At 45.8% G+C, this 422,662-nt stretch overlaps 7 protein-coding genes across 18 annotated transcripts; all 7 read left to right on the forward strand.

Moving 5' to 3' along the window:
• Positions 1-37,036: 37,036 nt before the first annotated feature.
• On the forward strand, positions 37,037-44,939 carry LOC141173660 (probable N-acetyltransferase camello). 2 transcript variants are annotated; one of them, XM_073657963.1, is made up of 2 exons: positions 37,037-37,323; positions 44,108-44,939. In XM_073657963.1, exons 1-2 carry the CDS (start codon positions 37,255-37,257, stop codon positions 44,777-44,779), a joined length of 741 nt encoding a protein of 246 aa, XP_073514064.1. In that variant the 5' UTR covers positions 37,037-37,254; the 3' UTR covers positions 44,780-44,939. The 2 variants fall into 2 exon arrangements, with proteins under 2 accessions (XP_073514064.1, XP_073514075.1); XM_073657974.1 differs by having other exon boundaries at positions 37,053-37,311.
• A 6,959-nt stretch (positions 44,940-51,898) lies between these two features.
• Positions 51,899-265,099, forward strand: LOC141164827 (putative N-acetyltransferase 8B). Of its 5 annotated transcripts, none has more exons than XM_073650462.1 (2): positions 51,899-51,926; positions 262,810-265,099. In XM_073650462.1, the coding sequence occupies exon 2, from the start codon at positions 262,818-262,820 to the stop codon at positions 263,481-263,483; it is 666 nt and encodes a 221-aa protein (XP_073506563.1). In that variant the 5' UTR covers positions 51,899-51,926; positions 262,810-262,817; the 3' UTR covers positions 263,484-265,099. The 5 variants fall into 5 exon arrangements, with proteins under 5 accessions (XP_073506563.1, XP_073506535.1, XP_073506524.1 ...); XM_073650434.1 differs by lacking the exon at positions 51,899-51,926 and adding an exon at positions 126,034-126,127; XM_073650423.1 differs by lacking the exon at positions 51,899-51,926 and adding an exon at positions 126,134-126,304.
• Positions 65,331-81,758, forward strand: LOC141164846 (probable N-acetyltransferase family 8 member 5). 6 transcript variants are annotated; one of them, XM_073650501.1, is made up of 3 exons: positions 65,331-65,426; positions 66,637-66,720; positions 67,539-75,259. In XM_073650501.1, exon 3 carries the CDS (start codon positions 67,545-67,547, stop codon positions 68,214-68,216), a length of 672 nt encoding a protein of 223 aa, XP_073506602.1. In that variant the 5' UTR covers positions 65,331-65,426; positions 66,637-66,720; positions 67,539-67,544; the 3' UTR covers positions 68,217-75,259. The 6 variants fall into 6 exon arrangements, with proteins under 6 accessions (XP_073506602.1, XP_073506618.1, XP_073506583.1 ...); XM_073650510.1 differs by lacking the exons at positions 65,331-65,426; positions 67,539-75,259 and adding exons at positions 66,123-66,207; positions 80,971-81,758; XM_073650492.1 differs by lacking the exon at positions 65,331-65,426 and adding an exon at positions 66,123-66,207.
• Positions 88,269-101,054, forward strand: LOC141164873 (N-acetyltransferase 8-like). The gene is given in 2 exon segments (XM_073650530.1): positions 88,269-88,384; positions 100,354-101,054. A coding segment is annotated over 1 exon segment (678 nt). The 5' UTR covers positions 88,269-88,384; positions 100,354-100,376.
• A 20,547-nt stretch (positions 265,100-285,646) lies between the features above and the next one.
• Positions 285,647-316,827, forward strand: LOC141164878 (probable N-acetyltransferase camello). The gene is made up of 3 exons (XM_073650544.1): positions 285,647-285,745; positions 296,900-297,257; positions 315,859-316,827. Exons 2-3 carry the CDS (start codon positions 296,928-296,930, stop codon positions 316,528-316,530), a joined length of 1,002 nt encoding a protein of 333 aa, XP_073506645.1. The 5' UTR covers positions 285,647-285,745; positions 296,900-296,927; the 3' UTR covers positions 316,531-316,827.
• Positions 316,828-325,410: 8,583 nt separating this feature from the next.
• LOC141164882 (probable N-acetyltransferase camello) lies at positions 325,411-352,426 on the forward strand. Its single transcript, XM_073650558.1, has 2 exons — positions 325,411-325,561; positions 351,017-352,426. Exon 2 carries the CDS (start codon positions 351,032-351,034, stop codon positions 351,713-351,715), a length of 684 nt encoding a protein of 227 aa, XP_073506659.1. The 5' UTR covers positions 325,411-325,561; positions 351,017-351,031; the 3' UTR covers positions 351,716-352,426.
• LOC141164886 (probable N-acetyltransferase camello) lies at positions 351,544-388,588 on the forward strand. Of its 2 annotated transcripts, none has more exons than XM_073650584.1 (2): positions 351,544-351,675; positions 387,179-388,588. In XM_073650584.1, the coding sequence occupies exon 2, from the start codon at positions 387,194-387,196 to the stop codon at positions 387,875-387,877; it is 684 nt and encodes a 227-aa protein (XP_073506685.1). In that variant the 5' UTR covers positions 351,544-351,675; positions 387,179-387,193; the 3' UTR covers positions 387,878-388,588. The 2 variants fall into 2 exon arrangements, with proteins under 2 accessions (XP_073506685.1, XP_073506674.1); XM_073650573.1 differs by lacking the exon at positions 351,544-351,675 and adding an exon at positions 351,791-351,901.
• The last annotated feature ends 34,074 nt before the right edge of the window (positions 388,589-422,662 follow it).

Below are 422,662 nucleotides of genomic sequence, written 5' to 3' on the forward strand. Positions count from 1 at the left end.
TCCTCTGTCTCTCCTCCAGACTCCTCTGTCTCTCCTCCAGGCTCCTATCAGACTCCTCTATCCTCCTCCAGACTCCTCTGTCTCTCCTCCAGACTCTTCTGTCTCTCCTCCAGGCTCCTATCAGACTCCTCTGTCTCTCCTCCAGACTCCTCTGTCTCTCCTCCAAGCTCCTATCAGACTCCTCTATCCTCCTCCAGACTCCTCTGTCTCTCCTCCAGACTCCTCTGTCTCTCCTCTATCCTCCTCCAGACTCCTCTGTCTCTCCTCCAGGCTCCTCTGTCTCTCCTCCAGGCTCCTCTGTCTCTCCTCCAGGCTCCTCTGTCTCTCCTCCAGGCTCCTCTGTCTCTCCTCCAGGCTCCTCTGTCTCTCCTCCAGACTCCTCTGTCTCTCCTCCAGACTCCTCTGTCTCTCCTCCAGGCTCCTATCAGACTCCTCTGTCTCTCCTCCAGACTCCTCTGTCTCTCCTCCAGGCTCCTATCAGACTCCTCAGTCTCTCCTCCAGACTCCTCTGTCTCTCCTCCAGGCTCCTATCATACTCCTCTATCCTCCTCCAGACTCCTCTGTCTCTCCTCCAGGCTCCTATCAGACTCCTCTATCCTCCTCCAGACTCCTATCAGACTCCTCTGTCTCTCCTCCAGGCTCCTATCAGACTCCTCTATCCTCCTCCAGACTCCTCTGTCTCTCCTCCAGGCTCCTCTGTCTCTCCTCCAGGCTCCTATCAGGCTCCTCTGTCTCTCCTCCAGGCTCCTCTGTCTCTCCTCCAGGCTCCTATCAGACTCCTCTATCCTCCTCCAGACTCCTCTGTCTCTCCTCCAGACTCCTATCAGACTCCTCAGTCTCTCCTCCAGACTCCTCTGTCTCTCCTCCAGGCTCCTATCATACTCCTCTATCCTCCTCCAGACTCCTCTGTCTCTCCTCCAGGCTCCTATCAGACTCCTCTGTCTCTCCTCCAGACTCCCCTGTCTCCCCTCCAGACTCCCCTGTCTCCCCTCCAGACTCCCCTGTCTCCCCTCCAGACTCCTCTCTCTCCCCTCCAGACTCCTCTGTCTCCCTCCAGACTCCTATCAGACTCCTCTGTCTCTCCTCCAGACTCCTCTGTCTCTCCTCCAGGCTCCTCTGTCTCTCCTCCAGGCTCCTCTGTCTCTCCTCCAGGCTCCTCTGTCTCTCCTCCAGGCTCCTATCAGACTCCTCTGACTCTCCTCCAGACTCCTCTGTCTCTCCTCCAGGCTCCTATCATACTCCTCTATCCTCCTCCAGACTCCTCTGTCTCTCCTCCAGGCTCCTATCAGACTCCTCAGTCTCTCCTCCAGACTCCTCTGTCTCTCCTCCAGGCTCCTATCATACTCCTCTATCCTCCTCCAGACTCCTCTGTCTCTCCTCCAGGCTCCTATCAGACTCCTCAGTCTCTCCTCCAGACTCCTCTGTCTCTCCTCCAGGCTCCTATCAGACTCCTCAGTCTCTCCTCCAGACTCCTCTGTCTCTCCTCCAGGCTCCTATCATACTCCTCTATCCTCCTCCAGACTCCTCTGTCTCTCCTCCAGGCTCCTATCAGACTCTTCTGTCTCTCCTCCAGACTCCTCTGTCTCTCCTCCAGGCTCCTATCAGACTCCTCTATCCTCCTCCAGACTCCTCTGTCTCTCCTCCAGGCTCCTATCAGACTCCTCTATCCTCCTCCAGACTCCTCTGTCTCTCCTCCAGACTCCTCTGTCTCTCCTCCAGGCTCCTATCATACTCCTCTATCCTCCTCCAGACTCCTCTGTCTCTCCTCCAGACTCCTATCAGACTCCTCTGTCTCTCCTCCAGACTCCTCTGTCTCTCCTCCAGGCTCCTATCAGACTCCTCTATCCTCCTCCAGACTCCTCTGTCTCTCCTCCAGACTCCTCTGTCTCTCCTCCAGGCTCCTATCAGACTCCTCTATCCTCCTCCAGACTCCTCTGTCTCTCCTCCAGACTCCTCTGTCTCTCCTCCAGGCTCCTATCATACTCCTCTATCCTCCTCCAGACTCCTATCAGACTCCTCTGTCTCTCCTCCAGACTCCTCTGTCTCTCCTCCAGGCTCCTATCAGACTCCTCTATCCTCCTCCAGACTCCTCTGTCTCTCCTCCAGACTCCTCTGTCTCTCCTCCAGGCTCCTATCATACTCCTCTATCCTCCTCCAGACTCCTCTGTCTCTCCTCCAGGCTCCTATCAGACTCCTCTGTCTCTCCTCCAGACTCCTCTGTCTCTCCTCCAGACTCCTATCAGACTCCTCTAGACTCCTCTGTCTCTCCTCCAGACTCCTCTGTCTCTCCTCCAGGCTCCTCTGTCTCTCCTCCAGGCTCCTCTGTCTCTCCTCCAGGCTCCTATCAGGCTCCTCTGTCTCTCCTCCAGGCTCCTCTGTCTCTCCTCCAGGCTCCTCTGTCTCTCCTCCAGGCTCCTATCAGACTCCTCTGTCTCTCCTCCAGACTCCTCTGTCTCTCCTCCAGGCTTCTATCAGACTCCTCTGTCTCTCCTCCAGACTCCTCTGTCTCTCCTCCAGGCTCCTATCAGACTCCTCTATCCTCCTCCAGACTCCTCTGTCTCTCCTCCAGACTCCTCTGTCTCTCCTCCAGACTCCTCTGTCTCTCCTCCAGGCTCCTCTGTCTCCCTCCAGACTCCTATCAGACTCCTCTGTATCTCCTCCAGACTCCTCTGTCTCTCCTCCAGGCTCCTATCAGACTCCTCTGTCTCTCCTCCAGACTCCTCTGTCTCTCCTCCAGGCTCCTCTGTCTCCCTCCAGACTCCTATCAGACTCCTCTGTATCTCCTCCAGACTCCTCTGTCTCTCCTCCAGGCTCCTATCAGACTCCTCTGTCTCTCCTCCAGACTCCTCTGTCTCTCCTCCAGACTCCTCTGTCTCTCCTCCAGACTCCCCTCCAGACTCCCCTGTCTCCCCTCCAGACTCCTCTCTCTCCCCTCCAGACTCCTCTGTCTCCCTCCAGACTCCTCTGTCTCCCTCCAGACTCCTCTGTCTCTCCTCCAGGCTCCAATCAGACTCCTCAGTCTCTCCTCCAGGCTCCTATCAGACTCCTCAGTCTCTCCTCCAGGCTCCTATCAGACTCCTCAGTCTCTCCTCCAGGCTCCTATCAGACTCCTCAGTCTCTCCTCCAGGCTCCTATCAGACTCCTCAGTCTCTCCTCCAGGCTCCTCAGTCTCTCCTCCAGGCTCCTCAGTCTCTCCTCCAGACTCCTCAGTCTCTCCTCCAGACTCCTCAGTCTCTCCTCCAGACTCCTCAGTCTCTCCTCCAGACTCCTCAGTCTCTCCTCCAGACTCCTCAGTCTCTCCTCCAGACTCCTCAGTCTCTCCTCCAGACTCCTCAGTCTCTCCTCCAGGCTCCTATCAGACTCCTCAGTCTCTCCTCCAGGCTCCTATCAGACTCCTCAGTCTCTCCTCCAGGCTCCTCAGTCTCTCCTCCAGGCTCCTCAGTCTCTCCTCCAGGCTCCTCAGTCTCTCCTCCAGACTCCTCAGTCTCTCCTCCAGACTCCTCAGTCTCTCCTCCAGGCTCCTATCAGACTCCTCAGTCTCTCCTCCAGGCTCCTATCAGACTCCTCAGTCTCTCCTCCAGGCTCCTATCAGACTCCTCAGTCTCTCCTCCAGGCTCCTATCAGACTCCTCAGTCTCTCCTCCAGGCTCCTCAGTCTCTCCTCCAGGCTCCTCAGTCTCTCCTCCAGGCTCCTCAGTCTCTCCTCCAGGCTCCTCAGTCTCTCCTCCAGGCTCCTCAGTCTCTCCTCCAGGCTCCTCAGTCTCTCCTCCAGACTCCTCAGTCTCTCCTCCAGACTCCTCAGTCTCTCCTCCAGGCTCCTCAGTCTCTCCTCCAGGCTCCTATCAGACTCCTCAGTCTCTCCTCCAGGCTCCTATCAGACTCCTCAGTCTCTCCTCCAGGCTCCTATCAGACTCCTCAGTCTCTCCTCCAGGCTCCTCAGTCTCTCCTCCAGGCTCCTCAGTCTCTCCTCCAGGCTCCTCAGTCTCTCCTCCAGACTCCTCAGTCTCTCCTCCAGACTCCTCAGTCTCTCCTCCAGACTCCTCAGTCTCTCCTCCAGACTCCTCAGTCTCTCCTCCAGACTCCTCAGTCTCTCCTCCAGACTCCTCAGTCTCTCCTCCAGACTCCTCAGTCTCTCCTCCAGACTCCTCAGTCTCTCCTCCAGACTCCTCAGTCTCTCCTCCAGACTCCTCAGTCTCTCCTCCAGACTCCTCAGTCTCTCCTCCAGACTCCTCAGTCTCTCCTATCAGACTCCTCAGTCTCTCCTCCAGGCTCCTATCAGACTCCTCAGTCTCTCCTCCAGGCTCCTATCAGACTCCTCAGTCTCTCCTCCAGGCTCCTATCAGACTCCTCAGTCTCTCCTCCAGGCTCCTATCAGACTCCTCAGTCTCTCCTCCAGGCTCCTATCAGACTCCTCAGTCTCTCCTCCAGGCTCCTATCAGACTCCTCAGTCTCTCCTCCAGACTCCTCAGTCTCTCCTCCAGACTCCTCAGTCTCTCCTCCAGACTCCTCAGTCTCTCCTCCAGACCCCTCAGTCTCTCTTCCAGACCCCTCAGTCTCTCTTCCAGACTCCTCAGTCTCTCCTCCAGACTCCTCAGTCTCTCCTCCAGACTCCTATCAGACTCCTCAGTCTCTCCTCCAGGCTCCTATCAGACTCCTCAGTCTCTCCTCCAGACTCCTCAGTCTCTCCTCCAGACTCCTCAGTCTCTCCTCCAGACTCCTCAGTCTCTCCTCCAGACTCCTCAGTCTCTCCTCCAGACTCCTCAGTCTCTCCTCCAGACTCCTCAGTCTCTCCTCCAGACTCCTATCAGACTCCTCAGTCTCTCCTCCAGACTCCTCAGTCTCTCCTCCAGACTCCTCAGTCTCTCCTCCAGACTCCTCAGTCTCTCCTCCAGACTCCTCAGTCTCTCCTCCAGGCTCCTCAGTCTCTCCTCCAGACTCCTCAGTCTCTCCTCCAGACTCCTCAGTCTCTCCTCCAGACTCCTCAGTCTCTCCTCCAGACTCCTCAGTCTCTCCTCCAGGCTCCTATCAGACTCCTCAGTCTCTCCTCCAGGCTCCTATCAGACTCCTCAGTCTCTCCTCCAGGCTCCTCAGTCTCTCCTCCAGGCTCCTCAGTCTCTCCTCCAGACTCCTCAGTCTCTCCTCCAGACTCCTCAGTCTCTCCTCCAGGCTCCTATCAGACTCCTCAGTCTCTCCTCCAGGCTCCTATCAGACTCCTCAGTCTCTCCTCCAGGCTCCTATCAGACTCCTCAGTCTCTCCTCCAGGCTCCTATCAGACTCCTCAGTCTCTCCTCCAGGCTCCTATCAGACTCCTCAGTCTCTCCTCCAGGCTCCTCAGTCTCTCCTCCAGGCTCCTCAGTCTCTCCTCCAGGCTCCTCAGTCTCTCCTCCAGGCTCCTCAGTCTCTCCTCCAGGCTCCTCAGTCTCTCCTCCAGGCTCCTCAGTCTCTCCTCCAGGCTCCTCAGTCTCTCCTCCAGACTCCTCAGTCTCTCCTCCAGACTCCTCAGTCTCTCCTCCAGGCTCCTCAGTCTCTCCTCCAGGCTCCTATCAGACTCCTCAGTCTCTCCTCCAGGCTCCTATCAGACTCCTCAGTCTCTCCTCCAGGCTCCTATCAGACTCCTCAGTCTCTCCTCCAGGCTCCTCAGTCTCTCCTCCAGGCTCCTCAGTCTCTCCTCCAGGCTCCTCAGTCTCTCCTCCAGGCTCCTCAGTCTCTCCTCCAGACTCCTCAGTCTCTCCTCCAGACTCCTCAGTCTCTCCTCCAGACTCCTCAGTCTCTCCTCCAGACTCCTCAGTCTCTCCTCCAGACTCCTCAGTCTCTCCTCCAGACTCCTCAGTCTCTCCTCCAGACTCCTCAGTCTCTCCTCCAGACTCCTCAGTCTCTCCTCCAGGCTCCTATCAGACTCCTCAGTCTCTCCTCCAGGCTCCTATCAGACTCCTCAGTCTCTCCTCCAGGCTCCTATCAGACTCCTCAGTCTCTCCTCCAGGCTCCTATCAGACTCCTCAGTCTCTCCTCCAGGCTCCTATCAGACTCCTCAGTCTCTCCTCCAGGCTCCTATCAGACTCCTCAGTCTCTCCTCCAGGCTCCTATCAGACTCCTCAGTCTCTCCTCCAGACTCCTCAGTCTCTCCTCCAGACTCCTCAGTCTCTCCTCCAGACTCCTCAGTCTCTCCTCCAGACTCCTCAGTCTCTCCTCCAGACTCCTCAGTCTCTCCTCCAGACTCCTCAGTCTCTCCTCCAGACCCCTCAGTCTCTCTTCCAGACCCCTCAGTCTCTCTTCCAGACTCCTCAGTCTCTCCTCCAGACTCCTCAGTCTCTCCTCCAGACTCCTATCAGACTCCTCAGTCTCTCCTCCAGGCTCCTATCAGACTCCTCAGTCTCTCCTCCAGACTCCTCAGTCTCTCCTCCAGACTCCTCAGTCTCTCCTCCAGACTCCTCAGTCTCTCCTCCAGACTCCTCAGTCTCTCCTCCAGACTCCTCAGTCTCTCCTCCAGACTCCTCAGTCTCTCCTCCAGACTCCTATCAGACTCCTCAGTCTCTCCTCCAGACTCCTCAGTCTCTCCTCCAGACTCCTCAGTCTCTCCTCCAGACTCCTCAGTCTCTCCTCCAGACTCCTCAGTCTCTCCTCCAGGCTCCTCAGTCTCTCCTCCAGGCTCCTCAGTCTCTCCTCCAGGCTCCTCAGTCTCTCCTCCAGGCTCCTATCAGACTCCTCAGTCTCTCCTCCAGGCTCCTATCAGACTCCTCAGTCTCTCCTCCAGGCTCCTATCAGACTCCTCAGTCTCTCCTCCAGGCTCCTATCAGACTCCTCAGTCTCTCCTCCAGGCTCCTATCAGACTCCTCAGTCTCTCCTCCAGGCTCCTATCAGACTCCTCAGTCTCTCCTCCAGGCTCCTATCAGACTCCTCAGTCTCTCCTCCAGGCTCCTATCAGACTCCTCAGTCTCTCCTCCAGGCTCCTATCAGACTCCTCAGTCTCTCCTCCAGGCTCCTATCAGACTCCTCAGTCTCTCCTCCAGGCTCCTATCAGACTCCTCAGTCTCTCCTCCAGGCTCCTATCAGACTCCTCAGTCTCTCCTCCAGGCTCCTATCAGACTCCTCAGTCTCTCCTCCAGGCTCCTATCAGACTCCTCAGTCTCTCCTCCAGGCTCCTATCAGACTCCTCAGTCTCTCCTCCAGGCTCCTATCAGACTCCTCAGTCTCTCCTCCAGGCTCCTCTGTCTCTCCTCCAGACTCCTCTGTCTCTCCTCCAGACTCCTCTGTCTCTCCTCCAGACTCCTCTGTCTCTCCTCCAGACTCCTCTGTCTCTCCTCCAGACTCCTCTGTCTCTCCTCCAGACTCCTCTGTCTCTCCTCCAGACTCCTCTGTCTCTCCTCCAGACTCCTCTGTCTCTCCTCCAGGCTCCTCTGTCTCTCCTCCAGGCTCCTCTGTCTCTCCTCCAGGCTCCTCTGTCTCTCCTCCAGACTCCTCTGTCTCTCCTCCAGGCTCCTATCAGACTCCTCAGTCTCTCCTCCAGACTCCTATCAGACTCCTCAGTCTCTCCTCCAGGCTCCTATCAGACTCCTCTGTCTCCCTCCAGACTCCTCTGTCTCTCCTCCAGGCTCCTATCAGACTCCTCTGTCTCTCCTCCAGACTCCTCTGTCTCTCCTCCAGACTCCTCTGTCTCTCCTCCAGACTCCTATCAGACTCCTCTATCCTCCTCCAGACTCCTCTGTCTCTCCTCCAGGCTCCTATCAGACTCCTCTGTCTCTCCTCCAGACTCCTATCAGACTCCTCTGTCTCTCCTCCAGACTCCTATCAGACTCCTCTATCCTCCTCCAGACTCCTCTGTCTCTCCTCCAGACTCCTCTCAGACTCCTCTGTCTCTCCTCCAGACTCCTCTGTCTCTCCTCCAGACTCCTCTGTCTCTCCTCCAGACTCCTCTGTCTCTCCTCCAGACTCCTCTGTCTCTCCTCCAGACTCCTAACAGACTCCTCTATCCTCCTCCAGACTCCTCTGTCTCTCCTCCAGACTCCTCTCAGACTCCTCTGTCTCTCCTCCAGACTCCTCTGTCTCTCCTCCAGGCTCCTATCAGACTCCTCTGTCTCTCCTCCAGACTCCTCTGTCTCTCCTGCAGACTCCTCTGTCTCTCCTCCAGACTCCTATCAGACTCCTCTGTCTCCCTCCAGACTCCTCTGTCTCTCCTCCAGACTCCTCTGTCTCTCCTCCAGACTCCTATCAGACTCCTCTGTCTCCCTCCAGACTCCTCTGTCTCTCCTCCAGACTCCTCTGTCTCTCCTCCAGACTCCTCTGTCTCTCCTCCAGACTCCTATCAGACTCCTCTGTCTCCCTCCAGACTCCTCTGTCTCTCCTCCAGGCTCCTATCAGACTCCTCTGTCTCTCCTCCAGGCTCCTATCAGACTCCTCTGTCTCTCCTCCAGACTCCTATCAGACTCCTCTATCCTCCTCCAGACTCCTCTGTCTCTCCTCCAGACTCCTCTGTCTCTCCTCCAGACTCCTCTGTCTCTCCTCCAGACTCCTCTGTCTCTCCTCCAGACTCCTATCAGACTCCTCTGTCTCTCCTCCAGACTCCTATCAGACTCCTCTGTCTCTCCTCCAGACTCCTATCAGACTCCTCTGTCTCTCCTCCAGACTCCTCTGTCTCTCCTCCAGACTCCTCTGTCTCTCCTCCAGACTCCTCTGTCTCTCCTCCAGACTCCTATCAGACTCCTCTGTCTCCCTCCAGACTCCTCTGTCTCTCCTCCAGACTCCTATCAGACTCCTCTGTCTCCCTCCAGACTCCTCTGTCTCTCCTCCAGGCTCCTATCCGACTCCTCAGTCTCTCCTCCAGGCTCCTATCAGACTCCTCAGTCTCTCCTCCAGGCTCCTATCAGACTCCTCAGTCTCTCCTCCAGGCTCCTATCAGACTCCTCAGTCTCTCCTCCAGGCTCCTATCAGACTCCTCAGTCTCTCCTCCAGGCTCCTATCAGACTCCTCAGTCTCTCCTCCAGGCTCCTATCAGACTCCTCAGTCTCTCCTCCAGGCTCCTATCAGACTCCTCAGTCTCTCCTCCAGGCTCCTATCAGACTCCTCAGTCTCTCCTCCAGGCTCCTATCAGACTCCTCAGTCTCTCCTCCAGGCTCCTCTGTCTCTCCTCCAGACTCCTCTGTCTCTCCTCCAGACTCCTCTGTCTCTCCTCCAGACTCCTCTGTCTCTCCTCCAGACTCCTCTGTCTCTCCTCCAGACTCCTCTGTCTCTCCTCCAGACTCCTCTGTCTCTCCTCCAGACTCCTCTGTCTCTCCTCCAGGCTCCTCTGTCTCTCCTCCAGGCTCCTCTGTCTCTCCTCCAGGCTCCTCTGTCTCTCCTCCAGGCTCCTCTGTCTCTCCTCCAGGCTCCTCTGTCTCTCCTCCAGGCTCCTCTGTCTCTCCTCCAGACTCCTCTGTCTCTCCTCCAGGCTCCTATCAGACTCCTCAGTCTCTCCTCCAGACTCCTATCAGACTCCTCAGTCTCTCCTCCAGACTCCTATCAGACTCCTCAGTCTCTCCTCCAGACTCCTCAGTCTCTCCTCCAGGCTCCTATCAGACTCCTCTGTCTCCCTCCAGACTCCTCTGTCTCTCCTCCAGGCTCCTATCAGACTCCTCTGTCTCTCCTCCAGACTCCTCTGTCTCTCCTCCAGACTCCTCTGTCTCTCCTCCAGACTCCTATCAGACTCCTCTATCCTCCTCCAGACTCCTCTGTCTCTCCTCCAGGCTCCTATCAGACTCCTCTGTCTCTCCTCCAGACTCCTATCAGACTCCTCTGTCTCTCCTCCAGACTCCTATCAGACTCCTCTATCCTCCTCCAGACTCCTCTGTCTCTCCTCCAGACTCCTCTCAGACTCCTCTGTCTCTCCTCCAGACTCCTCTGTCTCTCCTCCAGACTCCTATCAGACTCCTCTATCCTCCTCCAGACTCCTCTGTCTCTCCTCCAGACTCCTCTCAGACTCCTCTGTCTCTCCTCCAGACTCCTCTGTCTCTCCTCCAGGCTCCTATCAGACTCCTCTGTCTCTCCTCCAGACTCCTCTGTCTCTCCTCCAGACTCCTCTGTCTCTCCTCCAGACTCCTATCAGACTCCTCTGTCTCCCTCCAGACTCCTCTGTCTCTCCTCCAGACTCCTCTGTCTCTCCTCCAGACTCCTCTGTCTCTCCTCCAGACTCCTATCAGACTCCTCTGTCTCCCTCCAGACTCCTCTGTCTCTCCTCCAGGCTCCTATCAGACTCCTCTGTCTCTCCTCCAGGCTCCTATCAGACTCCTCTGTCTCTCCTCCAGACTCCTATCAGACTCCTCTATCCTCCTCCAGACTCCTCTGTCTCTCCTCCAGACTCCTCTGTCTCTCCTCCAGACTCCTCTGTCTCTCCTCCAGACTCCTCTGTCTCTCCTCCAGACTCCTATCAGACTCCTCTGTCTCTCCTCCAGACTCCTATCAGACTCCTCTGTCTCTCCTCCAGACTCCTATCAGACTCCTCTGTCTCTCCTCCAGACTCCTATCAGACTCCTCTGTCTCTCCTCCAGACTCCTATCAGACTCCTCTGTCTCTCCTCCAGACTCCTCTGTCTCTCCTCCAGACTCCTCTGTCTCTCCTCCAGACTCCTCTGTCTCTCCTCCAGACTCCTATCAGACTCCTCTGTCTCCCTCCAGACTCCTCTGTCTCTCCTCCAGACTCCTATCAGACTCCTCTGTCTCCCTCCAGACTCCTCTGTCTCTCCTCCAGACTCCTCTGTCTCTCCTCCAGACTCCTCTGTCTCTCCTCCAGACTCCTATCAGACTCCTCTGTCTCCCTCCAGACTCCTCTGTCTCTCCTCCAGACTCCTATCAGACTCCTCTGTCTCCCTCCAGACTCCTCTGTCTCTCCTCCAGACTCCTATCAGACTCCTCTGTCTCCCTCCAGACTCCTCTGTCTCTCCTCCAGACTCCTATCAGACTCCTCTGTCTCCCTCCAGACTCCTCTGTCTCTCCTCCAGACTCCTATCAGACTCCTCTGTCTCCCTCCAGACTCCTCTGTCTCTCCTCCAGACTCCTATCAGACTCCTCTGTCTCCCTCCAGACTCCTCTGTCTCTCCTCCAGACTCCTCTGTCTCTCCTCCAGACTCCTCTGTCTCTCCTCCAGACTCCTATCAGACTCCTCTGTCTCCCTCCAGACTCCTCTGTCTCTCCTCCAGACTCCTCTGTCTCTCCTCCAGACTCCTCTGTCTCTCCTCCAGACTCCTCTGTCTCTCCTCCAGACTCCTATCAGACTCCTCTGTCTCCCTCCAGACTCCTCTGTCTCTCCTCCAGACTCCTATCAGACTCCTCTGTCTCCCTCCAGACTCCTCTGTCTCTCCTCCAGACTCCTATCAGACTCCTCTGTCTCCCTCCAGACCACTTTGATGGTGGTTTAACTCCCAAGAGATAAAAGATCAGCAAAGCGCTGGACTCCCCCTCAACTCCTGGGACACCGGATGGGCGCATCTTAATAAAAGTCCCTGTGACAAAAGGTCACAGAATCGCACTCTTCATCCTCCACCACAGGATTATTGAATAATAGTTTTCATATAAAGTCTACTCGCTCATATTAATGTTATCACTATGGTACATAAACCAACCAGATATCAACGCTCTAAAAATCCCAGCTGTGCCACCCGCTGTCCAGCCCTAAGTAGGGATATTACAGGGATCCGCCAACGTGTTGGGTTCAGCTGTGAATACGAGTGATCGGTGTCACCGGCTCCATCCACAGCTGGGTCTGTAGAATGCCGACTAATAAAGCAGCAGACTCGTCAGGTCGAGGTCGACCACAGGCGCCCAGCACTGGGAGGATGGACCATGCTTATCCTGACACATAATTATTGTAATATTCCTATTTAGGGCTGGACACCGGATGGCACAGCTGGGATTTTAGTATTTATCTGGTTGCTTAATTTAACATTTATTGCACACTATTTATCTCTGTTAGGCTTTATATGAGAATGGGCGTCCGGTCATCAGACGGAAACCTACGATCTCAGGCTCTGAAATGACCAGAAAACAAAAAGCAAATGATCCTTGCACCCGACAGAGGGAGCTGGAGATATTGCTGCCTCGCATCCTCCGTGCAGACCGGCTACACCGTCTCCCTGCCGCCATCCTGAGGCCCCCCAGGACCGGCTGCCATGGTGGATGGGGAGACATCAGGTGGTGGATGGAGGAGCGGGTGACTTCAATAAAGCCTCCCTGGCCATCCTCCACTCCACCGAGGCCCATCATGGAAATGTCCTGCCTGCACCTCTCCATCCTCCCACCCTGCGTTCATTAGCGGTGACTCCGGCTGAGGAAGACCTGGGTCACTGGGTTTGCACTGCAGCGATGGCCATCGTGGTAAGAGCTGCAACATCTGCTGTCCAGAACGGAGAAGGTGACCAGTGCCGGGCGGCTGTCTGTCAACATGTCCGAGCAGATAAAGCAAGAACAGACAAGACGGACAGCATGCTCTGCTCCTTATCTGTACTGCAGGGGTACCCCAGCGGTAAAACAACTAATCACAGCACGGCTTATATCTCACCACAGCGGTATAACAACCAATCACAGCACAGAGGTATAACAGCCAATCACAGCACGGCTTATACCTCACCACAGCGGTATAACAGCCAATCACAGCACAGAGGTATAACAGCCAATCACAGCACGGCTTATATCTCACCACAGCGGTATAACAACCAATCACAGCGCAGCTTATATCTCACCACAGCAGTATAACAACCAATCACAGCACAGCTTATATCTCACCACAGAGGTATAACAACCAATCACAGCACAGCTTATATTTCACCACAGCGGTATAACAACCAATCACAGCACGGCTTATATCTCACCACAGCGGTATAACAGCCAATCACAGCGCAGCTTATATCTCACCACAGCGGTATAACAACCAATCACAGCACGGCTTATATCTCACCACAGCGGTATAACAACCAATCACAGCACAGCAGTATAACAACCAATCACAGCACAGCTTATACCTCACCACAGCGGTATAACAGCCAATCACAGCACAGAGGTATAACAGCCAATCACAGCACGGCTTATATCTCACCACAGCGGTATAACAACCAATCACAGCACAGCTTATATCTCACCACAGCGGTATAACAACCAATCACAGCACAGCTTATATCTCACCACAGCGGTATAACAACCAATCACAGCACGGCTTATATCTCACCACAGCGGTAAAACAACCAATCTCACCACAGCGGTATAACAACCAATCACAGCACAGCAGTATAACAACCAATCACAGCACAGCTTATACCTCACCACAGCGGTATAACAGCCAATCACAGCACAGAGGTATAACAGCCAATCACAGCACGGCTTATATCTCACCACAGCGGTATAACAACCAATCACAGCGCAGCTTATATCTCACCACAGCGGTATAACAACCAATCACAGCGCAGCTTATATCTCACCACAGCAGTATAACAACCAATCACAGCACAGCTTATATCTCACCACAGAGGTATAACAACCAATCACAGCACAGCTTATATCTCACCACAGCGGTATAACAGCCAATCACAGCGCAGCTTATATCTCACCACAGCGGTATAACAACCAATCACAGCACGGCTTATATCTCACCACAGCGGTATAACAACCAATCACAGCGCAGCTTATATCTCACCACAGCGGTATAACAACCAATCACAGCACAGCATATATCTCACCACAGCGGTATAACAACCAATCACAGCACAGCTTATATCTCACCACAGCGGTATAACAACCAATCACAGCACAGCTTATATCTCACCACAGCGGTATAACAACCAATCACAGCGCAGCTTATATCTCACCACAGCAGTATAACAGCCAATCACAGCGCAGCAGCATAACAGCCAATCACAGCACAGCTTATATCTCACCACAGCAGTATAACAGCCAATCACAGCGCAGCAGCATAACAGCCAATCACAGCACAGCTTATATCTCACCACAGCAGTATAAAATCACAGCACAGCTTATATCTTACCACAGCAGTATAACAACCAATCACAGCGCAGCTTATATCTCACCACAGCAGTATAACAGCCAATCACAGCGCAGCTTATATCTCACCACAGCGGTATAACAGCCAATCACAGCACAGCTTATATCTCACCACAGCGGTATAACAACCAATCACTGCACAGCTTATATCTCCCCACAGCGGTATAACAACCAATCACAGCGCAGCTTATATCTCACCACAGCAGTATAACAGCCAATCACAGCGCAGCTTATATCTCACCACAGCGGTATAACAGCCAATCACAGCACAGCTTATATCTCACCACAGCAGTATAACAGCCAATCACAGCGAAGCTTATATCTCACCACAGCGGTATAACAACCAATCACAGCGCAGCAGCATAACAGCCAATCACAGCACAGCTTATATCTCACCACAGCAGTATAAAATCACAGCACAGCTTATATCTTACCACAGCAGTATAACAACCAATCACAGCGCAGCTTATATCTCACCACAGCAGTATAACAGCCAATCACAGCGCAGCTTATATCTCACCACAGCGGTATAACAGCCAATCACAGCACAGCTTATATCTCACCACAGCAGTATAACAGCCAATCACAGCGAAGCTTATATCTCACCACAGCGGTATAACAACCAATCACAGCGCAGCAGCATAACAGCCAATCACAGCACAGCTTATATCTCACCACAGCGGTATAACAACCAATCACAGCACAGCTTATATCTCACCACAGCGGTATAACAACCAATCACAGCGCAGCTTATATCTCACCACAGCGGTATGACAACCAATCACAGCACAGCTTATATCTCAACACAGCAGTATAACAACCAATCACAGCACAGCTTATATCTCACCACAGCAGTATAACAGCCAATCACAGCACAGCTTATATCTCACCACAGCAGTATAACAACCAATCACAGCACAGCTTATATCTCACCACAGCGGTATAACAACCAATCACAGCACAGCTTATATCTCCCCACAGCGGTATAACAACCAATCACTGCACAGCTTATATCTCACCACAGCAGTATAACAACCAATCACAGCGCAGCTTATATCTCACCACAGCAGTATAACAACCAATCTCACCACAGCGGTATAACAACCAATCACAGCGCAGCTTATATCTCACCACAGCGGTATAACAGCCAATCACAGCACAGCTTATATCTCACCACAGCGGTATAACAACCAATCACAGCACAGCTTATATCTCACCACAGCGGTATAACAACCAATCACAGCACAGCTTATATCTCACCACAGCAGTATAACAGCCAATCACAGCACAGCTTATATCTCACCACAGCGGTATAACAGCCAATCACAGCACGGCTTATATCTCACCACAGCGGTATAACAACCAATCACAGCACAGCTTATATCTCACCACAGCGGTATAACAGCCAATCACAGCACAGCTTATATCTCATCACAGCGATATAACAACCAATCACAGCGCAGCTTATATCTCACCACAGCGGTATAACAACCAATCACAGCACAACTTATATCTCACCACAGCAGTATAAAAACCAATCTCACCACAGAGGTATAACAACCAATCACAGCGCAGCTTATATCTCACCACAGCAGTATAACAGCCAATCACAGCGCAGCTTATATCTCACCACAGCGGTATGACAACCAATCACAGCACAGCTTATATCTCACCACAGCGGTATAACAACCAATCACAGCGCAGCTTATATCTCACCACAGCAGTATAACAGCCAATCACAGCGCAGCTTATATCTCACCACAGCGGTATGACAACCAATCACAGCGCAGCTTATATCTCACCACAGCGGTATAACAACCAATCACAGCACAGCTTAAATCTCACCACAGCGGTATAACAACCAATCACAGCACAGCTTATATCTCACCACAGCGGTATAACAACCAATCACAGCGCAGCTTATATCTCACCACAGCAGTATAACAACCAATCACAGCGCAGCTTATATCTCACCACAGCGGTATAACAACCAATCACAGCACAGCTTATATCTCACCACAGCGGTATAACAACCAATCACAGCACAGCTTATATCTCACCACAGCAGTATAACAACCAATCACAGCGCAGCTTATATCTCAGCACAGCGGTATAACAACCAATCACAGCGCAGCTTATATCTCACCACAGCGGTATAACAACCAATCACAGCACAGCTTATATCTCACCACAGCGGTATAACAACCAATCACAGCGCAGCTTATATCTCACCACAGCGGTATAACAACCAATCACAGCGCAGCTTATATCTCACCACAGCAGTATAACAGCCAATCACAGCACAGCTTATATCTCACCACAGCAGTATAACAACCAATCACAGCGCAGCTTAAATCTCACCACAGCAGTATAACAACCAATCACAGCGCAGCTTATATCTCACCACAGCGGTATAACAACCAATCACAGCACAGCTTATATCTCACCACAGCGGTATAACAACCAATCACAGCACAGCTTATATCTCACCACAGCAGTATAACAACCAATCACAGCGCAGCTTATATCTCACCACAGCGGTATAACAGCCAATCACAGCACAGCTTATATCTCACCACAGCAGTATAACAACCAATCACAGCGCAGCTTATATCTCACCACAGCAGTATAACAACCAATCACAGCGCAGCTTATATCTCACCACAGCAGTATAACAACCAATCACAGCACAGCTTATATCTCACCACAGCAGTATAACAACCAATCACAGCACAGCTTATATCTCACCACAGCGGTATAGCAACCAATCACAGCACAGCTTATATCTCACCACAGCAGTATAACAACCAATCACAGCACAGCTTATATCTCACCACAGAGGTATAACAACCAATCACAGCACAGCTTATATCTCACCACAGCAGTATAACAACCAATCACAGCGCAGCTTATATCTCACCACAGCAGTATAACAACCAATCACAGCGCAGCTTATATCTCACCACAGCAGTATAACAACCAATCACAGCACAGCTTATATCTCACCACAGCAGTATAACAACCAATCACAGCACAGCTTATATCTCACCACAGCGGTATAGCAACCAATCACAACACAGCTTATATCTCACCACAGCAGTATAACAACCAATCACAGCACAGCTTATATCTCACCACAGAGGTATAACAACCAATCACAGCACAGCTTATATCTCACCACAGCAGTATAACAACCAATCACAGCGCAGCTTATATCTCACCACAGCAGTATAACAACCAATCACAGCGCAGCTTATATCTCACCACAGCGGTATAACAGCCAATCACAGCACAGCTTATATCTCACCACAGCAGTATAACAACCAATCACAGCACAGCTTACATCTCACCACAGCAGTATAACAACCAATCACAGCACAGCTTACATCTCACCACAGCAGTATAACAACCAATCACAGCGCAGCTTATATCTCACCACAGCAGTATAACAACCAATCACAGCACAGCTTATATCTCACCACAGAGGTATAACAGCCAATCACAGCACAGCTTACATCTCACCACAGCGGTATAACAACCAATCACAGCACAGCTTATATCTCACCACAGCAGTATAACAGCCAATCACAGCACAGCTTATATCTCACCACAGCAGTATAACAACCAATCACAGCACAGCTTATATCTCACCACAGCAGTATAACAACCAATCACAGCACAGCTTATATCTCACCACAGCGGTATAACAACCAATCACAGCACAGCTTATATCTCACCACAGCGGTATAACAGCCAATCACAGCGCAGCTTATATCTCACCACAGCGGTAAAACAACCAATCACAGCGCAGCTTATATCTCACCACAGCGGTATAACAGCCAATCACAGCGCAGCTTATATCTCACCACAGCGGTATAACAACCAATCACAGCACAGCTTATATCTCACCACAGCGGTATAACAACCAATCACAGCGCAGCTTATATCTCCCCACAGCGGTATAACAACCAATCACAGCACAGCTTATATCTCACCACAGCGGTATAACAGCCAATCACAGCACAGCTTATATCTCCCCACAGCGGTATAACAACCAATCACAGCACAGCTTATATCTCACCACAGCGGTATAACAGCCAATCACAGCGCAGCTTATATCTCACCACAGCGGTAAAACAACCAATCACAGCGCAGCTTATATCTCACCACAGCGGTATAACAGCCAATCACAGCGCAGCTTATATCTCACCACAGCGGTATAACAACCAATCACAGCACAGCTTATATCTCACCACAGCGGTATAACAACCAATCACAGCGCAGCTTATATCTCCCCACAGCGGTATAACAACCAATCACAGCACAGCTTATATCTCCCCACAGCGGTATAACAACGAATCACTGCACAGCTTATATCTCACCACAACGGTATAACAACCAATCACAGCGCAGCTTATATCTCACCACAGCGGTATAACAACCAATCACAGCACAACTTATATCTCACCACAGCAGTATAACAACCAATCACAGCACAGCTTATATCTCACCACAGCGGTATAACAACCAATCACAGCACAGCTTATATCTCACCACAGCGGTATAACAACCAATCACAGCACAGCTTATATCTCACCACAGCGGTATAACAACCAATCACAGCACAGCTTATATCTCACCACAGCAGTATAACAACCAATCACAGCACAGCTTATATCTCACCACAGCGGTATAACAACCAATCACAGCGCAGCTTATATCTCACCACAGCAGTATAACAGCCAATCACAGCACAGCTTATATCTCACCACAGCAGTATAACAACCAATCACAGCGCAGCTTATATCTCACCACAGCGGTATAACAACCAATCACAGCACAGCTTATATCTCACCACAGCAGTATAACAACCAATCACAGCACGGCTTATATCTCACCACAGCGGTATAACAACCAATCACAGCACAGCTTATATCTCACCACAGCGGTATAACAACCAATCACAGCGCAGCTTATATCTCACCACAGCAGTATAACAACCAATCACAGCGCAGCTTATATCTCACCACAGCAGTATAACAACCAATCACAGCGCAGCTTATATCTCACCACAGCGGTATAACAACCAATCACAGCACAGCTTATATCTCACCACAGCAGTATAACAACCAATCACAGCACGGCTTATATCTCACCACAGCGGTATAACAGCCAATCACAGCACAGCTTATATCTCACCACAGCGGTATAACAACCAATGACAGCGCAGCTTATATCTCACCACAGCAGTATAACAACCAATCACAGCGCAGCTTATATCTCACCACAGCGGTATAACAACCAATCACAGCACAGCTTATATCTCACCACAGCGGTATAACAACCAACCACAGCGCAGCTTATATCTCACCACAGCAGTATAACAACCAATCACAGCACGGCTTATATCTCACCACAGCAGTATAACAACCAATCACAGCGCAGCTTATATCTCACCACAGCAGTATAACAACCAATCACAGCACAGCTTATATCTCACCACAGCGGTATAACAGCCAATCACAGCACGGCTTATATCTCACCACAGCGGTATAACAGCCAATCACAGCACAGCTTATATCTCACCACAGCAGTATAACAACCAATCACAGCACGGCTTATATCTCACCACAGCAGTATAACAACCAATCACAGCACAGCTTATATCTCACCACAGCAGTATAACAGCCAATCACAGAACAGCTTATATCTCACCACAGCGGTATAACAACCAATCACAGCACAGCTTATATCTCACCACACCGGTATAACAGCCAATCACAGCACAGCTTATATCTCACCACAGCAGTATAACAGCCAATCACAGCGCAGCTTATATCTCACCACAGCGGTATAACAACCAATCACAGCACAGCTTATATCTCACCACAGCGGTATAACAGCCAATCACAGCGCAGCTTATATCTCACCACAGCGGTATAACAGCCAATCACAGCGCAGCTTATATCTCACCACAGCGGTATAACAGCCAATCACAGCACAGCTTATATCTCACCACAGCGGTATAACAACCAATCACAGCACAGCTTATATCTCACCACAGCAGTATAACAACCAATCACAGCACAGCTTATATCTCACCACAGCGGTATAACAGCCAATCACAGCGCAGCTTATATCTCACCACAGCAGTATAACAGCCAATCACAGCGCAGCTTATATCTCACCACAGCGGTATAACAACCAATCACAGCACAGCTTATATCTCACCACAGCGGTATAACAACATATCACAGCACAGCTTATATCTCACCACAGCGGTATAACAACCAATCACAGCACAGCTTATATCTCACCACAGCAGTATAACAACCAATCACAGCGCAGCTTATATCTCACCACAGCAGTATAACAGCCAATCACAGCGCAGCTTATATCTCACCACAGCGGTATAACAACCAATCAGAGCGCAGCTTATATCTCACCACAGCAGTATAACAGCCAATCACAGCACAGCTTATATCTCACCACAGCAGTATAACAACCAATCACAGCGCAGCTTATATCTCACCACAGCGGTATAACAACCAATCACAGCACAGCTTATATCTCACCACAGCAGTATAACAACCAATCACAGCACGGCTTATATCTCACCACAGCGGTATAACAGCCAATCACAGCGCAGCTTATATCTCACCACAGCGGTATAACAACCAATCACAGCACAGCTTATATCTCACCACAGCGGTATAACAACCAATCACAGCGCAGCTTATATCTCACCACAGCAGTATAACAACCAATCACAGCACGGCTTATATCTCACCACAGCAGTATAACAACCAATCACAGCGCAGCTTATATCTCACCACAGCAGTATAACAACCAATCACAGCACGGCTTATATCTCACCACAGCGGTATAACAGCCAATCACAGCACAGCTTATATCTCCCCACAGCAGTATAACAACCAATCACAGCACGGCTTATATCTCACCACAGCAGTATAACAGCCAATCACAGCACAGCTTATATCTCACCACAGCAGTATAACAACCAATCACAGCACGGCTTATATCTCACCACAGCAGTATAACAACCAATCACAGCGCAGCTTATATCTCACCACAGCAGTATAACAACCAATCACAGCACGGCTTATATCTCACCACAGCGGTATAACAGCCAATCACAGCACAGCTTATATCTCACCACAGCAGTATAACAACCAATCACAGCACGGCTTATATCTCACCACAGCAGTATAACAACCAATCACAGCACAGCTTATATCTCACCACAGCAGTATAACAGCCAATCACAGAACAGCTTATATCTCACCACAGCGGTATAACAACCAATCACAGCACAGCTTATATCTCACCACACCGGTATAACAGCCAATCACAGCACAGCTTATATCTCACCACAGCAGTATAACAGCCAATCACAGCGCAGCTTATATCTCACCACAGCGGTATAACAACCAATCACAGCACAGCTTATATCTCACCACAGCGGTATAACAGCCAATCACAGCGCAGCTTATATCTCACCACAGCGGTATAACAGCCAATCACAGCGCAGCTTATATCTCACCACAGCGGTATAACAGCCAATCACAGCACAGCTTATATCTCACCACAGCGGTATAACAACCAATCACAGCACAGCTTATATCTCACCACAGCAGTATAACAACCAATCACAGCACAGCTTATATCTCACCACAGCGGTATAACAGCCAATCACAGCGCAGCTTATATCTCACCACAGCAGTATAACAGCCAATCACAGCGCAGCTTATATCTCACCACAGCGGTATAACAACCAATCACAGCACAGCTTATATCTCACCACAGCGGTATAACAACCAATCACAGCACAGCTTATATCTCACCACAGCGGTATAACAACCAATCACAGCACAGCTTATATCTCACCACAGCAGTATAACAACCAATCACAGCGCAGCTTATATCTCACCACAGCAGTATAACAGCCAATCACAGCGCAGCTTATATCTCACCACAGCGGTATAACAACCAATCAGAGCGCAGCTTATATCTCACCACAGCGGTATAACAACCAATCACAGCACAGCTTATATCTCACCACAGCGGTATAACAACCAATCACAGCGCAGCTTATATCTCCCCACAGCGGTATAACAACCAATCACAGCACGGCTTATATCTCACCACAGCAGTATAACAACCAATCACAGCGCAGCTTATATCTCACCACAGCGGTATAACAACCAATCACAGCACAACTTATATCTCACCACAGCAGTATAACAACCAATCACAGCACAGCTTATATCTCACCACAGCGGTATAACAACCAATCACAGCACAGCTTATATCTCACCACAGCAGTATAACAGCCAATCACAGCGCAGCTTATATCTCACCACAGCGGTATAACAACCAATCACAGCACAGCTTATATCTCACCACAGCGGTATAACAACCAATCACAGCGCAGCTTATATCTCCCCACAGCGGTATAACAACCAATCACAGCACGGCTTATATCTCACCACAGCAGTATAACAACCAATCACAGCGCAGCTTATATCTCACCACAGCGGTATAACAACCAATCACAGCACAACTTATATCTCACCACAGCAGTATAACAACCAATCACAGCACAGCTTATATCTCACCACAGCGGTATAACAACCAATCACAGCACAGCTTATATCTCACCACAGCAGTATAACAACCAATCACAGCACAGCTTATATCTCACCACAGCGGTATAACAACCAATCACAGCACAGCTTATATCTCACCACAGCAGTATAACAGCCAATCACAGCGCAGCTTATATCTCACCACAGCGGTATAACAACCAATCACAGCACAGCTTATATCTCACCACAGCGGTATAACAACCAATCACAGCGCAGCTTATATCTCCCCACAGCGGTATAACAACCAATCACAGCACGGCTTATATCTCACCACAGCAGTATAACAACCAATCACAGCGCAGCTTATATCTCACCACAGCGGTATAACAACCAATCACAGCACAACTTATATCTCACCACAGCAGTATAACAACCAATCACAGCACAGCTTATATCTCACCACAGCGGTATAACAACCAATCACAGCACAGCTTATATCTCACCACAGCAGTATAACAACCAATCACAGCACAGCTTATATCTCACCACAGCGGTATAACAACCAATCACAGCACAGCTTATATCTCACCACAGCAGTATAACAACCAATCACAGCACAGCTTATATCTCACCACAGCGGTATAACAACCAATCACAGCGCAGCTTATATCTCACCACAGCAGTATAACAGCCAATCACAGCGCAGCTTATATCTCACCACAGCAGTATAACAACCAATCACAGCACGGCTTATATCTCACCACAGCAGTATAACAGCCAATCACAGCGCAGCTTATATCTCACCACAGCAGTATAACAACCAATCACAGCGCAGCTTATATCTCAGCACAGCGGTATAACAACCAATCACAGCACAGCTTATATCTCACCACAGCGGTATAACAGCCAATCACAGCACAGCTTATATCTCACCACAGCAGTATAACAGCCAATCACAGCACAGCTTATATCTCACCACAGCGGTATAACAACGAATCACAGCGCAGCTTATATCTCAGCACAGCGGTATAACAACCAATCACAGCACAGCTTATATCTCACCACAGCAGTATAACAGCCAATCACAGCGCAGCTTATATCTCACCACAGCGGTATAACAACCAATCAGAGCGCAGCTTATATCTCACCACAGCGGTATAACAACCAATCACAGCACAGCTTATATCTCACCACAGCGGTATAACAACCAATCACAGCGCAGCTTATATCTCCCCACAGCGGTATAACAACCAATCACAGCACGGCTTATATCTCACCACAGCAGTATAACAACCAATCACAGCGCAGCTTATATCTCACCACAGCGGTATAACAACCAATCACAGCACAACTTATATCTCACCACAGCAGTATAACAACCAATCACAGCACAGCTTATATCTCACCACAGCGGTATAACAACCAATCACAGCACAGCTTATATCTCACCACAGCAGTATAACAGCCAATCACAGCGCAGCTTATATCTCACCACAGCGGTATAACAACCAATCACAGCACAGCTTATATCTCACCACAGCGGTATAACAACCAATCACAGCACAGCTTATATCTCACCACAGCGGTATAACAACCAATCACAGCGCAGCTTATATCTCCCCACAGCGGTATAACAACCAATCACAGCACGGCTTATATCTCACCACAGCAGTATAACAACCAATCACAGCGCAGCTTATATCTCACCACAGCGGTATAACAACCAATCACAGCACAACTTATATCTCACCACAGCAGTATAACAACCAATCACAGCACAGCTTATATCTCACCACAGCGGTATAACAACCAATCACAGCACAGCTTATATCTCACCACAGCAGTATAACAACCAATCACAGCACAGCTTATATCTCACCACAGCGGTATAACAACCAATCACAGCACAGCTTATATCTCACCACAGCAGTATAACAACCAATCACAGCACAGCTTATATCTCACCACAGCGGTATAACAACCAATCACAGCGCAGCTTATATCTCACCACAGCAGTATAACAGCCAATCACAGCGCAGCTTATATCTCACCACAGCAGTATAACAACCAATCACAGCACGGCTTATATCTCACCACAGCAGTATAACAGCCAATCACAGCGCAGCTTATATCTCACCACAGCAGTATAACAACCAATCACAGCGCAGCTTATATCTCAGCACAGCGGTATAACAACCAATCACAGCACAGCTTATATCTCACCACAGCGGTATAACAGCCAATCACAGCACAGCTTATATCTCACCACAGCAGTATAACAGCCAATCACAGCACAGCTTATATCTCACCACAGCGGTATAACAACGAATCACAGCGCAGCTTATATCTCAGCACAGCGGTATAACAACCAATCACAGCACAGCTTATATCTCACCACAGCGGTATAACAACGAATCACAGCGCAGCTTATATCTCAGCACAGCGGTATAACAACCAATCACAGCGCAGCTTATATCTCACCACAGCTGTATAACAGCCAATCACAGCACAGCTTATATCTCACCACAGCAGTATAACAGCCAATCACAGCACAGCTTATATCTCACCACAGCGGTATAACAACCAATCACAGCACAGCTTATATCTCACCACAGCAGTATAACCACCAATCACAGCACAGCGGTATAACAACCAATCACAGCGCAGCTTATATCTCACCACAGCAGTATAACCACCAATCACAGCACAGCTTATATCTCACCACAGCGGTATAACAACCAATCACAGCGCAGCTTATATCTCACCACAGCAGTATAACCACCAATCACAGCACAGCTTATATCTCACCACAGCAGTATAACAACCAATCACAGCGCAGCTTATATCTCAGCACAGCGGTATAACAACCAATCACAGCGCAGCTTATATCTCACCACAGCAGTATAACCACCAATCACAGCGCAGCTTATATCTCAGCACAGCGGTATAACAACCAATCAAAGCACAGCTTATATCTCACCACAGCGGTATAACAACCAATCACAGCACAGCTTATATCTCACCACAGCGGTATAACAACCAATCACAGCGCAGCTTATATCTCACCACAGCGGTATAACAACCAATCACAGCGCAGCTTATATCTCACCACAGCAGTATAACAGCCAATCACAGCACAGCTTATATCTCACCACAGCGGTATAACAGCCAATCACAGCACAGCTTATATCTCACCACAGCGGTATAACAACCAATCACAGCACAGCTTATATCTCACCACAGCAGTATAACAACCAATCACAGCGCAGCTTATATCTCACCACAGCGGTATAACAGCCAATCACAGCACAGCTTATATCTCACCACAGCGGTATAACAACCAATCACAGCACAGCTTATATCTCACCACAGCAGTATAACAACCAATCACAGCGCAGCTTATATCTCACCACAGCAGTATAACAGCCAATCACAGCACAGCTTATATCTCACCACAGCGGTATAACAACCAATCACAGCACAGCTTATATCTCACCACAGCAGTATAACAACCAATCACAGCACGGCTTATATCTCACCACAGCGGTATAACAGCCAATCACAGCACAGCTTATATCTCACCACAGCGGTATAACAACCAATCACAGCGCAGCTTATATCTCACCACAGCAGTATAACAACCAATCACAGCGCAGCTTATATCTCACCACAGCGGTATAACAACCAATCACAGCACAGCTTATATCTCACCACAGCGGTATAACAACCAATCACAGCGCAGCTTATATCTCACCACAGCAGTATAACAACCAATCACAGCACGGCTTATATCTCACCACAGCAGTATAACAACCAATCACAGCGCAGCTTATATCTCACCACAGCAGTATAACAACCAATCACAGCACGGCTTATATCTCACCACAGCGGTATAACAGCCAATCACAGCACAGCTTATATCTCCCCACAGCAGTATAACAACCAATCAAAGCACGGCTTATATCTCACCACAGCAGTATAACAGCCAATCACAGCACAGCTTATATCTCACCACAGCAGTATAACAACCAATGACAGCACGGCTTATATCTCACCACAGCAGTATAACAACCAATCACAGCGCGGCTTATATCTCACCACAGCAGTATAACAACCAATCACAGCACGGCTTATATCTCACCACAGCGGTATAACAGCCAATCACAGCACAGCTTATATCTCACCACAGCGGTATAACAACCAATCACAGCACGGCTTATATCTCACCACAGCAGTATAACAACCAATCACAGCACAGCTTATATCTCACCACAGCGGTATAACAGCCAATCACAGAACAGCTTATATCTCACCACAGCGGTATAACAATCAATCACAGCACAGCTTATATCTCACCACACCGGTATAACAGCCAATCACAGCACAGCTTATATCTCACCACAGCAGTATAACAGCCAATCACAGCGCAGCTTATATCTCACCACAGCGGTATAACAACCAATCACAGCACAGCTTATATCTCACCACAGCGGTATAACAGCCAATCACAGCGCAGCTTATATCTCACCACAGCGGTATAACAGCCAATCACAGCGCAGCTTATATCTCACCACAGCGGTATAACAGCCAATCACAGCACAGCTTATATCTCACCACAGCGGTATAACAACCAATCACAGCACAGCTTATATCTCACCACAGCGGTATAACAGCCAATCACAGCGCAGCTTATATCTCACCACAGCAGTATAACAGCCAATCACAGCGCAGCTTATATCTCACCACAGCGGTATAACAGCCAATCACAGCACAGCTTATATCTCACCACAGCGGTATAACAACCAATCACAGCACAGCTTATATCTCACCACAGCGGTATAACAACCAATCACAGCACAGCTTATATCTCACCACAGCAGTATAACAACCAATCACAGCACAGCTTATATCTCACCACAGCGGTATAACAGCCAATCACAGCGCAGCTTATATCTCACCACAGCAGTATAACAGCCAATCACAGCGCAGCTTATATCTCACCACAGCGGTATAACAACCAATCACAGCACAGCTTATATCTCACCACAGCGGTATAACAACCAATCACAGCACAGCTTATATCTCACCACAGCGGTATAACAACCAATCACAGCACAGCTTATATCTCACCACAGCGGTATAACAACCAATCACAGCACAGCTTATATCTCACCACAGCAGTATAACAACCAATCACAGCGCAGCTTATATCTCACCACAGCGGTATAACAACCAATCAGAGCGCAGCTTATATCTCACCACAGCGGTATAACAGCCAATCACAGCGCAGCTTATATCTCACCACAGCGGTATAACAACCAATCACAGCACAGCTTATATCTCACCACAGCGGTATAACAACCAACCACAGCGCAGCTTATATCTCCCCACAGCGGTATAACAACCAATCACAGCACGGCTTATATCTCACCACAGCAGTATAACAACCAATCACAGCGCAGCTTATATCTCACCACAGCGGTATAACAACCAATCACAGCACAACTTATATCTCACCACAGGAGTATAACAACCAATCACAGCACAGCTTATATCTCACCACAGCGGTATAACAACCAATCACAGCACAGCTTATATCTCACCACAGCAGTATAACAACCAATCACAGCACAGCTTATATCTCACCACAGCGGTATAACAACCAATCACAGCACAGCTTATATCTCACCACAGCAGTATAACAACCAATCACAGCGCAGCTTATATCTCACCACAGCAGTATAACAACCAATCACAGCGCAGCTTATATCTCACCACAGCAGTATAACAGCCAATCACAGCACAGCTTATATCTCACCACAGCAGTATAACAACCAATCACAGCACGGCTTATATCTCACCACAGCAGTATAACAGCCAATCACAGCGCAGCTTATATCTCACCACAGCAGTATAACAGCCAATCACAGCACAGCTTATATCTCACCACAGCGGTATAACAACGAATCACAGCGCAGCTTATATCTCAGCACAGCGGTATAACAACCAATCACAGCACAGCTTATATCTCACCACAGCGGTATAACAACGAATCACAGCGCAGCTTATATCTCAGCACAGCGGTATATCAACCAATCACAGCGCAGCTTATATCTCACCACAGCTGTATAACAGCCAATCACAGCACAGCTTATATCTCACCACAGCAGTATAACAGCCAATCACAGCACAGCTTATATCTCACCACAGCGGTATAACAACCAATCACAGCACAGCTTATATCTCACCACAGCAGTATAACCACCAATCACAGCACAGCTTATATCTCAGCACAGCGGTATAACAACCAATCACAGCGCAGCTTATATCTCACCACAGCAGTATAACCACCAATCACAGCACGGCTTATATCTCACCACAGCAGTATAACAACCAATCACAGCGCAGCTTATATCTCAGCACAGCGGTCTAACAACCAATCACAGCGCAGCTTATATCTCACCACAGCAGTATAACCACCAATCACAGCGCAGCTTATATCTCAGCACAGCGGTATAACAACCAATCAAAGCACAGCTTATATCTCACCACAGCGGTATAACAACCAATCACAGCGCAGCTTATATCTCACCACAGCAGTATAACAGCCAATCACAGCGCAGCTTAAATCTCACCACAGCAGTATAACAACCAATCACAGCGCAGCTTATATCTCACCACAGCGGTATAACAACCAATCACAGCACAGCTTATATCTCACCACAGCGGTATAACAACCAATCACAGCACAGCTTATATCTCACCACAGCAGTATAACAACCAATCACAGCGCAGCTTATATCTCACCACAGCAGTATAACAGCCAATCACAGCACAGCTTATATCTCACCACAGCGGTATAACAACCAATCACAGCACAGCTTATATCTCAGCACAGCGGTATAACAACCAATCACAGCGCAGCTTATATCTCACCACAGCTGTATAACAGCCAATCACAGCGCAGCTTATATCTCACCACAGCAGTATAACAGCCAATCACAGCACAGCTTATATCTCACCACAGCGGTATAACAACCAATCACAGCACAGCTTATATCTCACCACAGCAGTATAACCACCAATCACAGCACAGCTTATATCTCAGCACAGCGGTATAACAACCAATCACAGCGCAGCTTATATCTCACCACAGCAGTATAACCACCAATCACAGCACGGCTTATATCTCACCACAGCAGTATAACAACCAATCACAGCGCAGCTTATATCTCAGCACAGCGGTATAACAACCAATCACAGCGCAGCTTATATCTCACCACAGCAGTATAACCACCAATCACAGCGCAGCTTATATCTCAGCACAGCGGTATAACAACCAATCAAAGCACAGCTTATATCTCACCACAGCGGTATAACAACCAATCACAGCGCAGCTTATATCTCACCACAGCAGTATAACAGCCAATCACAGCGCAGCTTAAATCTCACCACAGCAGTATAACAACCAATCACAGCGCAGCTTATATCTCACCACAGCGGTATAACAACCAATCACAGCACAGCTTATATCTCACCACAGCAGTATAACAACCAATCACAGCACAGCTTATATCTCACCACAGAGGTATAACAACCAATCACAGCGCAGCTTATATCTCACCACAGCGGTATAACAACCAATCACAGCGCAGCTTATATCTCACCACAGCGGTATAACAGCCAATCACAGCACAGCTTATATCTTACCACAGCGGTATAACAGCCAATCACAGCGCAGCTTATATCTCACCACAGCAGTATAACAGCCAATCACAGCACAGCTTATATCTCACCACAGCAGTATAACAACCAATCACAGCACAGCTTATATCTCACCACAGCGGTATAACAACCAATCACTGCACAGCTTATATCTCACCACAGCGGTATAACAACCAATCACAGCACAGCTTATATCTCACCACAGCAGTATAACAACCAATCACAGCGCAGCTTATATCTCACCACAGCAGTATAACAACCAATCACAGCGCAGCTTATATCTCACCACAGCGGTATAACAACCAATCACAGCACAGCTTATATCTCACCACAGCGGTATAACAGCCAATCACAGCACAGCTTATATCTCACCACAGCAGTATAACAACCAATCACAGCACAGCTTATATCTCACCACAGCGGTATAACAACCAATCACAGCACAGCTTACATCTCACCACAGCAGTATAACAACCAATCACAGCACAGCTTATATCTCACCACAGCGGTATAACAACCAATCACAGCGCAGCTTATATCTCATCACAGCGCAGCTTATATCTCACCACAGCAGTATAACAACCAATCACAGCACAGCTTATATCTCACCACAGCAGTATAACAACCAATCACAGCACAGCTTATATCTCACCACAGCAGTATAACAACCAATCACAGCGCAGCTTATATCTCACCACAGCAGTATAACAGCCAATCACAGCACAGCTTATATCTCACCACAGCGGTATAACAACCAATCACAGCGCAGCTTATATCTCATCACAGCGGTATAACAACCAATCACAGCGCAGCTTATATCTCACCACAGCGGTATAACAACCAATCACAGCGCAGCTTATATCTCACCACAGCAGTATAACAACCAATCACAGCACAGCTTATATCTCACCACAGCAGTATAACCACCAATCACAGCACAGCTTATATCTCAGCACAGCGGTATAACAACCAATCACAGCGCAGCTTATATCTCACCACAGCAGTATAACCACCAATCACAGCACGGCTTATATCTCACCACAGCAGTATAACAACCAATCACAGCGCAGCTTATATCTCAGCACAGCGGTATAACAACCAATCACAGCGCAGCTTATATCTCACCACAGCAGTATAACCACCAATCACAGCGCAGCTTATATCTCACCACAGCAGTATAACCACCAATCACAGCACAGCTTATATCTCAGCACAGCGGTATAACAACCAATCAAAGCACAGCTTATATCTCACCACAGCGGTATAACAACCAATCACAGCGCAGCTTATATCTCACCACAGCAGTATAACAGCCAATCACAGCGCAGCTTAAATCTCACCACAGCAGTATAACAACCAATCACAGCGCAGCTTATATCTCACCACAGCGGTATAACAACCAATCACAGCACAGCTTATATCTCACCACAGCGGTATAACAACCAATCACAGCACAGCTTATATCTCACCACAGCAGTATAACAACCAATCACAGCGCAGCTTATATCTCACCACAGCAGTATAACAGCCAATCACAGCACAGCTTATATCTCACCACAGCGGTATAACAACCAATCACAGCACAGCTTATATCTCACCACAGCGGTATAACAGCCAATCACAGCACAGCTTATATCTCACCACAGCGGTATAACAGCCAATCACAGCGCAGCTTATATCTCACCACAGCGGTATAACAACCAATCACAGCGCAGCTTATATCTCACCACAGCGGTATAACAACCAATCACAGCACAGCTTATATCTCACCACAGCGGTATAATAACCAATCACAGCACAGCTTATATCTCACCACAGCAGTATAACAACCAATCACAGCGCAGCTTATATCTCACCACAGAGGTATAACAACCAATCACAGCGCAGCTTATATCTCACCACAGCGGTATAACAGCCAATCACAGCACAGCTTATATCTCACCACAGAGGTATAACAACCAATCACAGCGCAGCTTATATCTCACCACAGCGGTATAACAGCCAATCACAGCACAGCTTATATCTCACCACAGCGGTATAACAACCAATCACAGCGCAGCTTATATCTCACCACAGCGGTATAACAGCCAATCACAGCACAGCTTATATCTTACCACAGCGGTATAACAGCCAATCACAGCGCAGCTTATATCTCACCACAGCAGTATAACAGCCAATCACAGCACAGCTTATATCTCACCACAGCAGTATAACAACCAATCACAGCACAGCTTATATCTCACCACAGCGGTATAACAACCAATCACTGCACAGCTTATATCTCACCACAGCGGTATAACAACCAATCACAGCACAGCTTATATCTCACCACAGCAGTATAACAACCAATCACAGCGCAGCTTATATCTCACCACAGCAGTATAACAACCAATCACAGCGCAGCTTATATCTCACCACAGCGGTATAACAACCAATCACAGCACAGCTTATATCTCACCACAGCGGTATAACAGCCAATCACAGCACAGCTTATATCTCACCACAGCAGTATAACAACCAATCACAGCACAGCTTACATCTCACCACAGCAGTATAACAACCAATCACAGCACAGCTTATATCTCACCACAGCGGTATAACAACCAATCACAGCGCAGCTTATATCTCATCACAGCGCAGCTTATATCTCACCACAGCAGTATAACAACCAATCACAGCACAGCTTATATCTCACCACAGCAGTATAACAACCAATCACAGCGCAGCTTATATCTCACCACAGCAGTATAACAGCCAATCACAGCACAGCTTATATCTCACCACAGCGGTATAACAACCAATCACAGCGCAGCTTATATCTCATCACAGCGGTATAACAACCAATCACAGCGCAGCTTATATCTCACCACAGCGGTATAACAACCAATCACAGCGCAGCTTATATCTCACCACAGAGGTATAACAACCAATCACAGCGCAGCTTATATCTCACCACAGCGGTATAACAACCAATCACAGCGCAGCTTATATCTCACCACAGCGGTATAACAGCCAATCACAGCGCAGCTTATATCTCACCACAGCAGTATAACAGCCAATCACAGCACAGCTTATATCTCACCACAGCAGTATAACAACCAATCACAGCACAGCTTATATCTCACCACAGCGGTATAACAACCAATCACTGCACAGCTTATATCTCACCACAGCGGTATAACAACCAATCACAGCACAGCTTATATCTCACCACAGCAGTATAACAACCAATCACAGCGCAGCTTATATCTCACCACAGCAGTATAACAACCAATCACAACGCAGCTTATATCTCACCACAGCGGTATAACAACCAATCACAGCACAGCTTATATCTCACCACAGCGGTATAACAGCCAATCACAGCACAGCTTATATCTCACCACAGCAGTATAACAACCAATCACAGCACAGCTTATATCTCACCACAGCGGTATAACAACCAATCACAGCACAGCTTACATCTCACCACAGCAGTATAACAACCAATCACAGCACAGCTTATATCTCACCACAGCGGTATAACAACCAATCACAGCGCAGCTTATATCTCACCACAGCAGTATAACAACCAATCACAGCGCAGCTTATATCTCACCACAGCAGTATAACAACCAATCACAGCACAGCTTATATCTCACCACAGCAGTATAACAACCAATCACAGCGCAGCTTATATCTCACCACAGCAGTATAACAGCCAATCACAGCACAGCTTATATCTCACCACAGCGGTATAACAACCAATCACAGCGCAGCTTATATCTCACCACAGCAGTATAACAACCAATCACAGCACAGCTTATATCTCACCACAGCGGTATAACAACCAATCACAGCACAGCTTATATCTCACCACAGCAGTATAACAACCAATCACAGCGCAGCTTATATCTCACCACAGCAGTATAACAACCAATCACAGCGCAGCTTATATCTCACCACAGCAGTATAACAACCAATCACAGCACAGCTTATATCTCACCACAGCAGTATAACAACCAATCACAGCGCAGCTTATATCTCACCACAGCAGTATAACAGCCAATCACAGCACAGCTTATATCTCACCACAGCGGTATAACAACCAATCACAGCGCAGCTTATATCTCATCACAGCGGTATAACAACCAATCACAGCGCAGCTTATATCTCACCACAGCGGTATAACAACCAATCACAGCACAGCTTATATCTCACCACAGCAGTATAACAGCCAATCACAGCACAGCTTATATCTCACCACAGCGGTATAACAACCAATCACAGCGCAGCTTATATCTCACCACAGCGGTATAACAACCAATCACAGCGCAGCTTATATCTCACCACAGCGGTATAACAACCAATCACAGCACAGCTTACATCTCACCACAGCGGTATAACAACCAATCACAGCACAGCTTATATCTCACCACAGCAGTATAACAACCAATCACAGCGCAGCTTATATCTCACCACAGCGGTATAACAGCCAATCACAGCACAGCTTATATCTCACCACAGCAGTATAACAACCAATCACAGCGCAGCTTATATCTCACCACAGCGGTATAACAACCAATCACAGCACGGCTTATATCTCACCACAGCGGTATAACAACCAATCACTGCACAGCTTATATCTCACCACAGCGGTATAACAACCAATCACAGCACGGCTTATATCTCACCACAGCGGTATAACAACCAATCACAGCGCAGCTTATATCTCACCACAGCAGTATAACAACCAATCACAGCACAGCTTATATCTCACCACAGCGATATAACAACCAATCACAGCACAGCTTATATCTCACCACAGCAGTATAACAACCAATCACAGCACAGCTTACATCTCACCACAGCAGTATAACAACCAATCACAGCACAGCTTATATCTAACCACAGCGGTATAACAACCAATCACAGCGCAGCTTATATCTCACCACAGCAGTATAACAACCAATCACAGCGCAGCTTATATCTCACCACAGCAGTATAACAACCAATCACAGCGCAGCTTATATCTCACCACAGCAGTATAACAGCCAATCACAGCACAGCTTATATCTCACCACAGCAGTATAACAGCCAATCACAGCACAGCTTATATCTCACCACAGCAGTATAACAACCAATCACAGCACAGCTTATATCTCACCACAGCAGTATAACAACCAATCACAGCGCAGCTTATATCTCACCACAGCAGTATAACAACCAATCACAGCACAGCTTATATCTCACCACAGCAGTATAACAACCAATCACAGCGCAGCTTATATCTCACCACAGCAGTATAACAGCCAATCACAGCACAGCTTATATCTCACCACAGCGGTATAACAACCAATCACAGCGCAGCTTATATCTCATCACAGCGGTATAACAACCAATCACAGCGCAGCTTATATCTCACCACAGCGGTATAACAACCAATCACAGCACAGCTTATATCTCACCACAGCAGTATAACAGCCAATCACAGCACAGCTTATATCTCACCACAGCGGTATAACAACCAATCACAGCACAGCTTATATCTCACCACAGCGGTATAACAACCAATCACAGCACAGCTTATATCTCACCACAGCGGTATAACAACCAATCACAGCACAGCTTATATCTCACCACAGCGGTATAACAACCAATCACAGCACAGCTTATATCTCACCACAGCGGTATAACAACCAATCACAGCGCAGCTTATATCTCACCACAGCAGTATAACAACCAATCACAGCACAGCTTATATCTCACCACAGCGGTATAACAACCAATCACAGCGCAGCTTATATCTCACCACAGCGGTATAACAACCAATCACAGCACAGCTTACATCTCACCACAGCGGTATAACAACCAATCACAGCACAGCTTATATCTCACCACAGCAGTATAACAACCAATCACAGCGCAGCTTATATCTCACCACAGCGGTATAACAGCCAATCACAGCACAGCTTATATCTCACCACAGCAGTATAACAACCAATCACAGCGCAGCTTATATCTCACCACAGCGGTATAACAACCAATCACTGCACAGCTTATATCTCACCACAGCGGTATAACAACCAATCACAGCACAGCTTATATCTCACCACAGCAGTATAACAACCAATCACAGCACGGCTTATATCTCACCACAGCGGTATAACAACCAATCACTGCACAGCTTATATCTCACCACAGCGGTATAACAACCAATCACAGCACGGCTTATATCTCACCACAGCGGTATAACAACCAATCACAGCGCAGCTTATATCTCACCACAGCAGTATAACAACCAATCACAGCACAGCTTATATCTCACCACAGCGATATAACAACCAATCACAGCGCAGCTTATATCTCACCACAGCAGTATAACAACCAATCACTGCACAGCTTATATCTCACCACAGCGGTATAATAGCCAATCACAGCACGGCTTATATCTCACCACAGCAGTATAACAACCAATCACAGCGCAGCTTATATCTCCCCACAGCGGTATAACAGCCAATCACAGCACAGCTTATATCTCACCACAGCGGTATAACAGCCAATCATAGTGCAGCTTTTTATTTCAACACAAAATTGTAATAACCAATCACAGTGCGGCTTTTATTTTACCACAGAAAGTGAAGCTCTGTGAGCAGGGCGGTGATTGGCTGCTGTGAGCAGCTCCTTATCCTGGGTGTCTTGTCCGGTGTACGGAGATTTTCAGTTTCGCAGCCGTTATCCGCACACAGGTCCCGGACTCAGGGAGCTGACCACCGCCGCGTACCCGCAGTGACTGGGCGACAGACAGGGAGGATGCCGCTCTCGGATACACATGGACACCCGGCGGCGCTGCTGAGCTTCGGCTACTGGCAGCATTAAAGGCGCCGGGTTGAAGACCAACTGACATGAAACCACGTGACATGTGTGATGACGTCACTAAGCTGCGCCGGAAGCAACGGTGACCATCCGGGAGGAGGAGAGAAGGTGAGAGAGGAGGTGTGTGTGTGGACCCCGGTGTATGTTGTGTGTGTGTGTCTCTCTCTCTGCTGGGGGTGTGTGTGTGTCTCTCTGCTGGGGAGGTGTGTGTCTGCTGGGGGGGGGGTGTGTGTCTGCTGGGGGGGGGTGTGTGTGTCTGCTGGGGGGGGGTGTGTGTGTGTCTGCTGGGGGGGGTGTGTGTGTGTCTGCTGGGGGGGGGTGTGTGTGTGTGTCTGCTGGGGGGGGGGTGTGTGTGTGTGTGTGTCTGCTGGGGGGGGGTGTGTGTGTGTCTGCTGGGGGGGGGTGTGTGTGTGTGTCTGCTGGGGGGGGTGTGTGTGTGTGTCTGCTGGGGGGGGGTGTGTGTGTGTGTGTCTGCTGGGGGGGGGGTGTGTGTGTGTGTGTCTGCTGGGGGGGGGGTGTGTGTGTGTGTGTCTGCTGGGGGGGGGGTGTGTGTGTGTGTGTCTGCTGGGGGGGGGGTGTGTGTGTGTGTGTGTCTGCTGGGGGGGGGGTGTGTGTGTGTGTGTCTGCTGGGGGGGGGGTGTGTGTGTGTGTCTGCTGGGGGGGGGGTGTGTGTGTGTGTCTGCTGGGGGGGGGGTGTGTGTGTGTGTCTGCTGGGGGGGGGGTGTGTGTGTGTGTCTGCTGGGGGGGGGGGTGTGTGTTTGCTGGGGGGGGTGTGTGTGTGTCTGCTGGGGGGGGGTGTGTGTGTGTGTGTGTGTCTGCTGGGGGGGGGGTGTGTGTGTGTGTCTGCTGGGGGGGGGTGTGTGTGTGTGTCTGCTGGGGGGGGTGTGGGTGTGTGTGTGTCTGCTGGGGGGGGGTGTGGGTGTGTGTGTCTGCTCGGGGGGTGTGTGGGTGTGTGTGTCTGCTGGGGGGGGTGTGTGTCTGCTGGGGGGGGTGTGTGTCTGCTGGGGGGGGTGTGTGTGTCTGCTGGGGGGGGTGTGTGTCTGCTGGGGGGGGGTGTGTGTGTCTGCTGGGGGGGGGGTGTGTGTGTCTGCTGGGGGGGGGGTGTGTGTGTCTGTTGGGGGGGGGTGTGTGTGTCTGCTGGGGGGGGGTGTGTGTGTGTCTGCTGGGGGGGGTGTCTGCTGGGGGGGTGTGTGTGTGTCTGCTGGGGGGGGTGTGTGTGTGTCTGCTGGGGGGGGGTGTGGGTGTGTGTGTGTCTGCTGGGGGGGGTGTGGGTGTGTGTGTCTGCTGGGGGGGTGTGTGGGTGTGTGTGTCTGCTGGGGGGGGTGTGTGTCTGCTGGGGGGGGTGTGTGTCTGCTGGGGGGGGTGTGTGTCTGCTGGGGGGGGTGTGTGTCTGCTGGGGGGGGTGTGTGTCTGCTGGGGGGGGTGTGTGTGTCTGCTGGGGGGGGGTGTGTGTCTGCTGGGGGGGGGTGTGTGTCTGCTGGGGGGGGGGTGTGTGTCTGCTGGGGGGGGGGTGTGTGTGTGTGTCTGCTGGGGGGGGGGTGTGTGTCTGCTGGGGGGGTGTGTGTCTGCTGGGGGGGGGGGTGTGTGTGTCTGCTGGGGGGGGGTGTGTGTCTGCTGGGGGGGGGGTGTGTGTCTGCTGGGGGGGGTGTGTGTGTGTCTGCTGGGGGGGGTGTGTGTGTGTGTCTGCTGGGGGGTGTGTGTGTGTGTGTGTGTGTCTGCTGGGGGGGGGGTGTGTGTGTGTGTCTGCTGGGGGGGGGGTGTGTGTGTGTGTCTGCTGGGGGGGGGGTGTGTGTGTGTGTCTGCTGGGGGGGGGTGTGTGTGTGTGTGTCTGCTGGGGGGGGGTGTGTGTGTGTGTGTCTGCTGGGGGGGGGGTGTGTGTGTGTGTGTCTGCTGGGGGGGGGGGTGTGTGTGTGTGTCTGCTGGGGGGGGGGTGTGTGTGTGTGTCTGCTGGGGGGGGGGGTGTGTGTGTGTGTCTGCTGGGGGGGGGGTGTGTGTTTGCTGGGGGGGGTGTGTGTGTGTCTGCTGGGGGGGTGTGTGTGTGTCTGCTGGGGGGGGTGTGTGTGTGTGTCTGCTGGGGGGGGTGTGTGTGTGTGTCTGCTGGGGGGGGTGTGTGTGTGTGTCTGCTGGGGGGGTGTGTGTGTGTGTGTCTGCTGGGGGGGGTGTGTGTGTGTGTGTGTCTGCTGGGGGGGGTGTGTGTGTGTGTGTGTCTGCTGGGGGGGGTGTGTGTGTGTGTGTGTCTGCTGGGGGGGGGTGTGTGTGTGTGTCTGCTGGGGGGGGGTGTGTGTGTGTGTCTGCTGGGGGGGGGTGTGTGTGTGTGTCTGCTGGGGGGGGTGTGTGTGTGTGTGTGTCTGCTGGGGGGGGTGTGTGTGTGTGTGTGTGTCTGCTGGGGGGGGGGTGTGTGTGTGTCTGCTGGGGGGGGGGGTGTGTGTGTGTCTGCTGGGGGGGGGTGTGTGTGTGTGTCTGCTGGGGGGGGGTGTGTGTGTCTGCTGGGGGGGGTGTCTGCTGGGGGGGTGTGTGTGTGTCTGCTGGGGGGGGGTGTGTGTGTCTGCTGGGGGGGTGTGGGTGTGTGTGTCTGCTGGGGGGGTGTGTGTGTCTGCTGGGGGGGGGTGTGTCTGCTGGGGGGGGTGTGTGTGTGTCTGCTGGGGGGGGTGTGTGTGTCTGCTGGGGGGGGGTGTCTGCTGGGGGGGTGTGTGTGTGTCTGCTGGGGGGGGGTGTGTGTGTGTCTGCTGGGGGGGGTGTGTGTGTGTCTGCTGGGGGGGGGGGGTGTGTGTGTGTCTGCTGGGGGGGGGTGTGGGTGGGTGTGTGTCTGCTGGGGGGGGGTGTGGGTGTGTGTGTCTGCTGGGGGGGGTGTGGGTGTGTGTGTCTGCTGGGGGGGGTGTGTCTCTGCTGGGGGGGGTGTGTGTCTGCTGGGGGGGGGTGTGTGTGTCTGCTGGGGGGGGTGTGTGTCTGCTGGGGGGGGGTGTGTGTCTGCTGGGGGGGGGTGTGTGTGTCTGCTGGGGGGGGGGTGTGTGTGTCTGCTGGGGGGGGGTGTGTGTGTCTGTTGGGGGGGGGTGTGTGTGTCTGTTGGGGGGGGGTGTGTGTGTCTGTTGGGGGGGGGTGTGTGTGTCTGTTGGGGGGGGTGTGTGTGTGTCTGCTGGGGGGGGTGTGTGTGTGTCTGCTGGGGGGGGTGTGGGTGTGTGTCTGCTGGGGGGGGGTGTGGGTGTGTGTCTGCTGGGGGGGGGTGTGGGTGTGTGTCTGCTGGGGGGGGTGTGGGTGTGTGTCTGCTGGGGGGGGTGTGTGTGTGTCTGCTGGGGGGTGGGTGTGTCTGCTGGGGGGTGGGTGTGTCTGCTGGGGGGGGGGGGTGGGTGTGTCTGCTGGGGGGGGGGGGGTGGGTGTGTCTGCTGGGGGGGGGGTGGGTGTGTCTGCTGGGGGGGGGGTGGGTGTCTGCTGGGGGGGGGGTGGGTGTCTGCTGGGGGGGGTGTGTGTCTGCTGGGGGGGTGTGTGTCTGTCTGCTGGGGGGTGTGTGTCTGTCTGCTGGGGGGGGTGGGTGTGTCTGTCTGCTGGGGGGGGTGGGTGTGTCTGTCTGCTGGGGGGGGTGGGTGTGTCTGTCTGCTGGGGGGGGTGGGTGTGTCTGCTGGGGGGGGGGTGCGTGTGTCTGCTGGGGGGGGGTGTGTGTGTCTGCTGGGGGGGGGTGTGTGTGTGTGTCTGCTGGGGGGGGGGTGTGTGTGTGTGTCTGCTGGGGGGGGGTGTGTGTGTCTGCTGGGGGGGGGGTGTCTGCTGGGGGGGGGTGTGTGTCTGCTGGGGGGGGTGTGTGTCTGCTGGGGGGGGGGTGTGTCTGCTGGGGGGGGGGTGTCTGCTGGGGGGGGGGGGGTGTTAGTTACATACATATTGGGAGAATAAGTATTTGATACGCTGACGATTCTGTAAGTTTCCCACCTACACAGAATGGAGAGGTCTGTAATCTTTATCGTCGGTCACTTCACCTGTGAGAGACAGAATCTAAAAAGACAATCAGAAAATCCCATTGTAGGATTGTTACATCATTAATCTGCATTTTATTCCGTGGAATAAGTATTTGTTACAATAGAAAATCAGAAGTTAATATTTGGTTCATGATGTACAATACAAAGTTATATTGTGGTACCGTGTTAGCCAGAAAAATTGATGCAAATACTTTTATTCCAAAAATGACTAAAGTATTCTTGGGGTGACACCTTTAACTTTTGGCATAAAAGTATTTACATCAATATTTAGTTCAGAAACCTTTGTTACAATTCCAGAGGTCGGACGTTTCCTGTAGATCTTGACCAGGTTTGCACACGCTGCAGCAGGGATTTTGGCCCCCTCCTCCATACAGATCTTCACCAGGTTTGCTCACACTGCAGCAGGGATTTTGGCCCCCTCCTCCGTACAGATCTTCACCAGGTTTGCACACGCTGCAGCAGGGATTTTGGCCCCCTCCTCCGTACAGATCTTCACCAGGTTTGCTCACACTGCAGCAGGGATTTTGGCCCCCTCCTCCATACAGATCTTCACCATGTTTGCACACGCTGCAGCAGGGATTTTGGCCCCCTCCTCCGTACAGATCTTCTCCAGATCTTTCAGGTTTCGGGGCTGTCACTGGGGAACATTGAATTTCAGCTCCCTCCAGAGATTTTCTATAGGGTTCTGGTGTGGAGACTGGCTAGGCCACTCCAGGACCTTGAAATGCTTCTTACGGAGCCACTCCTTAGTTGACCTGGCTGTGTGTTTCGGGTCATTGTCATGTTAAAAGATGCAGCCACAACCCATCTTCAATACTCTTACTGAGGCTAGGAGGTTGTAGGCCAAAATCTCGTGATACATGACCCCATCCGTCCTCCCTTCAATACGGCGCTGTCGTCCTGTCCCCTCTGCAGAAAAGCTCCCTCAAAGTATGATGTTTCCCCCTCCCATCAGGCTTCACGGTTGGGACGGTGTTTTTAAGGTTTTACTCCTTCTTCTTCTTCCTCCAAACACAGTGAGTGGAGTTGATACCAAAAAGTTCTATTTTGTTCCCATCTGACCACATGACCTTCTCCCGTGCCTCCTCTGGATAATCTAGATGCTCAATGGTGAACATCAAACGGGCCTGGACATGTGCTGACGTGAGCAGGGGGACCTTGTGCGACCTGCAGGATTTTAATCCATGATGGTGTAGGGTGTTACTAACTGTAATGTTTGAGGTCTCTGGTCCCAGCTCTCTTCAGGTCATTGACCAGGTCCTCCCGTGTAGTTCTGGGCTGATTCCTGACCTTTTGTCAGAATCCTCTTTACTCCACGAGGTGAGATCTTGCATGGAGCCCCAAACCGAGGAAGATTGACAATCATCTTGTGTTTCTTCTATTTTCTAATAATTGTGCCCACAGTTATTGCCTTCTCACCAAGCTGTTTGCCTGTAGCCCATCCCAGCCTTGTGCAGGTCTACAATTCTGTCCCTGATTTCCTTAGACAGCTCTTTGGTCTTGGCCATGGTGGAGAGGTTGGAGTGTGATTGAGTGAACAGGTGTCTTTTATACAGGTAACGAGTGCAAATAATCCAGGTAATGAGTGCAGAGTAGGAGGCTTCTTAAAGAAACACTAACAGATCTGTGAAATCCAGAATTCTCTCTGGTTGGTCGGGGATAAAATACTTATTTCATGTAATAAAATGCAAATTAATTATGTCAAAATCTTTCAATGGGATTTTCTGGATTTTTTTTTTTTTTTTAGTTTCTGTCTCTCACATGTGAAGTGACCTACGATAAAAAATTTCTAACCTCTCCATTCTGTGTTGGGGGGGGGGGAAACTGCAAATTCGGCCGTGTATCAAATACTTATTTCCCCGCTGTGTGTATATCTGTATCGGGCACCGCTTGTGTAGAATATATAACTTGGTACCGTATGTATCTCTCATTTGTGAGGTCAGACCCTGATGTTGGGAGGAGGTTGGCCTCACAATCTCCATTCTTGGGTAGGGCTGGGGTCCGGGCTCTGTGCGGCCGCTCATGTCCCCCCCCACATGTCTGTATGGACAGTAATGGGGACAGATAAGGGTCTTCCCCCAAACTGTTCCCACAAGGCTGAAGCTACAATTGTCCTCAATGTCTTGTGCTAAAGATGCAGATTTCCCATCACTGGAACTGAGAGGGTCCGCGGCCGCCCCCTGATAACAGCCGATGGCATTATCCTCCTGCACCATCTGTACAGCGGCACAGTGCAGTCAGGGGGTAACGTCCTCCTGGAATCACCAGACTCCTCCATCAGACACAGAGAAGTGCGATCCGTCACTGCGCAGAACACGTGGCGGCTTTACATCACTCCATCCGACACTAGACATTGTGCTTGGTGATGTACTTCTGCATGCAGCTGCTCTGCCATGAAGCTCCCGATGAGGGCGCAGTGTTTATACCAGAAGAGGTCTGGACTCTGCAGTTATGGGGTCAGCAAAGCAGTGGGGACTTTTTTGCTCCTCAGCACTCGGGGGGGCCCCCCCCCCCCGCTCTGTAACGTTATGGGGTCTCCACTTCATGGCTGAGTTGCTGCGGTTCCTTCCACTTCTCTATAATATCACTCACAGGTGACGAAGGAAGAAATGTGATGGACAGACTTGTTCCCCCGGTGGCTCCTATTACAGGACCATGCTGGTATCGGGGAGCTCCGCACTACCTCTGTCACATGGTAGTAAAGGCAGGCGGGGGGCTGGAGGTTATACACCGGGGGCAACTGGTGGAGGAGGTGAATGGGCCTAATTGAGAAACCATAGGTCAATAATTAGAGCCGCGGCCCTGTATGCTCCTCCATGTGGTGGTCCTAGTGTGTGAGAAGTCTCCACCCTATGCTGTATATAGGTAGTGATCTGTGACCCTGGTTTCCTTCTTTATCAGTATAACTCATATCTGACCTCGGCCTCCTCCTCTCTTTACAGGAAGAGATGGTGGATTACAAGATCCGCAGTTACCAGGACTCTGACTATGAGGTGGTGCGGGATCTGTTTTCTCACGGGATGAGTGAGTACGTCCCCGGCGTCTGTGTCCACGTGCTGACGCGCTCCTGGGTCCTCTTTGCCATGACTTGTATATTCCTGTCCCTGCTTTGCAGCTCTAAGTCCTTCATCTTCCCAGTCTTGGCCGTCACACTCTTGTTGGCCGTGGGCCGCCATATTATTGGTTATTGCTGGAGCTTATACATCGAACACTGCCTGAAGGAAGACCTGCAGAACATCCAGAAGACCTACATGGAAGGTCAGGGCTCCCACTTCTGGGTGGCCGAGGTTGAGGACAGGGTGATCGGGACTGTTGCAGCAAAGCCTTCAGAGGAGATCCGAGACGAGCTACAGCTGAAGCGCATGTCTGTGAGGAAGGACTTCCGGGGCTTTGGCATCGCTAAGGCCTTGTCGCGGGAGGTCATCGGGTTTGCCCGGCAGCGGGGTTATCGGGCAGTCGTCCTGAATACATTGATGATTCAGCATGAGGCCCAGAGAATGTACGAGAGCGTCGGCTTCAGAAAGTCCATGGAGTACGTCCTACCCACCGTGTACGGCCACCTGGTCAACTTCACCATCTCCAAGTACCGCTACGATGTGTTACCGTCCAAGTGATGTGGAGTCAGGATGCTGCTGCTCTACCAGAACTCAGGGGACCGGCGGAGAACGCCGCCATTGCTTGTGTAGTCAGCTGTATAGCCGTTATTACATGGAGTCGTGTGTTTTGGGTTTTTTTGTTGTTTTTTATAAATATCAATAAAATCTCAGAACTCTACGGTGTCTGTGCTGAATGATCCGAAGTAAACTATTTTTATCATCTCCTGTATATAATTTTTTTTTTTATTATTTATAAACTCTGCCTAGCTTTCCTGATTAAATATATAAAATGTAATAGCTCTGTTCCTCCTGCTCTATAAAACTCACCCTTGAAGCCATACGCTGCCTGTAACGGGTGTCCAATCGGCCTGTATAAACGATTGGTGGCAGCGAGTTCCTCTTGCTATTGCAGTGCTGGCGGTGACTCTTCCCGGATGTGTGTTTATACACTCACTGAGTTCCTTAATAACTGGCCGAGCGAGAAGCCGCCGAGCACCAGCTGGAATTAGCCGACTCCAGAAGGCTTAATCTACCCCACTGAACAGTGAGTCCAGTAATGTCCACACCTCCTGAACCCCCCCCCGTCCCGAGCACTTTCTTGTCTTGGATAATGGATGCGAATCTGGACACATATTTTTTTTAGGGGGTTTGAAAAGGCCTGCAGACAGTACCAGTTGACTGAGGACCACTGGGTACGATATTTAACCCCAGGTCTACGAGGCAAAGCTCTGGAAGTGTTCGCCGCTGTCTCTCGAGAACATGATAGAAAATGAGGCCATCAAGCAGGCCTTGATAAGGAAATATCAGCTCATCCCTGAAGTGCAACGCAAAAAGTTCCAGACTCTCCAACGGTGATGTGGACGAACTCAAAACTATCAGTCACCACCTTCGAGGAATTGAAGGACTAATTTCTTCATCTTTAACCTGTGGAGGTGCGACAGTTCATGATGGACTGGGAGCCATAGGAAGCTGCCATGGCAGCACAGATTGCCGATGCCTATTAGGCCAACCATACACCTGCGGTGCAGAAGTCAGCCGTCGCCATCTGGAAAGGGGTAAGCTGATGCCCTTGCCAGTGGGTCCTCAGGGGGCGCTCTCCATCTTCCAGCACCTGGTGTGCATGTGACACCCGCCGGTGCTATACCTCTGTCCTAACTGGCCACATTGGTAAGGAGAGGCAGAAGAAGAGCCCCACATCTGAGGCCTAGGGGCCTAATGCAGCTGTTCTTTTTGTGGGTGGGCCTGAGAACCTGCAACTGGTTACTGTTGGCGACACCGTCACTGGGTGGCTCAAGGACACTTGTGCAGATCGAACCCCCTATATTTGAGTCCCCTGAAGACCTTATCCCTGGGAAGACTGACTGTCACAGAGATTGGGGTTGTCCACCGTCCTTTGCCAATGGTCTGGGTTTTCCTAGACTAGGGTTTTCGGGAGGTGGATGAGGGAAGATGGGGTGTCCGAGAACCTCACCACAAATATTTTATTGGCGACTGATCGGGGACGATTAGTCTCTCAATACCTTCCTGGCAACCCTCCCAGATCTGGTACTTCGTATGATTCAATTGTAGATAATGTGGATGTCCGTATGATGCATAATGATGATGTGTTTCGTGCTACAGGAGAACTCGACCACATCACGCTGTGGGCCGACGTTGCTGAGGATCCCCTAAAAGGAGCCAGCATAAGTGCTAAGGGTGGTGAAGCCGGTGGTCTCGTGCAGCTGACCAGTGTCACAATAGACTGTGACATGGCCGGTGGTAGCTGCCCCATGATTAGCACTGCTTAGGTATCGGGAGGTGGGGAAGCTTTTATCCCCAGTCTGACAGGGTCGTGGGAAAGTGTGTCCCACAGTGTATTGCCAAGTTTTTAGCAATAAGGTTCGGACACTGCTTTAAAGAAGGCAACCACTTGTAATATAACACAATTTTATTTATAACCGTTAATTTGAAAGATAAAATACAGAATCAAAGGAATAGTATAATATTATGATATTGCGTACACTTTTGTAGATTAAAGGTTACTAAGGTTAAATACTTATAAAGGTTACATACTTACTATTTAGATAGAAGATGAAAAAGATTTCCCTAGTAGCATATACATCATCTGTCCGGAAACTTCAGCTGGAGAAGCGTTCAGCGATGGGCAGAGAATGCGTCCTAGGTCCTACACTGTGAAGAGCATCCTCTTCACAGGTTCACAATGTTTCTGCCATAACTGAATTCAACAGCTTTTATATATTTTAGAAAATGGCTTACCCAACCTATTATTACGTAAGCATGAAAATTCATAGGTTGTTGTCCAGTATTCCAATCCCTTGACAGTGGCCAGCTATCACAGATGAGCAATGCTGGACAAGACCTGTTCACGGACCTTTCTACTTCTGTCATAAAGTTTACATATGATAAGAGTAAATCCTACATCGGGTTATAAATCAGATCAAGGTTTTCTTCCCAGACAGTATATTGTGTTAAGAAGCTACGTATCATTGAGATACATTCACAGATAAAGTATACCTTAACACAGAATATATAATCAGAATATTAATTAAAGGTTGGATACATCATAATGGGTTTCAGATAGCCACTTATTTTTGGTGCTACAATAAGCTTCTCCATCTTAAGCCATATGCCTGTAGTCTTATTTACAATATTGTGCAATCGTCTGTGTCTGCTTCTACCTCGGATCTCTCATGGAGTATAGGAAGGCTAATTCACTTCAGTAATAAAGATTAAACCTCAGACTGTTAGCAAACTCAACCTAAAGCTATGTTTTAGTATGTCTGGACTAATGACCCCTAGTCTACTGAGGTAGGATACCTACAAATGCTGACATGTCTGGTGTTTTTTTTTTTTTTTTTTTTTTTCAATATTGATTTGAAATATATAATAGCCATTTTTTTTCATGTTCATACTACACACAGCCTGTAAGGATAGTGGCAAAGTAGTATCCCCAGTCTGACCTGTCAGGGTGAGGGGAAAGGATTGTTATCCGACCGGGGAGACAGTCTACATAGCCGCTGTGACCCGCAGGCAGAGTACCCAGAATGCAGGTTACGCGCTGCCTTCTGGACCTTCATCATCCAGCGGGATAACAGGACCAGTTACTGACCCAGAGCCGGTCCCAGAGGGTCCCTTTGAGGTTGGGGCCTGAATGTTGCTTCTGGCTTCCTCTAGCCAGGAGATTCTGACTGAACTACCCATAGGTACAAGTCTTGAGACGGTGAGTGACTTCACGGAGAAGCCGATCTCTGAGTCCAAGAAGGAGAGGGTATTGTGGGATACAGGGCGGTTGCGCTGTAGGGTTGGCTTCAGAGACTATCTGTAAATCAGTCTCCCATGTCAACTCTAAGAGGGGGAGTTGTCGTAGAGAAAAGTTCAAATCTATAAGACCTCACCAGAGATGGGACTTATCACCCTCACATTAAACCTATGGTACTAATTATAACTGAGCAGAGAAACTAATACAGGGGTTGTAAGAGAGACAGACTTCCTGCAGTGACCAGGTAATTACAACGGGGGGATTTGGTGGGAAGAAGGCCCCCAAGGCTGATATTCGTTTATGCAAAGGGGAGTAAGTCCATTTCCAAACCAAAGGGCTTCCTCTGATCAACTCTTTCTGAAATACTTTTGGAGCCAGTGGTCAGTGATGAATACAGTGGTGTGAAAGTGTTCGCCCCCTTCCTGATATCTTATTCTTTTGCATGTTTGTCACTTAAATATTTCAGATCACAAAACAAATGTAAATATTAGACAAAGATAACACAAGTAACCGCAAAATGCAGTTTTTAAATTAAGGTCTTTATTAAGGGAAAAAGAAATCCAAACCTACAGGGCCCTGTGTGAAAGTGATTACCCCCTAAACATAATAACTGGTTGGGCTCTTTAGCAGCAACAACTGCAATCAAGCATTTGCGATAATTGGCAATGAGTCTTTACAACGCTCTGGAGGAATTTTGGCCGCTCATCTTTACAGAGCTGTTGTCTTTCAGGATCATTTGAGGGTTTCCGATCATGAATCACCTTTTTAAGGTCCGGCTACAGCATCTCAGTCAGATTAAGGTCAGGACTTTGACTAGGCCACTCCAAAGTTTTAATCTTGTATTTCTTCAGCTATTCAGAGGTGGACTTGCTGGTGTGTTTAGGATCATTGTCCTGCTGCATAACCCAAGTGCATTTCAGCTTGAGGTCACGTACAGATGGCCCGACGTTCTCAGTCAGGATGTTTTGTAGACAGCAGAATTCATGGTTCCATTTACCACAGCAAGTCTTCCAAGTCCTGAAGCAGCAAAATAGCCCCAGACCATCACACTACCACCACCATATATTATTGTTGGTATGATGTTCCTTTTCTGAAATGCTGTTTCTTCTACGGCAGATGTAATGGGACATACACTTTCCAAAAAGTTAAACTTTTGTCAGTCCACAGAGTATTTTCTCAAAAGTCTTGGCGGTCATCAAGATGTTTTTTGGCAAAACTGAAGCTATCCTTTTATGTTCTTTTTTTTTTTTTCTTTTCTCAGCAGTGGTTTTCATCTTGGAACTCCACCATGCTGCCATTTTTGCCCAGTCTTTCTTATGATGGAGTCGTGAACATTGACCTTAACTGAGGCAAGTGAGGCCTGCTGTTCTTTAGATGTTGTTGTGGGGTCTTTTGTGATGTCTTGGAGTAATTTTGGTCGGCCACTCCTGGGAAGGTTCATCACTGTTCCAGGTTTTCGACATTTGTAGATAATGGATCCCAAAGCTTTAGAAATGGCTTTATAACCTTTTCCAGACAGATCTCAATTACTTTTCTCATTTGTTCCTGAATTTCTTTGGATCACAGCATGATGTCTAGCTTTTGAGGATCTTTTGGTCTACTTCACTTTGTCAGGCAGGTCCTATTTAAGGGATTTCTTGATTGACAACAGGTGTGCCAGTAATCAGGCCTGTGTGTGGCTAGGGAAATCGAACTCCGCTTTCCAAAGATGTGATAATTTAAAGGTAGTTTATGTTTTAAGGAATGGAGACAATCACTTTCACACAGGGCCCTGTAGGTTTGGATTTCATTTTCCTTTAATAATAAAGACCTTAATTTAAAAACACAAAATGCAGTTATCTTTGTCAAATATTACATTCGTTTTGTGATTTGAAACATTTAAGTGACAAACATACAAAAGAATAAGAAATCAGGAAGGGGGCAAACACTTTTTCACACCACTGTATTGGGGTCTGCATCGATCTAATATTTATGGGAGTTATTTTTTCATTTTCGTAGCAAAGGGATGAACATAATACTTTCACTCACATCACTTTAAGGCCATTCTAACTTAACCTTAATAACATTCCAATGAATGATGCTATCCATGCCATGTTTCATCTCTTAAGAATAACTACACACGGCATCATTGTAACTTGGCTTAGAAACACATCTTATACCTAGGGTTCTACGTGGATATCCTACATGGTTCTGTACCCCGGAAACTAGTATCCTATAGAGAAATAGTGTAGACCAGAACAAAGCAAAAAGAAGATTGTGAGACAAAATATCAGAAAATAAGTATTTTTCTTCCTTTTTAGATCAATCTTTATTGTGAAAATTGCAAAGACATAAAAACATAGAGCATTAAAAAAAAAAAAAAAAGCACCCCATCCCGCACTATCAATAACTGTAACCCAAACAAATTGAAATTGCGGTGATTAATAAACCAATAGTCACTATGCCGGGGTGAAAGACTCCATCTGCATCCTATGGGTTTAACACTAAGTAGCAACCTGAATATTGTAACTCACTTGACAGGGCTGGGCATCACCAATAGACCCAACGCATGTTTCGTCTATTGCAGTCTTATGGGGTGGCCAATTTTCACAATAAAGATTGATCTAAAGGAAGAAAAAGACCTATTTTCTGATATTTTGTCTCACTATCTTCTTTTTCCTTTGTTCTGATCTACACTACTTCTCTATGGGATATCATGTTTCATTTCTGTAGAAAGGTAAAATTGTAATAAGAAAAATGACAACAATATCTACGACCTGAGACCTTCAGAGGCGAAGATATCCTGTAAATTGGGGATCTTATACAATTCTAACAGACGTAGCACATCGCACAATCAGCCCCTACATGAGCTCATGAAGGGGAGGTGTGTGGGCATTAACAAGCTAATAAAAAGCAGTATTTCAGTTTGGTTATTTGTCAGTCCTGGAAGATACAGCTTGCTGTGAATTCTGTTTTCCTGGAGTACCTCCTTCCGCTAAGCTCTGAGCCATTCCTGCAACGTCAGGTTTAGTACTTTTCTTCCGTTATTCCTTCTTATTTTGTGTAATATATATATCGTATGGTTTTGTTTCATCTTTGTATATTTTTTATAGACTCTACCTACCTTCACTGATTAAATATATAATGTAATAGCTTTGTTCCTCTGAAAGCTTCAACCCTGAAGCCATATGCTACCTGGAAAGGGTGTTCAGTCGGCCTGTAGAAACGATTGGTGGTGGCAGCTAGTGGGTTCTTTCTGTTATTGCGGAGCTGGCAGTGACCGTACTGGGTATATGTGTATATATCGGAGGTGTATATACCATATGCTCACTGTGAGTTCCCCAAAAACCGACCTAGTAGTGGAAGGAGCTGCAGCCTCGTTCATCAATTATCAGTCAAATTGCGTAATTGCCCTGAAGATCGGAGGCAGCGAAGTTGCGTTCTCTTACAAACTTGTGGCAGCGGTGTGATGTGCGTGATCTCTCTGGTGTCATCCGTGAATTCTGTATTATACTCCAGAGCTGCACTTACTATTCTGCTTGTGCAGTCACTGTGTACATACATTACATTACTGATCCTGAGTTACATCCTGTATTATACTCCAGAGCTGCACTCACTATTCTGCTGGTGCAGTCACTGTGTACATACATTACATTACTGATCCTGAGTTACATCCTGTATTATACTCCAGAGCTGCACTCACTGTTATACTGTTATGTAATGGGACCTGCAGGCTGAGCATGCTGGGAGTTGTAGTTCCTTACAACCTTTGGGCGCGGCATTGCTACCTGGAGTTTGCCCATCCTCCTGGTGGAGCGCAGTCCATAGTGTCTTCCCGCCGTCACCTGTAAATCATTGCTGTATGTAATATCATATATTGTGCATTATTGTATTATATGACCCAGTGCAAAGGCCGCCAGACTGCAGGTAAGAGCGAGGTCCTGAGCGGAGCCCGGCACTGCTTTTGTATGAGGGGCTGCCGCCCGGCACTGCTTTTGTATGAGGGGCTGCCGCCCGGCACTGCTTTTGTATGAGGGGCTGCCGCCCGGCACTGCTTTTGTATGAGGGGCTGCCGCCCGGCACTGCTTTTGTATGAGGGGCTGCCGCCCGGCACTGCTTTTGTATGAGGGGCTGCCGCCCGGCACTGCTTTTGTATGAGGGGCTGCCGCCCGGCACTGCTTTTGTATGAGGGGCTCACGCCCGGCACTGCTTTTGTATGAGGGGCTCACGCCCGGCACTGTGGTGTTTGTGGCTTCTCTCACTATACTATTTTCCTGATTCATTGTTGCTTTCCTGCCTTGGTTGTTCTTGTTCTGTATTCGGTGCTCCTCTTCTCTCGGTTACTCTCCGCCCTGTTTGGTTGTTCTTGTTCTGTATTCGGTGCCCCTCTTCTCTCGGTTACTCTCCGCCTTGTTTGGTTGTTCTTGTTCTGTATTCGGTGCTCCTCTTCTCTCGGTTACTCTCCGCCCTGCTTGGTTGTTCTTGTTCTGTATTCGGTGCCCCTCTTCTCTCGGTTACTCTCCGCCCTGCTTGGTTGTTCTTGTTCTGTATTCGGGTCCCCTCTTCTCTCGATTACTCTCCGCCCTGCTTGGTTGTTCTTGTTCTGTATTCGGTGCTCCTCTTCTCTCGGTTACTCTCCGCCCTGCTTGGTTGTTCTTGTTCTGTATTCGGTGCCCCTCTTCTCTCGGTTACTCTCCGCCCTGCTTGGTTGTTCTTGTTCTGTATTTGGTGCCCCTCTTCTCTCGGTTACTCTCCGCCCTGTTTGGTTGTTCTTGTTCTGTATTCGGTGCCCCTCTTCTCTCGGTTACTCTCCGCCCTGCTTGGTTGTTCTTGTTCTGTATTTGGTGCCCCTCTTCTCTCGGTTACTCTCCGCCTTGTTTGGTTGTTCTTGTTCTGTATTCGGTGCTCCTCTTCTCTCGGTTACTCTCCGCCCTGCTTGGTTGTTCTTGTTCTGTATTCGGTGCCCCTCTTCTCTCGGTTACTCTCCGCCCTGCTTGGTTGTTCTTGTTCTGTATTCGGGTCCCCTCTTCTCTCGATTACTCTCCGCCCTGCTTGGTTGTTCTTGTTCTGTATTCGGTGCTCCTCTTCTCTCGGTTACTCTCCGCCCTGCTTGGTTGTTCTTGTTCTGTATTCGGTGCCCCTCTTCTCTCGGTTACTCTCCGCCCTGCTTGGTTGTTCTTGTTCTGTATTTGGTGCCCCTCTTCTCTCGGTTACTCTCCGCCCTGTTTGGTTGTTCTTGTTCTGTATTCGGTGCCCCTCTTCTCTCGATTACTCTCCGCCCTGCTTGGTTGTTCTTGTTCTGTATTTGGTGCCCCTCTTCTCTCGGTTACTCTCCGCCCTGTTTGGTTGTTCTTGTTCTGTATTCGGTGCCCCTCTTCTCTCGATTACTCTCCGCCCTGCTTGGTTGTTCTTGTTCTGTATTCGGTGCCCCTCTTCTCTCGGTTACTCTCCGCCCTGCTTGGTTGTTCTTGTTCTGTATTCAGTGCCCCTCTTCTCTCGGTTACTCTCCGCCCTGCTTGGTTGTGTTTCTTTTTGTATTAGTCCAATAACGGTAAAGTGAGGAAAATAACTTTTATTTGGCTCATATTTTCTGCCCTATATCTGACTGTGCACCTGTAGAAGGGTGCTGCTGGTGAGGGGGAACTCGAGGGGTCCTCAGCTGTGCACCGCAGCGATGTCCGCCAGCCCCCGCTGTAGCTAGCCGCCTCTACTCCAGGATGGATAATGTGCAGGAGCGAGCCCAGCGGACAGCGGCTCAATGTAGCCACTAACAAAAAGGGAAGACAGATACAAGAGCACCGAGAGCCCAAAATACCAGTAATTAGGATATGGGATAAACGACCATAAGAAATGTGCGGAAAGGAAAAAGTCATTGGTCACTGACTAATGTGAGGAAATCCAAAGCCTGTGGAGCCAATGCAAACATGGGATTTAGGAAATTTAAAATACATAAGACCGTGTATAAAGTCACCAATAAAAAAATAATGAAACTAAGTGCAAACTGAATGGAAGTCATGATAAAGCATAATAGCCAATAATCAATACGTGCACATTAAATACATATCTAGGGCAAGTGTCCATGAAGGAAGGGTAAGAGGATTAAATGGATGTATACTAAGTAAAAGATGACAATATGGATGTATAACCAATTCATAATGTATATAATGTAAAACTACATAAAATAATATTGTAACGAGACCTCGGGAAAACATAAGGAGCGATTGTGTATAAATAAGACGCAATTTACTATAGAGAAAGTGCAGAGAAACCTGCGGGAAGTTTCCTCAAAGAACAAAATTAATAACAAGATGTGAAAAACGAATCTCCATGCCTGGATGAAAACGGGAGACTAGAGAAAATGGGGATAAGATAATACTGAATTTTTGCTGAAAATGAAGAAAAAAAACATAATAGAAATGAAAAATAAGTAACATCAAAAAACATAAAAATGGCTCCAAAATATCCTCTAGACCCCAAACTGGGAGAAATACAGCAATAACCAATGGATGTGGAGGAGCGTAAATGATATAACCTCAGGTATTTATATCTTCATTATTTATATCTCAGGTATCTACATCTTGGGTATTTTTATGGGGCTGTAGTTTTCCATTGTCACCACTATCTCCGGCATTTGTCTCTTCAGTATTTATATCTTGGGTATTGGAACGTAACGACTACAAGTAAATCTGGCTAAGTCTGGCTGCGTTTAGCTGTGTCGGTGGGTGATCCAGTAGATCCTTTCCTAATGTGTCCTGTCTTAGAATAGGTCGGTATAATGAAGTGATATTTGCCGGTTCCTTACATTCTCAGTGATGATTGGCTATACATCGGAGTATTCTGATTCCCTCTTGGTTTAGAGATGAGCGGCGCCGGTCTATCTGTTTGTTGGACTTGAGTATTATGTTCTGATTTGTGTCCCCCGTGTAAAACTTTTTTGGTGGAATTCTGGGCTCACTGTTTAAATTCTTTCTTAAGATCACAGATGAGTGTAGCACGAATGAACCGGCTTTTGTAGGTAGACCCGGTTGGTACGTGATGAGAAGGTTCGATGATTTCATTGTTATTAAGGTGAGATAAGAAGTCGTCCAGTTCACGTCTAGGGCCCTGATCACAAACATTACATCTAAAGACCATCCATGAATTACTAGACACAATGGTTTGAATCTGTTCCCATTCTCACATGCCGAGGAAGAGGATGGCGTATGAGGACGCACAAGCCGTAAATAGTATCTATCCTTGAATACAAAATATTTGGGAAGCAGAATAAATTCCATCCGACACAAGTAATCCCACCAATGTCCTTGCCAGGCCGCGGCTGGATGAGAAGAATCTAATGGCAGTGAGACCCTACTGATACTCGTGTGGCAAGGGCCTAACGGGAAACATGTCTGCACCCATCACTCCTCCATCTGGTCTCTGTGAGACCTCCGCGGAGTCCCAAGCCTAACTGGAAACATGTCTGCACCCATCACTCCTCCATCCGGTCTCTGTGAGACCTCCGCGGAGTCCCAAGCCTAACGGGAAACATGTCTGCATCCATCACTCCTCCATCTGGTCTCTGTGAGACCTCCATGAAGTCCCAAGCCTAACGGGAAACATGTCTGCACCCATCACTCCTCCATCTGGTCTCTGTGAGACCTCCATGAAGTCCCAAGCCTAACGGGAAACATGTCTGCACCCATCACTCCTCCATCTGGTCTCTGTGAGACCTCCATGAAGTCCCAAGCCTAACGGGAAACATGTCTGCACCCATCACTCCTCCATCTGGTCTCTGTGAGACCTCTATGAAGTCCCAAGCCTAACGGGAAACATGTCTGCACCCATCACTCCTCCATCTGGTCTCTGTGAGACCTCCATGAAGTCCCAAGCCTAACGGGAAACATGTCTGCACCCATCACTCCTCCATCTGGTCTCTGTGAGACCTCCACGGAGTCCCAAATATAAGACTGTAATTCTATAACAATTGGTTTTAGATGATCCAAAATCCTTGAATTTGCTCCGCATAAGCTGCTATTTCCGCCCATAATCGGACGTCCTGAGGAGTAAACCAGATTTTTAATGCTCCTTTGGGAAGTGAAGGCAGAGCCATCTCACACCATTTAACAAATATTTCTACTGGTGAACCGAGAGTAAAAGTCGAGAATAAGGAAGATTTTTTTTTTTTTTTCCTAATAAATTCAGGAAATATTACACGTGGAAGATAACAACAGCTGAGCCAAAAGATCTTCTAGTGTTTGTATCTCCTGTAGAAAAAAAGGATGACTGGGCAAATTATGAGTGATATTTTTTTTTAGTAATATTTAGTAATATTTTTTATGGCAATCAAAACTTGCGACCGTCTTAAACCTACACGAAGAATAGCGGTGAGATCTGATCAGGTGTAAAACGATTATTTTTATAGCACCATTTATTCCCGGCTGCTGTACATGTGAATAGGGCTACATACTAAAATATATATAATCAATCTATAATATAACGCTACAAGCGTCCCTCTGTCTGAAGCCTCCACACGCCTGCGCAGTCTGGCTCCAGACAGAAGCACGCATGGAGCCGTTACAGGTAAGAGGAGTGTATGGCGCCGGAGATCGCAGTATGTGTAGACACTGAACGCATACCATGATCTCCGGCACCATACTTACCTGACGGGGAGGAGCATTGCTGCGGCGCCTCTCTTCTGGCCGGAAACCGGGGGCGGAGTGAAGGCGTCTGAATATGCGCATAGCGCTATCCGGCACCGTTTTACTGAAGACACATTTGCAGTGTGTCTTCAGCAAAATGGCGCCAGACAGTGCGGTATGGGCATGCGCGTATTCCGGCGCCACACTTCTCCCCCGGCCTCCGGCAGAACAGGACACAGCAGCGCTGGAGAACAGGGAAGAAGGGTGAGTATATGGGTTTATTTTTATTTTTTTTGTATGTGTGCAGCGTGAAAGGGATGAGGGGGCCAGGATTGGGGTGTGAGGGGTGCCACGCATACCAGGATTGGGGTGTGAGGGGTGCCACGCATACCAGGATTGGGGTGTGAGGGGTGCCACACATACCAGGATTGGGGTGTGAGGGGTGCCACGCATACCAGGATAGGGATGAGGGGTACCATACATACCAGGATAGGAATGAGCGATGGGGTACCATGCATACCAGGATTGGGGGTGAGGGGACCATGCATGCCAGGATTGGGGGATGAGGGGTGCCATGCATACCAGGATTGGGGATGACTGAGCTAAACATACCAGGATTGGGGATGAGGGGTGCCATGCATACCAGGATTGGGGTGTGAGGGGGGGGGGCACGCATACCAGGATAGGGATGAGGGGTACCATACATACCAGGATAGGAATGAGCGATGGGGTACCATGCATACCAGGATTGGGGGATGAGGGGTGCCATGCATACCAGGATTGGGGGTGAGGGGACCATGCATGCCAGGATTGGGGATGAGGGGTACCATGCATGCCAGGATTGGGGGTGAGGGGGTGCCATGCATACCAGGATAGGGATGAGGGCAGCACATAACAGGATGGAGGAACAGGATTGGGGAGCACAAATACCAGCATGAAAGACCATATAATTCTGAAAAGGCTCGCCACCCGGGCGTAGAACTGGCTCAATAGCTAGTATATATAATTACAAAGAACAAACGAACAGTGACCGACAGATACAGAGGGGAAGAGGTCCCAGGTTTACAATCTACAGGTTAATGGGGAGCAGACCATGGTTTGGTAGGAGTAGCTCCAGTGATAGTGAGGTGACAGTGGAGTTATCAGATGTTGTAGTGAGGTGACGGTGGGGTTACTACAGGATGTAGTGAGGTGACAAAAGGGTTCTTGCAGACCGTAGACTTTCCTATAAAGATGAGTTTTAAGGTTACGTCTGAAGGTTCTACATGTTGGAGACAGTTGGATGCTTCAGCAGTGAATTCCAGAGAACGGGAGGCGCTCAGAAAAATTTTGGAGGCGATTGAGTGAGGAATGTACAAGAGCGGATAAGAGGAGGAAGTCTTCTGAGGACTGAAAGTTATGTGTGGGACGTTACCGGGAGATTAGTTTGGAGACATATTGAGGAGACATACTATGGATGGTATTGTAGCTCATTATTACTAACCTAGACTCACTGGGGAAATGGAAGCCAAAGGTTTTACAGAGGGATGAAGCAGAGGAGTAATGAGGAAAGAGGTGGATTAATTGGACAGTAGAGTTAAGGACGGACTGGAGATATGCGGGAATGTTCGCCAGGAGGCCACAGAGGAGGATATTGCAATAGTGAAGAGGGGAGATGATGAGGGCATGCACTAACATTTTAGTAGATTGGTTGGAGGTGGCCTGGGCTTGGATGTGTGGTATGAAGGACAGAACAGAGTTAAGGGTTACTCCGAGGCAGTGGACTTGTGATACAGGGGAAAGCCTGGAGTCATTTATAGTGATAGATCGATTGGGTAGAGGTTCTCGGAGGAAAGATGATGAGTTCAGGTTTGTCCACATTGAGTTTTAGAAAGCGAGAGGAGAAGGATGATATGGCTGACATACGCTCTGGGATTCTGGACAGCAGAGAGGTGACATCTGTACCAGAGAGGTAGATCTGTAAGTCATCAGCATATAGGTTATACTAGAAGCCATAGGACTTTGAGTTGTCCTAGCTCAAAGGTATAATTAGGAAAAAAAGTAGGGGTTCTAAGATGGAGCCTTGAGGGACTCCAACCGAGAGAGGGTGGGATAAAGAGGTCATATGAGATTGGGAGATGCTAGATATGCTGTTAGTGAGGTATAAGGAGATCCAAAAGAGGGCAAGGTCTGTGATACAGAGGAAGAGAGGATCTGTAGTAGGAGGGAGTAGGCGACTGTATCAAAGCGAGAGAACAGGTCTAGGAGAAGGGGCAGAAAATAATGTAAAATACGGAGGATGGTTCTAGGAGGGGGAGCACAGAGTAATGTAGAAGGCAGAGGACGGGTCTAGGAGGAAGAGCACAGAGTAATGTAGAAGGCAGAGGACAGGTCTAGGAGGAGCACAGTGTAACGGGTCTGGGAGGCGGAACCTCTGAGCTACTATACAAGGGGGCGGTCCTTGTAAGGGAGCGGGTGGCGACCAGGCAGGCAGTCACAGCAGGTGACCGGGACAGTCTCTAGAAGAACGGGCAGGAGGTCACGGCAAGTGACCGGGGCAGTCTCTGGATGAACGGGCAGATGGTCACGGCAAGTGACCGGGGCAGTCTCTGGGTGAACGGGCAGATGGTCACGGCAAGTGACCGGGGCAGTCTCTGGGTGAACGGGCAGATGGTCACGGCAAGTGACCGGGGCAGTCTCTGGGTAAAGGGTTGGTACGACCTGTGGCGGCTGATGGTAGACGTGAGCTCCCAGGTGAGCAGGCGAGAGTCTCTGGATGAACGGGTGGTCACAGCATGTGACGGCGGAGCCTCCAGGAAGACCAACAGACAGGCGGCAGATGAGCGCTCCCAGGTGAGCGGGCAGAAGTCTCTGGACAGGCGGGTGGTCACAGCACGTGACGGCAGAGCCTCCAGGTAGGCTAGCAGACAGGCAGCAGATGAGCGCTCCCAGGTGAGCGGGCAGGAGTCACTGGACAGGCAGGTGGTCACAGCACGTGACTGCAGAGCCTCCAGGTAGGCTAGCAGGCAGGTAGCAGATGTGCGCTTCCAGGTGAGTGGGCAAGCTGGTCCATAGACAGACTGACAAGAGTTGGAAGGCAGACCGTCGGACCTCAGGCAAGCAGGCAGGTAGTTGATGTGCGCTCCCAGGTGAGCGGGCAAGCTGGTCCTTAGACAGACTGACAGGAGTAGTAAGGCAGACCGTCGGACCTCAGGCTAGCAAGCAGGTAGCAGAATATCAGGCAGGAATAAGACAGCAAGCTGGCAGGAATCTGGCAGGTATCTGGCAGGTAACTGGCAACGGGACCTGAGGGCTGAAGCAGAGTAGTGAACAGTGCAACAACATTGCTCGGGCACCTCCATTTTGGAGGAGGTGCCTTATATATGGTGAAGTCCTCCGGCCATTGGCCGGGGACTCCTTAGGACGGCGCGCGCGGCCCCTTTAAGAGGGAGGGAGAGCGCGCGTGCGCGCCCTAAGCACAGTGGCCGGGAAGGAGCGCGCGCTGCCAGCAGAGCGGGAGGAGGACGCCGGGCACGGAGCAGAGAGGTGAGGGGAACAGCGTCCCTGCCTAGCAGAGGGCAGGGACGCGGGCGCTACAGTACCCCCCCTTTAGGCCCCCCCTTTTTTAGGCCAGACAGAAATTTAGCAAGGATGAGCGGGGCATGGATGTTCTCCCGGGGCTCCCACGTTCTCTCCTCAGGACCAAACCCCTTCCAATCTACTAGAAAAAAGGTCTTTCCTCTTACCCTTTTGGTGGCAAGAATGTTCTCTACCTCAAACTCGTCCTCAGCAGAAACCGGAGCAGGAGGCGTACCTGTAGACTTGGAAAAAGAGTTAAGTACCACAGGTTTGAGGAGAGATACATGGAAGGAGTTAGGGATCCGTAAGTTGGCCGGGAGTTTCAATTTATAGGCCACCGGGTTGATCTGACTGATGACCTCCAGAGGACCGATGAACCGAGGCCCTAACTTGTAAGAAGGTATCTTGAGTCGGACATATTTAGATGAGAGCCAGACTTTATCTCCAGGACGAAATTGTGGAGGATCCAGGCGTTTTTTGTCAGCGTGTCTTTTCATCCGTTCGGACGACTGAAGGAGTGCGGATCGGGTACTCTCCCAAATGGAGGAAAATTTGCTAACGAGAGATTCCGCAGCCGGGTTGTCCACCGAGGTGGAGACAGGAAAAGGAATCCGAGGATGCTGACCGAAGACTACAAAAAACGGGGATTTGGAGGAGGATTCGCTCTCGTGATTTTTATAAGAGAACTCGGCCCATGGTAGGAGATCCACCCAGTCTGAATGATGGGCATTAACGAAGTGCCGGAGGTAACTGGTCAGGTTCTGATTGATCCGCTCCACTTGACCATTGGACTGTGGGTGGTAAGCGGAAGAGAAGTCCAGGGTGACGTCTAGCAGTTTACAAGTGGCTCTCCAGAAGCGTGAGGTGAACTGTACCCCACGATCCGACACGATGTGGAGGGGCAGGCCATGAAGACGAAAGATGTGACGAATAAAGTCTTTAGCTAGCTCGGGTGCAGACGGGAGGCCTGGCAGGGGAACGAAATGAGCCATCTTGGAGAAGCGGTCAGCGACCACCCAAATGACCGTACAACCGGCAGAGACTGGGAGGTCTGTTATAAAGTCCATTGCTATATGCTGCCAGGGGGCAGCAGGTACAGAAAGCGGAAGGAGGCGACCGGCTGGCAGATGTCTCGGAACCTTGTTGCGGGCGCAGGACACACAGGCAGAAACAAAGTCTATTACGTCCTTGTGCAGGGTAGGCCACCAGTAGTGCCGGGTAATAAGCTGGAGGGTCTTTTTCTGACCGGCGTGGTCAGCCAGTTTAGACGAGTGACCCCAGTGAAGGATCTTCTCCCGATCAGGTACTGATACGAACGTCTTTCCGGGAGGGAGACAATTTAGACTCACGGGAGCCACCTGCATTACTCTGGCGGGATCGATGATGTGTTTCGGATCTTCCTCGAGATCAGACACCAGAAAGGATCGAGACAAGGCGTCCGCCTTGACGTTTTTGTCAGCCGGGCGAAAATGAAGAACAAAATCAAAGCGAGCAAAAAACAAGGACCACCGGGCTTGGCGCGGGTTAAGTTTCTGGGCATGCTGGAGGTAAGCCAAGTTCTTGTGGTCAGTGTAAATTATTACCGGGTGAAGAGCCCCCTCGAGCAGGTAACGCCACTCATCCAATGCCAGTTTGATGGCCAATAACTCTCGGTCTCCTATGGAATAATTGCGCTCTGAGGAGGAGAAGAGTTTAGAGAAGAAGCCGCAAGTTACCATCCTCCCGGAAGATGATTTTTGAGTAAGTACCGCTCCGGCTCCAGAGGAGAAGGCGTCAACTTCCAGGAAGAACTGCTTGTTGCCGTCCGGGCGATGCAGCACCGGGGCGGAAGAGAAGGCCTGTTTTAAGGAAAGAAAGGCCTCCTCTGCTTCGGGCGGCCACTCTTTGGGATTAGTACCCTTACGGGTGAGAGCGGAAATTGGGGCAGTCCGGGAAGAGAAGTGCGGTATGAAGAGGCGGTAGTAGTTGGCGAAGCCCAGGAACCGCTGAATGGCCTTCAACCCCTCCGGTCGAGGCCATTTCTCGATGGCAGACAGTTTCTCTGGATCCATTCGTAGGCCGGTCTGAGAAATAATGTAGCCCAAAAACGGAAGCGAGGTCTGCTCAAAGAGGCACTTCTCGTATTTAGCGAAGAGGTGATTCTGCCTGAGCCTGAGCAGGACCTGACGAACGTCCCTCCGGTGAGTCTGGAGATCCGGAGAGAAGACCAAGATGTCGTCCAGGTACACCACTACGCAGGAGTAGAGAAGGTCCCGGAAGATGTCATTGACCAACTCTTGAAAGACGGCAGGAGCGTTACAGAGACCAAAGGGCATTACCAGATATTCATAGTGGCCGTCCCGGGTGTTGAATGCCGTCTTCCATTCATCCCCCTGACGGATACGAACCAGGTTGTACGCCCCACGGAGGTCCAGTTTGGTGAAGATTCTAGCCCCCCTCAGACGATCAAATAACTCCGGAATGAGCGGAAGGGGGTACTTATTCTTCACCGTGATCTGGTTAAGGCCTCTATAGTCTATACAGGGACGGAGAGAGCCGTCCTTCTTTTTGACGAAAAAGAAGCCTGCTCCCGCCGGGGAGGTAGATTTCCGGATGAATCCCCTGGCCAGATTCTCCTCAATATATTCGGACATCGACCGGGTCTCAGCAGCGGATAATGGATAAATACGCCCACGGGGAGGAGTAGTACCAGGTAACAGGTCGATAGGGCAGTCGTATGGTCTATGAGGGGGTAGTGTCTCTGCCTCCTTTTTATTAAAGACATCAGCATAAGACCAATAAGGAATCGGAAGTCCAGGTAGATTAGCTGGGGTAGGAGAAGGACGGACGGGATGGACGGGAACCAGACAGGTCTTATGGCAGTCCTGTCCCCAGCGAAGGACTTCTCCGGTCTGCCAGTCAAGCACGGGTGCATGTCTCTGGAGCCAAGGTAGACCTAGCAAGAGGGCGTGAGAGAGTCCAGGCAGAACATGAAAGGAGATACTCTCAGAATGCAGCATTCCCACCTGTAGAGTAATGGATTCGGTGATGAGTTGGATGGGGCGTGGTAAGAGACCCCCATCCACGGCAGCAACAGACAAGGGTACAGCCAGAGGTTTGGTGGGGATGCGGTATTTCTCTACCAGGGACTGTGAAATAAGATTCCCGGCTGCTCCAGAGTCAAGTTGGGCTAGTTCGAAATAACGGTTCTCCCCGCAGACGATTGAGACTGACAGCAGCAGAGATGGAGAGGATTTATTCTTGTCTAGGTCGACCTCTCTGAGCGAACCTAGACACAGGCGTTTCCCGACCTCTCCGGGCAGGCACGGATCCGGTGCTCCTTACTGCCACAGTAGAAGCAGCTCCCCTCGGCACGGCGTAAGTCCTGACGGGTTTTTACCATCTTGGTCTGGTCGACCTGCATAGGCTCAGGAGAGTGTACCTGGGGAGAGACGGATTTCTGAAAAGTAGGAGCTAGACGTGGAAACCTCCTCTCACGGGTGACCTCTTTGGCACGCTCCTGGAACCGTAGGTCAATCCGGGTGGCAAGAGTTATTAGGTCATCGAGAGTGGTAGGAATGTCCCGACCGGCAAGTTCATCTTTAATACGGCCGGACAGACCCTCCCAGAAGACGGATACCAGAGCGTCGTTATCCCAGGCCAGCTCCGAGGCAAGGGTACGGAACCGTATGGCATATTGGCCCACGGTGAGACTTCCCTGACGGAGGCGTAGCAGTGATGATGCGGATGAGGTCTTCCGTCCGGGTTCGTCGAAGACTTTCCGGAAAGCCATGAGAAAGGCAGGCAAGTCGGACACCAGGGGGTCTCCTCTCTCCCATAGAGGATTTAGCCAGGCCAGGGCCTCCCCGGTGAGATGGGACATGATGAAGGCAATTTTGGCCCGGTCGGAGTTAAACTGGTGGGACAGGAGTTCAAAGTGCAGGGTGCACTGATTTATGAAGCCCCGAGCCTGGGCGGAGTCGCCTCCGAAGCGAGGAGGTGCAGAAAGCCGGGGTCCGGGGTAGGATACCATGGTATTAGTGGACAGCGGAGCTGCCGGATTGCGAGTCATGGCACTGGCGGAGGTTGCTGGCGGAGCAGTCAGAGTGTCCAGGCGAGAATTGACATTCCGCAGGTGACCCAGGATGGACTCCTGTTGGGACCTCTGACGGGACAGTTCATGACACAGGTCCGAGAGCGAGGGAGCTTGGGTGCCACCGGGTTCCATTGCCCGAGCAAACTGTAACGGGTCTGGGAGGCGGAACCTCTGAGCTACTATACAAGGGGGCGGTCCTTGTAAGGGAGCGGGTGGCGACCAGGCAGGCAGTCACAGCAGGTGACCGGGACAGTCTCTAGAAGAACGGGCAGGAGGTCACGGCAAGTGACCGGGGCAGTCTCTGGATGAACGGGCAGATGGTCACGGCAAGTGACCGGGGCAGTCTCTGGGTGAACGGGCAGATGGTCACGGCAAGTGACCGGGGCAGTCTCTGGGTGAACGGGCAGATGGTCACGGCAAGTGACCGGGGCAGTCTCTGGGTAAAGGGTTGGTACGACCTGTGGCGGCTGATGGTAGACGTGAGCTCCCAGGTGAGCAGACGAGAGTCTCTGGATAAACGGGTGGTCACAGCATGTGACGGCGGAGCCTCCAGGAAGACCAACAGACAGGCGGCAGATGAGCGCTCCCAGGTGAGCGGGCAGAAGTCTCTGGACAGGCGGGTGGTCACAGCACGTGACGGCAGAGCCTCCAGGTAGGCTAGCAGACAGGCAGATGAGCGCTCCCAGGTGAGCGGGCAGGAGTCACTGGACAGGCAGGTGGTCACAGCACGTGACGGCAGAGCCTCCAGGTAGGCTAGCAGGCAGGTAGCAGATGTGCGCTCCCAGGTGAGCGGGCAAGCTGGTCCTTAGACAGACTGACAGGAGTAGTAAGGCAGACCGTCGGACCTCAGGCTAGCAAGCAGGTAGCAGAATATCAGGCAGGAATAAGACAGCAAGCTGGCAGGAATCTGGCAGGTATCTGGCAGGTAACTGGCAACGGGACCTGAGGGCTGAAGCAGAGTAGTGAACAGTGCAACAACATTGCTCGGGCACCTCCATTTTGGAGGAGGTGCCTTATATATGGTGAAGTCCTCCGGCCATTGGCCGGGGACTCCTTAGGACGGCGCGCGCGGCCCCTTTAAGAGGGAGGGAGAGCGCGCACCCTAAGCACAGTGGCCGGGAAGGAGCGCACGCTGCCAGCAGAGCGGGAGGAGGACGCCGGGCACGGAGCAGAGAGGTGAGGGGAACAGCGTCCCTGCCTAGCAGAGGGCAGGGACGCCGGCGCTACAAACAGAGTAATGTAGAAGACAGAGGACGGGTCTAGGAGGAGGAGGACAGAGTAATGTAGAAGGCAGAGGACGGGTCTAGGAGGAGGAGCACAGAGTAATGTAGAAGGCAGAGGACGGGTCTAGGAGGAGGAGCACAGAGTAATGTAGATGGCAGAGGATGGGTCTAGGAGGAGGAGCACAGAGTAATGTAGAAGGCAGAGGACGGGTCTAGGAGGAGGAGCACAGAGTAATGTAGAAGGCAGAGGACGGGTCTAGGAGGAGGAGCACAGAGTAATGTAGAAGGCAGAGGACGGGTCTAGGAGGAGGAGCACAGAGTAATGTAGAAGGCAGAGGACAGGTCTAGGAGGAGGAGCACAGAGTAATGTAGAAGGCAGAGGACAGCTCTAGGAGGAGGAGCACAGAGTAATGTAGAAGGCAGAGGACAGGTCTAGGAGGAGGAGCACAGAGTAATGTAGAAGGCAGAGGATGGGTCTAGGAGGAGGAGCACAGAGTAATGTAGAAGGCAGAGGTCAGGTCTAGGAGGAGGAGCACAGAGTAATGTAGAAGGCAGAGGACAGGTCTAGGAGGAGGAGCACAGAGTAATGTAGAAGGCAGAGGACGGGTCTAGGAGGAGGAGCACAGAGTAATGTAGAAGGCAGAGGACGGGTCTAGGAGGAGGAGCACAGAGTAATGTAGATGGCAGAGGATGGGTCTAGGAGGAGGAGAACGGAGAATTGTCTGTTGGCAATGGTAAGTTGTTAGTAATTGTTTATGGTGAGGTTGGGGAGGAGAAGGGATGGGGTCTAGTACACAAGTGGCAAGGAGTGATTTGGAGAGGAGTAAATCTTTCTTCAGTGATGTGGGGAGGAAGGTTATGGGGGAAGGGTATTGGTCGGGTATCCGGAGGGATGTGAGGAGGACACGCTTCGTGTAGAAGTCCATGTAAGTGTCCTGAGTGGGAGGGATATGACAGGATGCATTTGGTGTAGGACTCCATGTATAGTCCCCACATGTGGACTTATGGCTTCTATGTCTGAGTGCTGGCTGTAGGATGGGGATGGATGTCCATATTAGCGCACATTCCCCCTGTGCACATTCCCCCCCATGCACCTACGGGGTTAATCCGGCTTCATTCCCCGCTGATTGACCTGTGCCCTCCTTGAATGATTTCATTGGCAGAGTCTCCAGCCTGCAGAGAGGAAGTGGAGAAACAGAGGGAGGAAGCAGAGAAGAGGCTGAGCCCCAGGGTCTGCAACTCTCAGGGTATGTGCGACTTATTCCAGGGCAGGGTTTAGGACAGGGACCCCCAGCCTTCACCCCAGTAAGATGCATTTTGTCACTTCTTCTTCATTGTAATCCACTTTTCAGGGCTCGTCACCTAAACTTATTTGCTCGGAGCTCAGGAGTCCGATCCCGACCCCCTAGACGAGAGGAAGGGATTAAATCCATTCTGCGAGTCCCTGTATTCCTGAGGATTGCATCTGCAGCGCAGATGTTAAAACTCATCAGTTTACAGAAAGTCTCAGTGTAGTGGGGCCCTGATAAGTAGCAGCTATCTGGGGACCCCCAGAGACTGGACACTGCTGTGTTATTAACCCCTTACCGCCTCCTGTGGGACTATGCTGGTATCTGTATAGAGACCCAGGAAGCTAGCCCCCATTGCGTTTCACAGCCGGTTCTTATAGCCGTCCTGATGATTAATATTCATTTCTTATTGCCCTGAAGAAAAGACCTGACTGTGAGGCAATGATAGAAAGCGGGTGTGAATAGGGCCATGCGAGGGGGCCGGCCACGCTGCATGTGTCTGCACAGCCGGGGACCTTGCCCTTAGGACTTGGCAGCTGCAATTTTCAGCAGATCTCAGATCACATCTCTCTCCTGTCCTCCGTTACAATGTGTTAGTCAGGGATCCGGTTGCTTCTCTCACAGAGGATTGTCTGGACTTCTCAGCTGTGAGGAGCATTAGGTCAGGATGGGTTTCAGCCTTCAGAAGTACAGGAGACCTCCGGTCAGTGATGGCGAGCAGAAGATATTTAGATGACTGAGCCATCTCCTTTAAGAATTACTTTCATTTCTTGCAGAGCGCCATGTCTGACTACTTTCTCCGACTCTACAAGGACTCTGACTACCATGAGGCCAGGGACCTGTTTGCTAGTGGACTTAAGGAGCACATCAATAAAGCCTTCCGGCACGCCCTATGCCTGACGCACGTTTGGCTTCCAGGATTGGCCACGATAACCCTCCCTGCGCTAAACCTCATGCCTGTGACTACCTTCGTTCTTGTGGTTGCCCTGGGTCTAATCGCTCTGTGGTGTTGTACCCGTTACATGTACACGTCATACATAGATCATGCCCTCTCCAACGACATGTTGGACATTAGGAAATATTACCTGCAGCGGGACGGGTACTGCTTTTGGGTGGCGGAATCTACAAGAGGGGAGTTCATGGGAATGATTGCCGCTCTCCCTTCTTCTGACCCCGGAGGAGAAAAACATCTGGAACTGAGACGACTCTCGGTGGTGAAGCAGCACAGGGGCAAAGGGGTCGGCAAAGTCTTGTGCAGGATGCTCATTGACTTTGCCCGAAAGAGAGGCTATGAGGCGGTGGTCCTGACCACCACGTTACCGCAGAGGGAGGCCTGCAAAATGTATGAGAAGCTTGGCTTCAGGCTGATAGATGACTATTACTACCCTAACCTGCTGAGCAGAGTCGTAGACTTCAGGGTCCTGGCCTATCAGTATGACATCCCAGCAGCATAAAAGTGATACTGATCTGGAGTAGGACACACCAAGCGTACATACCCCTCTTCACACGGCCCGGACACTCCGAGCCTTTATATCCCGCTTCACAAAGCCCAGATCCTCCGAGCCTACAAAGCCCGGATCCTCCGAGCCTACAAAGCCCGGACACTCCGAGCCTACATACCCTGCTTCACAAAGCCCGGACACTCCGAGCCTACATACCTCACTTCACAAAGCCCGGACCCTCCGAGCCTACAAAGCCCGGACACTCCGAGCCTACATACCCCGCTTCACAAAGCACGGACACTTCGAGCCTAGAAAACCCGGACACTCCGAGCCTACATACCCCATTTCACAAAGCCGGGACCCTCCGAGCCTACAAAGCCCGGACACTCCGAGCCTACAAAGCCCGGACACTCCGAGCCTACATACCCTGCTTCACAAAGCCTGGACCCTCCGAGCCTACAAAGCCCGGACACTCCAAGCCTACATACCCTGCTTCACAAAGCCTGGACCCTCCGAGCCTACATACCCTGCTTGACAAGAATACAATGATATATCTTCCATTGTCCTTCCAATATTTCACTATATTTCTTCATTACAAGAACCGGAGTCATTGTGGTTTGTGAACTTTTCAGAAAGTTAAACCTAAATCCAAGATCCTCGATGGTCCAGAGGTTTCATGGGTGTTCTTTGTGGTCTAGTAGTGGGGGTAGTTTTATAAAAAGTCCAGGTGTCATTCATATTGCTCCTGGTGGTCCAGAGGTTTCATGAATATTGATGTCATTTCATAATTTTCCTGTTGATCTTTATCATTGATGATCATGTAATTTTAATAACATGCCTGGCGGTCGATTGGTTATTTCTAGTGTCCTTGATAGTAATGGTGTTTCTTACATCTCCAATGGTGCTGTGGTTTATAGTTGAAAGGCTAATTGGGGGGTCAATAGTTATCTCTAATATTCCTGGTGATCCAGTGTTTGTTTTAGTGCCCATAGTCATTCAGTAGTATTTTTAATGTCTCTGGTTGTGCATTTTGTAGTTAATATACCCACGGTAGTCCCAGGACTCGTCACTGTCAGTGGTGATGCAGTGGTATTAATGACCTGGACCTGGGTAATACATTGGTACTTATGTCGCTGGTGCCCCACAGTTCTCTCTAATAAAGCATTTGATCCAGTGGTATTTCTAATGTCCCTGGTGGTAGAGAGGTAATGTCCCTGGCACTCACATGTATCTGTAATGTCCATGGTGGTGTTCCGGTGGTCCTTATACTGTCACTGGTAGCCACAGCTATTGCTAATATCCCTGGTTATACAGTGTTATTTATAAAGTCCCTGGTGGTGCAGTGGTATTTCTAATCTCCTGGTAGTCACAGATTTCCTTGGTGGTTCTATAGTCCCTGATTCCCTGGGGATGTCTTATCTATCCAGGTCCAGAAATATGACGGAGCTACAAAGAAATCAGCTTGTGACTGCCGTCATGAGAATCCGAATACAACCAGACTAAATCTCCGCTTCTTGTAATGAATCCACACACGATGAATCGGACAGTGCCGTGAATGCAGTACAGTGCCGTGAATCCAGTACAGTGCCGTGAATCCAGTACTGGGCCTTGAATCCAGTACAGTGCAGTCAATCCAGTACTGGGCCGTCAATCCAGTACTAGGCCGTCAATCCAGTACAGTGCCGTGAATCCAGTACTAGGCCGTGAATCCAGTACAGTGCAGTCAATCAAGTACTGGGCCGTGAATCCAGTACTGGGCCGTGAATCCAGTACAGTGCCTTGAATCCAGTACTGGGCCGTGAATCCAGTACTGGGCCTTGAATCCAGTACAGTGCCTTGAATCCAGTACTGGGCCGTGAATCCAGTACTGGGCCGTGAATCCAGTACAGGGCCGTGAATCCAGTACAGTGCAGTGAATCCAGTACAACGCCGTGAATCCAGTACAGGGCCGTGAATGCAGTACAGTGCCTTGAATCCAGTACTGGGCCGTGAATGCAGTACAGTAACGTGAATCCAGTACTGGGCCTTGAATCCAGTACAGTGCCTTGAATCCAGTACTGAGCCGTGAATCCAGTACAGTGCCTTGAATCCAGTACAGGGCCGTGAATCCAGTACAGGGCCGTGAATCCAGTACAGGGCCGTGAATCCAGTACAGGGCCGTGAATGCAGTACAGTGCCGTGAATGCAGTACAGGGCTGTGAATGCAGTACAGTGCCGTGAATCCAGTACAGGGCCGCGAATGCAGTACAGGGCCGTGAATCCAGTACTGGGCCGTGAATGCAGTACTGGGCCGTGAATGCAGTACAGGGCCGTGAATCCAGTACAGTGCCGTGAATCCAGTACAGGGCCGTGAATGCAGTACAGGGCCGCGAATCCAGTACAGGGCCGCGAATCCAGTACAGGGCCGCGAATGCAGTACAGGGCCGCGAATGCAGTACAGGGCCGTGAATGCAGTACAGGGCCGTGAATCCAGTACTGGGCCGCGAATCCAGTACAGGGCCGTGAATGCAGTACAGGGCCGTGAATCCAGTACAGGGCCGTGAATCCAGTACAGGGCCGTGAATGCAGTACAGGGCTGTGATTCCCGGAGATTTCCAATGATTTATAGACGATCACTTGTTTTCTCTTTTTATTATGTCTGATTTCCTCTTATGGAGGACTATGATGGTATCAGAATGATACAAATTGACTTTACTTCGTTACACAGAATGTGATTTTTTATTTTTTTTAAATGAATAAAAATCTGATTTTACCTAAAAAAAAAAAAAATCACAAAAGTCAAGGACATAAGATGAATAAATGACGAGCCGTCCTACCTATGTGATTCAATTCTATTAATGACCCAGATGGCTCCTTTCAGAGCAGTGTAATATTCTGTGTCGGGAGCGTTTCTGGGCCAGTAATAATGAAGACTTTGGATATTTGGAGAGTAAAATAACAGGACATTGATTAGGGGAATCCTAATGGCGCCCTCATTGATCACAAGAACAGGGATCCCAAAGTCTCCTGCATACACGACAATTGCTATAGTAATAAGGGAGGTGGTCACACACGCTCGCTACTGGGACCCCCCATTCTCCGGATCGGTGAGGATCTCAGCAACCAGTTTCCTAGAAATTATACTTTAATCATATTTCCTGTAGATAGGTGATAGCTGGTGTATTTTGGGATATCCCCTTAAAGGTCATAAGATCCCAGAGGCGAAGGACACCATGCATTAACTTGCAAAATGGCACCAGGTACCTGGTCTCCTAATGTGCAGGGAACAACATGCAACCGCATTCAACTGCATTAAGATGTGCAGGAAAAAGCATTAGAAGAAGGATTTATTGCCTAAGGAACTGTTTTTTTCAACTCCAGTCCTCAGGACCCCCCAACACATGAGGTTTTCAGGATCTCTTTAGCATTGAACAGGTGAGAGAACCATTTTTTGGTGCCTTGATTCCATCACCTGTGCAATACTAAGGAGATCCTGAAAACCCGATCTGTTGGGGGGGGGGTCCCGAGGACTGGAGTTGAGAAACACTGGCCTAAGGGGTCGGAATGAAAGAATATAACAAGTTTATATTGTGAGTGATCAGCATCATAGATCTGGAATTTGGGTGCAACCATTAGATATGTAGACTATGGATGACCTCCGAGCGTGAATTACGAGCTGCAGAAGTATGTGAAATCCAAACCTGCATCAGTTACGAAGAGATTGCCCCCAGGATGGGGCGAGACTGGACCCCATTGTTGTACCATCAACTGCAGCAAAATAGAGAGAAAGTAATCGTACATTGTGAATGATCAGGAAAAAGCTTCATGTGGAAGAATTGCAAGCGTTGACTAATTGCATCTAAGCTTAAATTATGAAGTGCAGTAACATAAATAAGTGACAATCTATGTGAACTCCAAATATGACACAGTTTCTGTGATAGTAATATTAATCGGAGTTTTATTTCATTTTAAAAGAACATATCAGAATATAGTGGACACACAAATTTCTTCCATTAGAACAACAGACATCATTTTATATAATGTGGCAAAATAGAATCCCATCACTGTTCCTCGTAAGTGCAAAGAAATAATAATAATTGGTGGTAGAGCGAGATAAGTGGAGCTGTAGGGCAGTGCAGCACTGTGGAGAGGACAGATAGGCGGTAGACAGAGGTGAGGAGGAGATGTAGGGTGGTGCAGCACTGTGGAGAGGATAGGTAGGTGGTAGACAGAGATGAGGAGATGTAAGGCGGTGTAGTCCTGTGAAGAGGACAGGTAGGTGGTAGACAGAGATGAGGAGGAGATGTAGAGAGGTGCAGCACTGTGGAGAGGACTGGTAGGTGGTAGACAGAGATGAAGAGGAGATGTAAGGCGGTGCAGCACTGTGGAGATGACAGGTAGGTTGTAGACAGAGATGAGGAGGAGATGTAGGGCGGTGTAGTCCTGTGGAGAGGACAGATAGGTGGTAGACAGAGATGAGGAGATGTAGGGTGGTGCAGCACTGTGGAGAGGACAGGTAGGTGGTAGAAAGAGATGAGGAGGAGATGAAGGGCAGGGCAACACTGTGGAGAGGACAGGTAGGTGGTAGACAGAGATGAGGAGGAAATGTAGGGCGGTGCAGTCCTGTGGAGAGGACAGGTAGGTGGTAGACAGAGATGAGGAGATGTAGGGCGGTGCAGCACTGTGGAGAGGACAGGTAGGTGGTAGAAAGAGATGAGGAGGAGATGAAGGGCAGGGCAGCACTGTGGAGAGGACAGGTAGGTGGTAGAGATGAGGAGGAGATGTAGGGCGGTGCAGTCCTGTGGGGAGGACAGATAGGTGGTAGACAGAGATGAGGAGATGTAGAGTGGTGCAGCACTGTGGAGAGGATAAGTAGGTGGTAGACAGAGATGAGGAGATGTAGGGCGGTGTAGTCCCGTGGAGAGGACAGGTAGGTGGTAGACAGAGATGAGGAGGAGATGTAGAGAGGTGCAGCACTGTGGAGAGGACTGGTAGGTGGTAGACAGAGATGAAGAGGAGATGTAAGGCGGTGCAGCACTGTGGAGAGGATAGGTAGGTGGTAGACAGAGATGAGGAGATGTAGGGCGGTGCAGCACTGTGGAGAGGATAAGTAGGTGGTAGACAGAGATGAGGAGATGTAGGGTGGTGTAGTCCCGTGGAGAGGACAGGTAGGTGGTAGACAGAGATGAGGAGATGTAGAGAGGTGCAGCACTGTGGAGAGGAGAGGTAGGTGGTAGAAAGATGAGGAGGAGATGAAGGGCAGGGCAACACTGTGGAGAGGACAGGTAGGTGGTAGACAGAGATGAGGAGGAAATGTAGGGCGGTGCAGTCCTGTGGAGAAGACAGGTAGGAGGTAGACAGAGATGAGGAGATGTAGGGCTGTGGAGAGGACAGGTAGATGGTAGACAGAGATGAGGAGGAGATGTAGAGAGGTGCAGCACTGTGGAGAGGACTGGTAGGTGGTAGACAGAGATGAGGAGATGTAGGGCAGTGCAGCACTGTGGAGAGGACAGGTAGGTGGTAGAAAGAGATGAGGAGGAGATGAAGGGCAGGGCAGCACTGTGGAGAGGACAGGTAGGTGGTAGACAGATGAGGAGGAGATGTAAGGCGGTGCAGTCCTGTGGAGAGGACAGATAGGTGGTAGACAGAGATGAGGAGATGTAGGGTGGTGCTGCACTGTGGAGAGGATAGGTAGGTGGTAGACAGAGATGAGGAGATGTAGGGCGGTGTAGTCCTGTGGAGAGGACAGGTAGGTGGTAGACAGAGATGAGGAGATGTAGGGCGGTGTAGTCCTGTGGAGAGGACAGGTAGGTGGTAGACAGAAGGAGATGTAGGGCGGTGCAGCACTGTGGAGAGGACAGGTAGGTGGTAGACAGATGAGGAGATGTAGTGCGGTGCAGCACTGTGGAGAGGACAGGTAGGTGGTAGACAGATGAGGAGATGTAGTGCGGTGCAGCACTGTGGAGAGGACAGGTAGGTGGTAGACAGAGATGAGGAGGAGATGTAGGGCGGTGCAGCACTGTGGAGAGAACAGGTAGGTGGTAGATAGAGATGAGGAGGAGATGTAGGGTGGTGCAGCACTGTAGAGAGGACGGGTAGGGTGGTAGACAGAGTTGAGGAGGAGATGTAGGGTGGTGCAGCACTGTGGAGAGAACAGGTAGGGTGGTAGACAGAAATGAGGAGGAGATGTAAGTCGGTGCAGTCCTGTGGAGAGGACAGGTAGGTGGTAGACAGAGATGAGGAGATGTAGGGCGGTGCAGCACTATGGAGAGGACAGGTAGGTGGTAGACAGAGATAAGGAGAGGATGTAGGGCGGTGCAGCACTGTGGAGAGGACAGGTAGGTAGTAGACAGATGAGGAGGAGATGTAGGGCGGTGCAGCACTGTGGAGAGGACAGGTAGGTGGTATACAGATGAGGAGGAGATGTAGGGCGGTGCAGCACTGTGGAGAGGACAGGTAGGTGGTAGACAGATGAGGAGATGTAGGGCGGTGCAGCACTGTGGAGAGGACAGGTAGGGTGGTGGACAGTGATGAGGAGAGCGGTGCAGCACTGTGGAGAGGACAGGTAGGGAGGCATTGGTGTAGCGGCTGGAAAAAAGTATAATCCTCGCTGCTGCATTCTGGATAGATTCAAGATGAGAGAGTTTAGTGATAGGGAGACAGATTAGTAGTTAGTTGCCATAGTCATTGCGAGAATAAATCAGAGCAACAGTAAGAGTTTTTGCAGATCAAAGGTGTGAAAAATTTGGATTCTTGGAATATTTTTGAGGTGTAGGTGACATGAGCAAGTGATCGAATATAGGGAGTGAAGCTAAGATTTGAGTCAAATATAACCCCAAGACAGCGAGCGTGCTGCCGGGGAGTTATGGAAGAACCACCCACAGAAAAGGTGTTATGGGTTATAGGTTGGTTAGTAAAGGGAGGAAGCATGAGAAGTTCAGTTTTGGAAAGATTCAATTTTAGAAATAAGTATTTGATCCACTGTTGATTTTGCAGTTTTCCCATCTACACAGAATGGAGAGGTCGGTAATTTTTATCGTCGGTCACTTCACCTGTGAGAGACAGAATCTAAAAAAAATCCCGAAAATCCCATTGTATGATTGTTACATAATTAATTTGCATTTTATTACATGAAATAAGTATTTGATCACCAACCAACCAGTGAGAATTCTGGATCTCACACACCTGTTAGTTTTTCTTTAAGAAGCCTCCTATTCTGCACTCATTACCTGGATTAATTGCATCTGTTTAAACTCGTTACCTGTATAAGAAACCTGTCCACACGTGCAATCAATCGCACTCCAACCTCTATATCTTTGCACATCTTTAACACCTAAACATCTGTAATTTCTATTCTGCATTCTATTCTGGTACATGTCACACAGATGTCACACAGATGTCACATGGATGGTGCACACATACACATGGACGGCCAACAGAAAGCCACACGGATAGTAAGGGGAATGTCAGTATTACCCTCACCGGTCACCACTTCTCCGAATAGGAACAATTCAATATACACACGTGGTCAAAATTGTTGGTACCCCTCGTTTAATGAAATAAAAACCCACAATGGTCACAGACATAACCTGAATCTGACAAAAGTAATAATAAATTAAAAATCTATGAAAATGAACAAATGAAGGTCAGACATTGCTTTTCTGCCTCCACAGAATTCTTTAAAAAATTAAACTCATGAAATCGGCCTGGACAGAAATGATGGGACCCCTGAAAATAATGTGACAAAAGGGACATGTTAAATCAAGTTGTGTCCACTGATTATCATCACAGGTGTCTACAATCTTGTAATCAGTCAGTGGGCCTGTATATAGGGCTACAGATACTCACTGTGCTGTATATAGGGCTACAGATACTCACTGTGCTGTTTGGTGACATGGTGTGTACCACACTCAACATGGACCAGAGGAAGCAAAGGAAAGAGTTGTCTCAGGAGATTAGAAAGAAAATTATAGACAAGCATGTTAAAGGTAAAGGTTATAAGACCATCTCCGAGCAGCTTGATGTTCCTGTGGCTACAGTTGCACATATTATTCAGAAATGTAAGATCCATGGGACTGTAGCCAACCTCCCTGGACGTGGCCGCAGGAGGAACATTTATGACAAATCAAAGAGACTGATAATATGAATGGTAACAAAAGAGTCCAGGAAAACTTCTAAAGAGATTAAACGTGAACTTCAAGCTCAAGGAACATCAGTGTCAGATCGCACCATCCGTCATTGTTTTATCCAAGTGGACTTCATGAGGACAACCAAGGAGAACACCATTGTTGAAAAAAAATCATAAAAAAGCCAGATTGGAATTTGCCAAACTACATGTTGACAAGCCACAAAGCTTCTGGGAGAATGTCCTATGGACAGATGAGACAAAAATGGAAGTTTTTTGGCAAGGCACATCAGCTCTACGTTCACAGATGGAAAAATTAAGCATATCAAGAAAATAACACTATCCCTACTGTGAAACATGGTGGAGGCTCTGTTATGTTCTGGGGCTGCGTTGCTGCATCTGGCACAGGGTGTCTTGAATCTGTGCAGGGTACAATGAAATCTCAAGACTATCAAGGGATTCTAGAGAGAAATGTGCTGCCCAGTGTCAGAAAGCTTGGTCTCAGTCGCAGGTCATGGGTCTTGCAACAGGATAATGACCCAAAACAAACAGCTAAAAACACCCACGAATGGCTAAGAGGAAAACATTGAACTATTCTGAAGTGGCTTCTATGAGCCCTGACCTAAATCCTATTGAGCATCTTTGGAAAGAGCTGAAACATGGCGTCTGGAAAAGGCAACCTTCAACCACGAGACAGCTGGAGCAGTTTGCTCATGAGGAGTCGGCCAAAATACCTGTCGAGAGGCGCAGAAGTCTCATTGACAGTTACAGGAATCGTTTGATTGCAGTGATTGCCTCAAAAGGTTGTTCAACAAAATATTAAGTTAAGAAGAACCATCATTTCTGTCCAGGCCGATTTTATGAGTTTAATTTTTTTTTAAATTCTGTGGAAGCCGAAAAGCAATGTCTGACTTTCATTTGTTGATTTTCAGAGATTTTAAATTTATTATTACTTTTGTCAGATTCAAGTTATTTCTGTGACCATTGTGGGTTTTTCTTTCATTAAACGAGGGGTACTAACAATTTTGACCATGTGTGTACAAATAGATGATTTCACACTATCAGCATACAGGGCCTACCGGGGCAATGGTACAGTCTGCTAAGTTAGCAACTTTTCCCAAGTAATACTGTACTTCTGCACAGGAAGCAATGGCCCGGTTCACTCAGAACTTCTTTTAGGGGTGACAGGTGTTCCTCTTTGTCCCGGTGATCAGCATCTGGCTTTCAGTACTTGACCTACAAAGTTGGGTTTTCTCCAAGATCAGATCGCTCTCAGGTACTTCTACTGCCGTGTCGGCCACAAACTCGTTTCACTGTTCACGCTTACTCTTCCTTTCACATCCTGGCGCTAACTGCGTCCCTGTGTCATCGTCCCGGCCTTTTAAATTTTGCAACTGCACCACAGCTGTCACCTGACCCAGCACCCTCTTCAAAGTCTTGCCTCGGGGAACACACTCTTCATCCTTCAGTTCCTGCCTGTCCAGTCCAACCAGCAGATGACAACATTTACTTGCAAATGCTGTGGGATGTTGACTGGGTGTATCTACTACTCACCACCCCCTTACACTCCTCCTCTCTTTTAATTTGCCAGTCCTTGGGCGAGAAGAACCCTTACGCATTCTGATGTTCTTTGAGGGTGGTCCTAATGTTGCTAACAACAGAGCACAGTCGTGGGTCTTTTGTATGATGCACTGTCATATGAACTCGTCCTGTTCATACCTCGTAGGTGTGATACCAGCATTGACATGCTCGGTTCTAGGAAACCTCTCTTGGAACTCCACAGGGACACTCGGGACTTCGGGTGCTTCCTGCAGAAGTTCGGTTTCGGGCCCATCTTCCAAGTAGCCTGGGGTGGGAGCGCCACTTCACGGGATTCTGTGGGTACCGCAAACCATTCATCCTCATCATCAGGATGCCCCTCCCCTGCAGCATTTCGCTGTTCCTTCAGAGGTTTGGCCCTCTTCTCTTCAGACCGGCAGGGGCGGAGCATGTTCCAGTGTAATACCCTGCTGGGGTCTCTTCCTCTTGATCAGGTCGGACTTCATACACTCTTCGTCACTCTGTGGAGAGTCGCCTCCCATCGATAATCCAACTCGTCCTTAGGACATTTAGCCCGTACTAGTACCCAATCTCCCAGTTGGAGTGGCACTTCCTGCTCTGGGGCTACATCTGGATGATCCAGCTCCCCAAATTTCTGTTCCACCAGCCACCTCATTGTCTGCAGCTGATAATGATGTTCTCGCACCCAAGTACTTGGACTGCTTCTGGTGCAATCCCCTCCTGGTTCGAGTTCCAGTTCTGTGATTTCTTGGCCGCTCCAACCAAACAACAGCATGTATGGCTTGTACCCGGTGGTGGCATGGACTCGGCTTGTTGTACACCCACACTAGCTCTGAGACAAATTCAAGCCACCTCATCTTCCAATCCTCCTCCAATGTCCCTAACATCAGCAACAGCTTCCTGTTAAAATGCTCACAGGCTCATTCCCTTGAGGATGGTAAGGCGTTGTTTGGGACTTGTCAATGCCACGAAGTCCTGGCAATTCCTCCATGACTCTCCCTTGGAACCAGGTTACCTGGTCAGAATATATCCTCATCGGGCACCCATATATGTGGATACAATCTCGGCAGATCGCCCTGGCTGCTGACTCGGCCGTCTGGTTCCTGGTCTGGGTCACGACTGCGAAATTGGTGAAGTAATCGGTCATTACCAGGCAGTAATCTGAACTATTATGAGACTAACCAATCATAAGGTAGTTGACCATTAGCACTTCGACATCCTGATCACTTGGGTGGGGCCCTCTGTTCTGAAGGCTTGGTCAGTTCACACTGCTGGCACCTTCGGCAGACTTCTTCAACCAACAAGTGTAGTTGGGGCAATACACAAGCCGCTGTAACCACTGGAAGGTGCCCCAAAGTGTGCGCCCCTTTCATGGGCCTCTTTTGCCAAGCTCAATTCCATCTCTTCTGGTATCACCACCTGCCACGTGGTCCCGAATTCCCGAGACGGCTATATTCTCCTGTATTGCAAACCAGTCCACGTCCCTGATACCCTTCAGGAGTCTTCTTAGTAATGTGGGCCGTTACCTCATGCAGAGCGTTCAATATTGGGCCGCCGTCTCTCCTTCTCTCTGAACCAGATGGAACAAGTGAATACGCAAATTGCCCAAATCAGTAGCGTCGCCATGCATGTCCTCCAGGACTTTAAATATTTTATCTACTGTATCATGTTCTAGTGGTTGTTGGAACATAACCGTCTGTTGAGCCTCCCCATCTAAGGTCAGCAAGGCCATCTCCACCTGTAAGGCAGGTGTCATGCGCAACAAGTTTTTCAGTCTTTCCACCCAGTCCCATAGCAACAAATTACTCCCCGTAAACTTTGATAGGTTACTAAGCATAGCCCCCAGAGTAATGCTGCGCCTGGTGGACTTGGTCACTGACTGGTCCACCATTTCTGCGCTGTAATGTTGCATCCTGCCAACTATGCCACATGTAAACAAGGTCCGAGAATGCAACGGTAAGGCGAACTCGGTGATGACTCACAATGGATGTTTACAAATTAAATAGTAGGAAGCAAATAGGAAATAGTACAGATGACTATCAACAGGCAGATCGATACACAGTGGGTCTTCCTCGGAATCAGATCACTCTCAGGTATCTACTGTAGTGTTGGCCACAAGCCCCTTTCGCTGTTAACGCTTACTCTTCCTTTCACATCCTGGCGCCAACTGTGTCCCTGTGTCATCGTGCTGGCCTTTTATATTTAGCAACTGCGCCACAGCTGTCACCTGACCCAGCACCCTCTTCTAACTCTACCCTTGGGGAACAAACTCTTCATCCTTCAGTTTCTGCCTGTCCAGTCCAACCAGCAGATGTCGACATTTACTTACAAATGCTGTTTGATGTTGACTGGGTGCATCTTCTGCTCACCACCCCTTTACAGTAACACAAGGGTGAATTCTGGCCGATGTTGACACTGTGCACCATACACTCAGGCAGCTTTATGTTCTGTTTGTAGACCCAATCAAAACTTGAAGATGTCTTACACGATTAGTGCATTGGCCAATATCTGCTTAAACCTTCACAGGAACTGGGGCTTTATGCCCTTCGTGTGCGGAAGAGAAGTGGCCACGTATAGAGGGATGACTTTACTAGTGCATCCACCTTTCCTCTGCAAAGAGAGGACACAGGACAAGGACTGTACTATGCAACCCTCGAATTAGGTCTGAGCCCCCGTAAGAGGTTAACTGTAAGCTCTAGACAATATGTTGATAGTAAAGACTGAACGGGTGCCATACTCTGCAGTGCTGTACTATATACTGTACCGGGACAAGGTATGGCACGTTTTCAACACTGTTTTGCAGGTGGTGGGCAGTCGTTAGCACTATGTGGCTCTATTCTGGTATTTGTTGAGCTTCTTGTCACCATGTGAACACAATATGGCATTATGTGACCACTATAGGACCCTCTCTGGGCAATGTATCAGAACTATATGCATGCAGTGAGTGCTGTATGGCTTTCGCAGTCTCTATGTTCACTATTTATCGGGAGACTCTATGGCAATATGACCGTATGATTTATAGGCACACCCATGTATGTACATTTGTGGGCACGTGCGGTATATGACCTGTAGGATAATTTATAGTTCCCCCTTCTCTTGCAGGAAATCATGTCTGAATACCAGATCAGGCTCTACAAGGACTCTGACTATGAGAGTGTTCGAGAGATCTTTGCTGATGGCATAACTGAACATACCGCCAAAGCTTTCCATTTTTCGCTCCGTCTCCGACGCGTCTGGGCCTTTTTTTTGGTGACGTTCCTTCTATTCTCAAATATCACTGGCTCATTCCTGGTATCCATTTTAGCTGTGATCATTGATATTGGACTCCTATTTCTTATCCAGAAATACATCTACTTGTCCTATGTCCAGCAGAGTCTGGATGATGATATGTTGGATATTCAGAAATATTACCTTCAGAGAGACGGTTACTGCTTTTGGGTGGCAGAGTCTTCAGGAGAGATAGCAGGGATGGTGGCTGCAGTCCCACCAGATCATCCCGGAGGAGAAAGACAAGTGGAACTCAAGAGGATGTCCGTATCCAGAAAATACCGGGGCAAGGGAATCGCGAAAGCCTTGTGCAGGATGGTCATTGACTTTGCTCGGGAGAGAGGCTGTGAGGCGGTGATCTTGGAGACCTCATACCCTCAAGTTGATGCCTGGCGGATGTATGAGAAGATGGGTTTTAGGAGAATGAGAACTTTCTTTGCCCCGTATCTGGTGGCAAAATTCATCGGGTTTACGATATTGTTCTACCAGTATGATCTTCCCGTTCACAGGTGAAAAGTACAGAAACATCAAAATTCTCAGGTTTTTATACAGATCGACTGAGATGAATATGGAGATAGCTGAGCTCCTGGAAAGTCGTAGAAAGTCATTCTTATTACTCACCATTAAAAAGATGAAAATATAAAACTCTTGTTTTCCTTGTCTGTGAATTAAGATGTTTTAGCGGGATTAAAGAATGTGAGAGGAAGAGTGGGCAGGTCCGAAAGATCATAAGGAGGAAAAGACAAGCTACAAGGCCACGGCCAGACGATGCGGTGGCGGTGTGACATCCTTCCAGCCAAAGCTCTGCCTTCCCACATTGAGCCAAAAGCCACATGATTGTGCAACTAAATATTGGTGCAATTGGCTATTGGGGAGTGTGGAGTATCGGCTGCACCGTCTAGTCCTGCCTGTAACAAAAAAACACTCCAATCCAATGGCCAACATCTCTACATAGGAAGACTTGTGATGCCTCCATGATGGTAGCCTTTTATTAAAATTGGTCATAAATATTTCTAGATGAAAGTTCATTTTCCAGGACCCCTACCGATCTTCCCTGTAAATGGGGAGATGTACAGAACCAGGAAATGCCCAAATGGGTCCACCACTGTACCTACTGTAAGGCAGCGCTAGTCATCATACTGGGGGATACTCGCTGCACCGGGTCAATTAAAGCACACATGAAATGTCTTTCCGGTATTTCACAATGCAGCCGTTTATTATTTATCATAAACCGCTTATCACACATATAATGTCCACGAGCCTTTCCAGCGACAGACACGTCCACTTGGCTCCAGTTACAGCCTTCAGCAACGTAACTATAACAATGTCCATATATAACAATGTCCATATAGCGTACCGCTTTTACCTTTTGCCGGGTCTTAACGGTTTTGTTCTGCCACCGCTGTGGCTTTTAGGCTTCCCAGGTGGGGGTCTCCAGCCCTCGTACCTTCGAAGGCTACTGGTATGTCTTCACACTTGACATCCAGCCTTTGCCTTTCAGGACTCTTGTATTTCAAGCCTCTGCCCTCCAAGGCCACTGGCATCGCTTACACAGCTAAGGATCCAGCCTCGACCTTTCAGGCTCCACCAGGCTTCAACAGGCCTCACTGGGCCTCACACTCTAGCGGTGTCCCACATGGGAACAGGCCTCATGCCTTACACACACACCACTGTGTCAAGACTACCAGGGTATATATATCCTGTAGTACACACCCACAGGACCTGTGCTGATGTCACAGTCATATGATCAGACATTCTGTGCATACAGGACCTGTGCTATGTCACAGTCATGTGACCAGTCACCTGAGGGGGAAGGTACATGGTCAGCCCAAATACATCCTGAACCATTACCATAATGCCAAGCAAGCCGCTGCATTACATATCCCCCCCCCTCTGTTCAAACTTGTGGGGTTGAACACATAGTATACACAATTACCTCATAACCCACAGTTCACACAGAGACCATGTACTTGACAATTGCGCTGTTCAGCGCCTGGAACATTAGTCAACGACATTAGCCCATTCCTTAGGGACCTACCATCTGTCATTGTCACTGACTTCGTCAAGTCACATTTCCGGGTCGTAACTTTGTCAGACCTTCTCCGCTCCCAGCGGTCAGTCGTAACCTTGTCAGACCTACCCCGCTCCCAGCGGTCAGTCATAACCTTGTCAGGTCTCCCCCGCTCCCAGCGGTCAGTTGTAACCTTGTCAGGTCTCCCCCGCTCCCAGCGGTCAGTCATACAGCAGTGTGACTCACATGTCCTGGTATCTAAGGTCCGGTTCGACTCCGTACTGTCCCGTCCTCTATTGGGTCGTTTGTATGGGCCACTCAAACCTGAGTTACTGGAGGTCTCACTACCTCTAAACCCACGCCCACTACTCTCAGGACATCTTGAAAGATCCCTAACTTCAGCTGTAGCTGTTCTGTTACTTAGGGGGCCCTTTCTCTGTCTGGTCTCACAATTTCTAGACGGCTGCCATCTTCTGCTGCTCAGATGATGCTGTCTATCCACTCGCAGTCTAGCGAGATTCAACTGTTCTACCTCTCGCAGGTAGGTCACTCGGTACTCCATCAGCATGCGCACGTATGCAAGACTTTCTTCCGTTCCTACAGCGGAGAAGGACACCGTGCCGTCTTCATCTGGTATCCAGTCCTGACGATCACTTGGACTGCTTACTTTCACCACACCAGACTTCTTTACCATCATTTGCATGGCTCGGCCATTCCTCCCAATGAGCTTTCTCACCAGAACATGAGGCACCCGGATGACCTCTTCCTGCAGACTGTGAGCTTTTCTCATAAGCTCCAGTGGTCTAACGGCTTGTTCCGTCTTCAACCGGAGAAACCGCTTCGTGCGCATATATCGCCAGTGCATATCACTTAGGATCGCCACCCTCTTCACTGTGACTTCGGTCATGGACAGGACCACCAGCTGTTTAGCTTCTGAGGTCGAGTACACCTTACAGGCTCCCATGGCCTTCTTAAACTCTTCATGCACGGACTCACTGGTGCACTCTTCTCTCAAATCCTCGGGTACATCTATGAGGCATTTGTACCGAGACGTTTTTGTCTCACCTGTGGTTTCCAGACGATCAACCAGCTCAGGTTTCATGGACAACTGACTTTCAGCTTCTTCACCCTGTATGCTTCCCCTGAGCTGACTCACAGCTACAACTTCAAGAATTTTCGTCTTGACCACTTCCATCTCATATTTATCTTCTGTTAACACACTCTTAGCTCTCCTCAGGTCCACCTTCTCATGGTATAAGGGAGTGAGTGTAACTTTTTTTTCCTTTTCCTTCTCCAAGGAGGCCTCGTTCACTGAGTGATACTTTGCCAGGCGACTTTTGAACTTGAAAACTTCTTCCTCTAGCTCAGCTACTCGCCTCTCAGCGGCCTGTCTCTGAAGCTCTTCCTGCTTCAGCTGCTCCTTTAACAGTAGAGTTCTTTCAGACCTCTTCGTCTCCAATGCGCCCACTCGGCTCTCAACAGCCAGTCTCTCAAGCTTCTCTTGCATCATATGGGCTTGTAGCGTCTCCTTGAGCTCCTTGATCTCGGCTCCTACATCCACCGAATCATCAGAGCTTGTATTATTCAAGGAGGTATCTGTTTCATACCTCCCATCTCCATGGCCAACTCCTGGCCCTGGTCTGTGGCTTATCCGATAGACTCCTCCATCTGTTTCCGCTCAGCTTCCATCTTGCTGATTCTTTCCTTAAGGCACGTCTCTGCCCTCCGGAGATTATCACAGAACGTCTGCAGCTCCTTCACCTGAGCTTCCAGGCCTGGGATCTTTCTGCGGAGATCACCATTTTCATCACGGGTGTCCTGCAGAGTGGTCTCAACCACTTGGCGCATGTGCTCTGCATCCGCCTTATCATCCTCTAGTTTTTCTTTAACCTTGAGGAGATCCTCATAGTCTCTCTTGATTTGTTGCAGTTCCCTATTGAACTTTTCATGCCTCTTTTCTGCCTCACGATCGTGACCAGACACTTCATCTTTTATTGCCTCTTTCAGGGCCGATAGCTCCCAGTCTCACTGGTACACAGAGTCCACCAGCCGCTCCTTCTCCTGCATTAGAGGCTTTACTTGGTCCTGGAATTGCTGATGCTCCCTCATGAGTTCACCATACTCCTTCTTGGAGTCACACAGCTCCCGGTTGAACTGTTCGCGCAATCGTTCTAGGTTTTGTTCACGCCCAGAAACTTCATGCTGCAGCGCCTCCTTGAGGGCAGACAGCTCTAACTCTACCAAAGAGAAGCGACCTTTCACCTCGCATAACTCATCTTCACACTCTGCTTTGTCAATCTCCAATTGAAAAACCTCCTTGATTTTGCGGCGGTCCTCCTCTATTTCGTAGAACGCTTCCTTCCATTGGTTAACCTACTCGTTGCTTCCCTCCAGGTCTCGCTGCCAGATCCTCATAACCTGGTATATTTTCTGCCGTTCAGACTCCAGGCTCCGCTGGTCTGAGGACACGTTCCCCAGGTTTTTCCTTAGTTGCTGCTCGTCACTCTGACCCTGCTGGCCGATAGGCTCCAGCTCTTGGTCATGACTGGCCGCCTCCTCTTTCAGGGCTGTCAGATCCTTCTGTCTCAGTACAGTACCAGAGGTTGCTACTGGCAACGTCACCTCCTCTTCTTCTAAAAGAGGATCCAAACTCGGAATGAAGGCACACAGCCTTGCATTTTCTTTATTTCCACTTGCAGCAAAGACTACAGGAGCAACCTTTTTGTGGCCCTTGCGCCGTCGACGATGAGAGGGGGACTCCCTCCCCTCGTCTAGCCCCTCCTGACTGAACTCTCTTTCTACTTTTGTAGTGTCACCATCAGTTGTGGGGTCTGCGTCACTCCCTATGGTGTCGTGGACCAACAAGTCACCTCCCACCTTGACGTCACCCCCTTCTACTGGAGCTAGTCCATTATCAACGGTCACATTGTCATTTTTAGGCGGTACCAACCAACCACCAGTAAATTTTTTTGATTTTCTATACTCCACGCTGTTTTGAACAACCGCCCCTTTTTTAGACTCCGTCCCCTTTTTAACAACCACACCGGTAGGGGAATTTTTACACTAAAAATCAACAATAGTCTTAGGACTCAGTTCACAACAGCTCTTACCACCTCCCCGGGCACTCTGGGACAACAATGGCGCCCCCGGAGAGTTCACGGAATGGTCTACTACCGCCATTCCATACGGTGCCCACAGCTCCTGCCGTTCCTGCACCATGTCCCGCAGACGTTGCTCAAATACCTGCTCTGAGTCCTGTCGCTGTTTCTCAAATGCCTGCTGTTGCGACTCCATTAGGCATTTCAATCGCTCAACAGCTTCAGACTCATCTGCTGCTCCCTTCACAGCCATCTTTATCTGCTCCTGCATTTCTTCAGGACAGTCCATTTTCCTGTAGACCGTTTGCAGCCAGTCATCCGACCACTTCTCCATTCTGTCTGGAGATACTGCTCCATTTACAGCCATCGCGGTACACTATTCACATACACCGCTCTCCCCAGAAAATTTTTCGTTGCCCCATCAAGCCACAGCAAACCAGGTTTGAGTGCGACGACAATTTTCGCAACCCCTGCCGAGTCACAGCAAGATGCTTTAATCTTCGTGACCCCGCCGAGTCACAGCAAGATGCTTTAATCTTCGTGACCCCGCCGAGCCACAGAAAAACCGGGTTTGAATGCGACGACAATCTTCGCAACTCCACCGAGTTGCAGCCAGATGCTTTAATCTTCGTGACACCGCCGAGCCACAGCAAGATGCTTGTATCCACACTCGTCGTTCAATGCCGTTACCTCTAGCAACAAGGCCACCATTGCCCCTAGCAACCGGGCTGCGGTTGCCCCTAGCAACCGGGCTGCAGCTGCCCCTAGCAACCGGGCTGCAATTGCCCGCATTCTCGAACCACATGTAAGGCAGCGCTAGTCATCATACTGGGGGATACTCGCTGCACCGGGTCAATTAAAGCACACATGAAATGTCTTTCTGGTATTTCACAATGCAGCCGTTTATTATTTATCACAAACCGCTTATCACACATATAATGTCCACGAGCCTTTCCAGCGACAGACACGTCCACTTGGCTCCAGTTACAGCCTTCAGCAACGTAACTATAACAATGTCCATATATAACAATGTCCATATAGCGTACCGCTTTTACCTTTTACCGGGTCTTAACGGTTTCGTTCTGCCACCGCTGTGGCTTTTAGGCTTCTCAGGTGGGGGTCTCCAGCCCTCGTACCTTCGAAGGCTACTGGTATGTCTTCACACTTGACATCCAGCCTTTGCCTTTCAGGACTCTTGTATTTCAAGCCTCTGCCCTCCAAGGCCACTGGCATCGCTTACACAGCTAAGGATCCAGCCTCGACCTTTCAGGCTCCACCAGGCTTCAACAGGCCTCACTGGGCCTCACACTCTAGTGGTGTCCCACACAGGAACAGGCCTCATGCCTTACACACACACCACTGTGTCAAGACTACCAGGGTATATATATCCTGTAGTACACACCCACAGGACCTGTGGTGATGTCACAGTCATGTGATCAGACATGCTGTGCATACAGGACCTGTGCTATGTCACAGTCATGTGACCAGTCACCTGAGGAGGAAGGTACATGGTCAGGCAAAACACATCCTGGACCATTACCGTAATGCCAAGCAAGCCGCTGCATTACACTATTTAAGAACAAAGGGAAATAGCCCATGCTGAGCTGATTTGTGAGGGTCCTGGAGGCTGGACACCCTCAATCACACAATAATGTCCTATCAGACTTCAATGTTTTAGTCCTGGGGAAACTCATAAATGTAGTAATAGGAGACCACTTCCATGGTCATATCATAGCACAGGCAAGAGGGGCTATCCCCCCAGGGTGTCCCCCACCCAGCACATGCAGCTGCCTAGAAGTGATCCCCACCTGCTGTACCGATTCCCATCAGTATGGAGGACACCAGATGGAGATAGACCTCTGTATGGGTGAATAGATGGAGGCTTGTTTTCAAGAAGTTATCACCACACAGAATAATAATTACCTGTTTACTGCTGATCAATTCATAGTAAATCATTAAAGATTTCACTTGAATATTAGCTGAATAACATGAGGAGGATCCGCCGTCTCGGGGACTATGAACACACTCCTATAACTATTAATCCATGGGCTGGTGAAACTCACGGAGACACACCGCCTCCACATGACCCCTACACGGCGTCCGCACCATCTCCACTCGGGTCCTACAGCTTCTCCTGCAGGTTTGTAGTCTAGGATGTCCCAGGGATCTGGTGAATCAATGCCTCCATTATTAACGCTCCATTGTGTAGACTTGTAGGTCCCAAAGCATCGGTATCAGGACCCCCACCTACTATATGTAATACTGGTGTAATATTCTCTGCCAAAGTGGCTATTGGGCCCTAAAGCATTATGGGCCACGAGTAACTGCTGTCTCTGTAGCTCATAGCTAAGGCTGACCCCAAGAGTTTATAGTAAGGACCAGCAGAGACAAATGACTAAGGACAGAGACCCCCTGACTCATATGACTCATAATTGAGACCCTCTGACCCATATGACTCAGAGCTGAGACCCCCTGACTAATATAACACAAAGCTGAGACCCTCTGACCCATATGACTCAGAGCTGAGACCCCCTGACTAATATAACACAAAGCTGAGACCCTCTGACCCATATGACTCAGAGCTGAGACCCCCTGACTAATATAACACAAAGCTGAGACCCCCTGACTCCTATGTCCAAAGAAGTTGGGAAATGCACTTGTTAATAATGAAGGCAAACCTCAGCGCTGTAATCAGTGCCAGGAGTCACCAGAGGTAATGAGGGTCCCGCAGACACATCTCCTACCCGCCTGGTACCCCCCGGTTACAGTGCCCCAGTGATGTCCTACAGATCTGTGTATGTGATAGGAGCAGCCTCTGCTGTGGATATCATGGCGTACAGGGGCTTTTCACAAAATTAGAATATCATCAAAAAGTCATTATCTCAGTAAATTAGAATACTTTATCACAGCAGCTTGAAAAATGTTTTTAAAATCCGAAATGTCTGTTCAGTAAATGCCTCAATACTTGGTCGGGGCTCGGATTGCAGCTTGGATTGTGGCCTCTCCACTCTTCCTCCAGACTCCGGGACCTTGACTTCCAAATGAAATGCAAAATTTACTTTCATCTGGAAACACCACCTTGGAGCACTGAGAACAGTCCAGGTCTTCTTCTCCTTGGCCCAGGTAAGATGCTTCTGGCGTTGTCTATTGGTCATGAGTGGCTTGACACCAGGAATGTGACACTTGTAGTCCATGTCCTGGATACGTCTGTGTGTGGTGGCTCTGGAAGCAATGACTCCAGCAGCAGTCCACTCCTTGTGAATCTCCCCCAAATGTCTGAATGGCCTTTTCTTAACAATCCTTTCCAGGCTGCGGTTATCCCGGTTGCTTCTGCACCTTTTTCTACCACACTTTTTCCTTCCACTCAACTTTCCATTAATATGCTTGGATACAGCACGCTGTGAACAGCCAGCTTCATTAGCCATGACCTTTCGTGGCTTACCCTGCTTGTGGAGTGTGTCAATGACTGCCTTCTGGACATCTGTCAAGTCAGCAGTCTTCCCCATGATTGTGGAGCCTACTGAAACAGACTAAGGGACCTTTTTAGACACTTAGGAAGCCTTTGCAGGTGTTTTTTGTTAGTTATTCTAATTTACTGAGATAATGACTTTTGTGTTTTCATTGGCTGTAAGCCATAATCATCAACATTAACAGAACTAAACACCTGAAATAGATCACTCTGTGTGTAATGACTCTATATAACAGATCCCTCTGCGTGTAATGACTCTATATAATAGATCACTCTGTGTGTAATGACTCTATATAATAGATCCCTCTGCGTGTAATGACTCTATATAATAGATCCCTCTGTGTGTAATGACTATATAATAGATCACTCTGTGTGTAACGACTCTATATAATAGATCCCTCTGTGTGTAATGACTCTATATAATAGATCCCTCTGTGTGTAATGACTCTATATAATAGATCCCTCTGTGCGTAATGACTCTATATAATAGATCCCTCTGTGTGTAATGACTCTATATAATAGATCCCTCTGTGTGTAATGACTCTATATAATAGATCCCTCTGTGTGTAATGACTCTATATAATAGATCGCTCTGTGTGTAATGACTCTATATAATAGATCCCTCTGTGTGTAATGACTCTATATAATAGATCCCTCTGTGTGTAACGACTCTATAAAATAGATCCCTCTGCGTGTAATGACTCTATATAATAGATCCATCTGTGTGTAATGACTCTATATAATAGATCCCTCTGTGTGTAATGACTCTATATAATAGATCGCTCTGTGTGTAATGACTCTATATAATAGATCCCTCTGCGTGTAATGACTCTATATAATAGATCACTGCGTGTAATGACTCTATATAATAGATCCCTCTGCGTGTAATGACTCTATATAATAGATCCCTCTGCGTGTAATGACTCTATATAATAGATCCCTCTGTGTGTAATGACTCTATATAATAGATCCCTATGTGTGTAATGACTCTATATAATAGATCCCTCTGTGTGTAATGACTCTATATAATAGATCCCTCTGTGTGTAATGACTCTATATAATAGATCCCTGTGTTACTCTATATAATAGATCCCTCTGTGTGTAATGACTTTATATAATAGATCCCTCTGCATGTAATGACTCTATATAATAGATCCCTCTGTGTGTAATGACTCTATATAATAGATCCCTCTGTGTGTAATGACTCTATATAATAGATCCCTCTGTGTGTAATGACTATATAATAGATCCCTCTGTGTGTAATGACTCTATATAATAGATCCCTCTGTGTGTAATGACTCTATATAATAGATCCCTATGTGTGTAATGACTCTATATAATAGATCCCTCTGTGTGTAATGACTCTATATAATAGATCCCTCTGTGTGTAATGACTCTATATAATAGATCCCTGTGTTACTCTATATAATAGATCCCTCTGTGTGTAATGACTCTATATAATAGATCCCTCTGCGTGTAATGACTCTATATAATAGATCCCTCTGTGTGTAATGACTCTATATAATAGATCCCTCTGTGTGTAATGACTCTATATAATAGATCCCTCTGTGTGTAATTACTATATAATAGATCCCTCTGTGTGTAATGACTCTATATAATAGATCCCTCTGTGTGTAATGACTCTATATAATAGATCCCCCTGTGTAATGACTCTATATAATAGATCCCTCTGTGTGTAATGACTCTATATAATAGATCCCTCTGTGTGTAATGACTCTATATAATAGATCCCTGTGTTACTCTATATAATAGATCCCTATGTGTGTAATGACTCTATATAATAGATCCCACTGTGTGTAATGATTCTATATAATAGATCCCACTGTGTGTAATGATTCTATATAATAGATCTCTCTGCGTGTAATGACTCTATATAATAGATCCCTCTGCGTGTAATGACTCTATATAATAGATCCCTCTGCGTGTAATGACTCTATATAATAGATCACTCTGTGTGTAATGACTCTATATAATAGATCCATCTGCGTGTAATGACTCTATATAATAGATCCCTCTGCGTGTAATAACTCTATATAATAGATCACTCTGTGTGTAATGACTCTATATAATAGATCACTCTGTGTGTAATGACTCTATATAATAGATCCCTCTGCGTGTAATGACTCTATATAATAGATCCCTCTGTGTGTAATGACTCTATATAATAGATCCCTCTGTGTGTAATGACTCTATATAATAGATCCCTCTGTGTGTAATGACTCTATATAATAGATCCCTCTGTGTGTAATGACTATATAATAGATCCCTCTGTGTGTAATGACTCTATATAATAGATCCCTCTGTGTGTAATGACTCTATATAATAGATCCCTCTGTGTGTAATGACTCTATATAATAGATCCCTGTGTGTAATGACTCTATATAATGGATCCCTCTGTGTGTAATGACTCTATATATTAGATCACTCTGTGTGTAACGACTCTATATAATAGATCCCTCTGTGTGTAATGACTCTATATAATAGATCCCTCTGTGTGTAATGACTCTATATAATAGATCCCTCTGTGTGTAATGACTCTATATAATACATCCCTCTGTGTGTAATGACTCTATATAATAGATCCCTCTGTGTGTAATGACTCTATATAATAGATCGCTCTGTGTGTAATGACTCTATATAATAGATCCCTCTGCATGTAATGACTCTATATAATAGATCACTCTGCGTGTAATGACTCTATATAATAGATCCCTCTGCGTGTAATGACTCTATATAATAGATCCCTCTGTGTGTAATGACTCTATATAATAGATCCCTGTGTTACTCTATATAATAGATCGCTCTGTGTGTAATGACTCTATATAATAGATCCCTCTGTGTGTAATGACTCTATATAATAGATCCCTATGTGTGTAATGACTCTATATAATAGATCCCTCTGTGTGTAATGACTCTATATAATAGATCCCTCTGTGTGTAATGACTCTATATAATAGATCCCTCTGTGTGTAATGACTCTATATAATAGATCCCTCTGTGTGTAATGACTATATAATAGATCCCTCTGTGTATAATGACTCTATATAATAGATCCCTCTGTGTGTAATGACTCTATATAATAGATCCCCCTGTGTAATGACTCTATATAATAGATCCCTCTGTGTGTAATGACTCTATATAATAGATCCCTCTGTGTGTAATGACTCTATATAATAGATCCCTGTGTTACTCTATATAATAGATCCCTATGTGTGTAATGACTCTATATAATAGATCCCTCTGTGTGTAATGATTCTATATAATAGATCTCTCTGTGTGTAATGACTCTATATAATAGATCCCTCTGTGTGTAATGACTCTATATAATAGATCCCTCTGTGTCTAATGACTCTATATAATAGATCCCTGTGTGTAATGACTCTATATAATAGATCCCTCTGTGTGTAATGACTCTATATAATAGATCCCTCTGTGTGTAATGACTCTATATAATAGATCCCTCTGCCTGTAATGACTCTATATAATAGATCACTCTGCGTGTAATGACTCTATATAATAGATCCCTCTGCGTGTAATGACTCTATATAATAGATCCCTCTGCGTGTATTGACTCTATATAATAGATCACTCTGTGTGTAATGACTCTATATAATAGATCACTCTGTGTGTAATGACTCTATATAATAAATCCCTCTGCGTGTAATGACTCTATATAATAGATCACTCTGTGTGTAATGACTCTATATAATAGATCCCTCTGTGTGTAATGACTCTATATAATAGATCCCTCTGTGTGTAATGACTCTATATAATAGATCCCTCTGTGTGTAATGACTATATAATAGATCCCTCTGTGTGTAATGACTCTATATAATAGATCCCTCTGTGTGTAATGACTCTATATAATAGATCCCTCTGTGTGTAATGACTCTATATAACAGATCCCTCTGTGTGTAATGACTCTATATAATAGATCCCTCTGCGTGTAATGACTCTATATAATAGATCACTCTGTGTGTAATGACTCTATATAATAGATCCCTCTGTGTGTAATGAGTCTATATAATAGATCCCTCTGCATGTAATGACTCTATATATTAGATCCCTCCGTGTGTAATGACTCTATATAATAGATCCCTCTGTTTGTAATGACTCTATATAATAGATCCCTCTGTGTGTAATGACTCTATATAATAGATCCCTCTGTGTGTAATGACTCTATATAACAGATCCCTCTGTGTGTAATGACTCTATATAATAGATCCCTCTGCGTGTAATGACTCTATATAATAGATCACTCTGTGTGTAATGACTCTATATAATAGATCCCTCTGTGTGTAATGACTCTATATAACAGATCCCTCTGTGTGTAATGACTCTATATAATAGATCCCTCTGTGTGTAGTGAGTCTATATAATAGATCCCTCTGCGTGTAATGACTCTATATAATAGATCCCTCTGTGTGTAATGACTCTATATAATAGATCCCTCTGTTTGTAATGACTCTATATAATAGATCCCTCTGTGTGTAATGACTCTATATAATAGATCCCTCTGTGTGTAATGACTCTATATAACAGATCCCTCTGTGTGTAATGACTCTATATAATAGATCCCTCTGCGTGTAATGACTCTATATAATAGATCACTCTGTGTGTAATGACTCTATATAATAGATCCTTCTGTGTGTAATGAGTCTATATAATAGATCCCTCTGTGTAATGACTCTATATAATAGATCCCTCTGTGTGTAATGACTCTATATAATAGATCCCTCTGTTTGTAATGACTCTATATAATAGATCCCTCTGTGTGTAATGACTCTATATAATAGATCCCTCTGCGTGTAATGACTCTATATAATAGATCCCTCTGCGTGTAATGACTCTATATAATAGATCACTCTGTGTGTAATGACTCTATATAATAGATCCCTCTGCGTGTAATGAGTCTATATAATAGATCCCTCTGTGTGTAATGACTCTATATAATAGATCCCTCTGTGTGTAATGACTCTATATAATAGATCCCTCTGTGTGTAATGACTCTATATAATAGATCGCTCTGTGTGTAATGACTCTATATAATAGATCCCTCTGTGTGTAATGACTCTATATAATAGATCCCTCTGCGTGTAATGACTCTATATAATAGATCACTCTGTGTGTAATGACTCTATATAATAGATCCCTCTGCGTGTAATGAGTCTATATAATAGATCCCTCTGTGTGTAATGACTCTATATAATAGATCCCTCTGTGTGTAATGACTCTATATAATAGATCCCTCTGTGTGTAATGACTCTATATAATAGATCGCTCTGTGTGTAATGACTCTATATAATAGATCCCTCTGTGTGTAATGACTCTATATAATAGATCCCTCTGTGTGTAATGACTCTATATAATAGATCCCTCTGTGTGTAATGAGTCTATATAATAGATCCCTCTGTGTGTAATGACTCTATATAATAGATCCCTCTGTGTGTAATGACTCTATATGATAGATCCCTCTGTGTGTAATGACTCTATATAATAGATCGCTCTGTGTGTAATGACTCTATATAATAGATCCCTCTGTGTGTAATGACTCTATATAATAGATCCCTCTGTGTGTAATGACTCTATATAATAGATCGCTCTGTGTGTAATGACTCTATATAATAGATCCCTCTGTGTGTAATGACTCTATATAATACCGGCAGTGGGGTTTTACATCATTGTTCGCTAGTTTACAGCGGAGCTCAAATCTCCTGCACAACAGAGCTGGTAAGAACTTGGCAGAGCTGAGCTGTGTTTGTTGCCTGCTGCTTGCTGAGCGATCAATAATGTGACCCTGCAAATGCTGCACTGTTGATCCATATTTTAGGGGCCTGTCTTCCGCCATATGCATCCATAAATTGACGTTTGTAGTTTACACTCTCACTCTCAGCAGCAGACAACAAACACAGCTCAGCTCTGCACTGCCCAGTAATTACAGGCTTTATTGTGGAGGAGTGCAGAAAAGTGGAGCTGTGCTAGAAACTAGCTAGTAATGATATAAAACTACAGTGCCGCTATACTGATGCACAAGGTAGAAGATAAAACGGATCAGGCAGGTACTGGACAGGAGCATGGAGTGTACCCTAAATGTAGAATATACTACTTCAGAGGTAGAGAAGGGCAATCAGGAAGGGAGAGACTGCAGTGCAGATGATCCATCAGGAGCACCGCAGCTACAGCAGGAAAGGCATATGTAGGGCATGGGGTGATAAGTGCAAAACAGGGCAGACCTAAAAGTGACTGATATTGGCACAAATAATAAAATACATGTACAATATTATAATATTACGAGCGCTCATGTGATTTTGGGAATAACCCTTTAATACTCCTGATTTCCGTTCCGCTTCTTAATATTTTTCTATTTCTTCTTCTGACTTCTCTTCTGATTCCTCATCTCCCTCTTTTGGGTTGTCGTACTGCAGAATATTCCCACAAATGTCGGCCGCTGATTGCAAACACGATTTACTATTTTTGCACCCAAAAGTTTACACTGCAAAATTCTACTTACTAAGAATTCAACCTCGGGTCAGTCTAATCATTCATTATACCGGTGTCCAGCAGGTGTACAAGTAAGATTAGACATTACAGAGTAACACATAATTCAACGCATACCGAGAAGACTGAGGGTCCGGCTGCTCGCCAGCTGCAATCCATGAGGAAATAGGGGAGACACGAAAGGTAAAAATAAAAGAGCTTGTCGTGTAAGATCGCCATCGGTATAACAAATAGGGGTAATCACATAACTCTGCATGAGCCAGTGTGTGTACAGTACATATACAGGGGTGTGAAAAAGTGTCTGCCCCCTTCCTGATTTCTTATTCTTTGGACGTTTGTCACTTAAATGTTTAAAATCACAAAGCAAATGTAAATATTCAACAAAGATAACACAAGTAATCACAAAATGCAGTTTATAAATGAAGGTCTTTATTATTAAAGGAAAAAGAAATCCAAACCTACAGGGTCCTGTGTAACAAAGTGATTGCCCCTAAACCTAATAACTGGTTGGTCCCTTAGCAGCAACAACTTCAATCAAGACTTTGTGATAACTGGCAATGAGTCTTTACAACGCTCTGGAGGAATTTTGGCCACTTATCTTTGCAGAATTGTTATAATTTAGCCACATTGGAGGGTTTCCGAGCATGAACCGCCTTTATAAGGTCTAGCCCCAGCATCTCAATCGGATTAAGGTCAGGACTCTGACTAGGCCACTCCAAAGTCTTAATCTTGTTTTTCTTAAGCCATTCAGAGGTGGACTTGCTGGTGTGTTTTGGATCATTGCCTTGCTGCATAACCCAAGTGCGCTTTAGCATGAGGTCACGTACAGATGGCCCGACGTTCTCCGTCACGATTGTTTGGTAGACAGCAGAGTTCATGGTTCCATTTACCACAGCAAGTCTTCCAAGTCCTGAAGCAGCAAAACAGCCCCAGACCATTACACTACCACCATATTTTACTGTTGGTATGATGTTCTTTTTCTGTAATGTTGTGTTACTTCTACGCCAGATGTAATGGGACATAAACCTTCTAAAAAGTTCAACTTTTGTCTCATCGGTCCACAGAGTATTCTCCCAAAAGTCTTGGCGATCATCAAGATGTTTTCTTGCAAAACTGAGACGAGCCTTTATGTTCTTTTTGCTCAGCAGTGGTTTTCGTCATGGTACTCTGCCATACTGCCATGAACACGGACCTTAACTGAGGCAAGTGAGGCCCGCAGCTCTTTGGATGTTGTTGTGGGGTCTTCTGTGACTTCTTGGATGAGTCGTCGCTGCGCTCTTGGGGTAATTTTGGTCGGCCAGCCACTCCTGGGAAGGTTCACCACTGTTATATGTTTTCGCCATTTGTAGATAATGGCTCTCACCGTGGTTCGCTGGAATCACAAAGCTTTAGAAATGGCTTTATAACCGTTTCGAGACTGATATATCTCAATTACTTTGTCTCTCATTTGTTCCTGAATTTCTTTGGATCACAGCATGATGTCTAGCTTTTGAGGATCTTTTGATCTACTTCACTTTGTCAGGCAGGTCCTATTTTAAGGATTTCTTGATTGAGAACAGGTGTGGCAGTAATCAGGCCTGTTTGTGGCTAGGGAAAATGAATTCATCTTCCCAAAGATGTGATAAACCACAGTTAATTTATGTTTTAAGTAGGGGGCAATCACTTTCTCATGCAGGGCCCTGTAGGTTTGGATTTCTTTTTCCCTTAATAATAAAGACTTTCATTTAAAAACGGCATTTTTGAGTTTAATTGTATTATCTTTGTCTCATATTTAAATTTGTTTTGTGATCTGAAACATTTAAGTGTGAAAACATTAAAAAAAGAATAATATTTAGATTTGAGAGTCCTTTTCTATCTACTGGCTAACAAGGTACAAAAATATATATATATTTTTTCCCTGTATCGACAAAGAATAAGAAATCAGGAAGGGGGCAAACACGTTTTCACAACACCAGTGTACAGAGTGCCACTGAGTGCGTGGAAGGGAGAACAGGGAATAGTTAAATTAGTAAGGTGAGGTGATAGGTCAGTCTACATAAATTTGTTTTTAAGGCACCCTTGAAACTGTGGGTATTGGGAATTAACTGTATTGTCTGGGGTAGCGCATTCCAGAGAACTGGTGCAGCGCAAAAGATGTCCTGGAGACAGGAGTGGAAGGTTCGGATTATGGAGGATGTTAATCTTAGGTCATTAGTGGAATGAAGAAGATGGATAGGGTAACAGAGATGAGGAGGAGATGTAGGGCGGTGCAGCACTGTAGAGAGGACGGGTAGGGTGGTAGACAGAGATGAGGAGGAGATGTAGGGCGTTGCAGCACTGTAGAGAGGACGGGTTGGGTGGTAGACAGAGATGAGGAGGAGATGTAGGGCGCTGCAGCACTGTAGAGAGGACGGGTAGGGTGGTAGACAGAGATGAGGAGGAGATGTAGGGTGGTGCAGCACTGTAGAGAGGACGGGTAGGGTGGTAGACAGAGTTGAGGAGGAGATGTAGGGCGCTGCAGCACTGTAGAGAGGATGGGTAGGGTGGTAGACAGAGATGAGGAGGAGATGTAGGATGGTACAGCACAGTAGAGAGGACGGGTAGGATGGTAGACAGAGATGAGGAGGAGATGTAGGGCGGTGCAGCACTGTAGAGAGGACGGGTAGGGTGGTAGACAGAGATGAGGAGGAGATGTAGGGCGCTGCAGCACTGTAGAGAGGACGGGTAGGGTGGTAGACAGAGATGAGGAGGAGATGTAGGGCGGTGCAGCACTGTAGAGAGGACGGGTAGGGTGGTAGACAGAGATGAGGAGGAGATGTAGGGCGGTGCAGCACTGTAGAGAGGACAGATAGGTGGTAGACGGAGATGAAGAGGAGATGTAAGGCGGTGCAGCACTGTGGAGAGGACGGGTAGGTGTAAGACAGAGATAAGGAGAGGATGTAGGGCGGTGCATCACTCTGGAGAGGACAGATAGGTGGTAGACAGAGATGAGGAGGATATGTAGGGTGATGCAGCACTGTGGAGAGGACAGGTAGGTGGTAGACAAAGATGAGGAGAGGATGTAGGGCAGTGCAGCACTGTGGAGAGGACGGGTAGGAGGTAGACCAAGATGAGAAGGAGATATAGGGGGTAAAGCCCTGTGGAGAGGTTAGGTAGGCGGGTAGACAGAGATGAGGAGATGTAGGGCGGTGCAGCACTGTGGAGGGGACAGGTAGGTGGTAGACAGAGATGAGGAGGAGATGTAGGGTGGTGCAACACTTTGGAGGGGCCGGGTAGGAGGTAGAACAGTGCAGCACTGTAAAGAGGAGGGGTAGGTAGAAGACAGAGATGAGGAGATGTATGGCGGTGCAGTACTGTGGAGGGGATGGGTAGGTGTTAGACAGAGATGAGGAGGGGATATAGGGTGGTGCAGAACTGGGGAGAGGACGGGTAGGTGGTAGAAAGAGATGAGGAGGAGATGTAGGGCAGTGCAGCACTGTGGAGAGGACGGGTAGGTGGTAGAAAGAGATGAGGAGGAGATGTAGGGCAGTGCAGCACTGTGGAGAGGACAGGTAGGTGGTAGAAAGAGATGAGGAGGAGATGTAGGGCAGTGCAGCACTGTGGAGAGGACAGGTAGGTAGAAGACAGAGATGAGGAGGAGATATAGGGCGGTGCAGTACTGTGGAGGGAATGGGTAGGTGGTAGACAGAGATGAGGAGGAGATATAGGGCGGTGCAGTACTGTGGAGGGGATGGGTAGGTGATAGATAGAGATGAGGAGGAGATATAGGGCGGTGCAGTACTGTGGAGGGGATGGGTAGGTGATAGACAGAGATGAGGAGGAGATATAGGGCGGTGCAGTACTGTGGAGGGGATGGGTAGGTGGTAGACAGAGATGAGAAGGGAATATAGGGTGGTGCAGAACTGGGGAGAGTTTTGTGTTTAAGAGTGATAAGTTTACATTGGATTCTGTAGCGGATTCTGGGCAACCAGTGCAAAGACTGGCACATGGTGGCAGCATCAGTGTAGCAGTTGGACAGGAATATGATGATGGCAGGTGAATTCATGATGATTGTAGAGGAGAGAATGTAGAAAGGGGTAAACCAATTAGTATTTGTATAGTTGTAGTAATTAGTAATTGTTCTTTTCCATCTCCTTGATTAGACCTGAGCGTCTGATTGCAGAAAATGGTCATGTCCAGCTTCCACATCCGCCTCTTCCAGGACTCTGATTACCATATTGTCAGAGACATCTTTGCTCGTGGTATTACGGAACATATTGGCGTTGCCTTCCGCCATACATTGCGTCTTCCGCAGGTGTGACTCCCCGCTCTGGCCGTGACTTGGCTTCCTCTCCTGATCACGGGATCGGCTCTGACCTCTGTACTGGTAGGGATCACTATCATGGGTCTTATTTGGTTCATCAATAGACGCATCTTCACTTCTTACACAGAGCACAGTTTGAGGGATGACATGTTGGACATTCAGAAGTATTATCTGCAGTGGGAGGACCGCTGCTTCTGGGTGGCAGAGTCAAATGGAGAGATCATAGGAACTGTGGCAGCAGCTCCAAAACTACAAAAGGGAGGAGAGAAGCAAATGGAGCTCAAAAGATTATCAGTTCCTAGAAGTCACAGAGGAAGAGGAATAGGGGCGGCCTTGTGCCGCACCGTCATTGACTTTGCACGAGAAAGAGACTACAAGGCGGTGGTGCTAGATACCTCACTGCACCAGACCAGCTCCTGCCACCTCTATGATAAGATGGGATTCAGGAGAACCCACTACAGCTACCCAGAATACCGCTATACCAGATACATAGAATTCATAGATGTTTACTACCAATACGATGTCCAAACACAGGAATGATGAAGCTCATGCACCAATAATAAAGTGCTGAAATCTACCACGTCTGCTATGTGTTATAGTAGTTATATTCTTGTACAGAGGAGCAGTATTATAGTAGTTATATTCTTGTACATAGGGGCAGTATTATAGTAGTTATATTCTTGTACATAGGGGCAGTATTATAGTAGTTATATTCTTGTACATAGGTGGCAGTATAATAGTAGTTATATTCTTGTACATAGGGGCAGTATTATAGTAGTTATATTCTTGTACATAGGAGCAGTATTATAGTAGTTATATTCTTGTACATAGGGGCAGTATTATAGTAGTTATATTCTTGTACATAGGAGCAGTATTATAGTAGTTATATTCTTGTACATAGGGGGCAGTATTATAGTAGTTATATTCTTGTACATAGGGGCAGTATTATAGTAGCTATATTGTTGTACATAAGAGCAGTATTATAGTAGTTATATTCTTGTACATAGGGGCAGTATTATAGTAGTTATATTCTTGTACATAGGAGCAGTATTATAGTAGTTATATTCTTGTACATAGGGGGCAGTATTATAGTAGTTATATTCTTGTACATAGGAGCAGTATTATAGTAGTTATATTCTTGTACATAGGGGCAGTATTATAGTAGTTATATTCTTGTACATAGGAGCAGTATTATAGTAGTTATATTCTTGTACATAGGGGGCAGTATTATAGTAGTTATATTCTTGTACATAGGGGCAGTATTATAGTAGCTATATTGTTGTACATAAGAGCAGTATTATAGTAGTTATATTCTTGTACATAGGGGCAGTATTATAGTAGTTATATTCTTGTACATAGGAGCAGTATTATAGTAGTTATATTCTTGTACATAGGGGGCAGTATTATAGTAGTTATATTCTTGTACATAGGGGCAGTATTATAGTAGTTATATTCTTGTACATAGGAGCAGTATTATAGTAGTTATATTCTTGTACATAGGGGCAGTATTATAGTAGATATATTCTTGTACATAGGAGCAGTATTATAGTAGTTATATTCTTGTACATAGGGGCAGTATTATGTAGTTATATTCTTGTACATAGGGTCAGTATTATAGTAGTTATATTCTTGTACATAGGAAGCAGTATTATAGTAGTTATATTCTTGTATATAGGGGGCAGTATTATGTAGTTATATTCTTGTACATAGGGTCAGTATTATAGTAGTTATATTCTTGTACATAGGAGCAGTATTATAGTAGTTATATTCTTGTACATAGGGGCAGTATTATAGTAGTTATATTCTTGTACATAGGGGGCAGTATTATAGTAGTTATATTCTTGTACATAGGGGCAGTATTATAGTAGTTATATTCTTGTACATAGGAGCAGTATTATAGTAGTTATATTCTTGTACATAGGAGCAGTATTATAGTAGTTATATTCTTGTACATAGGAGCAGTATTATAGTAGTTATATTCCTGTACATAGGAGCAGTATTATAGTAGTTATATTCTTGTACATAGGGGGCAGTATTATAGTAGCTATATTCTTGTACATAAGAGCAGTATTATAGTAGTTATATTCTTGTACATAGGAGCAGTATTATAGTAGTTATATTCTTGTACATAGGAGCAGTATTATAGTAGTTATATTCTTGTACATAGGAGCAGTATTATAGTAGTTATATTCTTGTACATAGGGGCAGTATTATAGTAGATATATTCTTGTACATAGGAGCAGTATTATAGTAGTTATATTCTTGTACATAGGGGGCAGTATTATGTAGTTATATTCTTGTACATAGGGTCAGTATTATAGTAGTTATATTCTTGTACATAGGAAGCAGTATTATAGTAGTTATGTTCTTGTATATAGGGGGCAGTATTATGTAGTTATATTCTTGTACATAGGGTCAGTATTATAGTAGTTATATTCTTGTACATAGGAGCAGTATTATAGTAGTTATATTCTTGTACATAGGGGCAGTATTATAGTAGTTATATTCTTGTACATAGGGGGCAGTATTATAGTAGTTATATTCTTGTACATAGGGGCAGTATTATAGTAGTTATATTCTTGTACATAGGAGCAGTATTATAGTAGTTATATTCTTGTACATAGGAGCAGTATTATAGTAGTTATATTCTTGTACATAGGAGCAGTATTATAGTAGTTATATTCCTGTACATAGGAGCAGTATTATAGTAGTTATATTCTTGTACATAGGGGGCAGTATTATAGTAGCTATATTCTTGTACATAAGAGCAGTATTATAGTAGTTATATTCTTGTACATAGGAGCAGTATTATAGTAGTTATATTCTTGTACATAGGAGCAGTATTATAGTAGTTATATTCCTGTACATAGGAGCAGTATTATAGTAGTTATATTCTTGTACATAGGGGGCAGTATTATAGTAGTTATATTCTTGTACATAAGAGCAGTATTATAGTAGTTATATTCTTGTACATAGGGGCTGTATTATAGTAGTTATATTCTTGTACATAAGGGGCAGTATTATAGTAGTTATATTCTTGTACATAGGGGCAGTATTATAGTAGTTATATTCCTGTACGTAGAGGGCAGTATTATAGTAGTTATATTCTTGTACATAGGGGCAGTATTATAGTAGTTATATTCTTGTACATAGGAACAGTATTATAGTAGTTATATGCTAGTGAGACCCCGCTCAGTGGTGCTGTGAGTGAGACCCCATTCAGTGGGGCTAGCGAATGGCTGTCTTTAACAGATATTACAGACAAGATAACTCTGAACCCTCCATGTCAGAGAATGGAGACCATATTATACAACATTTAGTAGAGGACTTGGACATTATTGCAGCACAATTAGGTGTCAGTAATCTTGCGGCTGGTGAAAGCTCTGGCACTGACCCATCTGCTGACCATCGGTTCAGGATAGTGTTCTCCAATGTCACCAGACCGGTGAAGCCCCCACCTCAGAGGAGAAACGCAGTCAGGATAAAATACACAGGACCAGAGGAGAACATCCCATCCAGAATTTACATTGGGAAAGTTCTCCTGAAAGAGTTCATGGAGTTAATGCGTCTGAGGTCTACGCTCTGATCCATATCCCATCCACCAGGATCTATGACATCAGCTTTAAAGGGATATGTCACTCCAGCCCCGTTTGGCTGCGTACTGCGCCACAGCCTTGTATTGCACAAGAGACAGTGAGTCAGAGACTTCCGCTCCGCTGGCAGTACGCAGCTAAACGGGGCCGGAGGGAAACAAAGCGCGCTCCATGGGAGGGAAGGCAGAGCCGGGCAGTCACAGGGCAGTCACCGGGCAGTCACCGGGCAGTCACAGGGCAGTCACCGGGCAGTCACCGGGCAGTCACAGGGCAGTCACAGGGCAGTCACCGGGCAGTCACAGGGCAGTCACAGGGCAGTCACTGGGCAGTCACCGGGCAGTCACAGGGCAGTCACAGGGCAGTCACCGGGCAGTTACAGGGCAGTCACAGGGCAGTCACCGGGCAGTCACCGAGCTGTCACAGGGCAGTCACAGGGCAGTCACAGGGCAGTCACCAGGCAGTTACAGGGCAGTCACAGGGCAGTCACCGGGCAGTCACCGAGCTGTCACAGGGCAGTCACTGGGCAGTCACCGGGGAGTCACCGGGCAGTCACAGGGCAGTCACCAGGGAGTCACCGGGCAGTCACAGGGCAGTCACCGGGCAGTCACAGGGCAGTCAGCGGGCAGTCACAGGGCAGTCACCGGGCAGTCACCAGGCAGTCACAGGGCAGTCACCGGGCAGTCACAGGGCAGTCACCGGGCAGTCACCAGGCAGTCACAGGGCAGTCACCGGGCAGTCACAGGGCAGTCACAGGGCAGTCACTGGGCAGTCACCGGGCAGTCACAGGGCAGTCACCGGGCAGTCACAGGGCAGTCACAGGGCAGTCACTGGGCAGTCACCGGGCAGTCACAGGGCAGTCACCGGGCAGTCACCGAGCTGTCACAGGGCAGTCACAGGGCAGTCACAGGGCAGTCACCAGGCAGTTACAGGGCAGTCACAGGGCAGTCACAGGGCAGTCACCGGGCAGTCACCGAGCTGTCACAGGGCAGTCACTGGGCAGTCACCGGGGAGTCACCGGGCAGTCACAGGGCAGTCACCGGGCAGTCACAGGGCAGTCAGCGGGCAGTCACAGGGCAGTCACCGGGCAGTCACCAGGCAGTCACCGGGCAGTCACAGGGCAGTCACAGGGCAGTCACTGGGCAGTCACCGGGCAGTCACAGGGCAGTCACCGGGCAGTCACAGGGCAGTCACAGGGCAGTCACTGGGCAGTCACCGGGCAGTCACCGGGCAGTCACAGGGCAGTCACCGGGCAGTCACCGGGCAGTCACAGGGCAGTCACAGGGCAGTCACTGGGCAGTCACTGGGCAGTCACAGGGCAGTCACCGGGCAGTCACAGGGCAGTCACAGGGCAGTCACTGGGCAGTCACCGGGCAGTCACCGGGCAGTCACCGGGCAGTCACAGGGCAGTCACAGGGCAGTCACCGGGCAGTCACAGGGCAGTCACCGGGCAGTCACCGGGCAGTCACCGGGCAGTCATCGGCAGTCACTGGGCAGTCACCGGGCAGTCACTGGGCAGTCACTGGGCAGTCACCGGGCAGTCACCGGGCAGTCACCGGGCAGTCACAGGGCAGTCACTGGGCAGTCACCGGGCAGTCACCGGGCAGTCACAGGGCAGTCACCGGGCAGTCACAGGGCAGTCACCGGGCAGTCACAGGGCAGTCACGGGGCAGTCACCTGTATGACCATAGCAGAGGTCTGATATCGCCCAGGGGGTGACAGATTCCCATTAAGCTCCAGTGCGATCTGGATCTGTTCTGGAACATCTATAATGACACCAGAGAAGATGAGATCTGGGAGCACCTCCATTGTATCCAGCTGTCTAAGCCGCAAGAGATAACGGCCACTGTCCTGTTCCAGTCTGAGGTGGTGGCGGTGGCGGATCTGCAGCACTGGCTGAACCGGCAGTGCATAGTGAGAAGTCATCCCGAGAAGATCTATGATGAGCAGCAGATCTGGAATTCAGGATATACGGTGACAATCCAGCTGATACAAGAGAGCGGTGTGACCAGACACCTGCCGCACTCCTTCTACCTGGGCTCAGAGAGGGGGATCTGCTACTACCCTGGTCAGCCACATCTGTGCCATAGATGTGGGGGCCGGCACCTCGCCATAAACTGCTCTCGTATCACATGCTCATTATGTGGACAGTCAGGTCATACAAAGGACAAATGCACAGGACCCGTCATCTGTAATCTGTGCTCAGAACCAGGGCATACGTTCCGGGATTGCCGGCATGCAGAACACAATAAATATAATGGCCAGACCTCCTCAGAAGTTATACAGGAAGATGTCACCAGAGGTTCTGATGTTGTCCCAGAAGCCGGTATGGATAAGGATAGATGTCACCGGCGTTCAGCAACAGCTCGGCCCGCCAGCACCTCCGGCCGCCCCCGCTGTGCACGCACAGGCATGGCCTGTCATCTCTCCCGTCTGTCCGCCATCACTAGGTCGCAGTCAGTGGGGAGAGAGTCCATTGGGGGCAGGATTAGGCCACAGGACGACTCTCTCCCTCAGGCCCGCGCCCTGTTGCTGAGGCTGTCACTAGGCTGTAATCAGGTGACACGCTCGCTCACTCGCGGCAAAGGATGGGAGAACTGCTCGGCGACTTTGGTTTCGGTCATTCTAATCAGGCATTGCATTTGCCAGCCGGGAGAGTAACTGACAGATGGGTCCTTACAGGGAGGATATAGCTTCTTCCTGCAGGGAAGCGATGGTGTCACGTCACTGCAAGGTCTGAGGGCACCATAGAGAGGAGGTGCCAGCTGGCAGCGGTGGGATTGTAGGCGTACGGACCAACCAAGAGCCTGCAGAGTGCTGCACAAGATGATGCATCCGCTCTTACCGCCGCCCAGGTGACCTGGGAGGAGAAGCTGGAGGTGTGTGATGATGGGAAGGTGACCTGGGAGGAGAAGCTGGAGGTGTGTGATAATGGGAAGGTGACCTGGGAGGAGTAGCTGGAGGTGTGTGATGAATGGAAGGTGACCTGGGAGGAGAAGCTGGAGGTGTGTGATGATGGGAAAGTGACCTGGGAGGAGAAGTTGGAGGTGTGTGATGATGGGAAGGTGACCTGGGAGGAGAAGCTGGAGGTGTGTGATTATGGGAAGGTGACCTGGGAGGAGAAGCTGGAGGTGTGTGATAATGGGACGGTGACCTGGGAGGAGCAGCTGGAGGTGTGTGATGAATGGAAGGTGACCTGGGAGGAGAAGCTGGAGGTGTGTGATGATGGGAAAGTGACCTGGGAGGAGAAGCTGGAGGTGTGTGATGATGGAAAAGTGACCTGGGAGGAGAAGCTGGAGGTGTATGATGATGGGAAGGTGACCTGGGAGGAGAAGCTGGAGGTGTGTGATCATGGGAAGGTGACCTGGGAGGAGAAGCTGGAGGTGTGTGATCATGGGAAGGTGACCTGGCAGGAGAATCTGGAGGTGTGTGATGATGGGAAAGTGACCTGGGAGGAGAAGCTGGAGGTGTGTGATGATGGGAAAGTGACCTGGGAGGAGAAGCTGGAGGTGTGTGATGATGGGAAAGTGACCTGGGAGGAGAAGCTGGAGGTGTATAATGATGGGAAAGTGACCTGGGAGATGAAGCTGGAGGTGTGTGATGATGGGAAGGTGACCTGGGAGGAGAAGCTGGAGGTGTGTGATGATGGGAACGTGACCTGGGAGGAGAAGCTGGAGGTGTGTGATGATGGGAAGGTGACCTGGGAGATGAAGCTGGAGGTGTGTGATGATAGGAAGGTGACCTGGGAGGAGAAGCTGGAGGTGTGTGATGATGGGAAGGTGACCTGGGAGGAGAAGCTGGTGATGTGTGATGATGGAAAGGTGACCTCGGAGGAGAAGCTGGAGGTGTGTGATCATGGGAAGGTGACCTGGGAGGAGAAGCTGGAAGTGTGTGTGATGATGGGAAGGTGACCTGGGAGGAGAAGCTGGAGGTGTGTGAGATGATGGGAAGGTGACCTGGGAGGAGAAGCTGGAGGTGTGTGATGATGGGAAGGTGACCTGGGAGGAGAAGCTGGAGGTGTGTGATCGTGGGAAGGTGAGCTGGGAGGAAAAGCTGGAGGTGTGTGATCATGGGAAGGTGACCTGGGAGGAGAAGCTGGAAGTGTGTGTGATGATGGGAAGGTGAGCTGGGAGGAGAAGCTGGAGGTGTGTGATGATGGGAAGGTGACCTGGGAGGAGAAGCTGGAGGTGTGTGATAATGGGAAGGTGACCTGGGAGGAGAAGCTGGAAGTGTGTGTGATGATGGGAAGGTGAGCTGGGAGGAGAAGCTGGAGGTGTGTGATGATGGGAAGGTGACCTGGGAGGAGAAGCTGGAGGTGTGTGATCATGGGAAGGTGACCTGGGAGGAGAAGCTGGAAGTGTGTGTGATGATGGGAAGGTGAGCTGGGAGGAGAAGCTGGAGGTGTGTGATGATGGGAAGGTGACCTGGGAGGAGAAGCTGGTGATGATGGGAAGGTGACCTGGGAGGAGAAGCTGGAGATGTGTGATGATGGGAAGGTGACCTGGGAGGTGAAGCTGGGGGTGTATGATGATGGGAAGGTGACCTGGGAGGAGAAGCTGGAGGTGTGTGAGATGATGGGAAGGTGACCTGGGAGGAGAAGCTGGAGGTGTGTGATGATGGGAAGGTGACCTGGGAGGAGAAGCTGGAGGTGTGTGATCGTGGGAAGGTGAGCTGGGAGGAAAAGCTGGAGGTGTGTGATCATGGGAAGGTGACCTGGGAGGAGAAGCTGGAAGTGTGTGTGATGATGGGAAGGTGAGCTGGGAGGAGAAGCTGGAGGTGTGTGATGATGGGAAGGTGACCTGGGAGGAGAAGCTGGTGATGATGGGAAGGTGACCTGGGAGGAGAAGCTGGAGATGTGTGATGATGGGAAGGTGACCTGGGAGGTGAAGCTGGGGGTGTATGATGATGGGAAGGTGACCTGGGAGGAGAAGCTGGAGGTGTGTGATGATGGGAAGGTGACCTGGGAGGAGAAGCTGGAGGTGTGTGATGACGGGAAGGTGACCTGGGAGGAGAAGCTGGAGGTGTGTGATGATGGGAAAGTGACCTGGGAGGAGAAGTTGGAGGTGTGTGATGATGGGAAGGTGACCTGGGAGGAGAAGCTGGAGGTGTGTGATTATGGGAAGGTGACCTGGGAGGAGAAGCTGGAGGTGTGTGATAATGGGAAGGTGACCTGGGAGGAGCAGCTGGAGGTGTGTGATGAATGGAAGGTGACCTGGGAGGAGAAGCTGGAGGTGTGTGATGATGGGAAAGTGACCTGGGAGGAGAAGCTGGAGGTGTGTGATGATGGAAAAGTGACCTGGGAGGAGAAGCTGGAGGTGTATGATGATGGGAAGGTGACCTGGGAGGAGAAGCTGGAGGTGTGTGATCATGGGAAGGTGACCTGGGAGGAGAAGCTGGAGGTGTGTGATCATGGGAAGGTGACCTGGCAGGAGAATCTGGAGGTGTGTGATGATGGGAAAGTGACCTGGGAGGAGAAGCTGGAGGTGTGTGATGATGGGAAAGTGACCTGGGAGGAGAAGCTGGAGGTGTGTGATGATGGGAAAGTGACCTGGGAGGAGAAGCTGGAGGTGTATAATGATGGGAAAGTGACCTGGGAGATGAAGCTGGAGGTGTGTGATGATGGGAAGGTGACCTGGGAGGAGAAGCTGGAGGTGTGTGATGATGGGAAGGTGACCTGGGAGGAGAAGCTGGAGGTGTGTGATGATGGGAAGGTGACCTGGGAGATGAAGCTGGAGGTGTGTGATGATAGGAAGGTGACCTGGGAGGAGAAGCTGGAGGTGTGTGATGATGGGAAGGTGACCTGGGAGGAGAAGCTGGTGATGTGTGATGATGGAAAGGTGACCTCGGAGGAGAAGCTGGAGGTGTGTGATCATGGGAAGGTGACCTGGGAGGAGAAGCTGGAAGTGTGTGTGATGATGGGAAGGTGACCTGGGAGGAGAAGCTGGAGGTGTGTGAGATGATGGGAAGGTGACCTGGGAGGAGAAGCTGGAGGTGTGTGATGATGGGAAGGTGACCTGGGAGGAGAAGCTGGAGGTGTGTGATCGTGGGAAGGTGAGCTGGGAGGAAAAGCTGGAGGTGTGTGATCATGGGAAGGTGACCTGGGAGGAGAAGCTGGAAGTGCGTGTGATGATGGGAAGGTGAGCTGGGAGGAGAAGCTGGAGGTGTGTGATGATGGGAAGGTGACCTGGGAGGAGAAGCTGGAGGTGTGTGATAATGGGAAGGTGACCTGGGAGGAGAAGTTGGAGGTGTGTGATGATGGGAAGGTGACCTGGGAGGAGAAGCTGGTGATGATGGGAAGGTGACCTGGAAGGAGAAGCTGGAGGTGTGTGATCATGGGAAGGTGACCTGGGAGGAGAAGCTGGAGGTGTGTGATGATGGCAAGGTGACCTGGAAGGAGAAGCTGGAGGTGTGTGATAATGGAAAGATGGCCTGGGAGGAGAAGCTGGTGATGATGGGAAGGTGACCTGGGAGGAGAAGCTGGAGATGTGTGATGATGGGAAGGTGACCTGGGAGGTGAAGCTGGGGGTGTATGATGATGGGAAGGTGACCTGGGAGGAGAAGCTGGAGGTGTGTGATGATGGGAAGGTGACCTGGGAGGAGAAGCTGGAGGTGTGTGATGACGGGAAGGTGACCTGGGAGGAGAAGCTGGAGGTGTGTGATGATGGGAAGGTGACCTGGGAGAAGAAGCTGGAGATGTGTGATGATGGGAAGGTGACCTGGGAGGAGAAGCTGGAGGTGTGTGATAATGGGAAGGTAACCTGGGAGGAGAAGCTGGAGGTGTGTGATGATGAGAAGGTGACATGGGAGGAGAAGCTGGAAGTGTGTGTGATGATGGGAAGGTGACCTGGGAGGAGAAGCTGGAGGTGTGTGATGATGGGAAGGTGACCTGGGAGGAGAAGCTGGAGGTGTGTGATGATAGGAAGGTGACCTGGGAGGAGAAGCTGGAGGTGTGTGATGATGGGAAGGTGACCTGGGAGGAGAAGCTGGTGATGATGGGAAGGTGACCTGGGAGGAGAAGCTTGAGGTGTGTGATCAGGGGAAGGTGACCTGGGAGGAGGAGCTGGAGGTGTGTGATGATGGCAAGGTGACCTGGAAGGAGAAGCTGGAGGTGTGTGATGATGGAAAGATGACCTGGGAGGAGAAGCTGATGATGATGGGAAGGTGACCTGGGAGGAGAAGCTGGAGATGTGTGATGATGGGAAGGTGACCTGGGAGGTGAAGCTGGCAGTGTATGATGATGGGAAGGTGACCTGGGAGGAGAAGCTGGAGGTGTGTGATGATGGGAAGGTGACCTGGGAGGAGAAGCTGGAGGTGTCTGATGATGGGAAGGTGACATGGAAGGAGAAGCTGGAGGTGTGTGATGATGGGAAGGTGACCTGTGAGGAGAAGCTGGTGATGATGGGAAGGTGACCTGGGAGGAGAAGCTGGAGGTGTGTGATGATGGGAAGGTGACCTGGGAGGAGAAGCTGGAGGTGTGTGATGATGGGAAGGTGACCTGGGAGGAGAAGCTGGAGGTGTGTGATGATGGGAAGGTGACCTGGGAGGAGAAGCTGGAGGTGTGTGATGATGGGAAGGTGACCTGAGAGAAGAAGCTGGAGATGTGTGATGATGGGAAGGTGACCTGCGAGAAGAAGCTGGAGGTGTGTGATGATGGGAAGGTGACCTGGGAGGAGAAGCTGGAGGTGTGTGATGATGGGAAGGTGACCTGGGAGGAGAAGCTGGAGGTGTGTGATAATGGGAAGGTAACCTGGGAGGAGAAGCTGGAGGTGTGTGATGATGGGAAGGTGGCCTGGGAGGAGAAGCTGGAGGTGTGTGATAATGGGAAGGTGACCTGGGAGGAGAAGCTGGAGGTGAGGGATGATGGGAAGGTGACCTCAGAGGAGAAGCTGGAGGTGTGTGATGATGGGAAGGTGACCTGGGAGGAGAAGCTGGAGGTGTGTGATGATGGGAAAGTGAACTGGGAGGAGAAGCTGGCTGTGTGTGATGATGGGAAGGTGACCTGGGAGGAGAAGCTGGAGGTGAGTGATGATGGGAAGGTGACTGGGAGGAGAAGCTGGAGTTGTGTGATGATGGGAAGGTGACCTGGGAGGAGAAGCTGGAGGTGTGTGATAATGGGAAGGTGACCTCGGAGGAGAAGCTGGAGGTGTGTGATGATGGGAAGGTGACCCGGGAGGAGAAGCTGGAAGTGTGTGTGATTATGGGAAGGTGACCTGGGAGGAGAAGCTGGAAGTGTGTGTGATGATGGGAAGGTGACCTGGGAGGAGAAGCTGGAGGTGTGTGATGATGGCAAGGTGACCTGGGAGGAGAAGCTGGAGGTGTGTGATAATGGGAAGGTGACCTGGGAGGAGTAGCTGGAGGTGTGTGATGATAAGGTGACCTGGGAGGAGAAGCTGGAGGTGTGTGATGATGGAAAGGTGACCTGGGAGGAGAAGCTGGTGATGATGGGAAGGTGACCTTGGAGGAGAAGCTGGAGATGTGTGATGATGGTAAGGTAACCTGGGAGGAGAAGCTGGAGGTGTGTGATGATGGGAAGGTGACCTGGGAGGAGAAGCTGGAGGTGTGTGATGATGGGAAGGTGACCTGGGAGGAGAAGCTGGAGGTGTGTGATGATGGGAAAGTGAACTGGGAAAGGAAGCTGGAGATGTGTGATGATGGGAAGGTGACCTGGGAGGAGAAGCTGGAGGTGTGTGATCATGGGAAGGTGACCTGGGAGGAGAAACTGGAGGTGTGTGATCATGGGAAGGTGACCTGGGAGGAGAAGCTGGAGGTGTGTGATGATGGGAAGGTGACCTGGGAGGAGAAGCTGGAGGTGTGTGATGATGGGAAGGTGACCTGGGAGAAGAAGCTGGATATGTGTGATGATGGGAAGGTGACCTGGGAGAAGCTGGAGGTGTGTGATAATGGGAAAGTGACCTGGGAGGAGAAGCTGGAGGTGTGTGATGATGGGAAGGTGACCTGGGAGGAGAAGCTAGAGGTGTGTGATGATGGGAAGGTGACCTGGGAGGAGAAGCTAGAGGTGTGTGATAATGGGAAGGTGACCTGGGATGAGAAGCTGGAGGTGTGTGATGATGGGAAGGTGCCCTGGGAGGAGAAGCTGGAGGTGTGTGATGATGGGAAGGTGACCTGGGAGGAGAAGCTGGAGGTGAGTGATGATGGGAAGGTGACCAGGGAGGAGAAACTGGTGGTGTGTGATGATGGGAAGGTGACCTGGGAGGAGAATGTCACACACTCTGTGAAAGGCCATGGATTCTTTACAGCACACGAGAACCAAACTTATTAGTTTTAAACTTTAATATAAAAAATACAGAAGAAAAGGTGAAAATGAGAAAAATAAAGCGACAGACAAATAAGAACAACAGTTATAAAATAAAAAGGGAGATACCAGAGAAATAACAGAATGTTTCCATCTAAAGTTATTCTGTTTCCATGAGGGAAGGAGAAATGGTTCATGGATCATATCAAGCTCCAGCTACATAGTATAACAGTTGATGAAAAAGCAGAATAGTGAGTGCAGCTCTGGAGGTGACTGGAGGATAAGACATGATGTAACAGGAGAATAGTGACTGCAGCTCTGGAGGTGACTGGGGGATAAGACAAGATGTAACAGCAGAATAGTGACTGCAGCTCTGGAGGTGACTGGAGGATAAGACAAAGATGTAACAGCGGAATAGTGACCGCAGCTCTGGAGGATAATACATGACGTAACAGCAGAATAGTGAGTGCAGCTCTGCAGGTGACTGGAGGATAAGACACGATGTAACAGAAGAATAGTGAATGCAGCTCTGCAGGTGACTGGAGGATCACACGATGTAACAGCAGAACAGTGAATGCAGCTCTGCAGGTGACTGGAAGATAAGACACAATGTAACAGCAGAATAGTGAATGCAGCTCTGCAGGTGACTGGAGGATAAGACACGATATAACAGCAGAATAGTGAATGCAGCTCTGGAGGTGACTGGAGGATGACACAATGTAACAGCAGAATAGTGACTGCAGCTCTGGAGGTGACTGGAGGATAAGACACGATGTAACAGCAGAATAAAGACTGCAGCTCTGGAGGTGACTGGAGGATAAGACACAATGTAACAGCAGAATAGTGACTGCAGCTCTGGAGGTGACTGGACGATAAGACACGATGTAACAGCAGAATAGTGACTGCAGCTCTGGAGGTGACTGTAGGATAAGACACGATGTAACAGCAGAATAGTGACTGCAGCTCTGGAGGCGACTGGAGGATAAGACACGATGTAACAGCAGAATAGTGAGTGCAGCTCTGGAGGTGACTGGAGGATAAGACACGATGTAACAGCAGAATAGTGACTGCAGCTCTGGAGGTGACTGGAGGATAGGACATGATGTAACAGCAGAAAAGTGACTGCAGCTCTGGAGGTGACTGGAGGATAAGACATGATGTAACAGCAGAATAGTGAGTGCAGCTTTGGAGGGGAATGGAGGATAAGACACAATGTAACAGCAGAATAGTGAGTGCAGCTCTGGAGGTGACTGGAGGATAAGACATGATGTAACAGGAGAATAGTGACTGCAGCTCTGGAGGTGACTGGGGGATAAGACAAGATGTAACAGCAGAATAGTGACTGCAGCTCTGGAGGTGACTGGAGGATAAGACAAAGATGTAACAGCGGAATAGTGACCGCAGCTCTGGAGGATAATACATGATGTAACAGCAGAATAGTGAGTGCAGCTCTGCAGGTGACTGGAGGATAAGACACGATGTAACAGCAGAATAGTGAATGCAGCTCTGCAGGTGACTGGAGGATCACACGATGTAACAGCAGAACAGTGAATGCAGCTCTGCAGGTGACTGGAAGATAAGACACAATGTAACAGCAGAATAGTGAATGCAGCTCTGGAGGTGACTGGAGGATAAGACACGATGTAACAGCAGAATAGTGAATGCAGTTCTGCAGGTGACTGGAGGATGACACAATGTAACAGCAGAATAGTGACTGCAGCTCTGGAGGTGACTGGAGGATAAGACACGATGTAACAGCAGAATAAAGACTGCAGCTCTGGAGGTGACTGGAGGATAAGACACAATGTAACAGCAGAATAGTGACTGCAGCTCTGGAGGTGACTGGACGATAAGACACGATGTAACAACAGAATAGTGACTGCAGCTCTGGAGGTGACTGTAGGATAAGACACGATGTAACAGCAGAATAGTGACTGCAGCTCTGGAGGCGACTGGAGGATAAGACACGATGTAACAGCAGAATAGTGAGTGCAGCTCTGGAGGTGACTGGAGGATAAGACACGATGTAACAGCAGAATAGTGACTGCAGCTCTGGAGGTGACTGGAGGATAGGACATGATGTAACAGCAGAAAAGTGACTGCAGCTCTGGAGGTGACTGGAGGATAAGACATGATGTAACAGCAGAATAGTGACTGCAGCTCTGGAGGTGACTGGAGGATAGGACATGATGTAACAGCAGAATAGTGAGTGCAGCTCTGGAGGTGACTGGAGGATCAGACATGATGTAACAGCAGAATAGTGGCTGCAGCTCCGGAGGTGACTAGAGGATAAGAACTGATGCAACAGCAGAATAGTGACTGCAGCTCTGGAAGAGACTAGAGGATAAGACCTGATGTAACAGCAGAATAGTGGCTGCAGCTCTGGAGGTGACTAGAGGATAAGACCTGATGTAACAGCAGAATAGTGAGTGCAGCTCTGGAGGTGACTGGAGGATGGGACACATTGTAACAGCAGAATAGTGACTGAAGCTCTGGAGGTGACTGGAGGATAAGACACGATGTAACAGCAGAATAGTGACTGCAGCTCTGGAGGTGACTGGAGGATAAGATATGATGTAACAGCAGAATAGTGACTGCAGCTCTGGAGGCGACTGGAGGATAAGACACGATGTAACAGCAGAATAGTGACCGCAGCACTGGAGGTGACTGGAGGATCAGACATGATGTAACAGCCGAATAGTGACCGCAGCTCTGGAGGTGACTGGAGGATAGGACATGATGTAACAGCAGAAAAGTGACTGCAGCTCTGGAGGTGACTGGAGGATAAGACATGATGTAACAGCAGAATAGTGAGTGCAGCTTTGGAGGGGAATGGAGGATAAGACACAATGTAACAGCAGAATAGTGAGTGCAGCTCTGGAGGTGACTGGAGGATAAGACATGATGTAACAGGAGAATAGTGACTGCAGCTCTGGAGGTGACTGGGGGATAAGACAAGATGTAACAGCAGAATAGTGACTGCAGCTCTGGAGGTGACTGGAGGATAAGACAAAGATGTAACAGCGGAATAGTGACCGCAGCTCTGGAGGATAATACATGATGTAACAGCAGAATAGTGAGTGCAGCTCTGCAGGTGACTGGAGGATAAGACACGATGTAACAGCAGAATAGTGAATGCAGCTCTGCAGGTGACTGGAGGATCACACGATGTAACAGCAGAACAGTGAATGCAGCTCTGCAGGTGACTGGAAGATTAGACACAATGTAACAGCAGAATAGTGAATGCAGCTCTGCAGGTGACTGGAGGATGACACAATGTAACAGCAGAATAGTGACTGCAGCTCTGGAGGTGACTGGAGGATAAGACACGATGTAACAGCAGAATAAAGACTGCAGCTCTGGAGGTGACTGGAGGATAAGACACAATGTAACAGCAGAATAGTGACTGCAGCTCTGGAGGTGACTGGACGATAAGACACGATGTAACAGCAGAATAGTGACTGCAGCTCTGGAGGTGACTGTAGGATAAGACACGATGTAACAGCAGAATAGTGACTGCAGCTCTGGAGGCGACTGGAGGATAAGACACGATGTAACAGCAGAATAGTGAGTGCAGCTCTGGAGGTGACTGGAGGATAAGACACGATGTAACAGCAGAATAGTGACTGCAGCTCTGGAGGTGACTGGAGGATAGGACATGATGTAACAGCAGAATAGTGACTGCAGCTCTGGAGGCGACTGGAGGATAAGACACGATGTAACAGCAGAATAGTGACCGCAGCACTGGAGGTGACTGGAGGATCAGACATGATGTAACAGCCGAATAGTGACCGCAGCTCTGGAGGTGACAGGAGGATAAGACACGATGTCACAGCAGAATAGTGACCGCAGCACTGGGGGTGACAGGAGGATAAGACACGATGTAACAGCAGAATAGTGACTGCAGCTCTGGAGGCGACTGGAGGATAAGACACGATGTAACAGCAGAATAAAGAATGCAGCTCTGGAGGTGACTGGAGGATAAGACACAATGTAACAGCAGAATAGTGACTGCAGCTCTGGAGGTGACTGGAGGATAAGACACTATGTAACAGCAGAATAAAGACTGCAGCTCTGGAGGTGACTGGAGGATAAGACACAATGTAACAGCAGAATAGTGACTGCAGCTCTGGAGGTGACTGGACGATAAGACACGATGTAACAGCAGAATAGTGACTGTAGCTCTGGAGGTGACTGTAGGATAAGACACGATGTAACAGCAGAATAGTGACTGCAGCTCTGGAGGCGACTGGAGGATAAGACACGATGTAACAGCAGAATAGTGAGTGCAGCTCTGGAGGTGACTGGAGGATAAGACACGATGTAACAGCAGAATAGTGACTGCAGCTCTGGAGGTGACTGGAGGATAGGACATGATGTAACAGCAGAAAAGTGACTGCAGCTCTGGAGGTGACTGGAGGATAAGACATGATGTAACAGCAGAATAGTGAGTGCAGCTTTGGAGGGGAATGGAGGATAAGACACAATGTAACAGCAGAATAGTGAGTGCAGCTCTGGAGGTGACTGGAGGATAAGATATGATGTAACAGGAGAATAGTGACTGCAGCTCTGGAGGTGACTGGAGGATAAGACATGATGTAACAGCAGAATAGTGAGTGCAGCTCTGCAGGTGACTGGAGGATAAGACACGATGTAACAGCAGAATAGTGAATGCAGCTCTGCAGGTGACTGGAGGATCACACGATGTAACAGCAGAACAGTGAATGCAGCTCTGCAGGTGACTGGAAGATAAGACACAATGTAACAGCAGAATAGTGAATGCAGCTCTGCAGGTGACTGGAGGATAAGACACGATGTAACAGCAGAATAGTGAATGCAGTTCTGCAGGTGACTGGAGGATGACACAATGTAACAGCAGAATAGTGACTGCAGCTCTGGAGGTGACTGGAGGATAAGACACGATGTAACAGCAGAATAAAGACTGCAGCTCTGGAGGTGACTGGAGGATAAGACACAATGTAACAGCAGAATAGTGACTGCAGCTCTGGAGGTGACTGGACGATAAGACACGATGTAACAGCAGAATAGTGACTGCAGCTCTGGAGGTGACTGTAGGATAAGACACGATGTAACAGCAGAATAGTGACTGCAGCTCTGGAGGCGACTGGAGGATAAGACACGATGTAACAGCAGAATAGTGAGTGCAGCTCTGGAGGTGACTGGAGGATAAGACACGATGTAACAGCAGAATAGTGACTGCAGCTCTGGAGGTGACTGGAGGATAGGACATGATGTAACAGCAGAAAAGTGACTGCAGCTCTGGAGGTGACTGGAGGATAAGACATGATGTAACAGCAGAATAGTGAGTGCAGTTCTGGAGGTGACTGGAGGATCAGACATGATGTAACAGCAGAATAGTGGCTGCAGCTCCGGAGGTGACTAGAGGATAAGAACTGATGCAACAGCAGAATAGTGACTGCAGCTCTGGAAGAGACTAGAGGATAAGACCTGATGTAACAGCAGAATAGTGGCTGCAGCTCTGGAGGTGACTAGAGGATAAGACCTGATGTAACAGCAGAATAGTGAGTGCAGCTCTGGAGGTGACTGGAGGATGGGACACATTGTAACAGCAGAATAGTGACTGAAGCTCTGGAGGTGACTGGAGGATAAGACACGATGTAACAGCAGAATAGTGAGTGCAGCTCTGGAGGTGACTGGAGGATAAGACACGATGTAACAGCAGAATAGTGAGTGCAGCTCTGGAGGTGACTGGAGGATAAGACATGATGTAACAGGAGAATAGTGACTGCAGCTCTGGAGGTGACTGGGGGATAAGACAAGATGTAACAGCAGAATAGAGACTGCAGCTCTGGAGGTGACTGGAGGATAAGACAAAGATGTAACAGCGGAATAGTGACCGCAGCTCTGGAGGATAATACATGATGTAACAGCAGAATAGTGAGTGCAGCTCTGCAGGTGACTGGAGGATAAGACACGATGTAACAGCAGAATAGTGAATGCAGCTCTGCAGGTGACTGGAGGATCACACGATGTAACAGCAGAACAGTGAATGCAGCTCTGCAGGTGACTGGAAGATAAGACACAATGTAACAGCAGAATAGTGAATGCAGCTCTGCAGGTGACTGGAGGATAAGACACGATGTAACAGCAGAATAGTGAATGCAGTTCTGCAGGTGACTGGAGGATGACACAATGTAACAGCAGAATAGTGACTGCAGCTCTGGAGGTGACTGGAGGATAAGACACGATGTAACAGCAGAATAAAGACTGCAGCTCTGGAGGTGACTGGAGGATAAGACACAATGTAACAGCAGAATAGTGACTGCAGCTCTGGAGGTGACTGGACGATAAGACACGATGTAACAGCAGAATAGTGACTGCAGCTCTGGAGGTGACTGTAGGATAAGACACGATGTAACAGCAGAATAGTGACTGCAGCTCTGGAGGCGACTGGAGGATAAGACACGATGTAACAGCAGAATAGTGAGTGCAGCTCTGGAGGTGACTGGAGGATAAGACACGATGTAACAGCAGAATAGTGACTGCAGCTCTGGAGGTGACTGGAGGATAGGACATGATGTAACAGCAGAAAAGTGACTGCAGCTCTGGAGGTGACTGGAGGATAAGACATGATGTAACAGCAGAATAGTGAGTGCAGTTCTGGAGGTGACTGGAGGATCAGACATGATGTAACAGCAGAATAGTGGCTGCAGCTCCGGAGGTGACTAGAGGATAAGAACTGATGCAACAGCAGAATAGTGACTGCAGCTCTGGAAGAGACTGGAGGATAAGACCTGATGTAACAGCAGAATAGTGAGTGCAGCTCTGGAGGTGACTGGAGGATGGGACACATTGTAACAGCAGAATAGTGACTGAAGCTCTGGAGGTGACTGGAGGATAAGACACGATGTAACAGCAGAATAGTGACTGCAGCTCTGGAGGTGACTGGAGGATAAGACACGATGTAACAGCAGAATAGTGACTGCAGCTCTGGAGGCGACTGGAGGATAAGACACGATGTAACAGCAGAATAGTGACCGCAGCACTGGAGGTGACTGGAGGATCAGACATGATGTAACAGCCGAATAGTGACCGCAGCTCTGGAGGTGACAGGAGGATAAGACACGATGTCACAGCAGAATAGTGACCGCAGCACTGGGGGTGACAGGAGGATAAGACACGATGTAACAGCAGAATAGTGACTGCAGCTCTGGAGGCGACTGGAGGATAAGACACGATGTAACAGCAGAATAGTGAGTGCAGCTCTGGAGGCGACTGGAGGATAAGACACGATGTAACAGCAGAATAAAGACTGCAGCTCTGGAGGTGACTGGAGGATAAGACACAATGTAACAGCAGAATAGTGACTGCAGCTCTGGAGGTGACTGGAGGATAAGACACGATGTAACAGCAGAATAAAGACTGCAGCTCTGGAGGTGACTGGAGGATAAGACACAATGTAACAGCAGAATAGTGACTGCAGCTCTGGAGGTGACTGGAGGATAAGACACGATGTAACAGCAGAATAAAGACTGCAGCTCTGGAGGTGACTGTAGGATAAGACACGATGTAACAGCAGAATAGTGACTGCAGCTCTGGAGGCGACTGGAGGATAAGACACGATGTAACAGCAGAATAGTGAGTGCAGCTCTGGAGGTGACTGGAGGATAAGACACGATGTAACAGCAGAATAGTGACTGCAGCTCTGGAGGTGACTGGAGGATAGGACATGATGTAACAGCAGAAAAGTGACTGCAGCTCTGGAGGTGACTGGAGGATAAGACATGATGTAACAGCAGAATAGTGAGTGCAGCTTTGGAGGGGAATGGAGGATAAGACACAATGTAACAGCAGAATAGTGAGTGCAGCTCTGGAGGTGACTGGAGGATAAGATGTGATGTAACAGGAGAATAGTGACTGCAGCTCTGGAGGTGACTGGAGGATAAGACATGATGTAACAGCAGAATAGTGAGTGCAGCTTTGGAGGGGAATGGAGGATAAGACACAATGTAACAGCAGAATAGTGAGTGCAGCTCTGGAGGTGACTGGAGGATAAGATGTGATGTAACAGGAGAATAGTGACTGCAGCTCTGGAGGTGACTGGAGGATAAGACATGATGTAACAGCAGAATAGTGAGTGCAGCTCTGCAGGTGACTGGAGGATAAGACACGATGTAACAGCAGAATAGTGAATGCAGCTCTGCAGGTGACTGGAGGATCACACGATGTAACAGCAGAACAGTGAATGCAGCTCTGCAGGTGACTGGAAGATAAGACACAATGTAACAGCAGAATAGTGAATGCAGCTCTGGAGGTGACTGGAGGATAAGACACAATGTAACAGCAGAATAGTGACTGCAGCTCTGGAGGTGACTGGAGGATAAGACACGATGTAACAGCAGAATAGTGAATGCAGCTCTGCAGGTGACTGGAGGATCACACGATGTAACAGTAGAATAGTGACTGCAGCTCTGCAGGTGACTGGAGGATAAGACACGATGTAACAGCAGAATAGTGAATGCAGCTCTGGAGGTGACTGGAGGATAAGACACAATGTAACAGCAGAATAGTGACTGCAGCTCTGGAGGTGACTGGACGATAAGACACGATGTAACAGCAGAATAGTGACTGCAGCTCTGGAGGTGACTGTAGGATAAGACACGATGTAACAGCAGAATAGTGACTGCAGCTCTGGAGGCGACTGGAGGATAAGACACGATGTAACAGCAGAATAGTGAGTGCAGCTCTGGAGGTGACTGGAGGATAAGACACGATGTAACAGCAGAATAGTGACTGCAGCTCTGGAGGTGACTGGAGGATAGGACATGATGTAACAGCAGAAAAGTGACTGCAGCTCTGGAGGTGACTGGAGGATAAGACACGATGTAACAGCAGAATAGTGACTGCAGCTCTGGAGGTGACTGGAGGATAGGACATGATGTAACAGCAGAATAGTGAGTGCAGTTCTGGAGGTGACTGGAGGATCAGACATGATGTAACAGCAGAATAGTGGCTGCAGCTCCGGAGGTGACTAGAGGATAAGAACTGATGCAACAGCAGAATAGTGACTGCAGCTCTGGAAGAGACTAGAGGATAAGACCTGATGTAACAGCAGAATAGTGGCTGCAGCTCTGGAGGTGACTAGAGGATAAGACCTGATGTAACAGCAGAATAGTGAGTGCAGCTCTGGAGGTGACTGGAGGATGGGACACATTGTAACAGCAGAATAGTGACTGAAGCTCTGGAGGTGACTGGAGGATAAGACACGATGTAACAGCAGAATAGTGACTGCAGCTCTGGAGGTGACTGGAGGATAAGACATGATGTAACAGCAGAATAGTGACTGCAGCTCTGGAGGCGACTGGAGGATAAGACACGATGTAACAGCAGAAAAGTCACCGCAGCACTGGAGGTGACTGGAGGATCAGACATGATGTAACAGCAGAATAGTGACCGCAGCTCTGGAGGTGACAGGAGGATAAGACACAATGTCACAGCAGAATAGTGACCGCAGCTCTGGAGGCGACTGGAGGATAAGACACGATGTAACAGCAGAATAGTGACTGCAGCTCTTGAGGTGACTGGAGGAATGGACACATTGTAACAGCAGAATAGTGACTGAAGCTCTGGAGGCGACTGGAGGATAAGACACGATGTAACAGCAGAATAGTGACTGCAGCTCTGGAGGCGACTGGAGCATAAGACACGATGTCACAGCAGAATAGTGACCGCAGCACTGGAGGTGACTGGAGGATCAGACATGATGTAACAGCCGAATAGTGACCGCAGCTCTGGAGGTGACTGGAGGATAAGACACGATGCAACAGCAGAATAGTGATCGCAGCACTGGGGGTGACTGGAGGATAAGACACGATGTAACAGCAGAATAGTGAGTGCAGCTCTGGAGGTGACTGGAGGATAAGACACGATGCAACAGCAGAATAGTGACTGCAGCTCTGGAGGTGACTGGAGGATCAGACACAATGTAATAGCATAATAGTGACTGCAGCTGTGGAGGTGACTGGAGGATAAGACACGATGTAACAGCAGAATAGTGACTGCAGCTCTGGAGGCGACTGGAGGATAAGACACGATGTAACAGCAGAATAGTGAGTGCAGCTCTGGGGGTGACTGGAGAATAAGACATGATGTAACTGCAGAATAGTGACTGCAGCTCTGGAGGTGACTGGAGGATCAGACATGATGTAACAGCCGAATAGTGACCGCAGCTCTGGAGGTGACTGGAGGATAAGACACGATGTAACAGCAGAATAGTGACTGCAGCTCTGGAGGTGACTGGAGGATGGGACACGATGTAACAGCAGAATAGTGACTGCAGCTCTGGAGGTGACTGGAGGATGGGACACGATGTAACAGCAGAATAGTGACTGCAGCTCTGGAGGTGACTGGAGGATTAGACAAGATGTAACAGCAGAATAGTGACTACAGCTCTGGAGGTGACTGGAGGATTAGACAAGATGTAACAGCAGAATAGTGACTGCAGCTCTGGAGGTGACTGGAGGATAAGACATGATGTAACAGCAGAATAGTGACTGAAGCTCTGGAGGTGACTGGAGGATTAGACAAGATGTAACAGCAGAATAGTGACTGCAGCTCTGGAGGTGACTGAAGGATCAGACATGATGTAACAGCAGAATAGTGACTGCAGCTCTGGAGGTGACTGGAGGATAAGACATGATGTAACAGCAGAATAGTGACTGCAGCTCTGGAGGTGACTGGAGGATTAGACAAGATGTAACAGCAGAATAGTGACTGCAGCTCTGGAGGTGACTGGAGGAAAAGACATGATGTAACAGCAGAATAGCGACTGCAGCTCTGGAGGTGACTGGAGGATAAGACATGATGTAACAGCAGAATGGTGAGTGCAGCTCTGGAAGTGACTGGAGGATAAGACATGATGTAGCAGCAGAATAGTGACTGCAGCTCTGGAAGTGACTGGAGGATAAGACATGATGTAGCAGCAGAATAGTGACTGCAGCTCTGAAGGTGACTGGAGAATAAGACGTGATGTAACAGCAGAATAGTGAGTGCAGCTCTGGAGGTGACTGGAAGATAAGACACGATGTAACAGCAGAATAGTGACTGCAGCTCTGGAGGTGACTGGAGGATAAGACACGATGTAACTGCAGAATAGTGACTGCAGCTCTGGAGGTGACTGGAGGATCAGACACAATGTAATAGCATAATAGTGACTGCAGCTGTGGAGGTGACTGGAGGATAAGACACGATGTAACAGCAGAATAGTGACTGCAGCTCTGGAGGCGACTGGAGGATAAGACACGATGTAACAGCAGAATAGTGAGTGCAGCTCTGGGGGTGACTGGAGAATAAGACATGATGTAACTGCAGAATAGTGACTGCAGCTCTGGAGGTGACTGGAGGATCAGACACAATGTAATAGCAGAATAGTGACTGCAGCTCTGGAGGTGACTGGAGGATAAGACACGATGCAACAGCAGAATAGTCACTGCAGCTCTGGAGGAGACTGGAGGATAAGACACGATGTAACAGCAGAATAGTGAGTGCAGCTCTGGAGGTGACTGGAGGATCGGACACATTGTAACAGCAGAATAGTGAGTGCAGCTCTGGAGGTGACTGGAGGATAAGACACGATGTAACAGCAGAATAGTGACTGCAGCTCTGGAGGTGACTGGAGGATAAGACACGATGTAACAGCAGAATAGTGACTGCAGCTCTGGAGGTGACTGGAGGATAAGACACGATGCAACAGCAGAATAGTCACTGCAGCTCTGGAGGCGACTGGAGGATAAGACACGATGTAACAGCAGAATAGTGAGTGTAGCTCTGGAGGTGACTGGTGGATCGGACACATTGTAACAGCAGAATAGTGAGTGCAGCTCTGGAGGTGACTGGAGGATAAGACACGATGTAACAGCAGAATAGTGACTGCAGCTCTGGAGGTGACTGGAGGATCAGACACGATGTAACAGCAGAATAGTGACCGCAGCTCTGGAGGTGACTGGAGGATCAGACACGATGTAACAGCAGAATAGTGACTGCAGCTCTGGAGGTGACTGGAGGATAAGACATGATATAACAGCAGAATATTGACTGCAGGTTTGGAGGTGACTGGAGGATAAAACAATGTAACAGCAGAATAGTGACTGCTGCTCTGGAGGTGACTGGAGGATAAGACATGATGTAACAGCAGAATAGTGACCGCAGCTCTGGAGGTGACTGGAGGATCAGACACGATGTAACAGCAGAATAGTGACTGCAGCTCTGGAGGTGACTGGAGGATCAGACACGATGTAACAGCAGAATAGTGACCGCAGCTCTGGAGGTGACTGGAGGATCAGACACGATGTAACAGCAGAATAGTGACTGCTGCTCTGAAGGTGACTGGAGGATAAGATATGATGTAACAGCAGAATAGTGAGTGCAGCTCTGGAGGTGACTGGAGGATAAGACACGATGTAACAGCAGAATAGTGAGTGCAGCTCTGGAGGTGACTGGAGGATAAGACATGATGTAACAGCAGAATAGTGAGTGCAGCTCTGGAGGTGACTGGAGGATAAGACATGATGTAACAGCAGAATAGTGAGTGCAGCTCTGGAGGTGAAGGTCTCCTCTGCCAGCTGTGATATTAGGACAGGATATTATTGGCGCCTGCTCCCCTGCAGGGGTTAATAGTGGTGACATCAGCAGGTTTGGGTCTGTTCCCGGAGCTGAGGTCACCTGGGGACGCCCCGATCACCAATCCCAGCACTGATCTCTGGTTACAGCTCAGAAGGCTCCGACCTCAGGTAACAGGGGCTCTGACTGTGTGGGAATGCTGGGACTTGTAGTTGAGATCCAGCAGCCTCTTTCTCCAGATCTCTCTCACAGCTGGGACTGGGCGGGCACCTACCCCAACCAGTCAGACGCTCTGCCCGCTCATGTCTCAGGGACCACAGGAACATATGTTACCCTCCTCTGTGCAAGTAAGGGTTAAAGATCCGAATGTGGCGTAATAATAATAATAAACGGTGCGTAATGATAATAAGTCAGAGCCGTAATATTTACTACTAATAGTGATAATAATATAATAATGATGGCTTTCTGACCATGGTAACGGTCCTGCGGGAGTCTGGAGGGGCCGCGGCGTCTGACAGAGGCTTTCTGGGGGTAAAACATCAGCGGTGGTCGGGAGAAGGACGGACAATAGATAAATCTGCAGAGCCCGTTCATTTCTGGAATCCGCCTGCTACTAATGGCAGCCTGCACAGGAATGGACGTGTTTTGGGGCCTCTTGTCGTCCCTATACACAAGTGCTGGGCGCTGGAGGGCACGAGCGATGGACAGGTTCCCTTTAAGGAATAAACATAATCTTGGATACAAATATCTGTAGAGAGGAAGCTCAGGAACCTATTTATTCAATCCGCTTCTCTCGCGCTGCGCCAGTTTTTTGGAATGCACTACCCCAGACGATCCGACTTATACCTGTGCAGGCTGCCATCAGTAGCAGGAGGATTCCGGAAATGAACGTGTTCCGCAGATTTATCTATTGTCCGTCCTTCTCCCGACCACCGCTGATGTTTTACCCCCAGAAAGCCTCTGTCAGACGCCGCTGCCCCTCGCTCCTCATGTGAACTGTGTTACATTGTATCCTTTTTATTGTCTGTACATGTCCCCGCTTAATTGTAAAGTGCTGCGGAATATGTTGTATAAATAAAATGTTTATTATTATTAATCAGCAGTACTTACAATACGTGCTGTCCAATGTGGGCATCATGGCGCTCAGTCGCCCCCACCAGCCGCCCTCCATTAGGGGGCGCCACCTTCTTGAGCTGCTTGGCTGCATGCACCGTCTGTACAGGGCTTGCATTGTTCTGCCTTTGTATATGGGCTGGATCCCTCCGCACGGAAGAGACACAAGATCCCCTTCACATTTATTAGGATGAACTGGTCTTTGTTGGTAATTTGTTCTCCATCAGAGATGGCGGAAAGATGCCAGAATCCCAAGGAAACCTTCAGCATCATGGAGGTGACAAGCGCAATGGGGTTTACGGGCCTTATAGTCTGACAAGAGGCGGCCAGAACAGAGGTAGACTATGGTTATCTGCATCACTGGATCCCACTGTTAGTGATGCTTATAGTACCATCGTCTTCATCGCTGTCACAGCTTCCACGTCATCACTAGCCAGTGCCCCCGTCTGTCCTCTCTATGTGGCGGCAATGCTCGGCAATAGCTGGTGCACTTGCTGCCTAACCGTACTGGTTATTGTGTATCAATCCATCTCCAGGCGTCTCTGGTGCGGCTCTCCTCTTCCTCACCTCCCACTGGGTGCAGTACAGCGAGTGTTACTCTCCCCCACTTTCTAGCTGTTATGCCAGCTTTCCCTGCAGCGTCTTCCTCTATCTTCTTGTTTGCATGCCTAACCTCTAATGGCAGAAAACTCTTCCTATTTTGCCCTCCGGATGATATCAGGGGCTGGAGGACACCTGGAGCTTCTGCTCCCTCTGACCTATGACCCAGCCACGGCACCAACAACTACAGTGCATAATAACTAAGGACACGGCATAGCCATCCCCCGAGCTGGTGGTCCCTAAGATACTACAACCCACGGATGGCATGTCTGGAGCTGGTGTGTATCTCCATTTAATGAATGGGTCAGACATCATTACTCGCTCCCACCTCATGTGGCGTAACATACATGGCGTCATGCGGGCTCCGGTGTGGCCATTGCTGACCTGTGTAACTGTGTGGTATATTACTGCCTTCCTGAACCCCCATCAACCAGCAATGACTATGATGGTCCATACAATGTTCTGTGGGGTCCCAGGTCCGTGCACGCTCCTCTCTGCTGAGTCACCATAGTTCCTGGAATTATTAGGACACAGTTAATACATTAATAGACCTGGGTAGAAAGGACGGGAAGCTGCCGGTCACTGGTTACAGTCTGCATTAATGATTACCGGAGGCTGTAAGAGCAGGATATTGCCCTGTCCCCAAACTGCAGCATCGAGGCGCGAGCTGAAGCACCACAAGTCCCAGGTTTGTCACATTTCTATATTCTGTATATGCCGATGACCTGCGGATCCTCCTTTCTCCCGTGGATTTCTCACTTTCCTTGTGTGACTTTGTGATCTGGACTGAAGTTTGGGTGAAATGTATCGGCCGACAGAAAACAGCAGTGATAATAAATCACAAAGTAACAATCTGTTATATATAATACGAGGGATCCTGTGCCACAAAGTAACAATCTGTTATATATAATACCGGGGATCCTGTGCCACAAAGTAACAATCTGTTATATATAATACGAGGGATCCTGTGCCACAAAGTAACAATCTGTTATATATAATACCGGGATCCTGTGTCACAAAGTAACAATCTGTTATATATAATACCGGGGATCCTGTGTCACAAAATAACAATCTGTTATATATAATACGAGGGATCCTGTGCCACAAAGTAACAATCTGTTATATATAATACCGGGGATCCTGTGCCACAAAGTAACAATCTGTTATATATAATACCAGGGATCCTGTGCCACAAAGTAACAATCTGATATATATAATACCGGGATCCTGTGTCACAAAATAACAATCTGTTATATATAATACGAGGGATCCTGTGCCACAAAGTAACAATCTGTTATATATAATACCGGGGATCCTGTGCCACAAAGTAACAATCTGTTATATATAATACCGGGGATCCTGTGTCACAAAGTAACAATCTGTTATATATAATACGAGGGATCCTGTGCCACAAAGTAACAATCTGTTATATATAATACCGGGGATCCTGTGTCACAAAGTAACAATCTGTTATATATAATATGAGGGATCCTGTGCCACAAAGTAACAATCTGTTATATATAATACCGGGGATCCTGTGTCACAAAGTAATAATCTGTTATATAAAATACGAGGGATCCTGTGTCACAAAGTAACAATCTGTTATATATAATACGAGGGATCCTGTGTCACAAAGTAACAATCTGTTATATATAATACCAGGGATCCTGTGCCACAAAGTAACAATCTGTTATATATAATACCAGGGATCCTGTGCCACAAAGTAACAATCTGTTATATATAATACCGGGGATCCTGTGCCACAAAGTAACAATGTGTTATATATAATACCAGGGATCCTGTGTCACAAAGTAACAATCTGTTATATATAATACGAGGGATCCTGTGTCACAAAGTAACAATCTGTTATATATAATACGAGGGATCCTGTGTCACAAAGTAACAATCTGTTATATATAATACCGGGGATCCTGTGTCACAAAGTAACAATCTGTTATATATAATACCGGGGATCCTGTGTCACAAAGTAACAATATGTTATATATAATACCGGGGATCCTGTGCCACAAAGTAACAATCTGTTATATATAATACCGGGGATCCTGTGCCACAAAGTAACAATCTTTTATATATAATACCGGGGATCCTGTGTCACAAAGTAACAATCTGTTATATATAATACGAGGGATCCTGTGCCACAAAGTAACAATCTGTTATATATAATACCGGGGATCCTGTGCCACAAAGTAACAATCTGTTATATATAATACCAGGGATCCTGTGCCACAAAGTAACAATCTGTTATATATAATACCGGGGATCATGTGCCACAAAGTAACAATCTGTTATATATAATACCGGGGATCCTGTGCCACAAAGTAACAATCTGTTATATATAATACGAGGGATCCTGTGCCACAAAGTAACAATCTGTTATATATAATACCGGGGATCCTGTGCCACAAAGTAACAATCTGTTATATATAATACCAGGGATCCTGTGTCACAAAGTAACAATCTGATATATATAATACCGGGGATCCTGTGTCACAAAGTAACAATCTGTTATATAATACCGGGGATCCTGTGTCACAAAGTAACAATCTGTTATATATAATACGAGGGATCCTGTGTCACAAAGTAACAATCTGATATATATAATACCGGGGATCCTGTGTCACAAAGTAACAATCTGTTATATATAATACGAGGGATCCTGTGTCACAAAGTAACAATCTTTTATATATAATACCGGGGATCCTGTGCCACAAAGTAACAATCTGTTATATATAATACCGGGGTTCCTGTGTCACAAAGTAACAATCTGTTATATATAATACCGGGGATCCTGTGCCACAAAGTAACAATCTGTTATATATAATACGAGGGATCCTGTGCCACAAAGTAACAATCTGTTATATATAATACCGGGGATCCTGTGCCACAAAATAACAATCTGTTATATATAATACCGGGGATCCTGTGCCACAAAGTAACAATCTGATATATATAATACCGGGGATCCTGTGCCACAAAGTAACAATCTGTTATATATAATACGAGGGATCCTGTGCCACAAAGTAACAATCTGTTATATATAATACCAGGGATCCTGTGCCATAAAGTAACAATCTGTTATATATAAGACGAGGGATCCTGTGCCACAAAGTAACAATCTGTTATATATAATACCGGGGATCCTGTGTCACAAAGTAACAATCTGTTATATATAATACCAGGGATCCTGTGCCACAAAGTAACAATGTGTTATATAATACCAGGGATCCTGTGTCACAAAGTAACAATCTGTTATATATAATACCAGGGATCCTGTGCCACAAAGTAACAATGTGTTATATAATACCAGGGATCCTGTGTCACAAAGTAACAATCTGTTATATATAATACGAGGGATCCTGTGTCACAAAGTAACAATCTGTTATATATAATACCGGGGATCCTGTGTCACAAAATAACAATCTGTTATATATAATACCGGGGATCCTGTGTCACAAAGTAACAATATGTTATATATAATACCGGGGATCCTGTGCCACAAAGTAACAATCTGTTATATATAATACCGGGGATCCTGTGCCACAAAGTAACAATCTGTTATATATAATACCGGGGATCCTGTGTCACAAAGTAACAATCTGTTATATATAATACCGGGGATCCTGTGTCACAAAGTAACAATCTGTTATATATAATACCAGGGATCCTGTGCCACAAAGTAACAATCTGTTATATATAATACCGGGGATCATGTGCCACAAAGTAACAATCTGTTATATATAATACCGGGGATCCTGTGCCACAAAGTAACAATCTGTTATATATAATACGAGGGATCCTGTGCCACAAAGTAACAATCTGTTATATATAATACCGGGGATCCTGTGCCACAAAGTAACAATCTGTTATATATAATACCGGGGAGCCTGTGCCACAAAGTAACAATCTGTTATATATAATACGAGGGATCCTGTGTCACAAAGTAACAATCTGTTATATATAATACCGGGGATCCTGTGCCACAAAGTAACAATCTGTTATATAATACCGGGGATCCTGTGCCACAAAGTAACAATCTGTTATATATAATACCAGGGATCCTGTGTCACAAAGTAACAATCTGATATATATAATACCGGGGATCCTGTGTCACAAAGTAACATCTGTTATATAATACCGGGGATCCTGTGTCACAAAGTAACAATCTGTTATATATAATACGAGGGATCCTGTGTCACAAAGTAACAATCTGATATATATAATACCGGGGATCCTGTGTCACAAAGTAACAATCTGTTATATATAATACGAGGGATCCTGTGTCACAAAGTAACAAACTGTTATATATAATACCGGGGATCCTGTGTCACAAAGTAACAATCTTTTATATATAATACCGGGGATCCTGTGCCACAAAGTAACAATCTGTTATATATAATACCGGGGATCCTGTGCCACAAAGTAAAAATCTGTTATATATAATACCAGGGATCCTGTGCCACAAAGTAACAATCTGTTATATATAATACCGGGGTTCCTGTGTCACAAAGTAACAATCTGTTATATATAATACCGGGGATCCTGTGCCACAAAGTAACAATCTGTTATATATAATACGAGGGATCCTGTGCCACAAAGTAACAATCTGTTATATATAATACCGGGGATCCTGTGCCACAAAATAACAATCTGTTATATATAATACCGGGGATCCTGTGCCACAAAGTAACAATCTGATATATATAATACCGGGGATCCTGTGCCACAAAGTAACAATCTGTTATATATAATACGAGGGATCCTGTGCCACAAAGTAACAATCTGTTATATATAATACCAGGGATCCTGTGCCATAAAGTAACAATCTGTTATATATAATACGAGGGATCCTGTGCCACAAAGTAACAATCTGTTATATATAATACCGGGGATCCTGTGTCACAAAGTAACAATCTGTTATATATAATACCAGGGATCCTGTGCCACAAAGTAACAATGTGTTATATAATACCAGGGATCCTGTGTCACAAAGTAACAATCTGTTATATATAATACCAGGGATCCTGTGCCACAAAGTAACAATGTGTTATATAATACCAGGGATCCTGTGTCACAAAGTAACAATCTGTTATATATAATACGAGGGATCCTGTGTCACAAAGTAACAATCTGTTATATATAATACCGGGGATCCTGTGTCACAAAATAACAATCTGTTATATATAATACCGGGGATCCTGTGTCACAAAGTAACAATATGTTATATATAATACCGGGGATCCTGTGCCACAAAGTAACAATCTGTTATATATAATACCGGGGATCCTGTGCCACAAAGTAACAATCTGTTATATATAATACCGGGGATCCTGTGTCACAAAGTAACAATCTGTTATATATAATACCGGGGATCCTGTGTCACAAAGTAACAATCTGTTATATATAATACCAGGGATCCTGTGCCACAAAGTAACAATCTGTTATATAATACCAGGGATCCTGTGTCACAAAGTAACAATCTGTTATATATAATACCAGGGATCCTGTGCCACAAAGTAACAATGTGTTATATAATACCAGGGATCCTGTGTCACAAAGTAACAATCTGTTATATATAATACCGGGGATCCTGTGCCACAAAGTAACAATGTGTTATATAATACCAGGGATCCTGTGCCACAAAGTAACAATCTGTTATATGTAATACCAGGGATCCTGTGCCACAAAGTAACAATGTGTTATATAATACCAGGGATCCTGTGCTACAAAGTAACAATCTGTTATATATAATACCGGGGATCCTGTATCACAAAGTAACAATCTGTTATATAAAATACGAGGGATCCTGTGCCACAAAGTAACAATCTGTTATATATAATACCGGAGATCCTGTGCCACAAAGTAACAATCTGTTATATATAATACCAGGGATCCTGTGCCATAAAGTAACAATCTGTTATATATAATACGAGGGATCCTGTGCCACAAAGTAACAATCTGTTATATATAATACCGGGGATCCTGTGCCACAAAGTAACAATCTGTTATATATAATACGAGGGATCCTGTGCCACAAAGTAACAATCTGTTATATATAATACCAGGGATCCTGTGCCACAAAGTAACAATCTGTTATATATAATACCAGGGATCCTGTGTCACAAAGTAACAATCTGTTATATATAATACCAGGGATCCTGTGTCACAAAGTAACAATCTGTTATATATAATACCAGGGATCCTGTGCCTCAAAGTAACAATGTGTTATATAATACCAGGGATCCTGTGTCACAAAGTAACAATCTGTTATATATAATACCGGGGATCCTGTGCCACAAAGTAACAATGTGTTATATAATACCAGGGATCCTGTGCCACAAAGTAACAATCTGTTATATGTAATACCAGGGATCCTGTGCCACAAAGTAACAATGTGTTATATAATACCAGGGATCCTGTGTCACAAAGTAACAATGTGTTATATAATACCAGGGATCCTGTGTCACAAAGTAACAATCTGTTATATATAAAACCAGGGATCCTGTGCCACAAAGTAACAATGTGTTATATAATACCAGGGATCCTGTGTCACAAAGTAACAATCTGTTATATATAATACCAGGGATCCTGTGCCACAAAGTACCAATGTGTTATATAATACCAGGGATCCTGTGTCACAAAGTAACAATCTGTTATATATAATACCGGGGATCCTGTGCCACAAAGTAACAATGTGTTATATAATATCAGGGATCCTGTGCCACAAAGTAACAATCTGTTATATGTAATACCAGGGATCCTGTGCCACAAAGTAACAATGTGTTATATAATACCAGGGATCCTGTGTCACAAAGTAACAATCTGTTATATATAATACCAGGGATCCTGTGCCACAAAGTAACAATCTGTTATATGTAATACCAGGGATCCTGTGCCACAAAGTAACAATGTGTTATATAATACCAGGGATCCTGTGCTACAAAGTAACAATCTGTTATATATAATACCGGGGATCCTGTATCACAAAGTAACAATCTGTTATATAAAATACGAGGGATCCTGTGCCACAAAGTAACAATCTGTTATATATAATACCGGAGATCCTGTGCCACAAAGTAACAATCTGTTATATATAATACCAGGGATCCTGTGCCATAAAGTAACAATCTGTTATATATAATACGAGGGATCCTGTGCCACAAAGTAACAATCTGTTATATATAATACCGGGGATCCTGTGCCACAAAGTAACAATCTGTTATATATAATACGAGGGATCCTGTGCCACAAAGTAACAATCTGTTATATATAATACCAGGGATCCTGTGCCACAAAGTAACAATCTGTTATATATAATACCAGGGATCCTGTGTCACAAAGTAACAATCTGTTATATATAATACCAGGGATCCTGTGTCACAAAGTAACAATCTGTTATATATAATACCAGGGATCCTGTGCCACAAAGTAACAATGTGTTATATAATACCAGGGATCCTGTGTCACAAAGTAACAATCTGTTATATATAATACCGGGGATCCTGTGCCACAAAGTAACAATGTGTTATATAATACCAGGGATCCTGTGCCACAAAGTAACAATCTATTATATGTAATACCAGGGATCCTGTGACACAAAGTAACAATGTGTTATATAATACCAGGGATCCTGTGTCACAAAGTAACAATCTGTTATATATAATACCAGGGATCCTGTGCAACAAAGTAACAATCTGTTATATGTAATACCAGGGATCCTGTGCCACAAAGTAACAATGTGTTATATAATACCAGGGATCCTGTGCTACAAAGTAACAATCTGTTATATATAATACCGGGGATCCTGTGCCATAAAGTAACAATCTGTTATATATAATACGAGGGATCCTGTGCCACAAAGTAACAATCTGTTATATATAATACCGGGGATCCTGTGCCACAAAGTAACAATCTGTTATATATAATACCAGGGATCCTGTGTCACAAAGTAACAATCTGTTATATATAATACCGGGGATCCTGTGTCACAAAGTAACAATCAGTTATATATAATACCGGGGATCATGGGCCACAAAGTAACAATCTGTTATATATAATACGAGGGATCCTGTGTCACAAAGTAACAATCTGATATATATAATACCGGGGATCCTGTGTCACAAAGTAACAATGTGTTATATATAATACCGGGATCCTGTGTAACAAAGTAACAATCTGTTATATAATACCGGGGATCCTGTGTCACAAAGTAACAATGTGTTATATATAATACGAGGGATCCTGTGTCACAAAGTAACAATGTGTTATATATAATAAGAGGGATCCCGTGTCACAAAGTAACAATCTGTTATATATAATACGAGGGATCCTGTGTCACAAAGTAACAATCTGATATATATAATACCGGGGATCCTGAGTCACAAAGTAACAATCTGTTATATATAATACCGGGGATCCTGTGCCACAAAGTAACAATCTGTTATATATAATACGAGGGATCCTGTGTCACAAAGTAACAATCTGATATATATAATACCGGGATCCTGTGTCACAAAGTAACAATCTGTTATATATAATACGAGGGATCCTGTGCCACAAAGTAACAATCTGTTATATATAATACCGGGGATCCTGTGTCACAAAGTAACAATCTGTTATATATAATACCAGGGATCCTGTGCCACAAAGTAACAATGTGTTATATAATACCAGGGATCCTGTGTCACAAAGTAACAATCTGTTATATATAATACCGGGGATCCTGTGCCACAAAGTAACAATCTGTTATATATAATACCGGGGATCCTGTGTCACAAAGTAACAATGTGTTATATAATACCAGGGATCCTGTGTCACAAAGTAACAATCTGTTATATATAATACCAGGGATCCTGTGCCACAAAGTAACAATCTGTTATATATAATACCAGGGATCCTGTGCCACAAAGTAACAATGTGTTATATATAATACCGGGGATCCTGTGTCACAAAGTAACAATCTTTTATATATAATACCGGGGATCCTGTGCCACAAAGTAACAATCTGTTATATATAATACCGTGGTTCCTGTGTCACAAAGTAACAATCTGTTATATATAATACCGGGGATCATGTGCCACAAAGTAACAATCTGTTATATATAATACCGGGGATCCTGTGTCACAAAGTAACAATCTGTTATATATAATACGAGGGATCCTGTGCCACAAAGTAACAATCTGTTATATATAATACGAGGGATCCTGTGCCACAAAGTAACAATCTGTTATATATAATACCGGGGATCCTGTGTCACAAAGTAACAATCTGTTATATATAATACCAGGGATCCTGTGCCACAAAGTAACAATCTGTTATATATAATACCGGGGATCCTGTGCCACAAAGTAACAATCTGTTATATATAATACCGGGGATCCTGTGTCACAAAGTAACAATCTGTTATATATAATACCGGGGATCATGTGCCACAAAGTAACAATCTGTTATATATAATACCGGGGATCCTGTGCCACAAAGTAACAATCTGTTATATATAATACCAGGGATCCTGTGCCACAAAGTAACAATGTGTTATATATAATACCGGGGATCATGTGCCACAAAGTAACAATCTGTTATATATAATACCGGGGATCCTGTATCACAAAGTAACAATCTGTTATATATAATACGAGGGATCCTGTGCCACAAAGTAACAATCTGTTATATATAATACCGGGGATCCTGTGCCACAAAGTAACAATCTGTTATATATAATACCAGGGATCCTGTGCCATAAAGTAACAATCTGTTATATATAATACGAGGGATCCTGTGCCACAAAGTAACAATCTGTTATATATAATACCGGGGATCCTGTGCCACAAAGTAACAATCTGTTATATATAATACCAGGGATCCTGTGCCACAAAGTAACAATCTGTTATATATAATACCAGGGATCCTGTGCCACAAAGTAACAATCTGTTATATATAATACCAGGGATCCTGTGTCACAAAGTAACAATCTGATATATATAATACCGGGGATCCTGTGTCACAAAGTAACAATGTGTTATATATACTACCGGGATCCTGTGCCACAAAGTAACAATCTGTTATATATAATACCAGGGATCCTGTGCCACAAAGTAACAATCTGATACATATAATACGAGGGATCCTGTGTCACAAAGTAACAATGTGTTATATATAATACGAGGGATCCCGTGTCACAAAGTAACAATCTGTTATATATAATACGAGGGATCCTGTGCCACAAAGTAACAATCTGTTATATATAATACCGGGGATCCTGTGCCACAAAGTAACAATCTGTTATATATAATACCGGGGATCCTGTGTCACAAAGTAACAATGTGTTATATAATACCAGGGATCCTGTGCCACAAAGTAACAATCTGTTATATATAATACCAGGGATCCTGTGCCACAAAGTAACAATGTGTTATATAATACCGGGGATCCTGTGCCACACAGTAACAATCTGTTATATATAATACCGGGGATCCTGTGGCACAAAGTAACAATCTGTTATATATAATACCAGGGATCCTGTGCCACAAAGTAACAATCTGTTATATATAATACCGGGGATCCTGTGCCACAAAGTAACAATCTGTTATATATAATACCGGGGATCCTGTGTCACAAAGTAACAATCTGTTATATATAATACCGGGGATCATGTGCCACAAAGTAACAATCTGTTATATATAATACCGGGGATCCTGTGCCACAAAGTAACAATCTGTTATATATAATACCAGGGATCCTGTGCCACAAAGTAACAATCTGTTATATATAATACCGGGGATCCTGTGCCACAAAGTAACAATCTGTTATATATAATACCGGGGATCCTGTGCCATAAAGTAACAATCTGTTATATATAATACGAGGGATCCTGTGCCACAAAGTAACAATCTGTTATATATAATACCAGGGATCCTGTGCCACAAAGTAACAATCTGTTATATATAATACCGGGGATCCTGTGCCACAAAGTAACAATCTGTTATATATAATACCGGGGATCCTGTGTCACAAAGTAACAATCTGTTATATATAATACCGGGGATCATGTGCCACAAAGTAACAATCTGTTATATATAATACCGGGGATCCTGTGCCACAAAGTAACAATCTGTTATATATAATACCAGGGATCCTGTGCCACAAAGTAACAATCTGTTATATATAATACCGGGGATCCTGTGCCACAAAGTAACAATCTGTTATATATAATACCGGGGATCCTGTGCCACAAAGTAACAATCTGTTATATATAATACCGGGGATCCTGTGTCACAAAGTAACAATCTGTTATATATAATACCGGTGATCCTGTGTCACAAAGTAACAATCTGTTATATATAATACCGGGGATCCTGTGTCACAAAGTAACAATCAGTTATATATAATACCGGGGATCCTGTGCCACAAAGTAACAATCTGTTATATATAATACCGGGGATCCTGTGTCACAAAGTAACAATCTGATATATATAATACCGGGGATGCTGTGTCACAAAGTAACAATGTGTTATATATAATACCGGGATCCTGTGCCACAAAGTAACAATCTGTTATATAATACCGGGGATCCTGTGTCACAAAGTAACAATGTGTTATATATAATACGAGGGATCCTGTGTCACAAAGTAACAATGTGTTATATATAATACGAGGGATCCCGTGTCACAAAGTAACAATCTGTTATATATAATACGAGGGATCCTGTGCCACAAAGTAACAATGTGTTATATAATACCAGGGATCCTGTGTCACAAAGTAACAATCTGTTATATATAATACCGGGGATCCTGTGCCACAAAGTAACAATCTGTTATATATAATACCGGGGATCCTGTGTCACAAAGTAACAATGTGTTATATAATACCAGGGATCCTGTGTCACAAAGTAACAATCTGTTATATATAATACCAGGGATCCTGTGCCACAAAGTAACAATCTGTTATATATAATACCAGGGATCCTGTGCCACAAAGTAACAATGTGTTATATAATACCGGGGATCCTGTGCCACACAGTAACAATCTGTTATATATAATATCGGGGATCCTGTGGCACAAAGTAACAATCTGTTATATATAATACCAGGGATCCTGTGCCACAAAGTAACAATCTGTTATATATAATACCGGGGATCCTGTGCCACAAAGTAACAATCTGTTATATATAATACCGGGGATCCTGTGTCACAAAGTAACAATCTGTTATATATAATACCGGCGATCATGTGCCACAAAGTAACAATCTGTTATATATAATACCGGGGATCCTGTGCCACAAAGTAACAATCTGTTATGTATAATACCAGGGATCCTGTGCCACAAAGTAACAATCTGTTATATATAATACCGGGGATCCTGTGCCACAAAGTAACAATCTGTTATATATAATACCGGGGATCCTGTGCCACAAAGTAACAATGTGTTATATAATACGAGGGATCCTGTGCTACAAAGTAACAATCTGTTATATATAATACCGGGGATCCTGTATCACAAAGTAACAATCTGTTATATATAATACGAGGGATCCTGTGCCACAAAATAACAATCTGTTATATATAATACCGGGGATCCTGTGCCACAAAGTTACAATCTGTTATATATAATACGAGGGATCCTGTGCCACAAAGTAACAATCTGTTATATATAATACGAGGGATCCTGTGCCACAAAGTAACAATCTGTTATATATAATACCAGGGATCCTGTGCCATAAAGTAACAATCTGTTATATATAATACGAGGGATCCTGTGCCACAAAGTAACAATCTGTTATATATAATACCGGGGATCCTGTGCCACAAAGTAACAATCTGTTATATATAATACCAGGCATCCTGTGCCACAAAGTAACAATCTGTTATATATAATACCAGGGATCCTGTGCCACAAAGTAACAATCTGTTATATATAATACCAGGGATCCTGTGTCACAAAGTAACAATCTGTTATATATAATACCGGGGATCCTGTGTCACAAAGTAACAATCAGTTATATATAATACCGGGGATCATGTGCCACAAAGTAACAATCTGTTATATATAATACGAGGGATCCTGTGTCACAAAGTAATAATCTGATATATATAATACCGGGGATCCTGTGTCACAAAGTAACAATGTGTTATATATAATACTAGGGATCCTGTGTCACAAAGTAACAATGTGTTATATATAATACGAGGGATCCCGTGTCACAAAGGAACAATCTGTTATATATAATACGAGGGATCCTGTGCCACAAAGTAACAATGTGTTATATAATACCAGGGATCCTGTGTCAAAAAGTAACAATCTGTTATATATAATACCGGGGATCCTGTGTCACAAAGTAACAATGTGTTATATAATACCAGGGATCCTGTGTCACAAAGTAACAATCTGTTATATATAATACCAGGGATCCTGTGCCACAAAGTAACAATGTGTTATATAATACCGGGGATCCTGTGCCACACAGTAACAATCTGTTATATATAATACCGGGGATCCTGTGGCACAAAGTAACAATCTGTTATATATAATACCGGGGATCCTGTGCCACAAAGTAACAATGTGTTATATAATACCAGGGATCCTGTGTCACAAAGTAACAATCTGTTATATAGAATACCGGGGATCCTGTGCCACAAAGAAACAATCTGTTATATATAATACCGGGGATCCTGTGCCACAAAGTAACAATGTGTTATATAATACCAGGGATCCTGTGCCACAAAGTAACAATCTGTTATATATAATACCGGGGATCCTGTGCCACAAAGTAACAATGTGTTATATAATACCAGGGATCCTGTGCCACAAAGTAACAATCTGTTATATATAATACCAGGGATCCTGTGCCACAAAGTAACAATGTGTTATATAATACCAGGGATCCTGTGCCACAAAGTAACAATGTGTTATATATAATACCGGGGATCATGTGCCACAAAGTAACAATCTGTTATATATAATACGAGGGATCCTGTGTCACAAAGTAACAATCTGATATATATAATACCGGGGATCCTGTGTCACAAAGTAACAATGTGTTATATATAATACCGGGATCCTGTGCCACAAAGTAACAATCTGTTATATAATACCGGGGATCCTGTGTCACAAAGTAACAATGTGTTATATATAATACGAGGGATCCTGTGTCACAAAGTAACAATGTGTTATATATAATAAGAGGGATCCCGTGTCACAAAGTAACAATCTGTTATATATAATACGAGGGATCCTGTGTCACAAAGTAACAATCTGATATATATAATACCGGGGATCCTGTGTCACAAAGTAACAATCTGTTATATATAATACTGGGGATCCTGTGCCACAAAGTAACAATCTGTTATATATAATACGAGGGATCCTGTGTCACAAAGTAACAATCTGATATATATAATACCGGGATCCTGTGTCACAAAGTAACAATCTGTTATATATAATACGAGGGATCCTGTGCCACAAAGTAACAATCTGTTATATATAATACCGGGGATCCTGTGTCACAAAGTAACAATCTGTTATATATAATACCAGGGATCCTGTGCCACAAAGTAACAATGTGTTATATAATACCAGGGATCCTGTGCCACAAAGTAACAATCTGTTATATATAATACCGGGGATCCTGTGCCACAAAGTAACAATCTGTTATATATAATACCGGGGATCCTGTGCCACAAAGTAACAATCTGTTATATATAATACCGGGGATCCTGTGCCATAAAGTAACAATCTGTTATATATAATACGAGGGATCCTGTGCCACAAAGTAACAATCTGTTATATATAATACCGGGGATCCTGTGCCACAAAGTAACAATCTGTTATATATAATACCGGGGATCCTGTGCCACAAAGTAACAATGTGTTATATAATACCAGGGATCCTGTGCCACAAAGTAACAATCTGTTATATATAATACCAGGGATCCTGTGCCACAAAGTAACAATCTGTTATATATAATACCAGGGATCCTGTGTCACAAAGTAACAATCTGTTATATATAATACCGGGGATCCTGTGTCACAAAGTAACAATCAGTTATATATAATACCGGGGATCCTGTGCCACAAAGTAACAATCTGTTATATATAATACGAGGGATCCTGTGTCACAAAGTAACAATCTGATATATATAATACCGGGGATCCTGTGTCACAAAGTAACAATGTGTTATATATAATACGAGGGATCCTGTGTCACAAAGTAACAATGTGTTATATATAATACGAGGGATCCCGTGTCACAAAGTAACAATCTGTTATATATAATACGAGGGATCCTGTGCCACAAAGTAACAATGTGTTATATAATACCAGGGATCCTGTGTCACAAAGTAACAATCTGTTATATATAATACCGGGGATCCTGTGCCACAAAGTAACAATCTGTTATATATAATACCGGGGATCCTGTGTCACAAAGTAACAATGTGTTATATAACACCAGGGATCCTGTGTCACAAAGTAACAATCTGTTATATATAATACCAGGGATCCTGTGCCACAAAGTAACAATCTGTTATATATAATACCAGGGATCCTGTGCCACAAAGTAACAATGTGTTATATAATACCGGGGATCCTGTGCCACACAGTAACAATCTGTTATATATAATACCGGGGATCCTGTGGCACAAAGTAACAATCTGTTATATATAATACCAGGGTTCCTGTGCCACAAAGTAACAATCTGTTATATATAATACCGGGGATCCTGTGCCACAAAGTAACAATCTGTTATATATAATACCGGGGATCCTGTGCCACAAAGTAACAATCTGTTATATATAATACCGGGGATCATGTGCCACAAAGTAACAATCTGTTATATATAATACCGGGGATCCTGTGCCACAAAGTAACAATCTGTTATATATAATACCGGGGATCCTGTGTCACAAAGTAACAATCTGTTATATATAATACCGGGGATCATGTGCCACAAAGTAACAATCTGTTATATATAATACCGGGGATCCTGTGCCACAAAGTAACAATCTGTTATATATAATACCAGGGATCCTGTGCCACAAAGTAACAATCTGTTATATATAATACCGGGGATCCTGTGCCACAAAGTAACAATCTGTTATATATAATACCGGGGATCCTGTGCCACAAAGTAACAATGTGTTATATAATACGAGGGATCCTGTGCCACAAAGTAACAATGTGTTATATAATACCAGGGATCCTGTGCTACAAAGTAACAATGTGTTATATATAATACCGGGGATCCTGTATCACAAAGTAACAATCTGTTATATATAATACGAGGGATCCTGTGCCACAAAATAACAATCTGTTATATATAATACCGGGGATCCTGTGCCACAAAGTAACAATCTGTTATATATAATACCAGGGATCCTGTGCCATAAAGTAACAATCTGTTATATATAATACGAGGGATCCTGTGCCACAAAGTAACAATCTGTTATATATAATACCGGGGATCCTGTGCCACAAAGTAACAATCTGTTATATATAATACCAGGCATCCTGTGCCACAAAGTAACAATCTGTTATATATAATACCAGGGATCCTGTGCCACAAAGTAACAATCTGTTATATATAATACCAGGGATCCTGTGCCACAAAGTAACAATCTGTTATATATAATACCGGGGATCCTGTGTCACAAAGTAACAATCTGTTATATATAATACCGGGGATCCTGTGTCACAAAGTAACAATCAGTTATATATAATACCGGGGATCATGTGCCACAAAGTAACAATCTGTTATATATAATACGAGGGATCCTGTGTCACAAAGTAACAATCTGATATATATAATACCGGGGATCCTGTGTCACAAAGTAACAATGTGTTATATATAATACCGGGATCCTGTGCCACAAAGTAACAATCTGTTATATAATACCGGGGATCCTGTGTCACAAAGTAACAATGTGTTATATATAATACGAGGGATCCTGTGTCACAAAGTAACAATGTGTTATATATAATACGAGGGATCCCGTGTCACAAAGTAACAATCTGTTATATATAATACGAGGGATCCTGTGCCACAAAGTAACAATGTGTTATATAATACCAGGGATCCTGTGTCACAAAGTAACAATCTGTTATATATAATACCGGGGATCCTGTGCCACAAAGTAACAATCTGTTATATATAATACCGGGGATCCTGTGTCACAAAGTAACAATGTGTTATATAATACCAGGGATCCTGTGTCACAAAGTAACAATCTGTTATATATAATACCAGGGATCCTGTGCCACAAAGTAACAATCTGTTATATATAATACCAGGGATCCTGTGCCACAAAGTAACAATGTGTTATATAATACCGGGGATCCTGTGCCACACAGTAACAATCTGTTATATATAATACCGAGGATCCTGTGGCACAAAGTAACAATCTGTTATATATAATACCGGGGATCCTGTGCCACAAAGTAACAATGTGTTATATAATACCAGGGATCCTGTGTCACAAAGTAACAATCTGTTATATATAATACCGGGGATCCTGTGGCACAAAGTAACAATCTGTTATATATAATACCGGGGATCCTGTGCCACAAAGTAACAATGTGTTATATAATACCAGGTATCCTGTGCCACAAAGAAACAATCTGTTATATATAATACCGGGGATCCTGTGCCACAAAGTAACAATGTGTTATATAATACCAGGGATCCTGTGCCACAAAGTAACAATCTGTTATATATAATACCAGGGATCCTGTGCCACAAAGTAACAATGTGTTATATAATACCAGGGATCCTGTGCCACAAAGTAACAATGTGTTATATATAATACCGGGGATCATGTGCCACAAAGTAACAATCTGTTATATATAATACGAGGGATCCTGTGTCACAAAGTAACAATCTGATATATATAATACCGGGGATCCTGTGTCACAAAGTAACAATGTGTTATATATAATACCGGGATCCTGTGCCACAAAGTAACAATCTGTTATATAATACCGGGGATCCTGTGTCACAAAGTAACAATGTGTTATATATAATACCGGGGATCATGTGCCACAAAGTAACAATGTGTTATATATAATACGAGGGATCCTGTGTCACAAAGTAACAATCTGTTATATATAATACCGGGGATCCTGTGTCACAAAGTAACAATGTGTTATATATAATACCGGGATCCTGTGCCACAAAGTAACAATCTGTTATATAATACCGGGGATCCTGTGTCACAAAGTAACAATGTGTTATATATAATACGAGGGATCCTGTGTCACAAAGTAACAATGTGTTATATATAATAAGAGGGATCCCGTGTCACAAAGTAACAATCTGTTATATATCATACGAGGGATCCTGTGTCACAAAGTAACAATCTGATATATATAATACCGGGGATCCTGTGTTACAAAGTAACAATCTGTTATATATAATACCGGGGATCCTGTGCCACAAAGTAACAATCTGTTATATATAATACGAGGGATCCTGTGTCACAAAGTAACAATCTGATATATATAATACCAGGGATCCTGTGTCACAAAGTAACAATCTGTTATATATAATACGAGGGATCCTGTGCCACAAAGTAACAATCTGTTATATATAATACCCGGGATCCTGTGTCACAAAGTAACAATCTGTTATATATAATACCAGGGATCCTGTGCCACAAAGTAACAATGTGTTATATAATACCAGAGATCCTGTGTCACAAAGTAACAATCTGTTATATATAATACCGGGGATCCTGTGCCACAAAGTAACAATCTGTTATATATAATACCGGGGATCCTGTGTCACAAAGTAACAATGTGTTATATAATACCAGGGATCCTGTGTCACAAAGTAACAATCTGTTATATATAATACCAGGGATCCTGTGCCACAAAGTAACAATCTGTTATATATAATACCAGGGATCCTGTGCCACAAAGTAACAATGTGTTATATAATACCGGGGATCCTGTGCCACAAAGTAACAATCTGTTATATATAATACCGGAGATCCTGTGTCACAAAGTAACAATCTGTTATATATAATACCGGGGATCCTGTGCCACAAAGTAACAATGTGTTATATAATACCAGGGATCCTGTGTCACAAAGTAACAATCTGTTATATAGAATACCGGGGATCCTGTGCCACAAAGTAACAATCTGTTATATATAATTCCGGGGATCCTGTGCCACAAAGTAACAATGTGTTATATAATACCAGGGATCCTGTGCCACAAAGTAACAATCTGTTATATATAATACCGGGGATCCTGTGCCACAAAGTAACAATGTGTTATATAATACAAGGGATCCTGTGCCACAAAGTAACAATCTGTTATATATAATACCAGGGATCCTGTGCCACAAAGTAACAATGTGTTATATAATACCAGGGATCCTGTGTCACAAAGTAACAATCTGTTATATATAATACCGGGGATCCTGTGTCACAAAGTAACAATCTGTTATATATAATACCGGGGATCTTGTGCCACAAAGTAACAATCTGTTATATATAATACCGGGGATCCTGTGCCACAAAGTAACAATGTGTTATATAATACCAGGGATCCTGTGCCACAAAGTAACAATCTGTTATATATAATACCGGGGATCCTGTGTCACAAAGTAACAATCTGTTATATATATTACCGGGGATCTTGTGCCACAAATAACAATCTGTTATATATAATACCGGGGATCCTGTGCCACAAAGTAACAATGTGTTATATAATACCAGGGATCCTGTGCCACAAAGTAACAATCTGTTATATATAATGCCGAGGATCCTGTGCCACAAAGTAACAATGTGTTATATAATACCAGGGATCCTGTGCCACAAAGTAACAATCTGTTATATATAATACCAGGGATCCTGTGCCACAAAGTAACAATGTGTTATATAATACCAGGGATCCTGTGCCACAAAGTAACAATGTGTTATATATAATATCGGGGATCATGTGCCACAAAGTAACAATCTGTTATATATAATACGAGGGATCCTGTGTCACAAAGTAACAATCTGATATATATAATACCGGTGATCCTGTGTCACAAAGTAACAATGTGTTATATATAATATCGGGGATCCTGTGCCACAAAGTAACAATCTGTTATATAATACCGGGGATCCTGTGTCACAAAGTAACAATCTGTTATATATAATACGAGGGATCCTGTGTCACAAAGTAACAATGTGTTATATATAATACGAGGGATCCTGTGTCACAAAGTAACAATCTGTTATATATAATACGAGGGATCCTGTGTCACAAAGTAACAATCTGATATATATAATACCAGGGATCCTGTGCCACAAAGTAACAATGTGTTATATAATACCGGGGATCCTGTGTCACAAAGTAACAATCTGTTATATATAATACCGGGGATCCTGTGCCACAAAGTAACAATGTGTTATATAATACCAGGGATCCTGTGTCACAAAGAAACAATCTGTTATATATAATACCGGGGATCCTGTGCCACAAAGCAACAATGTGTTATATAATAACAGGGATCCTGTGCCACAAAGTAACAATCTGTTATATATAAAACCGGGGATCCTGTGCCACAAAGTAACAATGTGTTATATAATACCAGGGATCCTGTGCCACAAAGTAACAATCTGTTATATATAATACCAGGTATCCTGTGCCACAAAGTAACAATGTGTTATATAATACCAGGGATCCTGTGCCACAAAGTAACAATCTGTTATATATAATACCGGGGATCCTGTGTCACAAAGTAACAATCTGTTATATAATACCAGGGATCCTGTGCCACAAAGTAACAATCTGTTATATATAATACCGGGGATCCTGTGTCACAAAGTAACAATCTGTTATATATATTACCGGGGATCTTGTGCCACAAATAACAATCTGTTATATATAATACCGGGGATCCTGTGCCACAAAGTAACAATGTGTTATATAATACCAGGGATCCTGTGCCACAAAGTAACAATCTGTTATATATAATGCCGAGGATCCTGTGCCACAAAGTAACAATGTGTTATATAATACCAGGGATCCTGTGCCACAAAGTAACAATCTGTTATATATAATACCGGGGATCTTGTGCCACAAAGTAACAATCTGTTATATATAATACCGGGGATCCTGTGCCACAAAGTAACAATGTGTTATATAATACCAGGGATCCTGTGCCACAAAGTAACAATCTGTTATATATAATACCGGGGATCTTGTGCCACAAAGTAACAATCTGTTATATATAATACCGGGGATCCTGTGCCACAAAGTAACAATGTGTTATATAATACCAGGGATCCTGTGCCACAAAGTAACAATCTGTTATATATAATACCGGGGATCCTGTGTCACAAAGTAACAATCTGTTATATATATTACCGGGGATCTTGTGCCACAAATAACAATCTGTTATATATAATACCGGGGATCCTGTGCCACAAAGTAACAATGTGTTATATAATACCAGGGATCCTGTGCAACAAAGTAACAATCTGTTATATATAATGCCGAGGATCCTGTGCCACAAAGTAACAATGTGTTATATAATACCAGGGATCCTGTGCCACAAAGTAACAATCTGTTATATATAATACCAGGGATCCTGTGCCACAAAGTAACAATGTGTTATATAATACCAGGGATCCTGTGCCACAAAGTAACAATTTGTTATATATAATATCGGGGATCATGTGCCACAAAGTAACAATCTGTTATATATAATACGAGGGATCCTGTGTCACAAAGTAACAATCTGATATATATAATACCGGGGATCCTGTGTCACAAAGTAACAATGTGTTATATATAATATCGGGGATCCTGTGCCACAAAGTAACAATCTGTTATATAATACCGGGGATCCTGTGTCACAAAGTAACAATCTGTTATATATAATACGAGGGATCCTGTGTCACAAAGTAACAATGTGTTATATATAATACGAGGGATCCTGTGTCACAAAGTAACAATCTGTTATATATAATACGAGGGATCCTGTGTCACAAAGTAACAATCTGATATATATAATACCAGGGATCCTGTGCCACAAAGTAACAATGTGTTATATAATACCGGGGATCCTGTGTCACAAAGTAACAATCTGTTATATATAATACCGGGGATCCTGTGCCACAAAGTAACAATGTGTTATATAATACCAGGGATCCTGTGTCACAAAGAAACAATCTGTTATATATAATACCGGGGATCCTGTGCCACAAAGCAACAATGTGTTATATAATAACAGGGATCCTGTGCCACAAAGTAACAATCTGTTATATATAAAACCGGGGATCCTGTGCCACAAAGTAACAATGTGTTATATAATACCAGGGATCCTGTGCCACAAAGTAACAATCTGTTATACATAATACCAGGTATCCTGTGCCACAAAGTAACAATGTGTTATATAATACCAGGGATCCTGTGCCACAAAGTAACAATCTGTTATATATAATACCGGGGATCCTGTGTCACAAAGTAACAATCTGTTATATATAATACGAGGGATCCTGTGTCACAAAGTAACAATCTGATATATATAATACCGGGGATCCTGTGTCACAAAGTAACAATCTGTTATATATAATACCGGGGATCCTGTGCCACAAAGTAACAATGTGTTATATAATACCAGGGATCCTGTGTCACAAAGTAACAATCTGTTATATATAATACCAGGTATCCTGTGCCACAAAGTAACAATGTGTTATATAATACCAGGGATCCTGTGCCACAAAGTAACAATCTGTTATATATAATACCGGGGATCCTGTGTCACAAAGTAACAATCTGTTATATATAATACGAGGGATCCTGTGTCACAAAGTAACAATCTGATATATATAATACCGGGGATCCTGTGTCACAAAGTAACAATCTGTTATATATAATACCGGGGATCCTGTGCCACAAAGTAACAATCTGTTATATATAATACCAGGGATCCTGTGCCACAAAGTAACAATCTGTTATATATAATACCAGGGATCCTGTGCCACAAAGTAACAATGTGTTATATAATACCAGGGATCCTGTGTCACAAAGTAACAATCTGTTATATATAATACCGGGGATCCTGTGCCACAAAGTAACAATGTGTTATATAATACCAGGGATCCTGTGTCACAAAGTAACAATCTGTTATATATAATACCAGGTATCCTGTGCCACAAAGTAACAATGTGTTATATAATACCAGGGATCCTGTGCCACAAAGTAACAATCTGTTATATATAATACCGGGGATCCTGTGTCACAAAGTAACAATCTGTTATATATAATACGAGGGATCCAGTGCCACAAAGTAACAATCTGTTATATATAATACCAGGGATCCTGTGTCACAAAGTAACAATCTGTTATATATAATACCAGGGATCCTGTGCCACAAAGTAACAATCTGTTATATATAATACCGGGGATCCTGTGCCACAAAGTAACAATCTGTTATATATAATACCAGGGATCCTGTGCCACAAAGTAACAATGTGTTATATAATACCAGGGATCCTGTGCCACAAAGTAACAATCTGTTATATATAATACCAGGGATCCTGTGCCACAAAGTAACAATGTGTTATATAATACCAGGGATCCTGTGTCACAAAGTAACAATCTGTTATATATAATACCATGGATCCTGTGCCACAAAGTAACAATGTGTTATATATAATACCAGGGATCCTGTGCCACAAAGTAACAATCTGTTATATATAATACCGGGGATCCTGTGTCACAAAGTAACAATCTGTTACATATAATACGAGGGATCCTGTGCCACAAAGTAACAATCTGTTATAAATAATACCGGGGATCCTGTGCCACAAAGTAACAATCTGTTATATATAATACCGGGGATCCTGTGCCACAAAGTAACAATCTGTTATATATAATACGAGGGATCCTGTGCCACAAAGTAACAATCTGTTATATATAATACCGGGGATCCTGTGTCACAAAGTAACAATTTGTTATATATAATACCAGGGATCCTGTGCCACAAAGTAACAATCTGTTATATAATACCGGGGATCCTGTGTCACAAAGTAACAATCTGTTATATATAATACGAGGGATCCTGTGTCACAAAGTAACAATGTGTTATATATAATACGAGGGATCCTGTGTCACAAAGTAACAATCTGTTATATATAATACGAGGGATCCTGTGTCACAAAGTAACAATCTGATATATATAATACCAGGGATCCTGTGCCACAAAGTAACAATGTGTTATATAATACCGGGGATCCTGTGTCACAAAGTAACAATCTGTTATATATAATACCGGGGATCCTGTGCCACAAAGTAACAATGTGTTATATAATACCAGGGATCCTGTGTCACAAAGAAACAATCTGTTATATATAATACCGGGGATCCTGTGCCACAAAGCAACAATGTGTTATATAATAACAGGGATCCTGTGCCACAAAGTAACAATCTGTTATATATAAAACCGGGGATCCTGTGCCACAAAGTAACAATGTGTTATATAATACCAGGGATCCTGTGCCACAAAGTAACAATCTGTTATACATAATACCAGGTATCCTGTGCCACAAAGTAACAATGTGTTATATAATACCAGGGATCCTGTGCCACAAAGTAACAATCTGTTATATATAATACCGGGGATCCTGTGTCACAAAGTAACAATCTGTTATATATAATACGAGGGATCCTGTGTCACAAAGTAACAATCTGATATATATAATACCGGGGATCCTGTGTCACAAAGTAACAATCTGTTATATATAATACCGGGGATCCTGTGCCACAAAGTAACAATGTGTTATATAATACCAGGGATCCTGTGTCACAAAGTAACAATCTGTTATATATAATACCAGGTATCCTGTGCCACAAAGTAACAATGTGTTATATAATACCAGGGATCCTGTGCCACAAAGTAACAATCTGTTATATATAATACCGGGGATCCTGTGTCACAAAGTAACAATCTGTTATATATAATACGAGGGATCCTGTGTCACAAAGTAACAATCTGATATATATAATACCGGGGATCCTGTGTCACAAAGTAACAATCTGTTATATATAATACCGGGGATCCTGTGCCACAAAGTAACAATCTGTTATATATAATACCAGGGATCCTGTGCCACAAAGTAACAATCTGTTATATATAATACCAGGGATCCTGTGCCACAAAGTAACAATGTGTTATATAATACCAGGGATCCTGTGTCACAAAGTAACAATCTGTTATATATAATACCGGGGATCCTGTGCCACAAAGTAACAATGTGTTATATAATACCAGGGATCCTGTGTCACAAAGTAACAATCTGTTATATATAATACCAGGTATCCTGTGCCACAAAGTAACAATGTGTTATATAATACCAGGGATCCTGTGCCACAAAGTAACAATCTGTTATATATAATACCGGGGATCCTGTGTCACAAAGTAACAATCTGTTATATATAATACGAGGGATCCAGTGCCACAAAGTAACAATCTGTTATATATAATACCAGGGATCCTGTGTCACAAAGTAACAATCTGTTATATATAATACCAGGGATCCTGTGCCACAAAGTAACAATCTGTTATATATAATACCGGGGATCCTGTGCCACAAAGTAACAATCTGTTATATATAATACCAGGGATCCTGTGCCACAAAGTAACAATGTGTTATATAATACCAGGGATCCTGTGCCACAAAGTAACAATCTGTTATATATAATACCAGGGATCCTGTGCCACAAAGTAACAATGTGTTATATAATACCAGGGATCCTGTGTCACAAAGTAACAATCTGTTATATATAATACCAGGGATCCTGTGCCACAAAGTAACAATGTGTTATATATAATACCAGGGATCCTGTGCCACAAAGTAACAATCTGTTATATATAATACCGGGGATCCTGTGTCACAAAGTAACAATCTGTTACATATAATACGAGGGATCCTGTGCCACAAAGTAACAATCTGTTATAAATAATACCGGGGATCCTGTGCCACAAAGTAACAATCTGTTATATATAATACCGGGGATCCTGTGCCACAAAGTAACAATCTGTTATATATAATACGAGGGATCCTGTGCCACAAAGTAACAATCTGTTATATATAATACCGGGGATCCTGTGTCACAAAGTAACAATTTGTTATATATAATACCAGGGATCCTGTGCCACAAAGTAACAATCTGTTATATATAATACCGGGGATCCTGTGCCACAAAGTAACAATCTGTTATATATAATACGAGGGATCCTGTGTCACAAAGTAACAATCTGTTATATATAATACCAGGGATCCTGTGCCACAAAGTAACAATCTGTTATATATAATACCGGGGATCCTGTGCCACAAAGTAACAATCTGTTATATATAATACGAGGGATCCTGTGTCACAAAGTAACAATCTGTTATATATAATACCGGGGATCCTGTGTCACAAAGTAACAATCTGATATATATAATACCGGGGATTCTGTGCCACAAAGTAACAATGTGTTATATAATACCAGGTATCCTGTGCCACAAAGTAACAATGTGTTATATAATACCAGGGATCCTGTACCACAAAGTAACAATCTGTTATATATAATACCGGGGATCCTGTGTCACAAAGTAACAATCTGTTATATATAATACGAGGGATCCTGTGTCACAAAGTAACAATCTGATATATATAATACCGGGGATCCTGTGTCACAAAGTAACAATCTGTTATATATAATACCGGGGATCCTGTTCCACAAAGTAACAATCTGTTATATATAATACCAGGGATCCTGTGCCACAAAGTAACAATCTGTTATATATAATACCAGGGATCCTGTGCCACAAAGTAACAATGTGTTATATAATACCAGGGATCCTGTGTCACAAAGTAACAATCTGTTATATATAATACCGGGGATCCTGTGCCACAAAGTAACAATGTGTTATATAATACCAGGGATCCTGTGTCACAAAGTAACAATCTGTTATATATAATACCAGGTATCCTGTGCCACAAAGTAACAATGTGTTATATAATACCAGGGATCCTGTGCCACAAAGTAACAATCTGTTATATATAATACCGGGGATCCTGTGTCACAAAGTAACAATCTGTTATATATAATACGAGGGATCCTGTGCCACAAAGTAACAATCTGTTATATATAATACCAGGGATCCTGTGTCACAAAGTAACAATCTGTTATATATAATACCAGGGATCCTGTGCCACAAAGTAACAATCTGTTATATATAATACCGGGGATCCTGTGCCACAAAGTAACAATCTGTTATATATAATACCAGGGATCCTGTGCCACAAAGTAACAATGTGTTATATAATACCAGGGATCCTGTGTCACAAAGTAACAATCTGTTATATATAATACCAGGGATCCTGTGCCACAAAGTAACAATGTGTTATATATAATACCGGGGATCCTGTGTCACAAAGTAACAATCTGTTATATATAATACGAGGGATCCTGTGCCACAAAGTAACAATCTGTTATATATAATACCAGGGATCCTGTGTCACAAAGTAACAATCTGTTATATATAATACCAGGGATCCTGTGCCACAAAGTAACAATCTGTTATATATAATACGAGGGATCCCGTGTCACAAAGTAACAATCTGTTATATATAATACGAGGGATCCTGTGCCACAAAGTAACAATGTGTTATATAATACCAGGGATCCTGTGTCACAAAGTAACAATCTGTTATATATAATACCGGGGATCCTGTGCCACAAAGTAACAATCTGTTATATATAATACCGGGGATCCTGTGTCACAAAGTAACAATGTGTTATATAATACCAGGGATCCTGTGTCACAAAGTAACAATCTGTTATATATAATACCAGGGATCCTGTGCCACAAAGTAACAATCTGTTATATATAATACCAGGGATCCTGTGCCACAAAGTAACAATGTGTTATATAATACCGGGGATCCTGTGCCACACAGTAACAATCTGTTATATATAATACCGAGGATCCTGTGGCACAAAGTAACAATCTGTTATATATAATACCGGGGATCCTGTGCCACAAAGTAACAATGTGTTATATAATACCAGGGATCCTGTGTCACAAAGTAACAATCTGTTATATATAATACCGGGGATCCTGTGGCACAAAGTAACAATCTGTTATATATAATACCGGGGATCCTGTGCCACAAAGTAACAATGTGTTATATAATACCAGGGATCCTGTGCCACAAAGAAACAATCTGTTATATATAATACCGGGGATCCTGTGCCACAAAGTAACAATGTGTTATATAATACCAGGGATCCTGTGCCACAAAGTAACAATCTGTTATATATAATACCAGGGATCCTGTGCCACAAAGTAACAATGTGTTATATAATACCAGGGATCCTGTGCCACAAAGTAACAATGTGTTATATATAATACCGGGGATCATGTGCCACAAAGTAACAATCTGTTATATATAATACGAGGGATCCTGTGTCACAAAGTAACAATCTGATATATATAATACCGGGGATCCTGTGTCACAAAGTAACAATGTGTTATATATAATACCGGGATCCTGTGCCACAAAGTAACAATCTGTTATATAATACCGGGGATCCTGTGTCACAAAGTAACAATGTGTTATATATAATACCGGGGATCATGTGCCACAAAGTAACAATGTGTTATATATAATACGAGGGATCCTGTGTCACAAAGTAACAATCTGTTATATATAATACCGGGGATCCTGTGTCACAAAGTAACAATGTGTTATATATAATACCGGGATCCTGTGCCACAAAGTAACAATCTGTTATATAATACCGGGGATCCTGTGTCACAAAGTAACAATGTGTTATATATAATACGAGGGATCCTGTGTCACAAAGTAACAATGTGTTATATATAATAAGAGGGATCCCGTGTCACAAAGTAACAATCTGTTATATATAATACGAGGGATCCTGTGTCACAAAGTAACAATCTGATATATATAATACCGGGGATCCTGTGTTACAAAGTAACAATCTGTTATATATAATACCGGGGATCCTGTGTCACAAAGTAACAATCTGTTATATATAATACGAGGGATCCTGTGTCACAAAGTAACAATCTGATATATATAATACCGGGATCCTGTGTCACAAAGTAACAATCTGTTATATATAATACGAGGGATCCTGTGCCACAAAGTAACAATCTGTTATATATAATACCGGGGATCCTGTGTCACAAAGTAACAATCTGTTAAATATAATACAGGGATCCTGTGCCACAAAGTAACAATGTGTTATATAATACCAGAGATCCTGTGTCACAAAGTAACAATCTGTTATATATAATACCGGGGATCCTGTGCCACAAAGTAACAATCTGTTATATATAATACCGGGGATCCTCTGTCACAAAGTAACAATGTGTTATATAATACCAGGGATCCTGTGTCACAAATTAACAATCTGTTATATATAATACCAGGGATCCTGTGCCACAAAGTAACAATCTGTTATATATAATACCAGGGATCCTGTGCCACAAAGTAACAATGTGTTATATAATACCGGGGATCCTGTGCCACAAAGTAACAATCTGTTATATATAATACCGGAGATCCTGTGTCACAAAGTAACAATCTGTTATATATAATACCGGGGATCCTGTGCCACAAAGTAACAATGTGTTATATAATACCAGGGATCCTGTGTCACAAAGTAACAATCTGTTATATAGAATACCGGGGATCCTGTGCCACAAAGTAACAATCTGTTATATATAATTCCGGGGATCCTGTGCCACAAAGTAACAATGTGTTATATAATACCAGGGATCCTGTGCCACAAAGTAACAATCTGTTATATATAATACCGGGGATCCTGTGCCACAAAGTAACAATGTGTTATATAATACAAGGGATCCTGTGCCACAAAGTAACAATCTGTTATATATAATACCAGGGATCCTGTGCCACAAAGTAACAATGTGTTATATAATACCAGGGATCCTGTGTCACAAGGTAACAATCTGTTATATATAATACCGGGGATCCTGTGTCACAAAGTAACAATCTGTTATATATAATACCGGGGATCTTGTGCCACAAAGTAACAATCTGTTATATATAATACCGGGGATCCTGTGCCACAAAGTAACAATGTGTTATATAATACCAGGGATCCTGTGCCACAAAGTAACAATCTGTTATATATAATACCGGGGATCCTGTGTCACAAAGTAACAATCTGTTATATATATTACCGGGGATCTTGTGCCACAAAGTAACAATCTGTTATATATAATACCAGGGATCCTGTGTCACAAAGTAACAATGTGTTATATAATACCAGGGATCCTGTGTCACAAAGTAACAATCTGTTACATATAATACCAGGGATCCTGTGCCACAAAGTAACAATCTGTTATATATAATACCAGGGATCCTGTGCCACAAAGTAACAATGTGTTATATAATACCGGGGATCCTGTGCCACAAAGTAACAATCTGTTATATATAATACCAGGGATCCTGTGCCACAAAGTAACAATGTGTTATATAATACCGGGGATCCTGTGCCACACAGTAACAATCTGTTATATATAATACCGAGGATCCTGTGGCACAAAGTAACAATCTGTTATATATAATACCGGGGATCCTGTGCCACAAAGTAACAATGTGTTATATAATACCAGGGATCCTGTGTCACAAAGTAACAATCTGTTATATATAATACCGGGGATCCTGTGGCACAAAGTAACAATGTGTTATATAATACCAGGGATCCTGTGCCACAAAGTAACAATCTGTTATATATAATACCAGGGATCCTGTGCCACAAAGTAACAATGTGTTATATAATACCAGGGATCCTGTGCCACAAAGTAACAATGTGTTATATATAATACCGGGGATCATGTGCCACAAAGTAACAATCTGTTATATATAATACGAGGGATCCTGTGTCACAAAGTAACAATCTGATATATATAATACCGGGGATCCTGTGTCACAAAGTAACAATGTGTTATATATAATACCGGGATCCTGTGCCACAAAGTAACAATCTGTTATATAATACCGGGGATCCTGTGTCACAAAGTAACAATGTGTTATATATAATACCGGGGATCATGTGCCACAAAGTAACAATGTGTTATATATAATACGAGGGATCCTGTGTCACAAAGTAACAATCTGTTATATATAATACCGGGGATCCTGTGTCACAAAGTAACAATGTGTTATATATAATACCGGGATCCTGTGCCACAAAGTAACAATCTGTTATATAATACCGGGGATCCTGTGTCACAAAGTAACAATGTGTTATATATAATACGAGGGATCCTGTGTCACAAAGTAACAATGTGTTATATATAATAAGAGGGATCCCGTGTCACAAAGTAACAATCTGTTATATATAATACGAGGGATCCTGTGTCACAAAGTAACAATCTGATATATATAATACCGGGGATCCTGTGTTACAAAGTAACAATCTGTTATATATAATACCGGGGATCCTGTGCCACAAAGTAACAATCTGTTATATATAATACGAGGGATCCTGTGTCACAAAGTAACAATCTGATATATATAATACCGGGATCCTGTGTCACAAAGTAACAATCTGTTATATATAATACGAGGGATCCTGTGCCACAAAGTAACAATCTGTTATATATAATACCGGGGATCCTGTGTCACAAAGTAACAATCTGTTATATATAATACAGGGATCCTGTGCCACAAAGTAACAATGTGTTATATAATACCAGAGATCCTGTGTCACAAAGTAACAATCTGTTATATATAATACCGGGGATCCTGTGCCACAAAGTAACAATCTGTTATATATAATACCGGGGATCCTGTGCCACAAAGTAACAATGTGTTATATAATACCAGGGATCCTGTGCCACAAAGTAACAATCTGTTATATATAAAACCGGGGATCCTGTGCCACAAAGTAACAATGTGTTATATAATACAAGGGATCCTGTGCCACAAAGTAACAATCTGTTATATATAATACCAGGGATCCTGTGCCACAAAGTAACAATGTGTTATATAATACCAGGGATCCTGTGTCACAAAGTAACAATCTGTTATATATAATACCGGGGATCCTGTGTCACAAAGTAACAATCTGTTATATATAATACCGGGGATCTTGTGCCACAAAGTAACAATCTGTTATATATAATACCGGGGATCCTGTGCCACAAAGTAACAATGTGTTATATAATACCAGGGATCCTGTGCCACAAAGTAACAATCTGTTATATATAATACCGGGGATCCTGTGTCACAAAGTAACAATCTGTTATATATATTACCGGGGATCTTGTGCCACAAAGTAACAATCTGTTATATATAATACCGGGGATCCTGTGCCACAAAGTAACAATGTGTTATATAATACCAGGGATCCTGTGCCACAAAGTAACAATCTGTTATATATAATGCCGAGGATCCTGTGCCACAAAGTAACAATGTGTTATATAATACCAGGGATCCTGTGCCACAAAGTAACAATCTGTTATATATAATACCAGGGATCCTGTGCCACAAAGTAACAATGTGTTATATAATACCAGGGATCCTGTGCCACAAAGTAACAATGTGTTATATATAATATCGGGGATCATGTGCCACAAAGTAACAATCTGTTATATATAATACGAGGGATCCTGTGTCACAAAGTAACAATCTGATATATATAATACCGGGGATCCTGTGTCACAAAGTAACAATGTGTTATATATAATATCGGGGATCCTGTGCCACAAAGTAACAATCTGTTATATAATACCGGGGATCCTGTGTCACAAAGTAACAATCTGTTATATATAATACGAGGGATCCTGTGTCACAAAGTAACAATGTGTTATATATAATACGAGGGATCCTGTGTCACAAAGTAACAATCTGTTATATATAATACGAGGGATCCTGTGCCACAAAGTAACAATGTGTTATATAATACCGGGGATCCTGTGTCACAAAGTAACAATCTGTTATATATAATACCGGGGATCCTGTGCCACAAAGTAACAATGTGTTATATAATACCAGGGATCCTGTGTCACAAAGAAACAATCTGTTATATATAATACCGGGGATCCTGTGCCAGAAAGCAACAATGTGTTATATAATAACAGGGATCCTGTGCCACAAAGTAACAATCTGTTATATATAATACCGGGGATCCTGTGCCACAAAGTAACAATGTGTTATATAATACCAGGGATCCTGTGCCACAAAGTAACAATCTGTTATATATAATACCGGGGATCCTGTGCCACAAAGTAACAATGTGTTATATAATACCAGGGATCCTGTGTCACAAAGAAACAATCTGTTATATATAATACCGGGGATCCTGTGCCAGAAAGCAACAATGTGTTATATAATAACAGGGATCCTGTGCCACAAAGTAACAATCTGTTATATATAATACCGGGGATCCTGTGCCACAAAGTAACAATGTGTTATATAATACCAGGGATCCTGTGCCACAAAGTAACAATCTGTTATATATAATACCAGGTATCCTGTGCCACAAAGTAACAATGTGTTATATAATACCAGGGATCCTGTGTCACAAAGTAACAATCTGTTATATATAATACGAGGGATCCTGTGTCACAAAGTAACAATCTGATATATATAATACCGGGGATCCTGTGTCACAAAGTAACAATCTGATATATATAATACCGGGGATCCTGTGCCACAAAGTAACAATGTGTTATATAATACCAGGGATCCTGTGTCACAAAGTAACAATCTGTTATATATAATACCAGGTATCCTGTGCCACAAAGTAACAATGTGTTATATAATACCAGGGATCCTGTGCCACAAAGTAACAATCTGTTATATATAATACCGGGGATCCTGTGTCACAAAGTAACAATCTGTTATATATAATATGAGGGATCCTGTGCCACAAAGTAACAATCTGATATATATAATACCGGGGATCCTGTGTCACAAAGTAACAATCTGTTATATATAATACCGGGGATCCTGTGCCACAAAGTAACAATCTGTTATATATAATACCAGGGATCCTGTGCCACAAAGTAACAATCTGTTATATATAATACCAGGGATCCTGTGCCACAAAGTAACAATGTGTTATATAATACCAGGGATCCTGTGTCACAAAGTAACAATCTGTTATATATAATACCGGGGATCCTGTGCCACAAAGTAACAATGTGTTATATAATACCAGGGATCCTGTGTCACAAAGTAACAATCTGTTATATATAATACCAGGTATCCTGTGCCACAAAGTAACAATGTGTTATATAATACCAGGAATCCTGTGCCACAAAGTAACAATCTGTTATATATAATACCGGGGATCCTGTGTCACAAAGTAACAATCTGTTATATATAATACGAGGGATCCAGTGCCACAAAGTAACAATCTGTTATATATAATACCAGGGATCCTGTGTCACAAAGTAACAATCTGTTATATATAATACCAGGGATCCTGTGCCACAAAGTAACAATCTGTTATATATAATACCGGGGATCCTGTGCCACAAAGTAACAATCTGTTATATATAATACCAGGGATCCTGTGCCACAAAGTAACAATGTGTTATATAATACCAGGGATCCTGTGCCACAAAGTAACAATCTGTTATATATAATACCAGGGATCCTGTGCCACAAAGTAACAATGTGTTATATAATACCAGGGATCCTGTGTCACAAAGTAACAATCTGTTATATATAATACCAGGGATCCTGTGCCACAAAGTAACAATGTGTTATATATAATACCAGGGATCCTGTGCCACAAAGTAACAATCTGTTATATATAATACCGGGGATCCTGTGTCACAAAGTAACAATCTGTTACATATAATACGAGGGATCCTGTGCCACAAAGTAACAATCTGTTATAAATAATACCGGGGATCCTGTGCCACAAAGTAACAATCTGTTATATATAATACCGGGGATCCTGTGCCACAAAGTAACAATCTGTTATATGTAATACGAGGGATCCTGTGCCACAAAGTAACAATCTGTTATATATAATACCGGGGATCCTGTGTCACAAAGTAACAATTTGTTATATATAATACCAGGGATCCTGTGCCACAAAGTAACAATCTGTTATATATAATACGAGGGATCCTGTGTCACAAAGTAACAATCTGTTATATATAATACGAGGGATCCTGTGCCACAAAGTAACAATCTGTTATATATAATACCGGGGATCCTGTGCCACAAAGTAACAATCTGTTATATATAATACGAGGGATCCTGTGTCACAAAGTAACAATCTGTTATATATAATACCAGGGATCCTGTGCCACAAAGTAACAATCTGTTATATATAATACCGGGGATCCTGTGCCACAAAGTAACAATCTGTTATATATAATACGAGGGATCCTGTGTCACAAAGTAACAATCTGTTATATATAATACCGGTGATCCTGTGTCACAAAGTAACAATCTGATATATATAATACCGGGGATTCTGTGCCACAAAGTAACAATGTGTTATATAATACCAGGTATCCTGTGCCACAAAGTAACAATGTGTTATATAATACCAGGGATCCTGTACCACAAAGTAACAATCTGTTATATATAATACCGGGGATCCTGTGTCACAAAGTAACAATCTGTTATATATAATACGAGGGATCCTGTGTCACAAAGTAACAATCTGATATATATAATACCGGGGATCCTGTGTCACAAAGTAACAATCTGTTATATATAATACCGGGGATCCTGTGCCACAAAGTAACAATCTGTTATATATAATACCAGGGATCCTGTGCCACAAAGTAACAATCTGTTATATATAATACCAGGGATCCTGTGCCACAAAGTAACAATGTGTTATATAATACCAGGGATCCTGTGTCACAAAGTAACAATCTGTTATATATAATACCGGGGATCCTGTGCCACAAAGTAACAATGTGTTATATAATACCAGGGATCCTGGTTCACAAAGTAACAATCTGTTATATATAATACCAGGTATCCTGTGCCACAAAGTAACAATGTGTTATATAATACCAGGGATCCTGTGCCACAAAGTAACAATCTGTTATATATAATACCGGGGATCCTGTGTCACAAAGTAACAATCTGTTATATATAATACGAGGGATCCTGTGCCACAAAGTAACAATCTGTTATATATAATACCAGGGATCCTGTGTCACAAAGTAACAATCTGTTATATATAATACCAGGGATCCTGTGCCACAAAGTAACAATCTGTTATATATAATACCGGGGATCCTGTGCCACAAAGTAACAATCTGTTATATATAATACCAGGGATCCTGTGCCACAAAGTAACAATGTGTTATATAATACCAGGGATCCTGTGTCACAAAGTAACAATCTGTTATATATAATACCAGGGATCCTGTGCCACAAAGTAACAATGTGTTATATATAATACCGGGGATCCTGTGTCACAAAGTAACAATCTGTTATATATAATACGAGGGATCCTGTGCCACAAAGTAACAATCTGTTATATATAATACCAGGGATCCTGTGTCACAAAGTAACAATCTGTTATATATAATACCAGGGATCCTGTGCCACAAAGTAACAATGTGTTATATAATACCGGGGATCCTGTGTCACAAAGTAACAATCTGTTATATATAATACCGGGGATCCTGTGCCACAAAGTAACAATGTGTTATATAATACCAGGGATCCTGTGTCACAAAGAAACAATCTGTTATATATAATACCGGGGATCCTGTGCCACAAAGCAACAATGTGTTATATAATAACAGGGATCCTGTGCCACAAAGTAACAATCTGTTATATATAATACCGGGGATCCTGTGCCACAAAGTAACAATGTGTTATATAATACCAGGGATCCTGTGCCACAAAGTAACAATCTGTTATATATAATACCAGGTATCCTGTGCCACAAAGTAACAATGTGTTATATAATACCAGGGATCCTGTGCCACAAAGTAACAATCTGTTATATATAATACCGGGGATCCTGTGTCACAAAGTAACAATCTGTTATATATAATACGAGGGATCCTGTGTCACAAAGTAACAATCTGATATATATAATACCGGGGATCCTGTGTCACAAAGTAACAATCTGATATATATAATACCGGGGATCCTGTGCCACAAAGTAACAATGTGTTATATAATACCAGGGATCCTGTGTCACAAAGTAACAATCTGTTATATATAATGCCAGGTATCCTGTGCCACAAAGTAACAATGTGTTATATAATACCAGGGATCCTGTGCCACAAAGTAACAATCTGTTATATATAATACCGGGGATCCTGTGTCACAAAGTAACAATCTGTTATATATAATATGAGGGATCCTGTGCCACAAAGTAACAATCTGATATATATAATACCGGGGATCCTGTGTCACAAAGTAACAATCTGTTATATATAATACCGGGGATCCTGTGCCACAAAGTAACAATCTGTTATATATAATACCAGGGATCCTGTGCCACAAAGTAACAATCTGTTATATATAATACCAGGGATCCTGTGCCACAAAGTAACAATGTGTTATATAATACCAGGGATCCTGTGTCACAAAGTAACAATCTGTTATATATAATACCGGGGATCCTGTGCCACAAAGTAACAATGTGTTATATAATACCAGGGATCCTGTGTCACAAAGTAACAATCTGTTATATATAATACCAGGTATCCTGTGCCACAAAGTAACAATGTGTGATATAATACCAGGGATCCTGTGTCACAAAGTAACAATCTGTTATATATAATACCAGGGATCCTGTGCCACAAAGTAACAATCTGTTATATATAATACCAGGGATCCTGTGCCACAAAGTAACAATCTGTTATATATAATACCGGGGATCCTGTGTCACAAAGTAACAATCTGTTATATATAATACGAGGGATCCAGTGCCACAAAGTAACAATCTGTTATATATAATACCAGGGATCCTGTGTCACAAAGTAACAATCTGTTATATATAATACGAGGGATCCTGTGCCACAAAGTAACAATCTGTTATATATAATACCGGGGATCCTGTGCCACAAAGTAACAATCTGTTATATATAATACCAGGGATCCTGTGCCACAAAGTAACAATGTGTTATATAATACCAGGGATCCTGTGCCACAAAGTAACAATCTGTTATATATAATACCAGGGATCCTGTGCCACAAAGTAACAATGTGTTATATAATACCAGGGATCCTGTGTCACAAAGTAACAATCTGTTATATATAATACCAGGGATCCTGTGCCACAAAGTAACAATGTGTTATATATAATACCAGGGATCCTGTGCCACAAAGTAACAATCTGTTATATATAATACCGGGGATCCTGTGTCACAAAGTAACAATCTGTTACATATAATACGAGGGATCCTGTGCCACAAAGTAACAATCTGTTATAAATAATACCGGGGATCCTGTGCCACAAAGTAACAATCTGTTATATATAATACCGGGGATCCTGTGCCACAAAGTAACAATCTGTTATATATAATACGAGGGATCCTGTGCCACAAAGTAACAATCTGTTATATATAATACCGGGGATCCTGTGTCACAAAGTAACAATTTGTTATATATAATACCAGGGATCCTGTGCCACAAAGTAACAATCTGTTATATATAATACGAGGGATCCTGTGTCACAAAGTAACAATCTGTTATATATAATACCAGGGATCCTGTGTCACAAAGTAACAATCTGTTATATATAATACCGGGGATCCTGTGCCACAAAGTAACAATCTGTTATATATAATACGAGGGATCCTGTGTCACAAAGTAACAATCTGTTATATATAATACCAGGGATCCTGTGCCACAAAGTAACAATCTGTTATATATAATACGAGGGATCCTGTGTCACAAAGTAACAATCTGTTATATATAATACCAGGGATCCTGTGTCACAAAGTAACAATCTGTTATATATAATACCGGGGATCCTGTGCCACAAAGTAACAATCTGTTATATATAATACCAGGGATCCTGTGTCACAAAGTAACAATCTGTTATATATAATACCAGGGATCCTGTGCCACAAAGTAACAATCTGTTATATATAATACGAGGGATCCTGTGTCACAAAGTAACAATCTGTTATATATAATACCAGGGATCCTGTGCCACAAAGTAACAATCTGTTATATATAATACCGGGGATCCTGTGCCACAAAGTAACAATCTGTTATATATAATACGAGGGATCCTGTGTCACAAAGTAACAATCTGTTATATATAATACCAGGGATCCTGTGCCACAAAGTAACAATCTGTTATATATAATACCGGGGATCCTGTGCCACAAAGTAACAATCTGTTATATATAATACGAGGGATCCTGTGTCACAAAGTAACAATCTGTTATATATAATACCGGGGATCCTGTGTCACAAAGTAACAATCTGATATATATAATACCGGGGATTCTGTGCCACAAAGTAACAATGTGTTATATAATACCAGGTATCCTGTGCCACAAAGTAACAATGTGTTATATAATACCAGGGATCCTGTACCACAAAGTAACAATCTGTTATATATAATACCGGGGATCCTGTGTCACAAAGTAACAATCTGTTATATATAATACGAGGGATCCTGTGTCACAAAGTAACAATCTGATATATATAATACCGGGGATCCTGTGTCACAAAGTAACAATCTGTTATATATAATACCGGGGATCCTGTGCCACAAAGTAACAATCTGTTATATATAATACCAGGGATCCTGTGCCACAAAGTAACAATCTGTTATATATAATACCAGGGATCCTGTGCCACAAAGTAACAATGTGTTATATAATACCAGGGATCCTGTGTCACAAAGTAACAATCTGTTATATATAATACCGGGGATCCTGTGCCACAAAGTAACAATGTGTTATATAATACCAGGGATCCTGTGTCACAAAGTAACAATCTGTTATATATAATACCAGGGATCCTGTGCCACAAAGTAACAATGTGTTATATAATACCAGGGATCCTGTGCCACAAAGTAACAATCTGTTATATATAATACCGGGGATCCTGTGTCACAAAGTAACAATCTGTTATATATAATACGAGGGATCCTGTGCCACAAAGTAACAATCTGTTATATATAATACCAGGGATCCTGTGTCACAAAGTAACAATCTGTTATATATAATACCAGGGATCCTGTGCCACAAAGTAAAATCTGTTATATATAATACCGGGGATCCTGTGCCACAAAGTAACAATCTGTTATATATAATACCAGGGATCCTGTGCCACAAAGTAACAATGTGTTATATAATACCAGGGATCCTGTGTCACAAAGTAACAATCTGTTATATATAATACCAGGGATCCTGTGCCACAAAGTAACAATGTGTTATATATAATACCGGGGATCCTGTGTCACAAAGTAACAATCTGTTATATATAATACGAGGGATCCTGTGCCACAAAGTAAAATCTGTTATATATAATACCGGGGATCCTGTGCCACAAAGTAACAATCTGTTATATATAATACCGGGGATCCTGTGCCACAAAGTAACAATCTGTTATATATAATACCAGGGATCCTGTGCCACAAAGTAAAATCTGTTATATATAATACCGGGGATCCTGTGCCACAAAGTAACAATCTGTTATATATAATACCAGGGATCCTGTGCCACAAAGTAACAATGTGTTATATAATACCAGGGATCCTGTGTCACAAAGTAACAATCTGTTATATATAATACCAGGGATCCTGTGCCACAAAGTAACAATGTGTTATATATAATACCGGGGATCCTGTGCCACAAAGTAACAATCTGTTATATATAATACCAGGGATCCTGTGTCACAAAGTAACAATCTGTTATATATAATACCAGGGATCCTGTGCCACAAAGTAACAATCTGTTATATATAATACGAGGGATCCCGTTTCACAAAGTAACAATCTGTTATATATAATACGAGGGATCCTGTGCCACAAAGTAACAATGTGTTATATAATACCAGGGATCCTGTGTCACAAAGTAACAATCTGTTATATATAATACCGGGGATCCTGTGCCACAAAGTAACAATCTGTTATATATAATACCGGGGATCCTGTGTCACAAAGTAACAATGTGTTATATAATACCAGGGATCCTGTGTCACAAAGTAACAATCTATTATATATAATACCAGGGATCCTGTGCCACAAAGTAACAATCTGTTATATATAATACCAGGGATCCTGTGCCACAAAGTAACAATGTGTTATATAATACCGGGGATCCTGTGCCACACAGTAACAATCTGTTATATATAATACCGAGGATCCTGTGGCACAAAGTAACAATCTGTTATATATAATACCGGGGATCCTGTGCCACAAAGTAACAATGTGTTATATAATACCAGGGATCCTGTGTCACAAAGTAACAATCTGTTATATATAATACCGGGGATCCTGTGGCACAAAGTAACAATCTGTTATATATAATACCGGGGATCCTGTGCCACAAAGTAACAATGTGTTATATAATACCAGGGATCCTGTGCCACAAAGAAACAATCTGTTATATATAATACCGGGGATCCTGTGCCACAAAGTAACAATGTGTTATATAATACCAGGGATCCTGTGCCACAAAGTAACAATCTGTTATATATAATACCAGGGATCCTGTGCCACAAAGTAACAATGTGTTATATAATACCAGGGATCCTGTGCCACAAAGTAACAATGTGTTATATATAATACCGGGGATCATGTGCCACAAAGTAACAATCTGTTATATATAATACGAGGGATCCTGTGTCACAAAGTAACAATCTGATATATATAATACCGGGGATCCTGTGTCACAAAGTAACAATGTGTTATATATAATACCGGGATCCTGTGCCACAAAGTAACAATCTGTTATATAATACCGGGGATCCTGTGTCACAAAGTAACAATGTGTTATATATAATACCGGGGATCATGTGCCACAAAGTAACAATGTGTTATATATAATACTAGGGATCCTGTGTCACAAAGTAACAATCTGTTATATATAATACCGGGGATCCTGTGTCACAAAGTAACAATGTGTTATATATAATACCGGGATCCTGTGCCACAAAGTAACAATCTGTTATATAATACCGGGGATCCTGTGTCACAAAGTAACAATGTGTTATATATAATACGAGGGATCCTGTGTCACAAAGTAACAATGTGTTATATATAATAAGAGGGATCCCGTGTCACAAAGTAACAATCTGTTATATATAATACCAGGGATCCTGTGCCACAAAGTAACAATCTGTTATATATAATACGAGGGATCCCGTGTCACAAAGTAACAATCTGTTATATATAATACGAGGGATCCTGTGCCACAAAGTAACAATGTGTTATATAATACCAGGGATCCTGTGTCACAAAGTAACAATCTGTTATATATAATACCGGGGATTCTGTGCCACAAAGTAACAATCTGTTATATATAATACCGGGGATCCTGTGTCACAAAGTAACAATGTGTTATATAATACCAGGGATCCTGTGTCACAAAGTAACAATCTGTTATATATAATACCAGGGATCCTGTGCCACAAAGTAACAATCTGTTATATATAATACCAGGGATCCTGTGCCACAAAGTAACAATGTGTTATATAATACCGGGGATCCTGTGCCACACAGTAACAATCTGTTATATATAATACCGGGGATCCTGTGTCACAAAGTAACAATCTGATATATATAATACCGGGGATTCTGTGCCACAAAGTAACAATGTGTTATATAATACCAGGTATCCTGTGCCACAAAGTAACAATGTGTTATATAATACCAGGGATCCTGTACCACAAAGTAACAATCTGTTATATATAATACCGGGGATCCTGTGTCACAAAGTAACAATCTGTTATATATAATACGAGGGATCCTGTGTCACAAAGTAACAATCTGATATATATAATACCGGGGATCCTGTGTCACAAAGTAACAATCTGTTATATATAATACCGGGGATCCTGTGCCACAAAGTAACAATCTGTTATATATAATACCAGGGATCCTGTGCCACAAAGTAACAATCTGTTATATATAATACCAGGGATCCTGTGCCACAAAGTAACAATGTGTTATATAATACCAGGGATCCTGTGTCACAAAGTAACAATCTGTTATATATAATACCGGGGATCCTGTGCCACAAAGTAACAATGTGTTATATAATACCAGGGATCCTGTGTCACAAAGTAACAATCTGTTATATATAATACCAGGTATCCTGTGCCACAAAGTAACAATGTGTTATATAATACCAGGGATCCTGTGCCACAAAGTAACAATCTGTTATATATAATACCGGGGATCCTGTGTCACAAAGTAACAATCTGTTATATATAATACGAGGGATCCTGTGCCACAAAGTAACAATCTGTTATATATAATACCAGGGATCCTGTGTCACAAAGTAACAATCTGTTATATATAATACCAGGGATCCTGTGCCACAAAGTAAAATCTGTTATATATAATACCGGGGATCCTGTGCCACAAAGTAACAATCTGTTATATATAATACCAGGGATCCTGTGCCACAAAGTAACAATGTGTTATATAATACCAGGGATCCTGTGTCACAAAGTAACAATCTGTTATATATAATACCAGGGATCCTGTGCCACAAAGTAACAATGTGTTATATATAATACCGGGGATCCTGTGTCACAAAGTAACAATGTGTTATATATAATACGAGGGATCCTGTGTCACAAAGTAACAATGTGTTATATATAATAAGAGGGATCCCGTGTCACAAAGTAACAATCTGTTATATATAATACCAGGGATCCTGTGCCACAAAGTAACAATCTGTTATATATAATACGAGGGATCCTGTGCCACAAAGTAACAATGTGTTATATAATACCAGGGATCCTGTGTCACAAAGTAACAATCTGTTATATATAATACCGGGGATCCTGTGCCACAAAGTAACAATCTGTTATATATAATACCGGGGATCCTGTGTCACAAAGTAACAATGTGTTATATAATACCAGGGATCCTGTGTCACAAAGTAACAATCTGTTATATATAATACCAGGGATCCTGTGCCACAAAGTAACAATCTGTTATATATAATACCAGGGATCCTGTGCCACAAAGTAACAATGTGTTATATAATACCGGGGATCCTGTGCCACACAGTAACAATCTGTTATATATAATACCGAGGATCCTGTGGCACAAAGTAACAATCTGTTATATATAATACCGGGGATCCTGTGCCACAAAGTAACAATGTGTTATATAATACCAGGGATCCTGTGTCACAAAGTAACAATCTGTTATATATAATACCAGGGATCCTGTGCCACAAAGTAACAATCTGTTATATATAATACCGGGGATCCTGTGCCACAAAGTAACAATCTGTTATATATAATACGAGGGATCCTGTGTCACAAAGTAACAATCTGTTATATATAATACCAGGGATCCTGTGCCACAAAGTAACAATCTGTTATATATAATACCGGGGATCCTGTGCCACAAAGTAACAATCTGTTATATATAATACGAGGGATCCTGTGTCACAAAGTAACAATCTGTTATATATAATACCGGGGATCCTGTGTCACAAAGTAACAATCTGATATATATAATACCGGGGATTCTGTGCCACAAAGTAACAATGTGTTATATAATACCAGGTATCCTGTGCCACAAAGTAACAATGTGTTATATAATACCAGGGATCCTGTACCACAAAGTAACAATCTGTTATATATAATACCGGGGATCCTGTGTCACAAAGTAACAATCTGTTATATATAATACGAGGGATCCTGTGTCACAAAGTAACAATCTGATATATATAATACCGGGGATCCTGTGTCACAAAGTAACAATCTGTTATATATAATACCGGGGATCCTGTGCCACAAAGTAACAATCTGTTATATATAATACCAGGGATCCTGTGCCACAAAGTAACAATCTGTTATATATAATACCAGGGATCCTGTGCCACAAAGTAACAATGTGTTATATAATACCAGGGATCCTGTGTCACAAAGTAACAATCTGTTATATATAATACCGGGGATCCTGTGCCACAAAGTAACAATGTGTTATATAATACCAGGGATCCTGTGTCACAAAGTAACAATCTGTTATATATAATACCAGGTATCCTGTGCCACAAAGTAACAATGTGTTATATAATACGAGGGATCCTGTGCCACAAAGTAACAATCTGTTATATATAATACCGGGGATCCTGTGTCACAAAGTAACAATCTGTTATATATAATACGAGGGATCCTGTGCCACAAAGTAACAATCTGTTATATATAATACCAGGGATCCTGTGTCACAAAGTAACAATCTGTTATATATAATACCAGGGATCCTGTGCCACAAAGTAAAATCTGTTATATATAATACCGGGGATCCTGTGCCACAAAGCAACAATCTGTTATATATAATACCAGGGATCCTGTGCCACAAAGTAACAATGTGTTATATAATACCAGGGATCCTGTGTCACAAAGTAACAATCTGTTATATATAATACCAGGGATCCTGTGCCACAAAGTAACAATGTGTTATATATAATACCGGGGATCCTGTGTCACAAAGTAACAATCTGTTATATATAATACGAGGGATCCTGTGCCACAAAGTAACAATCTGTTATATATAATACCAGGGATCCTGTGTCACAAAGTAACAATCTGTTATATATAATACCAGGGATCCTGTGCCACAAAGTAACAATCTGTTATATATAATACGAGGGATCCCGTGTCACAAAGTAACAATCTGTTATATATAATACGAGGGATCCTGTGCCACAAAGTAACAATGTGTTATATAATACCAGGGATCCTGTGTCACAAAGTAACAATCTGTTATATATAATACCGGGGATCCTGTGCCACAAAGTAACAATCTGTTATATATAATACCGGGGATCCTGTGCCACAAAGTAACAATGTGTTATATAATACCAGGGATCCTGTGTCACAAAGTAACAATCTGTTATATATAATACCAGGGATCCTGTGCCACAAAGTAACAATCTGTTATATATAATACCGGGGATCCTGTGCCACAAAGTAACAATCTGTTATATATAATACGAGGGATCCTGTGTCACAAAGTAACAATCTGTTATATATAATACCAGGGATCCTGTGCCACAAAGTAACAATCTGTTATATATAATACCGGGGATCCTGTGCCACAAAGTAACAATCTGTTATATATAATACGAGGGATCCTGTGTCACAAAGTAACAATCTGATATATATAATACCAGGGATCCTGTGTCACAAAGTAACAATCTGTTATATATAATACCGGGGATCTTGTGCCACAAAGTAACAATCTGTTATATATAATACCGGGGATCCTGTGTCACAAAGTAACAATGTGTTATATAATACCAGGGATCCTGTGTCACAAAGTAACAATCTGTTATATATAATACCAGGGATCCTGTGCCACAAAGTAACAATCTGTTATATATAATACCAGGGATCCTGTGCCACAAAGTAACAATGTGTTATATAATACCGGGGATCCTGTGCCACACAGTAACAATCTGTTATATATAATACCGAGGATCCTGTGGCACAAAGTAACAATCTGTTATATATAATACCGGGGATCCTGTGCCACAAAGTAACAATGTGTTATATAATACCAGGGATCCTGTGTCACAAAGTAACAATCTGTTATATATAATACCGGGGATCCTGTGGCACAAAGTAACAATCTGTTATATATAATACCGGGGATCCTGTGCCACAAAGTAACAATGTGTTATATAATACCAGGGATCCTGTGCCACAAAGAAACAATCTGTTATATATAATACCGGGGATCCTGTGCCACAAAGTAACAATGTGTTATATAATACCAGGGATCCTGTGCCACAAAGTAACAATCTGTTATATATAATACCAGGGATCCTGTGCCACAAAGTAACAATGTGTTATATAATACCAGGGATCCTGTGCCACAAAGTAACAATGTGTTATATATAATACCGGGGATCATGTGCCACAAAGTAACAATCTGTTATATATAATACGAGGGATCCTGTGTCACAAAGTAACAATCTGATATATATAATACCGGGGATCCTGTGTCACAAAGTAACAATGTGTTATATATAATACCGGGATCCTGTGCCACAAAGTAACAATGTGTTATATAATACCGGGGATCCTGTGTCACAAAGTAACAATGTGTTATATATAATACCGGGGATCATGTGCCACAAAGTAACAATGTGTTATATATAATACTAGGGATCCTGTGTCACAAAGTAACAATCTGTTATATATAATACCGGGGATCCTGTGTCACAAAGTAACAATGTGTTATATATAATACCGGGATCCTGTGCCACAAAGTAACAATCTGTTATATAATACCGGGGATCCTGTGTCACAAAGTAACAATGTGTTATATATAATACGAGGGATCCTGTGTCACAAAGTAACAATGTGTTATATATAATAAGAGGGATCCCGTGTCACAAAGTAACAATCTGTTATATATAATACCAGGGATCCTGTGCCACAAAGTAACAATCTGTTATATATAATACGAGGGATCCCGTGTCACAAAGTAACAATCTGTTATATATAATACGAGGGATCCTGTGCCACAAAGTAACAATGTGTTATATAATACCAGGGATCCTGTGTCACAAAGTAACAATCTGTTATATATAATACCGGGGATCCTGTGCCACAAAGTAACAATCTGTTATATATAATACCGGGGATCCTGTGTCACAAAGTAACAATGTGTTATATAATACCAGGGATCCTGTGTCACAAAGTAACAATCTGTTATATATAATACCAGGGATCCTGTGCCACAAAGTAACAATCTGTTATATATAATACCAGGGATCCTGTGCCACAAAGTAACAATGTGTTATATAATACCGGGGATCCTGTGCCACACAGTAACAATCTGTTATATATAATACCGAGGATCCTGTGGCACAAAGTAACAATCTGTTATATATAATACCGGGGATCCTGTGCCACAAAGTAACAATGTGTTATATAATACCAGGGATCCTGTGTCACAAAGTAACAATCTGTTATATATAATACCGGGGATCCTGTGGCACAAAGTAACAATCTGTTATATATAATACCGGGGATCCTGTGCCACAAAGTAACAATGTGTTATATAATACCAGGGATCCTGTGCCACAAAGAAACAATCTGTTATATATAATACCGGGGATCCTGTGCCACAAAGTAACAATGTGTTATATAATACCAGGGATCCTGTGCCACAAAGTAACAATCTGTTATATATAATACCAGGGATCCTGTGCCACAAAGTAACAATGTGTTATATAATACCAGGGATCCTGTGCCACAAAGTAACAATGTGTTATATATAATATCGGGGATCATGTGCCACAAAGTAACAATCTGTTATATATAATACGAGGGATCCTGTGTCACAAAGTAACAATCTGATATATATAATACCGGGGATCCTGTGTCACAAAGTAACAATGTGTTATATATAATATCGGGGATCCTGTGCCACAAAGTAACAATCTGTTATATAATACCGGGGATCCTGTGTCACAAAGTAACAATCTGTTATATATAATACGAGAGATCCTGTGTCACAAAGTAACAATGTGTTATATATAATACGAGGGATCCTGTGTCACAAAGTAACAATCTGTTATATATAATACGAGGGATCCTGTGTCACAAAGTAACAATCTGATATATATAATACCAGGGATCCTGTGCCACAAAGTAACAATCTGTTATATATAATACCAGGGATCCTGTGCCACAAAGTAACAATGTGTTATATAATACCGGGGATCCTGTGTCACAAAGTAACAATCTGTTATATATAATACCGGGGATCCTGTGCCACAAAGTAACAATGTGTTATATAATACCAGGGATCCTGTGTCACAAAGAAACAATCTGTTATATATAATACCGGGGATCCTGTGCCACAAAGCAACAATGTGTTATATAATAACAGGGATCCTGTGCCACAAAGTAACAATCTGTTATATATAATACCGGGGATCCTGTGCCACAAAGTAACAATGTGTTATATAATACCAGGGATCCTGTGCCACAAAGTAACAATCTGTTATATATAATACCAGGTATCCTGTGCCACAAAGTAACAATGTGTTATATAATACCAGGGATCCTGTGCCACAAAGTAACAATCTGTTATATATAATACCGGGGATCCTGTGTCACAAAGTAACAATCTGTTATATATAATACGAGGGATCCTGTGTCACAAAGTAACAATCTGATATATATAATACCGGGGATCCTGTGTCACAAAGTAACAATCTGATATATATAATACCGGGGATCCTGTGCCACAAAGTAACAATGTGTTATATAATACCAGGGATCCTGTGTCACAAAGTAACAATCTGTTATATATAATACCAGGTATCCTGTGCCACAAAGTAACAATGTGTTATATAATACCAGGGATCCTGTGCCACAAAGTAACAATCTGTTATATATAATACCGGGGATCCTGTGTCACAAAGTAACAATCTGTTATATATAATACCGGGGATCCTGTGCCACAAAGTATCAATCTGTTATATATAATACCAGGGATCCTGTGCCACAAAGTAACAATCTGTTATATATAATACCAGGGATCCTGTGCCACAAAGTAACAATGTGTTATATAATACCAGGGATCCTGTGTCACAAAGTAACAATCTGTTATATATAATACCGGGGATCCTGTGCCACAAAGTAACAATGTGTTATATAATACCAGGGATCCTGTGTCACAAAGTAACAATCTGTTATATATAATACCAGGTATCCTGTGCCACAAAGTAACAATGTGTTATATAATACCAGGGATCCTGTGCCACAAAGTAACAATCTGTTATATATAATACCGGGGATCCTGTGTCACAAAGTAACAATCTGTTATATATAATACGAGGGATCCAGTGCCACAAAGTAACAATCTGTTATATATAATACCAGGGATCCTGTGTCACAAAGTAACAATCTGTTATATATAATACCAGGGATCCTGTGCCACAAAGTAACAATCTGTTATATATAATACCGGGGATCCTGTGCCACAAAGTAACAATCTGTTATATATAATACCAGGGATCCTGTGCCACAAAGTAACAATGTGTTATATAATACCAGGGATCCTGTGCCACAAAGTAACAATCTGTTATATATAATACCAGGGATCCTGTGCCACAAAGTAACAATGTGTTATATAATACCAGGGATCCTGTGTCACAAAGTAACAATCTGTTATATATAATACCAGGGATCCTGTGCCACAAAGTAACAATGTGTTATATATAATACCAGGGATCCTGTGCCACAAAGTAACAATCTGTTATATATAATACCGGGGATCCTGTGTCACAAAGTAACAATCTGTTACATATAATACGAGGGATCCTGTGCCACAAAGTAACAATCTGTTATAAATAATACCGGGGATCCTGTGCCACAAAGTAACAATGTGTTATATATAATACCGGGATCCTGTGCCACAAAGTAACAATCTGTTATATAATACCGGGGATCCTGTGTCACAAAGTAACAATGTGTTATATATAATACCGGGGATCATGTGCCACAAAGTAACAATGTGTTATATATAATACGAGGGATCCTGTGTCACAAAGTAACAATCTGTTATATATAATACCGGGGATCCTGTGTCACAAAGTAACAATGTGTTATATATAATACCGGGATCCTGTGCCACAAAGTAACAATCTGTTATATAATACCGGGGATCCTGTGTCACAAAGTAACAATGTGTTATATATAATACGAGGGATCCTGTGTCACAAAGTAACAATGTGTTATATATAATAAGAGGGATCCCGTGTCACAAAGTAACAATCTGTTATATATAATACGAGGGATCCTGTGTCACAAAGTAACAATCTGATATATATAATACCGGGGATCCTGTGTTACAAAGTAACAATCTGTTATATATAATACCGGGGATCCTGTGCCACAAAGTAACAATCTGTTATATATAATACGAGGGATCCTGTGTCACAAAGTAACAATCTGATATATATAATACCGGGATCCTGTGTCACAAAGTAACAATCTGTTATATATAATACGAGGGATCCTGTGCCACAAAGTAACAATCTGTTATATATAATACCGGGGATCCTGTGTCACAAAGTAACAATCTGTTATATATAATACAGGGATCCTGTGCCACAAAGTAACAATGTGTTATATAATACCAGAGATCCTGTGTCACAAAGTAACAATCTGTTATATATAATACCGGGGATCCTGTGCCACAAAGTAACAATCTGTTATATATAATACCGGGGATCCTGTGTCACAAAGTAACAATGTGTTATATAATACCAGGGATCCTGTGTCACAAAGTAACAATCTGTTATATATAATACCAGGGATCCTGTGCCACAAAGTAACAATCTGTTATATATAATACCAGGGATCCTGTGCCACAAAGTAACAATGTGTTATATAATACCAGGGATCCTGTGTCACAAAGTAACAATCTGTTATATATAATACCGGGGATCCTGTGTCACAAAGTAACAATCTGTTATATATAATACCGGGGATCTTGTGCCACAAAGTAACAATCTGTTATATATAATACCGGGGATCCTGTGCCACAAAGTAACAATGTGTTATATAATACCAGGGATCCTGTGCCACAAAGTAACAATCTGTTATATATAATACCGGGGATCCTGTGTCACAAAGTAACAATCTGTTATATATATTACCGGGGATCTTGTGCCACAAAGTAACAATCTGTTATATATAATACCGGGGATCCTGTGCCACAAAGTAACAATGTGTTATATAATACCAGGGATCCTGTGCCACAAAGTAACAATCTGTTATATATAATACCAGGGATCCTGTGCCACAAAGTAACAATGTGTTATATAATACCAGGGATCCTGTGCCACAAAGTAACAATGTGTTATATATAATATCGGGGATCATGTGCCACAAAGTAACAATCTGTTATATATAATACGAGGGATCCTGTGTCACAAAGTAACAATCTGATATATATAATACCGGGGATCCTGTGTCACAAAGTAACAATGTGTTATATATAATATCGGGGATCCTGTGCCACAAAGTAACAATCTGTTATATAATACCGGGGATCCTGTGTCACAAAGTAACAATCTGTTATATATAATACGAGAGATCCTGTGTCACAAAGTAACAATGTGTTATATATAATACGAGGGATCCTGTGTCACAAAGTAACAATCTGTTATATATAATACGAGGGATCCTGTGTCACAAAGTAACAATCTGATATATATAATACCAGGGATCCTGTGCCACAAAGTAACAATCTGTTATATATAATACCAGGGATCCTGTGCCACAAAGTAACAATGTGTTATATAATACCGGGGATCCTGTGTCACAAAGTAACAATCTGTTATATATAATACCGGGGATCCTGTGCCACAAAGTAACAATGTGTTATATAATACCAGGGATCCTGTGTCACAAAGAAACAATCTGTTATATATAATACCGGGGATCCTGTGCCACAAAGCAACAATGTGTTATATAATAACAGGGATCCTGTGCCACAAAGTAACAATCTGTTATATATAATACCGGGGATCCTGTGCCACAAAGTAACAATGTGTTACATAATACCAGGGATCCTGTGCCACAAAGTAACAATCTGTTATATATAATACCAGGTATCCTGTGCCACAAAGTAACAATGTGTTATATAATACCAGGGATCCTGTGCCACAAAGTAACAATCTGTTATATATAATACCGAGGATCCTGTGTCACAAAGTAACAATCTGTTATATATAATACGAGGGATCCTGTGTCACAAAGTAACAATCTGATATATATAATACCGGGGATCCTGTGTCACAAAGTAACAATCTGTTATATATAATACCGGGGATCCTGTGCCACAAAGTAACAATCTGTTATATATAATACCAGGGATCCTGTGCCACAAAGTAACAATCTGTTATATATAATACCAGGGATCCTGTGCCACAAAGTAACAATGTGTTATATAATACCAGGGATCCTGTGTCACAAAGTAACAATCTGTTATATATAATACCGGGGATCCTGTGCCACAAAGTAACAATGTGTTATATAATACCAGGGATCCTGTGTCACAAAGTAACAATCTGTTATATATAATACCAGGTATCCTGTGCCACAAAGTAACAATGTGTTATATAATACCAGGGATCCTGTGCCACAAAGTAACAATCTGTTATATATAATACCGGGGATCCTGTGTCACAAAGTAACAATCTGTTATATATAATACGAGGGATCCAGTGCCACAAAGTAACAATCTGTTATATATAATACCAGGGATCCTGTGTCACAAAGTAACAATCTGTTATATATAATACCAGGGATCCTGTGCCACAAAGTAACAATCTGTTATATATAATACCGGGGATCCTGTGCCACAAAGTAACAATCTGTTATATATAATACCAGGGATCCTGTGCCACAAAGTAACAATGTGTTATATAATACCAGGGATCCTGTGCCACAAAGTAACAATCTGTTATATATAATACCAGGGATCCTGTGCCACAAAGCAACAATGTGTTATATAATACCAGGGATCCTGTGTCACAAAGTAACAATCTGTTATATATAATACCAGGGATCCTGTGCCACAAAGTAACAATGTGTTATATATAATACCAGGGATCCTGTGCCACAAAGTAACAATCTGTTATATATAATACCGGGGATCCTGTGTCACAAAGTAACAATCTGTTACATATAATACGAGGGATCCTGTGCCACAAAGTAACAATCTGTTATAAATAATACCGGGGATCCTGTGCCACAAAGTAACAATCTGTTATATATAATACCGGGGATCCTGTGCCACAAAGTAACAATCTGTTATATATAATACGAGAGATCCTGTGCCACAAAGTAACAATCTGTTATATATAATACCGGGGATCCTGTGTCACAAAGTAACAATTTGTTATATATAATACCAGGGATCCTGTGCCACAAAGTAACAATGTGTTATATATAATACCGGGGATCCTGTGCCACAAAGTAACAATCTGTTATATATAATACGAGGGATCCTGTGTCACAAAGTAACAATCTGTTATATATAATACCAGGGATCCTGTGCCACAAAGTAACAATCTGTTATATATAATACGAGAGATCCTGTGCCACAAAGTAACAATCTGTTATATATAATACCGGGGATCCTGTGTCACAAAGTAACAATTTGTTATATATAATACCAGGGATCCTGTGCCACAAAGTAACAATGTGTTATATATAATACCGGGGATCCTGTGCCACAAAGTAACAATCTGTTATATATAATACGAGGGATCCTGTGCCACAAAGTAACAATCTGTTATATATAATACCGGGGATCCTGTGCCACAAAGTAACAATCTGTTATATATAATACGAGGGATCCTGTGTCACAAAGTAACAATCTGTTATATATAATACCAGGGATCCTGTGCCACAAAGTAACAATCTGTTATATATAATACCGGGGATCCTGTGCCACAAAGTAACAATCTGTTATATATAATACGAGGGATCCTGTGTCACAAAGTAACAATCTGTTATATATAATACCGGGGATCCTGTGTCACAAAGTAACAATCTGATATATATAATACCGGGGATCCTGTGCCACAAAGTAACTATGTGTTATATAATACCAGGTATCCTGTGCCACAAAGTAACAATGTGTTATATAATACCAGGGATCCTGTGCCACAAAGTAACAATCTGTTATATATAATACCGGGGATCCTGTGTCACAAAGTAACAATCTGTTATATATAATACGAGGGATCCTGTGTCACAAAGTAACAATCTGATATATATAATACCGGGGATCCTGTGTCACAAAGTAACAATCTGTTATATATAATACCGGGGATCCTGTGCCACAAAGTAACAATCTGTTATATATAATACCAGGGATCCTGTGCCACAAAGTAGCAATCTGTTATATATAATACCAGGGATCCTGTGCCACAAAGTAACAATGTGTTATATAATACCAGGGATCCTGTGTCACAAAGTAACAATCTGTTATATATAATACCGGGGATCCTGTGCCACAAAGTAACAATGTGTTATATAATACCAGGGATCCTGTGTCACAAAGTAACAATCTGTTATATATAATACCAGGTATCCTGTGCCACAAAGTAACAATGTGTTATATAATACCAGGGATCCTGTGCCACAAAGTAACAATCTGTTATATATAATACCGGGGATCCTGTGTCACAAAGTAACAATCTGTTATATATAATATGAGGGATCCTGTGCCACAAAGTAACAATCTGTTATATATAATACCAGGGATCCTGTGTCACAAAGTAACAATCTGTTATATATAATACCAGGGATCCTGTGCCACAAAGTAACAATCTGTTATATATAATACCGGGGATCCTGTGCCACAAAGTAACAATCTGTTATATATAATACCAGGGATCCTGTGCCACAAAGTAACAATGTGTTATATAGTACCAGGGATCCTGTGTCACAAAGTAACAATCTGTTATATATAATACCAGGGATCCTGTGCCACAAAGTAACAATGTGTTATATATAATACCAGGGATCCTGTGCCACAAAGTAACAATCTGTTATATATAATACCGGGGATCCTGTGTCACAAAGTAACAATCTGTTACATATAATACGAGGGATCCTGTGCCACAAAGTAACAATCTGTTATAAATAATACCGGGGATCCTGTGCCACAAAGTAACAATCTGTTATATATAATACCGGGGATCCTGTGCCACAAAGTAACAATCTGTTACATATAATACGAGGGATCCTGTGCCACAAAGTAACAATCTGTTATATATAATACCGGGGATCCTGTGTCACAAAGTAACAATTTGTTATATATAATACCAGGGATCCTGTGCCACAAAGTAACAATCTGTTATATATATAATACCGGGGATCCTGTGTCACAAAGTAACAATCTGTTATATATAATACGAGGGATCCTGTGCCACAAAGTAACAATCTGTTATATATAATACCGGGGATCCTGTGCCACAAAGTAACAATCTGTTATATATAATACGAGGGATCCTGTGCCACAAAGTAACAATCTGTTATATATAATACCAGGGATCCTGTGCCACAAAGTAACAATCTGTTATATATAATACCGGGGATCCTGTGCCACAAAGTAACAATCTGTTATATATAATACGAGGGATCCTGTGTCACAAAGTAACAATCTGTTATATATAATACCGGGGATCCTGTGTCACAAAGTAACAATCTGTTATATATAATACGAGGGATCCTGTGTCACAAAGTAACAATCTTATATATATAATACCGGGGATCCTGTGTCACAAAGTAACAATGTGTTATATATAATACCGGGGATCCTGTGCCACAAAGTAACAATCTGTTATATATAATACCAGGAATCCTGTGTCACAAAGTAACAATCTGTTATATATAATACGAGGGATCCTGTGTCACAAAGTAACAATCTGTTATATATAATACGAGGGATCCTGTGCCACAAAGTAACAATCTGTTATATATAATACGAGGGATCCTGTGCCACAAAGTAACAATCTGATATATATAATACCGGGGATCCTGTGTCACAAAGTAACAATCTGTTATATATAATACCAGGGATCCTGTGTCACAAAGTAACAATCTGTTATATATAATACCGGGGATCCTGTGCCACAAAGTAACAATCTGTTATATATAATACCAGGGATCCTGTGTCACAAAGTAACAATCTGTTATATATAATACCAGGGATCCTGTGTCACAAAGTAACAATCTGTTATATATAATACGAGGGATCCTGTGTCACAAAGTAACAATCTGATATATATAATACCGGGGATCCTGTGTCACAAAGTAACAATGTGTTATATATAATACCGGGATCCTGTGCCACAAAGTAACAATCTGTTATATAATACCGGGGATCCTGTGTCACAAAGTAACAATGTGTTATATATAATACCGGGGATCATGTGCCACAAAGTAACAATGTGTTATATATAATACGAGGGATCCTGTGTCACAAAGTAACAATCTGTTATATATAATACCGGGGATCCTGTGTCACAAAGTAACAATGTGTTATATATAATACCGGGATCCTGTGCCACAAAGTAACAATCTGTTATATAATACCGGGGATCCTGTGTCACAAAGTAACAATGTGTTATATATAATACGAGGGATCCTGTGTCACAAAGTAACAATGTGTTATATATAATAAGAGGGATCCCGTGTCACAAAGTAACAATCTGTTATATATAATACGAGGGATCCTGTGTCACAAAGTAACAATCTGATATATATAATACCGGGGATCCTGTGCCACAAAGTAACAATCTGATATATATAATACGAGGGATCCTGTGTCACAAAGTAACAATCTGATATATATAATACCGGGATCCTGTGTCACAAAGTAACAATCTGTTATATATAATACCGGGGATCCTGTGCCACAAAGTAACAATCTGTTATATATAATACGAGGGATCCTGTGTCACAAAGTAACAATCTGATATATATAATACCGGGATCCTGTGTCACAAAGTAACAATCTGTTATATATAATACGAGGGATCCTGTGCCACAAAGTAACAATCTGTTATATATAATACCGGGGATCCTGTGTCACAAAGTAACAATCTGTTATATATAATACAGGGATCCTGTGCCACAAAGTAACAATGTGTTATATAATACCAGAGATCCTGTGTCACAAAGTAACAATCTGTTATATATAATACCGGGGATCCTGTGCCACAAAGTAACAATCTGTTATATATAATACCGGGGATCCTGTGTCACAAAGTAACAATGTGTTATATAATACCAGGGATCCTGTGTCACAAAGTAACAATCTGTTATATATAATACCAGGGATCCTGTGCCACAAAGTAACAATCTGTTATATATAATACCAGGGATCCTGTGCCACAAAGTAACAATGTGTTATATAATACCGGGGATCCTGTGCCACAAAGTAACAATCTGTTATATATAATACCGGAGATCCTGTGTCACAAAGTAACAATCTGTTATATATAATACCGGGGATCCTGTGCCACAAAGTAACAATGTGTTATATAATACCAGGGATCCTGTGTCACAAAGTAACAATCTGTTATATAGAATACCGGGGATCCTGTGCCACAAAGTAACAATCTGTTATATATAATTCCGTGGATCCTGTGCCACAAAGTAACAATGTGTTTTATAATACCAGGGATCCTGTGCCACAAAGTAACAATCTGTTATATATAATACCGGGGATCCTGTGCCACAAAGTAACAATGTGTTATATAATACAAGGGATCCTGTGCCACAAAGTAACAATCTGTTATATATAATACCAGGGATCCTGTGCCACAAAGTAACAATGTGTTATATAATACCAGGGATCCTGTGTCACAAAGTAACAATCTGTTATATATAATACCGGGGATCCTGTGTCACAAAGTAACAATCTGTTATATATAATACCGGGGATCTTGTGCCACAAAGTAACAATCTGTTATATATAATACCGGGGATCCTGTGCCACAAAGTAACAATGTGTTATATAATACCAGGGATCCTGTGCCACAAAGTAACAATCTGTTATATATAATACCGGGGATCCTGTGTCACAAAGTAACAATCTGTTATATATATTACCGGGGATCTTGTGCCACAAAGTAACAATCTGTTATATATAATACCGGGGATCCTGTGCCACAAAGTAACAATGTGTTATATAATACCAGGGATCCTGTGCCACAAAGTAACAATCTGTTATATATAATGCCGAGGATCCTGTGCCACAAAGTAACAATGTGTTATATAATACCAGGGATGCTGTGCCACAAAGTAACAATCTGTTATATATAATACCAGGGATCCTGTGCCACAAAGTAACAATGTGTTATATAATACCAGGGATCCTGTGCCACAAAGTAACAATGTGTTATATATAATATCGGGGATCATGTGCCACAAAGTAACAATCTGTTATATATAATACGAGGGATCCTGTGTCACAAAGTAACAATCTGATATATATAATACCGGGGATCCTGTGTCACAAAGTAACAATGTGTTATATATAATATCGGGGATCCTGTGCCACAAAGTAACAATCTGTTATATAATACCGGGGATCCTGTGTCACAAAGTAACAATCTGTTATATAAAATACGAGGGATCCTGTGTCACAAAGTAACAATGTGTTATATATAATACGAGGGATCCTGTGTCACAAAGTAACAATCTGTTATATATAATACGAGGGATCCTGTGTCACAAAGTAACAATCTGATATATATAATACCAGGGATCCTGTGCCACAAAGTAACAATCTGTTATATATAATACCAGGGATACTGTGCCACAAAGTAACAATGTGTTATATAATACCGGGGATCCTGTGTCACAAAGTAACAATCTGTTATATATAATACCGGGGATCCTGTGCCACAAAGTAACAATGTGTTATATAATACCAGGGATCCTGTGTCACAAAGAAACAATCTGTTATATATAATACCAGGGATCCTGTGCCACAAAGCAACAATGTGTTATATAATAACAGGGATCCTGTGCCACAAAGTAACAATCTGTTATATATAATACCGGGGATCCTGTGCCACAAAGTAACAATGTGTTATATAATACCAGGGATCCTGTGCCACAAAGTAACAATCTGTTATATATAATACCAGGTATCCTGTGCCACAAAGTAACAATGTGTTATATAATACCAGGGATCCTGTGCCACAAAGTAACAATCTGTTATATATAATACCGGGGATCCTGTGTCAAAAAGTAACAATCTGTTATATATAATACGAGGGATCCTGTGTCACAAAGTAACAATCTGATATATATAATACCGGGGATCCTGTGTCACAAAGTAACAATCTGATATATATAATACCGGGGATCCTGTGCCACAAAGTAACAATGTGTTATATAATACCAGGGATCCTGTGTCACAAAGTAACAATCTGTTATATATAATACCAGGTATCCTGTGCCACAAAGTAACAATGTGTTATATAATACCAGGGATCCTGTGCCACAAAGTAACAATCTGTTATATATAATACCGGGGATCCTGTGTCACAAAGTAACAATCTGTTATATATAATACGAGGGATCCTGTGTCACAAAGTAACAATCTGATATATATAATACCGGGGATCCTGTGTCACAAAGTAACAATCTGTTATATATAATACCGGGGATCCTGTGCCACAAAGTAACAATCTGTTATATATAATACCAGGGATCCTGTGCCACAAAGTAACAATCTGTTATATATAATACCAGGGATCCTGTGCCACAAAGTAACAATGTGTTATATAATACCAGGGATCCTGTGTCACAAAGTAACAATCTGTTATATATAATACCGGGGATCCTGTGCCACAAAGTAACAATGTGTTATATAATACCAGGGATCCTGTGTCACAAAGTAACAATCTGTTATATATAATACCAGGTATCCTGTGTCACAAAGTTACAATCTGTTATATATAATACCAGGGATCCTGTGCCACAAAGTAACAATCTGTTATATATAATACCGGGGATCCTGTGCCACAAAGTAACAATCTGTTATATATAATACCAGGGATCCTGTGCCACAAAGTAACAATGTGTTATATAATACCAGGGATCCTGTGTCACAAAGAAACAATCTGTTATATATAATACCAGGGATCCTGTGCCACAAAGTAACAATGTGTTATATATAATACCAGGGATCCTGTGCCACAAAGTAACAATCTGTTATATATAATACCGGGGATCCTGTGTCACAAAGTAACAATCTGTTACATATAATACGAGGGATCCTGTGCCACAAAGTAACAATCTGTTATAAATAATACCGGGGATCCTGTGCCACAAAGTAACAATCTGTTATATATAATACCGGGGATCCTGTGTCACAAAGTAACAATTTGTTATATATAATACCAGGGATCCTGTGCCACAAAGGAACAATCTGTTATATATAATACCGGGGATCCTGTGTCACAAAGTAACAATCTGTTATATATAATACGAGGGATCCTGTGCCACAAAGTAACAATCTGTTATATATAATACCGGGGATCCTGTGCCACAAAGTAACAATCTGTTATATATAATACGAGGGATCCTGTGTCACAAAGTAACAATCTGTTATATATAATACCAGGGATCCTGTGCCACAAAGTAACAATCTGTTATATATAATACCGGGGATCCTGTGCCACAAAGTAACAATCTGTTATATATAATACGAGGGATCCTGTGTCACAAAGTAACAATCTGTTATATATAATACCGGGGATCCTGTGTCACAAAGTAACAATCTGATATATATAATACCGGGGATCCTGTGCCACAAAGTAACAATGTGTTATATAATACCAGGGATCCTGTGTCACAAAGTAACAATCTGTTATATATAATACCAGGTATCCTGTGCCACAAAGTAACAATGTGTTATATAATACCAGGGATCCTGTGCCACAAAGTAACAATCTGTTATATATAATACCGGGGATCCTGTGTCACAAAGTAACAATCTGTTATATATAATACGAGGGATCCTGTGTCACAAAGTAACAATCTGATATATATAATACCGGGGATCCTGTGTCACAAAGTAACAATCTGTTATATATAATACCGGGGATCCTGTGCCACAAAGTAACAATCTGTTATATATAATACCAGGGATCCTGTGCCACAAAGTAACAATCTGTTATATATAATACCAGGGATCCTGTGCCACAAAGTAACAATGTGTTATATAATACCAGGGATCCTGTGTCACAAAGTAACAATCTGTTATATATAATACCGGGGATTCTGTGCCACAAAGTAACAATGTGTTATATAATACCAGGGATCCTGTGTCACAAAGTAACAATCTGTTATATATAATACCAGGTATCCTGTGCCACAAAGTAACAATGTGTTATATAATACCAGGGATCCTGTGCCACAAAGTAACAATCTGTTATATATAATACCGGGGATCCTGTGTCACAAAGTAACAATCTGTTATATATAATACGAGGGATCCTGTGCCACAAAGTAACAATCTGTTATATATAATACCAGGGATCCTGTGTCACAAAGTAACAATCTGTTATATATAATACCAGGGATCCTGTGCCACAAAGTAACAATCTGTTATATATAATACCGGGGATCCTGTGCCACAAAGTAACAATCTGTTATATATAATACCAGGGATCCTGTGCCACAAAGTAACAATGTGTTATATAATACCAGGGATCCTGTGCCACAAAGTAACAATCTGTTATATATAATACCAGGGATCCTGTGCCACAAAGTAACAATGTGTTATATAATACCAGGGATCCTGTGTCACAAAGTAACAATCTGTTATATATAATACCAGGGATCCTGTGCCACAAAGTAACAATGTGTTATATATAATACCAGGGATCCTGTGCCACAAAGTAACAATCTGTTATATATAATACCGGGGATCCTGTGTCACAAAGTAACAATCTGTTACATATAATACGAGGGATCCTGTGCCACAAAGTAACAATCTGTTATAAATAATACCGGGGATCCTGTGCCACAAAGTAACAATCTGTTATATATAATACCGGGGATCCTGTGCCACAAAGTAACAATCTGTTATATATAATACGAGGGATCCTGTGCCACAAAGTAACAATCTGTTATATATAATACCGGGGATCCTGTGTCACAAAGTAACAATTTGTTATATATAATACCAGGGATCCTGTGCCACAAAGTAACAATCTGTTATATATATAATACCGGGGATCCTGTGTCACAAAGTAACAATCTGTTATATATAATACGAGGGATCCTGTGCCACAAAGTAACAATCTGTTATATATAATACCGGGGATCCTGTGCCACAAAGTAACAATCTGTTATATATAATACGAGGGATCCTGTGCCACAAAGTAACAATCTGTTATATATAATACCAGGGATCCTGTGCCACAAAGTAACAATCTGTTATATATAATACGAGGGATCCTGTGTCACAAAGTAACAATCTGTTATATATAATACCGGGGATCCTGTGTCACAAAGTAACAATCTGTTATATATAATACGAGGGATCCTGTGTCACAAAGTAACAATCTTATATATATAATACCGGGGATCCTGTGTCACAAAGTAACAATGTGTTATATATAATACCGGGGATCCTGTGCCACAAAGTAACAATCTGTTATATATAATACCAGGAATCCTGTGTCACAAAGTAACAATCTGTTATATATAATACGAGGGATCCTGTGTCACAAAGTAACAATCTGTTATATATAATACGAGGGATCCTGTGCCACAAAGTAACAATCTGTTATATATAATACGAGGGATCCTGTGCCACAAAGTAACAATCTGTTATATATAATACGAGGGATCCTGTGCCACAAAGTAACAATCTGATATATATAATACCGGGGATCCTGTGCCACAAAGTAACAATCTGTTATATATAATACCAGGGATCCTGTGCCACAAAGTAACAATGTGTTATATAATACCAGGGATCCTGTGTCACAAAGTAACAATCTGTTATATATAATACCAGGGATCCTGTGCCACAAAGTAACAATGTGTTATATATAATACCAGGGATCCTGTGCCACAAAGTAACAATCTGTTATATATAATACCGGGGATCCTGTGTCACAAAGTAACAATCTGTTACATATAATACGAGGGATCCTGTGCCACAAAGTAACAATCTGTTATAAATAATACCGGGGATCCTGTGCCACAAAGTAACAATCTGTTATATATAATACCGGGGATCCTGTGCCACAAAGTAACAATCTGTTATATATAATACGAGGGATCCTGTGCCACAAAGTAACAATCTGTTATATATAATACCGGGGATCCTGTGTCACAAAGTAACAATTTGTTATATATAATACCAGGGATCCTGTGCCACAAAGTAACAATCTGTTATATATATAATACCGGGGATCCTGTGTCACAAAGTAACAATCTGTTATATATAATACGAGGGATCCTGTGCCACAAAGTAACAATCTGTTATATATAATACCGGGGATCCTGTGCCACAAAGTAACAATCTGTTATATATAATACGAGGGATCCTGTGCCACAAAGTAACAATCTGTTATATATAATACCAGGGATCCTGTGCCACAAAGTAACAATCTGTTATATATAATACGAGGGATCCTGTGTCACAAAGTAACAATCTGTTATATATAATACCGGGGATCCTGTGTCACAAAGTAACAATCTGTTATATATAATACGAGGGATCCTGTGTCACAAAGTAACAATCTTATATATGTAATACCGGGGATCCTGTGTCACAAAGTAACAATGTGTTATATATAATACCGGGGATCCTGTGCCACAAAGTAACAATCTGTTATATATAATACCAGGAATCCTGTGTCACAAAGTAACAATCTGTTATATATAATACGAGGGATCCTGTGTCACAAAGTAACAATCTGTTATATATAATACGAGGGATCCTGTGCCACAAAGTAACAATCTGTTATATATAATACGAGGGATCCTGTGCCACAAAGTAACAATCTGATATATATAATACCGGGGATCCTGTGTCACAAAGTAACAATCTGTTATATATAATACCAGGGATCCTGTGTCACAAAGTAACAATCTGTTATATATAATACCGGGGATCCTGTGCCACAAAGTAACAATCTGTTATATATAATACCAGGGATCCTGTGTCACAAAGTAACAATCTGTTATATATAATACCAGGGATCCTGTGTCACAAAGTAACAATCTGTTATATATAATACGAGGGATCATGTGTCACAAAGTAACAATCTTATATATATAATACCGGGGATCCTGTGTCACAAAGTAACAATGTGTTATATATAATACCAGGGATCCTGTGCCACAAAGTAACAATCTGTTATATATAATACCAGGAATCCTGTGCCACAAAGTAACAATCTGTTATATATAATACGAGGGATCCTGTGTCACAAAGTAACAATCTGTTATATATAATACGAGGGATCCTGTGCCACAAAGTAACAATCTGTTATATATAATACGAGGGATCCTGTGCCACAAAGTAACAATCTGATATATATAATACCGGGGATCCTGTGTCACAAAGTAACAATCTGTTATATATAATACCAGGGATCCTGTGTCACAAAGTAACAATCTGTTATATATAATACCGGGGATCCTGTGCCACAAAGTAACAATCTGTTATATATAATAACAGGGATCCTGTGCCACAAAGTAACAATCTGTTATATATAATACCAGGGATCCTGTGTCACAAAGTAACAATCTGTTATATATAATACGAGGGATCCTGTGCCACAAAGTAACAATCTGTTATATATAATACCAGGGATCCTGTGTCACAAAGTAACAATCTGTTATATATAATACCGGGGATCCTGTGCCACAAAGTAACAATCTGTTATATATAATACCGGGGATCCTGTGCCACAAAGTAACAATCTGTTATATATAATACCAGGGATCCTGTGTCACAAAGTAACAATCTGTTATATATAATACGAGGGATCCTGTGCCACAAAGTAACAATCTGTTATATATAATGCGAGGGATCCTGTGCCACAAAGTAACAATCTGTTATATATAATACCGGGGATCCTGTGCCACAAAGTAACAATCTGTTATACATAATACCAGGGATCCTGTGTCACAAAGTAACAATCTGTTATATATAATACCGGGGATCCTGTGCCACAAAGTAACAATCTGTTATTTATAATACCAGGGATCCTGTGTCACAAAGTAACAATCTGTTATATATAATACCGGGGATCCTGTGTCACAAAGTAACAATGTGTTATATATAATACCGGGGATCCTGTGTCACAAAGTAACAATCTGTTATATATAATACCGGGGATCATGTGCCACAAAGTAACAATCTGTTATATATAATACGAGGGATCCTGTGTCACAAAGTAACAATCTGTTATATATAATACTGGGGATCCTGTGCCACAAAGTAACAATCTGTTATATATAATACCGGGGATCCTGTGTCACAAAGTAACAATCTGTTATATATAATACGAGGGATCCTGTGCCACAAAGTAACAATCTGTTATATATAATACCAGGGATCCTGTGTCACAAAGTAACAATCTGTTATATATAATACCAGGGATCCTGTGCCACAAAGTAACAATCTGTTATATATAATACCGGGGATCCTGTGCCACAAAGTAACAATCTGTTATATATAATACCAGGGATCCTGTGCCACAAAGTAACAATGTGTTATATAATACCAGGGATCCTGTGCCACAAAGTAACAATCTGTTATATATAATACCAGGGATCCTGTGCCACAAAGTAACAATGTGGTATATAATACCAGGGATCCTGTGTCACAAAGTAACAATCTGTTATATATAATACCAGGGATCCTGTGCCACAAAGTAACAATGTGTTATATATAATACCAGGGATCCTGTGCCACAAAGTAACAATCTGTTATATATAATACCGGGGATCCTGTGTCACAAAGTAACAATCTGTTACATATAATACGAGGGATCCTGTGCCACAAAGTAACAATCTGTTATAAATAATACCGGGGATCCTGTGCCACAAAGTAACAATCTGTTATATATAATACCGGGGATCCTGTGCCACAAAGTAACAATCTGTTATATATAATACGAGGGATCCTGTGCCACAAAGTAACAATCTGTTATATATAATACCGGGGATCCTGTGTCACAAAGTAACAATTTGTTATATATAATACCAGGGATCCTGTGCCACAAAGTAACAATCTGTTATATATAATACCGGGGATCCTGTGTCACAAAGTAACAATCTGTTATATATAATACGAGGGATCCTGTGCCACAAAGTAACAATCTGTTATATATAATACCGGGGATCCTGTGCCACAAAGTAACAATCTGTTATATATAATACGAGGGATCCTGTGCCACAAAGTAACAATCTGTTATATATAATACCAGGGATCCTGTGCCACAAAGTAACAATCTGTTATATATAATACCGGGGATCCTGTGCCACAAAGTAACAATCTGTTATATATAATACGAGGGATCCTGTGTCACAAAGTAACAATCTGTTATATATAATACCGGGGATCCTGTGTCACAAAGTAACAATCTGTTATATATAATACGAGGGATCCTGTGTCACAAAGTAACAATCTTATATATATAATACCGGGGATCCTGTGTCACAAAGTAACAATGTGTTATATATAATACCGGGGATCCTGTGCCACAAAGTAACAATCTGTTATATATAATACGAGGGATCCTGTGTCACAAAGTAACAATCTGTTATATATAATACCGGGGATCCTGTGTCACAAAGTAACAATCTGTTATATATAATACGAGGGATCCTGTGTCACAAAGTAACAATCTTATATATATAATACCGGGGATCCTGTGTCACAAAGTAACAATGTGTTATATATAATACCGGGGATCCTGTGCCACAAAGTAACAATCTGTTATATATAATACCAGGAATCCTGTGTCACAAAGTAACAATCTGTTATATATAATACCAGGAATCCTGTGTCACAAAGTAACAATCTGTTATATATAATACGAGGGATCCTGTGTCACAAAGTAACAATCTGTTATATATAATACGAGGGATCCTGTGCCACAAAGTTACAATCTGATATATATAATACCGGGGATCCTGTGTCACAAAGTAACAATCTGTTATATATAATACCAGGGATCCTGTGTCACAAAGTAACAATCTGTTATATATAATACCGGGGATCCTGTGCCACAAAGTAACAATCTGTTATATATAATACCAGGGATCCTGTGTCACAAAGTAACAATCTGTTATATATAATACGAGGGATCCTGTGTCACAAAGTAACAATCTGTTATATATAATACGAGGGATCCTGTGTCACAAAGTAACAATCTTATATATATAATACCGGGGATCCTGTGTCACAAAGTAACAATGTGTTATATATAATACCGGGGATCCTGTGCCACAAAGTAACAATCTGTTATATATAATACCAGGAATCCTGTGCCACAAAGTAACAATCTGTTATATATAATACGAGGGATCCTGTGTCACAAAGTAACAATCTGTTATATATAATACGAGGGATCCTGTGCCACAAAGTAACAATCTGTTATATATAATACGAGGGATCCTGTGTCACAAAGTAACAATCTGTTATATATAATACCGGGGATCCTGTGCCACAAAGTAACAATCTGTTATATATAATACCGGGGATCCTGTGCCACAAAGTAACAATCTGTTATATATAATACCAGGGATCCTGTGTCACAAAGTAACTATCTGTTATATATAATACGAGGGATCCTGTGCCACAAAGTAACAATCTGTTATATATAATGCGAGGGATCCTGTGCCACAAAGTAACAATCTGTTATATATAATACCGGGGATCCTGTGCCACAAAGTAACAATCTGTTATACATAATACCAGGGATCCTGTGTCACAAAGTAACAATCTGTTATATATAATACCGGGGATCCTGTGCCACAAAGTAACAATCTGTTATATATAATACCAGGGATCCTGTGTCACAAAGTAACAATCTGTTATATATAATACCGGGGATCCTGTGCCACAAAGTAACAATCTGTTATATATAATACCGGGGATCCTGTGTCACAAAGTAACAATGTGTTATATATAATACCGGGGATCCTGTGTCACAAAGTAACAATCTGTTATATATAATACCGGGGATCATGTGCCACAAAGTAACAATCTGTTATATATAATACGAGGGATCCTGTGTCACAAAGTAACAATCTGTTATATATAATACTGGGGATCCTGTGCCACAAAGTAACAATCTGTTATATATAATACCGGGGATCCTGTGTCACAAAGTAACAATCTGTTATATATAATACGAGGGATCCTGTGCCACAAAGTAACAATCTGTTATATATAATACCAGGGATCCTGTGTCACAAAGTAACAATCTGTTATATATAATACCAGGGATCCTGTGCCACAAAGTAACAATCTGTTATATATAATACCGGGGATCCTGTGCCACAAAGTAACAATCTGTTATATATAATACCAGGGATCCTGTGCCACAAAGTAACAATGTGTTATATAATACCAGGGATCCTGTGCCACAAAGTAACAATCTGTTATATATAATACCAGGGATCCTGTGCCACAAAGTAACAATGTGTTATATAATACCAGGGATCCTGTGTCACAAAGTAACAATCTATTATATATAATACCAGGGATCCTGTGCCACAAAGTAACAATGTGTTATATATAATACCAGGGATCCTGTGCCACAAAGTAACAATCTGTTATATATAATACCGGGGATCCTGTGTCACAAAGTAACAATCTGTTACATATAATACGAGGGATCCTGTGCCACAAAGTAACAATCTGTTATAAATAATACCGGGGATCCTGTGCCACAAAGTAACAATCTGTTATATATAATACCGGGGATCCTGTGCCACAAAGTAACAATCTGTTATATATAATACGAGGGATCCTGTGCCACAAAGTAACAATCTGTTATATATAATACCGGGGATCCTGTGCCACAAAGTAACAATCTGTTATATGTAATACGAAGGATCCTGTGCCACAAAGTAACAATCTGTTATATATAATACCAGGGATCCTGTGCCACAAAGTAACAATCTGTTATATATAATACCGGGGATCCTGTGCCACAAAGTAACAATCTGTTATATATAATATGAGGGATCCTGTGTCACAAAGTAACAATCTGTTATATATAATACCGGGGATCCTGTGTCACAAAGTAACAATCTGTTATATATAATACGAGGGATCCTGTGTCACAAAGTAACAATCTGTTATATATAATACCGGGGATCCTGTGTCACAAAGTAACAATGTGTTATATATAATACCGGGGATCCTGTGCCACGAAGTAACAATCTGTTATATATAATACCAGGAATCCTGTGTCACAAAGTAACAATCTGTTATATATAATACGAGGGATCCTGTGTCACAAAGTAACAATCTGTTATATATAATACGAGGGATCCTGTGCCACAAAGTAACAATCTGTTATATATAATACGAGGGATCCTGTGCCACAAAGTAACAATCTGATATATATAATACCGGGGATCCTGTGTCACAAAGTAACAATCTGTTATATATAATACCAGGGATCCTGTGTCACAAAGTAACAATCTGTTATATATAATACCGGGGATCCTGTGCCACAAAGTAACAATCTGTTATATATAATACCAGGGATCCTGTGTAACAAAGTAACAATCTGTTATATATAATACCAGGGATCCGGTGTCACAAAGTAACAATCTGTTATATATAATACGAGGGATCCTGTGTCACAAAGTAACAATCTTATATATATAATAGCGGGGATCCTGTGTCACAAAGTAACAATGTGTTATATATAATACCGGGGATCCTGTGCCACAAAGTAACAATCTGTTAAATATAATACCAGGAATCCTGTGCCACAAAGTAACAATCTGTTATATATAATATGAGGGATCCTGTGTCACAAAGTAACAATCTGTTATATATAATACGAGGGATCCTGTGCCACAAAGTAACAATCTGATATATATAATACCGGGGATCCTGTGTCACAAAGTAACAATCTGTTATATATAATACCAGGGATCCTGTGTCACAAAGTAACAATCTGTTATATATAATACCGGGGATCCTGTGCCACAAAGTAACAATCTGTTATATATAATACCAGGGATCCTGTGTCACAAAGTAACAATCTGTTATATATAATACCGGGGATCCTGTGCCACAAAGTAACAATCTGTTATATATAATACCAGGGATCCTGTGTCACAAAGTAACAATCTGTTATATATAATACGAGGGATCCTGTGCCACAAAGTAACAATCTGTTATATATAATACCAGGGATCCTGTGTCACAAAGTAACAATCTGTTATATATAATACCGGGGATCCTGTGCCACAAAGTAACAATCTGTTATATATAATACCGGGGATCCTGTGCCACAAAGTAACAATCTGTTATATATAATACCAGGGATCCTGTGTCACAAAGTAACAATCTGTTATATATAATACGAGGGATCCTGTGCCACAAAGTAACAATCTGTTATATATAATGCGAGGGATCCTGTGCCACAAAGTAACAATCTGTTATATATAATACCGGGGATCCTGTGCCACAAAGTAACAATCTGTTATACATAATACCAGGGATCCTGTGTCACAAAGTAACAATCTGTTATATATAATACCGGGGATCCTGTGCCACAAAGTAACAATCTGTTATATATAATACCAGGGATCCTGTGTCACAAAGTAACAATCTGTTATACATAATACCGGGGATCCTGTGTCACAAAGTAACAATGTGTTATATATAATACCAGGGATCCTGTGTCACAAAGTAACAATCTGTTATATATAATACCAGGGATCCTGTGCCACAAAGTAACAATCTGTTATATATAATACCAGGGATCCTGTGCCACAAAGTAACAATCTGTTATATATAATACCAGGGATCCTGTGTCACAAAGTAACAATCTGTTATATATAATACCAGGGATCCTGTGCCACAAAGTAACAATCTGTTATATATAATACCAGGGATCCTGTGCCACAAAGTAACAATCTGTTATATATAATACCAGGGATCCTGTGTCACAAAGTAACAATCTGTTATATATAATATGAGGGATCCTGTGCCACAAAGTAACAATCTGTTATATATAATACCAGGGATCCTGTGTCACAAAGTAACAATCTGTTATATATAATACCGGGGATCCTGTGCCACAAAGTAACAATCTGTTATATATAATACCGGGGATCCTGTGCCACAAAGTAACAATCTGTTATATATAATACCAGGGATCCTGTGTCACAAAGTAACAATCTGTTATATATAATACGAGGGATCCTGTGCCACAAAGTAACAATCTGTTATATATAATGCGAGGGATCCTGTGCCACAAAGTAACAATCTGTTATATATAATACCGGGGATCCTGTGCCACAAAGTAACAATCTGTTATACATAATACCAGGGATCCTGTGTCACAAAGTAACAATCTGTTATATATAATACCGGGGATCCTGTGCCACAAAGTAACAATCTGTTATATATAATACCAGGGATCCTGTGTCACAAAGTAACAATCTGTTATACATAATACCGGGGATCCTGTGTCACAAAGTAACAATGTGTTATATATAATACCAGGGATCCTGTGTCACAAAGTAACAATCTGTTATATATAATACCAGGGATCCTGTGCCACAAAGTAACAATCTGTTATATATAATACCAGGGATCCTGTGCCACAAAGTAACAATCTGTTATATATAATACCAGGGATCCTGTGTCACAAAGTAACAATCTGTTATATATAATACGAGGGATCCTGTGCCACAAAGTAACAATCTGTTATATATAATACCAGGGATCCTGTGTCACAAAGTAACAATCTGTTATATATAATACCGGGGATCCTGTGCCACAAAGTAACAATCTGTTATATATAATACCGGGGATCCTGTGCCACAAAGTAACAATCTGTTATATATAATACCAGGGATCCTGTGCCACAAAGTAACAATCTGTTATATATAATGCGAGGGATCCTGTGCCACAAAGTAACAATCTGTTATATATAATACCAGGGATCCTGTGTCACAAAGTAACAATCTGTTATATATAATACCAGGGATCCTGTGCCACAAAGTAACAATCTGTTATATATAATACCGGGGATCCTGTGCCACAAAGTAACAATCTGTTATATATAATACCAGGGATCCTGTGCCACAAAGTAACAATGTGTTATATAATACCAGGGATCCTGTGCCACAAAGTAACAATCTGTTATATATAATACCAGGGATCCTGTGCCACAAAGTAACAATGTGTTATATAATACCAGGGATCCTGTGTCACAAAGTAACAATCTATTATATATAATACCAGGGATCCTGTGCCACAAAGTAACAATGTGTTATATATAATACCAGGGATCCTGTGCCACAAAGTAACAATCTGTTATATATAATACCGGGGATCCTGTGTCACAAAGTAACAATCTGTTACATATAATACGAGGGATCCTGTGCCACAAAGTAACAATCTGTTATAAATAATACCGGGGATCCTGTGCCACAAAGTAACAATCTGTTATATATAATACCGGGGATCCTGTGCCACAAAGTAACAATCTGTTATATATAATACGAGGGATCCTGTGCCACAAAGTAACAATCTGTTATATATAATACCGGGGATCCTGTGCCACAAAGTAACAATCTGTTATATGTAATACGAAGGATCCTGTGCCACAAAGTAACAATCTGTTATATATAATACCAGGGATCCTGTGCCACAAAGTAACAATCTGTTATATATAATACCGGGGATCCTGTGCCACAAAGTAACAATCTGTTATATATAATATGAGGGATCCTGTGTCACAAAGTAACAATCTGTTATATATAATACCGGGGATCCTGTGTCACAAAGTAACAATCTGTTATATATAATACGAGGGATCCTGTGTCACAAAGTAACAATCTGTTATATATAATACCGGGGATCCTGTGTCACAAAGTAACAATGTGTTATATATAATACCGGGGATCCTGTGCCACGAAGTAACAATCTGTTATATATAATACCAGGAATCCTGTGTCACAAAGTAACAATCTGTTATATATAATACGAGGGATCCTGTGTCACAAAGTAACAATCTGTTATATATAATACGAGGGATCCTGTGCCACAAAGTAACAATCTGTTATATATAATACGAGGGATCCTGTGCCACAAAGTAACAATCTGATATATATAATACCGGGGATCCTGTGTCACAAAGTAACAATCTGTTATATATAATACCAGGGATCCTGTGTCACAAAGTAACAATCTGTTATATATAATACCGGGGATCCTGTGCCACAAAGTAACAATCTGTTATATATAATACCAGGGATCCTGTGTAACAAAGTAACAATCTGTTATATATAATACCAGGGATCCGGTGTCACAAAGTAACAATCTGTTATATATAATACGAGGGATCCTGTGTCACAAAGTAACAATCTTATATATATAATACCGGGGATCCTGTGTCACAAAGTAACAATGTGTTATATATAATACCGGGGATCCTGTGCCACAAAGTAACAATCTGTTAAATATAATACCAGGAATCCTGTGCCACAAAGTAACAATCTGTTATATATAATACGAGGGATCCTGTGCCACAAAGTAACAATCTGATATATATAATACCGGGGATCCTGTGTCACAAAGTAACAATCTGTTATATATAATACCAGGGATCCTGTGTCACAAAGTAACAATCTGTTATATATAATACCGGGGATCCTGTGCCACAAAGTAACAATCTGTTATATATAATACCAGGGATCCTGTGTCACAAAGTAACAATCTGTTATATATAATACCAGGGATCCTGTGTCACAAAGTAACAATCTGTTATATATAATACCGGGGATCCTGTGCCACAAAGTAACAATCTGTTATATATAATACCAGGGATCCTGTGTCACAAAGTAACAATCTGTTATATATAATACGAGGGATCCTGTGCCACAAAGTAACAATCTGTTATATATAATACCAGGGATCCTGTGTCACAAAGTAACAATCTGTTATATATAATACCGGGGATCCTGTGCCACAAAGTAACAATCTGTTATATATAATACCGGGGATCCTGTGCCACAAAGTAACAATCTGTTATATATAATACCAGGGATCCTGTGTCACAAAGTAACAATCTGTTATATATAATACGAGGGATCCTGTGCCACAAAGTAACAATCTGTTATATATAATGCGAGGGATCCTGTGCCACAAAGTAACAATCTGTTATATATAATACCGGGGATCCTGTGCCACAAAGTAACAATCTGTTATACATAATACCAGGGATCCTGTGTCACAAAGTAACAATCTGTTATATATAATACCGGGGATCCTGTGCCACAAAGTAACAATCTGTTATATATAATACCAGGGATCCTGTGTCACAAAGTAACAATCTGTTATACATAATACCGGGGATCCTGTGTCACAAAGTAACAATGTGTTATATATAATACCAGGGATCCTGTGTCACAAAGTAACAATCTGTTATATATAATACCAGGGATCCTGTGCCACAAAGTAACAATCTGTTATATATAATACCAGGGATCCTGTGCCACAAAGTAACAATCTGTTATATATAATACCAGGGATCCTGTGTCACAAAGTAACAATCTGTTATATATAATACGAGGGATCCTGTGCCACAAAGTAACAATCTGTTATATATAATACCAGGGATCCTGTGTCACAAAGTAACAATCTGTTATATATAATACCGGGGATCCTGTGCCACAAAGTAACAATCTGTTATATATAATACCGGGGATCCTGTGCCACAAAGTAACAATCTGTTATATATAATACCAGGGATCCTGTGTCACAAAGTAACAATCTGTTATATATAATACGAGGGATCCTGTGCCACAAAGTAACAATCTGTTATATATAATGCGAGGGATCCTGTGCCACAAAGTAACAATCTGTTATATATAATACCGGGGATCCTGTGCCACAAAGTAACAATCTGTTATACATAATACCAGGGATCCTGTGTCACAAAGTAACAATCTGTTATATATAATACCGGGGATCCTGTGCCACAAAGTAACAATCTGTTATATATAATACCAGGGATCCTGTGTCACAAAGTAACAATCTGTTATACATAATACCGGGGATCCTGTGTCACAAAGTAACAATGTGTTATATATAATACCGGGGATCCTGTGTCACAAAGTAACAATCTGTTATATATAATACCGGGGATCATGTGCCACAAAGTAACAATCTGTTATATATAATACGAGGGATCCTGTGTCACAAAGTAACAATCTGTTATATATAATACTGGGGATCCTGTGCCACAAAGTAACAATCTGTTATATATAATACCGGGGATCCTGTGCCACAAAGTAACAATCTTATATATATAATACCGGGGATCCTGTGTCACAAAGTAACAATGTGTTATATATAATACCGGGGATCCTGTGCCACAAAGTAACAATCTGTTATATATAATACCAGGAATCTTGTGTCACAAAGTAACAATCTGTTATATATAATATGAGGGATCCTGTGTCACAAAGTAACAATCTGTTATATATAATACGAGGGATCCTGTGCCACAAAGTAACAATCTGTTATATATAATACGAGGGATCCTGTGCCACAAAGTAACAATCTGATATATATAATACCGGGGATCCTGTGTCACAAAGTAACAATCTGTTATATATAATACCAGGGATCCTGTGTCACAAAGTAACAATCTGTTATATATAATACCGGGGATCCTGTGCCACAAAGTAACAATCTGTTATATATAATACCAGGGATCCTGTGTCACAAAGTAACAATCTGTTATATATAATACCGGGGATCCTGTGCCACAAAGTAACAATCTGTTATATATAATACCAGGGATCCTGTGCCACAAAGTAACAATCTGTTATATATAATACCGGGGATCCTGTGTCACAAAGTAACAATTTGTTATATATAATACCAGGGATCCTGTGCCACAAAGTAACAATCTGTTATATATAATACCGGGGATCCTGTGTCACAAAGTAACAATCTGTTATATATAATACGAGGGATCCTGTGCCACAAAGTAACAATCTGTTATATATAATACCGGGGATCCTGTGCCACAAAGTAACAATCTGTTATATATAATACGAGGGATCCTGTGCCACAAAGTAACAATCTGTTATATATAATACGAGGGATCCTGTGCCACAAAGTAACAATCTGTTATATATAATACCGGGGATCCTGTGCCACAAAGTAACAATCTGTTATATATAATACGAGGGATCCTGTGCCACAAAGTAACAATCTGTTATATATAATACCAGGGATCCTGTGCCACAAAGTAACAATCTGTTATATATAATACCGGGTATCCTGTGCCACAAAGTAACAATCTGTTATATATAATACGAGGGATCCTGTGTCACAAAGTAACAATCTGTTATATATAATACCGGTGATCCTGTGTCACAAAGTAACAATCTGTTATATATAATACGAGGGATCCTGTGTCACAAAGTAACAATCTTATATATATAATACCGGGGATCCTGTGTCACAAAGTAACAATGTGTTATATATAATACCGGGGATCCTGTGCCACAAAGTAACAATCTGTTATATATAATACCAGGAATCCTGTGTCACAAAGTAACAATCTGTTATATATAATACGAGGGATCCTGTGTCACAAAGTAACAATCTGTTATATATAATACGAGGGATCCTGTGCCACAAAGTAACAATCTGTTATATATAATGCGAGGGATCCTGTGCCACAAAGTAACAATCTGATATATATAATACCGGGGATCCTGTGTCACAAAGTAACAATCTGTTATATATAATACCAGGGATCCTGTGTCACAAAGTAACAATCTGTTATATATAATACCGGGGATCCTGTGCCACAAAGTAACAATCTGTTATATATAATACCAGGGATCCTGTGTCACAAAGTAACAATCTGTTATATATAATACCAGGGATCTTGTGTCACAAAGTAACAATCTGTTATATATAATACGAGGGATCCTGTGTCACAAAGTAACAATCTTATATATATAATACCGGGGATCCTGTGTCACAAAGTAACAATCTGTTATATATAATACCGGGGATCCTGTGCCACAAAGTAACAATCTGTTATATATAATACCGGGGATCCTGTGTCACAAAGTAACAATCTGTTATATATAATACCGGGGATCCTGTGCCACAAAGTAACAATCTGTTATATATAATACCAGGGATCCTGTGCCACAAAGTAACAATCTGTTATATATAATACCAGGGATCCTGTGCCACAAAGTAACAATGTGTTATATAATACCAGGGATCCTGTGTCACAAAGTAACAATCTGTTATATATAATACCGGGGATCCTGTGCCACAAAGTAACAATGTGTTATATAATACCAGGGATCCTGTGTCACAAAGTAACAATCTGTTATATATAATACCAGGTATCCTGTGTCACAAAGTTACAATCTGTTATATATAATACCAGGGATCCTGTGCCACAAAGTAACAATCTGTTATATATAATACCGGGGATCCTGTGCCACAAAGTAACAATCTGTTATATATAATACCAGGGATCCTGTGCCACAAAGTAACAATGTGTTATATAATACCAGGGATCCTGTGCCACAAAGTAACAATCTGTTATATATAATACCAGGGATCCTGTGCCACAAAGTAACAATGTGTTATATAATACCAGGGATCCTGTGTCACAAAGTAACAATCTGTTATATATAATACCAGGGATCCTGTGCCACAAAGTAACAATGTGTTATATATAATACCAGGGATCCTGTGCCACAAAGTAACAATCTGTTATATATAATACCGGGGATCCTGTGTCACAAAGTAACAATCTGTTACATATAATACGAGGGATCCTGTGCCACAAAGTAACAATCTGTTATAAATAATACCGGGGATCCTGTGCCACAAAGTAACAATCTGTTATATATAATACCGGGGATCCTGTGTCACAAAGTAACAATTTGTTATATATAATACCAGGGATCCTGTGCCACAAAGTAACAATCTGTTATATATAATACCGGGGATCCTGTGTCACAAAGTAACAATCTGTTATATATAATACGAGGGATCCTGTGCCACAAAGTAACAATCTGTTATATATAATACCGGGGATCCTGTGCCACAAAGTAACAATCTGTTATATATAATACGAGGGATCCTGTGTCACAAAGTAACAATCTGTTATATATAATACCAGGGATCCTGTGCCACAAAGTAACAATCTGTTATATATAATACCGGGGATCCTGTGCCACAAAGTAACAATCTGTTATATATAATACGAGGGATCCTGTGTCACAAAGTAACAATCTGTTATATATAATACCGGGGATCCTGTGTCACAAAGTAACAATCTGATATATATAATACCGGGGATCCTGTGCCACAAAGTAACAATGTGTTATATAATACCAGGGATCCTGTGTCACAAAGTAACAATCTGTTATATATAATACCAGGTATCCTGTGCCACAAAGTAACAATGTGTTATATAATACCAGGGATCCTGTGCCACAAAGTAACAATCTGTTATATATAATACCGGGGATCCTGTGTCACAAAGTAACAATCTGTTATATATAATACGAGGGATCCTGTGTCACAAAGTAACAATCTGATATATATAATACCGGGGATCCTGTGTCACAAAGTAACAATCTGTTATATATAATACCGGGGATCCTGTGCCACAAAGTAACAATCTGTTATATATAATACCAGGGATCCTGTGCCACAAAGTAACAATCTGTTATATATAATACCAGGGATCCTGTGCCACAAAGTAACAATGTGTTATATAATACCAGGGATCCTGTGTCACAAAGTAACAATCTGTTATATATAATACCGGGGATTCTGTGCCACAAAGTAACAATGTGTTATATAATACCAGGGATCCTGTGTCACAAAGTAACAATCTGTTATATATAATACCAGGTATCCTGTGCCACAAAGTAACAATGTGTTATATAATACCAGGGATCCTGTGCCACAAAGTAACAATCTGTTATATATAATACCGGGGATCCTGTGTCACAAAGTAACAATCTGTTATATATAATACGAGGGATCCTGTGCCACAAAGTAACAATCTGTTATATATAATACCAGGGATCCTGTGTCACAAAGTAACAATCTGTTATATATAATACCAGGGATCCTGTGCCACAAAGTAACAATTTGTTATATATAATACCAGGGATCCTGTGCCACAAAGTAACAATCTGTTATATATAATACCGGGGATCCTGTGTCACAAAGTAACAATCTGTTATATATAATACGAGGGATCCTGTGCCACAAAGTAACAATCTGTTATATATAATACCGGGGATCCTGTGCCACAAAGTAACAATCTGTTATATATAATACGAGGGATCCTGTGTCACAAAGTAACAATCTGTTATATATAATACCAGGGATCCTGTGCCACAAAGTAACAATCTGTTATATATAATACCGGGGATCCTGTGCCACAAAGTAACAATCTGTTATATATAATACGAGGGATCCTGTGTCACAAAGTAACAATCTGTTATATATAATACCGGGGATCCTGTGTCACAAAGTAACAATCTGATATATATAATACCGGGGATCCTGTGCCACAAAGTAACAATGTGTTATATAATACCAGGGATCCTGTGTCACAAAGTAACAATCTGTTATATATAATACCAGGTATCCTGTGCCACAAAGTAACAATGTGTTATATAATACCAGGGATCCTGTGCCACAAAGTAACAATCTGTTATATATAATACCGGGGATCCTGTGTCACAAAGTAACAATCTGTTATATATAATACGAGGGATCCTGTGTCACAAAGTAACAATCTGATATATATAATACCGGGGATCCTGTGTCACAAAGTAACAATCTGTTATATATAATACCGGGGATCCTGTGCCACAAAGTAACAATCTGTTATATATAATACCAGGGATCCTGTGCCACAAAGTAACAATCTGTTATATATAATACCAGGGATCCTGTGCCACAAAGTAACAATGTGTTATATAATACCAGGGATCCTGTGTCACAAAGTAACAATCTGTTATATATAATACCGGGGATTCTGTGCCACAAAGTAACAATGTGTTATATAATACGAGGGATCCTGTGTCACAAAGTAACAATCTGTTATATATAATACCAGGTATCCTGTGCCACAAAGTAACAATGTGTTATATAATACCAGGGATCCTGTGCCACAAAGTAACAATCTGTTATATATAATACCGGGGATCCTGTGTCACAAAGTAACAATCTGTTATATATAATACGAGGGATCCTGTGCCACAAAGTAACAATCTGTTATATATAATACCGGGGATCCTGTGCCACAAAGTAACAATCTGTTATATATAATACCAGGGATCCTGTGCCACAAAGTAACAATGTGTTATATAATACCAGGGATCCTGTGCCACAAAGTAACAATCTGTTATATATAATACCAGGGATCCTGTGCCACAAAGTAACAATGTGTTATATAATACCAGGGATCCTGTGTCACAAAGTAACAATCTGTTATATATAATACCAGGGATCCTGTGCCACAAAGTAACAATGTGTTATATATAATACCAGGGATCCTGTGCCACAAAGTAACAATCTGTTATATATAATACCGGGGATCCTGTGTCACAAAGTAACAATCTGTTACATATAATACGAGGGATCCTGTGCCACAAAGTAACAATCTGTTATAAATAATACCGGGGATCCTGTGCCACAAAGTAACAATCTGTTATATATAATACCGGGGATCCTGTGCCACAAAGTAACAATCTGTTATATATAATACGAGGGATCCTGTGCCACAAAGTAACAATCTGTTATATATAATACCGGGGATCCTGTGTCACAAAGTAACAATTTGTTATATATAATACCAGGGATCCTGTGCCACAAAGTAACAATCTGTTATATATATAATACCGGGGATCCTGTGTCACAAAGTAACAATCTGTTATATATAATACGAGGGATCCTGTGCCACAAAGTAACAATCTGTTATATATAATACCGGGGATCCTGTGCCACAAAGTAACAATCTGTTATATATAATACGAGGGATCCTGTGCCACAAAGTAACAATCTGTTATATATAATACCAGGGATCCTGTGCCACAAAGTAACAATCTGTTATATATAATACGAGGGATCCTGTGTCACAAAGTAACAATCTGTTATATATAATACCGGGGATCCTGTGTCACAAAGTAACAATCTGTTATATATAATACGAGGGATCCTGTGTCACAAAGTAACAATCTTATATATATAATACCGGGGATCCTGTGTCACAAAGTAACAATGTGTTATATATAATACCGGGGATCCTGTGCCACAAAGTAACAATCTGTTATATATAATACCAGGAATCCTGTGTCACAAAGTAACAATCTGTTATATATAATACGAGGGATCCTGTGTCACAAAGTAACAATCTGTTATATATAATACGAGGGATCCTGTGCCACAAAGTAACAATCTGTTATATATAATACGAGGGATCCTGTGCCACAAAGTAACAATCTGATATATATAATACCGGGGATCCTGTGTCACAAAGTAACAATCTGTTATATATAATACCAGGGATCCTGTGTCACAAAGTAACAATCTGTTATATATAATACCGGGGATCCTGTGCCACAAAGTAACAATCTGTTATATATAATACCAGGGATCCTGTGCCACAAAGTAACAATCTGTTATATATAATACCAGGGATCCTGTGTCACAAAGTAACAATCTGTTATATATAATACGAGGGATCCTGTGCCACAAAGTAACAATCTGTTATATATAATACCAGGGATCCTGTGTCACAAAGTAACAATCTGTTATATATAATACCGGGGATCCTGTGCCACAAAGTAACAATCTGTTATATATAATACCGGGGATCCTGTGCCACAAAGTAACAATCTGTTATATATAATACGAGGGATCCTGTGCCACAAAGTAACAATCTGTTATATATAATGCGAGGGATCCTGTGCCACAAAGTAACAATCTGTTATATATAATACCGGGGATCCTGTGCCACAAAGTAACAATCTGTTATACATAATACCAGGGATCCTGTGTCACAAAGTAACAATCTGTTATATATAATACCGGGGATCCTGTGCCACAAAGTAACAATCTGTTATTTATAATACCAGGGATCCTGTGTCACAAAGTAACAATCTGTTATATATAATACCGGGGATCCTGTGTCACAAAGTAACAATGTGTTATATATAATACCGGGGATCCTGTGCCACAAAGTAACAATCTGTTATATATAATACCAGGGATCCTGTGCCACAAAGTAACAATCTGTTATATATAATGCGAGGGATCCTGTGCCACAAAGTAACAATCTGTTATATATAATACCAGGGATCCTGTGTCACAAAGTAACAATCTGTTATATATAATACCAGGGATCCTGTGCCACAAAGTAACAATCTGTTATATATAATACCGGGGATCCTGTGCCACAAAGTAACAATCTGTTATATATAATACCAGGGATCCTGTGCCACAAAGTAACAATCTGTTATATATAATACCAGGGATCCTGTGCCACAAAGTAACAATGTGTTATATAATACCAGGGATCCTGTGCCACAAAGTAACAATCTGTTATATATAATACCAGGGATCCTGTGCCACAAAGTAACAATGTGTTATATAATACCAGGGATCCTGTGTCACAAAGTAACAATCTATTATATATAATACCAGGGATCCTGTGCCACAAAGTAACAATGTGTTATATATAATACCAGGGATCCTGTGCCACAAAGTAACAATCTGTTATATATAATACCGGGGATCCTGTGTCACAAAGTAACAATCTGTTACATATAATACGAGGGATCCTGTGCCACAAAGTAACAATCTGTTATAAATAATACCGGGGATCCTGTGCCACAAAGTAACAATCTGTTATATATAATACCGGGGATCCTGTGCCACAAAGTAACAATCTGTTATATATAATACGAGGGATCCTGTGCCACAAAGTAACAATCTGTTATATATAATACCGGGGATCCTGTGCCACAAAGTAACAATCTGTTATATGTAATACGAAGGATCCTGTGCCACAAAGTAACAATCTGTTATATATAATACCAGGGATCCTGTGCCACAAAGTAACAATCTGTTATATATAATACCGGGGATCCTGTGCCACAAAGTAACAATCTGTTATATATAATATGAGGGATCCTGTGTCACAAAGTAACAATCTGTTATATATAATACCGGGGATCCTGTGTCACAAAGTAACAATCTGTTATATATAATACGAGGGATCCTGTGTCACAAAGTAACAATCTGTTATATATAATACCGGGGATCCTGTGTCACAAAGTAACAATGTGTTATATATAATACCGGGGATCCTGTGCCACGAAGTAACAATCTGTTATATATAATACCAGGAATCCTGTGTCACAAAGTAACAATCTGTTATATATAATACGAGGGATCCTGTGTCACAAAGTAACAATCTGTTATATATAATACGAGGGATCCTGTGCCACAAAGTAACAATCTGTTATATATAATACGAGGGATCCTGTGCCACAAAGTAACAATCTGATATATATAATACCGGGGATCCTGTGTCACAAAGTAACAATCTGTTATATATAATACCAGGGATCCTGTGTCACAAAGTAACAATCTGTTATATATAATACCGGGGATCCTGTGCCACAAAGTAACAATCTGTTATATATAATACCAGGGATCCTGTGTAACAAAGTAACAATCTGTTATATATAATACCAGGGATCCGGTGTCACAAAGTAACAATCTGTTATATATAATACGAGGGATCCTGTGTCACAAAGTAACAATCTTATATATATAATACCGGGGATCCTGTGTCACAAAGTAACAATGTGTTATATATAATACCGGGGATCCTGTGCCACAAAGTAACAATCTGTTAAATATAATACCAGGAATCCTGTGCCACAAAGTAACAATCTGTTATATATAATATGAGGGATCCTGTGTCACAAAGTAACAATCTGTTATATATAATACGAGGGATCCTGTGCCACAAAGTAACAATCTGATATATATAATACCGGGGATCCTGTGTCACAAAGTAACAATCTGTTATATATAATACCAGGGTTCCTGTGTCACAAAGTAACAATCTGTTATATATAATACCGGGGATCCTGTGCCACAAAGTAACAATCTGTTATATATAATACCAGGGATCCTGTGTCACAAAGTAACAATCTGTTATATATAATACCGGGGATCCTGTGCCACAAAGTAACAATCTGTTATATATAATACCAGGGATCCTGTGTCACAAAGTAACAATCTGTTATATATAATACGAGGGATCCTGTGCCACAAAGTAACAATCTGTTATATATAATACCAGGGATCCTGTGTCACAAAGTAACAATCTGTTATATATAATACCGGGGATCCTGTGCCACAAAGTAACAATCTGTTATATATAATACCGGGGATCCTGTGCCACAAAGTAACAATCTGTTATATATAATACCAGGGATCCTGTGTCACAAAGTAACAATCTGTTATATATAATACGAGGGATCCTGTGCCACAAAGTAACAATCTGTTATATATAATGCGAGGGATCCTGTGCCACAAAGTAACAATCTGTTATATATAATACCGGGGATCCTGTGCCACAAAGTAACAATCTGTTATACATAATACCAGGGATCCTGTGTCACAAAGTAACAATCTGTTATATATAATACCGGGGATCCTGTGCCACAAAGTAACAATCTGTTATATATAATACCAGGGATCCTGTGTCACAAAGTAACAATCTGTTATACATAATACCGGGGATCCTGTGTCACAAAGTAACAATGTGTTATATATAATACCAGGGATCCTGTGTCACAAAGTAACAATCTGTTATATATAATACCAGGGATCCTGTGCCACAAAGTAACAATCTGTTATATATAATACCAGGGATCCTGTGCCACAAAGTAACAATCTGTTATATATAATACCAGGGATCCTGTGTCACAAAGTAACAATCTGTTATATATAATACCAGGGATCCTGTGCCACAAAGTAACAATCTGTTATATATAATACCAGGGATCCTGTGCCACAAAGTAACAATCTGTTATATATAATACCAGGGATCCTGTGTCACAAAGTAACAATCTGTTATATATAATACGAGGGATCCTGTGCCACAAAGTAACAATCTGTTATATATAATACCAGGGATCCTGTGTCACAAAGTAACAATCTGTTATATATAATACCGGGGATCCTGTGCCACAAAGTAACAATCTGTTATATATAATACCGGGGATCCTGTGCCACAAAGTAACAATCTGTTATATATAATACCAGGGATCCTGTGTCACAAAGTAACAATCTGTTATATATAATACGAGGGATCCTGTGCCACAAAGTAACAATCTGTTATATATAATGCGAGGGATCCTGTGCCACAAAGTAACAATCTGTTATATATAATACCGGGGATCCTGTGCCACAAAGTAACAATCTGTTATACATAATACCAGGGATCCTGTGTCACAAAGTAACAATCTGTTATATATAATACCGGGGATCCTGTGCCACAAAGTAACAATCTGTTATATATAATACCAGGGATCCTGTGTCACAAAGTAACAATCTGTTATACATAATACCGGGGATCCTGTGTCACAAAGTAACAATGTGTTATATATAATACCAGGGATCCTGTGTCACAAAGTAACAATCTGTTATATATAATACCAGGGATCCTGTGCCACAAAGTAACAATCTGTTATATATAATACCAGGGATCCTGTGCCACAAAGTAACAATCTGTTATATATAATACCAGGGATCCTGTGTCACAAAGTAACAATCTGTTATATATAATACGAGGGATCCTGTGCCACAAAGTAACAATCTGTTATATATAATACCAGGGATCCTGTGTCACAAAGTAACAATCTGTTATATATAATACCGGGGATCCTGTGCCACAAAGTAACAATCTGTTATATATAATACCGGGGATCCTGTGCCACAAAGTAACAATCTGTTATATATAATATGAGGGATCCTGTGTCACAAAGTAACAATCTGTTATATATAATACCGGGGATCCTGTGTCACAAAGTAACAATCTGTTATATATAATACGAGGGATCCTGTGTCACAAAGTAACAATCTGTTATATATAATACCGGGGATCCTGTGTCACAAAGTAACAATGTGTTATATATAATACCGGGGATCCTGTGCCACGAAGTAACAATCTGTTATATATAATACCAGGAATCCTGTGTCACAAAGTAACAATCTGTTATATATAATACGAGGGATCCTGTGTCACAAAGTAACAATCTGTTATATATAATACGAGGGATCCTGTGCCACAAAGTAACAATCTGTTATATATAATACGAGGGATCCTGTGCCACAAAGTAACAATCTGATATATATAATACCGGGGATCCTGTGTCACAAAGTAACAATCTGTTATATATAATACCAGGGATCCTGTGTCACAAAGTAACAATCTGTTATATATAATACCGGGGATCCTGTGCCACAAAGTAACAATCTGTTATATATAATACCAGGGATCCTGTGTAACAAAGTAACAATCTGTTATATATAATACCAGGGATCCGGTGTCACAAAGTAACAATCTGTTATATATAATACGAGGGATCCTGTGTCACAAAGTAACAATCTTATATATATAATACCGGGGATCCTGTGTCACAAAGTAACAATGTGTTATATATAATACCGGGGATCCTGTGCCACAAAGTAACAATCTGTTAAATATAATACCAGGAATCCTGTGCCACAAAGTAACAATCTGTTATATATAATATGAGGGATCCTGTGTCACAAAGTAACAATCTGTTATATATAATACGAGGGATCCTGTGCCACAAAGTAACAATCTGATATATATAATACCGGGGATCCTGTGTCACAAAGTAACAATCTGTTATATATAATACCAGGGTTCCTGTGTCACAAAGTAACAATCTGTTATATATAATACCGGGGATCCTGTGCCACAAAGTAACAATCTGTTATATATAATACCAGGGATCCTGTGTCACAAAGTAACAATCTGTTATATATAATACCGGGGATCCTGTGCCACAAAGTAACAATCTGTTATATATAATACCAGGGATCCTGTGTCACAAAGTAACAATCTGTTATATATAATACGAGGGATCCTGTGCCACAAAGTAACAATCTGTTATATATAATACCAGGGATCCTGTGTCACAAAGTAACAATCTGTTATATATAATACCGGGGATCCTGTGCCACAAAGTAACAATCTGTTATATATAATACCGGGGATCCTGTGCCACAAAGTAACAATCTGTTATATATAATACCAGGGATCCTGTGTCACAAAGTAACAATCTGTTATATATAATACGAGGGATCCTGTGCCACAAAGTAACAATCTGTTATATATAATGCGAGGGATCCTGTGCCACAAAGTAACAATCTGTTATATATAATACCGGGGATCCTGTGCCACAAAGTAACAATCTGTTATACATAATACCAGGGATCCTGTGTCACAAAGTAACAATCTGTTATATATAATACCGGGGATCCTGTGCCACAAAGTAACAATCTGTTATATATAATACCAGGGATCCTGTGTCACAAAGTAACAATCTGTTATACATAATACCGGGGATCCTGTGTCACAAAGTAACAATGTGTTATATATAATACCAGGGATCCTGTGTCACAAAGTAACAATCTGTTATATATAATACCAGGGATCCTGTGCCACAAAGTAACAATCTGTTATATATAATACCAGGGATCCTGTGCCACAAAGTAACAATCTGTTATATATAATACCAGGGATCCTGTGTCACAAAGTAACAATCTGTTATATATAATACCAGGGATCCTGTGCCACAAAGTAACAATCTGTTATATATAATACCAGGGATCCTGTGCCACAAAGTAACAATCTGTTATATATAATACCAGGGATCCTGTGTCACAAAGTAACAATCTGTTATATATAATACGAGGGATCCTGTGCCACAAAGTAACAATCTGTTATATATAATACCAGGGATCCTGTGTCACAAAGTAACAATCTGTTATATATAATACCGGGGATCCTGTGCCACAAAGTAACAATCTGTTATATATAATACCGGGGATCCTGTGCCACAAAGTAACAATCTGTTATATATAATACCAGGGATCCTGTGTCACAAAGTAACAATCTGTTATATATAATACGAGGGATCCTGTGCCACAAAGTAACAATCTGTTATATATAATGCGAGGGATCCTGTGCCACAAAGTAACAATCTGTTATATATAATACCGGGGATCCTGTGCCACAAAGTAACAATCTGTTATACATAATACCAGGGATCCTGTGTCACAAAGTAACAATCTGTTATATATAATACCGGGGATCCTGTGCCACAAAGTAACAATCTGTTATATATAATACCAGGGATCCTGTGTCACAAAGTAACAATCTGTTATACATAATACCGGGGATCCTGTGTCACAAAGTAACAATGTGTTATATATAATACCAGGGATCCTGTGTCACAAAGTAACAATCTGTTATATATAATACCAGGGATCCTGTGCCACAAAGTAACAATCTGTTATATATAATACCAGGGATCCTGTGCCACAAAGTAACAATCTGTTATATATAATACCAGGGATCCTGTGTCACAAAGTAACAATCTGTTATATATAATACGAGGGATCCTGTGCCACAAAGTAACAATCTGTTATATATAATACCAGGGATCCTGTGTCACAAAGTAACAATCTGTTATATATAATACCGGGGATCCTGTGCCACAAAGTAACAATCTGTTATATATAATACCGGGGATCCTGTGCCACAAAGTAACAATCTGTTATATATAATACCAGGGATCCTGTGTCACAAAGTAACAATCTGTTATATATAATACGAGGGATCCTGTGCCACAAAGTAACAATCTGTTATATATAATGCGAGGGATCCTGTGCCACAAAGTAACAATCTGTTATATATAATACCGGGGATCCTGTGCCACAAAGTAACAATCTGTTATACATAATACCAGGGATCCTGTGTCACAAAGTAACAATCTGTTATATATAATACCGGGGATCCTGTGCCACAAAGTAACAATCTGTTATATATAATACCAGGGATCCTGTGTCACAAAGTAACAATCTGTTATACATAATACCGGGGATCCTGTGTCACAAAGTAACAATGTGTTATATATAATACCGGGGATCCTGTGTCACAAAGTAACAATCTGTTATATATAATACCGGGGATCATGTGCCACAAAGTAACAATCTGTTATATATAATACGAGGGATCCTGTGTCACAAAGTAACAATCTGTTATATATAATACTGGGGATCCTGTGCCACAAAGTAACAATCTGTTATATATAATACCGGGGATCCTGTGCCACAAAGTAACAATCTTATATATATAATACCGGGGATCCTGTGTCACAAAGTAACAATGTGTTATATATAATACCGGGGATCCTGTGCCACAAAGTAACAATCTGTTATATATAATACCAGGAATCTTGTGTCACAAAGTAACAATCTGTTATATATAATATGAGGGATCCTGTGTCACAAAGTAACAATCTGTTATATATAATACGAGGGATCCTGTGCCACAAAGTAACAATCTGTTATATATAATACGAGGGATCCTGTGCCACAAAGTAACAATCTGATATATATAATACCGGGGATCCTGTGTCACAAAGTAACAATCTGTTATATATAATACCAGGGATCCTGTGTCACAAAGTAACAATCTGTTATATATAATACCGGGGATCCTGTGCCACAAAGTAACAATCTGTTATATATAATACCAGGGATCCTGTGTCACAAAGTAACAATCTGTTATATATAATACCGGGGATCCTGTGCCACAAAGTAACAATCTGTTATATATAATACCAGGGATCCTGTGCCACAAAGTAACAATCTGTTATATATAATACCGGGGATCCTGTGTCACAAAGTAACAATTTGTTATATATAATACCAGGGATCCTGTGCCACAAAGTAACAATCTGTTATATATAATACCGGGGATCCTGTGTCACAAAGTAACAATCTGTTATATATAATACGAGGGATCCTGTGCCACAAAGTAACAATCTGTTATATATAATACCGGGGATCCTGTGCCACAAAGTAACAATCTGTTATATATAATACGAGGGATCCTGTGCCACAAAGTAACAATCTGTTATATATAATACGAGGGATCCTGTGCCACAAAGTAACAATCTGTTATATATAATACCGGGGATCCTGTGCCACAAAGTAACAATCTGTTATATATAATACGAGGGATCCTGTGCCACAAAGTAACAATCTGTTATATATAATACCAGGGATCCTGTGCCACAAAGTAACAATCTGTTATATATAATACCGGGGATCCTGTGCCACAAAGTAACAATCTGTTATATATAATACGAGGGATCCTGTGTCACAAAGTAACAATCTGTTATATATAATACCGGTGATCCTGTGTCACAAAGTAACAATCTGTTATATATAATACGAGGGATCCTGTGTCACAAAGTAACAATCTTATATATATAATACCGGGGATCCTGTGTCACAAAGTAACAATGTGTTATATATAATACCGGGGATCCTGTGCCACAAAGTAACAATCTGTTATATATAATACCAGGAATCCTGTGTCACAAAGTAACAATCTGTTATATATAATACGAGGGATCCTGTGTCACAAAGTAACAATCTGTTATATATAATACGAGGGATCCTGTGCCACAAAGTAACAATCTGTTATATATAATACGAGGGATCCTGTGCCACAAAGTAACAATCTGATATATATAATACCGGGGATCCTGTGTCACAAAGTAACAATCTGTTATATATAATACCAGGGATCCTGTGTCACAAAGTAACAATCTGTTATATATAATACCGGGGATCCTGTGCCACAAAGTAACAATCTGTTATATATAATACCAGGGATCCTGTGTCACAAAGTAACAATCTGTTATATATAATACCAGGGATCTTGTGTCACAAAGTAACAATCTGTTATATATAATACGAGGGATCCTGTGTCACAAAGTAACAATCTTATATATATAATACCGGGGATCCTGTGTCACAAAGTAACAATCTGTTATATATAATACCGGGGATCCTGTGCCACAAAGTAACAATCTGTTATATATAATACCGGGGATCCTGTGTCACAAAGTAACAATCTGTTATATATAATACCGGGGATCCTGTGCCACAAAGTAACAATCTGTTATATATAATACCAGGGATCCTGTGCCACAAAGTAACAATCTGTTATATATAATACCAGGGATCCTGTGCCACAAAGTAACAATGTGTTATATAATACCAGGGATCCTGTGTCACAAAGTAACAATCTGTTATATATAATACCGGGGATCCTGTGCCACAAAGTAACAATGTGTTATATAATACCAGGGATCCTGTGTCACAAAGTAACAATCTGTTATATATAATACCAGGTATCCTGTGTCACAAAGTTACAATCTGTTATATATAATACCAGGGATCCTGTGCCACAAAGTAACAATCTGTTATATATAATACCGGGGATCCTGTGCCACAAAGTAACAATCTGTTATATATAATACCAGGGATCCTGTGCCACAAAGTAACAATGTGTTATATAATACCAGGGATCCTGTGCCACAAAGTAACAATCTGTTATATATAATACCAGGGATCCTGTGCCACAAAGTAACAATGTGTTATATAATACCAGGGATCCTGTGTCACAAAGTAACAATCTGTTATATATAATACCAGGGATCCTGTGCCACAAAGTAACAATGTGTTATATATAATACCAGGGATCCTGTGCCACAAAGTAACAATCTGTTATATATAATACCGGGGATCCTGTGTCACAAAGTAACAATCTGTTACATATAATACGAGGGATCCTGTGCCACAAAGTAACAATCTGTTATAAATAATACCGGGGATCCTGTGCCACAAAGTAACAATCTGTTATATATAATACCGGGGATCCTGTGTCACAAAGTAACAATTTGTTATATATAATACCAGGGATCCTGTGCCACAAAGTAACAATCTGTTATATATAATACCGGGGATCCTGTGTCACAAAGTAACAATCTGTTATATATAATACGAGGGATCCTGTGCCACAAAGTAACAATCTGTTATATATAATACCGGGGATCCTGTGCCACAAAGTAACAATCTGTTATATATAATACGAGGGATCCTGTGTCACAAAGTAACAATCTGTTATATATAATACCAGGGATCCTGTGCCACAAAGTAACAATCTGTTATATATAATACCGGGGATCCTGTGCCACAAAGTAACAATCTGTTATATATAATACGAGGGATCCTGTGTCACAAAGTAACAATCTGTTATATATAATACCGGGGATCCTGTGTCACAAAGTAACAATCTGATATATATAATACCGGGGATCCTGTGCCACAAAGTAACAATGTGTTATATAATACCAGGGATCCTGTGTCACAAAGTAACAATCTGTTATATATAATACCAGGTATCCTGTGCCACAAAGTAACAATGTGTTATATAATACCAGGGATCCTGTGCCACAAAGTAACAATCTGTTATATATAATACCGGGGATCCTGTGTCACAAAGTAACAATCTGTTATATATAATACGAGGGATCCTGTGTCACAAAGTAACAATCTGATATATATAATACCGGGGATCCTGTGTCACAAAGTAACAATCTGTTATATATAATACCGGGGATCCTGTGCCACAAAGTAACAATCTGTTATATATAATACCAGGGATCCTGTGCCACAAAGTAACAATCTGTTATATATAATACCAGGGATCCTGTGCCACAAAGTAACAATGTGTTATATAATACCAGGGATCCTGTGTCACAAAGTAACAATCTGTTATATATAATACCGGGGATTCTGTGCCACAAAGTAACAATGTGTTATATAATACCAGGGATCCTGTGTCACAAAGTAACAATCTGTTATATATAATACCAGGTATCCTGTGCCACAAAGTAACAATGTGTTATATAATACCAGGGATCCTGTGCCACAAAGTAACAATCTGTTATATATAATACCGGGGATCCTGTGTCACAAAGTAACAATCTGTTATATATAATACGAGGGATCCTGTGCCACAAAGTAACAATCTGTTATATATAATACCAGGGATCCTGTGTCACAAAGTAACAATCTGTTATATATAATACCAGGGATCCTGTGCCACAAAGTAACAATTTGTTATATATAATACCAGGGATCCTGTGCCACAAAGTAACAATCTGTTATATATAATACCGGGGATCCTGTGTCACAAAGTAACAATCTGTTATATATAATACGAGGGATCCTGTGCCACAAAGTAACAATCTGTTATATATAATACCGGGGATCCTGTGCCACAAAGTAACAATCTGTTATATATAATACGAGGGATCCTGTGTCACAAAGTAACAATCTGTTATATATAATACCAGGGATCCTGTGCCACAAAGTAACAATCTGTTATATATAATACCGGGGATCCTGTGCCACAAAGTAACAATCTGTTATATATAATACGTGGGATCCTGTGTCACAAAGTAACAATCTGTTATATATAATACCGGGGATCCTGTGCCACAAAGTAACAATCTGTTATATATAATACCGGGGATCCTGTGCCACAAAGTAACAATCTGTTATATATAATACCAGGGATCCTGTGTCACAAAGTAACTATCTGTTATATATAATACGAGGGATCCTGTGCCACAAAGTAACAATCTGTTATATATAATGCGAGGGATCCTGTGCCACAAAGTAACAATCTGTTATATATAATACCGGGGATCCTGTGCCACAAAGTAACAATCTGTTATACATAATACCAGGGATCCTGTGTCACAAAGTAACAATCTGTTATATATAATACCGGGGATCCTGTGCCACAAAGTAACAATCTGTTATATATAATACCAGGGATCCTGTGTCACAAAGTAACAATCTGTTATATATAATACCGGGGATCCTGTGCCACAAAGTAACAATCTGTTATATATAATACCGGGGATCCTGTGTCACAAAGTAACAATGTGTTATATATAATACCGGGGATCCTGTGTCACAAAGTAACAATCTGTTATATATAATACCGGGGATCATGTGCCACAAAGTAACAATCTGTTATATATAATACGAGGGATCCTGTGTCACAAAGTAACAATCTGTTATATATAATACTGGGGATCCTGTGCCACAAAGTAACAATCTGTTATATATAATACCGGGGATCCTGTGTCACAAAGTAACAATCTGTTATATATAATACGAGGGATCCTGTGCCACAAAGTAACAATCTGTTATATATAATACCAGGGATCCTGTGTCACAAAGTAACAATCTGTTATATATAATACCAGGGATCCTGTGCCACAAAGTAACAATCTGTTATATATAATACCGGGGATCCTGTGCCACAAAGTAACAATCTGTTATATATAATACCAGGGATCCTGTGCCACAAAGTAACAATGTGTTATATAATACCAGGGATCCTGTGCCACAAAGTAACAATCTGTTATATATAATACCAGGGATCCTGTGCCACAAAGTAACAATGTGTTATATAATACCAGGGATCCTGTGTCACAAAGTAACAATCTATTATATATAATACCAGGGATCCTGTGCCACAAAGTAACAATGTGTTATATATAATACCAGGGATCCTGTGCCACAAAGTAACAATCTGTTATATATAATACCGGGGATCCTGTGTCACAAAGTAACAATCTGTTACATATAATACGAGGGATCCTGTGCCACAAAGTAACAATCTGTTATAAATAATACCGGGGATCCTGTGCCACAAAGTAACAATCTGTTATATATAATACCGGGGATCCTGTGCCACAAAGTAACAATCTGTTATATATAATACGAGGGATCCTGTGCCACAAAGTAACAATCTGTTATATATAATACCGGGGATCCTGTGCCACAAAGTAACAATCTGTTATATGTAATACGAAGGATCCTGTGCCACAAAGTAACAATCTGTTATATATAATACCAGGGATCCTGTGCCACAAAGTAACAATCTGTTATATATAATACCGGGGATCCTGTGCCACAAAGTAACAATCTGTTATATATAATATGAGGGATCCTGTGTCACAAAGTAACAATCTGTTATATATAATACCGGGGATCCTGTGTCACAAAGTAACAATCTGTTATATATAATACGAGGGATCCTGTGTCACAAAGTAACAATCTGTTATATATAATACCGGGGATCCTGTGTCACAAAGTAACAATGTGTTATATATAATACCGGGGATCCTGTGCCACGAAGTAACAATCTGTTATATATAATACCAGGAATCCTGTGTCACAAAGTAACAATCTGTTATATATAATACGAGGGATCCTGTGTCACAAAGTAACAATCTGTTATATATAATACGAGGGATCCTGTGCCACAAAGTAACAATCTGTTATATATAATACGAGGGATCCTGTGCCACAAAGTAACAATCTGATATATATAATACCGGGGATCCTGTGTCACAAAGTAACAATCTGTTATATATAATACCAGGGATCCTGTGTCACAAAGTAACAATCTGTTATATATAATACCGGGGATCCTGTGCCACAAAGTAACAATCTGTTATATATAATACCAGGGATCCTGTGTAACAAAGTAACAATCTGTTATATATAATACCAGGGATCCGGTGTCACAAAGTAACAATCTGTTATATATAATACGAGGGATCCTGTGCCACAAAGTAACAATCTGTTATATATAATACCAGGGATCCTGTGTCACAAAGTAACAATCTGTTATATATAATACCGGGGATCCTGTGCCACAAAGTAACAATCTGTTATATATAATACCGGGGATCCTGTGCCACAAAGTAACAATCTGTTATATATAATACCAGGGATCCTGTGTCACAAAGTAACAATCTGTTATATATAATACGAGGGATCCTGTGCCACAAAGTAACAATCTGTTATATATAATGCGAGGGATCCTGTGCCACAAAGTAACAATCTGTTATATATAATACCGGGGATCCTGTGCCACAAAGTAACAATCTGTTATACATAATACCAGGGATCCTGTGTCACAAAGTAACAATCTGTTATATATAATACCGGGGATCCTGTGCCACAAAGTAACAATCTGTTATATATAATACCAGGGATCCTGTGTCACAAAGTAACAATCTGTTATACATAATACCGGGGATCCTGTGTCACAAAGTAACAATGTGTTATATATAATACCGGGGATCCTGTGTCACAAAGTAACAATCTGTTATATATAATACCGGGGATCATGTGCCACAAAGTAACAATCTGTTATATATAATACGAGGGATCCTGTGTCACAAAGTAACAATCTGTTATATATAATACTGGGGATCCTGTGCCACAAAGTAACAATCTGTTATATATAATACCGGGGATCCTGTGCCACAAAGTAACAATCTTATATATATAATACCGGGGATCCTGTGTCACAAAGTAACAATGTGTTATATATAATACCGGGGATCCTGTGCCACAAAGTAACAATCTGTTATATATAATACCAGGAATCTTGTGTCACAAAGTAACAATCTGTTATATATAATATGAGGGATCCTGTGTCACAAAGTAACAATCTGTTATATATAATACGAGGGATCCTGTGCCACAAAGTAACAATCTGTTATATATAATACGAGGGATCCTGTGCCACAAAGTAACAATCTGATATATATAATACCGGGGATCCTGTGTCACAAAGTAACAATCTGTTATATATAATACCAGGGATCCTGTGTCACAAAGTAACAATCTGTTATATATAATACCGGGGATCCTGTGCCACAAAGTAACAATCTGTTATATATAATACCAGGGATCCTGTGTCACAAAGTAACAATCTGTTATATATAATACCGGGGATCCTGTGCCACAAAGTAACAATCTGTTATATATAATACCAGGGATCCTGTGCCACAAAGTAACAATCTGTTATATATAATACCGGGGATCCTGTGTCACAAAGTAACAATTTGTTATATATAATACCAGGGATCCTGTGCCACAAAGTAACAATCTGTTATATATAATACCGGGGATCCTGTGTCACAAAGTAACAATCTGTTATATATAATACGAGGGATCCTGTGCCACAAAGTAACAATCTGTTATATATAATACGAGGGATCCTGTGCCACAAAGTAACAATCTGTTATATATAATACCGGGGATCCTGTGCCACAAAGTAACAATCTGTTATATATAATACGAGGGATCCTGTGCCACAAAGTAACAATCTGTTATATATAATACCAGGGATCCTGTGCCACAAAGTAACAATCTGTTATATATAATACCGGGTATCCTGTGCCACAAAGTAACAATCTGTTATATATAATACGAGGGATCCTGTGTCACAAAGTAACAATCTGTTATATATAATACCGGTGATCCTGTGTCACAAAGTAACAATCTGTTATATATAATACGAGGGATCCTGTGTCACAAAGTAACAATCTTATATATATAATACCGGGGATCCTGTGTCACAAAGTAACAATGTGTTATATATAATACCGGGGATCCTGTGCCACAAAGTAACAATCTGTTATATATAATACCAGGAATCCTGTGTCACAAAGTAACAATCTGTTATATATAATACGAGGGATCCTGTGTCACAAAGTAACAATCTGTTATATATAATACGAGGGATCCTGTGCCACAAAGTAACAATCTGTTATATATAATACGAGGGATCCTGTGCCACAAAGTAACAATCTGATATATATAATACCGGGGATCCTGTGTCACAAAGTAACAATCTGTTATATATAATACCAGGGATCCTGTGTCACAAAGTAACAATCTGTTATATATAATACCGGGGATCCTGTGCCACAAAGTAACAATCTGTTATATATAATACCAGGGATCCTGTGTCACAAAGTAACAATCTGTTATATATAATACCAGGGATCTTGTGTCACAAAGTAACAATCTGTTATATATAATACGAGGGATCCTGTGTCACAAAGTAACAATCTTATATATATAATACCGGGGATCCTGTGTCACAAAGTAACAATCTGTTATATATAATACCGGGGATCCTGTGCCACAAAGTAACAATCTGTTATATATAATACCGGGGATCCTGTGTCACAAAGTAACAATCTGTTATATATAATACCGGGGATCCTGTGCCACAAAGTAACAATCTGTTATATATAATACCAGGGATCCTGTGCCACAAAGTAACAATCTGTTATATATAATACCAGGGATCCTGTGCCACAAAGTAACAATGTGTTATATAATACCAGGGATCCTGTGTCACAAAGTAACAATCTGTTATATATAATACCGGGGATCCTGTGCCACAAAGTAACAATGTGTTATATAATACCAGGGATCCTGTGTCACAAAGTAACAATCTGTTATATATAATACCAGGTATCCTGTGTCACAAAGTTACAATCTGTTATATATAATACCAGGGATCCTGTGCCACAAAGTAACAATCTGTTATATATAATACCGGGGATCCTGTGCCACAAAGTAACAATCTGTTATATATAATACCAGGGATCCTGTGCCACAAAGTAACAATGTGTTATATATAATACCAGGGATCCTGTGCCACAAAGTAACAATCTGTTATATATAATACCGGGGATCCTGTGTCACAAAGTAACAATCTGTTACATATAATACGAGGGATCCTGTGCCACAAAGTAACAATCTGTTATAAATAATACCGGGGATCCTGTGCCACAAAGTAACAATCTGTTATATATAATACCGGGGATCCTGTGTCACAAAGTAACAATTTGTTATATATAATACCAGGGATCCTGTGCCACAAAGTAACAATCTGTTATATATAATACCGGGGATCCTGTGTCACAAAGTAACAATCTGTTATATATAATACGAGGGATCCTGTGCCACAAAGTAACAATCTGTTATATATAATACCGGGGATCCTGTGCCACAAAGTAACAATCTGTTATATATAATACGAGGGATCCTGTGTCACAAAGTAACAATCTGTTATATATAATACCAGGGATCCTGTGCCACAAAGTAACAATCTGTTATATATAATACCGGGGATCCTGTGCCACAAAGTAACAATCTGTTATATATAATACGAGGGATCCTGTGTCACAAAGTAACAATCTGTTATATATAATACCGGGGATCCTGTGTCACAAAGTAACAATCTGATATATATAATACCGGGGATCCTGTGCCACAAAGTAACAATGTGTTATATAATACCAGGGATCCTGTGTCACAAAGTAACAATCTGTTATATATAATACCAGGTATCCTGTGCCACAAAGTAACAATGTGTTATATAATACCAGGGATCCTGTGCCACAAAGTAACAATCTGTTATATATAATACCGGGGATCCTGTGTCACAAAGTAACAATCTGTTATATATAATACGAGGGATCCTGTGTCACAAAGTAACAATCTGATATATATAATACCGGGGATCCTGTGTCACAAAGTAACAATCTGTTATATATAATACCGGGGATCCTGTGCCACAAAGTAACAATCTGTTATATATAATACCAGGGATCCTGTGCCACAAAGTAACAATCTGTTATATATAATACCAGGGATCCTGTGCCACAAAGTAACAATGTGTTATATAATACCAGGGATCCTGTGTCACAAAGTAACAATCTGTTATATATAATACCGGGGATTCTGTGCCACAAAGTAACAATGTGTTATATAATACCAGGGATCCTGTGTCACAAAGTAACAATCTGTTATATATAATACCAGGTATCCTGTGCCACAAAGTAACAATGTGTTATATAATACCAGGGATCCTGTGCCACAAAGTAACAATCTGTTATATATAATACCGGGGATCCTGTGTCACAAAGTAACAATCTGTTATATATAATACGAGGGATCCTGTGCCACAAAGTAACAATCTGTTATATATAATACCAGGGATCCTGTGTCACAAAGTAACAATCTGTTATATATAATACCAGGGATCCTGTGCCACAAAGTAACAATTTGTTATATATAATACCAGGGATCCTGTGCCACAAAGTAACAATCTGTTATATATAATACCGGGGATCCTGTGTCACAAAGTAACAATCTGTTATATATAATACGAGGGATCCTGTGCCACAAAGTAACAATCTGTTATATATAATACCGGGGATCCTGTGCCACAAAGTAACAATCTGTTATATATAATACGAGGGATCCTGTGTCACAAAGTAACAATCTGTTATATATAATACCAGGGATCCTGTGCCACAAAGTAACAATCTGTTATATATAATACCGGGGATCCTGTGCCACAAAGTAACAATCTGTTATATATAATACGAGGGATCCTGTGTCACAAAGTAACAATCTGTTATATATAATACCGGGGATCCTGTGTCACAAAGTAACAATCTGATATATATAATACCGGGGATCCTGTGCCACAAAGTAACAATGTGTTATATAATACCAGGGATCCTGTGTCACAAAGTAACAATCTGTTATATATAATACCAGGTATCCTGTGCCACAAAGTAACAATGTGTTATATAATACCAGGGATCCTGTGCCACAAAGTAACAATCTGTTATATATAATACCGGGGATCCTGTGTCACAAAGTAACAATCTGTTATATATAATACGAGGGATCCTGTGTCACAAAGTAACAATCTGATATATATAATACCGGGGATCCTGTGTCACAAAGTAACAATCTGTTATATATAATACCGGGGATCCTGTGCCACAAAGTAACAATCTGTTATATATAATACCAGGGATCCTGTGCCACAAAGTAACAATCTGTTATATATAATACCAGGGATCCTGTGCCACAAAGTAACAATGTGTTATATAATACCAGGGATCCTGTGTCACAAAGTAACAATCTGTTATATATAATACCGGGGATTCTGTGCCACAAAGTAACAATGTGTTATATAATACCAGGGATCCTGTGTCACAAAGTAACAATCTGTTATATATAATACCAGGTATCCTGTGCCACAAAGTAACAATGTGTTATATAATACCAGGGATCCTGTGCCACAAAGTAACAATCTGTTATATATAATACCGGGGATCCTGTGTCACAAAGTAACAATCTGTTATATATAATACGAGGGATCCTGTGCCACAAAGTAACAATCTGTTATATATAATACCGGGGATCCTGTGCCACAAAGTAACAATCTGTTATATATAATACCAGGGATCCTGTGCCACAAAGTAACAATGTGTTATATAATACCAGGGATCCTGTGCCACAAAGTAACAATCTGTTATATATAATACCAGGGATCCTGTGCCACAAAGTAACAATGTGTTATATAATACCAGGGATCCTGTGTCACAAAGTAACAATCTGTTATATATAATACCAGGGATCCTGTGCCACAAAGTAACAATGTGTTATATATAATACCAGGGATCCTGTGCCACAAAGTAACAATCTGTTATATATAATACCGGGGATCCTGTGTCACAAAGTAACAATCTGTTACATATAATACGAGGGATCCTGTGCCACAAAGTAACAATCTGTTATAAATAATACCGGGGATCCTGTGCCACAAAGTAACAATCTGTTATATATAATACCGGGGATCCTGTGCCACAAAGTAACAATCTGTTATATATAATACGAGGGATCCTGTGCCACAAAGTAACAATCTGTTATATATAATACCGGGGATCCTGTGTCACAAAGTAACAATTTGTTATATATAATACCAGGGATCCTGTGCCACAAAGTAACAATCTGTTATATATATAATACCGGGGATCCTGTGTCACAAAGTAACAATCTGTTATATATAATACGAGGGATCCTGTGCCACAAAGTAACAATCTGTTATATATAATACCGGGGATCCTGTGCCACAAAGTAACAATCTGTTATATATAATACGAGGGATCCTGTGCCACAAAGTAACAATCTGTTATATATAATACCAGGGATCATGTGCCACAAAGTAACAATCTGTTATATATAATACGAGGGATCCTGTGTCACAAAGTAACAATCTGTTATATATAATACCGGGGATCCTGTGTCACAAAGTAACAATCTGTTATATATAATACGAGGGATCCTGTGTCACAAAGTAACAATCTTATATATATAATACCGGGGATCCTGTGTCACAAAGTAACAATGTGTTATATATAATACCGGGGATCCTGTGCCACAAAGTAACAATCTGTTATATATAATACCAGGAATCCTGTGTCACAAAGTAACAATCTGTTATATATAATACGAGGGATCCTGTGTCACAAAGTAACAATCTGTTATATATAATACGAGGGATCCTGTGCCACAAAGTAACAATCTGTTATATATAATACGAGGGATCCTGTGCCACAAAGTAACAATCTGATATATATAATACCGGGGATCCTGTGTCACAAAGTAACAATCTGTTATATATAATACCAGGGATCCTGTGTCACAAAGTAACAATCTGTTATATATAATACCGGGGATCCTGTGCCACAAAGTAACAATCTGTTATATATAATACCAGGGATCCTGTGCCACAAAGTAACAATCTGTTATATATAATACCAGGGATCCTGTGTCACAAAGTAACAATCTGTTATATATAATACGAGGGATCCTGTGCCACAAAGTAACAATCTGTTATATATAATACCAGGGATCCTGTGTCACAAAGTAACAATCTGTTATATATAATACCGGGGATCCTGTGCCACAAAGTAACAATCTGTTATATATAATACCGGGGATCCTGTGCCACAAAGTAACAATCTGTTATATATAATACGAGGGATCCTGTGCCACAAAGTAACAATCTGTTATATATAATGCGAGGGATCCTGTGCCACAAAGTAACAATCTGTTATATATAATACCGGGGATCCTGTGGCACAAAGTAACAATCTGTTATACATAATACCAGGGATCCTGTGTCACAAAGTAACAATCTGTTATATATAATACCGGGGATCCTGTGCCACAAAGTAACAATCTGTTATTTATAATACCAGGGATCCTGTGTCACAAAGTAACAATCTGTTATATATAATACCGGGGATCCTGTGTCACAAAGTAACAATGTGTTATATATAATACCGGGGATCCTGTGTCACAAAGTAACAATCTGTTATATATAATACCGGGGATCATGTGCCACAAAGTAACAATCTGTTATATATAATACGAGGGATCCTGTGTCACAAAGTAACAATCTGTTATATATAATACTGGGGATCCTGTGCCACAAAGTAACAATCTGTTATATATAATACCGGGGATCCTGTGTCACAAAGTAACAATCTGTTATATATAATACGAGGGATCCTGTGCCACAAAGTAACAATCTGTTATATATAATACCAGGGATCCTGTGTCACAAAGTAACAATCTGTTATATATAATACCAGGGATCCTGTGCCACAAAGTAACAATCTGTTATATATAATACCGGGGATCCTGTGCCACAAAGTAACAATCTGTTATATATAATACCAGGGATCCTGTGCCACAAAGTAACAATGTGTTATATAATACCAGGGATCCTGTGCCACAAAGTAACAATCTGTTATATATAATACCAGGGATCCTGTGCCACAAAGTAACAATGTGGTATATAATACCAGGGATCCTGTGTCACAAAGTAACAATCTGTTATATATAATACCAGGGATCCTGTGCCACAAAGTAACAATGTGTTATATATAATACCAGGGATCCTGTGCCACAAAGTAACAATCTGTTATATATAATACCGGGGATCCTGTGTCACAAAGTAACAATCTGTTACATATAATACGAGGGATCCTGTGCCACAAAGTAACAATCTGTTATAAATAATACCGGGGATCCTGTGCCACAAAGTAACAATCTGTTATATATAATACCGGGGATCCTGTGCCACAAAGTAACAATCTGTTATATATAATACGAGGGATCCTGTGCCACAAAGTAACAATCTGTTATATATAATACCGGGGATCCTGTGTCACAAAGTAACAATTTGTTATATATAATACCAGGGATCCTGTGCCACAAAGTAACAATCTGTTATATATAATACCGGGGATCCTGTGTCACAAAGTAACAATCTGTTATATATAATACGAGGGATCCTGTGCCACAAAGTAACAATCTGTTATATATAATACCGGGGATCCTGTGCCACAAAGTAACAATCTGTTATATATAATACGAGGGATCCTGTGCCACAAAGTAACAATCTGTTATATATAATACCAGGGATCCTGTGCCACAAAGTAACAATCTGTTATATATAATACCGGGGATCCTGTGCCACAAAGTAACAATCTGTTATATATAATACGAGGGATCCTGTGTCACAAAGTAACAATCTGTTATATATAATACCGGGGATCCTGTGTCACAAAGTAACAATCTGTTATATATAATACGAGGGATCCTGTGTCACAAAGTAACAATCTTATATATATAATACCGGGGATCCTGTGTCACAAAGTAACAATGTGTTATATATAATACCGGGGATCCTGTGCCACAAAGTAACAATCTGTTATATATAATACGAGGGATCCTGTGTCACAAAGTAACAATCTGTTATATATAATACCGGGGATCCTGTGTCACAAAGTAACAATCTGTTATATATAATACGAGGGATCCTGTGTCACAAAGTAACAATCTTATATATATAATACCGGGGATCCTGTGTCACAAAGTAACAATGTGTTATATATAATACCGGGGATCCTGTGCCACAAAGTAACAATCTGTTATATATAATACCAGGAATCCTGTGTCACAAAGTAACAATCTGTTATATATAATACGAGGGATCCTGTGTCACAAAGTAACAATCTGTTATATATAATACGAGGGATCCTGTGCCACAAAGTAACAATCTGATATATATAATACCGGGGATCCTGTGTCACAAAGTAACAATCTGTTATATATAATACCAGGGATCCTGTGTCACAAAGTAACAATCTGTTATATATAATACCGGGGATCCTGTGCCACAAAGTAACAATCTGTTATATATAATACCAGGGATCCTGTGTCACAAAGTAACAATCTGTTATATATAATACGAGGGATCCTGTGTCACAAAGTAACAATCTGTTATATATAATACGAGGGATCCTGTGTCACAAAGTAACAATCTTATATATATAATACCGGGGATCCTGTGTCACAAAGTAACAATGTGTTATATATAATACCGGGGATCCTGTGCCACAAAGTAACAATCTGTTATATATAATACCAGGAATCCTGTGCCACAAAGTAACAATCTGTTATATATAATACGAGGGATCCTGTGTCACAAAGTAACAATCTGTTATATATAATACGAGGGATCCTGTGCCACAAAGTAACAATCTGTTATATATAATACGAGGGATCCTGTGTCACAAAGTAACAATCTGTTATATATAATACCGGGGATCCTGTGCCACAAAGTAACAATCTGTTATATATAATACCGGGGATCCTGTGCCACAAAGTAACAATCTGTTATATATAATACCAGGGATCCTGTGTCACAAAGTAACTATCTGTTATATATAATACGAGGGATCCTGTGCCACAAAGTAACAATCTGTTATATATAATGCGAGGGATCCTGTGCCACAAAGTAACAATCTGTTATATATAATACCGGGGATCCTGTGCCACAAAGTAACAATCTGTTATACATAATACCAGGGATCCTGTGTCACAAAGTAACAATCTGTTATATATAATACCGGGGATCCTGTGCCACAAAGTAACAATCTGTTATATATAATACCAGGGATCCTGTGTCACAAAGTAACAATCTGTTATATATAATACCGGGGATCCTGTGCCACAAAGTAACAATCTGTTATATATAATACCGGGGATCCTGTGTCACAAAGTAACAATGTGTTATATATAATACCGGGGATCCTGTGTCACAAAGTAACAATCTGTTATATATAATACCGGGGATCATGTGCCACAAAGTAACAATCTGTTATATATAATACGAGGGATCCTGTGTCACAAAGTAACAATCTGTTATATATAATACTGGGGATCCTGTGCCACAAAGTAACAATCTGTTATATATAATACCGGGGATCCTGTGTCACAAAGTAACAATCTGTTATATATAATACGAGGGATCCTGTGCCACAAAGTAACAATCTGTTATATATAATACCAGGGATCCTGTGTCACAAAGTAACAATCTGTTATATATAATACCAGGGATCCTGTGCCACAAAGTAACAATCTGTTATATATAATACCGGGGATCCTGTGCCACAAAGTAACAATCTGTTATATATAATACCAGGGATCCTGTGCCACAAAGTAACAATGTGTTATATAATACCAGGGATCCTGTGCCACAAAGTAACAATCTGTTATATATAATACCAGGGATCCTGTGCCACAAAGTAACAATGTGTTATATAATACCAGGGATCCTGTGTCACAAAGTAACAATCTATTATATATAATACCAGGGATCCTGTGCCACAAAGTAACAATGTGTTATATATAATACCAGGGATCCTGTGCCACAAAGTAACAATCTGTTATATATAATACCGGGGATCCTGTGTCACAAAGTAACAATCTGTTACATATAATACGAGGGATCCTGTGCCACAAAGTAACAATCTGTTATAAATAATACCGGGGATCCTGTGCCACAAAGTAACAATCTGTTATATATAATACCGGGGATCCTGTGCCACAAAGTAACAATCTGTTATATATAATACGAGGGATCCTGTGCCACAAAGTAACAATCTGTTATATATAATACCGGGGATCCTGTGCCACAAAGTAACAATCTGTTATATGTAATACGAAGGATCCTGTGCCACAAAGTAACAATCTGTTATATATAATACCAGGGATCCTGTGCCACAAAGTAACAATCTGTTATATATAATACCGGGGATCCTGTGCCACAAAGTAACAATCTGTTATATATAATATGAGGGATCCTGTGTCACAAAGTAACAATCTGTTATATATAATACCGGGGATCCTGTGTCACAAAGTAACAATCTGTTGTATATAATACGAGGGATCCTGTGTCACAAAGTAACAATCTGTTATATATAATACCGGGGATCCTGTGTCACAAAGTAACAATGTGTTATATATAATACCGGGGATCCTGTGCCACGAAGTAACAATCTGTTATATATAATACCAGGAATCCTGTGTCACAAAGTAACAATCTGTTATATATAATACGAGGGATCCTGTGTCACAAAGTAACAATCTGTTATATATAATACGAGGGATCCTGTGCCACAAAGTAACAATCTGTTATATATAATACGAGGGATCCTGTGCCACAAAGTAACAATCTGATATATATAATACCGGGGATCCTGTGTCACAAAGTAACAATCTGTTATATATAATACCAGGGATCCTGTGTCACAAAGTAACAATCTGTTATATATAATACCGGGGATCCTGTGCCACAAAGTAACAATCTGTTATATATAATACCAGGGATCCTGTGTAACAAAGTAACAATCTGTTATATATAATACCAGGGATCCGGTGTCACAAAGTAACAATCTGTTATATATAATACGAGGGATCCTGTGTCACAAAGTAACAATCTTATATATATAATACCGGGGATCCTGTGTCACAAAGTAACAATGTGTTATATATAATACCGGGGATCCTGTGCCACAAAGTAACAATCTGTTAAATATAATACCAGGAATCCTGTGCCACAAAGTAACAATCTGTTATATATAATATGAGGGATCCTGTGTCACAAAGTAACAATCTGTTATATATAATACGAGGGATCCTGTGCCACAAAGTAACAATCTGATATATATAATACCGGGGATCCTGTGTCACAAAGTAACAATCTGTTATATATAATACCAGGGATCCTGTGTCACAAAGTAACAATCTGTTATATATAATACCGGGGATCCTGTGCCACAAAGTAACAATCTGTTATATATAATACCAGGGATCCTGTGTCACAAAGTAACAATCTGTTATATATAATACCGGGGATCCTGTGCCACAAAGTAACAATCTGTTATATATAATACCAGGGATCCTGTGTCACAAAGTAACAATCTGTTATATATAATACGAGGGATCCTGTGCCACAAAGTAACAATCTGTTATATATAATACCAGGGATCCTGTGTCACAAAGTAACAATCTGTTATATATAATACCGGGGATCCTGTGCCACAAAGTAATAATCTGTTATATATAATACCGGGGATCCTGTGCCACAAAGTAACAATCTGTTATATATAATACCAGGGATCCTGTGTCACAAAGTAACAATCTGTTATATATAATACGAGGGATCCTGTGCCACAAAGTAACAATCTGTTATATATAATGCGAGGGATCCTGTGCCACAAAGTAACAATCTGTTATATATAATACCGGGGATCCTGTGCCACAAAGTAACAATCTGTTATACATAATACCAGGGATCCTGTGTCACAAAGTAACAATCTGTTATATATAATACCGGGGATCCTGTGCCACAAAGTAACAATCTGTTATATATAATACCAGGGATCTTGTGTCACAAAGTAACAATCTGTTATACATAATACCGGGGATCCTGTGTCACAAAGTAACAATGTGTTATATATAATACCAGGGATCCTGTGTCACAAAGTAACAATCTGTTATATATAATACCAGGGATCCTGTGCCACAAAGTAACAATCTGTTATATATAATACCAGGGATCCTGTGCCACAAAGTAACAATCTGTTATATATAATACCAGGGATCCTGTGTCACAAAGTAACAATCTGTTATATATAATACCGGGGATCATGTGCCACAAAGTAACAATCTGTTATATATAATACGAGGGATCCTGTGTCACAAAGTAACAATCTGTTATATATAATACTGGGGATCCTGTGCCACAAAGTAACAATCTGTTATATATAATACCGGGGATCCTGTGTCACAAAGTAACAATCTGTTATATATAATACGAGGGATCCTGTGCCACAAAGTAACAATCTGTTATATATAATACCAGGGATCCTGTGTCACAAAGTAACAATCTGTTATATATAATACCAGGGATCCTGTGCCACAAAGTAACAATCTGTTATATATAATACCGGGGATCCTGTGCCACAAAGTAACAATCTGTTATATATAATACCAGGGATCCTGTGCCACAAAGTAACAATGTGTTATATAATACCAGGGATCCTGTGCCACAAAGTAACAATCTGTTATATATAATACCAGGGATCCTGTGCCACAAAGTAACAATGTGTTATATAATACCAGGGATCCTGTGTCACAAAGTAACAATCTATTATATATAATACCAGGGATCCTGTGCCACAAAGTAACAATCTGTTATATATAATACCGGGGATCCTGTGCCACAAAGTAACAATCTGTTATATATAATACCGGGGATCCTGTGCCACAAAGTAACAATCTGTTATATATAATACCAGGGATCCTGTGTCACAAAGTAACAATCTGTTATATATAATACGAGGGATCCTGTGCCACAAAGTAACAATCTGTTATATATAATGCGAGGGATCCTGTGCCACAAAGTAACAATCTGTTATATATAATACCGGGGATCCTGTGCCACAAAGTAACAATCTGTTATACATAATACCAGGGATCCTGTGTCACAAAGTAACAATCTGTTATATATAATACCGGGGATCCTGTGCCACAAAGTAACAATCTGTTATATATAATACCAGGGATCCTGTGTCACAAAGTAACAATCTGTTATACATAATACCGGGGATCCTGTGTCACAAAGTAACAATGTGTTATATATAATACCAGGGATCCTGTGTCACAAAGTAACAATCTGTTATATATAATACCAGGGATCCTGTGCCACAAAGTAACAATCTGTTATATATAATACCAGGGATCCTGTGCCACAAAGTAACAATCTGTTATATATAATACCAGGGATCCTGTGTCACAAAGTAACAATCTGTTATATATAATACCGGGGATCATGTGCCACAAAGTAACAATCTGTTATATATAATACGAGGGATCCTGTGTCACAAAGTAACAATCTGTTATATATAATACTGGGGATCCTGTGCCACAAAGTAACAATCTGTTATATATAATACCGGGGATCCTGTGTCACAAAGTAACAATCTGTTATATATAATACGAGGGATCCTGTGCCACAAAGTAACAATCTGTTATATATAATACCAGGGATCCTGTGTCACAAAGTAACAATCTGTTATATATAATACCAGGGATCCTGTGCCACAAAGTAACAATCTGTTATATATAATACCGGGGATCCTGTGCCACAAAGTAACAATCTGTTATATATAATACCAGGGATCCTGTGCCACAAAGTAACAATGTGTTATATAATACCAGGGATCCTGTGCCACAAAGTAACAATCTGTTATATATAATACCAGGGATCCTGTGCCACAAAGTAACAATGTGTTATATAATACCAGGGATCCTGTGTCACAAAGTAACAATCTATTATATATAATACCAGGGATCCTGTGCCACAAAGTAACAATGTGTTATATATAATACCAGGGATCCTGTGCCACAAAGTAACAATCTGTTATATATAATACCGGGGATCCTGTGTCACAAAGTAACAATCTGTTACATATAATACGAGGGATCCTGTGCCACAAAGTAACAATCTGTTATAAATAATACCGGGGATCCTGTGCCACAAAGTAACAATCTGTTATATATAATACCGGGGATCCTGTGCCACAAAGTAACAATCTGTTATATATAATACGAGGGATCCTGTGCCACAAAGTAACAATCTGTTATATATAATACCGGGGATCCTGTGCCACAAAGTAACAATCTGTTATATGTAATACGAAGGATCCTGTGCCACAAAGTAACAATCTGTTATATATAATACCAGGGATCCTGTGCCACAAAGTAACAATCTGTTATATATAATACCGGGGATCCTGTGCCACAAAGTAACAATCTGTTATATATAATATGAGGGATCCTGTGTCACAAAGTAACAATCTGTTATATATAATACCGGGGATCCTGTGTCACAAAGTAACAATCTGTTATATATAATACGAGGGATCCTGTGTCACAAAGTAACAATCTGTTATATATAATACCGGGGATCCTGTGTCACAAAGTAACAATGTGTTATATATAATACCGGGGATCCTGTGCCACGAAGTAACAATCTGTTATATATAATACCAGGAATCCTGTGTCACAAAGTAACAATCTGTTATATATAATACGAGGGATCCTGTGTCACAAAGTAACAATCTGTTATATATAATACGAGGGATCCTGTGCCACAAAGTAACAATCTGTTATATATAATACGAGGGATCCTGTGCCACAAAGTAACAATCTGATATATATAATACCGGGGATCCTGTGTCACAAAGTAACAATCTGTTATATATAATACCAGGGATCCTGTGTCACAAAGTAACAATCTGTTATATATAATACCGGGGATCCTGTGCCACAAAGTAACAATCTGTTATATATAATACCAGGGATCCTGTGTAACAAAGTAACAATCTGTTATATATAATACCAGGGATCCGGTGTCACAAAGTAACAATCTGTTATATATAATACGAGGGATCCTGTGTCACAAAGTAACAATCTTATATATATAATACCGGGGATCCTGTGTCACAAAGTAACAATGTGTTATATATAATACCGGGGATCCTGTGCCACAAAGTAACAATCTGTTAAATATAATACCAGGAATCCTGTGCCACAAAGTAACAATCTGTTATATATAATATGAGGGATCCTGTGTCACAAAGTAACAATCTGTTATATATAATACGAGGGATCCTGTGCCACAAAGTAACAATCTGATATATATAATACCGGGGATCCTGTGTCACAAAGTAACAATCTGTTATATATAATACCAGGGATCCTGTGTCACAAAGTAACAATCTGTTATATATAATACCGGGGATCCTGTGCCACAAAGTAACAATCTGTTATATATAATACCAGGGATCCTGTGTCACAAAGTAACAATCTGTTATATATAATACCGGGGATCCTGTGCCACAAAGTAACAATCTGTTATATATAATACCAGGGATCCTGTGTCACAAAGTAACAATCTGTTATATATAATACGAGGGATCCTGTGCCACAAAGTAACAATCTGTTATATATAATACCAGGGATCCTGTGTCACAAAGTAACAATCTGTTATATATAATACCGGGGATCCTGTGCCACAAAGTAACAATCTGTTATATATAATACCGGGGATCCTGTGCCACAAAGTAACAATCTGTTATATATAATACCAGGGATCCTGTGTCACAAAGTAACAATCTGTTATATATAATACGAGGGATCCTGTGCCACAAAGTAACAATCTGTTATATATAATGCGAGGGATCCTGTGCCACAAAGTAACAATCTGTTATATATAATACCGGGGATCCTGTGCCACAAAGTAACAATCTGTTATACATAATACCAGGGATCCTGTGTCACAAAGTAACAATCTGTTATATATAATACCGGGGATCCTGTGCCACAAAGTAACAATCTGTTATATATAATACCAGGGATCCTGTGTCACAAAGTAACAATCTGTTATACATAATACCGGGGATCCTGTGTCACAAAGTAACAATGTGTTATATATAATACCAGGGATCCTGTGTCACAAAGTAACAATCTGTTATATATAATACCAGGGATCCTGTGCCACAAAGTAACAATCTGTTATATATAATACCAGGGATCCTGTGCCACAAAGTAACAATCTGTTATATATAATACCAGGGATCCTGTGTCACAAAGTAACAATCTGTTATATATAATACCAGGGATCCTGTGCCACAAAGTAACAATCTGTTATATATAATACCAGGGATCCTGTGCCACAAAGTAACAATCTGTTATATATAATACCAGGGATCCTGTGTCACAAAGTAACAATCTGTTATATATAATATGAGGGATCCTGTGCCACAAAGTAACAATCTGTTATATATAATACCAGGGATCCTGTGTCACAAAGTAACAATCTGTTATATATAATACCGGGGATCCTGTGCCACAAAGTAACAATCTGTTATATATAATACCGGGGATCCTGTGCCACAAAGTAACAATCTGTTATATATAATACCAGGGATCCTGTGTCACAAAGTAACAATCTGTTATATATAATACGAGGGATCCTGTGCCACAAAGTAACAATCTGTTATATATAATGCGAGGGATCCTGTGCCACAAAGTAACAATCTGTTATATATAATACCGGGGATCCTGTGCCACAAAGTAACAATCTGTTATACATAATACCAGGGATCCTGTGTCACAAAGTAACAATCTGTTATATATAATACCGGGGATCCTGTGCCACAAAGTAACAATCTGTTATATATAATACCAGGGATCCTGTGTCACAAAGTAACAATCTGTTATACATAATACCGGGGATCCTGTGTCACAAAGTAACAATGTGTTATATATAATACCAGGGATCCTGTGTCACAAAGTAACAATCTGTTATATATAATACCAGGGATCCTGTGCCACAAAGTAACAATCTGTTATATATAATACCAGGGATCCTGTGCCACAAAGTAACAATCTGTTATATATAATACCAGGGATCCTGTGTCACAAAGTAACAATCTGTTATATATAATACGAGGGATCCTGTGCCACAAAGTAACAATCTGTTATATATAATACCAGGGATCCTGTGTCACAAAGTAACAATCTGTTATATATAATACCGGGGATCCTGTGCCACAAAGTAACAATCTGTTATATATAATACCGGGGATCCTGTGCCACAAAGTAACAATCTGTTATATATAATACCAGGGATCCTGTGCCACAAAGTAACAATCTGTTATATATAATGCGAGGGATCCTGTGCCACAAAGTAACAATCTGTTATATATAATACCAGGGATCCTGTGTCACAAAGTAACAATCTGTTATATATAATACCAGGGATCCTGTGCCACAAAGTAACAATCTGTTATATATAATACCGGGGATCCTGTGCCACAAAGTAACAATCTGTTATATATAATACCAGGGATCCTGTGCCACAAAGTAACAATGTGTTATATAATACCAGGGATCCTGTGCCACAAAGTAACAATCTGTTATATATAATACCAGGGATCCTGTGCCACAAAGTAACAATGTGTTATATAATACCAGGGATCCTGTGTCACAAAGTAACAATCTATTATATATAATACCAGGGATCCTGTGCCACAAAGTAACAATGTGTTATATATAATACCAGGGATCCTGTGCCACAAAGTAACAATCTGTTATATATAATACCGGGGATCCTGTGTCACAAAGTAACAATCTGTTACATATAATACGAGGGATCCTGTGCCACAAAGTAACAATCTGTTATAAATAATACCGGGGATCCTGTGCCACAAAGTAACAATCTGTTATATATAATACCGGGGATCCTGTGCCACAAAGTAACAATCTGTTATATATAATACGAGGGATCCTGTGCCACAAAGTAACAATCTGTTATATATAATACCGGGGATCCTGTGCCACAAAGTAACAATCTGTTATATGTAATACGAAGGATCCTGTGCCACAAAGTAACAATCTGTTATATATAATACCAGGGATCCTGTGCCACAAAGTAACAATCTGTTATATATAATACCGGGGATCCTGTGCCACAAAGTAACAATCTGTTATATATAATATGAGGGATCCTGTGTCACAAAGTAACAATCTGTTATATATAATACCGGGGATCCTGTGTCACAAAGTAACAATCTGTTATATATAATACGAGGGATCCTGTGTCACAAAGTAACAATCTGTTATATATAATACCGGGGATCCTGTGTCACAAAGTAACAATGTGTTATATATAATACCGGGGATCCTGTGCCACGAAGTAACAATCTGTTATATATAATACCAGGAATCCTGTGTAACAAAGTAACAATCTGTTATATATAATACCAGGGATCCGGTGTCACAAAGTAACAATCTGTTATATATAATACGAGGGATCCTGTGCCACAAAGTAACAATCTGATATATATAATACCGGGGATCCTGTGTCACAAAGTAACAATCTGTTATATATAATACCAGGGATCCTGTGTCACAAAGTAACAATCTGTTATATATAATACCGGGGATCCTGTGCCACAAAGTAACAATCTGTTATATATAATACCAGGGATCCTGTGTAACAAAGTAACAATCTGTTATATATAATACCAGGGATCCGGTGTCACAAAGTAACAATCTGTTATATATAATACGAGGGATCCTGTGTCACAAAGTAACAATCTTATATATATAATACCGGGGATCCTGTGTCACAAAGTAACAATGTGTTATATATAATACCGGGGATCCTGTGCCACAAAGTAACAATCTGTTAAATATAATACCAGGAATCCTGTGCCACAAAGTAACAATCTGTTATATATAATATGAGGGATCCTGTGTCACAAAGTAACAATCTGTTATATATAATACTAGGGATCCTGTGCCACAAAGTAACAATCTGATATATATAATACCGGGGATCCTGTGTCACAAAGTAACAATCTGTTATATATAATACCAGGGATCCTGTGTCACAAAGTAACAATCTGTTATATATAATACCGGGGATCCTGTGCCACAAAGTAACAATCTGTTATATATAATACCAGGGATCCTGTGTCACAAAGTAACAATCTGTTATATATAATACCGGGGATCCTGTGCCACAAAGTAACAATCTGTTATATATAATACCAGGGATCCTGTGTCACAAAGTAACAATCTGTTATATATAATACGAGGGATCCTGTGCCACAAAGTAACAATCTGTTATATATAATACCAGGGATCCTGTGTCACAAAGTAACAATCTGTTATATATAATACCGGGGATCCTGTGCCACAAAGTAACAATCTGTTATATATAATACCGGGGATCCTGTGCCACAAAGTAACAATCTGTTATATATAATACCAGGGATCCTGTGTCACAAAGTAACAATCTGTTATATATAATACGAGGGATCCTGTGCCACAAAGTAACAATCTGTTATATATAATGCGAGGGATCCTGTGCCACAAAGTAACAATCTGTTATATATAATACCGGGGATCCTGTGCCACAAAGTAACAATCTGTTATACATAATACCAGGGATCCTGTGTCACAAAGTAACAATCTGTTATATATAATACCGGGGATCCTGTGCCACAAAGTAACAATCTGTTATATATAATACCAGGGATCCTGTGTCACAAAGTAACAATCTGTTATACATAATACCGGGGATCCTGTGTCACAAAGTAACAATGTGTTATATATAATACCAGGGATCCTGTGTCACAAAGTAACAATCTGTTATATATAATACCAGGGATCCTGTGCCACAAAGTAACAATCTGTTATATATAATACCAGGGATCCTGTGCCACAAAGTAACAATCTGTTATATATAATACCAGGGATCCTGTGTCACAAAGTAACAATCTGTTATATATAATACCAGGGATCCTGTGCCACAAAGTAACAATCTGTTATATATAATACCAGGGATCCTGTGCCACAAAGTAACAATCTGTTATATATAATACCAGGGATCCTGTGTCACAAAGTAACAATCTGTTATATATAATACCAGGGATCCTGTGCCACAAAGTAACAATCTGTTATATATAATACCAGGGATCCTGTGTCACAAAGTAACAATCTGTTATATATAATACCGGGGATCCTGTGCCACAAAGTAACAATCTGTTATATATAATACCGGGGATCCTGTGCCACAAAGTAACAATCTGTTATATATAATACCAGGGATCCTGTGTCACAAAGTAACAATCTGTTATATATAATACGAGGGATCCTGTGCCACAAAGTAACAATCTGTTATATATAATGCGAGGGATCCTGTGCCACAAAGTAACAATCTGTTATATATAATACCGGGGATCCTGTGCCACAAAGTAACAATCTGTTATACATAATACCAGGGATCCTGTGTCACAAAGTAACAATCTGTTATATATAATACCGGGGATCCTGTGCCACAAAGTAACAATCTGTTATATATAATACCAGGGATCCTGTGTCACAAAGTAACAATCTGTTATACATAATACCGGGGATCCTGTGTCACAAAGTAACAATGTGTTATATATAATACCAGGGATCCTGTGTCACAAAGTAACAATCTGTTATATATAATACCAGGGATCCTGTGCCACAAAGTAACAATCTGTTATATATAATACCAGGGATCCTGTGCCACAAAGTAACAATCTGTTATATATAATACCAGGGATCCTGTGTCACAAAGTAACAATCTGTTATATATAATACGAGGGATCCTGTGCCACAAAGTAACAATCTGTTATATATAATACCAGGGATCCTGTGTCACAAAGTAACAATCTGTTATATATAATACCGGGGATCCTGTGCCACAAAGTAACAATCTGTTATATATAATACCGGGGATCCTGTGCCACAAAGTAACAATCTGTTATATATAATACCAGGGATCCTGTGTCACAAAGTAACAATCTGTTATATATAATACGAGGGATCCTGTGCCACAAAGTAACAATCTGTTATATATAATGCGAGGGATCCTGTGCCACAAAGTAACAATCTGTTATATATAATACCGGGGATCCTGTGCCACAAAGTAACAATCTGTTATACATAATACCAGGGATCCTGTGTCACAAAGTAACAATCTGTTATATATAATACCGGGGATCCTGTGCCACAAAGTAACAATCTGTTATATATAATACCAGGGATCCTGTGTCACAAAGTAACAATCTGTTATACATAATACCGGGGATCCTGTGTCACAAAGTAACAATGTGTTATATATAATACCGGGGATCCTGTGTCACAAAGTAACAATCTGTTATATATAATACCGGGGATCATGTGCCACAAAGTAACAATCTGTTATATATAATACGAGGGATCCTGTGTCACAAAGTAACAATCTGTTATATATAATACTGGGGATCCTGTGCCACAAAGTAACAATCTGTTATATATAATACCGGGGATCCTGTGCCACAAAGTAACAATCTTATATATATAATACCGGGGATCCTGTGTCACAAAGTAACAATGTGTTATATATAATACCGGGGATCCTGTGCCACAAAGTAACAATCTGTTATATATAATACCAGGAATCTTGTGTCACAAAGTAACAATCTGTTATATATAATATGAGGGATCCTGTGTCACAAAGTAACAATCTGTTATATATAATACGAGGGATCCTGTGCCACAAAGTAACAATCTGTTATATATAATACGAGGGATCCTGTGCCACAAAGTAACAATCTGATATATATAATACCGGGGATCCTGTGTCACAAAGTAACAATCTGTTATATATAATACCAGGGATCCTGTGTCACAAAGTAACAATCTGTTATATATAATACCGGGGATCCTGTGCCACAAAGTAACAATCTGTTATATATAATACCAGGGATCCTGTGTCACAAAGTAACAATCTGTTATATATAATACCGGGGATCCTGTGCCACAAAGTAACAATCTGTTATATATAATACCAGGGATCCTGTGCCACAAAGTAACAATCTGTTATATATAATACCGGGGATCCTGTGTCACAAAGTAACAATTTGTTATATATAATACCAGGGATCCTGTGCCACAAAGTAACAATCTGTTATATATAATACCGGGGATCCTGTGTCACAAAGTAACAATCTGTTATATATAATACGAGGGATCCTGTGCCACAAAGTAACAATCTGTTATATATAATACCGGGGATCCTGTGCCACAAAGTAACAATCTGTTATATATAATACGAGGGATCCTGTGCCACAAAGTAACAATCTGTTATATATAATACGAGGGATCCTGTGCCACAAAGTAACAATCTGTTATATATAATACCGGGGATCCTGTGCCACAAAGTAACAATCTGTTATATATAATACGAGGGATCCTGTGCCACAAAGTAACAATCTGTTATATATAATACCAGGGATCCTGTGCCACAAAGTAACAATCTGTTATATATAATACCGGGTATCCTGTGCCACAAAGTAACAATCTGTTATATATAATACGAGGGATCCTGTGTCACAAAGTAACAATCTGTTATATATAATACCGGTGATCCTGTGTCACAAAGTAACAATCTGTTATATATAATACGAGGGATCCTGTGTCACAAAGTAACAATCTTATATATATAATACCGGGGATCCTGTGTCACAAAGTAACAATGTGTTATATATAATACCGGGGATCCTGTGCCACAAAGTAACAATCTGTTATATATAATACCAGGAATCCTGTGTCACAAAGTAACAATCTGTTATATATAATACGAGGGATCCTGTGTCACAAAGTAACAATCTGTTATATATAATACGAGGGATCCTGTGCCACAAAGTAACAATCTGTTATATATAATACGAGGGATCCTGTGCCACAAAGTAACAATCTGATATATATAATACCGGGGATCCTGTGTCACAAAGTAACAATCTGTTATATATAATACCAGGGATCCTGTGTCACAAAGTAACAATCTGTTATATATAATACCGGGGATCCTGTGCCACAAAGTAACAATCTGTTATATATAATACCAGGGATCCTGTGTCACAAAGTAACAATCTGTTATATATAATACCAGGGATCTTGTGTCACAAAGTAACAATCTGTTATATATAATACGAGGGATCCTGTGTCACAAAGTAACAATCTTATATATATAATACCGGGGATCCTGTGTCACAAAGTAACAATGTGTTATATATAATACCGGGGATCCTGTGCCACAAAGTAACAATCTGTTATATATAATACCAGGAATCCTGTGCCACAAAGTAACAATCTGTTATATATAATACGAGGGATCCTGTGTCACAAAGTAACAATCTTTTATATATAATACGAGGGATCCTGTGCCACAAAGTAACAATCTGTTATATATAATACGAGGGATCCTGTGCCACAAAGTAACAATCTGATATATATAATACCGGGGATCCTGTGTCACAAAGTAACAATCTGTTATATATAATACCAGGGATCCTGTGTCACAAAGTAACAATCTGTTATACATAATACCGGGGATCCTGTGTCACAAAGTAACAATGTGTTATATATAATACCAGGGATCCTGTGTCACAAAGTAACAATCTGTTATATATAATACCAGGGATCCTGTGCCACAAAGTAACAATCTGTTATATATAATACCAGGGATCCTGTGCCACAAAGTAACAATCTGTTATATATAATACCAGGGATCCTGTGTCACAAAGTAACAATCTGTTATATATAATACCAGGGATCCTGTGCCACAAAGTAACAATCTGTTATATATAATACCAGGGATCCTGTGCCACAAAGTAACAATCTGTTATATATAATACCAGGGATCCTGTGTCACAAAGTAACAATCTGTTATATATAATACCAGGGATCCTGTGCCACAAAGTAACAATCTGTTATATATAATACCAGGGATCCTGTGTCACAAAGTAACAATCTGTTATATATAATACCGGGGATCCTGTGCCACAAAGTAACAATCTGTTATATATAATACCGGGGATCCTGTGCCACAAAGTAACAATCTGTTATATATAATACCAGGGATCCTGTGTCACAAAGTAACAATCTGTTATATATAATACGAGGGATCCTGTGCCACAAAGTAACAATCTGTTATATATAATGCGAGGGATCCTGTGCCACAAAGTAACAATCTGTTATATATAATACCGGGGATCCTGTGCCACAAAGTAACAATCTGTTATACATAATACCAGGGATCCTGTGTCACAAAGTAACAATCTGTTATATATAATACCGGGGATCCTGTGCCACAAAGTAACAATCTGTTATATATAATACCAGGGATCCTGTGTCACAAAGTAACAATCTGTTATACATAATACCGGGGATCCTGTGTCACAAAGTAACAATGTGTTATATATAATACCAGGGATCCTGTGTCACAAAGTAACAATCTGTTATATATAATACCAGGGATCCTGTGCCACAAAGTAACAATCTGTTATATATAATACCAGGGATCCTGTGCCACAAAGTAACAATCTGTTATATATAATACCAGGGATCCTGTGTCACAAAGTAACAATCTGTTATATATAATACGAGGGATCCTGTGCCACAAAGTAACAATCTGTTATATATAATACCAGGGATCCTGTGTCACAAAGTAACAATCTGTTATATATAATACCGGGGATCCTGTGCCACAAAGTAACAATCTGTTATATATAATACCGGGGATCCTGTGTCACAAAGTAACAATTTGTTATATATAATACCAGGGATCCTGTGCCACAAAGTAACAATCTGTTATATATAATACCGGGGATCCTGTGTCACAAAGTAACAATCTGTTATATATAATACGAGGGATCCTGTGCCACAAAGTAACAATCTGTTATATATAATACCGGGGATCCTGTGCCACAAAGTAACAATCTGTTATATATAATACGAGGGATCCTGTGCCACAAAGTAACAATCTGTTATATATAATACGAGGGATCCTGTGCCACAAAGTAACAATCTGTTATATATAATACCGGGGATCCTGTGCCACAAAGTAACAATCTGTTATATATAATACGAGGGATCCTGTGCCACAAAGTAACAATCTGTTATATATAATACCAGGGATCCTGTGCCACAAAGTAACAATCTGTTATATATAATACCGGGTATCCTGTGCCACAAAGTAACAATCTGTTATATATAATACGAGGGATCCTGTGTCACAAAGTAACAATCTGTTATATATAATACCGGTGATCCTGTGTCACAAAGTAACAATCTGTTATATATAATACGAGGGATCCTGTGTCACAAAGTAACAATCTTATATATATAATACCGGGGATCCTGTGTCACAAAGTAACAATGTGTTATATATAATACCGGGGATCCTGTGCCACAAAGTAACAATCTGTTATATATAATACCAGGAATCCTGTGTCACAAAGTAACAATCTGTTATATATAATACGAGGGATCCTGTGTCACAAAGTAACAATCTGTTATATATAATACGAGGGATCCTGTGCCACAAAGTAACAATCTGTTATATATAATACGAGGGATCCTGTGCCACAAAGTAACAATCTGATATATATAATACCGGGGATCCTGTGTCACAAAGTAACAATCTGTTATATATAATACCAGGGATCCTGTGTCACAAAGTAACAATCTGTTATATATAATACCGGGGATCCTGTGCCACAAAGTAACAATCTGTTATATATAATACCAGGGATCCTGTGTCACAAAGTAACAATCTGTTATATATAATACCAGGGATCTTGTGTCACAAAGTAACAATCTGTTATATATAATACGAGGGATCCTGTGTCACAAAGTAACAATCTTATATATATAATACCGGGGATCCTGTGTCACAAAGTAACAATGTGTTATATATAATACCGGGGATCCTGTGCCACAAAGTAACAATCTGTTATATATAATACCAGGAATCCTGTGCCACAAAGTAACAATCTGTTATATATAATACGAGGGATCCTGTGTCACAAAGTAACAATCTTTTATATATAATACGAGGGATCCTGTGCCACAAAGTAACAATCTGTTATATATAATACGAGGGATCCTGTGCCACAAAGTAACAATCTGATATATATAATACCGGGGATCCTGTGTCACAAAGTAACAATCTGTTATATATAATACCAGGGATCCTGTGTCACAAAGTAACAATCTGTTATACATAATACCGGGGATCCTGTGTCACAAAGTAACAATGTGTTATATATAATACCAGGGATCCTGTGTCACAAAGTAACAATCTGTTATATATAATACCAGGGATCCTGTGCCACAAAGTAACAATCTGTTATATATAATACCAGGGATCCTGTGCCACAAAGTAACAATCTGTTATATATAATACCAGGGATCCTGTGTCACAAAGTAACAATCTGTTATATATAATACCAGGGATCCTGTGCCACAAAGTAACAATCTGTTATATATAATACCAGGGATCCTGTGCCACAAAGTAACAATCTGTTATATATAATACCAGGGATCCTGTGTCACAAAGTAACAATCTGTTATATATAATACCAGGGATCCTGTGCCACAAAGTAACAATCTGTTATATATAATACCAGGGATCCTGTGTCACAAAGTAACAATCTGTTATATATAATACCGGGGATCCTGTGCCACAAAGTAACAATCTGTTATATATAATACCGGGGATCCTGTGCCACAAAGTAACAATCTGTTATATATAATACCAGGGATCCTGTGTCACAAAGTAACAATCTGTTATATATAATACGAGGGATCCTGTGCCACAAAGTAACAATCTGTTATATATAATGCGAGGGATCCTGTGCCACAAAGTAACAATCTGTTATATATAATACCGGGGATCCTGTGCCACAAAGTAACAATCTGTTATACATAATACCAGGGATCCTGTGTCACAAAGTAACAATCTGTTATATATAATACCGGGGATCCTGTGCCACAAAGTAACAATCTGTTATATATAATACCAGGGATCCTGTGTCACAAAGTAACAATCTGTTATACATAATACCGGGGATCCTGTGTCACAAAGTAACAATGTGTTATATATAATACCAGGGATCCTGTGTCACAAAGTAACAATCTGTTATATATAATACCAGGGATCCTGTGCCACAAAGTAACAATCTGTTATATATAATACCAGGGATCCTGTGCCACAAAGTAACAATCTGTTATATATAATACCAGGGATCCTGTGTCACAAAGTAACAATCTGTTATATATAATACGAGGGATCCTGTGCCACAAAGTAACAATCTGTTATATATAATACCAGGGATCCTGTGTCACAAAGTAACAATCTGTTATATATAATACCGGGGATCCTGTGCCACAAAGTAACAATCTGTTATATATAATACCGGGGATCCTGTGCCACAAAGTAACAATCTGTTATATATAATACCAGGGATCCTGTGTCACAAAGTAACAATCTGTTATATATAATACGAGGGATCCTGTGCCACAAAGTAACAATCTGTTATATATAATGCGAGGGATCCTGTGCCACAAAGTAACAATCTGTTATATATAATACCGGGGATCCTGTGCCACAAAGTAACAATCTGTTATACATAATACCAGGGATCCTGTGTCACAAAGTAACAATCTGTTATATATAATACCGGGGATCCTGTGCCACAAAGTAACAATCTGTTATATATAATACCAGGGATCCTGTGTCACAAAGTAACAATCTGTTATACATAATACCGGGGATCCTGTGTCACAAAGTAACAATGTGTTATATATAATACCGGGGATCCTGTGTCACAAAGTAACAATCTGTTATATATAATACCGGGGATCATGTGCCACAAAGTAACAATCTGTTATATATAATACGAGGGATCCTGTGTCACAAAGTAACAATCTGTTATATATAATACTGGGGATCCTGTGCCACAAAGTAACAATCTGTTATATATAATACCGGGGATCCTGTGCCACAAAGTAACAATCTTATATATATAATACCGGGGATCCTGTGTCACAAAGTAACAATGTGTTATATATAATACCGGGGATCCTGTGCCACAAAGTAACAATCTGTTATATATAATACCAGGAATCTTGTGTCACAAAGTAACAATCTGTTATATATAATATGAGGGATCCTGTGTCACAAAGTAACAATCTGTTATATATAATACGAGGGATCCTGTGCCACAAAGTAACAATCTGTTATATATAATACGAGGGATCCTGTGCCACAAAGTAACAATCTGATATATATAATACCGGGGATCCTGTGTCACAAAGTAACAATCTGTTATATATAATACCAGGGATCCTGTGTCACAAAGTAACAATCTGTTATATATAATACCGGGGATCCTGTGCCACAAAGTAACAATCTGTTATATATAATACCAGGGATCCTGTGTCACAAAGTAACAATCTGTTATATATAATACCGGGGATCCTGTGCCACAAAGTAACAATCTGTTATATATAATACCAGGGATCCTGTGCCACAAAGTAACAATCTGTTATATATAATACCGGGGATCCTGTGTCACAAAGTAACAATTTGTTATATATAATACCAGGGATCCTGTGCCACAAAGTAACAATCTGTTATATATAATACCGGGGATCCTGTGTCACAAAGTAACAATCTGTTATATATAATACGAGGGATCCTGTGCCACAAAGTAACAATCTGTTATATATAATACCGGGGATCCTGTGCCACAAAGTAACAATCTGTTATATATAATACGAGGGATCCTGTGCCACAAAGTAACAATCTGTTATATATAATACGAGGGATCCTGTGCCACAAAGTAACAATCTGTTATATATAATACCGGGGATCCTGTGCCACAAAGTAACAATCTGTTATATATAATACGAGGGATCCTGTGCCACAAAGTAACAATCTGTTATATATAATACCAGGGATCCTGTGCCACAAAGTAACAATCTGTTATATATAATACCGGGTATCCTGTGCCACAAAGTAACAATCTGTTATATATAATACGAGGGATCCTGTGTCACAAAGTAACAATCTGTTATATATAATACCGGTGATCCTGTGTCACAAAGTAACAATCTGTTATATATAATACGAGGGATCCTGTGTCACAAAGTAACAATCTTATATATATAATACCGGGGATCCTGTGTCACAAAGTAACAATGTGTTATATATAATACCGGGGATCCTGTGCCACAAAGTAACAATCTGTTATATATAATACCAGGAATCCTGTGTCACAAAGTAACAATCTGTTATATATAATACGAGGGATCCTGTGTCACAAAGTAACAATCTGTTATATATAATACGAGGGATCCTGTGCCACAAAGTAACAATCTGTTATATATAATACGAGGGATCCTGTGCCACAAAGTAACAATCTGATATATATAATACCGGGGATCCTGTGTCACAAAGTAACAATCTGTTATATATAATACCAGGGATCCTGTGTCACAAAGTAACAATCTGTTATATATAATACCGGGGATCCTGTGCCACAAAGTAACAATCTGTTATATATAATACCAGGGATCCTGTGTCACAAAGTAACAATCTGTTATATATAATACCAGGGATCTTGTGTCACAAAGTAACAATCTGTTATATATAATACGAGGGATCCTGTGTCACAAAGTAACAATCTTATATATATAATACCGGGGATCCTGTGTCACAAAGTAACAATGTGTTATATATAATACCGGGGATCCTGTGCCACAAAGTAACAATCTGTTATATATAATACCAGGAATCCTGTGCCACAAAGTAACAATCTGTTATATATAATACGAGGGATCCTGTGTCACAAAGTAACAATCTTTTATATATAATACGAGGGATCCTGTGCCACAAAGTAACAATCTGTTATATATAATACGAGGGATCCTGTGCCACAAAGTAACAATCTGATATATATAATACCGGGGATCCTGTGTCACAAAGTAACAATCTGTTATATATAATACCAGGGATCCTGTGTCACAAAGTAACAATCTGTTATATATAATACCGGGGATCCTGTGCCACAAAGTAACAATCTGTTATATATAATACCAGGGATCCTGTGCCACAAAGTAACAATCTGTTATATATAATACCAGGGATCCTGTGTCACAAAGTAACAATCTGTTATATATAATACCAGGGATCCTGTGCCACAAAGTAACAATCTGTTATATATAATACCAGGGATCCTGTGTCACAAAGTAACAATCTGTTATATATAATACCGGGGATCCTGTGCCACAAAGTAACAATCTGTTATATATAATACCGGGGATCCTGTGCCACAAAGTAACAATCTGTTATATATAATACCAGGGATCCTGTGTCACAAAGTAACAATCTGTTATATATAATACGAGGGATCCTGTGCCACAAAGTAACAATCTGTTATATATAATGCGAGGGATCCTGTGCCACAAAGTAACAATCTGTTATATATAATACCGGGGATCCTGTGCCACAAAGTAACAATCTGTTATACATAATACCAGGGATCCTGTGTCACAAAGTAACAATCTGTTATATATAATACCGGGGATCCTGTGCCACAAAGTAACAATCTGTTATATATAATACCAGGGATCCTGTGTCACAAAGTAACAATCTGTTATATATAATACCGGGGATCCTGTGTCACAAAGTAACAATGTGTTATATATAATACCGGGGATCCTGTGTCACAAAGTAACAATCTGTTATATATAATACCGGGGATCATGTGCCACAAAGTAACAATCTGTTATATATAATACGAGGGATCCTGTGTCACAAAGTAACAATCTGTTATATATAATACTGGGGATCCTGTGCCACAAAGTAACAATCTGTTATATATAATACCGGGGATCCTGTGCCACAAAGTAACAATCTTATATATATAATACCGGGGATCCTGTGTCACAAAGTAACAATGTGTTATATATAATACCGGGGATCCTGTGCCACAAAGTAACAATCTGTTATATATAATACCAGGAATCTTGTGTCACAAAGTAACAATCTGTTATATATAATATGAGGGATCCTGTGTCACAAAGTAACAATCTGTTATATATAATACGAGGGATCCTGTGCCACAAAGTAACAATCTGTTATATATAATACGAGGGATCCTGTGCCACAAAGTAACAATCTGATATATATAATACCGGGTATCCTGTGTCACAAAGTAACAATCTGTTATATATAATACCAGGGATCCTGTGCCACAAAGTAACAATCTGTTATATATAATACCAGGGATCCTGTGTCACAAAGTAACAATCTGTTATATATAATACGAGGGATCCTGTGCCACAAAGTAACAATCTGTTATATATAATACCAGGGATCCTGTGTCACAAAGTAACAATCTGTTATATATAATACCGGGGATCCTGTGCCACAAAGTAACAATCTGTTATATATAATACCGGGGATCCTGTGCCACAAAGTAACAATCTGTTATATATAATACCAGGGATCCTGTGTCACAAAGTAACAATCTGTTATATATAATACGAGGGATCCTGTGCCACAAAGTAACAATTTGTTATATATAATGCGAGGGATCCTGTGCCACAAAGTAACAATCTGTTATATATAATACCGGGGATCCTGTGCCACAAAGTAACAATCTGTTATACATAATACCAGGGATCCTGTGTCACAAAGTAACAATCTGTTATATATAATACCGGGGATCCTGTGTCACAAAGTAACAATCTGTTATATATAATACCAGGGATCCTGTGCCACAAAGTAACAATCTGTTATATATAATACCAGGGATCCTGTGTCACAAAGTAACAATCTGTTATATATAATACCGGGGATCCTGTGTCACAAAGTAACAATGTGTTATATATAATACCGGGGATCCTGTGTCACAAAGTAACAATCTGTTATATATAATACCGGGGATCATGTGCCACAAAGTAACAATCTGTTATATATAATACGAGGGATCCTGTGTCACAAAGTAACAATCTGTTATATATAATACCGGGGATCCTGTGCCACAAAGTAACAATCTGTTATATATAATACCGGGGATCCTGTGCCACAAAGTAACAATCTGTTATATATAATACCGGTGATCCTGTGTCACAAAGTTACAATCTGTTATATATAATACCAGGGATCCTGTGTCACAAAGTAACAATGTGTTATATATAATACCGGGGATCCTGTGTCACAAAGTAACAATCTGTTATATATAATACCAGGGATCCTGTGCCACAAAGTAACAATCTGATATATATAATACCGGGGATCCTGTGCCACAAAGTAACAATCTGATATATATAATACCGGGATCCTGTGCCACAAAGTAACAATCTGTTATATATAATACCAGGGATCCTGTGCCACAAAGTAACAATCTGATATATATAATACCGGGGATCCTGTGCCACAATGTAACAATCTGTTATATATAATACCGGGGATCCTGTGTCACAAAGTAACAATCTGTTATATATAATATGAGGGATCCTGTGTCACAAAGTAACAATCTGTTATATATAATACGAGGGATCCTGTGTCACAAAGTAACAATCTGTTATATATAATACGAGGGATCCTGTGCCACAAAGTAACAATCTGTTATATATAATATGAGGGATCCTGTGTCACAAAGTAACAATCTGTTATATATAATATGAGGGATCCTGTGTCACAAAGTAACAATCTGTTATATATAATATGAGGGATCCTGTGTCACAAAGTAACAATCTGTTATATATAATACCGGGGATCCTGTGCCACAAAGTAACAATCTGATATATATAATACCGGGATCCTGTGCCACAAAGTAACAATCTGTTATATATAATACCGGGGATCCTGTGCCACAAAGTAACAATCTGATATATATAATACCGGGATCCTGTGCCACAAAGTAACAATCTGATATATATAATACCGGGATCCTGTGCCACAAAGTAACAATCTGTTATATATAATATGAGGGATCCTGTGTCACAAAGTAACAATCTGTTATATATAATATGAGGGATCCTGTGTCACAAAGTAACAATCTGTTATATATAATATGAGGGATCCTGTGTCACAAAGTAACAATCTGATATATATAATACCGGGGATCCTGTGCCACAAAGTAACAATCTGATATATATAATACCGGGATCCTGTGCCACAAAGTAACAATCTGTTATATATAATACCAGGGATCCTGTGCCACAAAGTAACAATCTGATATATATAATACCGGGGATCCTGTGCCACAATGTAACAATCTGTTATATATAATACCGGGGATCCTGTGTCACAAAGTAACAATCTGTTATATATAATATGAGGGATCCTGTGTCACAAAGTAACAATCTGTTATATATAATACGAGGGATCCTGTGTCACAAAGTAACAATCTGTTATATATAATACGAGGGATCCTGTGCCACAAAGTAACAATCTGTTATATATAATATGAGGGATCCTGTGTCACAAAGTAACAATCTGTTATATATAATATGAGGGATCCTGTGTCACAAAGTAACAATCTGTTATATATAATATGAGGGATCCTGTGTCACAAAGTATTGATCTAATAATATTCATCTGACAGAATTACAGACCATCCCTCAAATCTACATAGAATACAGTTAGGTTATGTTCACACGTCACGTTTTTGCTGCTTTTTTTCTGCAGGCAACATCTGCTCTCTTGGCAGTAACGAAGCTGTTTACCAAGAAACAGGTTTAGATGCGTTTTTCGCTGCTTTTTTCAAAATCCCAAAGTTCACCTTTGCTTCTACCTCAGAAGCATGAACACAGGTCACCAATGCAAGACATACGCCACATCATAAAACCAGTTTTTGAAAAAAAGGGCAATTTGATCAAATTATTTAGTGGAAAAAGATTTTTATGTCTGAAAAAGCAGTGACTATTCTGAACAAAAAAGTTCATACAAGTTCATGAAAAGATACAGAATTACAAATGTAACAGTGGGGGAGGTGAATTGTTCAGGAATAGTTTACCTAAGACGTGGGCAGTGCATTGAGTTTGTAGGTCACTATTTATTTTCACACTATGGTCTGCCATTGAATTGCTCAGGGATTGTTCAATTTCACACCTTGGTCGGCCAATGTTTACTTCCCACATATCACTAATTTAATTTAACTATACTAATCCTAATTAAAAAGTATTTGCAGTAATTAATTTGTACTAATCCTAAACTGTCATACTCAGGGGATGAGACCATGACATTTTAGACATTTTGGTTGAAACTTGGGAAAATCACAAAAAATAAATGGTTTTTACATCCTGCAGTTTTTTACTAAAAAGGCAGCAAAACCTGATATCTGGATTTTTGCTGCGTTTTTGCACTTACTCATTGCTTTTTGTGGGTGAAAAAATGCAGCAAAAACGCTGCAAGTGCCAAGCTGCAGTTTTCAGAAAAGCATCAGTTTTCCAGTTCAGTCAGGACATGCATGACACTTCTGAAATCTCCGAGCTTTCGCTGGTCCTGGAAAATGCAGCTTTTAATTTGCATAAATTTGTATTGAAAACGCAACAAAAAAAGAAAAACGTCGCAAAAATGCAACGTGGGAATAAAGCCTTACTGAGGAAATTCTGCATTTAGTGACACTGAATATCTGATTTCTGATCTGAGTTTCAGAACTTTTTTTCATTCTAACATTTTATAGTGATGCTTTTTATTCTCAATGCCCCTATAGCTGCTGCTCTGTACAAATGACTCCTCAGTGATAGCGCCATTCACAATAGGCGGTGTTACAACTCACCTTCTCCACCTCCTGTACAATGACTGATAACAGCTCAAGCTGCAGTAGATAACACAGGATCCACCATTCACAGTAGATGATGTCACAGCTCACCTCCTCCTCCTGTACAATGACTGATAACACCTCTATATATATCTGATAACACAGGATCCATCATTCACAATAGGTGATGTCACAGCTCACCTCCTCCCCCTCCTGTACAATGACTGATAACAGCTCAAGCTGCAGTAGATAACACAGGATCCACCATTCACAGTAGATGATGTCACAGCTCACCTCCTCCTCCTGTACAATGACTGATAACACCTCTATATATATCTGATAACACAGGATCCATCATTCATAGTAGATTATGTCACAGCTCACCTCCTCCTCCTGTACAATGACTGATAACACCTCTATATATATCTGATAACACAGGATCCATCATTCACAATAGGTGATGTCACAGCTCACCTCCTCCTGTACAATGACTGATAACACCTCTATATACAGTAGATAACACAGGATCCACCATTCACAATAGGTGATGTCACAGATCACCTCCTCCTGTACAATGACTGATAACACCTCTATATACAGTAGATAACACAGGATCCACCATTCACAATAGGTGATGTCACAGATCACCTCCTCCTGTACAATGACTGATAACACCTCTATATACAGTAGGTAATACAGGATCCACCATTCACAATAGGTGATGTCACAGCTCACCTTCTCCCCCTCCTGTACAATGACTGAGAACACCTCTATATACAGTAGATAACACAGGATCCACCATTCACAATAGGTGATGTCACAGCTCACCTCCTCCCCCTCCTGTACAATGACTGATAACAGCTCAAGCTGCAGTAGATAACAAAGGATCCATCATTCACAGTAGATGATGTCACAGCTCACCTCCTCCTCCTGTACAATGACTGATAACACCTCTATATATATCTGATAACACAGGATCCACCATTCACAATAGGTGATGTCACAGCTCACCTCCTCCTCCTCCTGTACAATGACTGATAACACCTCTATATAAGTAGATAACACAGGATCCATCATTCACAATAGGTGATGTCACAGCTCACCTCCTCCTCCTGTACAATGACTGATAACACCTCTATATACAGTAAATTACACAGGATCCACCATTCACAATAGGTGATGTCACAGCTCACCTTCTCCCCCTCCTGTACAATGACTGAGAACACCTCTATATAAGTAGATTACACAGGATCCACCATTCACAATAGGTGATGTCACAGCTCACCTTCTCCCCCTCCTGTACAATGACTGAGAACACCTCTATATACAGTAGATTACACAGGATCCACCATTCACAATAGGTGATGTCACAGCTCACCTCCTCCCCCTCCTGTACAATGACTGATAACACCTCTATATACAGTAGATTACACAGGATCCACCATTCACAATAGAGGATGTCACAGCTCACCTCCTCCCCCTCCTGTACAATGACTGATAACACCTCTATATACAGTAGATTACACAGGATCCACCATTCACAATAGGTGATGTCACAGCTCACCTCCTCCCCCTCCTGTACAATGACTGATAACACCTCTATATACAGTAGATTACACAGGATCCACCATTCACAATAGAGGATGTCACAGCTCACCTCCTCCTCCTGTACAATGACTGATAACACCTCTATATACAGTAGATAACACAGGATCCACCATTCACAATAGGGGATGTCACAGCTCACCTCCTCCTCCTGTACAATGACTGATAACACCTCTATATACAGTAGATAACACAGGATCCATCATTTAAAATAGGTGATGTCACAGCTCACCTCCTCCTCCTGTTTAATGACTGATAGCACCTCTCTACGGTAGATAACACAGGATCCACCATTCACAATAAGTGATGTCACAGCTCACCTCCTCCTCCTGTACAATGACTGATAACACCTCTACATACAGTAGATAACACAGGATCCACCAGTCACAATAGGGGATGTCACAGCTCACCTCCTCCTCCTGTACAATGACTGATAACACAGGATCCACCATTCACAGTAGATGATGTCACAGCTCACCTCCTCCTCCTCCTGTACAATGACTGATAACACAGGATCCACCATTCACAGTAGATGATGTCACAGCTCACCTCCTCCTCCTCCTGTACAATGACTGATAACACAGGATCGATCATTCACAGTAGATGATGTCACAGCTCACCTCCTCCTCCTCCTCCTGTACAATGACTGATAACACAGGATGCACCATTCACAGTAGATGATGTCACAGCTCACCTCCTCCATCGTTTCTCCACAATAACCTCAGCACTGGTCACAGATCATGACTTCAATCCTCTCCCGTATAATTCACGTATCTCACCTCCTCCTCCTCCCTGTATGACGACCTTCTGATCAGAGCATATCCGTGGGGGTCAGTGCACACTTGCAGACTCTCGGTGGCGGCGGTCAGCAGCTCAGATAAAGCGGAGGATTCCGCAGCTGTCACGTTGCCTGGAAGGATTCTAGTGATGCAGAATGATATGGTATGATGTTACTTTAAGACTTTTCTTCCTGTTTCCATTGTTCCTTGTGATCGTTTTCCTTTTTTCTTCCAGGAGACGACATGTCGAGTTACAGCATCCGTCTGTACGAGGAGAGCGACCACCGCACGGTCCAGGAGATCTTCATCTCCGGCTGCCATGAACACATCCCTACAGCTTTCTACCGCGGCTTACGACGACCTCACAGCTGGCTGCTCCTGCTGGGGGCGCTCGCCCTTCCCCTGCTCGCTGCTGGCTCCGTCCTGCTCTCCATCTTGGCTGTGATCGGGGTGCTGCTCATTTTATGGCTGCCCGGTAGAGAGTTTTACCTTTATCACATTCGGCATGGTCTGGCCGGAGACTTGAAGGACATCAGAAAACATTATCTGCAGCGGGAATATCACTGCTTCTGGGTGGTGGATCAGGAAGGAGAAGTTATAGGCATGGTGGCCGCCATCCCATCCATTACACCTCACGAGAAGAACATAGAGCTGAAGAGGATGTTTGTAGCGGATCACCACCGAGGCAAAGGGATCGCTAAAGTGCTGTGCAGGACGGTGATTGACTTCGCTCGCAGGAGTGGTTGCAATGCCGTCGTCCTGTCCACCACCAACGTTCAGGTCCATGCTGTAACCATGTATGAGAAGGTGGGCTTCAAGCAAACAGCCCCAGCTGTGTACAATCCCTGGCTCGGCCTTGTGGGAATGGCCTGGGTGAGCTACCGATACGATATCTCCTCTCATACATGATACTTTGTAAGTATCATGTATGAGAAGTGTCTGACATTTAGGAAGGTGCCCATGGCGTCTACGGCTGTGACATGACAAGACCTTGGGTTGATGACCTCAGGTCCTCAGGACCTTCAGTCCTTACTGGCTGCTCAGATGTCCTTCATCTGGGGAACTAAGAGACAGCAACATCTTGTTCCATAGAAAAGTCTTCAAATATGACTTAAACCTATCAAATTGTCTTCTCGAGAAAAGTCCTTTCTTCTGTTCACATCATCATCGTTTCTAAACAAGTAGCAGATTTCATTTTGGTATTTGATAGAGCCAAGTGACCAAAAAGGTTCTTCCACCACGACCAAAGAGAGCTTCAGACCAAATTGTCTCGTCATTGCCTTCTTACATATGTTTATAAAGAGCTTCCTCTTTCAGTCTGTAATTGTAGAGTCTTCCTTGTGTTGTTTCCATGGTTCTTCAGTCCTCAGTCCTCTTTCTCCAGTCCTGATATAGTCAGCTCTTTGTTTGGGCCAAGTCCGGTGCCTCCAACATGAATGAGATTTAAGATCATCAACTAAGAAATAAACTCTTGGATCTTAAAGTTTTCCACCGACATCAGATCTTCCCCACTCTCCGAAAATAGAAAGACCAATAATCTATGTCCATGGTCCTGCGGATGGGTGATGCCATTGATGTCCACACCTGCCTGTACTAAATTAACCATGCACTTGCTCCTCAGATAACTCAGTAGATCATGGGAGATCATGGTCGATTATTCATAAGATGATGAGGAATCTCCTTAATTAGTTCATGGGGTTTTTCCTCCCGATTTTGACTGTTTTAGCTTCTGCCGTCTCTGGGTGAGACATCGATGACCTCTCAGGTGGCTGGACTATCCTATATACAGTCCTACCTGAAAAGAGGAGACAAGCCCAAAAAAGTTCCTTCAAAACTGTACATTTTATTAAGTAGTAAAGAGAGATAAATAATATCATTTAGATAAAGGTGACTCCTAGAATAGGACACAAAACATTCCGAACACGTAGAAAACTCATTTCTCATAAGATGCCGAGACAAAGCACAGAACAATGGAAACCGGTAGAACATGAATGACGAGGAATCTGACAATATCTCCTACATAGTAAACCGGCAGTCAGCAGGGCGCGTCCGTATATGATGGAGTGCTGCCGGAAACAGCGCCACGGTGTCATGGGGGCGACGTGTTTCACTGTGGTGCATGACTAGTGAAGGACGTCACCACGTCACCCTCAGATTCAACCAGATGTCTTCTGGGTTGTGTCTGTGCAGCAAATCCTGACATCTTGCAGACAATATTGCAGTCCGACCAAGCGAAATCTCCCCAAAATCAGTGATAAATGGGCAGGTCAACTATCCATGCCACAGAATAAGCCTCCAGCACCCATGGAAATCCAAACAGATACAATGTATAACGGCAGGTCCCAGAATTTGTTATTTTGTATCACCTCACTCTATGGCGTTCCTCTACCTGTTATCCCCGGTATCGATGGTCTTGTAGTTTATGGTCAGGACTTGTGGATTTAGCACATTCTGAATACTTTTATTGCTTTTTTTCTGTTTCTCGCTGTCACGTTGATATCCAATAAAGATTAATCCTAATCTGCCATCCAGAGTTGTGTGCGATCTATTACATGGATTATATGTTCAAAACGGAGCTAAACTATAGAGATACAGATAATCCTACACTGATACATAAGAGGACCACCCATAGATGGAGGTGTAGACAGGAAGGTACTGTATATGGCGGCGGGCTGCACTGTATGTAGAGGAAGGTCACCAGATATCTCCAGGGTGGGATGACTGCATCCTAAAAGGGGCCAGACTGTAGTTCATGGTTCTGTGTCTAGAAGAAAAAGGATTTACCGACCGATGATTAATGGAGGAGACCGCAGGCTGTTTCCACTAATAGGCCGGTTATTGGGAAACTAACAGTGAGCGTATGGTACAGTATATACACCTCCGATTCCAACACATGGAATATGTGTATGTATCATCACTGCTAACTCCACAATGACCCAAGACTACTCTCTGCCACCGCCAGTCATTTACACAGGCTGACTGGACGCCTGATTTTTAGTAGCGTATGGCTTCAGGCTTACAGAACAAAAGGAACAGAACTGTTAAATTTGATATTTAATTCATTACAATAGGCAGTGTTTATAAAAAACAAACAATTTTACAAAGGGGACAAAACAATACAACATATACAATTACATAAAAAGTAATAATGAAAGAAATTTACTATGCTGATCACAGAAATGATACAGCTAGCGAAGGAGAGCACTTCAATTGGAAACATCCACTGAACGGGAATCATGCATACACGGATGTGTATCTCTCTGCGGGAACACAGACCATAATTCACCTTGATCTTTTATCCACACCTAAGTCACACCCACACACCCCCTTGTTGACCTCATGTGGACCGGGTTGTGGGATGTTCTTATCCCTTTTATGTAATTCCCAACATTAACAATATCTTCACTCCTGATGTTTACAGATGTTCGACATTGTCGCCATATTTTTTATCGGGATTTTACCTTTCCATAGATAGTAAACATGACATGGCTGGTGTCAGTTATCTGGTTACTATTGATTTGGGGCTTATAGGCAGGTGTCACAGTTATGAAAAGTGTGCCTATTTTTTCCCGATTAGTCCTGTAGTTGAAAATGTATGACCAAGTAATATCGGATCTACAGAAACCCAAATATTCATAACTTTCCACCGATGCCCAACTGTCTAGTGTAGATGTCCCATTTCCTGCTTGTCTTCCTCTCCAATCTATAAATCTCAGTCTGCCTCACAATAGGCATCTTACTTGGCACTGCAGGAGTCCTCTGCCTCAACATAAGATTGAAGCTGGAGCTTCCTGCATTTTAATTAGGATTCCTCACTGCACCACATGTTAACTGTAATTCTACTTCAAAAGAGGTTTAGAATGTCAGCTCTTTTTCCTACTGGAAATTCTGTGTGAGAGAAGGGGAGGAATGCACCTTCACGAGCTTTGGATCTTAATATTTTCTATGACAGATAGGTCATGTGGGGTGTTCCAGGTATATGGCAAGTCTTGTGGGGTGTTCTCGTGATACAGCGGTCTTGTGGGATATTCTCAGTATATGGCAGGTCCTAAGAGGTGTTCTCAGTATATGGCAGATCCTGTGGGGTGTTTTCAGTATACGGCAGGTCTTGTTGGATGTTCTCAGTATATGGCAGGTCTTGTGGGGTGTTCTCAGTATTTGGCAGGTCCTGAGGGGTGTTCTCAGTATATGGCAGATCCTGTGGGGTGTTTTCAGTATTTGGCAGGTCTTGTGGGGTGTTCTCAGTATTTGGCAGGTCTTGTGGGGTGTTCTCAGTATTTGGCAGGTCTTGTGGGGTGTTCTCAGTATTTGGCAGGTCTTGTGGGGTGTTCCCGGTATACAGCTGGTCTTGTGAGGTGTTCTCAGAATACGGTAGGTCTTGTGGGGGGTTCCCGGTATACAGCAGGTCTTGTGTGGTGTTCTCAGTATACGGCAGGTTTTGTTGGGTGTTCTCAGATACGGCAGGCCTTGTGTGGTGTTTTCAGTATACGACAGGTCTTGTGGTGTGTTCTCAGTATACGGCAGGGCTTGTGTGGTGTTTTCAGTATACGACAGGTCTTGTGGTGTGTTCTCAGTATACGGCAGGGCTTGTGTGGTGTTTTCAGTATATGGCGGGTCTTGTGGGGTGTTCTCTGTATACGGCAGGTCTTGTGGTGTGTTCTTGGTATACGGTAGGGCTTGTGTGGTGTTTTCAGTATACGGCAGGTCTTGTGGAGTGTTCTCAGTATACGGCAGGTCTTGTGGAGTGTTCTCAGTATACGGCAGGTCTTGTGGTGTGTTCTCAGTATACGGAAGGGCTTGTGGGGTGTTCTCAGTATACGGAAGGGCTTGTGGGGTGTTCTCAGTATACGGCAGGTCTTGTGGGGTGTTCTCTGTATACGGCAGGTCTTGTGGGGTGTTCTCAGTATACGGCAGGTCTTGTGGGGTGTTCTCTGTATACGGCAGGTCTTGTGGGGTGTTCTCTGTATACGGCAGGCCTTGTGGGGTGTTTTCAGTATATGGCGGGTCTTGTGTGGTGTTCTCAGTATATGGCAGGTCTTGTGGGGTGTTCTCAGTATACGGCAGGTATTGTGGGGTGTTCGCAGTATACATCAGGTCTTGTGTGGTGTTCTCAGTATACGGCAGGTCTTGTGGGGTGCTCTCAGTATACGGCTGGTCTTGTGGGGTGTTCTCAGTATATGGCGGGTCTTGTGTGGTGTTCTCAGTATACTGCAGGTCTTGTAGGGTGTTCTCAGTATACGGCAAGTCTTGTATGGTGTTCTCAGTATACGGCAGGTCTTGTGGGGTGTTCTCAGTATACGGCAAGTCTTGTATGGTGTTCTCAGTATACGGCAGGTCTTGTGGGGTGTTCTCAGTATACTGCGGGTCTTGTGGGGTGTTCTCAGTATACGGCAGGCCTTGTGGGGTGTTCTCTGTATACGGCAGGTCTTGTGTGGTGTTTTCAGTATACGGCAAGTCTTGTGTTCTCAGTATACGGCAAGTCTTGTGTGGTGTTCTCAGTATACGGCGGGTCTTGTAGGGTGTTCTCAGTATACGGCAGGTCTTGTGTGGTGTTTTCAGTATACAGCAGGTCTTGTGTGGTGTTCTCAGTATACGGCAGGTCTTGTAGGGTGTTCTCGGTATACGGCAGGTCTTGTGGGGTGCTCCCTGTATACGGCAGGTATTGTGGGGTGCTCCCGGTATACGGCAGGTCTTGTGGGGTGCTCCCGGTATACGGCAGGTCTTGTGGGGTGCTCCCGGTATACGGCAGGTCTTGTGTGGTGTTCTCGGTATACGGCAGGTCTTGTGGGGTGTTCCCGGTATACGGCAGGTCTTGTGTGGTGTTCTCGGTATACGGCAGGTCTTGTGGGGTGTTCCCTGTATACGGCGGGTCTTGTGGGGTGTTCTCGGTATACGGCAGGTCTTGTGGGATGTTCTCGGTATACGGCAGGTCTTGTGGGGTGTTCCCGGTATACGGCAGGTCTTGTGGGGTGTTCCCGGTATACGGCAGGTCTTGTGTGGTGTTCTCAGTATACGGCAGGTCTTGTGTGGTGTTCTCAGTGTACAGCAGGTCTTGTGGGGTGTTCCCGGTATACGGAGGGTCTTGTGGGGTGTTCTCTGTATACGGCAGGTCTTGTGGGGTGTTCCCGGTATACGGCAGGTCTTGTGTGGTGTTCTCAGTATACGGCAGGTCTTGTGTGGTGTTCTCAGTATACAGCAGGTCTTGTGAGGTGTTCCTGGTATACGGCAGGTCTTGTGTGGTGTTTTCAGTATACAGCGGGTCTTGTGGGGTGCTCTCGGTATACGGCAGGTCTTGTGGGATGTTCTCGGTATACGGCAGGTCTTGTGGGGTGTTCCCGGTATACGGCAGGTCTTGTGGGGTGTTCCCGGTATACGGCAGGTTTTGTGTGGTGTTCTCAGTATACGGCAGGTCTTGTGTGGTGTTCTCAGTATACAGCAGGTCTTGTGTGGTGTTCTCAGTATACGGCAGGTCTTGTGGGGTGCTCTCAGTATACGGCAGGTCTTGTGGGGTGCTCTCAGTATACGGCAGGTCTTGTGGGGTGCTCTCAGTATACAGCAGGTCTTGTGTGGTGTTCTCAGTTTACAGCAGGTCTTGTGTGGTGTTCTCAGTATACAGCAGGTCTTGTGGGGTGTTCTCAGTATACAGCAGGTCTTGTGGGGTACTCCCGGTATACGGAAGATCTTGCGGGTTGCTTTTGGTATATGCCAGGTCTTGTGGGGTGTTCTCAGTATATGCGGGTCTTGTGTGGTGTTCTCAGTATACGGCAGGTCTTGTAGGGTGTTCTCAGTATACAGCAGGTCTTGTGTGGTGTTCTCAGTATACGGCAGGTCTTGTGGGGTGTTCTCTGTATACGGCGGGTCTTGTGGGATGTTCTCGGTATACGGCAGGTCTTGTGGGGTGTTCCCGGTATACGGCAGGTCTTGTGGGGTGTTCCCGGTATACGGCAGGTCTTGTGTGGTGTTCTCAGTATACGGCAGGTCTTGTGTGGTGTTCTCAGTATACAGCAGGTCTTGTGGGGTACTCCCGGTATACGGAAGATCTTGCGGGTTGCTTTTGGTATATGGCAGGTCTTGTGGGGTGTTCTCAGTATATGCGGGTCTTGTGTGGTGTTCTCAGTATACGGCAGGTCTTGTAGGGTGTTCTCAGTATACAGCAGGTCTTGTGTGGTGTTCTCTGTATACGGCAGGGCTTGTGGGGTGTTCCCGGTATACGGCAGGTCTTGTGGGGTGTTCTCAGTATACGGCAGGTCTTGTGGGGTGTTCTCAGTATACGGCAGGTCTTGTGGGGTGTTCTCTGTATACGGCAGGGCTTGTGGGGTGCTCTCAGTATACAGCAGGTGCTGTGTGGTGTTCTCAGTATACGGCAGGTCTTGTGTGGTGTTCTCAGTATACAGCAGGTCTTGTGGGGTACTCCCGGTATACGGAAGATCTTGCAGGTTGCTTTTGGTATATGCCAGGTCTTGTGGGGTGTTCTCAGTATACAGCAGGTCTTGTGGGGTACTCCCGGTATACGGAAGATCTTGCGGGTTGCTTTTGGTATATGGCAGGTTTTGTGGGGTGTTCTCAGTATACGGCAGGTCTTGTGTGGTGTTCTCTGTATACGGCAGGGCTTGTGGGGTGCTCTCAGTATACAGCAGGTCTTGTGGGGTGTTCTCAGTATACGGCAGGGCTTGTGGGGTGTTCTCAGTATACAGCAGGTCTTGTGGGGTGTTCTCAGTATACGGCAGGTATTGTGGGTTGTTTTTGGTATATGCCAGGTCTTGTGGGGCGTTCTCAGTATGCGGCAGATCTTGTGAGGTGTTCTTAGTCTACAGTAGGTCTTAAAATCATAGAATTATAGAATGTTAGAGCTGGAAGGTCTTATAGAAAATATCAAAATCTCTGAAGCCCCTCGTGAGGAGTCTCCTAGAAATTAGACTGGCACAATGGACCTAAAAGAGTAGGAAATTAGTTATATTTGGGAAATGACAATCTTACTTAAAGCGCAGGCCACTCCTTTTAGAACTGAAAGACCCCTGCAGTGCCAACGAGGATGTCTTTTGTGTGTGAGACAGAGAGTTATAGATTGGACAGGTAATTGAGACAGAAAAGGTCTTTTCCACGGATTGGATAACAAAGGTACATGTGTATACACATAGATAGAAAAGTGGAAGAGCCTATTGTCTCTCTAGGAAGTACATCCTGGGAAGCTTTATTTTCCCCAGGGGAAATGTTATATCTACAATTGCCAGCCCAGACTTGGGGGTATCCGAAAGAAAATTATGAATATCCGGGCTTGTATAGATTTATGATGGAACATACTGTACATTTTAAGATTAAAAGATCAAGGCAAATTATGATCTGTGTTCAATTCTATGAAAGATACATACCAGCATAGACATGATCCCGTTAAACAGACGTTTTCAATCGGACTGCTTCCACCCCCTAGCCAAGTCATCTCCGGGTCCAGAGTAGTAAGTTCTCTGTTAATCCCTTTTATTTTATGTAACTTTATATGCTGTATTGATTTGTCCCCCCTGTAAAATCTTTTGTATATTTTTTATAAACACTGCCTATCGTTTTGGATTATATATAAAATTTAATAGTTCTGTTCCTTTTGTTCTGTAACTCGCACCCCGAAGCCATACGCTACCAGAACCAGGCCTCCGGTCAGATTGTATAAAACATGACTGGTGGTGGCAGCGAGTAGAGTAGTACTTGGGTTATCGTGCAGCTACCATACCGGAGGTATATACACATATTCCATGTGTTGAATCGGAGGTGTATATACTGCACCATACGCTCACTGTTAGTTTCCCGATAACCGGCCTATTAGTGGTAACAGCTTGCGGCCTCCTCCGTTAATCGTCGCTTAATCGCGTAATTTTCCAGATGATAGGGGGCAGCAGAGAACTGTTCGCTCCAAATATAACAGTGGGTGAGTTGAGATATGCCCCACCTGGATGCGATTCATGGCAGAAAAGATCTCCAGGGTCATCGTGTCCAATCCTGTACTCAATGCAAGATTCACCAAACCATCTCAGACAGATGTCTGTCCAGCCTCTGTTTGAAGGCTTCCATTGAAGGAGAACTCGCCACCTCTCGTGGCCGCCTGTTCCACTCATTGATCACCCTAACTGTCAAAAAGATTTTTCTAATATCTAATCTGTATCTTCTCCCTTTTCGTTTCATTCCATTGCTTCCTATGTTTCCATGTGCAAATGAGAATAAAGATGATCCTTCTACAGTGTGACAGCCCTTGACATATTTGTAGACAGCTATTAAGTCTCCTCTCAGTCTTCTTTTTTGCAAGCTAAACATTCCCAGATCCTGTAACCGTTCCTCATAGGACATGGTTTGCAGACCGGTCACCATTCTGGTCGCTCTTCTCTGAACTTGCTCCAGTTTGTCTATGTCTTTTTTAAAATGTGGTGCCCAAAACTGTACACAGTATTCCAGATGAGGTCTGACCAAAGAGGAGTAAAGACCGATAATGACTTCACGTGATCTAGACTGTATGCTTCTGTTAATACATCCCAGAATTGTATTTGCCTTTTTTGCTGCTGCATCACACTGTTGACTCATGTTCAGTCTATGATCTATTAGTATACCTAAGTCTTTTTCACATGTACTGTTGCTTAGCTCTATTCCTCCCATTCTGTAGATGTAATTTTCGTTTTTCTTGCCCAGATGTAAAATCTTGCAATTCTCCCTGTTAAATACCATTCTATTAGTCGCTGCCCATTGTTCAAACTTATCTAGATCCTTCTGAATCCTTTCCCTGTCTTCTCTAATGTTAGCTATTAGAGATGAGCGAACACTAAAATGTTCGGATGCTCGTTACTCGAATCCAGCAATTCCTAATGCTCGGATGGTCGCTGCGTGTGACGAGTATAATGGAAGTCAATGGGAAAGCCGAGCATTTTGACGGCAGACCCTACAAAGAGGTCTTGGGGGCAGTGAAAAAGTTGAATTGGATAGAAAAAGTGCTGAATGGAAACAGCATGGGGAAGACTTCTGAAAGCATCTCGGACTCCCAGATCGTTGCTGTGTCACATTTTTACTCCACTTTAAGGACTCAATAAAACATTCAAAATCAACGAGAAATTGGAGATTACAGGAAAAAAATGTTATGACTTGTATATAAGGCAAAATGTAAAAACTATTTAAAAACAAATGATAATTTAAGCAAACCAAAATAGTATTTTTATTAAAAATTTGGAAATTTCAGTGTAATTTATGAAGGAAGCAAGAAGTGCCAAAAATTAGGGACTCAAATACACCCCGTATTAGACATAAAGGAGGGGCTCATACACATTCTGTTCAAACTGTAATGCAGTGGTACTCCTAGACTAATTAAGAGTAAGTACAATCCTGCCCAAAATTAGAAGCAGGGTCAACCATAGTCCCTTGAAGACACCAACTGGAGTGCGTCATTGAAATATTGCGAACAAAATGTAGTTGTGGTACTCCTACACTCAGAAATTTTCTGCTCAAAGTGTAAATCCTGCCAAAAATTACAATCAGGGTCATCCATACACCATCGAAGGCACCAACTGGAGTGCCTCATAAAATAATTAAGAATGTGTAGTTGTCGTACCTCTACATTCGTAAAGGGACTGTCAGCATTCTCTGTTGACGGGTGAAAGCTCCTGTCTGTTATAATTCCCCCCCGTCGGCACTAAAATCCCACTCAGACAAGACCCTTTCGGCAGGGCAGCACAGCACCTCCAAGGCATAGAGGGACAGCTCATGCCAGATGTCCAGTTTTGAGACCCAATAGCTGAAGGTCACAGAGGAATTAGGGAGTACGCTGGTTTGGTGGACCAGGTGCTGCTTGACAACCTTAAAAAACTTTTCCCTCCTTGTTAAAAATATCCGGTCATCAGGGCCTGGACGCTGGGAGGGTGTCATGAAATTGGCCCAGGCTTTTGACAGTGTACCCCTGGTTCTGTTGTGTGCCTCCTTGGTTGGGCAAGGAAGCTCGCCCCCTGCCGCTAGCGTTGTCTGATGGGAATTTTTCCAACATATTTTCCACAATGGCCTTCTGGTATCGCACCATTTTAGTAGACCTCTCCGCCTCAGGGAGAAGAGATGCAAGGTTCTCCTTGTAGCGTGGGTCTAGCAGGGTGAACAACCAGTACTCTTTTTTATGCAAGATGAATGTAACATGAAAGTCAGGGGAAAGGCAGCGGTACATAAAGTAGGCCAAATGTGCCAAGGTCCCGAAAGCCAATGTAGCGCCCCGAGGGTTCGGTTGCTACAGAGGTATTGCATCTCACCCAGAGGTGTGATATCTCACATCCAGGTAAGGATGGAGTGTGGCTCAGGACCCTAACACCAACATGCACTACACCACATTTCCGGGGAACAGGGCGACGATGCTCCCGGGTGTGAGCACAACTGCCCCTGTCCCTGGCTGGAGTGGGGGGAGGGAACACCTAGAAAGGGGGAACCCGGTAGTGTGTGGGTGGGGAGAGTAGATCCAGGGTGCACTGTAAAGGAGGAGTATATATAAGGTGGGCACCATCTTAGATCAAGAGAGAGTTCCGTCAGAGGAAGCAGAGAGAGAGAAGGAGGCTGGGAGCAGGGGCTCTGCATGGGCTCTGCTCCGCAGGCAGGCCAAGTCTTAAGGCCTGGGCCTGGAGGAGAAGAAAGGAGAGGAGAGGAACGGAGGAGGCTCCAGGAGTGGAGTGAAGGGACCCCAGGGGTGCGGACTGGCCAGCCGCCACCGCACGCCCGCCGCTACCAGAGTATGGGGGTCAGGCCAAGAAAGGGAACCGGATCCCTCATCTAGTGGAGGAGAGCAACTACCCTCAGCTAGTAACCGGAGGCCGTGGCATTGCACGTGTTACGGCCCCTCACTACACCCATTAGGAAGGCACCACATAGGACCCAGGGAAACGGAACATACGTTTGCCCGCCAAGGCCCGAGGCAGCTGGACAGAAAAGTGGTCAATTGTGGGGAACGACAGGCCAGAGAAAGGACACACGAAGGGGGTCCTGAAAAGCATTCCAAAGGTACCTGGGAGTTGGCCGAGCCCCTCACCTGGTGAGCACAGCACGACGTGGGCAGCCATTACCTGCAGAAGTGGCTTGGAGTGTAAAACTGTGAGTAAAGACCCTGGACTGCATCACTGGACTCTGAGTTATTACTGTTGCTCCCGCGCACCATCACCCCCACCATCTGCACTCCCTGCCCTGAGGCTATACTCCTCCGGTGGGGAGTTATACTACCCTCTGCTGCGCACACAACATCAGCCTCAGCGGTCTGCCCCGCAGTGGTGGTTCTCAGTGACCGCAATCCACGGGTGGCGTAGTCGGACATTTAAACATTATAAAACCAAATTAACAGATCCGCCACTGGTTTGACCACCTTGAGCCACGGGACCGGGTCGCCACCACAGAGACTACAGCCCATAGCATTGCACCGAGACCCGACTCCGGGTATTCCCCTACACACACGGCCCAGGGGGCGCGTCACCAACACTTTCCTGTCTCCACCATGATGACGACTCTCCATCTCCTCCTCAATCAAATCGTCCTCTTCCCCTTCTCAGCCCATTGACGTAGGATAGACAGGACGAAGCTTGTGTGGGTACTAGCCAGTTTACGCCATCAGCCAGCTCCTGTTCCTCCTCCTCTTTCTCAGCCTCCACCTCCTCATCGTTATCCAATCCACGCTGAGCAGATGAGATGAGCCGGGCTGGGTGGTATCTCCCTGTCTCATGTCTTTCTCAGTCTCTACCTGGTCCACATGCAAACCTTCATGTTTAATTGTGAGCAGCGACTGTTTAAGTAGGCACAGAAGCGGGATCGTTGCGCTGAAGATGGCTTCATTGGCGCTGATGATGGCGTCATCGCCACTCACCATCTTTGTGGAGTCCTCAAAGTCTTGCAAAACTGCACAAATGTCAGACATCCATGCCCACTCTTCAGTTGCTATGTGTGGAGGCTGACCAGAATACCAATACGCATGTTGGAGCTGGTGCTCAACAACTGCCCTCTGCTGCTCACAAAGCCTTAACAGCATGTGCAGTGTGGAGTTCCAGAGTGTGGTCACGTGGCACACTAGTCGGTGAGCTGGCACTTGCATGCTCTGCTGTAGAATTGCCAGAGCGGTGGCAGCTGTAGCTGACTTGCGGAAATGGACACTGAAGCGACGTACCTTGACCAGACACTCTGGAAAATCTGGCTAGGTTTTCAGAAACCGCTGAGCTATCCAGAGCTTTTGGCTGATGTGGACGATGTGCTCTGAGATAGCACATTGGAGATCGAGGATGAGGAGGAGCAGGAGGGGCTGCAGGAACTGGTATAGGAGGTGGAGGAAACCCTGATAGAAGTATGGCCAACAATCCTCGGCGTCGGTTTCACATGTGCCGTGGCAGGGTGGGACTGGGCCTTCACAATGTTCACCCAGTATGCCGTCAGGGAAATGTAGCGTTTCTGGCCACAAACGCTTGTCCACGTGTCTGTCATTAAGTGGACAAGCACAGTAATCACGTTGGTAAGTGCAAGGGTGATATTCCTGGACACGTGCTGGTAGAAGGCGGGGACTAGTGATGATCGGGTGTGCTTGTTTAGCCCTTTAAATGAGAACGCTCTGGTACTCGCCGAGTAGTTTCTGCGTGCTCGGCATTTCAGTTGCAGCCATCGTGGCTTCATGTGTCACATCTGTTAGACAGCTGTCACACATGCAGGGTTTGTCTGTTTGTTAGACAATCCCTGCATGTGTCACAGCTGTCTAAAAGATGTGACACGTGCAATCGTGGAGGCTGCAACTGAAATGCCGAGCACGCAGAGACTACTCGGCGAGTACCAGAGCGTGCTCGTCTAAAAGGGTAAACGAGCACGCTCGATAATCACTAGCGGGGATGCCACAATGGGAGAAATGGTGGCGGTTGTGGACCGAGTGCGGAGAGGGACCAAATTTGTACGCCTGTAGCAGGCCAATTTTTTTTTTTTAAATCAATGAAACTTTACATAAACCAAGTTCTAGAGTAAATGTGACAATAGTCAATTTTTAGAACAAAAATATTTTATTAACTGTACCAGGACAAGGGGTTTTTACATTTTTTTTTAACCCAAACCATTGATAAATTGTATGGATGACTAATTGAATCCATAAAAAATTTTGGAAGGTTTTTTTTCGATACCACCGTAATGTAACAATAACCGCATTAAACTGTATGGATGACTAATTGAATATAGACATTTTTTTTTTGAACACAAATGTTTTGAAAGTGTACTTCATGTACTTGACGCGCCCCCAGGGCCGTGGGGTACTCGGCAGCCGGGCCTCTGGATGCTCATGGCGGATATCACGGTGGCAGGCCCGGTCCGTGACCCAGGGCGGTCACCAGAAAGGGGAATTTTGTTTATATGGGGTTTTTGGGTTTAGTGTTCGTGACGCAACCTGTGGAATGCGGCTAAGGGTGCCGGCGCTGCGGAGCAGATCCTCTGGAGCAGGGATGGTGCGGCTCTCCACAGGTAGAGCTAGCTCCAGGGCAGGGTAGATAGTGTAGGTTGCGCTGGGCGTTGTAGTGCCGGGAGGCAAGAGGGCAGAGATGAAAGGATGGACGGAGGCAGTGCGGTGCAGTCATCCGAGTCTTTACTCACAGTTCTTATGACAGTTCCACTGGTGCACTGATCGGGTGCCAGCCTCCCACGTCGCGCTCCGTTCACCAGGCCGGGGTTCAGCTCTTCCTCAGGCAGGTTAGGAGCACCGGGCAGAACCCCACTTTCTTGTGTTCCTCTCTAGACCGTCTTCACGCTGGGTCTTCTCCCTCCTGCCCTGCGCTTCCCCGCTCTCAGTCCTGCCTAGCTCCTGAAGGTCATCAAGAGAATGCCAAGAGTGTGCAAAGCAGTCATCAAAGCAAAAGGTGGCTACTCTGAAGACCCTAGAATATAAGACATATTTTCAGTTGTTTCACACTTTTTTGTTAAGTATATATGACGCGCCCCTGGGCCTGAGTCGCGCAGCGTTGCGCACGCGGGAGCCTACCCGGAGCTGGATCAGATGGGGGTAGTAGTCTCGTGGCGGTGACCCGGTCCGTGCCCAGGGAGTCAGACTAAGTGGCAGTCTATTAGCAGTAGATGGTGGATGACTACGCCACCCGTTGAATGCAGCTATGGAGCTGCCGCTGCAGGGCAGACCGCTGAGGCCGGTGGAAGGATGGTGCAGCGTGGATGGTATGACCCCCAACGGGAGGGGTATGGCCTCAGGGCAGCCGACGTGGATGATGGGGGTAGCAGGAACCACTCAGAGACGATGCGGTGTAGTTCAGGGTCTTTACTGGTGACAAAGATAGACCCTCCCGGAGTACTTGCTAGCAATCGGGGCCTGGTCAGTCCTTGAGCAGATGGGATCTCCCCTGGCCAGGCGGAGTTGTAGGCCTTCCCAACTAACTGTACTCTTCTGGCTACCTTGCTAGAGGCGGGTAAAAGTAGCCCACGTCCCTGAGTGTACCGTGTGGTGCTCACCCGTATGGCCGGTGACTCGGGGCCTTCTAATGGCTTCCGCTCCACGATGGCGGTGCTGGTCCCACGCGTGTGACCGTGCCTTCGGGTTTCTGGGCCAGAGGACCTGCAATCCCCTGCCGGTCGGTTTCTGCTGCTGGGTAGAGATTAGTCCCCACAGCCTCGGACTCCGGGTCCGGTGATACTTCTCAGTCAGGGCGAGCTCTGCAGCTGCCAGCCCCTGACTCCTTGTAACACTGCTCCCACAGAGCTCCTGATGTTCTGTTCCTATATTTGCTTCTTTTCTCTGTCTCTACTTCTTCTCTACTTACTAACCCTGCCTCAGCCCTAGGTTTATATAGGGGAAATTCTTCCCCTCCTAGGACTGGGCAGGAGGTGTGGCATGCATAGGATCCCTGACCAAGAGACCTCCCACCTGCTCTCAGACGTAATATCTCTATCACTGTGGCAACCAGACCCCTGGGGTGTCACATTCCCCCCTAGTGAAATTTAGTACTCCGGGACTAAACATAATTTTGGAAAAACATAACAAGGTATAACAATAACAATAAAGAAACACATAAAGGTGGTCACGGCATGTCCGTAACCGGGTGCAGTCTTTGAAGAAAGCAAGGTGTCCATTTCACCAAAACAGGGAGACGTAACCAGGGAGGGGTCTGTCCTGCCCCGAGTCCTTAACAGTCTTTAGTCCGTCCTGGGTTACGCTCCAACTATGTACACAGGATTCCCGGTAAATCCACCAAAGACTCCTATAAACAACTAGAAACACATAATTATACACAAGCAACAAGAAAAACAGGTAACCACAAATAAAACAATTTATACATTTCAAATCCTCCAACGTGCGGGTAACTGGCCTCTAGTGGCCCTAGTGGACCTACGGAGCTGACTGTCTAGCCCTGAACTACAGGGTGTAGGAGCTGTCAAGGGTAAACTGGGCAGCTGTCTACCGGCTCTTTGGCTCACTAGGGGTACGGCAGGCTCACTATAAGCAGAGGGTTGATCCTCCTGTTCTGCTTGTGTGGAGTCTTCTGCCTCCTGGACCGGCTGCTCTTCCAGCTCTACCTGTCGCTCCGTAGGTGCTTGGGATGCTGGTTGGAGGAAGGTGAGTACGGGTACCACAACTGCGCCATTGACTTGAGTCCAAGACCGAGGGAAGTCTCCGAGCACAGTACTAACCATGTCTTCCCTTTCCTCTACGGGTCGAGGGTCTTCTTGTTCCTCTTCAGGGTTCCGTAGCTGTTCGGGACACTTCTTCGGGTGATCCCGGGATACAATGGTTGTGGTTTCCCCTCCGTCTTTACTGATGGTACAGACCTTTGGGTTGTCGTGGCTTGAGGGCAGTACGGTGTACGGGTCCTTCTCCCACTGGTCGTCCAACTTGTGGAGCCGTCTTTTTCTCTTCAAGACCTGCTCTCCGGGTACCAGGGGAACAGCGGGAGCATACTGGTTGTAAGTTTTCTCTTGTCTTTCCCTAGCCTGACAGAGACTTCGCTCCACGCTCTCCTGTACTCTCCGGTACTGCTGCTGCCTCTCTGTGTCCCAGTCTGCTTCTGGTGAAGTGTCCTCGGGTGACAGGACTCCCATTTCCAGGTCAACAGGTAACTTACCAGGTCTCGCCCTCATTAGGTAAGCCGGGGTACAGTTGGTGGAACCTACCGGGATGTGGTTGTATAGGTCCACCAGATCGGGCAGCTTCTCAGGCCACAGACCGCGTTCTTCCAGGGGCAACGTTTTCAGAAGATCCATTATCACCTGGTTCATTTTCTCACAAAGTCCATTAGTTTGCGGATGATAGGGTGTCGTCCTTATCTTCCGCCAGCCATACAGAGTGCAGAATTCATGGAAGACCTCCGCTTCAAAGGCAGGTCCCTGGTCTATCAACACTTGGTCCGGGTACCCGTGTGGACGGCAGAAATGCTGCTGGAAGGCTCTAGCTGCTGTTCGAGCTGTTAAGTCCTTGACGGGGACGACAACCAAGAACCGGGAGTAGTGATCCACGATGGTTAGTGCGTAGACGTAGCCACTTCTGCTTGGGGTCAGTTTTACATGATCCAAGGCTACCAGTTCCAACGGCTGCCGGGTGACGATGGACTGCAGGGGAGTCTTCTGGCTGGCACGGTCCTTCCTTCTTAGGTTGCACGGGCCACAGTCTCTGCACCACCTCTCGATGGTTCCCCTCATGCCTACCCAGTGGAACGGCTCGCGCAGCAGGAACTCCAGCTTCTTCCATCCGAAGTGTCCAGCCCCGTCGTGGTATGCCTCCATCACCATGGCTGCGTCTCTTCGTGGCACCACTACTTGCCAGATTAGTTCATGCGTCCGGGAGTTAACCATTCTGCGGCACAACTTCCCCTTGTAAAGGAACAGTCTACTCTTTTCTGCCCACAGTTGCTTGGCTTCCTCCGGAGCGTCTGGGTCAAGGCGAGCCTCTGGCCGAGTCAGCATCTCCTTCACCAGCCGGACGGCAGGGTCACTGTCCTGCGTTTCCGCCCAGTTGTAGTGAGGTAAGGGGTTAAGCGTAGCGCCTTGCTCACTCCTTACCCGATGGGAATACTGGATAGTCCCATGACGGTGAAACGCGGGGAGTTCGACTTCTTCCAGTCCCTCTGGATCTTCTCCTACGTCCGGTAGGTTTGGCATCCTGGACAGGGCGTCCGCGTTGGTATTAGAGCGTCCTGCCCGGTATTTGATGGTGAACTCGTAGTTGGACAGGCGGGCCATCCATCTCTGCTCTAGGGCACCGAGTCTTGCCGTGTCCAGGTGTGTCAACGGGTTGTTATCCGTGTACACGACGAACCGGGAAGAAGCGAGGTAGTGCTTAAAGCATTCGGTAACTGCCCACACCACTGCCAGGAACTCTAGCTTAAATGAGCTGTAATTCTCAGGGTTTCTTTCGGTGGGTCGCAGTTTTCGGCTGGCGTAAGCGATTACTCGCTCTTTCCCCTGCTGGATCTGGGACAGCACGGCTCCTAGCCCGATGTTACTTGCGTCGGTGTAGAGGATAAAGGGCTGGCTGTAATCCGGGTACGCCAGGATTTCATCCCCCGTGAGGGCCATCTTCAGCTGGCGGAAGGACTCTTCTTCCAACTTCTCCCATCTGAAGGGCGGCTTCTGGTTCTTGGCCTTCCGGGACTGGCCTATCAGGAGGTCTTGCATAGGAGCTGCCTTTTTGGTGAAACCGGGGATGAACCTGCGGTAGTAACCTACCAACCCGAGGAACTGCCGCACTTCCTTTACACTGGAGGGACTTGGCCATTCCTTAATTGCGGTGATCTTATCAGGGTCGGGAGCCACTCCGTCAGCGCTCACCACGTGTCCCAGGTACTGCACCTTTGGTTTCAGGAGGTGACACTTGGAGGGTTTCACCTTTAGGCCGTAGCTTGCCAGAGCTTCGAACACTTCCGCCAGGTGTTTCAGGTGGTCCTCATAAGTCTTAGAATATACGATGACATCGTCCAGGTACAACAGGACCGTCTCGAAGTTTCTGTGGCCCAGACAGCACTCCATTAATCGTTGGAAGGTTCCTGGTGCGTTGCAGAGTCCGAACGGCATACAGGTAAACTCGCTAAGTCCTATCGGGGTGGTGAATGCGGTCTTCTCCCGGTCCGCCTCTGCTACAGGAACCTGCCAGTACCCACTAGTGAAATCCAAGGTAGAGAAGAAGTTAGCAGATCTTAAAGCAGCCAATGACTCCTCTATCCTTGGTAAGGGGTACGCATCCTTGTGTGTGATACGGTTGATTTTCCGGTAATCTACACACATCCTCATGGTGTTGTCTTTCTTTTTGACTAAGACTAGTGGAGCTGCCCAGGGGCTACAGCTATCCCTGATCACCCCAGCCTCCTTCATGTCTCTAAGCATCCCCTTGGCGTGTTGGTAGTGTGCAGGGGGTACGGGTCGATACCTCTCTTTTATGGGAGGATGGTCTCCCGTGGGGATGTGGTGTTCTACCCCCTTGACTCGCCCGAAGTCTAACGGGTGTTTACTAAACACTCTCTCGTACTCTTGAACCACCCGATAGACTCCCTGTTTCTGGTGTGAGGGAGTGGAGTCAGTACCCAAATGTAGTTGCTGACACCAGTCCTCCATTGTTTTCTTAGAGCCGTTACCTTCCTCCGGGTGAGATGGAGGCAAGGGTTCCACAGATTGTATAGCATTTTGGTTGATGGTATATAATTTGGCTAGTGTGGCATACCGGGGCAGGTACACTTCCCTCTTCCCGATATTGATTATGCGAACGGGCACCCTCCCATGGCGTACATTAACCACCCCCCGTGCTGTCAAGATGGTGGGCCTACTGTCTGAGTAAACTGGTTCTACCATTGCCTGGTAATCTCTACCTCTCAGACCAATAGCTGCCCGGCACCAAATCATCATTTCACTTTTTGGGGGCATGGCAATAGGGAAAGGGTCACACATTCTCACGCTACCAATCTCACCGCCGGAGAGTTCCACCTGTTGCCGTCGCATCAGTGCCCGGATCTCTTTTTGGAGCACTCGCTGCTCGCCGGAGCTGGCGTTCTTGGCAACCTGCTGTAAAAGGAAAATCACCTCTGCAAGACAATTTTCAATTACATTAGTTCCTAGAGTTATCTTTGGGTGACTCTCGTGTTTGTCAATGTCTACAATGATCAATCCCTGTGCTGCCAGTTCAACTCTACCAATTTTAATGGTCACCTCTTTAAATCCGATCTGTGGCACGGGCTGACCATTGCTGGCGATGATACTCAAATCGTCGTCAGGGTAGCGGGTAATATCCGAGTCATTCCAGTACTGCTTGAAGAGCACGTACGGGATGGTGGTGACCTGTGATCCGGTGTCCAGTAGGGCACTCATAGGAATGCCATCCAGTACCACAGGCAAGACTGGACGTCCGCCCACATATTTGTCGCGCCAGTTCGACGGGCCTGATGATCTTTTTCCTAGGGGTTGGCCCTCTACCCTAGGTTGTGCCCGTTTAAAGGACAGTACCTTGCCATATGTCCGGGTTGATTGCAGCGGCGGCAGATGGGTTGTCCGTCCTCGTTGTATCGGTCGCTGGGTCTTCCTCTGGCCGGTGGGGTCCTCCTTGGTCGACGCCACGGGATGTCCTCCGGTCCGGATGCCAGCTGGATCTTCCCTGGAGTGGAAACCTGTAAAGACTGCACAGTTCGGGTTAGCGCAGCAACGCTTTTAGCTAGCTCTTGGACCTGATGGTGCAGGTCTGGAGCCGAGTCATTGTTCAAAGCCTGCGCATCAGCTCCCACAGGCCCTGCCGACAAGGGCGCCGCCTCCTGGTGGTAAGTGGTAGTGGGGCGTCTGTGGGTCACAACGCCACCTGGTGCCGGTTCTCGGAGCACCCGGATGGCTCTGTCCTTGAACTGTGCAAATCCCAGATGAGGGTCCTGTAAGGCCATTGCCCGCAACTGGGTTCGGTGGGCATTGCAATATAAACCCTCTATAAATTGTTCAGTTAACAGCCTGTCCTCGTCTCCCACGCCGTCAGGGTCGGTCTGCTTAATGGCCCTCAGGGCCTCTTGTAGGTTCAGGGCATAGTCCCTTATACTCTCATGTGCCCGCTGTTTGCACCCGTAGAATCTAAGCTTGATCTCGGCTGAGGTGCGGGTATCAAAGGTGTCCCTCAGCCGGGTTAGTATCCCTGCGACAGTCCTCCCCCCAGGTGGCCAGGACTTTACCTCCCTTTGGGCTGCCCCGGTTAATTGGGCCACCAGGATGCTCACTTTTTGCTCCTCTGTGAGGGGGTACACCTGGAAGAGGCTATCCAGTTTTTCTCTAAAGTCCTGCAGGGTATGTGACTCCCCTGAGTACTGGGGTAGCCAGGCTGCTCCCGGGATATAGGGCATGGTGAAGGGCATAACTGCAGCAGCGGTAGCGCTGGCGGGGGTTGAGGCAATGAAGCTCTCCTCCGCATCCGACATCTTCCTCCCCCCTAGTGGACCGTGGCCTACCTTGCGATGATCCTCTTCCGTAGGCCGCGGCTCCGCAGTGGATCGTCAGGGTTGAGGACCTTCCGTCACGCTCCTGTGACGTCGGCGTCTGCTGGGCTCCTTCCAGGACCTTACGCAACGTCCGGACGTGAGGCGGGGCTTCAGTTCTCGCGCGCTTTCGGAGTCCACGCCCCTCTTCTTCCCGCGCGGCGTCTTCAAGATGGCGGCCAACGGCGGGAAAACTCCACGGATGGCGGGAAGAAGGCTGAAGATGGCGCCGGATGGCGGGAAAACCTCACGGATGGCGGGAAGAAGGCTGAAGATGGCGCCGGATGGCGGGAAAACTTCACGGATGGTAAGTTTTAAAAGTCTCTTTTTCAGGCACGCAGTACCCGGTGGTTGCGGGCACGAAATCCTGCCGACTACGCCAAAAGTTGACGAGCCCCTGGGCCTGAGTCGCGCAGCGTTGCGCACGCGGGAGCCTACCCGGAGCCGGATTAGATGGGGGTAGTAGTCTCGTGGCGGTGACCCGGTCCGTGCCCAGGGAGTCAGACTAAGTGGCAGTCTATTAGCAGTAGATGGTGGATGACTACGCCACCCGTTGAATGCAGCTATGGAGCTGCCGCTGCAGGGCAGACCACTGAGGCCGGTGGAAGGATGGTGCAGCGTGGATGGTATGACCCCCAACGGGAGGGGTATGGCCTCAGGGCAGCCGACGTGGATGATGGGGGTAGCAGGAACCACTCAGAGACGATGCGGTGTAGTTCAGGGTCTTTACTGGTGACAAAGATAGACCCTCCCGGAGTACTTGCTAGCAATCGGGGCCTGGTCAGTCCTTGAGCAGATGGGATCTCCCCTGGCCAGGCGGAGTTGTAGGCCTCCCAAACTAACTGTACTCTTCTGGCTACCTTGCTAGAGGCGGGTAAAAGTAGCCCACGTGCCTGAGTGTACCGTGTGGTGCTCACCCGTATGGCCGGTGACTCGGGGCCTTCTAATGGCTTCCGCTCCACGATGGCGGTGCTGGTCCCACGCGTGTGACCGTGCCTTCGGGTTTCTGGGCCAGAGGACCTGCAATCCCCTGCCGGGCGGTTTCTGCTGCTGGGTAGAGATTAGTCCCCACAGCCTCGGACTCCGGGTCCGGTGATACTTCTCAGTCAGGGCGAGCTCTGCAGCTGCCAGCCCCTGACTCCTTGTAACACTGCTCCCACAGAGCTCCTGATGTTCTTTTCCTATATCTGCTTCTCTGTCTCTACTTCTTCTCTACTCACTAACCCTGCCTCAGCCCTAGGTTTATATAGGGGAAGTCCTTCCCCTCCCAGGACTGGGCAGGAGGTGTGGCATGCACAGGATCCCTGACCAAAGGACCTCCCACCTGCTCTCAGACGTAATATCTCTATCACTGTGGCAACCAGACCCCTGGGGTGTCACATATAATTCCACATGTGTTAATTCATAGTTTTGATGCCTTCAGTGTGAATGTACAATTTTCATAGTCATGAAAATACAGAAAAATCTTTAAATAAGAAGGTGTGTCCAAACTTTTGGTCTGTACTGTATATATATATATATATATATATGTATGTGCTATATCTCTATAATATATGTGTATATATAGACATGTGCACTGTATATGGGGTCTGTGTACTTTGCTCGCCTTCCCCAGATGCAGTTACAGCAGCTGCTGGTGAGGGGAGGGGGAGGGAGAGGCTCAGTGCAGAGCATTGTGGGTAGAGAAGGTGGCATCCTGGGAAGAGGAAGCTCTGCAGGTCTGGAGGAGATCAGGTCTGTTATATTATCTCAGCACAATGTATGGTCGGCCCTGGTGACATCACAGCTGTGTATTACAGGCCAGTGCCCCATATACAGTGCAAGATCACATCAGCCGTGCTGTGTATATATATATATATATATATATATATATATATATATATATATATATATATATACACACACACACACACACACACTTCCCCGCGTGCTGCTGTATACCGGGGGACAGATCCGCGCGGTGCTGCTGTATACCGGGGGACAGATCCGCGCGGTGCTGCTGTATACCGGGGGACAGATCCGCACGGTGCTGCTGTATACCGGGGGACAGATCCGCACGGTGCTGCTGTATACCGTGGGACAGATCCGCACGGTGCTGCTGTATACCGGGGGACAGATCCGAGCGGTGCTGCTGTATACCGGGGGACAGATCCGCGCGGTGCTGCTGTATACCGGGGGACAGATCCGCGCGGTGCTGCTGTATACCGGGGGACAGATCCGCGCGGTGCTGCTGTATACCGGGGGACAGATCCGCGCGGTGCTGCTGTATACCGGGGGACAGATCCGCGCGGTGCTGCTGTATACCTGGGGACAGATCCGCGCGGTGCTGCTGTATACCGGGGGACAGATCCGCGCGGTGCTGCTGTATACCGGGGGACAGATCAGCGCGGTGCTGCTGTATACCGGGGGACAGATCCGCGCGGTGCTGCTGTATACCGGGGGACAGATCCGCGCGGTGCTGCTGTATACCGGGGGACAGATCCGCGCGGTGCTGCTGTATACCGGGGGACAGATCCGCGCGGTGCTGCTGTATACCGGGGGACAGATCCGCGCAGTGCTGCTGTATACCGGGGGACAGATCCGCGCGGTGCTGCTGTATACCGGGGACAGATCCGCAAGGTGCTGCTGTATACCTGGGGACAGATCCGCGCGGTGCTGCTGTATACCGGGGGACAGATCCGCGCGGTGCTGCTGTATACCGGGGGACAGATCCGCGCGGTGCTGCTGTATACCGGGGGACAGATCCGCGCGGTGCTGCTGTATACCGGGGGACAGATCCGCGCGGTGCTGCTGTATACCGGGGGACAGATCCGCGCGGTGCTGCTGTATACCGGGGGACAGATCCGCGCGGTGCTGCTGTATACCGGGGGACAGATCCGCGCGGTGCTGCTGTATACCGGGGGACAGATCCGCGCGGTGCTGCTGTATACCGGGGGACAGATCCGCGCGGTGCTGCTGTATACCGGGGGACAGATCCGCGCGGTGCTGCTGTATACCGGGGGACAGATCCGCGCGGTGCTGCTGTATACCGGGGGACAGATCCGCGCGGTGCTGCTGTATACCGGGGGACAGATCCGCGCGGTGCTGCTGTATACCGGGGGACAGATCCGCGCGGTGCTGCTGTATACCGGGGGACAGATTCTGTGATTATAGATGACTTTGTATCGGTTTTGTTATATTTCCCTTCTGCTTTTTGCATTTAAAAATTGGTTATTCTTCAGTAATGATCGTTTTACATTCGGCGTCCAGCGTCCCCCCATGATCAGTTCCTTCAGGGTCCGGCAGTCATAATCTGCTGCTCCTGACAATTAACTTCCCTATAAAAATGAAGCCAGAGAGGAGGATAAAGCAGATCTGGTGGTGAAGCTGGAAATCTCTGTGATATGCGGCATCATTCCTGTGCGATCTTCTGTGCGTTGGTACAATACTGAATCTGGGGGAGCACGGTACCTGAACCTGTGGACCCTGCAGATACTTTCCCTTCTCTTTCTCCTTCTCCATATTTTTGTCTGCATCTTTTTCATCTTTCCTCCTTTTTGGCACCTTCCTCATTCTTTTTCTTCTCATTAATCTTTCCTCTTCTTCTACGTCTTCTTCATCTTTCCTCTTCTTACTTATCTTTCCGTTTCTTCGTTATAATTTTTCCTCTTCTTAATCCATCTTTTCTTTTTCTTCCTGTTCATGATCTTTCTTCTTTCCTCTACTTCTTTTTCCTCTTCTACGTTCCATTTCTTCCTCTTTGCAATGGCTTCCCTCCTTTTTTTCCCCCTTATACTCCTCTCCTCTTATCCTTCCTACCTGTTCTTTTCACTTCTTATTTTTTCCTTTTCTTCGTTCCTCTTCTTCTGTTTTCTTATCTATTCTTCTTCCTTTTCTTTTCTTCTTCTTTTCTTTTCTTCCTCTTTTTTTCTTGTTTTTTTTTATTATTATTATTATTATTATTATTATAGCGCCATTAATTCCATGACACTTTACATGTTTAAAAGGGATATACATAGCAAACAACAAGTACAATAATTTGAACAAAAACGAGTCAACAACTGGTACAGGAGGAGCGAGGACCCTGCCCGCGAGGGCTCACAGTCTACAGGGGATGGGTGAGGATACAGTAGATGGGGGTAGAGCTGGTCGTGCAGCGGTATGGTGGAGCGAGGACCCTGCCCGCGAGGGCTCACAGTCTACAGGGGATGGGTGAGGATACAGTAGGTGAGGGTAGAGCTGGTCGTGTAGAGGTATGGTGGAGCGAGGACCCTGCCCGCGAGGGCTCACAGTCTACAGGGGATGGGTGAGGATACAGTAGATGGGGGTAGAGCTGGTCGTGCAGCGGTATGGTGGAGCGAGGACCCTGCCCGCGACGGCTCACAGTCTACAGGGGATGGGTGAGGATACAGTAGGTGAGGGTAGAGCTGGTCGTGCAGCGGTATGGTGGAGCGAGGACCCTGCCCGCGAGGACTCACAGTCTACAGGGGATGGGTGAGGGTACAGTAGGTGAGGGCAGAGCTGGTCGTGCAGTGGTATGGTGGAGCGAGGACCCTGCCCGCGAGGGCTCACAGTCTACAGGGGATGGGTGAGGATACAGTAGGTGAGGGCAGAGCTGGTCGTGCAGTGGTATGGTGGAGCGAGGACCCTGCCCGCGAGGGCTCACAGTCTACAGGGGATGGGTGAGGATACAGTAGGTGAGGGTAGAGCTGGTCGTGCAGCGGTATGGTGGAGCGAGGACCCTGCCCGCGAGGGCTCACAGTCTACAGGGGATGGGTGAGGATATGTAGCACCCTGAGGATTCGGCTGCTACAGGGGTATTGCACCTCAACCCAGAGGTGTGATATTCCACTCCCGGGTAAGGATGGAGTGTGGAACTGAGCTCAGTTAGCTGCATGCACTACACACATCCCATTTCCGAGGAACAGACCGATGGTACTCCCACTAGAGAAATGTGCAGGTACGACAGTGTCTGTTCCTGGCTGGAGTGGGAGGGGGGTGGAACATCCCAGTAGTGTAGGGGCAGATAGGGGGAGCAGTCTGGGTAATGCTAGGAGCTCATTGGGTGCTGGTCACCTGAGCTCACACATAGAGGGAGTATATAAGGTGGGCACCATCTTAGGACAGGGTCTTTTGCAGAGTGAGGTCAGTCTGTCAGTCTTTTGTCAGAGCAGAGTAGAGGAAGAGAGCAGAGGAGAAGAGCAGCTCCAAGGCCAAGAGAGAGAGAGGAGAAAGAAAGACCCAGAGGGGGAGAAAGAAGGAACTCCAAGAGCCCAAATTAGACCAGAGGGTGAAGAGTTGGCAACAGGGTACCGGATCCCAAGCTGGCAGAGGCTACAGCACACCTTAGCCAGGAACCGGAGGTCGTGGGCAGGACTGATCTGCCACGATCACCCACTAAATCCACCCGGAAGGCAGACCAGGAATAGGGTCAGGGAACCCAGAAACAAGGGTTTACCACCAAGAGGCCCGAGGGAGCCGGACATAGGTGGATCCCTGGTGGGGAAGGCCAGAGAAGAAGACAGGACAGAAAGGGAGCTCAGGACCACGCTCCAGAATCACCTGGGGGTTGGCTGAGTCCAGGGCCTGGTGGACGCAGCACGGCTCGGGTGGTCACTTAAGGCCGGAGTGACCGGAACAACTGCAGTAAGTAAACAAACCCTGAACTGCACAGCCCGACTCTGAGTCTCATTTCCATCCCCGCTGCACCACCACAACCCCCATCCTCTGCAACTGACCCCCTGAGGCTATACCCCTCCCGTTGGGGGTTATACTATCTAAGCTGCACACACATCACCAGCCTCAGTGGACCCTGCTGTAGCGGCGGCCTTTTGACCGCAAATCAACGGGTGGCGTAGTCGACACAAAAGAACATCTAGAAACATCATAAGGACTGCCACACACTGAGCTTGACACCCTGGGCACGGACCGGGTCACAGCCACTCGGAGACTACAACCCCCATCTGATCCGGCTCCGGGTATCCCTAACAGCACTGGCCCAGGGGGCGCGTCAGATACAGTAGGTGAGGGTAGAGCTGGTCGTGTAGAGGTATGGTGGAGCGAGGACCCTGCCCGCGAGGGCTCACAGTCTACAGGGGATGGGTGAGGATACTGTAGGTGAGGGTAGAGCTGGTCGTGCAGTGGTATGGTGGAGCGAGGACCCTGCCCGCGAGGGATCACAGTCTACAGGGGATGGGTGAGGATACTGTAGGTGAGGGTAGAGCTGGTCGTGCAGCGGTATGGTGGAGCGAGGACCCTGCCCGCGAGGGCTCACAGTCTACAGGGGATGGGTGAGGATACTGTAGGTGAGGGTAGAGCTGGTCGTGCAGCGGTATGGTGGAGCGAGGACTCTGCCCGCGAGGGATCACAGTCTACAGGGGATGGGTGAGGATACAGGAGGTGAGGGTAGAGCTGGTCGTGCAGTGGTATGGTGGAGCGAGGACCCTGCCCGCGAGGGCTCACAGTCTACAGGGGATGGGTGAGGATACTGTAGGTGAGGGTAGAGCTGGTCGTGCAGCGGTATGGTGGAGCGAGGACCCTGCCCGCGAGGGCTCACAGTCTACAAGGGATGGGTGAGGATACAGTAGATGGGGGTAGAGCTGGACGTGCAGCGGTATGGTGGAGCGAGGACTCTGCCCGCGAGGGCTCACAGTCTACAAGGGATGGGTGAGGATACAGTAGGTGTGGGTAGAGCTGGTCGTGCAGCGGTATGGTGGAGCGAGGACCCTGCCCGCGAGGGATCACAGTCTACATGGGATGGGTGAGGATACAGTAGGTGAGGGCAGAGCTGGTCGTGCAGCGGTATGGTGGAGCGAGGACCCTGCCCGCGAGGGCTCACAGTCTACAAGGGATGGGTGAGGATACAGTAGGTGAGGGTAGAGCTGGTTGTGCAGCGGTATGGTGGAGCGAGGATCCTGCCCGCGAGGGCTCACAATCTACAAGGGATGGGTGAGGATACAGTAGGTGAGGGTAGAGCTGGTCGTGCAGCGGTATGGTGGAGCGAGGATCCTGCCCGCGAGGGCTCACAATCTACAGGGGATGGGTGAGGATACAGTAAGTGGGGGTAGAGCTGGTCGAGCAGCGGTATGGTGGAGCGAGGACCCTGCCTGCGAGGGCTCACAGTCTACAGGGGATGGGTGAGGATACAGTAGGTGAGGGTAGAGCTGGTCGTGCAGCGGTATGGTGGAGCGATGGTTACTGCAGGTTGTAGGCTTGTCGGAAGAGGTGGGTCTTCAGGTTCCTTTTGAAGGTTTCCACGGTAGGCGAGAGTCTGATGTGTTGGGGTAGAGAGTTCCAGAGTAGGGGGGATGCACGGGAGAAATCTTGTATGCAATTGTGGGAGGAGGAGATAAGAGGGGAGTAGAGAAGGAGATCTTGTGAGGATCGGAGGTTGCGTGCCGGTAAGTACCGGGAGACTAGGTCACAGATGTATGGAGGAGACAGGTTGTGGATGGCTTTGTATGCCAGGGTTAGGGTTTTGAACTGGAGTCTCTGGGCAATGGGGAGACAGGGAAGAGATTGACAGAGGGGAGAGGCCGGGGAATAGCGGGGGGACAGGTGGATTAGTCGGGCAGCAGAGTTTAGGATAGTTTGGAGGGGTGCGAGAGTGTTGGAAAGGAGGCCACAGAGCAGGAGGTTGTAGTCGTCGAGGCGGGAGATGATGAGGGCATGCACTAGTGTTTTTGTGGATCCTTGTTTGAGGAATGTGCGGATCCGGGAGATAGTTTTGAGTTGGAGTTGGCAGGAAGTGGAAAGGGCTTGGATATGTGGTTTGAAGGAGAGTTCAGTGTCCATGGTTACCCCAAGGCAGCGAGCTTGTGGGACTGGGGAGAGTGGGCAGCCATTGACGTTGATGGATAGGTCAGTTGGGGGGGCTGAGTGATGTGGGGGAAAGATGATGAATTCTGTTTTATCCATGTTAAGTTTTAGAAATCTAGCAGAGAAGAAGGATGAAATAGCGGACAGACATTGTGGGATTCTGGTTAGTAAGGAGGTGATATCGGGTCCAGAGAGGTAGTGTCACGAAGTATTAAATGATTTGTGACGGCTCTGTCATTTTTGCTGTTTATATGCTGTTTTTTCCCTTTGGACAATCAGGGGTTAATGTCAGTCTTTCTGGCCAAGCTTGATATATTGATTGATCAGGTTGGGACCTCTTGCTCCACCTTATAAATAGTCACATGCCCCTTCAGCTGATGTTGGTGTTCAGTTCATTCTGCCTAACCTGGAGTGAGGAGAAGGAGTCTGTTGTCTGGAAAAGTTGGAGGTCTACCTTGGGATTGCTGCTTGCTGTTTTCCTATCCTCTATCCCATTTAGTTTTCCTACCTATTCTTTCCCGGTGTTTTCCTTTGTGGCTGTGAGTGTATTTTTAGTGAGCTTGCTATTTCCGTTTACTTTGTCTGTTTTCTCTGTCTAGTCGCAGTATTATTCTATTTGTTCTGTCTTCCTCCCTGGGGAAAAGGCCTGCACAGAAGATAGGGAGATGCTGGCGACTTAGGCCTCCTCACCTTAAGAGGTACCCCTGAGATAAGGGAAAGTCAGGGTTCCCCTAGCATGGCAGGGACAGGTTCGGGTCCCAACTCGCTGCCATTTCCCATTTACGACGTGACAGGTAGATCTGTGTGTCATCAGCATAGAGGCGATACTGAAAGCCATGAGACTCTATGAGCTGTCCCAGGCCGAAGGTGTAGATGGAGAAGAGGAGGGGTCCTAGGACTGAACCTTGGGAGACACCAACAGATAGGGGGCGAGATGAGGAGGTGGTGTGTGAGTGGGAGACACTGAATGTCCAGTCTGTTATGTATGAGGAGATCCAAGGTAGGGACAGGTCTGTGATGCCGAGAGATGAGAGAGTCTGTAGTAAGAGGGAATGGTCGACTGTGTCAAAGGAAGATGACAGGTCCAGGAGAAGACCAAGTCCAAGTAGTGCCACTTGGATTTGGCGGTTAGCAGGTCATTGGTGACTTTAATCAGGGCAGTTTCAGTGGAGTGATGCGGTCGGAAGCCAGGGAGGGAGCAGGAGGAGAGGTGGGAGGACAGTTCAGAGTGGACATGTTGTTCCTGTAGTTTTGAGGCGTAGGGGAGAAATGATATGGGACGATAGCTAAAGCTAGGATGGGTTAAGGGAGGGTTTTTTGAGGATGGGTGAGATCGAGGCATGTTTGAAGCATGAGGGGAAAACACCAGTTGTTAGTGATAGGTTGAAAAGGTGGGTTAGGGTTGGGATGAAGACTTTGGTGAGGCTAGGGATGAGGTGGGATGGGATTGGGTCAAGTTCGCAGGTGGTGAGGTGTGATTTGGAGAGTAAAGAGGAACCTTGATCTTCTGTAATAGTGGAGAAGCCGGTTTTGGAGGAGGAGGGTTGAGTAGACGTGAGAAGGGGCTGTGGAGACTTTAGGCAAAAGCTTTGTCTGATGGTGTCAATCTTCTGCTTGAAGAATGAGGCAAAGTGTCCGGCATCAGATAAGAGGAGAGGGAGGAGGCGCTGGGGGCCGGAGGAGAGAGTTGAAAGTGTTGAATAGCTGTTTAGGGTTGTGAGAGAGGGAGGATATGAGAGATGAGAAGTAGGTTTGTTTTACTGCAGTGAGTGTGGACTTGAAAGAAATAAGGGACTGTTTGAATATGATGAAATGCTCATTGGAGTGGGACCTTTTACATCTCCACTCAGCAACCCTGGAGGCCCTTTGCAGTTCTTTAGTCAGGTTGGTGTGCCAGGGTTGCCTATTGATTGTGCAAGCTTTGGTATGTGTAAGGGGGGCGACCGAATTCTTTCCTCTTCTTTTCTATTTTACTTTTTCCTTTCTTCCTCATTCTTGTTCTTATCTTTTTTTTTTCCTCTTCTTCATCTTGGTTCCTGCTCCTTTTTGTCCCCTTCGTCTTTTCTCCTCCTTCTCCTCTCTCCCTCCTTCTCCTCCTCCTTCTTTCCTCCTAATTCTTTCCTCCCCTTCTACTTCTTTCATCATCATTCTTTCCTCTCCTTAACTTTCTTTCCTCCCCTTCTCCTTCATTCTTTCCCATCTTCATTCCTCTCACTTCTTTCCGCCTCCTTCCTTTTCTTTCCTCGTCCTCCTCATTCTTTCTTACACCACTCATCCTTTCCTCCTCCTTCTTTCCTCCTTCTTTTCTTCTTACATTTCATGATCTTTCTTCCACTTCTTCTTCTCCATCCATGATAAGGTAGTCATGGCTCCTTATTTTTGTCTTATTTTTGTCTATGGTCTTCTTCATGGCCAATATACCAGGAACTTTCTCCTCAGCTTCCCGCACACAGTGCTCAGCATAAATGAGTACACCCCAATAGAATTGTCAGAAAATCTTGAGTTTCCTTTCAGAATCAACTTTTTCTATGGGACACCCTACTACAGAATACTCCCTCAAATGTCGGCCGCTGATTGCAAACAAGATTTGTTATTTTGCACCCTAAAAAGAAATTTTCCAAACAAATTAATTCCAGACAATATTGCAAAAATGAGTACACCTCAATGAAAGTCTTAGGAGAAGAGCTAAAGTTTAGTCTCAAAAATTCTAATTATACAAGAATTCACCCCCAGGTGAGTGTAATCCTTCATTACACTGGTGTCCAGCAGACAGGTGACTATAAGAGGGCGATACTTAAGAAAGAAAATCCCTTCCCTTTTCATGCTGTCACCGATGGCACCACATAGAAGAGAAATGTCACAAATCATTTCTTTACACAAGAAAGGTGAAGGCTCCAAGAAGATCAACGAAGCTTCACTTATCAGTCAGATACTGGAGCAAAAGTGATAGAAAATGTAAGAAAGATGGAGCTGCAGCATCTCACAGAGACGTCCAGGCGACCACAGAAGTCACCACCTAAACAGGAGAATCTTCTGGTGAGATGGGAAGAAAATCCACTTGTAAGTTCCGTGCAGTTTTCTAAAGACGTAGAGAGCTGAATCGGGGACACAATCCGGTGCACACTATGGAGGAGCAGCAGCCTGGAGGGCGTCCACTCCTAAAGTCCAGGCACAAAACACCAGCCTACAATGAGCCAGGGCACAGGGTGAAAACTATGGAGATATCGGGACCCTGTACTCTGGACGGATGACACCAAGAGAAAGATTTTTGGAACTGATTGCTTCAAAACTGTATGGTGAGGTGTACAAAGTAAAATGCATGGTGCTTATAGTGAGACATGGTTTTGGCCGTGTCCTCACATTGGGCTGCATGAGCTGGTGGTGTTGGGGGTTTACATGTCATTGATGGGATCATGAAGTCACAGATGTCCTACTCTAAAGTGACAGACAAGATGCCGCCATCGCTCCGGCCCTTGGTAGACGAGCATTTTTTCTACATGACAATGATACAAAACATTTGCTGTATTTCTGAAGAAAAACCTGTAAGAGTGGCTCCATGACTAAGTGTCTCCCGATCTGACGACCGGACCCCTATAGGGAGTTGCGAGTGACGCGCCCCCTGGGCCGTGGGGTACTCGGTGCCGGGCCGGTCGGTGCTGGGGGTGTCACAGTGGCGATGACCCGGTCCGTGACCCAGGGCGGTCAATAAAAGGGGAATAAAGAAAAGGGGAATTAAAGTTTTATATATATAATGTTCGTGACGCCACCTGTGGTATGCGGCTATATGGAGCCTCCGCTGCGGTGCAGATCCTCTGGAGCTGATGGTGACGCAGCAGAGTTGGTTCAGCTCTCCGCAGGCAGAGCTTAGCTCCAGGGCAGGAAATGGTGATTTTATAGATGTTGCTGTGCGGTGTAATGCAGAGGATGGCGCAGATAATAACCAGTCCACAACTTAATGGTGGTTTCCTCTTATCTTTACTTGCGGTGGTTAGGCAGACCGGGGCACGGGTACTAGCTGGTAGTAGAGGTCCGGGCGGCCTGGAAGCAAGTTGGGAATCCACCTCGCCAGGTGAAGTTGGAGGCCTTCCCTTTGCGCTAATCTCTTTGGCCCTGCTGCTTGTAGCTATGCTGCGGCCCTCGTCCCTAAGTAAAATGTCTGTTCCTCACCCATATGGCAGGCAGCTCGGGCCTTCATGGAGCGTCGCTTCCACGTGGCGGTGCTGGGCCCTATGTGCTGCGAAGCCTCCGGGCGTCTGATGGGGCCAGGAGACCTGCAGTCTCCTGCCCTCCGGTTTCTGCAGCTGGGCCTTCAGTGCCCCACAACCTCGGACTCCGGTGTCCGGTTCTTCTACGCTCCTCTCTGGGGTGAGCTGCTATGCAGCTCCACTCACCAGGTCTTTCCTCTTCGCTGTCCTGACTTCAACTCCTCTCACTAACTCTTACTAACCCCGCCTCCAGATTCCAGATGCTAAGGGGAGGAGCTCCCCTCGCTGGTCTGGAGCCAGGAAAGTGTAGCATGCTGATATACCTGATTAGGGGACCCCTGCTTGCTTCCAGGCATGGCATCACCCCCTTGTGAGGGAAGCAATGCCATTGTGACAACCGGACCCCTGGGGTGCCACACGAAGAGACAAGTTGTCACCAGTCTCCATCCGTCATCCAGGCTCTAGAGCTCATTCTGAAGAATGGAGAAGGATGAACGCAGTAATATGTCGCTACCTTCTTCCTTCCAGACCTAGAAGACTCTGTGCCGTCCTTACACGGAGGTCACACACAATACTAGATGTAATAGTTTTTATGTGGGGTGTACTCATTTTTGCATCAACTAATTTGAGTAAAACTGAAGATTTTGTAATGAAAGTTCTATCATTAACCTCACTGTCATGTGATGGGTTAAAATAAAATATTCTATGAAACTCAGTCTTGTCAAAATATTGGAAATTGTTTTGATGTTCTGTGAGATATTGGCTAAAACCTTACTTTTCACAGGGGGTGTACTCATTTATGCTCAGCACCATATCAGTATTGAGCATGAAGGTTCATGTATGTCTGAGATTATGAGGGTCTCCTTCCTGTCTTCTTTCTCCACAGGTTCTTCCACGTGTAGCATTGTGGGACCATGGCTGACCACACCATACGGGTGTACAAGAACCGGGACTACAATGCCGTCCGTATGCTGTTTGCTGAAGGCATGGTAGAGCATATCCCGGCCACTTGTGCCTACTTGCTGAAGCTTCCCCGGGCCCAGTTTGTGCTTTTCATATCCTTCATCACCCTGCTCCTAATCTCCAGGTCCTATCTACTCTCTCTAGTAAGCCTGGCCATTGTGTTTACTGCGGGACGGCGCTTACTGACCTCCGAGTACCACCGGTATGTGGACAAGTGTCAGAGAGAAGACTTGCTCGACATTGAGGAGTCCTACATGGCAAGTAACAACTCTTGTTTCTGGGTGGTGGAGACTAACGGCAGGGTCATAGGCATGGTGGGCGTCCAGTCGGCCCCCCGATCTACTGAAGTCATGGTGTTGAGGCGGCTGTCAGTGGCTAAGGACAAAAGACATCTGGGAATCGCCAGCGCTTTGTGCCAGAAGGTCATGGACTTCACTCGACAACGTGGCTACAAAGTGTTGACTCTGGAAACGTCAATGATACAAGTCGCTGCTCATAAATTGTACGAAAAATTAGGCTTTGAGAAAACGGATGTGAAGATCGTTCCATCACTGATTGGAAGATTTGCCAATTTCTCTATCCTGACCTATGAATATCGGATTAAAGACTAGTTGGATAGAGATGTCTGATGGACCGAACACTGGACTGATAAAACCAATGCATGAATGCAAAGTACAGAAAGTCCGTCAATATGGCGGCCGGTGCGGTTCATCTGGACCTGTGTGGATTTGTCCATCACATGATTGCATTATTTATCATTGCTCCAGAGGGAACTTTTTGTAAACCCCCTCATATTAGAGATGTGGTCCTCATGGTCCCATCACAGCCGAGGGCGGATGACACTTGTGAGCACAGGTTTTATTTCCCACGGTAATAAATGTTAATAAAAATGTTGCCAATAAAAAATATCCGGTGTGTTGAGCGGAGCCTGAAATGGTTAATGGTGGTGACACATGATGACTTCAGGGTCTATGAAGACCAATACTATGAGGATGGAGGCAGGAACAGGACCGGGCGACCATGACCCGACATGCAGAAATCATGTGAGATGAGTAATGAGGCATTAATATATCACATTCTGTGAGATGAGCGCGGTGAATTTACCTCCAGGGAGTTGGTCGCCCTTTACTCATAGTGTCCAGCACTGGATTCACTGTATATCTGTTGGTTTTATATTCACATTTTATGCTATAAAGATAATAGGTTTTCTCAATATAAGTGTCACGAGGTCCTTTTCCAGTATTACACAATCATCAGAGCAAGAGATGAGTGAACAATCCCAAGACCTTTATTACATGCAAAATCGAAAGGTCCATAAACAATCAGGCAGGAGCTCAGGTCTCATTGTTTGAGCATTTAATCAATTTGTATTGTTTGTCTTCCATTGCTCTGCAAATCAACAAACCAGGCCTGGTTCAATATGTAATTAACGTATTAGCAAATATCATTGTTTCATGACCCTGAGTCGCTGTCATCCAGAGACAACAAATAATATTCAGTGCTTCTTGACGACCCAAAGAAAAACACATCAATTCAAAAGTTAACATAAAGATAATAGTGTATTTCTCTTGGCTTACTGAAAATAGACATCTGGATAATTAAGACTAAATGTTCTGTTGTCACATTAGAGGGAATACACAGAATGACACAGAGCCACAAGACAACACTCTGAAAATCAGTAAAATATGAATATAGATGGAATGATACCCCACACACCATATCACATCATCACAACCAGTTTTTTCCCAACCATAGAATAGAGGTAACATACTGATCACTGAGGTCCGACTGCTGCGAATCACAGAGATCCCAAAACCAGATCAGCATTGGCTTCTTCCAGCAGCCGCATAGATTAGTCCTTGATCTCAGGATCGCTTGGGTCCTATCAATAGGGAATAACTTACTGTCTTGGGAAAATCTCTCTGACTTCTGCCTTTAGTTTTTGTAAGACCATTTCTATAGACAGAGATTGCAGATCCAACCAACACCCGTGATCGCTGGCTCCTCCATGACGATGAAGGCTGATAGCTCTCATCTCTGACGATCAGCTGGATATCTTTATTGTTTCCCATGGGTGAGTTGGTCCACATCGGAGGACCCTTTATATTTCTGATGAACCTCAGTGAGATAAATACGTTTATGCGCAGCACGAGGCTTGTCTGAGGGTCATCAGCTTCTGATGGAGAAGAAAGTGATCCAAAGCCTCCACTGATGTCTTCAGACCCAGGTTTTCTTTATGTGGCAAAACAATTCAATAGCTGTTGGACAAATGTGCCCGACTGCTCAGTACACATGTAGGCTTTGCTTCCATACACACTGGAGAGGGCCCCTCCGTCACCTCTGTCCTCTCCAAGCTTTTCAATTTCCTTTCCAACTGAACTCTCCACTCTCCTCTGTCCTCTCCACTCTCCTCTGTCCTCTCCACTCTCCTCTGTCCTCTCCAGACTCCTTTGTCCTCTCCACTCTCCTCTGTCCTCTCCACTCTCCTCTGTCCTCTCCAGACTCCTCTGTCCTCTCCAGACTCCTCTGTCCTCTCCACTCTCCTGTGTCCTCTCCACTCTCCTCTGTCCTCTCCACTCTCCTCTGTCCTCTCCACTCTCCTCTGTCCTCTCCAGACTCCTCTGTCCTCTCCACTCTCCTCTGTCCTCTCCAGACGACTCTGTCCTCTCCACTCTCATCTGTCCTCTCCAGACTCCTCTGCCCTTTCCAGTCTCCCTGTTTCCTCCAGATTCCCCTGACCACCTTCAACCTCCTTTATCCTCCTCCAGACTCTTTTGTCCCTCTAGACTCCTCTGTCCTATCCAGGATCCCTATCCCCTCCAGGCTCGCTATCCCCTCCAGACTCCTCTGTCCCCTCCAGACTCCTCTGTCCCCCAAGACTTATCTGTCTTCTCCAGACTCCTCTGTCCTTTCCAAGCTCCCTCTTTCCTTCAGACTCCTTTGTCCTCTCCACACTCTTCTGTCCCCATCAGACTCCTTTATCAAAACATGCTTATATCTCCCTCAATACTCCCTTTCCTCTCCAGACTCCTCTGTCCCCTCCAGTCTCCTCTGTCCTCTCCGGGCTCCTCTGTCCTCTCCGGGCTCCTCTGTCCTCTCCGGGCTTCTCTGTCCTCTCCGGGCTCCTCTGTCCTCTCCGGGCTCCCCTGTCCTCTCCGGGCTCCCCTGTCCTCTCAGGGCTCCTCTGTCCTCTCCGGGCTCCTCTGTCCTCTCCGGACTCCCCTGTCCTTTCCAGGCTGCTCTGTCCTCTACGGGCTCCTCTGTCCTCTCCGGACTCCCCTGTCCTCTCTGGGCTCCTCTGTCCTCTCCAGGCTCCTCTGTCCTCTCCGGACTCCCCTGTCCTCTCCGGGCTCCCCTGTCCTCTCCGGGCTCCCCTGTTCTCTCCGGACTCCTCTGTCCTCTCCGGACTCCCCTGTCCTTTCCGGGCTCCTCTGTCCTCTCCGGGCTCCCCTGTCCTCTCCGGGCTCCCCTGTCCTCTCCGGACTCCCCTGTCCTCTCCGGGCTCCCCTGTCCTCTCCGGAGTCCCCTGTCCTCTCCGGAGTCCCCTGTCCTCGCCAGGCTCCTCTGTCCTCTCCGGGCTCCCCTGTCCTCTCCGGGCTCCCCTGTCCTCTCCGGGCTCCCCTGTCCTCTCCGGGCTCCCCTGTCCTCTCCGGGCTCCCCTGTGCTCTCCGGGCTCCCCTGTCCTCTCCGGACTCCCCTGTCCTCGCCAGGCTCCTCTGTCCTCTCCGGACTCCTCTGTCCTCTCCGGAGTCCCCTGTCCTCTCCGGGCTCCCCTGTCCTCTCCGGGCTCCCCTGTCCTCTCCGGGCTCCCCTGTCCTCTCCGGACTCCCTGTCCTCGCCAGGCTCCTCTGTCCTCTCCGGACTCCTCTGTCCTCTCCGGAGTCCCCTGTCCTCTCCGGGCTCCCCTGTCCTCTCCGGAGTCCCCTGTCCTCTCCGGGCTCCCCTGTCCTCTCCGGGCTCCCCTGTCCTCTCCGGGCTCCCCTGTCCTCTCCGGGCTCCCCTGTCCTCTCCGGACTCCCCTGTCCTCTCCGGGCTCCTCTGTCCCCTCCAGGTTCCTAGCTCATCACTGTGCATCAAAGTTGCATGAAGAAGCTCCTGAGCAGTTTACTGAAGCTAATGAAGCACTCATATTCTTCAGGTTGTCGGCTCTCAGGGCATTTTTAGATATGAGGGGTTAATATGTGAGGTGCAAAAATTGTGAGGTTCACAAAGAGTTAATGGGTGTGGGAGCAATCACCACTTGTCTGCAGATTCCTGCCATCCCCCATGTTAGACCTTTTACCCTGTCACATCTGTAGATGACATTGTTCCTTCTCTTCAGCGGTGGAGGTGGAGTCAGCAGGTTCTGCAGGTATGATGAGGACGACACCTGACTCTTCAGTGTCTGCAGGACGAGTCGGGAGAAGACGGTCACCTCCACCATCCACAGGTGGGTCTGATAATGCCCCACCACACAGGACTCTACCCCCTCCGATCTGCCGGTCATGAGAGCCGTCATCCTCTTCTGCTGCTAGTACTTATATTTGTGGCCGGAACTCAGTGACAACTGGGCGTGACCATAAGATCTACCCTGTGAGGTTGTCACTCAACAATCCGAGAAGGTTAACCTTTCAGGCTTCTAGGAAAGCGGGGCCGGTCCTGAGCGAGGACGAGTGAATCAATTATTAATGAATCAGATGAGGTAAAATTTCCAGAAAATTGCGGCTTCTATCAATTCGGATTATTTTGGGATGAAAGAGATAAAAATATGATATCCTCCGCCTCTCGCCCAGCTGCCATTGCCACTAGAGTCCCCAGCCGTCCTGCGCTTGCTCCTGAAGGCTCTTGCTCCGGCCTTTTCTTCATCGGCACTTTTGATGCCACTGACTAGGCCTCAGCGCATCGTGACGTCATGACATCATACCTGTGTCGCCCCCACGTTCCACACTGTCATAATGTACATCAAGACCTAATCAGTGGCGAGAGAAGCGTCACCGAAGAGTAAAGCGAAAACCAGAGTAGGTACCTAAAGGAGTGAGCGGAGGACAGGCAGGGGCGAGGTGAGGATAGTGGCGGAAGCAGGGGCAGCTCAGGGGCGAGGTGAGGAGGATAGCAGCGGTAGTAGGGACAGCTCAGGGGCGAGGTGAGGAGGATAGCAGCGGCAGTAGGGGCAGCTCAGGGGCGAGGTGAGGAGGATAGCAGCGGCAGTAGGGGCAGCTCAGGGGCGAGGTGAGGAGGATAGCAGCGGCAGTAGGGGCAGCTCAGGGGCGAGGTGAGGAGGATAGCAGCGGCAGTAGGGGCTTCTCAGGGGCGAGGTGAGGAGGATAGCAGCGGCAGTAGGGGCAGCTCAGGGGCGAGGTGAGGAGGATAGCAGCGGCAGTAGGGGCAGCTCAGGGGCGAGGTGAGGAGGATAGCAGCGGCAGTAGGGGCAGCTCAGGGGCGAGGTGAGGAGGATAGCAGCGGCAGTAGGGGCAGCTCAGGGGTGAGGTGAGGAGGATAGGGGCGGCAGCAGGGGCAGCTCAGGGGTGAGGTGAGAAGGATAGCGGCAGCAGGGGCAGCTCAGGGGTGAGGTGAGAAGGATAGCGGCAGCAGAGGCAGCTCAGGGGCGAGGTGAGGAGGATAGCAAGGAGGATAGCAGGGGCAGCTATCAGAGGCAAAGTGAGGAGGAAAGCGGCAGCTCAGGATCGAGATAAGGAGCATAGCGGCGGCAGTAGGGGCAGCTCAGGGGCGAGGTGAGGAGGATAGCAGCGGCAGTAGGGGCAGCTCAGGATCGAGATAAGGAGGATAGCGGCGGCAGTAGGGGCAGCTCAGGGGTGAGGTGAGAAGGATAGCGGCAGCAGGGGCAGCTCAGGGGTGAGGTGAGGAGGATAGTGGCAGCAGGGGCAGCTCAGGGGCGAGGTGAGGAGGATAGCAAGGAGGATAGCAGGGGCAGCTATCAGTGGCAAAGTGAGGAGGATAGCGGCAACTCAGGATCGAGATAAGGAGGATAGCGGCGGCAGTAGGGGCAGCTCAGGGGTGAGGTGAGGAGGATAGCAGCGGCAGTAGGGGCAGCTCAGGGGTGAGGTGAGGAGGATAGCAGTGGCAGTAGGGGCAGCTCAGGGGTGAGGTGAGGAGAATAGCGGTGGCAGCAGGGGCAGCTCAGCGACGAGGTGAGGAGGATAGCAGCGGCAGTAGGGGCAGCTCAGGGGCGAGGTGAGGAGGATAGCAGCGGCAGTAGGGGCAGCTCAGGATCGAGATAAGGAGGATAGCGGCGGCAGTAGGGGCAGCTCAGGGGTGAGGTGAGAAGGATAGCGGCAGCAGGGGCAGCTCAGGGGTGAGGTGAGGAGGATAGTGGCAGCAGGGGCAGCTCAGGGGCGAGGTGAGGAGGATAGCAAGGAGGATAGGGGCAGCTATCAGTTGCAAAGTGAGGAGGATAGCGGCACACCAGGATCGAGATAAGGAGGATAGCGGCGGCAGTAGGGGCAGCTCAGGGGTGAGGTGAGGAGGATAGCAGCGGCAGTAGGGGCAGCTCAGGGGTGAGGTGAGGAGAATAGCGGTGGCAGCAGGGGCAGCTCAGCGACGAGGTGAGGAGGATAGCAGCGGCAGCAGGGGCAGCTCAGAGACGAGGTGAGGAGGATAGCAGGGGCAGCTCAGGGACGAGGTGAGGAGGATAGCAGCGGCAGTAGGGGCAGCTCAGGGGTGAGGTGAGGAGGATAGCAGCGGCAGTAGGGGAAGCTCAGGGGTGAGGTGAGGAGGATAGCAGTGGCAGTAGGGGCAGCTCAGGGGTGAGGTGAGGACAATAGCAGTGGCAGCAGGGGCAGCTCAGCGACGAGGTGAGGAGGATAGCAGCGGCAGCAGGGGCCGCTCCGGGACGAGGTGAGGAGGATAGCAGGGGCAGCAGGGGCAGCTCAGGGACGAGGTGAGGAGGATAGCAGGGGCAGTAGGGGCAGCTCAGGGGTGAGGTGAGGAGGATAGCAGTGGCAGTAGGGGCAGCTCAGGGGTGAGGTGAGGAGAATAGCGGTGGCAGCAGGGGCAGCTCATCGACGAGGTGAGGAGGATAGCAGCGGCAGCAGGGGCAGCTCAGAGACGAGGTGAGGAGGATAGCAGCGGCAGTAGGGGCAGCTCAGGGGCGAGGTGAGGAGGATAGCAGCGGCAGTAGGGGCAGCTCAGGGGTGAGGTGAGGAGGATAGCAGTGGCAGTAGGGGCAGCTCAGGGGTGAGGTGAGGAGAATAGCGGTGGCAGCAGGGGCAGCTCATCGACGAGGTGAGGAGGATAGCAGCGGCAGCAGGGGCAGCTCAGAGACGAGGTGAGGAGGATAGCAGCGGCAGTAGGGGCAGCTCAGGGGTGAGGTGAGGAGGATAGCAGTGGCAGCAGGGGCAGCTCAGGGACGAGGTGAGGAGGATAGCAGGGGCAGCTCAGGGACGAAGTGAGGAGGATAGCAGCGGCAGTAGGGGCAGCTCAGGGGTGAGGTGAGGAGGATAGCAGCGGCAGTAGGGGAAGCTCAGGGGTGAGGTGAGGAGGATAGCAGTGGCAGTAGGGGCAGCTCAGGGGTGAGGTGAGGACAATAGCGGTGACAGCAGGGGCAGCTCAGCGACGAGGTGAGGAGGATAGCAGCGGCAGCAGGGGCCGCTCCGGGACGAGGTGAGGAGGATAGCAGCGGCAGTAGGGGCAGCTCAGGGGTGAGGTGAGGAGGATAGCGGTGGCAGCAGGGGCAGCTCAGGGACGAGGTGAGGAGGATAGCAGCAGCAGCAGGGGCAGCTCAGGGACGAGGTGAGGATAGCGGTGGCAGCAGGGGCAGTTAAGGAGCGAGGTGAGGAGGATAGCGGTGGCAGTAGGGGTAGCTCGGGTGAGGTGAGCAAGATAGCAGCGGCAGCAGGGGCAGCTCAGGGGTGAGGTGTGGAGGATAGCAGTGGCATTAGGGGCAGCTCAGGAGTGAGGTGAGCAGGATAATGGTGGCAGTAGGGGCAGCTCAGGGGTGAGGTGAGGTGGATAGCGGTGGTGATGCGCCCCTGGGCCGTGGGGTACTCGGTTCCGGGCCGGTCGGTGCAGGGGATGTTACAGTGGCAGTGACCCGGTCCATGACCCAGGGCGGTCAATAAAAGGGGAGTTATAGTTTTTATACTCAACATGGATAAAACAGAGTTCATCATCTTTCCACCCTCTCATTCACATCCCCCATCCGACCTATCCATCAACGTCAGTGGCTGTTCACTCTCCCCAGTCCCACAAGCTCACTTCCTTGGGGTAACCCTGGACTCTGATCTCTCCTTCAAGCCACATATCCAAGCCCTTTCCACCTCCTGCCGACTCCAACTCAAAAACATCTCCCGGATCCGCACATTCCTCAGCAAAGACTCTGCAAAAACACTAGTGCATGCCCTCATCATATCCCGCCTCGACGACTGCAACCTCCTGCTCCGTGGCCTCCCTTCCAACTCTCTTGCGCCTCTCCAATCTATCCTAAACTCTGCTGCTCGACTAAACCACCTGTCCCCCCGCTATTCCCCGGCCTCTCCTCTCTGTCAATCCCTTCACTGGCTCCCCATTGCCCAGAGAATTCAGTTCAAAACCCTAACCCTGGCATACAAAGCCATCCACAACCTGTCTCCTCCATACATCTGTGACCTAGTCTCCCGGTACTTACCTGCACGCAACCTCCGATCCTCACAAGATCTCCTTCTCTACTCCCCTCTTATCTCCTCCTCCCACAATCGTATACAAGATTTCTCCCGTGCTTCCCCCCTACTCTGGAACTCTCTACCCCAACATATCAGACTCTCGCCGACCGTGGAAACCTTCAAAAGGAACCTGAAGACCCACCTCTTCCGACAAGCCTACAACCTGCAGTAAACACCACTGCACGACCAGCTCTACCCTCACCTAATGTATCCTCACCCTTCCCTTGTAGACTGTGAGCCCTCGCGGGCAGGGTCCTCGCTCCTCCTGTACCAGTCGCTGACTCGTTTTGTTAAGATTATGTAAATGCTTTTGTTATGTATATCCCCATCACATGTAAAGCGCCATGGAATAAATGGCGCTATAACAATAAATAATAATAATAATAGTTAATGTTTGTGACGCCACCTGTGGTATGCGGCTATATGGAGTCGCCGCGGCGGTGCAGATCCTCTGGAGCTGATGGTGACGCAGCAGAGTTGGTTCAGCTCTCCACAGGCTGAGCTTAGCTCCAGGGCAATGCAGGGATGATTTGATGGGGTAGATGTTGCTGTGCGGTGTGGTGCAAGGGATGGCGCAGATAAGAATTCTAGGACACAGTGGGGTGCAGTCTTCAAGGTTTACTCACAGTTGTCAGACTCCAGGTTCCCAGCGCCAGGGTAACCTCCCACGCCGTCCTGTGTTTATCAAGGCAGGGGTTCAGCAAGTTCCCAGGTGTTTCAGGAGTACATAATGGGACCCCATTCTGTGTGCCTTCCTTGGTCGTCTTTCTGCACTGGGTCTCACCCTCCTGCCCTGCGCCTCGCAACCAGTGTCCCAAGCCAGTAGCCTCGGATCTTGGTGGGCAACGTGTAGTCCCCTGAATGCGATGCGGCTACCTTTTTAGCGATCTACAACCCCTGGCAAAAATTATGGAATCACCGGGCTCGAAGGATGTTCATTCAGTTGTCTAATGTTGTTGAAAAAAAGCAGATCACAGACATGGCACAAAACTAAAGTCATTTCAAATGCCAACTTTAGGGCTTTAAGAAACACTAAAAGAAATCAAGATAAAAAATGTGGTACTCAGTAAGGGTAATTTTTTTCAGACCAAGCAGAGGGAAAAAAATTATGGAATCACTCAATTCTGAGGAAAAAATTATGGAATCACCCTGTAAATTTTCATTTCCAAAACTAACACCTGAATCAAATGAGATCTGCTCGTTAGTCTGCATCTAAAAAGGAGTGACCACACCTTGGAGAGCTGTTGCACCAAGTGGACTGACATGAATCATGGCTCTAACAGGAGAGATGTCAATTGAAACAAAGGAGAGGATTATCAAACTCTTAAAAGAAGGTAAATCATCATGCAATGTTGCAAAAGATGTTGGTTGTTCACAGTCAGCTGTGTCTAAAGTCTGGACCAAATACAAACAACATGGGAAGGTTGTTAAAAGCAAACATACTGGTAGACCAAGGAAGACATCAAAGCGTCAAGACCGGAAACTTAAAGCAATATGTCTCCAAAACAGGAAATACACAACAAAACAAATGAGGAACGAATGGGGGGAAACTGGAGTCAATGTCTGTGACCAAACTGTAAGAAACCGCCTAAAGGAAATGAGATTTACATACAGAAAAGCTAAACATAAGCCATCATTAACACCTAAACAGAAAAAAACAAGGTTACAATGGGCTAAGGAAAAGCAATCGTGGACTGTGGATGACTGGATGAAAGTCATATTCAGTGATGAATCGCGAATCTGCATTGGGCAAGGTGATGATGCTGGAACTTTAGTTTGGTGCCGTTCCAATGAGATTTATAAAGATGACTGCATGAAGAGAACATGCAAATCTCCACAGTCATTGATGATATGGGGCTGCATGTCAGGTAAAGGCACTGGGGAGATGGCTGTCATTACAGCTTCAATAAATGGCCAAGTTTACATTGATATTTTGGACAGTTTTCTTATCCCATCAATTGAAAGGATGTTTGGGGATGATGACATCATTTTTCAAGATGATAATGCATCTTGCCATAGAGCAAAAACTGTGAAAACATTCCTTGAAAGAAGACACATAAGGTCAATGTCATGGGCTGCAAATAGTCCGGATCTCAATCCAATTGAAAATCTTTTGTGGACGTTGAAGAAAATGGTCCATGACAAGGCTCCAACCTGCAAAGCTGATCTGGCAAAAGCAATCAGAGAAAGTTGGAGCCAGATTGATGAAGAGTACTGTTTGTCACTCATTAAGTCCATGCCTCAGAGACTGCAAGCTGTTATTAAAGCCAGAGGTGGTGCAACAAAATACTAGTGATGTATCGGAGTGTTCTTTTGTGTCTTTGTTTTTCATGATTCCATAATTTTTTCCCTCTGCTTGGTCTGAAAAAAATTACCCTTACTGAGTACCACATTTTTAATCTTGATTTCTTTTAGTGTTTCTTAAAGCCCTAAAGTTTCCATTTGAAATGACTTTAGTTTTGTGCCATGTCTGTGATCTGCTTTTTTTCAACAACATTAAACAACTGAATGAACATCCTCCGAGCCCGGTGATTCCATAATTTTTGCCAGGGGTTGTAGTTGCGGTTGTGAGCAACTGCACCCTGAAAGTACAGAAGCCTCCAGTTTCTAGCTAAGCCTTGTAGTTCTCCACTAGTTAGGGGCCGGTCACCTCTGCGGCCTGATCCCTCCACGTCCGTGTAGATTCGGGCGCGCGAGTGGCTTCCGCACTCGCCCTGCCCCTGGGATCCCCTCGCTTCTGGAGCCTTCCCTCTGCTCCCTTCCTCGTCCAGCCAGTACTCCTGGGCCTCTCAATCTAGGCCCACTCCTCTGAGCAGAGCTCCTACAGAGCTCCTGCTCCCAACTCTCTCTCCTCTGACTGAACTGACTGTCTCAAGATGGTTCCCTTTTTGTACTCCTACTGAAGTGCTGCCCTGTACTTCTTCCTCCACCCACACGCACTACTTGGTTCCCCCTCACTCGGTTCCCCCCACTTCCAACCAGGGACAGAGCTCAGCATAAGCCAGTGCATCTTGCCCCGCCTGCTGGTCTGGAAGGGTGTAGTGTTGTATGCAGGTGGGTGGGTCCCGGGCAGCACTCCTTCCTTACCTGAGAGTGGGGTACCACACCTCTGGGTGAGATGCAGTACCTCTGTGGCGACTGAACCCACAGGGGCGCCACAGTGGCATTAGGGGCAGCTCAGGGAAGGTGAGTAGGATAGCGGCGGCAGTAGACGCTGCTCAGGGGTGACTTGAGGAGGATAGCGGCAGCAGGGGCAGCTCAGGGGTGAGGTGAGGAGAATAGCAGCGGCAGTAGGACAGCTCAGGGGCAAGGTGAGGAGGATAGCGGCGGCAGCAGGGGCAGCTCAGGTGAGGTGAGGAGGATAGTGGTGGCATTAGGGGCAGCTCAAGGGTGAGGTGGGGAGGATAGCAGCGGCAGTAGGACAGCTCAGGGGTGAGGTGAGGAGGATAGCGGCAGCAGGGGCAGCTCAGGGAGGAGGTGAAGAGGATAGCGGCGGCAGTAGGGGCAGCTCATGGGTGAGTTGAGGAGGATAGCAGCGGCAGTATGGGCAGCTCAGGGGTGAGGTGAGGAGGATAGCGGTGGCAGTAGGGCAGCTCAGAGGTGAGGTGAGGAGGATAGCGGTGGCAGTAGGAGCAGCTCAGGGGTGAGGTGAGGATAGCGGCAGCAGCAGGGGCAGCTCAGGGGTGAGGTGAGAAGGATAGCGGCAGCAGGGGCAGCTCAGGGGTGAGGTGGATAGTGGTGGCATTAGGAGCAGCTCAGGGGTGAGGTGAGGAGGATAGCGGCAGCAGGGGCAGCTCAGGGGTGAGGTGAGGAGGATAGCGGTGGCAGTAGGGGCAGCTCAGGGGTGAGGTGAGCAGGATTGTGGTGGCAGTAGGAGCAGCTCAGGGGTGAGGTGAGGATGATAGCGGTGGCAGTACTGGCAGCTCAGGAGTGAGGTGAGCAGGATAGCAGTGGCAGTAGGGGCAGCTCAGGGGTGAGGTGAGGAGGATAGCGGTGGCAGTAGGGCAGCTCAGAGGTGAGGTGAGGAGGATAGCGGTGGCAGTAGGAGCAGCTCAGGGGTGAGGTGAGAAGGATAGCGGCAGCAGAAGGGGCAGCTTAGGGGTGAGGTGAGGAGGATAGCGGTGGCAGTAGGAGCAGCTCAGGGGTGAGGTGAGGATGATAGCGGTGGCAGTAGGGGCAGCTCAGGAGTGAGGTGAGCAGGATAGCAGTGGCAATAGGGGCAGCTCAGGGGTGAGGTGAGGAGGATAGCAGTGGCATTAGGGGCAGCTCAGGGGTGAGGTGGATAGCAGTGGCATTAGGGGCAGCTCGGGGGGGTGAGCAGGATAGCGGTGGCATTAGGGGCAGCTCAGGGGGGATGAGGAGAATATCGGTGGCAGTAGGGGCAGGTCAGGGGTGAGGTGGATAGCAGTGGCATTAGGGGCAGCTCGGGGGGGGTGAGCAGGATAGCGATGGCATTAGGGGCAGCTCAGGGGGGGCGAGGAGGATAGCGGCGGCAGCAGGGGCAGCTCAGGGGCAAGGTGAGGAGGATAGCAGCGGCAGCAGGGGCAGCTCGAGGAGATGAGCAGGATAGCGGCTGTAGGGTCGGCTCAGTTTTGAGGTGAGGAGGATAACAGCTGCAGAGAAAGATTTTTGGAACTGAAGGCTTCAAAACTGTATTGTGAGGTGTACAAAGTAAAATGCATGGTGCTTACAGTGAGACATACAGCGGGTGCGGAAAGTATTCAGACCCCTTTACATTTTTCACTCTTTGTTTCATTGCAGCCATTTGGTAAATTCTAAAAAGTTCATTTTTTTCTCAGTAAAGTCCACTCTGCACCATCTGGACTGAAAAAAAAACAGAAATGTAGAATTTTTTGCTAATTTATTAAAAAAGAAAAACTGAAACCTCACATGGCACATGAGCTGCTGGTGTCAGGGGGCACATGAGCTGCTGGTGTCAGGGGGCACATGAGCTGCTGGTGTCAGGGGGCACATGAGCTGCTGGTGTCTGGGGGGCACATGAGCTGCTGGTGTCTGGGGGGCACATGAGCTGCTGGTGTCTGGGGGGCACATGAGCTGCTGGTGTCAGGGGGCACATGAGCTGCTGGTGTCAGGGGGCACATGAGCTGCTGGTGTCTGGGGGGCACATGAGCTGCTGGTGTCTGGGGGGCACATGTGCTGCTGGTGTCTGGGGGGCACATGAGCTGCTGGTGTCTGGGGGGCACATGAGCTGCTGGTGTCTGGGGGGCACATGAGCTGCCGATGTCAGGGAAGCACATGAGCTGCTGGTGTCGGGGGGCACATGAGCTGCCGATGTCGGGGAAGCACATGAGCTGCTGGTGTCGGGGGGCACATGAGCTGCTGGTGTCGGGGAAGCACATGAGCTGCTGGTGTCGGGGAGACACATGAGCTGCTGGTGTCGGGGAGGCACTAGAGCTGCTGGTGTCGGGGGGCACATGAGCTGCTGGTGTTGGGGGGCACATGATCTGCTGGTGTTGGGGGGCACATGAGCTGCTGGTGTCGGGGGGCACATGAGCTGCTGGTGTTGGGAGGCACATGAGCTGCTGGTGTCTGGGGAGCACATGAGCTGCTGGTGTCGGGGAGGCACTAGAGCTGCTGGTGTCGGGGGGCACATGATCTGCTGGTGTTGGGGGGCACATGAGCTGCTGGTGTCGGGGAGACACATGAGCTGCTGGTGTTCGGGGGGCACATGATCTGCTGGTGTTGGGGGGCACATGAGCTGCTGGTGTCGGGGAGACACATGAGCTGCCGATGTCGGGGAGACACATGAGCTGCTGGTGTCTGGGGAGCACATGAGCTGCTGGTGTCGGGGAGGCACTAGAGCTGCTGGTGTCGGGGGGCACATGATCTGCTGGTGTTGGGGGGCACATGAGCTGCTGGTGTCGGGGGGCACATGAGCTGCTGGTGTCAGGGGGCACATGAGCTGCTGGTGTCAGGGGGCACATGAGCTGCTGGTGTCGGGGGGCACATGAGCTGCTGGTGTCTGGGGAGACACATGAGCTGCTGGTGTCGGGGGGCACATGAGCTGCTGGTGTCTGGGGAGACACATGAGCTGCTGGTGTCGGGGGGCACATGAGCTGCTGGTGTCGGGGAGGCACTAGAGCTGCTGGTGTCGGGGAGACACATGAGCTGCTGGTGTCGGGGGGCACATGAGCTGCTGGTGTCGGGGAGGCACTAGAGCTGCTGGTGTCGGGGGGCACATGATCTGCTGGTGTTCGGGGGGCACATGAGCTGCTGGTGTCGGGGGGCACATGAGCTGCTGGTGTTGGGGGGCACATGAGCTGCTGGTGTCGGGGAGACACATGAGCTGCTGGTGTCTGGGGGGCACATGAGCTGCTGGTGTCGGGGAAGCACATGAGCTGCTGGTGTCGGGGAGACACATGAGCTGCTGGTGTCGGGGAGGCACTAGAGCTGCTGGTGTCGGGGGGCACATGATCTGCTGGTGTTGGGGGGCACATGAGCTGCTGGTGTTCGGGGGGCACATGAGCTGCTGGTGTCGGGGGGTACATGAGCTGCTGGTGTCGGGGAGACACATGAGCTGCTGGTGTCAGGGGGCACATGATCTGCTGGTGTCGGGGAGACACATGAGCTGCTGGTGTCGGGGGGTGCATGAGCTGCTGGTGTCGGGGGGTGCATGAGCTGCTGGTGTCGGGGAGGCACTAGAGCTGCTGGTGTCGGGGGGCACATGATCAGCTGCCGGTGTCGGGGGCACATGAGCTGCTGGTGTCTGGGGGGCACATGAGCTGCCGATGTCGGGGGCACATGCGCTGCTGGTGTCGGGGGGCACACATGAGCTGCTGGTGTCGGGGGGCACATGAGCTGCTGGTGTCGGGGGGCACACATGATCTGCTGGTGTCTGGGGAGCACATGAGCTGCTGGTGTTGGGGGGCACATGAGCTGCTGGTGTCGGGGGGCACACATGAGCTGCTGGTGTCGGGGGGGCGCATGAGCTGTTGGTGTCGGGGGGCACATGAGCTGCTGGTGTCGGGGGTACATGAGCTGCTGGTGTCAGGGGGCACATGAGCTGCTGGTGTCGGGGGCACATGAGCTGCTGGTGTCTGGGGGGCACATGAGCTGCCGATGTCAGGGAGGCACATGAGCTGCTGGTGTCGGGGAGACACATGAGCTGCTGGTGTCTGGGGGGCACATGAGCTGCTGGTGTCTGGGGGGGCACATGAGCTGCTGGTGTCTGGGGGGCACATGAGCTGCTGGTGTCGGGAGGCACATGAGCTGCTGGTGTCGGGGGAGCATGAGCTGCTGGTGTCGGGGGCACATGAGCTGCCTGTGTCTGGGGGGGCACATGAGCTACTGGTGTCTGGGGGGCACATGAGCTACTGGTGTCTGGGGGGCACATGAGCTGCCGATGTCGGGGAAGCACATGAGCTGCTGGTGTCGGGGAGACACATGAGCTGCTGGTGTCTGGGGGCACATGAGCTGCTGGTGTCGGGGGGCACATGATCTGCTGGTGTTGGGGGGCACATGAGCTGCTGGTGTTCGGGGGTCACATGAGCTGCTGGTGTCGGGGGGTGCATGAGCTGCTGGTGTCGGGGAGGCACTAGAGCTGCTGGTGTCGGGGGGCACATGATCAGCTGCCGGTGTCGGGGGCACATGAGCTGCTGGTGTCTGGGGGGCACATGAGCTGCCGATGTCGGGGGCACATGAGCTGCTGGTGTCGGGGGGCACACATGAGCTGCTGGTGTCGGGGGGCACACATGATCTGCTGGTGTCTGGGGAGCACATGAGCTGCTGGTGTTGGGGGGCACATGAGCTGCTGGTGTCGGGGGGCACACATGAGCTGCTGGTGTCGGGGGGCACATGAGCTGCTGGTGTCGGGGGGGCACATGATCTGCTGGTGTCGAGGGGGCACATGATCTGCTGGTGTTGGGGGGCACATGAGCTGCTGGTGTCGGGGGGCACACATGAGCTGCTGGTGTCGGGGGGCACATGAGCTGCTCGTGTCGGGGGGCACACATGATCTGCTGGTGTTGGGGGGCACATGAGCTGCTGGTGTTGGGGGGCACATGATCTGCTGGTGTTGGGGGGCACATGAGCTGCTGGTGTTGGGGGGCACATGAGCTGCTGGTGTCGGGGGGTACATGAGCTGCTGGTGTCAGAGGCACAGGAGCTGCTGGTGTTGGGGGGCACTTGAGCGGCTGGTGTTGGGGAGCTCATGAGCTGCTGGTATCAGGGGGGCACAGGAGCTGCTGGTGTCAGTGGGTACATGATCTGCTAGTGTCAGAGGCACAGGAGCTGCTGGTGTTGGGGGGCACTTGAGCTGCTGGTGTTGGGGAGCTCATGAGCTGCTGGTATCAGGGGGGGCACAGGAGCTGCTGGTGTCGGGGGGCACATGAGCTGCTGGTGTAGGGGGCACATGAGCTGCTGGTATCAGGGGGGCACATGAGCTGCTGGTGTCGGGGGCACATGAGCTGCTGGTGTCGGGGGGCTCATGAGCTGCTGGTGTCGGGGGGCACATGTGCTGCTGGTGTCGGGGGGCACATGAGCTGCTGGTGTCGGGGGCACATGAGCTGCTGGTGTCGGGGGCACATGAGCTGCTGGTGTCGGGGGGCACATGAGCTGCTGGTGTCAGGGGGGCACATGAGCTGCTCGTGTCGGGGGGCACATGATCTGCTGGTGTTGGGGGCACATGATCTGCTGGTGTTGGGGGGCACATGAGCTGCTGGTGTTGGGGGGCACATGAGCTGCTGGTGTCGGGGGGCACATGAGCTGCTGGTGTCAGGGGGCACATGAGCTGCTGGTGTAGGGGGCACATGAACTGCTGGTGTCGGGGGGCACATGAGCTGCTGGTGTCAGGGGCACATGAGCTGCTGGTGTCGGGGGGCACATGAGCTGCTGGTGTCAGGGGGCACATGAGCTGCTGGTGTCGGGGGGCACATGAGCTGCTGGTGTTGGGGGGCTCATGAGCTGCTGGTATCAGGGGGGCACATGAGCTGCTGGTGTCAGGGGGCACATGAGCTGCCGGTGTCGGGGGGCACATGAGCTGCTGGTGTCAGGGGGCACATGATCTGCTGGTGTTGGGGGGCACATGAGCTGCTGGTGTTGGGGGGCACATGAGCTGCTGGTGTCGGGGGGCACATGAGCTGCTGGTGTTGGGGGGCTCATGAGCTGCTGGTATCAGGGGGGCACATGAGCTGCTGGTGTCAGGGGGCACATGAGCTGCCGGTGTCGGGGGGCACATGAGCTGCTGGTGTTGGGGGGCACATGAGCTGCTAGTGTCAGGGGGGCACATGAGCTGCTGGTGTCGGGGGGCACATGATCTGCTGGTGTTGGGGGCACATGAGCTGCTGGTGTTGGGGGCACATGATCTGCTGGTGTTGGGGGCACATGAGCTGCTGGTGTTGGGGGCACATGAGCTGCTGGTGTTGGGGGCACATGATCTGCTAGTGTCGGAGGCATAGAAGCTGCTGGTGTTGGGGGGCACATGAGCTGCTGGTGTTGGGGGGCTCATGAGCTGCTGGTATCAGGGGGGCACATGAGCTGCTGGTGTCAGTGGGCTCATGAGCTGGTGGTGTTGGGGGTTTACATGTCATTGATGGGATCATGAAGTCACGGATGTGCTGCTCTATAGTGACAGAGAAGATTCCGCCATCACTCCGGCCCTCAGTAGACGGCACTTTTTCTACATGACAACGATACAAATCTCCCATCTGCTGCATTTCTGAAGAATAGCAGGTGACGGTGACTCAATGACCAAGTGTCTCCTGATCTCACAACTGAACACCTATGGGGAGTTCTGGAGACAAGTTGCCACCAGTCTCCATCCGTCATCCAGGCTCTAGAGCTCATTCTGAAGAATGGAGAAGGATGGATGCAGTAATATGTCACCACCTTGTTCCTTCCAGGCCTAGAAGACTCTGTGCCGTCCTTACACATCATGGAGATCACACACAATACTAGATGTAATAGTTTTTATGTGGGGTGTAATAATTTTTGCATCAACTAATTTGAGTAAAACTGAAGATTTTGTAATGAAAGCTCTATTATTAACCTCACTGTCATGTGATGGGTTAAAAAAATATTCTATGAAACTCAGTCTTGTCAAAATATTGGAAATTGTTTTGATGTTCTGTGAGATATTGGCTAAAACTTTACTTTTCACAGAGGGTGTACTCATTTATGCTCAGCACTATATAAGTATTGCATAACTTCAGTATGAAGGTTCATGTATGTCTGAGATTATGAGGGTCTCCTTCCTGTCTTCTTTCTCCACAGGTTCTTCCACGTGTAGCATTGTGGGACCATGGCTGACCACACCATACGGGTGTACAAGAACCGGGACTACAATGCCGTCCGTATGCTGTTTGCTGAAGGCATGGTAGAGCATATCCCGGCCACTTGTGCCTACTTGCTGAAGCTTCCCCGGGCCCAGTTTGTGCTTTTCATATCCTTCATCACCCTGCTCCTAATCTCCAGGTCCTATCTACTCTCTCTAGTAAGCCTGGCCATTGTGTTTACTGCGGGACGGCGCTTACTGACCTCCGAGTACCACCGGTATGTGGACAAGTGTCAGAGAGAAGACTTGCTCGACATTGAGGAGTCCTACATGGCAAGTAACAACTCTTGTTTCTGGGTGGTGGAGACTAACGGCAGGGTCATAGGCATGGTGGGCGTCCAGTCGGCCCCCCGATCTACTGAAGTCATGGTGTTGAGGCGGCTGTCAGTGGCTAAGGACAAAAGACATCTGGGAATCGCCAGCGCTTTGTGCCAGAAGGTCATGGTCTTCACTCGACAACGTGGCTACAAAGTGTTGACTCTGGAAACGTCAATGATACAAGTCGCTGCTCATAAATTGTACGAAAAATTAGGCTTTGAGAAAACGGATGTGAAGATCGTTCCATCACTGATTGGAAGATTTGCCAATTTCTCTATCCTGACCTATGAATATCGGATTAAAGACTAGTGGGATAGAGATGTCTGATGGACCGAACACTGGACTGATCAAACCAATGCATGAATGCAAAGTACAGCAAGTCCGTCAATATGGCGGCCGGTGCGGTTCATCTGGACCTGTGTGGATTTGTCCATCACATGATTGCATTATTTATCATTGCTCCAGAGGGAACTTTTTGTAAACCCCCTCATATTAGAGATGTGGTCCTCATGGTCCCATCACAGCCGAGGGCGGATGACACTTCTGTGCACAGGTTTCATTTTCCTCGGTAATAAATGTTAATAAAAATGTTGCCAATAAAAAATATCCTGTGTGTTGAGCGGAGCCTGAAATGGTTAATGGTGGTGACACGTGATGACTTCAGGGTCTATGAAGACCAATACTATGAGGATGGAGGCAGGAACAGGACCGGGCGACCATGACCCGACATGCAGAAATCATGTGAGATGAGTAATGAGGCTCGTACAGTGGTGCAGCGCAACAGTTAACAAACATAACAAATCTCTATGTTTACAATCCTGTTATTCTAACTCTACATGACGCGCCCCCAGGGCCGTGGAGTACTCGGCAGCCGGGCCTCTTGTCGCTGCTGGGGGATATCACGGTGGCTGGCCCGGTCCGTGACCCAGGGCGGTCAGTGCAAAAGGGGAATATTTTTATATGGGGATTTTTGGAAAGTTTGTGACGCCACCTGTGGATTGCGGCTATATGGAGCCGCCGCTGCGGAGCAGATCCTCTGGAGCTGGTGTTACGGCAGCAGGGATGGTGCGGCTCTCCACAGGTAGAGCTAGCTCCAGGGCAGGGTAGATAGTGCAAGGTGCCCTGGGTGTTGTAGTGCCGGGAGGGAGAGATGGCGCAGATGAAAGAAGGGACGGAGGCAGTGCGGTGCAGTCATCCGAGTCTTTACTCACAGTTGTTAGGGTAGTTCCACTGGTGCACTGATCGGGTGCTAGCCTCCCACGTCGCGCTGCGTTCACCAGGCCGGGGTTCTGCTCTTCTTCAGGAGATGTAGGAGTACCTGGCAGAACCCCACTTTCTCGTGTTCCTAGCTAGACCGTCTTCACACTGGGTCTTTCTCCCTCCTGCCCTGCGCTGCCCACTCTCAATCCTGCTCGGGTGCTCTGAAGTCATGTCTAAAACCCAGACTAAGGGAAGATATAGGAGAGGGAGAAGAGGGGGTCGAGTCCATGTGGGTAGAGATAGAGGGAACTAAAAATAATAATAAAATATTACTGGGGGTCTGCTATAAGCCACCCAATATAACAGAGGAGAATGAGAATCTGCTATTAGGACAAATAGACAAAGTAGCAAAACATAATGAAGTGATTGTAATGGGGGACTTCAACTACCCGGATATTGACTGGGAAACAGAAACCTGTAGATCTCAGAAAGGAAAAAGGTTCTTGACAAATATTAAGGATAATTATCTCTCCCAACTAGTGCAGGAACCAACGAGAGGGAAGGCAGTGTTGGACTTAATATTGACTAATAGGCCTGATAGAATAACTGAGGTACAGATAGGGGGGCACCTAGGTAATAGCGACCATAATATTATCGACTTCAAAATGCCCTTCAGTAGGGTTATCAATAAGGGAACAACTAAAACATTAAACTTTAGGAGGGCGAAGTTTGATCAGCTGATAGAAAACCTTCAACTTATAGACTGGGACAAAGTTCTTAATCAAAGGAATACGAATAGTAAATGGGAAACCTTCAAAAGAATTCTGAATACTCAGTGCGAGAGGTATATACCGTATGGGAATAAAAGGGCCAGAAATAAGAGGAAACCAATATGGTTGAACAAGAACGTAAAAGGGGCGTTAAATAGCAAAAAAGAGGCATTCAAGAGATTAAAACAGGAAAACAGTAAGGAGGCACTAATGTGTTACAAGGAAAAAACGAGAACCTGCAAAAAACAAATAAAAATAGCGAAGGAGGAAACAGAGAGACGTATTGCTGGGGAAAGTAGATCAAATCCCAAACTGTTCTTTACGTATATAAATAGTAAAAGGATTAAATCGAATAATATTGGACCGATAAAAAGTGATGAAGGCAAAATCATAGAGAAAGATGAGGATAAAGCTAATCTATTAAATAAATTTTTTTCGACAACTTTCACAAAGGAAAAAGAACTAACAGGCGAAATGAGAAGTGACAAGCTTAATCCTCCACTAAGTATGACAAATCTAACCCAAGCTGGGGTACAGAAACGCCTCAGTAACATTAAAATAAACAAATCACCAGGACCTGATGGCATACACCCACGGGTACTAAGGGAACTAAGTCATGTGATAGACAGACCGTTATATCTTATATTTAAGGACTCTGTTGAGACTGGGTCTGTACCACTTGCTTGGCGACAGGCGAATGTAGAGCCAATATTCAAAAAGGGAGCGAAAAGTGACGCCGGAAACTATCGGCCGGTGAGTCTGACGTCCGTTGTGGGCAAAATTTTTGAAAGCTTCATTAAAGAGGCAATTACGGAGCATCTTGATGCTAATAATCTATTAACCCCGAACCAACATGGATTCATGAGGAATCGCTCCTGCCAAACAAACCTGATTGACTTCTACGAGGAGGTTAGCTCTCGAGTAGATCAGGGGGAACCAGTGGATGTCGTGTATCTCGACTTCTCAAAAGCGTTCGATAGCGTGCCACATAATAGGTTGGTATACAAAATGAGAATGATGGGGCTGGGGGGAAATGTCTGCAAGTGGGTAGCTAACTGGCTAAAGGATAGAAGGCAGAGGGTGGTTATAAATGGAATATACTCAGATTGGGTAAGCGTCACTAGTGGGGTACCACAGGGGTCTGTACTAGGCCCAATGTTATTTAATATCTTTATTAACGACATCGTCAACGGGATAAATAGTAAAATATCAATATTTGCAGATGACACAAAGTTATGCAAAACAATTAATACAAAAGAGGACAGTGCAGACCTACAGAGGGATTTGGATAAGCTGGGTAGGTGGAGCATTAAATGGCAAATGAGGTTTAACGAGGAGAAATGTAAGGTCATACATATGGGAAGGAAAAATGGAAGTCACCAGTACTCACTGAATGGGAAATCATTGGGGAATTCAGAGATGGAGAAGGACTTGGGCATCTTGATTGATAGCAAACTAAATTGGAGTGCCCAAAGTCAGGCGGCTGCTGTAAGGGCAAACAGGGTAATGGGATGTATCAGAAGAGGTATAGCTGCAAAGGAGGAGAACATTGTTCTTCCACTGTACAAAGCACTGGTCAGACCACACTTGGAATACTGTGCTCAGTTATGGGCCCCAATATATAGAAAGGATATAAACGAGCTTGAAAAGGTACAAAGGAGGGCAACAAAATTAATAAAGGGAATGGAGGGACTGCAGTACCCAGAGAGGTTGGCAAAACTAGAACTATTCAGCCTGGAAAAGAGAAGGTTGAGGGGGGACATAATAAATGTGTACAAATATGTTAGGGGACAGTATAGAGACCTTGCCCGGGATTTGTTCAAAAGGAGGGATATTACGGTAACAAGAGGGCACTCACTAAGACTGGAAGAGAAAAGGTTTCAGCACCAGCATAGGAAGGGGTTCTTTACGGTAAGAGCAGTGAGAATATGGAATTCACTGAGTGAGGAGACGGTAATGTCGGATTCACTAAACCAGTTCAAGCGGGGACTGGATGCATTTCTAGATACCAGGCAGATTTCAGCATATACTTAAAAATAGAATAAAATAGTAGGTTGATACAGGGATTTATTCTGACTGCTGGTTTCAGAGTCGGGAGGGAATTTTTCCTCAGGTGAAGATTGGCCAAATCATTTGGGGTTTTTGCCCTCCTCTGGATCAACTTTAGCAATTACAGAACTAACAGGTCGAACTTGATGGACGCAAGTCTTTATTCGGCTTTACAAACTATGTTACTATGTTAAGTTCCTCCTGTCCGTCGGAGTTCACAGACCTGCTTGACCCCCACTGGGATTAGAATGCGGCGGACGATCTCTCTGTCTTCTAACAGATTCGGGGCGTACGGGTGCCGTCCTGCACTCGCCGTACCCCCTAGAATCACTTCTTAGAATGGAGCCTACTCCCTGCTCCCCTCCTGAACCTCCAGACCAGGCCCTTGTAGTGGAGCAGAGCTCCTTATGAGCCTCTGCTCCCGGACTGTTCTTCTGAACTGCTCTCCTCTACTGACTGAACTGCCACCCTAAGATGGCTTCCCTATATATACCTCCTTCTACAAGTGCTCCCTCTAACTGCTTCCTCCGCCCACACCCACTACTGGTTCCCCCTACCTTTGGTTCCCCCCACTCCAGCCAGGGACAGGGCTCAGCAGAAACACAGTGCAGTTTGCCCTTCCAGCCGGCCTGGAGCAGTGTAGTGTTGGATGCAGGTGTTGGGGTTCTGGGCAGCACTCCCTCCTTACCTGAGAGAAGGGGATACCACACCTCTGGGTGAGGTGCAGTACCTCTGTGGCGACTGAACCCTCAGGGGCGCCACACTCCCCCCTGGTAAAACACAGCACGTCCGCGGGCTGGAACAGAGTAAAACAGGGTATACATGACATGCAAATTTTTAGAATGCATTCGCATATAAGATTATAACAACAACATTTCTTCCCTTTATGGGAGGCACATCACTTTAACGTTACTGGTTACATTTATCAAACATTATAAAACTTTTTAAATAACATTTTCCTTTTCACATAAGTGCAACAAGTAGCAGCATGAGGGACCCGTCCGCAAACCCTCAACGTAGGCCCTGGGCGTGGCTGCAGGGCATAGGCGATCCTGGTGATGGACCACATCTTCCGCCACGCCAAACGGGTTTTTGTTCAGTGATCATGGTTATCAATATAAAACCAATAGGGCAATAGGGTGCACTTTAAGAAGTGCTAAACTATTTACAATGCACGTTCTTGGCCGTTCACTGTCTCCAGCCTGGAGTCTATTTACCCTGACGGGTACTTAAGTAAACACACACTATAAGGCAAAATACTATTTTCAACTCTCAACACTGCACCCTTACGGGTGACTATATACAACTAGTGTTCAGTCCCACCTGCTGGCTCAATAGTGGGGACCCCACTTGGGGTATTCCTGGTTCTTCCCTGACCCAGCTGGGTCATGAGGTATGTCCTGCGGGGGACGTGTCCTCAATGATGCGGTACACGTGTAGGGCGTACCAGCCACATTCCCCGTGGTGCCGGGTGTACTTGACATGGTCCCCCGGATAAAGGTTACGGTCGGGATGGCCTTCCTCCAGCTCGGGCTCCACATCCTGCCGGTTTACGAATATGTCTCTAGCAAAGTTCGCATCCCGGATAAAGCCCCACCCAGCCCTCAGATCAAACTTGACAACGACTCCTTCGTCACGGGGGCTGGGGTGGGCTGACTCCATCTGGCAAGCTTTAGCCTTTGCGGCCTTGTTCCGGGCCTCCAGGCGTTCACAACGCGCCCGCCGAGTGCGCCGCTCCTTTTCCAGCTGCCGGAGCTCTCGCCTGCAGAACTCCTTCCTCTGCAGGGCTTCGGCGTGGGTCTACCGCGGGAACCCCATCAGGTCCCCCCCCCCGGTTGTCCCAGCAAAACTCTTCTGCGCTGAAGTAGCTAACCGGGGGCGCTGGTGTCGGGAGTAGCGGGCACGGCTGCTGGTCTTCAAACCAGGCGAACCAGTCGAAGGCCGGCGCGCTGCACACCCACTCGGGTGCCGGAGGTGGAGGCGCTGGGAGGGCTTCTAATAGCAGGCCCGCAGCTTCAGCACCCGGGAGTAGAGGTTCCGGATGGGCACTATATGGGAGATCCTCCGGTTCAGCGCCCGGGGGGTCGAGGTTCCGGGCTAAATAGCTGCTCCAGCGAGGGCTTGGCGGCATACGGGGAGTACCGCATACGGCCTCCTGGTACTCCGCGAGCTCCGCCGGGGCTGGGGTGCTGCTGCTGGCTTCCAGTGCTGCTTTCCGCCGTGTCGCCAACTTTTCCAGCAGCTCGCTCCTCCATTTTGCGACCGCTGCTTGCTGGGCCCGCTCCACTTGTTGGCCCAGCTCTAGGACCTCACTCTGGAGGAGCTCCATGTCCTCCGTGGACAGTTGTTTAGCTTCTCCCTCCAGGGTGAGGGGGTTTGCTGGAGGCTGCAGCAGGCCAGAGGTGGAGGCTGGACCTTTGCTTCCTTCCATTCTGGCTGCCGGGTGCGGTCTGTCTAGACTGGTTAAGACCACATCCTGTCTCCATTCCTTCTCTCCTCCTCCTCTCCTCTTTCGGGGGCGGTCCCATGGCAATTTGCTGTCGGTCACTCCCTGTGATGGCCTTCTTGCCTTGACGGACACATCTACGCGGACAGTCACTGTTGCAAGGGGCAGGGTTTGCTTTTGGCGCCATTCTGGGACCCGACCCACGATGGGAGGTTTCATTTTGTTGTCTTTTAGCACGCACATAATGACGCCCGTTCTTCTGGGGCGGGCGCCACATCCAGTAACATAACACCGTTCCTTAGGCACACAATACCCGGCGATAACGGGTTGGTCATGTATCCTGTTCGTGAAGCCAGATCTTGACACGCCCCCAGGACCATGGGGTACTCGGCAGCCGGGCCTCTTGTCGCTGCTGGGGGATATCACGGTGGCTGGCCCGGTCCATGACCCAGGGCGGTCAGTGCAAAAGGGGAATATTTTTATATGGGGATTTTTGGTAAGTTCGTGACGCCACCTATGGAATGCGGCTAAGGGGAGCCACCGCTGCGGAACAGTCCTCTGGAGCTGGTGTTACGGCAGCAGGGATGGTGCGGCTCTCCACAGGTAGAGCTAGCTCCAGGGCAGTGTAGAAAGTGCAAGGTGCCCTGGGCGTTGTAGTGCAGAGGGAAAGATAGCGCTGATGAAAGAATGGACGGAGGCAATTCAGTGCAGTCATCCGAGTCTTTACTCACAGTTGTTAGGGTAGTTCCACTGGTGCACTGATCTGGTGCTAGCCTCCCATGTCGCGCTGCGTTCACCAGGCAGGGGTTCAGCTCTTCTTCAGGAGATGTAGGAGTACCTGGCAGAACCCCACTTGCTCTTGTTCCTAGCTAGACTGACTTCACACTGGTTCTTTCTCCCTCCTGCCCTGCGCTGCCCACTCTCAATCCTGCTCGGGTGCTCTGAAGTCCCTCCTGTCCGTCGGAGTTCACAGACCTGCTTGACCCCCACTGGGATTAGAATGCGGCTTACGATCCCTCTGTCTTCTGACAGATGCGGGGCGTACGGGTGCAGTCCAGCACTCGCTGTACCCCCTAGGATCACTTCTTAGAATGGAGCCTACTCCCTGCTCCCCTCCTGGGCCTCCAGACCAGGCCCTACTTGTTGAGCAGATCTCCTACTGAGACTCTGCTCCCGAACTGTTCTTCTGAACTGTCATGGGCTGTTCTTCTGAACTGCTCTCCTCTACTAACTGAACTGCCACCCTAAGATGGCTTCTCTATTTATACCTCCTTCTACAGGTGCTCCCTCTATCTACTTCCTCCGCCCACACCCACTACTCGTTCCCCCTACCTTTGGGTTCACCCCACTCCAGCCAGGGTCAGGGCTCAGCAGAAAACACATCGCATCTTGCCCTTCCAGCCGGCCTGGAGCAGTGTAGTGTTGGATGCAGGTGTTAGGGTTCCGAGCAGCACTCCCTCCTTACCTGAGTGAAGAGAGACACCACACCTCTGGGTGAGGTGCAGTACCTCTGTGGCGACTGAACCCTCAGGGGCGCCACATACACAATCTCCCTACAGGGGGAGTCTCTAACTAAGGTTCGCCCAAAACCTGCCCACAACCAATGTCTTTGAGAACTGGTGTTTGGCGCCAAAACAAACCCTGCTATTTGCATGTACCAACAGGATCCTGTGGTGATGTCTGAGCTCAGATCTTACCGACCAGTAACTGTTCTCTGAAAAAGCTGTAGTCTGAGGAGAGGGTCCTGAACTAGACTCAGGAGTGCAGTTTTCAGTCTGTATGGTCAGCAGAGGGTCCTCCACATCACTCAGATGCACAGGGGAGGAATCCACCTCTGTATCCAACAATAGTTGTCCCTTCAAGGTAGCTCCTTCTCTCGGCCCAGAGCCACAGGCAAAGCTCCTCCTTCAGGCAAAGTTCTATTAGACTCTCTGCACGCTGCACACACCAGCTTTTACGATGCAGCTCCACCATGTCTCTCCTCTCTCCACTCCTGCTTCTCTTTCTGCTGACTCACAACCAACAAGTTCACCAAAAAATTCCTTCCTTTTAGAGCCAACAGGGGCCTCTGGTGGCTGGAGGCTGGTAAAGCAACAATGTCCACAAAACTCCCTCTCACACTTCTCTGTCCTAACCAGGCTCCCTATCTCCTCAAGACTCCTCTGTCCCTCAAGACTCATCTGTCTTCTCCAGACTCCTCTGTCCTCTCCATATTCCTCTGTTCTTTCCAAGCTCCCTGTTTCCTTCAGATTCCTCTGTCCACCTCAGAATTCCTTTATCCTCCTCCAGACCCTTCTGTCCCCTCCAGACCCCTCTGTCCCCTCCAGAGACCTCTGTCCTCTCCAGACCCCACTGTCCCCTCCAGACCCCTCTGTCCTCTCCAGACCTCTATGTCCCCTCCAGAGACCTCTGTCCTCTCCAGACCCCACTGTCCCCTCCAGACCCCTCTGTCCTCTCCAGACCTCTATGTCCCCTCCAGGCTCCTCTTTCTCTCCAGGTTCCTAACTCATCACTGTTCATCAAACTTCAATGAAGAAGCTCCTGAGCGGTTTACTGAAGCTAATGAAGCACTCATATTCTTCAGGTTGTCGGCTCTCAGGGCATTTTTAGATATGAGGGGTTAATATGTGAGGTGCAAAAATTGTGAGGTTCACAAAGAGTTAATGGGTGTGGGAGCAATCACCACTTGTCTGCAGATTCCTGCCATCCCCCATGTTAGACCTTTTACCCTGTCACATCTGTAGATGACATTGTTCCTTCTCTTCAGCGGTGGAGGTGGAGTCAGCAGGTTCTGCAGGTATGATGAGGACGACACCTGACTCTTCAGTGTCTGCAGGACGAGTCGGGAGAAGACGGTCACCTCCACCATCCACAGGTGGGTCTGATAATGCCCCACCACACAGGACTCTACCCCCTCCGATCTGCCGGTCATGAGAGCCGTCATCCTCTTCTGCTGCTAGTACTTATATTTGTGGCCGGAACTCAGTGACAACTGGGCGTGACCATAAGATCTACCCTGTGAGGTTGTCACTCAACAATCCGAGAAGGTTAACCTTTCAGGCTTCTAGGAAAGCGGGGCCGGTCCTGAGCGAGGACGAGTGAATCAATTATTAATGAATCAGATGAGGTAAAATTTCCAGAAAATTGCGGCTTCTATCAATTTAGATTTTTTTCGGATTACATTTTCCTTGATTCATAAATAGCGGAAAAGGGATAAAAATAATATGATATCCTCCTCACCTCGCTCCTGAGCTGCCCCTACTGCCGCCATAATCCTCCTCACTTAGCCCCAAAGCTGCTCCTGCTGCCACCGCTATCCTCCTCACCTCAACCCTGAGCTGCCTCTGCTGCCACCGCTATCCTTCTCACCTCACCCCTGAGCTGCCTCTGCTGCCACCGCTATCCTCCTCACCTCACCCCTGAGCTGCCTCTGCTGCCACCGCTATCCTCCTCACCTCACCCCTGAGCTGCCTCTGCTGCCACCGCTATCCTACTTTCCTCGCCCCTGAGCTGCCCCTGCTGCCACTATCCTCACCTTGCCCCTGAGTTGCCCTACTGCCGCTGCTATTCTGTTCACCTCGCCCTGAGATGCCCCAGCTGCCGCCACTATCCTCCTCGGCTCGCCCCTGAGCTGCCCCTGCTACCGACACTATCCTTGTTTCCTCGCCCCTGAGCTGACTCTGCTGTCGCCGCTATCCTCCCCTTGCCCCTTAGCTGCCCTACTGCCGCTGCTATTCTCCTCACCTCACCCCTGAGCTGCCTCTGCTGCCGCCGCTATCCTTCTCACCTTGGCCCTGAGCTGCCCTACTGCCGCTGCTATTCTCACCTTGCCCCTGAGATGCCCCTGCTGCCGCCGCTATCCTCCTCACCTCGAGCCTGAGCTGCCTCTGCTGCAGCCAGTATCCTCCTCATCACGCCCCTGAGCTGCCCCTGCTGCCGCAACTATCCTCCTCACCTCAACCATGAGCTGCCCCTACTGCTGCCGCTATCATCCTCACCTTGCCCCTGAGCTGCCCCTGCTGCCACCGCTATCCTCCTCACCTCACCCCTGGGCTTCCCTACTGCTGCTGCTATTCTCCTCACCTCACACTCAGCTGCTTCTGCTGCCTCCGCTATCCTCCTCACCTCGCCCCCGAGCTGCACCTGCTGCCACCTCTATCCTCCTCACTTCGCCCCTGAGCTGCCCCTGCTGCCACCGCTATCCTCCTCACCTCGCCCCTGAGCTGCCCTACTGCCGCTACTATTCTCCTCACCTCGCCCCTAAGCGCCTCTTCTGCCGCTATCCTGCTCACCTCACCCCTGAGCTGCCCTACTGCCGCTGCTATTCTCACCTCATCCCTGAGATGCCCCTGCTGCTGCTGCTATCCTCCTCACCTCACCCATGAGCTGCCCCTGCTGCTACCGCTATCCTCCTCACCTTGCCCCTGAGCTGCCCCTGCTGCCACCGCTGTTCTCCCCACCTCGCCCCTGAGCTGCCCCTGCTGCCGCCGCTATCCTCCTCCCCTTGCCCCTGAGCTACCCTACTGACGCTGCTATTCTCCTCACCTCACCCCTGAGCTGCCTCTGCTGTCGCTATCCTCCTCACCTCGCCCCTGAGCTGCCCCTGCTGCCACCGCCATCCTCCTCACTTTGCCCCTGAGCTGCCCTACTGCCGCTGCTATTCTCCTCACCTCGCCCCTGAGATGCCCCTGCTGCTGCCACTATCCTCCTCACCTCGCCCCTGAGCTGCCCCTGCTGCCACCGCTATCCTCCTCACCTCGCCCCTGAGCTGCCCCTGCTGCCACCACTATCCTCCTCACCTTGCCCCTGGGCTTCCCTACTGCCACTGCTATTCTCCTCACCTCACCCTCAGCTGCCTCTGCTGCCTCCGTTATCCTCCTCACCTCGCCCCTGAGCTGCCCCTGCTGCCACCGCTATCCTCCTCACCTCGCCCCTGGGCTTCCCTACTGCCACCGCTATCCTCCTCACCTCACCCCTGAGCTGCCTCTGCTGCCACCGCTATCCTACTTTCCTCGCCCCTGAGCTGCCCCTGCTGCCACTATCCTCACCTTGCCCCTGAGTTGCCCTACTGCCGCTGCTAATCTGTTCACCTCGCCCTGAGATGCCCCAGCTGCCGCCACTATCCTCCTCAGCTCGCCCCTGAGCTGCCGCTGCTACCGACACTATCCTAGTTTCCTCGCCCCTGAGCTGACCCTGCTGCCGCCGCTATCCTCCCCTTGCCCCTTAGCTGCCCTACTGCCGCTGCTATTCTCCTCGCCTCATCCCTGAGCTGCCTCTGCTGCCGCCGCTATCCTTCTCACCTTGGCCCTGAGCTGCCCTACTGCCGCTGCTATTCTCACCTTGCCCCTGAGATGCCCCTGCTGCCGCCGCTATCCTCCTCACCTCGAGCCTGAGCTGCCTCTGCTGCAGCCAGTATCCTCCTCATCACGCCCCTGAGCTGCCCCTGCTGCCGCAACTATCCTCCTCACCTCAACCATGAGCTGCCCCTGCTGCTGCCGCTATCATCCTCACCTTGCCCCTGAGCTGCCCCTGCTGCCACCGCTATCCTCCTCACCTCACCCCGGGCTTCCCTACTGCTGCTGCTATTCTCCTCACCTCATACTCAGCTGCTTCTGCTGCCTCCGCTATCCTCCTCACCTCGCCCCCGAGCTGCACCTGCTGCCACCGCTATCCTCCTCACTTCGCCCCTGAGCTGCCCCTGCTGCCACCGCTATCCTCCTCACCTCGCCCCTGAGCTGCCCTACTGCCGCTACTATTCTCCTCACCTCGCCCCTAAGCGCCTCTTCTGCCGCTATCCTGCTCACCTCACCCCTGAGCTGCCCTACTGCCGCTGCTATTCTCACCTCATCCCTGAGATGCCCCTGCTGCTGCTATCCTCCTCACCTCACCCATGAGCTGCCCCTGCTGCTACCGCTATCCTCCTCACCTTGCCCCTGAGCTGCCCCTGCTGCCACCGCTGTTCTCCCCACCTCGCCCCTGAGCTGCCCCTGCTGCCGCCGCTATCCTCCTCCCCTTGCCCCTGAGCTACCCTACTGCCGCTGCTATTCTCCTCGCCTCATCCCTGAGCTGCCTCTGCTGCCGCTATCCTCCTCACCTCGCCCCTGAGCTGCCCTACTGCCGCTGCTATTCTCACCTCGTCCCTGAGATGCCCCTGCTGCTGCTGCTATCCTCCTCACCTCACCCATGAGCTGCCCCTGCTGCTACCGCTATCCTCCTCACCTCGCCCCTGAGCTGCCCTACTGCCGCTGCTATTCTCACCTCGTCCCTGAGATGCCCCTGCTGCTGCTGCTATCCTCCTCACCTCACCCATGAGCTGCCCCTGCTGCTACCGCTATCCTCCTCACCTTGCCCCTGAGCTGCCCCTGCTGCCACCGCTGTTCTCCCCACCTCGCCCCTGAGCTGCCCCTGCTGCCGCCGCAATCCTCCTCCCCTTGCCCCTGAGCTACCCTACTGCCGCTGCTATTCTCCTCACCTCACCCCTGAGCTGCCTCTGCTGTCGCTATCCTCCTCACCTCGCCCCTGAGCTGCCCCTGCTGCCACCGCCATCCTCCTCACATTGCCCCTGAGCTGCCCCAGCTGCAGCCTCTATCCTCCTCACCTCGCCCCTGAGCGTCCCCTGCAGCCGACTCTATCCTCAACTCGCCCCTGGGCTGCCCTACTGCTGATGCTATTCTCCTCACCTCACCCTTAGCTGCCTCTGCTGCCGCCGCTATCCGCCTCTCCTCACCCCTGGGCTGCCCTACTGCCGCCGCTATTCTCCTCACCTTGCTCCTGAGCTGCCCCTGCTGCCACCGCTGTTCTCCTCAGCTCGCCCCTGCTGCCACCGCTATCCTCCTCACCTTGCCCCTGAGCTACCCTACTGCCACTGCTATCCTCCTCACCACACCCTTGAGCTGCCCCTGTTGCCGCCACTATCCCCCTCACCTCGCCCATGAGCTTCCCCTGCTGACGCCGCTATCTTCCTCACCTCACCCCTGAGCTGCTCCTGCTGCCGCCGTTATCCTCACCTCGCCCATGGGCTTCCCTACTGCCACTGCTATTCTCATCACCTCACCCTGAGCTGCCTCTGCTGCCGCCACTATTGTCCTCACCTCACCCCTGAGCTGCTCCTGCTGCCGCCGCTATCCTCACCTCGCCCATGGGCTTCCCTACTGCCGCTGCTATTCTCTTCACCTCACCCATGAGCTGCCTCTGCTGCTGCTATTCTCTTCACCTCAACCCTCAGCTGCCCCTGCTGCCTCTGCTATCCTCCTCTCCTCACCCCTGAGCTTCCCCTGCTGCCGCTAACCTCCTCGCCTTGCCCCTGAGCTGCCCCTGCTGGCGCCACCTGCCCGTCCACTTTAGGCACTTACTCTGGTTTTCTCTTTACTCTTCGGTGACTCTTCTCACGCCACCGATTAGGTCTTGATGCACATTATGATATTATGACATTGTGGGGCGACATAGGTATGATGTCATGACGATGCGCTGAGGCCTAGTCAGTGGCGTCAAAAGCGCCAGTGAAGAAAAGGCCGGAGCAAGAGCCTTCAGGAGCAAGTGCAGGACGGCTGGGAATCTGCAGTGGCATGGACAGCGCAGGGGCGAGGTGAGGAGGATGTTTTATGGTATTTTATACCCTTACCAGGGTATCCCGGTATTGTCCTTTGGGGTCTGTAATTGGGGCTCATAGAATTTCCTGGCTAAAATCAAACAAATATGCAAAAAATCTGCAGATTTGCTCATTCATAGTCCTGAGAGAACAGTAATGGCCAAAAATGACTGCTAGAATTCCCTTTTCCTCTTACTGAGGCTACTTCTTTTAATTTGTCCCCTCCTTTCATTTAGGCTCCTTCTTTTATTTTAGTCCCTTTTTATTTTGGCCAATCCTTTATTTTTTTCTCTTACTTTTATTTAAGCTCCTTCCTTTATTTAGGCCCCTTTTCCCATCTTGGTCTTTTTTTACTTTTAGCTTTTCCTTTTATTTGTGACCCCTCCTTTTATTTGTGACCCCTCCTTTAATTTTTATACCTTTTTAAGACTATGTGCGCACGTTCAAGATTTGAAGCAGAAATATCCTGAGCGTTTCTGCATCTCCTTGGCAGGAAAAAAGCTGCGGAAAAAAACGTGTGGTTTTGACGCTTTTTTGCTGCAGTTTTTGAAGTGTTTTTGTACATCAATGAATGCTTTTTGAAGCTAATTAAAGTTATTTGGTGGAACATTGCTTAAACCCTTGGATTACTGTCAGAACTGGGGTGAGTATATTGGTTCATTTAAATGATTAAAGAATGTGTCTGTTGTATTTCAAATAAAGTGTTTGCTCTGTGTCTGTGTGTTTATTTAACTCTTTACTTTACTTTAATTAGATTTGTTGATGAAAGAGTCTGATTGACACCTTATCATCACCAAGCAAAAAAGCCAGGTGTCAGCTAATCCCATTCGCCCAATTTCATTAGCATTTCCATTCATGTCATTTATGCAGCAGCTGTGAGCTGCTATTTTTAGCCTAGGAAGGTGTAATTTGCAAACATGGTCCATGGTCATTAATAACAGCTCACAGCTGGTTTGCTAGCCATTATGTCCCCAGGATCAGCACTCAGCAGCGCTTTGGAAGCAGCATATTTTTGCAACGTCCAAAACGCAGTGTTCTAATGCCCCACTTTTGTTGTCGGTACATGTGAATCCATCACATGTAATGACACTTCAATCGGTCAAAATCTGCAGCGGAGACTAGCGCGTCCGCTACAGAAATTGACATGCTGCGGGTGAGTTTGGCTATGTGGCCACGGTCAGGAGCCGCTGCAGGTTTGACGCTGCGTGTTTATACAGTGTCAAACCCACAGTGTCCAGATGTTACAGCATAGTGGATGGGATCTCTAGAAATCCCATGTCCACTATGTGTGCACCAGAGGCTGCAAATCACCCGTGGACACTGACATGCGGCGCGTCTTTCAGGACTGCAGCATGTCAAATTCTCTTGCGGGGTCACTAGTCTCCGCAACATAAATTTGACCACTAGAATGTATTGAATGTGGTAAATCCGCATGGTTCAGTGAACACATCTGGATTTACCTGCATTCAATAGAATGCAACGTTTTAGATGCAGCAAAAAATATGCGTCCAAAGCGCTGCTACGTCCGGATCGTGGGCACAAAGCCTAAAATGAAAAAAAAAAAATGGCATGGGCTCCCGTGTCATTTTTATAACCAGCAGAGGGAAAGCCGACCTCTGGGGGCTGATATTATTAGCCGGGGAAGGGGCCATTAGCCAACAATGTTCCCTGGCTATTAATATTAGCCCACAGCTTTTTGTTTAGCCTTTACTGGCTAGATTACAGGGGGACCCCAGAAAAAAATTGATGTGCGTCCCCCTATAAAATCGAACCAGAAAAGGCTAAATAGACAGCTGTGGGCTGATATTAATACCCAGGTAAGGGGCCATGGATACTAGCCCCCTCTATGGCTATTAATATCACCCCTCAGCAGTCCCAGATATGGCACATCCATAAGATGTGCCAAATCTGGCGCTTAGCCACCGCTCTTCCCCTGCCCTGTAACGGTGGCGAGTGGGTTAATGGGGTTGGGGTTCATGTCAGCCTTGTATTGGCGGCTGACGTGAAGCCCAGGTTAGTAATGGAGAGGCGTCTATAGGACGCCCCCTTTACTAACTGCGTAGTAAAGTTATCGCTGCCTTTTCAATAAAAGACACGGCCAGAATAAAGTATTTTATTGAAATAAACACACGATTTAAAACATTTTTTTTTATTGTACTCTGTCCGCGAAACCCTCAATCTTCTGAAAAAAAAGTAAAAAAAAACAAATAACCATACCTCTCACCTGTCCACCATCACGACGCAGTCCACGATTATGCCAACGATTGTCCCTCGGTGATCCGTGTCACTTCTACAGCAGTGACATCAGCAATCACTGATGTCACTGATGTAGAAGACAGCAGTGTATACTGACAGGGGTGTAAAATCACTGCTATCAGTATACATGCTGCTGCAGGAGGTCGCTGGGGTTCATCAGCTGAAGATCAGCTCATCAACCCTGGGTGAGCTCACCACCAGTACTGGTGGGAACATTCTTCAGAATGTTCCCACGATGAGGTCAACTGATCGCTCACGTGAACGCAGGTTCTGACAGCGCAGTACACTGCTGGGAGCGAGCGCGCTCCTCGCAGTGTACTGCCAGCCATCGGGAGGAGAACATCGCTGGGGACCAGGACCAGGAGGACACCAGGGGGTGCCGGTCAGGTGAGTATAGTGTTTTTTTTTTATTTTTTACCTTTTTTTCTTTTTTCACACTGCGTGGTAGTCGGCTTGGCTGAGGAGACTACTGCTCCCCCAGCCGCGCCGCTCTCGCTGTTATCAGCGGGAGCGGTGGTCGGATGAGAGGAGTAGTAGTCCTCCTCTCCCAACCTGGGTACCACCTGCACCACTTTTCCACCATGAATTTGCGCCTGTTGGCTTTAATTGAAACGCAGCAAATCTGCAGGTATAAATATTATACCTACGGATGTGCTGCGGTTCAATTCAAGTCAATGGGCGCGAAACACCCACACAACGGTCAAATTTCCGCATCTTGTGCGCAGCACGTCAGGATTGCTATTGCTATAGCTGGCAGACCTAGTAACAAGCGTTTTTGCAGCGTTTCCGCAGATCACAGACATGGCACAAAACTAAAGTCATTTCAAATGGCTACTTTATGGCTTTAAGAAACACTAAAAGAAATCAAGAAAAAAAATGTGATACTCAGTAAGGGTAATTTTTTTCAGACCAAGCAGAGGGACAAAAATTATGGAATCACTAAATTCTGAGGAAAAAATTATAGAATCATGAAAAACAAAGACACAAAAGAACACTCCAATACATCACTAGTATTTTGTTGCACCACCTCTGGCTTTAATAACAGCTTGCAGTCTCTGAGGCATGGACTTAATGAGTGACAAACAGTACTCTTCATCAATCTGGCTCCAACTTTCTCTGATTGCTGTTGCCAGATCAGCTTTGCAGGTTGGAGCCTTGTCATGGACCATTTTCTTCAACTTCCACCAAAGATTTTCAATTGGATTGAGATCCGGACTATTTGCAGGCCATGACATTGACCTTATGTGTCTTCTTTCAAGGAATGTTTTCACAGTTTTTGCTCTATGGCAGGATGCATTATCATCTTGAAAAATGATGTCATCATCCCCAAACATCCTTTCAATTGATGGGATAAGAAAACTGTCCAAAATATCAATGTAAACTTGGGCATTTATTGAAGATGTAATGACAGCCATCTCCCCAGTGCCTTCACCTGACATGCAGCCCCATATCATCAATGACTGTGGAGATTTGCATGTTCTCTTCATGCCGTCATCTTTATAAATCTCATTGGAACGGCACCAAATAAAAGTTCCAGCATCATCACCTTGCCCAATGCAGATTCGCGATTCATCACTGAATATGACTTTCATCCAGTCATCCACAGTCCACGATTGCTTTTCCTTAGCCCATTGTAACCTTGTTTTATCTGTTTAGGTGTTAATGATGGCTTATGTTTAGCTTTTCTGTATGAAAATCCCATTTCCTTTAGGCCGTTTCTTACAGTTCGGTCACAGACATTGACTCCAGTTTCCTCCCATTCGTTCCTCATTTGTTTTGTTGTGTATTTCCTGTTTTGGAGACATATTGCTTTAAGTTTCCGGTCTTGACGCTTTGATGTCTTCCTTGGTCTACCAGTATGTTTGCCTTTAACAACCTTCCCATGTTGTTTGTATTTGGTCCAGATTTTAGACACAGCTGACTGTGAACAACCAACATCTTTTGCAACATTGCGTGCTGATTTACCTTCTTTTATGCGTTTGATAATCTTCTCCTTTGTTTCAATTGACATCTCTCGTGTTGGAGCCATGATTCATGTCAGTCCACTTGGTGCAACAGCTCTCCAAGGTGTGATCACTCCTTTTTAGATGCAGACTAATGAGCAGATCTAATTTGATGCAGGTGTTAGTTTTGGAAATGAAAATTTACAGGGTGATTCCATAATTTTTTTCTCAGAATTGAGTGATTCCATCATTTTTTCCCTCTGCTTGGTCTGAAAAAAATGACCCTTACTGAGTACCACATTTTTAATCTTGATTTCTTTTAGTGTTTCTTAAAGCCATAAAGTTGCCATTTCAAATGACTTTAGTTTTGTGACGTGTCTGTGATCTGCTTTTCTTCAACATCATTAAACAACTGAATGAACATCCTCCGAGCCCGGTGATTCCATAATTTTTGCCAGGGGTTGTATATACAGTCCATGTATATGCAGGCTGTCGTGTGACATCTGGGGATATTGCAGGATTTATAGGCAATAAGGAAAATAGTAATTGTAACTTCAAAGTGTCTTTACCTGGATGCTTCTGAACAGGGACTGCAGCCACAATAACACACCCAGGCTCCGAATCCTGCTGGTGTTACAGACTGTGGCCCCCGGGGCTTCAGGTCTTGCAGCTGTGGCCTATGGGGCCCTGGTGCAGGATTTCTGCTGTCCTGTGCAGTCTCTTTCTCTGCCTGTCCACCACCTCTGAGGAGCAGTCACTGTCTGCTTCCTGTGCTGACATTGCTGGGGTGGTCTGCCATCCTGTGTAGTCTCTTTCTATGCCTGGCCGCCACCTCTGAGGAGCAGTCACTGTCTGCTTCCTGCGCTTACATTGCTGGAGTGGTCTGCCATCCTGTGTAGTCTCTTTCTCTGCCTGGCCGCCACCTCTGAGGAGCAGTCACTGTCTGCTTCCAGCTCTGACATTGCTGGGGGGCTCTGCTGTCCTGTGTAGTCTCTTTCTCTGCCTGGCCGCCACCTCTGAGGAGCAGTCACTGTCTGCTTCCTGCTCTGATACTGCTGGGGTGGTCTGACATCCTGTGCAGCCTCTTTCTCTGCCTGGCTGCCACCTCCGAGGAGCAGTCACTGTCTGCTTCCTGCTCTGATACTGCTGGGGTGGTCTGCCATCCTGTGCAGTCTCTTTCTCTGCCTGTCTGCCACCTCTGAGGAGCAGTCACTGTCTGCTTCCTGCGCTGACATTGCTGGGGTGGTCTGCCATCCTGTGTAGTCTCTTTCTTTGCCTGTCTGCCACCTCTGAGGAGCAGTCACTGTCTGCTTCCTGCGCTGACATTGCTGGGGTGGTCTGCCATCCTGTGTAGTCTCTTTCTTTGCCTGTCTGCCACCTCTGAGGAGCAGTCACTGTCTGCTTCCTGCGCTGACATTGCTGGGGTGGTCTGCCATCCTGTGCAGTCTCTTTCTTTGCCTGTCTGCCACCTCCGAGGAGCAGTCAATGTCTGTTTCCTGCGCTGACATTGCTGGGGTGGTCTGCCATCCTGTGCAGTCTCTTTCTCTGCCTGGCCGCCACCTCCGAGGAGCAGTCACTGTCTGCTTCCGGCGCTGACATTGCTGGGGTGGTCTGCCATCCTGTGCAGTCTCTTTCTCTGCCTGGCCGCCACCTCTGAAGAGCAGTCACTGTCTGCTTCCTGCTCTGATACTGCTGGGGTGGTCTGCCATCCTGTGCAGTCTCTTTCTCTGCCTGGCCGCCACCTCCGAGGAGCAGTCACTGTCTGCTTCCTGCGCTGACATTGCTGGGGGGCTCTGCTGTCCTGTGTAGTCTCTTTCTCTGCCTGGCCGCCACCTCTGAGGAGCAGTCACTGTCTGCTACCTGCTCTGATACTGCTGGGGTGGTCTGACATCCTGTGCAGTCTCTTTCTCTGCCTGGCTGCCACCTCCGAGGAGCAGTCACTGTCTGCTTCCTGCTCTGATACTGCTGGGGTGGTCTGCCATCCTGTACAGTCTCTTTCTCTGCCTGTCTACCACCTCTGAGGAGCAGTCACTGTCTGCTTCCTGCGCTGACATTGCTGGGGTGGTCTGCCATCCTGTGTAGTCTCTTTCTTTGCCTGTCTGCCACCTCTGAGGAGCAGTCACTGTCTGCTTCCTGCGCTGACATTGCTGGGGTGGTCTGCCATCCTGTGTAGTCTCTTTCTTTGCCTGTCTGCCACCTCTGAGGAGCAGTCACTGTCTGCTTCCTGCGCTGACATTGCTGGGGTGGTCTGCCATCCTGTGCAGTCTCTTTCTTTGCCTGTCTGCCACCTCCGAGGAGCAGTCACTGTCTGTTTCCTGCGCTGACATTGCTGGGGTGGTCTGCCATCCTGTGCAGTCTCTTTCTCTGCCTGGCCGCCACCTCCGAGGAGCAGTCACTGTCTGCTTCCGGCGCTGACATTGCTGGGGTGGTCTGCCATCCTGTGCAGTCTCTTTCTCTGCCTGGCTGCCACCTCTGAGGAGCAGTCACTGTCTGCTTCCTGCTCTGATACTGCTGGGGTGGTCTGCCATCCTGTGCAGTCTCTTTCTCTGCCTGGCCGCCACCTCTGAGGAGCAGTCACTGTCTGCTTCCTGCGCTGACATTGCTGGGGTGGTCTGCCATCCTGTGTAGTCTCTTTCTTTGCCTGTCTGCCACCTCTGAGGAGCAATCACTGTCTGCTTCCTGCGCTGACATTGCTGGGGTGGTCTGCCATCCTGTGCAGTCCCTTTCTTTGCCTGTCTGCCACCTCCGAGGAGCAGTCACTGTCTGTTTCCTGCACTGACATTGCTGGGGTGGTCTGCCATCCTGTGCAGTCTCTTTCTCTGCCTGGCCGCCACCTCCGAGGAGCAGTCACTGTCTGCTTCCGGCGCTGACATTGCTGGGATGGTGTGCCATCCTGTGCAGTCTCTTTCTCTGCCTGGCCGCCACCTCTGAGGAGCAGTCACTGTCTGCTTCCTGCGCTGACATTGCTGGGGGGCTCTGCCATCCTGTGCAGTCTCTGTCTCTGCCTGGCCACCACCTCTGAGGAGCAGTCACTGTCTGCTTCCTGCGCTGACATTGCTGGGGTGGTCTGCCATCCTGTGCAGTCTCTTTCTCTGCCTGGCTGCCACCTCTGAGGAGCAGTCACTGTCTGCTTCCTGCTCTGATACTGCTGGGGTGGTCTGCCATCCTGTGCAGTCTCTTTCTCTGCCTGGCCGCCACCTCCGAGGAGCAGTCACTGTCTGCTTCCTGCGCTGACATTGCTGGGGTGGTCTGCCATCCTGTGTAGTCTCTTTCTTTGCCTGTCTGCCACCTCTGAGGAGCAATCACTGTCTGCTTCCTGCGCTGACATTGCTGGGGTGGTCTGCCATCCTGTGCAGTCTCTTTCTTTGCCTGTCTGCCACCTCCGAGGAGCAGTCACTGTCTGTTTCCTGCGCTGACATTGCTGGGGTGGTCTGCCATCCTGTGCAGTCTCTTTCTCTGCCTGGCCGCCACCTCCGAGGAGCAGTCACTGTCTGCTTCCGGCGCTGACATTGCTGGGATGGTGTGCCATCCTGTGCAGTCTCTTTCTCTGCCTGGCCGCCACCTCTGAGGAGCAGTCACTGTCTGCTTCCTGCGCTGACATTGCTGGGGTGGTCTGCCATCCTGTGCAGTCTCTGTCTCTGCCTGGCCACCACCTCTGAGGAGCAGTCACTGTCTGCTTCCTGCGCTGACATTGCTGGGGGGCTCTGCCATCCTGTGCAGTCTCTGTCTCTGCCTGGCCACCACCTCCGAGGAGCAGTCACTGTCTGCTTCCTGCGCTGACTGTTAGAACCTTGCTCTTAGGTTTTTTCCTTTGCTGGTCACATGACCTTGTTGGCCTATTTAATCCTGCTCCGCCCTTCTGGCTTTGCTGGACTGCATTGTATAACTACTTTCTAGCTAGCCTGTGCTCTGTATCTAACTCTGTTAGTTTGCTTGGTCTACGGACCTCTATGTTCTATATATTTTGTTTGTTCGTCTGTCTGCTACTATTTCTGTTAGGAGGTGTCCCATTTTCCTCCCAGTCCTTAGTACTTGTAGGGATTCCTTCCCCACATCTATAGGTCTCCGTACAGACTAGCTTAGGACTTTAGCAGGTCTGATCGCAGGATCAGGTCCCCTGTTACATCGTAGGGATTCAGCTGAGTTCTATCGTAGGGACAGATCTCCTCTCTTTCCTTAGCTCTGGTAGCAGAACATAACAGTAAGTCCAGCCTGCAAATTCTCTAAGGAAAGATTTTTCTGTTCCATCATGGTGTCGGTTCAGGATTTGGCTCATCGCCTGCAGGGACTCTCTCTGGAGGTGGCCGAGCTCCGTCAGCACGTGAGTAACTGTCCTGGAGCACATTTCTTGGAGCCTAAGGTATGTTTGCCGGATTTATTTTTTGGTGAACACCGAGAATTTTTTTCATTTAAAAATGCTTGCTTATTGTATTTTCGTTTGAGACCCAAGTCCTCTGGGGATGAATCCCAGCGCATAGGGTTTATAATGTCACTTTTGCGCAAAGAGCCTCAGGAGTGGGCCTTTTCTTTGCAACCTAGTGATACATGCTTCAGATCAGTGGATAGTTTTTTTTCTGCTTTGGGACTATTATATGATGATCCTGACCGTGTCTCATCAGCTGAGACTGAGTTAAGACGTTTGAGACAGGGATCAGGTAATGTGGAAAAATATTGTACTCATTTCCGTCGTTGGTCTACTCAAACAGGGTGGAACGATTCTGCTCTGAAAAGTCTATTTCTTGCTGGGCTCAATGAAAGGGTTAAAGACCTGCTAATTGCTTATCCTACACTTGAAGATTTGCAACAGGCTATGCAATTAGCTATACGGGTGGATAGGAGACTGCGTGCAAGGGTTAATGAGAGCAAATCCTCTGCTATGTCAGTTTCTGGTTATGAGAATGTGTGTACTAACAGTGGTGAACCGATGGAGATTGGATCGGTGGCACCTCGCTCTCAAGAAAAAGACCGTCGATTTTCTGAAGGCTTGTGTTTCTATTGCGGAAAATCTGGTCATTTGATTAAAGGCTGTGAGCTTCGTATGAAGAAAGAAAAAAAAATGGTCAGTCATGCCCGTATTGCCTGTTTAAATTCCAAGGGTGTATTTTTAGCTGCTTCCACGATTGCTCAGGAAAAATTAATGGAATTTCGGGTGTTTGTTGATTGTGGGTCTACTCTGAATGTAATTGATGGGGGATTCTTGGAAAGACTCAATTTAAAACCCGAACCTTTATCATCCCCCATTGCTGTGGTTTCTGTGGATGGTTCCCCTTTGAAGTATATTACTCTCAAGGTCTGTGAATTTCCTCTCACTATTAATGGTGTTCACCATGAGAAATTGGATTTGGTAGTCTTGAATAACTTGCCTTCTCCAGTAATATTGGGTTTGCCCTGGTTAAAATTTCACAATCCTGTACTGGATTGGTCTACCAGTGAAATTAAATCCTGGAGCCATAAATGTTATGACAAGTGTTGTAACGGGCGTATTGCAGCTTTGGATAGGGGAGAATTGCCTGTTCCTATTCAGGATTTTTGGAGAGTTTTTAATGAGAAGGAATCGCAGGTTTTGCCTCCCCATAGAGACTATGATTGTTCTATTGAATTTGTCCCTGGAGCGACTCTTCCTAAAAGTCGTTTATTTAACCTTACTATTCCTGAGAGGAAGGCTTTGGAGGAATACATACAGACAAGTTTGGCCGCCGGTCACATTAGGCCCTCTAAGTCACCTGTGGCGGTTGGATTTTTTTTTGTAAAAAAAAAGGACGGCGGTTTACGTCCTTGTCTGGATTTTCGTGAGATTAACAAAATTACTGTACGCAATCCTTACCCACTGCCATTGATTCCTGATCTGTTTAACCAGTTATTGGGGGCCAAGTGGTTCTCTAAAATTGACCTTAAGGGGGCATACAATCTGTTGCGCATGAAGGAGGGTGACGAATGGAAGACTGCTTTTAACACTCCTGTGGGTCATTTTGAGAATCTGGTTATGCCTTTTGGTCTTACTAATGCTCCTGCATTTTTTCAGAATCTTATTAATGACATCCTTAGACCTTTGATCGGCAAAAATGTGGTTGTGTATTTGGATGACATTTTGATTTATTCGCCGGATCTGGAGTCTCATTGGCGGAGCGTGCGTGAGGTATTACAGTTATTAATGGACAATTCGCTTTTTGCTAAGCTGGAGAAATGTGAGTTCGCTGTACAGAGAATTAGTTTTTTGGGCTACATTATCTCCAGTGAAGGTTTTGAGATGGATCCGGTTAAGGTTCAAGCTGTACAGGAATGGCCTAGGCCTATTGGTTTGAAATCGATACAGAGGTTTTTAGGTTTCGCCAATTATTACAGAAAATTCATAAAAAAAATTTCTAGTATTGTCAAACCTCTGACCGATCTCACCAGGAAAGGTGCTGATGCGGTTCAGTGGTCTTCTGAGGCCATTGAAGCTTTTGTGTATCTCAAGGAGAGGTTCACCTCTGCTCCCATCCTTATGCAGCCTGATGTTACTAGGCCGTTTTTGGTTGAGGTTGATGCTTCCTCTGTGGGGGTTGGCGCAGTATTGTCTCAGGATAACGGGGATGGATTACATCCCTGTGCCTTTTTTTCAAAAAATTTTTCGGAGACTGAACTGAATTACGATATTGGTAATCGGGAATTATTGGCTATTAAACTCGCATTTGAACACTGGCGCCACTTCTTGGAAGGTGCGGAATTTCCCGTTCAGGTTCTTACGGATCATAAAAATCTGATATATCTTGATGCTGCCAAGCGCCTGAATGCCCGTCAGGCTAGGTGGGCACTGTTTTTCTCGCGGTTTAATTTCTCCGTTACTTACATCCCTGGTACTAAGAATGTTAAGGCGGATGCCTTGTCTCGCAGTTTTTCTCCCATAGTCGGTGCTGAGAAAGAGGAGAACATTTTACAAGAAGGTGTTGTGATAGCTGCTTTGGACTCCGTTTTGGAAGATGAGATTCTTAAAGCTCAGGAGAATGCCCCATCTAACACTCCTCATGGGAGGTTGTTTGTGCCTGGGACCTTTAGGAGAGATTTGTTTGTTGAGTGTCACGAATCTCGGTTGGCAGGTCATCCCGGAATCTCTGAGACCAAGAGACTGGTGGGTCGCAGTTTTTGGTGGCCTGGATGGCAGAAGGAAGTCATTAAGTGGGTGCGTCAATGTACTATATGTGCTAGATCTAAGTCCTCACATACTCCTGCTGCGGGGTTGCTTTGTCCTTTGGAGGTTCCCAGTGCTCCTTGGACACATTTGGCTATGGACTTTATAACTGACCTTCCCCCCTCTGAGGGTTTTACTGTCATCTGGGTGGTCGTGGACCGTTTTAGCAAGATGTGTCACTTGGTTCCCTTCGTCAAACTGCCCTGCGCTAAAACTCTCGCTAAGGCCTTTGTCAAGGAAATTGTCAGACTTCATGGCGTTCCTACTGACATTGTTTCTGATAGGGGACCTCAGTTCGTGGCTCGTTTTTGGCGTGCCTTTTGTGACAGGTTGGGAGTTCATTTGTCGTTCTCGTCCGGATATCATCCTGAATCTAATGGCCAGACAGAAAGGAAAAACCAGGATGTTGAGCAGTTCTTGCGTTGTTTTGTGGCAGACAATCAAGAGGGGTGGTCTGAGTTTCTGCCACTTGCTGAATTTGCTCTGAACAATCATACGTCTTCTTCTGCTGGTTGTTCGCCTTTTTTTTGTTGTTCTGGGAGACATCCGTCGTTTGGGTCGTTCTCCAGGTTGGGATCTGCCGTGCCTGAGGAGGAGAATTTTTCCGGTGATTTGGAGAGAGTTTGGATGGATGTGCGTGGTAATCTTCAGGAGGCCAACAGAAAATCTAAAGACTACTTTGATAGGAAACGACAGGAGGTTTTGTTCGCTGTTGGTGACATGGTTTGGTTGTCCTCTAGGAATCTGCGGTTGAGGATTCCTTCTAAGAAATTGGGTCCCAAGTTTGTAGGGCCCTTTAAGGTGCTTCAGGTTGTCAACCAATCTGCTGTTAGGTTGGAGGTTCCTACCTCCTGGAGAATTAATCCGGTCTTTCATGTCTCCCTGTTAAAAAAAGCTGTTGTGTCGGATGGTGACGCCTCTGCCTCTGTTCCTCCGGTGGTGGAGGACGGGGAATATGAAATTTCTCGCATCCTTGACTCTAGACGGTATAGAGGTAGTTTGCAGTATCTTGTGGCCTGGAAAGGTTTCGGACCCGAGGATAACTCTTGGGTGAGGTCAGATGATGTTTCCGCGTCCAGACTTATCAGAGCGTTTCACAGGAGATTTCCTGATAAGCCTGGTCCTAGGGGATCCGGAGGATCCTCTTAGAAGGGGGGGTACTGTTAGAACCTTGCTCTTAGGTTTTTTCCTTTGCTGGTCACATGACCTTGTTGGCCTATTTAATCCTGCTCCGCCCTTCTGGCTTTGCTGGACTGCATTGTATAACTACTTTCTAGCTAGCCTGTGCTCTGTATCTAACTCTGTTAGTTTGCTTGGTCTACGGACCTCTATGTTCTATCTATTTTGTTTGTTCGTCTGTCTGCTACTATTTCTGTTAGGAGGTGTCCCATTTTCCTCCCAGTCCTTAGTACTTGTAGGGATTCCTTCCCCACATCTATAGGTCTCCGTACAGACTAGCTTAGGACTTTAGCAGGTCTGATCGCAGGATCAGGTCCCCTGTTACATCGTAGGGATCAAGCTGAGTTCTATCGTAGGGACAGATCTCCTCTCTTTCCTTAGCTCTGGTAGCAGAACATAACACTGACATTGCTGGGGGGCTCTGCTATCCTGTGCAGTCTCTGTCTCTGCCTGTCCGCCACCTCTGAGGAGCAGTCACTGTCTGCTTCCTGCTCTGATACTGCTGGGGTGGTCTGCCATCCTGTGCAGTCTCTGTCTCTGCCTGGCCGCCACCTCTGAGGAGCAGTCACAGTCTGCTTCCTGCGCTGACATTGCTGGGGTGGTCTGCCATCCTGTGCAGTCTCTTTCTTTGCCTGGCCGCCACCTCTGAGGAGCAGTCACTGTCTGCTTCCTGCGCTGACATTGCTGGGGTGGTCTGCCATCCTGTGCAGTCTCTGTCTCTGCCTGTCAGCCACCTCTGAGGAGCTGTCACTGTCTGCTTCCTGCGCTGACATTGCTGGGGTGGTCTGCCATCCTGTGTAGTCTCTGTCTCTGCCTGTCTGCCACCTCTGAGGAGCTGTCACTGTCTGCTTCCTGCGCTGACATTGCTGGGGTGGTCTGCTGTCCTGTGCAGTCTCTTTCTTTGCCTGTCTGCCACCTCTGAGGAGCAATCACTGTCTGCTTCCTGCGCTGACATTGCTGGGGTGGTCTGCCATCCTGTGCAGTCTCTGTCTCTGCCTGGCCACCACCTCCGAGGAGCAGTCACTGTCTGCTTCCTGCGCTGACATTGCTGGGGTGGTCTGCTGTCCTGTGCAGTCTCTTTCTTTGGTTGTCTGCCACCTCTGAGGAGCAGTCACTGTCTGCTTCCTGCACTGACATTGCTGGGGTGGTCTGCCATCCTGTGCAGTCTCTTTCTTTGCCTGGCCGCCACCTCCGAGAAGCAGTCACTGTCTGCTTCCTGCGCTGACATTGCTGGGGTGGTCTGCCATCCTGTGCAGTCTCTTTCTCTGCCTGTCTGCCACCTCTGAGGAGCTGTCAGTGTCTGCTTCCTGCGCTGACATTGCTGGGGGGCTCTGCCATCCTGTGCAGTCTCTGTCTCTGCCTGTCCGCCACCTCTGAGGAGCAGTCACAGTCTGCTTTCTGCGCTGACATTGCTGGAGTGGTCTGCCATCCTGTGCAGTCTCTTTGTCTGCCTGTCTGCCACCTCTGAGGAGCAGTCACTGTCTGCTTCCTGCGCTGACATTGCTGGGGTGGTCTGCTGTCCTGTGCAGTCTCTGTCTCTGCCTGTCTGCCACCTCTGAGGAGCAGTCACTGTCTGCTTCCTGCTCTGATACTGCTGGAGTGGTCTGCCATCTTGTGCAGTCTCTTTCTCTGCCTGTCCGCCACCTCCGAGGAGCAGTCACTGTCTGCTTCCTGCGCTGACATTGCTGGGGGGCTCTGCTGTCCTGTGCAGTCTCTTTCTTTGCCTGTCTGCCACCTCTGAGGAGCAATCACTGTCTGCTTCCTGCGCTGACATTGCTGGGGGGCTCTGCCATCCTGTGCAGTCTCTGTCTCTGCCTGTCCGCCACCTCTGAGGAGCAGTCATTGTCTGCTTTGTGCGCTGACATTGCTGGGGTGGTCTGCCATCCTGTGCAGTCTCTGTCTCTGCCTGTCCGCCACCTCTGAGGAGCAGTCACAGCCTGCTTCCTGCGCTGACATTGCTGGGGTGGTCTGCCATCCTGTGCAGTCTCTGTCTCTGCCTGTCTGCCACCTCTGAGGAGCAGTCACTGTCTGCTTGGTGCGCTGACATTGCTGGGGTGGTCTGCCATCCTGTGCAGTCTCTGTCTCTGCCTGTCTGCCACCTCTGAGGAGCAGTCACTGTCTGCTTCCTGCGCTGACATTGCTGGGGTGGTCTGCCATCCTGTGCAGTCTCTGTCTCTGCCTGTCAGCCACCTCTGAGGAGCAGTCATTGTCTGCTTGGTGCGCTGACATTGCTGGGGGGCTCTGCTGTCCTGTGCAGTCTCTGTCTCTGCCTGTCTGCCACCTCCGAGTAGCAGTCACTGTCTGCTTCCTGCGCTGACATTGCTGGGGGGCTCTGCCATCCTGTGCAGTCTCTGTCTCTGCCTGTCTGCCACCTCGGAGGAGCAGTCACTGTCTGCTTTGTGCTCTGACATTGCTGGGGGGCTCTGCTGTCCTGTGCAGTCTCTTTCTTTGCCTGTCTGCCACCTCTGAGGAGCAGTCACTGTCTGCTTGGTGCGCTGACATTGCTGGGGGGCTCTGCTGTCCTGTGCAGTCTCTGTCTCTGCCTGACTGCCACCTCTGAGGAGCAGTCACAGCCTGCTTCCTGCGCTGACATTGCTGGGGTGGTCTGCCATCCTTCGCAGTCTCTGTCTCTGCCTGTCTGCCACCTCTGAGGAGCAGTCACTGTCTGCTTGGTGCGCTGACATTGCTGGGGTGGTCTGCCATCCTGTGCAGTCTCTGTCTCTGCTTGTCTGCCACCTCTGAGGAGCATTCACTGTCTGCTTCCTGCGCTGACATTGCTGGGGTGGTCTGCTGTCCTGTGCAGTCTCTGTCTCTGCCTGTCCGCCACCTCTGAGGAGCAGTCACTGTCTGCTTTGTGCGCTGACATTGCTGGGGTGGTCTGCCATCCTGTGCAGTCTCTGTCTCTGCCTGTCCGCCACCTCTGAGGAGCAGTCACTGTCGGCTTCCTGCTCTGATACTGCTGGGGGGCTCTGCTGTCCTGTGCAGTCTCTGTCTCTGCCTGTCTGCCACCTCGGAGGAGCAGTCACTGTCTGCTTTGTGCTCTGACATTGCTGGGGGGCTCTGCTGTCCTGTGCAGTCTCTTTCTTTGCCTGTCTGCCACCTCTGAGGAGCAGTCACTGTCTGCTTGGTGCGCTGACATTGCTGGGGTGGTCTGCCATCCTTTGCAGTCTCTGTCTCTGCCTGTCTGCCACCTCTGAGGAGCATTCACTGTCTGCTTCCTGCGCTGACATTGCTGGGGTGGTCTGCCATCCTGTGCAGTCTCTGTCTCTGCCTGTCTGCCACCTCTGAGGAGCAGTCACTGTCTGCTTCCTGCGCTGACATTGCTGGGGTGGTCTGCCATCCTGTGCAGTCTCTGTCTCTGCCTGTCAGCCACCTCTGAGGAGCAGTCATTGTCTGCTTGGTGCGCTGACATTGCTGGGGGGCTCTGCTGTCCTGTGCAGTCTCTGTCTCTGCCTGTCTGCCACCTCCGAGTAGCAGTCACTGTCTGCTTCCTGCGCTGACATTGCTGGGGGGCTCTGCCATCCTGTGCAGTCTCTGTCTCTGCCTGTCTGCCACCTCGGAGGAGCAGTCACTGTCTGCTTTGTGCTCTGACATTGCTGGGGGGCTCTGCTGTCCTGTGCAGTCTCTTTCTTTGCCTGTCTGCCACCTCTGAGGAGCAGTCACTGTCTGCTTGGTGCGCTGACATTGCTGGGGGGCTCTGCTGTCCTGTGCAGTCTCTGTCTCTGCCTGACTGCCACCTCTGAGGAGCAGTCACAGCCTGCTTCCTGCGCTGACATTGCTGGGGTGGTCTGCCATCCTTCGCAGTCTCTGTCTCTGCCTGTCTGCCACCTCTGAGGAGCAGTCACTGTCTGCTTGGTGCGCTGACATTGCTGGGGTGGTCTGCCATCCTGTGCAGTCTCTGTCTCTGCTTGTCTGCCACCTCTGAGGAGCATTCACTGTCTGCTTCCTGCGCTGACATTGCTGGGGTGGTCTGCTGTCCTGTGCAGTCTCTGTCTCTGCCTGTCCGCCACCTCTGAGGAGCAGTCACTGTCTGCTTTGTGCGCTGACATTGCTGGGGTGGTCTGCCATCCTGTGCAGTCTCTGTCTCTGCCTGTCCGCCACCTCTGAGGAGCAGTCACTGTCGGCTTCCTGCTCTGATACTGCTGGGGGGCTCTGCTGTCCTGTGCAGTCTCTTTCTTTGCCTGTCTGCCACCTCGGAGGAGCAGTCACTGTCTGCTTTGTGCTCTGACATTGCTGGGGGGCTCTGCTGTCCTGTGCAGTCTCTTTCTTTGCCTGTCTGCCACCTCTGAGGAGCAGTCACTGTCTGCTTGGTGCGCTGACATTGCTGGGGTGGTCTGCCATCCTTTGCAGTCTCTGTCTCTGCCTGTCTGCCACCTCTGAGGAGCATTCACTGTCTGCTTCCTGCGCTGACATTGCTGGGGTGGTCTGCTGTCCTGTGCAGTCTCTGTCTCTGCCTGTCCGCCACCTCTGAGGAGCAGTCACTGTCTGCTTTGTGCGCTGACATTGCTGGGGTGGTCTGCCATCCTGTGCAGTCTCTGTCTCTGCCTGTCCGCCACCTCTGAGGAGCAGTCACTGTCGGCTTCCTGCTCTGATACTGCTGGGGGGCTCTGCTGTCCTGTGCAGTCTCTGTCTCTGCCTGTCCGCCACCTCTGAAGAGCAGTCACTGTCTGCTTCCTGCGCTGACATTGCTGGGGGGGTCTGCTGTCCTGTGCAGTCTCTTTCTCTGCCTGTCCGCCACCTCTGAGGAGCAGTCACTGTCTGCTTCCTGCGCTGACATTGCTGGGGTGGTCTGCCATCCTGTGCAGTCTCTGTCTCTGCCTGTCTGCCACCTCTGAGGAGCAGTCATTGTCTGCTTGGTGCGCTGACATTGCTGGGGGGCTCTGCTGTCCTGTGCAGTCTCTGTCTCTGCCTGTCCGCCACCTCTGAGGAGCAGTCACTGTCTGCTTCCTGCGCTGACATTGCTGGGGGGCTCTGCTGTCCTGTGCAGTCTCTGTCTCTGCCTGTCCGCCACCTCTGAGGAGCAGTCACTGTCTGCTTCCTGCCCTGACATTGCTGGGGTGGGTCTGCTGTCCTGTGAAGTCTCTGTCTCTGCCTGTCCGCCACCTCTGAGGAGCAGTCACTGTCTGCTTCCTGCCCTGACATTGCTGGGGTGGTCTGCTGTCCTGTGCAGTCTCTGTCTCTGCCTGTCCGCCACCTCTGAGGAGCAGTCACTGTCTGCTTCCTGCGCTGACATTGCTGGGGTGGTCTGCCATCCTGTGCAGTCTCTGTCTCTGCCTGTCCGCCACCTCTGAGGAGCAGTCACTGTCTGCTTCCTGCGCTGACATTGCTGGGGTGGTCTGCCATCCTGTGCAGTCTCTGTCTCTGCCTGTCCGCCACCTCTGAGGAGCAGTCACTGTCTGCTTCCTGCCCTGACATTGCTGGGGTGGTCTGCTGTCCTGTGCAGTCTCTGTCTCTGCCTGTCCGCCACCTCTGAGGAGCAGTCACTGTCTGCTTCCTGCGCTGACATTGCTGGGGTGGTCTGCCATCCTGTGCAGTCTCTGTCTCTGCCTGTCCGCCACCTCTGAGGAGCAGTCACTGTCTGCTTCCTGCGCTGACATTGCTGGGGTGGTCTGCCATCCTGTGCAGTCTCTGTCTCTGCCTGTCCGCCACCTCCGAGGAGCAGTCACAGTCTGCTTTCTGCTCTGACATTGCTGGGGGCTCTGCTGTCCTGTGCAGTCTCTTTCTCTGCCTGTCTGCCACCTCTGAGGAGCAGTCACAGTCTGCTTCCTGCTCTGATACTGCTGGGGTGGTCTGCTGTCCTGTGCAGTCTCTTTCTGCACCTGTCACTCTGCCTGGCCGCCACCTCCGAGGAGCAGTCACAGTCTGCTTTCTGCTCTGACATGGCTGGTGGAGTCTGCTGTCCTGTGCAGTCTCTTTCTCTGCCTGGCCGCCACCTCTGTGGAGCAGTCACAGTCTGCCTTCTGCTCTGACATTGCTGGTGGGGTCTGCTGTCCTGTGCAGTCTCTTTCTCTGCCTGCCCACCACCTCCGAGGAGCAGTCACAGCCTGCTTTCTGCTCTGACATGGCTGGTGGGGTCTGCTGTCCTGTGCAGTCTCTTTCTCTGCCTGGCCGCCACCTCTGTGGAGCAGTCACAGTCTGCCTTCTGCTCTGACATTGATGGTGGGGTCTGCTGTCCTGTGCAGTCTCTTTCTCTGCCTGGCCACCACCTCCGATGAGCAGTCACAGTCTGCTTTCTGCTCTGACATTGCTGGGGGGATCTGCTTTTCTGTGCGGTCTCTATCTCTGCCTGGCCACCACCTCCGAGGAGCAGTCACAGCCTGCTTTCTGCTCTGACATGGCTGGTGGGGTCTGCTGTAATGTGAAGTCTCTGTCACTGCCTGGCCGCCACCTCCGAGGAGCAGTCACAGTCTGCTTTCTGCTCTGACATGGCTGGTGGGGTCTGCTGTCCTGTGTAGTCTCTTTCTCTGCCTGGCCGCCACCTCCGAGGAGCAGTCACAGTCTGCTTCCTGCTCTGATACTGCTGGGGGGGTCTGCCATCCTGTGCAGTCTCTTTCTGCACCTGTCACTCTGCCTGGCCGCCACCTCCGAGGAGCATTCACAGTCTGCTTTCTGCTCTGACATTGCTGGGGGAGTCTTCTGTCCTGTGCAGTCTCTTTCTCTGCCTGGCCACCACCTCCGAGGAGCAGTCACAGTCTGCTTTCTGCTCTGACATGGCTGGTGGGGTCTGCTGTCCTGTGCAGTCCCTTTCTCTGCCTGGCCGCCACCTCTGAGGAGCAGTCACTGTCTGCTTCCTGCTCTGATACTGCTGGGGGGGTCTGCCATCCTGTGCAGTCTCTTTCTGCACCTGTCACTCTGCCTGGCCGCCACCTCTGAGGAGCAGTCACAGCCTGCTTTCTGCTCTGACATGGCTGGTGGGGTCTGCAGTCCTGTGCAGTCCCTTTCTCTGCCTGGCCGCCACCTCTGAGGAGCAGTCACTGTCTGCTTCCTGCTCTGACATGGCTGGTGGGGTCTGCTGTCCTGTGCAGTCTCTGTCTCTGCCTGGCCGCCTCCTCCGAGGAGCAGTCACAGTTTGCTTCCTGCTCTGACATGGCTGGTGGGGTCTGCTGTCCTGTGCAGTCTCTTTCTCTGCCTCTCCACCACCTCCGAGGAGCAGTCACAGTCTGCTTCCTGCTCTGATACTGCTGGGGGGGCCTGCTGTCCTGTGCAGTCTCTTTCTCTGCCTGGCCGCCACCTCTGAGGAGCAGTCACAGTCTGCTTCCTGCTCTGATACTGCTGGGGGGGTCTGCTGTCCTGTGCAGTCTCTTTCTCTGCCTGGCCGCCACCTCTGAGGAGCAGTCACAGTCTGCTTCCTGCTCTGACACTGCTGGGGGGGGTCTGCTGTCCTGTGCAGTCTCTTTCTCTGCCTGGCCGCCACCTCCGAGGAGCAGTCACAGTCTGCTTTCTGCTCTGATACTGCTTGGGGGGGGTCTGCTGTCCTGTGCAGTCTCTTTCTCTGCCTGGATGCCACCTCTGAGGAGCAGTCACAGTCTGCTTCCTGCTCTGATACTGCTGGGGGGGTCTGCTGTCCTGTGCAGTCTCTTTCTCTGCCTGGCCGCCACCTCCGAGGAGCAGTTACAGTCTGCTTTCTGCTCTGACATGGCTGGTGGGGTCTGCTGTCCTGTGCAGTCTCTTTCTCTGCCTGGCCGCCACCTCTGAGGAGCAGTCACTGTCTGCTTCCTGCTCTGATACTGCTGGGGTGGTCTGCTGTCCTGTGCAGTCTCTTTCTCTGCCTGGCCACCACCTCCTAGGAGCAGTCACAGCCTGCTTTCTGCTCTGACATTGCTGGGGGGTCTGCCATCCTGTGCAGTCTCTTTCTCGGCCTGGCTGACACGTTACTTGGTCTCCACTTCGTGGTGAGCTGATGACAGTCCTTCCACTTCTTGATAACATCACTCACAGGTGATGGGGGAAGAAACGTCATGGACGGACTTGTTACCCCGGTGGCTCCTAATACATGTCCTTGCAATTCAACTGAATGAGAAATCAGGATTCAATGATTCTGAAGAGCAGCCCAATACTTTTCTCCACGGTGTGGATGTTCAGCTTTCATATCACTGACCTGTGATGGAGGCCACCACCCGCTTTATACTGGTCTTGTATTGAGGACCTACAACTTCTCTCCGTTCTGACTGTTCTCTATGTCTTGTGTTATTGCAGCCCTCCCAGCAGCAGATGATGGTGGACTTCGTGATAAGAACTTACGAGAGCAGAGACTATGACGTTGTCCGTGCGTTATTTGCAGAAGGGATGATGGACTATGTTTCCAGCACCAGCTTTTACTTGTTGAGTCTTCGTCAGGTTCACATGGTCCTCCTCGTGTCCTTCTTTACCTTCTACTTGTTCTTCAGATCCTTCTTGGTGTCTCTGTTGGTGGTGGTGGCACTTTTGGCTGGAGGTCGTCTTGCCATATTATTTGCCTTCCATAAGGGTATAGACAAAACTTACAAGACAGACTTACAGAACATAGAAGAGTCATACATGCTAAGGAAGAACTCCTGCTTTTGGGTGGCAGAAGTCAATGGTCGAGTTGTTGGCATGGTGGGCGTGCAACCCGTCGAAGATTCTCCCCATGATGTGGTGTTAAGACGCTTGTCAGTGGCTAAGGAGCAGCGGCATAAGGGCATCGCCACCAGTCTCTGCAGACACGTCATTGACTTTGCTCGGCAGCGAGGATACAAACATGTGACTTTAAACACGTCAACCATACAACACGGCGCTCATCAGCTCTACCTGAACATGGGCTTCAGAAAAGTAATGGCCAAGCCGGTATCAAGTCAAATGGGAAGAATGGCAAATGTGACGGTCACCTACTACAAGTATGATGTAAAGTCAGAACCTGGGTCTGGGACGGTCTAGGGAAATTCATTATTGCATTCAATAAATTATCTTTTGCTTCCGACTATAGATCACTATGGATCCCCCCAAGACATCAATTCTACAAGGGCACGAACTGTCACAACCCCCATTGTCAAATAGTCTAGCTGGAAACATGGCTTCTTCTTTGAGTGACCCTGCCTGCCTTGTGGTCCTGGAGCTTAATGAGTAAGGCTATGTTCACACTAGGCTTTTTTTCAGCCTTTTTTTTTCCTGCAGCAAAACCTGATCTCTTGGCAGGAAAGAAACTGCATCAAAAACACAGGTTTTGGTGCTTTTTTTGGTGCATTTTTTGGTGGGTTTTTCAGGATCCCAAAGTTCAGCTTTGCTTCCACCACAGGAGCATGAACACTGGTCACCAATGCAAGACATATGTGAAATCATATTAACCAGAATTTCAAATGTAACAGTGGGGGAAGGTGAATTGTTCAGGAATAGTTTACCTAAGACTTTGGCAGTGCATTGAGTTTGTAGGTCACTATTTATTTTCACACTTTGGTCTGCTATTCAGTAGCACAGACATTGTTCAATTTCACACCTCTGTAGGCCACAGGTATTGTTCAATCTCACACCTAGCTCAGCCAATGTTTACACTCTACACATCACTAATTTAATTAATTTGTACTATCCAAACTGCCATCTCAGTGACAAAGACAAGATGGTAAAATAACAAAAATAAATGTGTTTCACATACTGCTGTACTTGCTTATTTTCACTAAAAACACAGCATAATCTGATAGCTATGTTCACACTAGCTGTTTTTTTCAGAGTTTTTCACTACCCATTACTTCCAATGAGTGAAAAATGCTGAAAAAACGCTGAAAAAGTGACATACTCTATTCTGCAAAAACCCATGCAAAGCACAAAATACTGATAAAAAAGCCAAGATGTGTGCATGAGATCTCTGGAATCTCATAGACTTTGCTGGTACTGTAAAGCTCAGCAGAAAATGTGCATAAAAAACGCATAAAAAAACGCTGAGAAAACCAAGATGTGTGAACATAGGCAGCTGCTTTGTCTTCTTGGTCACTGCCACCAGTTGCTGTGCAGCAGTTTATATGAGTTTCTCTCCAGGTTCTGTGCTCTGCATAGGCAGCAAACAAGATGACCGAGCCTGAGCAAGATAGCAATGACCCAGGTGCACTGCCCATGTTTTGCCCTCTGCAATCCGCAGAATTTAAGGGGAGAGAATTGCTGGGGGAGCTGTCCCTACTTATAAAAATTGTCCACTTTATATAATTTTTTTTTTTAATATATATATACACACATATACATATATATATATATATATATATATATATATATATATATATATATATGTATAACAGACTTTACAACTTACACACTTTTTCCAAAGTTAGCCAGGGATAGTGCTAAGGTTAGTGTTAGGGCCAGAGTTAGAGCTGGAGTTTGGGTTAGTGTTAGGGCTAGAGTTTGGGTCAGTGTTAGGGCTAGAGTTTGGGTCAGTGTTAGGGCTAGAGTTTGCGTCAGTGTTAGGGCTAGAGTTTGCGTCAGTGTTAGGGCTAGAGTTTGCGTCAGTGTTAGGGCTAGAGTTTGCGTCAGTGTTAGGGCTAGAGTTTGCGTCAGTGTTAGGGCTAGAGTTTGGGTCAGTGTTAGGGCTAGAGTTACGGCTAGAGTTTGCGTCAGTGTTAGGGCTAGAGTTTGGGTCAGTGTTAGGGCTAGAGTTAGTGATAGAATTTGGGTCAGTGTTAGGGCTAGAGTTAGGGCTATAGTTTGGGTCAGTGTTAGGGCTAGAGTTAGAGCTAGAGTTTGGGTCAGTGTTAGGGCTAGAGTTAGAGCTAGAATTTGAGTCAGTGTTAGGGGTAGAGTTAGGGCTAGAGTTTGGGTCAGTGTTAGGGCTAGAGTTTGGGTCAGTGTTAGGACTAGAGTTAGAGCCAGAGTTTGGGTCAGTGTTAGGGCTAGAGTTAGAGCTGGAGTTTGGGTCAGTGTTAGGGCTAGAGTTAGAGCTAGAGTTTGGGTCAGTGTTAGGGCTAGAGTTAGAGCCAGAGTTTGAGCCAGTGTTAGGGCTAGAGTTAGAGCTAGAGTTAGAGCTAGAGTTTGGGTCAGTGCTAGGGCTAGAGTTAGAGCCAGAGTTTGGGTCAGTGTTAGGGCTAGAGTTAGAGCTAGAGTTTGGGTCATTGTTAGGGCTAGAGTTAGAGCCAGTATTATGGCTAGAGTTAGAGCCAGAGTTTGAACGAGTATTAGGGCTAGAGTTAGAGCCAGAGTTTGAGCCAGTATTAGGGCTACAGTTAGAGCTGGAGTTTGTGTCAATGTTAGGGCTAGAGTTAGAGTCAGAGTTTGGGTCAGTGTTAGGGCTAGAGTTAGAGCCAGAGTTTGGGTCAGTGTTAGGGCTAGAGTTAGAGCCAGAGTTTGGGTCAGTGTTAGGGCTAGAGTTAGAGTCAGCGTTTGGGTCAGTGTTAGGGCTAGAGTTAGAGCTGGAGTTTGGGACAGTGTTAGGGCTAGAGTTAGAGCTAGAATTTGGGTCAGTGTGATGGTTATAGTCAGAGCCAGAGTTTGGGTCAATATTAGGGCTAGAGATAGAGCCAGAGTTTGGGTCAGTGTTAGGGCTAGAGTTAGAGCCAGAGTTTGGGTCAGTGTTAGGGCTAGAGTTAGAGCTGGAGTTTGGGTCAGTGTTAGGGCTAGAGTTAGAGACAGAGTTTGGGTCAGTGTGATGGTTATAGTTAGAGACAGAGTTTGGGTCAGTATTAGGGCTAGAGTTAGAGCTAGAATTTGGGTCAGTGTTAGGGCTAGAGTTAGAGCTAGAGTTTGGGTCAGTGTTAGGGCTAGAGTTTGGGTCAGTGTTAGGGCTAGAGTTAGAGCCAGAGTTTGGGTCAGTGTTAGGGCTAGAGTTTGGGTCAGTGTTAGGGCTAGAGTTAGAGCCAGAATTTGGGTCAGTATTAGAGCTAGAGTTAGAGCCAGAGTTTGGGTCAGTGTTAGGGCTAGAGTTTGGGTCAGTGTTAGGGCTAGAGTTAGAGACAAAGGTTGGGTCAGTGTTAGGGCTAGAGTTAGAGCTAGAGTTTGGGTCAGTGTTAGAGCTGGAGTTTGGGTCAGTGTTAGGGCTAGAGTTAGAGCCAGAGTTTGGGTCAGTGTTAGGGTCAGAGTTTGGGTCAGTGTTAGGGCTAGAGTTAGAGCCAGAGTTTGGGACAGTGTTAGGGTTAGAGTTAGAGCCAGAGTTTGGGTCAGTGTTAGAGCTAGAGTTAGAGCTAGAATTTGGGTCAGTGTTAGGGTTATAGTTAGAGCCAGAGTTTGAATCAGTGTTAGGGCTAGAGTTAGAGCCAGAGTTTGAGCCAGTATTAGGGCTAGAGTTAGAGCCAGAATTTGAGCCAGTATTTGGGCTAGAGTTAGAGCTGGAGTTTGTGTCAATGTTAGGGCTAGAGTTAGAGCTAGAGTTTGGGTCAGTGTTAGGGCTAGAGTTAGAGCCAGAGTTTGGGTCAGTGTTAGGGCTAGAGTTAGAGCCAGAGTTTGGGTCAGTGTTAGGTCTAGAGTTAGAGCCAGAGTTTGGGTCAGTGTTAGGACTAGAGTTAGAGCCAGAGTTTGGGTCAGTGTTAGGACTAGAGTTAGAGCCAGAGTTTGGGTCAGTGTTAGGGCTAGAGTTAGAGCCAGAGTTTGGGTCAGTGTTAGGGTTAGAGTTAGAGTCAGCGTTTGGGTCAGTGTTAGGGTTAGAGTTAGAGCTGGAGTTTGGGTCAGTGTTAGGGCTAGAGGTAGAGCTGGAGTTTGTGTCAATGTTAGGGCTAGAGTTAGAGCTAGAATTTGGGTCAGTGTGATGGTTATAGTTAGAGCCAGAGTTTGGGTCAATATTAGGGCTAGAGTTAGAGCCAGAGTTTGGGTCAGTGTTAGGGCTAGAGTTAGAGCCAGAGTTTGGGTCAGTGTTAGGGCTAGAGTTAGAGCCAGAGTTTGGGTCAGTGTTAGGGTTAGAGTTAGAGTCAGCGTTTGGGTCAGTGTTGGGGCTAGAGTTAGAGCTGGAGTTTGGGTCAGTGTTAGGGCTAGAGGTAGAGCTGGAGTTTGTGTTAATGTTAGGGCTAGAGTTAGAGCTAGAATTTGGGTCAGTGTGATGGTTATAGTTAGAGCCAGAGTTTGGATCAGTGTTAGGGCTAGAGTTAGAGCCAGAGTTTGGGTCAGTGTTAGGGCTAGAGTTAGAGCCAAAGTTTGGGTCAGTGTTAGGGCTAGAGTTAGAGCCAGTGTATGGGTCAGTGTTAGGGCTAGAGTTAGAGCCAGAGTTTGGGTCAGTGTTAGGGCTAGAGTTAGAGCTGGAGTTTGGGTCAGTGTTAGGACTAGAATTAGGGCTAGAATTTGGGTCAGTGTGATGGTTATAGTTAGAGCCAGAGTTTGGGTCAGTATTAGGGCTAGAGTTAGAGCTAGAATTTGGGTCAGTGTTAGGGTTAGAGCTAGAGCTAGAGTTTGGGTCAGTGTTAGGGCTAGAGTTTGGGTCAGTGTTAGGGCTAGAGTTTGGGTCAGTGTTAGGGCTAGAGTTAGAGCCAGAGTTTGGGTCTGTATTAGAGCTAGAGTTAGAGCCAGAGTTTGGGTCAGTGTTAGGGCTAGAGTTAGAGACAGAGTTTGGGTCAGTGTTAGGGTTAGAGTTAGAGACAGAGTTTGGGTCAGTGTTAGGGCTAGAGTTAGAGTCAGCGTTTGGGTCAGTGTTAGGGCTAGAGTTAGAGTCAGAGTTTGGGACAGTGTTAGGGCTAAAGTTAGAATTTGGGTCAGTGTGATGGTTATAGTTAGAGCCAGAGTTTGGGTCAGTATTAGAGCTAGAGGTAGAGCCAGAGTTTCGGTCAGTGTTAGGGCTAGAGTTAGAGACAGAGTTTGGGTCAGTGTTAGGGTTAGAGTTAGAGACAGAGTTTGGGTCAGTGTTAGGGCTAGAGTTAGAGACAGAGTTTGGGTCAGTGTTAGGGTTAGAGTTAGAGCCAGAGTTTGGGTCAGTGTTAGGGCTAGAGTTTGGGTCAGTGTTAGGGCTAGAGTTAGAGACAGAGTTTGGGTCAGTGTTAGAGCTGGAGTTTGGGTCAGTGTTAGGGCTAGAGATAGAGCCAAAGTTTGGGTCAGTGTTAGGGCTAGAGTTAGAGCCAGAGTTTGGGTCAGTGTTAGGGTCAGAGTTTGGGGCAGTGTTAGGGCTAGAGTTTGGGTCTGTGTGATGGTTATAGTTAGAGCCAGAGTTTGGATCAGTGTTAGGGCTAGAGTTAGAGCCAGAGTTTGGGTCAGTGTTAGGGCTAGAGTTAGAGCCAAAGTTTGGGTCAGTGTTAGGGTTAGAGTTAGAGCCAGAGTTTGGGTCAGTGTTAGGGTTAGAGTTAGAGCTAGAATTGAGCTAGAGTTAGAGCCAGAGTTTGGGTCAGTGTTAGGACTAGAGCTGGGCTAGAGTTTGGGTCAGTGTTATGGCTAGAGTTAGAGCCAGAGTTTGGGTCAGTGTTAGGGCTAGAATTAGAGCCAGAGTTTGGGTCATTGTTATGGCTAGAGTTAGAGCTGGAGTTTGAGTCAGTGTTAGGGCTAGAGTTAGAGTCAGAGTTTTGGTCAGTGTTAGGGTCAGAGTTTGGGTCAGTGTTAGGGCTAGAGTTAAGGCTAGAGTTTGGGTCAGTGTTATGGCTGGAGTTAGAGCCAGAGTTTGGGTCAGTGTTAGGACTAGAGTTAGAGCCAACGTTTGGGTCAGTGTTAGGGCTAGAGTTAGAGCCGGAGTTTGAGTCAGTGTTAGGGCTAGAGTTAGAGCCGGAGTTTGAGTCAGTGTTAGGGCTAGAGTTAGAGCCAGAGTTTGGGTCAGTGTTAGGGTTAGAGATAGAGTCAGAGTTTGGGTCAGTGTTATATCTAGAGTTAGAGCCGGAGTTTGGGTCAGTGTTAGGACTAGAGTTAGAGCCAGAGTTTGGGTCAGTGTTAGGGCTAGAGTTAGAGCTGGAGTTTGAGTCAGTGTTAGGGCTAGAGTTAGAGACAGAGTTTGGGTCAGTGTTATGGCTAGAGTTAGAGCCAGAGTTTGGGTCAGTGTTAGGGCTAGAGTTAGAGTCAGAGTTTGAGTCAGTGTTAGGGCTAGAGTTAGAGCTGGAGTTTGAGTCAGTGTTAGGGCTAGAGATAGAGACATAGTTTGGGTCAGTATTAGAGCTAGAGTTAGAGCCAGAGTTTGGGTCAGTGTTAGGGCTAGAGTTAGAGTCAGAGTTTGAGTCAGTCTTAGGGCTAGAGTTAGAGCCGGAGTTTGAGTCAGTGTTAGGGCTAGAGTTAGGGTCAGAGTTTGAGTCAGTGTTAGGGCTAGAGTTAGAGTCAGAGTTTGGGTCAGTGTTATCTCTAGAGTTAGAGCCAGAGTTTGGGTCAGTGTTACGGCTAGAGTTAGAGCTGGGGTTTGAGTCAGTGTTAGGCCTAGAGTTAGAGACAGAGTTTGGGTCAGTGTTATGGCTAGAGTTAGAGACAGAGTTTGTTTCAGTATTAGAGCTAGAGTTAGAGTCAGAGTTTGGGTCAGTGTTATGTCTAGAGTTAGAGCCAGAGTATCGGTCAGTGTTAGGGCTAGAGTTAGAGCTGGAGTTTGGGTCAGTTTTAGGACTAGAGTTAGAGTCAGAGTTTGGGTCAGTGTTAGGGCTAGAGTTAGAGCCAAAGTTTGGGTCAGTGTTAGGGTTAGAGTTAGAGCCAGAGTTTGGGTCAGTGTTAGGGTTAGAGTTAGAGCTTGAATTTGGGTCAGTATTAGAGCTAGAGTTAGAGACAGAGTTTGGGTCAGTGTTAGGACTAGAGCTGGGCTAGAGTTTGGGTCGGTGTTATGGCTAGAGTTAGAGCCAGAGTTTGGGTCAGTGTTAGGACTAGAGTTAGAGCCAGAGTTTGGGTCAGTGTTAGGGCTAGAGTTAGAGCCGGAGTTTGAGTCAGTGTTAGGGCTAGAGTTAGAGCCGGAGTTTGAGTCAGTGTTAGGGCTAGAGTTAGAGCCAGAGTTTGGGTCAGTGTTAGGGTTAGAGTTAGAGTCAGAGTTTGGGTCAGTGTTATATCTAGAGTTAGAGACGGAGTTTGGGTCAGTGTTAGGACTAGAGTTAGAGCCAGAGTTTGGGTCAGTGTTAGGGCTAGAGTTAGAGCTGGAGTTTGAGTCAGTGTTAGGGCTAGAGTTAGAGACAGAGTTTGGGTCAGTGTTATGGCTAGAGTTAGAGCCAGAGTTTGGGTCAGTGTTAGGGCTAGAGTTAGAGTCAGAGTTTGAGTCAGTGTTAGGGCTAGAGTTAGAGCTGGAGTTTGAGTCAGTGTTAGGGCTAGAGATAGAGACAGAGTTTGGGTCAGTATTAGAGCTAGAGTTAGAGCCAGAGTTTGGGTCAGTGTTAGGGCTAGAGTTAGAGTCAGAGTTTGAGTCAGTCTTAGGGCTAGAGTTAGAGCCGGAGTTTGAGTCAGTGTTAGGGCTAGAGTTAGGGTCAGAGTTTGAGTCAGTGTTAGGGCTAGAGTTAGAGTCAGAGTTTGGGTCAGTGTTATGTCTAGAGTTAGAGCCAGAGTTTGGGTCAGTGTTAGGGCTAGAGTTAGAGCTGGGGTTTGAGTCAGTGTTAGGCCTAGAGTTAGAGACAGAGTTTGGGTCAGTGTTATGGCTAGAGTTAGAGACAGAGTTTGGGTCAGTATTAGAGCTAGAGATAGAGTCAGAGTTTGGGTCAGTGTTATGTCTAGAGTTAGAGCCAGAGTTTCGGTCAGTGTTAGGGCTAGAGTTAGAGCTGGAGTTTGGGTCAGTTTTAGGACTAGAGTTAGAGTCAGAGTTTGGGTCATTGTTAGGGCTAGAGTTAGAGACAGAGTTTGGGTCAGTGTTAGGGCTAGAGTTAGAGACAGAGTTTGGGTCAGTGTTATGTCTAGAGTTAGAGCCAGAGTTTGGGTCAGTGTTAGGGCTAGAGTTAGAGCCAGAGTTTGGGTCAGTGTTAGGGCTAGAGTTAGGGTCAGAGTTTGAGTCAGTGTTAGGGCTAGAGTTAGAGTCAGAGTTTGGGTCAGTGTTATGTCTAGAGTTAGAGCCAGAGTTTGGGTCAGTGCTAGGGCTAGAATCAGAGCTGGAGTTTGAGTCAGTGTTAGGGCTAGAGTTAGAGACAGAGTTTGGGTCAGTGTTATGGCTAGAGTTAGAGACAGAGTTTTGGTCAGTATTAGAGCTAGAGTTAGAGCCAGAGTTTGGGTCAGTGTTAGGGCTAGAGTTAGGGTCAGAGTTTGAGTCAGAGTTAGAGCCAGAGTTTGGGTCAGTATTAGAGCTAGAGTTAGAGCCAGAGTTTTGGTCAGTGTTAGGGCTAGAGTTAGAGACAGAGTTTGGGTCAGTATTAGGGTTAGAGTTAGAGACAGATTTGGGTCAGTGTTAGGGCTAGAGTTAGAGACAGAGATTGGGTCAGTGTTAGGGTTAGAGTTAGAGCCAGAGTTTGGGTCAGTGTTAGGGCTAGAGTTTGGGTCAGTGTTAGGGCTAGAGTTAGAGACAGAGTTTGGGTCAGTGTTAGAGCTGGAGTTTGGGTCAGTGTTAGGGCTAGAGATAGAGCCAGAGTTTAGGTCAGTGTTAGGGCTAGAGTTAGAGCCAGAGTTTGGGTCAGTGTTAGGGTCAGAGTTTGGGGCAGTGTTTGGGCTAGAGTTTGGGTCTGTGTGATGGTTATAGTTAGAGCCAGAGTTTGGATCAGTGTTAGGGCTAGAGTAAGAGCCAGAGTTTGGGTCAGTGTTAGGGCTAGAGTTAGAGCCAGAATTTGGGTCAGTGTTAGGGTTAGAGTTAGAGCCAGAGTTTGGGTCAGTGTTAGGGTTAGAGTTAGAGCTAGAATTTGGGTCAGTATTAGAGCTAGAGTTAGAGCCAGAGTTTGGGTCAGTGTTAGGACTAGAGCTGGGCAAGAGTTTGGGTCAGTGTTATGGCTAGAGTTAGAGCCAGAGTTTGGGTCAGTGTTAGGGCAGGAATTAGAGCCAGAGTTTGGGTCATTGTTATGGCTAGAGTTAGAGCTGCAGTTTGAGTCAGTGTTAGGGCTAGAGTTAGAGTCAGAGTTTTGGTCAGTGTTAGGGTCAGAGTTTGGGTCAGTGTTAGGGCTAGAGTTATGGCTAGAGTTTGGGTCAGTGTTATGGCTAGAGTTAGAGCCAGAGTTTGGGTCAGTGTTAGGACTAGAGTTAGAGCCAGAGTTTGGGTCAGTGTTAGGGCTAGAGTTAGAGCCGGAGTTTGGGTCAGTGTTAGGGCTAGAGTTAGAGCCAGAGTTTGAGTCAGTGTTAGGGCTAGAGTTAGAGCCAGAGTTTGGGTCAGTGTTAGGGCTAGAGTTAGAGTCAGAGTTTGGGTCAGTGTTATATCTAGAGTTAGAGCCGGAGTTTGGGTCAGTGTTAGGACTAGAGTTAGTGTCAGAGTTTGGGTCAGTGTTAGGGCTAGAGTTAGAGCTGGAGTTTGAGTCAGTGTTAGGGCTAGAGTTAGAGACAGAGTTTGGGTCAGTGTTATGGCTAGAGTTAGAGCCAGAGTTTGGGTCAGTGTTAGGGCTAGAGTTAGAGTCAGAGTTTGAGTCAGTGTTAGGGCTAGAGATAGAGCTGGAGTTTGAGTCAGTGTTAGGGCTAGAGATAGAGACAGAGTTTGGGTCAGTATTAGAGCTAGAGTTAGAGCCAGAGTTTGGGTCAATGTTAGGGCTAGAGTTAGAGTCAGAGTTTGAGTCAGTGTTAGGGCTAGAGTTAGAGCCGGAGTTTGAGTCAGTGTTAGGGCTAGAGTTAGGGTCAGAGTTTGAGTCAGTGTTTGGGCTAGAGTTAGAGTCAGAGTTTGGGTCAGTGTTATGTCTAGAGTTAGGGTCAGAGTTTGAGTCAGTGTTAGGGCTAGAGTTAGAGTCAGAGTTTGAGTCAGTGTTAGGGCTAGAAGTCGTTTATTTAACCTTACTATTCCTGAGAGGAAGGCTTTGGAGGAATACATACAGACAAGTTTGGCCGCCGGTCACATTAGGCCTTCTAAGTCTCCTGTGGCGGTTGGATTTTTTTTTTGTAAAGAAAAAGGACGGCGGTTTACGTCCTTGTTTGGATTTTCGTGAGATTAACAAAATTACTGTACGCAATCCTTACCCACTGCCATTGATTCCTGATCTGTTTAACCAGTTAATGGGGGCCAAGTGGTTCTCTAAAATTGACCTTAAGGGGGCATACAATCTGTTGCGCATGAAGGAGGGTGACGAATGGAAGACTGCTTTTAACACTCCTGTGGGTCATTTTGAGAATCTGGTTATGCCTTTTGGTCTTACTAATGCTCCTGCATTTTTTCAGAATCTGATTAATGACATCCTTAGACCTTTGATCGGCAAAAATGTGGTTGTGTATTTGGATGACATTTTGATTTATTCGCCGGATCTGGAGTCTCATTGGCGGAGCGTACGTGAGGTATTACAATTGTTAATGGACAATTCGCTTTTTGCTAAGCTGGAGAAATGTGAGTTCGCTGTACAGAGAATTAGTTTTTTGGGCTACATTATCTCCAGTGAAGGTTTTGAGATGGATCCGGTTAAGGTTCAGGCTGTGCAGGAATGGCCTAGGCCTATTGGTTTGAAATCGATACAGAGGTTTTTAGGTTTCGCCAATTATTACAGAAAATTCATAAAAATTTTTTCTAGTATTGTCAAACCTCTGACTGATCTCACCAGGAAAGGTGCTGATGCGGTTCAGTGGTCTTCTGAGGCCATTGAAGCTTTTGTGTATCTCAAGGAGAGGTTCACCTCTGCTCCCATCCTTATGCAGCCTGATGTTACTAGGCCGTTTTTGGTTGAGGTTGATGCTTCCTCTGTGGGGGTTGGCGCAGTATTGTCTCAGGATAACGGGGATGGATTACATCCCTGTGCCTTTTTTTAAAAAAATTTTTCGGAGACTGAACTGAATTACGATATTGGTAATCGGGAATTATTGGCTATTAAACTCGCATTTGAACACTGGCGCCACTTCTTGGAAGGTGCGGAATTTCCCGTTCAGGTTCTTACGGATCATAAAAATCTGATATATCTTGATGCTGCCAAGCGCCTGAATGCCCGTCAGGCTAGGTGGGCACTGTTTTTCTCGCGGTTTAATTTCTCCGTTACTTACATCCCTGGTACTAAGAATGTTAAGGCGGATGCCTTGTCTCGCAGTTTTTCTCCCATAGTCGGTGCTGAGAAAGAGGAGAACATTTTACAAGAAGGTGTTGTGATAGCTGCTTTGGACTCCGTTTTGGAAGATGAGATTCTTAAAGCTCAGGAGAATGCCCCATCTAACACTCCTCATGGGAGGTTGTTTGTGCCTGGGACCTTTAGGAGAGATTTGTTTGTTGAGTGTCATGAATCTCGGTTGGCAGGTCATCCTGGAATCTCTGAGACCAAGAGACTGGTGGGTCGCAGTTTTTGGTGGCCTGGATGGCAGAAGGAAGTCATTAAGTGGGTGCGTCAATGTACTATATGTGCTAGATCTAAGTCCTCACATACTCCTGCTGCGGGGTTGCTTTGTCCTTTGGAGGTTCCCAGTGCTCCTTGGACACATTTGGCTATGGACTTTATAACTGACCTTCCCCCCTCTGAGGGTTTTACTGTCATCTGGGTGGTCGTGGACCGTTTTAGCAAGATGTGTCACTTGGTTCCCTTCGTCAAACTGCCCTGCGCTAAAACTCTCGCTAAGGCCTTTGTCAAGGAAATTGTCAGACTTCATGGCGTTCCTACTGACATTGTTTCTGATAGGGGTCCTCAGTTTGTGGCTCGTTTTTGGCGTGCCTTTTGTGACAGGTTGGGAGTTCATTTGTCGTTCTCGTCCGGATATCATCCTGAATCTAATGGCCAGACAGAAAGGAAAAACCAGGATGTTGAGCAGTTCTTGCGTTGTTTTGTGGCAGACAATCAGGAGGGGTGGTCTGAGTTTCTGCCACTTGCTGAATTTGCTCTGAACAATCATACATCTTCTTCTGCTGGTTGTTCGCCTTTTTTTTGTTGTTCTGGGAGACATCCGTCGTTTGGGTCGTTCTCCAGGTTGGGATCTGCCGTGCCTGAGGAGGAGAATTTTTCCGGTGATTTGGAGAGAGTTTGGACGGATGTGCGTGGTAATCTTCAGGAGGCCAACAGAAAATCTAAAGACTACTTTGATAGGAAACGACAGGAGGTTTTGTTCGCTGTTGGTGACATGGTTTGGTTGTCCTCTAGGAATCTGCGGTTGAGGATTCCTTCTAAGAAATTGGGTCCCAAGTTTGTAGGGCCCTTTAAGGTGCTTCAGGTTGTCAACCAATCTGCTGTTAGGTTGGAGGTTCCTACCTCCTGGAGAATTAATCCGGTATTTCATGTCTCTCTGTTAAAAAAAGCTGTTGTGTCGGATGGTGACGCCTCTGCCTCTGTTCCCCCGGTGGTGGAGGACGGGCAATATGAAATTTCTCGGTTCCTTAACTCTAGACGGTATAGAGGTAGTTTGCAGTATCTTGTGGCCTGGAAAGGTTTCGGACCCGAGGATAACTCTTGGGTGAGGTCAGATGATGTTTCCGCGTCCAGACTTATCAGAGCGTTTCACAGGAGATTTCCTGATAAGCCTGGTCCTAGGGGATCCGGAGGATCCTCTTAGAAGGGGGGGTACTGTTAGAACCTTGTTCTTAGGTTTTTTCCTTTGCTGGTCACATGACCTTGTTGGCCTATTTAATCCTGCTCCGCCCTTCTGGCTTTGCTGGACTGCATTGTATAACTACTTTTTGTAGCTAGCCTGTGCTCTGTATCTAACTCTGTTAGTTTGCTTGGTCTACGGACCTCTATGTTCTATCTATTTTGTTGGTTCGTCTGTCTGCTACTATTTCTGTTAGGAGGTGTCCCATATTCCTCCCAGTCCTTAGTACTTGTAGGGATTCCTTCCCCACATCTATAGGTCTCCGTACAGACTAGCTTAGGACTTTAGCAGGTCTGATCGCAGGATCAGGTTCCCTGTTACATCGTAGGGATCAAGCTGAGTTCTATCGTAGGGACAGATCTCCTCTCTTTCCTTAGCTCTGGTAGCAGAACATAACACTGACATTGCTGGGGGGCTCTGCCATCCTGTGCAGTCTCTGTCTCTGCCTGTCCGCCACCTCTGAGGAGCTGTCACTGTCTGCTTCCTGCGCTGACATTGCTGGGGTGATCTGCCATCCTGTGCAGTCTCTTTCTCTGCCTGTCCGCCACCTCTGAGGAGCTGTCACTGTCTGCTTCCTGCGCTGACATTGCTGGGGGGCTCTGCCATCCTGTGCAGTCTCTGTCTCTGCCTGTCCGTCACCTCTGAGGAGCAGTCACAGTCTGCTTTCTGCGCTGACATTGCTGGAGTGGTCTGCCATCCTGTGCAGTCTCTTTGTCTGCCTGTCAGCCACCTCTGAGGAGCAGTCACTGTCTGCTTCCTGCGCTGACATTCCTGGGGTGGTCTGCCATCCTGTGCAGTCTCTGTCTCTGCCTGGCCACCACCTCCAAGGAGCAGTCACTGTCTGCTTCCTGCGCTGACATTGCTGGGGTGGTCTGCTGTCCTGTGCAGTCTCTGTCTCTGCCTGTCTGCCACCTCTGAGGAGCAGTCACTGTCTGCTTCCTGCTCTGATACTGCTGGAGTGGTCTGCCATCTTGTGCAGTCTCTTTCTCTGCCTGTCCGCCACCTCTGAGGAGCAGTCACTGTCTGCTTCCTGCGCTGACATTGCTGGGGTGGTCTGCTGTCCTGTGCAGTCTCTGTCTCTGCCTGTCTGCCACCTCTGAGGAGCAGTCACTGTCTGCTTCCTGCTCTGATACTGCTGGAGTGGTCTGCCATCTTGTGCAGTCTCTTTCTCTGCCTGTCCGCCACCTCCGAGGAGCAGTCACTGTCTGCTTCCTGCGCTGACATTGCTGGGGGGCTCTGCTGTCCTGTGCAGTCTCTTTCTTTGCCTGTCTGCCACCTCTGAGGAGCAATCACTGTCTGCTTCCTGCGCTGACATTGCTGGGGGGCTCTGCCATCCTGTGCAGTCTCTGTCTCTGCCTGTCCGCCACCTCTGAGGAGCAGTCACTGTCTGCTTTGTGCGCTGACATTGCTGGGGTGGTCTGCCATCCTGTGCAGTCTCTGTCTCTGCCTGTCTGCCACCTCTGAGGAGCAGTCACTGTCTGCTTGGTGCGCTGACATTGCTGGGGTGGTCTGCCATCCTGTGCAGTCTCTGTCTCTGCCTGTCTGCCACCTCTGAGGAGCAGTCACTGTCTGCTTCCTGCGCTGACATTGCTGGGGTGGTCTGCCATCCTGTGCAGTCTCTGTCTCTGCCTGTCAGCCACCTCTGAGGAGCAGTCATTGTCTGCTTGGTGCGCTGACATGGCTGGGGGGCTCTGCTGTCCTGTGCAGTCTCTGTCTCTGCCTGTCTGCCACCTCCGAGTAGCAGTCACTGTCTGCTTCCTGCGCTGACATTGCTGGGGGGCTCTGCCATCCTGTGCAGTCTCTGTCTCTGCCTGTCTGCCACCTCGGAGGAGCAGTCACTGTCTGCTTCCTGCGCTGACATTGCTGGGGTGGGTCTGCTGTCCTGTGCAGTCTCTGTCTCTGCCTGTCTGCCACCTCTGAGGAGCAGTCACTGTCTGCTTCCTGCGCTGACATTCCTGGGGGGGTCTGCTGTCCTGTGCAGTCTCTGTCTCTGCCTGTCTGCCACCTCTGAGGAGCAGTCACTGTCTGCTTCCTGCTCTGATACTGCTGGAGTGGTCTGCCATCTTGTGCAGTCTCTTTCTCTGCCTGTCCGCCACCTCCGAGGAGCAGTCACTGTCTGCTTCCTGCGCTGACATTGCTGGGGGGCTCTGCTGTCCTGTGCAGTCTCTTTCTTTGCCTGTCTGCCACCTCTGAGGAGCAATCACTGTCTGCTTCCTGCGCTGACATTGCTGGGGGGCTCTGCCATCCTGTGCAGTCTCTGTCTCTGCCTGTCCGCCACCTCTGAGGAGCAGTCACTGTCTGCTTTGTGCGCTGACATTGCTGGGGTGGTCTGCCATCCTGTGCAGTCTCTGTCTCTGCCTGTCTGCCACCTCTGAGGAGCAGTCACTGTCTGCTTGGTGCGCTGACATTGCTGGGGTGGTCTGCCATCCTGTGCAGTCTCTGTCTCTGCCTGTCTGCCACCTCTGAGGAGCAGTCACTGTCTGCTTCCTGCGCTGACATTGCTGGGGTGGTCTGCCATCCTGTGCAGTCTCTGTCTCTGCCTGTCAGCCACCTCTGAGGAGCAGTCATTGTCTGCTTGGTGCGCTGACATGGCTGGGGGGCTCTGCTGTCCTGTGCAGTCTCTGTCTCTGCCTGTCTGCCACCTCCGATTAGCAGTCACTGTCTGCTTCCTGCGCTGACATTGCTGGGGGGCTCTGCCATCCTGTGCAGTCTCTGTCTCTGCCTGTCTGCCACCTCGGAGGAGCAGTCACTGTCTGCTTGGTGCGCTGACATTGCTGGGGGGCTCTGCCATCCTGTGCAGTCTCTGTCTCTGCCTGTCCGCCACCTCTGAGGAGCAGTCACTGTCTGCTTCCTGCGCTGACATTGCTGGGGGGCTCTGCCATCCTGTGCAGTCTCTTTCTTTGCCTGTCTGCCACCTCTGAGGAGCAGTCACTGTCTGCTTCCTGCGCTGACATTGCTGGGGTGGTCTGCCATCCTTTGCAGTCTCTGTCTCTGCCTGTCTGCCACCTCTGAGGAGCAGTCACTGTCTGCTTGGTGCGCTGACATTGCTGGGGGGCTCTGCTGTCCTGTGCAGTCTCTTTCTTTGCCTGTCTGCCACCTCGGAGGAGCAGTCACTGTCTGCTTCCTGCGCTGACATTGCTGGGGGGTCTGCTGTCCTGTGCAGTCTCTGTCTCTGCCTGACTGCCACCTCTGAGGAGCAGTCACTGTCTGCTTCCTGCGCTGACATTGCTGGGGTGGTCTGCCATCCTTTGCAGTCTCTGTCTCTGCCTATCTGCCACCTCTGAGGAGCAGTCACTGTCTGCTTGGTGCGCTGACATTGCTGGGGGGCTCTGCTGTCCTGTGCAGTCTCTGTCTCTGCCTGTCTGCCACCTCTGAGGAGCAGTCATTGTCTGCTTGGTGCGCTGACATTGCTGGGGGGCTCTGCCATCCTGTGCAGTCTCTGTCTCTGCCTGTCTGCCACCTCTGAGGAGCAGTCATTGTCTGCTTGGTGCGCTGACATTGCTGGGGGGCTCTGCTGTCCTGTGCAGTCTCTGTCTCTGCCTGTCCGCCACCTCTGAGGAGCAGTCACTGTCTGCTTCCTGCGCTGACATTGCTGGGGGGCTCTGCTGTCCTGTGCAGTCTCTGTCTCTGCCTGTCCGCCACCTTTGAGGAGCAGTCACTGTCTGCTTCCTGCCCTGACATTGCTGGGGTGGGTCTGCTGTCCTGTGCAGTCTCTGTCTCTGCTTGTCCGCCACCTCTGAGGAGCAGTCACTGTCTGCTTCCTGCGCTGACATTGCTGGGGGGCTCTGCTGTCCTGTGCAGTCTCTGTCTCTGCCTGTCCGCCACCTCTGAGGAGCAGTCACTGTCTGCTTGGTGCGCTGACATTGCTGGGGGGCTCTGCCATCCTGTGCAGTCTCTGTCTCTGCCTGTCCGCCACCTCTGAGGAGCAGTCACTGTCTGCTTCCTGCGCTGACATTGCTGGGGTGGGTCTGCTGTCCTGTGCAGTCTCTGTCTCTGCCTGTCCGCCACCTCTGAGGAGCAGTCACTGTCTGCTTGGTGCGCTGACATTGCTGGGGTGCTCTGCCATCCTGTGCAGTCTCTGTCTCTGCCTGTCCGCCACCTCTGAGGAGCAGTCACTGTCTGCTTCCTGCGCTGACATTGCTGGGGTGGGTCTGCTGTCCTGTGTAGTCTCTGTCTCTGCCTGTCCGCCACCTCTGAGGAGCAGTCACTGTCTGCTTGGTGCGCTGACATTGCTGGGGGCCTCTGCCATCCTGTGCAGTCTCTGTCTCTGCCTGTCCGCCACCTCTGAGGAGCAGTCACTGTCTGCTTCCTGCGCTGACATTGCTGGGGGGCTCTGCCATCCTGTGCAGTCTCTGTCTCTGCCTGTCCGCCACCTCTGAGGAGCAGTCACTGTCTGCTTCCTGCGCTGACATTGCTGGGGGGCTCTGCCATCCTGTGCAGTCTCTGTCTCTGCCTGTCCGCCACCTCTGAGGAGCAGTCACTGTCTGCTTCCTGCGCTGACATTGCTGGGGTGGTCTGCCATCCTGTGCAGTCTCTGTGTCTGCCTGTCCGCCACCTCTGAGGAGCAGTCACTGTCGGCATCCTGCTCTGATACTGCTGGGGGGCTCTGCTGTCCTGTGCAGTCTCTGTCTCTGCCTGTCCGCCACCTCTGAAGAGCAGTCACTGTCTGCTTCCTGCGCTGACATTGCTGGGGTGGTCTGCTGTCCTGTGCAGTCTCTTTCTCTGCCTGTCCGCCACCTCTGAGGAGCAGTCACAGCCTGCTTCCTGCGCTGACATTGCTGGGGTGGTCTGCCATCCTGTGCAGTCTCTGTCTCTGCCTGTCTGCCACCTCTGAGGAGCAGTCATTGTCTGCTTGGTGCGCTGACATTGCTGGGGGGGTCTGCTGTCCTGTGCAGTCTCTTTCTCTGCCTGTCCGCCACCTCTGAGGAGCAGTCACTGTCTGCTTCCTGCGCTGACATTGCTGGGGTGGTCTGCCATCCTGTGCAGTCTCTGTCTCTGCCTGTCTGCCACCTCTGAGGAGCAGTCATTGTCTGCTTGGTGCGCTGACATTGCTGGGGGGCTCTGCTGTCCTGTGCAGTCTCTGTCTCTGCCTGTCCGCCACCTCTGAGGAGCAGTCACTGTCTGCTTCCTGCGCTGACATTGCTGGGGGGCTCTGCTGTCCTGTGCAGTCTCTGTCTCTGCCTGTCCGCCACCTCTGAGGAGCAGTCACTGTCTGCTTCCTGCGCTGACATTGCTGGGGGGGTCTGCTGTCCTGTGCAGTCTCTGTCTCTGCCTGTCCGCCACCTCTGAGGAGCAGTCACTGTCTGCTTCCTGCGCTGACATTGCTGGGGGGCTCTGCTGTCCTGTGCAGTCTCTGTCTCTGCCTGTCCGCCACCTCTGAGGAGCAGTCACTGTCTGCTTGGTGCGCTGACATTGCTGGGGTGGTCTGCCATCCTGTGCAGTCTCTGTCTCTGCCTGTCTGCCAACTCTGAGGAGCAGTCACTGTCTGCTTCCTGCGCTGACATTGCTGGGGGGCTCTGCTGTCCTGTGCAGTCTCTGTCTCTGCCTGTCCGCCACCTCTGAGGAGCAGTCACTGTCTGCTTCCTGCGCTGACATTGCTGGGGGGTCTGCTGTCCTGTGCAGTCTCTGTCTCTGCCTGTCCGCCACCTCTGAGGAGCAGTCACTGTCTGCTTCCTGCGCTGACATTGCTGGGGGGCTCTGCTGTCCTGTGCAGTCTCTGTCTCTGCCTGTCCGCCACCTCTGAGGAGCAGTCACTGTCTGCTTCCTGCGCTGACATTGCTGGGGGGCTCTGCTGTCCTGTGCAGTCTCTTTCTCTGCCTGTCCGCCACCTCTGAGGAGCAGTCACTGTCTGCTTGGTGCGCTGACATTGCTGGGGGGCTCTGCCATCCTGTGCAGTCTCTGTCTCTGCCTGTCCGCCATCTCTGAGGAGCAGTCACTGTCTGCTTCCTGCGCTGACATTGCTGGGGGGCTCTGCCATCCTGTGCAGTCTCTTTCTCTGCCTGTCCGCCACCTCTTAGGAGCAGTCACTGTCTGCTTCCTGCGCTGACATTGCTGGGGTGGTCTGCTGTCCTGTGCAGTCTCTTTCTCTGCCTGTCCGCCACCTCTTAGGAGCAGTCACTGTCTGCTTCCTGCGCTGACATTGCTGGGGTGGTCTGCTGTCCTGTGCAGTCTCTGTCTCTGCCTGTCCGCCACCTCTGAGGAGCAGTCACTGTCTGCTTCCTGCGCTGACATTGCTGGGGGGCTCTGCCATCCTGTGCAGTCTCTGTCTCTGCCTGTCCGCCACCTCTGAGGAGCAGTCACTGTCTGCTTCCTGCGCTGACATTGCTGGGGGGCTCTGCCATCCTGTGCACTCTCTGTCTCTGCCTGTCCGCCACCTCTGAGGAGCAGTCACTGTCTGCTTCCTGCGCTGACATTGCTGGAGTGGTCTGCCATCCTGTGCAGTCTCTGTGTCTGCCTGTCCGCCATCTCTGAGGAGCAGTCACTGTCGGCTTCCTGCTCTGATACTGCTGGGGGGCTCTGCTGTCCTGTGCAGTCTCTGTCTCTGCCTGTCCGCCACCTCTGAAGAGCAGTCACTGTCTGCTTCCTGCGCTGACATTGCTGGGGGGGTCTGCTGTCCTGTGCAGTCTCTTTCTCTGCCTGTCCGCCACCTCTGAGGAGCAGTCACAGCCTGCTTCCTGCGCTGACATTTCTGGGGTGGTCTGCCATCCTGTGCAGTCTCTGTCTCTGCCTGTCTGCCACCTCTGAGGAGCAGTCATTGTCTGCTTGGTGCGCTGACATTGCTGGGGGGCTCTGCTGTCCTGTGCAGTCTCTGTCTCTGCCTGTCCGCCACCTCTGAGGAGCAGTCACTGTCTGCTTCCTGCGCTGACATTGCTGGGGGGCTCTGCTGTCCTGTGCAGTCTCTGTCTCTGCCTGTCCGCCACCTCTGAGGAGCAGTCACTGTCTGCTTCCTGCGCTGACATTGCTGGGGGGGTCTGCTGTCCTGTGCAGTCTCTGTCTCTGCCTGTCCGCCACCTCTGAGGAGCAGTCACTGTCTGCTTCCTGCGCTGACATTGCTGGGGGTCTCTGCTGTCCTGTGCAGTCTCTGTCTCTGCCTGTCCGCCACCTCTGAGGAGCAGTCACTGTCTGCTTGGTGCGCTGACATTGCTGGGGGGCTCTGCTGTCCTGTGCAGTCTCTGTCTCTGCCTGTCCGCCACCTCTGAGGAGCAGTCACTGTCTGCTTCCTGCGCTGACATTGCTGGGGGGCTCTGCTGTCCTGTGCAGTCTCTGTCTCTGCCTGTCCGCCACCTCTGAGGAGCAGTCACTGTCTGCTTCCTGCGCTGACATTGCTGGGGGGTCTGCTGTCCTGTGCAGTCTCTGTCTCTGCCTGTCCGCCACCTCTGAGGAGCAGTCACTGTCTGCTTCCTGCGCTGACATTGCTGGGGGGCTCTGCTGTCCTGTGCAGTCTCTGTCTCTGCCTGTCCGCCACCTCTGAGGAGCAGTCACTGTCTGCTTCCTGCGCTGACATTGCTGGGGGGCTCTGCTGTCCTGTGCAGTCTCTGTCTCTGCCTGTCCGCCACCTCTGAGGAGCAGTCACTGTCTGCTTCCTGCGCTGACATTGCTGGGGGGTCTGCTGTCCTGTGCAGTCTCTGTCTCTGCCTGTCCGTCACCTCTGAGGAGCAGTCACTGTCTGCTTCCTGCGCTGACATTGCTGGGGGGCTCTGCTGTCCTGTGCAGTCTCTGTCTCTGCCTGTCCGCCACCTCTGAGGAGCAGTCACTGTCTGCTTCCTGCGCTGACATTGCTGGGGGGTCTGCTGTCCTGTGCAGTCTCTGTCTCTGCCTGTCCGCCACCTCTGAGGAGCAGTCACTGTCTGCTTCCTGCGCTGACATTGCTGGGGGGCTCTGCTGTCCTGTGCAGTCTCTGTCTCTGCCTGTCCGCCACCTCTGAGGAGCAGTCACTGTCTGCTTCCTGCGCTGACATTGCTGGGGGGCTCTGCTGTCCTGTGCAGTCTCTTTCTCTGCCTGTCCGCCACCTCTGAGGAGCAGTCACTGTCTGCTTGGTGCGCTGACATTGCTGGGGGGCTCTGCCATCCTGTGCAGTCTCTGTCTCTGCCTGTCCGCCATCTCTGAGGAGCAGTCACTGTCTGCTTCCTGCGCTGACATTGCTGGGGGGCTCTGCCATCCTGTGCAGTCTCTTTCTCTGCCTGTCCGCCACCTCTGAGGAGAAGTCACTGTCTGCTTCCTGCGCTGACATTGCTGGGGTGGTCTGCTGTCCTGTGCAGTCTCTTTCTCTGCCTGTCCGCCACCTCTGAGGAGCAGTCACTGTCTGCTTCCTGCGCTGACATTGCTGGGGTGGTCTGCTGTCCTGTGCAGTCTCTGTCTCTGCCTGTCCGCCACCTCTGAGGAGCAGTCACTGTCTGCTTGGTGCGCTGACATTGCTGGGGGGCTCTGCTGTCCTGTGCAGTCTCTGTCTCTGCCTGTCCGCCACCTCTGAGGAGCAGTCACTGTCTGCTTGGTGCGCTGACATTGCTGGGGGGCTCTGCCATCCTGTGCAGTCTCTGTCTCTGCCTGTCTGCCACCTCTGAGGAGCAGTCACTGTCTGCTTCCTGCGCTGACATTGCTGGGGTGGTCTGCTGTCCTGTGCAGTCTCTGTCTCTGCCTGTCCGCCACCTCTGAGGAGCAGTCACTGTCTGCTTCCTGCGCTGACATTGCTGGGGGGCTCTGCCATCCTGTGCAGTCTCTGTCTCTGCCTGTCCGCCACCTCTGAGGAGCAGTCACTGTCTGCTTCCTGCGCTGACATTGCTGGGGGGCTCTGCCATCCTGTGCAGTCTCTGTCTCTGCCTGTCCGCCACCTCTGAGGAGCAGTCACTGTCTGCTTCCTGCGCTGACATTGCTGGGGGGTCTGCTGTCCTGTGTAGTCTCTGTCTCTGCCTGTCTGCCACCTCTGAGGAGCAGTCACTGTCTGCTTGGTGCGCTGACATTGCTGGGGGGCTCTGCCATCCTGTGCAGTCTCTGTCTCTGCCTGTCCGCCACCTCTGAGGAGCAGTCACTGTCTGCTTCCTGCGCTGACATTGCTGGGGTGGTCTGCTGTCCTGTGCAGTCTCTGTCTCTGCCTGTCCGCCACCTCTGAGGAGCATTCACTGTCTGCTTCCTGCGCTGACATTGCTGGGGTGGTCTGCTGTCCTGTGCAGTCTCTGTCTCTGCCTGTCCGCCACCTCTGAGGAGCAGTCACTGTCTGCTTCCTGCGCTGACATTGCTGGGGGGCTCTGCTGTCCTGTGTAATGCAGGTGTCAGAATACAACGCGCAGAGTCACAAAATGAGGGCAGTAAAATAGCTATAAATAACAATTTATATATATATATACATAAAACAATGCTGACAGGGATTGCAACACGGGTTAGTAATGAGAACAAGAACAAATACTTATGAAATAGCAATAAAATCCTTCTCTAAAATACTGTATCCTGCCCAAATATGGGATTAGCACTGAAGTCCATTGGTTCTGCAGATGGCCGTAGCGGGGGTCTCCGGTTATTCCCGCTAGGCCTTTAAGTCTTTTTCTGACAAAGTCAATCAGATCCCGTTTGGCTTGTCCCACCTCACCCGTCCACCTCCCAACCTGATTCCCTAAACCCGATAGTTCCCGGTACGGTGAGGGAGCGGTTTCAGTGACCACCCTGTTCAGTGATGACGCTCGTCGGGTCCTACTGACGAGATCTCTCCGGCACGACTCATTTCTATCCTCTCTTTGTCCTGTCAGTCGGGGCGGTTTACCACGTCGTGGGTAGGGGGGTCTTGTACATTTCCTTAATGTCGTATCCAAGTCCCGGTCCTCTTCCATAGCCGTGACACCCGAGGGACCGCTGCGCTGAATCCCGCGCTCGTTCACCGGCAGCCGCCCGTCTTGCCTTACAGGTCTCTCACCCCTGGTCTCTCTCGCTGGTTCCTTCAGCGCGTCCGGCCTGCGTCACGTCTCTCTCCCTGTGTCTGGCGCTGAAATCACCTCAGGCACTGCGCCCTCGACCATTACATGTTAAAATCCTTTGTTGTAGGTCACCTGAAACTTGAAATGCTCACCACATGGCGCTCTTTCTCCTTATTACATACAGTGGTGGCCAAAAGTATTAGCACCCCTGCAATTCTGTCAGATAATACTCAGTTTCTTCCTGAAAATGGTTGCAATCACAAATTCTTTGGTCTTATTCTCTTCATTTAATTTGTCTTCAATGAAAAAAACACAAAAAGAATTGTCCTAAAGCCAAATTGGATATAATTCCACACCAAACCTAAAAAAGGGGGTGGACAGAAGTATTGGCACCCTTTGAAAAATCATGTGATGCTTCTGTAATTGGTGTAATTAACAGCACCTGTAACTTACCTGTGGCACCTAACAGCTGTTGGCAATAACTAAATCACACTTGCAGCCAGTTAACATGGATTAAAGTTGACTCAACCTCTGTCCTGTGTCCTTGTGTGACCACATTGAGCATGGAGAAAAGAAAGAAGACCAAAGAACTGTCTGAGGACTTGAGAAACCAAATTGTGAGGAAGCATGAGCAATCTCAAGGCTACAAGTCCATCTCCAAAGACCTGAATGTTCCTGTGTCTTCCGTGCGCAGTGTCATCAAGAAGTGTAAAGCCCATGGTACTGTGGCTAACCTCCCTAGATGTGGACGGAAAAGAAAAACTGACGAGAGATTTCAACGCAAGATTGTGCGGATGGTGGATAAAGAACCTCGACTAATATCCAAACAAGTTCAAGCTGTCCTGCAGTCCGAGGGTACAACAGTGTCAACCCGTACTATCCGTCGGCGTCTGAATGAAAAGGGACTGTATGGTAGGATACCCAGGGAGACCCCACTTCTTACCCCGAGAAATAAAAAAGCCAGGCTGGAGTTTGCCAAAACTTACCTGAGAAAGCCTAAAACGTTTTGGAAGAATGTTCTCTGGTCAGATGAGACAAAAGTCGAGCTTTTTGGGAAAAAGCATCAACATAGAGTGTACAGGAAAAAAAAAGAGGCATTCAAAGAAAAGAACACGGTCCCTACAGTCAAACATGGCGGAGGTTCCCTGATGTTTTGGGGTTGCTTTGCTGCCTCTGGCACTGGACTGCTTGACCGTGTGCATGGCATTATGAAGTCTGAAGACTACCAACAAATTTTGCAGCATAATGTAGGGCCCAGTGTGAGAAAGCTGGGTCTCCCTCAGAGGTCATGGGTCTTCCAGCAGGACAATGACCCAAAACACACTTCCAAAAGCACTATAAAATGGTGTGAGAGAAAGCACTGGAGACTTCTAAGGTGGGCAGCAATGAGTCCAGACCTGAATCCCATAGAACACCTGTGGAGAGATCTCAAAATGGCAGTTTGGAGAAGGCAGCCTTCAAATATCAGGGACCTGGAGCAGTTTGCCACAGAAGAATGGTCTACAATTCCAGCAGAGCATTGTAAGAAACTCATTGATGGTTACCGGAAGCGCTTGTTCCCAGTTATTTTGGCTAAAGGTTGTGCAACCAAGTATTAGGCTGAGGGTGCCAATACTTTTGTCCGGCCCATTTTTGGAGTTTTGTGTGAAATGATCAATGATTTGATTTTTGCTTCATTCTCTTTTGTGTTTTTTCCTTGCAAGCAAATTAAATGAAGATAATAAGACCAAAGAATTTGTGATTGCAATCATTTTCAGGAAGAAACTGAGTATTATCTGACAGAATTGCAGGGGTGCCAATACTTTTGGCCACCACTGTACATCTCGCACTGATTCTCTGAAAGACTTTTCTCCTTCTATTACATTGTCTCTGTCTCTGCCTGACCGCCACCTCTGTGGAGCAGTTACAGTCTGCTTCCTGCTCTGACATTGCTGGGGTCTCTGCTGTCCTGTGCAGTCTTTTTCTCTGCCTGGCCGCCACCTCTGAGGAGCTGTCACAGTCTGCTTCCTGCTCTGACATTGCTGGGGTGGTCTGCCATCCTGTGCAGTCTTTTTCCGCACCTGTCACTCTGCCTGACAGCCACCGCCGAGGAGCAGTCACAGTCTGCTTTCTGCTCTGACATTGCTGGGGTCTCTGCTGTCCTGTGCAGTCTCTTTCTCTGCCTGTCCGCCACCTCTGAGGAGCCGTCACAGTCTGCTTCCTGCTCTGATACTGCTGGGGTGGTCTTCCATCCTCTGCAGTCTCTTTCTCTGCCTGTCCGCCACCTCCGAGGAGCAGTCACAGTCTGCTTCCTGCTCTGATACTGCTGGGGAGGTCTATAATCCTGTGCAGTCTCTTTCTCTGCCTGGCCGCCACCTCTGAGGAGCAGTCACAGTCTGCTTCCTGCTCTGATACTGCTGGGGGGGTCTGCCATCCTGTGCAGTCTCTTTCTGCACCTGTCACTCTGCCTGGCCGCCACCTCCGAGGAGCAGTCACAGCCTGATTTCTGCTCTGACATGGCTGGTGGGGTCTGCTGTCCTGTACAGTCTCTTTCTCTGCCTGGCCGCCACCTCTGAGGAGCAGTCACAGTCTGCTTCCTACTCTGATACTGCTGGGGAGGTCTATAATCCTGTGCAGTCTCTTTCTCTGCCTGGCCGCCACCTCTGAGGAGCAGTCACAGTCTGCTTCCTGCTCTGATACTGCTGGGGTGGTCTGCTGTCCTGTGCAGTCTCTTTCTGCACCTGTCACTCTGCCTGGCCGCCACCTCCGAGGAGCAGTCACAGTCTGCTTTCTGCTCTGACATGGCTGGTGGGGTCTGCTGTGCTGTCCTGTGCAGTCTCTTTCTCTGCCTGGCCACCACCTCCGAGGAGCAGTCACAGTCTGCTTTCTGCACTGACATGGCTGGGGGGGTCTGCTGTCCTGTGCAGTCTCTTTCTCTGCATGGCCACCACCTCCGAGGAGCAGTCACAGTCTGCTTTCTGCACTGACATGGCTGGGGGGGTCTGCTGTCCGGTGCAGTCTCTGTCTCTGCCTGACCACCACCTCTGAGGAGTAGTCACAGTCTGCTTTCTGCTCTGATACTGCTGGTGAGGTCTGCTGTCCTGTGCAGTCTCTTTCTCTGCCTGGCCGCCACCTCTGAGGAGCAGTCACAGTCTGCTTCCTGCTCTGACATTGCTGGGGTGGTCTGCCATCCTGTGCAGTCCTTTTCTGCACATGTCACTCTGCCTGACCACCACCTCCGAGGAGCAGTCACAGTCTGCTTTCTGCTCTGACATTGCTGGGGGCTCTGCTGTCCTGTGCAGTCTCTTTCTCTGCCTGTCTGCCACCTCTGAGGAGCAGTCACAGTCTGCTTCCTGCTCTGATACTGCTGGGGAGGTCTGTAATCCTGTGCAGTCTCTTTCTCTGCCTGGCCACCACTTCTGAGGAGCAGTCACAGTCTGCTTCCTGCTCTGATACTGCTGGGGTGGTCTGCTGTCCTGTGCAGTCTCTTTCTGCACCTGTCACTCTGCCTGGCCGCGACCTCCGAGGAGCAGTCACAGTCTGCTTTCTGCTCTGACATGGCTGGTGGAGTCTGCTGTCCTGTGCAGTCTCTTTCTCTGCCTGGCCGCCACCTCTGTGGAGCAGTCACAGTCTGCCTTCTGCTCTGACATTGCTGGTGGGGTCTGCTGTCCTGTGCAGTCTCTTTCTCTGCCTGCCCACCACCTCCGAGGAGCAGTCACAGCCTGCTTTCTGCTCTGACATGGCTGGTGGGGTCTGCTGTCCTGTGCAGTCTCTTTCTCTGCCTGGCCGCCACCTCTGTGGAGCAGTCACAGTCTGCCTTCTGCTCTGACATTGCTGGTGGGGTCTGCTGTCCTGTGCAGTCTCTTTTTCTGCCTGGCCACCACCTCCGATGAGCAGTCACAGTCTGCTTTCTGCTCTGACATTGCTGGGGGGATCTGCTTTTCTGTGCGGTCTCTATCTCTGCCTGGCCACCACCTCCGAGGAGCAGTCACAGCCTGCTTTCTGCTCTGACATGGCTGGTGGGGTCTGCTGTCCTGTGAAGTCTCTGTCACTGCCTGGCCGCCACCTCCGAGGAGCAGTCACAGTCTGCTTTCTGCTCTGACATGGCTGGTGGGGTCTGCTGTCCTGTGTAGTCTCTTTCTCTGCCTGGCCGCCACCTCCGAGGAGCAGTCACAGTCTGCTTTCTGCTCTGACATGGCTGGTGGGGTCTGCTGTCCTGTGCAGTCTCTGTCTCTGCCTGTCCGCCACCTCTGAGGAGCAGTCACTGTCTGCTTCCTGCGCTGACATTGCTGGGGGGCTCTGCTGTCCTGTGCAGTCTCTGTCTCTGCCTGTCCGCCACCTCTGAGGAGCAGTCACTGTCTGCTTCCTGCGCTGACATTGCTGGGGTGGTCTGCCATCCTGTGCAGTCTCTGTCTCTGCCTGTCCGCCACCTCTGAGGAGCAGTCACTGTCTGCTTCCTGCGCTGACATTGCTGGGGGGCTCTGCTGTCCTGTGCAGTCTCTGTCTCTGCCTGTCCGCCACCTCTGAGGAGCAGTCACTGTCTGCTTCCTGCGCTGACATTGCTGGGGGGCTCTGCTGTCCTGTGCAGTCTCTGCCTCTGCCTGTCCGCCACCTCTGAGGAGCAGTCACTGTCTGCTTCCTGCGCTGACATTGCTGGGGGGCTCTGCTGTCCTGTGCAGTCTCTTTCTCTGCCTGTCCGCCACCTCTGAGGAGCAGTCACTGTCTGCTTGGTGCGCTGACATTGCTGGGGGGCTCTGCCATCCTGTGCAGTCTCTGTCTCTGCCTGTCCGCCATCTCTGAGGAGCAGTCACTGTCTGCTTCCTGCGCTGACATTGCTGGGGGGCTCTGCCATCCTGTGCAGTCTCTTTCTCTGCCTGTCCGCCACCTCTGAGGAGCAGTCACTGTCTGCTTCCTGCGCTGACATTGCTGGGGTGGTCTGCTGTCCTGTGCAGTCTCTTTCTCTGCCTGTCCGCCACCTCTGAGGAGCAGTCACTGTCTGCTTCCTGCGCTGACATTGCTGGGGTGGTCTGCTGTCCTGTGCAGTCTCTGTCTCTGCCTGTCCGCCATCTCTGAGGAGCAGTCACTGTCGGCTTCCTGCTCTGATACTGCTGGGGGGCTCTGCTGTCCTGTGCAGTCTCTGTCTCTGCCTGTCCGCCACCTCTGAAGAGCAGTCACTGTCTGCTTCCTGCGCTGACATTGCTGGGGGGGTCTGCTGTCCTGTGCAGTCTCTTTCTCTGCCTGTCCGCCACCTCTGAGGAGCAGTCACAGCCTGCTTCCTGCGCTGACATTGCTGGGGTGGTCTGCCATCCTGTGCAGTCTCTGTCTCTGCCTGTCTGCCACCTCTGAGGAGCAGTCATTGTCTGCTTGGTGCGCTGACATTGCTGGGGGGGTCTGCTGTCCTGTGCAGTCTCTTTCTCTGCCTGTCCGCCACCTCTGAGGAGCAGTCACTGTCTGCTTCCTGCGCTGACATTGCTGGGGTGGTCTGCCATCCTGTGCAGTCTCTGTCTCTGCCTGTCTGCCACCTCTGAGGAGCAGTCATTGTCTGCTTGGTGCGCTGACATTGCTGGGGGGCTCTGCTGTCCTGTGCAGTCTCTGTCTCTGCCTGTCCGCCACCTCTGAGGAGCAGTCACTGTCTGCTTCCTGCGCTGACATTGCTGGGGGGCTCTGCTGTCCTGTGCAGTCTCTGTCTCTGCCTGTCCGCCACCTCTGAGGAGCAGTCACTGTCTGCTTCCTGCGCTGACATTGCTGGGGGGGTCTGTTGTCCTGTGCAGTCTCTGTCTCTGCCTGTCCGCCACCTCTGAGGAGCAGTCACTGTCTGCTTCCTGCGCTGACATTGCTGGGGGTCTCTGCTGTCCTGTGCAGTCTCTGTCTCTGCCTGTCCGCCACCTCTGAGGAGCAGTCACTGTCTGCTTGGTGCGCTGACATTGCTGGGGGGCTCTGCTGTCCTGTGCAGTCTCTGTCTCTGCCTGTCCGCCACCTCTGAGGAGCAGTCACTGTCTGCTTCCTGCGCTGACATTGCTGGGGTGGTCTGCTGTCCTGTGCAGTCTCTGTCTCTGCCTGTCCGCCACCTCTGAGGAGCAGTCACTGTCTGCTTCCTGCGCTGACATTGCTGGGGGGCTCTGCCATCCTGTGCAGTCTCTGTCTCTGCCTGTCCGCCACCTCTGAGGAGCAGTCACTGTCTGCTTCCTGCGCTGACATTGCTGGGGGGTCTGCTGTCCTGTGTAGTCTCTGTCTCTGCCTGTCTGCCACCTCTGAGGAGCAGTCACTGTCTGCTTCCTGCGCTGACATTGCTGGGGGGTCTGCTGTCCTGTGTAGTCTCTTTCTCTGCCTGTCTGCCACCTCTGAGGAGCAGTCACTGTCTGCTTCCTGCGCTGACATTGCTGGGGGGCTCTGCTGTCCTGTGTAATGCAGGTGTCAGAATACAACGCGCAGAGTCACAAAATGAGGGCAGTAAAATAGCTATAAATAACAATTTATATATATATATACATAAAACAATGCTGACAGGGATTGCAACACGGGTTAGTAATGAGAACAAGAACAAATACTTATGAAATAGCAATAAAATCCTTCTCTAAAATACTGTATCCTGCCCAAATATGGGATTAGCACTGAAGTCCATTGGTTCTGCAGATGGCCGTAGCGGGGGTCTCCGGTTATTCCCGCTAGGCCTTTAAGTCTTTTTCTGACAAAGTCAATCAGATCCCGTTTGGCTTGTCCCACCTCACCCGTCCACCTCCCAACCTGATTCCCTAAACCCGATAGTTCCCGGTACGGTGAGGGAGCGGTTTCAGTGACCACCCTGTTCAGTGATGACGCTCGTCGGGTCCTACTGACGAGATCTCTCCGGCACGACTCATTTCTATCCTCTCTTTGTCCTGTCAGTCGGGGCGGTTTACCACGTCGTGGGTAGGGGGGTCTTGTACATTTCCTTAATGTCGTATCCAAGTCCCGGTCCTCTTCCATAGCCGTGACACCCGAGGGACCGCTGCGCTGAATCCCGCGCTCGTTCACCGGCAGCCGCCCGTCTTGCCTTACAGGTCTCTCACCCCTGGTCTCTCTCGCTGGTTCCTTCAGCGCGTCCGGCCTGCGTCACGTCTCTCTCCCTGTGTCTGGCGCTGAAATCACCTCAGGCACTGCGCCCTCGACCATTACATGTTAAAATCCTTTGTTGTAGGTCACCTGAAACTTGAAATGCTCACCACATGGCGCTCTTTCTCCTTATTACATACAGTGGTGGCCAAAAGTATTAGCACCCCTGCAATTCTGTCAGATAATACTCAGTTTCTTCCTGAAAATGGTTGCAATCACAAATTCTTTGGTCTTATTCTCTTCATTTAATTTGTCTTCAATGAAAAAAACACAAAAAGAATTGTCCTAAAGCCAAATTGGATATAATTCCACACCAAACCTAAAAAAGGGGGTGGACAAAAGTATTGGCACCCTTTGAAAAATCATGTGATGCTTCTGTAATTGGTGTAATTAACAGCACCTGTAACTTACCTGTGGCACCTAACAGCTGTTGGCAATAACTAAATCACACTTGCAGCCAGTTAACATGGATTAAAGTTGACTCAACCTCTGTCCTGTGTCCTTGTGTGACCACATTGAGCATGGAGAAAAGAAAGAAGACCAAAGAACTGTCTGAGGACTTGAGAAACCAAATTGTGAGGAAGCATGAGCAATCTCAAGGCTACAAGTCCATCTCCAAAGACCTGAATGTTCCTGTGTCTTCCGTGCGCAGTGTCATCAAGAAGTGTAAAGCCCATGGTACTGTGGCTAACCTCCCTAGATGTGGACGGAAAAGAAAAACTGACGAGAGATTTCAACGCAAGATTGTGCGGATGGTGGATAAAGAACCTCGACTAATATCCAAACAAGTTCAAGCTGTCCTGCAGTCCGAGGGTACAACAGTGTCAACCCGTACTATCCGTCGGCGTCTGAATGAAAAGGGACTGTATGGTAGGATACCCAGGGAGACCCCACTTCTTACCCCGAGAAATAAAAAAGCCAGGCTGGAGTTTGCCAAAACTTACCTGAGAAAGCCTAAAACGTTTTGGAAGAATGTTCTCTGGTCAGATGAGACAAAAGTCGAGCTTTTTGGGAAAAAGCATCAACATAGAGTGTACAGGAAAAAAAAAGAGGCATTCAAAGAAAAGAACACGGTCCCTACAGTCAAACATGGCGGAGGTTCCCTGATGTTTTGGGGTTGCTTTGCTGCCTCTGGCACTGGACTGCTTGACCGTGTGCATGGCATTATGAAGTCTGAAGACTACCAACAAATTTTGCAGCATAATGTAGGGCCCAGTGTGAGAAAGCTGGGTCTCCCTCAGAGGTCATGGGTCTTCCAGCAGGACAATGACCCAAAACACACTTCCAAAAGCACTATAAAATGGTGTGAGAGAAAGCACTGGAGACTTCTAAGGTGGGCAGCAATGAGTCCAGACCTGAATCCCATAGAACACCTGTGGAGAGATCTCAAAATGGCAGTTTGGAGAAGGCAGCCTTCAAATATCAGGGACCTGGAGCAGTTTGCCACAGAAGAATGGTCTACAATTCCAGCAGAGCATTGTAAGAAACTCATTGATGGTTACCGGAAGCGCTTGTTCCCAGTTATTTTGGCTAAAGGTTGTGCAACCAAGTATTAGGCTGAGGGTGCCAATACTTTTGTCCGGCCCATTTTTGGAGTTTTGTGTGAAATGATCAATGATTTGATTTTTGCTTCATTCTCTTTTGTGTTTTTTCCTTGCAAGCAAATTAAATGAAGATAATAAGACCAAAGAATTTGTGATTGCAATCATTTTCAGGAAGAAACTGAGTATTATCTGACAGAATTGCAGGGGTGCCAATACTTTTGGCCACCACTGTACATCTCGCACTGATTCTCTGAAAGACTTTTCTCCTTCTATTACATTGTCTCTGTCTCTGCCTGACCGCCACCTCTGTGGAGCAGTTACAGTCTGCTTCCTGCTCTGACATTGCTGGGGTCTCTGCTGTCCTGTGCAGTCTTTTTCTCTGCCTGGCCGCCACCTCTGAGGAGCTGTCACAGTCTGCTTCCTGCTCTGACATTGCTGGGGTGGTCTGCCATCCTGTGCAGTCTTTTTCCGCACCTGTCACTCTGCCTGACAGCCACCGCCGAGGAGCAGTCACAGTCTGCTTTCTGCTCTGACATTGCTGGGGTCTCTGCTGTCCTGTGCAGTCTCTTTCTCTGCCTGTCCGCCACCTCTGAGGAGCCGTCACAGTCTGCTTCCTGCTCTGATACTGCTGGGGTGGTCTTCCATCCTCTGCAGTCTCTTTCTCTGCCTGTCCGCCACCTCCGAGGAGCAGTCACAGTCTGCTTCCTGCTCTGATACTGCTGGGGAGGTCTATAATCCTGTGCAGTCTCTTTCTCTGCCTGGCCGCCACCTCTGAGGAGCAGTCACAGTCTGCTTCCTGCTCTGATACTGCTGGGGGGGTCTGCCATCCTGTGCAGTCTCTTTCTGCACCTGTCACTCTGCCTGGCCGCCACCTCCGAGGAGCAGTCACAGCCTGATTTCTGCTCTGACATGGCTGGTGGGGTCTGCTGTCCTGTACAGTCTCTTTCTCTGCCTGGCCGCCACCTCTGAGGAGCAGTCACAGTCTGCTTCCTACTCTGATACTGCTGGGGAGGTCTATAATCCTGTGCAGTCTCTTTCTCTGCCTGGCCGCCACCTCTGAGGAGCAGTCACAGTCTGCTTCCTGCTCTGATACTGCTGGGGTGGTCTGCTGTCCTGTGCAGTCTCTTTCTGCACCTGTCACTCTGCCTGGCCGCCACCTCCGAGGAGCAGTCACAGTCTGCTTTCTGCTCTGACATGGCTGGTGGGGTCTGCTGTGCTGTCCTGTGCAGTCTCTTTCTCTGCCTGGCCACCACCTCCGAGGAGCAGTCACAGTCTGCTTTCTGCACTGACATGGCTGGGGGGGTCTGCTGTCCTGTGCAGTCTCTTTCTCTGCATGGCCACCACCTCCGAGGAGCAGTCACAGTCTGCTTTCTGCACTGACATGGCTGGGGGGGTCTGCTGTCCGGTGCAGTCTCTGTCTCTGCCTGACCACCACCTCTGAGGAGTAGTCACAGTCTGCTTTCTGCTCTGATACTGCTGGTGAGGTCTGCTGTCCTGTGCAGTCTCTTTCTCTGCCTGGCCGCCACCTCTGAGGAGCAGTCACAGTCTGCTTCCTGCTCTGACATTGCTGGGGTGGTCTGCCATCCTGTGCAGTCCTTTTCTGCACATGTCACTCTGCCTGACCACCACCTCCGAGGAGCAGTCACAGTCTGCTTTCTGCTCTGACATTGCTGGGGGCTCTGCTGTCCTGTGCAGTCTCTTTCTCTGCCTGTCTGCCACCTCTGAGGAGCAGTCACAGTCTGCTTCCTGCTCTGATACTGCTGGGGAGGTCTGTAATCCTGTGCAGTCTCTTTCTCTGCCTGGCCACCACTTCTGAGGAGCAGTCACAGTCTGCTTCCTGCTCTGATACTGCTGGGGTGGTCTGCTGTCCTGTGCAGTCTCTTTCTGCACCTGTCACTCTGCCTGGCCGCGACCTCCGAGGAGCAGTCACAGTCTGCTTTCTGCTCTGACATGGCTGGTGGAGTCTGCTGTCCTGTGCAGTCTCTTTCTCTGCCTGGCCGCCACCTCTGTGGAGCAGTCACAGTCTGCCTTCTGCTCTGACATTGCTGGTGGGGTCTGCTGTCCTGTGCAGTCTCTTTCTCTGCCTGCCCACCACCTCCGAGGAGCAGTCACAGCCTGCTTTCTGCTCTGACATGGCTGGTGGGGTCTGCTGTCCTGTGCAGTCTCTTTCTCTGCCTGGCCGCCACCTCTGTGGAGCAGTCACAGTCTGCCTTCTGCTCTGACATTGCTGGTGGGGTCTGCTGTCCTGTGCAGTCTCTTTTTCTGCCTGGCCACCACCTCCGATGAGCAGTCACAGTCTGCTTTCTGCTCTGACATTGCTGGGGGGATCTGCTTTTCTGTGCGGTCTCTATCTCTGCCTGGCCACCACCTCCGAGGAGCAGTCACAGCCTGCTTTCTGCTCTGACATGGCTGGTGGGGTCTGCTGTCCTGTGAAGTCTCTGTCACTGCCTGGCCGCCACCTCCGAGGAGCAGTCACAGTCTGCTTTCTGCTCTGACATGGCTGGTGGGGTCTGCTGTCCTGTGTAGTCTCTTTCTCTGCCTGGCCGCCACCTCCGAGGAGCAGTCACAGTCTGCTTCCTGCTCTGATACTGCTGGGGGGGTCTGCCATCCTGTGCAGTCTCTTTCTGCACCTGTCACTCTGCCTGGCCGCCACCTCCGAGGAGCATTCACAGTCTGCTTTCTGCTCTGACATTGATGCGGGAGTCTGCTGTCCTGTGCAGTCTCTTTCTCTGCCTGGCCACCACCTCCGAGGAGCAGTCACAGTCTGCTTTCTGCTCTGACATGGCTGGTGGGGTCTGCTGTCCTGTGCAGTCCCTTTCTCTGCCTGGCCGCCACCTCTGAGGAGCAGTCACTGTCTGCTTCCTGCTCTGATACTGCTGGGGGGGTCTGCCATCCTGTGCAGTCTCTTTCTGCACCTGTCACTCTGCCTGGCCGCCACCTCTGAGGAGCAGTCACAGCCTGCTTTCTGCTCTGACATGGCTGGTGGGGTCTGCAGTCCTGTGCAGTCCCTTTCTCTGCCTGGCCGCCACCTCTGAGGAGCAGTCACTGTCTGCTTCCTGCTCTGACATGGCTGGTGGGGTCTGCTGTCCTGTGCAGTCTCTGTCTCTGCCTGGCCGCCTCCTCCGAGGAGCAGTCACAGTTTGCTTCCTGCTCTGACATGGCTGGTGGGGTCTGCTGTCCTGTGCAGTCTCTTTCTCTGCCTCTCCACCACCTCCGAGGAGCAGTCACAGTCTGCTTCCTGCTCTGATACTGCTGGGGGGGCCTGCTGTCCTGTGCAGTCTCTTTCTTTGCCTGGCCGCCATCTTCGAGGTGCAGTCACAGTCTGCTTTCTGCTCTGAAATGGCTGGTGGGGACTGCTGTCCTGTGCAGTCTCTTTCTCTGCCTGGCCGCCACCTCTGAGGAGCAGTCACAGTCTGCTTCCTGCTCTGATACTGCTGGGGGGGTCTGCTGTCCTGTGCAGTCTCTTTCTCTGCCTGGCCGCCACCTCTGAGGAGCAGTCACAGTCTGCTTCCTGCTCTGATACTGCTGGGGGGGGTCTGCTGTCCTGTGCAGTCTCTTTCTCTGCCTGGCCGCCACCTCCGAGGAGCAGTCACAGTCTGCTTTCTGCTCTGATACTGCTTTGGGGGGGTCTGCTGTCCTGTGCAGTCTCTTTCTCTGCCTGGCCGCCACCTCCGAGGAGCAGTCACAGTCTGCTTTCTGCTCTGATACTGCTTGGGGGGGGTCTGCTGTCCTGTGCAGTCTCTTTCTCTGCCTGGCCGCCACCTCTGAGGAGCAGTCACAGTCTGCTTCCTGCTCTGATACTGCTGGGGGGGTCTGCTGTCCTGTGCAGTCTCTTTCTCTGCCTGGCCGCCACCTCCGAGGAGCAGTTACAGTCTGCTTTCTGCTCTGACATGGCTGGTGGGGTCTGCTGTCCTGTGCAGTCTCTTTCTCTGCCTGGCCGCCACCTCTGAGGAGCAGTCACTGTCTGCTTCCTGCTCTGATACTGCTGGGGTGGTCTGCTGTCCTGTGCAGTCTCTTTCTCTGCCTGGCCACCACCTCCTAGGAGCAGTCACAGCCTGCTTTCTGCTCTGACATTGCTGGGGGGTCTGCCATCCTGTGCAGTCTCTTTCTCGGCCTGGCTGACACGTTACTTGGTCTCCACTTCGTGGTGAGCTGATGACAGTCCTTCCACTTCTTGATAACATCACTCACAGGTGATGGGGGAAGAAACGTCATGGACGGACTTGTTACCCCGGTGGCTCCTAATACATGTCCTTGCAATTCAACTGAATGAGAAATCAGGATTCAATGATTCTGAAGAGCAGCCCAATACTTTTCTCCACGGTGTGGATGTTCAGCTTTCATATCACTGACCTGTGATGGAGGCCACCACCCGCTTTATACTGGTCTTGTATTGAGGACCTACAACTTCTCTCCGTTCTGACTGTTCTCTATGTCTTGTGTTATTGCAGCCCTCCCAGCAGCAGATGATGGTGGACTTCGTGATAAGAACTTACGAGAGCAGAGACTATGACGTTGTCCGTGCGTTATTTGCAGAAGGGATGATGGACTATGTTTCCAGCACCAGCTTTTACTTGTTGAGTCTTCGTCAGGTTCACATGGTCCTCCTCGTGTCCTTCTTTACCTTCTACTTGTTCTTCAGATCCTTCTTGGTGTCTCTGTTGGTGGTGGTGGCACTTTTGGCTGGAGGTCGTCTTGCCATATTATTTGCCTTCCATAAGGGTATAGACAAAACTTACAAGACAGACTTACAGAACATAGAAGAGTCATACATGCTAAGGAAGAACTCATGCTTTTGGGTGGCAGAAGTCAATGGTCGAGTTGTTGGCATGGTGGGCGTGCAACCCGTCGAAGATTCTCCCCATGATGTGGTGTTAAGACGCTTGTCAGTGGCTAAGGAGCAGCGGCATAAGGGCATCGCCACCAGTCTCTGCAGACACGTCATTGACTTTGCTCGGCAGCGAGGATACAAACATGTGACTTTAAACACGTCAACCATACAACACGGCGCTCATCAGCTCTACCTGAACATGGGCTTCAGAAAAGTAATGGCCAAGCCGGTATCAAGTCAAATGGGAAGAATGGCAAATGTGACGGTCACCTACTACAAGTATGATGTAAAGTCAGAACCTGGGTCTGGGACGGTCTAGGGAAATTCATTATTGCATTCAATAAATTATCTTTTGCTTCCGACTATAGATCACTATGGATCCCCCCAAGACATCAATTCTACAAGGGCGCGAACTGTCACAACCCCCATTGTCAAATAGTCTAGCTGGAAACATGGCTTCTTCTTTGAGTGACCCTGCCTGCCTTGTGGTCCTGGAGCTTAATGAGTAAGGCTATGTTCACACTAGGCTTTTTTTCAGCCTTTTTTTTTCCTGCAGCAAAACCTGATCTCTTGGCAGGAAAGAAACTGCATCAAAAACACAGGTTTTGGTGCTTTTTTTGGTGCATTTTTTGGTGGGTTTTTCAGGATCCCAAAGTTCAGCTTTGCTTCCACCACAGGAGCATGAACACTGGTCACCAATGCAAGACATATGTGAAATCATATTAACCAGAATTTCAAATGTAACAGTGGGGGAAGGTGAATTGTTCAGGAATAGTTTACCTAAGACTTTGGCAGTGCATTGAGTTTGTAGGTCACTATTTATTTTCACACTTTGGTCTGCTATTCAGTAGCACAGACATTGTTCAATTTCACACCTCTGTAGGCCACAGGTATTGTTCAATCTCACACCTAGCTCAGCCAATGTTTACACTCTACACATCACTAATTTAATTAATTTGTACTATCCAAACTGCCATCTCAGTGACAAAGACAAGATGGTAAAATAACAAAAATAAATGTGTTTCACATACTGCTGTACTTGCTTATTTTCACTAAAAACACAGCATAATCTGATAGCTATGTTCACACTAGCTGTTTTTTTCAGAGTTTTTCACTACCCATTACTTCCAATGAGTGAAAAATGCTGAAAAAACACTGAAAAAGTGACATACTCTATTCTGCAAAAACCCATGCAAAGCACAAAATACTGATAAAAAAGCCAAGATGTGTGCATGAGATCTCTGGAATCTCATAGACTTTGCTGGTACTGTAAAGCTCAGCAGAAAATGTGCATAAAAAACGCATAAAAAAACGCTGAGAAAACCAAGATGTGTGAACATAGGCAGCTGCTTTGTCTTCTTGGTCACTGCCACCAGTTGCTGTGCAGCAGTTTATATGAGTTTCTCTCCAGGTTCTGTGCTCTGCATAGGCAGCAAACAAGATGACCGAGCCTGAGCAAGATAGCAATGACCCAGGTGCACTGCCCATGTTTTGCCCTCTGCAATCCGCAGAATTTAAGGGGAGAGAATTGCTGGGGGAGCTGTCCCTACTTATAAAAATTGTCCACTTTATATAATTTTTTTTTTTAATATATATATACACACATATACATATATATATATATATATATATATATACATATATATATATATATATATATATATGTATAACAGACTTTACAACTTACACACTTTTTCCAAAGTTAGCCAGGGATAGTGCTAAGGTTAGTGTTAGGGCCAGAGTTAGAGCTGGAGTTTGGGTTAGTGTTAGGGCTAGAGTTTGGGTCAGTGTTAGGGCTAGAGTTTGGGTCAGTGTTAGGGCTAGAGTTTGCGTCAGTGTTAGGGCTAGAGTTTGCGTCAGTGTTAGGGCTAGAGTTTGCGTCAGTGTTAGGGCTAGAGTTTGCGTCAGTGTTAGGGCTAGAGTTTGCGTCAGTGTTAGGGCTAGAGTTTGCGTCAGTGTTAGGGCTAGAGTTTGCGTCAGTGTTAGGGCTAGAGTTTGGGTCAGTGTTAGGGCTAGAGTTAGGGCTAGAGTTTGCGTCAGTGTTAGGGCTAGAGTTTGGGTCAGTGTTAGGGCTAGAGTTAGTGATAGAATTTGGGTCAGTGTTAGGGCTAGAGTTAGGGCTATAGTTTGGGTCAGTGTTAGGGCTAGAGTTAGAGCTAGAGTTTGGGTCAGTGTTAGGGCTAGAGTTAGAGCTAGAGTTTGGGTCAGTGTTAGGGGTAGAGTTAGGGCTAGAGTTTGGGTCAGTGTTAGGGCTAGAGTTTGGGTCAGTGTTAGGACTAGAGTTAGAGCCAGAGTTTGGGTCAGTGTTAGGGCTAGAGTTAGAGCTGGAGTTTGGGTCAGTGTTAGGGCTAGAGTTAGAGCTAGAGTTTGGGTCAGTGTTAGGGCTAGAGTTAGAGCCAGAGTTTGAGCCAGTGTTAGGGCTAGAGTTAGAGCTAGAGTTAGAGCTAGAGTTTGGGTCAGTGCTAGGGCTAGAGTTAGAGCCAGAGTTTGGGTCAGTGTTAGGGCTAGAGTTAGAGCTAGAGTTTGGGTCATTGTTAGGGCTAGAGTTAGAGCCAGTATTAGGGCTAGAGTTAGAGCCAGAGTTTGAGCGAGTATTAGGGCTAGAGTTAGAGCCAGAGTTTGAGCCAGTATTAGGGCTACAGTTAGAGCTGGAGTTTGTGTCAATGTTAGGGCTAGAGTTAGAGTCAGAGTTTGGGTCAGTGTTAGGGCTAGAGTTAGAGCCAGAGTTTGGGTCAGTGTTACGGCTAGAGTTAGAGCCAGAGTTTGGGTCAGTGTTAGGGCTAGAGTTAGAGTCAGCGTTTGGGTCAGTGTTAGGGCTAGAGTTAGAGCTGGAGTTTGGGACAGTGTTAGGGCTAGAGTTAGAGCTAGAATTTGGGTCAGTGTGATGGTTATAGTTAGAGCCAGAGTTTGGGTCAATATTAGGGCTAGAGATAGAGCCAGAGTTTGGGTCAGTGTTAGGGCTAGAGTTAGAGCCAGAGTTTGGGTCAGTGTTAGGGCTAGAGTTAGAGCTGGAGTTTGGGTCAGTGTTAGGGCTAGAGTTAGAGACAGAGTTTGGGTCAGTGTGATGGTTATAGTTAGAGACAGAGTTTGGGTCAGTATTAGGGCTAGAGTTAGAGCTAGAATTTGGGTCAGTGTTAGGGCTAGAGTTAGAGCTAGAGTTTGGGTCAGTGTTAGGGCTAGAGTTTGGGTCAGTGTTAGGGCTAGAGTTAGAGCCAGAGTTTGGGTCAGTGTTAGGGCTAGAGTTTGGGTCAGTGTTAGGGCTAGAGTTAGAGCCAGAATTTGGGTCAGTATTAGAGCTAGAGTTAGAGCCAGAGTTTGGGTCAGTGTTAGGGCTAGAGTTTGGGTCAGTGTTAGGGCTAGAGTTAGAGACAAAGGTTGGGTCAGTGTTAGGGCTAGAGTTAGAGCTAGAGTTTGGGTCAGTGTTAGAGCTGGAGTTTGGGTCAGTGTTAGGGCTAGAGTTAGAGCCAGAGTTTGGGTCAGTGTTAGGGTCAGAGTTTGGGTCAGTGTTAGGGCTAGAGTTAGAGCCAGAGTTTGGGTCAGTGTTAGGGTTAGAGTTAGAGCCAGAGTTTGGGTCAGTGTTAGAGCTAGAGTTAGAGGTAGAATTTGGGTCAGTGTTAGGGTTATAGTTAGAGCCAGAGTTTGGGTCAGTGTTAGGGCTAGAGTTAGAGCCAGAGTTTGAGCCAGTATTAGGGCTAGAGTTAGAGCCAGAATTTGAGCCAGTATTAGGGCTAGAGTTAGAGCTGGAGTTTGTGTCAATGTTAGGGCTAGAGTTAGAGCTAGAGTTTGGGTCAGTGTTAGGGCTAGAGTTAGAGCCAGAGTTTGGGTCAGTGTTAGGGCTAGAGTTAGAGCCAGAGTTTGGGTCAGTGTTAGGTCTAGAGTTAGAGCCAGAGTTTGGGTCAGTGTTAGGACTAGAGTTAGAGCCAGAGTTTGGGTCAGTGTTAGGACTAGAGTTAGAGCCAGAGTTTGGGTCAGTGTTAGGGCTAGAGTTAGAGCCAGAGTTTGGGTCAGTGTTAGGGTTACAGTTAGAGTCAGCATTTGGGTCAGTGTTAGGGTTAGAGTTAGAGCTGGAGTTTGGGTGTTAGGGCTAGAGGTAGAGCTGGAGTTTGTGTCAATGTTAGGGCTAGAGTTAGAGCTAGAATTTGGGTCAGTGTGATGGTTATAGTTAGAGCCAGAGTTTGGGTAAATATTAGGGCTAGAGTTAGAGCCAGAGTTTGGGTCAGTGTTAGGGCTAGAGTTAGAGCCAGAGTTTGGGTCAGTGTTAGGGCTAGAGTTAGAGCCAGAGTTTGGGTCAGTATTAGGGTTAGAGTTAGAGTCAGCGTTTGGGTCAGTGTTGGGGTTAGAGTTAGAGCTGGAGTTTGGGTCAGTGTTAGGGCTAGAGGTAGAGCTGGAGTTTGTGTCAATGTTAGGGCTAGAGTTAGAGCTAGAATTTGGGTCAGTGTGATGGTTATAGTTAGAGCCAGAGTTTGGATCAGTGTTAGGGCTAGAGTTAGAGCCAGAGTTTGGGTCAGTGTTAGGGCTAGAGTTAGAGCCAAAGTTTGGGTCAGTGTTAGGGCTAGAGTTAGAGCCAGAGTAGGGGTCAGTGTTAGGGCTAGAGTTAGAGCCAGAGTTTGGATCAGTGTTAGGGCTAGAGTTAGAGCTGGAGTTTGGGTCAGTGTTAGGACTAGAATTAGGGCTAGAATTTGGGTCAGTGTGATGGTTATAGTTAGAGCCAGAGTTTGGGTCAGTATTAGGGCTAGAGTTAGAGCTAGAATTTGGGTCAGTGTTAGGGTTAGAGCTAGAGCTAGAGTTTGGGTCAGTGTTAGGGCTAGAGTTTGGGTCAGTGTTAGGGCTAGAGTTTGGGTCAGTGTTAGGGCTAGAGTTAGAGCCAGAGTTTGGGTCTGTATTAGAGCTAGAGTTAGAGCCAGAGTTTGGGTCAGTGTTAGGGCTAGAGTTAGAGACAGAGTTTGGGTCAGTGTTAGGGTTAGAGTTAGAGACAGAGTTTGGGTCAGTGTTAGGGCTAGAGTTAGAGTCAGCATTTGGGTCAGTGTTAGGGCTAGAGTTAGAGTCAGAGTTTGGGACAGTGTTAGGGCTAGAGTTAGAGCTAGAATTTGGGTCAGTGTGATGGTTATAGTTAGAGCCAGAGTTTGGGTCAGTATTAGAGCTAGAGTTAGAGCCAGAGTTTGGGTCAGTGTTAGGGCTAGAGTTAGAGACAGAGTTTGGGTCAGTGTTAGGGTTAGAGTTAGAGACAGAGTTTGGGTCAGTGTTAGGGCTAGAGTTAGAGACAGAGTTTGGGTCAGTGTTAGGGTTAGAGTTAGAGCCAGAGTTTGGGTCAGTGTTAGGGCTAGAGTTTGGGTCAGTGTTAGGGCTAGAGTTAGAGACAGAGTTTGGGTCAGTGTTAGAGCTGGAGTTTGGGTCAGTGTTAGGGCTAGAGATAGAGCCAAAGTTTGGGTCAGTGTTAGGGCTAGAGTTAGAGCCAGAGTTTGGGTCAGTGTTAGGGTCAGAGTTTGGGGCAGTGTTAGGGCTAGAGTTTGGGTCTGTGTGATGGTTATAGTTAGAGCCAGAGTTTGGATCAGTGTTAGGGCTAGAGTTAGAGCCAGAGTTTGGGTCAGTGTTAGGGCTAGAGTTAGAGCCAAAGTTTGGGTCAGTGTTAGGGTTAGAGTTAGAGCCAGAGTTTGGGTCAGTGTTAGGGTTAGAGTTAGAGCTAGAATTTGGGTCAGTATTAGAGCTAGAGTTAGAGCCAGAGTTTGGGTCAGTGTTAGGACTAGAGCTGGGCTAGAGTTTGGGTCAGTGTTATGGCTAGAGTTAGAGCCAGAGTTTGGTCAGTGTTAGGGCTAGAATTAGAGCCAGAGTTTGGGTCATTGTTATGGCTAGAGTTAGAGCTGGAGTTTGAGTCAGTGTTAGGGCTAGAGTTAGAGTCAGAGTTTTGGTCAGTGTTAGGGTCAGAGTTTGGGTCAGTGTTAGGGCTAGAGTTAAGGCTAGAGTTTGGGTCAGTGTTATGGCTAGAGTTAGAGCCAGAGTTTGGGTCAGTGTTAGGACTAGAGTTAGAGCCAAAGTTTGGGTCAGTGTTAGGGCTAGAGTTAGAGCCGGAGTTTGAGTCAGTGTTAGGGCTAGAGTTAGAGCCGGAGTTTGAGTCAGTGTTAGGGCTAGAGTTAGAGCCAGAGTTTGGGTCAGTGTTAGGGTTAGAGTTAGAGTCAGAGTTTGGGTCAGTGTTATATCTAGAGTTAGAGCCGGAGTTTGGGTCAGTGTTAGGACTAGAGTTAGAGCCAGAGTTTGGGTCAGTGTTAGGGCTAGAGTTAGAGCTAGAGTTTGAGTCAGTGTTAGGGCTAGAGTTAGAGACAGAGTTTGGGTCAGTGTTATGGCTAGAGTTAGAGCCAGAGTTTGGGTCAGTGTTAGGGCTAGAGTTAGAGTCAGAGATTGAGTCAGTGTTAGGGCTAGAGTTAGAGCTGGAGTTTGAGTCAGTGTTAGGGCTAGAGATAGAGACAGAGTTTGGGTCAGTATTAGAGCTAGAGTTAGAGCCAGAGTTTGGGTCAGTGTTAGGGCTAGAGTTAGAGTCAGAGTTTGAGTCAGTCTTAGGGCTAGAGTTAGAGCCGGAGTTTGAGTCAGTGTTAGGGCTAGAGTTAGGGTCAGAGTTTGAGTCAGTGTTAGGGCTAGAGTTAGAGCTGGGGTTTGAGTCAGTGTTAGGCCTAGAGTTAGAGACAGAGTTTGGGTCAGTGTTATGGCTAGAGTTAGAGACAGAGTTTGGGTCAGTATTAGAGCTAGAGTTAGTGTCAGAGTTTGGGTCAGTGCTATGTCTAGAGTTAGAGCCAGAGTTTCGGTCAGTGTTAGGGCTAGAGTTAGAGCTGGAGTTTGGATCAGTGTTAGGGCTAGAGTTAGAGCCAGAGTTTGGGTCAGTGTTAGGGCTAGAGTTAGAGCCAAAGTTTGGGTCAGTGTTAGGGTTAGAGTTAGAGCCAGAGTTTGGGTCAGTGTTAGGGTTAGAGTTAGAGCTAGAATTTGGGTCAGTATTAGAGCTTGAGTTAGAGCCAGAGTTTGGGTCAGTGTTAGGACTAGAGCTGGGCTAGAGTTTGGGTCAGTGTTATGGCTAGAGTTAGAGCCAGAGTTTGGTCAGTGTTAGGGCTAGAATTAGAGCCAGAGTTTGGGTCATTGTTATGGCTAGAGTTAGAGCTGGAGTTTGAGTCAGTGTTAGGGCTAGAGTTAGAGTCAGAGTTTTGGTCAGTGTTAGGGTCAGAGTTTGGGTCAGTGTTAGGGCTAGAGTTAAGGCTAGAGTTTGGGTCAGTGTTATGGCTAGAGTTAGAGCCAGAGTTTGGGTCAGTGTTAGGACTAGAGTTAGAGCCAAAGTTTGGGTCAGTGTTAGGGCTAGAGTTAGAGCCGGAGTTTGAGTCAGTGTTAGGGCTAGAGTTAGAGCCGGAGTTTGAGTCAGTGTTAGGGCTAGAGTTAGAGCCAGAGTTTGGGTCAGTGTTAGGGTTAGAGTTAGAGTCAGAGTTTGGGTCAGTGTTATATCTAGAGTTAGAGCCGGAGTTTGGGTCAGTGTTAGGACTAGAGTTAGAGCCAGAGTTTGGGTCAGTGTTAGGGCTAGAGTTAGAGCTAGAGTTTGAGTCAGTGTTAGGGCTAGAGTTAGAGACAGAGTTTGGGTCAGTGTTATGGCTAGAGTTAGAGCCAGAGTTTGGGTCAGTGTTAGGGCTAGAGTTAGAGTCAGAGATTGAGTCAGTGTTAGGGCTAGAGTTAGAGCTGGAGTTTGAGTCAGTGTTAGGGCTAGAGATAGAGACAGAGTTTGGGTCAGTATTAGAGCTAGAGTTAGAGCCAGAGTTTGGGTCAGTGTTAGGGCTAGAGTTAGAGTCAGAGTTTGAGTCAGTCTTAGGGCTAGAGTTAGAGCCGGAGTTTGAGTCAGTGTTAGGGCTAGAGTTAGGGTCAGAGTTTGAGTCAGTGTTAGGGCTAGAGTTAGAGCTGGGGTTTGAGTCAGTGTTAGGCCTAGAGTTAGAGACAGAGTTTGGGTCAGTGTTATGGCTAGAGTTAGAGACAGAGTTTGGGTCAGTATTAGAGCTAGAGTTAGTGTCAGAGTTTGGGTCAGTGCTATGTCTAGAGTTAGAGCCAGAGTTTCGGTCAGTGTTAGGGCTAGAGTTAGAGCTGGAGTTTGGGTCAGTTTTAGGACTAGAGTTAGAGTCAGCGTTTGGGTCAGTGTTAGGGCTAGAGTTAGAGCCAAAGTTTGGGTCAGTGTTAGGGTTAGAGTTAGAGCCAGAGTTTGGGTCAGTGTTAGGGTTAGAGTTAGAGCTAGAATTTGGGTCAGTATTAGAGCTAGAGTTAGAGCCAGAGTTTGGGTCAGTGTTAGGACTAGAGCTGGGCTAGAGTTTGGGTCAGTGTTATGGCTAGAGTTAGAGCCAGAGTTTGGGTCAGTGTTAGGGTTAGAATTAGAGCCAGAGTTTGGGTCATTGTTATGGCTAGAGTTAGAGCTGGAGTTTGAGTCAGTGTTAGGGCTAGAGTTAGAGTCAGAGTTTTGGTCAGTGTTAGGGTCAGAGTTTGGGTCAGTGTTAGGGCTAGAGTTAAGGCTAGAGTTTGGGTCAGTGTTATGGCTAGAGTTAGAGCCAGAGTTTGGGTCAGTGTTAGGACTAGAGTTAGAGCCAGAGTTTGGGTCAGTGTTAGGGCTAGAGTTAGAGCCGGAGTTTGAGTCAGTGTTAGGGCTAGAGTTAGAGCCGGAGTTTGAGTCAGTGTTAGGGCTAGAGTTAGAGCCAGAGTTTGGGTCAGTGTTAGGGTTAGAGTTAGAGTCAGAGTTTGGGTCAGTGTTATATCTAGAGTTAGAGACGGAGTTTGGGTCAGTGTTAGGACTAGAGTTAGAGCCAGAGTTTGGGTCAGTGTTAGGGCTAGAGTTAGAGCTGGAGTTTGAGTCAGTGTTAGGGCTAGAGTTAGAGACAGAGTTTGGGTCAGTGTTATGGCTAGAGTTAGAGCCAGAGTTTGGGTCAGAGTTAGGGCTAGAGTTAGAGTCAGAGTTTGAGTCAGTGTTAGGGCTAGAGTTAGAGCTGGAGTTTGAGTCAGTGTTAGGGCTAGAGATAGAGACAGAGTTTGGGTCAGTATTAGAGCTAGAGTTAGAGCCAGAGTTTGGGTCAGTGTTAGGGCTAGAGTTAGAGTCAGAGTTTGAGTCAGTCTTAGGGCTAGAGTTAGAGCCGGAGTTTGAGTCAGTGTTAGGGCTAGAGTTAGGGTCAGAGTTTGAGTCAGTGTTAGGGCTAGAGTTAGAGTCAGAGATTGGGTCAGTGTTATGTCTAGAGTTAGAGCCAGAGTTTGGGTCAGTGTTAGGGCTAGAGTTAGAGCTGGGGTTTGAGTCAGTGTTAGGCCTAGAGTTAGAGACAGAGTTTGGGTCAGTGTTATGGCTAGAGTTAGAGACAGAGTTTGGGTCAGTATTAGAGCTAGAGATAGAGTCAGAGTTTGGGTCAGTGTTATGTCTAGAGTTAGAGCCAGAGTTTCGGTCAGTGTTAGGGCTAGAGTTAGAGCTGGAGTTTGGGTCAGTTTTAGGACTAGAGTTAGAGTCAGAGTTTGGGTCAGTGTTAGGGCTAGAGTTAGAGACAGAGTTTGGGTCAGTGTTAGGGCTAGAGTTAGAGACAGAGTTTGGGTCAGTGTTAGGGCTAGAGTTAGAGTCAGAGTTTGGGTCAGTGTTATGTCTAGAGTTAGAGCCAGAGTTTGGGTCAGTGTTAGGGCTAGAGTTAGAGCTGGAGTTTGAGTCAGTGTTAGGGCTAGAGTTAGAGACAGAGTTTGGGTCAGTGTTATGGCTAGAGTTAGAGACAGAGTTTGGGTCAGTATTAGAGCTAGAGTTAGAGTCAGAGTTTGGGTCAGTGTTAGGGCTAGAGTTAGAGTCAGAGTTTGAGTCAGAGTTAGAGCCAGAGTTTGGGTCAGTATTAGAGCTAGAGATAGAGCCAGAGTTTTGGTCAGTGTTAGGGCTAGAGTTAGAGACAGAGTTTGGGTCAGTATTAGGGTTAGAGTTAGAGACAGATTTGGGTCAGTGTTAGGGCTAGAGTTAGAGACAGAGTTTGGGTCAGTGTTAGGGTTAGAGTTAGAGCCAGAGTTTGGGTCAGTGTTAGGGCTAGAGTCTGGGTCAGTGTTAGGGCTAGAGTTAGAGACAGAGTTTAGGTCAGTGTTAGGGCTAGAGTTAGAGCCAGAGTTTGGGTCAGTGTTAGGGTCAGAGTTTGGGGCAGTGTTAGGGCTAGAGTTTGGGTCTGTGTGATGGTTATAGTTAGAACCAGAGTTTGGATCAGTGTTAGGGCTAGAGTTAGAGCCAGAGTTTGGGTCAGTGTTAGGGCTAGAGTTAGAGCCAGAGTTTGGGTCAGTGTTAGGGTTAGAGTTAGAGCCAGAGTTTGGGTCAGTGTTAGGGTTAGAGTTAGAGCTAGAATTTGGGTCAGTATTAGAGCTAGAGTTAGAGCCAGAGTTTGGGTCAGTGTTAGGACTAGAGCTGGGCAAGAGTTTGGGTCAGTGTTATGGCTAGAGTTAGAGCCAGAGTTTGGGTCAGTGTTAGGGCAAGAATTAGAGCCAGAGTTTGGGTCATTGTTATGGCTAGAGTTAGAGCTGCAGTTTGAGTCAGTGTTAGGGCTAGAGTTAGAGTCAGAGTTTTGGTCAGTGTTAGGGTCAGAGTTTGGGTCAGTGTTAGGGCTAGAGTTAGGGCTAGAGTTTGGGTCAGTGTTATGGCTAGAGTTAGAGCCAGAGTTTCGGTCAGTGTTAGGACTAGAGTTAGAGCCAGAGTTTGGGTCAGTGTTAGGGCTAGAGTTAGAGCCGGAGTTTGGGTCAGTGTTAGGGCTAGAGTTAGAGCCAGAGTTTGAGTCAGTGTTAGGGCTAGAGTTAGAGCCAGAGTTTGGGTCAGTGTTAGGGCTAGAGTTAGAGTCAGAGTTTGGGTCAGTGTTATATCTAGAGTTAGAGCCGGAGTTTGTGTCAGTGTTAGGACTAGAGTTAGTGCCAGAGTTTGGGTCAGTGTTAGGGCTAGAGTTAGAGCTGGAGTTTGAGTCAGTGTTAGGGCTAGAGTTAGAGACAGAGTTTGGGTCAGTGTTATGGCTAGAGTTAGAGCCAGAGTTTGGGTCAGTGTTAGGGCTAGAGTTAGAGTCAGAGTTTGAGTCAGTGTTAGGGCTAGAGTTAGAGCTGGAGTTTGAGTCAGTGTTAGGGCTAGAGATAGAGACAGAGTTTGGGTCAGTATTAGAGCTAGAGTTAGAGCCAGAGTTTGGGTCAATGTTAGGGCTAGAGTTAGAGTCAGAGTGTGAGTCAGTGTTAGGGCTAGAGTTAGAGCCGGAGTTTGAGTCAGTGTTAGGGCTAGAGTTAGGGTCAGAGTTTGAGTCAGTGTTAGGGCTAGAGTTAGAGTCAGAGTTTGGGTCAGTGTTATGTCTAGAGTTAGAGCCAGAGTTTGGGTCAGTGTTAGGGCTAGAGTTAGAGCTGGAGTTTGAGTCAGTGTTAGGGCTAGAGTTAGAGACAGAGTTTGGGTCAGTGTTATGGCTAGAGTTAGAGACAGAGTTTGGGTGAGTATTAGAGCTAGAGTTAGAGCCAGAGTTTGGGTCAGTGTTAGGGCTAGAGTTAGGGTCAGAGTTTGAGTCTGTGTTAGGGCTAGAGTTAGAGTCAGAGTTTGGATCAGTGTTATGTCTAGAGTTAGAGCCAGAGTTTCGGTCAGTGTTAGGGCTAGAGTTAGAGCTGGAGTTTGGGTCAGTTTTAGGACTAAAGTTAGATTCAGAGTTTGGGTCAGTGTTAGGGCTAGAGTTAGAGACAGAGTTTGGGTCAGTGTTAGGGCTAGAGTTAGAGACAGAGTTTGGGTCAGTGTTATGTCTAGAGTTAGAGCCAGAGTTTGGGTCAGTGTTAGGGCTAGAGTTAGAGCCAGAGTTTGGGTCAGTGTAAGGGCTAGAGTTAGGGTCAGAGTTTGAGTCAGTGTTAGGGCTAGAGTTAGAGTCAGAGTTTGGGTCAGTGTTATGTCTAGAGTTAGAGCCAGAGTTTGGGTCAGTGCTAGGGCTAGAGTTAGAGCTGGAGTTTGAGTCAGTGTTAGGGCTAGAGTTAGAGACAGAGTTTGGGTCAGTGTTATGGCTAGAGTTAGAGACAGAGTTTGGGTCAGTATTAGAGCTAGAGTTAGAGCCAGAGTTTGGGTCAGTGTTAGGGCTAGAGTTAGGGTCAGAGTTTGAGTCAGAGTTAGAGCCAGAGTTTGGGTCAGTGTTAGGGCTAGAGTTAGAGACAGAGTTTGGGTCAGTGTTAGGGTTAGAGTTAGAGACAGAGTTTGGGTCAATGTTAGGGCTAGTGTTAGAGACAGAGTTTGGGTCAGTGTTAGGGTTAGAGTTAGAGCCAGAGTTTGGGTCAGTGTTAGGGCTAGAGTTTGGGTCAGTGTTAGGGCTAGAGTTAGAGACAGAGTTTGGGTCAGTGTTAGAGCTGGAGTTTGGGTCAGTGTTAGGGCTAGAGATAGAGCCAGAGTTTGGGTCAGTGTTAGGGCTAGAGTTAGAGCCAGAGTTTGGGTCAGTGTTAGGGTCAGAGTTTGGGGCAATGTTAGGGCTAGAGTTTGGGTCTGTGTGATGGTTATAGTTAGAGCCAGAGTTTGGATCAGTGTTAGGGCTAGAGTTAGAGCCAGAGTTTGGGTCAGTGTTAGGGCTAGAGTTAGAGCCAAAGTTTGGGTCAGTGTTAGTGTTAGAGTTAGAGCCAGAGTTTGGGTCAGTGTTAGGGTTAGAGTTAGAGCTAGAATTTGGGTCAGTATTAGAGCTAGAGTTAGAGCCAGAGTTTGGGTCAGGGTTAGGACTAGAGCTGGGCTACAGTTTGGGTCAGTGTTATGGCTAGAGTTAGGGCTAGAGTTTGGGTCAGTGTTATGGCTAGAGTTAGAGCCAGATTTTGGGTCAGTGTTAGGACTAGAGTTAGAGCCAGAGTTTGGGTCAGTGTTAGGGCTAGAGTTAGGGCTAGAGTTTGGGTCAGTGTTATGGCTAGAGTTAGAGCCAGATTTTGGGTCAGTGTTAGGACTAGAGTTAGAGCCAGAGTTTGGGTCAGTGTTAGGGCTAGAGTTAGAGCCAGAGTTTGGGTCAGTGTTAGGGCTAGAGTTAGAGCCGGAGTTTGAGTCAGTGTTAGGGCTAGAGTTAGAGCCAGAGTTTGGGTCAGTGTTAGGGCTAGAGTTAGAGCCAGAGTTTGGGTCAGTGTTATATCTAGAGTTAGAGCCGGAGTTTGGGTCAGTGTTAGGACTAGAGTTAGTGCCAGAGTTTGGGTCAGTGTTATATCTAGAGTTAGAGCTGGAGTTTGGGTCAGTGTTAGGGCTAGAGTTAGAGACAGAGTTTGGGTCAGTGTTATGGCTAGAGTTAGAGCCAGAGTTTGGGTCAGTGTTAGGGCTAGAGTTAGAGTCAGAGTTTGAGTCAGTGTTAGGGCTAGAGTTAGAGCTGGAGTTTGAGTCAGTGTTAGGGCTAGAGATAGAGACAGAGTTTGGGTCAGTATTAGAGCTAGAGTTAGAGCCAGAGTTTGGGTCAGTGTTAGGGCTAGAGTTAGAGTCAGAGTTTGAGTCAGTGTTAGGGCTAGAGTTAGAGCCGGAGTTTGAGTCAGTGTTAGGGCTAGAGTTAGGGTCAGAGTTTGAGTCAGTGTTAGGGCTAGAGTTAGAGTCAGAGTTTGGGTCAGTGTTTTGTCTAGAGTTAGAGCCAGAGTTTGTGTCAGTGTTAGGGCTAGAGTTAGAGCTGGAGTTTGAGTCAGTGTTAGGGCTAGAGTTAGAGACAGAGTTTGGGTCAGTGTTATGGCTAGAGTTAGAGACAGAGTTTGGGTCAGTGTTAGAACTAGAGTTAGAGCCAGAGTTTGGGTCAGTGTTAGGGCTAGAGTTAGGGTCAGAGTTTGAGTCAGTGTTAGGGCTAGAGTTAGAGTCAGAGTTTGGGTCAGTGTTATGTCTAGAGTTAGAGCCAGAGTTTCGGTCAGTGTTAGGGCTAGAGTTAGAGCTGGAGTTTGGGTCAGTTTTAGGACTAGAGTTAGAGTCAGAGTTTGGGTCAGTGTTAGGGCTAGAGTTAGAGACAGAGTTTGGGTCAGTGTTAGGGCTAGAGTTAGAGACAGAGTTTGGGTCAGTGTTATGTCTAGAGTTAGAGTCAAAGTTTGGGTCAGTGTTAGGGCTAGAGTTAGAGCCAGAGTTTGGGTCAGTGTTAGGGCTAGATTTAGGGTCAGAATTTGAGTCAGTGTTAGGGCTAGAGTTAGAGTCAGAGTTTGGGTCAGTGTTATGTCTAGAGTTAGAGCCAGAGTTTGGGTCAGTGCTAGGGCTAGAGTTAGAGCTGGAGTTTGAGTCAGTGTTAGGGCTAGAATTAGAGACAGAGTTTGGGTCAGTGTTATGGCTAGAGTTAGAGACAGAGTTTGGGTCAGTATTAGAGCTAGAGTTAGAGCCAGAGTTTGGGTCAGTGTTAGGGCTAGAGTTAGGGTCAGAATTTGAGTCAGTGTTAGGGCTAGAGTTTGGGTTAGTGTTAGGGTTAGAGTTAGAGCCAGAGTTTGGGTTAGTGTTAGGGTTAGAGTTAGAGACAGAGTTATGGCTAGAGTTAGAGACAGAGTTTGGGTCAGTATTAGAGCTAGAGTTAGAGCTGGAGTTTGGGTCAGTGTTAGGGCTAGAGTTAGAGCTGGAGTTTGGGTCAGTGCTAGGGCTATAGTTAGAGCTGGAGTTTGGGTCACTGCTAGGGCTAGAGTTAGAGTCAGAGTTTGGGTCAGTGTTAGGGCTATAGTTAGAGTCAGAGTTTGGGTCAGTGTTAGGGCTAGAGTTAGAGCTGGAGTTTGGGTCAGTGCTAGGGCTAGAGTTAGAGCCAGAGTTTGGGTCAGTGCTAGGGCTAGAGTTAGAGCCAGAGTTTGGGTCAGTGTTAGGGCTAGAGTTAGAGCCAGAGTTTGGGTCAGTGTTAGGGTTAGAGTTAGAGCCAGAGTTTGGGTCAGTGCTAGGGCTAGAGTTAGAGACTGAGTTTGGGTCAGTGCTAGGGCTAGAGTTAGAGCTGGAGTTTGGGTCAGTGTTAGGGCTAGAGTTAGAGCCGGAGTTTGAGTCATTGTTTGGGCTAGAGTTAGAGCCAGAGTTTGGGTCAGTGTTAGGGCTAGAGTTAGAGTCAGAGTTTGGGTCAGTGTTATATCTAGAGTTAGAGCCAGAGTTTGGGTCAGTATCAGGACTAGAGTTAGTGCCAGAGTTTGGGTCAGTGTTAGGGCTAGAGTTAGAGCTGGATTTTGAGTCAGTGTTAGGGCTAGAGTTAGAGACAGAGTTTGGGTCAGTGTTATGGCTAGAGTTAGAGCCAGAGTTTGGGTCAGTGTTAGGGCTAGAGTTAGAGCTGGAGTTTGAGTCAGTGTTAGGGCTAGAGTTAGAGACAGAGTTTGGGTCAGTGTTATGGCTAGAGTTAGAGACAGAGTTTGGGTCAGTATTAGAGCTAGAGTTAGAGCCAGAGTTTGGGTCAGTGTTAGGGCTAGAGTTAGGGTCAGAGTTTGAGTCAGTATTAGGGCTAGAGTTAGAGTCAGAGTTTCGGTCAGTGTTATGTCTAGAGTTAGAGCCAGAGTTTCGGTCAGTGTTAGGGCTAGAGTTAGAGCTGGAGTTTGGGTCAGTTTTAGGACTAGAGTTAGAGTCAGAGTTTGGGTCAGTGTTAGGGCTAGAGTTAGAGACGGCGTTTGGGTCAGTGTTAGGGCTAGAGTTAGAGACAGAGTTTGGGTCAGTGTTATGTCTAGAGTTAGAGCCAGAGTTTGGGTCAGTGTTAGGGCTAGAGTAAGAGCCAGAGTTTGGGTCAGTGTTAGGGCTAGAGTAAGGGTCAGAGTTTGAGTCAGTGTTAGGGCTAGAGTCAGAGTCAGAGTTTGGGTCAGTGTTATGTCTAGAGTTAGAGCCAGAGTTTGGGTCAGTGCTAGGGCTAGAGTTAGAGCTGGAGTTTGAGTCAGTGTTAGGGCTAGAGTTAGAGACAGAGTTTGGGTCAGTGTTATGGCTAGAGTTAGAGACAGAGTTTGGGTCAGTATTAGAGCTAGAGTTAGAGCCAGAGTTTGGGTCAGTGTTAGGGCTAGAGTTAGGGTCAGAGTTTGAGTCAGTGTTAGGGCTAGAGTTTGGGTTAGTGTTAGGGTTAGAGTTAGAGCCAGAGTTTGGGTTAGTGTTAGGGTTAGAGTTAGAGACAGAGTTATGGCTAGAGTTAGAGACAGAGTTTGGGTCAGTATTAGAGCTAGAGTTAGAGCTGGAGTTTGGGTCAGTGTTAGGGCTAGAGTTAGAGCTGGAGTTTGGGTCAGTGCTAGGGCTAGAGTTAGAGCTGGAGTTTGGGTCAGTGCTAGGCCTAGAGTTAGAGTCAGAGTTTGGGTCAGTGTTAGGGCTAGAGTTAGAGTCAGAGTTTGGGTCAGTGTTAGGGCTAGAGTTAGAGCTGGAGTTTGGGTCAGTGCTAGGGCTAGAGTTAGAGTCAGAGTTTGGGTCAGTGCTAGGGCTAGAGTTAGAGCCAGAGTTTGGGTCAGTGTTAGGGCTAGAGTTAGAGCCAGAGTTTGGGTCAGTGTTAGGGCTAGAGTTAGAGCCAGAGTTTGGGTCAGTGTTAGGGTTAGAGTTAGAGCCAGAGTTTGGGTCAGTGCTAGGGCTAGAGTTAGAGCCAGAGTTTGGGTGAGTGTTAGGGCTAGAGTTAGAGACAGAGTTTGGGTCAGTGCTAGGCTAGAGTTAGAGCTGGAGTTTGGGTCAGTGCTAGGGCTAGAGTTAGAGTCAGAGTTTGGGTCAGTGCTAGGGCTAGAGTTAGAGCCAGAGTTTGGGTGAGTGTTAGGGCTAGAGTTAGAGACAGAGTTTGGGTCAGTGCTAGGGCTAGAGTTAGAGCCAGAGTTTGGGTCAGTGTTAGGGCTAGAGTTAGAGCCAGAGTTTGGGTCAGTATTAGGGTTAGAGTTAGAGCCAGAGTTTCGGTCAGTGTTAGGGCTAGAGTTAGAGCCAGAGTTTGGGTCAGTGCTAGGGCTAGAGTTAGAGCCAGAGTTTGGGTCAGTGTTAGGGCTAGAGTTAGGGTCAGAGTTTGAGTCAGTGTTAGGGCTAGAGTTAGGGCTAGAGTTAGAGCCAGAGTTTGGGTCAGTATTAGGGCTAGAGTTAGAGCCAGAGTTTGGGTGAGTGTTAGGGCTAGAGTTAGGGCTAGAGTTTGGGTCAGTGTTAGGGCTAGAGTTAGAGCCAGAGTTTGGGTCAGTGTTAGGGTTAGAGTTAGAGCCAGAGTTTGGGTCAGTGTTAGGGCTAGAGTTAGAGCCAGAGTTTGGGTCAGTGTTAGGGCTAGAGTTAGGGTCAGAGTTTGAGTCAGTGTTAGGGCTAGAGTTAGAGTCAGAGTTTGGGTCAGTGTTATGTCTAGAGTTAGAGCCAGAGTTTGGGTCAGTGCTAGGGCTAGAGTTAGAGCTGGAGTTTGAGTCAGTGTTAGGGCTAGAGTTAGAGACAGAGTTTGGGTCAGTGTTATGGCTAGAGTTAGAGACAGAGTTTGGGTCAGTATTAGAGCTAGAGTTAGAGCCAGAGTTTGGGTCAGTGTTAGGGCTAGAGTTAGGGTCAGAGTTTGAGTCAGAGTTAGAGCCAGAGTTTGGGTCAGTATTAGAGCTAGAGTTAGAGCCAGAGTTTGGGTCAGTGTTAGGGCTAGAGTTAGAGACAGAGTTTGGGTCAGTGTTAGGGTTAGAGTTAGAGACAGAGTTTGGGTCAGTGTTAGGGCTAGAGTTAGAGACAGAGTTTGGGTCAGTGTTAGGGTTAGAGTTAGAGCCAGAGTTTGGGTCAGTGTTAGGGCTAGAGTTTGGGTCAGTGTTAGGGCTAGAGTTAGAGACAGAGTTTGGGTCAGTGTTAGAGCTGGAGTTTGGGTCAGTGTTAGGGCTAGAGATAGAGCCAGAGTTTGGGTCAGTGTTAGGGCTTGAGTTAGAGACAGAGTTTGGGTCAGTGTTAGGGTCAGAGTTTGGGGCAGTGTTAGGGCTAGAGTTTGGGTCTGTGTGATGGTTATAGTTAGAGCCAGAGTTTGGATCAGTGTTAGGGCTAGAGTTAGAGCCAGAGTTTGGGTCAGTGTTAGGGCTAGAGTTAGAGCCAGAGTTTGGGTCAGTGTTAGGGTTAGAGTTAGAGCCAGAGTTTGGGTCAGTGTTAGGGTTAGAGTTAGAGCTAGAATTTGGGTCAGTATTAGAGCTAGAGTTAGAGCCAGAGTTTGGGTCAGTGTTAGGACTACAGCTGGGCTAGAGTTTGGGTCAGTGTTATGGCTAGAGTTAGAGCCAGAGTTTGGGTCAGTGTTAGGGCTAGAATTAGAGCCAGAGTTTGGGTCATTGTTATGGCTAGAGTTAGAGCTGGAGTTTGAGTCAGTGTTAGGGCTAGAGTTAGAGTCAGAGTTTTGGTCAGTGTTAGGGTCAGAGTTTGGGTCAGTGTTAGGGCTAGAGTTAGGGCTAGAGTTTGGGTCAGTGTTATGGCTAGAGTTAGAGCCAGAGTTTGGGTCAGTGTTAGGACTAGAGTTAGAGCCGGAGTTTGGGTCAGTGTTAGGGCTAGAGTTAGAGCCGGAGTTTGAGTCAGTGTTAGGGCTAGAGTTAGAGCCAGAGTTTGGGTCAGTGTTAGGGCTAGAGTTAGAGTCAGAGTTTGGGTCAGTGTTATATCTAGAGTTAGAGCCGGAGTTTGGGTCAGTGTTAGGACTAGAGTTAGAGCCAGAGTTTGGGTCAGTGTTAGGGCTAGAGTTAGAGCTGGAGTTTGAGTCAGTGTTAGGGCTAGAGTTAGAGACAGAGTTTGGGTCAGTGTTATGGCTAGAGTTAGAGCCAGAGTTTGGGTCAGTGTTAGGGCTAGAGTTAGAGTCAGAGTTTGAGTCAGTGTTATGTCTAGAGTTAGAGCTGGAGTTTGATTCAGTGTTAGGGCTAGAGTTAGAGCTGGAGTTTGAGTCAGTGTTAGGGCTAGTGTTAGAGACAGAGTTTGGTTCAGTGTTATGGCTAGAGTTTGAGACAGAGTTTGGGTCAGTATTAGAGCTAGAGTTAGAGCCAGAGTTTGGGTCAGTATTAGGGCTAGAGTTAGGGTCAGAGTTTGAGTCAGTGTTAGGGCTAGAGTTAGAGTCAGAGTTTGCGTCAGTGTTATGTCTAGAGTTAGAGCCAGAGTTTCGGTCAGTGTTAGGGCTAGAGTTAGAGCTGGAGTTTGGGTCAGTTTTAGGACTAGAGTTAGAGTCAGAGTTTGGGTCAGTGTTAGTGTTAGAACCTTGCTCTTAGGTTTTTTCCTTTGCTGGTCACATGACCTCGTTGGCCTATTTAATCCTGCTCCGCCCTTCTGGCTTTGCTGGACTTCATTGTTTAACTACTTTCTAGCTAGCCTGTGCTCTGTATCTAACTCTGTTAGTTTGCTTGGTCTACGGACCTCTATGTTCTATTTATTTTGTTTGTTCGTCTGTCTGCTACTATTTCTGTTAGGAGGTGTCCATTTTCCTCCCAGTCCTTAGTACTTGTAGGGATTCCTTCCCCACATCTATAGGTCTCCGTACAGACTAGTTTAGGACTTTAGCAGGTCTGATCGCAGGATCAGGTCCCCTGTTACATCGTAGGGATTAAGCTGAGTTCTATCGTAGGGACAGATCTCCTCTCTTTCCTTAGCTCTGGTAGCAGAACATAACAGTAAGTCCAGCCTGCAAATTCTCTAAGGAAAGATTTTTCTGTTCCATCATGGTGTCGGTTCAGGATTTGGCTCATCGCCTGCAGGGACTCTCTCTGGAGGTGGCCGAGCTCCGTCAGCACGTGATTAACTGTCCTGGAGCACATTTCTTGGAGCCTAAGGTATGTTTGCCGGATTTATTTTTTGGTGAACACCGAGAATTTTTTTCATTTAAAAATGCTTGCTTATTGTATTTTCGTTTGAGACCCAAGTCCTCTGGGGATGAATCCCAGCGCATAGGGTTCATAATGTCACTTTTGCGCAAAGAGCCTCAGGAGTGGGCCTTTTCTTTGCAACCTAGTGATACATGCTTCAGATCAGTGGATAGTTTTTTTTCTGCTTTGGGACTATTATATAATGATCCTGACCGTGTCGCATCAGCTGAGACTGAGTTAAGACGTTTGAGACAGGGATCAGGTAATGTGGAAAAATATTGTACTCATTTCCGTCGTTGGTCTACTCAAACAGGGTGGAACGATTCTGCTCTGAAAAGTCTATTTCTTGCTGGGCTCAATGAAAGGGTTAAAGACCTGCTAATTGCTTATCCTACACCTGAAGATTTGCAACAGGCTATGCAATTAGCTATACGGGTGGATAGGAGACTGCGTGCAAGGGTTAATGAGAGCAAATCCTCTGCTATGTCAGTTTCTGGTTATGAGAATGTGTGTACTAACAGTGGTGAATCGATGGAGATTGGATCGGTGGCACCTCGCTCTCAAGAAAAAGACCGTCGATTTTCTGAAGGCTTGTGTTTCTATTGCGGAAAATCTGGTCATTTGATTAAAGGCTGTGAGCTTCGTATGAAGAAAGAAAAAAAAATGGTCAGTCATGCCCGTATTGCCTGTTTAAATTCCAAGGGTGTATTTTTAGCTGCTTCCACGATTGCTCAGGAAAAATTAATGGAATTTCGGGTGTTTGTTGATTGTGGATCTACTCTGAATGTAATTGATGGGGGATTCGTGGAAAGACTCAATTTAAAACCCGAACCTTTGTCATCCCCCATTGCTGTGGTTTCTGTGGATGGTTCCCCTTTGAAGAATATTACTCTCAAGGTCTGTGAATTTCCTCTCACTATTAATGGTGTTCACCATGAGAAATTGGATTTGGTAGTGTTGAATAACTTGCCTTCTCCAGTAATATTGGGATTGCCCTGGTTAAAATTTCACAATCCTGTACTGGATTGGTCTACCAGTGAAATTAAATCCTGGAGCCATAAATGTTATGACAAGTGTTGTAACGGGCGTATTGCAGCTTTGGATAGGGGAGAATTGCCTGTTCCTATTCAGGATTTTTGGAGAGTTTTTTCTGAGAAGGAATCGCAGGTTTTGCCTCCCCATAGAGACTATGATTGTTCTATTGAATTTGTCCCTGGAGCGACTCTTCCTAAAAGTCGTTTATTTAACCTTACTATTCCTGAGAGGAAGGCTTTGGAGGAATACATACAGACAAGTTTGGCCGCCGGTCACATTAGGCCCTCTAAGTCTCCTGTGGCGGTTGGATTTTTTTTTGTAAAGAAAAAGGACGGCGGTTTACGTCCTTGTCTGGATTTTCGTGAGATTAACAAAATTACTGTACGCAATCCTTACCCACTGCCATTGATTCCTGATCTGTTTAACCAGTTAATGGGGGCCAAGTGGTTCTCTAAAATTGACCTTAAGGGGGCATACAATCTGTTGCGCATGAAGGAGGGTGACGAATGGAAGACTGCTTTTAACACTCCTGTGGGTCATTTTGAGAATCTGGTTATGCCTTTTGGTCTTACTAATGCTCCTGCATTTTTTCAGAATCTTATTAATGACATCCTTAGACCTTTGATCGGCAAAAATGTGGTTGTGTATTTGGATGACATTTTGATTTATTCGCCGGATCTGGAGTCTCATTGGCGGAGCGTACGTGAGGTATTACAGTTATTAATGGACAATTCGCTTTTTGCTAAGCTGGAGAAATGTGAGTTCGCTGTACAGAGAATTAGTTTTTTGGGCTACATTATCTCCAGCAAAGGTTTTGAGATGGATCCGGTTAAGGTTCAGGCTGTGCAGGAATGGCCTAGGCCTATTGGTTTGAAATCGATACAGAGGTTTTTAGGTTTCGCCAATTATTACAGAAAATTCATAAAAAAAATTTCTAGTATTGTCAAACCTCTGACCGATCTCACCAGGAAAGGTGCTGATGCGGTTCAGTGGTCTTCTGAGGCCATTGAAGCTTTTGTGTATCTCAAGGAGAGGTTCACCTCTGCTCCCATCCTTATGCAGCCTGATGTTACTAGGCCGTTTTTGGTTGAGGTTGATGCTTCCTCTGTGGGGGTTGGCGCAGTATTGTCTCAGGATAACGGGGATGGATTACATCCCTGTGCCTTTTTTTCAAAAAAATTTTCGGAGACTGAACTGAATTACGATATTGGTAATCGGGAATTATTGGCTATTAAACTCGCATTTGAACACTGGCGCCACTTCTTGGAAGGTGCGGAATTTCCCGTTCAGGTTCTTACGGATCATAAAAATCTGATATATCTTGATGCTGCCAAGCGCCTGAATGCCCGTCAGGCTAGGTGGGCACTGTTTTTCTCGCGGTTTAATTTCTCCGTTACTTACATCCCTGGTACTAAGAATGTTAAGGCGGATGCCTTGTCTCGCAGTTTTTCTCCCATAGTCGGTGCTGAGAAAGAGGAGAACATTTTACAAGAAGGTGTTGTGATAGCTGCTTTGGACTCCGTTTTGGAAGATGAGATTCTTAAAGCACAGGAGAATGCCCCATCTAACACTCCTCATGGGAGGTTGTTTGTGCCTGGGACCTTTAGGAGAGATTTGTTTGTTGAGTGTCACGAATCTCGGTTGGCAGGTCATCCCGGAATCTCTGAGACCAAGAGACTGGTGGGTCGCTGTTTTTGGTGGCCTGGATGGCAGAAGGAAGTCATTAAGTGGGTGCGTCAATGTACTATATGTGCTAGATCTAAGTCCTCACATACTCCTGCTGCGGGGTTGCTTTGTCCTTTGGAGGTTCCTAGTGCTCCTTGGACACATTTGGCTATGGACTTTATAACTGACCTTCCCCCCTCTGAGGGTTTTACTGTCATCTGGGTGGTCGTGGACCGTTTTAGCAAGATGTGTCACTTGGTTCCCTTCGTCAAACTGCCCTGCGCTAAAACTCTCGCTAAGGCCTTTGTCAAGGAAATTGTCAGACTTCATGGCGTTCCTACTGACATTGTTTCTGATAGGGGTCCTCAGTTCGTGGCTCGTTTTTGGCGTGCCTTTTGTGACAGGTTGGGAGTTCATCTGTCGTTCTCATCCCGATATCATCCTGAATCTAATGGCCAGACAGAAAGGAAAAACCAGGATGTTGAGCAGTTCTTGCGTTGTTTTGTGGCAGACAATCAAGAGGGGTGGTCTGAGTTTCTGCCACTTGCTGAATTTGCTTTGAACAATCATACATCTTCTTCTGCTGGTTGTTCGCCTTTTTTTTGTTGCTCTGGGAGACATCCGTCGTTTGGGTCGTTCTCCAAGTTGGGATCTGCCGTGCCTGAGGAGGAGAATTTTTCCGGTGATTTGGAGAGAGTTTGGACGGATGTGCGTGGTAATCTTCAGGAGGCCAACAGAAAATCTAAAGACTATTTTGATAGGAAACGACAGGAGGTTTTGTTCGCTGTTGGTGACATGGTTTGGTTGTCCTCTAGGAATCTGCGGTTGAGGATTCCTTCTAAGAAATTGGGTCCCAAGTTTGTAGGGCCCTTTAAGGTGCTTCAGGTTGTCAACCAATCTGCTGTTAGGTTGGAGGTTCCTACCTCCTGGAGAATTAATCCGGTATTTCATGTCTCTCTGTTAAAAAAAAGCTGTTGTGTCGGATGGTGACGCCTCTGCCTCTGTTCCTCCGGTGGTGGAGGACGGGGAATATGAAATTTCTCGCATCCTTAACTCTAGACGGTATAGAGGTAGTTTGCAGTATCTGGTGGCCTGGAAAGGTTTCGGACCCGAGGATAACTCTTGGGTGAGGTCAGATGATGTTTCCGCGTCCAGACTTATCAGAGCGTTTCACAGGAGATTTCCTGATAAGCCTGGTCCTAGGGGATCCGGAGGATCCTCTTAGAAGGGGGGGTACTGTTAGAACCTTGCTCTTAGGTTTTTTCCTTTGCTGGTCACATGACCTCGTTGGCCTATTTAATCCTGCTCCGCCCTTCTGGCTTTGCTGGACTTCATTGTTTAACTACTTTCTAGCTAGCCTGTGCTCTGTATCTAACTCTGTTAGTTTGCTTGGTCTACGGACCTCTATGTTCTATTTATTTTGTTTGTTCGTCTGTCTGCTACTATTTCTGTTAGGAGGTGTCCATTTTCCTCCCAGTCCTTAGTACTTGTAGGGATTCCTTCCCCACATCTATAGGTCTCCGTACAGACTAGTTTAGGACTTTAGCAGGTCTGATCGCAGGATCAGGTCCCCTGTTACATCGTAGGGATTAAGCTGAGTTCTATCGTAGGGACAGATCTCATCTCTTTCCTTAGCTCTGGTAGCAGAACATAACAGTTAGGGCTAGAGTTAGAGACAGAGTTTGGGTCAGTGTTAGGGCTAGAGTTAGAGACAGAGTTTGGGTCAGTGTTATGTCTAGAGTTAGAGCCAGAGTTTGGGTCAGTGTTAGGGCTAGAGTTAGAGCCAGAGTTTGGGTCAGTGTTAGGGCTAGAGTTAGGGTCAGAGTTTGAGTCAGTGTTAGGGCTAGAGTTAGAGTCAGAGTTTGGGTCAGTGTTATGTCTAGAGTTAGAGCCAGAGTTTGGGTCAGTGCTAGGGCTAGAGTTAGAGCTGGAGTTTGAGTCAGTGTTAGGGCTAGAGTTAGAGACAGAGTTTGGGTCAGTGTTATGGCTAGAGTTAGAGACAGAGTTTGGGTCAGAATTAGAGCTAGAGTTAGAGCCAGAGTTTGGGTCAGTGTTAGGGTCAGAGTTTGAGTCAGTGTTAGGGCTAGAGTTAGAGCTGGAGTTTGGGTCAGTGCTAGGGCTAGAGTTAGAGTCAGAGTTTGGGTCAGTGTTAGGATTAGAGTTAGAGACAGAGTTATGACTAGAGTTAGAGACAGAGTTTGGGTCAGTATTAGAGCTAGAGTTAGAGCTGGAGTTTGGGTCAGTGTTAGGGCTAGAGTTAGATCTGGAGTTTGGGTCAGTGATAGGGCTAGAGTTAGAGCTGGAGTTTGGGTCAGTGCTAGGGCTAGAGTTAGAGTCAGAGTTTGGGTCAGTGTTAGGGCTAGAGTTAGAGCCAGAGTTTGGGTCAGTGTTAGGGCTAGAGTTAGAGCTGGAGTTTGGGTCAGTGCTAGGGCTAGAGTTAGAGTCAGAGTTTGGGTCAGTGCTAGGGCTAGAGTTAGAGCCAGAGTTTGGGTCAGTGTTAGGGCTAGAGTTAGAGCCAGAGTTTGGGTCAGTGTTAGGGTTAAAGTTAGAGCCAGAGTTTGGGTCAGTGTTAGGGCAAGAATTAGAGCCAGAGTTTGGGTCATTGTTATGGCTAGAGTTAGAGCTGCAGTTTGAGTCAGTGTTAGGGCTAGAGTTAGAGTCAGAGTTTTGGTCAGTGTTAGGGTCAGAGTTTGGGTCAGTGTTAGGGCTAGAGTTAGGGCTAGAGTTTGGGTCAGTGTTATGGCTAGAGTTAGAGCCAGAGTTTGGGTCAGTGTTAGGGCTAGAGTTAGGGTCAGAGTTTGAGTCAGTGTTAGGGCTAGAGTTAGAGTCAGAGTTTGGGTCAGTGTTATGTCTAGAGTTAGAGCCAGAGTTTCGGTCAGTGTTAGGGCTAGAGTTAGAGCTGGAGTTTGGGTCAGTTTTAGGACTAGAGTTAGAGTCAGAGTTTGGGTCAGTGTTAGGGCTAGAGTTAGAGACAGAGTTTGGGTCAGTGTTAGGGCTAGAGTTAGAGACAGAGTTTGGGTCAGTGTTATGTCTAGAGTTAGAGCCAGAGTTTGGGTCAGTGTTAGGGCTAGAGTTAGAGCCAGAGTTTGGGTCAGTGTTAGGGCTAGAGTTAGGGTCAGAGTTTGAGTCAGTGTTAGGGCTAGAGTTAGAGTCAGAGTTTGGGTCAGTGTTATGTCTAGAGTTAGAGCCAGAGTTTGGGTCAGTGCTAGGGCTAGAGTTAGAGCTGGAGTTTGAGTCAGTGTTAGGGCTAGAGTTAGAGACAGAGTTTGGGTCAGTGTTATGGCTAGAGTTAGAGACAGAGTTTGGGTCAGTATTAGAGCTAGAGTTAGAGCCAGAGTTTGGGTCAGTGTTAGGGCTAGAGTTAGGGTCAGAGTTTGAGTCAGTGTTAGGGCTAGAGTTTGGGTTAGTGTTAGGGTTAGAGTTAGAGCCAGAGTTTGGGTTAGTGTTAGGGTTAGAGTTAGAGACAGAGTTATGGCTAGAGTTAGAGACAGAGTTTGGGTCAGTATTAGAGCTAGAGTTAGAGCTGGAGTTTGGGTCAGTGTTAGGGCTAGAGTTAGATCTGGAGTTTGGGTCAGTGCTAGGGCTAGAGTTAGAGCTGGAGTTTGGGTCAGTGCTAGGGCTAGAGTTAGAGTCAGAGTTTGGGTCAGTGTTAGGGCTAGAGTTAGAGCCAGAGTTTGGGTCAGTGTTAGGGCTAGAGTTAGAGCTGGAGTTTGGGTCAGTGCTAGGGCTAGAGTTAGAGTCAGAGTTTGGGTCAGTGCTAGGGCTAGAGTTAGAGCCAGAGTTTGGGTCAGTGTTAGGGCTAGAGTTAGAGCCAGAGTTTGGGTCAGTGTTAGGGTTAGAGTTAGAGCCAGAGTTTGGGTCAGTGCTAGGGCTAGAGTTAGAGCCAGAGTTTGGGTGAGTGTTAGGGCTAGAGTTAGAGACAGAGTTTGGGTCAGTGCTAGGGCTAGAGTTAGAGCTGGAGTTTGGGTCAGTGCTAGGGCTAGAGTTAGAGCTGGAGTTTGGGTCAGTGCTAGGGCTAGAGTTAGAGTCAGAGTTTGGGTCAGTGCTAGGGCTAGAGTTAGAGCCAGAGTTTGGGTCAGTGTTAGGGCTAGAGTTAGAGCCAGAGTTTGGGTCAGTGTTAGGGCTAGAGTTAGAGCCAGAGTTTGGGTGAGTGTTAGGGCTAGAGTTAGAGCCAGAGTTTGGGTCAGTGTTAGGGCTAGAGCTGGGCTCATTGTTGTGGTGAGGGCTGGTGTTAGGGTTGGGGTTAAAGTATTATAACTTACTAAAAATGAAATTGAAAATATAAAGATAAAAAATATTATAACAGTGTATACCTTTTATTTTAACCCTTCCTTCCATAAGATTTATTATTACATCCTGTGTCGTGTCCCTCGGTTCCTGAGCCCACTCCGTAGTAAGAGCCAACAGGTTTCCATGGCAGTCGGAGGTTCATCAAAGACACCAGGAGCTCCATCTTGGTCATCCTGTGAGGCTGACCTCCAAAGGAGAACCACAAATTTCTCTCTATCACCCTATTCTGTGTTAATGCCATATACAGTGAAAGCCATTGCACCTTCAAGTCTTCTAAGGGGACTAAAAAATGCAGGAAAAAAAACATTTAAAAAGTTTTCAAAAATATGAAAAAAATGTGAAAAAAAAGCATAAAAATTCAAATCACTCCCCACGTCCCTTAAATATAAGAAAGAGAAACAAAAAAAGATCTGTCTGTGAAGTTTAATCTATCAAAATGTAAAATGAATGAACCCCACACTTTCCACGCTCTGCGGACCCCCTCCCCCATTTCTTCTCTCCTGTATAATCATTTATTTTCCTTACATATAATCTCTTCATCACATTTTTTACATTTTGGTTCATTAATATAATTAGCTTTTATTCACAATTATTTTCTACACAGTTTCACTCACAGTGCTAGATGGATTTACTACATGTGCATTATAGGGTTAATGACATACTGAAGTCAGGATCTAGAGGAGGACTGTGGTCCCTGAGGAAGACTGTGTGGTAGCGAAACGCGTTGGCGCAGTACGGTCCATCGGCCACAAGAGGCCGCCATCGAGAGGCAGCTGTGACGTCACCCGCTCAGGACTGGCCGGAGCGCTCACCCCGCACAGATATTGCTTTTCACAGTCTTTCTTTCGTGGACGGGGGGCAGAGGATGGTTTTTGTCTTCTGTTGCATCCTCAGACGGCATTTTCCTCTTAATTAATGGGGGAAAAGGTGGTGATGTGACTTGTGATTTTTTTTAGACTTTTTTCCAATCTTTCCATTATTTGTTGATGGACTTCAGCCGGCGATCATCGGATCCCTTGTTCTAGTTACTCCACTGTCTCCTATAAGTTCAGGATGTGACAGATCATCACCGGAGGACCAAGATGGCAGCCATGGAGCCTCCAGCAGACGACCCCCAGCTGTAACCATCAGGAGCCTCACTATCGCCTCCTGGAGGACCAGCAGGAGCCGGTGTACTTGCTCCGTTTAAATGTCACTGTCAGTGAAAATCAAAATCAGAAATGGCCTAATCACTGTTTTTTTTTTTTATCTCACTTCATTTCTCCCAGAAAATGGAATTATAAAAAAGATCAGGTCGTCGTACGGACCCCGAAATGGTGCCAATAAGAGCTACACTGCCCCCCGCATCAAAAGGAATCACCATAACCGAACTAAGACATGGAGCGAAGCGACCATAAGACGTCACCAGAAATGAATCTTCTACAGGCAACTTCCCGATCCCAAAATATATACAGATTTTTTTCAGTCACTTGGATTTTTTTCCCGCCATTCAGCGCATTATATAGTAAACGGAATGGTGCAAAACCACCGCCCGTCCGGATACCATCGAGCCTTCATACGGCTGTGGACGAAAAAAAATCAGTTATGGATCTTGAAAGCTGAAGAGTAAGAAAGAAAGTCTCTGACGTGTGTCTCTTCGTTTTGGGCGTCTCCGGCCTCCGGCCCTGGTCACCCGGCCGTGTATAATAATCATACAGTGACTGTGCTCAGGCATCTATATACAAGCGTCAGCTCACTGCCTCCTGGTCAGAGGAGGCGCTGCTCTGCTCTGGGTCCATAGTGGAGGCCGCCTCTGCTCCACGTAGACCTGGGTCCGGGCAGTTTGGGGAATCCTCTTCAGGAGGCGGCCCCACTAGACTGTCATGGTTCTCGTCAACTCCAGGTTCTCTGTCATCATTTGTAGGAACATCACAGGATGACACTCTTCTTCTTCCATCTTAAGATGGAGTTATATTAAGTAGCTGAAGCACAGACTCTGATGCATCTTCTGGTGTCACACCTCCAGACTCTACAGAATTGCGGCTGGACTTACTTCTTCTACTTATTCCACCTGGAAAAACAAGAAGGAAAGTTTGATCTTATTCTCTTATGTAAGGGTCAATGAGATGATGGACCTACGTCCATTATACAGGTGGAGCAGTGAAACGTCCATTTCTCAGTTTGCTCCCAACATATCCCTAATGTGCTTATAAAAGTATTCATGCCAACTGCGGAGGCCGCCCGGCCATGATCTGCACCCCTAGCTAGATTGTATTAGGGCTCAGTTTGGTCAACAGAGCTTATGCGGAGGTGCATGGAGCAACTACTGTACCCCAATGTCTCATGTATCACAGTGGCTGCTCCATCTGATGTTGTACTGCGGGACTGTTCTCCCCCCAAATCAATGTGAACACCTCCTATGTGGTTACAAACTTATTTTTTGCTGCATCTGAGACCATTCCACTGTGATCTGTAGTGGACAGTCCAGCACCTCATGTCTATGGACAACCGGGGGTCCTCAGTGATACTGTTCTGTAGTAACTGTTCTCATTGGCCATCATTTATGTTGTTCCTGAAGGTCTCGCAGATCTTGGCTCCATCTTGGTCGTCGCTAAGTTTAGCTCCAACCTTTTGGATGAAGTGAAGTGAATGTGTCTTGAGGATGTCACTAGACTGGACGCAAAGTGATTCCCCATGTGTCCGGCCTTCTGTCACCTGGAGAACTAGAAAACAGGGAGCCCATGGATTTCTAGGTTTGCAGGTGAAAATAGTGCCAGATTCAGGCACCGGCCGCCGGCTGTGGCAGATGTAGAAGGGAATGACAGCTTCCTTCACCACCACCAGACAATGGCTTCACCACTAGGTACAATCAAGTCCCACCACTAAGACGTGCGAAGAAAACTCATGTTTAAAGAAAAGGAAGCAAAGTGCAAAGGGATGGAGGGGATCAGGACTCCCACCACTGAGTAATGGTCTACCACCCTGGGGCGGTGAGTGGTCCTGTCTACAGATCTATGCTGGCGCCACATTATAATTATCCAACTTGCCGGAAAGGTGCTCGGCACTTACTTTTCTTGTACACTAGGACAATACTAAGAAAGATGACGATGATTGTGATGATCAATGTGATGATGACGATGATAGTGATCCTGTCATGCAGATCTGATGCTGCCTTCTTACAGATTTCCTCTACAAGATAATCAGACATCATGGATTATGTATTACTATCATCAAGTGGTCATCGCCCTCCAAGATGAACCCCAGAGACCAGGAGCCACGTTCTTGTGATAAGACCTGGCACCATTTATATCACAGCCTTATCATTCTCTGACAGTTTTCTCTACATTCACTCAAACAGTAAAATATAGAAAAAAGAAAAAGCATCAAGTCCTGCAAACAAGAAGGATCCCAATGCTGGACATGCCATGACGTACCGGGAGCCGGTACTGTAATCTCTGCAGAAGTCTTGGCACCTAAGGGGCTCAAAAATCTACAAGTGTACGACCCACGAGAACCAGGATCCTGGTAGTCTACAGACAAGTATCTGGAGCGGTTGATGGTCGTGATGTTCTCAGTGATTTCTCCTCCATCTTTTAGTAATGTCACATTGAGTGGTCCCGATCCCTGGACGCTGCACTCCAGGAGGACGTGACATTGAGCCCCATGTATTGTCTCATTCACCTTCCGCAGGGTCGGCTCCTTCACTGGTTCTGTAAGAAGACAGAGCAGTATGGTGAGAAGACGATCCTCCAGCCTTCACCCCGCCTCATAGAGGAGCCTCTTTATAGGAGCTCCTCCATGTATGACCTTATGTCTGTCCTCACTGGCTGCATTGCTGGTCCATACTCCACGGTCCTGCTCTTCTCTTCTGCTTCCCTCCTTATCTGGGTTCTAGAGGAGGAAGGAAGCAGCAGCATCGTCCGGTCATTGTAACAACCGGCAGACCCCAATGATGTCTCCTTGGTATAGACATCACCCTCCAGACCAGACCTGGGCAAACTGCGGCCCGCGGGCCACATCCGGCCCTTTGACCGCTTCTGTGTGGCCCGCTGACAGAGAAAGCCTGAGCTATTATCTTACTCAGACTCAGCATTCTGATTGTAGCTCCGCCCCCCTGGGGATGCCATCTTCTCATTGGTGGATGTGGGGATGCTCAGTTCCTTGCTTGCAGAGCAGAGCTACTGTAATGTCTTCAGGTCAGGAGTGTTCAAGAAGAGGGAAGCTTGGACTACTACACCCATCTGCTGCACATAGTGGGCAAGTGACATCTAAGTTGAGCCCCATGGTATAAAATAACAGCTAGGAGCTGCCATTGTGTCTACTGTGCTGATGAGTTCACAGCACAGCACTGCCTCCTTTCTCAGACCGCAGTTCACACTCAGTGAGAGCAGCTAATTATCTGCAGCTTACTGAGTCTTCTGGCAGCTCAGACTGATCGGAGAGAACATTTGTATTCCTAGTGAATGACTCCAACAGTGAAGTGCCCCTCCTCACCTGGGATATTCTATGTGCTCCCCAAACTGCACCCCACATACTCTGCTGCCTCTCCACCTTTGAGTGAGGGTTAACCCTTACCTCACCCTTTACACGGAGCTTTTGAGTTATTGCGCTGTGTTCTATGTCCTGTGCAGGTGAGGTAAGTGTTAAGCTCCTCACAATGCTCCCTGCTGTGATCTGTGACTTATCACAGCCATAGACTTTAATAAAGATCCCCCCCACCTGCCCCACATGTGATGTGGATCTATGCATGTGGAACAGGGGTGGGCAAACAACTTTTTTTTTCCACATGCTCCCAATTTATGTATTGATTGATCAATTGCCAATGCTTGATATGATAAACCTTATTGTAGCAAGTATTATCAGGGTGTGTTCACACAACTGTATTTTCGGTCCTAGTGCTTTTCGTGAAAAAAATAAAATAAACCTGACTTCACACGGACAGGACTAGTAGCAATGCTTTGCAATTGAGCTATTCAGATTACAGTTTAAGTCCACGGCCCCACTATCAGTATAAGGCCACGGCCCCACTATCAGTATAAGGCCACAGCCCCACTATCTGTATAAGGTCACGGCCCCACTATCTGTATAAGGCCACAGCCCCACTATCAGTATAAGGCCACAGCCCCACTATCTGTATAAGGCCACAGCCCCACTATCTGTATAAGGTCACGGCCCCACTATCTGTATAAGGCCACAGCTCCACTATCAGTATAAGGCCACAGCCCCACTATCAGTATAAGGCCACAGCCCCACTATCAGTATAAGGCCACAGCCCCACTATCTGTATAAGGCCACAGCCCCACTATCAGTATAAGGCCACAGCCCCACTATCAGTATAAGGCCACAGCCCCACTATCAGTATAAGGCCACAGCCCCACTATCAGTATAAGGCCACAGCCCCACTATCAGTATTCGGCAGAATTTTTTTCTCAGGAGTCAAAACCAGGTGAGGAACAATTAGAGAAAAGATATAATAGAAACAAGTCACCAATTCTGCATTTATCACCCACTCCTGAGAACAAATACTGACCGAATACTGATAGTGGGGCTGTGGTCTTATACTGATAGTGGGGCTGTGGCCTTATACTGATAGTGGGGCTGTGGCCTTATACAGATAGTGGGGCTGTGGCCTTATACTGATAGTGGGGCTGTGGTCTTATACTGATAGTGGGGCTGTGGCCTTATACTGATAGTGGGGCTGTGGCCTTATACTGATAGTGGGGCTGTGGCCTTATACTGATAGTGGGGCTGTGGCCTTATACTGATAGTGGGGCTGTGGCCTTATACTGATAGTGGGGCTGTGGCCTTATACTGATAGTGGGGCTGTGGCCTTATACTGATAGTGGGGCTGTGGCCTTATACTGATAGTGGGGCTGTGGCCTTATACTGATAGTGGGGCTGTGGCCTTATACTGATAGTGGGGCTGTGGCCTTATACTGATAGTGGGGCTGTGGTCTTATACTGATAGTGGGGCTGTGGCCTTATACTGATAGTGGGGCCGTGGACTTATACTGATAGTGGGGCTGTGGCCTTATACTGATAGTGGGGCTGTGGCCTTATACTGATAGTGGGGCTGTGGCCTTATACTGATAGTGGGGCTGTGGCCTTATACTGATAGTGGGGCTGTGGTCTTATACTGATAGTGGGGCTGTGGCCTTATACTGATAGTGGGGCTGTGGCCTTATACTGATAGTGGGGCTGTGGCCTTATACTGATAGTGGGGCTGTGGCCTTATACTGATAGTGGGGCTGTGGCCTTATACTGATAGTGGGGCTGTGGCCTTATACTGATAGTGGGGCTGTGGCCTTATACTGATAGTGGGGCTGTGGCCTTATACTGATAGTGGGGCTGTGGCCTTATACTGATAGTGGGGCTGTGGCCTTATACTGATAGTGGGGCTGTGGCCTTATACTGATAGTGGGGCTGTGGTCTTATACTGATAGTGGGGCTGTGGCCTTATACTGATAGTGGGGCCGTGGACTTATACTGATAGTGGGGCTGTGGCCTTATACTGATAGTGGGGCTGTGGCCTTATACTGATAGTGGGGCTGTGGCCTTATACTGATAGTGGGGCTGTGGCCTTATACTGATAGTGGGCTGTGGTCTTATACTGATAGTGGGGCTGTGGCCTTATACTGATAGTGGGGCTGTGGCCTTATACTGATAGTGGGGCTGTGGCCTTATACTGATAGTGGGGCTGTGGTCTTATACTGATAGTGGGGCTGTGGCCTTATACTGATAGTGGGGCTGTGGTCTTATACTGATAGTGGGGCTGTGGCCTTATACTGATAGTGGGGCTGTGGCCTTATACAGATAGTGGGGCTGTGGCCTTATACTGATAGTGGGGCTGTGGCCTTATACAGATAGTGGGGCTGTGGCCTTATACTGATAGTGGGGCTGTGGCCTTATACTGATAGTGGGGCTGTGGCCTTATACTGATAGTGGGGCTGTGGCCTTATACTGATAGTGGGGCTGTGGCCTTATACTGATAGTGGGGCTGTGGCCTTATACTGATAGTGGGGCTGTGGCCTTATACTGATAGTGGGGCTGTGGCCTTATACTGATAGTGGGGCTGTGGCCTTATACTGATAGTGGGGCTGTGGTCTTATACTGATAGTGGGGCTGTGGCCTTATACTGATAGTGGGGCCGTGGACTTATACTGATAGTGGGGCTGTGGCCTTATACTGATAGTGGGGCTGTGGCCTTATACTGATAGTGGGGCTGTGGCCTTATACTGATAGTGGGGCTGTGGCCTTATACTGATAGTGGGGCTGTGGTCTTATACTGATAGTGGGGCTGTGGCCTTATACTGATAGTGGGGCTGTGGCCTTATACTGATAGTGGGGCTGTGGCCTTATACTGATAGTGGGGCTGTGGTCTTATACTGATAGTGGGGCTGTGGCCTTATACTGATAGTGGGGCTGTGGTCTTATACTGATAGTGGGGCTGTGGCCTTATACTGATAGTGGGGCTGTGGCCTTATACAGATAGTGGGGCTGTGGCCTTATACTGATAGTGGGGCTGTGGCCTTATACAGATAGTGGGGCTGTGGCCTTATACTGATAGTGGGGCTGTGGCCTTATACTGATAGTGGGGCTGTGGCCTTATACAGATAGTGGGGCTGTGGCCTTATACTGATAGTGGGGCTGTGGCCTTATACAGATAGTGGGGCCGTGGCCTTATACTGATAGTGGGGCTGTGGCCTTATACTGATAGTGGGGCTGTGGCCTTATACAGATAGTGGGGCTGTGGCCTTATACTGATAGTGGGGCTGTGGCCTTATACTGATAGTGGGGCTGTGGCCTTATACTGATAGTGGGGCTGTGGCCTTATACTGATAGTGGGGCTGTGGCCTTATACTGATAGTGGGGCTGTGGCCTTATACTGATAGTGGGGCTGTGGCCTTATACTGATAGTGGGGCTGTGGCCTTATACTGATAGTGGGGCTGTGGCCTTATACTGATAGTGGGGCTGTGGCCTTATACTGATAGTGGGGCTGTGGCCTTATACTGATAGTGGGGCTGTGGCCTTATACTGATAGTGGGGCTGTGGCCTTATACTGATAGTGGGGCTGTGGCCTTATACTGATAGTGGGGCTGTGGCCTTATACTGATAGTGGGGCTGTGGCCTTATACTGATAGTGGGGCTGTGGCCTTATACTGATAGTGGGGCTGTGGCCTTATACTGATAGTGGGGCTGTGGCCTTATACTGATAGTGGGGCTGTGGCCTTATACTGATAGTGGGGCTGTGGCCTTATACTGATAGTGGGGCTGTGGCCTTATACTGATAGTGGGGCTGTGGCCTTATACTGATAGTGGGGCTGTGGCCTTATACTGATAGTGGGGCTGTGGCCTTATACTGATAGTGGGGCTGTGGTCTTATACTGATAGTGGGGCTGTGGCCTTATACTGATAGTGGGGCCGTGGACTTATACTGATAGTGGGGCTGTGGCCTTATACTGATAGTGGGGCTGTGGCCTTATACTG

The sequence above is a fragment of the Phyllobates terribilis genome, unplaced genomic scaffold (genome assembly GCF_046119375.1).
Source record: "Phyllobates terribilis strain yellow unplaced genomic scaffold, ASM4611937v1 Scaffold_1__5_contigs__length_1240528914, whole genome shotgun sequence".
NCBI lineage: Eukaryota > Metazoa > Chordata > Amphibia > Anura > Dendrobatidae > Phyllobates > Phyllobates terribilis.

Bases quoted from the DNA above. Each gene is read 5' to 3' on its own strand.
- LOC141173660 (XM_073657963.1), top strand. From the start codon at position 37,255: ATGACGTCACTAAGCTGCGCCGGAAGCAACGGTGACCATCCGGGAGGA. The intron at 37,324-44,107 runs GTGTGTGTGTGG...CTCTCTTTACAG, and splicing joins GAGAGAAGGTGAGAGAGGAG to GAAGAGATGGTGGATTACAA.
- LOC141164846 (XM_073650482.1), top strand. From the start codon at position 66,154: ATGGCAGAGGATGGGTCTAGGAGGAGGAGAACGGAGAATTGTCTGTTG. The intron at 66,208-67,538 runs GTAAGTTGTTAG...CATTTCTTGCAG, and splicing joins AGAATTGTCTGTTGGCAATG to AGCGCCATGTCTGACTACTT.
- LOC141164827 (XM_073650423.1), top strand. From the start codon at position 126,154: ATGCTGGGACTTGTAGTTGAGATCCAGCAGCCTCTTTCTCCAGATCTC. The intron at 126,305-262,809 runs GTAAGGGTTAAA...TTTTTCTTCCAG, and splicing joins TGTTACCCTCCTCTGTGCAA to GAGACGACATGTCGAGTTAC.
- LOC141164878 (XM_073650544.1), top strand. From the start codon at position 296,928: ATGGCTGACCACACCATACGGGTGTACAAGAACCGGGACTACAATGCC. The intron at 297,258-315,858 runs GTGGTGGAGACT...TTCCACGTGTAG, and splicing joins GTAACAACTCTTGTTTCTGG to CATTGTGGGACCATGGCTGA.
- LOC141164882 (XM_073650558.1), top strand. From the start codon at position 351,032: ATGATGGTGGACTTCGTGATAAGAACTTACGAGAGCAGAGACTATGAC.
- LOC141164886 (XM_073650584.1), top strand. From the start codon at position 387,194: ATGATGGTGGACTTCGTGATAAGAACTTACGAGAGCAGAGACTATGAC.